At 43.5% G+C, this 478,850-nt stretch overlaps 3 protein-coding genes and 2 long non-coding RNA genes across 22 annotated transcripts; 2 read left to right on the top strand and 3 right to left on the bottom strand.

The window, feature by feature from the left end:
* Positions 1 to 51,074: 51,074 nt before the first annotated feature.
* TNFRSF19 (TNF receptor superfamily member 19) lies at positions 51,075 to 152,272 on the bottom strand. 6 transcript variants are annotated; one of them, XM_053311823.1, is made up of 11 exons: positions 151,784 to 152,272; positions 133,245 to 133,955; positions 119,199 to 119,293; positions 116,531 to 116,641; positions 101,711 to 101,889; positions 100,271 to 100,356; positions 63,954 to 64,118; positions 62,380 to 62,505; positions 61,409 to 61,511; positions 57,778 to 58,172; positions 51,075 to 56,188 (listed from the first exon to the last, which is right to left on the bottom strand). In XM_053311823.1, the coding sequence occupies exons 3-10, from the start codon at positions 119,262 to 119,264 to the stop codon at positions 57,785 to 57,787; spliced, it is 1,224 nt and encodes a 407-aa protein (XP_053167798.1). In that variant the 5' UTR covers positions 119,265 to 119,293; positions 133,245 to 133,955; positions 151,784 to 152,272; the 3' UTR covers positions 51,075 to 56,188; positions 57,778 to 57,784. The 6 variants fall into 6 exon arrangements, with proteins under 6 accessions (XP_053167798.1, XP_053167799.1, XP_053167797.1 ...); XM_053311824.1 differs by lacking the exon at positions 151,784 to 152,272 and adding an exon at positions 140,902 to 141,087; XM_053311822.1 differs by lacking the exon at positions 133,245 to 133,955.
* Positions 126,270 to 269,975, top strand: SACS (sacsin molecular chaperone). 11 transcript variants are annotated; one of them, XM_053311812.1, is made up of 12 exons: positions 141,277 to 141,426; positions 144,735 to 144,927; positions 190,374 to 190,475; positions 209,651 to 210,136; positions 233,818 to 233,968; positions 236,298 to 236,385; positions 239,041 to 239,126; positions 240,263 to 240,374; positions 241,125 to 241,271; positions 242,633 to 244,115; positions 248,733 to 248,824; positions 256,603 to 269,975. In XM_053311812.1, exons 4-12 carry the CDS (start codon positions 210,099 to 210,101, stop codon positions 268,170 to 268,172), a joined length of 13,767 nt encoding a protein of 4,588 aa, XP_053167787.1. In that variant the 5' UTR covers positions 141,277 to 141,426; positions 144,735 to 144,927; positions 190,374 to 190,475; positions 209,651 to 210,098; the 3' UTR covers positions 268,173 to 269,975. The 11 variants fall into 11 exon arrangements, with proteins under 11 accessions (XP_053167788.1, XP_053167791.1, XP_053167790.1 ...); XM_053311816.1 differs by lacking the exons at positions 141,277 to 141,426; positions 190,374 to 190,475 and adding an exon at positions 126,329 to 126,348; XM_053311815.1 differs by lacking the exons at positions 141,277 to 141,426; positions 190,374 to 190,475 and adding an exon at positions 141,226 to 141,269.
* Positions 224,506 to 231,193, bottom strand: LOC128351852 (uncharacterized). The gene is made up of 2 exons (XR_008320084.1): positions 231,068 to 231,193; positions 224,506 to 224,844 (listed from the first exon to the last, which is right to left on the bottom strand). It is a non-coding gene; the product is annotated as an uncharacterized LOC128351852 (long non-coding RNA).
* Positions 269,976 to 271,099: 1,124 nt separating the features above from the next.
* Positions 271,100 to 304,749, bottom strand: SGCG (sarcoglycan gamma). 3 transcript variants are annotated; one of them, XM_053304333.1, is made up of 8 exons: positions 304,618 to 304,749; positions 292,969 to 293,163; positions 289,220 to 289,321; positions 288,321 to 288,408; positions 286,861 to 286,986; positions 284,838 to 284,907; positions 275,930 to 276,053; positions 271,100 to 272,762 (listed from the first exon to the last, which is right to left on the bottom strand). In XM_053304333.1, exons 2-8 carry the CDS (start codon positions 293,161 to 293,163, stop codon positions 272,580 to 272,582), a joined length of 888 nt encoding a protein of 295 aa, XP_053160308.1. In that variant the 5' UTR covers positions 304,618 to 304,749; the 3' UTR covers positions 271,100 to 272,579. The 3 variants fall into 3 exon arrangements, with proteins under 3 accessions (XP_053160308.1, XP_053160309.1, XP_053160310.1); XM_053304334.1 differs by having other exon boundaries at positions 292,969 to 293,166; positions 304,618 to 304,726; XM_053304335.1 differs by lacking the exon at positions 304,618 to 304,749 and adding an exon at positions 294,977 to 295,034 and having other exon boundaries at positions 292,969 to 293,166.
* Positions 304,750 to 417,979: 113,230 nt separating this feature from the next.
* LOC128348812 (uncharacterized) lies at positions 417,980 to 463,763 on the top strand. The gene is made up of 3 exons (XR_008318352.1): positions 417,980 to 418,077; positions 450,340 to 450,465; positions 460,706 to 463,763. It is a non-coding gene; the product is annotated as an uncharacterized LOC128348812 (long non-coding RNA).
* Positions 463,764 to 478,850: the final 15,087 nt, after the last annotated feature.

Genomic DNA, 478,850 nt, shown 5'->3' with positions numbered 1-478,850 from the left:
TGAAGCTTTTCATAGTGTGGACAAAGTTAAACATGATCATCTGCTAATTGCACATGAAATGGCTGTTAAAAGGGACTGCTACAGAGACATTCAGAATGTTCTCCCTTTGCTTGACTAAACGTGGGGTTACTTCATTCACTAACTCTCTGCTCCCACAAACATGGGTTAACAGCCGAATTGTGTTCTGCAAGGGGCTACCTTCTGTTACTACCTAACAAGCTGCCCAGCTATTGGTACAGCTACTCACTACTACTTTTTGGCTTGACAAGTCATGATGTTAAAATACTGAATCATTTCCAGATTGTCAAAAGAAAAAAGTATAAACAATCAGAGCTTCCTTGTTGGGAAGCCAAAGTTTCAATATTGCCAAATGCTATTTTGGAGTAGGGTGATAGTTAGCACTGTTTCCATGTTGTGAGGATTTGTGTTTGAGTCTATGCTGTCACACAATTCCATTTGCGGGAAACGTGGTTTTGTGAAGGAGATGGATATGTGTGTATCTGCCTTGCCACCAGACACATGACAAACCTCAGCATTTGTTTATTTATTCAATTTCTATACCTCCCTTCCTAAGGTGTCTCAGGGTAATTTAAAATAAAAAACACATAATATTAAAAAAATAAATCAGATTAAAATCGGATATTAAAAGCCAGCCTCAGAACAGCTGATCTAAGCCGCACTAGGGATGTGCACAAAATACTTGGGGAACATGCCAGGAGGTGGGGACGGGCTCCCTTAAGAGGAACCTCCTATGAGTGTCCACCACCCCATCAAGGCTCTGTATTCCGTAAAGCTCCACCGTGAAAGCAGCAGCCTGCGCTGCAGTCTCCTTTAAGGCACCCACCACGGCAATGGGATGCTGGGAGCAGTGGCGTCGATGCCATTTGTGTGCTGATGCCACACAAGGGATGCTGGGAGCAGCATCCCGTCATCACGGTGGGTGCCTTAAAGTAGACAGCAGCACGAGCTGCTGCTTTCATGGTGGACCTTTACGGAGTACAGCATTGCGATCGGGCGGCGGACACTCACTGGAGGGGCAGGTAGGACCTGCCTGCCACCTCTTAAAGGAACCCCTTGCCCTGCGCCAAAACGTTTCAGCTGTAGGGAGCCGAATGATTTTGGCGCCTCTTTGAAGAGGCACCAGAATGATTTGGGCACATCCCTAGTCGGCACATGGTGGCATGGCAGCTGAATCGATCTGGCACTCCTTGGGGGAAATGCTGTGAATTTGTGCTGTGTTCAGTTTTAGTGACGATTGTATAGAAAGTGGAAGGAACATGGAACCGAAATTAGAGGATTTTCCCCCCCTTGAGGAAAAAGAGTACTTGTCTTCCTGTAACTTTCCCCCTTACTTCTAGTGTAGCCTACAGAACCCAACTAGAGTACAGGGGTTGCTATCTGGATTATATCCTGAAGTGAAGGAAGGATGAAAACAAGGGGAAACAAGAAGGAAATTTGTACTGAGGCAAAAAATAATATGTTTTAAAAGCTGGCATAAAGCATCAGGAAGCCGGAAGGTGGGAATCGAAGCAATAACAGTATCTTCTGCCTGCCTTGTGGGTCTATAGGCCAGAAGTCAAACACGGTCGGAGATCACTCTGTGTAAGGAGTAGGAGGCACTTTCTTCATTCCTTGGAATTCCCCAGAACTCCCCAGTTTCAAGCTTCTGCAAGTGCCTGACCTAATACAGTACTAATGTTTAAGAGGTTTCTTTACAACAGACTTTCCTAAACTCTACAAATACATTTTCAAAGTTTACAAAAATCATAGGTAGTTGTGTCGATCCATTGTGGCGGGGGGAGGGATCCAAAAGTAACAATTTGGTAATACTTTTATTTGGGCCAACCCAAATAACACAAAGTTGTGAGCATCAGGAACTGGACAGCTTGGTGACATTTTGAGGCTGTTCACATGCTCAGCCAAGAGTGGGCTAAGGCAGCCAAGCCCACCCTTGCTTGCATGTGTGAAGCCATGGCAGCTAGGGGCAGACCCAGCAGGAAATTACAGGGGGTGAAGCATTAATCCCTCCCCCCAAGCTCCCCCCCCCATATATTAAAATATTGGGGCTTGGATTTTATTTTTCTTGCAAATGCACTATGCCAGGGGGTGTCAAACTCAAATTGGTGGTGGGCTGGATTAGATTCTGATAGACCTCTGAGGAGCCACACATATCTTTTCTCCCACCTCACACAACCTTTTGTCTCCCTCTCCCTCTCTGCTCTTTCTCTCATTTCTAAACCCCGCCCCCCGCCGCCACTTTAATTAGCTGCATTCACTACTTTTTAACATTAAAATACAGTCAGGAAAAGATTGAATTTTTTACATTTTATTTTTAGGGGGGGAAAGTCTGGATATACCTGCCAATACCAGATTTTGCATGGACAATCCTGCCTCTCTCCCTTGCAGAGGTGTTGCTAGATACTTAAAAGATCCAGGGCTTGGGCCTACAGGCTCCCCACATTTTGATAATTAAACCCTTTCATGCTCTTTTAAAGCTATCCAACATTCTCCTCCCCACTACTTTAAATTCACCCTAAAAATGAATCTCCTTTTCCTCCTGCATCAGATTTCTTTTGCAATCAATAATATGAACACAGTTGAAATATGCACACAGTTAATATGCACACAGAAACTGCCATATACTGAGTCAGACCATTGGTCTATCTAGCTCTGTATTGTCTTCACAGACTGGCAGCGGCTTCTCCAAGGTTGCAGGCAGGAATCTCTCTCAGCCCTATCTTGGAGATGCTGCCAGGGAGGGAACTTGAAACCTGCTCTTCTCAGAGTGGCTTCATCCCCTGAGGGGAATATCTTGCAGTGCTCACACATCAAGTCTCCCATTCAGATGCAACCAGGGCAGACCCTGCTTAGTTATGGGGACAAGTCATGCTTGCTACCACAAGACTAGCTTTCCTCCCTCCATCACAACAGCAAGCAATCCAGTTTGATCTCTTCTGTTAACTACATTTCATTTAAGCAAAAATCATGTGCAGCTGAAGTATATGTCTATATACTACAGTGTATATACAGTGTATAGTGTGTGTCTATACACTACAGAAAAAAAATTCACCAATTTGTTTTCAAACAGAACAGCGGAATGTCATATATGGAGTTACCCCAATTCCTTAGAATTTAAAGACAACCAATCATTTCACGGGCAAGGGAGTTTTTAAAAAGAGTTTCTTCTGATCTGATCTGCAAAGCCTTATCTTGAAGCAAGTGTACAAAAATAGCCTTTTGGTGGGGGAAAATACTTAATGTTCATTTTAGCAATGTGTGAAGCTACTTTCAAGAAGTTGGGGTATTTTAGTCCATTACATGTTTATTCAAACGGTAATATGTAAGTTATTTATATATCAACTATTGTTACAAGCACAAAGCAAAATAAAATAGTAATGATTAAAAGGGGAAACATGTTAAGAGAGAACCATTTTCTCATATTTTGCTACTTAAGCCATCTTGAGAACTCTGTTGCTAAAAAAAGCAGCATATAAATATTTTTAATAAGGGTTGGGGAGAGAAAGAAACCCCCACACAGAGACCAAATTAAAGCTATAAGTAGTTTACTATTTTCAGGAACAGAAGGCAGGTATAAAAACAAAAACATCCATTTTGTCAGAGCATTTTTTTCTTCCCTCTTTTTCTCTAGAAAACTTTTAATACTTTTGCACTGACTAGTTTCCTCACAAGGAGTCATATTGTAGGGGATGGGGAGGGTTTTTCTTACAAATTTGTACTAGAAAAGATGGGAAATGATTTATTTTTTAAAAGTTTAAAACTCACTCTCAAAGACACACATGGGATGGGACTTCTCTCACATGTGCAACACATATCCGGTTCATTGGGTGTGGGGAGAGAGAAACACTGTGGCTTCAGCAAGATCACACACAAACAAAACAAACAGCTAAGGGTTGGCATTTGAAAAATGTGTTACTTTTCTTCTTGAAGGGAGACAACAAGCCCAACAGCAAGTTTTCTCAGCTCTGCATTTACAATATATTCAAGTGCCAAGCGGGGGAGGAGCACAAGAAGACTCCTGCAGAACCAATAAGGCTGGGAGATGGCAGGAGAATAGTTAACTCTTTTTTTTTTACTATCTGCTACTGCCAATCTCAATGAGACTTCACACAAATTCACAGGGGGTGCAACTGCATCTTTGCACCTCCCCAGATCCGCCCCTGATGGCAGCCGAGTGCCTGCTGGCAGTGCCATGGTGGCAAACCCCCCTGCGGAGCCTGCCATTATTTATTTATTTCTCAAATTTGTACACTGCGCCAAACTTTCGTCTCTGGGAGGTTAACAATAGCATAAAACCAGTTAAAAACATATACAAAAAACTTTAAAGCAATTTAAAAATAAATCAGAGATTAAAACCCAAATTTTTTTAGGAAGCTGAGAAGGCTTGGATGAAAAGATGGGTTTTCAGGTGTTTTTTGAAAATTGCCAGAGATGGGGAGGATCATATCTCAGCAGGAAGCACATTCCACAATCTCGGGGCAATGAGTTGGCGGTAACTGGAGACGGACCTCCTCAGATGACCTCAGTGGGCAGTGGGGCTCATAGTGAAGAAGACGCTCGCTTAGATACCCAGGGCCTAAGCCATTTAGGGCTTTGTAAGTTATAACTAGCACTTTGTATTTTGTCTGGAAACCTATTGGCAGCCAGTGTAGCTCCATCAGTAAAGGAGTAACATGGTCTCTCCAAGATGACCCAGAGACCAACCTGGCTGCCACATTCTGAACCAACGGAAGTCTGGACTACATACGAAGGCAGCACCACATAGAGCGCATTACAGAAGTCAAGTCTGGAGGTTACCAACAGATGTACCACTGTTTTGAGGTCATTGATCTCGAGAAACTGGTGCAGCTGGCATATCAGCCGGAGCTGATAGAAAGCACCCCTGGCCACCGCCTCAACCTGAGAAACCAGGGAGAGATGTGAATACAGAAGTATTCCCAGACTGCGAACCTGTTCCTTTTGGGGAAGTGTGACCCCATCTAGAACAGGTAGATCAAAATCGTCTCTAGAGTTCTGACCCCACACAATAAATATCTTATCTGGATTCAGCTTCAGTTTATTCTCCCTCATCCAGCCCATTACTGCTTCCAGGCAGGCATTTAGGGAGGATATGCCAGCTCCTGAAGAAGTTGACATGGAGAAGTAGATCTGGGTGTCATCGGCGTACTGGTAACACCCAGCTCCAAATCCCCTGATGATCTCTCTCAGCGGTTTCATGTAGATGTTAAAAAGCATTGGAGAAAGTACGGAGCCTTGAGGGACACCATACTTAAGCTCAGATCTCGAAGAGCAACACTCTCCAACTGACACCATCTGGAATCTATCCGAGAGGTAGGAGCAGAACTACAAGTTGCATAGCTTGTCACTTACGGGTTCTTTGTTTCACTGAATATTATTCTCATGGCACTTCTTCCATTACTGTGCAGTGCTTAAGCCACCTTCCTTTTGCACTGCTTGTGTTTCTAATGAAGAAATCTTGCACCATTCAGTGGGCATGTTTCAATCACAGTGCCAGTACTAACTCCCACGAATAAAATGTACTTTTAACACATTAATCTACCCTTCATTTGGCTCTAGCTATGAGAGCGTGGAAAATTCATCAGATTTCATCATCTTGTATTGGAGCATTTTTAATGAACAATAAAATTCACTCAGCACTAATTGCTTTGGATTAAGATGCCAATAAAGAATTGGTACAATAAGGACAGGGAAAAACAATGATGCCATCTCATGGAGTATTCCAGGGACATTCCCTTGTTCTTGGAGGACGTTGAAATCAAAAGGAAAAAGCTGAAATGATTTTTATTAGTGGGGGAAACAGAGTTTATCAAAGTTAACAATTATTGAAATAAACAGTCAATCAACACTGAAAATTGTACTTTTATCTAGGACCCTACATATATTTTTTTTTAAAGACATACCTAAGCTTCTCTAATTATAAGATAAGCTTCCACATGAAGGTATTGTATAGCAACTGGTACCTTTCTGAAAGACTTCCCAGAATAATTTTTGCATGTCTGGAAAGGGCAAATTACCCACCCAGAATGATTCTCACTGTTACTGGGCTTGTTAATAGCCCCTTGAAATTGCTTGCCATATTGTAGGGAGTTATTTAAGAGAAGTGTCAGTAGTCCTCATCACTGGGCATCTGCTAAGGTCCATATTCCAGCAGGGGAGCCCATTGCTGACCCCCCTAGCCCCCCCCCCCGCTCTGCTCCTGCTCCATCTCTTTGTGCCACTGCCTCTCCATCTGTCTGTTCTGAGTATGTGAGCAATGACAGGAAAGAGGAACGGAGCACTAGCCTCTGCTCACCCTGCCCTTTCCCTCTGAGGGATGAAGCAGCTTAGAGACACACCTAGAGAGCTCTATGGGGGAAAGCACTAGGACAGACCACACTTCACAGCACTCTGTGCTTGCCTTCCAAGATGGTGCTGGGGCTTCCTTATGGAGTCCCACCAACTCTGGGGAAAATGCAGCACTGCACAGTGGGACCAGATGCCTCCGTGGTGCCAAGGGGGCAGTGCAGAGTATTTGGCTTCAGCTGGAGGAGCTCCTAATCCTCTAAAGCAATCTAATAATAGGTCTTTTTAGACCTCTTTAATGCGCAAATATACGTTAAAAACAGGTGTTCAAGATAGCAGGCGTTTCGATGTAAAACATCCGCCTCTGTGCTATTCAAAAAGTGGCTGAGTCGTGCTCTTAAATACAACTCAATGTCATGATTCAGCAAAAAGACTGACAACAATCAGCCAATCCTGTTAGAGTGTCAATCCCACAGAAAATAAAATGAAGTTCATACTGTTTGCTTTCCAGAAAATAAAAACTGGGCTAGAAGTTACTCACTTGGCCAACATCAGATTTCTTGCAAGCTGCAGAATGGCTAGCAAGGTCTGTAGCTGAAGCAAAGCAAGTCTGGCTCCAGAGTTGCTCTTAATTAAGGACTTCTGGGCTGAAGTCCAGGGCCTTCACAGCACCAAGGGGCCCCTAAATTCTCTTTAGTCTGTCCTGGGTGGTGTAGTTGCCCAGCGGAGAATGATGATGCTTAATTTGCAGGTGGGGAGGGGCCTCAAAAGGCCTCTGGGTTCAGTCTCCAAAATTACCTAGGTGCACCTCTGTCTGTGGCTGGAAGAGCTCTTGAAAAATGAGATGTAAGCTGCTCTGTGGAGCAAAAGTGTTTTCCGTAGCCAAGCATGTGCTTACATCTCTCCCTCTGAAATCAATAGAACTTTCCTGGCTGGACCATGCTCTAAGCCCAGAACCACATCCTTTAAAATGATGCTTCTTGGTTTGTACTACTGCTTTTACTATTTATATACCACTTTAAAAAAAAAGTGTTCAGAATAGTTTACATAGAAAAAAAGAGAGAGTTTCCTGTCCCCAAAATACAATCTTTTAAAAATAATAAATCATCATCATCATCCCCCAGTGAGGCACTACCTTGGCGTGGTTGTGGGGCTTGCGTGCTCTGAGGAAGGTGAGAGCTATGCCAGAGGTCCAACCATACTGGACAGGTCTCACCAGAGGAGCCAGACAAAGAGTGCCTCTCCCATCAACAATATGGTGAGACGCAACTTTAATAAATCTATACCAGATCGGTCATCGCCCGGGTCAACAAGGACCGTGCCAGGTGCTGGAGTCCCTGGACATCTGGTGGCAAGTGGGCAACAGGACTCAGGATCTTCAGTTGAGCAACCAGGGCTGAAATCAGCAAAGTTACTGGAAGAAGCGTCGCTTAACCGAGGCATCCCAGGTCCTTGGGAAGGACTCGATGTCTGGATAAAACAAACCAGTCAATAACACCTGTCTGACTGTGTAAACAAGAAATAATAATAATAATAATAATAATAATAATAATAATAATAATAATAATTTGATTTCTATACCGCCCTTCCAAAAATGGCTCAGGGCGGTTTACAAAGAGAAATAACAAATAAGATGGCTCCCTGTCCCCAAAGAGCTCACATTCTAAAAAGAAACAGAAGACACACACCAGCAACAGTCACTGGAAGTACTGTGCTGGGGGTGGATAGGGCCAGTTACTCTCCCCCTGCTAAATAAAGAGAATCACCACGGTAAAAGGTGCCTCTTTGCCCAGTTAGCAGGGGGTATGTTTCCCAGATTACGGGAAACACCTATACCAGGCCACAGCAATATAGGAAGATGCTGAAAGGCATCATCGGTAAACCGCTCCTACCAAAGAAAAACCACAGGGCTCTGTGGTTGCCAGGAGTTGACATCGACAACGACACACTTTACTTAGACACCAGCAACAGCAACTGGAGGGATGTTGTGTTGGGGCGGGATAGGCAGTGGTTCCCAACCTCTGATCCTCCAGATGTTGCTGAACTGCAACTCCCATCATCCCCAGCCATAATACATCATAGCTGGGGATGATGGGAGTTGTAGTTAAGCAAGGTCTGGAGGACCACAGGTTGGGAGGCCCTGATCTAAGAGACTCACTACTTTAAAAGGTGCCTCTGTGCTCAGTTAGCAGCTGGGGTTCAGTGCTACACCATCCCTCTGTGTTAGTTCCAGAAGGAAAATGGCTGTTGGAACATTTTCTGTTTGTACCTCAAGGGAATACAGCTGAACTAACAACTTTTATAACATACTAAAACGTCCTATAAAATAAATGATGATATCAGAATAATTGACACTAGGCAGTGGTAAAAGGTGTTTATTGCAAACCGGGTGTTTATATTGTAGTTTATTGTGGCCTTTGAAAAAGCATTGTGCAAACAGTTAGAGGAGACAGGCTGGTGAGTTGGTAAAGATGAAGCCCGAGAAATTCTTGTGCATTGATTGATTGATTCAGTGCCCTTAAGGCAGGGTCAGTGCTTAGCGACCACATAGATTTTCTCCAGGATGATCTGTCTTCAACTTGGCCTTTAAAATCTCTCAGTGGTGCATGCATTGCTGTTGTAATGGAGTCCATCCACCTTGCTGCTGGTCGTCCTCTTCTCTTTCTTTCAGCTTTTCCCAGTATTATGGAATTATCAAGGGAGCTGGGTTTTCACAATCAGTGAGACCCGCTTTTGATGATACTGCAGGGAGAGCAGGCTAAACCCTCTCTCCTCACAGATGATTGGGGCAGTAGCCCTGGGTGGCCGGATCAGCCACCCACACGATTGCTGGCTCTGTGACAGAGCCGGTGGGGGCTGGGGGGAGCAGGGGCTGATCGGCCCCCGCAAGCTCCAGCATGCCCTGCGTGAGTGCACAGGGCATGCTGGTGAGACCCCTGAGCCGGGAGGTGGCTTTTCGCCTCCCCTCCGGGGGGTCTCCTCATGAGTAGCTGCGGTGCAGAGCTGCGCCATGGCTACTCACGACCAGATAGCTTGGGTTTGTGGAGTGCTCGCTCCGCAAACCTGGGCTAAGAGGAGGGCTACCAAAGCGGGTTACCCGCTCAAGAACCACCAGGCTTGCAGGCGAGCCTGGTGGTTCTTACGATCGGGAAAAATCGGGCTAGGCTTTCCAAGCCCGATTTTTCCTGATCATGAGAATAGCCCCAATGTGCCCAAAGTATAATAGTTTAAGCTTGGTCATTTCTGCCTCAAGTGAAAATTCTGGATTGATTTGTTCTAGGATCCATTTGTTTGTTTTCCTGGCTGTCCATGGCATTCTCAACAGTCTTCTCTATCACCAAAGTTCAAAAGAGTCAATGCTTTTTCTATCTTGCTTCTTCAAAGTCCAGCTTTCACATCCATAGAGTGTCATGGGGAAAACCATTGCCTGGACAATTCTAATCTTTGTAGGTATAGACACGTCACAGCATCTAAATATCCTTTCCAAGGACCTTGTGCATACTCTTAGGCATAAATTAGACTGGCCCTTCTGAGGTATTCTGTATATCTATCTTTAAAATAAAACAACTTGTAGCCTACTGGGGAGCACAGTCCACTCAACAGGAACCTTTTCTGTGCAAGCCCATTAGGAAAACCAGGTTTGTAATTCACGACCAAGGATAGTTACTGAGGCTGTTCTCACGCACAGCCAAGACTGGGGTAAGAAAGCGGCGTGGCGCTTCGTTGGCAAACCCACCTGTGGAGACAGCCTCTTAAACAAGGTTAAAGGAGTGAGCAGTCCCTTCGCCCTGTTCCCCTACTCGGGTGCAGCACCAGCTGCTTTTAGCCGGCCCTGTAACACTTACGGGCACCTGCCCATCACTGGGGGGAATCCCAGTGCATTGTGGGGTTTCTGGGGGCCAGGATGATGCATCCCAGCCAGCAATGGAACAGAGCCAGAAATGTAACATCTGGGCGCATGATTAGCATGCCTAGCAATGGAGCACTAATTGTCTGCAGGAGTGGTGAGCTTTTCTAGCCTTCCTCCCCGCACGCCCCCAAGCCCTTCTAAATGATCGTGAGAAAGGGCTTGTTCTGTTCTAACACAGAAGTGGGTAGAGTCCAGATTCTCAGGATCCAGCCTGAGCCAGATGAAAAATTGTGGGTGGGGCGGGGAGATATAAGTAGGGGTTCTCAAACATGGGAACCCCGATGTTGTTGGACTGCAACTGCCAGTCAGATGGCTCAAAGTCTGACTCAGTATAAGGCAGCTTCATATAGAAAACCATAGCTCAGTGGTAGAGCACATGTTTTAGGAACATAGGAAGCTGCCTTGTACCAAGTCAGACCATTGGTCCATCTAGCTCAGTATTGTCTATACCAAGGATTCTCAACGCTGGGTCCTCAGATGTTTTTGGACTTCAACTCCCATAATCGCCAACCAAAGGCCACTGGGACTGGGGATTATGGGAGTTAAAGTCCAAAAACATCTGGGGACCCAACATTGAGAATCCCTGGTCTATACAAATGGGCAGCAGCTTCTCCAAGGTAACAGGCAGAAGTCTCTCTCTCAGCCCTATCTTGGAGATGCCAGGGAGGAAATCTGGGACCGTCTGCATGATGTTCTTCCCAGAGTGGCCCCATCCCCTAATATCTTACAGTGCTCACATGTAGTCTCCCATCCAAATGCAAGCCAGGGCAGAAGCAGCTTAGTAAAGGGGACATTTCATGCTTGCTACTACAAGACCAGCTCTCCTGGGTAGTTTTTCCTCCCACCTAGGCTCCCAAACCCAGGTAGAACACAGTTTTTGATTGTGTGAATGACCTCTATATCTGGTAACAGTGACCATGGCCAGCAGCATCAACAGACGTTGACCAGTTTGAAGCAGCAAAAGACCACCATACATTGCAGAGTTGTGGGCAAATGCTAAGCGTTCCCTATCACTTCCTACTAGGGTTGCTTGCTGACTTAGCAGACTATTGTAGCTCTGCCTTTAACAGCATTAATGTGCAGATATTAGCAGTTGAGAAACTGTTGATCTCCATGCTGTGAAAAGCTTCACCTGCTTATTTCTTCACATCAAGGCACAAGAGCAGGCCAAGATACGTTTTTTCCTGGTCAGTTGGCAGCCCTGCCTGCTACATGCTTTTTGCTGTCTGAGTAGACTAGAAGTTGCACAGAATCTTGATCTTGCACATCTTTTCCATGATTAATGTTTACACACAAGAGCAGTCCACTGAGATCATTCCAAGTCTTTTTGGACATACATTTAAAGGTTTCCAGCTTGGCAGGAGGCATTCCTAAACTGAGCTCTATTTAGGAAGCACTGCAGAGCAAGAGGGCTCACAGCAGATCTGTAATAAATTAATTATATAGACAAGAATGGACCCACAACAAAATGTTGCAGTATAGGGATTGTGGAATAGGTCATACCAATGCAGAATGTTGTTCATTTATTTGTGGCTGTGTGTGTGTGTGTGTGTGTGTGCGCGCGCACATACAGTGACCAGCAGATTAACAGATTTCATGCACAACTTCCCCCCTTCATTCCTCGGAAGAGGAATGAGAGGACGCCTGGGGAACAGCCGATGGGAGCTGAGCAGTATCCCATTTGGCAAAAGCCATCCTTTAAAGTGCGAGGGTGCAAAGGATTCTGATAAAACAGAAGGGGACAGAGCAGAACCGCATAAAGAGCAGACGGGAGACTGTGCCACCTGGTCAAAGAGTCAAAAGAAAGATAGCGTACATCAGGTGAGAGATTCAGCGTATGGGTGCTTATATGCCAATGCCAGAAGCCTCTGAGCCATAATGGGTGAGCTGGAGTGCTTGGTGGCTAACGCAGAAATAGCTATAGTGAGCATAACAGAAACATGGTGGAACAGTGAGAACCAGTGGGACACTGTTATCCCGGATATAAACTCTATAGAGAGGACAGGGAGGGGCGCCTTGGAGGTGGAGTAGCACTGTATGTTAAAGAAGGCATAGAATCTAACAAGCTAGAAAACCTAGGCGGACTGGAGTCCTCCACAGAAACCCTGTGGGGGACAATACAAGGCCTGAAAGGGAACGTGCTACTGGGGACGTGCTATCGCCCTCCTGATCAAAACGCTGACAGTGACTGGGAGTTGCAGCAGGAAATCAGGGAGGCGTCAAGGAAAGGCAGGGCTGTAATCATGGGTGACTTCAATTACCCACACATAGACACAGTCAGGTCATGACAAAGAGGTCAAATTTCTAGATACGTTAAATGACTGTGCCCTAGAACAGTTGGTATTGGAACCAACCAGAGAGAAGATTACCTTGGACTTAATTCTGAGTGGCACCTAGGACCTGGTGCATGATGTCAGTGTCATCGACCCTTTAGGGAACAGTGACCATATTGCCATCAAATTCAGCATACATGTGGGGAGAGAATCACAAAGGAAGTCTAACACAGACATTTTGAATTTCAGAAGAGGAAACTTCTCTAAAATGAGGAGTATGGTGAAAAGGAAGCTGGAAGGGAAAATCAGGAGAGTCACTTCGCTCCAGAGTGCATGGAGTTTACTCAAAACCACAGTACTAGAAGCCCAGTTAGATTGTATACCCAAAAAGAGGAAAGGTACCACTAAGTCCAGGAAGATGCCAGCATGGCTAACAGGTACTGTCAAGGAATCCATAAAAGGAAAGACTTCCTTCCGAAATTGAAAGGCCTGTCCAAATGAAGAGGAACACAAACTCTGGCAAAAGAAAAACAAGCAACAATAAGGGAGGCGAAAAGAGAGTTTGGGGAACATTTAGCTAAAAGCATCAAGGGGAATAACAAAAACTTCTTTAAATACATTAGAAGCAGGAAACCTTCCAGGGAGGCAGTTGGACCATTAGACAATGAGGGAGTGAAAAGGATTATTAAGGAGGATATGGAGGTTGCCGAGAAGCTAAATGAGTTCTTTGCATCCATCTTCACGGCAGAGGATACTGAGCTTATACCTGTTCCTAAACCAGGCTTTTTGGGGATGGCGGCTAAACACTGAGCCAGATAGAAGTGATGAGAGATGATGTTCTAAACTGTCTGGAAAAACTGAAAACTAACAAATCACCAGGGCCAGATGGCATCCATCCAAGAGTCCTAAAGAACTCAAATGTGAAATTGTTGACCTCCTTGCTAAAATATATAACTTATCCCTGAAATCAGGTTCTGTACCAGAGGACTGGAGAATAGCAAATGTAACACCGATTTTCAAGAAGGGAGCCAGGGGTGATCCGGGAAATTACAGGCTGGTTAGCTTAACATCCGTTCCAAGCAAATTGATGGAAAGCATTCTCAAGGATAAAATTGTAAAGCACCTAGAAGAACAGGACCTGCTGGGAGTGAACTAGCACAGGTTCCACAAAGGTAAATCTTGCCTCACCAACCTTTTGGAGTTCTTTGAGAGTGTCAACAAGTGTGTGGATCAAGGTGATCCAGTTGACATAGTATACCTGGACTTCCAAAAACCTTTTGACATAGTTCCTCATCAAAGACTCCTGAGGAAACTTAGCGGTCATGGGATAAGGGGACAAGTACCTGTGTAGATTGCTAACTAGTTGAAAGACAGGAAACAGAGGGCAGGTATAAATGGAGAGTTCTCGCAATGGAGGGAAGTAAGAAGTGGGGTCCCCCAGGGATCTGTAGTGGGATCAGTGCTTTAAAATTTATTCATAAATTATCTAGAAGCAGGGGTAAGCAGTGAGGTGGCCAAATTTGCAGATGATACCAAACTCTTTCGGGTAGTGAAATCCATAAATGATTGTGAAGAGCTCCAAAAGGATCTCTCCAAACTGGGTGAGTGGGCGACAAAATGGCAAATGCGGTTCAATGTTAGCAAGTGTAAAATGATGCACATTGGGACGAAGAACCCCAACTTCAAGTATATGCTGATGGGATCTGAGCTGTTGGTGAATGACCAGGAGAGGGATCTTGGGGTTGTGGTGGACATCTCGTTGAAAGCATCGACTCAATGTCTGGCAGCTGTAAAAAAGGCCAATTCCATGCTAGGGATCATTAGGAAGGGGATTGAAAATAAAATGGCTAATATTATAATGCCCTTATACAAAACTATGGTGCAGCCACACCTGGAGTACTGCATACAATTCTGGTCACCACATCTAAAAAAGGCCATTGTAGAACTGGAAAAGGTGCAGAAGAGGGCAACCAAGATGATCAAGGGCCTAGAGCACCTTTCTTATGAGGCAAGGCTACAACACCTGGGGCTTTTTAGTTTAGAAAAAAGACGACTGCAGGGAGACATGATAGAGTTCTATAAAATCATGCATGGAGTGGAGAAAGTGGATAGAGAGAAATTCTTCTCCCTTTCCCAGAACACTAGAACCAGGGGTCATCCCATGAAATTGATTGCAGGGAAATCTAGGACCAGCAAACGGAAGTACTTTTTCACAAAACGCATAATCCACTTGTGGAATTCTCTGCCACGAGATGTGGTGACAGCCATCAACCTGGATGGCTTTAAGAGGGGTTTGGATAACTTCATGGAGGAGAGGTCTATTGACGGCTACTAGTTGGAGGGCTGTGGGCCACCTCCAGCCTCGGGGGCAGGGTGCCTCTGGGTACCAGTTACGGGGGAGTAACAGCAGGAGAGAGGGCATGCCCTCAACTCCTGCCTGTGGCTTCCAGGGGCGTCTTGTGGGCCACTATGCGAAACGGGATGCTGGACTAGATGGGCCTTGGGCCTGATCCAGCAGGGCTGTTCTTATGTTCTTATGTGGAGGTCGCACAAATACAGTCATTTTATGTTATTTTGAGGGAAGCAGTTATCCCTCACACCAAGAGCTTAAATGTGTTTGCCCCTCAGAATAACAAAGCTGTGAAATGGATCGTGAGAAAATAAGGATTTTGATACCTTTCCCCTTAGAAGCAGAAAGGGTGGTGGCTGTTTTGTGAGAGTATCCTTAAAGCTGAGAAATTTCCTGTTCTTTTTGTTCAAGCCCTCCTTTCCCCACATCCTCACCACAGAGTTCCATTAGTTCCACCCACCTGCTTGTCTGTTAGCTGCACTCTGCGCTCACAAACATTCCATCCCATTGACTAACATGGGGCAGTTTGTGGGGGCATTCTTAGCCCCCTTAAAGTTTTTCAGGTGGTGTTTTTTTTTTTTTAACGCCGACATAACTGTAAGTCACCCTGGGTTTGCTGATACCTCCCACTCACTCCCAGGTTATTATGAATTGTTATACGTCCATAAGGATCATAATGCTTCCAGCTCTTTTGGAAATAGACATAAATATAGAATAAGATGTGGATACAAATATGATTCACAAAGACATCCCAAGCAGTTGCTATTCTTTAAATTCTAGAATGTTGGAGCCCTGAAATTGGTAACACTCTTCTCAGATGGCTTTTTAAAAAATGTTAAATGTTCTTCTCTTGCCATCAGTTGATACAGCTGCAAAGCTAATAGGAACAATGGCAAAATATCCTGCAAAGATTTAAACAGCTGCTTAGCTTTATGTGCTTTGTGAATAGCCCGTTCAAAGGGACATAAATCACGCAAGCACCTGTATATATATTTTTTGAAAGCCTAGGAGCAATAGATATGCTGGTTAAAGAAAGACTAGACATTTACTAGTTCCAGTAAAAGTCTGCTGTTTTTAACCACTCCATCATCCACATCCACACATGTCATCAAAAGTGATCCATCTCTGTCAAACACAGCTTGCATCCAGGCAACTCCATCTGAACCGACACCAATCTGAATGTTCAGTTTTAAAGAAGGATACCTGGACTATGTTGGATGCAGTGCAGATACAGGCCCCTATAGAAAAACTGAGCCAAACAAACAATTTTGGCTGGTTTCAAGGCATGAGCCATAAGTAGAGAGCTCTAATGCAGTGGCACTGATATAGCAGGTTCCCTGTGGGGAGAAACAATGTTCCATTCATGGCACAGAGTGGCTGAAAGGGCAACATAAGAAGAATTCACCCTCGGCATTCCTTTCCATTATCTTGCTCTCTACTCACTTTGCCTTCTGAAACAAATCGCAGAATTCAGCTTTCTGGTTGCAGAATTTGGTTTTTTGTAGCACCGAATTTTGCATTTGGTGTTTTGTTTTGTTTTGTTGGTGCAAAGAACACAGAGCCCTTCCTTTAACAGAGCAGCATGTTTTTTCCTGCTGCTCCACTGTTCTTAATAAATCTAAGCTCTCTGTGGAGAACATTTGGCTCAAATTGGAGGCAGAGCGGGCAAGAGGGGGCAAACCAGGCCCCAACCTTAGGGCGGGGTGGCTGGAGTGGTAGCCCCGGGCCCCGCGTTTGGAGGGGCCCCACTGTGCCAGCAAGCAGCGGGTGGCCTCACAGACTGCCCGCACGCTCAGTTCCTGGTGGCGGTGCACGCGGCAGCCTCTGCGGCTGCCCACTGACACCATGTGTGCTTGCCTGGAGGCGGCGGTGAGCAAAGGAACAAGGCCCGTGCCCCCTGTGCCTAACATAGGAGGCACGGCTTCTCTCTGGAACAGGGCCGAGCAGTCCGTTTCACAGCAAGTACCAGCAGTGCTGCTTTCCCTGCCTTTCCCAGCATACGCAGCGCTGGCTAGCATTTGATCTGAAACGGGGCATGTGGCCTGTTTCAGAGTGAGGCCACGCCCCCTGCTGCATCTGACATCAGACACTGGGCAGGCCTCTTTGTCCTGAGCCCTGCACCCCCCAAGGGATGGCGCTGGGGCAAACTGCCCCCATCTCACCTTATTTCACTGCCTTTCCATTGTCTTGCTCTCTCATAATGGTGCTTCCCTTGGCATTGCTCTAGGCCCCTGATTATCTTGGTTGCCTTCTTCTGCACCTTCTCCAGTTCTATAATGTCCTTTTTGAGATATATGGTGACAACTGTACACCACACTCCAAATGTGGCCATACCTTAGATTTCTCTCTCCCAGATTCAGTCAGAAGGAAAAGAGGAAGGAGCCTTTCCCAGCTGGGTCTAAGGAGAGTTGATTATTATTAGCTTTGGCTTAATCATGTCTTGCTTGGGTTTTTTTCTAATAAACTGTGGGATGCGCCACAGAGAAAGATGCCCTGGGCCTGTTCTAGAACTAATCCTCTTAGTGATACATCACAGAAAAGTCTTAAAAATGATTTATAAAAACCAGGGATTTCATTTATTTGATCCATATACTGGAGAAATCCTCCACACCCATTTTCGGGGAAGCATGCTACAGGAACAAGGAAGATACTATAATGATTTTGAGGTTATTATGAGTATGAATGCTAGCTGGCCAACTCTTTCATTAGGCAAATCACTGGCTGGTAGTACAGGAGATCAGCTGATGTTTCTACATCTTCATTTATTTATTTTTATGTCCCTATCCTGCTCTTTCTCCAAGGAACCCACAACAGTGTACATGGTTATATTTATCCTCACAATGATCCTGTGAGGTAGGTTAGGCTGAGAGATAAGTAACTGGCCCAGGATCCCCCAGTGAGTCTCTTAGCAGAATGAGAATTTGAACTCGGGTCTCCCCACATGTGCTCTGTAAAACACTACACCTTAGATATCTGCTCTGCAGCTGAGGTGGGGTTTGGGCATGCTGTACTAAATAAAGTTCTTTAGCTCTTCATCCTCAGACTGTCCTCCTTTAGGGGGAGCTCATTAATCACCCACATTGTGAAGGACACCATGTTACCACTAAAATAAACAGGTTGCTCACCTTAACCTTTGGTGATCCAGTATCATTCACAACACCCAGCCAGCCTCCCTGCTTTTTGGATGAACTTCCTGCACTTACCTTGATTCTTTTGTGAAGATCCATACTGTGTTGTGGCTGTTCAGGAACTGAGCTGAGAATGCTCTGCCACCAAAGATACTGAGTGTGCCCTGCACTCAAAGGGTGGAGCTTCAGAGCACTTTGAGGACCTGAGGAATCCTTCTGCAGGGACTGTTGCGCAGGTGCAAAGCCCACATTGTGAATGATACCAGATCAACAACATCAAAAGTTACAGGTGAGCAACCTGTTTATCCTTTGCAAACCTGTGTTATAGAATGCGTCATTTATTTGCCAGTGGGTAGGGGTCTTGCTAAATTAACAGACACAGGAAAGCGAACAGTCGCTTAAAATATGTTTTGGGGAAGTGATACGTTGTTGATGTTGGAGTTGTGATAGCATTGGATTATTCTTAACCAGAGAAAAGCTAGGCAGTCACAGTGATCCTGAAAAGAACTTGAGCCTTGGGGAATAATCCACTTGCTATCAGGAAAGGGGGTTTTGCGATAGCAGTTGGATTGTTCCTAACCAGAAAGTAAAGGGTTAATGCTACCTTTAACATCTGAAGGGGGAAGGGGGATAATTGAGTGGTAGATTTTGGTTCCTGAATTCTTGCATGTAGTTCACTGACTTCTCTTTCTCCATCCGAAGTGCTTGTAACCCAACTTTCCTAACCAGCATGATTAGTCTTTACCAAGTTTTTCTTATTTTATGTAAGCCGAAAGTAAACTTTGTTACATTTATGACTTGTGCCTCAGACCACTCCGGCTTCTTAAGAAACAATTGAAGACATCTTTATAGAGAGGTCTTTTAATACTTTTAATATCAGCTGTTTATATCTGGTAGTTTTCTTACTTTTTAGCTTTTTATTATTTAGAACTTTTAATTTGAAACTTTAAAAAGTTGTAACTTTTAAATGTGGCTTTAGCCTTGTCTCAACTTTTAAATTTTTTAATTGTTCTATATTGCATCTGTTTTATTATTGTTGTAAGCCACCCTGAGCAGCATTGCCCTGGAGGGGCAGGGTAGAAATATCTTCAATCAATCAATCAATATCCTGCATTTGAGGGAATCTGTACGCAGGTTCACTTGTAAAGGAACAATGCATAGCAATTCATATACATGAGTACAGAAGCTACAAAATAGGAGAGGAATAAGGAACAGGAGAGGGTGGCAGAGGAATCTGAACTCTCTGTTTGAGATGTCCTCATGACCACTATATGCTTGTATAACATAATGTCTGGATCTCAGTGGCCCTAATACCAATGAGCACCCTATGAGTGTAGTTTCTGCAACTATCATGCTGCTGTGGGAATTATTATTTTTAATCAATGTAGTTGCACAAGTTCACTGTTGTGCAAATGTTCAAAAATTAAGCAAACATGGTTGCACAGAGATATGGCCACTGGAAACCATGGCCATAGTGTCGGACAAAGTTGTGTTTGTGCAATTTTATGGCATTTGCGCAGTAGCGCTCTTGCACAGATATGTCAGTTTTGTTCTAAATGCCCACAACAGTGTGGGTGATGCAGAGACCGCCCTCAGGACACTGTTTAGTACATAAGCCAATGGTAAAAGAGAAATCTCAAACAAAGGGGTTCTACATCTCTCCATGTTCTTCATCCCTCTCCTGTTTTCTAATTTCTGCCAAGTAATGGTAGAACTATCCTTGCATAAACCTATTTCTGCCTATAGCCACACTTTTCATTCCCACCCTAATTAAGCAAATGTACATTCCCAGCAAGGAGTGCCCCTGACAGTGACAGGTATGAATGACTCGCTACATCTAAGCCAGGAAATGTTTGATTCCAAGAACAGAAATCTGGCTTTGGAGAGAAAATACCAGTTTTCGTTACTAGCCTGCTAACCTGCGGGAGGGAAGCTTAATCTTCAGTACTTTGCCTTGCAATTTTTTTTTAAATAAGTGCTTTAATTAAAATTAAATATTTTGAATTTAAAAATATAACTAGGGCAGTCAGTTAATTAAAAGATTAATTGGTTTTCCAGCTGTCTTTTAGCTGATTCAGTGATTATATAATAAATTAAATCTGATCATTGATGATTTAAACCTCCAGCTGGTGTGTCACTGTTTGCTAGAGCCGGCAGCAGACATCCAAGATGGGTGACACCAGTCTCTCTGGCTATGCTGTTGAGCTGGCTCCCTCTCACAGGCACGCATCCATTTTTTCAGAGTGTGTGCATTCAAGAGAGAAAGCCAGCCAGCTGGCACAGCCAGAAGGACCACCACTGCCAATCTTGGATGTCTGCTGCTCCCTCAAGCTGTCACACACCAGCGGGAGGCAGGCAGCGGGGGTCCGAGCATCCAGTCTTCCTAACAGTGTGAGTGCTGCTCAAAATAATTTGGCTTGCTGCTTTTGGCATCTGTGCCATAGGTCACTAACCCCTGCTCCACTTCCAGGTTCAGAGGCAGGATACTTCTGAATACCAATTTTAGGTGAGCAATGGCAAGAGAAAGGCCATGCCTTCATCTCCTGCCTGTGGGCTTCTCAGAGGCATCTGGTGGGCCACTGTAGGATACCGGATGCTGGGCTAGATAGACCTTGGGCCTGATCCAGCAAGGCTCTCCTTCTGTTTTTATGTTCATCAGCCAGCCCCTATCCACAGCTCCTTCGGCTGTTGCCTTCTGAGCCTGTGGGGACAGCCTGGACCCTGGGCTGTGACGTCCAGGGCCCTTTCGAGACTGCTGTAAACATCTCCACATATCCCTAATACAGCGTACCTAGGGCTGCCAGCCACAATAACTGGAGAGAATTCCTGGAATTTAAAACCCAGCTTTTTGTGACCAGGATTGGAAAGAGTGCTTGACGGTGGACCTTGGTGGCATTCCCCCTATAGCATTCTTTGACAGGAGAGTGGCCCTCATAAGACTGTAGGTGCTGCATCAGGTAATGCGTGTTCTAGAGGGAAGTGGGACCCCAACAATGCCACTGGAAAAAGGGGGGCTCTCTCTGTCCATATACTTCACGGCTTAGCCCAAAGGCCCACGACTACCCTCACTAGCTCTAGAGATGATCCAGAAATGTCAAGAAGGGGCTAACTGAGCCACATATGGGGTTTTAAAAACTGTTTTGAATGTTTTAACTGATTGATTGGTGTGTTATAATCTTTGTTTTCAATTATTAATTTATTGTAATTGTTTTATTTTAATGTAAACTGCCCTGAGCCATTTTTGGAAGGGTGGTATAGAAATTGAATGAATGAATGAATGAATGAATATAGAGAGAACCCACATCGCTAGGCAGCAGCACAGGTGCTGGAGAAAGGGTAAGAATATGGGGCTTTTAAACATTGGCACCATGCAGCTACAATGTTTGGAGAGAAGCACCAGAAAAATGGGTAAAGCAATCTTCTTGCTCACATTTCCTACAGCCTGGACAGGACACCCAAATCCTGGACTGTCCAGGCCAAGCCTGGACATGGCAGCTTTAATTGTACTTCTTTATGGATTACAATAAGCAGCTTTGAGAGCCAAGCATGGCTAGAAAAGTGGGGTATAACTGTAAAAAGTAAGTGACTAGTAAGGGCTCATAGAGCATCAGCAGCAGAATATCGTGGGCTGGCTCAAATTTATACACACACTCTCTCTCTCCAGGCACAGAGCTGTCCTCAACATAACCTTGTTCTAACATGGGTTTGGGATGCAGCTCTAGGTTTCTCTCCACAATGCATGAGCCACCAAGCCAGCCATGTATTGTGGCTTGCAGTTTTGACAAGTCTCCTGCAGGGCTGTCCTGTCCACTAGGCAGACCCAGGCGGTTGTCTAGGACAAGGATTCTCAACATTGGGTCCCCAGATGTTAGTGGACTTCAGCTTCCATAATCCGCAGTGGCCTTTGGCTGGGGATTATGAGAGTTGAAGTTGATTATGGGATTATGAAGTTGATTATGAGGTTGATTATGGGAGTTGAAGCTGGTTTTGTGGTAGCAAGCACGACTTGTCCCCTTAGCTAAGCAGAGTCTGCCCTGGTTGCATATGAATGGGAGACTAGAAGTGTGAGCACTGTAAGAGATTCCCCTCAGGGGATGGAGCTGCTCTGAGAAGAGCAGAATGTTCCAAGTTCCCTCCCTGGCTTCGCCAAGATATGGCTGAGAGAGATTCCTGCCTGCAACCTTGGAGAAGCCGCTGTCAGTCTGTGAAGACAATATTGGGCTAAATAGACCAATGGTCTGACTCAGTATATGGCAGCTTCCTATGTTCCTAGCATTTGGGGACCCAACGTTGAAAATCCTTGGTCTAGGACACCAGTTCTTGAGGAGCACATAAACAGTGCCAGAATAATAGCATTGTGAATTATGCTTTTTCTCCCACTTGTGTTGCACCCCTAAAGTACTGCAGGTGTAAGAATGTGATATGCAACACTGCTCCCCAAAGGGCCTGCACATTCCACACCCCAAAACGCACAGTCTTCTCTGCTCATTGTACTCCAGCCCCCCAATAAACAGTTAGCCTCATAAGCTGCACCCCTCACTTGAATAAGAGAGTCTACCCTAGACTCTTCAAAAGCGCTCTTACCCCTGGACTTTGGGGCCAAAGTCCAAGGCCTCCACAGCCCCTGTGGCCCCCCCAAATTTCACATCATGGTCGCCCAGCAGAGCATGATGATGCTTAATTTGCATGGGGTGTGTGTGCTCCACAGGACTTTAGGTTCAGGCTCCAAAATTACCTAGGTGCACCTCTGAGACTCTTGCCTGCCTCAGCGCTCATTTCCAAAAAGAAATGGTCTTAGATTTCCAAATTAACAGCAGCATCATTCATCTCTGAAGTGTTAGAGTTTTGCCTCCATAATAGATTGGGAACTCCCTCCCACTGGATCCTCAAATCAGGATGGGCTCATCATTTGCTGCCTGCATGACTCCATTAAAGCCAGGGTTCCACACTTCTCATTAGCGGGGCTGAGGGCGGGGGCACCAAAATCAAACTGCCCCCATGACATATGCAGTCCCAGGTAGACACCATATATAAGAGGCTTCCCAAACCCTGTGTGGGCCAGGATACTTTGCTGGTGGGCGATGTGGCTTGGTGGCTCACAAGTTCTGCTGCCTTGCTCTATCTTAGACTCTCATTTAACAGAGCAGCAGTCCCTAGGATCATGCCCTTCCATTATAAAAAAAAATGGAAACATCATATTCTAGTACTAATTTTGAAGGAGTCTCTTTTGATCTTCTTTTAGGCAAGGCCTTTGATGTGACCAGTTTGAATATCTTCCACTAGTAATTTAGATGCCAAGGTATCAGGCAGTTGCACCTTGAAAGAGACAGATTACAGAGGGAGAGAATGCTAATTATACCTTTCCCAGTTTAACCACACATGTCTGCCACTTATTGATAGTGTTGTGGGGGAAAGAGAGGACTCCTAGTTCAAAGCTAGCCTTGGATTAACTTGCTTTCTGCACCTCTGGCCTGGCTGGCTGGTGGATGCTTTTGTATGCTAAGAAGATGAATTAAAAGAGTAGGGGAAGCCCACACAAGCCCAGGTAAATAAAGCACCACAGGTGTGTTTGGTAGGCAGGCACACCCCTCCATCCTCTGTAACTGGTGTTAATGTTTTATAGCTTGTCTCATGCTTTGACTCAGTCCATAATTACTGCCTAAAGTGTAGTGGTCTGCCATTTTCCCTGAGGTGTTCCTCTCCCCCCACTCCCAAAAGGCTGGAAATAAGACATTTTAGATCTGTTAATACAAATTATGGGTGCTCCCACACTCTCTCTACACACACACACACACACACACACACACACACACACACACACACACACACACACCACATTCCTGTAACTATGGCCTACTTACCTGTGCGCATACATCAATTGATTTCTGTTGTATTTCATCTAACAATCTTTTATCTTTTGTTAATTAGAAGTTTGTCCTAGTGGGGATCTTGTAGAGTGTGTGGGGGTTGGAGTCAGAAAAGGAAAGGGAGGTGAGGGAGAAAAATGGAGTTGTTTCTGAATAAAGCTTAGTTAAACAAACATAAGATTGCTTTGTGTTTTACGAGGGAAGCTGCAATAAAAATTACTTTACACTTGACTAATGTAGATTAAAGCATGTTTTGTACAGCAAATGCATGGAGAATGTGTGGGGTGTGTGTGTGTGTGTGTGTGTGTGCGCGGCAGTGCAGGATTTCTGTTCCTGAGGGCAGGACTAGAACCAATGGCTTGAAATCACAAGGAAGTCAGTTCAGACCTCAAGAGGAATGTCCTCCCTGCAAAAGGTGTTTGACAGTGGGACAATCTGCTTTACCCTCTTCTTCTCTAAAAGTTTTCAATAGGGGTGTGCATGGACCGTTTGTGTGGTTCGGTCCAAATTCAATTTGAATTCAGACCAAACCACAGGTATGCAAACCGGTTTAGTTGAACCGATCATCTGGGCCAATCAGTTCAATGATTGGCCCAGATTCATCTCTGAGATTGTGAAATGCGCTCCCTGCTGAGATACGATCCTCCCCATCTCTGGCAATTTTCAAAAAACACCTGAAAACCCACCTTTTCGCCCAAGCTTTCTTAGCTTCCTAAATTTTTGGGGTTTAATCTCTGGTTTATTTTTAAATTGTTAAATTGTTTTTAAGTTTTTGTATATCTTTTTTAACTGGTTTTATGCTGTTGTTAGCCACCCAGAGATGAAAGTTTAGGGCGGTGTACACATTTGATAAATTAAATTAAATTAACCAACTTGAGCCAGTTCAAAGCGGTTCACGATCGAACTGCTTGGACTGGCCCAGTTTGCAGCAGTCCAGTTCACAATTGAACAGGTTCTGCAGATCTCTAGTTTCCAAGCAGAGGCTGGACGGCCTAAACAAGCTAGCTGGTCCCACCACCACCCCACCCAAAGAAGTCAGTGGCTGACATGATGTTCAGGGGTATGGTGCTGCTGTGTACTATGTCGAGGCTGTTGCAGCCATGTAAGGCAGCCCCAACGCTGCAGAGAATAATAGTTGCGTAATCAGCGCTATTGTAGTTACTCCCGTCATCATGAATGAGAACTGCAGTAGTGCTGATTCTACAGCCACTCATTCTCTGCAGCACCAGGGCTGCCACTGTGGTGCACAGTGGTGCCATACTGCTGTGTATCATGTCAGCCAGTATGCCTTTCTCTATGTTGTCAGAATGCTTAGGTTGTTCTCAGAATACAGGGGTTTTCCGGCTTGGGTCTCCAGATCTTGCTGAATTACACATCTCATCATCCCCTACCACAACGGTTGATGCTGGGGTTGATGGGAATTGTAGTCCAACATCTGGGTACCCACATTTGAGAACCCCTTCCATACAGTACCCATAATCTGCATTTTATTTGGGTGGGAGGGATTGCATGTTCCCAGGATAAAATACTGTGTTTTGAGTGCTGGGAAAATGCAGGCTTCCCATAACAGAAGTATCTCTGGGATTCCTCCCTGCAAACATAGAAATGGTGTGCATTTATTGTGGCAAAATTATTATCATTTACGCAGTCTTTTCTCCTCTTCCTTTTATGAGAAAATAAATTCTGCCAATGAGGGAGGAAAATGCTTGCAAACTGCCACCCTCGGACAGGGGCAAGTTCTGTTCTGATTTACACAGCCGTATAACTCTTAGTATCTTCAAAGGGATGTCCTGAGGCTGGAGGTCAGGTCACTGCTTGCTGCATCTCTAACCATTTACCCCCCAGGCTCTCCAAGAGGAATACAAAGGCTAAAAGGTCTCCTGCTCTGTTGCCTCCCTACAAAAGACATCAGTGTAACCCTCCCTGGAGCAGACGTTACATAATCCAGTTTTCATTAAGTTTCTCAACACGCAACTGCTTTCTTTGCCCCTGTCAGTAAATTAATTAAAGCTGTCAGAAAGCCTAGAAGGACCCGGATTGGAATTTCTTTCCCGGTCCTGCTTACTTATGGATAAAAAATGTCCTGTGATGCTGAGGAAATCTAGGGCAAAGGTTTCACATGTATCAGCTGAAATGTCTGAAAATATTTTTCTTAAAGTGAATTAGAGACTGAAGCAGATATGAAGGCAGGAAAAAAAATGCTTTGTGAAGGCTTTCAGATGAATTTTAGCATCTCTCTCTTTGTCCGTGTAATAACAGAGGCTCTCAGAGCTGGGTTACCAGATGTTAGACTACAACTCCCATCATCCCCAGTCACTTTGGCCATAGTTTTGTTGGTCCAACATCATCTGGAGATGCAAGTTGAAGAAGCCCTGCTATATAAAACACTCTCTTTCTGTCTTTTATTTTGTTACTAGTAGGTGAGGCCCGTCGTTGACTGGACAAAGTCATGTGTTTTTTACAAAAGTTATTTTACAGCTTTCCCCGAGCATATTCTGGTGTAAAATGTAGTGCATTCAGTTACATTAAGTGGCAGGATGGTTTATGCAAATATTGGTATCTGTAGGTAATTGGGAAGTGTGACTTTTATTTTGCACAATGAAAACAACATACTCTTCAAAATATATGATACGTGCAATTTTTTATACATGTAAGAGAATATTTTATCAATATGCTTGCAAAAGGGGAGTAAAAGAACAGTTTGAAATTTTAGGATGTCCATGTCAAACATTATGCATTTTATTGAATAATGACCATATATGGTAAATTTGAATTATAGTAAATTTGAATCCAAGAAAGATCTTCTGCTTCTCTTGATCATGATGTCATTTTTTAAAAGTATGGATCTGATTATTGAGTGTTCAAAACCTGTTCAGAATAATAACAGTTACAATCTGATGATTATATTCAGAATTTCTTCTTTAAAAATACATTTTTTAAAAAATAAAATAAAATAAAATCATTTTCCTCAACATATTCCGGTGCTTAAAAAGGCAGTTAATTCAGCTTATTTCAGTAGCAGGATTGTGTGTTCAAAATCTGATATCTGTAGGTAATTGTGAAATATGACTTTCTGTTTCACAAACACACCCACAAACAAACTCTTCAGAATATATATATATATATTACATTTCCATCCCATACATCTTTCAAGGAGTCCAGGGTGGTGTAATTTGTTATATTTATCCTCACAAAAACCCTGTGAAGTAGGTTAGGCTGTGAGATAAGTGACTAGCGCAGTCACTCAATGAGTTCATGAGTGAATCAGGATTTAAACACGAGTTTTCCTGGTTCTAGTCCAGCACTCTATCTGGCTTCCATTTCACCACCGACATGGCCTGAGAATGCAACAGAAAGCCAGTGGTAGAGCATCTGCTTGCGTAGAGAAGGTCCCATGTTCAATCCCTGGCATCTCCAGATAAGGATGGGAAAGACCCCTGCCTGAAACTTTGGAGTGCTGCTACCAGTCAGTGCAGACAATACTCAGCTTGATGGACCAACAGTCTGACTCAGTATGGCAGTTTCCTATGTTTCTTGTCCAACCCCTGCTCAGTGCAGGAAACTGCTACAGCATCTCTGTCAGATGGCTGTCCAGCCTCTGTTTAAAAAGGATGAACTTGGTATTGAGCTCTGTTGTTTTTCTAGAGTGCACATTATATGCACAGCCCTGACTAATAATCCTGTTATCCCAATACTGGACAGCAGTGTTCCATGTAACAAAGATTCTCAGATGTTGTTAATTACAACTCCCATAATCCCCAGCTGCAATGGCCTTTGGCTGGGGATGATGGGAGTTGTAGTCAACAATATCTGGGAATCCCTGTTGCAGGGAATTTTGCTGGGCAGGCGTGTTTTGTACAGGGACAGCAACCAGGAAGGCAACATCGCCAATGCATCTTGACTCATATGTCTTCCACAGGTTGCTGAAGGCACCACAGTGCACCATCACAGCTACACCTGCAAGCTCAAGGTGTTAATCTTGCTGAAGTCTTGTTGGCAGAGTCATGTGGATGTTTCAACATGTAAAAGGGCAGATGCAGATTAAATGTTCACCTCGTATATTTGGTATGTGCAGAGGTATTTAAAACGTGGCCCTGGCCAGAGATTCGGGCGAAGATGGAGCACAATCTTTTAGGACCTTCTGTAGACAAGCTGCACTGAAATAAATCGGAGCAGCACAAGAACGTGATGCTCATGTTGGGTGGTTTTCATGCTTTGTTGACATTTGAAGAACAGCCTGATAGATCTGGTACTCCTGAATGACAGTCGGTCACCTCTCTGATCTGCTGATTGACAACTAAAGACGGGTGTGACAAGGATAACAGGTTACACCTGTAGCTAATCCCAGAAAAACTCTCTCACTTCCTGTTGAATTAGTTATAGTGCATAACTGTGGTATGACGCCCAGTTGTTGAATTACCTGTTTAGAGGGTGGGAGCCAAGTTCACCATCCTGGGGCTCTCTTGGGAATGTCCTTTCTGCAAAGGGTTTTAACAGTTTCGCACCACATGCTGATCGTAATGAGTCTTTCATACAGCAGATTGCACAATATTTATCGGAAGGTGTATTTCACACATGTGTAATTGTGCAACTTAATCATTTAGTTCAGATTTCTAAAATACAAACATACCTGAGGCTGCAATTCCAGGAGAAGGAAACATACAAGTGCAGAAAATACATGTGGGATGTATCTAGATGCAGTGAAATGAAAAATGAACTACAGTGCCATCGAATACAGACTGGTCTGGATGCACTCTGAAATGGTGTTAATGTTCAGTTTAGAACTAAAGAACTGTGCAGCTTGTAGTTCTCCATAGTGGCATAGCCACCATTGGACAAGGTGGTGGGGACAAACTGGATGGGCTGCACATCCCTGCCTGGGACTGGCAACACCCCCTTCCTCAGTGTGCCCCCTTCCTCAGGTGGAAGGGGCACGGTCAGTGTGGAGTAGCAGTCCTGGCAGTGGTCTTGGCGACAAGGGAAGCATAGTGATCACCCTCACTCACACCTAGTCTTGGGGCTCCCACCAGTCTGCCTACACCCCTGGTCCTACGCATGCAAGGGGTCTTTGAGCTTTTGTTTTTCAAACAGCTGCTCCCTCTGCCACTATGGCAAACCACTTCTGAAACTCTTTCAAAACCACCTTGTGAGTTAGCTTGAGAATCTGCTGGTTTTTGTTTTTTTGTTTTCCCCACAGGGTGTGCCCAGACCATGGACACACTTAGAATAGGCCTCTGGGCTTGTGTGATTGCACTAGCCATTATAAGAAGCACTAGATATTTAATGTCCAAAAAGGGAATTCATGTATCTTTCCTATGGGGAGATGCATGGTTCCAGATGCATGTGAAGCATATGCTTCTCCTTTGGCAGGATGGGGAGAACTGGGTTTATTCTTATTTTTATTTGTGATATCCTAACACAGTGAGGACACACGCTGGGTCCTCGCACCAGGAGGTTGCTTTTAACACAGCCGAAGGCTTCCACAGTCATTGGGCCCGATACAAGTGTGCTGGTGAGAGGAGCAATTTTCAGAAATCTTCTCTGCCCACAGAAGAACTCTGTTGTGCCTTCCAAAAATGTTTCCCTGAGGGCCGTGCAACCATCAGGGACATATGTTTGGAAGACACAGGGTACTTTGGGAGGCAGAGAAAATTGCCCAATATCACTCCCTGTGCGCACAGGTGCAATGGCAGTGAGGATGCCTCTGAGTACCAGTTGCAGGGGAGTAACTGCAGGAGAGAGGGCACACCCTCAACTCCTGCCTGTGGCTTCCGGCTGCATCTGGTGGGCCACTGTGCAAAGCAGGATGCTGGACTAGATGGGCCTTGGGCCTGATCCAGCAGGGCTGTTCTTATGTTCTTATGGCACTCTCAGCAATGCGGACATGGCTTCCTAGCACATCCATGGTGCCTTAGTCAGGATGTTGGCCAGTATCAGTAAGTATTTGCATATACCATGTACAACAACAAAAAAAGTTTCAATTCCAATAAGCTTACAAAGTAAAGTTTGACAATGGGCAGCAAGGAAAAATAATGGGACAAATAAAAGGTAACTGGTACAGTTATGTGGGGATTAGGGAGCAGAAAAGATGGGTTTTGATGAGAACCTAGGAGGAAGAGAGTGGGGTGCCACTCTACAGGCGCTTTGGGCAGAGGTGCTCTTGCTCCGGACCTTGGAGCCCCAGTCCATGACCTCCTAAGTCTGAGGGGCCTCCAGATGTCCTGGGGGAGGCTTCCTGCTGCCTCACCACTGCCCACCACTGCCCTGGCCTCTGCTCCTTGCCCTTTTTGTGGCTGCCATGTGCGTGGCCTGGGGTGGGGGGTGAACCGAGCATGCCTCAGCCTCCCCCTTGGTGGTGGCACAGTGGCTGGTGGGCCCATCTGTCTGGGCCTTCAGTGCCTGCGCAGTGCGAACATTCCCACTGTGCAGTCACTGAAGGCCCAGATGGACAGGCCCACCCGCCGCTGCACCCGCTGCCAGCCGCCACAACCACCGAGGCCTGCTCGGCTCACCCCCCACCCCACCCCCCGGCCACACTCATGGCAGCCATGAAAAGGGCACGGGGCAGCATGGCAGCCGGGGCAGTGGCAGGCGCAGACAGCCGTGGGACAAGGAGCAGCAAGAGGCCCCCCCAGGACAGAGGCCCCTCAGAAGGCCCAATTAAGGTTTGCATTAAATTTTTTAAGGGGGGCCTTGTAGCAGGGGATGGGTGGGCGGGTGGGCTCTGAAGCCCTTCAGGTTCGGGTGCCAAAGTGACCTAGGTACGCCCCTGGCTTTGGGAAGTGCTAGTTTCCTTTTTGCCCATCACAAGAAGTGGCACACCACAGAAGTGTGATTCTGCTGACACATCCTGGGTTTTGCTGCTCCTTGTAACATGAAATGGCCCTGCTGAGAATAACCTAAGAAGGGTCCGTGTGTTGGAAATAATAAACTATTGGAAATATGGCTTTGTTGTTTTAAAAAATCCAAGTGTTTTGACTGGCAAATAATATCTCTTCCAATGCCAATAATGGCACATTAGCTTCTAAGAAAAGAGTCAAATCAGCAGCCAATTAGTGCCAACAAAGGTTAAAACAACCACAGAAAGCAACACAACTTGATTGAAGTCATGAAAGGCTGTAATGGAAACAGGAAATAGACCCCAAGCTCATAGTTTCCCTTTCTTTATGTTCAACATCTAAAGGAGACACATAATTAAAACTGTATTTATTTTAGTAGTATGAATAAACAATCCCAAATGGCCAAAATCATAATTTCAGAGGCCTATTTATCCCTCTCTAGTACTATTATTTACTCTCTCCTTCAAAAATTCCTTATACCACTTCTTCTACTGGGCACATACCACCAGTCCAACCTTTTGAAAGCTTCAAGTGACTCACTGAAATCAGGGCATCTATTATATTTATTCTCTGGGTGTGCCTTGGAATGTGCGTCCCAGCGCCCAGCTGATTGGCTGGGTGGCAGAGGCGCCTAATTGGCTGAGGCACACCCAGGAGAATTGGTCGCCAGTGGTGGGCCCGGCCGGGAGGCCAGGCTGTGGCGGCGGCAGGTCCGGTCCGGCTGTGGCGGGCCCGGCCGCAGAGTTAAATGAGGGGGATGGAGGGAGGGGGAGGGCAAGGGAGAGTTGGGTGGGAAGGGGGACAAGAGAGTGGGGCAGGAGGGAGGGAGAAGAAGGGAGAGTGGTGGGTCGGCTGTGGCAGGCCAAGCGGCGGTGGCGGGCCCAGCCGCGGAGGCCAGGCAGTGGGCCCAGCTGTGGAGTTTGGTGGCGGGAGGAAGGGAGAGTGGGCAAGAGAGAGTTGGGTGGGAGGGACAAGAAAGTGAGGCAGGAGGGAGGGAGTAACAGCCAGCCCCAAAGAGCACAGATGCTCTGTATGGGTCGATTAGTTAACTATTATTTCTCCACCCTTCCTTCAGGGAGCTCAGGGTGACATAATGGTCCAGCTCCGTACTCCTTTTATCCTTACAACAACCCTATGAGGAAGGTTAGGCTGAGATGAAATAGGAAACTGGAGGTCCCTTCACCTCCAGTTTCCTAACCTGAACATCCAAACTTGGGGAATTGGAGTTTGCAGGGGGAAGCGACCACGGGTTTCCTTGCCAAACTCCACTCTGAACCTTCTGGCAGAGTGGAGTTTTGCCACTGCAAACTCCATTTCTGTATTGCCAGTGCTACGTTTGAATGCTGGCACTGCAGTTTGGGCCCGACGTTCCAGCCTGATTGGCTGTGTGGTCTGCACAGCCAGCTTGCCCGCCTCTCTGCAAGCATGCTGACTGCTGAGGGGCCCCTCTCCCCAATATCCAAACATGGACAGGAGAGTGGGAGGAGGGGGAACGGAACCACAGGTCCCTTGGACCTGAGGTTCAAAGCTACGTCTGAATCCGGACTGAGTGACCCAAGGTAATAAGCTGCGCAGCACCCGCAAGCCCCAGTATGCCCTGCGCGAGTGCGCAGGGCATACTGGGGAGACCCCCGAGCTGGGAGGCAGCCTTTTGCCTCCCAGCCAGGGGTCTACTCGTGAGTAGGCATGGTGCGAAGCCACGCCGCAGCTACTCACGAGCCTAAAAAGCAGGTTTGCAGAGCGCTCGCTCCGCAAACCTGCTTTTTAGCAGGGGTTCCAGAGCAGGTTAGCCGCTCCAGAACCACTGTGCTCGGCTGCGAGCCCGGTGGTTCTGACGATCAGCAAAAATCGGGCTAGCGGAGGCTAGCCCGATTTTTGCTGATCGTCAGAATAGCCCCCTAGTCAGGCCTGCTGATCACTGCTTCACACTATCAACTTAAATCAGTTTAATAATTATTTCTTCACCTTTGGGAGTTATAGTTCTGTAAGGGAGGTTAATGATTTAGTTGGAAATTATAAATACATTCAGCAAACTACAATTCACAGGATTCTTGGGGGGAGGGAATTTATTATAGTGGTGTGAAACCCATACACATTTATATAGTATGGACATGTATTGGCTGTGGCTGTGTAACCCCCATAAATTTGGTAATCCTTGGTTAAGGCTTGTGGGTGTGGCATGGGAGTAACAACGTTAAAGGAACCATAGGGAAAGGGGAGACAGAGTGAAATCACCTTTGAATTGTTGCTGCAGGGGTAGTTTGTGTGTATTTAGCTTTTTACTCTTGAATTAAAGTGAGAGCAAATGTCATATTTAAATACAGAGGCAACGTAAAATTAAGGAAAAGCATGGGGATTTATTCTTTGAACAGTGGCTATTTGCTATGTACATATTATTTAATTACAGGGCATTGCTGAGCCTTTTGATATTCTTTGGGGCCTTAGTAAGCAACTGCTGTTGCCTGGAGGAACGGAAGAGAGCAAATCATCTCCATAATGCTAAAAGAAAGAATTGCAGTTTGACACACATACTCCTTCAAACAAGAATGGCTCCTCCAAGAGTTATATGGTTAATTTGCATTTTAGTATATTTTGAAGTAGGGAAAACATTTGTACTTAAATATGTGGTTTCAACTATTATTTCATTTGCAAACTTAAAGAAAGGAAAGATCTAATCATTATATTCTCACAAATTCATTTTGGCCCTGAAGAACTCACAGAGCTGAAGCATGCATACAAACGCCAAGGACACAAAACATGCAAAGCAGGGGGGCTCCAACTTGGGTCCCCAGATGTTGTTGGACTGCAGTGCCCATCATGCCCCGTTGTGGCTGGAGATGATGAGAGCTGTAGTCCAACATCTGGAGAGCCATGTTTGAGAACCTCTGATGTAAAGGATACCATGTTAGCCTCCATCTGACAATTTCTAAAAGAGGAACTGAACCTGTATTATCTTATTACTATCCAGGGAGTAAAGGAAACATGGGGGTTATATCTAGGGGCACCACCAAACTTTTTTTGTAGGTCCAAGGGCAGAATCCTGCATTTGCTCCATCCAGCAAGGAGCCCAGTGTTTGATGAGCAGATCTGGGGCGGAACACAGCACAACGTATGTCTATTGATCTAAGGCAGGGGTTCCTAACCTTTTTCAAACAAGTGAACCCCTTCTGTTGCAAACCCTCAGCTCAGGTACCCCATAGAGATTTTTGTGTGCACACACACACAAGAGTAAATGTTACAGTTATGGAGACAGGCTGCTCCAGTCACTGGCTTACATCCAGACTAAGTTGTGCCATTGAAATGAATAGAAAAGCCTTACTTATAACTGTAACATTTAAGTCTGTGAGGCTATCCAAACATGCGTGCAAAGCTGGGCTAAGGAAGCCCAGACCAGGTTTGTACGTGCATGTGTACCCCTGGGATCGGGCCTGATCCCGGCAGCCCCATGGCGGCAAACCCACCTATGGAGTCTCCTTCTAAAACAAGTTTAAGGGAGCAAGCACTCCTTTGATTGATTGATTGATTAAGTGCTGTCAAGTCGGTGTTGACTCTTCGCGACCTCATAGATAGATTCCCTCCAGGATGATCTGTCTTCAACTTGGCCTTTAAGGTCTCTCAGTGGTGCATTCATTGCTGCCGTAATCGAATCCATCCACCTTGCTGCTGATCATCCTCTTCTTCTCTTTCCTTCCACTTTCCCCAGTATTATGGATTTCTCAAGGGAGCTGGATCTTTGCGTAATGTGTCCAAAGTATGATAGTTTGAGCCTGGTCCTTTAACCTCATTTTTTTGCTCATCTGTCAGCTGTGGTGCTCTCGGGGAGGGGGGAATCCCCATAATGCACTGTGCACTTGTGCGGTGCATTACTGGAGCTCCGGGGGGCATCCCAACCCTCAGAACTACCAGTAGCAGTTGCTGCTCATCTGGGTGGGCGATCCACCCAGCCAAGGAAAAGGAACTGCTCGTGCGCGGGGAGGTAAGCTCTTCAGGGCTTCTTCCCTGCTAACCCTATTGCCCTTTCTCACTGGTCGGGAGAAAGGGCTCACAGTCTGTCTGTATGTTTATACACACATATCTGTTAAAACACAACTTTAAGTGTTACAGCTAGGGAGAGAAGCTACTCTAGTAACTGGCTCACATTCAGATTAAGTTAATCCTAAACAGTCTTGCTGAAATTAATGGGGAACTACTACTACTACTACTACTACTACTACTACTACCACTACTACTATTTATATACCACTTTTTAACAAAAGTTACCAAAGCGGTTTACATAGAAAAATAAATAAATAAGATGGTTCCCTGTCCCCAAAAGGTTCACAGTCTAAACACAGATTTACTTGTCCCATTAAATTCAGTGGGATTACTCAGTGCTAATTTTCTGAAGTCTGTCAGTCTTCACCCTCTTGCCCCTCCTTCTGCAGTGGGCACATAGCTGAGGACGCACTGATTTCAAGCTGGTGATCCTCAGAGGGGGACATACAATGCGGCAGCAGCATGTGGAGGCAGGAGGGCTCTGAGTAATGTCTGGGAGCTCTTCTAATGCCCCTAGGAGTACTGGTGCCCCTGTTGGAAACCCCTGATCTAAGGTATACAGTGAAAACCTATCTTAATTAATTAAAAATACAGTGAAGTTTAAGTACAGTGAAAACTTATTTTTAATTAAATATTGTTTTAACAGTTTTAACATCGTTTTAAAATGTTGTTTTAAAATCTAAATTGCAATGTTTTAACTTTTTACTGTATCATTTATTTTGTTTTAACTAATGTTTTAAGGTTTCTGTTGTCATTTATTTTAACTAATGTTTTAACATTTTCTGTTTGTTTGCTTGCTTTGTTGTAAACCGCTCAGAGACGTGAGTTTTGGGTGGTATAAAAATATGTTAAATAATGAATGAATGAATGAATAAAACAAAATGAAAGGCAGGAGGGGAACAGTTTTGCTCCTCTTACTTTTCTGGCAACGGGCTCAAAAGCAAAAACAAGCAAGCCAGGTCAATTTTTTCCTAGTCAGTTGCCAGCCCTAAAATGAACTGGCCAGAAGATGTTCTCCAAATTTCTCCAGGGCTTTTGTTTCCAGCCATTGCAAGAGCAGCACAAATGAAATCTCTTTAAAAGCTCCCCAGGTCAGCCTGCAGAACTCCTAGCAAGTAGCAAGCCAGTATTTATCTGACCCTTCCACTAAGGACAAGTGTGGTGAGCAGAGAAGGAGTGGTCAGCTTACAAGACTGGTAAGAATCCATATTGTGGTTTGCCCCAAGCGACCTGAAGCTTGTTGACACACACAGAGTGGGAAAACAGCTACGGATCAGAGCAGCGGTTTTTAAATTGCATCCCAGGGAACTCTGGGTTTCTTTGGAAATGTGGGAGTTTAGCAAGTGTTGCTTGATCAGGAATGGCAACAACTTGCCCACCATTGCAATGTTCCCTAGAAATGTGCAGCTACTGGGGAATGCTATGTGTGTTCTGGGTCGGTTCATGTAGAGCTAGACAAACAAGTCCAGAGAACAGCCCACTTGAACTTCATTGTAGTCTGCATCCCAGAATTCTCTGCAATGTGGAAAGATTCCTTAGCATAGAGTCAAAGATCTAGTTGGACTACAACTCCCCTCAGCCCCCAACCACAGTGGCCTTTGCCTGGAGGCCATTGTGGCTGGAGAGAATGGGGGCTGTAGTGCAACAAAATCTGGGGACCCAAATTTGAGAACCCCTTCCTTAGTGTTGGAAGTGAAGGACTCTGAGCTGGCTCATGCCTCAGTGACAGAGGGGGGCAGATTAGTGAGTCAGAGGGCTAGAGGGGTCAAGACATTGGTCATCCCTTCTCTACTGCTCTGACACTATCCCTTTGATATGTAGATTGCTACTCTCACTTCCTTCCTCCTTCCTTCCTTGCCACTTCCTCTTCCTCTTTCCCTTTCTTCTCCCTTGCAACAAAAACAGTCCTCTCTCCTGCCACCATGTGTGCAGAGATGCAGAAACCATCCCTCTGCATCCAGCTAGCTAGCTAGATTAAAGATCCTATCTCTCCACTTTCCTATCTGTTGGATTTCTGTCTGTTATGAAGCTGTTAACCCCGGCAAGGGCAGGGGGAGAGTGGCAACCATCGATAAAAACAATCCAGAGAGTTCAAGAGCCAATCAACACACTTTAGGGAAGTGGGGCAGGGGAGAGATAAGGAAATCCTTGACAAACCACATTCCATTCAAAAAGAGAAGAGGAAACATGGAGTTGAAAAAGAAAATGTACAAAAGGAACAAGCAAGTGAGGGTTAAATATATATTTGTGGGGAAGAGAAGACAATATGTCTACATTAAAAAAAATAACAATTTTTACAATGTATTCTATTTGGAATGAAACTTGTATTAAACTGGAATTCATAACTATCCTTAAGTGAGGTGTGAATCCCTATCAGACCTTCTGCATTCAAAACTTTGGAGAACCTGAACTGACTTGAAAGGAGACCCAGGAACATCCCAGCCTACTAGGGCTGGGTCCCCAGATGTTGTCGGATCACAACTCCTATCATCCCACCATGGAGGCTGTCGTGACTGGAGGTCATGGGAGTTGTGGACCAATAACATCTGGGACACCCAACATTGGGAATCCCCAGGGTAGAGCAATGAGCTGAAGTGACAGGAGGAAGTGTTGAATGATAGCTGTAACAGGAGCAGACAGCCCTAGAGTCTCTGTTTGGGATATTATCACTTGGCAGCACCTCTTTCCCCTGTTGCCTTAAACACATCCAGGCTTCTTTCCTCAGGCAGACTGTCCCAAGAGGTTTATGAAAAGCGGTTTGGCCCCTTTGTTGATATTAGATATGTGAGAACAGCCATATACAGCAGACCACTTCTCATCACTCAGCAATTTATTGCTAGCAATTTACTGGAAAAGACCCAGTGTATAAAACTCCCATTGGTTAAAACAAACAAACCAAGTGTAACTTATCTATGGACAGTCTCTAGATTCTAATCCATCAGGACCTGGGACTATTCAGCCCCTGAGGAATTCATACAGGCCCAACCCCACACACAGGCTTCAGCTGAAAACAGAAAACATTCACTTTCTCAACTATATTTTTAAAACCCACCCCACCCCCACCCCACAACTGCTTCTCTCACACGATTGCTTCATCCCTGAGGCCTTCTCAGTTTAGGACTATGGGGACATCGGAAGCTGCCTTCCGAGTCAGACCCTTGGTCCATCTAGCTCAGTATTGTCTACACAGACTGGCAGCGGCTTCTCCAAGGTTGCAGGCAGGAATCTTTCTCAGCCCTATCTTGGAGATGCTGGGGAGGGAGCTTGGAACCTCCTGCATGCAAACATGCAGGTGCTCTTCCAAGAGTGGCCCCATCCCCTAAGGGGACTATCTACAGTACTCATATGTTGAGGCTATTCTCACGATCGGCCGAAATTGGGCTAAGGGAGCCTAGCCCGATTTCTGCCGACTGTGTGCTACAACGGGAGCTGTGTGGCTCCCGGCAGCAAACCTCCCAAAGTACCCCTCCCCTTAGCCGAGGTTAACGGAGCAAGCAGTCCGTTAAACTCATCTTTTTGATCGTATATCGCCGTGCTGCACCGCGGAAACACACAAGGAGACTCCTGGCTGGGAGGCTGCAAGCAGCCTCCTGGGCTCAGGGGGTCTCTCCAACATGTCCCCTGCACTTGCGGGGGGCATCCTGGAACTTCCAGGGGCCGCACGGCCCCCGATCCCCGCAGCCCCCGCCGGCTCCGTGACAGAGGCAGCAGTAGTGTGGGTGGCCAATCTGGCCGCCCAGGGCTGCAATTGTGATCGTCTGCAGGGAGAGCGGGCTAAGCCCGTTCTCCCCGCAAACCCCTTCAGGCGGGTCTCACTGATCGTGAGCGGGTCTCACTGACCTGTCTCCCATTCACATGCAAAACAGGGTGGACTCTGCTTAGCAAACAGGACAATTCAAGCTTGCTACCACAAGACCAGCTGAAGAGGCTCAAGAATTGATACCACTTAGTACTTTCAGCCCAAGTATCAGCAGCAACTGGAGGGATCCATTTTGACTAGTGGGGACTGAGGCAGAATATACCCAGTATTTTTTCTCAGCAAAAGGGGTGAACTGCTTGTTTGTAAACTAGCTTGAGTGTCCTGTCAAAGTCCTGAGTTCCAGCCGGCGTCCAACATAAAATAGGGGTGGTACCCTGCTATGCAGGGGTAGGTGGCAAAGGGTGGTTAAGGCCATTGTCTCTGTGGGCCCAGGGCCTATCACACTCCATGCAGGATGACATGTCTTAAAAGGAGGGCACCCGGTCCATCTATGCATGAGTAGCGGCTGACCATGGGCCTCTCATTTTAACTGAGGAAAATAGCTGTCACAATTTTGGGCAATGCTGAATGGGAGTCTCAATTTATTTCAGTAACAGGAACATAGGCTGAGAAAGGAAGCCATATACCGAGTCAGAACATTTGTCCATCTAGCTCAGAATTATCTGGCAGTGGCTTCTCCAAGATTGTAGGCAGGAGTCTCTCTCAGCCCTGTGCGGAGATGCCAGTGAGGGAACTTTTCCCAGAATGGCCCCATCTCATAAGGGGAATATCTCGCAGTGCTCACATATAGGTCCGGGTCTCACGATCAGTGAGACCCGGTTTGGGGCGGTGCGCGGGGAGGGAGCCCTGGGCGGCCGGATCGGCCACCCACACGATTGCTGGCTCCGTGACGGAGCCGGTGGGGGCTGGGGGGAGTGGGGGCTGATCGACCCCCGCAAGCTCCAGCATGCCCTGCGCGAGTGCGCAGGGCATGCTGGAGAGACCCCCGGAGCCAGGAGGTGGCTTTTTGCCTCCCCTCCAGGGGTCTCCTCATGAGTAGCCGCCGCACAGAGCCGTGCCGCAGCTACTCACGATCCAATAACCCGGGTTTGCGGAGTGCTCGCTCTGCAAACCTGGGCTAAGGGGCGGGCTACTTGAGTGGGTTAGCCGCTCAAAAACCACCAGGCTCGCCTGTGAGCCCAGTGGTTCTTATGATCAACAAAAATTGGGCTAGGCTTTCCTAGCCCAATTTTTGTTGATCATGAGAATAGCCCCATAGTCTCCCATTCAAATGCAACCAGGGTGGAACCTGCTTAGCAAAGGAGACCATTAAGGCCATCATCCGCCACCCTTTGGACAGTGTGAAAAAGATACAAATGGCGGGCTCCTAGTTGACTTCCTCTCTCAGATCATACACTTCAGGGGGAAGCAAAAAGGATTTGTATCTCAGCCACTAAAGCAGTAGTTGGTAGTTCCTTTTCAGGATAATGCGTAGGTGTTGTACAGAAGTGTAGCAAAGTAGTAATTTCCAGTGAACTGAAGTTGGATGTTTATGTAAAGAGCGAGCTCTGGGTGATGCAGCCTCTTGTGGGATTTCCAGGCCTCCAGGTACAATTACACATAATTTCTCCCAAACGGAGTAATCAGCATTGCATGCTTTTGTCTTGCAGAACTGAAAGGTAACATGCTGTCACCCATTGCTTGTGAGAAACACTGCAAGACTCTCCACACGAGCAGTGTCGAGAGCCTGAATGGGGTTTGCGGGGAGAGCGGGCTCGATTCGCTCTCCCTGCACATGAGAAAGGAAGCCCACGAGCAGGATCGACCACTCAGACGATTACTGGCTCTGTCTCAGAGCTGGCTGGGGCAGCCGGGTTCGGAGGCCTCCTGACCCCTGGAAGTCCCAGAATGACCTGCACGTGTGCAAAGGGCATTCTGGGGAGCCCTCCCCCCCACACACACATACCAGGTGGCTTGTTGTAGCCTCCCCATGGGGGGCTACTTGTGAGTTGCAGCAGCATGGAGCCATGCCACGGTGACACATGATCAACTAACCCACTTTTGGGGCCCTCTCATGCCTGAAACCCGGGTTAAGCGGCGGGCTGCCCCAGAAGGTTTGCTGCCGGGAGCCGCACAGTTCCCAGCGGTTCTCACGGGCTTTGGAAACCAGGCTGGGCTCCCTTAGCCCAGTTTCCACTGCGTGTGAAAATAGCCTCACTGTGTCACTGGCTGACCTCTTTTTCATTTCATTTCATTTTATAGCAGCGAGTTACTATTTTCTGAGCCACCTAAGGGCACAGCGGGAAATGACTTGACTAGCAAGCCAGAGGTTGCTGGTTCGAATCCCCGCTGGTATGATTCCAGACTATGGGAAACACATCAAAGGCATCATCTCATACTGCGCGGGAGGAGGCAATGGTAAACCCCTCCTGTATTCTACCCAAGACAACCACAGGGCTCTGTGGGTGCCAGGAGTCGACTCGATGGCACATTTTACCTTCAGTTACTATTTTAAAAGAACTGTGCAGGGTAGTGATGGATGAGCTGAAGTCAGAGGTCAGTTAGCTGTGGGGAGGGCTACAAGACAGACTCGCCATACACTCCCCCAAAGAGGAGTAGGAGAAGAAAGACCCCCATATTTGTCCTCTGAAGAAGCAGCAGCATTCCCAAGCTTTAGTTAAAACTGCAGTATATGTCTACTCAGACGTAAGCTTCAGTGAGTTAAATGGGGCTTACTCTCAGGTAAGTGTGTATAGAATTGCAGCCTATGGGCAAAGAAAGGATGCACAGGTGCTTATTTATACAGTATGGGCAGAAAAAGATGTACGGTTCCATCTTTAGTGTATCCACCTCTACATGCAGATGAGAGTATGTATTTCCATGCACAATCTTCTCTTTCTGGATCACAGCCATGATCTCATGGATGTAATGCCTTCATACATTCGGTTTAAAAGACAAATGCAATAAAACCAGCCCAGTAAAGGGCTTTAGTCTGAGATCCTTTTATGTCTTGCCCCATTCTGTGTTTCCCAGCATGACGTTCTTAGGTTCAAAAGACAGCAAGAGTCTCTAATCCCCTTTCTATCTGCCTAGCGAAGGCTGAGAGGCTTCTTTCTTGGGCTTTTAAAAATCTCCTGCTAGCAGAGGCATGGCACAAATTATGCCTTTGAACTTTTTTGGGGGGGTATGTGTGTGCGGGATGCCTTGACACTAATCAGCTCAGTTAAATCTAAAGCTATCTCTTTTTTTGTTCCTTTGAATTCTGTATGATCTTTATAAATGTATTTGGAATTAGAGAATTTCTCACCAAGCTTTCATATTTGTTTCACATCATTTGTCAGAGGACTGCCTTCTTTTAAATGGGCAGCTTTGTTCCTCCGATGGCCAGCCACAATCAGTAAAGAGGGGTGTGAACGTTCACAATGCAGTTGTTGCCTCTTATAGAGTGTCTTTCAACCAGTAACAAACGTTTCTGACCTTTTGAATAATTCAAGCCATATGGCTATTAGGCGTGATGGGTATTGTCCGGTCAGAGGCAGTGAGGCTGTTCTTATGCACAGCCAAGACTAGGCTAAGGAAGCCAAGTCCTGTCTGGTCTGCTTGTAAAAACTGCTGCGATCATGCTTGCTTCAGTAGCAAACCCACCTGAGGAGCCTGCTGCTTAAATAAGGGAGCAAGCCCTCCCTTAGCTCCATTTATGTAATCATGTGCAGTGCCAGCTGCTTTTAGCTGGCGCTGCAACACAAATGGGTGCCCTCCTGTTGTTCCAGGGATCCCACTTGTGCAGTGCATTGTGGGAGTTCTGGGGGACGGGATGATGTGTTCCAGCGCCGCCGCCCCTGCGCTGCTAGGGGCAGTCGGCAATCATCTGGTCGCGCAATCAGTGTGTCCAGGAATAACAGAGGAATCATCTGCAGGGAAGGTACATTTGAGCAGTCTTCCCTATTGCCTGCCCTCCAGCCCTTCTCACTGATCATAAGTAAGGGCTCAGGATGTCACCGATTACCGGTTACGGAGGAGAAATAGTGGAAGACAGTGATTGCCTCCAGGTGCTCCTTGTGGGCTTCCCAGAGGCATTTCTGATTGGAAACAGAATGGTCAGGATTGGCCAACCTGAAGTCCTCAACATAGGAACGTAAGCAGTGCATAAAGTGGATAGAGAGGTTTCCCCTTCTCTAATAATGTTGGAACCCAGGAATCACCTGTTGAAGTAAATGTGGGAGATTCAAGACAGGCAAAAGGAAGTACTTCTTCACACAATGTGTAGTTAAACTATGGGATTCTCTGACCCTGGATGTGGTGATGGCCACCAATCTGGACGGTTCTAAAAGGGGATTAGACAGATTCATGGAGGGTGGGGCTATCGTTACTAGTTTTAGCAGCTATGATTCCAGCAGCATCAGAGGAGGCATGCACCTGAACATCAGGTGCTAGGGAACACCAACAGAAGGGGGCAGTTGCCCTCTTTGCCCCCCACTTGCAGGCTTCCCAGATGTACCTGATTGACTACTGCACAAGGCAGGATGCTGGATAGGATGAGCCTTGGTCTGATCCAGGAGGATGGTTCTTAAGAATCTGCTTTATGCTGAGTCAGACCATTGGTCCATCTAGCTCAGTATTGTCTACACTGACTGGCAGCACTCTCCAAGGTTTCAAGCAGAAGTCTTCCCCAGCCTTACCTGGAGATGCCAGGGATTGAACTAGGGACCTTCTGCATGGAAAGCAAATGCTCTTCCATTGAGCTACGGCCCCATTCCACTATGACTGTTGGACTACAACTCCCATCAAACATGGCTATTGGCCATTGTGGCCAAGGATGATGGGGATTGTAGTCCAACAACAGGACTACATGGACCTTTGCTCAAGCAATTGCATCCTGGCTGTCCAGATCCCACCTCCCTTGACTGGACATCATTGCAGAAGACTGTATTTCTTGCTGCAAAATGAATGTGGGATCTCTTAGGCAGCTTTCCCTCTAAGGTGTGCACATGTGTACGCTCTCACAGGTTTTTTCTTTCTTTCTTTTAGAATTTTTTATTTTAAGAGATAAAAGAAGGAAGGAAGGAAGGAAGGAAGGAAGGAAGGAAGGAAGGAAGGAAAAGAAAAGTTACATCTCTTGAGCAGTCAGTTACAGCAATTATGTATGAAATCTCAAATTATACAAAGAAAGAAACCTCATCAATTTTAGTATTAACTTTTAGGAAAACATGTAGTAAATTTATGCAATATATTTCCAAGTCAATGTAAGAGCAAAAATTGTTTTTCGGGGGGATAAAATAGTACATTAATAGATTACAAAGTATTGAAAAATAACAACTTTTCCGGGTGTTTACAACCCACCATTCCAGCTTCAGCGGACCCTTACCTTTTAATTGAGCCTATTTCATAGAACATATTCTCGTATATTTTGTTGGAAGTGAAGGACTCTGTGCTGTCTCATCTCTCAATGACAGAGGAGGACAGATTAGTGAGTCAGAGGGCTAGAGGGGTCAAGACACTGGTCATCCCTTCTCTCCTGCTTTGACACTATCCCTTTGATATGTAGATTGCTACTCTCAGGTACTTCCTTCCTGCATGCCTTGCCACTTCCTCTTCCTCTTTCCCTTTCTTCTCCCTTGCAGCACCCATGCTCCTCTTTCCCTGCACCATGTGTGCAGAGATGCAGAAACCATCCCTCTGCATCCAGCTAGCTAGCTAGATTAGAGATACTATCTCTCCACTTTCCTATCTATAATGGAGTTCACCAGTAAAGACTCCTTATATTGATTTGAAACTATGAGCTGGCTCCAAGTTACTTTTACTCTCAGCATACATGCATGCCTAGTCAGACTCCGCTGTGTTGTGTCTCAATGCACTCTGCTCAGTGCACACCCCTGCGAACTTGGCAAAGAGGCACCTTTTAATGTGGCAATTCTCTTTATTTAGCAGGGGTAGAGTAACTGGCCCTATCCACCCCAGCACAGTACCTCCAGTGACTGTTGCTGGTGTCTATCTTATGTTTCTTTTTAGATTGTGAGCCCTTTGGGGACAGGGATCCATCTTATTTATATATTATTTCTCTGTGTATAATGCCCTGAGCCATTTTTGGAAGGGCGGTATAGAAATAGAATTAATAATAATAATAATAATAATAATAAAAAATAATAATTAATAATAGAAGGATATCTCTTACCAAAGAGAATTCCCAACATATTTGACATTTAGAGAGAAGAAAAAGAGCAAGAGAAAAATAAAAAGAGTTTTCAGTGTAAAAGATAAGCTATATTTACTTGGGAATTTTGAAGGCATTTTTATTTTTTTAATAACAATATCCCTGCGGACATAAATGAGCTGTCAATTTCTCTGGGAATCGCTCACAAGTTTCTTTAATGTCTGCTCAGTTAATTTTAGATCCTGCTCAGGTTGAATCAAGGCCTCATTCCAAATGCACATGCGCACACACTGCCTTGATACTGCCACTCATAACAAAACTCATTCTGCACAGAGATGAAAAAAAAAATCAGAGAGAACACTGCTCTTGGGTAGCTTATGCTTTTCTGGCATATTTCCACCTTCCTGTGTGGGCAATATTTGTGCTACAGCACAAATATTGCCCACACTGGATGGTGGAAATATGCCAGAAAAACATAAGCTGCCCAAGAGATCATAGCCAGTGTCCAGTGCCACAATTTTGAGAAATCCTTAATGCACACCTTTGTTCACCCCACACTATGCATCCTTTCCTTGTAATATATTGCCATGTTTCCCTGCTAGGGAGGAACAGATGCTGACCAGTTAAAGTTGCGTATGTACTGCAGCTTTACATGAAGCTTGTTGGTGCACCGTTCCCCAGGATTACAGAATATATGAAAGGAGACACAAATGCACCCGCATGGCATTTGAGTGACATCATCAGTGCGTTGCAATCTCTTGAAAAAGGCATCCAACGTTCCATGCAGTGGAACGCTGCTGTCGGGAAAGGCTGCACACTGGACTGGGAGCCCTGATGGGGAATGTGCAACAGGGCAGTGCCTTAAAACAATGCGTGGGCACATGCACTGTGGAACTTTCATGGCACAAGTGTGTGTGTGTGTGTGTGTGTGTGTGCTGTTTTAAGGAACTACACAACAGCCCTGTTGAGCAACCCTGCTGGGTCTCCCTTTCCAGTGCACAGCATGGTGACAGCTGCCCCCAGGGGTCCCTAAAACCAGTCTTCCACTGTGCAGAATGTCACCCGGCATCTATACATTGTCTGAGAGAAGAAATGAACATGGGTTCAAATTGCTGCTCCGGCACGAAGTGAGCAGAATGACCTTGCACTAGTCTCAGCCTTATCTACTTCATAGGGTTATTTTGAGAATGCTTGGGGGGTAGGCGGGCCCCCTCAGGAGGTAAAAGGCTCGGGTTCTTCGAACCCATCTTCTCAGTTATAGCTACACCCCTGGGATGGGTTCACCTACCTTCCCTGCAGAATCCTCCTCCTCCTCCTCTTCCTCCTCCTCCTCCTCCTCCTCTTCTTCGCAGTGCTGCTCATGTGTCCACATGAGTGGCACTGCCCGGAGCAGTACGGTGAGCTATAGGCTGAAGAAAAACAGCCTATCCTCCAGAAATCCCACAATGCAGTGCACGAGAAGCACTGTGCATTGGGGGATTTCCTGCCACCAGGCACTCTAGCCACCCGGCTCTGTGGCTACTTGGCTGCAGGCATCCAGAGCAGCTACACAACTGGGGACCGGGGTAGAAGGGTGCATTCGCACCCTTCTACCAGTAAAAGCTTGAGGAGAAAACTTGGGCTACCCAATGGAGGCAGCACCGGGATTGGGCCCAATCCTGGTGCTCCACACAAGCAGCCCAACCCAGGTAGGGCTGTGCAAGCCTGGGTAGGGGTGCTCATGTCTGCTGCCTTGTCTGCTGCCCTGGGCTCCTTGAAGAAAGGATTAAAATGACATCATGTGAAAAATAAACGGGCTCATATCCATAGAGAACAAAATAAATAAGTATATTGTGGGAACAAAAAAAGAAACTTTGGGGACTGAGCCTATTCCAGTTAAAGCATTAGGAAATGATGATTTATAAACTGTGGCAGAGGCTACATTTCCTTTCAGTAGAACAATATACAGCTCTCCCCCACAATTCAGCCTGGGAAAGGACACAGTGATCAAAACCAAATTATAGAGAAATCTTAACATTCCTCCTGCTGGGGACATTGTGTCACTTTCCCCGATCTTTTTTCTGGCCTCAATCAGCTCCACCTGTCAGTACATCATCATCATCATCATCATCATCATCATTATTATTATTATTATTATTATTATTATTATTAATTCAATTTCTATACCGCCTTTCCAAAAATGGTTCAGGGCAGTTTGCACAGAGAAATAATAAATAAATAAGATGGATCCCTGTCCCCAAAGGGATCACAATCTAAAAGAAACATGACACCAGCAACAGTCTCTGGAACATATGGAACATTTTCTCTAATCCCATCCATCCATCCATCCATCCATCCATCCATCCATCCATAAGCTGCCTGAGATAGACAGATAAATAGAGGGGGGGTGGCATGTACATATATTTAGGTGGTGTGTATGTGTGTGTAATGTACATAGGCAGTGTACATAAATGGTGTTCAAGATACAATATATAAAACAAAATAAGAACACTTAAAACACTTTCACAGAATAAAAACAATTAAAATGATTTCTCAGAGTAAAACAGTTAAAACAATTTTACAAGATTAAAACAAACAGTTTAAAATTAATTTCAATTAAAAGCCAAAGAAAACAGGTATGTCTTAAGGGCCTTTTAAAAAAGCAATCAGAGATGGAAAAGCTCTTATTTTGATAGGGAGTGTATTCCAAAGCCCTGGGGCAGCGACAGAGAAGGCCTGGTCCTGAGTCGCCACCAAATGAGCCAGTGGCAACCATAACCGGACATCCCCAGATGATCTTCATAGGTGGCAGGATTAATAACAAAGAAGGCACTCTCTTAAACACCCTGGACCCAAGCCATTCAGGGCTTTATAGGTAATAACCAGCACTTTGTATTTTGCTCTAAAACATCTCAGCAGGCAGTGTAATTCTTTTAAAACTGATGTAATGGCTTGTCCCAGAGGCCAGTCTGCCGTCACATTCTGTACCACTTGTAATTTCCAGACCATGTACAATGGTAGCCCCATGTAGAGTTCATTGCAGTGGTCAAGCCTGGAGGTTACCAGCATATGTACCACTGTTTTAAGCTGGGCACAGCTGACATATCAGTCGAAGCTGATAAAAAGTGCTCCTGGCCACTGCCTCAACCTGAGAAACCAGAGAGAGTTTTGGATTCAGGAGCATTCAAGCTATGTGCTTGTTCTTTTGTGTGGAGAGTAACCCCATCCGGAGCAGGCAGATCTTCTAAACCATCTCTCGGGTCCTGAACCCCCACAATTGGTACCTCAGCCTTATTTGAATTCAGCCTTAGTTTGTTATCCCTCATCCAGCCCATTACTACCACCAGGCAGGCATTTAGGGAAGTTATGCCATTTTCTGAGGAAGTGGATATGGAGAAATATTGTTGAAATGGATAAATAGATTTGGGTGTTATCTGCATATTGATAACACCCTGCACCCAATCTCCTGATAATCAATCACCAGTGGCTTCATGTAGATGTTAAAGAGCACTGGAGACAGTATGGAGCAGTAACTTTTGTTTTACAGAGCAACAGTCTCCAAATGACACCATCTGGAATCCACCTGAGAGGTAGGAATGGAACCACTGTAAAACAATTCCACCCAATCCCATCTTCCTCAGGCAACCCAGAAGGATACCATGGTTGATGGTATCAGAAGCTGCCAAGAGATCCAAAAGGATCAGCAGAGTCACATTCCCTCTGTCGACAGCTAATTGGAGATCATCCATCAGGTTGACCAAGGCTGTGTCAACCCTGTAGCCTGCTCGGAAGTGAGTTTGAAATGGGTCTAGATAATTAGTTTCCTCCAAGACTGCCTGGAGCTGAGAGGCCATCACCCTCTCAATCATCTTGCCTAACCACAGGAGATTAGAGACAGGCTTATAGCTGCCTAACTCTGAAGGGTCCAATGTAGGTTTTTACAAGTATGGTTTAATGATCGCCTCCTCAAGACAAGGAGGCATCCTACCCTCCCTCAGAGAAGCATTTATGTTTACCAGACCCTCTCTGATAATCTGATTGTTAGATAAAATAAACCAAGTTGGGCAAGAGTCAAGAGAACAGGTGGCAGGATGCACAGTCTGAAGCAGCTTTTCCACATCCTGAGAAGACACAAGTTGAAAGTGATCCAGTCTAACCACATAAGAGGAGTTGCTGGATACCTCCATAACTACTTTGCTCTAATTGTAGAATCCCACTTGGCCTGAATATGAGTGATTTTGTCCATGCACAAAATACATTAAAAGCACCTGATTCATCCTCTGATGCGAACAGCAGCAGTACTGCTGGCAAACCCACCTGCAACTCTTTCATTCCATGGAAGGGGCTACATCGCAGGCTGTGATCAAAAGGGCTCCTATGTGCTGCAAAGGCCAAGGACAGTTTGCCAACACTCATGCCTAAACCAAGGATGGATTAAATTGCACCCTGCTAACACAGAGTCTGCATTGTGCTCCTTTGTTATGCAAGTATACCAGTCACATTCTCTTGTAAAGGGCACACACTAGCTTCAATAAGGGGTCTTTGTTTTTGCCTCTCTTTTTAAAAAGCAGTGTCTGGACTGGAATGTGCTTCAGGTGGTAACCTAAACTGCAGTTGTAAGGGCCAGAGAGGAAGAGGAGGAAGGGAAGATTAATTTAACCCACAGGAGATATTGCTTGGAGAGACTTCATAGGATGCAAAGTTAAAGACTTCAAAGTGCCCGCAACAAAGGAGAAATTTCAACTATTCTGAACCCATATTGGACAGCAAGTATCCTGTTAACAATTTGCTCAACTGTGTACAGAAATAGCAGTTATTATTCTATTTGAAAATAACTATTTGAGAACTTCGTATTTATAGAGTGCAAATTATTGCTTGAGGCAATGCAAGCAGAGATGCCGCCTCTGCTTTATGTTTTCTCTATGATGGCTGCTTTAGATATGCAAGCCATCAGTTGATGTTGCAGTCATTATGCCATGAACATGCATGTATGGTCTAACCCTGAAGTGATCTTGTTTCTGGGAATAGCAATAGCAATAGCACTTACATTTATATACCGCTCTATAGCCAGAGCTCTCTAAGCGGTTTACAATGATTTAGCATATTGCCCCCAACATTCTGGGTACTCATTTTACCGACCTCGGAAGGATGGAAGGCTGAGTCAACCTTGAGCCCCTGGTCAGGATCGAACTTGCAACCTTCTGGTTACAGGGCAGCAGTTTTACCACTGCACCACCAGGGGCTCTTCCCTGCAAAAAAGAGCTGCATAACTGCATACATGCATAATCTGAAAACACAGCTACTTCAAATAATAATCTTTGGATTACTGCTATGAGACATACTTAGGATGGAGGGAGTTCAGCAATTTCAGAGCCAGTATGTCTTTTTACTAGATACCTATCTAAATGAAGGCCCTCAAGAAGGAGATCTTCAGTGGAGAGAGGGGCTCATATGATGGGAGTGTTCCTTAAGGTATGGACAGAACTACCTTTAAATTATTCTCTAAAACTCAAACGGTAGTACACTTGATCTCTGAAAGGAACATGACCCCCTAGGCTGATTTACCAGTTTATTTCATTTATATCTTGCCCTTCCCCAAGGAGCTCAGGGTTTTGAGTCACATTCCTCCCTGCACCCCACCCTGCCAATAAGTTTATATTTACAATAACACTGGGAGGTAGGTTTGGTTAAGAGAACAATTAACCCAAGGTCACACAGTGAGCTTTGTGGGGATTTGAACTGGGTTCCCTGGTCCTAGTCCAATGTTCTGTCCACTGCACTGCACTACACTGTATCATAGAGGCAACTTGGAGAAATCATAGGATTAAAATAGGTGGCAGAGTCCATCTGACAGAAATAGGAAAAAAACCCACCATGTTTTATCTGCATTGCTTTTGTATCCTTGAGTCCCCAGGCAAATATCAAGGATTTAGGATCTTTAAGTTCCCAGCACAGGATCCCAGTTGCAGATTCATGTCTGCCAAACTATAAAAGGAGTTGCTTCAAATGTTCAGCCAAAGTTGCATCTGAATGTTCACTGACACTTCCAGCCTGTGTGTGTGTGGCGGGGCGGGGGGGGGGGCGGTCATAGGAAGCTGTCATATACTCAGTCAGACCATTGGTCTATCTAGCTCAGTATTGTCCTCACAGTCTTGCAGTGGCTTCTCCAAGGTTGCAGGCAGGACAGTCTCTCTTTCAGCCCTATCTTGGAGATGCTGCCAGGGTGGGAACTTGGAACCTTCTGCTCATCCCAGAGCAGCTCCATCCCCTGAGGGGAACATCTTACAGTGCTCACACTTCTAGTCTCCCATTCATATATAACCAGGGCAGACCCTGCTTAGCTAAGGGGACAAGTCATGCTTGCTACCACAAGACCAGTGTGTGTGTGTGTGTGTGTGTGTGTGTGTGTGTTGGTGCGCTGAGTCATCCCATCATTATTTAGGTGAAGATATATACTTTGAAACACAGATGCACATATAGCCTTAATATTTCAAAAGCTATTTATTAACAAATAGAAAAATATATAAAAAATGTACACAAGGTTGTAATTTACAGGTTTTGTCCTCTGAATTCCTGCATGAAAAATAATATTGGAAAACATTTTGCCTACAAGCAGATTGGCTAAAAATGTGTGTATGTTTTCTACTGGAATATACAACATTGCTTGCCCTAGGCAACATAATCAAGACCAATTTGGTTAAATCAAACATTTTGAAAACCGTATTTACACAATATACAAATTTTAAAGGACTGGCTCTTGCTGCATGTTTAACAGCTGAGCTTTGTATGTAGCTGGTGGCAAAACCTAATCATACAATGTGTAAATTTCAATGGGAAACATACTTCTCGGGGGAGAAAGACAACATGTGTAACCATAATCTCTTTGAAAGCAGTTTTCATAAGTAAACAGTAGTCTCTATGTATATTCTATCAACAGATCTGCAGAATACTGAAATGCATGTTGGATTTTTTTAAAATTTACAAAGTGTACACAAATATATAGTTCTTCACGCAAAAAGGATACACATTTGCTGTGTTTTTGTAGTGTAGTGTATAAAAACATGAATTTTCTAACAAGAATTTTAATGTAAGAAGTCTAATCCTGTTAGTGACTTGGAAGTAAATCCCACTGAGTTACTAACTGTAAGTGTGCACAGGGTTGTGACACAACCCTTTAATTTATAATTCTAATGCACTTGTTCAGTAAAGATGACACTCATTCCACTGTCTATACAAATATGGAAAGCTAATGGACAGTTAAGAAACCTGGACAGCTGCTTCTAGAACCAGGATGCTTGACTTGATCGTCTCATCCAGCAAGGCTGTTCTTATATTCTTAATTAAAGTCCTGTTTTCAAGGGTACTGATCAGCTGAAAGGTAAATTGTTCAGACACAAATCACTAGAAGTCTTGTGTAAGCAGTAAATGGAAGCTGTGCATGAATGCTACTGTTCCATGGATGTCAGTGGGGTTCATGCTTCTTGGGTGACAGTGTCCTTTGACTCTCTTGGTTTGCTGATGAGGCTGTCACTTTTTAACACCAGTATATTTGTATTCTGCTAGTAACGAATATGGCCAGTTACATGCCAGTAACTGATCTCATAATCAGATTAAATACTTCCTCTGGATACAAGTGGTTGGTTCAGAGTTTGATAGGAAATTCCATGCTTAGAGGTTAGCCAAGGAATAGGAGGCAGAAAATTTAAAAAACCCACACTTGCTAGCATGATATCAGGACTTGGCTTCAGCCATCAGTGTGCATACTCAGAATCAAAGGCAATCCGGGGATGACTGCAATAGCCGTGGGAACCAAAGAACACTGAAGAACAAACCAGCTAAAATGGAATCTAGGCCAAGGGTCATGTCATGACAGTAGAAACCATAAAAATGTCATAGGCTTCTGAATCTGCATGGCAGGCAAAAGGGGAGTTGGTGGAAACAAAACTAGCAGAGCAATTGGAAACTGACAAGGGAGTACCTCTGCCCAGTTGAATTTAGGGAAGGGCAGCCATTCTGAAGAGCCCAGCAGCTGTGAATTTATTCCCTTGGAGGGAAGGCTTCCAGCAAGTCCCAGCAGCTGTGTGGAAAATGGATTGGTTGGCTCAGCCAGATATTATTATTTCGATTTCTATACTGCCCTTCTCTCTATACCGATAGATGGGAACTAAACCACTTGCTGCATAGAAAGCAGGTAAAGTGGATGTACAGAGGGCTGTCTGGGGAATGAGTGAGAGTGGGGAAGTCATTGTGGTTCTACTGCCTCAACTTACCCTGCTACATGTACTCTGTTTTACTCTTCTTGCTTCATTACTCAAGAGAGATAACACAGCATCCCCTTCACTTACCAAATCTTCCTTCTCTGTACACATTAGCTGTCAGTAAGGAAACGATGAGGTGATCACACAATCAAAATGATCACACAATCAAAATCTCTGTTCTGTCTGGGCTTGGGAGCTGGGTGTGCTCCCAATTTTTGGTTGTGTGGAAGCAAGGTAGGAGGGAAACTTGGGTAGAAATGAGCGAAGCTCTTCTCACGATCAGTGAGAAGAACTTTGGGGCTAACTGCAGGGAAGGAGGGTTAACCTTACTTTCCCCCCTCTGTTGGTCTCTGGGCCGCCCTGCAGTGGCAGTTTCCCTGTGGTGCTCCTGCACCTTGCTTGGGTGCTCCGGGGGTTGGGCACAGGGAAGTACCACCGTGCAGCACCCTACCCCCGGGCAGTGCATTACTGAGAGCCCCCCTCCACCCGAGTGTGCCCGCTGTGACTGTGAGAAGACACACGATCAAAAAATGAGGGTAAGGGAACACTCACTCCCTTAAACTCATTTAATGAGGAGGCTACATAGGCAGGTTTGCCTCTGGCGAGATCCCAGTGGTTCACACAAGTGAGCAAAACGGGGCTGAGCTCTCTCAGCCCAGTTTTTCTCACTTGTGTGAATAGCCTCGTTGTGTGGGAGCAACGTAGGAGGAAAAGCTACCCAGAACACAGTTTTTGACTGTGTGAATGACCTCAGTGTATATAACAGGACATTGCGGCAGGGTGGGGAGGATGGAGAAGGGCAGTGAAGATCCCTGCTGTATCCAGCATATTGGGGGGGCAGAACAGGGTATCTTTCCCCAGTGTGATGAGAAAAAGAGCACAGCAGGACATACTCAGCGCTGTGAATGTGAAAATAAAAAATCGTTCCAGCAAAATCTATTGGGTCTGCTCTGCACCCAGACGATATAACTAACAACTCTATTTCTTCAGCCCTTAATCAAGCCTTATTCTCCCTTGGCAACCTCACAGGATCCATGTTTTATTTTTACTTGTACTAAAGCAAGTTTATTTAAAAAAAAAATCAATATATTTTTACATGTGCAGGCACCACCACAAGACTTTTTAATTGAGGTACATAGCTACTGTAGTACTCAGGGCAGTTTCTATTATGGAAGAAAGGGAAAAGGGGGAAATATTTCTAGCTTGAGGAAATGTCAAAGAAAGAATTTCCCATTTTCTCCCCTAAGAAGTCATAAACAGGGGCAGGGTGGTAAGGAGAATCCCTGTTTTGCCCAAATGGACACACACAACCTGTTCTTATGCATGTTTTTTTCCCCAGTTTCTCTGTTTTCATTGGTGTTTGCTAACATAGGAAACTAGTTTAAGGTGTGCACAGGATTGTAGCCCACTTACAAATAATCGCACTGAACTCAGTGAGTCTCTCTTCCAAGTAAACATGAATAGAAACAAAGAGCTTGGAAATAAACTGCATCCCAAAAGAATTTCTGAGGCCTTTCCATTTCAAAAGAGAAAGAGCTACAACCACAAAAGAATGAACAAACCTTCCGGATTCCAAACGACTCAGCCTGAGGGCATGCAGGAGAAAGTAAACGGAAGGGAAGAATTCCACAGTACAGATAATCTAAACTATGTTTAGATAGTCAAGAAGATCCAGACAACTGTGGAAGGCTCTCAACGAGATGCAAAACACAATTCAAAAGCAGCTATTTGTAAAACAAAGCAGGATAAAAGTGAAAGTGGTGACTCAATCATTCTGTATGGATACTGAAAAACTCACTTGGTATCGGATTATGTGTGTGGAAGGGATTTTATTTTATAGCCAGACTCAGGATGAAGACAAGCTGCAAAGGAAAAACTGGATCAGCCTAGTCACCTGGAAGCAATTTATATTTACTCCAGATGACTAGATAAGGGGTAGTTTGCAAACCAAATCAAGAGGATTTAAATTAATCTGGTAGTATTAGCCACAAAATTCCAGAGTGGTTAATATATGAGCAATAAAACCTTATACCAGTACTATTTAATTCTGCATATTGCTCCTTGGATTTATGAAAAATCCTATGCAAATCTTGTTCATACTGTTAAGAACTGAAACAAGAAAAGAGATCTGATGAAGAGGATGTAGGAAAACTGAAGATATTATGCCAGTGTCTTCAAACAATTGTCCCATACTGTACCCATACAAGGGACAAAATAAATGACCTTTGGCTTCTGCATGCATAAACACTTCTGTGCTATGTTGCATCTGGAGTAATTTAATATGAAAGACATTCATTATTTTGGAGTCATACTATACAAGTACTGTCCTTTCCAAATACAAAATGCATTAATGAAATTCAAACCACACTAGCTATCAGGCAGACCTTTTCTAATTTAATTTTCACCTCCATTTCAAACTTTAACACAAACGTTTGCACAATCCAGCCAAAAGATAAGCACTTAATTCCCATCAATTTTAGAGTTATGAAATAAAGTGGGGCTTATTTGTTGGCTGGATAGTGCCCACAGTTTTAGCACATCAATATATAAGTGATGGTTCACACATTTATGGGGAAATATTTCACTAGAAGTTAGTGTTAACATGTTTTGGCAGCGATAAATCTCAATGGAACAAGCAGTATGATATTGTCTTGCAATTTCACAGCAAGTTTTCCACACAGATATTTATGTTTATGGTAAGAACATAAGAACAGCTCTGATGGATCTGCCCAAGGCCCATCTAGTCCAGCATCCTGTTTCGCACAGTGGCCCCATGGTACTGTAACAAACATATTCCTTAGTTCCCAAGACCACAAGAAAGCATAAAAGCTTTAGGGGTTTTTTTGGTGTTTGTTTTAAGGACTCTCCCACAATTCTGGATTTTTGGCACATTCTACATGAAAAATCCTATTAAATGCTTCCTTTGCCAACAGAATAATGGGCAACCCGACACACAGCTTCTGTTGTTAGTAGCCACACACACACACAAATGCTATTCTATTGCTTGTTATATTTACATAATCTGCTTAGTTGTGAGATCAGTCACCAAAGTTTGATTGTGTGTTGAGAGGCACAGAAGCTTGCTGTTTAGAAAAGAGACAGAGTAGCATAGATCTGCCTTTGATCTTTTACCAAGCTGCTCCTTGAAGTTATCCTGTACAGCTGCTGTGCTTCAAATGCAACTGCTTGAGAGCTTTGAAATGCTGCCAATTTATTTCAGCTGTTTCTGAAACGTTGTAACATCAAGATCCAGGCCACATTCCAGTCACAAGCATTAGGAGACAGGCATGCAAGGAAGCATTCAGTTTAAAAGCTGACAGGAAAGGTCCTTTAGATTCCTAGAAGAAAGCAAGTTGGCAGATGTTACCCAAATGTACAGATCCATGCATCTACATCCGGGCACATTCTTACTTTATTAGTCCCAAAGGGTACTCATTCCATCTTTTTTATTGGTCTAGTTCAAAAGTTTCTTTGGAATGTAAGTTTTGCTTATATACAAATTATACATTTTTGGTAGAGAAAGAAGTTCACCATTTTCTAATTCTAATCAAACACTGAAGAGAAAATATGTTTTCAGCCTTCCTCCCTCATGGCAAGTGCATTGTGCTTCCTCAGCTGTTTTTGCAAATCCTCATGGCTTCTTCTCACTCCTGTTGCTAGCACTGGGAACAAGCACGTGCCGCAAATATTTGGCTGAGGGCCCTCTTGCCTGCCTACCCAACCCCAAACGTGTTTGGACAAAGCAACAGAAGGCTGAGGGAGGAGAAGCACAGTAAACTTCTACCTCAATGGTTGCCAACTAGGGTTCCTCCAGATACTGCTGAACTACAACTCCCAGAATCCCCAACCATAACAAATTATAGATGGGGATGCTGGGAATTGTAGTTCAGCAATATCTGGCGAATCCCTGGTTGGGAACTATTGCCCTGCCCTACCCTACCACTCAGATTTCACATGGTGGCAAAGCCATTTCAAGTAGTAATTGTAAAAGGAAGAGCAATTTGAAAATAAAACAAGTACTGTGGGGCCAGGGACCCACTCCTAATAGGACGCTGCTTTGGGGCCACTAGTTGTTGGGTGTGATTAGTTGAGTACAACTAGTGCTGCAAAATGCACTGTCTCTGCAATTAAAGTGCTACTAGAAGCCATGGACACACTGAATTAGAGCCTTAAGCTTTGGAATTTTCTGCTCGACTACAGAAAAACACAACCTGAATATATATTGTAGAAACCATAGAACAAAAATATGTTGCACTAGAATGTCAACTGTGCATAGCAAGATCAATTCTCTGAGCTAGTCATGATTGGATAATGCCAAATATATCATCTTCGAAGACCATTGGTAGATTTTTCTAGTGCAGGAAAAGCTCACAAGATAGGCTCTTAGGAAGAGAAGAAAAACTGGATTGCTGCATCAGAGGTACGCATTGGCTTCTCATTGTAAATAATGACTAGAATGCTGTAATCTGTGTTTGCCTGAAGACAGGATGGAATCTAGAAAGATGAAAGAAGACTCCATGGAGCTATATCTGTATGGGGAGGTGGGTGTCAATGGATCACCCCTTTAGTATTTAATTCTATCAGTGAAAGTGAAGCTTCTTCAGTCCTTCAAACTTTACAAACAGGTTTTTTTGGGCGGGGGGTAAATTGGCACTGCTAATTTTTGTTGGGAAAATTTAGTAGAAATTGGTCTGTGCTTTGGTTTAGATGTAAAACATTGAGAAACAGACTGATGTTTGAAAACATTAGGAATCTGTTAGTACAAATCATCAAGCTTCTGAAGCATGTAAGATCTTACAGAGAAGTCAGAATCGGTAGCTGCGTCAGTTGGACAACAATTTCCAAATTTCAACTAGAAAACATTAATAACAGTTTAATTTATATTATGTTGTCTGCTAGACAACGCAATTCATTGCTATGTTCTTACCTGGCCATCAGTTTGTGGAATAATGAGCTGTTCTGTCACACTCTGTTTCTGAGGATGTTTCAGCAACTAAGAACTCATTTAATGAAGCAGCTGTACAATAAGTCTTTTGGGGAAGTTCAGTTGACTCTGTCAAGTCCCCAAAATGTGCCCTTGTAGGTGTGAATGTACCTAGATCCTGTTCATTGTCTGAATCTATAATGGCTGTTTTTTCAGTCTCCAGACTGAAGGAATTTTCATCTTCTCCAGTTAGCTCGGGATACGATTCGCAGAAAGAGATACTATCACAACAACCTGGATTTTGGATAAGGGGCCAAGCATCGGAAAGATCTCCACAGGTAGCATGTGAAAGAGAACCAAGGAATGCTGGAATCATTTCTCCAACAGAATCCGAATTTCTAAAAAACAACAAAAAACACACACGCACAAAAACTATGAGAAGAAAGAGTTAACTTTAACAAGTTTCTAAACTAGCATTTCCAGTCAACTGAAGTAAGACTAATGTACTTGTGTTGTTAATGGTGTAAGAAGCACAGTGAGTAACAACTGTACATTTATTGTGTAAGAAAATCACTTTCATTGGTGATAGTAGCACTCTGAAAGCAAGTTCCCAGTTAGAATAGAGAACCTAGTACTTTTATGCATCTATCCTCTCAGGATTTGCAAAGGGGATAAGAAATACAGCTGCCTACTTAGAGGTTAGTTATATTATTTTGTCAGTGTTCATAAAAACTAGTCCCCATTCACATTTTATTTTGGGTGTCAAAATAGTACTGGTTTTGCCTTAAAAACTAATTTTTCATGAGGCTGGCCGAAAATATTTGAAAGCAGTTTATAGTTTCATTTTCCTGCACTAGAATAAATAGTCTGCATTAAGCATTAAATTAACGAATATAGAGAATTGTTAGCAATGAGCAGTGTAACTCGGGTGATAATTTTGCCCAGATGTGTCAAGGAGGAGGCTTGGCCTGTAAAGGATCCATCTTAGGTAGCCTGGATCAAGAACTGACCATTCAGAGCCCATTTTTTTTTTAATTTTCAGCCAAGTCAGCAGTTTGATGGAATAAGAACAATGCTGCCTTTTGGACTGGTGAACACTGGTGTATGGAAAACAGATGTTTGAACTATAGCCGATCTCATGATCAGTGAGATCTGCCATAACAGGGTTAGCGGGGAGTGTGGGTTTAGCCCGCTCTCCCCGCAGACGATTGCCCAGTCTGCCCTGGGTGGCCAGATCGGATGCCCACACAACTGCCGGCTCCGTTACGGAGCTGGCAGGGGCTTAGGAGTTCGGGGGCCGCGTGGCACCTGGAAGTTCCAGCATGCTCTGCGTGAGTACGTAGAGCATGCTGCAGAGACCCCCGAGCCGGGAGGCTGCTTTTTAGCCCCCCGGTCAGGGGTCCTCATGAGTTGCCGTGGCGTGGAGGCACGCCGTGGCAACACACGATCTGGAAACCCTAGTTAGCGGAGCTCTCGCTCCGCTAACCTGGGCTAAGGGGAGGGTTTCGCAAGTGGGTTGCCCGCTTACGACCAGCACAAATCGGGCTAGGTTCTCCTAGCCTGATTTTTGCTGGTCGTGAGAATAGCCTCCTTGACTCTCTCTTTGCTGGCTGAACAGAAGCTACCATGGGAGGATCACAAGGTCTGGAAAATGAACCTTATTGATACAATCTGGGCTTGCTTGGGTACACACAACCGAAGACTTGAGAATAGAAGACAGTGAGACTATTCACATGCACAGCAGAAACTGGGCTAAGGGAGCTCAGCCCGGTTTCTGTTGTGCATGAGAACTGCCGGGAGCTGCATGGCTCCCAGCGATGCTGGCCGCTTATCACCGGGTTAAATGATTGTGTGTTGCACTACCACTAGTGTGTTGCACTACCACTCAGTCGGGGGGGGGGGGCTTCCAGTAATGCACCGGGCACTCATGTGGTGCATTATTGGGGCTCCAGGGGTGGGGCGCCACACAACAGTGCTTCCCTGCACCCAACCCCCAGAGCAGCTGGAAGAGGTGCGGGTGGCCTTCAGGAGAGCCATCGCTCATCTGGGCGGGCAATCTGCCCCCACCAGGGAATTGTCTGTGGGAAGGGTTGGGAAAACCCACTTTCCTTGCAGACCTCAAGGAAGCTCTTCTCACTGATTGTGAGAAGAGCTTCAGTATGAAAATGCCAATGAAAAGAGAAACCAGCCAATGATGGGCCTGAAAAGTTGGAGTAACTTGATTGGAATACACAGTAGGCCTGAGATTTTAAGGAGCTTTTGGCCTTTTGATGTGCTCTTTTTGGATTAATGGGGGAAATGGAAACCCTTTTTTGAGAAGCATCCTCTTTCACTCCTCTTGCTTTTTTCCTTTTCAACCAGTCCTTCAATTTCTGCTGTAAGTTTTTGTAATATCTATTTTTGCTTGATTAATTTGTTTTTGAACTTCTGGAGACTTCCCGAGACTTGCAAGCAATTACAATTGGAGACGAATCTTGCTTGAAGATTCATAGATATCAAATTTTATTTCTATGTATTTTGTTTTTTTAAATACCAAGTTCATTCACACAATCAAAAACTGTGATCTACCTGGGTTTGGGAGCTGTGTGTGCTTCCAATTTTCGGTTGTGTGGATGCAAGGTTGGAGAAAAACCTGGGCAGAACTGATTGTGCGGAAGCAAGGTTGGAGGGAAAGCTACCCAGGATTACTTCCACACCATGAGGCTCTCCACAGGAGAGCCTGCAGGGCTTGTGCTGGGAGGGAGGGCTTGATCCGCTCTTCCTGCACACAAGCATTCTGCTGTCCCTGGGTGGCTGGATTGGCCACCCACACGAATACTGGCTCCGTCACAGAACCAATAGGGGCGGTGGGGATTGGGGGCTGCCTGGTTCCCAGAAGTCCCTGCCCGAGTTTTTTGGGCATTCTGGGGAGACCCCCAAGGCTGGGAGCCTTGTTGCAGCCTCTCAGTTGGGGATCTCCTTGTGAGTCGCCGTGGTGCGGAACCGTGCCGTGGCGTCTCATGATCGAGAAAACGGGGTTAGCCAAACACTCGCTCCGCTAACCTCATTTTAGGGGAGGACTACTTTGGTGGGCAAGTTGCTGTTGAACCATGGAAGCAAGGTTGGAGAGAACCTTGGTTCTCACGATGGGGGAAAACCAGGCTGGGCTCCTTTAGCCCAATTCCCCCTCATCGTGACGATAGCCTCAATCACTTCTACCCAGGTTTTCCTCCTATCTTGTTTTCACACAACCAAAAACTGCGAGCACACAGAGCTCCCAAACCCGGGTAGAACACAGTTTTTGATTGTGTGAATGACTGCCTTGTCTATTGCCGAGAACAAGCAGAGCTTCCAAGTGATCTAAGCAAGAGAAGGGGAAGGAGACAGCTTAACTGTATATTTATATAAAAGTTTATTTTGCGTTGAAACCAATTGTTTTAATCAAGTTACATTCTTTCCCCCACTCCCCAATATTTCTTGTGTAAGATACTTAGATGTCAGAATAAACTGCTTTTAATTTGTTTCAGTAAAACCTGCGAGTCGGTGTCCTCTGAATTGGTATGTGTGTTTTTCCAGCTACATGTTCTCCCATCGATTTAGCCCACTGAGGCAAAAATGACCCGACATTCAAGCACAAGTCAAAAGCCTCAGTTACCTTTCATGAAGGGTAGCCTGAGAGTGAAAAGGACAGCTATGACAGCTGTGTTCCAGACTACAAGTCTCATCACAGCACAGTGATGGAATCAAATGCACTGGGCCTAAAAAAAATAAGAATGATATCAGTAATAAATAATGAACCTTGCACATCTAGAGTTACTCCATTACAGTTTTGCAAATCTAGTTTAAAGCTGTATAATTTGTGAATTAACTGAAGTGTAACAAGTCATACTAAGTCCACCTAATGGAGCAGCAGGGAAATGACTTGATTAGCAAGCCAGAAGTTGCCGGTTCGAATCCCTGCTGGTATGTTTCCCAGACTATGGACTACTCAGCAGGAAGATGCTGAAAGGCATCATCTCATATTGTGCGGGAGATGACAATGGTAAACCCCTCATGTATACTACCAAAGACAACCACAGGGCTCTGTGGTCACCAGGAGTCAACACCTTTCCTCGACGTCAGACTTTACTTTAACAAGTCATACTAGAAATGTAACCCCAGAAGTCTTTTCAAACCTTCAAAATACACATTTTCTGGAAACTCTGATTATTTTTGTTTCTTTAAGACTGACTATGGGCTAGTTCACACAAGCCCGAGTGCCCAGCTTGTGTGAGTGCCGAGTGTATAGAGAGGCGCAGGATTCAGCCTCTGACTGTTGCCTGTTTACTTTGCAGGAAGCACAAGGGTGATGCAAACTTGCATGTTTGCACATGCATAGGCCTCAGTCACATTACTCATCTACTGCTTTTGGGGCAGGGAGGATCATGTGGAGAAGAGTTACACATCTTTGGTCATATGTTCTTGGGATCGATGTTGTGTGTGAATTGCAGTGTTTGGTCACAGCAATTCCGTTCAGCTTCTAAGAAGAGTAGGTAGCTGAACTGCAAAGCCAAAATTAGAATCTCTGCTCCTAATGCATGGACTGTTTCTGCTCCTACAAAGCTTTCCTAGGAATATTGCACTTACCACACATCTGGGATGGGTCCCGCTGGCATTGGCAGCATGTTCTATGAGCATATACATTAAGTTGTTGTCTATCAAAACATGATAGTTCAGAGCCTTCATAGTGAATACCCTGCGATCTCATAGACCCTTCAGAATAGAAATATTGCATTTTGTTAAATTACCTTAATTGCATTATTAATATTCTCTAATCACTGTTGTTAAAGTTTCATATTCATGTCTGAATGTTCAGAAAACGGAAGAGAACAATTCTAAGAGCTTTGTTATAACATGAGTAACAACGTTTCATTCAGCTATCCCTGCTTTGAATTTATTTCAGGGTGCTCCAGAACCTTGACTGAAACTCTAACAGAAAGGTAACAGAAATAAACCTTTGGGGAAAGAGAACACTGAAGACTACTTTCACAGCACTCCAAAGTAGTTTCCCATTCCAGTTTAGAGCTGAACGCACTTTAGAACAGCTAAATGATAAATATTTTGCTGCCTGCTTTCCTTCCCCATAAGCCAACATTCTAAGCATGGTTTTTTATTAGTTGATTGTCAGGGAGGCATGACCCACAGAATGACGTTGTTGTAGAACTGATTATTTGATCTGTTTTACCAGCATAACATAATTTTCATTCAGTCAACTTGTGATACAGATCTGGGTACATGGGTACACTATGTTCCAGGCAAAAGCTATTAAGCCTGCTAGACCTGCAGTGGCTGGGTGCATGATGGACTCATTCATATGGTCAACTTCCACACCGTTTATTTCTCTTCTACGATGTAATTGCTCAAGGTGAGGAAAAGGTTTTGTGAATTAGCTCTGAATTACAGTTGGTGATGCTCTCTCTCTCTCTCTCTCTCTCTCTCTCTCTCTCTCTCTCTCATAGAAGAGGTTTACTGTAATACTAGCAGACCCGGCACAGAACATCTGCGCCCTCTTCCCCAGAGCATCTGACGCCCGCCCGGCCCTCTCCCCCACCGTTTCTGGCCAGCTTTCAAGCCGTCCCATCCCGTCCCCTTCTCCCGCCTCCTCCTCACCCTGGCAGCCAGCCCGCTGCTGCCTCCCCGCCATGGACAGCCCGCCCCGCCATCTCCCCACCGCCGCGGCCGGGCCCGCCGCTGCAGCCACCATCTCCCCGCCACAGCGGCTGGGTTCACAGCCGCCATCTCCCCGCCTCCGCAGCCGGGCCCGCCACCACAGCCACCATCTCCCTGCACCCGCGGCCGGGCCCATCGCCGCAGCTGCCATCTCTCCGCCCCCGTGGCCAGGCCAGCCGCCGCAGCTGTCTCCCTGCCGCAGCCACCATCTCCCCGCCCCCACAGCTGGGCCTGCCCCAACATGGCCGGGCTGTCGCTGCCTCGCCTGCCTCTTCTGGCTGCCAACAGCAGCCAACTGGCGCCCAGCCAATCAGGTGCCTCCCTCGCCGGCACGCATAGCCTTGCCACATCCCTACGCATGGCTGGTGGCTGGCTAAGAGAATTAAGTATAATGATTCTGGAGTGGTGAGGTAAAGGGGACAGAGTAGGCCTATGGGCCAAACACATAACAGTGGGCAATACTAATTAAAAATATAGAATGAGAAACTTACAGCTAGGCTTCTTTTCCATAAATTGTCTTTTGCAGTAGATGACACATAGGATAAGGAGAGCTAAGAGTACCGTTGCCAGTGCACTGCATATCACAGCGGCTAAAGCAGTGTCTCGTGGGCTGGAAGCGGTTGATGGGATTTTAACCAGATTCACTTTTGTAGTGCCTATAGAGAGGTAAATACTTATGAAATCAGTTACAAGGAACATCCAAGAAATATAATTACAAAGCTGTTTAGCCCATACATGACATCTTCTTTCAATCACAAATCAACATTCAGAAATATGATTTTAATGTCCACATAGTACTTGGTTTTTTGTCAAGATTTTACACAGTAGTATAAGGCTGTAGTAAATATTGGTTATTCAGAAACTAAATCCAAGCCGAAAGCTTCACTTTGAAAATGTGAGATAGACATGAACAATGTGGTCTACACAGCTGATCAGCATAATAAATACATTTCCCATACTGAGGAAACTTCATTAAAATGCTTTGGATTTTTGTCTTTAGGTACAAACAGATTTGTGTCCTCAGAAGGACCGTTTGCCACCACAGGTTCAGGTTGCTACATGCCCATTTTTGTCCTTCATAAAAAAAAGTGGACCATTTGGTCAAGAAGGAAAATTAATTGGGCTATTCAAGGAGTGGGGAGAAATAAGGAAGCTACTGTTTTTGTCAAGCTGAAGACAACAGAACTCGAAATGTTTCAAGTTTGAGACAATCATTTTTAAAATTTCTGACTGTAGTTTGACAGTCATTGCCCTAGGTATTATTTATTCATTCATTCTTTCATTCATTCATTCATTGAATTTTTATACCGCCCTTCCAGAAAGGCTCAGGGCAGTTTAAATAAAGACAAAACCATTAAAATCAGTTAACAATTAAAACAGAAATTATAAAACAGTGTAAAACAACAATAATTAACAATTAAAACATCATAAAACAGCAATTAAACAATCAGAACAATTTAAAACTAAAGTAAAAGTAAAGTGTGCCGTCAAGTTGGTGTCGACCCCTGGCGCCCACAGAGCCCTGTGGTTGTCTTTGGTAGAATATAGGAGGGGTTTACCATTGTCTCCTCCTGCGAAGTATGAGAGGATGCCTTTCAGCACCCTCCTATATGGCTGCTGCCCAGTATAGGTACCAGTGGGGGTTCGAACCGGCAACCTCTGGCTTGCTAGTCAAGTCATTTCCCACTGCTACTACTTCTACAAATATTTATATACGCATTTTCAACAAAAGTGATCAAAGCAGCTTATACAGAAAAATAAAGAATAAATAAAATGGTTCCCTCTCCAAAAATGGCTTGCAGTCACTGTTCCCTCTAAGGTGTGCGCACGTGCATGCGTTCACAAATTTTTGGATGTCCACTCAGTTCATTTTAGATCCCGCTCAGGTTGAATCAGGAAGGCCCCATTCTGAATGCAGGTACACACACACTGCTTTGATGCTGCTGCCCAGAAGAAAACTCATTCCGCAAAGAAATGAAAAAAAATTAGAGGGACCAGTGCTCGCAATCCAAACCTGAATGCACATATTTCTTTTGCCTCATTGTTACTTCTGCTCAAACAACATTTTAATACAATATAAAGGTAAAGTGTGTCGTCAAGTCGATTTTGACTCCTGGTGCCCACAGAGCCCAGTAGTTTTCTTTGGTAGTATACAGGAGAGGTTTACAATATACAAACTTGTAAAACCTGTTTTCTAGAGGTGTAAGCAAGAGAAGTGTATACACCATGCACCAACCTCTTTCAAACTGCATTCCAACTTCCTGAAAATTGTCTCTAATTCCAATGGGCTATCTACCATTATATTCACTCACTGGAGAAAGGCATGGCAGCTGAGGCTTTTATTATTTAGGTGTCTGGAGAGGGTTAGGGTTTAGGTGTCTAGAGAGGGGAGGCCAAGAGGGGACAGTTGCCTCCCCCATCAAATCAGTTCCCATTGAATTCAATGGGGCATACACACTCCCAGGGAGTGGGGTATAGGATTGCTGGTTTTGCCCCCATCCCTGGAAAAAATCTAGTTCACTGGAAATTATCTTTGCAGTTATACTAGCCAGTTAAGACAGCAAATCTCCACTGTGGTGGACTGCTCACACGTGAAAGGTCCCCGGTTCGAAACTGGGCAGAAACAGCAAAGTGTTTTATGGATAGAGAGCTAGTCTTGTGGTAGCAAGCATGACTTGTCCCCTTACGCTAAGCAGGGTCTGCCCTGGTTGCATACAAAAGGGAGACTAGAAGTGTGAGCACTGTAAGATATTCCCCTTAGGGGATGGAGTCGCTCTGGGAAGAGCATCTAGGTTCCAAGTTCCCTCCCAGGCAGCATCTCCAAGATAGGGCTGAGAGAGATTCCTACCTGCAACCTTGGAGAAGCCGCTGCCAGTCTATGTAGATAATACTGAGCAAGATGGACCTATGGTCTGACTCAGTATACGGCAGCTTCCTATGTTCCTTCCTATGTTCCTATGCTCCATATAGTCACACTGTTTCCCCAAGTTAGCCCCAAAATAGGGATGTGCACAAAGATTTGTGCCCCAAACAAATCACCCCAATTTGTTTTGTGTCAAAATCTACCCCCCCCAAATCACCCCAGATTCGATTGTATGTATGTATTGGTTTATTTTGGCCCAAGGCCAGCATAACCTAGATTTGATTTGTATTTGCTTTGATTCAGATTTGGATTGATTTGGACCACTTAACAAGGTCCTAGGGGCACCAGGTTTGGGTGGTGGGTAGGTCCACATGGGTGCATCCACCACCCAAATATCAAGGCAGTGGGACACTTGGTTGACTGTTAATGAATTTCTTTAGTTTTTACTGATTTTGAACATTTCCGCCATAGGAAACAATGGGGATTCGAAGTTGCCATATCCTAACCCTTTTCATTTTTTAAAAAGAAGTTAAGCTCTAGCCCTTGTAGAAGAGTTATGGAGCAAAATGTGCAGTCTTTTTCAAGAGTTTGGATTCTTTGGTGTATAATAATTTTTCCTCATAATGAATCCCTATGTGGATTCATTGCACATCTTCATTTCTTCTGTTCATCCTGACTGTCACTGGACAATGCCAACTGTCAACTGCCATGTGCCAACTACACACACACACACACACACACACACACACACACACACACACACACACCCCTGCAAGGCAATGGGGTACTCATTTTAATTTTTAGGAATTTTGAAATGTTTAGATTCTCTGGTGTCTAAGAACTTTTCCTCATAAGGAATCCCTATGAGGATTCATTATACCCCTTCGTTTCTTCTGTTCATTTTGACTATCATTGGACAGTGCCAACTGTCAACTGCCATGTGTCAACTACACCCCTCCCCCCACACACTGGGGTACTCAGTTCATTTTTTAAAGGTATTTTTGAAGTGTTTAGATTCTTTGGTGTCTTCATTAGACATCTTCATTTCTTCTGTTCATTTTGACCCCACTGCTTTGCAGGTGGGGATGGGGAATTAGTGGCATCCCATGTTCCAACTACCCCCCACCCCCAACCCACAAGCCACTGGGTACTCAGTTTATATTTTAGGAATTTTTGAGGTGTTTAGACTCTTTAGTGTGTAATGAATCCTCATAGGGATTCATTATGATGAAAGGTTATTAGACACCAAAGAGCCTAAACACTTGAAAAAAACCCTAGAACATAAACTGAATAATACCCCACAGCCTTGCAGGTGAGAGTGGGTTGTAGTTGGCAAATGGCAGGGGACAGCTGGCACTGTCAAAAAGACAGCCAAAATGAATAGAAGAAATGAAGGTGTGTAATGAATCCTCATAGAGAGTCATTGAAGGGAAGTTATTATGCACAAAAGAATCCACACTTGGAAAAATAGTGACCACACATTTTGCTCCATAACTCCACTTCTACAAGGCCTAGAGCTTAGCTTTTAAAAACAAAAAACAAAAGCTGGGAATCTGGGGAAATTAATGGGAGGGATTGAAATCTCAAATTGAAGCAAATCGAATCAGGCACAATTCTATTTGTACCCAAATCTAGCCAATGGACCACAGAGGTGAATTGTTTTGTCTTCAAATCACCCAAATCAGTTAGATTCGGGTACAAATAGATTTGTACTCAAATCAGTTTGCACATCCCTACCCAAAAACCTTATTTTAGTGTTTAGCCAGCACTCCAGGGCAGCCCTATGTCAACATTAGGGGCCCAGTGGGTACTTAAAACCACTTCTGGGCATAGCACTCCTTTCCATAGTTTCCAATAGAAGGAGTAATATGTGACTGCCCAGAAAGATTTATAACCATTACCCATTAACAGTGGCGTACCGGGGGGAAACGGCGCCCAGGGCAAGCTATGGCCCTGAAATGGCGCCCCCCCCGCCCCCACATACCTGGCCCGGCGTGGCGGCCGGAGATTCGGCGGTGGCGGGGTGGCGGCAATTCGGTGGCGGGTCGCCTGCCGAGTGCAGTGGCGGGTCGCCCACTGAGTGCGGCGGTGGCTGGTGTGGTGGCTGACGGCATCCCATGGCCTGTGTAGCGGGGGCGCAGAGTGCAGGCAGCGACACCGAGCTGAGCCGAGCGGCCCGGCATCAGCGTCCCAACTGCACAGGCGCACCTGGCGCGCCTGTGCAGTTGGGAAGCGACGCCGGGCCGCTCGGCTTGGCGTCGCTGCCTGCACTCCGCGCCGCCGCTATACAAGCCATGGGATGCCGCCAGCCACCACACCAGCCACCGCCACACTCAGCGGGCGACCCGCCACCGAATTGCTGCCGCACGCCCGCCGCCACACTTGGCGGGCGATCCGGGGGGGCGGCTTGGGGGAAGCCACTTTTAGGTGCCCCCCATGTGGCCTGCCGGGGTGGCTCCCGGGGCACGTGCCCCCCCAGCCCCCCTATAGTTACGCCACTGCCCATTAAGATCATCTGGAGAGGTTCGTCTGCAGTTGCCACCAGCTTGTCTGGTGGCTACACGGGGCAGGGCTTCTCTGTTGCTTCCTCTTTGGAATGCGCTCCCTGCTGAAAGAAGAGCCTCCCTATCTCTGACAACTTTTAAAAAGTCCTTAAAGACTTGTTTTTTCACCCAAGCTTTTTAACTTGATTGTGGTTTTTAATTGTTTTAAGGTTTTTATTTTTTTAAAAAAAATTGTTTTATGTTGTTGTAAACCACCCAGAGACAGAAGTTAGGACAGTCTACAAATTTGATAAATAAGTAAGCAGCCCCATCACACAACACTGTCAAGGCTGCCTTTCAAATTACACAGCAGCCTGGTGGGTCCCTAACATTGATGTAGGCTGTTTGTCGTGTTGGTCACTGATATTAATGGACCAGCAGCCCAGTCCCAGGACTTCCTGTGCCAATGCATTACAATGAGGTTTACCGATACTTGCACCAGTACAGTATAATAAAACAGGATGTTACTCCAACACTGCATTGATGTTACAACCAGCTGGTATTGTACACCCAAATAGTAAGCATATTTACTTGAAAGTAGGCTACAATAATTTCAGTTGATTTCAAATAAACATGCTTTTTAAAAATTACAGTCTGAGTAGCTCAACAGCAATCACAGATATGATTCAACATCAATAATTTCAACATCTGAGAGCATGGGAGACTGATATTTGGGTACAGAAAAGCAGCAAGTTTATACAGGTTCTATACAATCCTTGGTCTTTTATACCCAACTACATAGCTGAGTAAAAACTCTATAGATTGTAGAGTTTTTGATATGTAAAACTGAAATTATTATGAAAAAATTAATGTGATACTACAAGAAAAGTATCATTCAGTATGCTTATTTTGTACCTAGGTTTATACAGAAATGGAATTTCTAATGCTTTCCCCATCTACTTAAATAATTGGCTCAAAGGTGATATTAAAATGTTTAAAATATTGCTAAGATAAAACTAATGTATTTGAAAGAATTCACATATTTGCTTTAAGAAAAGTTAAATTAAAATAATTTTTATCAAAAATAAAAGATTTCTAAGCTGGTAATAGTGCACATTATAAAATGTATAAAATTATAAAATTTCTAGTTCTGTAGTTTACAATCTTATATATCCCAAACAGGCCTTTGTTATACAAATATTTTTCAAAATAGATTCTGCCCCCACTCCTGATTATTTTCAATAAAGATTATTTCAACTGTGAACCAATGATCCTTGTGCTATCTTGTAGTAGGCACAAACATAATTTCTTCTTTTGCCAAAAGGTAGTATATGTGGTAATGCTAAACATGTGAATCCCAGATGTATCATAAACTCACTTGGCAATATACAAGACAGCTAACTTTTTCCAGAATATGTATAGTACCCCTGGACACTGGACCAAAAAGTAAAACAAAACACCACAACTTTATCTGTCCCCTCAGTCCAATGTGACTTGATTGAATTTTTATGAACGCTACTATATTCAAAAAACCTTCAAACAAAAAACCATTTGTAGAAGAGATCTAAGCAATTATGTTAGACCATATTTTATAATGTGCACTATTACCAGCTTAGAAATCTTTTATTTCTAATATGTTGTTCATAAACATTTAAAATGTGAAAAGTAGCTATTTGTTTTGGAATTAAAAATAAACCAATTAAAATATATATAAATGACATGATGATTTCTCATACAGCTGTAACTCCAAATGTTGATGGATGTGTGGTCCTGAGGGCTGCAGGCAGAGGGGTTTTCTATGGGTGCTGCCAGAGCTTGTTGTAAGCTCTCCTATAATTCTGCCTCAATTTTACTTAGCTCTGGTTCACATAAGGGGCTTGCCAAGAGGTGACTGATATTTTTCTTTGGGTAAGAGAAGTCATCAAACAACCAACAATAAGTTACAGCTACAGCTAATTAGCTGTCTACCTAATTTCAAAAGACATGTGAGCTACAATGGAAAGTATATCCCACATTTTGGGGGACAAATGATTTAATCTATTTCTATTCTGTTTCAAATTACTGCTCTACTAGCATTCAATATCAAGAGTATAAATATTTTTAAAAATTACTGTAATTCAACATATGAAGTTACCTTATCCCAAGTCAAACCATTGGTCTGTTTAGGACTACAGTGGCTGGCAGCAGCTCTCCAGGGTTTCAGACAGGAGTCATCCCCAATCCTACCTGGGTATGCCAGGGATTGAACCTGGGACCTTTTACGAACAAAGCATGTGCTCTATCAGTGAACTGGGACCTCTCTCCAAAGTGGAACAGCCTTCTCCATTCAGCTATCTCACTAGTTCTATAGCTAGTTTGCACCTATACTCATGATGACAATTCCAAATTCTCGACAATGAAGGTCCATTATACCCTGGAATTCTGATTATACAAATAAGTTTGAAATGGTGTTGCTTTCTGCACGGGAGCCTTTCACATGTTTCAATAGAGACTGAATGCAGCTGATCATTAGACAGCACCACCCGCCCCCGGCAAAATTTTAGATCTATAGGTGCAATCTTGCTAGCCCCACACATAGACTAACATGCAGAGCTGCCAGAAGATAGTACAGGTGGCCCTTGTTATCCATAGACTCCGTATCCACATTTTCATGTATCTGCAATAGGGTCTTAGAGACCCAGTTTTATTATCCATGGGTAGAAAAATAGGAGAAATTCGCCCATGTGTGGTTTTGAGTGGTCGGAAACGATCCAGAAATGACTTCAATGTCATTTCCAGCCACCATTTCCCAGCAATTTTTAAACAAAAATTGTTTTGGCAAATATTCAACTGTTTTCAGGGGAAATGCTGGAGAACTGTAGAATAAAGTACTGTCCTTTTCTTCTCTTATTTCTGCCCCCTTCACTTTTTTTGCCCCAACCTTTTTAGTTAGGAACCTAACCCCGCAGTTCCCATTGACTCAAAGTTCGTTATTCGTTGTTTCTGTATCCACACCTATAGGCAGCAAGAACGGAACCCCTGCGAATAACGAGGGCCACCTATATAACCCTATCCTTCCCTTCTGGATTGCCTTTGTGCAGGCTGCTGGCACATCCACCATTGTTGCTGGCTCCACTTGCCAGTCTGTTCCTGTGGTGCCTGAAGGATTTCACCCTACACCAGAATTTCTAAACTCTGAAGTCTTGAAGAATTATAAAATACAAGAACAGACAGATGAAATAGGTTGCATGCAGATAAGATCCATGCAATCTACTTGTTTAATGAGCTGTATCCAGCAGATTAGTCACTAATTAACTTCAAATGTTGCTTACTAGATTCAAAGCATAAATGCAAGGGTACTGTAAGTGGCCTAAATGGTCAGCTGAGTTAATAAATATGTAAGAAATGCCACAAAGAGCATCCATTCAGTTAGGTCAATCATTATCTAATTCTCTTGGAGGAATTTCAAGTTCACTGAAATCTGATAACTGAGCAGCTATTTCTTTGTTAATAAAAAGCAATGATTAAGTTAAGTTTATTGCAGACATACTATACCAAAAACAAACACTCACTCGGCCTCTGGCAAAGAAAGATGCTAATTATAGGATTGACTCAAGAGATAAAAGGTTCCTTCTAGTACTAACTTGTGCCGAAAGTTGGTTAAGAGAAAAACTGACATTCACAAATCCTATAGTTGAGAGTAACACTCCCCCCCCCCACACCCACTTGCCATTTCCAAACAGTAAAGCTAAATTTTATAGACGATGGACAATTCTTCTGTGTGCAGGGCAGGATCTCTGTGGTGTGTTAACAGAGATCTGTTTTCCTCCCTCCCTGCTTGGCAGATGCACCAGAAGGCACTAACTAGGCCATTATGGGCAATGGGAGGTCTCTGTGTGCATTTCATATCCCCATCCAGTTTGCTTTTTCTGCTCCAAGAATACAATTCTAGGTTTCTTGACTGAACAAGCTGTGCACAGACCTCCCATTATCCACTATAGATGGATGTGTTGACTGTGTCTGAGATAAAGCAGAAAACAGGGTTCTGTTATACCCTAAAGGAAAAGCATTAATCTGAGCAATACATATACCATATTTTAATAGGTGTATACAGAAATGAAGGCTTCAAGATTATACTTTGAATGAATTTAGAAAGACTTAGACACACAGACACACAGAGATTTGCATATCTGTGGAGGAATATTTAAGTTCAAAAGTTTAGTTTTCAAACTACATTTGAATGCTAGTTAAAGGACAAATGTAAACTTGAAAAAAGGCACAATCTTTAGTAACAGAGCAGTAAAAGATCCTCTATCTTTAAGAGTTTTGATTTAAAGGAACTTTCTTTTTCCCTACATCCAGTAAAATGTAGCAAGGGGGGTGAATAAACAGGTATATAGCTGACTTGCAAATACTGAGCATGCAGACTGCTTAAAACATGTAAAAGGGCAATGATCCCTGAGGTGCAGGGCTGCCTTCATGCATTTGGATTCTCTTCAGGAGGGTGAGGCTCAGACAGAAAACAAAACACTGAGGCAGTGCTTTAAAGGGCAACTGGAAGACAAGCTGCAGAGAAAGAAACAATAAGCCAAACGTATGTGGCAAAAATATGAGGGTAGTGCCAGAAGTGCTTCAGAGAACTTCTGAGCTCCACGGAAGGAACAGTCTAGACAGAAGATTGGCAGAAAGGCAAATCACTGCAATGCATTATGAATAAAATAGCTCTGTTGTCAACAAAGGAGCACTAGCTGTTGTGTTCTTGGGCCTCCATCATATAGCTGTTCATTAATGGAGGAGCTTAGCTGTGGCAAGGCACCTGATGAGCAGCAGGGTAGGGAGGCTGGCGGCAGCCCGTGTGCAGCCGCCACCACGGCCCCCTGGCCCTGCCCCCCGCATCTGGTGTCAGACGCAGGGGCCCAGCTAGCCACGCCCCCACATCTGACGTCAGACATGGGGGCGTTGCCCTGTTTGGAAGGGAGATCGGCCCGCGCTGCATTGGGCAGCGCAGGCCAAAGAGACTCTCCCTGCCTTAAAGGCCAATACAGTGCAGGCTGATCTCTCTCCTAAATGGAGCCATGCGGCCCCGTTTGGGGGGGGGGGGAGATCGATCGGCCCTGCTGCACTGGCAGGGAGAGTCCCTCCAGCCACGCTGCTAATGCAGCGCGGGCCGATTTCAGTTCTCAATGGGGCTGCGCGGCCTCGTTTAGATTGAAATAATGCCCCCCCCCGCGTCTGACATCAGATGCAGGGGGCCTGTCTAGGGCTGCGCTCGTGGATCCTGATTGGTGGTGGCCTTGGTTCCTTGATCTCATTTGCCCAATGGTGGCTCCACCCCTGCTGATGAGGGCAAACAGACTTGAATGGAAATCCTAGGCACTCGTACTTGAAAGTGTGTCTAATGGGATCTGTTTCTACGAAAATGGCTTAGAATTGGGGCATTAAGTTGTAAACATATGGGGTAAAAATATTTTAGGGGGTTGGGAGAGCTTTTGGGGTTTAAAAGAGGGGGGCATCTCTCACTGAATTGTTGTTGACTTCCTATTATTGTGTAACATGCTGTTTGGATCCACTATAGAGATGTGCATGAACTGTTTTTTGTGATGTGATTTGAGCTTGAATTGAACGGCAAATACTTGAATTGATTTGTCGACATGGCCAGCCACTTTGATGAATCAATTCGAAAGATTTGAGTGGTTAGAGTGATTCAACCACTGGGAATAATGGAGAACTTGAATCACTCCATTGTTCCTCATAGGTAGGTCCTAGGGACACCGAAATGGGTTGGGTGGTAAGGCATGATGGGTGCTACTTACTAACTGACCCACACAAGAAATTGGTAAGCAGGGGATTTTTAATTTTTTTAATCCCCCCCCAAGCCCCATAGGATCCTATGGTATTTTCTTTGTGGGGGGAGGTTGAGATTGTGTTTTTGAATTATTCACTTGCCCATTTCCTTTGAAGGTTGGATGGTAGGTGGCACCCATCATGTTGTAGCACCCAACCCACTCTGGTGTCCCTAGGACCTACCCATGGGAAACGGTGGGGTGATTCGTGTTCCCCATTGTTCCCTACGGCCAAAACAAGAAGAGTGCACAAATTTTGCAACCCTGCCTTAAGTCCAGAGGCATAACTAGGGAAAATAGCGCCCAGGGCAAGCACTGAAATTGCGCCCCTGTCCAAACAGGAATGATGGGACTTCTAGTCAACAATATTTGGAAATCCCTGTTAAAAGGAACACTGTACCATCTAGACATGGTTGTTGATCAAAACCTGAAAACATGAGCCATCTCTGTAAAAGACTTAGAACAACAGTCAGGAGTTATGCGAGAATTCTAAGTGTCATTTTCTCTGTCTCATCTCATTCTTTAAAAAACATGACTTTGTCCTAGAGCAGGGGTTCTCAACCTTGGGTCCCCAGAGGTTGTTGGACTTCAACTCCCATAATTCCCATCCAAAGGCCTTTGGGGCTGGGGATTATGGGAGTTGAAGTCCAATAACAACTGGGGACCCAAGGTTGAGAATCTTTGTCCTAGAGGATCACCTGCCCAGATAGGCACTAGCAAAATAGGGGAAGAAGAAGGTGGTGGGGTGTGTGTGTGTGTCTATAAACCAGTGAATGATTCCTGCCAGCCTTTGTCTTATGATGACTGTTGGCTCATGATGGGGTATATGTGCATTCACCACACTAGTGCTTACTTTGACACCAAGAGGGAGGAGGAAACATTAGTTTGCCACACTAGACAGAGGCATTTGCAACAGGAGTAGGGATGTGCATAAAACCGGTTCTCCCGGTTCGGTTCGGATCCGAACCGGGTCCGAACCGGACCAGGGTGGTTCGGTTTTGGTTTTGCCGAACCACCCCCCCAGTTCGGTTCGGATCCGAACCGGTTCGGATCCGAACCGAACCGGTTCGGATCTCAAAAAATAGCTGGTTTGAAAGGGGACCTTGTGTTCTACCTGCCACCCAAATTTCAAGTCAATTGGACCTTCCTCTGATTTTTGGCGATTTTTTAAAGTTTTAGTGACTTTGGGGCAGTTCGGGGGCATAGCATGGGATCTGGGCAAAAGGAGTGGGGTGGGGTGGTAGTGCCTAATGGGTGCAGGCTACCACCCCAATTTCAGGGGGATTGGGCAAAGGGCTGATTTTTGGTAAATTTCTGAAAATTTCATGTCTTTGGGGCAGATTGGGGCATATTGGGGCAGAAAGTGGGGGCTGGGGCAGAATAGTGGGGTGTGGTGGTAGTGCCTAATGGGTGGAGGCTACCACCCCAATTTCAGGGGGTTTGGACAAAGGGGTGATTTTTTGAGAATTTTTGAAGTTTTAGTGACTTTGGGGCAGTTTGGGGGCAGAAAGTGGATCTGCCCCAAAATAGTGGGGTGGGGTGGTAGTGCCTAATGGGTGGAGGCTACCACCCCAATTTCAGGGGGATTGGGCAGAGGGCTGATTTTTTGAGAATTTTTGAAGTTTGGGTGTCTTTGGGGCAGATTGGGGGCAGAAAGTGGATCTGCCCCAAAGGAGTGGGGTGGGCTGGTAGATAGTGCCTAATGGGTGGAGGCTACCACCCATCCCCAATTTAAGAGTGATTGGGCAGAGGGGTGAATTATGGTGAAGAGAAAAGGTGTGAATTCTCATTCTATCATAGCAAATGAGATATTTTTCAATTAAACAACTCTCATGACCCCACTTTCACTTTTTCACACTTTCCTTTACTATGAATAATATGAGGAAGTAATCAATTTAGCACACTTCACCTTATGAAGACAAACCTCATACAAATAAATTCACCATAATTCACCCCTCTGCCCAATCACTCTTAAATTGGGGATGGGTGGTAGCCTCCACCCATTAGGCACTATCTACCAGCCCACCCCACTCCTTTGGGGCAGATCCACTTTCTGCCCCCAATCTGCCCCAAAGACACCCAAACTTCAAAAATTCTCAAAAAATCAGCCCTCTGCCCAATCCCCCTGAAATTGGGGTGGTAGCCTCCACCCATTAGGCACTACCACCCCACCCCACTATTTTGGGGCAGATCCACTTTCTGCCCCCAAACTGCCCCAAAGTCACTAAAACTTCAAAAATTCTCAAAAAATCACCCCTTTGTCCAAACCCCCTGAAACTGGGGTGGTAGCCTCCACCCATTAGGCACTACCATCACACCCCACTATTCTGCCCCAGGCCCCACTTTCTGCCCCAATATGCCCCAATATGCCCCAAAGATATGAAATTTTCAGAAATTTACCAAAAATCAGCCCTTTGCCCAATCCCCCTGAAATTGGGGTGGTAGCCTGCACCCATTAGGCACTACCACCCCACCCCACTCCTTTTGCCCAGATCCCATGCTATGCCCCCGAACTGCCCCAAAGTCACTAAAACTTTAAAAATTCACCAAAAATCAGCCCTTTGCCCAATCCCCCTGAAATTGGGGTGGTAGACTCTACCCATTGGGCACTACCACCCCACCCCAAAATTTTGCCCCTGGGCCCCTTTTTACCCCCCCAAATCGATTCGGATTCGGATTTGGATTAAATCCGAATCCGAACCAAATCAAGGGTGATTCGGGTGACCCAGATTCGGGCACAAAACAGAACAGGGGTGATTCGGTTTGGGTCCGAGCCAAATCACCTGAAATCCCAAATTGCACACCCCTACTAAGCACACACACAGAGAAGAAGCAGGAGGCGGAGTGTGGATTCTATGATAGCATATGAGAGTGGATTGATGGTGTCTCATTGAAAATCTCATTTGCTATCATAGAATCCACACTCAATACCTCAGAAACAAGAGAACCCTGTACCCATGGGGGTGCCCCTACCAGAGATCCCTGTACCCCATGGGTTAGAAACCCATGGGGGTGGTTGGCACCCTATGTGCACTACACCACCACTTGCTCTGGGCCACCCCAGCACCCCCATGTGCACTTATAGGGCTGCTGAAAGCTCCATTATAACTTATTATGAGGAAAAACCTTAAAGACGCGTAAACTTCAAAAATCACTTAAAAATCACCTCTTTGCCCAATTCCTTTCAAATAATTCTGATAGCTTCCTTGCCCACCCTAGGAACTACCACCCACCACACTGCACTCTACGACACCCCTTTCCCCCCGACGTGAAGCTATACATTTGCTGCAATCCTAATTATTCTCTATGAGGAATTCAAAAACACTTAACAATTCACCAATAATCAGAGGAGTGTCCAATTGCCTTGAGATTTTTTGGGTGGTAGGCACCCATGCCTGTCTACCACCCACCCTGCTTTTGTGCTCCTAGGTCCTCCACAACAGGGGATATGGACTGGTTCGGGTCCCATTATACTCAATGAGAAAAATAATTAAAAATATTTCAAATATTCATAAAAAATCATAGGGGTGTCTGATTGCTTCAGGGTTTGCATGGTTGTTGGCACCCATGAATGCTCCACAATAAGAAATAATGGCCTGGTTCGGGTCCCATTATATCCTATGAGAGAAAAATAAAAATATTTTTCAAAAATTCATAAAAAATCGTACGAGTGTCCGATTGCTTTGGGGTTTGGATGACAGGTACCCCTGGGTGCCAGCTACCATCTGACCAACTTTCAGCTTTCCGAACCGATCCGAACCGGTCCGAACCGGTTCGAAACGAACCACCCCCAGTTCGGTTCGGATTCAAACCGAACCAGGGGTGGTTCGGTTTGATCCGAACCTCCGAACCGGAACCGGTTCGGACCCGAACCGGTTCGGATCCGAACCGGTTCGCACATCCCTAAACAGGAGCAGACAGCCAAGTTCTGCCAGGGCCAAAACCAGCCCCTGCCAGACTAAGAAATCATTGTAATTTGCCCCTTCCTGTCACAAGCAGTGTGCTGTTCTTTTATTATTGACTCTAACTCTCAGATATCCCAGTCATGGATGGAAAATTCAGGGTCAATTTACAAGAGACACATTTTCTACATGGAAGTTTCTTCTGTGCAGGTGTTGTGCAGAAACCCATGTGTAGTGACTGCCAGGGGCATAGCAAGGTTGGAATGGGCCAAGATGAGATTTTAAAATGGGCCCCAAGCCCCTCAAAGTCCAGGGCCTCCACACACCGCAGGCCCCCAAGGATTTAAGTCTGATATTTCAAAATAAGTATGCTGCCTGGAAATACATTTCACTGAATACACACATGCACACTTCACAGTATATAGTGATATACATTGAGTACTATATATTTGTGCTACTTTTAATGCCTAGAACACACTAGCAACGCTAATTATTAAAATGGCCCCCTCGCTGCAGATTAGCAAAGGAGACTTTCAGCCATGCAGGGTGAGCCTATGTTTGTTTTCTCAGAATTCTGAACAAATTCAGTCAAGTTTGATTCCAGGAGGTTTTTCACACGAGGCTTTTAAAGCCCTTTAACACACATCTCCTCTGGAATGGAGGTGCTGCATTCACATGTTGGCCAGATTTACCCTGAAGTCCCTGCAAGTTATTGGGGAGCAGTTCACACACAAGAAAAATAAAATAAAATAAAATAAAAGCACAACACATGCTTCACAGTTCTCACTCAGACCTTCTGGGTTGCAAAACAACTTGAACATAAGTGCATTTATGAATGAATGGATGAAAATAAATAAAATATACTTGTTCCAGAAGTTTTTGTAATTTTCTGCCCTGAAACAAGCCACTTATAGGCCTTTTTAGATAGTTTTTGGTTTTAAAGTCAGCACATTTTTCAGTCTGTATTAAATTAAATATTCAGAGACTTCTCAGTCTTGCCCCACCCCCCATATCAAAGCCCTATGACAAGCAGATTCCTATAGGGGTGGGGGGACCACAAAAAGGAATTCACAGTCTACCTGGCAAAAGCTGTGCTGGATGGTCTGGGCAGATGGTCTGCTGCTGCTGCAGAGAACTCTTCCTCCTTCCTGGCTTGCTTGGCCTGCTGAGTACAGGCTTCAGGGAGGCCTACTCGGAGGCCTCTCTGGAAGCCCTGCCCACCCGCCGATCAGCTGAGAGGCGGGGAGAGAAGAGCTCTGCAGTTTGCAGGCCTTGCCTATCCTAGGCCTCCCTGATAAGCCGGAGCTGGAGGCAAGTGGCTGAGGGGCCCTGGGGCTGGGCAGGTGGGCAATGGGGTGGGGGTGGCAGGAACTGGCATGGCACCCCCACCTCAGTGGCACCTAGGGCATGTGCCCTGCCTGCCCCCCCCAGTTCCGCCTATGCTTAAGTCCCTCCCAACACAGAACACCACATTTCACCAAATGCATAGTCCAAAAATGGCCAAAAAAGAGGTACTGATCCAGAATCCTATAAAACCCTAAACAGCTTACACCCAGGGCATTTAAAATAATGTCTTCTTCATTATGAACCCCTTTGCCTATTGAGGTCATCCAGAGAGGTTCATCCGCTCTGGAGACTGGCCTTCTCGGTTGCCTCCCCAATACTCAGGAATGCACTCCCAGCTGAAATAAGAGCCTCCGCATCTCTGACAACTTTTAGAAAGTATCTAAAGACACATTTATTCACCCAAGCTTTTTAACTAGAATTGTGGTTTTAAAGGTTTTAATTTCTTTTTAAATTAGTTTTATGTTGCTGTAAACCACCCAGAGACAGAAGTTTGAGGTGGTGTAAAGGTAAAGTGTACCACTTCAATTTCGACTACTGGGGCCCACAGTGCCCTGTGGTTTTCTTTGGAAGAATACAGGAGGGGTTTACCATTGCTTCCTCCCACGCAGTTTGAGATGATGCCTTTCAGCATTTTCCTATATCGTGGCTGCCTGATATAGTACCAGTGGGGATTTGAACCAGAAACCTTCTGCTTTTTATTTATTTATTTATTTATTACATTTATAAACTGCCCCATCCAGAGATTCTGGGCGGTGTACAACAACTTTTTAAAAGACATAAAACGCACAACTAAAACAATGCTAAAAACAATATAAAAACAATATAAAAACAATTCAAAAATAATTAAAACTATTTAAAACCAATTAAAATACTTTTAAAAACAACAACACTTTACAAGCCTTGGAAGGCCAGGCCAAATAAATAGGTTTTTAGGGCTCTCTTAAAGGCCGACAGTGAGCCTAAACTGCAGATATCTGCTGGGAGTGCATTCCATAGACCAGGAGCAGCTACAGAAAAGGCCCGGTTCTGAGCCACCACCAGACGTACCAGTGGTAACTGGAGACAGACCTCTCCAGATTACCTCAATGAGCGATGGGATGGGAAGGCGTTCTCTAAGGTAACCCAGACCCAAGCCATTCAGAGCTTTAAAGGTAATAACCAGCACTTTGTATTTCACCCGCAAACATATTGGCAGCCAGTGCAGCTGTTTTAAGACAGGCATAATATGGTCTCTCCAGGTTACCCCAGAGACCAATCTGGCTGCTGCATTTTGAACTAATTGAAGTTTCCGTACAAAGGCAGCCCCACATAGAGTGCATTGTAGTAGTCAAGCCTGGAGGTTAGCAGCTGATGCACCACTGTTTTGAGATCGTTCTTTTCAAGGACTGTATGCAGCTGTCGAATCAGCCAAAGATGTAGAAAGTGCTCCTGGCCATAGCCTCCACCTGAGATACCATGGTGAGGTCTGGATTCAAGAGCACTCCCAAGCTGTGCAACTGTTCCTTCTGGGGGAGTGTAACCTTATCCAGCACAGGAAGATCTAACTCATCCCTTAAATTCTGATCCCCCACAATGAGCACCTCTGTCTTGCTTGGATTCAGCTTTAATTTGTTACCCCTCATCCTGCCCATTACTGCCTGTAGGCAGGCATTTAGGGAGTGAATGCCATTTCATGATGATGATGATGATGATGATGATGATAAATAGATTTGGGTGTCATCAGTATACTGATAACACCCTGCACCAAATCTCCTGATGACCTCACCCAGTGGTTTCATGTAAATATTAAAAAGCATTGGTGACAAAATGGAGCCCTGGGGGACTCCATATAATAGCTCACATTTTAAAGAGGAACTGTCACCAAGCTCTACCATCTGGAATCTGCCTGAGAGATAGGAGCGGAACCACTGCAAAACAGTGCCTCCTATCCCCAATTCCCCCAGGTGATCCAGAAGGATACCATGGTCAATGGTACTGAATGTCGCCAAGAGATCCAAAAGAACCAACAGAGTCACACTCCCTCTGTCGATTCCTCGGTAAAGGTCATCCATCAGGCCAACTAAGGCAGACTCAACCCCATAGCCCACTCTAAAGCCAGTTTGAAATGGGTCTAGATAATTGGTTTCCTCCAAAACCGCCTGGAGCTGGTTAGCCACCACTCTCTCAATCACTTTACCCAACCATGGGAGATTGGAGACCGGCCTATAACTGTCCATCACTGAGGACTCTATAGAAGGCTTCTTAAGAAGTGGTCTAATAATTGCCTCCTTCAAACAAGGAGGCATCCTACCCTCCCTCAGCGATGAGTTAATGATATTAACTAAGCCAACCTCCCTGCTAGATAAAAGCAGCCAAGTCGGGCAAAGATCCAGAGAACAAGTGGTAGGCCACACCGCCCCAAGTAGCTTGTCGACGTTATCAGGCATCACAGATTGAAAATGATCCAATCTAATACTGCAAGCGGGATTGCTGGACACCACCTTAATGGACTCTAATAGAAACAGTGGAGTCCAAGTCGGCCCGAATACACAAGATTTTGTCCGCAAAGAACCCATTAACAGCATCACAGCATAACAAAGGCCCCGGGGATTGGTTTGAGTTGGAAGGAGCCTAAATCAAACTCTCCACAACCCAGGACAGCTCTGCCAGATGCGAACCCGCAGAAGCAATGCCTGTAGACCAGAAGTGTTTTTTTTGCCGCATGCAGCGCCTCCGCATAAACCTTCAAATGGGCTCTCTGTGCTGTGTCCTGTCACATTCAAGCCAAGTTCTCCTCCACCTTGCTGCTTCAGACCCTGTAATTCTTCTGTATACCAAGGGGCCACTTTTAAAGCAGATCGGAAGGGACGCTTAGGAACGATCGTGTCTACTGCCCTGGTGAGTTCCCTATTCCAGGTTCCCACCAGGGCATCGACAGAATCACTGGCAGGACCAACATCAAAACCCTTCAAGGCTTTTTGGAATCCTACTAGATCCAACAGCCTTCTCGGGCGGACCATCTTAATAGGTCCTTAACCCTTGCTGTGAAACAAGGGTTGTGGCTGTGAAACCAACCTTAACCAGGTAGTGGTCCATCCATGACAATGGGGAAACCACAGGATCCCACACCCACAGAACACCCCCCTGATCCGAACAAAAGACCAAATCAAGTGTGTGGCTGGCAACATGAGTTGGTCCTGAAACTAGTTGGGATAGGCCCATCTTATGTAAGTAACTTTATATAAGCAATGTTAGGTAGCCTTGATCATATAAATAAGTCCTTGTTTTCTACATTTCTGTAAAATTAGAACACTGTAGAAGAAATGTTGATATAATAGTACTGAGACTCAGTGTATTAAGTCAGTCCAGAATCTCGTTTTGGTAAATATAATACACTGCAATTAGTACTTGCAGTAAAAATGAAGTTTCTATTCCAATTTCCTTGAAAAATAAAACCAGAAATAGAGAGTGTGCATGCAGATCCTGGAGCTGAGTTTACTAAGGAAGTGCACAAGGGCCAAATTATGGTCCACCAAATATCTGTGCAGCTCCTTTAATCAGGCCTCCTTTATCTTAGCATGCATTTAGTTGTTATGTGCCAGTACAGCCACATGCTTATTTTAATGAAACCCAAGAATACGGAAACCATCACAATTTTAGGTACTCAGTAACATAGAATGGAAAAACTAGTAATAAAGTTTTAATCAAGATGTTTTTATTACACAGATGGATATATTTCATTTCTGTCTAATGCTCTTTCACATCTCATTCTCCTTGATGGCTCTGAGAAGCAAGGCAGATGCACTGGTTCTGATTTAGGCATTACAGGCTTCTAAACTGTGTTCTAGTTGATAAAACAAACCAACATTCTATTAAACCATGTTGTCAACCCTCTTGATTGTGTGCAACTGTTCTCTTCATGGATATTTCTTGAAGCCCTGTTTTTAGGTCTTGGTATTTGATTGAGAAAGCTATTCCAGCCCAGGCCTCCTGCTGCAGAAATTGTTTCCTAATATTTCATTTTAATTTCCTTTTTAATGGCTATTGGTTTTTAGAAATATGTTTTGTCTGGTTTTTACATTGATTGTTTTTGACTTTATGATAGTTTTATTGATTCTTGCCTTTGAACTTATTTTGTAGCAAAGGTTGGACAACAAGTTGATTAAACAAACAAACAAACAAACAAACAAACAAACAAACAAAGTCTCAGTATCTATTTCCATACGTCTTGAATGCATTAGATTACTTCTTAGACTACTGCCTCCAGAAGTGTCCTGTGCCTTCTGAAACTATGTCCCTGAGGATTTCACAGCCCTCAGAGACATGGTTTCAGAAATCACAGGGTACTTCCAGAGACAGAGAAGATAATCCCAAATAGCTCCCCCTGCATGCAGCGACTGTGGGGAACCCTACGGCTGCATTAAGAGCAACCTCTTAACAGGAGGACACAGCTCACGTTGCATCCTCACTGGGGTGCTCTGGTTGTCAGGTAATTCCATGGAGACCTCTGTTCCTCTTAAATTTCTATTTTATTGGGCTATATGCCCAATCTGACATATAGAGCTATTCAATAGGTCCCTCCCTATCTTTTCTATACAATTTTTATCAAGCGAAAACTACATCCCACTGATCTTCTTCATTCAACCAGATTTCCATTATGTCTACTAAAGCTATGTCCTCGTTTATTTATTTATTTGATTTATACACCACCCCTCCAAAAATGGCTCATTTAGCAGCAAGTACTTCAAGTACTTCAACTCCCCATCTTAGCTCAGTGGCTTCTAGTATTAGCATATAGACTATATCCTGCATCTCCAAATGCCTATCCAAATATCTTTTGCATGTGCATTTTCTCCAATAGCCTTTTGGCTTCTTTGACCAGCAGTCATGTCCTACTGTATGCAGGCATTGGTTTCCTTACGGTCTGATTACTCAAACAAACTGCAGAACATTCACAAATAAAGAAATAGAGTTGGGAGGGTCACAAAAGATACCATCTAGTTCCAACACAGCACAAAAGGGAGTACCATTCCCATTCTAGCTTCCTCAGTCCTCCCCTTGAACAGCCTAACCCAGGACTGCACAACTGTGATAATCCCCAATCACAGTGGCCAACAGACAGAGATTATGGGAACTGTAGTCCAATATCTGCAGGAGGGCTGAAGTTGTGCAGCCCTGGCCTGATAAAAGTCACATGAGAGTTGTATCACAAAAGAATAGAAAGGCTGCAGAAAGGTATGTGTAACATTTTGCCAAAGACTCTTTTCTAGATAAACTGATTTCAAGAAAAATAGTAAACATGTCCAAATTATTTTCAGGCTCAGAGACAGGATGCTTCTGAATACCAGTTGTAGGGGGGCAACAGCAGGAGAGAGGGCATGCCTTCATCTCTTGCCTGTGGGCTTCTCAGAGGCATCTGGTGGCCATTTTGTGGAACAGGATGCTGGACAAGATAGGCCTTGGGTCTGATCCAACAAGGCTGTTCTTATGTATTTTAATATCTGGTGTGACAGCAATTTCTTCCACAAATAAAGTAAAATAAAATGTGTAATGAAGGTATTAGTGAAGACAAGTCATGCTGTTAAATTCGCCTTAGCTATAACTTATCTTTATTATACTTTTGTTAGGAAGTATGCTGATTTTCAGTTGCCTCTTCCATATACTAGGATAGCAAAGAAGAGTACAAGTGGGATGGGTGTGATGAAATCAAGAAAAACCTGTAGCTAAATACATTCATAGCATGTTTGAATGAAACTAAGTTATCATGTTGATCTCACTTGTTTGATATTATTCCATTGTCTAATCAGGACTAGAGTTGAAATTAACTTCACACTGTTTAATAAAATCCTTGTCATTTTTGCTTTCTAAAAGCCATCTCATTTTGCATGCCAAGTTTACATATGCCAAAACCACTATAGTACATTACTTAGTATATGGCAAAACGTTTGTTTACAAGATGATAAACTACAAGCCACAAAAATCAAAATGTGATTGCTGGGGGAAAAGCAAACACATTTTAATATAATCAGAAGAAATATTATGGATTTGTCTGTGATGCAAAAACATTTAATGAATTTAAGAGAAGCCATATCACTGCCATAGTGGTGTGTGTGGTGGGGGAGGAAAACTATGAGGTCATTCACACAATCAAAAACTGTGTTCTACCCAGGTTTGGGAGCTGTGTATGCTCCCAATTTTCGTGCATGACCTCAGTGACTTGATATCAAGCACAGATAAGTAGTACCATAAATTACAGGATGGGGGCAGATTAGACACATGGGCAGCAGCCACATGTGTATAGTAACATACTGAGGCTCTTCACACAACTGAAAACTGGGCAGGACAAGAGTCCTACCCAGGTTTGGGAGCTGTGTGTGCTCCCAATTTTCGGTTGTGTGGGATCAAAAAACTAGGTAGGAGGAAGGCCACTGTTCCCTCTAAGGCAGGCGCATGTGCATGCACTCACAAGTTTTTGGATATCTGTTCAGTTCATTTTCAATCCCGCTCAGGTTGAATCAGGAGGACCCCATTCTGAATGCATGTGCACGCACACTGCCTTGATACTGCTGCCCAAAACAAAACTCATTCTGCATAGAGATGAAAAAAATTATGGAGGGTCCACTGAGGAGGGCAAAGTGATTGTGAGGGAGACAGGAGCTGGATGGGACAGCACCATCCTACCCAGTTTTCATACTTCATATTTGACCAGCGTAGGAGGAAATGAGATTCTATTCAGATCCTGTCTCACACACAATCACTTCTCCCTCCTCCTACCTAGTTGTTTGCTCCTCCACAACCAAAAATTGTGAGGGCACACAGTTCCCAAACTTGAGTATAACGCTTGTCCTACCCCAGTTTTCAGTCATATAACAGCTTCATTGTTTTGGCCTAAAGTTCAATACAGAAGTAGACTTCAATCAGAATTTATAGAAACACTTGATTGACACAAGTGAACATTTTTTATTTCAGAAACTAGAATATCATGGAATCAAAAATGCAAGTGCAAACATTTTATACAATTTAAAAGCTAATTTTAGCAGGTCACAAGGCAAGCAAAACTAGACCATGAAGCTATTCACACGAGCATACAAAACTGGGCGAAGGAAGCCCAGCCTGGTTATGCATGCGAGCGTGTACCGCTGGAATCAGGCCTGATCTCAGCAGCGCTGTGGCAGCAAACCCGCCTACGGAGCCACCCTTCAAAATAAAGTTAGAAGAGCAAGCACTCTCCAAACCCCATTTTAGCAATCGTCTGCCAGTCCTGGCTGGGGCTGGCAGAATGAGGAGCTCCTGGCCAGCTTTGGAGAAGGTGTGTGTGTGTGGGGGATAGCTCTAATGTACCACACACTCACGTGGTGCATTATGGGAGCTCTGGGGGCAGGGCAATAGGGGGCGATGCATCTGGCACCCCGATCATCTGGGCAGGGACAGGACCAGATTGTCTGCTGTGAGATAAGCTTTTTAAGGCTTCCTCCCCTCTAGCCCTCTTGCCCTTTCTCACTACTTGTGAGATACGGCTCCATGTCTTGACTAGAAATGGCTATGTAAAATGGACAACTCAAAATTTGAAGCTGTTCTGTACTTAGCAATAGCAATAGCACTTACATTTATATACCGCTCTATAGCCGAAGCTCTCTAAGTGGTTGACAATGATTTAGCATATTGCCCCCAACATTCTGGGTACTCATTTTACCGACCTCGGAAGGATGCAAGGCTGAGTCAACCTTGAGCCCCTGGTCAGGATCGAACTTGTAACCTTCTGGTTACAGGGCGGCAGTTTTACCACGGCGCCACCAGGGCGCAGTGACTTAATTGTCAATGAGCGTATGAAGCTTCTTGTTTACAACAATCTGTAACCCAAGCTTGGACACTGAACCAACACTGCTCTAAAGAATAAAAATGGAATTTGAACTAACCTCTAAACCGAACACATCATGGGTCTATTCTTACGATCACAAAAATCGGGCTAGGACAATCCTAGCCCGATTTTTGTGATCATCAGAACCACCGGGCTCGCAGCTGAGCCCGGTGGTTCTGGAGCGGCTAACCCGCTCCTGTAGCCCACCCCTTAGCCCGGGTTTGCGGAGCGAGCACTCCGCAAACCCGGGCTATCTGCTCGTGAGTAGCCGTGGCGTGTCTCCAGAGTGTGGAATTCTTATGTGCTGCAGCTGGACACATACCACCTTCATGAACTTTATATTAATAGGTTAATAATAATATGCAACTTAAATATGCAAAAGAAATGGCACCTTAGTTCTACTTCAGTCCCTTAGAATTTGAGCAAGTGGTGATTCAGTCTTGCTCACATCATTGTTTAAGCCTCACCTATGCTTTTTAAGTCAGCCCAGGCTGATCCTCCATGGGAACAGCTGCTCATGTGACTATTGACAAATGCTGTCTGCTACATCCTAAGATGAATCTGGCATTTGACTACAACTCCATTCTTTCGGGTGATATGAAAAGCTGATCTGCACTCAGCTAGTCTGTGGTGGACAGCAGTAGATAAAAGCCACATGACAAGCTGAACCTATCACAATGTAGTTGAAGCTCAGCATGGGCTGATTAAGATGGGCTGATTAAGGCCATGGCTGCCTTGTTCTCAAGTTTGCTTTGAATTTCCTGCTTGGATTAAAAATGAATGGTTGTGTGAAGTTCACTAAAGTAAGTACACAGGCATTCACAAACATTTTCTCAAATCTGGATGAAGAGAAAAGCAGAAGGTGAAACTGTATTCATGAAGGAAAATGCTGATTCAAAACATGTGTGCACATGCTTAATGGCAGATAAGGAATAAACAGATAATTGAGCAATCTGTAGGATGCATTTTGGGCAAATACAGTATTTGCTAGGGATGTGCACAAATTGATTTTTTTGATTCAATTTGTGCCCAAAACAAATCACCTCTGATTTGTTTTGTATCCAAATCTACCCCCTCCAAATCACCCCAGATTTGATTTGTATTTGCTTTGATTCAGTTCAGATTTGGACTGCTTCGGACCACTTAACAAGGTCCTAGGGGCACCAAATTTAGGTGGTGGGCACGTTCCCATGGGTGCCACCTACTGTGTTTCCCCGAAAATAAGACACTGTCTTATATTTATTTTTCCTCAAGGAGACACACTATGGCTTATTTTCAGGGGATGTCTTATTTTTATTAAGTGTGGTACAACAATCTACATTTATTCAATTATAGTTAAGTCATCTTCTTCTGGAACATCGTCATAACTCTCATATGATCCATATAAGACCCACAGACTGTTGCTGGTCAGTGTTGGGGAGCAGCAGCTTTACTGGTGTGTGTGTGGGGTGAGAGAGACCCACAGACAGGGGCGTAACGATACCGGTAGGGGTGGCAGGTTGCAAGCTGAGGCATACGGTAGAGGGAAGTACAGTAAAAATCTCCTCAGAAAATCTGCTCCTCAAAAATCTCCCCTCCTCCTGGCGGCGGCGGGTGACGGCAAGAGTAAGTGCGGCGGTGGCGGGAGGCGGAGAGAGTACGCCGGGAAGCGACGCCGGGCCAGACGGCAGGCCTCGGCGTCGCTCTGCGCACTCCCGTGCGAGATAATTTCCACCATAGGAAACAATGGAGATTTGAAGTTGCCATATCCTAACCCTAAAACGGATTCCCAGCTTTCTTTCTTTCTTTCTTTCTTTCTTTCTTTCTTTCTTTCTTTCTTTCTTTCTTTCTTTCTTTCTTTCTTTCTTTCTAAAAAAGCTAAGCTCTACCCCTTGTAGAAGTGGAGTTATGGAGCAAAATATGCAGTCATCATTTTTCAAGTTTTTGGATTCTCTGGTGTATAATAACTTTTCCTCATAAAGAATCCCTATGAGGATTCATTGCAACCTTCATTTCTTCTGTTCATTTTGACTGTCAACTGCCATGTGCCAACTACACCCCTGCCCCACCTGCAAGGCAGTGGGGTACTCATTTTAATTTTTAGGAATTTTGAAATTTTTAGATTATTTGGTGTCTAAGAACTTTTCCTCATAATGAATCCCTATGAGGATTCATTATTCACCTTTTTTTCTTCTGTTCATTTTGACAATCATTGGACAGTGCCAACTGTCAACTGCCATGTGTCAACTACACCCCCCCCACACACACACACTGCGGTACTCAGTTTATTTTTGAAGTGTTTCGATTCTTTGTGTCTTCATTACACACCTTCATTTGTTCTGTTCATTTTGACCCCACTGCTTTGCAGGTGGGGGTGGGGAATTAGTGGCATCCCATGTTCCAACTACACCGCAAACCCACAAGCCACTGGGTACTCAGTTTATATTTTAGGAATTTTTGAGGTGTTTAGACTCTTTAGTGTGTAATGAATCCTCATAGGGATTCGTTATGATGAAAATGATGACACCAAAGAGCCTAAACACTAAAAAAAAACAACAAAAAAAAAACTAGAACATAAACTGAGTAGTACCCCACTGACTTGCGGGTGGGAGTGGGGTGTAGTTGGCACATGGCAGTTGACAGTTGGCATTGTCAAAAAGACAGTCAAAATGAATAGAAGAAATGAAGGTGTGTAATGGATCCTCATAGGGATTCATTGAGGGAAAGTTATTATACACTAAAGAATCCAAACACTTGAAAAATAGTGACCACACATTTTGCTCCATAACTCCACTTCTACAAGTGCTAGAGCTTAGCTTTAAGAAAAAAAGAGAGAGAGCTGGGAATCTGGGGGAATTAATAGGAAGGATCTGAATCTCTAATCGAATCAGGCGCAATTTTATTTGTACCCGAATCTAGCCAATGGACCACAGGGGTGATTTGTTTTGTCTCCAAATCACCTGAATCAGCTAGATTTGGGTACAAATCAATTTGTACCCGAATTAATTTGCACATCCCTAGTATTTGCCCACATCTGATCCAGCCCAGTTATATCTATTTGAAAAGAGAAACTTGTCAAGTTGTGTCTATTGTGTTGGTATTTAAAAAATCCATCTGATATTCATTACTGCTTACAAAAATTTGGTAAGGCCTATCTGGGTGCAGATACATGTATTTTACTTAGTCTGTATTTTAACTTTTTAGTCTGTATTTTAACTTAAGAGTAACTTGCACTCTTACCTTTCTTTTCACGGTTAGTTCTCTCTCTTTTCCCCCAAACAAGGAAACAGCTGAATAGTATCACATATCTGGTGTTGTGTTTCTTAATTTCAGTTTTAAAATGACATTTGCTGTGCCATTGTATAATTACTCCAGTCTTCCCATAACAAAATGCAGATTTTTTGATGATGTTATTTTAAAATTTATGTATAATTTGCTATGATCAAATGACACTCAATTCAGTGTTTACCCTTTAAAGTTTACCCAAGAGCGATAACCATTTCCCTGGCCTCGTACACTCCTTACTTGTCCATTATAGAATCCTTTCAACTTTCTGATGGTCTTTTTGCAGCCCACAACCTGCTTTTTCATGAGTAAATATTTAAACCACAACTATGTTTTAAAAGGTCTATAGACAGAGAGAAGATGAAAGCTAGCCCTGAAATTTATAGCTAACTGGGTAATAATCAACTGCTACCAGCATTATGAGATCCTCATTAATGCCCCCATCATATTATGGGACTTTAGCTCAGGAAGTCTGTGGCCCTGACTTAGCATTCAAGAGCAAACAACAATTTGCAAAAGCTGGCCACACTGTGATTCATTTATAGATGTATAACATCCAATATTTTGTCCCTTTCATCTACACAAGATACAAAGTTAGCAGTGTATAAATGTGTACTTCATGACTAAAGGAAAACATTTAGCCAATCATTAAATGTTCTCATCAATAATTCAGAATTATATCTATGTATATCTATAACACACACACACACACACACACACACACACACACACACACACACACACACAATTGATACCATAATTCATTATTAAAAATAAATAAATATGGTTATACGGGAAGATTTAAGTAACATATATCCAACAGAGGGGAGAAATCCCCACGTTGCTTATCCCTGACTTAACAGTAAACATTAGTTCTTGAAAGGTTGAACTAATATTTTATACTTGTTTTTGGAGTCTTATTTGTAGTTAAACTAGACCAACAGTTGTACTAAACTGGCAGTATGTATTGTTCAAACAGGTTGATTGATTGTGTGGACCCTAGCCATTTTTTCTTGTATTCAAAAGATGTTCAAAAATTTGTTGTGAATGAGAAAAGGGCTGTTCCAGTTCACTGCTACTCACCATCCTGGATACAAACAATCCTCCGCACCTTTTTTCTTTACAGATTTGAATATCAAGTTTATACTTTTCCAGGAATAGGTTTGTAAATTATATCAAAAACCCAGCTATTATGGGGAAAAAACAGGTTGCTTACCTGTAACAGGTGATCTGATAGTGATCTAGTAACATTCATAAAAGTGGGTTCTGCACCTGCGTGAATTTCAGGTAGAAATTATTAGCTCCTTGCCGTGACGTTCAACTGCCCACTGTGCATGCTCACACCTGCCCATATCGGTGGTTTGGCGCCTCACAGCTCAGTGTCTTGTTGACCACTCCAATGCAGCTGTTCACTCTATTTTGTGTAGATAGATTGCCTGTTTGCAGTAGCTGTTGTGGAGATGGATGCGAGGGTTTTATGAATGCTCCAGATCACTTGTTACAGATAAGCAACCTGTTTATCTGGGTCATGATCAGGTAACATCCACAAAAAAGTGGGTGACTCATGAGCTTCACTACTCCTGGAGGTGGGAGCAGCCAATTACTGCAAAACCTGCTTGAGTACACCCCTCCCCAAATTTGCTGCCGCTGTTGAGTGGTGGTGCACCGCATAGTGTCTCACAAACATCTCTTCTGACACCCACATTGCAGCCATGCATAGGTCCTTGAAATTTATTCCTGATAAATGTGCTGCTGAGGACGCTTACACCCTCATAGAGTGGGCCTTTACTGTTTTAGGAGGATCCACTTTCTGCATCTTGTAAGCCAGGTAGATCATCTCTACCAGACAATGGGAGAGTCTTTGTCTTGAAACAGAATGTCCCCCATTCTTTTGTTTATAATAGCCGTCTTATTTTCCTCATCGCAGATGTTTGTTGCAAAAAGAACAGAAGAGCACATCACACATCCAGGCTGTGCATCACCCGTTCCAGAGGTGTTTCCGGATTCTGGGGGAAAAAAGTGGGTAATACAATATCCTAGTTCATGTGAAAGTCTGAGACAACCTTAGTTCTGAACTCCAGGTCTAACAGCATCACAACTTTGTCATCATGGAATTTAGTATACGTTTGCTGATGCATAAAGAGGTGAGCTCACTCACCCTTTTTGCCGTTGTTATGGCAATAAGAAATACAGTCTTTAAGGTCACTATCTTAAGCTTTGCAGTTGCCATTGTTTCAAAAGGCTTTTCAATGAAGGCCGATAAGACCAAGGAAAGACTCTGGCTATCCATTGGTCTGTGTACTGGAGGATACAGATTTCTTACCCCTTTTAGAAACCTTTTAATGTCAGGGTGACTGAACACAGTCCTCCCATTGTACCCCCTGTGAAAGCAGGAAATGGCAGCCAAATGTACCCTCAATGAGGTATTTAGTAAGCCTCCTGACTTCAGCGTCGTAAGATAATACAATATGTCCCATATGGAGGCATCCCTGGCTCTAAAGCCCTTGGCCTTTGCATGCGCTTTGAATCATTTCTATTTTGCACTATAGTGTTGTTTTTGAAGATGCCTTTTTAATCATCCAATAAAATGCTGTCTAATAGTTTATCCTCCACGCTGTAAGTGTTAACATTTGAAAGTTTGGATGTAATAAGCGGCTTTGCTCCTGTGATAGAAGGTCCATTGTTTGCTTAACCGTACATGTACCCCTGCCAACAGTTTGAGTACCTGCTGAAACCATGTTTGCCTTGGCCACCATGGAGTTATTAGTATACAAATAGTGCCATCCTGTAAAATCTTTGGCACTACCCAATTGAGCAGTGGATACAGGGGGAACAAATAGAATAAACTGTGTGTCTACTGGTACTGGAATGCATCACTCTGCAATTGCTCTCCCAGTCCCGCTCTCGAGTAGTATTGGCTGCATTTGGCATTGTCCTTCATCGCAAAAAGATCTACAGCGGGCTTTCCCCAGGATCTGAACATGCCTTTCAGGCAGTTTGTGTTTATCTCCCACTCGTGTTGTTGAAGGAGCACCTGTGACCTGTTCAAGGTATCCGCAAGGGTATTGTTTATCCCCCCTTTATGTGTATTGCTACCAGATGGATCTTCTGTGGCACACACCAGTTCCATATTTTTGGCTTAAATTGCAAAGGGAGTGGGACACTGTCCCCCCCCTTGTTTGTTCATATATGCTATTGCAGTTGTATTGTCCATCTGCAGTTGTACTGTCTTCCCAAGCATTTGAGAAGTCCCTGAAAGAACTATAGCCTGGAAAGCTGTGAGCAGCTCTAGGGAGTTTATGTGCAGAGTCCTTTGAGTCAGGGTTCAAAGGCCTTGTGCCTCCAGGCCAGACATATGTGCCCCCGGTCTGTTAGAGAGGCATCTGATGTCACCCAAACTTCCAGCATTGGGATTTTGAATGTAGTGCCTGCCAGAAGATTTTCCTCTTTCGTCCACCATACCAGTGATCTCAATACTATGTCTGGTAGGTGCAGAAGGTGGTCTTGGCTGTCCACATTTGGCCAGAAAGCTGACAGATACCATTGCTGCAGTTTCTGCATCCTCAGTCTCGCATAACAGACTGTGGCGGTGCATGAGGCCATCTGGCTCATTAATGCTTGAACTATGTGAGCCAGCTGCAATGCTAGCATCAGCCTTTGAATTCTTCGAAAGTGTTTCTCTGGCAGATATGCTTTCTGCCAATCCATGTCCAGGACCGCACCTGTATACGGTAGTCTCTTGGAGGGTGTCAAATAGGACTTTTCCCAGTTGATTTGGATGCTCAACATTTCCATAAGACCTGTCTCATACATGATCTATGAAAGTAACTTGCCTTTTGTTTTTGCTGTTATCAACCAGTTGTCGAGATAAGGATACACCTTCACTTCCTGCAAGCATAAATGTGCCACCACTACTGCCATGTGTTTGGTAAATACTCTTAGTGCTGTCGCCAGTCCGAAGGGTAGCATGTTGTACTGGTAAATGCTTTCACCCACAGTGAAACCTAGATATGTCCTGTGACTTTCCTGTATGCCGATGTGAAAATATGCATCTTTGAGGTCCAACATCGCAGCCCATTCCTCCCCATGTAGAAGAGGCAGGATTGTCTGCAATGTAATCATACAGAACTTTCTCACAATAACATACATAATTAGCCACTGCAGGTCCATTATAGGGTGTATGCCCCTGTCCCATTTTGAGATTTGAAAGTACCGGGAGTAGAATCCCCAGTGTCTGCTTGCCCACTGTACTGGAGAGATCATCCCTTTTCCAAGCAGCATTTCCACCTCTTCCATCAATGCTGCCATTGCTGGTGTGAACTTCATGACCATATATTCCAGCAATGTCGAACTCGATGGTGTAACTGGTCTGGACTATCCGGAGTACCCACTGATCTGATGTTATTTTAGTGCCAAGCTTGAGCATGACTTGCCAGTTTGATGCTGTGACCAGCATTGATGTTTGTTGTTAATGGTAGAGACATCACTGGCGACGGGGACGTCACTGCTGTTGGGGAAGAGGGTGTTGTCATTGGAGGAGTTCAAAGGTAATCGTTCATGTGGGCTTACTGAGCAATCAAAGATGTTGCTTTTGTTGCTGTGGAGCCTTATTGCATGCCCCCTGGTTGCTCTTACCCTTTTGGTTGTATGGTTTTTTGTTTATCTCTGGAAGAGTCTATGGAATTCTTTCAAGTTGCCCTGGTGGTATGTATTTTGCCTATGGCCAAAAGGTTTAAGTGGTAAAGAAAGATGCAGTGGACGTAAAGGTCTCTGCTATGTACTTAGATTTTTTCCACTTTTCCACAGGGGAATTGGTGACGTCGCAGAACAGACCATTGGCATCAAATGGCAAGGCTTCTATCTTGTCTTTCATATCCTGCTGTAAGTTGGTTGAATGTAGCCAAGCATGTATTTGCAGCAGAATTGCTGGCACTAATGAGCGGGACTCAGTTTCCATGAAATGCTTAGCGTTACTTAATTGTTGTCTCGTCACTGATGTTGTTTTCAAAAACACTTCCAATTTTTTTGGGGGGGAACTCCTCAGGTGTCACGCTATCTTTCTCCTGATAAAGTCCCACAAAGAATATACGTACTTTGACAAACATGCCATATAGTTTGTGATCTTAATTGCTAGGCATACTGTAGCATACGCCTTACGTCCCAGCACATCTAGTTTCCTCCCTTCCTTGTCAGCTGGCGTGGTATGACGGTGCGACCCCTTTGATGAGGACATACATTCAGTTACTAATGAATACAGGGTAGGATGTTTAAGTAACCATTCTCCTCTTCCTGTATTCTGTACAGGGTCTCAAGCTCTTAGAAGTTGGAGTGGATGTGTGCAACAACTGCCAAGCCATATTTGCCACCTTTGTTATCACAGGAAGCTGAGGTAAGTATACTGGTTGTGCCACATTCGTTTACTTCATGAAATTGTAGACAGGATCGTCTAGATCACTAACTTTTTGTTTCCAGTCGAGACCTAGCACAACCACCATCTCAGCAATTTGAAGATGGTAAGATTTCATTTCCTCCATCAGGGATATAAAAGCTTCTGTTGGAACATCCTCTTTAGGGTCTGAGTTATGACCCATTGATTCTGAATCTGAGGAATCAGATTTGTAGTCCTGTTCCAATGATGCTGGCTCTGTAGAACACACACTAGGCTTTCCTGACAATGTCAGCCAGAACCAAACCTCCTACTGGTTCATAATCCCGCAACGGTCTTTGATGTCATTTGAGATGGTGTTTGTGTACTACCTGTACATACTGACTCTTTGCGTCACATTCTGCACAAGTCTGTGTCGACATAGTAGCCTGTCAAGTTGGCTTTGGAACTAACACCAGTATGGCTGTCTGCACTTACATGGGGCACTCTTACAACCTGCTACAGACTCTGGAATAGTAGCTTGCACAGCAGCATCCTGAATCACAATCCTTGGAGGCATTACCTGGGTTGCAGTTTGAACCTGAATCTCAGTCATAGCCCTTGGAGGTGTCATTTGTGTTGCAGCCTGTACTAGCCCCATACGCATCCTATGTGCTTTCCACTGTTTAAACTCCACATAGTCATCTGGATGAAATAGGGTGGAATTTGTAGACAGGTCACCCCATCCTCCTACAGGTAACAGGCTTGCAATCATCGCCCTAGACTGGTATGAGGTAAAAGAAAGAGTTTTTGGTACATCCCCTAAATCCTCCTCCTCCTCGTCAAGACCCTGCTCAAGAAACCCTGGAACATCAATGCCAAAGGGGTGCTCTCCCCCAATTCCAACATTGCAAGGATATGCTGGGCTGTCTTGGGATCAAAAACAGCCTCTGTGTCATAATTGGCGTCGGCTTCGAACACCACAGGTGATTGGCACTTCTGTCTCAACACTGACGTAGATACTGGAGTCCTCAGCGTCAATGGGGATTGATAAGTATTGGTGACAGAGACACCGCACGACATCAAGGTGCAGATCCTGACAATGTAGGAGTCCTTCTTTGCTCTGGCATCAGCTTCAATGGTGATAGGTTCTTCAGGCATTGCAATGGAGATGGCTTCCCCAGGAATTGTAAGCCAGATAGAGAAGGGGTCACAGTGCTGGGCAGTGACAGACGCCCCTCCTTGCACTCACTCATCTCCTTGCACTACTCACTCAGCTTTTTAGGGGGTGAGGAGCCCAACTTATCCTCTCACCTCCATTTCCTTTCCATCGCTCAGTGGTGAGACAAACGCCTTTCAGGTACTTGCGGCTCCTTAAATGGCGAGCCCTTTGACATCGATGGCCCAGGCACCAGGGATATAGACTGTGTTGGCATTGCAGTCCCCGATGTCGATCTCGACACCGTGGCCCTTGATTCCAGAGACTTCAAAACACTCTCTGGAGTTAGAGCCTTCTCCAACAAAGCCACCCTCAAATGTGCAGCTCTATTTTTCAAAGTTTGTTTAGAGAATGAGCTGCAAACGGAGCACGCTACAGCATTATTCCCTTCCCTTAGACGGAGGACACAACAGTTGTGGCCATCCGTTGAGTGGATTTTCCCTCTGCAGTGCATACACCTCTTAAAGGTGGTTTTTTCTCTAGGCTTGAGGCTCGTAAGGGACATTCCAAATATTGTCAAATCAAATGGTCCATGGACATACAATTTTCAAACACTTTGCTGAGGTACCGTTGTCTGACAAAACAAAGAATAAATACAACCAGTTCGAGTTCATACACAATAAGTACTACTTTACTTATCCAAAGGGCAGTCCAGTCCAAATCCGAGTCAAGTCCAAAAATCCAGTCGTAAAATACTTTGAGGAGCATAGATCACCGAAGAACTGAGTGCATTGGTGGTCAGAAAGAAACTGAGCTGTGAGGCGCCAAACTGCTGATATGGGCAGGCATGAAGCACGTGCAGAGGGCGGTTGATTGGCGCCATGAGAAGCTAACGATTTCTACGCGAAGTGTTCCATGCAGGCACAGAACCCACTTTTATGGATGTTACCGATCACGGCCCAGATCTAATGGTTCACATGATGTCTGATGTCATGTCGGCATTCCATATTAGCCAGCGCTGCTGCCAGTCTTAACATTGTTGTACAAGAGTTCAGTTGAGCAACTACTGAAAACTGTGTGCATACTTGCATAATGTTACTTTACATGGGAAAAAATGGAAATTCTGCTACACAATTGTGGGTGCTGTTTTAAGTAGCTGTGCAACTGTGCTCTTGCACAACACCAGCAGGCACTGGTTTCAAATGTGCAGTGGTGTCAATCAATTGGGAACGTCGGCATTGCCTTGTGCATCATGTCGGTTAATTTTCAGCAATAAGTCATTTTTGTGACAGATGTTTGTCCTGGCTGAGCAGGTGTGTGGCAATTGCACATACCTTTTTTTCTACCATGCACTATTGATCTACCCTGGGTGGCTGTCCCCACCCTTTAATAAACAATCTGACATTTGTAAAAAGAGAAAAACAATGAAGCAAAATGGCAGTCCACTGATGCTCTTTTTCTAGCTGTGTCCTGACTTAAAAGAGTTCCTTTATGCCACAAAAGAGTAAGTCAGGGAGCTTGCTTCACCATATACAAATAGCAGTGTGGGATTACTGTTGCTGCCAGTCAGCTTGTAATGGCTGAGAGAGCGCGCAAGGATTGTACTGTTCTAAGAAGTGAGAAGAAACCAAGATGAATGGAACCCCGAAAAAAGCCTATAAGTGACTGACATTTTTGTACATCTATACTCAGTTTGTGGCTGAAGCCCACAGAGGAGCCACTTCCCAATAGCAAGCGATAAGGCTCTGAAATATCTGCAGGCCTGGCTAGAGATGGGTTGCAGAACTTGGCATGTTGGAAATATTAAGGCACATGTAGCCATGTCAGGACCTAGGAGAGTGCACTGTGGAAGCTGGAGATAAGACCAGCAGAGCTAGGCAAAAAAGAAGGTAACTAGGAGTATTAGGGTGAAAGTTATACTAACATTATACAAAGTATGCAGTCTAATCCTGTATGTCTGCCTTTCTAATTTAAATAGCAGGCACAGTGATGGTGGTGGCTATCAAGATCAAGACCACTGATTTCAATGTGACTTTAATTGTCCCTATGCAACTCCAACAGAGCATCTCTCCTGTGTTTGTTGCTGGTGTCTACCTTATTTCCCCTTTTAGACTACGAGCCTTTTTGAAAACAGAGAAAAACAGGTTGCTCACCCATAAGAGATGATCTGGAGGTGATCCGTTGCATTAATAAGGAATGGGTTCTGTGCCTACGCAGGGACCTCACGGATAGATTGACCAGCTCCTTGTGCCGCCCCCAACTGCCCTGCACGTGGTCCATGCTTCTGTTATCCCAGGCAGTTGGGGTGTGTCTCTCTCAGTTTCTGTAGATCGCCAGTGTGCATTCTGTTCTGACGATCTTGTAGAGCCCCAACTGCCTGGGATAACGGAAGCATGGACCATGTGCAGGGCAGTTGGGGGCGGCACGAGGAGCTGGTCAATCTATCCGCGAGGTCCCTGCGCAGGCGCAGAACCCATTCCTTATGAATGCAACGGATCACAATCCAGATCAATTTATTTTTCTATTTAAACCACTTTGAGCATTTCGCTGAAAAGCAGCATATAAATATTCTTAGTAGTAGCAATTGAAAAGTCAAGTGTGACAACTACAACTCAGATTTACTTCAGGGAAGTGAAATAGGTTATTCTTGGCAATGTATTTGTAACGGCAAATCAGTTTATCTATGCCTTTAAAAAAAAGACCTTAAAGCAGGAATTTAAATGCCCACATTTGGTGCTATATTATTTTAACAACAGGAGCACTTACAGTGAGGTTCATAAGGAGGAGGTGGGTCACCACAAGGAACACACTCCATATCTTGAAAACCTCCAAGCTTGGTCTTTCTGTAGAATCTGAAACAGACCACATATTCCTCATACAACATAAGAACATAAGTATAGTGCTGCTGGATCAGGCCCAAGGCCTCTCTAATCCAGCTTCGCATTTTTCACAGTGGCCCACCAGATGCCTCTGAGAAGCAACTGGTATTTAGAGGCATCTTTCCTCTGAGGCTGGAAGTGGCCTATAGCCACCAACTTGTTGATAGATCCAGTCCACAAGTTTTTATACACCAGGACCTAGAGTCCTAACCTTCTATACAGATAAAATATAATAGAGGACACTCCCTGAAATAAAATACAGGTGAACCTCGGTATTCGTTGGGGTTCCATTCTCCGCAATTACAGTGAATAAGGAAACTGTGAATACAGAGTCATTAAGTGTGTGGGATCACGGGGGGTGGGGAAGGTTCCCAGAGGCCTGAAAATCGCATGAAAAAAATGGTGAACAATGGTCAAAAAGGGTGAAACAACGTGCTGTACCATGCTCTGCGGGCCTCCAGTGATCTAGCAATGCCCCCAGAAGTTCAAATTCTCCCCCCACCCCAGAAAACAACTTTTTTAAAAAACTGAACAAGCCACAAAATGGCTCTGTTTGACAAAATGGTGGAAGACAATGCCTGATCTGAGGAATACAGTTCAATTATATGAATATGGCTTAATCCTTTGAACCATTTTGTGATTCTTATATTTATCATAAGCTAAAACAATGGGCAATTTGTATCTAAATGCAAACCATTCATCTTTTCAAGAAACACATATATAGAATCTTTGCTAACTTTTTACTCAGTGAGTCCCACATTCAGTCGCATATGGAAACTGTTTAAATCTTGTCCTGTAATTGTGGTCGTACTGAGCTATGGAGACATTTATGTCCCCAAAATAGTGCCACCTATCTGACACAATCCTGTGCACACTAATGTGAAAGACATCGACTCAGCAGTGTTAAGTAAGTATCTGGAATGGGCAAGACATAGATAAAGATACACAGTGGTGTGAAAATTAGAACATAGCACATTTTAATCCTCTAAGTAATAACAGATTTGCAACTATTTTAAAATGGGCCAGAGAACCAAAAGGAGGACAGACCTCTCACATGCAGTGCATAGATTTCATAGCAGTGAAATAATCCCCCATTAAAAAATAATTAACAATGTTTCTCATATTATTTCAGGCATTCAGGTATTCATCACAGACAAGGTGAGTGCTTCGTATTAATTTTATCAGCAAACAAATGTGAAGCAGTCTGCCTGTGGTCACAGAGCCAGAAAGATTAAGATCTTAGGACTTCTAAAATCCAAACTCTGTAGTACTAAGACCTAAGGATAAGTTATTGGTAATTTCCTTGTGACTATCTTTTGTAACTTACCCTGGTAAGCAGTCTCCACAAACAGCATTGCTGGTAGCAGAACAATTGCCCTTCTGAAACCGATTTACTAGAGCACAGTCCAAACATGGTTTGCACTTTTGAAAGCCAAAGTCCTCCTTGAATCTGTTTGGCCTGCATGTCATGCAATGGGCATCTTCACCATAACCAAAGCCGCATTCCTGCAGGGATTAACAAACAAGAGCAAGCTATTCAGAAATTCAGAAGTGTGAATAAGGAGAGACTGCAGGGATGAAATGAAGACCCAGGATAATTATTTCAGAGAATAAGACTTTCTAGAGACAAAAGCAGTCCTTTCAGCAAATTCAAATGTGCCTTCCACTGCTAATAATCTCCCTTACTTCTATAAGCAATACTTATTCATTCACTTTATTTGAGAAGCCACTGAGCATTTGAATGATAAAGGACTCTGTAGACTCCCACTGCTACTTTATTATGAGTTTATGGTGAAATTACTGAGCTGTCCCTTTTTCTTTTTCTTTTTTAAATTAAGCCAGGTACCTGAGAGTTTAGAAGCTGGATGTGTGAAATTTTCAGACAGTTAGCAAAATTTTGATATAAAGATTCATAAGTGAAAAACACAAATGAGTTATATTAGAAATGCTACTTATTTAACCACATTAACTATTTAACTTGCTTACAAATGTAATATTTTTCAAAAGATTCATGACTCTTTTAATTGTGTTTCTTGAAGAATGTTGCTTCTGCAATTCACCCTGATAAGCAGTTTCCACAAACAGCAATTCTATTAATAAGCAGGAATGCTGTAATGTCTAGTTTCAGCAAAATGCAGGTGACCATGCTTGTTATCTCTGTAATAGACCAGAAGCTTTGCCTTTCATTTTTTTTAAAAAAAAATCTGTATGGCTCCAAAGAAGTCAAAACCCCAAAATACTAACCAATGCAGTTTTCATATATTATAACAATTCTTGATTTTGAGGAGCTGAAGACATGTATATATATTACGCATGTAATATCTATTGTATGGTTTTAGCAAAAATGAAATGTCCAAATTATGAGCCCATTCAGGGACAGGAGGGTTCATACAAATACTCTACCTTCCCCTCTTCTGCATATGTTTTCATGACTTTTTGCAGTATCATTTCCCTGATCTGCTGTTGCTTCAGTGTCATTTTTTTTAAATTTAAAAGGCCTTCTTTATGGTGTGATTCCAAACAATCAGGAGTCACTCAGTGAACATGATGACATAATAGCACCATGTAGCCATTAAGATATGGCTATGTTATACTGCCACTCAGGGCAAATATTTGTTCTCTCCCTGAATGAGTGGGGGGAGCAAATGTAACCTCATGGCTAGCCATTTTCTGTTGATGTCAGTGGAAACAACATTAAATAATTAGCCTAGCTTCAGAACTGAAACATAAAACTTTGTTATTCACTCATAGTCAGTTGTTTTATGTAGCTAGATGAGGATTATTTTTGGTTTTGTTCCATAAAAATAAGTTACATACTGTTTTATTAAATATAAAATTACATGAGCACATGTACTGTAAATTGTCCCCTGGCATTTGCACCTGTTCTATCTGAGTTACCCAAATTAAGCAGACAGTCAGCTAGAATTTCAATAACACTTCTTCCCCCAAAAGAGTGGTTTGCTGACCAAATTGAAAAGTGGTCTCTTAAATGGGCCACATTCCGATGTAACAGCTAACCACAGTTAAACCTGGCCAAGGTTGTGAAAACACATTGTTTTCTTGCCCAGCCAACGAGGGGCACTTCACATATTACAATTTTCCTATGAGGAAGATAATATCTGGGAAAGAAAAAAATGCCTTTACCAGTATGTGCAATGACTGTTCCCTTTATATATTCTCATTGTAGCAAGTGTTTTTCTCATGCATTTTAGATAAGAAAATTGTAATGTACAAAGTAGCTTTGAAGGGTGGGTTGTGGCTCAATCTCTGTAGTGGTTCCTTTTTGTTAATAAGCATCAGAGGGTCGTTACTGTAAAATATTTATCATAAATAACTAGAAATGACTATATTCTTAATGTAAAATGTAATGCATATCTCTGCAATTATATTTTATTTGTTTAGTATATTTCTACACCATCTCAACTCACATCTCTGGGCAGTTTACAACAAACATTTAAAAAAATTAAAACAGAAATTGAAACATTAAAACAGTTTAAAACCACTATTCTAGTTATACTGCCGTGACAAGTGGTAGTGGAGAGAAATGATAACATGAACAAAAAATTCAAGACAGCCACTTCTCTCACATCGTTCCCACAAATGCTAGCTGAACTAAAAGGCAAGTCATTTTTATGTGAAGTCATTTATTTCTAAAAATATATATGCTTGAAATGTACAAACTATAGTTAGACATACGGTAGTTTTCGAAGTATGCTGTTTAGATGAGCTAATTTTGAAGGACAAAAAAAGTTATCCAATAATTGCTTCAAAATAATTCACTTTGAAATACTTGCCAAAGATACATCCTAAATAGCACATAGAATAAACCAGTTTCCTGATCTAACTAAGCTTTAAGGATTACTATGTTAAACACAATCAAGATGACCTAATGTGTGCTTGAAGGAAAGACAATTGGACAGAGTATTACTAGTTCTTAAAACATTTATGAGGCTGCCTAAAGAGATTAATGTGCACTATTGCTCAGAAATAAGAATTCCTTTGCTGCATCAGACTAAGGGTCCATTCAATCTAGCATTCTGCTTCTAACAGTGGCCAGCCAGTTGGGAAGCCCACAAGCAAGCTGGGGCGATCCTTCCATGAAGCAAAGTGAGGCAGGTGCCTCGAGCAGTGGATTACTGGGGGCTTCTGTAGGATTACCTAATCTACCTCCCTCTGTCCCATCACAACAACTCTTCGCTGAGCAGTGGTACAGTTACTGCTTGGAAAATAAGCAGGTCTTCAAGCACCTGCATGCAAACACTGCCTAACCGGGCCTCCTACCACTATTTAGACCCATCCACTGCCACTCTTCCCTGCTCTCCCTGCCTTTTCAAAAGGGCAGGGAATAGGGAATGGACTAACTGAAGTGTGGACTCCATATTTCCTATTATTCCCCCCCCTTTACTTCAGCAGCCACTGGATGGGTCCCCCTCCCACCAGGTATGGGGGGAAAGAACAGATGGAATTGTCTAATGGAATTGTCAGGTATGAGGGCTGGCAGTGGAAGGTGAGAAGGCAGAGGGAAAAACAGGCATGTAGTGACCAGAGGAGAGGGGACCACCAGCTGACAGCCTCTTTTGGTCCCTTCATATCACTTTGAAAGTCTGCTGCAAGGACTGGGTTGGGAGTCCCTTCAGCAAGCTTTAAAATAGGTTACAGGCCAGTGATGAGAAGGAAAAAGAAGAATGTTCCCCAGTGTGCTCTCCATAGGCAGAAGGGAAACATCAGGATCTGGTGGGGGAAGGAGAGAAGGAAAAGTTTGGGGGGAAGAGAAAAGGCTCCCCCCAATGCCCTGTGTATCATGGAGAAGGGGAATGTTGGTGGATGACGAGAAGAAAGGGTGCCGTAAAGACTGGAGTCATGGTCCCTGGTCCCTTTTAAAAGCCTGCAACAGGGACTGGATCGGGAGTCCCTGCAGCAGGCGTTCAGGGGGAGTGCAAGGCAGTGAAACTAGGCTTCCAGCAAGCAGCTTTCTCTCTGACCAGTGTTCCCTTTAAGGCATGAGCATACTCACGCCTTATGTGCATACTCACATGTTTTTTTGATGTTTGAACAAAGATGAGCAGTGGTCGTGGATTCTAAGTTCATTCATCATTTTGCACCAAAGATGATGAACCAACTTCTTTGTTCATTCATAATCTTTTTTTGGTGCAAAATGATGAATGAACTTTGAATCAACTCTCATTTCCCACCAAAGAATCCACTCTCAGAACACCTCAAACATTGAAAACAACAAAACCCAGCACCCCATGGGCTTGTGGTTTTGGGGGTGGTTGTCACCCTATGTGTGCTATACCACAACCTGCTCTGGGCCACCCTGGTGCCCCCCCAGTGGAGTTATGGGGCTGCTGAAATCCTCATTATTCCCTATGGGGGGAAAGCTTAAAGCCAACTTCAAAAAAAAAAAAAAAAGCCAACTTCAAATTTTTCTTTAAAATCACCCCTTTCACCAATTTCTTTGAAATTGGAGTAGTAGCAGGCACCCATTGGAGCACTACCACCTGATCCACTCTTCTGCCCCTGGAACCCCTTTTCTGCCCCGAATCTGCCACAAAGTCACGCTAACTTCAAAAAATTGTTAAAAAATCACCCTTTTGCCCAATTTCTTTGAAATTTGAGTGGTAGCTTCCACCCATTGGGCACTACCACCCAACCCACTGTGGCCACAAAATGGAGGTCCAAATCCCCAAATTTCAGGTCAGAATCTGGGTGATTTGTTTTGTACCCGAATCTGGGCAGTTGAGCACAGGAGCAATTTATTTGATTGATCACAGGGGTGATTTGAATCAGTTCTGTACCTGAATCAATTTGCACATCCCTAATGTATAGTAGTATAAACCTTTGTTATCTCCCCCTTTGATTTTCTTTTTTTTCTAAACTAAAAACCCCCAAACAATTTAACTCTTGTTATTATCCACACTCACTACACCATTTTGGGGTGCTTCAGTGTACTTCTCAAACTTAGCCATTTAACCATTTTCTTTCTTTAACCTGCTTAAACAGTGGATGCAAGGTCATCCTGACAAGGCGTTCCTCTATGGTGCCTTTCAGGTCATCTGCAAATGACTGCAATGAACTAAAGGAAATGCCCCTCTCCGATTGCATCTGAGCATAGGCAAAGAGAGATGAAGGGCAGACCCTAATTAGAGTATAGTAAATACAAAAGGAATGGAATGAAAGCTCTCTTCCTCCCATGTATGACGATAAGAAGTTTCAAAACTAAACAAAACTTCTCACCTTGTTTCCTCCCTGCTGAATCGCATGAGCAATGCCAGACTACGTGATTTGCTTTCTACCAACTTACTAGGTACAAATATTAAGCTAACTGGCTTGTAATGTTCTTCATCCTTCCTAGATCCTTCCTTTTAAAAATATGTACTATTGATGATCTAATTCTGGATGAAGGTGCCAACCTGGCCTGTATTACAGAGACCTGGCTGGGGGAGGCTGGTGGCCTGGTCTGGTCTCAGCTTCTCCCTTCAAGGTACTCTGTTGAGGAGAGGGTGAGGGACCGTGGGCGGGGATGTGGAGTGGCTGTGGTCTATAACAACATCTCCCTTACTAGGGCCTCCACCCCATAGCCCGTCTGAAAGCCAGTCTGAAATGGGTCTAAATAATCAGTCTCCCCCAAGACTGTCTGGATCTGGGAGGCCATCATACAGCAGGCGGGCGGACCATCCTAATATGTCCCTCACCTCTGCGAAGGTGGGAAGTGATTGTGAGTCCAACCTTAACCAGATGGTGGTCCATCCGTGACAATGGGGAAATCACAGGAGTCCCCACCCATGGAACACCAACCTGAACAGAGTGAAAGACCAAATCAAGCATGTGACCAGCAATATGCATTGGCGCTGAGACCACTTGGGATAGGCCCGAAATGAACATTGAAGTCCCCCTCCACCACAAGCTTGGGGGACTCCAACACCAAACTTGAGACCAAGTCCGTCAGCTCATTTAGGGACTCTGTTGAGTAGTGGGGCGATCAGTACACCAACAGAAGTCATAGTCTATCCCTGGTCCCCAAATTTAAGTATACGCATTCAATATGGTCTGACACTTCAACAGGGTTGGATGATCTCCAACTGGGAATTAACAGAGGAAGTGTGACTCTGTTGGTCCTTTTGGACCTCTCGATGGCTATTGATACTATTGACCATAGTATCCTTCTGGAGCATCTGAGGGGGTTGGGAGTGGGAGGCACTGCTTTGCGATGGTTCTGCTCCTACCTCTCGGGCAGGTTCCAGATGGTATCCCTTGGAGACTGTTGTTCTTCAAAATCTGAACTTTTGTATGGTGTCCCTCAGGGCTCTGTATTGTCTCCGGTGTTGTTTAACATCTACATGAAACTGGTGGGAGAGATCATCAGGAGATTTGGTGCAGGGTGCTATCAGTATGCTGATGACACCCAAATCTATTTCTCCATGTCAACATCATTGGGAGAGGGTATAAATTCCCTAAATGCCTGCCTGGAGGTGGTGATGGGCTGGATGATGGATAACAAACTGAGACTTAATCCAGATAAGACGGAGGTACTCATTGCATGGGGTCAGAACTCGGGAGATGAGTTTGATCTGCCTGTTCTGGATAAGGTCACATTTCTCCGGAAGGAACAGGTACGCATTCTGGAAGTGCTTCTGGATTCAAGTCTCTCCCTAGTGTCCCAGGTTGAGGCAGTGGCCAGAAGTGCCTTCTATCAGCTTCAGCTGATACGCCAGCTGCGTCCGTTTCTTGAGATAAATGACCTAGAACAGTGGTACATATGCTACTGTACAGTAATCCTCCAGATTGGATTACAGCAATGTACTCTATGTGGGGCTGCTCTTGTGTGTAGTCCAGAAACTACAATTGGTACAGAATGCGGCAACCAGGTTGGTGTCTGGGTCATCTCGGAAAGACCATATTACTCCCGTATTGATAGATCTACACTGGCTGCCGATAAGTTTCTGGGCAGAATTCAAGGTGCTGGTTATAACCTATAAAGCCATAAATGACTTGGGCCCTGGGTATTTAGGAGAAGGTCTTCTTCGTCATGAACCCCACTGCCCATTGAGATCATCAGGAGAGGTCTGTCTGCAGTTGCCACTGGTGTGTCTGCTGGCTACTCAGGGACGGGTCTTCTCTGCTGCTGCCCCAAAGCTTTGGGACACGCTCTCTGCTGAAATAAGAGCCTTCTCATCTCTGACAATTTTTAAAAAGTCTTTAAAGACACATCTATTCACCCAGACTTTCAATTAAATATTGTTTTAATAGTTTTAACATTGTTTTAAAATGTTTTAAAATGTAAATTGTTGTAATGTTTTAACTTTTTCTGTATCATTTATTTTGTTTTAACTAATGTTTTAATTTTTCTGTTGTCATTTATTTTAACTAATATTTTAACTTTTTCTGTTTGTTTGCTTTGTTGTAAACCACCCATAGACATGAGTTTGGGAAGGTATAAAAATATGTTAAATAAAATAAATATTTTCCAATCCTCTGGAACAGAAGCCTATTTTAAGGACAAGTTGCATGATCTTCTGATCAGCAATTTCATATAGAGTTCTATAGGAACTCTAAGCTGATGCCATCTGTATTCAATAATTAGTTAATTTTTAAATTCATCAAAAACCCCTTGACTGTCATCTTTTATTTCTATTTGGCAATGAAAACAAACACATATATTTCATTCAGCTTCTGTGTAATCTCCCTATACTCCTTGAATACCCCCTTTTTGCCTTTGCGGTCTTAGTTATCCAAGTGTCTCCTGGCCTCTGATGTATTTAAATAATTTTTTGTTGTTGGTCTCTATGCTTTTAGGATATGCTCCTCAAATTCTTTTCACTCTCCTTATCAACTTATTCTGCCAGAGTTGCTCTTTTCTTTTATCCTCCTTTAGACAAGACTTCTTGTCTCTTAACAACTTGACTCTGCCTGTTAACAACAGTAGCATCCTGCTGGACTTGTATACCACAGATCACCCATTATTACAACATTATCTTATTTGGATGCCTTCCTGATTTCTTTCTTCATTTCACAATCACCCTCAGAGTTGGAAAGTCAAACCATTAAACATTCGGGTTCAATTGCAGTTCATGTTCATCAGTATTTTTAAACTCTCTAGTTCAGTTCTGGTATAGACATTAACTTTAACAAATTGTTTGATAACTGGTTCAGTCACTTGGAACTGGCTTTGAATCAGTTTAGATTAATTTCATGCAAAATAATATCACAATGAGCTCATTTGCTTGTAATGAATACAACTATTTAACTCAATAAAATTTTAAAAGTTGTTTATTTTTGAATTTTTACAAACATAATACAAGAGATAAAACCAAGAAAAAATACTGAGCATACAATTGCAAGCTGACTGCCTGATTATTGGACCTATTATTTCAGCTGGTTACCAAATCTGAGTCCACTCAACTTCAAATGTAGGTCTCAGCTGGATGGAGAATGCTGGGCAAATGCTGTGTGGAAGGCTCAGGAACTAGCTTTTAGTGGGTTCAGCTGACTCATCTGCCAAGAGTGTACACTCCATGGGAACCAGATTTCCTGGCGATCATCTAAACCAGGCCTGCTCAACTTCAGGCCCCCAGCTGTTTTAGGACTATAACGTTCATAATCCCCAGCTACAGTGGCCAATAGCCAGGGACTGTGGGAGTTGTAGGCCAACATCTGCAGGAGGGCCAAAGTTGAGCAGCCCTGATCTAAACCTACCCTATCTATCAAGATAGTCAAACAGTATGAAAATTGCAGCTCAGGGTTGTACAACTTCAGCTTTCTTGCAGATGCTGGACTACAACTTCCATCATTCTTGACTATTGGCCACTGTGGCTGGGGATGATGGGAGCTGTGGTCCAACAGCAGCTGCAGGGACAAAGTTGTGCAGCACTGCTATAGCTGAAAGCAAACTTTTCAAACTACTGAACCCAGACATTTCTCATGGATGTTCTGAAATTTGGCCTGATTATACTCTTCCCAGTTGATTCTCCATGGCAAATGTCATATTGATTAGACAGACAGCTTTCATTTTATATATAACAAACATAATTTTCAGATTATATAATGGTAGAATGTTGAAAAAAGTGAACACCTTAACAATACACTGTCCTTACAGTTCTCTGATCTTCTTTCTATCCATGTGATGATGTCAGGGGACGTCAGGACCAGTGGGGCTGCAGCTGGGGGAACTCTTGGTGAAACTCAGCTGAGCATGCTCACACCTGTGTGCTCGCCGCCTGCTTTCCCCAGCTGATGGCACAGGGTGAGACGTGCCAGCTGGTATCACTGGCCATGAGGCAGGCTCTCAAACAGGCTTCAGGGTGATGGGTGTGCCTCACAGCCCCCACAGGTGTGATAAGGCTCATCAGATTACAGGCACGCCTGCTGCAAAGGATGTGAGGCCTGCAGATCAGTATTTAAGAAGCAGGCAGCCAATTATGAAAGGCTGATGTTTGAGGAGTACATGGAGTAATTGACCTGTGACTCCTGAGACCTGTGGACACTCCCTGCTGCAGCCAAGGAAGTGGGGATGCAGGTGCCTAGAATCTCCCTTTTCTGTATCTGGAACTCTGAGGCCTTTGTGGGGGACTTGGATGAGACTGTGAGACCGAGCCCCACTCCTAACAGATGCACTTGTCCAAGATTGGAGCCTTAGTAACTATACTGGCTCCCAAAAGAAGCAGGATGGAGTGAATAAAATACTTTTTATTTGCATCGCCATCAGCCCATTTCTAAAGTAGGCTGAGGGGGGCAAAGAATAAACATGTCCACCAAAATTTAATTGACAGTGCCTCATAAAATCTAGGAACACAGGAAGCTGCCTTGTTCCGAGTCAGACCATTGGTCCATCTAGCTTAGCATTGTCTACACAGACTGGCAGTGGCTTCTCCAAGATCACAGACAAGAGTCTCTCTCAGCCCTATCTGGAGATGCCAGGGAGGGAACCTGGAACCGGATGCTCTTCCCAGAGAGGCCCCGAGTATCTTACAGTGCTCACATACGGAGTCTCCCATTCAAAAGCAAACCAGGGTAGACACTGCTTAGCTAAGGGGACAATTCATGCTTGCTACCACAAGACTAGTTCTCTTTCCCTAGAATCTAGAAGTCTACATGCTTACCCAAAATAAATAAGGAATTATTCCTTCTCAGTTTTTATATAAATTGTTTTCATAATGTTAATCTGCCTCATTTCAGCCAACCTAAGTGAACCGTGGCCCCTCTTATAATGGCAGTTATTATATTTAATGCAGGGGCGTAGCAAGGTTGGAGTGGGCCCAGAGACAAGATTTTAAAATGCCCCCCCCTCCAAAGTCCAGGGCCTCCGCACACCCCAGGCCCCCAAGGATTTAAGTCTGATATTCCAAAATAAGTATGCTGCCTGCAAATACATTTCACTGAATACACACACACACATCACAATATATAGTGATATACATTGAGTACTATACATTTGTATTACTTTTAATGCCTAGAACACACTAGAAAGATGAATTATTAAAATGGGCTCCTCGCTGCAGATTAGCAAAGGAGACTTTCAACCATGCAGGGTGAGCCTATGTTTGTTTTCTCAGAATTCTGAACAAATTCAGTCAAGTTTGATTGCAGGAGGTTTTTCACAGGAGGCTTTTAAAGCCCTTTAAGACACATCTCCTCTGGAATGGAGGTGCTACATTCACATGTTGGCCAGATTTACCCTGAAGTCCCTGCAAGTTATTGGGGAGCAGTTCACACACAAGAAAAATAAAATAAAAGCACCACACATGCTTCACAGTTCTCACTCAGACCTTCTGGGTTGCAAAACAACTTGAACATAAGTGCATTTATAAATGAATGAATGAATAAATAAAATTAATAAAATACTGTTCCAGAAGTTTTTGCAATTTTCTGCCATGAAACAAGCCACTTATAGGACTTTTTAGATAGTTTTTTTTAAGTCAGCAAATTTTCCAAGCTGTTTCAAAATAAATATTCAGAGACTTCTCGGTCCGTCCCCCCCCCATATCCAAGCCCTATGGCAAGCAGATCCCTATATATGGGGGGGGGAGGCGGGAAAGGTAACCACAAAAAGGAGTTCACACTCTACCTGGCAAATGCTGGTCTGGTTTGAGCAGGGCAGCAAGGGGTCTTCTGCTGCAGAGAACACTCTGGCTGCCTCCTCCTTCCTGGCTTGCTTGGGCCCTACTCGAGTTCAGGCTTCACTGCGGCCTACACGGAGGCCTCCGTGGAAGCCCCGCCCACCCGCCGATCAGCTGAGAGGCGGGAGAAAAGGAGCTCTTTGCAGCTTGCCTGCTGCTTCGATTGCGGACCAGCAGAACAAGCAGGAGAGACGGCGAAGAGGGCAAGTGGCTGAGAGGCTATGGGGCTGGGCAGGGGGCAATGGGGAGTCACATGAGGTGCCTCTGGGGTGCCCCTCCAGGCAGTGGGGCCCCCAGACAACTGTCTCCCCTTGCCCTATCATTGTTACGCGCCTGATTTAATGGGCCCAATTCAGTAAAGCTTAAATCCCAACTGATTTTATGAGGGGAATGGAAGCATGTGCTTAACGCTCTTATTGAAATCAATAAGACATAAAAGTTCTTAATTTTGGCTGGATCATAACCATCACAATTAAGAAAAGCTACTTCCAAAAATACATTTTACAGCAATATAAAGGGGTTCCCACTGATGCTTCCTTATCACTACACAGAAGCTTCTATGAGAATTAGAAACCAATATTTTAAAAATGCGAGGAGAGGAATCCCCTTGTTGAGATCCAAGCATCATAACTTGTTGGGCTAAAATCTACTTAGGCTGTTAATGTTTAAATTAGCAACATTGCTCTGATTTTATAGGAGTGATAGAGCTAATATTTATCATTCATCTAAAGATAAAGATGAAAGGAAGCTGTCAGCCAAGGCTTTCACAAAAGATAGTCAATTCTGAGGAAATCGAATCTGAGCCACCACTCCAACATCTCCTTAACTTCTGCCAAAAATTATCCAAACACACTGCCTACTAAGGGAGTGTTTTCCAAAAACGTTAAGACCATTTTCAATTGACAGGGAATCGAGTTGGAATGTTTAGTGATAAGTTTTTAAGATGGATTCTTGTCATGTTTCTTGAATTGTTAGGCAACTGTTGCCACAAGTGCCATTTGCAAAAAACATTTATCAGGATTTAATTTGAATTTGGAATCTTTTAAAGATTTTGCTTAGTTCATAATAATTTGTTGATGGAACCTATCTATACTTCTAATCCTGAGAATCCTGGGGGCCTAACAACAACAGTGCATGGAATTTAAGGTTGCCATTACTATTTTGTCTAATATTTACAAAACAATTCCTTTGGTTTAAAACAACCACAAATACAACCACCACCACCAAAATGAACATCAGTTATAAGGGAGCTGATAACAGTACCATGTTATCATGTTGCCAGATGAAGCCTACAGTAGTATGCAAAGGCACATCAAAGAGACCTGCAGAAAACACAGTAGCTGACAGAGCAAAAAAACCCTGGTGCAGCAAGAGGAGCCGATTAACAGCACCTCCAAACTGCAAGGGTGCACTGGGAAAGGAGCAATTTTTGATGACCTCCCCTTCCTTAGGAAGCACCTCTATGCCACCTGAAAAAATGCCCCTGAGGGCTGCAAATTAGTGGACTCTTGACATTCGGAATGAAAAGAGAGCTAAAATCTAAGCACTCATTACAAATTATACGAAAGTCAAAAACTTCCAAATGCTCATATCTATAAAAAGACAAATTTTATACAAATTTGTATAATAAAATTATACAAATTTTATACAAATCATGTATTCTGGAATTAAATCTATACCAATACAATTAACATACTGCAGATAACATGACTATAACCCCTGCTAACGGAGCACAGAGCACCTTTTAAAGAGGGGCTTCTCTTATATTAAGCAGGTGAAGAACAACTGCCCCCTACCTAGTTCCAGCACAGCATCCCTCCAACAGTTATTCCTGGTGTCTACTTTGTGGTGTCTATTTTATGTTTATGTAAGATTGTGAGCCATTTTGGTACAGGGAACCATCTTATTTATTTCTCTAGGTAAACTGCTTTGAGAACTATACTACTTCTGTATAAATAGCAATTCTTTTGATTTCAGTGTTTTTCACTGAATTATCCTCTGTGAGTGTCTAAAGTACTTGGGAATAAGAGTTGCGTTCACAATCAGTCTACAGCTTACTGAGTATATGCACATCTGCTGAGCTTTAAAAACTGAGATGGGGGGTGGGGAGAGGAGCAGGGGGGCGGACATACAACTAATTCCACATGCCCAAAGGGTCTTTGTGGTTGTGTTTCTCCAACAGTTATTGCCCCATCCCCTACTGATGCATAGAAAGCTTCTTTTGAAATTGTTAGTATGTGATATTGCACGGAGGACTGATGTTCAAAGAAAAGAAGTAAAAAATCCCACTAGAATTCCAAAGTAGCACTTTTGATCTCAGCTTTAGTTATCACAAACCATTAAAGTGTCTTTAACCGTACACAACCTGTACTGCATACTTGAAATTAAAAACCTATTTGTTTAAAGATTGTATCACCGGAATCTAATCCTGCAAACTTTTGTGTAGTCTGTTTCCAGGCTCCATACTTAACAAATAATGGAACCATAGTGTATACTGTGAAAGCACACAGAATATTATTAAATGCAGCTATGAGATTCTCATCATAAATGCTTTGAGAAGCTGTGTATCTTAACCAAACTGGTGACATGCTGCTGAAAGAGTATATTGTTCTTTAAGATTAAAATCCCTTAGTAACTTCTAAGCTTATGGATTTTTGAGCAAATCTTTTCAAACCCCTCAGAAACCACAACTTTTCAGTTTTGTTTCTTTCCCCCAGAGTTGAATATAGCAAAGAATACAAAAACCTGCACATTTTGACTTTTTTTTAAAATGAAAAAGAATAGTCTTTAGATTGTATTTTTAAATTTGAATCCACAGCAGAATTCTTACTTAACCTTCAAAGTGCATAAAATGACTTTGCCAGTGGCTAACTATGGAAATGTAACTATCTTTACAGACTAATTACTTTGTAAGTATACTCAATATGCATATATACTGATAAAATATTCAAGTTACTTATAATTGTTGAAAATATAATGCTGAAATCAAGAGAATAAGTTATAAAATTGTTATTAAAATTTAAGCCCTAGTCATCTTTGGCAGAAACCAGAGTGGCCCACAGCCTAAAATAAAATCACAATTTACAGTAAAACAGAATATGCATAGTAAAGAACAGCATAGCACAGCAAAAATTTGGGAGAAGCTCAGTGCTAGACCATTTGCTTGCATGGAGAAGGTCCCCGGTAGGGGTGTGCACAGATCGTTTGGGGGCAGTTCGTCCAAATTTGGATCAAATTGTGGGTCTGTGAAGTGGTTCAGTCAAACTGACCAGCTGGCTCAGTCCGTTCAACTGAACCAGCTCAAACTGGTTTGGAAGTTCAAGGGGCTATGCTTGTAAAGAGGAATCTGATGAGGATTCCCCTTTACAAGCAAAGGGGAATCCTTGAAAAGGCCTCTAAGGGGCGGCCAATAGTGGGGCGGTGAGAGGACACATTTAAAAGTAGATGTAAGGGACTTACCAATCTAGTATCCTCCAAGGCCCCCTGGATCAGAAGACCCAGTGTATGTGTAGTGCTCCTGCCAGCAGCCTGCCTGTAGAGTGTCTCGCTGCCTCCCCCAACCCTCATTTGCCTTTTAGAAGTCTTTTCAAGGATTCCCCTTTGCTTGTAAAAGGAAGTCCTCACCAGATTCCCCTTTACAAGCATAGCCCGTTAAACCATGGCAAACCAGTTCGGTTTGATAGTGGGCTAGCCAGCGGTCCAGTTCGCGACCAAGCCACTCAAACCAGCCTGGTTTGTGGAGGACCAGTTCCCTGCGAACCGTTCATGCACACCCCTAGTCCCAGGTTCAACCTTTAGTATCTCAGTGCATATCTGGAACAGATCCCTGCCTAAAATCTGACAGATCTGCTGCCAGTAAAACCTAGATGATACTGAGCTAGATAGACCAAAGTTCTAATTCAGTATAAGGCAGCTACCTATGTTCCTAAAAACAATAACTGTGTTATTGTTTGGATATGGATCAGCCTGTAAAGGTCCCTGAACCCAAATGCCCAGGGCTATTTTAATATTTTAAACACTCATCTACATACCTTAGACAATTCCATTCCTGGTCCACACTGTTCGCATGGAAGACAATCTCCATTTTGAACCCTGAACTCTTGCTCTCTACAGTCTCCTGTTTCACAAATTGCGATTTTCAACTACAAACCAAAAGATAAAAGTAATTAGCTGAAGCACAAATATAATCAGTTTGATTAAAATAACCATTTAAAAATAGGATTACATTTAGCTTTTTAAAATAATGGATGGCATATGAGCTTAAATCCATCTTAGTCTTAAAACACTTCACTGAAAACGTTAGATCTTTCTTTTATTTTAAATACTGTATTTTAATTCCTTTTGAAGGAAGGTCAAATTGGTAATATGACTTTACAATCCAGTATCTTAGAATATGTCTAACATTCTGATTTTAAACACATTTAAAATGAGGTAAATCTAGTCTTGGGTGGAGGGCTGCACTCCCTCTGAAAGACAAAGTCTGCACTGCAGCTTGGGGGTGCTACTGGACCTGATGCTGTCCTTGGACTGGTGGCAGCAGTGTGCAGAAGTGCCTTTTACCAGCTATGGCTGGTATGTGAGCTGAGACCCTACTTGGAGAAGTCGGACCTGACCTCAGTCATTCATGCTTTAGAAACATCCAGACTGGACTACTGAAATGCGCTCTATGTGGGGGTGCCCTTGAAGATGGTTTGGAAGCTTCAGCTGGTCTAGAATACTGCTGCAAGGATGCTCGTGGGCGCAAGTTGCTTCATGAGTGTCACACCCATCCTGCAGCAGCTTCATTGGTTACCAGTCTGCTTCCGGGCTAGATTCAAGGTGCTAGTATTGACCTTTAAAGCTCTATGCGGCTTGGGGCTGGGGTACTTGTTGGACTGCATTCGCCCATACAAACTTGCCAGGGCCCTCCATTCATCTCAGGCTCTGCTCATGGCCCCACCACTAACAGAGATCCAGTTGGCAGGGACTAGAGAGACAGGGCCTCTTGGGGTTGTGGCCTTCTGCTTTGGAACACCCTCCCTGAAGAGCTTCACCATGCTCCTTCAGTGTTTTGTACAACTAAAAACACATCTTTTAAGACAGTCTTTGTAATGTTCCATCTTTGGATATAGCTGGTAGGTCCTTCCATTTTTATAATTTTCAATCTTAATTTTTAGTTTTTTAAATAACTTTTGACACTTAATTTTAATTGTGGTTTTAGCCTGGACTTTTAACTTGTTTACTTAATTTAGTTAATTTTATTAGTTTATTTTCCATTGTATCTATTTTATTGTTGTGAGCCACCCCAAGAAGTAGTGTACTGGAGGGGTGGGGTATAAATATTTTTATTATTAATAATAACAACAACAACATTTATGTGGAAGAAAATCCTACCGATTTCAGTGGAACAAGTTAAGTGTACTTGGTACAATGCAGAGAATCTTACACACACCTCCCATTTTGCCCAATGGGACTTGAATGCTTAACTGGGTGGTTTAATTGCACTAATAAGAATAAGACTACCTATCCTTTAAGATTTTTTCAAAATTATTTTTCAAGCAAGGTGACAGATATTGTAACACTATTCATACTAAACTGGAGTAAATCCCATTAAACACAATGACTGGCACTGACTAAAGATGTGCATGTGTAAGGAAGCTTTGTGGGGACATGCCAGGAGTCCACATGCAACCCATGCTGTTGTGTTAGAAGGCCAAGACTTTTGGACAATGTTCATGCTCCAGAAGCGCTCTACAAGGTCAGAAACACATTGCTGATGGTCAGCAACATGTTTGCAACCTGACAGAGCACTTCTAGAGTGTGAGCAGCTCTCAGAAATCTTAGCCCTCTGGTGCAATAGTGAACGCACAAGAGGACTGGAGGGGTTATATGCAGGCTCCCAGCATATCCATGCAGAGCCTCCATGCATGCGTACTTTGATAGTCAGCATGTCAGCCAGTGAACATGGCTTCTGAGTAAACATACTTAAACTTCCACTGTAACTTATGACTTGGGATGCAGTTCTGGTACAGAGCGTTAGAGGTTTGCTAGAAGTTCTGGGTCAGCAATTAATAACCAACCTTGAAACAAACACCACTTTCATACATCATAACATGAGCCTGTATTAGCTCCTCCTTGGCAAAATGTGGAATTGCTTTGGGCTAAGTCATAATATCGTAATCATTTCAGTTTTATAAACACAGAGACTGACATCCAGGCAAACAAGTGCATTGAAAAGTGTTTCACGTGTGCAGTGTGGGGCAATTTTCACTGACCATCCCCTCCCTCTGCGAACCCACACTGGCTTCCAAAATTATGACCCTGAGGGTTGCATAACCCTCAGGGACATAGTTTCAGGAGGCACAGTGGACTGCAGATAAGAGGGAAGGGGGGGACAATTTCAGCAAAAATAGTTCCTCCCCTATTTTGGCACATGGTATGTTGCTGCAACTGATATCCAGACTATTTCATGGATCCTGTCCAGTTAGTACGCAACTGTCACAGATTTATTAAGGAATGAACTCTGACATCATGAAATCCTGCCAGAGCATTTCCACATTTAGAGTACTTTTGCTACTGCAGTTGGGCCCCATAAACCTTATGGTCCTACATAGTCACCTTTAAGCCACAAAGGTTTCACCAGTTTTATTCCAAATAAGCTGCATTCAGCACACTGCAGCATACATTCACAATGCAAAACAAGAAGAATTATCTACTTACCAAATACGTTATAAGCAGCAGAACCTTCAGGATGGTATAAGGCCACTGTGACCTCTTTATATCCATATCTGAACTCTTTTAGTGAAGAATTAAATCTGCAAACAAAGAAATCATTTTAAATCTTCAAGGTGGAGGATAGATATTGTCACCACACTACAATAATCAGAATGAAGCACTAGCAATTTCACATCTTGTTTCAATGTTGCTCCCCCTACCTGATTCATAGTCCCCACTCCCCAATCGCCTGATAATCTAGTAGTTTGCATTGAAGTGGTAAGCCTATGTCTGGCCTGGACCACTTCAATCTGCAGCAGTAATTCACATGACTGAATGCTCCTCCACTTAAAACCAAACAAAAACATCAAAACCATCCACATAGAAAACTAGAGGTCAGGATCAGGGCCAGAATTAGGGGTGGGTGAGCTGGGTAGTTGCCCGGGGCATCTATCTGAAAGAGGCACTGAACTGCTAAGCTAACCATGATAATACGAATATGCTGTTGAGGGGGCACCAAAAGCAATCCTTGCCCAGGTCATTATTTATCCTATTATTTATCTGGTCAGGATATTGGCTTACAACCTCTCCCTCTCCTTGGCATTATAGTTGGTGAGTGTGCAGGGAATGTTTTTGTATGATACAGCAATACGTCAGTGAATTTCCACCTACAGCCTGAAGTGCTTTAGTGCAAACACAAATTTACCTCCTCAGTGAAAACAGGACCCCTTTTTACTGCCACAGAACACATTCAAGAGTCAATACAGCTCTGAATTCTAGTAAGGCCTCCTATAATCTCATCACAGCAACCTGTAATGACTGTGTCCTGCGACAAACACTGTAATCCTGGGACAAATGAAAAAACAGGTTGTTCACCTGTAAATTATGATCTGTAAGTGATCCGTTGTATTCATAATGAATCGGTTCTGAACCTGCACAGGGACCTAGTGGATAGATTGACTAGCTCCTTGTGATGTCCCCTGATGCCCTGCACGTGCTCAGTGCTTCTGTTATGTGCAGCAGTTGGGGTGTCCTATTACTCAGTTTCTTGCAGACCACCATCCGTTGACGATCTCTCAGTGTCCTCCCCCCACCCCCACTACCGTTGCGGGGAGGCTTGGGTGGGTCTTATGAATACAACGGATCACTTCCAGATCATAAGTTACAGGTGAGAAACTTGTTTATCTGGAATGTGATCCATTGCATTCATATTGAATGGGTGATTAGGCAGCTTCTCATCTGGTGGCAGGCATAGTAGGTCCTGAAGCTATGGCAGCACCCGCTTTAGCACACTTCTCCCAAATCCTGCATCTTTAGCCAACCGCACATCAATGGCATAATTAATAATGGCACAATGGCTTAGGTTCAGGTTACATCAAAGAGCGCCTTCTTCTGCGTGACCCCCACCATACGTTAAGTTCATCTGAAGAGGTCCATCTCCGGCTACCACAGGTGCGTCTGGTGGCAACTCAGAGGTGGGCCTTCTCTGTAGCTGCTCCTGGACTATGGAATGCACTCCCTGCAGAAACCAGCAATTTGAATTCTTTATTGGCCTTCAGGAGCCCTTAAAACCTGTTTGGCCTGGCCTTCCAGGAGTTTTAAATAGTTGTAAATGGTTTTAATGTTGTAGCCTGGTTTTTCAGTTGTTCTGATTGTTTAATTGCTGCTTTATGATTTTTAGTTGTTAATTGTTGTTTTACACTGTTCTATAATTTTTGTTTTAATTGTTAACTGATTTTAATGGTTTTGTTTTAATTGTAAACCACCCTGAGCCATTTTGGAAGGGCATTATAAAAAATTGAATACATAAATGAATAAATAATGCTTTATGAATGGTAGTTGAGATTAGGGATGTGCACAAAACCAGTTTTCCCGGTTCGGTTCAAATTCAAACCAGGTTCGAACCAGGTGGGTGTTGTTTGGTTTTGGTTTTGCTTGAACCTCCCCCTGGTTCGGTTCAAATTCAAAGTGTTTTGAACTGGTTTGAACTGTTTCGGACATCCAAAAATTGGTAGGATGTTAGCTGGAACTCAGGGGTACCTGCCACCCAAACCCCAAAGCAATCGGACACTCCTACGATTTTTTATGAATTTTTGAAAAATATTTTAATTTTTTCTCATAGGGTATAATGGGACTCGAACCAGCCCATTATTCCTTATTGTGGAGCACCCATGGGAGCCAACAAATGGCCTGGTTCGAGTCCCATTATACTCTATGAGAAAAAAATAAAAATAAATTTCAAAAATTCATAAAAAATCATACGAGTGTCCAATTGCTTTGGAGTTTGGGTGGCAGGTACCTCTGGGTGCCAGCTACCATCCTACCAATTTTTAGATGTCCAAACCAGTTAGAACCAGTTTGAACTGGTTCGAATCAAACCATCCCATGGTTCAGTTCGAATTCAAACCTGCAGCTCGAACCTGATAGCTGGTTCAGTTCGAATTCGGACCTTCGAACCACCCTGGTTCGAATTCGAACTGGTTCACACATCCCTAGTTGAGATGACCATGTTGCGGCTTTACAGATCTCATCCCCCCGCGCCTCTCTCGCTCGCTCTGTCTCTCCCCCCACGCCTCTCTCGCTCGCCCTGTCTCTCCCCCGCGCCTCTCTCGCTCGCCCTGTCTCTCCCCCCGCGCCTCGCTCGCTCGCCCTGTCTCTCCCCCCTGCACCTCTCTCGTTCGCTCTGTCTCTCCCCCCCGCGTGCCTCTCTCCTTCGCTCTGTCTCCCCCTCCCCGCGCGCCTCGCTCGCTCGCTCTGTCTCTCCCCCCGCGCCTCTCTCGCTCACTCTGTCTCCCCCCCCACCTGCCTCTCTCATTTGCTAGAGTCTGTGGCCACCACTGTGGTCTTTTACACCACACTTCTTTTACAATATAAAGACAAAAAGGTGTGAAGAATTCAACTATACAGGATGCGGTGGAAATGAAAACAACTTTGTTACTCAGAAGGACTGTTGGAAGGTCTGTCGGAAAGCAGGGAGAAAACCAGGTTTTGAGAGAATAACTGTTTGGAAACCAAGAAAACCCTTATACAGTGTGGTCTTTTACAGTGTGGTCCGGCCAATTCTCCTCCTCCTGGGTGTGCCAGCCAATCAGGCGCCTCCGCAGCCCAGCCAATCAGTTGGGCTGCTGGGACGCATTTTCCCCAGGCACACCTAGGAGAAATATATTTATATAGATAGCCAGCACCTTGTTTTTTGCCCGGAAATGTATCGGCAGCCAGTGTAGTTCTTTCAACAAAGGAGTAATATGGTCTCTCACCCAGAGACCAACCTGGCTGCCCCAGTCTGGACCATCTGTAGTTTCTGGACTACATACAAAGGCAGCCCCACAAAGAGCACATTGAAGTATTCCAGCCTAGCATAGAGGTTACCAGCATATGTACCTCCGTTTTGAGATCATTCATCTCAAGAAACGGACACAGCTGGCGTATCAGCACCTCTGGCCACTGCCTCAATCTGGGACACCAGGGAGAGGTGTGGATCCAAAGTACTCCCAGGCTGTGTACCTGTAAGAACTTTTTGCCTTCTGAGTGGGAGAATACTGTTGCTCCATCCCATCCCTAGTGCTCTGAAGAAATGACTGCCAAATGTACCCTGAGAAACACTTTTGCTAGCCCCCCTCATTTTGAGGGCTGTCATGTAAAGCAAAATCTGTCTCAATGTGGCTTTTCTTGGGTGAAAACTCTGCTGCCTAGCATAACCCTTGAATCTTGTGCATTTATTGTAATAGTTCTTTCTTGTAGAATGCCTTCTGTTATTCAGTAATATCTTATCTAATAGCCAACCCACCATGCTGTTATCCTTAAAGTCTTTACTTATGGATGTTGTACAGCTCCTCCGCCCTGGACCAGTAAGTCTGGTTGGAGCAGGAACCTGTGGTAGACTCCTCTTGAGAGCCTGAGCAGTGGCGCATACCACAACTGTCTGGGCCACCAAGGAGTCACTAGTATTTCCGTTGTTCTGTCCCTCAGCATTTGCACCAGGAACTCATTTATTAATGGTTGTGGTGGGAACAGGTAAAAGAAGCCTTTGTTCCATACATGTTGAAATGCATCGCCCAATGACCCCTTGCCTGCATGTGAGCAGTATCTGACACTTTTTGTCGGCAGCCCTTGCAAACAAGTCTATTGTTGGCTGCTCCCAATGATTGAAGAGCTTCGTTAAATATATGTTGTTCAGTTCCCACTCGTGGTGTTGGTTCTGTAGAATAGCACAGTTGAGGTCATCTGCCAGCACACTGTTTACTCCTTTTATGTGCATCACTAAAGGGTGAATCTCTTGATTCATGCACCATTTTCATATCTGTAGACTTAATTGACAAAGGGAGCGAGATACTGTGCCTCCCAGTCTGTTCAAATACGCTATTGCTGTTGTATTGTCTAGATGGATCTGTACCACTCTCCTTTGTAGCAGTGGCTTGAATGCCTTCAACGTCATAAACACTGCTAGCAATTTGAGGTAGTTTATATGCATTTGTTTCTGGTGCCTTGTTCACTGTCCTTGCACTTTATGTTCATCACAATGAGCACCTTATCCCCACAAGGAAGCATCTGTTGTCACTCATTGTTTGGGGATCAAGGGCTCGTATGGTACTCTGGCTTGTATATTTGAGTTTACTGTCCACCAACACAGCAAGTTCAGCACCCTTTGTGGAAGTGTATCTTCTGCTGGCTGTCTACTTTAGGGCGAATGTTCCTTAGATACCACATCTGTAGAGTCCATATCCACAGACGCATGTAAACACACTGTGGTGTTGCACAATGCCATCAACCCCATTAGCCTCTGAATAACCTCTGCTGGTGGTTGTGGTCTCAAAATGATCTGCTGAATTAGGTCTTTTATTTGCAGATATCTGTCCATCAGTAAGTATGCTCTCTTCAATTGCATGTCTAACTCCGCACCTATGTAACTTATGCGCTTTTGCAGCTCTAAGTGTGACTTATTCAGTTGACATTGATGCCTAGGTCTTCTAGAAGGCGTAGCACAAACTGGATTTGCAAAATTAACCATTCCCTGTCACTGCTGACCACAAGCCAGTTGTCTAAATATAGAAAGATCACTATGCCTTCCGTTTTAAAGTATGCCACCACGACTGCCATCACCGTTGTGAACACCCGTGGTGTGGTTGACAATCCAAATGTTAGGACAGCATATTGGTACGCTGCATCGCCCACTGTGAATCTTAAGTATTTGCGATGGTTTTCTCATATTCCCATATGAAAATACATGTCTTTCAAGTCTGATGTTGCCACCCACTCCTCCTTGCCTAGGAGATGTAATATTCCTTGCAATGTCATCCAGGGGCGGAGCTATCATTGGGTGAACGGGTTCAAAGAACCTGGGCCCTGCCCAATCAGGAGCCGCCATTCGCAGCCCTGACACGCCCCCGCATCTGACGTCAGATGTGGAGGCGGTAGTTTAGCTCCCGAGCAGGGGCCGCACAGCCCCTTCGGGAGCTAAACAAAGGCTGGTGCTGCATTCGCAGCGCCAGCCAGGAGGAGCGGCTCTTCCCTGCAAAGGCAGGGAAGAGCTGCTCCTGGTTGAGCGCTGCGAAGGCAGCGCCAGCCTAAGTAGCTCCTGAAGGGGCCGCGCGGCCCCTTCAGGAGCTAAAAGACTGGTGCTGCCATCACAACACAGCCCAGGAGCGGCTCTTCCCTGCAGGGAATAGCTGCTCCTGGGCTGTGCCTTCATTTAACTGCCAAAGGGGCCGTGCGGCCCCTTCGGCAGTTAAAGACTAACTGAAGGTCTTTCAGCCGAACGGAGCCTCCAGGCTCCGTCCGGCCAGACCACGTCCCCACATCTGACATCAGATGCAGAGGCGTGGCTAGCCCCAGCGTCTGATGTCAGACGCGGGGGCGAGGTCAGTGGGGCTGCGCGGCGGCGGCCGTACACAGGCCGCCAGTGGTCCCGCTACGCTCCTGATGTCATCATCCTGAACTTGCATGCCCACACATATACATTGAGTTGTCTCAAGTCTATTACTGCTCATATACCCCCACCCCTCTTGGGGATTTGAAAATATCAGGAGTAAAAAAACCAGACATTCTCTCCATCCACCACACTAGCACAATTGCCTGTTTCTGTAGCAACACCTGTATTTCTTCCAGCAGTACCAGAGACGGTTTCGTATACTTCACTCCTGAAAATGGTGGCAAAGCTGTGAACTCTATTGCATAACCAGTTTCTATAATCTTCAGCGCCCACTGGTCTGATGTTATGTGGTGTCATGCTTTAGCATGACTTGCGAGTTTGATGGAATTGCTGGCGATTGCAAAGCTGATGTTGTGTGCTCTGGGTGATGTTATTTGTGTTTTCAGTGTTAATTGTGGTGGATGAATCTGTCCATCAAAGAGTCCATTTAGTCTCATCTCTATTAGGTTTAGTGTTTTGGCCTTTTGCCTTTGTCCAAAAGTCTTATTTCTTTGATAGGGGCAGTATTGCCTCCTAAAATCCTTTCTTTCTTGTTGCCTAAATGTGGCACACTGTTGTTGTCGGCCATATGATCAATAATGGGATGTTGTTGAGCTTGTTGCCATTGATGTCATGAAAGCTTTTGCTGTATATTTTGATATTTTATTTATTTATTTATTTATTTATTTAATAAATACATTTCTATACCGCCCAAAACGCAAGTTCTCTGCGTGGTTTACAAAACAAGATTCCAAGATCTTTTCCCAAGATTCCATCATTGTGTCTGTACTTTCCGAGAACAGTCCTCTCCTATCATATGGTAAATGCTCCACCCTATCTCGCATTTCATGTTGCAACGTAGTGGGGCGCAGCCATACATGGTGACGTAGAGTTACTGCAGTTGTCATGGCTCTTGACTCAATCTCTGCTAGGTGTTTAAATGTGCTGCGTAGTTGTCTGGTTACAGCTGTTGTCTTTCATAAGTCTGTACACTTTTGTCTTGAAATTCTTGTGGTGTCATTGAGATTGGATCTTGAAATAGTATATCCCATAAATAATGCTCGTATCTTGCAAGATATGCAGCATAATTCTCTATTTTAACAGACAAGCTGGAGGTGGCATATATCTTTCTTCCTAACACATTAATTTTCCTCCCTTCCTTTTCAGCAGGAGTTGTAGGACGCGTCCTCCTTTTGAAGAGGTTACACATTCCACTACCAAGGAGTTTTGTACAAGATGGTGCACTAGGTAAGTATTTTCCTCTTCCTGGATTCTATACAATCCTTCTGATCTCTTTCATGTTGGTGTAGAAGTCTGTAACACCTTCCATGCCAATTGTGCTGCCTTAGTAATAACAGGAAGCATGGGAAGTGCCACAGGGTGTGAACTTCTTGCCTTAGCCATCATATTGTAGACTGGGTCTTTTAGATCTACTTCTGGTTGTTTTAACTATAAGCCCAGTGCCTCAGCTATCTCTCTTATCTGTGCATGATAGGCCTTTAACTCCTTTGTGGGCAACCATGAAGTCTTTGGAGGTACTTCTGCCAGTGGATCAGTGGGATAATCCCCTCTGCCATATTCTGTCTCTGTAGAATCTGTCGCATAACCATCACCCTCCTCCGGGGGCACTACTGGGAGTGCTCTCTTAATTGTCAACTTTTTTGGCTGCGAAGGTATTTGTGGATGATATTTGGTCTGGTTGTGCTGGAGGTGACACTGATTGGCAAGCAATAAATGATACAGATGGTACTGATGTTGGCTCTCTGATTGGTGCCGGTGCTGTGCAAACCCCTGTTAGTTGCACTCTGCATCGACCTTTATGCTGGGCATCCATATCTGATATTCCACATAATCAGCAGGGTACATTACCATTGGGGTGTGCCTGAACTCACAAGTATGCGTAATTTGATTGCATTGTATGCTTCCAGATAGGTCTGAAGATGCTAAGCCTTGTGTGGCTACATACTGTAGTGGCGATTTCCATGGTGCATAACCTGATTTCGATGTTGAAGGGTAAGCCGGTCTCAGCGTTGGTGGCCAAAGTGCCTCATCATATATGGCTGCATGGAGGTGCTCAGTTCAGCGTTTTGTTTTGAGAACAAGCAACATATTTTGCAAGCAGATGGGTTGTGTTGCTTTCCTAAGCAAAGTAAACAAGCGGCATGACTGTCTGTCTGTCGACAGCAGCTTAGCCCGACATTCCACACAGAGTTGTCCTTTAAGCAGTCCTATAGTCTATAGCCAGTATTTACAATTCACAGTGTTTTGTTCATTGATTGAATCTATTGATGCTGAGGAGCTAGGGGACGAGGTGTAGACGCATAGGTGGTCAAATAGAAACTGAGTAAGAGGACGCCCCAACTACCATAAATAATGTTATTGTTAATCGCCCAGAGATGAAAGTTAGGGGTGGTGTACAAATTTTATAAGTAAGTAAATAACGGAAGCACTGAGCACATGCAGGGCGGCAGGGGGCATCATGAGGAGCTAGTCAATCTATCCATGAGGACCCTGTGCAAGCACAGAACCCATTCACTATAAATGCAATGGATGATGATCCAGATACACTATTCAGGTTCTTCAGGTTTTCAATCTGCCTCAATTTGAATAAGGGAAAAGCTGGCTATGGTATTCACCTTTTGGCTAGCACCCATCACATCTTTCCATAAATATAGTGCCCAGTGATTTTGCATCTGTTTTAAAAATCATTTTAAACTGTTCTTTATTTTTGTAAGGTCAAAGATAAATGTATGCATGAGCAAACTTATATGTGCTGCTTACAAAAACAGGACCTTCCGGCTGATTCACGAGAGGTGAGGCATGAATGAGGGATAACACACCTCATTGAGTAATTTGCTGATTTAGCATTCGACTTTCTGGCCATGTATGTCTATGATACAAGTTATGTAGATGAGTCTGGACTGCCAGTGAAGAAGCTGCAGTGACTGCTCTTAGAATACTGTTTCTCTTTACCCTTAGAAGAGGAAGAAGGGCAGGATGGAACTTTTCCTTTCCACTCTTTGACCAAAGTGCCAGTGTATAGTTTTTTTAAAGATCTGTAAACTGTAACAGAACTATATCTACTGCCAATTCATTTTGCAAATTAGCATAATATTGCTAAAGATTTTTACAAGTTCCCATGTTATTGAACCACAGCCAAATGGCAATATCTTCCACCACAGGTGACACACAACTTAATTTGCAGAATTAATGGTTTGTTTCCTGATTTTGGGACATAAATGTTTATTTTTCTTTAAAAGGCTTACTATAGAGCTGGGTTATTAGGCTGATGATAAAGCCAAGGACAGTTTGGTCAAACTCAGTATGGGACAAGAATGTGTCTATCCCTCTGTCTGATGAATAAGACAGCTACCTGGAAAATACCCTAATTTGAGATGAGACTTCTTAAAACTTCTCCTTATAATTATTATTCTAGTCATAGCATGAATTAATTATGTTAATTCCATTTAGTCAATCTTTTCCTGGCTGTGCCTGGAAACTGGATGGGAAACCCCAAGAGCAAGGCACATTAGCTTGATCTGCTCCAAGAAATTAGAGACCTATTCTGTGGCTCCCATCAGATTAGTAAATTGGACACATTTTTTTCTTCTTCTTAGCATACAACTATTATTATTTATTAAGCCGCATTTTACAAGTTTTTTTTTAAAAAAAACAACAACAACAAACTGTAACAATTTTCACTTCCCTGCATCGCCCCCCTACCCCCCAGCTGGGGGGAAGGCAGGAGTCATCCTACCTTCCCCCACATGATTCAAGCCACTCGCAGGCTTGCCAGTGCCGTGCACCCACACAAGCAGCACACAGCAGCTCTGAGAGCGGCCGGGGAGTGGGAAGAAAGCAGGCCGCAACCTCCTACATCCTTCAATGCATAGGGGGATTCCCCAGCAAGCTGGGTGCTCTGGGCAGGCCAAACAGACACACGACCAGGTACTTAGGTAGAGGGGCATGCTTGCACCCTTCAACCTAGGTAAGAGTTTGGGGGAAAACCTTGGGTTACCCAGAGAGGCAGTACCATGATCTGCCCTTATCCTGGTACTCCACACAAGCAGTCCTACCTGGGTAGGGCTGCTCAAACCCAGGTAGGGCTGCTCATGTGAACATCCTCAGCATATCTTAATGGTAGGGTCACCTTGACAACTTGGATTTCCACAAACTTTATTATTTTCAGTCTGAAATAGTTTTGCTTCTGCATTAACGTTTCTTTTCAGAACAGCAGTTTAAACATGGACTGTTTTGATCTTTGTAGCAGTTCTGTATAAAAAGAGCTTTTATATGTAGTTTGCTGGTCTGTTAGTGACCCATTAGGAATCTGGGAACAATCCAAGCACCTTTTCATATCTTGATTTATTGGTCTCCAGATACAGCACTTTTTTGTCAATATAGCTACATTGCAATTAGTTAGTGAATGAAGGACAATTAAATCTCATACATCTTCCCCATGTCATTAACTATATATACTTAGAAACAAAATTGGTGTACAAGCTTTTTATTAAAGCCCATGGCTGAAATAAAACAACCATGAGAGAACAAATCACAGCCAGCCCTACCCTCCAGTCATCTATCCCATTTTGCTCTCTTCCTCACACCTGAGAAGCTACCAGATTCAAGGCAAGCAGTGGTGACAATGGGTAGCATCTAGAGTAAATGTCATGCTTGCAGAACACTTTCCCTCATGGAATGGGGAGGGGGGGAGATCCTCCCTTTCCTTTGCAGCTTTCTCTGCTGCCACCCCAAAAATATGTTCCATAGGGTTGAGCTCTGGGACATATTTTCAGGAGGCACAAGGGGAAGGGGGAAATCACCAAAAACCATCACTGCTCCCAGTTATACAAGCTGCAGTTTTCCAATACAATGTTTTACTCTATATGCAACTGAATGGCTCCCTATGTGTTCTGCGTCACTGCTGTCAACACCATTTCTAAATATTACTGGATGAAAGATAAAGGTAAAGTGTGCCGTCAAGTCGATTTTGACTCCTGGTGCCCACATAAGCAATGACAATTGGTCCCTGTGAATCAGAAGGGATTAAAGTACTGCTGCTACCATTTACCTTGGTGAGTAGCTTTGTACCTAGGTGAGTAGATTTGTACCTTATAAGATTTTGTCTGTTTGAGTGAATTTTCTAGAAGTTGTAGAGGTCCAATCTTGGAAAATTGGACTTTGAAATATGTTGAGTAATATTCTGTGAATGTCATTCTCCACTTGAAAAAGACGTAAAGCGAAATGGAGGTCACCAGGTAACCATTGTGGATATATGGAATTGTTTATATCACATCACTCTCCACACTATGGACTTCACCAACCTTCCATTGTTACACATTTGTTATGTTGTTCAATCATTTATGTTTTGTCAGATAATATTCTGTAAATATTTTGTATTACAGTACTACACTGGATTATGTTGCGGCTTAGTTTTTCATTATATGGTTATTGTAGAGTTTGGTGGAGATAATATTGTGTTTTTTATCTGAGTTTGGTGATCTCAGTATGCATTCATCACCAACCATTTGCCTTGGACCAGAAACTCCTTGTTGAAAGTGAGCTTGTGCAGTTGATTTTGACACAGCCCTAGGTGGGTTGCTCAAATGGTCCTTCATCTCACTTCTGCCTTAAAGAGTCTCATGTGCATTGCTCATATGGATGCACTTTATTTGTGTTTGCCAGACCCATACAGCTATCTGAGGGAAGAATTGGGAAGGACTACATTTCCCAGCATTCCTTGAGCCGTTATGGAATGCTGTGAGTGCCTACTGCTCAAGCTGAAAGTGATTCAGCTTTGATGCTTCAAATCTTTGCATAGGCCTAATACATTCTGGGTAGCAGGTGAAATTGAGGCAGTGATGTCCTTTCTACTGACCTGTCAAAAGGAAGAAGAACTGGTCTTGTGGTAGCAAGCATGAATTGTTCCCTTTGCCTGGTCTGCCCTGGTTTGCATTTGAATTAGAGACTAGTTGTGAGTCCTGTAAAACATTCTCCTTAGGGGATGGCGCCACTCTGGGAAGAGCATTTGCTTGCTTGCATGCAGAAGATTCCAAGTTCCCTCCCTGGCATCCCTTAGAAGGGACCCCTTCCATGGGTGATGTGCCCATATCCTCTTGCACAGAGAATACTCCTCCAGGGGTTGGGGGCCTCCTGGTAGTAGGTGGTTCAATAGTTAGGGGCATAGAGAAATGAGAGAGATGAAGACTGCACAGTGATTTGCCTGCCTGGTGCGAAGGTTGCAGACATCATGCAGCATCTATTAGGCTGTTAGGCAGTCCTGGGGAGGTGTCAGCTGTCACGGTGCATGTTGGCACCAAAGATGTTGGGAAATGCAGTTGGGAGGTCCTGGAAGCCAAATTTAGGCTAGTATACAGCATATTGAAGTCCAGGACCCCCAGGATAGGTCAATGTGTGGAGGAGTTGGTGGTGCCAGGAGGAGGGGTTTAGATTTGTTAAGCAGTGGAATACATTTTGGGGCAAGCTAAGCCTGTACAAAAGGGATGGGTTCCAAGATGGAACCAGACTGCTGGCCCTTCAAATCAAAAAGGTCACAGAGCAGTTTTAAAAATGATGCCAGGTGATTGCAAACAGGAACTGGGTGGTTTATGCTCTACTCCTCATTCTACTCTTTTGACATGCTTTATCTGAAACATGTGCATCCTGACCATATACCCAAAAGGTCCAAAAGGATCTCTCCAAACTGGGTGAGTGGGCAAAAAAATGGGAAATGTGGTTTGATGTAAGCAAGTGTAAAGTGATGCATATTGGGGCAAAAAAAAAAGACCCTTCAACTTCACATATATCAATTACATTGATTGGGTCTGAGCTGTCAGTGACTGATCAGGAGAGAGATCTTGGGGTCATGGTGAACAGCTCATTGAAAGTGTCGACTCAGTGTGCGGCAGTTGTGAAAAAGGCGAATTCCATGCTAAGGATAATTAGGAAGGGGACTGAAAATAAAACTGCTAATATTACTGTTCCCTTATATAAATCTCTGGTGTGTCCACATTTGGAGTACTGTGTGCAGTTCTGGTCACTGTATCTTAAAGAGGACACTGTAGACTGGAAAAGGTGCAGAAAAGAGCAGCCAAGATGATCAGGGGCCTGGAGCACCTTCCTTATAAGGCATGGCTACAGCATCTGTAGCTTTTTAGTCTGGAAAAGAAGTGACTATGGGGAGACATGATAGAGGCCATTAAAATTATGCATGGAGTGGACAGAGAGAAAATTTTCTCCCTCCCTCACAGCACTAGAACCAGGGGTCAGCCCATGAAACTGAAGGCCAGGAAACTTAGGAATGAAAAAAGGAAGTACTTTTTCACACAGTGGATAATTAATCTTTAATTATCTGCCATGGGATGTGGTGATGGCCACTAGCTTGTATGGCTTTAAAAAGCACTTAGACAAATTCACGGAGGACAGGTCTATCAATGGCTTACTAGTCTATAGGCCACCTCTAGCCTCAGAGGCAATATGCCTCTAAATATTCACTGCAGGGGAGCAACAGTAAGAGAGAGGGCATGCCCTCACCTCTTGCCTATAGGCTTCTCAGAGGCCACTGTGTGAAACAGGATGCTGGACTAGATAGGCCTTGGGCCTGATCTAGCAAACCTGTTCTTATGTTCCAAGACAGGGCTGAGAGAGACTCCTGCCTGTAACCTTGGAGAAGCCGCTGCCAGAATTGTCTGCCAGTATTGCAGACAATTCTAAGCTAGAGGGTCTGAGGGTATAAGGCAGCTTCCTCCGTTCCTATTTATCTGTCACCTGGACCCTCCATCAGTCTCCATCAGTGCCCAGGTACTATATAGGTAGTAGGAGAGGAAGACACAGCAAGGCCTTCTAGGACCCATACATAATATTTTACTTTATTTGTTGCCATGACTTTTTTTTTAAATGAAAATTAGAAGATGTAAATATAATAAATAAATTAAATTGACTTCATACCTAATTATTGGTTAACAAAAGCCAGCCAAAACATAAAAGAGATTGACTTCAATATAAATGCTATGTATACATTCTAAAACCACACATATTTTGCCAGCTTGCCTACCAAGTTATTTTTCTTACACAACTGTCAGTATTTTTCTATTGAAAGGCAGATTTAACATTTTCCGATGAATATTGCCAAACCCAATACTTACACGAGGAATTTCATGTGCTAAAACTCAGCATCAGCTTTCAAATATCAAGTCTTTCACATGGCGATTCTAGAACTAGCCTAGTACCTCTGCTTATTTTGCTGTGCTGTAATGAGATGAATTGCCTCATTTATATTTTAAAGAATTATTCAACTTTGAGAATAGTGCAATTTATCAAAAGGCTTTGAGATGAAGTTTATGACAACTGGAACTTTCAAAAAGAAACTTGTGAACATCTGGATATTAAATTTCAGAAAAAGCATAGATCCTCAGCAGTTGTTGCAAATTCTCTTCAGTACTTTACAGCATATGTGTCTAGCTATTTTACTAGCATCCAATTCACAAAAACATCCCAGCTCAGACAGCTCAGCAGATATATGTAGAAACAGTATCCAATCCAACCTAGCATGCAATACGATTTCTGAACCACAATATGCAATAATAACATGGTGCTTTTCACACAGAAAATTAGATTAAAAATTAAAGGAGTTGGAGCATACAAATAACTGACTGACTTGCCTGGAAGCAAGTCTTGAAAGAAACCAAAGTGTGCCAGCTGCATGCTTCCTGTTTCTGTCGCCAGTTCAAACATTTCTGGCTTAAAATCAGACATTGCTGCACTTAATAATAGGCTGCTATTGGGCAAATTTGTTCTCTGCTGCTATCAAGTGGCACTTTACCGATGTCAGCTGGACACAAGCCATTATCCCTTTCCTGTGTATTCAAAGAGAAAAAGTCCAGAGTTGAAGCATGTGTCTCCAAATTCAACAGATATATAGCAATTTTGTTTCTACTTTAGACATTAATATTTGAGTTTTTATTTAGCACTACAAAGATACCAGAGAAACCTAAGGCCCATATTAACATGAAACCTGTGTTTCAAAGGATTAGATTGGTGGGGCCATAACAACATAAGACAGACCCTGCTGAATCAGGCCAAAGCAAATCCACTCCAGCATCCTGTTTCATGCAGTGGCTGACCAGGTGCATCTGGGAAGCCTGCAAGTGGGAGGCCGAGGCAACCGCTCCCTCCCATTGGTGTTCCCTAGCACCTAGTGTTCAAAGGCATGACATCTCTGATCCTGATGGAAATATACAGCTATCGAGTTTAGTAGCTGTTGATAGCCCTGTCCTCCATTAATTTGTCTAGTCCCCTTTTAAAATATAGATTGGATGGTTCAGTGAAATATGTTAAATATGATTGTGCTGCACTGCTGCTAAATCTTCCAACTATCCTAAACTGTCATATAGGTTATCCTAAAGGATAGGTCAGTGTGTCTATTCATATATTTGCAGTCAGCCAAACAAGCAGGTGGTTCTCTATTACCAGCTTTATCTTTATGTAAAAAACCAAGAAAGCCTAAACAGCAGCATATTCTCAGACAGAATAACTCAATTTGGGATCAGAGATTTGGGATATATGGTTCTCTCACTCCTTCCAAAAATGGAAGTTCCAAAACAGACATCAGTCTGCATGCTATGGCAGGCAAGATTTTGTTGTTTTTCAGATGTAACACAATTCCAGCATTTCCCATGCTGGAAATTCTGGAATCTCAAGACAGACAGTATGAAGTGGAAGAACTTCCAGTTTTCTTCTGGCTACTAGTCTGGTGGCTATAGGCGACCTCCAGCCACAGAGGCAAGATGCCTCTAAATACCTGTTGAAGGGGAGCAACAGAAGGAGAGAGGGCGTGCTCTCAACTCTTGCCTATGGGCTTCTCAAAGGCATCTGGTGGGCCACTGTGTGAAACAGGATGCTGGATTAGATAGGCCACTAGATAAGCCTTTGGCCTGATCCAGCAGTGCTGTTCTTACGCTATTAATGTATACTAGTGGGCCCGGGCACAGAGCATCTGTGCCTCTAGTGCGGCCGGGCCCACCGCCGCCTGCGCTGCGGCCGGGCCCGCCGCCTTACCTCCACGGCCAGGCCCGAGAGTGCCGCCTCCGGGCCCGAGGGTGCCGCTGCCGCCGGGCCGGAGAGTGCCGCCGCCGCCGGGCCCGCCGCCACGGCCGGGCCGGAGAGTGCCGCCGCCGCCGGCCCGGCCAGGCCCGCCGCCTCGCCTCCGTGGCCAGGCCCGCCGCCTCGCCTCCGTGGCCAGGCCCGCTGCCTCGCCTCCACGGCCGGGCCCGCCTGGCTCCCCGGCCATGGCCGCCGCTGTTCTCCTGGGTGCACCAGGACCAATCAGGCGCCCCCGCAGCCCAGCCAACCAGCTGGGCTGCCGGGACGCATTTCTCCTGGGCACACCCAGGAGAAATATATATATAGATGGTACTTTATTCAATCAAATAAGCAAAGAGACTGATCCCTATGTGAAGGAGCTTACAACCTAAATTTTGATTGGTGGGATATGATATTATTAAAAGTTTAATATTTCAGTTCCCCTGTTCTCCCCAATTCTAACAGCTTTTCAATAAGCATTTATCAGCAAATGTTGCATCATCCTTAGTCATAAACAAGTCTTAGAAAATGAGATTTATGTCTTTACTAGATCTAGTTCTATTCTTTTGCTAATGGACTGACCTCATGTTGAGGTTGGAGAGATTGCAATTGGAGGAGGAGGAGGAGAGCTGGTCTTGTGGTAGCAAGCACGGATTGTCTCCATTGCTAAGCAAGGTTTGCCCAGGATTGCATTTGAATGGGAGGCTACATGTGTGAGCACTGTATGATCTGGGGCTGCTCTGGGAATTGCATTCCAAGTTCCCTTCTTGGCATCTCCAAGATAGGGCTGAGACTCCTGCCTGTAACCTTGGAGAAGCCAGTGCTAGTCTGGATAGACAATACTAAGCTAGAGGGACCAGTGGTCTGACTCTGTATAAAACAGTTTCCTATGTTCAGGTTCTGAATAAATTTCTGAATAGGCATAATTGCATTTAAAATAATTGTTTACTGTAATTACTGCATAATCAGCTTATATTTTTGTGATTGTCCAGTTTTGCAATTCTTGCATTTTGTCACTTAGAGAGTTTACATATATTAATTAAAAAATATATATAGTATGCAGTTTCTAATGTTATTTTATGTATATATCTAATATATTTTTATGCACTCTTTGAAAAGTTTCCTTTTTGTCTATCTCTATATTTACATCCTCATGGTTGTTCTTCTGTACATGGTTGTACTAAGAGTGTAGGGTCACTCTTAAAGTGTAGTTCACCTTTCTTCCTCTTTGGCTTGTTTGTTATGAGTGGGGAAGACAGGCACAGAAAAGAGGACAACTTGTAGCAGAAACACTCAGGTGAAAAGAGAGGTTGCTGGAAGTACTGCCAACTCTGTCAACACAACTTTGCATCAGCACAACTCAGCAGGCATCTCTAGCAAAGCTGCGCATGCAACAAAAGGGCTTGAGTTCCATTTATCTCTTGACACTCAACTTAGTATTTATCTTTACAGCCTTCATCTTAGCACCTCGGTATATATATCCCCAACTGTCCCACAACCAACCTCCTCTCTAAAAACATTTGGAAAGATTCACCCACGTATCCTGCATTATTTCTCATTCTGTAGAAAAACAGCATATAAACAACATAACGGCTACCACCATCACTAACTTGGAATACCTACTAACTACACCACTCTTTAACCACCCCTTAATGTGAATACAATGAGGTGAAGAAAATGCTAAGAGGGTAATTAATTCATTTGAAAGGAACATGAGTTTGATTTTCTCAAAAATGTAAGTAGATAAAAGTGGGTGGCAGCATAATAAGCCCCTTTTAGTTTTAGGTGTACCAATGGCTGCAATCCAGGGCACATGCCTGGGAGTGAGGCCCATTAAACACACAGTGGAGCATCTTCTATGAAAACATGCACAAGATTGGGCTGCACAGCAATTTAGGTGAAGATGTAAATATCATATGAGAGACAACAAACCCAGGGTTCATAGGGTTCATAGGCTGGCTGCAGCTCCGTATTAAGAAAATAAAAAAGAACCCACTGGATCAAACCAAAGACCCATATAATCCAGCATCTTCTCTCTTTGAGCAGTGGCCTGTCAAATATTTCCAGGAAGCAGGCCAAGAAGGCAAGAGCCTCGGCCTTATAGTGTTGTGAAGTATGTATGTATGTATGTATGTATGTATGTATGTATGTATTTATTTATTTATTTGATTGATTGATTGATTTATATATTGCCCTTCCAAAATGGCTCATGGTGGTTTACAGCACAATAAAAAAAATTAAAACAAGTTAATAGTTAAAATCAAACTATAATAACAGTTTTAAAACAGTTATTTTTTTAAAATTGGTTTTAAACAATTCAAACAGCTAAAAAACCCTGGAAATCAGGGTAGCAATTTAAAACAATTTGTCAATCATTTAAAAACACTGGAAGGCCAGGCCAAAGAGATAGGTTCTAAGGGCTCTCCTGAAGGACAGTAATGAACTCAAATTACGAATTTCTGCCAGGAGTGCATTCCACAGCCCAGGAGCAGCTACAGAGAAGGCCTGCCTCTGCATCGCCACCAGACAAACCGGTGGCAACTGGAGATGGACCTCCTCAGATTACCTTAACATGCGGTGGGGATCATGTAGAAGAAGGCACTCTCTAATATAACTTGGACCTAAGCCGTTCAGGGCTTTAAATGTAATAACCAGCACTTTGTATTTTGCCAGGAAAAATATCGGCAGCCATTGTAACTGTTTCAAAACAGGCAGCTGAGCCCACACAGGACCACTCGCCTCCCCCAACCAGGTCTCAGTTATACATGCCGGGTCAGCTCCCTCATCCACGATCAAATCGTGGACAACTTCGGTCTTATTCTGAACTGACCTGGCATTGCAGAGGAGCAAGGCCAGACTCTGTGAGTCATTGAAGCTGCTCCCCGAGGCCTGAGAGTTGACAGAGCAGTTGGAAGTGGAAACAGTTACTGATTTCCCTTCCCCTGTAATGACTAGCTGCTCTGCCAGCACCAATTCTTCTATTCCCCACCACAACAGTAATAGCTGCCCCAGAACCGCTGGGTGCACCCCAAGCACCATCCCACTCAAGAGAGCCCAAACACATATCTGCAAAAGGCCTGGCACAACCCAACCCCCCAGCCCTCAGTCCCACCCTCGAAGGCCCAGCCCCAAAGGCCGACCCCCTTTGGCATATACAGAGTATTCAGAGTATACAGCCTCTGAACATGAAGGTTCAAGTTTAGTGTACAGCTGTTGAACGTACACTCCTTGACAAATCTGGGTTAGCTTAGCATTCTCAGGCCATACTGCCAAGGCACTCAGACTATGCCATCAAGCCAGGCATTGGCAGCAGGTGTATTCCTAGCTTGTATATTGGGGAGGGGGGAAGAGGAGAAAGAAGGTACCTCAGTGAGGAGAGGCAGGGGAAATGAAGAGCATGCCCCAGTGGGTTGAGGAGTCTCTTGCCACCCCCTGCACCCCACTCAGGTCCGTGCCAGAGGCTGATATGAGGCCAGACTAACTCCATTTTGTGTTAGTCCAACCACCGCAAGCACGTCACCATGTCTCATGGAAGGTAGGAGTGTGCACAGACTGGTTCGGAGACCATTCTACTGGCCTCCGAACCGGTCCGGACATGGGGTGGTTTTGGTTCGGAAGGGATAGGGTGGGGGGTTCCACTAAGGGGGGTGGGCTTTACTTACCCCTCCCGCCCTTTCCACTTTTTGCGCCGTAAATATCCCAAAAAATCTGGGCGGCAGGATTCCTCGCCGCCCGCTTCTATCCACTACGATGGCTCCACCGGCGCCGCTCCTCCGTGTGTAAACAATCAGGCGGCAGGGTACTTCCCTGCCTCCCCCTTGAAGCCCAAGGTGATTCAGGAAGCCTTCTGCGCACGCGCGCGCAGGAGGCTTCACTTTCGCAGACGGCAGGGAAGGGGGCGGGCGGGAGTACGTCTTGCTGTCGCCTGCACGCTTATAGAGAGCGCGGCCGGTCCGGGCGAGATTTAAGGGGACGAAAGGGGGCTTCAGCAGCAGCAGCAGCAGGGGGCTTCAAGGGGGCGGCAGGGAAGTACCCTGCCGCCCGATTGTTTACACACGGAGGAGTGGCGCTGGCGGAGCCATCGTAGTGGATAGAAGCGGGCGGCGAGGAATCCTGCCACCCGGATTTTTTGGGATATTTATGGCGCAAAAAGTGGAAAGGGCGGGAGGGGTAAGTAAAGCCCCCCTGCCCTTAGTGGAACCCCCCACCCCAGTGCCGGACCGCAGCTCCGCGGTTCCGTGCACACCCCTAATGGAAGGGCTGCCCCTGATCACCATCTGTATTAGCACTTGGGTGTCAGATACGAGCTCTGTTCGGGAATTCAGGCTGAACATGGGGAGGAGAGAGATGGGAGCATGCCAGCTAGTCATGCCTACATGCCAACACACTCCTCTAGCCACACCCTTCCTGCCCTCGCTAGAATTCAGCCCTTGTCTAATATTTAATATATAATGCTGCAGTAAACCCAGACTGATGCTGGGGGAGAAGGGAGTCATATTGTTCTTTGCCTCAGGCAGCAAAATGTCTGTATTCAGTGGTGGTTTACTCCCATCTAGGTGTGCATTAAGTTGCTTTCTTTTACTAATTATTGTCTTGATCTTTTGTGTAGTTTTGTGTAGGATAGCTGTTGGGCTTCCTTTGAACAAGAAAAGTGGGATACAAGTCATCGGAACATGGGAAGCTGCCTTATACAGAGTCAGGCCATTGGCCAATTTAATGCAGTATGGTCTACACCGACTAGCAGCAGCTCTCTAAAGTTTCAGGCAGAAGTCTGCTGTCCCATCCTGGAGATGCCCAGCCCTACCACTGAGCTATGGTGGTGGTACTCCAAAAGTGGCACACTTGGGTCTCCCATCCAGGCACTGACCACACCAAGCCCTGCTTAGCTTCAGCCAGGTGGCTGTGTGTGCCCTTATACTTGGGAGCCCACAGTCATCAATGGCATGAAGCAGGGGCAGAGACAGGGGAGAGGGGCCCCTGTTCACCTCTTGGAGTGAGGGAGACCATGAAGAAAACAGGGAGGGGTGGGGGCCCCATGGGTTCTTTGGACCCATGGGCTCAATTAAAGCGACACCCCTGGCAGGCATGATGAAGGCCAAGCCCATGGTTGTTGCAGTCTCAGCGGGCTTGTTGGTGGGCACCCCCAACCAAGCACCGGCTGCCCTGTCTCTTCCCAGCAAACGCCTGGCAGGAAGAAGGAACAACAGCTATGCTGACTGCATAGTCAGGAGAGGAGAGCTGGTCTTGTGGTAGCAAGCATGACTTGTCCCCATAGCTAAGCAGGGTCTGCCCTGGTTGCATCTGAATGGGAGACTTGATGTGTGAGCACTGCAAGATCTTCCCCTCAGGGGATGAAGCCGCTCTGGGAAGAACATCAAAAGGTTCCAAGTTCCCTCCCTGGCAGCATCTCCAAGATAGGGCTGAGAGAGATTCCTGCCTGCAACCTTGGAGAAGCCACTGCCAGTCTGTGAAGACAATACTGGGCTAGATAAACCGATGGTCTGACTCAGTATATGGCAGTTTCCTATGTTCCTATGCCCCTCCTCAGCCAGGGCAAACCCTGGCCCCAGTGCGGCTCCTTCCGTCCTCCTCAGCCTTTCCATGGCGGTTGGGGGGCGTTGACAGTCACCCCATGAAGCAAAGGGGTTGCTGCTCTCCCCCTCTTTCCTCCCGCCTCTTTCCTCAGATCCAGGGGTCGGCGGCGTCCCGCAGCAGCCTCACCAATTCATGGTCGGTCTCTTGGCCCAACAGGAGCCCACCCGGAGGAGGAGGAGGAGCGACCGGCTTAGAAGCGGGTGGGCGAAAGTCCCTATGACTTTTAAAGGCTGCGTGCGGGTCGGGCGCAATTGGAGCTCCCAGCCGCGGAGCAGCCCCCCTCTCCGACTTGGCCGCCCACCCACCGCGCTCGCGCTCTGCCAAATTGCCCAATACCACCAACCCGCTCTCCTGTAACCTAGGCAACCATCCACCCGCCCCGCCCCCCCCATCCCGCAGTGGGTAGAAACACCAGTCCATCGCGGGCCTCCGCCCCACGTGATCCACCCGGGAGGCGGCAACGCTCAAAACTCGAGGAAGTGACAGTTGGATGGGTAAGCAGAAGCCGTTGCGACCCTGCCCCGCCTCCGCGAGGTTGACTGGCTGAGAGGGTGCCTATTGAGTCGTCTGTAGGGATGTTTCTGCAGGTTTGGGGGGAGCGGGCGGGGAAAGAGGTGACCAATATGCCGAATTCCTCTGAAATTGGGAGAGGTAAGGCCTGGGGAGGGTGAAGAGCAAGAGGGAAGTCACTTCTGTGCCCTGGGCGTGATGAACTATCAGGAGCTGAGGCCTTTAATTTATTTGCACATTTATATGTTGCCCTTCACTACATAGTAGTGAATAAGGATGTTTCCTTTGCTATACCAGATATAAATATCTGGTATAGCAAAGGAGACATCCTTATTTGTTCTGGCCCCACGATATTATGCTAGTGTCCACTGCATTTTTAAACTTACCAATAAGAAATCATTGCATATCCTCACAGGGCAGCTGACAAACCTGACAATTAAAACAAAACTTTTTTTTAAGAATCTGAAAAATGACATGTCAGTAACTCAGTTGCCATTTTCATTTCCTCATGTGTGTGCGTGCTCACACATGCTTTAGGGACCAGCACTACAACTGCTATGCTTTTAACAAAAGCATTCTCTGCTGTACCTGCTGAAATTAAAGGAAAAGCAGTGCACTTTAACGCTGCCATGCTAACACTAGTGCACTTTGAGGCTATGAAGTTGATAATGAGCGTAGGAAGGACTGTAAATAGTCAGAAAAGGGCCTTCTCTGCACAGCAGCTGCAGTGCAGTGAGTAACACGAGAAGCCAAAGCTAGGTTATTTATTTGTAGTGAATGTTGCATTATGTATCTCTGTGGCACAAGGGTAATCAAATTCCAGGAATGCTATTTGCCTTGTACAAATACTGTCTCAGGAAGGTCTGGGCTATTATAATCTTAATCTGCTCTGTCTATATTACTGTCTTATATGGTTGTGCACAGAAGGTGTTATTCCCAATGGCTGAATTCATGAAATATGGGGTCAACTACTACAGGGTTCTTGTCGTATCCCTAATGGCTATCTGGAAGAAAATTATCTTGTTAGAAACAACCTGATCAAAGAACCTAGATAACATGCACCATAGCTTTTGCCACATGGGATAATCATATGATTGCACTGCATTTAGAGTGCCAAAACACAGAAACAGATATTAAGGCAATTTGTGAAAAAGTTCTCTTCCATGTAAGAGAAAGTGTTAATGCAGATTTAACCACCTGCCAAGAGCATTTGGATTTTCAGGGTAGCAAAGCAGTCAGTGATCTTCTGTTTGGTCAGTTCTGGTGAAATGAACTGGAAGGAGATCATTCATTGTGGAGTAGAGCCATGTTACTGCTGCTAATTACATTGTCATTTTCTGTATTTTAGAAATGTGACTATGCTACCAATCACTTGCTGCTGTTGGAATATCTTGAACATGCTTGACTCTTCATTTGATGCAGTGGTTTTTAAATAGAATACCTTTAGAGTACCCTTATATTGGGCAGCAGCGATATAGCAATAGCAATAGCACTTACATTTATATACCGCTCTATAGCTGGAGCTCTCTAAGCGGTTTACAATGATTTAGCATATTGCCCCCCAACATTCTGGGTACTCATATAGGAAGATGCTGAAAGGCATCATCTCATTCTGCATGGGAGGAGGCAATGGTAAACCCCTCCTGTATTCCTCCAAAGAAACCACAGGGCTCTGTGGGTGCCAGGAGTTGAAATCGACTTGACGGCGCACTTTACTAGAATACCCTTTCCATGTCAGCCTGTCTTTTGAGAATTTGTCATGTGATGTAGCTTCTGTATGTTGCAAAGAACACTATCCTAAAACATCCCATCGGCCTGCCCCCCCAACCACCACACTTGTTAATTTCTTTCAGGTTCCCCACTGACCCTTGCTATTATCCCATGTGAACAGAGTGTATGTGTAGGCATAGAACATACACAGAACTCTCTTCAGGCCTCTGCACATTACTAGTTAGTAAAGGCAGGTAAGCTCCATTTCAGAGGCCAGTCACTCTCTCAGCTAAGCCTACTTCAGGGTTGTTGTGAAGAAAATAATGGGAGAAGAGAGGTAGAGAAACTTGTATACCACCCTGAGCTCTTTGGAGTAAGGATGTGATACAAATGTAAAGAACTAATGTAACAGTTAGGACTGAGCTCACTCCCTTGATGGCCCATCTTTACCCAAATATTTATATTCTTCTTTAGCATTTTTGCATCATTATTGTGGATTATTAGCACATGTCTAGCACAAGCAATAATGACTGGGTTCTCGCATGCAGGACAGTGAAGATTAGATTCCACAAAGAATCAGTAGATACAGAGTAACCTAGACCAAGGTAATGTGACAGATGAGCCAATACTAGAAGCCTCTGAACATTTTTACATATGTTGCTAATAAGAATTTGGGTTTGTCTCCACCCATGTTCAGAACTTTAATCCTGTACAGTGTTCTCTCTAATTCTTTTCATCTGTGTGCAGAATGAATTTTGTTCTGGGTGGCAGTATCAGGGCAGTGTGTGTGCATGCATATTCAGAATGGAGCCTTCCTGATTAAACCTGAGCAGGATCTAAAATTAACTGAGTGGACATCAAAAAACATGTGAGCACATGAAAGCCTTAGAGGGAACACTGTTCCTGTATCTAGCAGTTGACTGTCAAACCTCTCCCTGGTGTCTCAGGTTGAGGCAGTGGCCAGAGGTGCTTTCTATCAGCTTCAGCTGATACGCCAGCTGCGTCTGTTTCTTGAAATAAATTACCTCAGAACAGTAGTATGTATTCTGATAACCTCCAGACTTGACTACAGCAATACAGTCTATGTGGGATTGCCTTTGTACATAGTCTGGAAACTGCAGTTGGTACACAGTCAGATTGGCAGTCAGATTGGTCTCCAGGACATCTTGAAGAGACCTATATTAAAAGAACTACCTATAAGTTTCCGGGCAAAATACAAAGTGCTGGTTATAACTCATAAAGCCCTAAACAGCTTAGGTCCTGGGTATTTAAGAGAATGTCTTCTTCACTATCACTGTGAGTCCCATCACCAATTGAGACCATCCAGAGAGGTTAGTCTGCAGCTGCTACCAGCTTGGCTACACAGGGACAGGCCTTCTCTTTTGCTGCCCCAAGACTCTGGAATGCACTCCGTACTGAAATAACAGCCTCCTCATCTCTGACAACTTCTTAAAAGTCTCCAAAGTCACATTTATTCACCAAAGCTTTTTAACTAGACGTGGTTTTAAACTGTCTTAAGGTTTTAATTTCTATTTTAATTTGTTTTATGTTGCTTTGAACCTCCCAGAGACAGAAGTTTGGGATGATGTACAAATATAATAAATAAATGAACTTATTTTATTCAGTAATTTAATAGCAGACAACAGCATTTCAGGATGATGTCTGCTTTGGTGTTTATCTAAAGTGAATCTTGAACAATTATGATTCTGGGAAGAGGTTTTCATAGATATTTTTTTCAGGAAAAACGGAGGAGATCAGTTATCAAGGTGACACTCTTGAGGAGGATCCTAAGAATCCTAGCTTAAAGCTCATTACTGCTTCATCCATGAAATGTACCAACAAGGATACCACTGCAAGATCTTAAATCCTATTGGGTTGGATTCAGAGGAATCTTCTGCTTTCAGAAGGGCTGTTTTATACCTTGCACTTTAGGTGAGAAAAGTGAAATTTTGAAGTTATCTTTCTTCCTTTTGCACAAACATAAAAACTGCTATAGAATCTCCCTATTATAGAAATAGGCAGACTCTACCACTAGCACTTGTGCAAGCATTTATGGAGGAGTGCTAATAGCTATTTTTGTACCACACGTGGTTCATTGAAACTTTTGTTTGTTTTGATTTTTTTAATTAAGACAAAATATACATTGAGAGGACCATATTGTTCCCAAAACTTAACATACGCATACAATGTGAAATTTAAAAAGAATGTACCAACCAAGCTTCCATACAGAAGAGAGAGAGAGAGATGACATATGGGGTAGGACTATTTGACCTACTTGGTTTTCATTTTATCTTGGCTAGCTGAAGTGACCATCTTTAAAGTAACCATATAATTATTGCTTATTCTATTGACAGTATCATTTTGTTAAAATTTTCTTGACTATACTCAAAACATCCTAAACTTAGTCCACTGACTTTCAAATATAGTCATAGCTCTAACTTTCTCATTTTTTTATTTTAATGAGTGCACGTATTTTCTCCATAAGAATAACTCACCATATTTTCCTATGCCATTCCTCAATGTTTGGCAATCTATTAGACTTCCAATACTTGACTATCGATAGTTTTGCTACTAGCCTATTACTGCATCAGGGACATTGCAAATATGTCAGGTAGGTACATAGGCACTAGTATTTATGATCTAGAACTTCTGAAGAGTGTACATTGGTAGACTACTGAATTGGATAGCATGACGACAACACTAGATGAGCTGCAGAGAATTAATTACCACTCCATTATGCTACGTGACATGTTCTGTGTAACAGTAAAGCTTGCACACTCTTAGAAATGGGGCTGGGGCACTAAAACATATCTTACCTTCTTTAATCATTGTGGAAAAGCAAATATGATTTAGCTGGGAAGTTAACTGAACTGATCCTTATGATAAAACAAAAGTATCTGGAATATTATCTGGGTAGGTCAATGACTGAGATAGCTCTAAAGACATATCTGCACTTGTTATGACAGCTGTTGGAAACTGATGTCAATATTATATTACAGAATGTTTTAGTAATCTTTACCACTACCAGTCCCAAAATATGTTTATGTTGTTATCTAAGATGAGTTGATTGTAGAAAGGAATCAATAATTGCTTACATCTGTTGAGTAAATAAACAGTATATGTTTGTGTTTCCTCAAGTCAGTTCTGTTGAAAACAGTACTGTAAACTCTATTACTTTGTGCAGAGGATTAATGAATGTTTGTGTAGAACTTTGAAAGACTAAAGTATGATGTGCCAGGTATTATTATTAAATCATTTATGAATCAGGCCTATGAAAGGCTAAGCCACCAAAGCTTTTTTAAAGTAGTAGAATGCTTTTCTGATGCTTTGTTATTTACATAATCAAATTTGTATTGCATCCTTTTTCCAAGGAGCTCAGAGTAGCATAATGGAGCTATCACATTTTATTCTCACAACACTATGTGAGGTAGATGCAGCCAAAAGTGAGTGATTTGTCCAAGGCCACTCGGTGACCTTCAGTTTCTGATTAAAGATTGTTCCAGGACCTCAAACCAGCTCTCATTTTAAAGCAGATTAAAAATTATCTGAAACAACTTTAGACAATCCTAGCATCCTTTCCTATAAATGAAAGCTCTCTTAGCTCATAATGTCCAGTTAGAGGACTCACCTACCAGAGCAGAATTCTAGGTCACCCTATTTACATAAGAGTTTTGGCGGCTGTGGTAAAATTACTTGCATACTGGCCACAGCCACCAGAGTTAGCTGTGCTTAAGGCTTAACAGATTAAATCTGTGTAAGATTGTGGCTACTATGCTTACAGATCCAGAAATTTACAAAGATGTGTTTCATGCATTAGGATCATTGTATGGCTTGGTGGACTGTGAACGTGCCAGGAATGAGTTCTGAATCTGTGCACTCCCCTCCCTCCAAGCCCTGCTGTGAGGGAAGAATCTTGCTTAGTCAAACCACAACAACATGTGTTGTTCCAACCTAGGAGCGGTGCTTTAACTGTGGTTCACAAGCCAGGATATAAAATCAGGATCTGTTCTTTGTTTGAAAACCACAATTAAAACTACAGTAGTGGCTTAACTAACCAAAATGCTTGCATCACACCTCCATGCTTAAAAGGGTAGGAAAAGGCATGTGCGCTTGTGACTTTTTTTTCTACTGTGTTCACAATCCCACAAACCATAGCTTGTTGGATTGTCTGAACCAGTCCAATGTGTCTCTGTTAGGGCTGCAACCTTTAAGTCAGGCTTACTCAACTTTGACCCGCCTGCTGTTTTTGGACTACAACTCCCATAATCCCCAGCCACAGTGGCCAGTAGCCAGGGATTATGGGAGTTGTAGGCCAACATCTGCAAGAGGGCTGAATTAAAGCCCTGCTTTAACTGGTAGATTAATCAAGTAAAACTGTAGCTGATTAATCAGCGGAGGTCAATTTTAATAGATGAGAAGAAATGTTAATAGGTCAGGCAGCAAATTAGAGGTATATGGGTTTGAGGCTATTTTGGGTTCTGGTGTGTTGCTGTAATAAGGAATGAAAAGAATATTCAAGATAGCCTTTTTGGACTAACAGCTTTTATTAGCTATTGAGGCTATTCACACGTGTGTGCAAAACTGGGCTAAGGGTGCCTAGCCCAGTTTTGCACATGTGTGTACCACCGGGATCAGGCCAATCCCAGCAGCACCACAGTGGCATATCCGCCTATGAAGCAGGAGCAAGCGCTCCCTTAACCTCATTTTTATGATCGTCTGTTAGCCACGGCTGAAAGCAGCCGCAGGTAGCAGACTCAGGGAGGGGAGGTCCCCATAATGTATCGTGCACTCGTGCGGTGTATTATTGGAACTCTGGGGGTGGGGTGATGCGTCACTGCACCCCGACCCTTGGAGTTGCTGGCAGCAGCCAGTGCTCGTCTGGGTGGGCGATCCGCCTGCCCAGGGAAGACAGAATAATAATCTGTGGGGAGATAAACTCTTTAGGGCTTCCTCCCCGCAAAGCCTCTAGCCCTTTTGCCCTGCTCATGAGAAAGGGCTCTTTGTTTATTAAACTAGGTTACTTTGACAGCTTTTGTTCATTAAGTTACCTTGCATTTCCTTCAGAATCCATGTTAAGCTTCCCCTGCTAACTGAGCAAAGAGGCACCTTTTAAAGTGGTGATTCTCTTATATTTAGCAGGGGGAAATCAACTGGCCCTATCCATCCCCACCACAGCATCCCTCCAGTGGCTGTTGCTTGTATCTGCCTTATGTTTCTTTTAGTTTGTGAGCCCTTTGGGGACAGGGGGCAATTTTATTTATGTATTTTTCTTTGTAAACTGCTTTGTGAACTTTGGTTGAAGAGCAATATATAAATGTTCATCATAGTAAATATTCATCATAGAATCTTGAAAGATGATATTTAGGTTTTAGTAGTGTATATATGTTTAAATTTAATTGGTGACCAAATCAATTAAAAGGCAATTGTTTAATCAATTACCATTATTTGATAGATAGCCTTAATTTTGTTACTAAGAGATATTTACTGGCCTTTGGGGATTAAGTATCAATTTTTGGAGAAGTGTCTCTGTGTGTGTGCGTGCGCATGGGGGAAGAACATTTAGAATGAGAGAACAAAGAACTTCTGTCAAGAACTTTTTTCTTTTGCTTTGTATATTAAAATATAGTATGGTCCTGTCCTGATTTTAATAATGATCCCTATTGATAACTGATCTGGTGTTACCCACACAAGGCTAATGACCTTTATTGCATCAGAATATTTTCTTTAAATTGTGAAGTAATTGGTTGGGATATTAATTGAAGTCAAATTTGCCATGATTATGTGATGCTTGGTTTCTTAAATCCTGTGGCTTCAGAGAGATACTTTATGTGTCCTTTGGAAATGTTACCTAATCTATAATAAAATCAAGACTTCTAACTGATTTGGGCATTTCATTTTCCTGCATTTGTCTAAAAAACAAGGTTTTAAGTGGCCTGGTAATGACATTGCTGATTTTGTTAACTGTAGCTCTGTTAAAACAGTTATAAACACTACATTTTCCAGAGTTCAATACATTTATGATACTCTACTAGTAACTTATTTTAATTATTATTCACTTTACTATAGCTTCTGATGGGGAGTAATGTGTGTCTAGTTCTTCAAGTCAAGTTCATTAATGCAGACTATAGAACTATTTATATGGTTTTGAATAATAAAGGTGTTGAATAAATTAAAACAGATGACTTGAAGTGTGGCAGCTTTAATTAGTCCTCCTAAAGGAGAGGAGTGGCAAAATTGTTGAAGGAAAAAAGTAGATTTCTTATTTTTATTCAAGAAATCTACACTAGGGGAAAATGTAAGTATTTGTTTTAGTCTGTGCTGATGTATGATATACCGTTCCTTTAAAGAAATATCAAATCACATTATAATGGACATTATAGATACATGCTGTTAGGCACTGTATTTATTTATATAGCACCATTCGTGTGCAGGGCTGTTTATATAAAATAGATCTTAAAAGTCAAAGAGGGTAGATTCTTGATGTTAAAAGGAAAGCTAGAAGGAACTTCAAGATCACCTTAAGTATGAATGTATGAGCCTAACAGCCAAAAGTACTTCTATTAAAATTTGATTTTAAAAATAGATGAATGGATTGAAGGTGAACTGATAATACCAGCAGGGTAGTCAATAAGAATATTGACAAATCAAAAGAAGATGCCAATAATGCACAGTTGCCTAAATCATATGTCTTGTGATGATTAAACCAAGAAATTAAATGGCCTCTGGGGAAACTGGAATCAGTCTCAGAGGGACAATATTTACCATTCAGACTGCCACAACACATACTGTAGAACCAATTACATTTTTCTTTTAGTATTTTAGTAAACCATGATAGTAAAAATTGGAGCCAGTGTTTATGCTGATAAAGCTTCTGTGATAACAGAATTGGTATAAAAGAAATTGCTAGATAATAATAGGAATACTAGAAAATTTTAATATCAATCTCTTATAAAACAGGGATATAGAAGGGAAAATGAAATGGGAAATAGATATGTTATTTTTAGAAAACAAATCAAGTGGCAGATTGGCAACTGTGTAGTATGCATGTCAAGCCTTACTGATTTTTACTATAAGCAATAGGAAGAAGAGAGACATTGTAAAGGCTGATGGACTTTATATTAAGGATCTTATGCAAAGACCTAAATAAACTCTAGTTTACTGTATGCTAGGAGTTAATTTAGAACACTGATCCGTTAGTATCCAGTTCTCATATGTACACAACAGCACTGGGAACAAGATTGTTAAGAAGTCTTTAGCTTCCTTTTAGTCAATAGAACAACTAATGTTCTTTGGAGTATTTGAATGTCTAGCCAGGGGTCTTATAGTAGAAGATTATAGGTCCTAAAAAATATGGCCATGATCTCATATTGAGAAGCTGGGTTTTCAAACATAACAACCAAACCCTTTAACAGATGTTCAATACTAAAATATGTTAAGAGCAGTTAATCCTCAGTTAGCATGTTCTAGGTATTAGGTGGTTAAAAAAATCCGAAGCAAACCATAAGTTAGTGGTCTGGTTTCAATGTCAACCTTTTGGCCACCTTGCTGTAAAACTGGGATTTGTTTAAAAGTTTTTTAAAAATTCCTTATTAAACTACCTTCAAGTTCTTTTTTTAAAAAGTATGCATTATCTGATTAAGATATGAAGATACAACACTTGTATGAACAAGCATATAAAGCAGCCTATATGATTTCTGCTATTTAGAATTCTAAAAAGGATGAAATGGATTTTAAACGTCTGTTAATATTCTTTACAAAGAAGGACCACATTATAAATATTGATTATCTATATAGAGTTGTTAATATTAAAATGCAAGGCTTGAAATGAATACATATTTGAGCATGGTCTTAAAATGGATGAGAGTGAAAGAGCAAGCAGAGACAAGACACGGATCTAAGAGACAAAATATCTGATCCAGGGATTCCTTTCATGCAGAGGAAGAGTGCCATTGTGTGTACAGAATTCCAGTGTATGGAAGAGTTTTTCAACTGAGTTTAGCATTTTGCAGCATCTCCATCTGCATGCGGAGCTGCTGTCCTAACAATGCAGTCAGTTGGAGAACCTGACCTTGTGCACACTGGAGCACACACAGAAGTTTGGATCAGAGCCAAAGGCTGAAATCCTACAACCAGATATACCATACAAAACTTGGGAGCATGTCTCCCGGATGTAGTTTATGCTACATGTCAGTGTCTTCAGTGAGGCTAACAACTAAACACAGTTGCTCTGAGGTGAGTCCCATTGATTTCAATGGAAATCAATGGGACTCCCCTTACCGGTCCAAGTGTAACTGGATTGTATCTATCGGCTATGATCCTCACATAATATCAAAAGATACATTCCCTTTCTTCCAAAGAGGTTGTGAGAGCACATACACTTGAAGATTTCAGCTGTTTATATACTGATTAAGTGAATCTAAAGAATTGTTAAGCTCCACATATTATGCTACCTAAATCTGGAAAATTATATTGAAAGTAATATTGAAAGAGTTAAACAGAAGAAATCGCAGCTGGGTAAGGAAAAACAAAAACATAGAGCTAATCAAGAATACTATAGTCACAAGGTTTTAATTTTGACACCCCCCAGCCTTATTTCTGAGTAGTTCTCAATAAAACAGCACACAATAGATTCATTCAGAGAGATGCCTGTATGTCTTAAAACTGTAAAAATCCATGTAGAAGTTCTGTATCATCTAGTAGTCTCTCAAACTAACCCTTCCATTATATAAATGACAACCCTTCAATGCATTGTAAAATTAAAGATTTTTTTAAAAAAAAGATACAGTACCTGATGTATGCTGACGTTTATCCAATAGTCACCCTTTCTGCAACTGAATTTCACTCTGCCAGAGCTTCTGTATTAAATGCCTTCATCTCCTCTTTTAAAAAAAAGTATGTCAGCACAAGCCCAGGCAAACTTCAAATCCAGGAAAATAAAATTAAGCACACAGATCAAAGGCAGACGAGCAGTGAGACCAAATGCCTGTAATCTGATCAGTGATCTGTTGCCATACATCAAAGGCACTGCTTTGGAGACTGGAGAGAAAGAGCTTTCTTTTTAGCAGGTAGTAGTCGTACTCAGTTCTGCCTTCCCCTGCTTCTCAAAGACGTTTAAGAAAAAATGCTCACGATAGGCCCACCTACCCTACTTTTTCGTTGTGAGAGGGAAAATATATGGTTCTTGGAGCTGAATGTTTGGAGCTGTAGGCTTTTTTTTTCTGTTGTCGTTCCCAAGCTGTGCTCGTCGTGGATTGTGTGTTGGAAGCTTTCCCCAGTGCCAGCGGGTTCCGCTTTATGCCTTTCATCTCGCTGAACTGATCCCATGACATCATTCAATGCTGTGGGACTGGTTGGAGAGCTATAATACAGCCTGTGGGGAAACACAGCTGAACGGCAACAAGAATCTGTGTGGTTTTTAATCGAGTTAACTGTTGTAAACAGTGTAAGAAAGTCCTTTAAAACATTCTGTTCCTTGGCATTTTCACACGAAGTCACAAAAGAGAGAGAGAGAGAGAGAGAGAGAGAGAGAGAGAGAGAATGCATTTGAGATGTCCTTGTGTAATAAAATTGTCTGATAATCTTCACAGAAGGGCATTCACCAGCATTGTCTCTGACCAAAATCAAAATTTCCCACACAGACTTTGGTGATAAGCTTGTAGGATGATTTGTAACAGCTGCCAAGAAACTACCACTGAAGCCACCAAAACAATTTAAAAAGCAAAAAATCCAAATTCCCACACTCCATTTCAGTCCTGAAGAGATTTTCGAGAAGAGTGTGTTAAAATAAGTATACAGATGGTTAAGCAACTTGCAATTCAGAGGACAGAATACAGTTTGTTTTAAATAAGTATACTATAAAGTTTGTGAAGCAACTTGCAGTTCAGAGGACAGAATGCAGTTTGTTCTAAATGAGATATGCATGTTTATTCAGAAAAAAGCCCTTCTATTTTAAATGACATTTACTCCCAAATAAATGCAGCCTGAATGTGAATTCCAGCCTTAAAAACATTGTAGCTTTAGTGTGAATGGGCAGAACTGTGATGGCTAGAGCAACTCTCCAGGAATCATTGTATTGGCTTGCTTAGTACTGGTACTAGCAGTATCTTGTGCAAGACTCTTAATACTTCTGGGTAATCATCTCTCTGTGCTTTCTTACTAGGCTGTGACAAGAAAGTCTGATCCTTCTTTTCTCTCTTTCTTTCTGCCAAGAGTTGCTTGCTTTGCACATAGTGGAGGTGTAAGTGCCCCTTGCTTTCTGTCTGTGTTTCTGCCATATGCAGAACAGAACTTGTCATGCATGGATCAGAGATACCTTTTAAAGTAATGACTAATATGGACTTGGGGGATAGCAAATGTCTCTGTTCTTACCAGCATAGCATCCCTCGAGTGGGTGTTGCTAGTGTCTGTCTTGTGTTTCTTTTTCAGTTATGAACCCCTTTGGGACAGAGAACCATTTTCTCATTCTTCTCATTCCTTATGATATGTAAACTTTATTGTGAACTTTATGTTGAAAAGTAGTGTATTATTATTATTACATTTGGTTCCATTCCCCATGGAAATATGCACAAATTGCCCTCCATCAGGAGTGGCACATGGATGCAAAAGTTCTAAATAGGACATGAAGAAGCATGGGGATGGGATGTGTAAATCAACTCTGTTTGATACCGCTCAGACCAAGTTCCACCTTCTTGACAATAACAAGTTGTTTTAGTAAGAACTAATCTGCCTACTTTCCTTTCACTGTCCGTACAACTGTACTAAATTTATTCCAGATTGGTTAGGCAGTTCACAGGTTAGCCCACTTGTACCTCAAACATTCATGCGTCTGGCATCTTGAATTGTGGTGGATGACAGTTCACAGGCGGCTAGCCCAAGTGTGCCGCAAATGTTTACGTGTCTGCCATCTTGAACTGGGGTGGATGGCATCATCACAAACTATGCCCTTGAGTTGTCCCTATGTGTCATTCACTTCAACTGTACCCAATTTGGTTCAAATCGTTTCAACGGTCCACAAATTAGCCCACTTGCACCTCAAACATTCACATATCTGCCATATTGAATTGGGGTGGATGACATAAACACAAACTACCTTACTGAGGCATCCCTATGTGTCCCTACAGCTGTAGCAAATTTGATTCAAATCAGTTAGGTGGTCCACAAGTTATCTCTCTTGCGCCTCAAACATTTACACATCTGCCATCTTGAATTGGGGTAGACTACATCATCACAAACTATGCCGTTGAGGTGTCCCTTTGTAACCCTAGAACTGTACCCAATTTGGTTCATATTGGCCCAGGCATTGTGAAATTGATAGGGGGACACACGCACACACGGAATGCCATGTGATTTCACAAGCCTACTGGAAAGTAAGTTAAAATGCAAGATTTCTTTCTCCAGGGGAAGAAATTATGTGAACATTTAAACCTCTTCCTATACTATGGAAGTACAAGGATCTAGAAGATAAGCAGTATTTCCTGTCTGATGCTCAGACTCTTGCAAAGGTTTATGGTCCTACAAGACTTGAGACAACGTAGTATAATACAGTACCTGGAGTGTTGTGTCAAGATGTAGAAACCCTAGGTTCACATGTCAGCTTAGCTGTGAGAGTTTCTAGGTGGCTCTACCTCTCAGTTGGCCTAGCCCACCCCACAGGTTGTCTAGGAAGATAATATGAGGAAGAACACCATGTATAGTTTCCTGAGCTCCTTGCAGGGAGGTGGGATAGAAATGCAGACTATCCAAATTTTGTACTAAGCTATGTAAATTAATAAATTGTGGAAATATGTGGAATTTAAATGCTTTAATCTTTAAACTGGAGTATTTGTGTAACTGGGATTTTGATTTTGCAGGTGGGTATAATGGTGGGAGGAAAGATATTTGTAAGCAAAAGCCAGTGGTAAATAAGCAAAAGAGTGTTATTGAAGGTCATGTTGAGCCAAGTAAGATATAATCATTCCAGTCCCCATGGACAATGGAGCCTTTGCAGATGTTGGCAGGATGACTTCAAACATATCCCCACACAGCCAGGAAGGCTAAAAATTTGCTTTCAAAACATAAAAATAAACAGGGGTTCTTCATCAGATACCAGAACAACCCAGACTGCCAGTGTGCAGCCCTGGCTCCAGGGTTTATGGTTTGGTAAGTAAGCAATCAACCTGTAGAATGAACATACATCTTGCATTTACATAAACATGTCATACACTTGGGAGTCGCTTGTAGGAGGAATCCTATGACAAGAAAATGTAATTTGTGAATCTGCTCTGTTTCCTTGATGGCTGTGGTGTAATGTTCCCTTGTTTTGAGAATAGATTTGGATATGCTAGTTAAATATTTGCATCAGACCACTGCCTGCTTCAGATGTAATGCTAGACCATGGTTTAGAGCTATGTGAATGAGTGTAATGGAGCTGTGGACTTACATATTCCCCTCCATGTGAAGAGAATGAAAGTTTGCACTAAACTGTATCTCCTTGTTGTGGCAGAACTAATAGAAGTGTGGTATGTTAACCAACTATAGTTAGAACTAGCTAGAATATAAAATCAGGATCAAACTGTGGTTTGATATCCTGATTTGTTCTAACTCTAGTTAGTGAAGAAACTGCAATTCCCAGAGTTCCTATGAAAAGCTGCAGTGTTTTCTTGGGGAAGAATCTTTCACTGTCCTCTCATGCATGAAAGAAGTGGATAAAAGAGGGGGTGTGCAAGGCTGCAGCTCCCTTAGGCTCATTCATGTAGCACTAAACCATGGTTTCATGTTATACTTTAACGAGGCCCATATCAGTGGAGGACGAGTCGCACAGGCTTATGAGAGTGAAGCAAGAGCTCCATCCTTGCAAGCAACCAGGAAATTTCCTGCATGTCATTCTATATTCTCTTCCCTCTCTGCAAAAGCTCTTGTTGTGTTCAATAATAGGTCTGTAAGGGCTGCTCATAGACATATTCCTGGATGCAAAAAGGGCTTTTGCTGGGAGTTGAAAATCACTTTCCCCTCCTCTGCTTGCCCTCTCCCTTGCTGCTTGTGAGGATGGAGCTCTTGCTCCGCCCTTATAAGCCTGTGCAGCATCTCAGCCACTGGCCTTAGCAGCTTAACCTGATGAAATATAAAATGATGTCTTCTGGTGTCAAAGGCCATAAAAGACCTTGACTGTTTTCAGCCTCTGCTCCTGTGTTGTGTGAACTTTTATATGACCTCAAAAGTTAGATATTTTCCTATGAATTCTTTATATGGAGGAGTGGCTTTAATACAACTTCTGATAGAGGCTCATAAAATCTGTATGCTTTATTTTTTCCATGTGTGTATAAATGAAAACACTATAGATTTGAGCAATAGCATGTTTTGTATTAAACTTAAATTGTAAACAGGTTTATTTTTAAATGGAATTGCTTGAACTAAATGTTAATAAATATCTCATTTATTTTGTTTAAAAAACATGGGGCATAATTTAGCCAAAGGCAATCACTTTAAAGTCACATTGATCTCAATTAAACTGTTGAGATTTCTTAAATCTTTCCCATTTAATTCAATCGGACTTAAAGGTGTTGGCAGGATTGTTCCCTTGTTTTTGCCTATGTTACAGTTTCATTACTTATGTTTTAGTCTTAGTTTGCCTGTACTTTAAGATAGTGCCATATACTATATTTATGACAAACTTGGGATTGTAGCATGAAGTGTGAGAACATGGCAGTTTTACAGTGCTAAACAATCCCATGTTCACTTCAAAGGCAGATTCTTCTAGAGAAAATTATTGTTTGCAAGAAGTAACAACCTTTGTGTCCATGGATTTAAGTAAAAACCAAAGACTGAAAAATTGCAAGTATCCTTTGTTCTATTCTAAAACACTAGCGGGAAGGTGAAGATTGCAATTTGAAAATTGTCAGTATTCATAATAATACTGTGTACTTATGGAATAGTTTTTTCATTCTGGAGCCCAGCAGTCTCGCCAGCCCAGTTCCTTGTTATCCTGTTTCCATCCGCATGGCTTAGAAGTTATTAAGTAATAAAGGGTTATTTTGCATCTTTATTTTTTGTCTAAACATCTCAGAATACTTTCCAAAATTGGTCATGCTTATTTCTGCCATGTAACACATAGAGAAAGCTGAGGTTACATGGCTTTCAGTAGATTTTGTGCCAAGCTTGTAACAGAGGCTGAAACAGAATTACAGGCAATCTGACTTTCCCAGGACCTTTCGGCACAGTCATAAGAACATAAGAACAGCCCCGCTGGATCGGGCCCAAGGCCCATCTAGTCCAGCATCCTGTTTCACAAAGTGGCCCACCAGATGCTACTGGAAGCCTACAGCAGGAGTTGAGGGCATGCCTGATATTCTCCACCCAATGTTTCTGGATTAAAACAACATAGAAATTGGAAGAAATACCAGCGAGTGGCAGGAGAGCAGGCTTGCTGGGAACCACTGCTTCCTGCCTGCTTTGCTATTCTGAACCTGCCCATTGTCTAAAAGCTATTTATGACCTTTGACACCAAAGACACTAGTTTGTATTTGAGCAGGCTCCTCCAATAAAGTCACTCACGTCTCATATGTCAACCTAAGCTCTCATTGAGTCAGTTCTCAAAATGTGCCAGGATTGGGGAAAGTGTGAAGCATGGGTCAAAGTCCACATGTTGGGGCAGTGCTCTTCATTGCAAGGCCTGAGGGCCAGTGGTGGCCCCCATCAAGTCTAAGTGTGACCTCCCTTGACTACTTGTTTATTGGGTCTGTGTAAAACATTGGCCAAAGCGGAATACTCTGCACAGTCCCCCTTGAAGGTGCACTCTCACTGTGCAGTGCTGTGTTTTGCCCAGCACTGAGGAGGGGGCTCCTCTAAGGGAAAAGGAGCCCTCTTGAGCCCCTGCACCGTCTTGGAAGGCATGCACAGAGTGCTGGGAAGTGTCGCCCTTCTCAGTGCTTTCCTCCTGGAGCTCGTAAGAGAGTGCTCCACCTCAAAGTGCCCTCCAAACACTGAGGAAAAACACAGCACTCTACTGAAGTCAGCACAGGGGGACCTGGCTCTCGCGTTGAAAGGCTTTTTCCAAAGTAGTCCCCGCTTGAAAAATAGTGAAGATCACTTCATTGGGGGACAAATAGTTATACACTACTTACATGAGCAACCTAAAACCCAGCCTTACTGTATATGTGCTTTTTTGAGTGAGTTGTGCATGAGGGGAACACACAGACTTCAAAGAGCTAGAAAGGAGAGATGAAATTAAATGCTTCAGCATGTTTTAATAATTGATGGAATGGAGGATAGGGAAGGAATTCTTCAGTGGTCAGTCAATACACCCCAAATTATTTTCAACAGCTGCTCATTACACTCATACAACCTCTTTCCACATAACAATTATCATTATAATGAATGGACTATCTCTCTAGTATCACATTTTTCTAGGTTCAAAATATTGTGCTGTGTTTATAAAATGAACTAGACCTTTGAAACAATTATGCAGATGGCTCACTCCGTATTAGTATTTCATGGTGCTTCTCTCAGACCATACTTAGATAATTCACTTCATCCAGTTAATTGTTTAGTAGGCTTGTTTTTGTTTATAAAGTAGAGGATATGATTTCCTAGGTCTAGGTTATTAAGATACCACGAAAATCTTTCTAGTAAACTGTTTCAAGATGATGACTTTTATTTTGATTGTTTAAAATTTTCAGATGCATGTTTGTGATATAATGATGCCATGGGTGGTCTCATCGCTGAACGACAGTGCACATGTCTTGCTTGCATAAGGTCTCAAGTATGTCACTGGTATCTCCATTAAAAAGGGTTCTCAGTTAGCTGTGCTCTCTGCATGAGACCTTGAAGAGTCATTGCCAGATTCATAAGCCAGCTGGGTGGGTTGGTACCATCTGGGGGCATGAGTGCTCATTGCAAGTTTTGGCAAATTCTGCACTCTAGAGATGAAAATAGGTGATAGCATTGTAATACATTCAGCTTTCAGTGTGTTATCATGCTTTTATTGTCCTGACCATCAGGCTTGCAGCAGCCAAATTGGCAATGGTGTTTTAAAACTTTTTACAAGTTTTAAGAACACATAAACTACTATAAAATTTTATCAATGTGGTCAGAGAAATGGAAATGGGCAAGAATGTCCTCCAAAAATTACTCAATGGAGAAAGTACAATGATTTGTTACTCTAAGCCCTAACTTTACCCTAACCCTTTCCTCTATACAAAAATGACTGCAATCATACCCTAATTGTTTGGGGATAGGAATAAAGAAGGGGTAATATCACACAGAAAGCTATAAGTGCAACAATGCTATTGCCTATTTTTCATCTCCAGAGGGGTAATGTTGCCAAAAATCACTATGAGCATTCGTTCCCTGAGATGGTACCAATGACCCAAATTTGTGGGCCTGGTTCATGGAGTAAATACTGGTGCATGGAGTAAATAGATTCAGTCTATCTGATTCAGTCTATAAGGCAGTTTTATATCTTCACTGGATTAATAAAGTCTGAGGAGAAACATGTAGATGTGCTACATTAATATTCACCTGCAAATCTCTAGCTATATTGTGCTTGAATTATTCAAAGGTAAACTTCCTGAAGTGATATATCAAATTTTTACATCGCACATTGGTGCAGGTTCCAGGTGCTTCTATGTTCCTGTGCAAATCCTTTACTGTAATTCCTTTCATCTGTATCTTGCAGAGCTCCCTCGCCAAGTAACAAAAACAAGACTAATGATAAAAGTTCAATCGTTCAATCGAAAACAATCCAAGAAATTGCAAGAGCCCCATTTTAGTGAACTTGTCTGCACTATCCTCAGCTATGGGATGGAAACGTAATTGTACATTCTTACATTTTGTAATCAGTGCTGCTTTGTCAGTTTGTATATGTTGACAAAAGCATAAGCCGATATCATGTTGCCTAGTCCCTTTAGCATTTTCTCCTGTGATGTTTAAAACTATAGTACTAACCTCCACATTATTGCTTCCCTAGGGTGCTTTCCAGATTACCTGCTCAACAGTGGTAAAATGCTTCAGGGTTGGGCAGAACGCATTGAAACTGTAAATAAAGGCTGTTGTGCAAAGCCACCAGCGGGGGGAGCAGTCTTGCGAAAACTCCACAATGGAGAAATACAGCTACTTATTTGTGCCACACATGCGATGTTACAAGACTGTCATGTGGCAATAAAATCTGAAAGAAGGCATTGGAAATGTGAACGGCACCTTGCTGTCAGCGCAGGGACTGTAGTGTCACACCACAGGAAGTATGGAAGCACACTTTGCAGATCCGTAGTGGCACTGTGGTAAGGGTTTATCTTGAAAGTGCCCAGGTGCAAAGTGCAGAATTCAAAACGCAATACAAAAACAAAATAAAAAAACAAAGCACTTTCACAGAATAAAACAGTTAAAACAATTTCACAGTATAAAACAAACAGCAATGCATAACATGCTTCCAATCTCATCATGTTTCTGATCCTGCCCTTCTTCCCAACTCCTTCATAAACTTAAACTGCGGCTTGCCTGCTGAAATTTTATTGATCATGGGTCATTGAACTCCTAGTTCCATGTCTTGTAGCACTTCCCATTTATGGACTGTGATGCTGAGGGCCCTATATATGAGACACTATACTGTTCCTGCCTCCCTGCATATAAATGTGCAAGCCCTTGTACCATAACTATACAATATTAAATACAGAGGGAGCCAACCAGCTATGCAAAGCAGTCTTAGCAAAGGAACATTTTTGGCCTAATCTAGGGAAACAGCTTACCTGGGGGTAAAACAACCTTGTAGTACCACTTCAGTGTGTAGTGGGGAATTGCATGTGTTTATGCTCGTGTGTGTGTGTATGTGTGTGTGTGTGTGTGTGTGTATATATATATATATATATATATATATATATATATATATATATATATATATAAACACTCTCTGTAGATAGTAAACGATGTATGAAGGAAGCATCATTCCTAATCTTCTCCCTAATGTATTTGTTTTTAGTGTTTTTAGGGATTGTTGGGGTGGGAGGACCATTCAGTCATGCAATCCCTCACTTCTAATCTACATTCCGACTTTGTTTAGATCCACTTCTAAATCCTACGTTCTAGGGACAGTTTTATCACATGATAGGTTTGTCTGTCTAGACCAGTTTTTAGAGCAGAAGATGTAATAATTCTCTATGGCACTTAAACATGTGAAAAGCGATAGGCTTGTTTAGATGATTTCAAAGCCTGACAATTGAAATATCCCTGCAAGCAGGCGCGTAACAATGATAGGGCAAGGGGAGACAGTTGTCTGGGGGCCCCACTGCCTGGAGGGGCACCCCAGAGGCACCTCATGTGACTCCCCATTGCCCCCTGCCCAGCCCCATAGCCTCTCAGCCACTTGCCCTCTTCGCCGTCTCTCCTGCTTGTTCTGCTGGCCCAAAATCGAAGCAGCAGGCAAGCTGCAAAGAGCTCCTTTTCTCCCGCCTCTCAGCTGATCGGCGGGTGGGCGGGGCTTCCACGGAGGCCTCAGTGTAGGCCGCAGTGAAGCCTGAACTCGAGTAGGGCCCAAGCCAGCCAGGAAGGAGGAGGCAGCCAGAGTGTTCTCTGCAGCAGAAGACCCCTTGCTGCCCTGCTTAACCCAGACCAGCATTTTCCAGGTAGAGTGTGAACTCCTTTTTGTGGTTACCTTTCCCGCCCCCCATATATAGGGATCTGCTTGCCATAGGGCTTGGATATGGGGGGGGGAGGGACCGAGAAGTCTCTGAATATTTATTTTGAAACAGCTTGGAAAATTTGCTGACTTAAAAAAACTATCTAAAAAGTCCTATAAGTGGCTTGTTTCATGGCAGAAAATTGCAAAAACTTCTGGAACAGTATTTTATTAATTTTATTTATTTATTCATTCATTCATTTATAAATGCACTTATGTTCAAGTTGTTTTGCAACCCAGAAGGTCTGAGTGAGAACTGTGAAGCATGTGTGGTGCTTTTATTTTATTTTTCATGTGTGTGAACTGCTCCCCAATAACTTGCAGGGACTTCAGGGTAAATCTGGCCAACATGTGAATGCAGCACCTCCATTCCAGAGGAGATGTGTCTTAAAGGGCTTTAAAAGCCTCCTGTGAAAAACCTCCTGCAATCAAACTTGACTGAATTTGTTCAGAATTCTGGGAAAACAAACATAGGTTCACCCTGCATGGTTGAAAGTCTCCTTTGCTAATCTGCAGCGAGGGGCCCATTTTAATAATTCATCTTTCTAGTGTGTTCTAGGCATTAAAAGTAATACAAATGTATAGTACTCAATGTATATCACTATATATTGTGACGTGTGTGTGTGTATTCAGTGAAATGTATTTGCAGGCAGCATACTTATTTTGGAATATCAGACTTAAATCCTTGGGGGCCTGGGGTGTGCGGAGGCCCTGGACTTTGTGGGGGGGGCCCATTTTAAAATCTTGTCTCTGGGCCCACTCCAACCTTGCTACGCCCCTGCCTGCAAGTAAGGTCATGTTTTTCTATCAGATTTTTGTAGTTTCTTCCCTTCCTCTTGCTGTGTACTGGCAACACAATTTTATTTATTTATACATACAAACAAACATTTATATCCTGCTATTCCTCCAAGAAGCCCAGAGTCCACATGGTTGTGTTTATTCCCACAACAACTCTGTGAAGTATGTTAGGCTTAGAGATTAGTGTCTGACCCAGTGAGTATGTATGTATGTATGTATGTATGTATGTATTACATTTGTACACCGCCCCAAACATACGTCTCTGGGCAGTTAACAATAGTATAAAACAAGTTAAAATATATACAAAAACTTAAAACTTATGGCTGAATGGGGATTTGAACTCAGGTTTCACTGGTCCTAGTCCAACACTCTTTTTGGCTTCTATTTGGCAATGGATATGTCCATAGAATGCGACAGTGCCTGGGGTTCATTATGGTCATGATTATAAAGCAAAGATGTCTCTATTACTTAACAATTCTGCAGAAAGAGAATTTAATACATCTTTATACCTGCTAGGGTTTTAAGAGCTTTGCACCAGCATGCAAAGCTTCAATAATATAACATTCTTTCTGGAGATCTCAGTACAGTTGAGTCCATGAATTGATTTCCCCAGGCTATTGGAGTTAGATCAACATTGTTATTAATATAGCTAAAATAGAATAGGATAGGCCAATTCTATTTTTTTAAAAAAATTTTTGAATGACTTACTGAGTAACAGTGAACTGCTGAATGTTTTGTAAGAATTCCTTCATCTTTACTGAGAAAGAAAGTAGCTCGGAGAATTCTGTCATTGTTTCACAGTATAACTAATGGTAAGAAATAGTTCCCTACCTTGTTGGAAGTGGCATGTGCCAGTGCAGAATATTAAATGGAACTTGGAAGAACTGCTTTTTAAAAAGTATATCTTCTGACAGCTTCACTGTTCATGTTCTATATGTTTACAACGCCATCCCTTCATTGTAAGGGATGAATAACAATAACAGATTTGTTATTGTCTTTACTTTCCCACACATGCCTTATCCTGATGGATTTGAGGGATCATATGATTTTTCATTGACTTTGGCTGGATTCAGATAATACTCTATAACTTCCCTTTAATGTTGTGGTAAAAGATTGAATCTTGTAGCACTCATGGCCATTTTCACAGAAGCTGCAAATATAAACATGCCAAAAGAACAAGAGGACAATAAACAGTCGTGCCTGAGTTGTAAAATGCATCAGGCCCATCAGGCATTTACTGTCGGTTTTTCCAAATAGCTGTTACTCATCTGGATTTGGTCCGAGCCATGCCTGCTGTCAATCAGCGGTGGCTGGTGCAGGCACCCCCGGGGTGGCGGCGGGAGGCACCTTTCACTGTAAATTGCTAGGTGCTTCCTTCTCCTCCTGCTGTGCCCGAAAGCTGTTCCGAGCAGCCGTGTGCCACCCAGCACCTGCTGCGGCGGAGGATCGGCTCTGCCACTCAGCTGGGGGAGGCCATTTGCGTGGCCAGCAAATGGCCTCCACCCATGTGCGGAGGCCAGCTGAGTGGCAGGGCCGATCCGCTGCTGCATCCAGGTGCTGGGTGGCACACCGCTGCTCGGAACAGCTTTTAGGTGTGGCGGGAGGAGAGGTAAGCACCTAGCAATTTACAGTGAAAGGTGCCGCCCGCAGCGTCCGCACCAGCTGCCTCTGCAAAAGACCTCACCGTATGGGGTGCTGTGCCAGCAAAGAAGGAATGTGGGTTGGCTTCCATGTTATTTTGATATTGCATGAGCAGTTCAAGCAAACCAAAGATGTTACTCTGGCACAGGAACATAGGAAGCTGCCTTATACCAAACCAGACCATTGGTCCATCTAGCTCAGTATTGTCTACAGTGACTGGCAGTGGCTCTCCAAGGTTTTAGGCAGGAGTCACTCCCAGCTGTACCTGGAGATGCCGGGGAGTGAACAAGCATACAGATGCTCTTCCGCTGAGCTATGGCCTCGTCCCCTGAGGGGAATACCTTACAGCACTCACATGTGATCACCCATCCAAATGCAAGACAAGGCAGACCCTGCTTAGCCAGGGGGACAATTCATGCTCATTACCACAAATCCAGATCTCCTCCCCAAAGGATAGGGTGGACTGGTGAAACATCTGGAAACAAATGGCACAATAATCCAGTGTGAAGTAGTGGGGGCAAGCAAGGAAGCAATATGGCTTGGAAATGGGCAAAGAAGAAAGCAGAATGAGGTGACTGGGGCAGAATGGAACATTTTGGCTTGCAGGCTGCTATCTAAGTTTAAAGAAAGGATCCTGAGACAGATGCTTTCTTAAACAACAGCAAAACCAACAGGTTCTCTGATTACACTGGCTGACATCCAGACTAAGACTACACTGGTGTAAGTGGCTAACATCCAGACAAACAAGCATCCAGGAGAGACCTCTGAACCTGGGAGGCTGCTTACAGCCTCCTGGCGGGGGTCTCCTTGTGTGTCACCATGGTGCGGAGCTGCGCTGTGGTGGCACATGATCAGAAAACTTGCTCCGCTAACCTGGGCTAAGGGGAGGGCTACTTTGGTGAGCTAGCCACCAGAGAACCACTGGGCTCTCTCTTGAGCCCGCTGGTTCTCACAATGGGGAAAAACCAGGCGTGCTTTTTTAGCCCGGTTTCCCCCCATCGTGAGAATAGCCTCATTATGTTGTTGGACACGTTGTTCAAGTTATATTGGTGCCGTGCCATCGTGCAAGGGGCAATTTTGTACTGTCTTCCCTTCCCTCTGAATGGGTGCACATATTTTGGGAGGCACAGGGGGGCTTCAGGGGGAACAGGAGATAATTGAAAACCATCCTTCTCCCATTGCACAATGGCAGAGTTGATACAGCTTGATCAGTCATTGTGCAAAACAGTGCAACATTGTCTGGCTGTCAACCACTGTTAAACCAGCACTGCTCTAATCTAGATGTCAGTCTCTAACTGATTTTGCAATTTGCAAACTAGTTCAGCACAGATGTCTTGATCCCCTGTCTGTATGCTGCCAAATTATTTACTTAGCCACAGCTGTTGGTGAGAGCTCAAAATTAAAATATACATGTTATTTAATTCAAGGTAGCTTGTAATTAAAGTTAATGATGCTGTTCTTTGATACATTATGGGAAGCTATTTCAGATTCTGTGAAAAAGGTGCTGGAGGGAGGCAGAACATTTTCTGTGTGTTTGAATGGTAGCCAAAGAAGTCTTTAACTATCTGTATGAGACATTTTAACTGACCATAAGAAAACACTGGTTGCTTGTGCTCAGAGCTCGCTGATATTTATCTTCACCTTTGAAGTGGCACACCACCATCCTTTGCAATACATTCCACTAGTGTGTTTCTAAGTGTATTTCACTAGTATGTTGCTTGAAGATTAAAATCTTTAAGACATCTTTGTCTTTAGAGGAATATTCCAGTTTTAGAAATATTTGCCTTTTGAAGATTTACTCATATATTTAAGGCTGTGAATATTTTAGCAGTAGAAACTATCCCAACGTTAATAAAAACTGGATTAGTGGAGACCACGATCCAAAGCATTTCTGTCAATCTACCTGCCTGAAGTGCAAAAGAACTACCCCCAAATGCCTGCATAACATCATGACTGTGGTGATGTGGGCTTTAATTATAATATTTTGAACATTTAGCAGGAAAGCAAATATGATTTCTGCATTTTCACGAATTTGCTTTTGAGAAAACTCTCATCGTGCCCAAGTGTTTATCTTCAGCTGACAAATAGACAAAAATGATAGCAGTTTGACATCAGTGTCTTAATTCTGCTCAAATGTCAGAGAATATTTCATAAGTCATTTTCTGAAAACATAGGCTGACATCCAGACGAATGCTGTGCCAATGTGCCAGTGTTTTCTGTTGCATGAAGAAGAAAGGGAGATCTACTCTCTTCCCTTCCCTCTGCAGTCACTTGTGCCTCCTGAAACTATGTTACTGGGGGCTGGGGGAGCCTCAGGAACATAATTTCAGGAGGCACAAATAACTGTACAGGGAAGGAAAGATAGTTTAATACTACCTCCCCCCTTGCGCAACAGAAAATGTTGGCACAATGTTAGTCTGGATGTCAGCCACAATGTTTAAGAAAGTGGAAAAAAGAATTGGCACACACTTTTTCAAAATCGATGCATTATATGGGCAGCATGCAGCATTTTGTTACATCAGTACTTTTGTAGACTTTGGGAAGGATACATTAGCTAGTCAGACACTCAGTCAATGTGCTTTGGAATAAAGATGGGGTGCTTTAAAGAAAACTAGCTGATCCGGTCCAGACCATCTATGCCCCCAGTTCTCCCTGTCATTCCCCCTTTCCCTTCAGCCCCAGTCCATTCTCTGTCCTTCCCCCACTTCCTTCAGCCCCAGTCCATTCTCCGTCCTTCCCCACCTTCCTTCAGCCCCAGTCCATTCTCCGTCCTTCGCCCGCTCCCTTCAGCCCCAGCCCATTCTCTGTCCTTTCCCCCCTTCCTTCAGCCCCAGTCCGTTCTCCATCCTTCCCCCCTTCAGCCCCAGTCCATTCTCTGTCCTTCCTCCCCCTGCTCCCTTTAGCCCCATGGCCGGTGCTTTCCTTCCCCGCCGGCCAGGCTGGGCTGCGGGAGCTTTCCCTCCCCGTCCACCAGTGGTGCTTTCCCTCCCCGCTGGCCGGCTGCTACAGCCATTTTCTCCTCATCACTGTCCCGCAGGCAGCTGCTAGCAAACTCTCACGAGAGCTGCTACACATGGAATTAGCAACGGGTATGTTTAGGAGAATTCCTTCCAAGGAATCGTTCTGTGAGGTTGGGGCCCTTCTTTTCATAGCACTGTGAGAAGGATATAGGCCTAGAAACATAACATAGCACGTTGCCTAGAAAGTTGGCCTAACTTGTTAAATGTTAAATGCTGTCCCTGAGGGCAGTCTTGAAGGTCATATTTTTTGGTGGCACAGAGGGCTTCCTGGGGAAGGGGAGGTTTTAAAAAAATCACCCCTTCCCAATGGAACATTTGTCGGTGCTGTTAGTCAGAAATTGCTGCTGTTCTGATCCACTTGCTGCACCGGTGCTTCCCTAGTCAGGATATCAGCCTCTGCTTTAGATGCTACAAACTGCCATAACAGCTGAACCGCTTACAAGGCCACAGAACCTTGTAAGCTGAAAGCACAGAGGATCCTCCAAGAGCAAACATGCCCACGGTTTTAAAATGAACCTACAGCAGCTGTTGAAATCTGTTGCTGATACGAAAACAGCAATTACACCTTTCCCAAACACATTATAAAAATTAATGAAATGCAAAGAATATTTTATAATTATGATTATTATCGTCTTAACATGTTAGCTTTCATGTAAGGATCATGAAGCATCTTGCATGCCAGGGAAAGCATTATTATTATCACAACAACAACAACAACAACTAAGAACGCTAAGTACAAAAGAATTAGAAGGGGGAAATCAGAAAGCAAAAGACCACTTTGAATTGCCACGAGATAAAAGAACCAGAGCAGATGCATGGCATGACTGGAGGAAGTTCTGTAGTCTGGCTCCTATGGCACAATATAAATTGAATCCTCAGGTTGTGGCTACATGGTCACACAGTGCAGGCTGCACTATTAAGGAAGGTCTCGACATGTACATCCAGATTGGGGTACTACATCAACCTCTACATGGAGATGCCTTGGAAAGGTTCCCATAAACTTCACTTAATGCAGAATACAGCAGCTAGGCTGCTGATGGGATCCCAGCCTTGTGATCATGTGACACCATTACTGCATCACCTTAGTTCTCTCCTAATACATTTTGAGCTCAGTTCAAAGTGCTGGCACTACCCTTCAAATCCTTAAGTGGTTTGGAACTACGAAACCTGAAGGACCATTCCTTCGTATGAACCTATTTGATCACTTTGATCACCTGTTTGATGACCACAAGGAGTTGACATGGTTGGGCCTTTTCAGAGGTGGCACAAGAGATTTGGAACACCCTGCCCCAGGAAATAAGCTTGGGCCCCTCCCTCCCTTCAGACAAAAACCACTGTTGTTCCTATAGGCTTTGACTGAAATAGAGCTTTTAGTTAAATAATTTTGTTGCTGCTGTTCTTTTAAATACCTGTGTATTTATTTTTTTAATTAAATACCAATTTTATTAGATATCGTGGTAATTTTATTTTATTTTATTGTTGTATTATGATTTTGATTTATTTTATTGTGGTTAGCTGCTTCGGAATCCCTACATGACAATGAGACAAATGTTGTGCATGCTGAATAATATTTCACTTGTGCAATGGGGGATGGGCAATTTTTGCCAATCCTCCCTTCCTTCAGTGCGTTCCAAAAATATGTCCCTGAGTGCTGCAGGACCCTCAGGAACATATTTATGGGAGGCACAGAGGGCTCCAGAGGGGAAAATAGTGGTTGACATACAGACTAACATTGTGCATACTGAAAAACATTTCACATATACAACAAAATGTTTTCTCTTATTTACCCTTCCTTTTCCAGCCCACTGTGCCTCCCCAAAATGTCCTATATGAACTGCAAAGGGAAGGGAATGTCGATGAACCTCATCCCTCCCTCATTGCATGTGAAATGTTTTTCAGCATATGCATTGTTGGTCTGGAGATCAGACCACTACTGACTCCAATACTGAGTCAGTATTTTTTTGAACCCATTAATTTCCACTTTCAAGCTAATCTTGCAGATGGGTTTTAATATGTTTTATCACATGATTTTAGTTTCTTTCAACTTTAAAATGAATTTATGGTTTCCTTTCTATTTATAGTCTTCCCTCAGCATTTGGGCTGGGACGGGCTATATTTTTAAATAAAAGCAGGTCATAATTAAGCCACTAGTTGAATCTAGTCAGTTAATACTGACCAATGTTGTCATTGTCGTCATCGTGATCATTTTATGTGTTTGTTTTTGTTTTGTTATGTAGTGGATTAATGCCTTTGTCTCAGACCAAGCTCACATGAGGGAAAGAAATGCTGAATCATCCCTGCTTGAGCTTCCTGGCTAGGCTCCTCCTAAAACTATCCTTTATTATCAGTAGGTTCAATATGCTGCCATCACCACCCCTCTTAGCAACAGATCTTGAACCTCCCTGGGCTTGGGGTAGAATCCCAGGGAAAACTCTTTATTTTGCTCTCAGATAAGTACAAAAACCTTCCATGTGCAAGCCTACACATGGTGAGAAAACTAATAGCTGCTGACCGTTTGAGAACATATTTGCACCAGAGAAACCTCCTTTGCCTCCACTTTTCCTGAGTTAAAAACCAACTTGGAGAGGCTTGTAAAAAAAAAGACTAAAAAAATAGTTTTTTATTCAGTTACTATAGACTGCTTCTGTCTGAGGCTTTCTCAGCTTTTAGGTACAGTTAAGAATATTTAGTAGGGTTACAAAAAATAGGTTGCCTTAATGCACACTTAAATGTTTATAGAGTCTTTTGCAACGCCCTAGGTAGGATGGGTATAAGCTAGTGTTTCTTATTTTAATTATGTTGCAGGCAAACAATAATAGAACAGTATCAGGAATATGCAAAAGCACGCACATCAAAGAAATATAAGTTTCTAATGCAAAGGCTGACAAAACAAACTTTCCCCCAAATTAATCTTCCTGAAGCCAAAGCCTAGGCTTCCTTTCCTTGAACTCATCAAACTTTGGATGAGAATTCAAGCTTCCTGCCCTCCGATCTTTCAAGGATTGGCAGAGTTATTCTCCTGCAGCCAACTTCCATGGCCACATGTCCTTCTCAGCATCTCCAGCCTAGCTCCTCTTCCCAACACCCTTCTTCCTGGCAACAGCTCTCTAGGTCCCACCCTCCTGGTGTGCTGATTGGCTGAACCCTGAAGTTCAGCCTGTCAGTCAAGACAAGTATTCACTTCTGGTTAACTCTTCAGGGAGAGGGGAAGCTGATCACTAAATATTATTTCCTACCTCTTCCAGTCACCATGGTGTAAAACAGGGATTCTCAATGTTGGGTCTCCAGATGCTATTGGACTTCAACTCCCATAATTCCCAACCAAAGACCACTGGGGCTGGGGATTATGGGAGTTGAAGTCCAATACCATCTGGGGACCCAGTGTTGAGAATCCCTGGTGTAAAAGATCCCTATGGAAATGAACCTTGGAAAATATCCAATAGTTTTGTGTATATATCAGGCCAACCCAAATTCAGCAACGTGTAAACAATTAAGGTATGCCAAATTCTTGTTCGCACATAATCTGAAGGTGTGTTGTATCCACCCCAGTTCCATGTGGATCTTGCCATGAGGAAAAGAAGTGGGGCAGGGGGAGCAGTTATGACACCATTTGTCTCAAGGAATACTAGTGCTTTTCACAACAACCTTTTTGTTCTTTGCAGTTTACTACTTAAAACTGCTTATTTTGTAGAAGAACTTTATATACTTCAATACGTGACTGCATAATAGGGTCTTGTCACAGATTCCATCAAAATGGTTTATCAGTTACATCTGCTAAATCTCCTGTGCTACCCACAGTGCTTGAAGGCAGTGTTTTCCATTACCAAAAACCACACTAGTCTGTGACAATTGTGCCTGTTTTTGTTTTAAACCTTTTTGTTAGTACTGTTGTTAAAGTTATACATCACAAAAAACAATAATTCCGAGATTCAGTCTTGCAGTTATCTACTCAGAATGGTGTCAAGAACTGGCACTCCAAAGGGGATAATCCAGCCTAATATATTTATAAAGTGTCTTTAATCAAAATGCCAAGAAGTCAGTACTTCAAAGTGATAGGAAAAGATCAAACATACTGTACTATGAAATAATTATAACTTGAGAATAATGTTTGAAAATGGTGGAGTTCAATTTTGTATTTATGAATGAAATTAATCGTCCTCTCTTTTGCTGGCAGCTGCTGAACAGGATTCTCCACATAGATTGGCCAATGCTCTGAAGTTTCAGTTTGCTTTTCCTAAATTTTCCCACAGGACCATTCTGCATATAGTTGGCCATTCCTCAAATATTTTCAAATATTGTGTGAATATTTGAGTATATTTGAATTTCAAATACGGTGTGAATAGTGAATCTTGAAACAGCTATCTCATGAAATGGGATGGCTCATTTCATTGCCCATTTTGTGGAATGTACTTGAAGAAATGTACTTCAAGTAATGTCCATAGAAATATGAGCAGTGCTGGACTAGGACCAGAGAGACCCGAGTTCAAATCCCCATTCAGCCATGAAACTCACCAGGTGGCCCTGGGCCATTCGCATATCTCTCAGCCTAACCTACCTGACAGGGTTGTTGTGAGGACAAACATAACCGTGTACACTGCTCTGGGATCCTTGGAGGAAGAGCAGGATATAAATGTAATAAAATAAATAAATAATAAAATACTTCTGCTACATCTGAACATATGAAACAGCCATATACAGAGTGGACCACTAGTCCAGCATTGTCTACTCTGACTGACAGTGGCTCTCAAGAGATTCAGGTAGAGATTCTTCCTAGTCCTATTACTTGAGATCCTTTCAACTGGAGATATTATGAATATTTTGCATACAAAAGAGTTGCTCTATAGGGATGTGCACAGAATTGATTTGCCCAGTTGGGTTCAAATCCAAACCAGACTTGGACTAGGCATGTTCAGTTTTGGCACCCCGAATGAGGGGGCCAGGCTCAATTCGAATTTGAACTGATTGAGATCTGGTTCAGGGGTGCCAGCATGATTTTTTTTTTTTTTTAAGTGGACTTACCGCCGCCAAGAGCTTCAGTGTCCTTGGGAAGTGCTGCTGCTGTTGCGGGTGTGTGTGTGTGTGTCTGGCAGCTCCCCTCTGGCCTCCCCCCGGTCCCCCACAAGTTTGGCCCATTTCAGCCCTCTGTGAGTGTGCAGCGGCCATTTTTGAGGCTGGTGGTTCAACCCCCCGGGCAGGTTCAAGGTCAAACCAGTTTGCACACCCCTAGTGCTCAACCATTGATCTATAGCACCTGCCCTGCGTCTTCTGCATCTGTACTGTATGGGACAATGCTAACAAACTGTGGAAGCTTCTTATGGTTTCCTTGATGGGAAGATCAGTAATGGTGAACAAGCTTCTGTACTTACCTTGCATGCTTTTGAGCTATACGTAAAATTGTCACAGAATGACAATTCCATTACCTGACCACTTGACTCCACTGTTTACAACATTTCCCCTTCTATACTCATATCTGCCTGCTCAAGATAACATTTCATGCAATTGATGAAATATATTCATTCACAAAAGCAATTAATTTGTCTTTAAGGTGCCACAAGACTGTGTTTTGTTGAAGTTTTTTTAAAAGCGAGGCTCACCCTATCGCTCTTTCCAATGAAACATACAACTGCAGGAGAGTGTTGGGTGTGTTCGAAGGTGCACTCTCTGTTCCAGTGGGGCAACAGTGAAAACAACAGGTCCAGCCAGTGTTCCACATGAACTGAGTATTCAACCCAGAGTACACTCCCAGAATCTGCCGTAACACACGAGGGCTACTAGGCAAATGAGTTGATACAAAAATTGTTCTCTGGTGTAGATATTTGGAAAAACCCTGTTAGGGTAACCTGAAAGCTAGAAAAAAAGATCTTCTATGTATTAGGAGCAGATCTGGGGGAGATCACCACCAGAGCAGATGCAGATGCTAAATGTGGTGCATTTTTTCTGCCGTGCAAAATGTGTGATCTGTATTTATTTATATATTTGATGAATTTATATCACACTTTCAACACACCCATCTTGTGCAATGCTATCGTTATCCCACTGCATAGATGAAATGTTAAATGTAAAAGCCAAACTAGATGTGGTATTGGGACATTTGTGATCACATGGTGCATGTGTGTTTTCCCCCATGTGGCAAATACCACTTTTGGGGATGGGACAGGGAGGGATTCATTTTGTGGGAATTGATTAATTCCCTCCTCCGCAGCATCGTGGCTCTGATCCTAATTCATGGTACCCTGCAGCCATTTCTACCTTGGGGGGGGGGGTGGAATGGGAGATCCAGTTATCATATAACATATATATCATATCATATCATATTTCTCCTGACTCCATGTGTAGTTTGGCCCTGAGAACCATAGGTTTCAGCCCTTCATTGATTTAATAATAATACATAGCACTTACATGCACCTCATATATATTACCTTGTTATTGCATAATCCTTGCAACAGGCTTCTCAAGTCAGTATTATTTTCCTAATGAGGCCTTTGCCTGAGGCCACCTAGTGAGTGCCCCCTAGTGAGTGCATGGCAGAGGCAATATTCAAATTGGGGACCTTGATTTGTTGCACAATCTCTTAGCCATTATTTTACATCAGCTTTCTATTTCTTTGCTGTGGTCAGATCCAGATGAGCACTGCCACTTACACAAGAGGGGCCAATTTCTGCCAGCTCCTCCCTCTATTAGCAGCCCCTCACACCATATCTTACACTGTTCCCAAGGCCCGCAATCCTTGGGATCAGCTTTTTAGGGGCTGCTGGGGGGTGCTGCACAGATGAGGGTGGGGGAAGCCCTGTTCTGAGAGGAGAACACTGCTTATGGTTCTCTGAATATCTCTCTCTCTCTCTCTCTCTCTCTCTCTAATTTACCCACTCGGGGGGGCTTCTCTGAGGTGGCGGGGGGTGTCTGTGAAGGTCCCTCCTCCCCCTTCCGGCCATCTTTCCTTCAAAAATGGCCCAGTTCGGGCCTTTCCCCTGACATGATGACCATTTTGGAGGCTGGGCCTCTGTGTGGCCTTCTCCTTTTACTTCTTTTCCTTTCTGACTCCCCTCCCCGCTCCCACTCTCTACAGGATCCCCACCAGAACAAACTTCTAATTAACAAAACATAGAAGATTGCTAGATAGAATACAACTAGGTATTTTCTACCCTTCATCACATACGGGACCTTGATGAGGGTAGTGTCCCTCTCTTGGTCCTTTTAGATCTCTCGGTGGGTTTTGACACTATCGATCATGCTATCCTTCTTGACCGCCTGCGTGGGTTGGGATTAGGGGCACTGTTTTACAGTGGTTCCGTTCTTACCTTAGCGGGCGTGTCCAGTCGGTATGCATTGAGGACAGATGCTCTGACCCATGGCCACTCCTTTATGGAGTTCCCCAGGGTTCAGTTCTCGCCCCTGTCCTCTTTAACATCTATATGGAGCTGCTGGGTCAGGTCATTTCCCAGTTTGGGGTGAGATTTCATCAGTACGCTGATGATACTCAGCTGTATATTGCCATCCCAGACCATTCTGGAGATGCTGTTTCTGTGCTTACTCGATGCCTGGAAGCTGTTAAGGTCTGGATGAATCAAAATAAGCTCAGACTGAATCCCACTAAGACTGAACTACTTTTACTCAGCCCTCATACCGGCCAACAGCTGGATGTGAACCTTGTTTTAGATGGGGTGGCGTTGCCCCCGAAGGAGCTTGTATGTGATTTGGGGGTCCTTTTGGACTCGCACCTCCTGCTTGAACAGCAGGTGGAGGCTGCGGCCAGAAGTGCCTTTGCCCAGCTCCATCTGATTCATCAGTTACGCCCTTACCTTGATCAGCAAGCATTAATGACAGTGACCCATGCCCTTGTTATCTCCCACCTAGATTACTGTAATGATCTCTATCTAGGGTAACCTTTGAAGACGATTGGATGATGTTACTAAAACTGCTTATGCGGCAGCCAGGTTGGTTTGGGTCATCTTTCTGGGTCATCTGGGAGATACCATATCACTCCTATCTTAAAAGATCTACACTGGTTGCCGATATGTTTCCGGGCAAAGTACAAGGTTTTGGTTATAACCTATAAAGCCCTAAACAGCTTGGGCCCTGGGTATTTAAGAGAACGTCTTCTTTGCTATGAACCACACCGCCCATTGAGATCATCTGGGGAGGTTCATCTGCAGTTGCCACCGGCTCGTCTGGTGGCTACTCAGAGACGGGCCTTCTCCATGGCTGCCCCAAGGCTTTGGAACACATTTCCTGCTGAAATAAGAGCCTCCTCATCTCTTACTTTAAAAAAGGCAATCAAGACGCATTTGTTCACCCATGCTTTTATTTAGAAATTGTTTTAATTGTGTTTTTAATAGTTTTAACATTTTAAATTTTAATTATTGAAATGTTTTAATCTTTTTTTCAGTTGTTTTTATTGTTTTGTTGTAAACTGCCCAGAGACTTGCATTTTGGGCGGTATACAATAAATAAATAAATAAAATTAGCCAGGCGCCCATTGCTGTCCAAGATCTAACTGTCCTCCAGATAATCTCTAAGTAAGTCTCACAGTTGATGAGTTCTATAACTCTTCCCAATACAAAGGCACCCGGAGGCATATTTCTGCTTGAAGGTTGCACCATCTGCTGGTCAAAAGAAATAATAATCCTGAGATTTTTTTCTTTAGACCCAATAATAAAATAATATTCCTGAAATACATGAAGAGTGTCCTTCTATAGGACTACACTAACTATCTTTAATGGAAAAAAGATCCAGAGCAACCACTAGAAGGGATATAGAGGGATATTTACTATCCCTCTGATGATCTCTTTGACTCCAGATGGCAGATCAGAGGTTAGCAGAATCACCTTTTGTGGCACAGTCTTAAACAACTTGTGATGCAACTTCTTTCCACTCTAGCTGATACACATGGAGCCTGTTCTCATGCACACAGATACCAGGGTAGGAGGAGATTAACCCAGGAACCTGTGGCTGTCTGGGGCAGCAGGAGTCCTCCTGACCCTGCAGCTCTGAACCGGGATAGCCCAGATCCGCTAACCAGGTTATAAGTGAAGTAGGACAAGAAGAGAGCTATCCTACCTTTTCTTTTGGGTCATCTGCACTGCCGTCACAATTGTAACTGTTCCAGGGGAGTCAGTGGGCAAGTTGAGCACAGAGTCCTGTGACTTGCAGGGTCAGGCAGAGCGGAACTGCTGAAGTACTGAGGGCTGCCTCTTCACGGCTCATGCAATGCATTGTGAGGTAGCTTGAAGCCCCAGCTCCCGATTTCAGCTCTGGAGAACAACGGTGCAGTGTTCATGTTGATGTGAAAGCTGCAGAGCCAAAGGGAGGCGCTGGTCACCTGGGAGGAGGAAGGTAGGATCCTGCCTTCCCTCCAACCCACCACATTTGGTCGTGAGAACAGCCTCATTGTGATACATATAGTAGCATTTTCTACTCATTTTTGGTTTAGCAGTTCAGTGCTTCAGACTACTGTGTGAAAGCTGCCATTTGGAGAAACCATTACATGCCCCCCAGCAAATGATAAGTTTTCTACAGGATGCATTTGTACAATTACAGCAATACAGAAGGGTCAGCAAAAATTATGCATCTAAAAATAGACAATAGTAAGAGGAACCCTTACTTAAACCCTCTGAATTGCTTTACTAAGGACCGAACTAGAAGCTATTGAGGCAGTCACATTTGCTTACTTAGGTTACCTTTTCAGCAGGGGTGGGGTCTAATGTTTAAATTAAAAGGGGTATGCAAGTGAGGGTCAAACTACACATGACATGGGAGATTCATGATTGGACTTTACCTGAGGGGTGGTGAGCAACAAACTGAAGTGGAGCAACAGCACCAAGAGAAACTGACTAAATTTCTCCACCACCTCAACCTCAGCAATGAATCTGGAGGGAAGAGGTCATCTGAAACCAACAAGTTTTGTCAATTTTCACCACACTTCTCTGATTCTCTGCAGAACTGTGGGGGTGGCATGTCAATTTCACCCACGTGTTTTTATTTTGCAACATTACTATGAGCTCCAATAGGGATTTTTGGGGTGGGCACGGGTAATGAAATTGACAGGATTGCCTGCATTCTTGTCAATTTCACAGGGAGGCTATTCTCACGATGGGAGGAAACTGGGCTAAAGGAGCCCAGCTTGGTTTTCCCCCACTGTGAGAACCACTAGGCTCGTGGGGGAGCCAAGTGGTTCTCTAGAGGCTAGCCCACCAAAGTAGCCCACCCCTTAAATGAGGTTAGCAGAGCAAGTGCTCCGCTAACCCCATTTTGGCAACTGTGTCACCACAGCAACTCATGAGGAGACCCCCGCCAGGAGGCTAAAACAAGCCTCCTGGTCTCAGGGGTCTCCCTGGGATGCCCGCGCACTCGCACGGGGCATCCTGGGACTTCTGGGAGCCGGGCGGCCCCTGATCCTTGCAGCCCCTACCGGCTCCATGACGGTGCCGGTAGTCATGTGGGCAGTCGATCCGGCTGCCCAGGGCTCTGCGGGTGATCGTCTGCAGGGAGAGTCAGCTAAGCCTGCTCTCCCTGCCAAACTCTCCCAGGCTCTACACAGCACTCGTGTGTAGAGCCTCTAGGCCTTTTTTCATACTCCTGAGGTGGAAGAAAAACTTGGCTTGTTTCATCACTCCATTTTATATAAACCAGGGCTGCACAACTTTGGCCTTCCTACAAACATTGGACTAAAACCCCCATCTTCCCCAACTATTGGCCACTGTGACTGAGGATTATGGGAGGTGTAGTCTAACAACAGCTGGAGGAACAAAGTTATGGAGCCCTGATATAAATAATGGTAGGGACAAGATATGAGTTTATGCTAGTGTGGCTGCAGAGGTTTGGTATGAGTTTGGCTAGTGTGGCATGAGTTTATGCTAGTGTGGCTGCAAAGGCTGACTAATCCATAGTCAATGACAACATAATTCCTAGGGTTGTGCATCACATTGGCCCAATATTCGAGTCTGAGGTTATGGAAACATAATTAGGGCATTTTTCATCTGAAACAATTCCAATGTAAAATGTCTCCTATATTGGCAAACAAGTTGATACAGACTGTTGTTAACATTGAAATTCAGCATGGTGGTCAGCGTGCTGTTGCTGACCATGCAAATGGCTGCTGCACATGCGCGGTGGCCATGTGTGTGCTGCCGCCGTGTACAGGCTGCTGGGAGCAGTGCTACAGCTGCATGCAGCCTTTTCGAAAGTGGGTGCCGCACCTGGAAAAACAATAGGGTGGCAGAGGAGCAGGTAAGGACCTGATTGCCTGCTTCTTAAAGGAACAGATCCCTGCCCTGCTGAACCAGTTTGAATGTGGGTGCCCGAGCTGGTTTGGTGCTTCCCTAAAGAGGCGCCAAACTGGTTCGTGCACATCCCTAAATAATGGGAGCTGTAGCCCCACAATATCTGGGGACCTATGTTTGAGTACCCATGCCTTAATCCATGATCTGTGAGGACTTGCTGTAAGTTACTCAGACCGACTGGAATTTCATTCTGCACTTACTCAGGAAAACTATTCCTCATAAATTCTAGTATTGACCTTGGCACAAATTAAATCCTGCAAAACGTATTTAGTTACTTATAACCATCAATGGTAATCTCTAAATGAGTGTGTGGTGAAATGCAGCCTGAATTGCATGTTTCACAGCTTTACATTATTTATAATACAAAAACCAATTCATGTGTATTCTTTACTTCACATCTGTTCACTTATTCGGTGAAAAGCTTCCATTGCTTCAAATTCAGATTTATTTAAAAATAGTGTCAAATTAAGTTTGAGAGAATAAATTTAGTTTCACATTTTAAAATAGTAGGAGGCCAAGTTTATCAAAAATCAAATTATTAGTGACCCATTTCTTTACTTCTAGTTGAAGAGAACATCTGCAGTTGTGCTTTTTATGTTTTTAGCTAACTGGCTAGAGATGGATTCAGATGATACTTTTCCTGCCTTTAAGATGAGCTGAACCTAATCCAATTTTTTAAATGAAAAGCAGGTGTACAGATGTTGGGAAATTACAAAATAAAACAAATCTGTGTACATTCTTTTCCCTACAGCATTACCTTCTTCTGCCAAAAATCATTCATAACATGAAAGATTTAGTGCAAAATATTTGGCCTGTCTTAAATTACATTACAATTAAGAGTAGGTTTATCAATGGATATATTTCATCAGTTAAAATAGATGATTAATAAATCAATTACTTTGGAGTGCTCACATTTCACATATCATAATTATGTATTTTATTGATGCTTGCTCTAAAGTAACATTTAAATAAGACTTATAATATATTTTTCTAAAGATCAAATAATCTTGTGGTACCTTAAAGATTAACAGCTTTAGTATGGCATAGATTTTGTGGACTACAGTTTGCTTCATTAAATGGATTACGTGTACCCTTCCTTGGCAATATATACATGGGTATAAATACAAAAAATTAAACAGAGGGGCCAAAAGATCATGCAGTGCAAGTAGTATGTGATATTTCTATACAAAGCTCGTAAATCACAGGAACACATGAAGCTGCCATATACTGAGTCAGACCATTGGTCCATCTAGCACAGTATTATCTACACAGACTGGCAGCAGTTTCTCTAAGGTTGTAGGCCTTGTACTTATCAAGATAAGTACAGTGACTATTCCTAGCAGCAATAACTGGTGATAACACAATCTTCTTCGCTTTGCTATGTTCTTTTTCTAATATTGCTGAAACCTCTCAGTGTGCAATTTCTAATTTTATTTATTTATTTATTTATTCATTTATTCATTTATTTATTACATTTATTACATTATAAACCGCCCCATCCAGAGGCTATGGGTGGTGTACAATCACTTTTAAAAAGACATAAAACCTACAATTAATGCTAAAACAATATAAAAACAATTCAAAAATGATTAAAACTGTTTAAAACCAATTAAAATACTTTTAAAAACAACAACAATTTATATGCCTTGGAAGGCCAGGCCAAATAAATAGGTTTTTAAGGCTAACAGCGAGCCTAAACTGCGGATATCTGCCGGGAGTGTATTCCATAGACCAGGAGCAGCTGCAGAAAAGGCCCGGTTCCGAGTCGCCACCAGACGTACCGGTGACAACTGGAGACGGACCTCTCCAGATTACCTCAACAAGCGATGGGGATCATACCGAAGAAGGTGCTCTCTAAGGTAACCCGGACCCAAGCCGTTCCGGGCTTTAAAAGTAATAACCAGCAGTTTGTATTTTGCCCGGAAACATATTGGCAGCCAGTGCAGCTGTTTTAAGATAGGCATAATATGTTCTCTTCGGGTTACCCCAGAGACTAATCTGGCTGCCGCATTTTGGACTAACTGAAGTTTCTGAACTATGTACAAAGGCAGCCCTACGTAGAGCACATTACACTAGTCAAGCCTGGAGGTTACCAGCTGATGCACCACTGTTTTGAGATCGTTCTCTTCAAGGAATGGACGCAGCTGTCGAATCAGCCGAAGCTGATAGAAAGCGCTCCTGGCCATAGCCTCCATCTGAGATATCATGGTGGGGCCTAGATCCAAGAGCACTCCCAAGCTGCGTACCTGTTCCTTCTGGGGGAGTGTAACCCCATCCAGCACAGGGAGATCTAACTCATTCCTTAAATTCCAATCTCCCACAATGAGCACCTCCGTCTTGCTTGGATTCAGCTTCAATTTGTTATCCCTCATCCAGCCCATTACTGCCTGTAGGCAGGCATTTAGGGAGTGAATGCCATTTCCTGATGATGAAGATGATGATGATAAGGAGAAATAGATTTGGGTGTCATCAGCATACTGATAACACCCTGCACCAAATCTCCTGATGACCTCACCTAGTGGTTTCATGTAAATATTAAAAAGCATTGGTGACAAAATGGAGCCCAGAGGGACTCCATATAATAGCTCCCATTTTAAAGAGGAACTGTCACCAAGCTCTACCATCTGGAATCTGCCTGAGAGATAGGAGCGGAGCCACTGCAAAGCAGTGCCTCCTATCCCCAATTCCCCCACGCGATCCAGAAGGATACCATGGTCGATGGTATCGAACGCCGCCGAGAGATCCAAAAGAACCACAGAGTCACACTCCCTCTGTCGATTCAGCGGTAAAGGTCATCCATCAGGCCAACCAAGGCAGACTCAACCCCATAGCCCGCTCTAAAGCCAGTTTGAAATGGGTCTAGATAATCGGTTTCCTCCAAAACCACCTGGAGCTGGTTAGCCACCACTCTCTCAATCACCTTGCCCAACCATGGGAGATTGGAGACCGGCCTATAACTGTTCATCACTGAGGGACCTAGGGAAGGCTTCTTAAGAAGTGGTCTAATAATTGCCTCCTTGAAACAAGGAGCCATCCTACCCTCACTCAGCGATGAGTTAATGATATTAACTAAGCCATCCCCAACAATCTCCCTGCTAGATAAAAGTAGCCAAGTCGGGCAAGGATCCAGAAAGCAAATGGTAGGCCGCACTGCCCCAAGTAGCTTGTCCCCCTCATCAGGCATCACAGTTTGAAACTGATCCAATCTAATACTGCAAGAGGGATTGCTGGACACCACCTTAATGGACTCTAATAGAAACATTGGAGTCCAAGTCGGCCCGAATACACAGGATTTTGTCCGCAAAGAACCCATTGAAAACATCACAGCAGAAGAAAGTCCCCAGGGATTGGTTTGAATTGGAAGGAGCCTGACTCAAATTCCTCATAACCTGGGACAGCTCTGCTGGACGCGAACCCACAGAAGCAATGCGCGCAGACCAGAATTGTTTTTCTGCCGCATGCACCACCTCCGCATAACCCTTCAAATAAGCTCTATGCTGTGTCCTGTCACATTCAAACCGAGTTCTCCTCCACTTGCGCTCCAGTCATCTACCTTGCTGCTTCAGACCCCGTAACACCTCTGTATACCAAGGGGCCACTTTTAAAGCAGATCGGAAGGGACGCTTAGGAGCGATCATGTCTACTGCCCTGGTGAGTTCCCTATTCCAGGTTCCCACCAGGACATCGACAGAGTCGCTGGCAGGACCAACATCAAAACCCTCGAAGGCGTTTTGGAATCCTACTAGATCCAACAGCCTTCTCGGGCGGACCATCTTAATAGATCCTCCACCCCTGCAGGGCTGGGTTCTGGCTGTGAAACCAACCTTAACCAGGTAGTGGTCCGTCCATGACAATGGGGAGACCACAGGATCCCCCACCCACGGAACACCGCCCTGATCCGAACAAAAGACCAAATCAAGTGTGTGGCCGGCAACATGAGTTGGTGCTGAAATGATCTGACTCCCTTATTTTTCAAAATATTTAATATGAAATCTATAATGCATTTGAAAAATTTATCAAGCCATTTATAGGAGAGTTTCTCTGCTATGTCTTGGAAAGTGTAGAGTTACTAGACTGCAGTCAGTGGAAATTTGGATTTCTGCCAATGTAATAAAATTCAAAGAGCCCACCACTGAGCATACACTGTATCTTGTCTGCTCAATTTTTTCAGTATACTCTTTTAGGCCACAGAGTATGCGACTACTTCACAGGTTCCTTCAGCATAAAATAGCCACATTCCTCACAAGAAAAAAAGAGTAAGGGTGAGATAGTTGCTTAATTCACAAGGAACCATGGTTTAATCCAGGTTCTGTGCTATGTTCACAAGCCTTGGACTTGCTTGCACTCCTCTTCTTCATGCATAAAAAGAGGAAGTTTTTAAAACATCCATTCTGTTTAGAACAAGCTGGGATTTTCTGTGATGTCTAAATCTAGCACATCCTGGTTTGTTCTGACCAGAGTTTCTGAACAAGTCAGGATATGAGATTTTTTTATCTTTGACCAGGGGCGTAGCAAGGTTGTAGTGGGCCCAAAGACAAGATTTTAAAATGCCCCCCCCCCCGCTCACTGAAGCTCAGCTGATGAAGTAAAGAAATCTTAAATGAGGCTGATGCAAGTCATTTAATGATACTAGAGAAAGACGTGCTGTTCTGGTAGCTCCAGGTCTTAACACTCACATCGATTTCGGAAGATGAATACAACTGAAGGAAGCCTAGGCGGTGCGCGGCTGGGGGAGTCAGTCATGTGACTTGCTTCTGGGCTCCCTCCCCCCAAGGTAGTGAGCCTCCAGACAACTCTCTCCCCTTGCTCTATTATAGTTACACCCCTGTCTTTGACTATTCGTTGCCCTCAAAGCTTTATGCTAAAGGGCCACTTACACATTCACTAATTAAATAAATAATATGCCATCCTTGGTTGATTGTCTCTGGCATTTGGTAGACATGCAGCCCATGTATGTGATGATATTTAAGAGTGTCAACAAGCATTAGATAATGGACAGATCTGCCAGATCACTCCCGTCACCCATGCTGTGGTTACATCTTTATGAGATTATTACAATGCATTCTACATGGAGCAGCCCTGGAAGAGCCCTGGAAGAGAAACTCAAGTATGAAGTACACTGCTCTGGGCTCCTTGGAGGAAGAGCGGGATGTAAATATTAATTAATTAATTAATTAATTATTGAAACTTCAACTGATGCAGAATGCTGTGGCCAATTTGATGCCAGAAGCCACCTACAATTTCTATTATATTCAGTCTGCATTGGGTTCCGGTTTATTTTTGGGTTCAGTTTAAGATGCTGGTCATTACTTTTTAAGCCCCAATCAGTTTGGGCACATGATAGCTAAGGCCGCCTATTTCCATATAGTTCTGTCACCCCTTTAAGATCAGCTGGAGAGGTCTCTGCTCCACATGCCTACACCACCTGGGTTCTGTTGGCCAGGCATGCAAGACAGGGTGTTCAGGCTCTGGAACTATCTCTTCTATGAAATCTAAGCTGCTCCTTCCCTCCTGGCATTTGGATGACTGGCAAAAACATGGTGTTTTGGCTTTGCTTTTGACCTGGCTTGACCAGATGGTCTTTCTAGGCTTCCCTGTTGATTAGTGCTTTTGTTTTATACTCTTTAATTTTGCAAGCGGTTTTGGAGGCTGTTATGCCAAAAAGCAGGTGTGTGTGTAAATAAATGAATATCATATTGTCTGGCAGGGGCCCCTGCCAGCCTTACCGGCTCCAATGTTCATTCAGCAGCCAAGGCCAGAGAGGCCCCTGGCGGGGCAGGTGGTCAGGCAGAGCAGCCCGATGAGTGGCCGGCTGAGATGTTGTGAGATCAAGGAGCTGGGCTAGAGGGTCTGGGGGAAGGGCGGGGGTGAGCAAGGGAGGAGGCAGCAGCAGACAGAGGCACAGCTGAGGGTGAGGGCAGCCTGCTATGGCAGGGGGGAGGTCCAAATAGCCGGGGCGTGGGCTACATCAGTTGTCAGGAGGGATTTAAGGCAGTCTCGGCCAGTGATGAGAGGCAGGGTGAGTGGTGGAGGTCTCCAGAGAGAGACTGCCACAGTGACCCCAAGGAGCCTGGAGGAGGAGGGTTGGGTGAACCAAATCCCCTCCCCTCAAAAACTCTGAGGCCCTGCCTGGAGGAGGTGAGAGGGAGAGGTAAAACAGCTGTGGAGAGACCAGTGGCGTGACATATATTTGTGGATTTCCAAAACTTTTTAACGAGTCCAAAGGCCCCTGAGTAAGTTTACCAGCCATAGCAATAAATGCAGCTCCTCCTCATAAACTGGCAAGTGGTGAGAGAGCAGGAAGTGGCAGGTAGGAACAAACAGACAATTCTCACAGTAGGCAGCAACAGGAGAAGCAGCAGCAAGATCTCCCAAGGGTCAGTATTGGGGCCAGTGTATTTATTTATAAATGACCTAGGCCAAGGTGATCAGCGATGCAGCCAAGTTTGTGGGTGACATCAAATTATTCAGAATAGTGAAAACTTGAGCAGATTATAAAGATTTTCCCAAGCTGGGTGAGTGGACAACAAATGGAAAATGAGATTCATCATCATTTACTTTGCCAAGCCTAAAGTGATGACTTCACATTGGAGAATCCTGGCATTTTATTTATTACCTATCTATTTATTTATGTGTCACATTTGTGTGATCAAAACTCATAGTTAGGATCTTTACTTCTGCAATTTGCTTGACTTTTTCAAAAGTGAACACCAGGGCTTCTGTTTAATTTGGTGGGAAGTGGTGAGTTTTAAAGGCATTTGAAACTTTGGCATGCATCTAAATGTGAATTGTGAAGCTTTTCTTTATTGTCTGCATCTGTTTTCAGTAGCTCAGCTATAACGAAGGACTGGTGGTTATTGCTTTCTTTAGAAAATAAGCAGATTCTTTTAATTTAATGTTTTCCCCGCTTGCCTTGCTGTCTTCAGTACAAAGAGCTGGCACTAGGCAACTGTGATTCAGTATCAACAGAAGTGTAGTGATGGAAAACACACTTAAGAAACCATCTAGTGTATTTCAGCTTGAGATCTAACCATGTCTATTTTGGTTGCCCTTGAATGTGATCATCCCAAGTGCCTTCGTCTGATCTTTCTTGTGTGTCCTAACTGAAGAAAGGACTTTCTTCCTCTGGTCCAGACTTGTTCAAAGCACCCAATGCCCCTACATTCTATTTCCACAAACAAGAAAATCTAGGGCAGTGCCTACTGCACCAGCTTTGAGTTGCCTGACTCTGGAGGTGGACACTGTCCCAGGTCCAATCCCAGGTGTCTTCAGGTAGAGCTGGGAAAGACTCCTGCCTGAAACCTTGGAGATCCTCTGCCAGCCAGTGCAGATAATATTGAGTTAGATGAACCAAATGGTCTCACTTGGTGTAAATCAGCTTCCTGTGTTCAACTGCAGGCTGGCTCTTGGAGAAACAGACTTTTAGGCCATGGTGTAATAGCAACTGGCAATGGGTATCTATCTGATGAGAGAAGGCTGGAGCTTTCTCTTGGGTATGGTGCACTGGCATTCATCTCTGGAAGGGAACTGTAGCTTCTGGCCAGTCCTGGCCCAGCTGGATCTGCCTTGTTTCCTCCTCCTCCTCATAATAGTCCATAAGCTCTCTATAATCCAGCTTCTAGGTTTGTGGAATTCTAGAATGTTTGGAAGGGGCCTTGGAAGTCATCTAGTCCAACTCCTTGCTTAGCACAGGAATCTGATACAGCTTCTTTGACAGATGGCCATTGAGACACCAGATAGCAGTTTGGAAACCTCTAGCAAAGGAGAGTTTTGGCCCTATCCAACCCCAGCACAGCACCCTTCCAGTGACTGTTGCTGGTGTCTACCTTATGTTTCTTTTTACACTGTGAGCCCTTTGGGGACATAGAGTTTCTCCTGCTAACTGGGCAAAGAGGCACCTTTTGAAAGTGGTGATTCTCTTTATTTAGAAGGGGGAGAGCAACTGGCCCTATCCATCCCCAGCACATCATCCCTCCAGTGGCTGTTGCTGGTGTCTACCTTAAGTTTCTTTTTAAGATTGAAAAGTGGTAGTAGTAGTTGTAGTAGCAGGGAACCACCTTGTTTATTTTTCTATGTAAACCACTTCGGGAATATTTGTTGAAAAGTGTATATAAGAAGTAATAGGAACAGTAGTAGTGGCTCCACTAGCTGCTACTAGTCCATCATTGTGCAAGGCAGACTATTCACCTTCAAACAGTTCTTACTTCATCTAGGATTAATCTGGTTCCTTAACCCATAGATTCTAGTCAAAACAAGCCAGTTCCTCTTCCTGAGCCATTCAGATATTTGAAGACAGCTATCATACCTTCCTTTAGTCTTTTTTCCCCTCCAGCCTAAACATACCTAGCTCCTTTCTAGGTATTCCTTACAAGGCTTGATCTTCCAGCGCCTCTCAGCTGGTCATATGTTGTGTGCTTGCCAAAGGGGCTTGTGGCGAATTGCCCACACGCAGCCAGCTATCTCACTGCATGATAACTTACTGTGGACCTGGTCCAGTCTGGGATCCGTGTAAGTTGTGATCTTCTGTGGAGGAAGTGAGGCATTCTGGTGATTGAAACTTATGCAGTCAATTCTAATCAAAGGTATAGCTGAGGCAAACTAGTTACATCTAGGCCAGGTGAGAGATGCAGCCAGGGGCATAGCTAGGGGAGAGGGGGCCTGTGTTCACCCCTCTCTCCGGTGGCCCTCAGAGTGAGGAGATAATGAAGAAAATAGAGAGAGGTGGATCTGGGGGCCCCTCAGGAGCTGAGGGCCCAGTTTCTATGAACCCATTTGCTCAATTATAGCTGCTAGGGGTATGCATGGAACCGGCTGGTCCGGTCTGGTTCAAGTCCAGACTGGACCTGAACCAGACCGGGCCAGTTCAGTCTGGCACCCCCTCAAACCCCCCAGGTTTGGTTCAGTCCGGGGGGGGGGAGTTCGTGGATTTAAAAAATAATAATTTATTTTTCTTACCACTTTCGGGGGAGTTGTTGGAGGCAGCGGGGAGGTCCATGGAGGTTCCCCCCTCCCCCCGCTGGCCTCCCTTTATGCCACCACCAGCTGTTTGGCCGGCTCTTTGGCCCATTCAGGCCTTTCCCCTCTGGCCCAGTGGCCGTTTTGGAGGCCGCCGCACCTGCGCAATTGGCCTCTGCATGGCCTGGGTCATGATTAGTTTCGCTCATTTGAGGCAACCAAGGAGGAGGAGTAACAGGGTCAGTCTCTGGGCAGAGAGACCTTGAAGTTTACTTGTATCTGCTTAGACATTCCCAATAGAGGGAAAGGCAGGCTAATTCCCTTTCAATTTGTGTGATAGCTGGTGAACCTGGGGGTGATTGTCCCACTGCCTGCTAAGTGATCGTTCCCCATGTATCAACAAATAGTGGGCCCATGATTCCGTGAGGCTCTGAGAATGTTAAGAGTGGGAACTATAACCCTGTAGTCTCAGACATGAGCAGAGAGGCTTCTGGGAGCCTGCAGAAAGGCAGTGCTGGCAACATCTTTTATGAACATCAGATGGCTGGTATACAACAAAGGGTTTTGTAAGGAGCGGTGCTACCCCAAAATTATATTACAGTTGAAGCAAGTGGCTGGACTTTTAAAAACACTACTGTGCTAGCATTCAAAAACATTTATAGCTGAAATCACCACTTGCACTCGCCACTGGGCCTTATGATCTCTTCCTGAGTTATGCCTTCCTGCTTTTCAAGTCATCGTTTTATAGTCATGGGTATGAGTCTGTAATTTACATGCTTTGTTTTAGTTTTGATCTTTGGTCTGTAAAAATGTATTTTATTTTTTTTTACTCTGTAATGATAGGATAACATTTTTTTCTTCTAATCAGTAGCCAAAAAGCTACTTCTTGCTTTCCCTGAGGTTCTGCAGTGCTTCCACATTTGCTTATATAAGTAGTAATGTGCAAAGACTTGCAGTGTATTTTATAGCTTGTGCATCTCTCAGTACATTACTAGGTACACTGAAAATTCAGTTGATGGCAACTCTTTTGTTTTTTAGTATATTTCTAGGGAATTTCCAGAGGAACTCAAATCTCAGTCAGAACTACAGTAACTTAAATGAGACAAGAGGAATGCAGTTTTAAAAACATCACAGTCTTAGATGTGAGATCTGATGTGTAATATATTGTCACATATGATGGTTGATAAGTTTAATTGCTGTCACTTTCCTCTTTTTATGCTGATGCATATCTCTCTTTACCTGTATCTCTTTAACTATTATCAATCATATTAAATTTTCTGCTCCAGTAACACCCTGGCCCAAAGGTATATGGGTACAAGCCAAAATGCCACCGAATATATGACTTAGTTTTTAAAAATGAGAGTCATTGCAGAGAAATAAAGACACATTATATGTATGTTTACAACAGCCACAGCAAATATTTATATACTGCTTTTCAACAAAAGTTTCCAAAGCTGTTTACAGAGAGAAATAATAAATAAATAGGATGGCTCCCTGTCCCCAAAGAGCTCACAATCTAAAAAGAAACAGAGACACCAGCAGCAATAACTGGAAGTACTGTGCTGGGGGTAGATAGGACCAGTTACTTCCCCTCTGCTAAATAAAGAGAATCACCATGTTAAAAAGGTGCCTCTTTGCCAGTTAGCAGGTTATGTGTGTTGCTTCTGTGAAGCAGCTTCTATGAACTATTTTTTTAAAAAAGGGGGGAAATTAGCTCTCTTTTGGGTCATGGAAACTGCAGCAATTTGGTGTGAATATAGATATTCACACCCAGAAGTTTAGCGATCGGTGTTCAATGAACACAGTCCACCATGCCCCCAGGGCCCTGTCATCTGCCCCTCCCTTCCCCCCTGCTGCCACTTGCCACTGCTTGAGCCAGCTAAGAAACGGAAGATGTGCATACAACCTGATGCCTAATTCAGGCCCATGCACCCTCCATTTTTGTAGCTGATCATGCAGTAGTAAGGGGTTCTATGGCTTTTCATTTGAGTGAGGAGAGAAGCCATGGAACACCCCACCACCCCCGGTATGAACCAGCTTTCGAGCGGTAGGGTTGAGGAGCAGCTGGGGTGAGGAGCAGCAGCAGGATGTGAGGCAGTGGGGCAGAAGGCAAGCAGCAGGGACATCAGGAGGAGGAGGAAGGGCGGCGGTGGCAGCAACTTAAAAGGTTAAAAAGTGGGGGGGGGAGAAAAAACTTGTTGCAAATATATTTATATTTGATGGAGGGTAATGTTCTTTTATTGAACACAAGCCCTCACTGACCTTGCTACGCCCCTGTTCACTCCCAGATAAATAGTAAAAATTACTCAGCTGAATTTATAACAAAATATCTGACTGAAAATGTTGTTTGTTTTGTTTCTCGGTTTTTGTTGATACTTCTTTGTGACATTTAAATAATTTTTTAAAATAAAATAACATTTTAAAGTGATAAATAAGAACCTTATTTTTTCTGTGTAAACCATTTTGAGAACATTTTTTGTTGAAAAGTGGTATATAAATAACAGCAGCAGCAGCAGCAGTAGTAATTTGTTGGAACTCAGTTTAACAAACCCAGATTAATTTTTCGTGATGCTGCAAGGGCCTCTTGTGGACAAAATCCAGACAGCAATACTAGAACTGTGTTTTGACATTAGCTGTGCAAGGTTCATATTTCATAAAAAAGATTCTGCCTCTTCCATTATGCTGCAGATTTTGAAAAAGAGAGGGACAAACAAATTCATTATGAAGGTTCATCTCTTTTTGTAGGGGAAGTGAAGTAAATACACAGTTCAGTCTTTAAAATCACTGTGAAATGCCTTTCTATCATAATGCATCAGATCAAAATCATCTAGGAAGATAATGACCTTGAGCAATCAGAATACTGGCTTCAAATCATGGCTTAAATGTTGTGTGTGTAAGGGCTTATATGGTCAATTTAATGTTCCTATTAATGTATTATTTATATCATACCTAAGAATATACAATTAAAAACAGTTGCAGGGGAAAGCTTGTACATTTTAAATAAGGAATAAACTTGTTTTCACTCTTTCCTGGGGAGAAAAGGGTTGAAGACAGAATCCTGCTGTATAATCTGACTAGACCAGTGTCCTAGTTCCAGATGAGGCCAGGCAGATTTTTCTGGGAAGCCACAAGCAGGACATGAAGGTAATAGCCCTCTCTTTGTTTGTGGCTGGCATCTTATATTCAGAGGTATACTGCCTCTGAACATCAAAGTTCCTTTAAGTGGTCATGAAATAGTACCACTCAGCAGTGCCTGGTCACAGGATCCGGTCCAGACTGTGCCATCAACTTGTGTCACTATCAATGCAGATGGTGGATTGTGTGCAAAACTGCCAGTCTGGATGACCCCAAGCCATAACCCTCTTCAAACGTTATATGAAGATGCTGCACACGAGCACATTCAGAGGTGCATCTAGGTAATCTTGGAGCCTGGACCTAAAGGTCTTTGGAGGCCCCCCCCCAAAAAAATTAAGCATCATCATGCTCCACTAGGTGACCACACCACACAGGAGAGACTGAAGAAGATTTGGGGGCCCCCAGAGCTGTGGAGGCCCTGGACTTTGGCCCCGAAGTCCAGGGGTAAGAGCACCTCTGAGTACAGCATCTAAAATAGGGTTGGAACTCCTGCCTTGGCCCCATCAGTCATTTGCGGCAGTGCACCGCTCACAGATAAGCCGGCTCATGGACAGCTTAAGGTGACAGTAGAGGTTCATTCATGGGGTTTGTGCTGAAGACTTTGGTATGTGGCACCCACACTTCAGAATGACAAATACCTTCGCCCTGAATGGAAATCTAGGGTAAAAAAAGTGCTTTGCTAGTTTGACAATATAATAGTAGAATTATAGCTGTTAAAAGGGGAAAGGTAAAAGGCTCATACTTGATAATATCTGTTTGTCATAAAAGCCTCTGACAACTAAAATAGGCCTCAGAACAATCAAGGGTAGAAAAAAACAGAGTTGTTATCAGTGTGACTGAAATGCTATGCATTAAGCTTCCCAAAAGAGATGGAATAAGGGCAGAGAGTGCAAAACTGATAATCTGATATTAGTCTCACTTTTAAAGCATTGAAAAGAGTATCTCTCTTCAGCTGTCAGATATGAACTATTCTTTTTCGTTTCTATTGGTAAGTTACTTTTTGACGATTGCATCTGCTCCAGAGCTGCCTACATGAGTCTGAAACAAGATCACAACATCACCAATGATACAATAAGATTTATAAAGCTGGGCAGGGAAGAATGAAAAGCAGACTAGAACAGGTCAACAAGTCTGGTAAAATAAAAATCCCTTCTAATAAGATAAAACTGGAAATTTTAGGATGACAATCTTGCCTTCCTCAGTGGCCCACAATAGGTCCTCATTATTTGATCTCAGCTTTTGAGGGGGGCAGAGCTTCATACGGTAAGAGATTGTATCATACAAATATCCTGAGTCTAGGCAAGTTTTTGCGTTATAGCAGTAGTTTTATAAATGTTCTGTTGCTTTTGTGAGCTGCCCTACACAGTAGTGTACCAGAGGGGTGGGGTATGTATAAATAAAAATAAATAAATAACTCAGTGACCAAAACCCCCTTCATTTAAGTGATACAGCTGTGGCATAGTTTTGGGGAAAATCTCAAAGGTTTTTTTGTTTGTTGTTTGTTTTACTTGCTGCTGATGACTTCTATCTCATTGACAAGAAGTGTCCTTTAGAATTCCTTCCCCATGAATCAAGAATCCTAATAGAACTTAATACTCATAGGATAGAGGAGGAGATGTCCATGATGTCATGCCACTGCCAGTCAGTGTAGATAACACTGAACTAGATGGACCAATGGTCTGACTTGGTATAATGCAGCTGCCTATGTTCTTATGAATGGTAAATAGGGAATAAGGAGAATGTTAGTTGGTGAAGTAGTCACTTCACAGTTATCTGAAGGCTCCTATGTGAAAGCTTCCTCATCTCTCTTCCTTCCTCCTCGGATTGTGAAACTCTTCTTCCCACTGTCCACTCCTGAATCCAGACAAACATCTGTGGGCACTGTCTCCTTCTGTGTGCCTCTGTTTTTGGCACCATAATTGGAATGACAGGAGTCAGGGCTAATTCAAGCATTATCCTTGGAGGCTGCAGAAAAAATGATTCTGTGGGGTGGCACTTCATAAGGGGCTAGAAGTGAAGACAGCTAGTGAACAGATGGTATTCCAAGTGGTCAAAGTGGTTCCTGTACATTATATCAGGAATCCTTACAACAGTTATGTGAGAAAGGCCAGTATTGCAGATGTGGTAGGGTCTAAGGCTGAGAGAACAATGGTTTACCTAACCTGATGAGTCTGTGGCTAAGGTATGGGTGACGGGAGAGGGGGGCAAGAGGGGGCAGTCCCCCCCCCATTGAGCCAGATCCCATTGAATTAATTGGGGCATACTCCCAAGCAGGGGGGTATAGGATTGCTGGCTTTGCACCCAATCCCCTGGAAAATGACCTGAAGATGCCCCTGGGCTAAGAGCACATCTTAGGAGACTTACTAGTGCAAAAGGCACATTCTTAATTACTATCCTATGCCAGCTCTCTGGGGGTGGGGGACACTATTGAAAAAACTCCTGTTTCTTTCCGGCAGCAACCTGTAAACTTCTCAAGGCAGGGATCTCTGTTTTAATCTCTGTTTTACTTAAGTTGCACTGCAAAACACTGCTTAATGATAGCACCACATTGATTAATTAAAATAAGTACATGTCTGATATTTTCTCATATAGTTTTTATGTATTGTAAGGGACTTGCCGTTGTCATTCTCATGAGACCCCTGAATTCTGGACTAGATGGACCTTTGGCCTAATCCTGCAGGGCTCTTCTTACATATAGTGTTTTCCCAGGTTCTTATACCATGTGTGCATAAAGCATGTTCAGTTGGAGAGTGTGACCATTGAAGGACTCACAAGCCTTGTTTCAAGTTCCATCTTCTGGTCCCACATTTGAATCCCAAAACAATATTGCAGTTGTATGGGAACAAAATTTTCCATCATGTTTGAAAAAGATTATTCCCTCCTCCCCTCCCCAAAGCATAATTGGTGCAAAATAATTTGTACTTGTCACTTTGGGGGGAAAGATGTTCTAATAATATGTTGTAATAATTAATATGGATAAAGCAATTAATTTTACAGCTTTAATATTATCATTGCAATGGCATTTTGCCCTTGCATTTTTGAAGTAACAGATGCTCCAGTTGGCTGTGATCTGTAGAAGTCTGAGATTTGTGAGAACATATTCCTTTAACAGAGGAAGGAGAGAGAGAGAGAGAGAGAGAGGAAGGGGGAGCTAGAGTCTTTGCTGCATTGAACTAGTCTGAGTATTCTAAGGCTGCAGCAGTGATGATACATGGCTCTGTAAAAACAGCTGATTATGCAAAAGGCATGCGCTCTTCTCAAGTTGCAGATGCAGCCCAACACAAACCACCAATGGAAGAAATGGCATAACAATCTGGTTAATGTGGGGGTGCTGTTTATAGAGAAAACATCCAATACGGTGACTGACCATTGCTGGTGCTGGCTGTTCATCTGTTGATGTAAGTACTGGCTTGGTAGAAATTTGCTCAGTCACTGCAGTTGCTTGGGTAAGATTTTATAGGATGCACCATGCTGTTAGCCTTCTTTGTCCTTAATGCAAGTGGAACTGTTTATTCATTTAGGAAGCAATTGGCATTTTTGTCGGTAAATTTAGGAGGATTTTTAAAAATGTGTCTTGCAAACTGTAGTATGGAGAGTGGATGAAATGGAAGGATTAGTTAACTTGCTTCATTCTTTATTGCCTTGGGAAAACCGGAATCTTATTGCAGATTTGAAAACAGGCTTTTGTATGGTTTGGAGGCTCAATCCATCAGACACAACTGCTGCGCCTCCTCTATTCATTTTAGTGGGGCTTGCGTGGGAACCCAGCAGGAATGTTTGGTGGCTTGTGCTCTTAGGCAGATGCTCTTGGGCACTGAGGTTCATGGTGCAGTCTTTGTTTGGAGTCACAATGGCTGACATCATCAATGCCTACAGTATCCAATTGTGGAAAGAATATTAACAACAGACATTCCCCGTCACCCCTGATTTTAATAATGAGTAATTTTTCTTATGCAGTTACATTGGGAATGCCCCCCCCCCGCCCGCGTTACCAGATTTTCTTCAAAAGCCTTTCATGAAATAGATGCCAGATATGACTGATGTGACAAGAGATTATCAGGTGTGAGTGTGTGTGTGTTGTGGGTTTAACTTTTTTTTAAGCTAGCAAATGTGTTTTAGATAGTAACCATTCCTCATATGGGAATCTCATACTTTGTATTTTGACAGCTGCTGTGCAGTTAATCCTTTCCCCTCTGTCCATCTGTAGGCATGAAATTGTGTATTTGTAGTAACAGGTGAAAGGAGGATAGATTTTCTGGTGCCAGTGGAGGAGATCGCTTAGTAACAAATATTTCAATTGCAGCTGACCTATTCACTCCCGTACTGTGTCAAATTGATTGCTCTGGCCTACCCATATCCTATAACAAAGTAATGAAACAAAGAGCAGCATCTTTATTCCTTCTATTCCCCAGCTCCCGCTAAGAAAAAGTCTTATTTAGTATCACTATCAGGAGCCCCACTCAGGCACAGCTGACATCCATGACTGATAATGACCACTAGAACAAGAAATGGCAAAATGAGGTTGTTCCATTCGTGCTGTATCTGAATGGACATCATAGGTCTTCATACAGACCAGGGAATTCCATATGTCCTTCAGGGTGCAGGAAGATGACTCTGTCCTACTGTATGCCCCTTGTTAAGGAACAGCACAGCCCCACAGAACAGACTTTAAAAGACTTTAAAACAGACTTTTAAATCATTTCTACAAAACTCTGGAGAACATTAGAGCAGTACTCAAATTATGGGGGGGGGGAAATAAGAAGGTCCTTTATTAAATCCGTAAGCCCTGACCCTGATTTGACCTGTTTTATCCAGATCACATCACAGAGGCTGTTCTCACGAGCAGCCAAGACCAGGCTAAGACAGCCAAGCCTGGGATCCATAAGGATGCCGGTGGCGCCTCAGTGGCAAACCCACCAAAGCAGCCTGCCAGTTAGTTGAGGTTAAGGGTGCGAGTGTGCCCTTCACTCGGACTAACTGCTCATGTGCAAGCGCCAGCGGATCCCAGCTGGTGCTGGCACAGGAACGGGTACCCAGCTGTCACTGGGGAGAGCCCCACAATGCACCACACACTCACACGGTGCATTGTGGGATTTCCAGGAGCCGGGACAACACCTCCTGGCCCCTGGCCCTCCATGCTCCCTGGGTCAGCAGCAGACTGTCTGGGCACATGATCTGCCTACCCAGGCGGTGCTCGGAGATCATCTGTGGGGAAGGTGGGCTTCTGCAGCCTTCCCTGCCACTCAGCCGCCACCCCGTCAGCCCACGACCTCATTGTCTTTTAAAGAAAGGAGCTAAGGGGTCATCACAAAAGCAAAGAGGACAGGGCTACCTTTGGCCCATCTGGAATTCAAGCAGTGCACCAAAGCCTTGGATTTTTTTAAAAAAAGATTTGATACCTGTTGCTATTTTTTGATGTATGTTTTCTCAAATAGGTTGAGTGAACAAAAATCACTGATGAAACCAGATATTTTGGCAACAGCTACCTTTGTCTTTCGCAGTTTTGCAGCTAACATATTTGGCGATAGATTGGTCTGCCACTGGTGGGTCAAGATGTATAATTGGGTTATGGCCCAATTTAAGGTGGATTGTGCACCAGGACAGGTGTTTTTTTGTCGGGGTGTGTGTGTTGGTTTTTGTTTATTAGGAAGAGGAGGAGCAGAGAGAGAACAGGAAAAAGAGAACAAGAGAAAAATTATATATAGGGGTTATGTTTCAGGCTGGGGCAAAGGATTTATCTAGGACCTGAAAAGTCCCAGGCTACAAGCTGAGTAAATATAAAGAGCCTTTGCTTTTCTGATGTGTGTGAATTCTACTTCCAGATACTGCCTAAACACTAGCCTTGTCACCAGAGGTAGGAAAGGTAATAGCCCTGATTATTGCTCTGTAAGTCAATTGCTGGTAAATTGCTTGTAGCTGCATCTTTTCTTGTGCTTTCAGAAGCACTGCAGTTACAGCAGTCCCTACTGGCACAGAGCACATTTTTAGGGCCTCCTGTCAAAAGCTATAGGTAGAAGATATACTGGTAACACTATTATATATTTTGAAGGGTTTGTGCAAAATAAAGTCATACTTCCCGATGATCTACAGATACCATATTTTGCATATACATATAATCCTGCCACTGAAATTAGCTGGCTGCACTACACATATGCTTGGGGCGGGTGTGTGTGTGTGTGGAATTGGTAGTGTTTTGAAGAAATTCTGAATATTATACTTCTTGATGACCTACAGATACAACATTTTGTACAAACAACCCTGCCACTTAAATTAGCCGAATGCACTACTTTTAAGATCAGAATATGCTTGGGGAAAGGTTTAAATTTTCTTGTATTTTTTAGAAGCAGTGCTGAATATAATTATTCTAGGTTTAACTGTTATTATTCTCAACAGATTTTTAACACTCAGTCAGATAAATAATTCATCATCATGCCCAATAAAAACAGAAGATCTTTCTCAGGTTCAAATTTACTGTGATTAAAGATCTTTCTCAGGTTCAAATTCACTGTGATTAAATTTACCATATATGATCATTATTCCATAAAATGAATAATATTTGAAGTTGAAATTGTACAAATTTCAAACTGTTCTTATACTTCCATTTGCAAGCACATTAACAAAACTTTCTATTACATATATGTAATTCCTTGATCTTTCCTCCTATGAGTGTAATCTACGTAAAATGACAGCCTGATCAACAACAGGCTTCATTACTAGTCATATAATAAAAGAACTATATGGCTGAAAGAGACAGGATATTGTCTTTATTTCCCTTTGAAGACTGAGCCCTTGCAAGGCAGCTAACAAAATAAGATCAAAACAAAAAATCAAATCCTAATCTTTGAGTATCCACCAATGTATTTAAGCACCAAATAAATAGGTGCAGAATTAGTCTTTGTGATTTGATATTCAGATTTCTGGCCCATGTGCACTGGGAGTATTTCTGTATGAATACATAACAAAGAGAAGATTTACATGTCAAGGATGTAAAAAAAAATGTGTTTTGAAAAAATAAGATATTTTGGGATACATAGCTAATGAGTTTAGAGAACTAAGTTGTGCCCACAAACAATTATCTATTAATTATTTATGCATTAGTTGAGGAACAAAAGGGGACTGACACAGTAATTTGCAGCACTGACCTTTCACTGCTAGAGATATATCTTCAGATTCTTTCCACCAGTTTATGCTTAGTGTTCTAATAATACTGGTGTCCAGCTGGGCCTTCCCAGAGGGAGAAGAATGGAAATTGTCTCCTTTGCTTATACCCAAGAAGATTACCTTTAATCATCATCCAATGAGTCATCCTTGCCGTCCCACATAATGGAAATAATCTGCTGGCTTCCACTGTTTCTGATGATGAATTGAGGGGGAATGAAGGGGTGGGTGAGAGAACAGAGGAGAAGGGACTGTTCTTACACCCCACTTAAGATCCTGTGGTACTCATGACCTTGAGTGGGAGTCAGAACAAATCCTCACTTATACAAGGCATCCTGCACACACTCTCTCAAGGTTGGATGTAGTAGGCTCAATCCTATCTCTGATTATGATGCTATCGTTGATCTCTATTTCAAATGTCCAATTGTATTTTGCATCAACACAGAGAAGCAAAGTTACAGATGCCTTTTCAATAGAAGTTGTTCATCACTCTACTGTATTTTTGTCCATGATATATTTATAGTCATACATCCAAATTAAAACCGCTCAAACTGCACTATAAATAGATACAAAAAGGCAAACCACTCCTTTTGTCCTGAAATCTACCTAATAATTTCCTGCCTAACTAACCTGAAATTATATGCCATATTATAATTATTTTGCTGAACGAAGCTTCCATAATCTCAAATTATTAGTTTGTCCAATAATTTAAAAAAAAAACACAAAAACTTGTTCCACCAGTTCTATCTAGTGGTAGGGATAAGAATGAGTAGAAGGCATGGGTGAGTACCAGAAACACATCGGGACTGATGGTACAGAGTTCATGGAAAGCCAAGGAGCGAAACGGTGAACTGGTAATTCTAGGAGGGAGCAGCTGGTGGGTGCATCTGTGGAACTGATGATGAAAGGCCTCGATAGGACACAAGACACCAATAGGCCAGATACTTTTGCTGCCAAGTCTGGCAGGTCTATGGGCTGGAGCTGGACAAAAGGTAGGGCCAGATTCTATCTAGACTGTTTGCATGGAATATGGGTTCATAAATAGTGTATTTTTGGAATAAGAGGTGGGAATGCCCGTGTGGTGGGCATCTTAATTTGGGATTTAATTGCTCATGGCCAGCTTTCTGACTAGGGATGCACACATACTGCAGGAAGAAGTTCCCATGCTGCAGAAGGCAGCACTGGCACTTGCATGGGAGCTGAATTTCATCAGTCTCCTCATCCCCCGGAAGTGCCCTATGCCTCCCAAAAATATGTCCCTGTGGGCTGCACAATTCTCATGGACATATTTTCAGGTGGTACAGGCAGCTCCTGGGGGTGGGGAGACAGGCAAAATTTGCACACATACAGCTGTATGTAGCTTGATTAGTAAAAGCCTTCTGCTGTACTGATGCATCTCATGTAGTGCATGTGCAGCCATAGTCCGGATGTTGTCCCATGTTGGTTTACTTCAGTGTGCAAACATAAGTTCCAAGTTGACAGCACCCTATGGCAATGGTTCAAAATGGTGGAGAATATTGCTATTGTGATATATAGTGCCAAACACATTTGATTTTTAATGCCACTTGTAACCTGTGTGCATGCATAAATCCTTTATATTATCAGCTACTAAGTGCATGAAAGAAGAGTGGATTTTTCATTTGGCATAATTTTAAAAAATGGTATATGAGAGAGGCTAGCTCACTTGAGCTCAATGCTGAGTTCATAGATCTTTCAAATGCCACAGGTAATGCACTGAAGTAATGTCAATAGTGATATATTCACAAGCTGTACTTACTGCTAGAAAGTATAACCTCATAGAATTATGCCTTTCTGCTCTGTTCAAATCAGGTATTGCCTGCTTGCATCTAAAATACTGGTGGTGTGTGTGGTTTTTTTAAAAAAACTTTCTTGCTAATTTATTTCATATGCTTTTAATGAAATCATTGTCTAGACTTCCATCTAAAGCTATTGCTTACTGCATGTGAAATGTCAGTAAAATCAGCACCTACTCGAATTATACACTCTCTCTCTCTCTCCAAACATTTGTTGTGTTTATTTCCAACAGTAGAAGTTGTAATCAAAATTGTATGTTAAGGCATCTGTGTGCCTGCTCAGTAATTCATTGGCTTACTGTTATAAACCAGGGATCCGAAACTCAAATGCCTTGGTGGGACGCAACCAACCATGACTTGGTGTGCAGGCCCAAGGTCAAGTTTCAGTGCATTAATTATTACATTAAAAATTAACTGACAATATTCATGAAAGCCAGTATTAGTTACTTGTGGATCTCCCCCCGCCCCCGTCAAGGGACCCACAATTTTAATTAAGGATAGGGGCCAGAAAATAGGCCCTGTCCCTACTCAGTCAGTGGGCACATGGAGTGCATGCCAGCCCCAAACAAATGTCTTTTCCTCTCCTTAAATCTCTGTTGCTTTCAGACTGCTTACTTATTTTTATTTATTTTATTTTTACATTTATATCCCACTCTTCCTCCAAGGAGCCCAGAGGTTATGTTTATCCTCACAGCAACCCTGTGAAGTAGGCTCGGCTAAGAGATAGGTGACTGTCCCAGAGTCACACAGTGAGTTTCATGACTGAATGGGGATTTGAACTAAGTCAAATACTTGCATGCAGCAGGTTCCAAGTTCCCTCCCTGGCATCTTCAATATAGGGCTGAGAGAGACTCCTACCTGTAACCTTGGAAAAGCTACTGCCAGTCTGTACCAGGGCTGCCCAACTTTGGCCCTCTTGCAGATGTTGGCCTACAATTCCCATAATCCCTGGCTATTGACCACTGTGCCTGGGGATTATGGGAGTTGTAGTCCAAAAACAGCTGGGGGGCCTAAGTTGAGCAGGCCTGGCACTGTAGACAATACTGAGCTAGATGGGCCAGTGGTCTGACTCAGTATAAGGCAGCTTCCTATGTTCATATGTTCCTCCCCGGTCCTGGTCCAACACTTGTTTTATTTTGTTTTTCTTGTGTTTTGTGAATTGCCTAGAGCCTTTGGAATCAGGCGGTATATAAATTAAATAAATAATAATTGGGAGCAAGCCTTACTGGGTACAGCATGGGACGTATTTCCTAATGAACATGGATAAGATGGTGCTGGAGAAGGATGGAAGATGCCCCCCTTGGAGAAGAGGGAACTGACTGAAAGAGGGACCTTCTGTCTTTTTGGGGTGTGCTCTGCCTGTGCCCACCTGCAGGGGTGCACCTAGATGCTTTTGGTGCCCAGACGAGCCCTTCTGCGAGGCCTCCCCCGCCAGGCAACCCCTGGCACAAGGCCCCCCCCCAAACCAGGCTTGTGATCTTTTTCTGAACTGCGCAGGCGTGCCTCGCAGTTCATAGCAACCACTGGGCAGAGCGGATGCGCCCAGCAGTTGCTCCCCCAACACTGCCACTGCCAGGTGGGGAGGAAGTCAACTACTTGGATCGTCCCCGCCCCCCTGCAGCCACCCCTCAGCTGCGTAGCAGCTTAAAAAAAGGCCTGCAGGTTAGCCGTGGTGCTGTGGGCAGGTGCGGGGGGGGGCTGTAGGAGGCCCCCCAGCCATTTGGAGGCCATGGACCGGGGCCTCAAGGTCTGGGGGTTAGAGCGCCTCTGTCCACCTGATGCTTCTGCTGCTGTTCTAGCCCATTCCTACCTGGAGGCCAGCAAAACCACAGTCCGGTGGGCTGGATCTGGTTCCTGGGAACTGTCATGCAGGCCTGATATGAGTGATCTCAGTCGTACAGGAGAACCCCATTATTCGCAGGGGTTCTGTTCCGTGGGTGGGTGGGGGCCGGCGGATGGCGAATCCACGAATAACAGGTTATTAAATGTAATGTAAATTGGGGGGTTAGGTTCCCACACCACCCCAAATTGTCCCCAAATCACCCCGCCAAATGACAAACGGGCGACATAAAGTGCCCTACTGTGCTGCAATTCTCTTAAGGAATCCAGCGATGCCAAGAGTAAAAGACTGGCTGAAAACTGTGGTTCCCCCCTGTCCAGTTTTTGTCAGAATGAGCCATAAAATGGCTCCCGAATTCAAAATGGCAGCTGTAAATGACCTCCAAGGTTATTTCTGGCCATCGCTGATCCACTGATATGTGGATTTTACCTTTTTTTCTGCTGCTCTCCCCCCATGTATACGGTTGGGTGTACATTACCCAACTGTGGATATGCAAAACTGCAGGTGCAGGACCCGCGATTAATGAGGTTTGCCTGTACATTAAATTCTGGGGGCCATACTTATATTGGTTTTTAATTTTCGTTACAGGGCGAGGACAAAAGAAGGGTGGAAGGGGAATTCTGGATTGTTATTTGTAATAATTCATATATAATCATTGAATTGGAAAGCTCAAGAGATGATTATGTAATCATTTTGTCTTTCCTTTCCTTTTTATGTTAAATAAAACTGAATAAATAAATAAAAAATTCTGGGGGTCAAGTAACAACGGAACAGGCCCTATGTCTCCAACTGTATGGTATCAACAGCCCCTATATAGAACTAAAAATATTTTGAAAGAACAAAATTCAAAGTTAGGCCCCCTTCTTGTGCTGCCGGAGTTCCTTTCAGATTTTTAAAATACTATACAGATACCACTGCCATTAACAACACCTGCCACACATGCAGCCTGCCATTCTGGAACGGAATGCCACATCTTGGAGGTGTGTTTGCAGCAAAATCACAATGCTCATCTCCATTTCTTGTATTCCTAGAGCTACATTTTCAGCATAGTATAAGTTTCAGATGGCATCTGGAATTCTGACATCAAAAAGGAAGAGTCACTCGGCTACATTCCCTGCTAAATATCCACATCTTGTAGTCACATGTTTCTTCCATGCCATACCTCTTAAGTCAACAAACGGTGTACAGCTGGAAATTTTCTGGCCCCCACATGACTAAATATGTGTGACTTATCAATAATGAATATTTAGGCAATTTTATAGTGTATTTTAATGAGCATAGTTACTCGATTGTAAGCTTTATATTTGTTATTTCTGACTTACAATCCTACAGCTCAGAGTACTCTATAATTTTGTTTCTTCACAGCATTTTGAAAATATGTCTTGCAATGTATTTTATCAGACAGCTGGGGGGGGGCACCCTCAACACTATAAATAGGATATGTCCATGCAGGCAGATTTCCACACGAAAGCCTTTTAAAATGGTTGTGATTTTTATGCCATTATACCAGTTTATCACCAGTATTGCCTGCTAATTTGTTTTAGCAGAAGCTAAAGCCAACTACTCTCAACTACTCTACATTGTAAGGATCTGTCTGTGTCACAATCCCTTTGAAGCTTTCCTCCTCTTATGCTGGCGTTCTGAGGCAAAATACATTCTTCAATAGTGTGTATATATGTAATTGTGCAAAAGCTACAAAACTCATTGGTTGACATCCAGTCTAAGTTACTCAGTAGTACTTCTCAGGAGTTACTCTAAATGACTACTTAATTTCAGTAGGACTACTCAGGAGTAGTTTAGTCTGGATGTCAGCCCTTATTATTGTGTGATGGTTTCTGTTTTCTTGAAAGATGGCAAAGTATTATACAACTAGCTGATCTGGTGCAGCGCATCTGCGACCCTAGTTTGTTGCCGCCACTTTCTCCTCCCCCTACCCGCCCACGCTTTTTTGCCTGCCCGTCGTCGTGTTCTCCTCCCGCCCGTAGCCAACTTCTTCTCCTTCTTACCCACCGACCACCCCCATCTTCTTCTTTTGCGTCGCCTGCAGTGCATTTTCTGGTTGCCCGCCAGCCAGCCAACTGCCGCTCGCAGCCACTCGCCTACAGCCTGCCTACTGCCTGGTTGCAGCCGCCATGCCACCATTTTCGGCTGCCTGGCCGCCGTTTTCTTCAGCCAGCCACCACCGCCGCAGCCACCATTTTCTTCCCTCCCACCCATCCCGTGGCTATCCAGCTGCTCTCTGAACTCTCGTGAGAGCTGCCACGCATGGGATTAGCCACGGGTATAGCAATAGCAATAGCACTTACATTTATATACCGCTTTATAGCCGGAGCTCTCTAAGCGGTTTACAATGATTTAGCATATTGCCCCCAACATTCTGGGTACTCATTTTACCGACCTCGAAAGGATGGAAGGCTGAGTCAACCTTGAGCCCCTGGTCAGGATCAAACTTGTAACCTTCTGGTTACAGGGCGGAAGTTTTACCACTGCGCCACCAGGGTATGTCTTAGAGAATTAAATATATAGATACTTTTTAAAAAGTAATGTATACATTCCCTATTAACATATAATGAAGGAGATATTGAGATATAATAATAATAATATCTGAGAGAGTTGGGAGTAGGTGGCACTGCTTTGCAGTTCTTCTGCTCCTACCTCTCAGGCAGATTCCAGATGGTGTTACTTGGAGACTGTTGCTCTTCAAAACAAGAACTTTTGTGTGGAGAACTGCAGGGTTCCATACTGTCTCCAATGCTTTTTAACATCTACATGAAACCGCTGGGAGAGATCATCAGGAGATTTGGTGCAGGGTGTTATCCATGTGTTAACACCATGATCTATTTCTTCATGTTAGCATCATCAGGAGAAGGCATAACCTCCTTAAATGCCTGCCTGGAGGAAGCGGTGGGCTGGATGAGGGATAATAAACTGAGACTGAATCCAAATAAGATGAAGGTACTTACTGTGTGGAGTCGGAAATCTGGAGACAGTTTTGATCTGCCTGTACTAGATGGAGTTACACTCTCCCAGAAGGAACAGGTACACAGTCTGGGATTGCTTCTGGGTCCAAACCTCTCTCTGGTGTCTCAGGTTGAGGCAGTGGCCAGAGACTTTCTATTTGCTTTGGCTGATACACCTGCTGCATCTGTTTCTTGAGATAAACTACTTCAGAACAGTAGTACCTATGCTGGTAACCTCCAAACTTTATTATTGCAATGTGATCTGTGTGGGGCTGCCTTTATACTTTGTCTGGAAATTGCAGTTGGCAGTTTCCAAGGTGGCAGCCAGGTTGAGCTCTAGGTCATCTCAGAGAAACCACATTACTCCTATATTAAAAGAATTATTACACTGCCACCTTAAGTCGTGCAGCGGGGAAATGCTTGACTAACAAGTAGAAGGTTGCCGGTTTGAATCTCCGCTGGGGGACACCTATATTGGGCAGCAGCGATATGGAAGATGCTGAAAGGCATCATCTGATACTGTGCAGGAGGAGGCAATGGTAAGCCCCTCCTGTATTCTATCTACCAAAGAAAACCACAGGGCTCTTTGGCCGCCAGGAGTTGAAATCGACTTGACGGCACGCTTTACCTTTAGCTTACCAACATGTTTACGGCAGTGATGTAGTTGCGAATTCAGAAGTGCAGGTGCTCTCCATGACAGCCTCCATGACCATGCCCACCCCAACAGCCAGAGAAGCTGAGAAGTACCTGCGCTCTGTCCTTGTGCATTCTGCCACTACACGTCCCTCCACTACCTGCGCGTCCTTCCACTACACCCCTGGTTTCTGGGCAAAATGCAAAGTGCTGGTTATAACCTATAAAGCCTATAAACAGCTTAGGCCTGGGGTATTTAAGATAACTTTTTCTTTGTTATGAAGAGGTTCATACCCGCCACCCATTAAGATCATCGGAGAGGTCCATCTGCAGTTGCTATCAGCTCGCCTGGTGGCTGCTCAGGGATGGGCCTTCTCGGTTGCTGCCTCAAAGCTTTGGAATGCGCTCCCTGCTGGAATAAGAGCCTCCCCATCTCTGACAGCTTTAAAAAAGTATCTTAAGATGCATTGTTCTTAAGTATTTTAAATTGGTTTTAAATGGCTCTGAACTGTTCTAAATTTGTTTATATATTTTTTAAAGCAGCTTGTTTTAAATGGTGTTTTTGGTTTTTACTTGTGAGCCTTTGGATGGGGTGGTATAAAAATGTAACAAATACTAATTAATTCACCCAAGCTTTTAAATTAGAATTACGGTTTTAAACTGTTATCAGTGTTTTAATCTCTTTTAAAATTTGTTTTCTGTTTGTTGTAAACCGCCCAGAGAGGTGAGTTTGGAGTGGTATACAAATACACTAAATAAATAATAGCTCGACACCATATGGACTCATGTGGAACAACTGGTTTACTTGTGGTTTCTGTGAACAAAAAGACACATTGTCCCTTCCCATGGCAAACTTTTCCAGCTTCATCTGTTCCTCTTGTCCTCCACATGACTCTTTCTTGGTTATTTGTACTTGTTTTAGGTTAAATTTCTCTAGGGAGAAATTATGGCAGACAAATAAGTTTCCTGCGCTTTATAAAAACCTCCTTTTTATCTCAGCTCCTTTTGATGCAGTAATAAGGAATAGGGTTTTGGTGGGACTAAAATTTGCCAAAGGCTGCTTGGCTGGTAGCCAGATCATTATGAGGGAGAGACAGCAAGAGCAGATTCGCCAGTCCCCGAATGAATGGTTCTACTCATTAGTTTTGGCAACTCTGTATGTCTGAGGTTTCTTTAGTGTGACCCAGGGGTTCTGGCACATATTTTAATGAGCAATGTAGTTTCATCCAAACTTTTAGAAAATGGGTGAATTCTTAGAATCATAATAGTTAAGAAAATTGTCTTTGAAATTTCAAAGCTTTTTTTTTTTTTTAAAGTTTAAAGACACAGAATCCTCTCCATTTCAGACCAATCTGTTAGGGTCTTTTCAAGCGTTTTTTGAAGTCAGTATCAGCACTTTGGGCAAAACTGTCTCCAGGCAACAGGTCACTTAAATAGTTTAAGGTTTTATATTCCTTGGCTATCCCAGCCAGGAGAAAGTACATGTTCGAATACTGTCAACCAAATAAGTATACATTTGTCACATCCCCACCCCACCTCTCTCTAATGTTCCGAACAGCATATTTTATCCCACTCTGTCTCCAAAAAACATGGGATCAGGGGCGTAACTATAATAGGGCAAGGGGAGACAACTGTCTGGGGGCCCACTGCCTTGGGGGGGGGGCCCAGAGGCAAGTCACATGACTGACTCCCCCAGCCACGCGCCACCCAGGCTTCCTTCAGTTGTATTCATCCTCCGAAACTGATGTGAGTGTTAAGACCTGGAGCTACCAGAACAGCATGTCTTTCTCTAGTACCATGAAATGACTTGCTTTGTCCAAAATTTACAAAACCTTTAAAAAAATAATTTAGGATGATGTTCTATTGTGGCACATAGTCTGTCTGTCTGTCTATCTATCTATTTATCTATAAATTTTACTATGCTTTTTGTTACCACTATTCAGCCTCATTTAAGATTTCTTTACTTCATGAGCTGAGCTTCAGTGAGGGCGGGGGGGGGGCATTTTAAAATCTTGTCTCTGGGCCCACTCCAACCTTGCTACGCCCCTGCAGGGGATACCTAGAGCCCTTTCTCATGATTGTGTGAGAGGGCTTCAGGGCGGGTGGCAGGGAAAGCAGCAGAAGCTTGCCTTCCCTGCAGACAATCCAGGTGGGGGAATCTGGGTGTGCAGATCGCGTGCCCAGAGGGTCCGAAACTGCCAGGGGCAGCGTGGAGGTGCGGGGTGGGTGGGACGCAACATCCTGTCCCCCGGAAACCCCACAATGCACTATGCAAGTGTGTGGTGCATTGTGGAGATCTCTCCAGCAACGGGTGGACACCCATCAGTACTTCAGCACCAGCTGAAAGCAGCTGGCGGTGACACACGGCCAGGTAAACAGGGTTAAGGGAGCGCTCACTCCCTTGACCTCGGTTAAGAGCCCAGCTTCTTAACTGGGTTTGCTGCCAAGGTGCCGCAGGAAGCCAGTCGGCTCCCAGCAGTTCCCACAGGCAGCCAAGCCTGGGCTTAGCTGCCCTAGCCCAGTCTTGGCTGCTTGTGAGAACTGCCTCATAGTTAAGTTGGGAGATGGTGCTTCTTAAGAAAGCCAGTGTGATGCAGTGTTTGGAGTGTCAGATTAGGACCAGGGAAGCCAGACTTCAATCATCCACTGAAGTTTACTCCCAAGTAAGCATGCCTAGGATTACAACTTGAAAGCAACAGTGATTTAGAGAGGAGGGAACTTGGCATCTGTTTGAGGCTGACATGAACTCCAGATGCCTCACTGACTGAGCAGGGACTGGGCCTATTTTTTGGCCATTATCCCTTGGTTAAAAGTGTGGGTCCCTGGTGGGGGGGGGTGAGATCCAGAAGTAGCTAATGATTGCTTTCATTAATATTATTAACTAATGTTAATGCAAGAATGTGCTGAAAATTGACCTCAGCCCCTGCACACCAAGTCATGGTTGGTTCTGGCCAACTGGGACATTTCAGTTGTGCACCCCTGCTGCAGAGGGAGAGAGAACCTTTCACCCTGCTCTGAGCACTTTGAAAGAAGTGCAAATAAAAATGTCATGTATTTATTTAAATGTATCTTACGGGAAACTTTAGAATGCATTTCAAAGAGAAGGCAGAGAGGGATGAGACCCATTCATCGACAAAGAAATACAAATAGTGGCCGTGCACAGAATTAATCCTTTTCAGGCTTTATAGGAAAAGTTGTTTATAGGCAAGGTTTAATACACAGTACTGGCATGTTCTGATAAATGTGAAGCAAAGAGATGTGGAATGGATTGTTTAGAAGGTTGCATCTTATAGATTGGCCATAGACATTTCTATGAGCAAAACTGACTGTGAATATAATCGGTTTGTCTTATCTTGAAGATGTACGTCATGACCAGGATCAGAAATTGTTACACCTAAGGTTGGGCTAATGTAATTGTTCCCCAAAACTTTACAAAAGAATGGGTTACCTATTCCCAAATTGTTAATTAAACAGTATTATCCTGATACATCGACCTGCCAGTAAGAGAAGACACCAATGGCCAACAGGTGGCAGGGCTGTGTTCTTTTTTTCTTTTTTCTTTGAAATAGTGCCTCTTAATTAACAATGCAGTAATCTCTTAAGTAATAGTGTCACACAAAGATAAATAAATACAGTGAACTGACTGCTCTGACTGTACTGAACTACCTGCAAGTGACAGAACAGTGAAGAATGGAGATGAGATGCATGGGAAGAAGGACGGGAATTCACTGGAAAGCAGTTTGGGTGGGGAAAGAGTATATGGAATTCTCTCCAGTGCTACTGCCCACATCTCAATGCTGAAATTTTATCTCACCTCATCCACCTTTTCATACCTGCCAACATGTCCCTATTTTCTCATTCACCTGAATGGGAAAATAGGGTCATATTGGCAGGAATGCCTTTTATTTCATTCTTGCTGCTTGGACTGTTGCCAAACTTAAAGTTGACCTTGTGTTTATCTAGCACTGGATTATGCTGGACAACAACAGCAGCAACTATCCACACGGTTTGTGTGTGCTTGCACATGCATGGAGCACCATTGAGGTTCTAATGAACAACCTATCTTATCAGATATTGCTTATCTAGTATTGCTACTTTATTAGGAAAGAACCACACTTAATTAATGTTTAATGTTTATAATATGCCTCAGCGGTAAAATGGTTGTTACTTGTTTCTGATAACTGTATAGAGCTTGTTAACACAGTGGCACATAATTGACTGTATATTTTAATACAGTGGTGTTGAAAAGTTGCATTTTCCTCTTTAAGGCTACAGTCCTAAGTATGATTACTTGAAAGTAAGTTCTCCTGAAATCAATGGGTCTTACTTCCAAGTAAACATGATTAAACCCAGCTATATGACTACAGCCTTTTATTCCTTCAAGAAAGCAAAAATGCACCCTCTAGAATTATCTACATGAAGAATCTTTCATCTGGATAGCAGATCTTTAGTAAGCGTCTAATAACACACCGCTTGCGGCAATAAGAAAGTAGAAATCTGGGTTCTTTTTTGGTTTTTTTACTAATACAGATATATTTCTACAGAAATCAGATACTTACTTTGTCCTGCAATTGCTCTGTAAAAGGAAAGGAAAAGTTTTTTCTTGCTCTCCCTGTGCTATAACGTACAGAGGAATTTATAATTAGAAGCATGACTCATAATCGCCAGGAACTGAAGCTATGTCTTCAGAGGAAATGACTTTTCCATACCCTTCAGAGTAGTTTCTCCATGCACTCATATTAATCTCTGGTTTTACTCATTTTCTTTTTTACCCATCAGGAGCACAGATTTGATGCAACTATTAGCAGATTCAGGGAAGAAAAGGGGGACGATTTGGGATCAAAGTTGCCACTTGTGTCCCTGAAAATCAGAAAACAACAACGTCCACATTCCTACTTACTCTCAGCAAGAGAGAAAGTCTTGTGTGAAAGAAAATGATGTGACTTTTATGAAACTGCGGTACAAACCCCTACGTCCCAGTGTGTAGCTAGATCCAAGAAAACCAAACCCTATGTAGAGCTACCTACAGTGAAAGAGTGACATGGAAACTGAATCGGGAACAGGCAGTGAGAAATAAAGTCAAGGAATTAAAAGTGAATTGTTTCACTGAAACCCTTGGAGCTGCTTTCTTTTTTGAGATGACAGACTGATATATCGTCACCCAGTTTTATTTTATTTTTTAATTACTGCATCTATGTCTGCTTCATGTTCCTAATGGGAAAAGATCATGGCAACAGAAAAGATGAAGACCAGGGATGGCATCAGGTAAATTATTTAACTAATGCAAAACACCATGGTAGACTTCTGAAAACTATCTAATCTTGTTTGTACACTCCTGCTTTCAGTGGGAAAGGTCTGAAAAACATAAGCGTTTACTTCACAAGTTACTTCCTGGTTTGTAGCAAATCAGTGGTTTGTACCTGCCCTTTAAACCAGGGGTGGTTTAACACAATTATTTGGTGAATCTCAGGGCCACCTACAATACAGACTTAAATTAGTTTAATATTAATTCTGGTTCCTCAGGGATTCCAGGGGATCATAATTCTTTGAAGAGAGCTAGAGCTCTCTAACAGAATTCTCAGGACTCCTTTTAGGGGAAGCATTGACAAATCCTAGAACACTGATATAAGGAAATTGTATAGTTATTTCATGCATTCATACAGTCTCAGTTCTCAGTTAAATGACTTTGACCAGGGTTACTCTTTGAGGATCAATCAAAATGTCTCACTGAAAAACAATGGGATTTACATTGTGATTCTAAACATTGCATATCAGCTTGAAATGCCAAAAACTAATACCATGCTTTTGACATTATGCTGGTGTAGTAATTGGTACAGTATATATACCATTCAAAACTCTTACTTTTGGGCCATTACGAGCTTATGACAACAGTCCTAAGGACACTTGTATGTAATTTGTACTGAAATGAGTTGAACATTGTTGTGTTTTAAATTTCTTTTTATTTTTAACTAATGTTTTATTTTTGTTTTTATCTTGTTGTAAACCGCCCAGAGACATAAGTTTTGAGCGGTATAAAAATATGTTAGTTAAATAAATAAACTTCCACTAAAATCAACAGAATTTAAAATTGCTTGAATTAGTTTGTTGTAATTGTTATTATTAGGCTAATTATATCCCTTTCACATCCCCTGCCTGACATCAAGACTAATGCTGCAATGGCACTATGGGAGAGGGGTGGTTTTAGTCAATCTCCCCTTCCTATGAAACCCACTTTGCCTCCTGAAAATATGTCCCTGACAGTCATGCTATCAGGCACAGTGGGGTTCAGAGGGAAGGGAGGAGCAGTGAACATCATCATTTCTCCATAGAATCAGCACAGTGTTAGTTTGGATGCCAGCCCTTCTATATAAATGTTATATGACCGTTTTGTAGTTGAATGTATCTGCTTAATAAATAATTCCTCAGAAGTTAATTGTTTAAAATGTTTATAATAGTTACTTTATTGTGCTGGGTAACCTTTTATCTTTATGTTTTCTGTTTATCTTTTGGCACATGTGGTTATGCTTTTTTTGTTGCTTGCTAAAATGGCAACAAATAAAGTGTGGGGAAAGTTGACTTGATCATGCCCTGGATATTTTAAAGATATTTTTGTGAAATGGTGCCTTTTATGGCTGTGAACCACTGATTGACAGTAATGTTTTATATGCACAGGGGTTTCCCTGTTCTCTTCTTTGATCTGGGGAACAGTTCTCATATGCAGTGGCAAATGCTTGTGCTTACACAGAATGTTTTATTTCATAAAGGAGAACTGAAAGTACCTCTTTGCAATGCACAGGGCAATGAAGCAAGTCTTTTTTAAAAAAAAAATCCTTGTGTGGTAGACTTAGGAGAAGTAGTCTTAACTCAGGCCTGTTGGCCCAGCCCTGCTCTCCACACCAATGCCACAGTGTGACCCCATAGGAGGACAGTGTGACCCCATAGGAGGACAATGGTGAAAATGTATATACCACTTTTCAACAAAAGTTCTCAAAGTGGTTTACACACACACACACACACACACACACACACACACACACACACTCCTGTCCCACAAGGGCTCACAATCTAAAAAAGAATAATAAGATAGACACCAACAACAGCCACTGGAAGGATACTGTGCTGGGGATGGATAGGGCCAGTTGCTCTCCCCCTGCTAGATAAAGATAATTGCCACTTTAAAAGGTGCCTCTTTGCTCAGTTAGCAGTTTGCTCATTAGCATGAGGAGCAAAGTTCAGTGAGTCCCCATGTCACAGCCACATCTCAGTCTACTGCTGTCCTGGCTATGCTGTTCTCAGGTTGGCAGCTTCTTTTTAGTGGTCTCACCTGATCACAACCTGGCCCCTGCTTAAGGCTGGGAACTTCCATTATGCTACTGCTGCCAAACCATCACTTAACTGCTGCAGGCAAATACAGCAATGTATGTATTTAGCATTGGAATGCTAAGATCTAACAGATCACAATTATTTTTCTCTTTCCATCACCCACATGCTTTCCCTGTTATCTTGCCTTTGACTTTCCTTCCTTTCTTCCTTTCTTGCTATTTTCTCCCTCCTTTTGTCAACATTTAGATTGTAGACTGCCTGGGGCAGAGACCTGTATTTCGGTTACTCTGTAAAGCACCGTGTATGCCAGTGGTGCTATATTTTCTATTAAGATAATTTATCAAAATTCCTGGGTATTAATTTCATAACTACTTGAACTCATTAGTATTATTAGGGGATTGAATTCAAATATGGTATGTATGCTCCCTTGTTTTCTACACACCATTCCAGCCATACAGAACTGAGAACAAGCAAGGCAACCTCAAAATCACATTCCTTCAAAAGTTCAATAAGCAGATTAATGCAGCTTTATGTAGGGTTTGAGAATTTCATCTGATCAATAACTTTTTTGTCTTTTTGGTTTAAACAGGAATGAGATAATCTTATTATGAATAGTTCATTCTGAACTAATCATAATCATTGGCCCACATGATGTGCAATGCAATGCTGGGTATTCTGTATCCCTTTCCACCAGGCTTGTGTGTAAATATAAATATAAATATATAGTTATACTGCCTGATATGTACATCTCTAGGCAGTGTACAAAATTTAAGATATTAAAAAACCACAGATTAAAATATATGAAACACAATAAAAACAATAGTATAAAACATTTATTAAAACAAATTCAGATTATTAAAATTCTAATTAAAAGCTTGCGAGAACAGGAGAGTTTGAGGGTCTTCCTGAAAACAAACAGAGAAGGGGGTGCTCTTATTTCAGCAGGGAGCATATTCCAAAGCCCTGGGACAGCCACAGAGAAAGTCGGGTTCTGAGTTGCCACCAGATGAACCCGTAGCAACCGTAACTGGACATCTCCAGAAGATCAGAACAGGCGGCAAGGTTCATGACAAAGGAGGCGCTCTCTTAAATAGCCTGGACTCAAGCCATTGAGGGCTTTATAGGTAAGAACCAGCACTTTGTATTTCACCCGGAAACCTATCAACAGCTAATACAGTTCTTTTAAAACAGGTGTTATGTGGCCCCTTTGTGTTGTCCCAGAGACCAATCTGGCTGCCGCATTCTGTACCAATTGTAGTTTCTGGACTATGTACAAAGGCAGCCCCACATAGAGCGCATTACAGTGGTTAAATCTAGAGGTTACCAGTATATGTGTCACTGTTTTATGGTCATTTACCTATAGAAATGGATGTAGCTGACGTATCAGCCGAAGCTGATAAAAAGTCCTCCTGGCCACCGCCTCATCCTGAGAAACCAGAGAAAGTTTTGGGTCCAGGAGCACTCCCAAGCTACATACCTGATCTTTCAGGGGGAGTGTAACCCCATCCAGAACAGGCAGATCTAAACCATCTCCCGTGTCCCGACCCCCCCCCCCCACCCCAGTCAGTACTGTCTTCTTCTTTGGATTCAGCTTCAGTTTGTTATCCCTCATCCAGTCCATTACCGCCCCAAGCAGGCTTTTAGGGAAGATATGCCATTTCCTGATGAGGTCGACATGGAGAAATAGATCTGGGTGTCATCAGCATATTGATAACACCCTGCACCAAACCTCCTGAGGATCTTTCCCAGTGGTTTCATGTAGATATTAAAGAGCATTGGAGGCAGTATGGAGCCTTGTGGAACTCCTTACTTCAATTCTCGTTTTGCAGAGCAACAGTCTCCAGACAGCAACATCTGGAATCTACCAGAGAGGTACGAATGGAACCACTGTAAAATAGTACCACCCAATCCCACAGGTGGTCCAGAAAGATACCATGGTCTATGGTATTGAAAGCCACAGAGAGATCCAAAAGGATCAGCAGAGTCACACGCCCTGTGTCGATAGCCAGTTGGAGATTGTCCATCAGGCCAACCAAGGCACTCTCAACTCCATAGCCCACACGAAAGTTCATTTGAAATGGGTCTCAAACAACACTCCCAATGAACATCTGCAATTGAGTTTGGTTCTCTTTGCCTTTGGGATGTATGCATAAACCTGTGATCCAAACACTTGGATATAGTTTAAACAGAGTTTGCACCCATGCCATAGTTCAAATGGTGTCCTGCCTATTGCTTTGGTTGGCAATCTATTTTGCAAGTAACTGGCAGTCATGCCTCGCCCTAGAACATATTTGCCAAGCCAGCACCATGTAACATGCATCTGGTCATTTCTAGTAGAGAGTGGGTTTTCCTCTCTGCCACTCTGTTCAGCTCTGATGTATATGGGAATGTAGTCTCATGTAAAAGCCTGTGTTCCTTTAGGAATGTTTTCTTGTCATCTGACATATACTTGCCTCCATTGTCTGACTTTAGTCTCTGAGGCTTTCTTCCAAATTTATTACTGACCATTGTAACATACTCTTTGAATTTCTCAAACAATTGACTTTTCTCTCTCAGAGCATAAACATAAACAAATCTTGAAAAAATCATCAATAAATGTGAGCATGTAGCAATTGCCACCTGCACTCTTTTCCAAGAGACCACAGATGGTATGTATAAGTTCTAGAGGATGTTGTGATTCCCTATGTCTTTATTCGGAGAAACCGGGTCTCACCACTTTATTAAGTATGCAATACTGACATCTAGTGGTGGCTTCTTTCCATGACTCAATTTTAAAATTCTTAATTAGTTCATTTTTCTCAAACTCCTTTATCACACTTATTTGCCCATGCACTAGTCTTTTATGCCATATGGTAGAACAATTCTTGTCTGCCTGAGGCTGTGAGGCTTGCCTGTCCAGTTACACAATCCAACAGAAAAAGCCTGTCTGCACGCATATAGGCAGTCATAATTAAATCACCATCTTTGGTAATGTAGCAAACGTTGAGCTCAAAAGTTACTTGGCAACCTTTACTGGCTCCAAATTCCACAGAGATTGTCATTGTCCATATCAAGGACTAAGAGAGCTTCCTGGATAAAAATTATTTCAATCTGCCCATCAGACTGCCTGCTGCCCCTCTTCCTTGTGAAAAAGTTTCCCTTCTATCAGCTAAAAGTACAGGAACCTTATAATTTCTGTCTAAATCAGTAAAGAGTTCAGTGGAATTCAGAATATTTTGGCTGGCTGGTAAAATCTATGTCAAAGGTGTCTTTTTTGCCCCTGGTTGCCACATTGTATGTCTTTGCTCTTTGACTGCCTTTGTCTGAGCCCTGTTTTTCAAAGCTAGCACACTTTCTTTGCTTATCAGGAAATCCTGTTTCCTTTCTTGTTGCTCCTACAGGCTGCATGGCAGTCTTGGTAGTCACGGTAACCAGGTCTGTCTGCTCTGGGTATTTCTTTACCTTTCTCAGCTTTTGAGCTCATGATAATTAGCACACGAATGCCTCTTTGTTCCAGTTAAAACAAATCTTAGTGTAGTGTGTTAAGCTGCAGTACTGCTATGCTTTGGGGAATCTCTTTGTTAAAGATTTAAATCTTGTAAGCATGCAATCATGGCTTACAATTCAAGTTTTTTATTTGAAACTTGCAATGCTAACTTTACAGCATCATAACTCTGTGGCAAAGATCCCAGTATCAAACCAATTAATGTGTGATCATCCAAAGTAGATCCATTTTGTTTAATTAACCTGCATTTCTTTTAGATGGGCTGAGAGATCCCCTCCCTCTTCCAGCTGCATTTTGCTGATCCTTTGAATTAAAAGGAAAGCCGTGTTGGGGGAGATCCTGCCGTACTGTCTCTTTAACTTTTAGGAACATAGGAAGTGGCCATATACTGAGTCAGACCATTGGTCCATTTAGCCCAGTATTGTCAAGTCTAGTCTCTTTGAGATGCATCAGCAAGTCACTACTTACATTCAGGAGAATCAAGTCATGTGCTTTGTCATTCTGTGAATCCCACACTTCTTGTGCAGCTGTCCCTTCTGTTGGTCATGGCTTTGTAAAAACTCCATCAATCCCTTAACCATCAAAATAGCTTGGGGAAGGCAGCACTGCTCACCTCTGGATCCTTGCTGTCTGTCTAACTCACTCAGCTGCACCTTTAAAAAAAAAACACTCCACTGCAGACCCCTTGGCCCATGATGCTGTTGGGTTTTTATGATTATTTACCTTTGGGGGTGGGGAGTGCAAAATATTCTAGCAGAGTGCTGGGGAAAGCTTCCACTTCAGTTAGAGTGTGGAGTCTAGTTGTTACAACTATTTAAGGAACATACATGGAGATACCTGTAGAGTCTAAATTACTTAATTAATTTATTGGTGAAATACATTAGGATAGGAAAGACCTAATCCTATCCAATAGCTACATAATGAATAAGGAGGGGGGAGAGAGATATGTTTCCATCTTCTCTCTAGGAGGAAAGGAAGAAGACTGACTCAACTCAGGAAGTACCAGAGGAGTCAAAGCAGAGGTCATAGAGTAGAGGCAAGCAGGGGCAGGTAAGGAGACCCTCACTAACAACCTCTACATCCAATGCCCCTAATGGTCATTGGGATAGTCAGTGCAAAAGATAGTGATTTCACTATCACAAAAATAGTGATCTCTCTCTTGAAAATAGTGATATCCGAACTGTAGTGCACTCTCTGGTAACCTCTAGGCTTGGGTACTGCAATGTGCACTACGTGGGCTACCTTGTATGTAGTTCAGAAACTTCAGTTGGTTCAAAATGCAGTGGCTAGATTGGTCTGTGGAGTGTCTCAGAGAGAACATATTATTCCTATTTTAAAGCAATTGCATTGGCTACTAATAGGTTTCCGGGCAAAATACAAAGTGCTGGTGATTACCTTGAAAGCCCTAAATGGCTTAGGACCAGGTTACCTAGGAGAGCGCCTTCTTCTGAACGATCATCAAGAGAGGTCCGTCTCCGAATGCCACCGGCTCATCTGGCAGTGACTCAGAAGCAGGCCGTCTCTGCAGTTGCTCCTAGGCTGTGGAATGCATTCCCTATAGACGTTTGTGGTTTAACATCTTTGCCAGCATTCAAAAGAGCCCTTAAGACCCATTTTTTCAGCCAGGCTTTTAGTAATCTCTGAATGTTTTAAATTTTCTAATTGCTGTTTTTTTACCGTTTGTTTTATCTTGTTTTTCTTGTGTTTATTTTTGTGAAACACCTAGAGCCTTTGGAGTCATGTGGTATATAAATTGAATAAAAGGTCGGTGTTAGGGGTGTGCGAACTAGCTCGACCTTGAGCTGGATTGACATCAAAGCAGTCAAGCCCTGGGCCAAATCCCCTGGGCAGGCTTGAGGCCAATTCAGGGGTTCTAGTTTCAAAAAAAACTTTTTTTACCTTGCTACTGGAGAACACTCCCCCCCCCCTGCTGTGGCTGCCGTGAGCACCCCCTGAGGGCCTCAGAGGTGGTAAGTCCACCATTACAAAAACAAAAATACCCTGTCCCTAGAACCCCCAAACTGGACCCGAACTAGCTCGAATGTGAGCTAAGCCAGGGCCCCTCATTCAGGGTGCCACAACCAAAATTGTCTGGTTTGGTTCAAGCCCGGTTTGAACTCAAACTGAACTGGAGAAACTGGTTTTGTGCACATCACTAGTTGATGTCCCTGGAACTCCATCTCCAACCTCACGCTGTCTCCCTCTCTCCTTCTTACCAATCAAAATTTTCCATGGAAAACTCAGTCCTCACTTGAAGTTGTGATGTCCTCTGATCAAGAGTGAACAGTGTGTCAGTGAGATGGTGAGGCAGAAGAGATAGAACCAAGAGTTAGCCGTTGCTCAGCCAGTTGGGGCCCCCCACCCTCAAGGGCATTTGTCCCACCTAGCTTAATTATAGCTATACTAGCCGACCCCCACACAGAGCATCTGTTCGCTCTTTGGGGCCACCTACCTCTCCCCAACCCCCACCTGCCCCAGTCTCTGGCCAGGCCGAGTGCCGAGCCCAGGCTGCCGGGCTGAGTGCTGCGGCCGGGCCGAGTACTGCCGCAGTGGCCGGACCTGTCGCCACATCATGGCCGGGCCCGCCGCAACCTCTTCACCCTGTGGCCGGGCTGGGCCCGCCACCACCACGCTGCCCCACATCTGCGGCCAGGCTGGGCCCGCCAGCTGCCGCCTTGCATGGCCAGGCCCACCGCTGCCGCCTTGCATCCGGCTGGGCCAGACCAGGCCCGCCGCCTCGCATCTGCCCAGTCAGCCAATTCTCCTGGGTGCGTCAGCCAATCAGGCGCCTCCGCAGCACAGCCAATCAGCTGGGCTGCCGGGACGCATTTTCCCTGGCACACCCAGGAGAAATATATCTATAGATCCTTGATCACACCCTCCTTACACATGAGAGCAAGGGATGAGCTGTTTCCCAACCAGCACCCGGTGGATGGCTCACCCACCCAGGGACATTTGACCCACTTTGAGCCTTAGGCAGGCAGGAGAGAAAAGGAAACAAACCTCAGGGTTTCCTAGCTAACATCTTGATGTTTTATAAGGAGGTTATTCTCATGGTCTGCCAAAATTGGGCTATGGGAGCCTAGCCCGATTTTGGCAGACCGTGAAAACCACCGGGCTCGCAGCTGAGCCCGGTCTCACAGAGGCGAGACCCGCTCAACTATCCCTCCCCTAAGCCCAGGTTAGTAGAGTGAGCGCTCCGCTAACCTGGGCTTTCTGATCGTGAGTTGCTGTGGTGCGATTTGTATACAGCTAAATTCATTTCATTCCTGTAGCATCTCATTCCCTTAAATAAGGCTCTGCCTAGGCAGGAGAGCTCATCTTGTGGTAGCAAGCATGAATTGTCCCCCTTGTTAAGCAGGATCTTCCCTTGTTTGTATTTGAATTGGAGACTACATGTACGCACTGTAAGATATTCCCCTTAGGGGATGGGGCTGCTTTGGGAAGAGCATCTGGGAAGAACATCTGCATGCTTGCATGCAGAAGGTTCCAAGTTCCCTTCCTGGCATCTCTAAGATAGGGCTGAGAGAGACTCCTGCCTGCATCCTTGGAGAAGCAGCTGCCATTCTGTGTAGATAATACTGAGCTAGATAGACCAATGATCTGACCCAGTATATGGCAGCTTTCTATGTAGAGCGTCTTGCAGTTTGATATTCAGACATGACCTTCCTGTGCTTTCCTCTAGGCCCACCCTATTGTTCTCCCCACTGTTCACTAGCTGTTCACGAGAACTGTTTGCTTCAGTATGGGCAACTCTAGCAAACCTATTACACAGCATTTTTATAACTGAAACATCAAAAAGCAAAGTATGACAGGAGTCTATGTAGATATTGTTTCTACTTCTGTGGGATGCTTTTAAGGCTGATGGGTTATCCAGAAAGGAAAAAATCAGACATACAGCAGATGTTCCAGGCCACTGCTTATGATATTGATCTGATTAAAAAAACCCTATTATCTCAGACCCCGATCTCTAGTCTGCTGTGCTGTGATGCGCTTGATTCCACTGCAGTGAAAAGACGACAGATGTTCTCCTCTCACCCCAACAAGGATTCAATTTCCCTTGTCTAAGAGCTAATATACATTATAAATCCATCTTGCAGGACCTTTCAGGATTTTTCAGTCTGGGGAGCTTGTATAAAAGTTTTATGGGTTCTGTTTGACAAAAAATAATCTGTTCACATTGCCAGAAAGAGTAAATTCTGTACACACACACACACACCACACACACACACACACACACCATGTTGGAAAAAGTAACTGATAAGTAAAATCAGTTGATTGATTGATTCAGTGCCATCAAGTCAGTGTTGACTCTTAGCGACCACATAGATAGATTCTCTGCAGGATTATAGATAGTAGGAATAGATAGTGTGGGGAAATCGTGTCATTTTCTTCCCGAAAAGAAATAAGTTATGATTTCAAAATTGTTCCCTATTTGTTGAAAACTGTTCTTTCAACAGTTAATGATCATTCAAACTGTTCATTCATTCACACTGAATAAAATGTGAACCAAGCTGATACAAACTTAAAATACTGATACATGTATCATCATATTTTATGTTCCCAAAATTAAAATGTAAAAGGAAAAAAATACATTTTTGTGAAGGTTCTTCATACTTGTTTAACATTTTTGATAAAAGAGTCATAATATTAACAATATTTACTATATATTCCCAAAGTAAGGTAATTTTTAAAATGAAATTTGTATATAATTTTAGCATTTTTATGGTGAACCACTTTCTCACAAAGAATGGCTGCCATGATGAGGAAACTGGCTCAGTGTAGTCCCATTGAAATTAAAATCATTTCAGTGGGTCTACTTTGAGTAATTTTCTTCATCATGAGCCTATTATTATTGAGAATATTTATATAGTGCTTTTCAACAAAAAGGTTATCAAAGTTATTTACATAGCAAAAGAAAATAGCTCACTCTACTAACTGAAATCATGGGGGAATTTAAGAAAATAAAATATGATTTCCCCAAGCTGGAATTGGTCCAAGTCACTGGCCAACATCCAAAGCAAGGAACCGCATGTGGAATGAGCTAGCACAAGAGGATGGCTTAGTTGCACTAAAAATCATGATTGTGCATGAGCACTCTTGTGCAAAAGTGCTATAACACTCTTGCACAGAAGTTCCCATTGAAATAAACGAGGCGTGCCACAATTGCACAACTGTTGTGAAACCAAAAGCTTATTTCCAGTAGTGCACAGTAGGCTGGAATGCAAGCTAGCAACAGATTGGCGCTAGCAGTCCTTCCACTCTGGATCCAGTAGCTCTGGATGACAGACACTGACCATAACAAAGGAATTCATTGATGCCATCATTAGATTTACCATGAACACACGTGACAGTTGTAAAGCTTGTGTTTTATAAAAGGCTAATCAACAGTTGCAGGAAAATTTATGGAAAGCATTGTCAAGGATAAAATTGTCAAGCACATAGAACAGGCCCTGCTGAAGGAGAACCAGCATGGTTTCTGCAAAAGGAAATCTTGCCTCACTAACCTTTTGGGATTCTTTGAGAGTATCTACAGGTGTGTGGATAAAGGTGATCCAGATTAAGGTGATTGACATAGTATACCTGGACTTTTAAAAAGCTTTCAACTAGGGTCCTCATCAAAGATTCTTGAGAAAACTTAGCAGTCAAGGGATAAGGAGACAGGTTCATATAGCAATAGCAATAACATTTATATACCGCTCTATAGCCGGAGCTCTCTAAGCGGTTTACAATGATTTTAGCATATTGCCCCCCAACATTCTGGGTACTGGGTACCAATAGTACTAGGTACCAAAATCTGGGTACCAATATGTGGATTGGTAACTGATTGAAGGACAGGAAACAGAGGGTAGGAATAAATGGAGAGTTTTCACAATGAAAGGAAGTAAGAAGTGGGGTCCCCCAGAAATCGGTACTGAGACCTGTGCTCTTTAACTTGTTTGTAAGTGTTCTAGAAGTTGGGGTAAGCGGTGAAGTGGCCAAATTTGCAGATGACACCAAACTATTTAGGGTAGTTTGAGAGATTGTGAGGAGCTCCAAAAGGATTTCTCCAAACTGGGGAAGTGGGCAACAAGATAGCAAATGTGGTCCAATGTTAACAAGTGTAAAGTGATGCATATTGGGGCCAAAAAACACACCCCAACTTCACATAGATGCTGATGGGGTCTGAGCTGTCAGTGACTGAGTTGTCAGTGACCAGGAGAAGGATCTTGGGCTGATAGTGGACAGCTTGTTGAAAGTGCAAATTCAATGTGCAGCAGCTGTGAAAAAGGCAAATTCCATACTTGGGATAATTAGGAAGGGGATTGAAAATAAAACTGCTATTATAATGCCCCTATACAAAACTATGGTGCGGCCACATTTGGAGTACTGCGTGCAGTTCTCATCACCGTATGTTAAGAAGGACATTGTAGAACTGGAAAAGAGGGCAACCAAGATTATTGGAGCCTAGAGCACCTTCCTTATGAAGCAAGGCTACAACACCTGGGGCTTTTTAGTTTAGAAAAAAGATTGACGAAGGGGAGACATGATAGAGGTCTATAAAATTATGGATGGTGTGGAGAAAGTTGATAGAAATTTTTCCCCTTCTCGCTTAACACTAGAACCAGGGGTCATCCCATGAAATTGATTGCCAGGAAATTTGGGACAAACAAACGGAAATACTTTTTCACACAATGTATAATCAACCTATGGAATTCTCTGCCACAAGATGTGGTGACAGCCTACAGCCTGGACGGCTTTAGGAGGGGTTTAGATAAATTCATGGAGAACAGGTTTATCAATGGCTACTAGTCTGAGGGCTATAGGCCTCCTCCAGCCTCAGAGGCAAGATGCCTCTAAATACCAGTTGCAGGGGAGTAGCAGTAGGAGAGAGGGCATGCCCTCACTTCTTGCCTGTGAGTTTCCAGCGGCATCGGTGGGCCACTGTGTGAAGTAGGATGCTAGACAAGATGGGCCGGGTGTGACCCTGAAGGGCTTTTCTTGCGTTCTTATGTAGTTAATTATTCAAGGGTAGCAAGTGTAGCATAATATGAGCTAAGAAAACTGCTAAGCAGGATAGTAAATTCTATACTGCATTCTGTATGTACAATGTAGTATGGTGGACAGCATATTAGGCTTGGATAGAGAACCTATTCTCAGCCACAAAGCTCACTGTGTGGCTTTAAGCATGTCTCTCAGGTTACGCTGCCCAACGCAGAACAAATGAGTCAGAAACTACAAGTTCTTTTCTTAAGTTCAACCACTGACTTCCTGTGCCACACTGAACATGTCACAACTTCCTGTGCAAAGTGTGTGGTCATGGCAAAAACCAGGTGTATCGCAGTGCAGCGTAAGCCTGCTTCTGTTCTTTTGATTCCCAGCTCCCCACCCCTCACTGAAAATGTTATCAGCTATTATGGGAACTGACTCAAGAATCTCTTTTCCCCTGCCCCCCGAACAGACAGGTCAGTGTCAGAGCTAATAACCCTGATTATCTGTGTATACAGAGACTTTTCTCCCTGTACACCACCTTTTGCATTGGTGGTGTACAATAGGATAACCACATTCATATGTAACAGCAAACCGCAGGTAGACAAACCTGACATTAATTTTTGTAGGTTGGAATCGCATTGCAGACGTTCACTCCAACTGTAGCCCAGCAACCTTTGCTTTCAAGGCAGGGGGGCCACTCCCTCTTCTTGCTCCGCCAAGTCCACATGCTGGCAAGCTCCCTCCATAGTGCTCATGTCGCCAGATTGTGGGCAAGGCATCAGAACGTCTGCAGGGTGGCAGCCATTGGCCATGATCTTCAGGGGGGCATGCCGAGAACGACTGTGCCTTTTTGGAATGGTCTGCCACCCTCAGCAGGGAAAGGACATTTAAATCCCCTGCTAACTTGGCAAAGAGGCACCTTTTAACGTGGTGAATCTCTTTATTTAGCAGGGGGAGAGTAATTGGCCCTATCCACCCACAGCACAGTATCTCCAGTGACTGTTGCTGGTATCTATCTTTTGTTTCTTTTTAGATTGTGAGCCCTTTGGGGACAGGGATCCATTTTATTTGTTTGTTATTTCTCTGTGTAAACCACCATAAGCCATTTTTGAAAGGGCAGTATAGGCCATGTTCCTGGACGGGTCTGGGCAACTTTCTCTATGATTTGAGTTCCAGAAACATGAGTAATACAAAACCCAAATTATGGCAGCTTCTGCATTCGGACATAACGCTGTCGCTTTCAAACCTCAGGTTGGAGCAGCAAAACTCACTAGAAACCAAAGGTTCAAATTGGAATTTGGCAAGGGAAACTGCAGGGCGCTTTTGCTGTGACTCTGAGGTTTAATGCATTTGGACGTACACAAATTCCAACCTCTGCCCCACTCAACACCGGTTTGGCGTTGCATGTGAATGAGGCCAATATCTGCATTCACTCTTTCTGGGTCAAGGCAACAATTTTAACCTCAGCAGCTCACTTAACTTGTAAATAACTCAATATCCGATCAAAAGATACTTTATTCTGTCATAGGAACATAGGAAGTTGCCTTATACCAAATCAGATCATTGGTCCATCTAGCCCAGTATTATCTACCCTGACTGACAGCAGCACTCCAAAGTTTCAGGCGGTATCCTTTCCCTGTCCTACCTGGAGATGTCAGGGATTGAACCTAGGATCTTCTGCAAGGCAGAAGCTTCCACTGAGACAGCCCCGCTTATATACTCAGAAATTTTAGGATATCTAGGGAGTATATACTGAACACTTTGTATGAAACAAAGTATATTGTTATTGCTGCAGAGGAAATAGATTTCTTCAAGTACGGGGAGGGACACACACACAAAAACACACAACACAAAATAACTTAAGTAATTTATGCCAGTGCAACAAATATGAAAGGATGCTTTTGTCCCTATGATTATTTCAAATGTAAACACAAAACATACTTACACATCTTATGGATGTACAGCACAATCCTATTCATGTTTACTCAGAAGTCAGCTCCACTGCGTTCCTCAGTGGGGCCTGCTCCCAGGTGTATGCATAGGATTGCAGCCTAAACAGATAAATAGCCTAAACTGCAGTATGTACAAATTGTCATATATAATGCTGCATGACTTGAAAAGCAGCACACGCCAACATTTCGTGATCCACACAGGAAGGTACAGGATTCCTAATGTTGAAAGCAAGCAATCCCTGCTGTAAAAAAAAACCTCAGATCAATTGTGATTTTGTAGAATTAAAATATATTTATTTACTTTAAATTTATTTAATTTATATACACATAGTCCCTCTAGTGCATTACAGCTCAGGATGACAATCTATTGCCATACATTTGTCCCCATCTCCATCACTTCATACCATTACATTGCACCCTTTCAACTGCAGTGCATTTCAATCTAATATTCACTAAGATTGCTGTTCCTTTAAGATGGACGATGCTTGGAACCATAACTTCTACTTATGCATGGGGTTGTAGCTCTGGTAGCGCACATGCTTTACATGCTGTTCAATCCCTGGCATCTCCAAGTAAGGCCAGGAAGGAAAGATCCCTGTCTGAAAACCTGGAGAGGGTTGTCAGTCAATGTAGACAATACTAGCTGAGCTAACGACACCAGTCATCTGTCCATAAGGCAGGCAACTTCATAAGCTTGGCCACTACTGCGGAAATCCATCTTAAATCATAATTAAGAACAGCAGGGATGGAATTCTCTGCAATTTTGTGGCATATCATAAAACCAAGAGACCAATTACCTTCCTTTGAGTTACTACTAACTTTGGTCCTGCACGACTCGGATTTTTTTGGTCCTCCTTTGGGAAGCCATGCACAGGGGTAATCAGCAGCTGTATTTTAAGTGTTACGGGACATGTCTACAAATAACAGACTGGAACGAGCTGGGGGAAGGGTAGCATACCCGTGGGCATTATGAACAAAGAATGGGGGCTTACTAATGCAACGGAACAACTATTGCAGTAAGAGACTTACAACTGCAGATGCTAAGATTCTGCAGTGCTGGCAGGAAAATGCCAATGACTCAGCAACCACATTTAGATGTGAAACAATGCACTGCTTGATGGAACTTTGTGTACAGGAATAAGCAATGCATATATGTCAGTTGTTTATATATAAACTAAGTGTTTTATGTACCCTGGTGGATGTTTAATGCAGAAACTTTATTATTTCAAAAGTAATGCTGAGGACTTCCACAATGACTTTTCACTATTTGAATCAAAGGAAAGTATTGACATACTAGTAAACAGCATATGTCAGAAACTTAACAATCACCTTTCAAGACAACAACATAGACTGAACCTAATTTCTGCATGGCACACATTTATGTATAATGTACAAAGAAAGCAATGTTTTCAGTGAAAAGGTATGGGGGAAATCCAGTTTGTGGTATTGCACTTGAAGACTCACAGCCAACTAAAGCAACTTTATGGGCTCAGTTTTCCTACAATGAGTTCCTGCAGCACCCATTTAATTACATAAATTTGTTTTAACCACAAACTTCCTATTCTCTGCCAGGAAACCTGTTCAGAATAATATTATTTTCATAATGAAATATGTATGAAATCATAGATAGATAGATAGATAGATAGATAGATAGATAGATAGATAGATAGATAGATACACACACACACACACCCTATTGCAGGTGTTTGGTCCATACACATTTATGAGTGCTGAAAGCAGATAGGAAGTCCCATCCCAGCACGTCTCTTAGCAGCATTTGTCTGAAGGGGAAAGCACCATATCCATCATGGCAGGTACTTCCGTGATCAGCAGCCTTCTTAATCTTAAGAAGCGGGGCCCTTCAGTTTTGTGTGACTGCTTCAGGATGAGCTATGGCATGCTTCAGCAGTTAAATTTTATTGTGGTGATCTGAACCAGAGGGTTCCTATAAAGCTGGGGAGTTGTAAAGAAATTGCCACAGAACTTGCCCACCAACAGCTGGGATGGCACTACTTCATAACGCTAAGAGATTAACTGTGTCAAACTCCTTCCCCTTCAGAAACGGAACAGGGTTACGTGACTGGTGAGGAATGAGGATGCCACAGCATTTCAGCATTTTCTTCTCTGGAGATTATTAGACAACTTTCCCCCTCAGAAGCAGAGGATTGTGACTATCTTGAGGGAGTATTCTTCAAGCTGAGAAATTTCTCACTCTTTTTGTTCAAGTCCTCATTTCCCCCCTCCTCACCACAGAGTTCCATAAGCTCTGCCTACCTGCTTGTCTATTAAACTGTACTCTGGTCATGAACATTATGTCCCATTTACTAACATGAGGGCAGTTGGAGAGGTTGGTCCTCTTTGGTTTTTCCCTTCTAATATTTTGAACCATGACATATCTATGGATCACACCAAGTATGCCAGTACCTCCCACTCACCTGCAGGTTCTCCTGTTTTCCGTCCGTAAGGATCCCAAATCTCAGCACAATTGTAAATAGTATATAGATATCTTAATAGTCCAGTGGTCTACTTTATGACCCTATTTATATGCTTTTTGGTCATTTTATTGACAATCAATATGCCTCATCCACATAATCTAGTTTTATGGCTCTATTATGTCCAGATATAAGCCATTTCAGAGCTGGTCAGCCATACATTTTTTATCCCCACAAGCAGTCATGATCATTCCCAAATATAGCTTCATCATTCCACTTAGAATTATTACCCTTACCAATCAGAGGCACACTGCTTCAGTATATTTTTGAGTTCTAAAACATATTCTTAAGACGCAGAGAATGCTGATCAGGGAAACAAGTTTAGCTATCTGAAAATGTTGGTGTTTGGATCTCAAAAATGTCAAATCTCCAATTTGCCATAAAAACGGTATTCAGAGAAGGATACTATCCTTTTGGAATCCAATAATTTGGGTCAGAGATGAACAACTTGCTGCACCCAGGACACACCTGGCCCCACAGCAAGCTTTTTTGGGGGGGCGGGCCGATAGTGCTTCAAATGTTTACTCATAGTAACAAATGTTTGAAAAAGAAAAACATTTTCAGGGTGTAGAAATAGAAACACTGCATCCTTTAGTGTTATATATTTCTTTTTTGTATGTAATGCCCCAACTTGCATGAGGGAGTCAGTTTCTACAGGAAAGTACATTTCAGCCTCCAGATCAATGCCCCCCGAAGGACAGCATACATGTCATCCCAAGAAGAAAAGTGGATTTCTCTATAAATTTCAAGGGAAGAAAAAGAAAACTCGTATACTTCTGCCTCAGTGTTGGAAGGTACATATGAAACTCTCAGAAGGGGAGACAAATGTTAAAATTGCTGAAAATAATATACTCAAATGAGTCCAAACACCAAGGTACTACTAAATTAATGAACAAAACATGAGCTGGTCAAAAGAACTATTGCACTATGCCTCAAAAGGATCTGAAAGTTTACAGGCAACCTATATTGTCAATCCATGGGAAAATCTTTCAACAAAGCTTACATTTTAATGCTTAATTTATAACACATCACAATACTGTTATTATCTGAGAGATCAAATGGTGAGAAGGAACAGCAGCAACTGAAGAACTTCCTAATATAATATATTAACATCATACTTTTCTTTGACAGTTATAGGAACTTTCAGTTCCTTTGAAATACCATTCTGATTTTTCCATAAGAACACAAGAACAGACTTGCTAGATCAGGCCCAAGGAATATCTAGTCCAGCATCCTGTTTCCCACGGCAGTGTGGCAGCCATTATGGAGGCCACATGACTGCGCACATGGCCTCTGTGTGGCCTGGGCCACACAGAGGCCAAGTGCGTGGGCACGTGGGCTCCATAATGGCCACTGGACCGCCAGGTGAAGGCCGAAAACCAGCTGAAGAGTGGCAGAACCGGCCGAGCAGGGCATAAGGAAGGCCAGCGGGGGGAGGGGAAACCTCCATGGACCCCCCTCCCGCTGCCTCCAGGAACTCCCCCGAGGGGAGTAAAGGTAATTTTTTTTTTTTTTTTACAATGTCAAGCTTGCAGGGTCGGACCGGACAGGGGGTGGTCCAACCAAACCTCAATGGTCCAACCAAACAGGTTTGACATTGAACATATTCGATGTCGAACCTATTTGCACACCCCTAGACACCACTCTGATAGCTGAGAACGCGGATGGTCTGCAAGCTCTAGTAACGAAAGTCAAGGAGCACAGTGAAAAAATGAGACTACGACTAAATGCCAAGAAGACTAAATTAATGACAACAGGTACAGCAACCAGTCTCAGAATTGACAGTGAAGACATTGAAGTGGTGGATAGCTTCTGCCTTTTAGGATCGACCGTCAACAGTAAAGGATCCAGCAGTCAAGAAATATGCTGCAAACTAGCACTTGGTAGGATTGCAATGAAGGCCTTGGAAAGGATATTTAGATGCTGTGACATGTCTACACCTACAAAGATTAGAATTGTTGGGACAATGGTTTTTCCTGTGACACTCAATGGATGCCAAAGCTGGACTCTGAAGAAGCAAGATAGAAAAAGCATTGACGCTTTTGAACTTTGATGCTGGAGAAGACTTTTGAGGATACCATGGACAGCCAGGAAAACAAAACAAAAAACAAAAAATGGACCACAGAACAAATCAATTCACAATTTTCACTTGAGGCACAAATGGCCAGGCTCAAACTATCATACTTCGGACACATTATACGAAGATCCAACTCCCTTGAGAAGTCCATAATGCTGGGAAAAGTTGAAGGAAAGAGAAGAATAGGACGACCAGCAGCAAGGTGAGTGGACTTGATTACGACAGCATTGAATGTACCACTCAGAAACCTTAAAGGCCAAACTGAAGACAGATAATCCTGGAGAGAATCTATCTGTGTGGTCGCTAAGAGTCGACACCAACTTGATGGCACTTAATCAATCAATCAGCTTTTTTAAAAGGCCCAGTAGCATTTTTAGAAATATGACTTTTGAGCTTTGTTTTACATGAAATATAGCTCAATGTTTTACAAATACATTTTACCTTTTGCTATGCACACTTGCTCAGAAATAGTATACTATCAAGGGGTGTTAGTTCATTTAAAATGTTAGCATGATATGCCACTAATGAGAGCCTGATCATGTGATTTTTCATAGACTGCATATTAATTTTTTAAGCAGATATTCCAGCAAGGAGCAGCACTCCCCCTGCCCTTCGAGCACTCAGTGTATGCATGTATTTCTGTTTCAAAAGTGCAAACTTTGAAAGATGCCCAGGGGCCAGGGTCATGAAGTGTATACTAAATTTCCCATACATGAAAATATGTACCATTTCCTGCATTGTGCTGTCTCTAGTGTCAAATGTTTTCTGTGTTTGAAGTCTTAAGGATGAAGGCTGATTTTATTGGCTGGCGTCCAGACGAACACTATGCTAGTGCAAAAACTAGTTTTGCTAATTTTGGAACTTAAGTTCCAGATAGTGTTGTGCTGGTGCAACCAGTTGAACGTGTGCAGAAATTTGCACAACGGGCTGCACAACACATTGTGCAAGCAGTTGTGTGATCTTGTCACACAAACTTGTATATTACCTACAGAAGGTCATTGCTAGTGCAACAACTTCATGGAATTCCATAAAGTGTGCACATTTGTGCTAGTGCAACACTAGTCTAGATGTCAGCTCCTGTTCTGCTATCTTTCCTGCACAAGTGGACCAAGAGCACAAGGGACTGTGCAACTTTGAGCATGCACACAGCTATGTACATTTCTTGTGTAGGCACAACTTTGTTCATTGTGCTATGCTGTGTTAGTCTGGATGTCAGTCTTTGTATGGTACACTGCAATGCCTGAGGTATAGTTCTGTATAGCTCAAAACCTTCCATTAAATTCTCTCTGGGACCAAATGGACAATAAATGTATATGACTATATTGTATTGAGCAGAAAATATTGTTCTCTTCATTGCAGATTTGGGTGAAGTCTTCTAGTGAGAGGAAAGAATAGGGTCCATTAGTCAGAGTCCTGGATCTGTCCATGCATGCCATGGAGAGGAGCTGGTATTGTGGCAGCAAGCATGACTTGTCCCCTTAGCTAACCAGGTCACCCTGGTTGCATATGAAAGGGAGACTAGAAGTGTGAGCACTGTAAGATATTCCTCTTAGGAGACAGGGCTCTGGGAAGAACAGAAAGTTTCAAGTTCCCTCCCTGGCATCCAACATAGGGCTGAGAGAGATTCCTGCCTGCAACCTTGGAGAAGCTGCTGCCAGTCTATGAAGACAATACTGCGCGAGATGGACCAATGGTCTGGCTCAGTATATGGTGTACAAAGGTTGTGCATCCATTTGTCTGACAGAACAGAATGGCCCGCTTATTGAAAGAATAGGCACGACATGAGTTGCGTCCTTTTAGCCAGATGCTTATGCGTCTCCGGGCGAAGGGCACGCAGGGGCACACTTACGATTGCTTTTCAGGAGTAATTAACGCGGGGTACAAAGGCGTGATCACCTCGTCTTAGGGATGCAGCGTGGGAGCGCCCACGGGGTGCTTTCACGGAGACAGTCCAGGGGAGACGGTGCTGCAGTGCTTGGCATCTATGACGTGCGCGTGGGTACCGTATACTGCAGTTGCCGCAGTCTGGAGGAAGGGTGGGGGGGGGGAGGAAGGCCGGAGACGCCGCGCTCGCCGCTCCTTTCGCGCCACCCCAGAGGCCACCTGGTCTGGTCTCCCCACTCCAGGACGCCCTTCGCGGCTCGCGTGCGCCCGCCGGCCTCCCCCTTTCTCGCTTCCCTGCCCCTCCTTCTTCGTCCCTCCCTCCTCTGCCGACGGCGTGGCCGCCGTCTTCCTCAGGGCGGTCCCACCCCTTCCCCATGTGCGGAACCGGCGTCGCGCTGTGCGTTGCCGTGGCTGGGCGGAGGAGGAGGAGGGCGGCAAGGCCTGGCAGATGCGGCAGCTAACGGTCTCCTTGGGTAGTCTGTCGGGCGCGGGCGCGGCGGGTTCGAACTGGGCTGGCTGAGTGAGCGGAGGCGCTTCGCCGCTGAGGGGGCCGCCGGCGGGGGCCTTTGAGAGGGCATGTGAGTGTGAGGCCAGGCGGCGCGCGCGGGGGGGGGGAGGGGTGCGTCGGGAGGGGGCTGGCTTGGCTTCCCTAATCCCTTCCCCCCGCCCCCTCCAGGGCTCGGGGGGCGACCTCTCTTCCTTCTTCGGGGCGAGGAGTCTAGCCGGGTAGCCTTCTTTCCCCGGTAGCCGAGTTCGGCTGCTGCAGTCAGCCCTCCCAGGCGTGCAACCTTTCAGGGAAGGGAAGTAAGCCCCGTAGAACTTAGGGAGGCTTCCTTCCGAGTAAGTGTACGTAAGAACACGCTTTCTACCTAAATAAAGAGAGAGAGAGAAGGAAATCAGTTCTAACGGATTTGCTGTGGTGCGAGCTTTTACGGGCTACACTTCGGTCAGAGGGCAGAGAAGGAGGATGGAGAGAGAGAGAGAGAGGTGTGGACAGGAAATCTATATCTGACCCACCGTTCCAGTGAACGTTAAGAGAGGTGTGGATGGATGGATGGATAGGACCATTATCTTCTCACCCCATTTCTTGCACTTCTAACCCAAGCAAACTTCTGCCACAATGAATTTGTTAATATTTACAGTGGTGCAGGACCCATTTCATTATTTCTTGTGTTTTGCAAAATGAAAGTAGGATGGTGGTAGTGATGCTGCTGCTGAGGAAGGTATGTGTGTCTGGCAGTTGCTTCCTGGCATGAAGTACGTACAATGAATGCCCTCATTATTGTGTCCCAGTCTCTAGTAAGTCTAAGTTACTTCATTACCACCCTCAATGACGGGTCAGGATCTGGAAAAAGTGATGCGGAAGGCGGGGAACACTCAAGAGAGTATTGAGGGCAATAGCAGTGCTTGTGAAAAAGAAGGGGTGCCTTCAAGATCTAAAATAAATTAAGGGACATAGAAGAAACACTTCCTAGTTTCACAGGAGCCCCTTATATGCATATCAGGATGAAGGAGAAATGCTTTTAGAAAGAACATGTTCCTGCTCACTTGATCCTTCACTTTACATTCACTAGCCCTGGGATTACTTTGATTACTATGAGTGCTATGTCAAATGGTTGTTTTTAATAAAACTCATTTCTAAAACTCATTCCTGGGATTACTTTGATAACCTGCATTTGGACTTCCCATTGAAAATATCTGTCCTCCCACCCACCCATATGTATTTATTAGGGATTTGCTTTATAACAAAGCCGTCTACAAAATTTGGACATTTACTATAGAAATGTGACAATTTGTTCATATAGTTAGGTACCCTGCCAACCTCTGATTAGCAAGTTTTGGGATCAGTGGGAAATGCTTGACTGACAAGCAGAAGGTTGCCAATTCGAATCCCCGCTGGTACTATATCGGGCAGCAGCGATATATAGGAAGATACTGAAAGGCATCATCTCATAGTGCTCGAGAGGAGGCAATGGTAAACCCCTTCTGTATTCTACCAAAAGAAAAGCACATGGGTCTGTGGGTGCCAGGAGTCGAAATTGACTTGAGGGCATATTTTATCTTTACATGTTTGCAGACAAGTCTCATGGCTTCAAATGATCTGGTGTTCATCAAAAGACATGCGAATTACCCCTTAATTAGTGATTCCATCACTCCCCTTTGTAGTCTAGTGCCTTCTGTTGTTGCTGTTTTCCATCTGTGATTTATTTTGCTTTCTTCTCACCATGTGGCTCGGTGTCATTTCCTTATTTCTAATATCAGTTACTCAGACTTTGAAAATTGTTTTTGTGGTCCAGCTGGCAAGCACTTTTAGTTCTGTTTGCTAGCATATTAGCATGACCTATAGCTCTGAAAACCAGTTGCTGAGGCAAATGACAAGAGATGGCTATTGAAAGAAATGAAGAAAAACAAGAAGCACCCAGTCAAGATGCAAAAAAAGAAAAGAAAAGAAAAGGGAAAAAAAGAGGAGACCAAAGTCTCACGGTGCTGTGAAATTGTTTACTGCAGCCCAGTGCGTGTTGGCCAAAGCCGCCTTCAGGGGCAAACTAAAACACACTATGAAATGTTTGAATTGTTAAAATTTAAATTCTTGTATAACCTACAAAATGATTTCTGAAGAACTTGGTGAGGTTTGAGAGGCTGCATGTAGTAAATAACAAAATTTGGTACAATAAAAAATGTTACTCTGCTTTCCATTATATTGCCGCTTTCTCCTTGCCAATCATTCAAACAGAATTCCCCTTGATTTCTTGCTTGTGTAGGTCAGCCAGGGTAACTGTGCTTCATGACTATGTGGGCTGCAGGACGTTTGAGGTGTCGTCTTCAGTGTCTGTAGGAGCCATCAAAGAATTAATTTATTCAGAGACAGGTTTTCCAGTAACTGAGCAATGTCTGCACTATTGCGGAAGAGAGGTAAGTCTCCCCAGTTCCTTGGAAATGGTCTAACTGCAAACGGGCCTTTTCTGAGGTGGCTGTGAAATTATTCATTCTTAGAACCAATACAGCCTTGATGTAGTTAAAGAAGATGTAGGAGAGGAGAGTTGGTCTTGTTGTAGGAAGCATGATTTGTCCCTTTGGCTAAGCAGGGTCTGCCCTGGTTGCATATGAATGGGAAACTACATGTGAGCACTGCAAGATATTCCCCTTAGGGCAGGGGTGGGGAACCTTGGCACTCCAGCTGTTGTTGAACTACAACTCCCATCATCCCCAGCCACAATTATTGTGGCTGGGGATGGTGGGAGTTGTAGTTCAAAAACAGCTGGAGTGCCAAGGTTCCCCACCCCTGCCTTAGGGGATGGAGCCGCTCTGGGAAGAGGACCTGCATGCTTGCATGCAGAACGTTCCTCCCTGGCATCTCCAAGATAGGACTGAGAGAGATTCCTGCCTGCAACTGTGGAGAAGCCACTGTCATTCTGGGTAGACAATACTGAGCTAGATGGACCAATGGTCTGACTCGGTATATGGCAGCTTCCTACATTCCTGATTAATCAACTGGGGGGAAACTGATATATAAATGGTTGCACTAGTAAAGAGTACACTTCCATTGTGATTGCCATTGCAAAAACAAACCAAAGATTTAACTAGAGAGAGCTGTTATAAATATTGTCTTCTGGACATAATTCAAGGTACTGGTTTTGATGTATAAACCCCTAAATGGCTTCAGTTGAATACACTCCAATGTAAGCTCTTGAATTATCTGAGTATGGCGTCTTAAGGCTCACAACCTGTACTCTAGCTAGGCATTAGTCAAGGGTGGTGTGTATTACCCAGTCCTGTTGTTTTGATTTTCTTTACATTATTATTTTTTAATTTATCTTTTGGTTGCTGGTCATTAAAAAATAAAGGGTAGTGTGCTGCATATCCCTTAAGCTGCTGTTCATTTCCCTGCCCTTTAACTGTAATGGGCAGGACCTCACAGTGTGCAAGGTAGTGGACCAGCAGGAAAACCATGAAGGGAGAGGAAGAGTTTTTTCAGTTTTTAAACTATAATAGGTCAGGAACTGGAAATTTGGAAGTGATGGTTGAGAGCTCATGTACCACAAGAGTATGAATCTGGATAAAGAAGGATTTGTGGCTAGATGAGGTTCATATATAGAGGGTCTGCTGTAATTCAGATTAACTGCATTCTGAAAGAGGTATAAATAGATAAAATGAATTTTATTAAACCATCATCTGTTTGAATAGGATAAATGCTTTGTGCAAAACAGAGTTATTTGTCAAGCAGAACTGAATGACTGCCAGTTCTCAGCTATGTGTTTATTGCATGTTTGAAAATATTATATGTTGCTGTGCAGATATATTGACATGTTTTTTTAAAAAGCTTTCATGTCAGGCACACATAATACATTCCCTGATATTTCTAGTACAGCAAAAATATCTTGCTGCTCAGCAGATAATAAAATGGTCTGTGGAACATAGTCTTAAGCAGGGGCGTAGCAAGGTTGGAGTGGGACCAGAGACAAGATTTTAAAATGCGCCCCCCTCACTGAAGCTCAGCTCATGAAGTAAAGAAATCTTAAAAGAGGCTGAATAGTGGCAACAAAAAGCATAGTGTATGTGTGTATAAAATTCAGTCATTTGATTTCTATACCGCCCTTCCAAAAATGGCTCGGGGCAGTTTACACAGAGAAATAATACATTAAAAATATGGATCCCTGTCCCCAAAGGGCTCACAATCTAAAAAGAAACACAAGATAGACACCAGCAACAGTCTCTAGAGGTACTGTGCTGGGGGTGAATAGGGCCAGTTACTCTCCCCCTGCTAAATAAAGAGAATCGCCATGTTAAAAGGTGCCTCTTTGCCAAGTTTACACACACACACACACACACCTATGTGCCACAATAGATCATCCTCCTAAATTATTTCTTTAAAGGTTTTGTAAATTGTGGACGATGCAAGTTATTTAATGTTACTAGAGAAAGACATGCTGTTCTGGTAGCTTCAGGTCTTAACACTCACATCAATTTTGGAGGATAAATACAACTGAAGGAAGCCCGGGCAGGTGCGCGGCTGGGGGAGTCAGTCATGTGACCTGCCTGTGCGGGGGCCCCTAAAGCAGTGGGCCCCCAGACAACTGTCTCCCCTTGCCTATTATAGTTACGGCCCTGGTCTTAAGTGTTCCATGATCCGTGGCTTGTAATTTTGGGTGCTTCCTCAAAAATGCATTTGTTAATTGTGGTAATTACAGGTGGAGACAGTGTTTTTGCCTTTGATATGTAGCATATTCTCTTTTCCTTTCAGTTATCAGATTGTGTCAAGATTGGGGACCTTCAGCCTTCTCAGAATCATGTATTTCTAAATCTTTCGTCAAAAGGGCTAAAAGGAGGAGGTATAGTAAATTATGATTGATTATTTTATTTATTTATTTATTTAAAATATTCATACCCTGCTTCTCCAGTACACTACTGCTCAGTGTGGCTCACATTAATAAAGCAGATACAATGTAAAATAAAAGACTAATAAAGTTGAACGAGTTAAAAGACCAGGCTAAAACCACATTAAAAATTACAATTTTTAGAAAATGTTTAATAAATCATTCCATTATCCTCTTACCCCTATCCCCTTTACCCCTGCCTCTCATTTTTCTTCCCCTTCTTTTATTGTCTGTATTTATTACCTCCAGAGTTTCAGTGGCAGGATTTTTTGGACCAGAGGACATCTCTTTGTCTAATGATGTATTGTTTAGAGAAAGTTCAGGTGCTAAGAGGTCCAGCAGCTTCACTGTATAGCTAAAAATAGAAGATCCAAATTTTGATTTGTTGAGGCTAAAATGAAATACTGAAGTAGACAATAGAAATCACATAAGTATAGTGGACCACAGTTTTTAAAGTTCTGCCTCAAGTTTTAGTGATTTATAAATTAAAATATAACACAATGTAAGATTATTCATATGGTTCATTGGGCATTCTTGCATATATTCAGGAGAGACTGATGTCATAGTACTAATATTGGTGTGGAGAGCGTAGGACAAACCTTATGCCAGATTATGCCTTATTTTTGGAAACAGGTTGTGGATCATGTTAGCATTATTTTAGTAACAGACTGTGATATGACATTTAAAGAATTAATGTTAGAGATTTGTCCAGTGTGGGTTTTTCGATAAACTGCAAGAGCCTTCATTGTGTGAATGTCACTGATTGCAAAGAGAACGGCATTGTAAGCATGGAAGGATATAAATAATTTGGAAGTTTATGTGTGGAGCTTGTTGATCAGGTGATAAATGAATCGATAGTTTACAAGAGAAGAAATAAGATTAAAAGTAAAGAAATATGATCTGCATTTATGGATTATGTTATGTGTCCTGGCAAAGAGAATGACATTTTAAAAAAACATATATGTTACATTGTGATATGAATGTTACAGCAAATGCCGGTAGTGGCTGACATCCTGACTAGGGATGTGCAAATTGATTCTGGTACAAAATGATTTGTACCCAAATCTGGCTGATGCAGGTGATTTGTAGGCAGAACAAATCACCCCTGTGCTCAATTGCCCAGATTTGGGTACAAAGCAAATCACCTCAGATTTGGACCCCAAAAATTTGGAGATCCAGACCTCCATTTTGTGGCCAAAGTGGGTTGGGTGGTAGTTCCCAATGGTCGGAAGCTACCCCCCAAATTTCAAAGAAATTGGTTAAAGGGGTGATTTTTGGAATTTTTTTGACGCTCGTGCATCTTTAAGCTTTTCCCCATAGGAAATAATGGGGATTTAATCAGCCTTAGTTATAACTCCTGGTGGGGGGGCACCAGGGTGGCCCAGAGTGGGTTGTGGTGAGTAGTAGTAATGGGTGGAACTTACCACCCAAATTTCAAAGGGGTTGGTCAAAAAAATTTTTTGAAGTTGGCATGTCTTTGTGGCAGATTTGGGGCAGAAAAGGGGTTCTGGGGGCAGAAGTGTGGGTCAGGTGGTAGTGCCCCAATGTGTGCCTGCTACCACCCAGATTTCAAATAAATTGATGAAAGGGGAGGTTTTTAATTTTTTTCTGAAGTTTTTGCAACTTTAAGCTTTTCCCCCATAGGGGATAATGGGGAATTTCAGCAGTCCCATAACTCCACTTGGAGGGCACCAGGGTGGCCCAGAGCGGGTTGTGTTGTAACGCATATAGGGTGCCAACCACCCTAACAATGACAAGCCCATGGGGCACTGGGTTTTGTTGGTCAAATCAATCTTGGTCAGTTTCCCTTTCTTTATTAGTCATGTGTGACTCCTGAAAATAGGTCCTTGAGGGTTGTGCAGCCCTCCGTGAAAATTGTCCATCCCCCATAGTGCATGCTGCACACATTCTTTATTAGTCTGGATGCTGGCCAGTGTGTATGACAAACACCTGTTCTTAAACACCCTCTAGAGAGCTCTAATTAGACCTGGGAGTCCACATTTGCCACATAAAGTACAGAATTGCTCTTTAACTGTGCCACTGTGTAATCTTTAAATCTTACACAATTTAATCTGCTATATTGCTGAGTTTTGTGTTAGCTAGCGTTTAATTTGTAGTTAAATGACATGCAATCCAATCCTATGCCTGTTTACTCATAAGCAGATTTTGTATAAAGCCTTCGCCTGTAATCTGTACATTATGAATCTACTAGCCGACCCCGCACAGAGCATCTGTGCGCTCTTTGGGGCCGGCGGTTACCTTCCCCCCCGCTTCTGCCCCAGTTCCAGCCGCCTCTCCTCCCCACCGCCACTTCAGTCCTCCCACTTTCTACCCCCCCCCATGGCTGGGCTGGGCCCACTGCTGCCCCGGCCTCTGCGGCCAGGCCTGCTGCAACCAATCCTCCTGGGTGCGCCTCAGCCAATCAGGCCCTTCCGCCACCCAGCCAATCAGCTGGGCGCTGGGACACACATTCCAAGGCACACCAAGGAGAATTAATATAATAGACTACAGGAATCTGAATCCATTAAACTCAGTGTGATGAAAGATAACAATTTGTTGTGTTTCTAAAGCAAGACAGTGGATATCATTTTGCTTCTTCTGCATTCCTAGGTCGATTTGGGCAAACAACTCCACCACTTGTTGATTTCCTTAAAGATATTTTAAGAAGGTATCCTGAAGGAGGACAAATTCTAAAGGTAAAGCATAAAGTATTGTAAAAATATAAAATATTGTTATTAATATGTGTATGTCTGTTTATCTTTCTAAACTAGTTGCCAGTGTATTATCTCTTTGTCATGTTCTAAGAAGTTAGACCAGAGTATTTCAAATAAATGTAATGCAGGCAACTTAAGAACATAAGAAGAGCCCTGCTGGATCAGGCCAGGGCCCAGCCAGTCCATCATCTTGCCTCATGCAGCAGCCAACCAAGTGCATTTGGGAAGCCTGCAAGTGTGGAAAAGAGGGCAACTGTGCTTCCCTTACTGCTCCCTAGCACTTGATTTTGAGGGAATGTTTATGCAGTGCATCAAATGTATTGTTGCCCTCACGCTCTATTACAGAACAAGTGAATAGCCATAAGATCTGACAGATGTGGCACTGGGGACAACCCATATCCCCTTGGAAACACTTTTGCCCACTGCATGAGTCATACCAACTTCATACCTAAATTTAATGAGAAGGTATTGTAGCAGGACTGTAGCACTTGTAGTACAGTGTAGTACTATCATACTTTTCTTGTACAAAATGTTGCTATTTTAATCTGTTTTTAAAAAAAATAGAATTATGAATAAAGTATAACATAAATTCCTCCCTCTCACACAGTTTATTCACTTCCAAATGGATATTGTCTAAATTCATAAAGAAATTGAGGATTTACAAATTTAAAATTAATGCAGGCTCTTTCTATGGCTGTATTAATAAAAGCGTTTAAAATGAATATTAATGCAGCTGGAATTAGGGCATTAAATGACATTATTAGCTTTGTTTTTCCTCCTGCTCTGACACTGATTTGGATAACAAATGTGATATTTTCCATTGTAGCTAAGGGAAATGTTGACATATTGGTTCCAAACAGGAAAAGACACTCAGAAGAATCTGAAGTCTGAGTAATAAAATACCAGTTTAACTTACTTTCTGCATCTTAATATGATGAACCAGTATGACAATAGTGCCTGTCACAAGAATAAAAAAAATCATTGAAACATGCAGTTTTAATGGGATATAAGCATTAATAATTCTAGTGTGGCAACTGTAATTAAAGTAAAGTAGGTTTTGTGCTGTGTTTTTAAAAATCATTCCTTTAAATCCAATTTGTGTGATACTTTGTTTTTAGGAATTGATTCAGAATGCAGAAGATGCTGGAGCCACAGAAGTTAGGTTTCTGTATGATGAGACTCAGTATGGAACAGAGTCTCTCTGGTCTAAAGACATGGCTCAGTATCAGGGTAATTATATAACCTGTTTCATACCTAATTTTGTTCCTTGATTATTTGTTTACTGTGTTGCACTGATATATAGAGTATAACCCAATGTTAGAAGTATGCAGTTATATCTAGCATTTGTCTTTTAGATGTTTGATATGTAATCTAGCTGCATCCATTTTCTTCTTCTTATTATTATTATTACAAATATTTGTATACTACTTGTTTCAATTTAAAAAAGTGCTCAAACTGGTTTACATAGGAAAATGAATGAGAAAATGGTACCCTGACCCAAAGTGGGGCTCACAGTCTAAAAAGGAGATATAAGGGAGACCAGCAAATAGCTACTGTTTGCTTTCCCCCTGCTAAGTGTAAGAGAACCACCACTTTAAAAGGCAACTCCTTGCCTATTTAGCTTTAGTACAGGCCTGTACTATCAGCCAATGAATCTTTGTTATCACTAGCATAGATTTATAGTGAATGTTAGAAACAAGTGCTCGGACCATCCAAACCTTAGATTCATACAATTCACATGAAGCTGCAAGGAATCAAAGACCATTTACTTTCATTTACTTTCTCGGCCTTTTGGCTAGGATCAAGCTTTAACATTATCTGTGTTAATCAGTCTGTTCTTATATCAGTTTCATGCCAATATTTTTACAATGGTCATTAACTTTATTTAGCATAAATTAGCAAACACTTCCTAGTTTCTGAAATTCACTTCTTGAAAACTTTTACAAATCTGAATTTAGTTTGTCTCCCCCCCACCTTTAGGTTCTGCACTTTATGTGTACAACAATGCAGTTTTTACTCCTGAGGACTGGCATGGCATTCAGGAAATTGCAAGAAGTAGAAAAAAAGATGATCCTCTCAAAGTCGGAAGATTTGGAATTGGATTTAATTCTGTTTATCACATAACAGGTATTTGCAATGTTGTTAAGTTTTTTTAAAAAAATTAGGAAGCATTAAGACTGTGATATTGAGGAGCATTTGCATCATCTGTATGTACACTTGAAGTTTGCTCTTGAGTATAAGAAATTTGGAACTTAGGAATCTGTCTTCTGCGGAGTCTAACCATTGTTCCATCTAGTTCAGTGTTGTCTGCATAGACTGGCAGCGGCTTCTCCAAGGTTACAGGCAGGAGTCTCTCTCAGTGCTATCTGGAGATGCCAGGGAGGGAACTTGGAACCCTCTGCATGCAAGCATGCAGATGTTCTTCCCAGATGCTCTTCCCAGAGTGGCTCCGTCCCCTAAGAGGAATATCTTACACTGCTCACATTCCCATTCAAATCAAACTGGGGCAGACCCTGCTTAGCAAACAATTCATGCTTGCCACACCAGACCAGCTCTCCTCCAGTAGTTTGTTTAGGGTATAAGCTGCTCAACATGAAAAAATAGCAGATGCTTTTAAAAAATCTATTGTTCACTTTACAGAATTTAATTCCCCAGGGTACTGGGGAGAGGGGCATACTCTGTGTTGTCAAATCCTTTCTTTCTTTTTTTGCTGGTGATTGCTGCAGCTCTTTTGTTTGTTTATTTGCTTTAATGAAGACGGTTCACACACAACTTAAAATAAGACTACAAAAATTACACAATTAAAATATTAGCTAGAATATAAAAATACAGATCTGATTAAAAGATTAAATAACAAGCACAGTATAACCATAAAATATACAAAGCAGAAGTAATAGAAACAATCATATAAAGCCCTAGGTTAAAAGTCAAGATTTCACATGCTTTCTAAAAACTGTGATGGAGACTGAGTTGCGGATATCCACAAGGAGAGCATTCCAGAGTCTGGGGGCAACAACTGAGAAGACCCTGTCCTGCATGTATGACAGCTGAGCCTCCCTCATTGTCGGCACCCGGAGCAGAGCCCCCCCTCCCCCGGATGGCCTTAACGAGTGGGCAGCAACCCTTGGGAGCAGGTGGTCCCTCAGACTTTAAAGGTCAAAACCAGCACCTTGAATTGGACCCGGAAACAAATCGGCATCTGGTGCAGCTCTTTCAAAATGGGTGTGATGTAATCCCAGCGGGTAGCTTCAGAGAAAATTCTAGCTACCGCATTTTGCACTAGCTGCAGTTTCTGAATATTATTTAAGGGCAGCCCCACATAGAGTACGTTACAGTAAGCCAGCCATGATGTGACTAAGGTGTTTAAATGTATGTGTTTATTAAGTAAATAAGTAATTGAGGACTATTAAGATCTTTTGCTGTTTCAGATTTGTATTTTAAGCATACTGTTCTGGTGATGTTCATAATGTTCACCGTGTATTTTGCAGACGTCCCAAGTATATTCAGTGGTGACCAAATTGGAATGCTGGACCCTCACCAAACACTTTTTGGACCCCGTGAATCAGGTCAATGTTGGAATCTAAAAGATGACAGCAAAGAAATTAATGAACTTACAGACCAGTTTACACCTTTTGTTGGTGTATTTGGAAGCACTAAGGAAACATTCAAAAATGGTCACTTCCCTGGAACATTTTTCCGCTTTCCTCTTCGCCAGCAGCCTTCCCAGCTGAGTAGCAATCTGTACAACAAGGAAAAAGTTCTAGAATTGTTTGAATCCTTCAGAGTGGATGCAGATACTGTACTTCTGTTCCTTAAAAGTGTTCAGGATGTTTCCTTACATGTTAGAGAAACTGATGGGACTGAACGACTCATTTTTAGAGTTACTGCCAGTGAGAACAAAGCTTTGAAGCATGAAAGACCCAACTCTATCAAGATTTTGGGAAGCGCCATAAGCCAGTATTGTAAAGGTGTTCCAAGTAATAGCATAACATGTGTGACCTATCATGTAAACATAGTTTTAGAAGATGAAAGTGTTAAAGATGCACAGAAAACATCGTGGCTAGTATGTAACAGTGTTGGTGGACGAGGAATATGTAATGAGTTGGACTGTTTGGCTGATGACTTAAAATATATTCCGACTATTGGTATAGCTATGTCTTTATCAAGCAATGGAGAAGATAAAGGAGCCGTAGCACAATTTTCAGGAAGCGCATTTTGTTTTCTTCCATTACCTCCTGGAGAGGAAAGCAAGACAGGTCTCCCAGTACATGTTAGTGGGTTTTTTGGTCTTACAGATAACAGAAGGAGTATCAAATGGCGAGAGCTTGATCAGTGGCGAGATCCAGCAGCCTTGTGGAATGAGCTCCTTGTGGCCAACATTGTCCCCAAAGCATATGCAACACTCATACTGGAAGCAATTAAACGAATGGAAACGGAAGAGAATTCAGATTTCCCTCTTTCAGCTGAGAGAATTTACAGGTTATGGCCACAAAAGAGCAAATTAAAAGTTCACTGGCAGCCAATTGTAGAACCTCTTTTGAAAGAGTTGTTCCAGAATGAAGTTATTTACTCCATCAGTGATCACTGGATAAAGGTGGAGCAAGTATATTTCTCAGAAATGAATGAGAGCTTGGAATACACCCAAGCTGTGCTAAACTACCTCCAAGATTCAGGGAGAGAGGTTGCTAAAGTACCAGAAAATATTGCTCATGCAGTTGATCTTATTGTGTCTAGTATGAGACCTGTGAAAAAAGTGACTCCTGGAACAATACGGCAGGCATTAAGAAAATCTGAGCACAAGGGACCTGCTGTAGAAAAGCTTCATATCTTAGAGTTTGTACTAAGTGATGGAAACTACAGTGAGCTTATTGGACTGGAGCTTCTGCCCTTACAAAATGGGGATTTTGTTTCATTCTCTTCATCGGCATCAGACCAAGATGCAGTTTACATAACTTCAGAAAGTTACCCAAGGTATAATACACATTTAATAATATATTTTACAGTAGTGGAAATGTTGTATATACATATTAAATTGTATGGTTTACTCTTGTATAGTAATGCCCTCTCCCCCTGCATGTCTGTGTCCACTTTCTGCTCCAGAATGGATTTGCCTGTGCAGGTTGGAGAGAGAATATCTGAAACTCAGAAGCATGGGGATGTGTTTGGGTAACCTGCAACCTTTCATCTGGGAGAGAAACCCCAAATTCCCCTCTCTCTAGGAAATTGTGTAGTAGCACTGCTTCGCCCTACTTTGGGAGGCATTAGTCTAGGTGAGCACTTAAGAATGGCTATAGCATCAACAGTCATTCTTAAATGCTCGCCTAATTTTATACCCATTGCATACTTGATAACCATCATACTTGGTAACCAATCTGAATGAATAGGAACTAGAGATGTGTACGAATCAATTTTTGCAATTCAATTTGACCTCAATTCACAAAAAATTGAATCGATTCATCGAACCAGCCAGCCATTGCTGGATGTTCAACAAGACAAATCAAAAATTTGCAAAAAAGAAAGAAAAAAATTGTGATTCGCCCATAGGGAATAATGGAGAATTCGAATCACCCCATTGTTCCCTATAAGTAGGTTCTAGGGGACACCAAAGTGGTTTGGGTGGTCGGGCATGATGGGTGCTTCCTACCACCCAACCCATAAAAGAAACAGAAAATCAGGTGATTTAAATTTCTTTTAAAAACTTTCCCCCCAAACCCCATAGGATTTTATGAGGGGTTGGATTTAAAACATTTAAAAAAATTCCTGCTGGCACATTTCTTTTATGGCTTGGGTGATAGGTAGCACCCATCATGCCGTACCAGCCAACCCACTTTGGTGTTCCAAGGACCTACCCATGGGGAACAATGGGGTGATTCTAGTTCCCCATTGTTCCCTATGGGTGAAACAAACACAGTGTGTGACTGCACAAATTTTGCAAATCTGCCTTGAAAAACAGCACTGTAGAGAAGCAGCACACACAGTCCCTCCCAACACAGGACACATTTTGCCAAATATACCGTCCAAAGATGGCCAAAAACGGAATCACTGACCCAGAATCCACTGCCAGCCACAGTGCCTGCGCTGCAGTAATATCATTGGCATAAGTTGCTCTCTCAAACACAATTATGACTCTCTCCTGACTTGCAACAGCTGCCACAGTACAGCAGCACCCTTAGTAGCCAACAAGCAGTTAAAAGCTCATCTACAGCAACGTTTTTAGTCACATTTTGACTGAATGAGTACAGCTTGCAATACAGATTGCAGAGCAGTGAGTGAAGCACAAGTTACTCTCAAGGCCAGACATGGAGCTCATCACAGCAGTCACCAAGAAATATTGCACACACAGAGCTGAGCTGCCACTGTCCACAAACAGACCATACCACAACTCAAAGCAGGCACACAGGCACCCAAGTTCTACTTTTGTCAGTCTGAGATCCAACAAAACCAGATAGTTATAGCAGCAATAGGTAGCATACCATTTACTCAGTGGAGAAAAGAAAACCACAAAATCAAACCTTTCTTGATTCCTTCCTTCTCTCCTGATGTAAGGGTTCTCTCTGCCTCCCAGTCGCTTTGAATAAATTTTGAAATTCCCTCCTTTTTTGTCCACCCGTTGTCAATTTAAGATCCAGCAAAACAGTTATAGCAGCGAGAACACAGCATGCACTCAATTCTGAGAAAAGAAAACCACAAAAATTAAACCTTACTTCCTTTTGTCCTAATGAATTCTCTTCTTCATAAATCTGTGATGTATCCCATATTTCATAAGGGCTCTCTTTTTGCTTCTCAGTCCCTTTGAATACATTTTGAACTTCCCTCCAAAAGTGTTCCCCCCACCTCCTGCCTCCCTCAGCCAGTGGCACAGTTGCCCAGGCCATTGGCTGATTTGATTGATTGATTAAGTGCTGTCAAGTTGGTGTCAACTCATAGCAACCACATAGGTAAATTCTCTCCAGGATTATCTGTCTTCAGCTTGGCCTTTAAGGTCTCTCACTGGTTCATTCATTGTTGTTGTAATCGAGTCCATCCACCTTGCTGCTGGTTGTCCTCTTCTTCTCTTTCCTTCAACTTTCCCTAGCATTATGGAGCTGGATCTTCACATAATGTGTCCGAAGTACTGTATAATAGTTTGAGCCTGGTCATTTGTGCCTCGTGAAAATTCTGGATTGATTTGTTCTATGATCCATTTGTTTGTTTTCCTGGCTGTCCATGATATCCTCAAAAGTCTTCTCCAGCACCAAAGTTCAAAAGCATTTTTCTCTCTTGCTTCTTCAAAGTCCAGCTTTCACATCCATAAGGTGTAATAGGAAAAACCATTGTCCCAACGATTCTATTCTTTGTAGGTGTAGACATGTCACGGCATCTAAATATCCTTTCCAAGGCCTTCATTACAATCCTACCAAGTACTAGTCTGCAGCGTATTTCTTGACTGCTGGATCCTTTACTGTTTACGGTCGATCCTAAAAGGCAGAAGCTATCCACCACTTCAGTGTCTTCATGGTCAATTCTGAGACTGGTTGCTGTACCTGTTGTCATTAGTTTAGTCTTCTTGACACTTTGTTGTAGTCCCATTTCCCCCCGTTCTCATTTACTTTCATTACTAGAGCTTGCAAATCATCCGCGTTCTTAGCTATAAGAGTGGTGTCATCAGTGTAGCGCAGGTTATTGATGTTTCTTCCTCCAGCTTTAAAACCACACTCATCTTCTTCCAATCCAGCTTCTCTCAGGATATATTCAGCATATAAATTGAATAAAGGGTGGGGGGAAGTATACAGCCTTGTCTTACTCCTTTGCTGATCTGGAACTAGTCTGTTTCACCATGTTCTGTCTGGACTGTGGCTTCCTGTCCTGTGTATAGGTTTCTCATGAGAACAATGAGATGTTCTGGGACACCCATTTTCCTAAGGATATTCCACAACTTGACATGGTTGATGCAATCGAAGGCTTTTCTGTAGTCAATAAAGCACATATTGACTTCTTTCTGGTATTTTTTGACTTTCTCAATTATCCAGTGTGCAGTCAAGGCTCTAACCAACCTATGCCAGCAAATTTGGAGAACGACACAGTGGCCAGCAGATTGGAAGAGGTCAATCTACATACCCATACCAAAGAAAGGAGACTTAACAGATTGTGCAAACCATCGCACAATATCCTTAATTTCACATGCTAGCAAAATCATGCTCAGTATCATCCAACGCAGATTAGAGCCCTATGTCGAAAGGGAAATGCCGGATGTTCAAGCTCGTTTTCAGAAAAGGCCAGAGAACAAGAGACATCATTGCTGATCCAAAATGGCTGCTTGAATAGCACTAATCAATTTGTGCCAAATTGGGGCTGATTCGATTTGTCCTCAATTCAGGCCCTTCATTTAAGGGGTGATTCTGTTCGTAGTTGAATCTGTGAATTGCCCATAATTCAGCGTGAATTGATTCGTGTGCAAATCTGTTTCTAGCAGGAACAACTGAATGACTGCAAGATTTGAGGGAAACAGAGATAATAGCAATAGCACTTACATTTATATACCGCTTTATAGCCGGAGCTCTCTAAGCGGTTTACAATGATTTAGCATATTAATGCTAAATGCTAATGATTTAGATAAGTTGTCCAAAGTTTAAGGGAAACAGACAAATGCTCTGTTTATACAAAGATTCACCCATTTCTAGGCCATGTTTCCATACATGTTCCCTTGGTTTGGTAGGCATCTCAATAACATGGTCAATAGGTTGGCTACTGTCAAGAGATGATTGAAAGGAGGCAACTGAGGTGAAGGTGCAGATGAGGCAGTGAACAGAGGTGAGGGTTCCAAGGGTACAAAGAGAGAAGCAAGGACCAAGGGAAAGAAAAATGAGGCAAAACCAGCTGTTCCCTCTCACAAGTTTTTTGATGTCTGCTCAGTTAATTTTAGATCCCACTCTGATTGAATCAGGAAGGCCCCGCTCTAAATGCATGCACGCACAGACTGCCATGATACTACTGCCCAAAACGAAACTCATTCCGCACACAGATAAAAAAAAAAAGAGGGAACACTGCTGGGAACAGAAGTTAGGGCTGTTACCAACCCACCACCATCCCGTCTTTATGGCCACTTTCCCATACACGTTCCTGCCATGTGATGGGCATCAGACTACTATAATAATATATATAGAATCCACAGATTGTAATTACTAATGGGTTTGAAGGAATTTTGAGAATTGTTGCTGAATTCAGAATAGATCATAGAGCTGGAAGGGACCTTGAAGGTCTTCTAGTTTGGCCCCCTGAATAATGGTGATACATCAGTGCATGTTGTATAATTCTAGTTAATCTACAAGCCACAGCTATTTGCATCATGGTGATACAGTGGATTGTGTTTATGTGTCTGTGTTAGTTACAGTTAGGTAGGCTTGTTACATTATTTTAGTTGAGGAATTTCTGGATTGCTTCCTTGGGTGCAGGGGGTGGCAGGTGTGAGCATGGAAACAAACAAAATGTTTCATTGGTTCAAAATTATATCCTCAAGTTTCTGTATTATGGCTTTTGCATTATTTGTGCCTTTGAATGATAACACAAATAATTTAGATGATCATTACTCTGTTTTTAATGACATACTAGGTCCCTCTTCCCAGGTGTTGAAGGAAGATTACTTGCTGATGATCTGAAGCCTCAAGTTCTGTCTGCTTTGAAGGAAGCTGCCAAAAGCAGAGGTAAAATGATATAACCTGATAAAATGACCCAAACCCCTTATGTCTTACAGTACACAACACTTGCATATAGTCACCCATCCAAATTCAAACCAAGATGAACTCTGCTTAGCAAAGGTGACAATCCATGCTTGCTTAATCCCATAAGCATTTGCTTATTCACATCAATTTGGCCATGAATCTAGGGAAGGGGAAGGCGGACTGTCCCCTTTGCTCCCTACTAGCCCCTGCAGACACCTGTAGGGGTTAGGTACCAGAAAGCGGCAGTCCAAAGAAAAAACAATGCAATGCATACCTCGCTTCATATTATTGTAATTAATAATAATAGACTCATAAACATTTCTCTAGAGAATGTGTGCTAGCTTAACATTTCAAGAGGAGCAAAGTTATCATTGGATCATGAAAACTTGGATCATGAAAATATTCTTTGATATATGACGTATGGAGTTAGAGTTTTCAACACAAACACATTAAAGGGCAGCTAGTCTGCATGCTTTTTCTACATGCAATTCATCTATAAGGGAGGAAAAGTTAGGTGTAGTGATTCAAGAAGCACTCTCAGAGAATACTGCCTCCATACAACCCATGGTGTTAATTAGAGGTGTGCATGGACCAATTTTTGCATTTTGGTTCGAATTCTGACTGGATTTGAACCAACTGTCTGGTCCGTTTGGCCCGGTCCGAGGGGCTGTGCTTTCAAAGGGGAATCTGGTGAGGATTCCCCTTTACAAGCAAAGAGGGAATCCTGCCTTTAAAAAAGCTTTTAAAGTGGCTGGGGAAACAGTGAGAGGGCACCTTTAAAAGTAGGTTCTTATCGATCTTTCAGTGGTGGCAGCAGCCACTCCTTGAAATCCTGGTACTTCCCCCATCAGCCTGCTCGCGTGGTTACTCTTTACAAGCATAGCCCCTCATACCAGGTCAAACCAGTGTACAACGGACCAGGCTCAGTTCAGTTCGATCATAGACCAGCCCATCTCTCTGGATGCCGGTTCATTTCGTGTTTGAACGATTGGACTGGTTCATTGCAGACTGGTTCTTGCACACCTCTGATGTTAATTTTCGGTAGAGATTATTGACATTGCACGGTAGGAACCTTCTCATTTCTGACAAATAGGCATTCCCGAGCCACTTCTTTGTGTGTCTCTTTTCTGAGAGTATTCATGTTTGTACAAGATATAAAATAGTTATATCTATCCTTTCTTTCAAAAGTATCCTGTGCAATTGACAAACATATCTGAAACAAAAATACAATAATTAAGATATCAAATAAAACAGAATAGAGCTAACTCCATCCTTTGCAAATAAAAAGCACTATCCAACTCTTCACTCATAAAGAGGATTCCCATTCTGTTATTTGTAATGAAATGGTTAATGTGCATTTGTTATCCCTGTTGTCCAACTAAAGCCTTTTCCCTCCTTATGGAAAGAATGGGAAAACCTTTAAATTTACAGGGAGATCTGGCGCATCATGTCCACTGGATTACAACTATTGTGTATCATTATATTATTATTATTTTGTGATGAGGCAAATGTAGCATATTTTATAGTTAGCTTCTCCCCCCCCCCCCTTAAAATTCATTTCATTATATTTTAGCCCGACAGCTCCTCTGGGGATTTTCAGGTAGGCCTATTGTTTGAGTGATTGCCGAACTGAAGCCTGGTGTTTGTGTGTATTTGATTACTGGATGTTTGCCTGTCGCATATTAAAGACTGGTAGTGGTTACTGCAAATAGTGCATAGCCCTTGTACTTTTCAAATCTGGTTTACTTGCACTAATAATTCTTGAAGCATATTTGAAAAATAATTGAGCATCTTTTTGCTGACTTTTGTATGGTTAAAAATATTCAGGAATCTGATGCTTTAAAATACAAGATTTGTAAAACTTTCTATGCATCCGTTTTCATAATCAATTTTAATTAGTCATTCATATTTGTGTGAAGAATGTATGTTTATGTGAAGAATATATATCTTAAGAATGGCATGCAGATTTATAATTTAGTGTCTCCAAAAGGATACATTACAATTATCAGTTTGCAAAAACAGCTTAAGACTCATGAGTATAAGTTTAGCTATTGCAGTAAGATATCCCATCTAAAATGGGCATGTGGAGACTTTGGCTTAGTTCAGATGATCCAATAAACTAGTTCATTGAACCATGAAAGATGAAACAACCCTGTCCTTTTTGCCATCTCCTTCTTTAGCTCAGGGATTTTCAATCTTTTTAAGAACTATACCTCTTCTCTCTCAAAGCTTCAGCTCAGGTACACCATATATCTTAGAGAGTATATACCATATATCTTCGAGAACGCCCTTTTCTACATGATCCCCACCACACATTAAGGTCATCTGAGGACGTCCGTCTCCAGTTACCACCGGTTCGTCTGGTGGTGAGTCAGAGGTGGGCCTTCTCTGTAGCTGCCCATGGACTGTGGAATGCACTCCTGGCAGAAATCTGTAATCTGAATTCATTGCTGGCCTTCAGGAGAGCCCTTAAAACCTATCTGTTTGGCCTGGCCTTCCAGGGTTTTTAATTGGTTAAAAACTGTTGATTGTAAAATTGTTGTAAATTGTTTTTAACTGCTGTAAGTGTCTGGCCTGGTTCTCCAGGGTTTTTAACTGTTTAAATGTTTAAATTGTTAATTAGTTTTATGCTGTTTTTATAGTTTTGATTTTAACTTTTTAATTGTTTTTATTTTGATGTAAACCGCCCTGAGCCTTTTTTGGAAGGGCGGTATATAAATTGAATAAATACAAATAAATATAAGCAGCAGTCAAGAATTGTGATCCTCAGAAGTAAATCTTGCCAAAGTTGATGGGAAATAAAATACAAGCTAAGTGAATCTGCCCGGGAATCAGGTGGCAACAACAACAAAATAAAAATTCTACATTGTGGCTTCCTTCCTCCTCCTGTCCTCTGGAGCCTCATGGCAAGGCTGCACCGTATACCTCTGAGCTGACCCTGCCTCTCCCTCCTCCTCTCCACCTGCCTGGCTGGCTATGAGTTTTGTCACAGCCCACCCCCTTCTCAGCCTAATTGATGGGCACAGCAGCAAGGGCAATGTCACTGCTGAATGTCAGCCAGCATTTCCCTCACGGCTGAGAATAGGGGTGGGCTGAGCCTGAACACATCGTTAGCCAGTCACATCGATAGGAATAGGGAGGGATGCTGCCTGACATTCTTCACCTCCCCTTCTGGAGAGGGAGCCAATAGTGTAGCATGCAAGTGAGTCAGGAAGGTGGGGAGGTTCTGTGTACCCCATGTAGCCCCTACAAGGCTTCAAAGTACCCCCAAAGGCTCAAGTATGCTTGGTTGAAAACCCCTGCTCTAGTGCACGTAGCTGAATTGAACACTTTCTGGTTTCTTAAATTATTGTTTCCTGTGATGTCCAAACTGGGGTGCTGTGATTTAAGCCATTTTAACAAACTAAAATGATAAAACAGGGGTTGATACCATGGTTTGTTGGGATCTCTTAAACTGTGGTTCCGCAGTTTGGACATCACAATAAACTGTTATTTAAGAAACAAGAGAGCGTTCAGTCCAGGCAGGCATGTGAGGGAAAGAAGGCGCAGACAAGCTTTTTGCCTGTTCACAATTCAGCAAACGATAGTTTGTAGGATCATCTGAACTGAGCCTTTGTGTAGTTTATAGTAACTTGTAAGTAATTTTACAATGATATTTTAAATTCTACCATAGAGTTGTAGGATGTAGAACATGATTTTAATACTATTGTTTTCATTTCCTCCCATATATCAAGCTAGAAAAACTAAATAGTTGTCAAGAGGAAATGGAGTGGAAGAAATGTGCCATCTTTAGGTGGTTTGCTTCTATTCAAAATTTAGAGGACAGGAATCTTCTGTAGGTCCCTTCCGATCTTGCTGTTAGATCAGTCAGATGGCATGCAAGTTTGTAAAGTTATATTGAGTTAAAAGATTTGTTGAAATATCTGTATGTAAACATGTATTTGCATGATTGGCGTGGTAGCTGCATGCTTAATACAAACATGAAAATCTAAATGATACTCTTATGTGTTTTTAAAAGTAAAAAATCATAAAAGATATTTCATTGATCCATGAAATACAGAGTAACTTTTAAATCAGTATTAATTTCAGTTCAGTTCAGTATTCATTTCAATCAGTTTAAGAGGTAGAACTAACTTACTTTGGTTGTTCTAATGTTGCCTGCATTTGCTTGTGTTTGTTGTACAGATCCTCATAATCTCTCTGAACTTAATTCTTCAGAGAGTACTTAGCTGGCTACAATATCTTACAAGTGACTGAACTGTATCCCTGATATCTGTGTTTGGGATACCTGGAAACTATGCTATTAGTTTTTTGTAGTACAGTACTTGTATTTTTCCAATATTTTGCTATATTATCCATCCTAATGAAGCATTTGCACAGACGTGTTGTGCTGTTGCACTAAGTCTGGAACTTGCATTCCAGACTAGTGTTGCGCTAGCACAAATCTGCTTTTGTTCATGCAACAAGGTGTACATCCTGTAGCATGCCTCATATATTTTACAGGAAATTTTGCATAAGAACACAACTATAGACATCCCCAAGACGTTGTGCAGCTACATTATCTTCTGGCAGTAGCACAACTTTGCTCATTGTACTAGTGCTTCATTAGTCTGGGTGTCAGCCACTGTCTGTGACAAAGTTTTCAAGGTAATAGTAGCTCTGTACAAACCTCCAAAAACGTGTTTCTGTACTAGAAATTTGTATTCCATGGTGATAGATGCTCTTGAATTAGGTAAGCTGATAGGCAGATAGGGATATTTACTGTACTGAATGGTAGGCCAGTGCAGTTATTTGGCTCCAAATAGTCAAAGACAAATAATGTGCACATCACCCCTGGTCCTGTGCGGAGGCAGCCATTCCCACTGCTCAGTGCTGCATAGAGCAGTGATGTGCTCCCCCCTGGGCACTTAGATGGAACCAACACTGTAGAAAGCCTCTAAGACATCTGAGAAGGTGTACATGGAGTGCTGGGAAGGCCTCCATGTTTTTCTGTAAAAGTTCCATTGCTGGGACTTCCTGTAGCTCTGATTACTCTTAAGGGGTCTCCCTGACCCTCGGCACAGAACCACTTTACACAGAGGTGAACGTTGGGAACAGTTGCTCCCACACAGGGCCAGGGGCAATGTGTGTACACTATTCAGAGTCAGCACTTTGAAGCCAAATAATTGCACAGGCCTGCTGAATGGTAAATTAAAAACAATCTAAATGTATGTGTGTGTTTTTTGGGTCCAAATAGTTTTGTGTAACTTATGATTCCAAATAAGTTGGATTGCAAGCCTGCAGTCAAGATCTTAAAAAAATAAAAAATAAAAATAAAAAAAATTCAGTGCCTAGTTTGTTTTAGCCAATTAGTAGATAATAGCTGTCGTTATTAGTATCATCATATTTGGGCCAGAGTTACTGGGTTCATTCTAATACATGCCCAACATCTCTATCACCATAACAAATAATTTGTCCGTCTTTTACTATTCATTTGTAAAATGGAATTAAAAACACATTTCCAACAGGGACACTTCAGGTTTTAGCGCTCACTGACCTTTTAGTGAAAGATGTGTCAATATTTATAAAATCGATCTATCTATATAAAAGACTAAGGATGTATGTGGCAAGCCCCTCCCACACAGTGCTTTACCAGTCGGAGGTAACAGAGCATAACAGAAGCACCGTGGTGATTTGGCATTGGGGATTTCATATGTAGATAGGGAGGAGGAGCCTGTGATGGTCAGTTGGAATATAACTGTTACTGGATGGAAAATGTGCTTGATTGTAGAGAAAAGAATCTCTCTCTCTATAGCTATATCTCTCTATATACTAATACATATAGATAGATAGTGGGCAGGGGTCTGCGAAGAGAGGGGTCGTGAGGAAGGAAAGAGCCACGTCAGGAGAAGGAGGTTGCTACTGTGCGAATTATATGAGGAAACAAAATAAACAAGATCTGTTAACTCAGGAAGGGGGGGAGAGACAGAGAGAGAGAAGGGAAGGGAAAGGAAGAAAGACAGAGGGGAGGGGCGAGAGAGAGAGAAAGAAGGGAGGGGAAGAGAGAAGGAAGGGTGAGGCCTGGGCCTTTCAGCAGCCTGAGGGGAATGAGCGGCCATGGTGGCGGTGGCAGCAGCAGCTAGGAAGGGCCCAGTCAACCACCATTGCTGCTCAGGACTACCAAGGCCATTGGCAGAGAGAGGTAGGCAGACAAGAGATGGACCTGGGCCTGTCAGCCGCCTGAGGGGAATGAGTAGCCATGGAGGCGGCTGCAGGGAAGGGCCAGTCAACCGTTGCTGCTGCTCCAGTGGGGTGGAGCCAGAGCAGGGCTTGGGTAAGGGTGGGGAGGTCTCCGGGTTTAGGGGGCTTCATCTTGGCCCATCAGAGCTGGCAACGCCGCCAACCAAGAGGGGTGAGGGGGATGAAAGAACGGGATGGAGGAGTAGTAGAAGCGGAGCTCAGGTGAGGTAGGAGAGATCTCTGAGGTGAGAGGGCTGTGGTGGGGGTGGTGTGAGGAGAGCAATCAAGTACTAGTGCACAGATGCTTTGCGTGAGTTAAGCTAGTAACTGTTATTACATCGGGGGGCTGACATGATGAGCAGAATAACATGGGCAGTTCTGAATAGTCCATGCTGTTGTGGTCGTCTAAAATAGTGCCCACGATTTTGTTCAAGAATGCTCTTGTGCTTATGCTTAAAAATGTGCTACTTTCACAGTGATACTGTTATTATTTCCAGTGGAAGTATCATTGCACAAGTGCGGTTGCACAGTTTTAAGTATTGGCAGAAGAGCACTCTTGAGCAGTAGTGTGAATGTTGTTTTAGATGCCCATAGCAACACCGGCAGTTCAGAACCACTCATGCTACTCTGCTCATCATGTCAGCCAGTGTCTTCTTAATGCATCTATTTGTTTACCCAAATCTATGCTTAATTTAAAAGATGCTCTTATTTGAACCTCTTATTTCAGTGTAAGTACAGAGGAATAGGTACATCTCAAATGCATAAAAGTGCTACTGACTGACATCCTGACTAAATTTACAGTACTTTGAGAAGTCCCATTGACATTACTAGCCTAACTTGTCTTTTCAATTTCAATGGGACTTCCTCGAGTAAATTCAGTCAGGATTTTAACCACTAAATATACTGCTGTGTGCTTAAAAAATAACAGTGGTGAAATGGTACTCCTACAGACTAGTAGTCCTGCTGTTTACCACCCTCAGGATAATAGAATAAATTACTAGGGCAATGAGCCTAAGTGCAAAGGTACAATGGGCCACTGGCCATGTATATCTGCAGATATGCTGAAAAAACAGAAATGCTGCAAAACAGATATTGTACACTGAAATAAGATCAGTTACCCTATTTGATTTAGAAAAGGGTATTTTTCCCTTAGTTACTCTTGCATATCATGCCATGGCGTGCTATGGGCTATAGAAACTGTTGGCTTCCATAGGCTAAATGTGGGCGTTTCCCAACAATTGGGACAAATCAAGATGATTTTGTTGTACAGGAATTGGACTGGAATGTTGCCCAAATTCTACTTGTGCCATTGCAGCTAAAGATGATACACAGTGATCAGGTTGCTTCAACTGTATGTCATCCCATTCCACTTTGTAATATGATCCAGACAACTGACTTAAAGTATGAAACCTAATTAGTGAACAACTTTTAAAAGCTTAGGTCCCCCACCCCCTGTATTTCTTTTATTTGCTGCTTAGCTGTTCTGTGCAAGTATTCCTAATTGTATTGTTCAATTTTAACAACTTTTATTTTTATTTCAGGAAGACCATGCACTCAGTTACAGCTTCTGAACCCTGAACGTTTTGCACGGCTCATCAAAGAAATTATGAATACTTTATGGCCTAATAGAGAGATCATTGTGCAATGGTTTCCACTTTCTGAAGATAAAAATCAGCCACCTGTTTCATGGATTAAAATGGTATGGAAGAACCTGTACATACATTTCTCTGAAGACTTGTCCATGTTTGATGACATGCCACTTATCCCAAAGATGTTATTAGATGAAAACCAAGAAGTAGTGGAACTCATTAGATTAAAGTCTCCATCACCAGTTATTTTAGATGATGATTCTGAAACGCAGCTTCCAGAATGTTTAGCTGATATAATTGAGCAGCTTGGTGGGATTGTGCTTAAGAAACTAGACCCTTCTATACAACATCCACTTCTAAAGAAATATGTACATGCTCCATTGCCAAGTGTAGTTTTGCAGATAATAGAAAGACTCTCTTTACAGAAATTGACCAATCAGGTTGCATCATTTTCTACAATGTACAAAAATGCTCTTAGGAGCTTCCTTGCTAGTTTAACTGATATTACTGAAAAAGAGAAAAGAGTCATTCATGACCTAGTAATATTTAGGAGAACGGAACAATCACTTGATGAAGAAGTTGCTTTTACTGCATTGAAAGACTGTAAAGTGCTGCACCACACTGCCAAACTTCCACCTGATATAAAGCTCTCTGTTTCACTAGTTGAAAGCAGTGATGAAGCTTCCATTCGTTTAGTAAATATAATGAAAATAGAACAGCTAAAGAGCACGGATTGCATGAAGTTTATTTTAAAAGATATTGAAAGTGGCTTTTATTGTAATGAAGAAGCAACAAAGATTATGCTATGGATTCTGGAAAATCTTACTTTCCTCAAAAATGAAAATGCAGAAGTGCTAGATTGGCTGACACCACTAAGATTTATTCAGATTTCAGAAGAAAAGATGGTGTCAGCCAATGAACTCTTTGATCCTGAAGTGGAGATATTACAAAATCTGTTCTATGGTGAAGAAGAAAACTGCTTCCCCCCTGTGATTTTTAAAACATCCCCAGATATACTTCATTCTTTGAGATTAATCGGCCTTAAAAGTGAGAGCAACTTGGAAGAGAGAGACATTTTGTGTGTGGCCCATAAGATTGAAAACTTGAAGGACTGTGCTAGTACAGATCATGATGCACTTACAAGAAAAGCAAGAACATTGTTAATGATTTTGAATAAAAGTTCTTTCTTACTGCATTCACCTGAAACAAAAGCAACATTGAAAAAGATTAAATGGATTCCAGCATGCAAGGAAAGACCTCCAAATTATCCAAATTCATTAATTTGGAAAGGTGATCATTGTAATCTATGTTCACCACCTGAAATGTGTGATTTCTCTCAGGCAACTTTAGTAGGGTCCTCTGTTCCTCTTGTAGAAAATGTCCGGCCAAATGTTGAAAAAGCGCTAGGTATCTCCATCAAACCTAGTATAAAATCAGTGTTAAAACACTTTAAAGTAGTAGTAGACTGGCACAGTTCAAAAAAATTTAGCAATGAACATTACTATCAGTTTCAGCACATCTTGCTTGAGATTTATGGCTTCATGCATGATCACTTAGATGAAGGTAAAGAAGCTTTTAAAGCCTTGAAGTTTCCTTGGGTCTGGACTGGTAGAACCTTTTGTTTACTTTCTCAAGCAGTGATAAAATCAGCACATGATCTTGATCTCCAGCCATATCTGCATAGTGTGCCAAAAACAATGGCTAAATTCAACCAGTTGTTCAAATATTGCGGGTCAATTGAGCAGCTGACCCCAGATCATGTTTCCATGGTCATTCAGAAAATATACCTCAAGAGTGAACAGACTCTCACAGAAGAAGAGAGTAAACAAAATCTTCATATTATGTTGAATATTATACGGTGGTTATACAGCAGTCAGATCCCTGCAAGTTTAAATACACCTGTTCCGCTGCATTGTAGCAAAAAGCCTTATAGACTTACAATGAAACCAATTCATGAGTGCTGCTATTGTGATATCAAGGTGGATGACTTAAATGATTTGCTTGAAGATGCTGTTGAGCCAATAATTCTGGTTCATGAAGATATACCCATGAAAACTGCAGAATGGTTGAATGTGCCATGTCTTAGTACCAGGTTGATTAATCCAGAAAACATGGGATTTGAGCAGTCTGGTCAAAGAGAACCTCTTACTGTAAGAATTAAAAACATTTTGGAAGAATACCCTTCTGTATCAGATATCTTCAAAGAATTGCTTCAAAATGCTGATGATGCTAATGCAGCTGAATGTAATTTTTTGATTGACATGAGGAGAAATAATGACATTAGAGAAAATCTTTTGGACCCAGGAATGGCAGCATGTCACGGACCAGCCCTGTGGTCCTTCAACAATTCTGAATTTTCTGACTCTGACTTCCTAAATATAACTCGATTAGGTGAATCTCTAAAAAGAGCAGAAGTTGATAAAGTTGGAAAATTTGGCTTGGGATTTAATTCTGTATATCATATCACTGACATTCCCATCATTATGAGCAGAGAGTTTATGATCATGTTTGATCCAAACATCAATCATCTCAGTAAACATATAAGAGATAAATCTAATCCTGGGATCAAAATTAATTGGAGTAAACAACAGAAAAGACTTAGGAAGTTTCCTAACCAGTTCAAGCCATTTATAGGTGTGTTTGGTTGTCAGCTCCCATTGGCAGTGGAGGCACCTTACAGTTATAAAGGGACACTTTTCAGACTTTCTTTTAGAACTCAACAGGAGGCTAAAGTGAGTGAAGTCAGCACTACTTGCTACAATACTGCAGATATCTATTCTCTTGTGGATGAATTTAGCATTTGTGGGCACAGATTAATAATCTTTACTCAGTGTGTAAATTCTATGGTTTTGAAGTATTTGAAAACTGAAGAAACCAACCCTGGTGCAGCACAAGATACAGTGACCATTAAAAAAATGCTGTGTTTGTCCAAAGCAATAGCTACCCCAGCCGAAAGTGTTCTAAAGGAAGCTGCTAAACTTATGAAAACCTGCAGCAGTAGTACTAAAAAGCTTCCTACAGAATCTCCCAAGTCCTCGTGCTTATTGCAAATAGTAGTAGAAGAGTTTCATCATGTATTCAGGCGAATTGCTGATTTGCATTCTCCAGTTTTTAGAGGGTCAGATGATGACATGCCTTCTTTCTTTGAAATGGCTAAATCTGGACAAACAAAAAGGCCTGCTGATGAATTGCCACAAAAAACTGTTGATACAACAACATGGCTTATATGTTCTTGCATGGATACTGGGGAGGCCTTAAAATTCTGTTTACATGAGAGTGGACGAAGGCTAGGACTTGTCCCATGTGGTTCAGTAGGAGTTATGTTGTCTGAAACTCAGGATAAAAAATGGACTGTGAAACCCAATTGCAGCAACTTAGGAGAAGTATTTTGTTATTTACCGCTTCGAATAAAAACAGGCCTGTCTGTTCACATTAATGGCTCTTTTGCTGTAACATCAAATCGAAAAGAAATATGGAAAACTGACACAAAAGGAAGATGGAATACAGTGTTCATGCGATATGTCATTGTAAAAGCGTACTTGGATGCTCTTGTGGTTTTACGCAATATGGCAGTCTGTGGAGAGCTAGAGGATTACAATTACTATGCAGTGTGGCCTGATCCTGACTTAGTCCATGATGATTTTTCAATTATATGTCAAGGATTTTATGAAGAAATTGCTCACATGAAAGGCAAAGAAGGAATCTGCGTGTTCTCTGATGGGTCATCTTGGGTGTCCATGAAAAATGTGAGATTCTTAGATGATTCACTGTTGAAGCGTCCAGACATTGGTTCTGCAGCTTTCAAGATTTTTCTCAAATACCTTAAAAAAACTGGCTCAAAAAATCTCTGTGCAGTAGACCTTCCTTCTTGGGTCAAAGGTGGCTTTGAAGAAGCTGGATGTAAACAAGTATTACTAGAGAATACATTTTCAGAGAGACAGTTCTTTTCGGAGGTGTTTTTTCCAAACATTCAAGAGATTGAAGCAGAGCTCCGCAATCCTTTAATGCACTATGTTTTAAGTGAAAAGGTTAGCGAGTTCTCAGAGATTATTTGTGTTACTCCATGTATTCCTTGTTCTTTGAATGAATGTCCTCTGGTGGAGCCTTCAAGACTGATCCATCCTGAAGGTCGAGTTGCAAAGTTGTATGATAAAAAAGATGGAAGATTTCCCCATGGCACCAGTCAAGATTACCTTAATCCAATAATTTTGGTCAAACTAGTTCAGTTAGGCATGGTTAAAGATGATATTTCATGGGAAGACCTGATTGAACGTGCAGAGTCAGTAGCAGAAATTAACAAGACTGATCATGCTTCAGCTTGTCTCAGAAGCAGTATAATATTGAGTCTCATAGATGAAAAACTTAAGCACAGAGATCCTAGAGCTAAAGAATTTGCTGTAAAATTTCAGACAATACCTTTTCTTCCATTTCTCACAAAACCAGCAGGCTTCTCATTGCACTGGAAAGGCACTGATTTTGAACCAGAAACAATGTTTTCAGCAATGGACCTCTTCACTGCTGATTACCAAGACATAGTTTGTCTCTTAAAACCAATTCTTAATGAAAATTCCCATTCCTTTAAGGGTTGTGGAAGCATTTCTTTGGCAGTTAAAGATTTTTTAGGCTTGCTTAAGAAACCAACTGTCACTATGGTTATAAGTCAGTTGAAAGAAGTTGCAAAGTCCTTTGATGGAATTACTTTATATCAGGAAAATATCACCAATGCTTGCTATAAATATCTTCATGAAGCACTTCTACAAAATGGAGCGACAAAAGCCATCATCACTGAAGAATTGAAAAACTGTAGCTTTATTCTTGTTGAAAATGGCTATGTTGGTCCCACAAAGGTGTCTTTTCATCTGAACTTTGAGGCAGCACCATATCTCCATCAACTTTCAAACAAATACAGAAATAGTTTTCGTGAGTTGTTTGAAAGTGTGGGTGTGCGTCATGTTTTTACAGTGGAAGATTTTGCTCTAGTTCTTGAGTCAGTCAATCAGGAAAGAGGAACTAAACCACTGACTGAAGAAAATTTCCAGCTTTGTAGAAGACTAATCAGTGAAGGAATATGGAGTCTCATTAGAGAAAAGAAGCAAGAATTTTGTGAAAAAAAGTATGGTGATATTTTATTACCAGATACTTACCTTGCCCTTCTGCCTGCTAATTCTTTGTGTTACAATGACTGTCCTTGGATAAAAGTGAAAGATACAACTGTAAAGTATTGCCATTCTGACATCCCTAGAGAGGTAGCAGTAAAGCTTGGGGCTGTACCCAAGCGACACAAAGCATTAGAAAGATATGCATCGAACATCTGCTTCACAACTCTTGGAACTGAATTTGGACAGAAAGAAAAATTGACAAGCAGAATTAAAAGCATTCTTAATGCATATCCATCAGAAAAGGAAATGCTGAAAGAGCTCCTTCAGAATGCTGATGATGCAAAGGCTACAGAAGTCTGTTTTGTGTTTGACCCTCGGCAACATCCAGTTGATAGAATATTTGATGAAAAATGGTCACCACTCCAAGGGCCTGCACTGTGTGTCTTCAACAATCAGCCTTTTACTGAAGATGATGTCAGAGGAATTCAGAACCTTGGAAAAGGCACTAAAGAAGGCAATCCATGTAAAACTGGTCAATATGGCATAGGATTCAATTCTGTGTATCACATAACTGATTGCCCTTCTTTCATTTCTGGTAATGATATACTTTGTATTTTTGATCCCCATGCTAGATATGCACCAGGTGCAACATCAATTAGTCCTGGACGCATGTTTAGAGACCTAGATGCTGACTTCAGAACACAGTTCTCAGATGTACTAGACCTCTATTTAGGAGCTCACTTTAAACTTGAAAACTGTACTATGTTTAGGTTTCCACTCCGAAATGGAGAAATGGCAAAAGTTTCAGAAATTTCCTCAGTGCCATGCTCTGATAGAATGGTGCAAAATCTTCTAGATAAGCTGCGGACAGATGGAGCCGAACTCTTGATGTTTTTGAACCACATGGAAAAAATTTCCATTTGTGAAATAGAGAAAACAACTGGGGCACTTAATGTGTTATATTCTGTAACAGGCAAAGTAACAGATGGAGATCGACTGAAACGAAAGCAATTCCATGCTTCTGTAATTGACAGTGTAACTAAGAAGAAACAGCTTAGTGAGATACCTGTGCAACAAATCACTTACAGCATGGATACTGAAGACTCTGAAGGTAATCTTACAACCTGGTTAATTTGCAACAGGTCAGGTTTTTCAGCCATGGAAAAAGTATCTAAGAGTGTTGTATCAGCTCATAAGAATGAAGACATTACCCTTTTTCCAAGAGGAGGAGTTGCTGCATGCATTACTCACAACTATAAAAAACCCCACAGGGCATTTTGTTTCTTACCTTTGTCTTTGGAAACTGGATTACCATTTCATGTGAATGGACACTTTGCTCTGGATTCTGCCAGAAGAAATCTGTGGCGTGATGATAATGGAGTTGGAGTACGAAGCGACTGGAATAATAGTTTAATGACAGCATTGATAGCACCAGCCTATGTTGAACTTCTGATTCAGCTGAAAAAACGTTATTTTCAAGGGACCGATCCAACAGTGTCAGTACTACAAAATGCTTCTATGCATATTGTGAAAGATACTTTAAAAAAGTTTCTATCCTTCTTCCCAGTTAACAGGCTTGACCTGCAGCCTGATTGGTATTGCTTAGTGAAAGCAGTTTACAGTTGCATTCATGAGGAGGCAAAGCGTCTTTTACCTGTTGTGCGAGCTCCAAACATTGATGGCTCTGATTTACATTCTGCAATTATCATTACTTGGGTTAATATGTCTACCTCAAACAAAGCTAGGCCATTCTTTGACAATTTGCTACAAGATGAGTTGCAACACCTCAAAAATGTAGAGTACAACATCACAACACGCAAAACAGTAGCAGAAAATGTGTATCGACTCAAACATCTACTTTTAGAAATTGGCTTCAACTTGATCTACAGCTGTGATGAAACTGCAAATCTTTATCACTGTCTTGTTGATGCAGACATTCCTGTGACCTATGTGACTCCTGCTGATGTCCGATCATTTTTGATGACATTTTCCTCTCCAGATTCTAATTGTCACATTGGAAAGCTGCCTTGTCGTCTTCAGCAAACAAATTTAAAACTTTTCCACAGCCTGAAACTACTTGTTGACTATTGTTTTAAAGATGCAGAAGAAAATGAAATTCACATTGAGGGATTACCCTTGCTTATCACTCTTGACAGTGTGTTGCAAGTTTTTGACTCAAAACGCCCAAAGTTCTTAACAACCTATCATGAACTGATTCCATCTCGTAAAGATCTGTTTATGAACACTCTCTATTTGCGGTACAGCAATATTTTACTTAAATGTAATGTAGCAAAAGTCTTTGATATCACCAGCTTTGCTGATCTCTTGTCTTCTGTGTTGCCAAGAGAATACAAAGCCAGAGGTTGTATGAGATGGAAAGAGAACTTTGCAAGTGAATCCTGGCTTAAGAACACATGGCATTTTATCAGTGAATCTCTGAATGCCAAAGATGACCAGGAAGATGCAAAACCAACATTTGATGATGTTGTTGATACTTTGAAGGACTGGGCACTGCTACCAGGTACAAAATTTACTGTCTCCTCCAATCAGCTTGTTGTACCAGACTGTGATGTTTTGCTTCCTCTTAGTCTTATGCATATAGCTCTCTTTCCCAATTCTCAAACTGATAAAGTTTTTCATGCTTTAATGAAAACTGGCTGTATTCAGCTTGCTTTGAACAAAATTTGTTCCAAGGACAATGCTCTAGTACCCCTGTTGTCAGGACATACAGCAAATATAGATAACCCTTCAAGCATCCTAAGAGCTATACATTACATGATTCAAACATCAACATTCAAGACTGAAAAACTAGCTGAAAATGACTTTGAAGCCCTTTTAATGTACTTTAATTGCAATCTAAATCATCTGACATCCCAGGATGACATTAAAATTTTAAGATCTCTTCCATGCTATAAATCCATCAGTGGACGATACATAAGCATTTCAAAATGTGGGGCATGTTATGTACTCACAAGAAGTATCCCTTCAGTTGAGGTGGATAAATGGACACAGTCAACTTCAACTGCCTTTCTTGAAGAGAAAATCCACTTAAAAGACTTGTACACTGTGCTTGGATGCATTCCAGTAGATGACCTTGAAGTTTATTTGAAGCACCTCTTACCAAAGATTGAAAGTCTGTCTTATGATGCAAAACTCGAACATCTTATTTACTTAAAGAACAGGCTCTGCAGCATTGAAGAATCATCAGAAATAAAGGAACAGCTGTTTGAAAAGTTGGAAAGCTTTCTGATCATTCATGATGCATGTAATAGACTAAAGCCTGCAAAGCATTTTTATGACAGGACTGTAAGAGTTTTTGAAGTTATGCTTCCAGAAAAACTGTTCATACCTCAAGATTTCTTTAAGAAACTGGAACAACTCACAAAGCCCAAGAATCGTGCTGCATTTCTTACATCATGGGTAGCATTTCTCCGAAATATGGGATTAAAATATGTTATTTCCCAGCAGCAATTACTGCAGTTTGCAAAAGAGATTAGTATGAGAGCTAACACTGAAAATTGGACTAAAGATACACTGCAGAATACAGTGGACGTCATCCTTCATCATATATTTCAAGAACGAACGGATTTGTTCTCTGGAAACTTCCTTAAGGAATTATCTTTAATTGCATTCTTGTGTCCAGAACGTGCTCCTGCAGAAATTGTCAGATTTCATCCACAGTATCAAGAGGTTAATGGAACACTCCCTCTTATAAAGTTCAGTGGAGCCCAAGTAAACCCTAAATTCAAACAGACAGATGTTTTGCAGCTTCTGTGGACTTCATGTCCCATCCTTCCAGAAAAAGCAACACCATTAAGTATCAAAGAACAAGAAGGAAGCATTCTTGGTCCACAAGAACAACTTGAGCAGGTTTTGACTATGCTTAATGTCAATTTGGATCCTCCTTTGGACAAAGTTATAAATAACTGCAGAAATATATGCAATATAACAACTTTGGATGAGGATATGGTAAAAACAAGGGCTAAGGTCCTAAGGAGTATATATGAATTCCTCAGTACAGAGAAAAAAGAATGCCGGTTTCAGCTTCGAGGGGTTACTTTTGTGATGGTTGAAGAAGGTTGGAAGCTGTTGAAGCCTGAGGAAGTAGTAATAAATCTTGAGTATGAATCTGATTTTAAACCTTACCTTTACAAGCTTCCATTAGAACTTGGCACCTACCACCAATTATTTAAACACTTAGGTACTGAAGACGTTATTTCAACAAAGCAGTATGTTGAGGTTTTGAGTCGTATATTCAAGAACTCTGAAGGAAAACAGCTTGATCCTAACGAAATGCGTACAGTTAAGAGAGTTGTTTCTGGCCTGTTTAAAAGCCTTCAAAATGATTCTGTTAAGGTGAGAAATGACCTTGAAAATGTGCGAGATCTTGCTCTTTACCTTCCCAGTCAAGATGGTAGATTGGTAAAATCAAGCATCTTAGTTTTTGATGATGCACCACATTACAAAAGTAGAATACAAGGAAACATTGGTGTGCAAATGCTGGTTGATCTTAGCCAGTGTTATTTAGGGAAGGACCATGGTTTTCACACTAAACTGATAATGCTATTTCCTCAGAAATTACGACCTCGTCTTCTCAGCAGTATCCTTGAGGAGCAGTTAGATGAAGAATCACCAAAAATGTGTCAATTTGGAGCACTTTGTTCTCTTCAGGGAAGACTCCAATTATTGCTATCTTCTGAACAGTTCATCACAGGACTTATTAGAATTATGAAACATGAAAATGACAATGCGTTTTTAGCCAATGAAGAAAAAGCCATAAAACTTTGCAAAGCCTTGCGAGAAGGCTTGAAAGTTTCTTGTTTTGAGAAGTTGCAAACTACACTAAGGGTTAAAGGGTTTGCTCCTATTCCTCACAGCAGAAGTGAAACCTTTGCTTTTTTAAAGAGGTATGGAAATGCGGTGATACTGCTCTATATACAGCACTCGGACAGTAAAGACATTAATTTCCTTCTGGCATTAGCAATGACCCTCAAATCTGCAACGGATAATCTGATTTCGGATACTTCCTATTTAATTGCCATGTTGGGGTGCAACGATATTTATAGAATTAGTGAGAAGCTTGACAGTTTGGGTGTGAAATATGACTCGTCAGAACCATCAAAACTTGAACTACCTATGCCTGGCACTCCTATACCCTCTGAAATTCACTACACACTACTTATGGATCCAATGAATGTTTTTTATCCTGGTGAATATGTTGGTTATCTTGTTGATGCTGAAGGGGGTGACATATATGGGTCATACCATCCGACCTATACGTATGCTATCATTGTGCAAGAAGTAGAAAAGGAAGATGATGAAAATTCCAGTTTCCTAGGCAAGATTTATCAAATTGACATTGGATACAGTGAGTACAAGATAGTAAGCTCTCTTGACTTGTACAAATTCTCAAGACCTGATGAGAGTTCTCAGAGCAGGGACAGTGCACCATCTACTCCAACAAGTCCTACAGAATTTCCATCACATGGACCAAGGACAATTCCTCCTCTTTTTCCTGGAAGGGAGAGTCACAAATCATCCTCTTCGTCCTCATCTAAACATCATTCTCCCAAAAAGATTAAAGCAAATTCTCTGTTAGAAATTTTAAGGGAAGTGACATCAGTGGTGGAACAAGCTTGGAAACTTCCAGAATCTGAAAGGAAAAAGATCATAAGACGACTATATCTAAAGTGGCATCCAGACAAAAATGCAGAGAACCTTGAAATAGCCAATGAGGTTTTCAAACATTTACAAAATGAGATCAACAGGTTAGAAAAGCAGGCTTATATAGACCAAAATGCAGATAGGGCATCCAGACGAACATTTTCATCCTCGGCTTCTCGATTTCAGTCAGACAAATTTTCTTTTCAAAGATTTTACACTTCATGGAACCAAGAAGCAACCAGCCACAAATCTGAAAGGCAACAATCTAAAGAAAGATGTCCATCTTCTACCGGTCCTTCATACTCTCAGCGATTTTTTGTGCCACCTACATTTAAGTCAGTTGGGAATCCTGTTGAGGCACGTAGGTGGTTGAGACAAGCTAGAGCAAATTTCTCAGCTGCAAGAAATGACCTTCATAAAAATGCCAATGAATGGGTGTGCTTTAAATGTTACTTGTCTACCAAGTTAGCCTTGATTGCTGCTGATTATGCAGTAAGGGGTAAGTCAGATAAAGATGTTAAACCAACTGCACTAGCACAGAAAATTGAGGAATATAGCCAACAACTTGAAGGTCTTGCAAATGATGTGCACACATTGGAAGCATATGGGGTGGACAGCTTAAAAACACGCTATCCTGACCTCCTTCCTTTCCCACAAATTCCGAATGACAGGTTCACTTCTGAAGTTGCTATGAGGGTGATGGAGTGTACAGCATGTATTATAATAAAACTTGAAAATTTTATACAGCAAAAGGTATGAAAGAGGTTAAAGAGATGGTGGATTTGTATGTGCACACCATCTCTTCAACCACAGTTTTCTCTATGCTGCTTTTTGGTGACATGTTACTGAAGATGTCTCATGCACTCAGCCATGTGGCACTGTATGGTAGGAGTACAAGTGCTCTGACATGCATAGAAAAAAATAAGAGTACGTCCGGGTTTATCCTTGCTAGCAAGAGCTATATATGAAATATGATGGAATAAAATGTGATTTACTTGTGCAGTTACTGTACTTCAGAGGCTATACAGTTTCTAGCAGCTTATAGATACAGTGCATATATTTCAGTGGTACTGAGGTCCAAACTAGACATTTGGGGGCAGACAGTGGGTCATTGCTGAAGAGCTGCAAAACAGCAGGAGGAAAGCATGATTAACAATAGAGAAGTGTCAGGAAGGGAAGGAGCACTTAACCCTTTCCTAGTCCAACTCTTTCTCCTGTAATCTCCCTTTCCATTGCCCTTGCTGCTCTTGGATGACAACCCTGGTCAGTTAAAGAATATCTAGTTCATCTCCAAGGTACATAGGATTTAAATTTAATTTACATAAATTATGTACATAATTTAAAAACAAAAAAACTGAGCCTATGATTAGCAAAACTGTGGAACATATATTTAAATATTTGCAGGAAGACTGAGCTGTAAAATGTGGTTATGTACAGTGATGAAATTTACAGGGCTGAACTGCACTTTATGTAACCAAAGCTTAGGATTATGGTCGGTAAAAGCTGTATGTGTGTGTATATATACCATCAAACTTGTATCCATTCAATGTTATGTTTCCAAAAGGTGTCATTTTTCAGTGTACTAATATAAGGGTGGGTATGTTATCCTTTTTAACAAATTCAAAAATCTTTGGAGAAGAGTCATTGCAGAGTATTCTGTAATTTATTTGTTTGTCATGGACATTCATTTCACTGAGAGTAATACTATCTGCTGGATCTGATAGATTTGCTGCAGTCTTACATCAGAGGTTGCTAGGGGACCTTTGACACAGCACAGTATTTTAATTCTGAATGTTTAATGACTTCCACACAAGACATACTTTCCTTATAATCTACTTTACACCTTTTTGACATTTTTACATTTCTTGTTTAACAAGAATTGCAAGTGTATAACCTAGAAATGTACTTCATTTTCTGTAAGGTTTTTGAAACTGCACACCAAATCTTATTTTTTCACAAGTCGCGTTACTTCAACTTTTTCATTTATATATTTCCATGAGCCACCTTTGGAAATAGTATAACTTGATCAAGCATTTTGGTATACAGTGGGGTAATTTTTTTTTAATTACATACTAAATGGTGCTGCAATGTTTTGCTTTTTCGTTTTGTCTCACACTGTGGCACATGAGATGTCTGATTTTAGTTCATACACTTTCTTTTATAAATTGTAATACTTTTGATAATGCCATGTAAATTATTCAATATTTGTAAGAAAAATCATGAAAATGTATAAAATAAAACTGCTGCATTTAGTATTATGTTCTGCTATTACCTAATTGTCATAACTATTTACTTGATCAGTGCACTGAAATTATAATTTCATTTAAAGAATGTAAAACTAAAGGAGTAAGATGAGCTTTGAGAAATTACAACCAAAATTATTGCAGTAGAAAAGAAAAAATGTTGATAAAAGCTCTTCAATTAAATGTAAATAATAAAGGGCTTTTTATGTGGAAAGTAACTCAGCAAATTCTAGACTTTGAAAGCTTACTTCTGGTTGCAAAGCCATGTGATAATGGCACTTAACCACAGAAATAAAGTAATTTTAATAATAAATCTGAAGATTTTTCAGACTAATGTGTTATTTTTAAACAAGGCCTGCTTCACCAGTGATTTCTCAGTACAGATACCTTTTTCTATCTGTTCATTTAATTAATTGCTTAGTTAAATTGTGTGATGAGTCAACCTTCCTGTCTTCCTCATTCCACTTCTGTTTTGAGATCATAAAATCTGGATATAGTGCTTTACTACCTCTGTTTCTTGTGGGTAAGAATCAAAGGGAACTACCACAGTAACTCATGTGGAGACTATCATTCCAAGACCATGATGTTCTGATGCTAATTGTTCTAATGTAGTCATACTTTTTTCATTTTTAATATTAGCAAAATAAGGCAGAACATCCATAATCCAATTTCATATTTTAAAAACATAATTAATAATTTCTATAAAGTTTGAAAACCAAGGATAAGCACACATCTGAAAATTTAAAAACCCTCATGTATAATAATATTTATTACTACTTTCTACTCCAAGGCTGCACAACTTTGGACCACCAGTTATTGTTTGACTAAAGGTAACGTGTACCATCAAGTTGATTTCAACTCCTGGCGCACACAGACCTCTAGTTTTCTTTGGTAGAGGTTTACCATTGCCTCTTCCCGCGGAGTCTGAGATGATGCCTTTCAGCATCTTTCTATATTGCTGCTGCCCGATATAGTGCCAGCGGGGATTTGAACTGGCAACCTTCTGCTTGTTAGTCAAGCATTTCCCCACTGCTACAACTCCAATAATCATGTCACAGTGGCCAAGAGTTAGGGATAATGGGAGGGCTGAAGTTGTGCAACCCTGTATTACTCTGTTTTAGTTCACTTGATTTTGGAGCTGTGGTGAATTCCTTACATGAGTGCCTGATTGGAATTATGGGCTAGATATAGGTAAACAAGTTGAAACTAAATAGACAAGACAAAAATGATGATAGGCTGACCTCAGAACAAGAACCAAAGGCTTCAGCTTTTCCATATGGGAACATACTCTCCCTGAAAGAGCAGGCTCACAATTTGTGTTTTGGTTTTTCTTCTTCACTCTTCTTTCTCAGTAGATTCACCGATGGCAGCAATTGCTACCTGTATTGCCACCGGTGGCCAGGCAATGTGCAACAGGTTGTTTGGGATTCACAGACAATAGGCTCAAATAACAGAGGTTTTATTAAGCAAAGCTCAATAATAGTTTAAAGAGGATTACAGATGAAATGAAATTAAGTAATAAGTCAAAAGAGAATCATAGAATAAAGAGAAGATTACAGATTAAAGAACAGTCATACATCCCTCCCCTGCTGGGGACCTTGTCTGTGGGAAGTCCATTCAGATGGACTGAACGACCCTCAGTGCCCCTATGGGTGTGGAGCGTCGGCCATGGCTTCCTCGACCTACACAGAACTCCCAGCTTTAGGGTGTCTGTGTGCCTTTTTAATACCTTTGTACAGTCCTTGGAAAAGGCTGTAGGCCCCCTCCCCATCAGTTGTGTGTGTGTAAAGTTGGGCATGTCATTCCTTTCATCTAACAGGAAAGGAAGGGAGTGATAGGCCTCCTTATCAGCAAGTGTGTGATTGGTTGCCAAGTGCATTCCAGCCCTGGACACAGCCTGATTCATCTTCCCTAGATGTTTTGGGAAGCGTTATCTGTGTCTTGGGCAAAGTCTCTCATCCTTCCCAATTATTTTGGGAAGCATTGCTGATGCCTAGCTGTGCTAATTGGCAAGATATAAACATCAAGTCTGCACCTGGTCTGGGAAAGCCAGGGCCATTCATAGTTCACTTCTAGAAAGGCCCAAGGAGAAAAGGCCTGAAATTAACATTCTATATGCAGAAATATATGATTATAAACGATATATGATTATTAGCATGTGTAGAAGGCAGGAATGGGTTACACCACTGAACTCCTCGCCAATCTTCCGCTGTGCCACTACACTACCAGTGTTTTTTCTCAGCTTCAGAGGGTAATCTGTGGCCTTTCAGATAAACATCTAGCCATCATTACGCACCCCGCGGTTGTCTGAAGATTTAATTACTAAAACATGCTTGGTGTAGGGTTGCCCTGCGAAATGATCTGGAAACTTCAGCTGGTGGAAAATGTTGAGTTAGGAGACATGTGACTAGCTTCCTAAAACACTTTGGGGCTCAATTCAAAGTGCCAGTGCTTGCTTAAGCCATTCTGCAACCATCTCCTCCCATGTATTCCTCCATGAACTCAGAGATAGTTTTAGACCTTGGGTGGAAAAAATGTCCCTTTTATTGATAGAAGAACTTGAGCACATATAGCTCATGGGTATCGATTCTAGACACAAATGGCAAAGACTGTGCACTGGCACACCCTCAATACTTTTGTTCTACTTTAAATAATTTAAGTGCTGTAAAGAAGACACACCTACAAACAACTGTATTAGCAGAAAGGTTTACTTCCAAGGTTGCTTAAGGTTTCAGGACAGCTGCTTCCACACAGTTGCTTGATTCAAGGAATTATCTTGAAGCATATATTTTAAGTTGTATTCCTCTGCTCTTTTCAGTAAAGAGGGATGACACATTGCTTTCACTGATTCCTTTGCTACCAATAACAACCTGCTTCAGTGCTACAAAACACGGAGAAGATGGGCAGAGAATACATGGTGTGTTTAGGTGCTTGATTGACAGTCACGACTATATGCTTGACAAGTAGACTCTACATCAGCAATTGCTAAGTAAAGCTTTCCATCTGGGCAAACACAGATTTCATAGAGTTTTTGAGATGTGCCAGATTCTCCATTTGTTCCTTGAGGCAAATCGGGCAGTTGCAAGCCTTTGGCTTCTAGCTTAAGCTGCATGAAAGGAAAAAAAAACACACACACACAAGGTAATTTATTTGTGTAGCAAGACTTTAGTACAAGGAAAGTCTAGCTGTTCAGTGTTTTATAACTTAAATTACATTTTCAGCATTTGTATAGTACTTTTGAGCATCCAAAACACTTCCCATGTATTATCTTGCTGTTATCTGTACAATAGCACTGTAAGTATTATTCCCATACTACGGTTGGGGAGCTGAGGCTGAGAGGGAATAGCTTTCCCACAGCCACCTAGTGAGTTCATGGCAGATGGGAGATTTGAACCAGTATCTTCCTGATTCATAGCTTAGCAGCTAGGCTAGACCAGCTGTGTCAGATGGTGTTCAGATATGGGGGTTACCCCACATTGGTTTAATGCATCTTTTTTAAAAAAAGTTCCCATCTTAGCAACAGGCTCTCACACAAGCTCCAGGTGTCTGCATCAATTTCCAAAGAAACTGGTCTCTGCAATTTTGGGCACTTCAACCAGACAGGGAGCATCTTCCTTGTGCTATTTTTGGAACACCACCTGCTAGCCAAAAGCAGTCATGAAAAGAGATTGGAAAGGCAGCACTGGCCAGTAGGTGGCACTCCAAAAATAGTGCAAGGAAGGAGCTCCCTACCTGGCTGGACTGAAATGAAGAGAGATGAGTTTCTTTAGAAGCTGACACAGGTGTCTGGATCCACTGTCAATTAAGATAGAAGCTGACAAAACACACACACACACACACACACACACACAACAACCCCCCATACTAAACCAGTGGTTCTTAATGGGGAGGGCAGCCAGATGTTGGGGCTAATGTGGGGGACTGCCAGATGTTGCTGAACTACAATTCCCAGCATCCCCAGCCATCATGTGGAAACATCCTATGTTTCTTGGAAACCATTTCAGTGTGAATGGGAGAGTTCCCGTAAAGGCTTAGAAGACCATTTATTAAAAGTTTTAAAACAGAGGCATAGAATGGCCACAACTTTTCCTAAAATGTTTCTCTTTGGACCACACAATGCTAATTAGTATTAAGTTGCAATATCATTTTAGAAGTGAAAATTCAAAAGAAACTCAATAAGCTATTTCAGCGCACCCCAATTAGCAAAATAAATGTAAAAAATAAATAATGTAGCCTGAGGGAATCCACTCTGAAAAGACTGTCAGTCCACAGAAGAAAGTTAAACTTTTATTAGACTGGGGGGGGGAAACCCAGAGAGTTATGGTATGGAGTCCCAGGACTCCATTCTATCTCAAATGCTTTTTAACTTCTACATGAAACTGCTGGGAGAGATCATCCAGAGATGTGGTGCAGGGTGTTAGCAATATGCTGATGACACCCAAATCTATTTCTCCATATCAACTTCCTCAAGAAATGGCTTAATGCCTGTGTGGAACTGGTAATTGGCCAGATGGGGGAGAACAAACTGATGTTAAATCCAGTCAAGATGGTGGTACTCATTGTGGAAGTTTGGAACTTATTTTTATTTATTTATTACATTTATATCCATTATTCCTCTGAAGCGCTCAGAGGAGTACATGCTTATTTTTATCCTCACAACAACCCTGTGAGGTAGGTTAGGCTGAGAGATACGTTACTGGCCCAGGATCACCCAGTGAGTTTCATGGTGGAATGGGGATTCGAACTCGGGTCTTCCCGGTCCTAGTCCAACACTCTAACTGCTATGCTATGCTGGCTCACTTAGAACTTAGAACATGGTCTAGATCTGCCAGTTCTGGATGGGGTTACATTCCCCCTAAAAGAACTGGGAGTGCTTCTGGACCCGAACCGCTCTGATATCTCATGTTGAGGTAGTGGCCAAGAGTGCTTTTTATCAGCTTTGGCTGATATACCAGCTACAGCCGTTTCTCAAGATAAATGACCTTAAAACAGTGGTGCATATGGTAGTAACATGGTAGTAACATCCAGGCTCAACTATTTAAATGTGCTCTACGTTGGGCTGCCTTGTGTGTAGGCCAGAAACTGCAACTGGTGTAGAATGCAGTAGCCAGGCTGCATTACTCCTATTTTAAAAGAACTACACGGGCTGCCAAATAACTTTCCAGGCAAAATAATATAGGTTATTACCAATATAGCCCTGAACAGCTTGGGCCCAGGGTATTTAAGAGAGCGCCACCTTCTTTCATGAACCCTGGCGCCTATTAAGATCATTGCGGGGAATCCGGCTGTGGTTACTACCAGCTTGTTTAGTGGTGATTCAAAAAGAGTCCTCTCTAGGGTTGGCCCAGGGCTGTGGAACATGCTCCCAAATGATATCAGAACTTCCCCATCTATGACTGTTAAGCGATTCTTGAAAACACAACTTTTTAAAATCAGGCTTTTAGTTTATAATATTTTATTTACTTATTATTTGTTTGTTTGACATATTTGTATATCGCCCAAAACTTGCATCTCTGGGCAGTTTGCAATAAATTAATACCAATTACATCAAAATAAAAAGGTTAAAACATTGCAATAATTTAAAATTTAAAACAATATTAAAAACTATTAAAACAGTATCTAATTAAGAGCCTGGGTGAACAAATGTGTCTTGACTGCCTTTCATTGATGGTTATTTTAATATGTTTTATATGATTTAAGTTTTTGACTATTGGTGTTTTATTTTGTAAACCGCCCAGAAATTTTATATGGGGTGTTATATAAATGCAATAAATAAATAAATAATGTACATCAGCCCTAGGTGTGGAAGACAAAAAGCAATAACACTTTTATGATAAAAGTATTTTTTTTCAGCAGCTGGACCATGTCTGGAATGAAAGATTTAGTGGGAATGTAACATGCCTTAAAATTGCTGGGGCATGAAACACAAGAGAATGAAGTACATTGTAAATAGAAACAATGCTAAAGAATGGATAGGTTTTGGATTTTTTAAAATACCCTATTTGAAAAGCCAAGAGTACTAAAAATTTCCATATAGTGATACTTCATGCATTTTATTTAGGTTTGCGATTTCATCAAGAAATCTTTAATATTCACTTTCTATAAAATGGAAATTGCAAGCGAGTAGTTCATTCTTTGGGACCAATTCCAAACTACTTGAGGTCAGCAGCACCCTCATACTTGCTAAAACCTGTGGAAGGTCTTGCACTCGAATGGCCACCGCTGCACTAAATGGCAATCCCCCATGTCATCACGTATTTTGTTGAAACTCACCATGCCATCACGACTATGGAGCTTGATATCCAGATGAGAAAGAGCTTTTATACCCCCAGTTTGTGCTTCAATATTAACTCCCCGGGGAGCATCTATGCTCATAGACCGAGTGGGTGATTCTAGTCTGAAAGCAATCACAAGAAAGTCAATGTTAACAAAACAGTACGGTGTGGTTTTTACTGCTACTTTGATGCAAGTGCCATTGCTCTTAATGATAACTGTTTAGAATCACGGCCTGGCAGCCAGGTCCCTTAGACAGTAGTGCAGACTTCAGTGTTCCGTGATGGCCTAGTGTCTGCTTGGTCAGTTCTGTTTCCTTTCCATGGTCCTATTTCTAATCACTATCCCTTTTGCGGGCCATGCTCATATAGGAGTCAGTGGCTGATATCCAGGCTAACACAGTAGCTAGTGCCACTAAGCCAGAAGTGTGTGTGTTCCAGACTAGTGGGCACTGGTTCAACCTGTGGCACACACCTACTGTGAAAACTCTCCTTCAGTCCATGTATGTTGCTAGGAGTTATGCAAAACAACACACTATCCTTGTTGTGCAAGTGTTAAAGGGGACCAAGGTTGCAGGAGACTGAGGCTGCATTCACACATAACACCAACATGGAGGCAAGCAAGACAGAGGTTCCATTTCACAATCATCCAAATGCGTGAAACCGCAGTTTTGTCACAAAAGTAGCCCGAGGTTTTCGACCTGAAACTGTAATCTGAACCTTTAGTTTGTAGTCAGTTTCACTGCTCCAACCTGAGGTTTGAAGACGGCATCGTGTTGTCCGAATTATGCCGCCACCATAAACTAGATTTTGTGCTGTGGCTGTTGCCAAAACCATAGGGTGGCTCAGACCACCCCTGACACGCGCCGGCTCTATGCCTGCTGCACTTCTCGCTGGCCACCTTTCTGAGCACTTGCGCCCCCCCCCCCACACACACACTGTCTCTGCACTCCTCCAACCGTTGCCCAGCAACAGATGCCACACTGCCACATCCAAACCTTCAAAACATGCAAAAGGCAAAGCCGCATTGAGGGATGTCCACTTTCCATGTTGCCCCATGTTCCCCTTTGGCAATCTGCAGGAAAGGGGGATGAGATGACAAGAGGGGAACTATGGGGAGAGGTCTCAACAAATCCAGAGATGAAGAAGTATTTGCACAAGCACATGGTGTCCCAGTGGGACCATGAACTGAGCAGCCTGGTTGTTTCCCAACAAAGATAACAAATGCCAAGGGAGTGATACCCAGGTCCTGTGTTGAAAGGCAGCCCCTAGAATTCTTGAGTGGCTCTGCTCTATTTTTTGTACAAATTAGTAGGGGAAGGGGGACCCAGCCCCTTCCCCTTTGGTGCAAGCACACACTCTATAGCATTACTCATGAGAAGAACCGTCTTGAGGTACATCAAGAAGGTGTTTAAAGGGCTGAATCATTAATAATGTGTAACTATGACTATACCCCTTCTAGCCACCTAATGGCACAGTGGGGAAGTAACTTGCCAAGGGAGCAAGAGGTTGCTGGTTCAAATCCTCGCTGGCATGTTTCCCAGACTATGGGAAACGCCTATACTGGGCAGCAGCAATATAGGACGATGCTAAAAGGCATCATCTAATACTGCACGGGAGATGGCAATGGTAAACAACTCCTGTATACTACCAAAGAAAACCACATGGCTCTGTGGTCAGCAGGAGTCGACTCCAACTTGATGGCACAATTTTAACTTTATGCCCCTTCTTCCAAGGACTGCTCTCTCATTAGAGTGGCAGGCATAGAGCCAGTGTGGTGTAGTGGTTAGAGTGCTGGACTAGGACTGGGGAGACCTGAGTGCAAATCCCCATTCAGCCAGGATACTTGCTGGGTGACTGGGCCAGTCACTTCTCTCTCTGCCTAACCTACTTTACAGGGTTGTTGTGAGGAGAATTCTAAGTATGTAGTACACCGCTCTGGGCTCCTTGGAGGAAGAGCGAGATATAAAACTCCAGCATGCGGGCTGAAGGCCTTTCATCACCCAGTCCCATTGCTAGATCCACGCCACCCCCCGGGGAACGGTACCAACACCTTTCCAGGTTGCAGCAACTGGCGGACAGGAGGAGTGAAAGTGCTCACTCTGGCAGTCTTGTCATCCCTTGGCACATATGCATGTTGATATTTGCCCAATATGGCCACCCTGCTTGCCAGGGATCACTGAAAATAGGGAGCTCCCCTCACACACGATTCCCTGCAGCGAACTGCATACTCTGCAATGCCGGTCCAAGCTCAGGAATTTTGTGTACTAGGAACCATCCCCTATCTTGCCAGACTGAGCCCACAGGGAAACGACCAGACATGTAGAGCAACCCAGACTCCTTGGGAGACTGCAGAGATTGATCATAGAGGGCAAAACGAGGAGCATGATTTCTATTTTTAAACAGTGGGGCCCCCTATAGTTAGATGACCTAATGAGGGAGCAGTCCTATGGAGACCCAAAGCTCATAGAGCCTCTGGTTCTCCCCAGTGGGCTGGCCTCATGACAATCTAATTTTCTTTTAAAATAAATACATGCTCATCTGTCCTATATGTGTCTATTTTTTTCCATTTTCATAGTGTAATCGAAGCAGGGAGGTGGTATTGTAGTTACATTGCCAGTATCTATAATCAAAGTCAGCTATGGACCAACATAGCAACATCTCATCCTGTTTCACACAATGGCCCACCAGATGCTTCTGGGAAGCCCATAAGCAAGAGCTGAACACATGCCCTCTCTCCTGCTGTTGCTCCCCTGCAACTGGTATTTAGAGGCATCTTGCCAGTGAAGCTGGAGGTGACCTATTTATTATTAGATTATTAGTTCTATAAAAAGAAGTCTAGAAATTCTCAATTCACAAGTGTTACCATCATGTAAGACATTTGCTATTCGTTTTAAGTAACAAATTATACTATTTCAAATAAGGATATCGGAAATCTGTGGCACCACAAGGTGGCAGAAAAGGCCTACAGAGACTTTTTACTTTGACTGCTCTATAGGGCTGATGCATTTTCTCCAACCTGAGCAGTTGGAGCCAACTTAGATAGGCCTATTGATTTCAATGGGAGAATTAAGCACATGCTTACATTTTAGTAGAAAAGATTAATCATATGATTGGAAACAGTAGCTTCAAAACCAGCATTTTATTTTTACACATTCAAAAAAAGACTATTCAGTCTGCTGTTTAAATATGCCTATTGTACTGGGACTTGACTCATATCAGTCAGTTATATCAGTCATATCATGCAGTAATGTTGATGTTAATTATTGCATTAACATTAATTATTTAAATTAATGAAAGTGAGGGGGCAGAGAGTTGGAGTCAGGCGGAAAGGCGAGGGGAAAGAGGGATGAGGGATGGTATCAGTGGGTACCAGGGGCACAGCCAGCAAGTTGGATGGGGGGCATCCAGTCCAAGTGGCCAACTGCACTGAGCCATGGCTGCTCGTCAGAAGGACAGGCCAAGAGCTTTTCATGGCTCCTGTTGTTGCTTAAGAGCATTACTTCCCGCAGACTAGCAAAAAGAATCCTTGCAGGCCAGATCCGGCCCCCGGGCCTTATGATGGGCAGGCCTGATCCAAAGTGAAATCTTTATTTCTTGCTTCTGTCAAGAAACTAGAAAATACTCTCTGTGCATTGCAAACTAGACTGCTAAAATGGGTGCTTCAGATTCCAGAATTCTCAGGGCTATTTGTATCAAGAATGAAATCTTAGGGCAGGTGTGCACATAACTTCCCCTCCTTGAAGTGCCTTGGCCTTTGGAGGTGATATGGGGGGATGACTGAGGAGATGGAGGCTTGGCTGGAACCTACAGGGTCCTGTAGGAGGACAATTGTTCCAGGTCCCACACATGGAGGGCCCCCATCCAAAGTATGCTTCAGTATTTGGAATGCTTTTCAAATGTGTTGGAAACACATTTCAATGTATTTCATTCAAGGTAGTAAAAATAATTAGTTATCTATAACCCCTAGATCAAGACTTCTTTCAATATCAAAAAGACCCTGAGCACCTACATTGCATTTTAAGCACCAGGCAAAGATATTTTTGTTCTCCCAGTGTTTTAGAAATAATTGTGCCATTTAAACTATGTGCCATTTAAACACTGCTTTAGGGTCTGCTGCTGCTTTCCTTCTGTAATTGCTGTTTCAATTGTTTTTATTGCTTTCCTGTATGCAGCTTTCTGTATTTATAACAGAAAAGTAAACTAGAAAAATCTTTAAATAAATCAAACATTATGAATGTCTGCAGCTTATGGTAGGAAGTACCATACATGTGCACATGCATCTGTGGAGGAAAGTACTGTATGCATTTAAAAAAAAAACAACCCATGGTACTTTAGCATGGTAAGTGCATGACTGACACTGCCCCTTCACTGAAAATAATGGCTGACATGATGAGAATACTTGAAGTATTACCTAACTTGTCCTTTTAATATCAGTATCAATATCATTTTTTAATATCACTTTGAGTAATGTTTTTTTCTCATGTCAGCCTGTGTGCAAACTAAGTGGCAAACTTCTAACTTTCCAAGTCAAACTGATTTTTTTTTTTAAAGGACTCATACAAAGCAATGTAGGAGTGACCCTCCCTCCCCCTTTCTGGAGCATTTCTACAACAGACTCAATAAATCAGTCTTTCATGAAATCCAACACTTTTTGGCCTCAAAGCCAAAAAGACTATTCAACAGACAAGGCCCTTGTGTCAGCCTTATGCTCTAATGTACTCTGTTAGAATGACTCACACACGCTCTACAAGAAGTGTCACAATACATGCAAGAGAAATACTACAAAGCTTGAGTTTCAGCTGCTGTGCAGTTGCTTCGTCCTTGATCCAAATAGCCTTGCAAATAGAGAAATCTGGAGCACCAGTTTGATCATATGGTTTGATCATATGGATAGTATTTTTTTGTTTCTTTAAGCAGAAAATATGGATTTAACTTTGGAACAGCCGCTTAAAGTTTTGGTGTACATCTCTATCCTTAGGTTACCCCCTGAACTCAACTGTATGGATACAACTAAGACAAAAATGTGGATTCATCATTCTCCTTATGGAGAAGTACAGTTACTAATATGTATTTATTACAGTGCCATCCATGTACAATTTACAACAGATGAGAACACTGGTCCCTGCATCCAGGGGCTTACAGTCTAGAACAGGTCTGCTCAACTTAGGCCCCTCAACTGTTTTTGGATGACAACTCCCATAATTCCCAGCCACAGAGGCCAATAGCCAGGGATTATGGGAGTTGTAGGCCAACATCTGCAGGAGGGCCGAAGTTGAGTAGGCTTGGTCTAGAAATACTGTACACGTAAAGGAGACAACGGGGGGAGAGGAGGGGAGGCGAGGTAAGGTAAAGGGGAAGAATGTGAAATTATTTCATGTACGCAAACTTAGCTGCGGTAGGATATGGAGACCAGGGTGTTGTGCCAAATGCTTCGTGGAAAAAGTGGCTTTTAGGTGTAATTTGAAGGAAGCAAGAGATGAGAGAGACATGGAAGTGATCTAGGAGGGAGTTCCAGGGGGCCACAAGGGAGGAAGGATGGAGTCGTTTGAGGGGACAGGAGATCTTCAGATGCTGAGAGTGTTGGGAGATGGAAAAGCGAAGGTCACGGACAGGAGCATGATGGGATGTGATAGAAGGGCCAAGCTGAGGGCGGTGTGACTGAACGAGGCACCCTGCTTTGTGGTGAGGGGCACTTTGCAAGGCTGCTGCATGGGGCCCGGCATATTCTAGTGCTCACAATAATTATGCTGGCCTCCACAAGGGCTGTGTAAGAGGCAGCCACTAGCATGAGGCCAGCCATAGTGTGAGCTCAAGAAAATGGAGACAAGGCTAGACCATCCTCCTCATGCTGAGAAGGAAATGGATGTGACCTCTTGTGCACTCCTTTGTAAGGAAGCAGGAAGGAAACAAAAAGCAAGATGGCTCCTTTTTGCTGGAGTCAAGACTTCGAGAGTAATGAGCCTGCCACTTCATTGCACAAAGTAAAGAATATATGCGACATGTGTAGTCTATGTATAATGTACACATTTATTTCATTCAATAAATTTCATTTAGTGAAACATTATTTTCTTCCTTTACCCCTCCCCCGCAATATTGGCTGCATTTTTCAGAGAAGACGCCAAGTTCATTATTTGCACAAAGTGCCAGTTAGCCTAGAGTCAGCCTTGCTGGGGAAATATGGAGGGTTTTGAAGGCAAAGACAAGGAGCTTGTGCTGGATCTGGGATTGGATAAGAAGCCAGTGTTGGGATTTAAGGAGTGTTGTGACATGATCAGAGCAATGGGAAAGGCGAATTATTTTGGCAGCAGAGTGCTGGATGGAGGCGAAGAGGCCAAGGTGAGACAATAGAAGACCATAGAGAAGGCTGCAGCAGTAGTCAAGGCAAGAAATGACCGGGACATGAACTAGCATTTTCACTGAGGGGCAAAGAGGAAGGGCTATATTTTAACAGAGTTGCAGAGACAGAAGCAACACAATGTGGCTATAGACTGGATATGGTATAAAGGTGAGAAAGGAGTCAAAGATATCCAAGGCTTTGAGCCTGTTCAAAAGGGTAGATGGTGACATTCTCAATGGATATGAGATTATGAAAAGAGGAGGCCTTGGGAGGAAAGATAAGAAGCTCTGTCTCGGATATAGAGAGCTAGAGTCAATGATGAAAATCTACACTGAAATGTCAGAGGGATAGTTGGAAACATGGGATTGAACAGAGGAAGAAAATTCTTGGAAAGATAGGTGGACCTGGATGTCATAGGTTCAGGGATGGTACTGAAAGCCATAGGATTTGATGAAATCATCCAGGGACAACATGAAGAGAGAGGCATGGGGCCAAGATCACATCCCTGAGGGACCCCAATGGAGAGAGGGAAACAGAGGAACAGCTTGCCCCTGTGAAAATATTAAAATAACAATTAGACAAGTAGGAAGAGAACCATCTGCAAACAGAATCACAGAGGCCTAGGACATTAAGAGAGTCAAGCAAGAGAGATTGATCAACTGTGATCAAAACAGCAGAGATATAAAGAAATGTGGAGACCTTTCAGTTTGGTAGTAAAGATATTTTTGGCTATTTTTGTGAGGGCAGTTTCGGTGGAGTGCAAGAGGGGGCAGAATCCAGGTTGGTTCCACAGCATAATCAAGACAGCAGCAGAAAGCAACATGTCCCAGAAGTTTCAAGGCAAAAGGCAGAGGAGAGACTGGACAGAAGTAGGATTGGGAGGATGGGTCACGTGATTGTTTTTTGAGAATAGGGAAGACAGTGCCATATTTAAATTCAGCCAGGGGAGAGAGAGATAGTCTGGTAATATGGTAGAGAAGAAGGATAATGGCAGGGGAAAGTAACCAGGAGCTGGGAGAGGGCAGGATCAAGAAGGCATATGGAAGGATTTAATGTGGTAGGAAGTGAGATGTTGGGGGAGAGAGGAAAGGGTTGAGAGAGATCTGGAAGAAGACAGTCAAAAAGAGAGAGGAGAGCACAAAATGGATGGCTTCAGGCTTGGCATGTGTCCAATGCAACACAGCATCCTTACCCTGTGGACGAATCCATGGGGCTCTCAGCAGATGTAGGATCGAGCGGCATCTGGTGAGAGGAGGTGGGGCCCCTGCCAACAGTCAGAAGCCAAGCCCCCATGGCCAAGGATGGACCGAAGCAGCTGGAAGGCCCAGCCGCATGGCCGGGTGGCTGCAGGAAAGAGTCTCTAGGGAGGCACACCATGATTACGTCAGTGGTGCGCCTCCTGAGGGAAGGGGGCCTGAGAGGGAGGAGGGAGGTACAGGGTAGAAGCTTGTGGCAGCTGTAGGGGATGAAGCATTATAGGGAATAAAGGAGGGCATTGGCCTGACACGGGGGTAGGAGGTGTGTCACCTGCAAAGCACATATAAGGAGAAGGTCGGGAATGAAATGCTGTCTTGTGGGTTGTGAGTGTCTGAGGCCTCTGGAGAGAGGCAGACACTGGGACCAACCAGCCTAGAAAGGAGGAGGACCAGGGTGGCACTCAACCCCCCCCCCACCTTTCCCTACTCTGAGGCCTGAACTGCTCAGCTCTTCCTGGCAAACCTGCGGGTTGAAGTGGGGTGTGGGTGGGATGGCATGAAATTGCATGAAATTGCAAGATCCTTGGCATCTTCATAATCTCACTTTGTGATATATACTAATATATCAATAATGTGGAACACAGGCAGGGAAACAAGGAAGATTTCTACATTGTATCACTATTTCCATATTCTGCACAATATGGGCAGAGGAAGAAACAAGAAGCAGGGATGCCATATCTGATGGCAGTTTGTTTTCATGTCTAGTTCCACACCATGGCAGGAAACAAATACACTCAGAATCTGCAAATATCCTTACAGCATGTCTCTCGACACACATTTGCACAAATTACTAGATTCCCTTTCGACACCTTGGATTAATAGCAGCCTACTTTAAAAAGTAAATAAATAAACAGAACCTGCACGTTCTGAAAAGGCAACCAGTTCTAATCACTTTAAATGTTACATATCAGTAGTGAGATGAAATCTAGCTATCCCTCAAGTCCTTGCATACCTCAGCCTTTTCATGGAGCAATCCTAATTTATTAATCTAATCTATTATTTAAATTTATTTAAATTTATTAATTTAATAAATAAAATTTATTAATCCCCAAACTGTGAATATGTGAATTGCCACTATGATATGCTGTGTTCATGGTCATGTGTGACCTGCTCATACGTATATATGATGGCTGTGAATATGCTATATAACAGATACATTTACTTTAAAAAAAAACCCACAAATTTTTAATTGAAACTTCCACACCTATTACAAAAGCTGGGTTAAATCTTAAAGATGGGTGTGATAGTACAGAACAATAAACAAAAATAACACCAGTCTCTGCCATGTATTTACTTTTAAGACATATTATTACCTAAGCTCTTCACCTTCAGTCGTGACAAGCGGTGTTTCTATGGAATGTTCACAAAGAGCTCCTTCCGGACCTGAAACAAAGGAATAAAATATTATGGGAAACAGAAACCTGTTACGGCCATCAGGTGTTGGAAGAAGCAGACAGTTCTCCCCACCCTTCCCGCCTCCACCCTGCATTATCAGGGTGACATACTGTACAAAGCTCTGTCAGTCTGGGAACTGAGCATTTGAACAGTTGCGCAGCAGTACTCGTACACAAGAACACAACTGCACATCCACAGTTGCACAATATAGGGCCATTATTTCCCTCTGTCATATAAGTGTTCATGGAATTGTGCAGTCTTGTACAAAAGCACTCTTGTGTAAATGTGCAAATGTTTCACTCCTAGGCTGACGGAGCAATATGTCAGCCTCTGACTACAGGAGGGGAAAGTAATAGAACCTGACTATATTCTTACCAAACTTCAGGTTTAAAAACCTCTTGGAATATATGTGTGAATTTTTGCGCAGCTATTTTTGCGCAGCTATTCAGGATACACATTGTCTCCTAAGAGTCACTTTAGTTTATCTATCTATCTGTCTGTCTATCTATCTGTCTACCTATTGCTAACTTTCTACTTGTAAGGCATTTTGATATAAACTATGCATATGTTGTAATGTGTGATAATAATACATATGAACATCTTACTGATTCTACAAATATAGGAAGCTGCAGCTGATTATGGCTTTCCAGCAGATGTACACACAATGAGAAACCAACATGTTGGGTTGTCACATGTCAAGATCTTACACAGATTATATGTTAATTTGAATTTGGTGCTGTTTGGGAGTAGATTTCCAGCAATTCTAAAATGCTTAAGATGGGACATACTATCAGCTGTACCAGCACAATGACATAAAACATGATGATAAGCTGCTGGAAATTCTTAGAACAAGATTGTTAGTCAACTTTGAAAAGCTAGATATGTTTTCTATAGACATCAACTTATTGAACTTCAGAGTAACTGGCTTGCTTTCACCTGACCAAATTTATTTATTTATTTATTTATTTATTTATTTATTTATTTATTTAAAACATTTCTATACTGCCCAAAATTTTGGGGAGGAGGAAACACACACATTACAACAATTTAAAATTTTTTAAAATAATATTTTAAAACAGCATTAAAACCATTAAAACAACATTAATTAAAAGCCTGGGTGAAGAGATGTGTTTTTAAAGACTTTTAAAAAGCTGTCAGAGATGGGGAGGCTCTTATTTCACCAGGGAGTGCATTCCAAAGCCTCAGGGCAGCAGCAGCCTCGGACGAGCTGGTGGCAGCTGCAGACGGACCTCTCCAGCAGATCTCAGTGGGCGGTGGGGTTCATGACAAACAAAGCGTTCCCTTAAATACCCAGGGCCCAAACTGTTTAGGGCTTTATAGGTTATAACCAGCACCTTGTATTTTGCCTGGAAACATATCGGCAGCCAGTGTAGCTCCTTCAATACAGGAGTTATATGGTCTCTCCGAGATGACCCAGAGACCAGCCTGGCTGCCGCATTCTGGACCAGCTGTAGTTTCCGGACTACGTACAAGGGCAGCTCCACATAGAGAGCATTGCAGTAATCCAGTCTGGAGGTTACCGGCAGATGAACCACTGTTTTGAGGTTGTTCACCTCAAGAAACGGACGCAGCTGGCATATCAGCCGAAGCTGATAGAAGGCACTTCTGGCCACCGCCTCAACCTGGGAGACCAGGGAGAGGCTCGGATCCAGAAGCACCCCTAGACTGTGTACCTGTTCCTTCTGGGGAAATGTGACCCCATCCAGAACAGGCAGATCAAAATCATCTCGCGAGTTCTGACCCCGCACAATGAGTACCTCCGTCTTAGCTGGATTCAGTCTCAGTTTGTTATCTCTCATCCAGCCCGTTCATAATAGATTTGATACTGATCTACTGTTTCCTGGAACAGTAATTTTATTTCCTACAAAGGACTTTACTTCCTAAAGATTATTGTGCTGTTTTAAAAACTTGCATACAAACCTGTGACTCTAAGTTTATCGGTACCAATTCTAACCTCACTTTCATTCACTATAAAAAGCATTTTCCCAGGAAGATTCACTGAGTTGATGTGAAACTGCTGACCATCGACTTCTACCATGTTAGGACCTAAAAAGAAAAACATTATTAGCATCTTAAGGAAATGTTTATTATTCAATTATTAAGTTACATATGTAAATTGTCAATGAAACACTTTATGTTTATTCATTGTAGGACATTCAGTGTAGGATACACCATATGTTTATTCAGTGTAAGGCATCTCAAGTTTTGGCTTTCATTAGCAAGAATAACCAAATTTTCCCAAATTAATGGTAAAGAAAAATAGTTTGGGGATTATCTAGTTTGTACCCTGCACACAAAACTGTATGTCCTGCTAACATGGGAAGAAAAACGAGGGATGCAGAAGGGGACTGAATTATCCCCTTAGCTTTATGTTACAGTTCTAGATTTCATTTGATTAATGAACACAAACCTTGAGGCTGTTCTCACTACCAGCCTAATCCTGCCTGAACTGCCCCAAGCAGGGTTAGGCTGGTCATGAGAAGCAGAGCACAGAGACGGGTGCATAGAGCACCTGTCTGATGGGGGGATCCCCAGTGCAATGTGCATGCTGCGGGTTGCACTGAGGGATGCCTGGAGGTCAGAACAAGAGTTCTGGCCCTGGATCCCTCCGCCCTGCTCCATGCTTCATGGAGCTGCACAGAGCAGGGATATCCATGTGGGTGCATGGGCGGAGGAAAGTTCAGTCGTCTGGGGGAAGGTAGGTCAAGTCCAGCCTTCCCCACACCCCGTGCCCTCCTAGGACGGTTGTGTGACTCGCCCCCTTGACTGCTAAATAATGTATATATAATCAATGCCAGTACTGCTTGTATCACACACATTACACTAAACCAGTTGTGTAAATTGCACATTGATGTGTGTGAACTCTGAGAATTAATCTTAGAGGTTGGAAACATTTGTAAAAGGCTGAGGATACCAAAATAAAAGCATTTGCCTATATGTTGATGTCCTTGTAGAGTTGAAACCAAAATTTTTTCAAAACAAACTTTGAGGGAGAATTTGGGGGTTCTTCCAAGGATAAACTGAAATTTGAAGGGAAATTCAGGGTTGTGCCAAGTGATAAAGATATTTATTTATTTATTTATTTATTCAATTTTTAGACCGCCCTTACAAAATAGCTCAGGGCAGTTCACCAACATCAAAGACCCTTTAAAACAATTTAAGAGCACTGGAAGGCCAGGCTGAACAGGTAGGTCTTTAGGGCTCTCCTGAATTCCAATAAAGAATTCAAATTACGGATGTCTGCAGGGAGTGCATTCCACAGTCCAGGAGCAGGAGGAGTATTTGTATGGCATCTGGCCAATGTGTCTGCTCATGACAATGAATGTATGCATAGTCGATGCTTTCAAAATGCAAACTAGACAAACACAAGTTAAACCTACCCACACTTAATCTGCCTGTGATGTTCCCATCAGCATTGCGTGCATTTAGAGTCACATTATGAGCAGACTGCAAAAGTAGTGATGAGTCCTAGAGTATAGAAAAGGAGCTGAAAACACAAATGATTTTCAGATATTCCTGTAGGAGAAACTAACTATTTTGACTTCATACATACTCTCAGTTGCCTAAGATAGTATGGGTTCTGTTGCAGGGCGAGCTGATTGCATGACTTAAAATTCCTTATCATGCCTGGCTTTGCTCTCTTTCCTTTATCCCTTGCATCCCTAGCTGTCCCTTTTTATCTTATATTGCTTAGCTGCTGTTGTTATATCAACCTACCCGCCTCCAGTCCTTACATATCTTCACTGTCTTCTTTAGCTTGAATTGTCAGTTCATTTGATGCCATCAATGCATACTACAAGGTGCACCACAGGACCATTCTTGTTCCTGGCTCTTGTCTCAAGTGTGGTTGGCTGTGTGGAAGGGCTGGTGGGCACCTCACAAGAAGCAAGATGGGAAACAGGTGTATGACTTACTAGGTCAGTTTATTCCTTGATACCTTTTTAAGAATGAAAGTGGGGGAGGTAGAGGGAGACATACCTCTATGCCATCCTCTACTGCAATGAGTCATGAGAAGTTGAAAAAGCAGAGAAGCGTAAAGCCACATTGGATCCACTATCAACAGCAGCTTTCAGTCTAGTTTCACAATACGTTATTGATTTTATTTGTAGTACATAGATTAAAACCTTGTATTACATAGGCTATGTGTGGCATTTTTAGATGACCCACTCATTATCTGACTTGCAGCCCAATCCTATGCTTCTTTACTCAGATCTAAGTCCCAATGAATTCAGTGAGATTTACCCCAAATATGTATGCAGAGTAATGTAGCCATACTCACCTTTCTAGAATGAACTTCTTTGGCATATAAAGGATGTAAAAATTCTGACTCCCCTTCTAGACGAACTCCTTCACTTTGAACATGCAGATATCCCATTCCAATCTATAAAGAGGAAACAACAACAACAAATATTTATATACCGCTATTCAACAAGAGTTTCCAAAGTTGTTTAGACAGACAGACAGACAGACAGATAGATAGATAAGGGGGAAAAGCCCTATGCTTTAATTGTACTATATTTCTTGCTCAAATAGTTGCTAAAATTATTTCCCGGGTATCATGTCCATCTTTTCCAAATGACAAATAACTTCCTTATGAAAAACATCTTTGACTCTTACCCAGTGAAAAAAGAGGAGGGAAGAGAATGTTTGAAAGTGTATAACTTGATGGCAAGATGGCATCAGAAGAACCTTGGCCATAACAGGCATCTTCTTGAAATGGGTTGCAGAACAAAATGCCATTTGCCCATGCAGTTTAGGAATGATATGTGTTCAGAAGCAAACATATACATGCATATGAGTGATGGGTGAATGCTTCTCAGCTTGCCTCAGATTAGCTCAGACATTTGCTTCCCTTCAAGACTGGATAACTTTTCAAGCCAATCTGAGGCTTGAAAAACAACTCCCCTCCCCACCAGTCTTTTACTCTTACTTACTAAGGTCCAGCTGAGAGTAGTAGTGACAGTGCTGTGCACGGAGGTTTTCCCCACTCTCCTCATTGTTGACCTGGCCAGCTGCTTGTAGTGCACCTACGTTCTGCATGGTCATGCAAATGGCCTCTGTGCATGTGCGGAGATCACTAAAATGGCCTCCACACATGCACAGAGGCCTGAACTGGGCAGCTGCTGGCCCTGGCTACTCTGGGGGAGGATGGGAGGGGAAGTGGGAGCTGCCCTGTCCCTACTGCCCTTCCCACAACCGCCAACACCGCTGATGACGGTACTTGAAAGTACTAACTGTCTCCCCTCCAGTTCCCCCTAGAGGTGGAGAAGCCCTCCTGTCCCTTTAGTGGTAAAGGGGAATCCTCACCGGATTTCCCTTTACCAGTAGAGCTCCAAACCAATTCAACCTCGAACCTGTCGAGCCAAGCCGGTTCGACATCGAGCCTGGCTCACATACTCCTAGCAGAAAGTTGACCAAGTACCTCTGAGGGAGCTTTTGGGGAAGCGACCATTACCTTATGTTTGCTAATCAGAACTAGCAGGGGTTCCAGCCTAAAAAAGAAAAGAAAAAGGTGGGGGGAGCATGCCCCGTGACTGGAAATTTTTTCAGGAGTGTGTGTGAAGAGAGGGGAATTAAAAAATCATGCAGGGCAAGGCAGGGCAGGATATTTCTCCTGATTTTTTTTTAAATGGAGCTTCTGGCTCAGAATAAAAGCAACCATTTATAAATGGAACAGTGCTTTGCATTACTATTTAGTTTTTTTTGGAAATGCAAAAGTTGCATTAGAACTGACAGAAGAGCCTTTGTTTAACAAATCTCAGTGTGTTTTACAGTTGGAGTCTATGCATTCTTATCTCAGGTCCCACTGATTTCCCAGCTAAGAATGCACAGGATTGCAATCTTAAGAGAATATCTTAAGGAGTCACAGTCTGTAGTCCGAAACAGTTGAAAGGAAATGTTGCTATATTTGGAATACAACATATTCTCTCTTCCCTTTTAAACAGAGATTTTTACTCGAACTTTTAATAGAACTTTTGGGACTATTCTGAGAACCCTAAATGAAGGGCCTTACATGCAAAATGTCTGGTTTCATCATGAATCCTGAATAAAAGGATTCAGAGTATAGCTTTTCCAAATCTTGCAAGCAGAGTTTCCATGTTCTGCCTGGAAAAACTGCCTCTGTCAAATATTATTTATTACATTTTTATACCGCCAAAGTTGTATGGTGTACATACATAGTCTAGTATAGATGTACATACTATAGATGTACCTCTCCAGATGACCTCAATAATTGGTGGGGTTTATATAGAAGAAGGTACTCTCTTATATATCTGGAGCCCAAGCTGTTTAAGCTCCAGATATCTACGAGATATCTGGCACTGAATAAACTATAGTCTATGAAAGCTCAAGTCACAAACAGTTGTTAAACTTAAGGCACCACAAGACTTGTGCTGTTTGAAAAAACATGTCTTTTGTCAAAAACATAAAAATTATATATGTCATTTTTCACTTTTGTCACCACCACCATGTTACTGGCCAAGATCCATCCCTTACACACATTTTGAGTTTTGCATAAGAAAATGTAAATGTTGTATAGTTTTTGAGCTTTTAGTAAAATGATTAAATATATTTGCAGGAGGAAAAACCCAGTAAAAAACATGAAACCACAGATCAGACATAAATATTTTTGTTCATTAACCTAGATAAAGCCTATGTTAACACGTGACTTCATTCAGTTTGATAAAACTGCTCTCTTTTGAAAATATATGTAATATTGTTGCACTTTCTTAATTGGATTGGATTTCACAGCTGTGGACCCTCAGGACTTTGAGAGGCTATTCCCATGATCAACTGAAATCAGGCTAGGGGAGCCTAGCCCGATTTCAGCTGATCGTGGGAGCCACCAGGCTTGAAGGTGAGACCGTTTGTCTCCCTGCATTTAACCTGCCAAACAACCCCTCCCCTTAAACTGTGTTTGCAGAGCAAGCGTGCCACAATTTTTGCGGAGTGCTCCGGGTTTTTTTTATCATGAGTAGCTGCGGTGTGGCTCCATGGCTACTCATGAGTAGACCCCCATGGGGAGGCGAAAAACTGCCTCTTGGCTCCGGGGGTCTCTCCAGTATGCTCTGCGTGCTCACTCAGGGCATACTGGAGCTTCCGGGGGCCGCGTGGCCCCCAAACTCCCCAGTCCCCGCCGGCTCTGTCACGGAGCCGGCAGTCGTGTGGGCAGGCGATCCGGCCGCCCAGGGCTCCCACCTCGCTCGTGTGTGGGGAGAGCGGGCTTAGCCAGCTCTTCCCGCAAACCCAGAAAAAGTGGGTCTCACTGATTGTGAGACCTGCCTCTGAGTTTGAAACCTACTCTGAGGAGAGCAGAAGCAGACCTAAGAAGGTAGCAAGCTTTTCTAAAAACAAGCTCCCCCCCCCCCCGCAACCAACCAACAAACAGGAGGAGGGGGAGATTTTGAGGGGCTGATACCTCTTTAGTCCCTTACACCAAGCATACACCCACAACTTCTGCCCATTGAGCAGATAGTCATAAATGCAACACTGTGTGCAATACACTGAGAAGCACTCCCTCCCCTGCTGGCTTTCTACCTTCATGACTGGTTTGGGTAGCTGTTTAGCCTATTTGGAGAGCTGGGCTGTTCTTATGTTCTTATGACTGTGCGTTAAGAGTATACTGGTGGGCAGATGATACATATGTGTTGGAAGTCTATTTGGTGCAAGTGTGCTGACGGGTAGGTGTTAGGGAACAAATCAATGCTTCGCTAGTGAGCCAAGCTGATATTTATGGATCCTTCTTCAAGGACTACATAATTATTTTAAAGGAGTGCAACCAAACTTAGAATGTAGGATAGTATTTTATAGGGTAAAAAGAACAGAAAGTATGGCAAGAATCAGATAAACTTAGGTGAGGAGACAGCAGATAAGGGGTACAATAGTGCATGGGGAAAAACATGATTAACAGCTCAATTCTATACATATTTACTTAGAAGTAAGTCCCATCAAATTCAATGAGGCTTACTCCCAGAAAGTGTGCATACAACTGCAGCCTAAGAAAAGAAGAAACATACTGGAGACACTTACTGGGGAAAACCACATCACTTTAAGAATCCAAATTGTCAGAGCAAGATCCACAACTATGATGATGATCAAGAGCAGAACAAACAGGTAAAGGCAACGCTTTCTCCAGCCATAAATGCCAACATTGTAGATATACTGAGGTTCTGGTCTATCTAAGTTAGTACCTGCTGTTGTTGTAGTATACTGTTCGCGTACCATCTGCTAAAGAAGAAACGTATTAGATTATACTGAACATTATATTTAAAACTGTTTGCTAAAGTACATAAAACTATACAGATTGTAAAAACACAACTGAAAAATCATTTTTCCTAGTTCATATTTTCTTTCAAACACACTGTCCCTTTAATTTTTGGTGTATGCTTTAACAATGCTATGGAACTCTCACATCTCAAAGATTTTCTGATTATCCTTAATCTGATCTTTATTGCTTGTTATAAAGAATGTTAACATCTATGCTAATATAATAAAACTAAGCTGTGGGTGGCTTCAGTTTGACCAGAGGACTGGCAGGTAGGTGAAGAAAAGGAAATTTAACCCTATCCTTCCCAGGATGTTTTTCACACTCAGCTTTTAGTTCACATTTAGTACCCAGAATGTTGGGGGGCAATATGCTAAATCATTGTAAACTGCTTAGAGAGCTTCCAGCTATAGAGCGGTATATAAATGTAAGTGCTATTGCTATTGCTATCTCCTCCAGTATGGATGGGGTGCGTTAACATATCAGCCAAATTTACCCCATAGTTCCTGAGAGCTACTGGGGAGCACTTTGGAGCACTACTGGGGAGCAATTTGGTTTTTTCATCGCATGTTTATTTTCATTGTAGCCCAATTTATAATGGGGGTTAAAAAATCCACTTCTTGCTTTGGTTTTGGGGGGCAACTTCGAACTTGCAGTGAAGCCTCGAAGTAAACCCACGGTCAAGCCTACTGTCTAGGAAAGCTCCTGGTGTTTGCTAAAAATCACCCCCTGAGCTGCTGCTTCTCAAGGGGGTGGGGCGGGATACAGGGACCTACATTTTACGCTATTGCATTGATAAATTTGTATTTTTCATTCAGACCCTTATATTCTGAAACAACACATTCTGAGATTAATGTATAAACCCAAGAAAGCAAAAGCTGTTTACTTTAACTCAGAGGAAAACTACCTTGATTCTACTTAAAGAAAAAGTCAAACCAGATAACCAGTACCATTAAAATAATGTAGTTACCGTCCACAGCAAGGTAAATTCAATGATTCCTACACATGAAAAAATATATATATAAAAAACTGCTGTCTCTTTTGAAAATACATGTAATATTGTTGCACTTTCCTAATGGGATTGGATTTCACAGCTGCGGACACCCATATTCATTCCCCCATAATACAGTTACAAATAAAAGAAGATGCATTTCATGAGCCTTCTTCCTAGTTTTCATATTTACTGCTCTAGTTTAGATCACTCTGTTCAGTGTATAGTTTTCAAAGCAACATTTGATTACATCCTTTCCGACAGCTGAATAATTGACTGCAATTTCCATGTCTCTTTACAAAACTATCCTGTTTCTGTAAGAAGCAAGTAGCTTTAACTGTTGATTACAAATCATTTGTCTTTGCTCTAACCTATGAGTAAGAAGATGACAGTTTAGGGCTTGCAACTAAATCAAGCATATGTCCAATTCTATACCACTTGAAATGCTAAAATCTTAGTATCATATGTATAGTCATTCTACTTTCATATTTTTTGTCAATCAATGTAATTTGTGAATTTGAGAGTTAAGTTTAATTCTGTACAGAGCTAAATATGGATATAACGTGTTTTTGCTCACCAAATGTTTTACATATTATTTGCCTATAATTATGCTAAAACAAAACACTCACACACCCTAGAAAGTTCTGCAAAAATTCCATATAAATAAATAGGAGCAATACAAAAGCACCATAGTGCTTTACTTTCACTTTCAAATGGAGAATCAGGAAAGCAAACAAAAGTATTCATTTGTAAAATATCTGTTCATATGGACACAGCCTTACATCTTATTCTTATCATTGTAGCACCATATGTACCCACTACAGCAGTAAGCAATTTGCAAAATGGTTCAGTAATTAGATTGCATCCTAAGCTAGGTGGCCAGATTTGGCTTTTAAAAAGCCAAATTCTGGCTTATGGGCCATTTGACCCACGAGTATACCCCTTAGGTTCTGGCAACTCTGAAATTGTTCTTCCATGCAGAGAAGGTACTTCCGTTCATGCCAAAGATGCTTTCCCCTTGCTTCTTCAGCCCCTATACCTCATGAAAATCAGCTCCTGAGGGCAGTGGGACCCCATGAAATAGCTTGGCATGTGACACAGGAGGCTGCAGAGGGAGGGGGTATCAAGTAAAATCATTTCCCTCTTGCATGAATGGAAGTGCCTTCATTTCTTTTGCAGAAGAAGTTGTTAGGATGCAACCCATAGTTACTTCAATTATGCAACAAATTTTATTTTTGGAATTTATTTTTACAGCCACACCTCTACACAGATCAACAAGTTAATGTCAGCTGATTGTCATGTGTAACCTGTACCTTAAAATATTTACGTCCATCATGAATTTTGCTTTATTTATTTTAACATATTTGTATACTGCCCAAAACTACATCTCTTAGTCATATCTTTCAAAGGCATATGCTTTCTTTGATTATATACAGCATGAATATTAGCTTTATTTGCCTTGGTTTCAAATTGAGAACCTGAACAATGAAAAATTAAAAAGGAGATTTCTAGTTTAGGATCTGCTAAGCTAGAAGACGGGAGAACTGACAAGCTTCTTTAATAAGAAAATAGTCAGGCAACATTGCTGGTTAATAATAGTCTCAGCAGCTGTTACACCATTCGAATTAACAACAGTAGACCTTCCCTTTACTATTTAAAGTGTGTTCTCATAAAGTATCAGCAATAGAGTACAAGGAAATGGGAGTTTAAATGAAACGTTCAAAGGCTTGAAAAGAAAAACTAATTCAGTTAGGTAGCTAATAAAGAAAAGGTAAGACAAAGTACTTTACACCGGTTCATTAGGAAGATTCTTGCTTTCATTATCTATTCATTATATTTTTCCATCTCGGTTCTTACTGATTTCTATTGGGCTAGCCAGATGCTGGTTTGACAGCAATATTCAGAACTGAAGAACTCTCTTTGGGCACTACAGATGGCTGTTGGGATACTCCCACTCCATCTGACTTAAGGGGTAGCCCAGTTCCCCACACTGTCTGTCAACAGCCTACTCAAGGCACAAATTCTCACCCAATCAGTAGGAATAGTTTTCTGGCCAAAATACAACATATGACTGGCACTGAGCCAGAAAACTGAGAAACGTTTCTGTATTCCCATCAACTTTCTTGAAGAGTCTAACTGGGAACTTGCCTCATGGAGATTTGGGGACAGGTCGGGCAGCTGTGACCTGAACCACCTGTAATTGTCCTCTCAGGGCTGCATTGCAATCGCCCTTGGGGAGACTGCTAGTCCCAAGAGTCACTGTACCTTTCCCTTGATTGCCCCAAGGAAGAACAGCGGCGGTTTTTAAAAGCAGTCTGCTGTCCTGTCATTGTGCTTTCCTCAGAAGGCCAAAGAAACCACTACTGCTCCCACTCATCACCACTACAGACCAATAAGCAAAGCATAGGGGAGAATGTGTTAATGAATAATGGGGAACTAGTGGGGAGGGCTTTTTGGGAGTGAACTGGGTCAAAATGGAGCAAAGTTCTCTGAAATTATAGCTCTCCTTTGAGGTGCATTTTATAAGCCTCCAAATTCTTTTTCAAGCCAGCATGTTGAGAACTTCGCTGACATCTCTATTCACAACAAAAGACAAAACTAACTAAGGGCAGACCAACAGCAACTGTTGTACAGACCAACAGTACAAGCTAACCATGCTCGTCTATACTGCTTTACTTCATCACACATTAAAGGAAGATAGCAGGCAAACTTCCCCACATTTACTGGAACTCCAGAATGTGTAGCTCAAGTACAGAAAGGAATGTTTTAGAGATTCATATACTTAGTAAATGTTCAGATTTCCTTTTACCTTTAGGAACATAGGGAGTTGCCATATACTGAGTCAGACCATTGTCTATCTAAGCTAGGTATTGTCTTCACAGACTGGCAGCAGCTTATCTAAGGTTGCAGGCAGGAATCTCTCTCAGCCCTATCTTGGAGAAGCCAGGGAGGGAACTTGGAACCTTCTGCTCTTCCCAGAGCACCTCTGTCCCCTGAGGGGAATATCTTACAGTGCTCACACTTCTAGTCTCCCATTCATATGCAACCAGGGTGGACTCTGCTTAGCTAAGGGGACAAGGGGCAGGGGACCTCTGCTAACTTGGCAAAGAGGCACCTTTTAATGTGGTGATTCTCTTTATTTAGCAGGGGGAGAGTAACTGGCCCTATTCACCCCCAGCACAGTACCTCCAGTGACTGTTGCTGGTGTCTATCTGATGTTTCTTTTTAGATTGTGAGCCCTTTGGGGCCTGGGATCCATCTTATTTATTTATCATTTCTCTGTAGTAATAATAATAATAAGAACAAGAAGAAGAAGTCATGCCTGCTACTGGGAATGTGCATGGTCCGGATCGGTCCAGACCGGCACCGAGGGGGGGTCTCCCTTTAAGGGCGGGGGGGTAGAACTTACCCCTCCCGCCGCTCTTCCTCCTCCGGCGCTGTCGTATTTAGCAAAGATTTTGGGGCGGCACGTTCCCCGCTGCCGCCACTGCCCCCATCGTCGTCAGTAAAGCCTTTCTAAGCGCTGCACGCATGCGTGCGCGGCGGCACGCGCACGCACGGCGGCAACAGGCGCGTGCATGCGTGCAGCTCTTAGAAAGGCTTTACTGACGACGATGGGGGCAGGGGCGGCAGCGGGGAACGCTGCCGCCCCAAAATCTTCGCTAAATACGACAGCGCCAGAGGGGGAAGAGCGGCGGGAGGGGTAAGTTCTACCCCCCCGCCCTTAAAGGGAGACCCCCCCCTCGGTGCCGGACTGCCAGCCTCTAACATGGCCTCCGGACCGGTCCGTGCACATCCCTACCTGCTACCACAAGACCAGCTCTCCTCTCCTCTTTGCATGTGCTGCTGTGGAGTATAGGGCTAGTTTAGACCTAAGCCAAATAAGCTGCATGCTGTACCACAGGGATCACATGGCAGATGAAAGTGCTTTTAAGGCTCAGAAGTTAAAGATGTAGGTCAAGCATTTGTGCAATCAACGGACATTACAACTACATTGTTATTTGTGGCATTGCTCACAAACCACTTCATTCAATCCAGACTGACCAAAAAATCAGTGTGGGTTGAATATCATATGAATGTTTGTATGAATTGTCCACAAAACAATTACACCAACACACCAACACAGAGTCCTCCACATTAATTTCAAGTAATATTTCTGAGCTTTAACTTCGTTAGCCATTCAACTGCATAACCGTGGGTGTCAAACACTGCAAAACATCTCAAACAGTGGTAGTGGTTAGAAGAGTAGAGACAGACTAGGCACTCAGGTCCAGTACAATCAACAGCAATACAACTTTTCCTAGATTATGTCACTTCAGAATGCAGGTGAGCAGCTGTGTGTTTGAATGATCCATCATGGAAAAATACTCCCTATACATAAAAAACTTCGACGTAAGAAAGCTAGGTTCAGACCCACCTTCTTTCTAGCACTCTAGTTTCTACATAAAGGAATTTTTTTTCCTTGATGGAAGCATTTGAACACTCAATTCTCTCGACTACAGCAAATGGTATAATTCAGGGAAAACGTTGTTTTACAGCTGCTTCCCTTGTAAACATGAAGTAGTCTTAAGTTGGTTTAACTAATACTTTATTCAGAAACCACTCCCTTTTACCCTGCTTTCCCTCCCTTAACTTTCTGACTCCACCCTCCACACTCTCTACAGGATCCCCTGGGCAGAGGCACTCTTACCCTTGGACTTCTGGGTGGAAGTCCAGGGCCTCCACACCCCCTTGGGGTGCCTTTAGTCTGTCCCACGTGGTGTTGTAACCCTGCCACCGGCCCAAGCTGCTCTGGGTGGCTAGGTGTGACCGTTACCTGCGCCAGGCAGCCAAGCATGACCTCTGCATATTAAGGTGCACACCCGAACTGAATGGGTCCAACATGGAATAAATGAGGGAATTCTCACGATCTCCAAAAAGCGGGCTAAGGGAGCCTAGCCCACTTTTTGGAAGTCGTGTGCTGCCACGGGAGCCATGAGGCTCCTGTCAGCTAACCCACCTAATTCCCCCTCCCCTTAGCCGAGGTTAATGGAGCGAGCGTTAACCTGATCGTGTATTGCTTCCTGATCATGTATTGCTGCGGCATGGCTCCGCTCCACGGCAACACGAGGAGACCCCCGGCGGGAGGCTGAAACCAGCCTCCTGGCCCTGGGGGTCTCTCCAGTATGCCCTGTGTGCTCATGCGGGGCATCCTGGAACTTCCAGGGGCCACACAGCCCCTGATCCCCGCAGCCCCCACCGGTTCCGCGACGGAGCCGGCAGTCGACTCCATGGGCGATCATCTGCAGGAAGAGCAGGCTAAGTCCACTCTCCCTGCAAACCCCCTAAAGGCGAGTCTCACTGATTGTGAGACTTGCCTCAGTGACTGCAGTCTAAAAAGACAAGGTTTTGTCACTGCTGGTAACAATGAGCTGGGAGGGCAGCAAAGAAACTGCAATTGTATCTTCTGGTCTTTCTTCCCTCCATGCCTTTGCTGGCTCTCTCTTGCATGCTGCTTGCTCTGTCTCCAGCCCCTCTGGTCTGGTCACTTGTCCAGTTTGCCCATTTGCCCAAAACATGCTGCTGAAACTCCTTTCTCTCAAGAGAACTTCAGCAGCTTGCTTTAGATACAACCTTTTGCTTTTGGACACAACCAGACAATTAACTGAAATTAATTACCATGTGAACAGAAGGATAAAGAAAAGATGTTATATGTGTGCATGTATAAGTATTTTTATTTCTTCTCTTCTCTATATTATTGAGTTCATTATTGGCCATATTATTCATTATTTCTGTGACAGTGTATTAATATTGTCTCATAATGTTTCACTATATAGGAGCTTCATTTCTACCTTTATCTATGTTCTTCTTCACAAAAAAAGGTTGCATGTGATTATTAAATACCTCTCACAAATAAATATATTATTGGAGCAGGCTATTCTCTGTTTAAGCAAGATAAAATGTTCAAGACTGTTTTAATTATTTGCAAGTCAGCAAGACAAACATTACTAAAAATAAAGAGTTGGTATGAAAGTAAACTTTATTAGCTCTTTAGGTTTCCAATATTTTTTCAAGACACAAGGTCTTGCTATGGACCTACAAAGCCTGAGCCTATTTAAGAGCCACTATCGCCTTCTGCAGATAACTATGCAATGAATTAATGCATGGAGTGGGAGAAGCAGATTCATACCGACTGGCCCTGCTCCATGTGTTCAAACAACCTTCTATACAAAGCTGACACACATCCAACAAACAAAAATGCACGATACAGATCCTGCATACGAAGCCAATATATGTACAACTTGTATGTACATTCTGTACGCAATGTGTGCAGAAGAGCCAGTCATGCATGGGATGGAGCCAGGCAGATGCAAATGCATTTCTCCCCGTCACACATTGATCTGCTTTGAATAGCCATCTGCATAAGGCTTAGATCTCTCATGTTCCACAGTATCTTCTAAAAATGTAGAAGTAGTCTTCTTAACCCCATCCTTCTGCTCACAGTGGCACTTAAAAGGGGATTATCAGTAGCAGGGTAATGATGGAACCTTTTAGAGGTCCACCAGACCTCAATGATACACATTTTCAAAATGCAGCACCCAGTTGCCAGTGCCAGACACATAACTGGTGTCTGCGGAAGCTATTTTCAGGAGAAGTCTTCAAAAGAGCCAAATTATTCCCCCACCAAAAAGCCCACATTCAGCACATATGCCATGTTGCCATAACTCAGAACAAACTGTCAAACAGATTATTGGAGCTGCCAACACTGGCAATGTCAATAATCTGTTTAGGCATAGAAAACACATGACAGTCACTTCTTCCAACAACAGAACAGATCACTACTATAAAAAATGATGGCGCCAACCATCTGTTATGTGGGGAAGGGGGAATCTATCATCTTTTGATAGAGGCAATGAGCTTTTAAAACCAATGCACAATTGTGTAGAAGAAGGAAAGAAGAGAGAGACTGTTTATAATCTATTCCCAAGCTCAGTCATACTGAATGCAAACCATCATGAATGGAAGCTTGCATGGGAGTGGTCAGGTCAGGAAAGACCTTCTGCCCTTTTATAAAATGCATTTATTCATTTATTATACTAGAGTGCCATCTTTCTTTAAAAAATAGCCTCATGGCAGCTAGAATATAACATAGAGAGGTGGACCTCATTATTTGCAGGGGTTCTCTTCTCACCTATAGGCATGAATACACAAACCATGAATAACAAAACCCCAAGTCAATGGGAATTGGGGGGTTAGGCTCCTTGAGCTTTAAAAGGTCAAAAAGAATAGAAATAAAGGGAATAATGTATAGTCCCTTGCTCTCCAGGCCTCCAGCTCTCCAGACAGCCCCCACAACCTGCAAATCCTCCAAACATCTGAGATTTTTTCCAAAAATTATTGAGATTTTTTAAAAGAGTCCCCAAATGGTTCCATGCTGCAAAATGGTGGCTGGAAAGGGCATCAGAAGTCATTTTCTGCCACTCAGGAACTGCAGATAGGCAAATCTTGCCTGTTTTTTTTAAACCAAGGATTTAAAAACTGGGTCCCAATGACCCAATGGCAGATATGCGAAGCTGTGGGTGTTGGGATGGCGAATAATGAGGGCCACCTGTACTAACATATACTTCATCAGTATATAACATATTCAAACAATGAAACATGGCAATATAATAATACAGAATAATGTTACAAAAATGTAACATTTTAATTAAAAAAATAAATTTAATTGAAATTAAAACTCCATAAAGCACCATACAACAAACACAGAAGGCCATACAGCAAGTTATGCTAGTCTCCAGAGCAAGCCTGAATAGATGTTTTTACCTAGCTAAAGACAGCTAGGAGGGAGGCAAGGGAATGGATCTCCCTAGTTAAGGAATTCCATGGCCTGGAGGCAACTACAGAGAAGGCCCTGTCCTGTGTGCATCACAAATGAGCATCCAGAAGTGTCCACACAAAGAGCAGAGTCCTTCCAGCGGATTGTGGGAAAGGTAGAATTAGGAGTAGGCAGTCTTTAATATATTTGGGTTTCATTTAGAGCTTTAAGGGCAATGACCAGCACCTTGAATTAGACTAGATACCAACTGGCAGAGCCAGTGCAGTTATTTTAAAATAGGAGTAATATGATCACTTTGGGCAGCCCCCGAAAGCAGCCTGGCCACTATATTCTGCACTAACTGAAGCTTCCAAATACTCTTCAAGGGCAGCCCCACACAGCAGCTGGCTCACAGCCAAAGCAATGCAAAGGCATTCCTGGCTGCTGCTGCTGCCATCCATCTTCAGGTGACCATCCAAGAGCAGCATCAGGTCAAGGAGAACTCCCAGACTGTATACTTGCTCCTTCAGAGGGTAACCGCATCCAGAACAGGCTGACCGCCGCCCCCTACCATTGACCCAAGCAGTGTGAGAGTCAAACAGATCAAGATCTGCTGGGCTTGCTCAGTCTATCTCTGCCTTACAACTATTCACATATGCACATGTTTAATTGAAAGACAGAAAACGTGTGTAAATCTGGGGTTCAGGTGGAGGAGTGGAAGAGCAAACGGACAGTCTCCTTTGTCTCTTTACCCTGCCTCTCTTTCTCTTCCACTTCTTCACAGGCCTCCAATTCTATCCTTCATTAGTGTATAATAATTATTCTTCAAACACAGAATTCGGGCATTCAGGTATCTACAGTATAACAGAGTATGGCATCATTCTTTTCAGAGGTGGCTAAATATTTGCCATTCTAAGCATTTTGTTAGCAGAAGCTGCTCACTGCTGCTTGAATGGGAAGAGTTTTGTCCCTTTAACTGATTTTGCACCATGAAAAACTAAGGAATGGTTTTAGTTGATTTTGTTTGAACACTAAGGACTTCCAAGTTAAACATTTGGCTCCAATGAGTTTCCACGTAACGCCAAACCACAGGTCCAATGGACCCGAGGTTCCGCACCCCCACCTCCACCTGCTTCTCAGACATAATGCTCCAGAAGCTTTCTGCAGTCAGTGAGACTGCAGAGAGATGGGAAAGCTGGCGGTGCAGACTTCCTTCTTTCCTGAAGGACAGCCTGCACAGCCAATAAGAGCCAGAGCAAGGGAGGAGATTCCTCCCTTAACTCCGGTTTTAGAGCAGTGAAACTGTTTCCCAGCATTTGCATGTAACACTGGTAAAGGAAAACTGGAGGCAGAGTAATGGAAACTTAGAGCAAATCAAAGGTGATCAAACACCGTTTGGAGAGGGAAACCACAGGTCCTTTAAAAACAAACACTGCAATTGCCCAGTTCGTATGTTCAGGTTTGAGAACCAGAGGTGAAGGGACCTCTGGTTTCCTATTATGTGTGAACTGTGCCTATGCATGTTGCTGGGATTCAGAGACAGTATCTTCTCATAATTAAGGGCATACAATATACAGCAGCTTTGGTAAAGAACATATCCTTCGCAAAATAAGGAACAATTCTGAAGACCATGAATCTGAGTTTTTAAAAGCAATGTTTGGCTAGGTCAAATTAAATGGATTTTAATTATCATAATGACATTATGTCATTTTAGGAACTACTGGTTTTACTTTTTGCTCTTTTATTTCTATTTAATCTGTGTATTGTTTTATTGTTGTGGCTTCTATCATAAGCCACCACATGGATACTAGAAATAGATGGGTGGGGCATATATAAATAAATAAAGTGCCAAATCCATTAGCACAAAAACTCAGTTAATCAGTAGTAGTTTCTCAAGTGGTGCTAGGAACCCCTTTTAGACTGGAATGCCCCACTTGTGAATATCGTTATCGTAGTACAGACAAGCAGAAGAATGCAATATTTAACAGCAAATGTGCATTCTAGGTCAATGTAGTATTCCTCTTTCTGTTTACACATATGGGAAAGGCAAAAATAGATATGCCATTTGTGGAACCTGTCTAGTTTTGTGAAACTCCAATGTGGCTGATATGTAATATCATATAGAATATAATAAATAAGGCTTTATGTATAACATAATTGAAAAGACAAGATTTTTATACCCATGCCAATATGACAAATGCAAGCAAAAATCAACTATTAAGAACAATTATATCTAGAAATATCTATATCTAACTATATATTGTTTTCAATAAAAGGTTACCCATGCAATCATAGCATATGGGGGCGGGGGGAGGACAGAAAAACTGAAAGGCAAAGGAGCCAGTATTTTCTAGTGAGCCAGAGACATTTAATATTGTGTAAATCAGACTGTCCCAGAGAGAACAGAGTGCATAAGGTGTTTTTAAAATTCTAATATTACTCATTCTTTTTCAGTGCCATGCAATGAGGCACTCTAGTTTGCTTAGCTTAAGCTTTAACCATGATCATACAGTTATTAATCTATAATTATAAAAATATTATAGCATTGTCACAAATATTTAAAAAGCTAGTAATGTAAAATACGAATTGTTACAATTAAATATTTATACATCAAAGTAAAAGTCTTACCGTGAGGTGGTTTTTTTTTAAAAGGAGGTCTTTCTAAAACAGCACAAATTGCTGAACTATGATCAGGCTCATAGGCTTCTTTCTGCCTTATAGAATGGCTTTCTCCACTTGTATCTGGAGTGGAAGATATTTAAGGCGTGGCTGAACTTGTTTACACATTTGGCCACATCTCACATTCCACTGCCTTGCATTGGCAACACAGACTGGGCTAATTTTAATCTATGACCAACTAGCTAGTGCTATACTAATGCTTTAAGAGGGCAAACATAATTCTTAACTTTTTTGTTCTGGGGAATTTACACTTAAAAATATTATTATTATTATTATTATTTTTGGCCTGTCCTACCCTTGAAGGTTCAGGGCATATAAAACATAGGCGATGGCGGGGGTGGAGGGTGGATCAGAACACTCAACTATTTGCTACTAAAAATGATCTTGTTTATTTTTTTCAGAAAGAAAAAACTTTCTTACATTAAAAAAGCTCAGGTTTTGTTGTACTCTTAGAGCATGAGGATTCCGAAGCTGGGGAATGGCCACTGAAGGCAGAACTCAATACTAGGCAGGAGGTAGAACTACACATTACGTTTGACATAAGGCTTCTGTTGAATACAGGAATCCTATAATGGGCTCCTCTCTCTCCCTGTAATATGTAGGATTATTTATCCCATGTTGTGATATTCTGCATTTACCTACTCCTGCTCCACATCACTGGTTGTTGCGGACAGAGAAATACAAAATATAAGAGTATTGTAACAGGGATAAATGATCCTTCACATTATGGTGGAAAGGACAATAATTCAACAGGCGGTGCAATTTTTAGCACCAGCCCTGAAAAACCCAGGGGCAGCCCATGCATGTGGTGAGGTGAGATGGTCACCTCAAGGGGCAGCCTGGAGCAATTCAACCATCACTGTTACAACACTTCCCTCTCCACACAAACTCTGCCTTCTTGGTGAGCAGCATGATGAGGGTGACATGCCGGGGAGGGGACATCTGGCCTGCTTTCGGAAATTGTATGTGTGTTGAGCTGTGTTCTTTTGAATACCTGAATAGGGCTCACGTGGTCATCCTAACTGAACAATAAACTCATACATACTTTTCATTAACAATACCTGTAGTAGCTTTTTAAATTATAACCCTCTAATGTTAAAGGCCTGTGTGAAATGCTAGATACTGCAAGCATGATCATACCTAACAATTACATTTTTATGTACTGCATCAAATTTTATGCTTCCTTTGCTGGAACTACAAACTTATACTGCAGCAGGGATTGGGCTTCTTTCTGACATCCAGCAGCTACAAATGAAAAAGCAACATATGCATGAATAAATATGGGATTATGAGACATTCCTTTCCTTTCTCACACTCATGGCTATTAATCCTTCATCAGCTTCTGTTTAGAATATACCATCCACAAATTAGTCTTCTCACAGAATAGCAAGTCATCAGGGCCACACGATTAAGATGTAAAAGTTATGTAAAACATGAATTATACTCAAAAGGCTTATACTATACTTACATTTTATAAAAGGCTGACATCCAGATGAACATATGCTAGCTCAATAGACAAAGCTGTGCACACACAAGGCAGCAGAACTGTGTGGATGCTCAAAGTTGTGCAGGCCTTTGTATCTTGTTGCACTTGTGCAAATATTGTGCTTGCACAACAAGGACAGAAGAACATCTAGGAACATAGGAAAGTGGCTTATACCAAGTCAGACTTTTGAGCCATCTGGCTCCACATTGTTTGCACTGACTGTGGGTCTCCAAGGCTAGAGGCAGAAGTCTCTCCCAGCCCTATCTGGAGATGCCACGAAGTGAACCTAAGACCTTCTGCATGCATGCTGATGCTCTACCACTGAGCTATGGCCGCATCTCCTAAGGGGAATTATCTTACAGCGCTTGCATGTAATCTCTCATCCAAATGCAAATCAAGGTGGGCCTTGCTTAGCAAAGGGGGCAATTCATATTTGCTACCACAAGACAGCCATTCTAGCCAGTACAGTTGAGAGAAGATATGCACACTTAAGCTTGTGGAGCTGGATAAAATAGTGGTCCAGTTAGCGGTCTATTTAGTATGCCTCTAAATACCAGTTGCAGGGAAGCAACAGCAAGGGAGAGGGCGCACCCTCACCTCTTGCCTGTGGGCTTCTCAGAGGCATCTGGTGGGCCACTGGCCACATTCGCACATAACACAAAACTGCAGTTAAACGGGGCAGAGGTTGGAATTTGTATTTGTCCGATAGCATGAAACTGTAGTTTCACAGCAAAAGCAACCTGGGGTTTCCATCACCAAACTCCAATTTGAACCTTCAGTTAGTGAGTTTCACCACCCCAGTCTTAGGTTTTGTAATGGCAGCATTGCATCCGAACATGAACACTGCCATAACCGTGGATTCATGCTGTTTCTGGAACCGTAGTCATAGAGTGGGTGGCCCAGACCCACCAGGGATTGCGCCCGCTCCATGCCTGAGGTGCTTCTCATTGGCTGTCTTTCTGAGCACCTGGCCCATCCCGTCTGCGATCTATTCAAGCTGTTGCCCGATAACAGGGACACCACCACGTCCCAGCCCAAGCTTGTCAAATGAGGAAGTCACATGGGGCATGCCCTTTTCCCACTCTGTCCCTTGTTCCAGCCTACTGGCAATAAGGAGAGAAAGGGGATGGATGGCAAGATGGGCACTATGTGCTTTGATCTCAGAAGTTGAAGTGATATAGATGTATGCTCACAAGAACATGCAGTCACAGTGGCAACATAAACAGGGGCTACCCATTTGATTGCTAGGACAGTAACATAGGGCAGGGCAGCGATATCTAGGGTTGGGTTTAAAAGGAAGCCACACCCAAGAATTCTTGAATGGCTCAGGTCTATTTTGTGTACAAAGCTGTTGGGGAAGGAGGGCCCAGCCCCTTCCCCTTGGGTTATCACATGTGGTCCCTAGGCTTTCTCTTGAGAAGAGCTGTGCAGCAGAAGCAGTACTCCCTCCAGTGAAAGTAGAGATTCCTTATTTATTTATTTGATTGATTGATTGATTTCTATACTGCCCTTCCAAAAATGGCTCAGGGCGGTTTACACAGAGAAATAATAAATAAATAAGATGGATCCTTGTCCCCAAAGGGCTCACAATCTAAAAAGAAACATACGATAGACACCATCAATAGTCACTGGAGGTACTGTGCTGGGGAAGGGTAGGGCCATCATATATGATGAGGATGAATGCTGCTCCTGAGCAGACCTCTCTCTCATGAGAGTGGAAGGTCATGGGGATATCCCTTCACTACTCATGAGAAGAATTGTTTGCGGGGACAGGGTGGGGTTGGGCAGAATCACTAATAATGTATGACAAAATCCCTTCCACCACGGACTACGAGAGAGAGAGAGAGAGAGAGAGAGAGAGAGAGAGAGAGAGAGAGAGAGAGAGTTAGGCCATGGAGACATGCATGTGGTCCAGACGGCAAATGCTGCCCAGCCTGGGGATAGGTACCCCGGCAACACTTATCCCTATCTTAATGACTGCCACAATGAAGCAGTCAACGCAGGCCCTCTGCCAGCCCATCCGCCCATTTAAACATGTCCATCTTTATTTTTGTCCAGAATGGTGACCCCACTCTCCTGGGGTCACAGATAACCGGGGCTCCCCTCTCCCATGATTCCCCGAGGCAGCAGATCTGCATATACCACAATGCCAGTCTGAATCCAGGAAATATGAATGAGAATTATGATCTATCTGCCCATGCAGACCAAAGGCTTTTGAGCCTAAGATCATCCCCAGTAGACGGGCCCTCTCGTGAGATGGCTTAGCCCAAGGCAGCAAGCCAACATGGGGCAGGAGTGTGGTTTAGTCTCCATAGACTGCTTTGGCGACATGAGTCACTGCTTTGCCAGCATGAGTCATCGCAGTAGCATCCTTGGGCAGAGCAGACCAGACCCCAGGATCCTTTGCCCTCCATCATATATATATATCCCCTCCTAGGAAACCATCATGTTCCCTACCCAGAGTAACAGAAAAATAGTGCCACTCAGCATCCCACCGGTGCCAGAAATTGCACTTTTGCAAGACAGTTTTGCTGTGGGAGTCTTATGAGGGCAGGAGTGCAATCACTATCAGATGAAGGGCTTGCATGGCATTTAAAGGGATTTAAATGCCCTTTCCCTGCCAAGGGTGGGAGGTCCATTACAAAAAGGCATGATTGCACTCAGCAGACTTGAAGATTGCGGCCAATGGCTGATGTCCTGCAGACGTACTGACATCTTGCCCACAGTCTGCAGATGTAAGCGCTATGTAGCTTGCTGGATGCAGACTCGGTAGACCAAGAAGAGGGAGGGGCTCCCCTGCCCTGAAAACTGAGGTTTCTGGGCTGTGGTTGGAGGAATATCTGTGATGCGATTCACAGTTTGAAAAATTAATGACGGGTTTGGCAATTTTGTTTACCTGTTACGTGTGTGTCATTCTGTGTAACAGGATGCTGGACAAGATAGGCCTTGGGTCTGATCCAGTAGGGCTGTTCTTATGTTCTAATTCATTTATTCATTCAGTATACTGCCTGATATGTACATCTCTAGGCAGTGTGCAAAATTTAAAATATTTAAAAGTCACAGATTAAAATACATGAGACAATTTAAAAAAGCATAAAACAGTTATTAAAACAGATTATTAAAATTAATTCTAATTAAAAGCCTGCAAGAACAAATGACACTTGAGGGTCTTCCTGAAAACAAACAGAGAAGTAGATGGTCTTATTTCAGCAGGGAGCATATTCCAAAGCTCCAGGGCAGCCACAGAGAGAGCCCAGTCCCAGGTCGCCACCAAACGAGCTGGTGGCAACCATAATCAGACCTCTCCAGAAGATCATAACAGGCAGCAGGGTTTATGACAAAGGAGGTGCACTCTTAAATACCCTGGACACAAGCTGTTAAGGGCTCTATAGGTAATAACCAGCACTTTGTAGTTCATCTGGAAACATATTGGCAGTGAGTGCAGTTCTTTTAAAACTGGTGTTATGTGATCCCTTTGTGTTGTCCCAGAGACCTGTCTGGCTGCCACATTCTGTACCAATTGAGGTTTCCGGACTACATACAAAGGCAGTCCCACGTAGAGTGTATTACAGTAGTCAAGCTCGGAGATCACCAGCATATGTATCACTGTTTTAAGGTCATTTACCTCTAGAAATTGGCAGCTGACATATCAGCCGAAGCTGATAAAAAGCGCTCCTGAACACTGCTCATCCTGAGAAACCAGGGAGAGCTTTGGGATCAGGATCACTCCTAAGCTACATACCTGATCTTTCAGGGGGAGTGTAACCCCCTCCAAAACAGGCAGACCTAAACCATCTCTCAGGTCCTGGCCACCCACAGTCAGTACCTCCATCTTATTTGGATTCAGCCTCAGTTTGTTATCCCTCATCCAGCCCCTTACCACAATGCAGGCAGAAAAGAACAGCTTCTTTGCTGCCCACACTACCAGAGCATAGATCTTCAAATGTGCTCTGTGTTGTGCCTGATCAGACTCATGCTGAATCTTCCTCCACTTGTGCTCTAGTTGGCTGCCTTGCCGCTTCAGCTCCTGTAGTTCATCCAAATACCATGGGGCTGTCTTTAAAGCAGGTCGCAGAGGATGCTTAGGAGCGATTGTGTCTTATAATGCTGAATGATATAGTGTAACCACTCATGGAAAACATTCTCTGGGACATATGCAAGGCTGCAGTACAACCTTGTGCAACCTGTTGAAGAACATGTTATGCAACTTGTCAACATCTTCTGCTAACGCAAAGACTAGTTTAGAACAGACATTCTTTCCTTTGTGCAACATCCTTGCACTAGGGCAACAGCATTGCACTAGCACATCAGCATTGTGCTAACACAGCCTTAGTCTGGAATGACAGCTCTCGATTTTGAAAAATTAGCTAGTGCAGCATGTTTGCACAAGTGCATTAGTCTACATGTCAGCTAGTGTAAATGACATGTGTTATTAACATATGCAATAGAATTTTTTGATTATGTATGATCTATGTATGCATTTCAGCAGTTTATGGTGGGAAACTGCGGGCAGGGAAGCAAGGTAGTAGTAATCTCTGCCCATAGCAGAGATAAAATCTCTACAGAAAAAAAGAGCAGTGGGATGATTTTGCTTCCCAAAACTTTGTTTCCCAAAATTATAGCAGATGAGGGTTGTACATGTCTCTCATGCCAGCACAGAATGCCCCCAGCACAAAGGGCAGCATGCAGAACTTAGGACTTGCCTACTGCGCACAAAAACAATTGTGAGGGTAAGTAGAATTGTGTTGCAGGGACTCACACTCTTTAACACAACAAGCAGTGTTACCCTAAGAAGGTAGGAAGATGAACAATGTTACCTTAAAAGGGTTGATAGAAAAAACAATTATTTCCCCCATATTCAACTTTTACCTAAATGGTTGGAAATACTAGAAACAGCGAGAAAGCTATTTTAAAATACACTTATTTTTCACCTTATGACTAATTTCTACAACATTTGATCAAAATAAATGTAGTAGAAATGAAATTTTAAGATAATTCAAGTGCAGCAGCAATAAAGTCTCAATTGTTTGAATTAATTAAATTAAACCCAATTTAATGCTTATTCTTTGTGAGCCACAGTGACCTCTACTGGATTGGACATTTGAATCACCTCATTTTTAAAAATATTTTTAAAATATTTTTCTACACTAGCATAGTTTTGTACATTTACCCAACATTTTAAAAAAATCTACTGAAGTAATTGTTATTTTCTAAGATTCAGAGATGGGATATGTCAAATTGCCTAAATACTTCCATTTGAAGGAAATCTGAGAAAGTAGTAATACTATGAAAAAGAAGGAAGCATTGAATTTGCATTTATGCAGCACAGCACAAATGATACCAAACTGACATTTTAAATCCTGCCCAGATACTGTAATAATGATTAAGAGGAGGAATTGCAGAAAAAATAGATCTTCATTCAGGCATGAAATAGTGCAAGAAACACTGGTAAGAATTTCACTTATTAAATCAATCTTCAATTGCAAAATCAGATACAAAATAATGTCTCTGAGAGAAGGGCTGCTTGGAGTATTTTGGTTCTCTCATTGTTACATATAATGAGACTAGAACGATTCATAGATTCAGATGCTTCTTCATACACTCCACTGCATGTTAAGGTGATCCACATTTATTTGAGGTTCAATATATCATCACACTGGCTTTAAAGTACTTTTTCCTTCTAAAAAGAGGCAAAAACATTACATTACTGTATGGTAGTATTGTAGAGAAACGTAGGCAGGATGCTGGCTATTAGGGAACACAATATGAAGGCTGACATTCTGAGTGCACTTGTGCAACAAATTTGCACTTGCACAAGATGGTTGTAAGCTGCATGAAGTTGTTTTTGCTCCATTATGTTGAGTCATCCACTAGCGAAAGAGGTTCTCTAGGACGTATACAAAGATGGGGCAGCAAGTGCTGTGGAACAGTCATTGTGGTTTGGCCTCAGCTGTTAGGAATTAAGTTGTTAATCAACCAGAGAGTGATCATTTCCCCCTGCTTCTGAATATTAGTTGGGAAGGCCTTGTTAGGTTAGACTGCAGACAAGACCTTTGCAGGAATGATGGACCTATACTCCAGCGAGTGAGATGGTCTCCTTTCCTGTTTAACCAAGTAAGCTTGTTCCTAAATTCTCAGGATGCCATCTCTCTGCGAGATGCCCTAGTTGGGAAAGGATTACAGATTTCCTCTCCAGCTATCTTAGATCTTTATGATAGCCTAATTAGCCTCCTTTCACCCATGCTCACCAACTCCTGTCCACCAGCTAGTCAGCGCCATAAAACCCCCTCCCGCCCATGGTTTGATTCTGAGTGTCGCGCCACCAAGAGGGCCCTCATTCAGGCCTTTAAATCCCATGCTGAAGGTGCCTCTGCATTCAGCTCGCAGGATTTACTTAATCTGAGGCATCAATATAAGAAATTGTTGAAATCTAAGAAATTTCAATTTACTAAAGAAAAATGGTCTGAACTAATTGATGCGGCTAAATCAAGGAATCAAACAAGGTTCTGGCGACTGATCTCTTCTCCTCACGTGAGAGCTCCCTCCTCGCCGACCTTTATTGTTCCCGCGGAATCATGGGAGCGTCATTTCCACAAACTCTACAGTCAAACTGATCCCACAGAAGCTAAGTTAGAATTAAATAGCTCTGACCTTTCCTATTGGAACCCAGTTACATGTTCAGAAATTGAGGCCCTTGTCAAACAAACTAAACCCGGTAAAGCTCCCGGGATCGACCGCATCATTATTGAGATTATACGCACTAACTTAGAATGGTGGGCCCCTGTTCTTGCGTCATTATTCTCATTTATCGATAACACTGCGAAAGTTCCTCAGGATTGGGGGATTGATTTAATTATCCCTATTTATTAAAAAGGAAGCAGACAAGATCCTGCAAATTACCGCCCAATTAGCCTCTTGAGCATTATTTCTAAATTATATGCGAAACATCTCCTGACAAAACTGGCTGACTGGATTGATGCCTATAACATCCTGGCTCCTGAACAAGCCGGATTTTGCGAAGGCCGATCGACCATTGAGCAGGCTTTTATACTCCAACACCTGGCTGAGAAATATACTTGCAAACCTGGCTCTGCCCTCTATGCAGCATTTATTGACTTAAAATCTGCTTTTGACTCCATCTCTAGGGCCCGCCTTTGGGCTAAGTTGAGGGATTTATCCATAGATAAGCGTCTCCTATTATTAATTTATAAGCTACATGAAAATACATCCCTAAGAGTTCGTTGTAGTGCACGGGGTCACTTATCTGCTGAAATCCCCACACATAGAGGAGTCAGACAAGGGTGTATTTTAGCCCCTATTTTGTTTAACATCTATATTAACTCCATTGTAACTCATATGAATGCTCCTTCTATTCATCCGCCCAAACTGGCTCATAAACATATATCAATTTTGCTGTATGCCGATGACATGGTTCTCCTTTCACTGACTCCAGTCGGCCTAAGGCGGGCACTTGCATCACTTAGCTTTTTTTGTGCAGAGGAGGCCATTGAGGTAAACTACCAGAAAACTAAAGTACTGGTATTTGCCAAATGCCCCAAGCCCCATGTATGGAAAATAAATGGCCAATTAATAGAACAAGTCAAAATATTTAAATACCTTGGCATAGTCTTCCATGCTTCGGGAGGCTGTCAGGCCCACCTGAATTACACCATACAGAAAGCCCAGCATTCGGCCAACTCAATTAGATCTTTTTATTTCACTAAGGGCGCTGCATATATACCTGCTGCTATTAAACTCTTTGCAGCTAAAGTACACCCACAGCTTACATATGGTGCACAATTGGGCCCTTTCTGCAATTTTTCACCTCTGGAGGCCATACAGACAAAATTTCTTAGATCCATCTTCCAGGTCCCAAATAGTGTCTCAAATGCCGCTATTAGACGGGAGGCAGGCCTCTATACTTTGGAATCGGTTTATTGGAAATGTATTTTCCTATTCTGGTTAAAATTGAAGTTCTCACAAGCGGGATTACTCCCTCTTACTATGACCGACTCCTTTGATTCGAGATGGAAACGGTCGCTTAAAATAAAATCTCAACTTTATGGGATCCCACTTGAAGAACTTGTTAGGATGGGCTCTACTACAGCTATGAAGGTTATTAAACAGCGAATAATAGATACTGACCTACAGGTTGAAGCCTCCAAAATACCTAGAGGTTTGTATATAGGTAACCAGCTTTACAATCTTAAGCCTGCTGATTACCTAAGTAACATAACTTTTCCTAAATTTAGGCGTGCCTTGACCCTTGCACGTCTTAACGTTCTTCTAACATCTGTGCTTAAGGGAAGGTTCAAGGGGACTCCTTATGTTTTGCGCCTCTGCCCCTGTGGCTCAGGTGCTATTGAGTCAACTGCACATTTTATTCTTTACTGTGACCTCTACAGGGATGCCCGTTTAGATTTTATTTCACCCTTGTTGAAGCCTTTTCCTGGCCGCTCAGATGACTTTTATCTTGATTTATTACTGTCTAAATTTGATAGTATGAGTACTAACTCTGTGGCCAAGTTTTGTTATATTGCTTGCAAGTTGCGTATTACCATTTTATGATGTCTTACTCTCTCCTTTTTTTGCTTGTTTTTTGTTCTGGTCATTGATCGAAATAAAAGCTGATTCTGATTCATTGTGGAACAATGTTGTAGGACAGTCTTGCGCAACGATGATGTGGAACAGTCTTAAGCAATGAGTGTTGCAACTTATCAACATTGGCTAGCCCCAGGACTAGTCTTGAACAGACTACTTCTAGTAGTAGTAGCTCCTTTCTTTAAGCAAAATGCTTGTGCAAAATCCTTAAGCTAGCACTATAGCATTATTTTAGCGCAACACTATTCTGGGATGCAAGCTCCCAACATAGTGGAATTTGCCTGTGTAATATCCTTCTACAAGGACACCATCAAGATGTTGGCCAATGCATGAAGAAATAATACCAGTAATCTGCCCCATTAAAAATGGTTGTCCTGTGTGATTGACCTCTAGCACAGGTTTTCATTGTTCACATTTTTTGCTGGTACCATTTCCTAGCTGGCTCACTCATGCAAACCAACAAACTCAATCCTATATTTAGTGTGCTGGAGCCTGCTAAAAGTTGGTGGTAGGAAAATTATGGGCAAAGTCCTGAAATAATACACACAGATCTGTTTTTCACAAGAATTTAGGATCATGCATCTGTCCCAGATCAATAATTTAATAAAACAGTGTTGATTAATGCATACATACATGACAAAGAAAAATACATGATAAAATGCACTCACTAGCAATGTAATTAATAACAAATACATGGGGTGGGTTTTTTGCTAACAGAAATAAGCTTAAAGAAATTGTATAACAGTCTTGTAACATGAAATGACAATGCATTCCATATAACTCTTCTCTTATGTTTCTTATTCAAACATAGGGTGTGATCCATTTAAATTAAGCACACTAATGTTGCATTGATTTAAATGGGCAAGTTAAGCATGTTTCATTCTTCTGTCCATCCATTCTGCTGTTTACAAAATTGGCTTTACTGAATTGCTTGTAGGAATTGATGTGAAGAACAAATGGATAAGAATACATCAATTAGCTCTTGCTGATGAAATTGCCATTCACTGAGTGATTCAGACCTTTAGTACAATTTATTTATGTGCTACAAACCAGCCAGCTGTCTCTGATACAATTAAAGACTTAATTGTATAGATGGCCAAAAATATGGAGACAAAGGTTCCCCTGTAACTCAGGTAACATTTTACCTAACAATGTGGACAATTACACACTGTTCCAGAGCACAGAAAAAACAACAGAAAACCTGAGAAAACACTTTAATTTCTAGATTTCTAGAAGAGCCCCTGGTGGTGCAGTGGTAAAACTGCCGCCCTGTAAACAGAAGGTTACAAGTTCGATCCTGACCAGGGGCTCAAGGTTGATTCAGCCTTCCATCCTTCTGAGGTCGGTAAAATGAGTACCCAGAATGTTGGGGGCAATATGCTAAATCATTGTAAACCGCTTAGAGCGCTTCCAGCTATAGAGCAGTATATAAATGTAAGTGCTATTGCTATTGCTATTGCTAGATAACTTTTATGGATATTTTTAAATTACTCCAGGCTATTTTCTGGCTAATTTATATTTACCAGAATATCACTTAAGTTAACAGGGTCTATGTCAGTAGGGAAAAGAAAATCCGAAGCTGCAAAGACAGAATTACAATGGGAATGTGGAACGTAAGAAGCATGAATGTGGGAAAGCTTGACACAGTGAAAGATGAAATGAATTGACTACAGAATGACATCTTGGGCATCAGTAAATTAAAATGGACTGGAATGGGACACTTTCAGTCAGAAAATCATACCGTTTACTACTCAGGACATGAGAAACAAAGAAGGAACGGTGTTGCGTTCATAGTCAGCAATGATAGTACTTGGGTACAATGTGGTTAGTGACTGACTAATATCAATTAGACTTCATGGACAACCCTTTAACATCACAGTTCTTCAAGTCTATGCACCAATGACTGATGCAGAAGAAGAGGAAGTTGATGAGTTTTATGCTCAAGTTCAGTCGGAAATTGACAGAACATGCAAGCAAGATGTGATGCTGGTGGTTGGAGACTGGAATGCCAAAGCTGGAAAAGGTAAGGAGGAAAACACACTTGGCCTATATGGCCTAGGAAACAGAAACGAAGCAGGAGAACGACTTATTAGTTTTTGCCAAGCCAATGATCTCTTCATTGCTAACACATTCTTCTAACAACCAAAGTGGCACCTATACACATTGACATCACCAGATGGAGTACATAGAAATCAAATTGATTACATTATTGGTGCAAGGAGGTGGAAGAGCTCAGTTATAACAGCAAAGATGTGGCCGGGGGCCAATTGTGGAACAGATCATGAATTGCTCATGTGCAGTGCTCAGTTCCAAGTCAAGCTAAAGAGGAAAAACAAAGCTATCCAGCTTCCACAATGTGATCTTGAGAATGTTCTCACCATTTTCAAGGAGAACATGAAGAACCGCTTTAAAGTTCTGAACCTCATTGATAGGGAACCAGAACAGACAGTGGAGATTGCCAAGAAGAGGAGAGAAGCCAAAGTCAAAAAAGATAAAGACCTCAGGAAGGAACTTAACAGGGAATTTCAGAAAGCTGTTAGAAGAGACAAGGAGCAATACTACAATGACATCTGTAAAGACCTTGAGGATGGAAATAGACATGGAAAAACAAGGCAAGTTTTCCAAAAGATCTCTGAACTCAGAGGGAGGTTCCAACCTCAAATTGGTATGTTAAGGGATGCCAAAGGATAGATAGTAACTGATTCAGAGAAGATCAAACAGAGATGGAAGGAGTATACTGAAAATCTGTACAGCAGGAACATCAACATCCAAGATGCTCTAGAACACGGATTCTCAATGTTGGGTCCCCAGATGTTATTGGACTTCAACTCCCATAATCTCCAACCAAAGGGCACTTGGTCTGAGGATTATGGGAGTTGGTCCAATTATATCTGGGGAACCAAAGTTGATAATCCCTGCTCTAGAAGACATTCCCTACTTGCAAGAACCTCTAGTACAGGAAGATGAACTTAGATCAGCTCTCTGGTCATTACCAAGTCATTAGGCTACAGGAATTGGCAGAATAGCTACAGAAATATGGCAGTCAACAGAAGAAGAATCAGTCAAGGCTTTAACCAAACCATGTCAGCATATTTGGAGACTGACACAGTGGCCAACAGATTGGAAGAAGTCAGTCTACATACCCATAACAAAGAAAGGAGACTTAACATATTGTGCAAGCCATCACACAATATCCTTAATTTCAAATACTAGCAAAATAATGCTCAGGATCATCCAACACAGATTAGAGCCCTACGTGGAAAGAGAAATGCCAGAAGTTCAAGCTCATTTCAGAAAAGGCCGGGGAACAAGAGACATCATTGCTGATGCACGCTAGATAGTTGAGAAAGCCAAGGAATGCCAGAAAGGTCAATATGTGGCTTATTGACTACACAAAAGCCTTTGATTGTATTGACCATGTCAAGTTGTGGCATATCCTTAGGAAAATGTGTGTCCCAGAACATCTCATTGTTCTCATGAGAAACCTATACACGGAATAGGAAGCCACAATCCAGACGGAATATGGTGAAGCAGACTGGTTCCAGAAAGGCAAAGGAGTAAAGCAAGGCTGTATACTTTCTCCCTCCTTATTCAATTTATATGCTGAACATATACTGAGAGAAGCTGGATTGGAAGAAGATTCAATCAATCAATCAATCAATCAATGTCAGTAGAAAAAACCCACCAATGTCAGTAGAAACAACCCACCAAAAGAATCTAACCATTCTTCAAGTATTCAGTGGTGCATATTCAAGAGATGACTTTCTGGCAATAATTGGTTAAGGATTGACTGCTCTCAGGCATTAAAACAGCAGAGTATGTTGGGTTTGACACTTTTGTACCTTAAGAACATAAGAACAGCCCTGCTGGATCAGGCCCATCTAGTCCAACATCCTGTTTCACACAGTGGCCCACCAAATGCCGCTGGAAGCCCACAGGCAGGAGTTGATGGCATGCCTTCTCTCCTGCTGTTACTCCCATGCAACTGGTACTCAGAGGCATCCTGCCCCTGAGGCTGTAGGTGGCCTATAGCCCTCCGATTAGTAGCCGTTGATAGACCTCTCCTCCATGAAGTTATCCAAACCCTTCTTAGAGCCATCCAGGTTGTTGGCTGTCACCACATCTTGTGGCAGAGAATTCCACAAGTGGATTATGCATTGTGTAAAAAAGTACCTCCATTTGCTGGCCCTAAATTTCCTAACAATCAACTTCATGGGATTGTTCTAGTGCAGTGATTCTCAAACTTGGGTCCTCAGGTGTTATTGGACTTCAACTCCCATAATCCCCAACCAAAGGCCACTGAGGCTGGGGATTATGGGAGTTGAAGTCCAATAACACCTGAGGACCCAAGCTTGAGAATCCCTGTTCTAGTGTTATGGGAGAGGTAGAAGAATTTCTCTCTATCCACTTTCTCCACACCATGCATTATTTTATAGACCTCTATCATGTCTCCTCGCAGTCGTCTTTTTTCTAAACTAAATAGCCCCAGGTGTTGTAGACTTGCCTCATAAGAAAGGTGCCCTGATCATCTTGGTTGCCCTCTTCTGCACCTTTTCCAGTTCTACAATGTCCTTTTTTAGATATGGTGATCAGAATTGTATGTAGTACTCCAGGTGTGGCCGCACCATAGTTTTGTATAAGGGCATTATAATATTAACAGTTTTATTTTCAATTCCCCTTCCCAATGATCCGTAGCATGGAATTGGCCTTTTTCACAGCTGTCGCACATTGAGTCGACACTTTCAACGAGCTGTCCACCACGACTCCAAGATCCCTCTCCTGGTCAGTCACCGACAGCTCGGATCCCATCAGCGTATACTTGAAGTTGGGGTTTTTCATCCCAATGTGCATCACTTTACGTTAGGGGTGTGCAATTTGGATTTTTGGTGTTTCGATTCAGATCCGAATCGAAACACCCCCATTTCATTTTTGGATCCAAATCTGACCCATCTGAATCACCCCAGATTCAATTCAGATCTGAATTAATCTGAATCTGAATCGATTTGGATTAAAAAAAACAGGTCACAGGGCCAAAAGAGTGGGGTGGGGTGGGAATGCCTAATGGGTGGAAGCTCCCACCCAAATTGCAGAGGATTGGGCAAAGGGCTGATTTTGGGTGAATTGTTGAAGTTTTAGTGTCTTCGGGGCAGATTTGGGGCATAAAGTGGGATATGCGGTGGACAAGTGGGGGGGTGGTAGTGCCTAATGGGCGGAGGCTACCACCTAAATTGCAGAGGGATCGGGCAAAGGGCTGATTTTTAAGTGATTTTAGAATTTTTTTGCATCTTTAAGGTTTTTCTCCATAAGGAACAATGGAGGTTTCAGCAGCCCCATAACTCCACTTGGGGGGCACTGGCGTGGCCCAGAGCCAGTGGCAGTGTAGTGCACAGAGGGTGCCAGCCACCCTCATGGGTTTCTAACCCATATGGTACAGGGTTCTGTTGTTTCTGTGGTGTTCTGGGTGTAGATTCTCTTGTAGCAAATGAGATTTTCAATACAAACCATGAATCTACTCTCATTTGCTACCAGAGAATCCACACTCAGAATACCTCAGAAACAACAGAACTCTGTACCCCATGGGTTAGAAACCCGTGGGGGTGGCTGGCACCCTCTGTGCACTACACTGCCACTCGCTCTGGGCCATGCCAGCACCCCCCATTGGAGTTATGGGGCTGCTGAAACCTCCATTGTTCACCATAAATCAGCCCTTTGCCCAATTCCTCTTCAATTTGGGTGGTATCCTCCACCCATTGGGCAATACCATCCCACCCCACTCTTTTGGCCCTGGGACCCGAAATTCAAGTAGACGTCAGATCGGACCTTTTTGCATTGAAGTCAATGGGAGGCAAAAAGGCGGGAAATTCAAGTTGACGTCAGAACTCAAAATGGAGGAAGAAGAAGAAGCACTTTATCGGCCACAAAATGGAGGGCCGAAACTGCAAATTATTCAGAGCTGAAATGGGGGTGATTCATTTTGGCTCCAAAACTTTTCGGGAGGGCAAGAGGGTGATTCATTTTGGCAACGAATCACCCGAAACAGGCAGGTTTCACACATCCCTACTTTACACTTGCCAACATTGAACCACATTTGCCACTTTGTCACCCACTCACCCAGTTTAGAGAGATCCTTTTGGAGCTCCTCACAATCCAGTTTGGATTTCACTACCCGAAAGAGTTTGGTATAATCTGCAAATTTGGCCACCTCACTGCTTACCACTACTTCTAGATCATTTATGAATAAATTAAAAAGCACTGGTCCCAGTACAGATCCCTGGGGGACCCCACTTCTTACTTCTCTCCATTGTGAAAATTCTCTGTTTATACCTATCCTCTGTTTCCTGTCTTATACCTACCCTCTGTTTCCTGTCCTGGTACATTTCCTCCTTTGGGGTATACAGTCTAACTGGGATTCTAGTATTGTGTTTTGAGTAAATTCCATGCATTTTGGAGCGAAGTGACTCTCCTGATTTTCCCTTTCAGCTTTCTTTTCACCATATTATTATTTATTTACACAGTCAGATAGGTGTTATTGACTGGTTTGTTTTATCCAGACATCGAGTCCTTCCCAAGGACCTGGGATGGCTGAATTTTATTGTCAATGTTGTTGCTGTTGTTATACATATCGTTGCAGAATATAGGCAGTTCCCAGTAAAGTTGCTTTTTGTAATTGGCTGATGATGATTTCTGTGGCCCCTATGGTGTTGAGGTGCTCTTCAAGGTCTTTTGGAACTGCACTCAGGGCGCCAATTACCACTGGGATTATTTTGGTCTTTTTCTGCCACAGCCTTTCAATTTCCATTTGTAGATCTTTGTATTTGGTGATTTTTTCTATTTCTTTTTCTTCTATTCTGCTATCCCCTGGTATTGCTATGTCGATTATTTTCACTTGTTTTTCTTCTTCTCGACTACAGTTATATCTGGTGTATTGTGTGGCAGATGTTTGTCTGTCTGTAGTGGAAGTCCCATAATATTTTTATATCTTCATTTTCTTCAACTTTTTCAATTTTATAGTCCCACCAATTTTTGGCTACAGGTAGCTTGTATTTTTTGCAGATGTTCCAGTGTATCATCTCTGCTACCTTGTCATGCCTTTGTTTGTAGTCAGTCTGTGCGATCTTTTTACAACAGCTGATTAGGTTGTCCACTGTTTCATCTGCTTCTTTACAAAGGCGGCACTTGCTGTTTGTTGTGGATTTTTCGACTTTTGCTCTTATTGATTTGTTCTTAGTGCCTGTTCTTGTGCAGCCAGTATTAAACCCTCTGTTTCTTTCTTCAAGTTGACATTCTTAAGCCATTGCCAGGTCTTGCTGATGTCTGAGTTTCCACTTATATTGTGCAAATATTGACCATGCAGTGGCTTATTTCTCCATTTTTCTGCTCGGTTCTTGACTTGTTCTTTCTTGCAGGCCTGTTTTGTTTCATTGGTGTTGAATAGTTTTGCATTATTGACCATTTGAAGTGCATCTTCTTCACTGTCCTTGATATATTCTTCAAGGCCTCTTTTCTCCTCCTCTGCTGTTTGATGGACTTGCAGCATTCCTCTTCCACCTGAGCTGTGAGGGAGGTATAGCCTATCGACATCACTGTGGTGGTGCAGAGCATGATTGATGGTCATTATTTTCCTGGTCTTACGATCTAGTGTCTCCAGCTCTGCCTGGGTCCAGTCTATTATTCCTGCAGTGTATCTGATAACAGGTATAGCCCAGGTGTTGATGGCTTGTATGGTGTTCCCGCCATTGAGTTTGGACTTTAGGATTTTTCTAACTCTCCTGATGTATTCACTTCCAATCTTTTTTTTACTTCAGTGTGTGCAGTGTTATCAGCCTGGAGAATGCCCAAGTATTTGTAAGGTTCTTTCTCATCCAGGTTCTTGATGTTGCTTCCATTGGGCAGTTCTATTCCTTCTGTTTTTCTTATTTTTCCTCTGTTCATTATTAATGCAGCACACTTGTCTAGTCCAAACTCCATTGCTATATCGCTACTAATATACGGACAGTGTTTAGCAGTGATTCAATTTCTGACTGGGACTTTCCATACAACTTCAGATGGTCCATGTACAGCAGATGGTTGATTTTACTTGATGTTTTAGATGTTTGGTATCCGAGGCCTATTTTGTTTAGTATTTGTGAAAGTGGGGTCATGGCGATTACAAACAACAGAGGGGATAGTGAGTCCCCTTGGATAATTCCTCTTCTAAGTCTAACCTGTCTTAGTGTCTCGCCATTGATTGTTAACTGTGTTCTCCACATGCTAATTTTTAAAAAATAAATATCTGAATGTTTTTGTTGACACCAGTTGTTTCAAAACATTTTAGTATACATGTGTGAGGCAATGAGTCGAAGGCTTTCTTGTAGTCAATCCATGCAACACTTAGATTTGTTTTTCTTCTCTTGCAATTTTCTAAAATCATTTTGTCAATCAGCAGCTGGTCTTTTGTGCCTCTGGTGTTCGGACAATTTCCTTTCTGTTCAACTGGAAGCTGTTTGTTAGTTAATAAGTGTTGCATCACTTCATCTGCTATTATTCCAGTTAATAATATGAACATGGTTGGCAGGCAGTTTATCGGTCTATAATTACTTGGAACTGCACCTTTTGTTGGGTCTTTCATGATGAGATGAGTTTTCCCAGTGGTTAGCCATTGTTCAATATCACCTCCTTGCAAAATGTGATTGAACTGTTTTGATAGTTGTTTATGAAGGCTTGTTAGGTGTTTAAGCCAAAAGCCATGCAGTTCATTGTCGCCTGGAGCAGTCCAATTTTTAATTTTCTTTGCTCTTTCACTTATTAATTCTGGTGTTATTATTAGATCTTGCATTTGTTGGTTACATTTTTTGACCTCTTTCATCCAGCCTGCTTTTTTTATTATAATCTATTGGGTTGTCCCATAATTTCCCCCAGAAATGCACTGTTTCTTCTTTATTTGGTGTTTCTAGGTTTCTTGCAGTTTCTCCTTCTATGCTTTGGTAGAAACGTCTCTCATTCGACTGGAATTGGAGATTCTGCCTGTGTTGTGTAGTTCTGGCTTCATATCTGCTAATCTTCTTTGACACTGCTTTTATTTGCTGCTTTATTATTTCCAGGACTTCTCTAATTTTCCTTGAATCTAGGTGGTATTTTTGGATCAGATACTGTTTGGTGTTTTCATTCTTCAGCTTCTTGTCTTTCATATCTTTCAATTTACTAGCCTCTGATCTAAGCCTGGAGATTTTATTTTCTAATCTAATCTTCCATTTAGGTGATGTACTGCTTTCTTTTTTTACAGGTCCACTGATCTTATATCCGAGCTCTTGTGTTGTTATTGTTGCTGCACTGTGCATTAGTTGGTTTATTTCTTGCAAATTATTGGTTGTTATTTCTGTAAGTGCAGCACTGACATCTTTTAATGCCTGAGCAAGTTGTTTTTTGGCAACTGTTTTTAGACCTGGAAGTCGACCCTGGTGGTTGTTTGGTTCATGTGCTCAGTTATTTTTTGCTTTCGTTCTTGTTGCTTTTCTGTTAAACAGCATTCGGGTTTTTGAGGTGAAGGCAAAGGGCAGGTTGCCTGGTTTTGATTTTGAAACAGTTCAGAAACAGTGGCATCCTCTATTTCCAACACCTCCTCCACCTGCGCCTGAGCAACTTCTTCAATTGGTGGTAATTCTTCTTCTATATCTTGAGCCTGTGTTGCTCTTTGCAGTTCTTCCAGCTCAACTCCTGTGAATACTTATATTTCTTATTATGAATCTTCTCTGGTCTGCTAGCCTTTGTTCTGTTATTTCGGTATCTGGATGCTTCTCTTTCCAAATTTGGTACATTCTTTTTAAATAACCTCTTTTAGTTGGACTAGACTTGTAATAGCAGATCATTATTTCCTTGTTGGCATTTTTCGTATTTTTCCCCCCGGTTAAGCGACGTTTCTTCCAGTAACCTTGCATTCTGCAGCCCTGGTTGCTCAACTGAAGATCCTGAGTCCTGTTGCCCACTTGCCACCAGATGTCCAGGAACTATAGCACCTGGCGTGGTCCTTGTTGACCCGGGCGACGACTGATCCGGTATAGATTTATTAAAGTTACGTCTCACCATATTGTTGATGGGAGAGGCACTCTTTGTCTGGCTCCTCTGGTGAGACCTGTCCAGTATGGTTGGACCTCTGGCATAGCTCTCACCTTCCTCAGAGCACACAAGCCCCACAACCACGCCAAGGTAGTGCCTCACTGTGGGTTGTTGTTGTTATTATTATTTGATTTGATTTCTATACCGCCCTTCCAAAAATGGCTCAGGGTGGTTTACACAGAGAAATAAGAAATAAACAAGATGGATCCCTGTTCCCAAAGGGCTCATAATCTAAAAGAAACATAAGATAGACACCAGCAAGGTACTGTGCTGGAGGTGGTACTGTGCTGGGAGGTACTGTGCTGCGGGTGAATAGGGCCAGTTACTCTCCTCCTGCTAAATAGAGAGAATAACCACATTAAATAGTGCCTCTTTGCCAAGTTAGCAGGAACCATTTTGGAGAAGTTTCTCCTCATTGTGAGAAGTTTCCTCTTCTGAAATTCAAAGTGTCTGTGTTAGACTTCCTTGGTGATTCTCTCCCCACACGTATGCTGAATTTGATCACACTATGGTCACTGTTCCCTAAAGGGTCAATAACATTGACATCATGCACCAGGTCTGGGGTGCCACTCAGGATTAAGTCCAAGGTTGCCTTCTCTCTGGTTGGTTCCAAGAACAACTTTCTAGGGCACAGTCATTCAGCGTATCTAGAAATTTGACCTCTTTGTCATTACCTGACTGTGAATTTACTCAGTCTATGTGTACCTTCTTCTGCATCATTTTAAATATGGAAGTTATAACATTATTAGGACTAGAAGGGCACTAATCTGACACACAGGGAGTGACAGCAGACAGCTGTTTAACAAAATTAGTCATTAAAATTCTGTGGCTTTGAGCCAACACAACATGTGAGGAGGCAACTAGAACTACAGACTCCCCCCCTTAAAAAAAAAAAGCCAGTCACCTATTTCACAGGGAAGTCATAGGAACATAGGAAACTACCTATATTGAGTCAGAGCATTGGTCTATCTAGCTCAGTATTGTCTTCAGAGAGTGGCAGTGGCTTCTCCAGTGTGGAGTGTGGAGTTTCTGAATCCAGCTCCAGACAATTCCCAAACAACCAATGAATATGTTTTCTTTAAAGGGTTCACTGCATGCAGCACTGGCTGCTGAACCAGGGAGAGGAACTGTATACAGAAGACTTGTGTGTACATCCATGTAGGGATACATGTGCACTGGTTATTTCTGAGTGCATAAAATCTCTAGCTGGGCACGGTGCATGCTGTGAGCATAATACCTTTCAAATCATAAGAACTTAGCAGATATGTAAAGCCATTTTGCAAAACCTGCATGGTGCTGGTTGACTCAATGGCCGCTTTCAGATGTAACGGATAACTGCAGTTAATCGTAGCTGAAATTGTAACACTGTTACACTGAACACGTGAAATTGCGGTTACAGGCCGAAAGCTACCTCTTGTTCTATGTTGTTGGGTTTGTTTTTTTTAAAAAAAGAAAGGATAGGGAAGTGGCACCCAGCCACTTCCCGCCGGCAGGGGTGGGGGGGCGGGTTACAGCAGGGCCAGGATTGATCCTGTTTTTGGAACAATTTTTCCTCTGCGATAGCCACATGGACTACATCCTCTCACTAGTGTCAGGCCATCGGTGCTCTAAGTAGAGCTGTGCTGTCCTGCTGCTTGTTGGAAGGTGGTGGGAAGGGTTATCCAAGACTGGAACTTGTACAACCTAAATTCCCGTGGGCAGTACTTCAAGTACCAAGATGTGTCTCCAATCCCACACTGTGCCTGAAGACAGGCCTGAGCAAGCTTGAGGCTAGGGTGTGGATGGCCATTCTTTGCTACTGGCTCAGACTATCCTTTTGCCCAGTTGGTCTTACCCCCCCTCAACCTACACAATGATTACCAATCTAGCTAGATACGGACAATTGTGACAAAAATAGCTACCGTGGGTCTTTCCTCCTTGGCCTTGCTTAGCATGGGTTACGACCAGGCGAAAGCCACCACAAAGCAGTGCATTACAGACATTGAGCACCAAACCGATCTCAGCAGGTTCCCGAATTTTCATATCAGTGATGGGCTTAGATATTCTGCCTCTCCAGCAGCATACTTCACCCAACTGGAGGTTCCAAAGCACAGAATGGAAACTCACAGAACGGAATGGCCACCCCATTGTCTGGGGTTGCTGGAGAACAGGGGCTCCCCTCTTCCAGTTTTTGGAACAATTCTTCCTCTGCGATAACCCATGTGGACTATGCCCACTCACTAGAGTGTCATGCAATGGGTGCTCTAAGTAGAGATGTGCTATGGAACTGGCTGGGATCAGCCTTAGAGGCCAAGCAGCTTTGAATCACACAGGACCTTTGACAGGGACTAAAATACATATGATATACAATTTCTACCCTGAAACCAAAGAAGCTGTCATCTCAGTATCTTTTAATTGGCCTTCCAGGTCAGAATAAAAGCAATCAGTTATTGCTGGAGACTGTGAGTGATGGAGGGATTGGGCTTAGGGACATATGAACACAGGAAGCTGCCATATACTGAGTCAGACCATTGGTCCATCTAGCTCAGTATTGTCTATACAGACTGGCAGCAGCTTCTCCAAGGTTGTATAAGTAAAACATGTGCAGCTGAATGGTGAGAAGAGAGACTTTACCATCACAGCACAGAGGATACATTTACCTAGATATAAATGAGGGCTGGGCTTAAGAAACTTTTCTTCACCCCTGCATGACAAACTATATGAGGCAGAATTTCCCCTTCTACACCACTACTAAACACAGAAGCCCTACTTATTTGCATTTGGTCACTCATATCAGGTATACCTGGAGAAAATTAGGACGATGTAATGACCAACAGTGCAGTATGAAGTCAGTTTAGACCAATGCGCTCCTGGCATAAATCCAAGTACTTAATGGGAATGGGCTATTAGAGAATCCTTACAGGAATGCCATAAAAAGAACATAAAGGAATGGGGCGTGTGTGCATGTGCACGCACACGTGCAACATGTACATGAACACAGAGCATGACCTAAGAATGTATACAGGAAGACCGGTTGAAGGCTACAGATGTGCATGATAGAAGGCATAGATAATGGGAGGAAGTGGGCTTCAAACAGAACAAGGAATTATGACTTGGGGAGGGATAAGGAGAACATACAGAAAGGATGCATGTCTCAGGGTGCATATGGAGACACACAAGGAGGCATGCTTCTCGACATACAGACACACATATAGAGAAGTGTGTGCATGGAAATGGAATAAGGAGGCTGTCAATCTAGCTAGGATGTCGGGAGCTTCTCGGTGTTTGGGTAGTGGAAACATGAGTTGTAGACAACAAAGTTGCCTGCTAGGGGATGGGGTGGAGATTGTGTGTGTGTGTGTGTGTGTGTGTGTGTGTGTGTGTGTGTGTGTGTGTGTGACGAGTTGCAGCGGGATGAGGGGGCAGCCCACGAAGTTTACACCCCTGGGTTTGGCAGGCTGGAACAGGGTATGTGTCTGAGGGATAATCTGAGTATTTAGATATGGCGCATGCCACACGGCTGTTGATCGGATAAAGCTGGAGGAAAGAGGGGGCTGGGGGCCAGGGGAGAAGGAGGAGAGGACCATGTATAGACCGCCCTGAGCTTCTTGGAGGAAGGGTGGGGGGGAAGGTGCCATTAATAAAATAATACAAAGGGGAGAGGAGCTGAATGCTTGCTGAGGGATGCTTGTAAGCTGCACACGGGATTTGGGATAGATAGAAAAGAGTCAGTGTGGATTTGGAGGGTGCCTGCCTGCCTGCCTTGGAGAGGGGAAGAGGCGACCATGCTGGGGAAGGGGGCGACTGACTACATCGCCCGGGTGCATGCTCCAAATCGCAGGACTGGGAAGCGTCGGTGCGGCCGCGGTTTACCTGCTGCTCCTGCTGGTACCTTCATGAGGGGTGAAGACGAGGGGCAGAGTCACCGCGTCCGCCTTCTCAGGGAGGCTAACGAGCCCGCCAGGGGACGGGGCACCACCCGCTTCCCAATGGGCTCCCGTGAGCAGTAGCCGCCCAAAACACGGACCAACCGCCCCCGTTTCCCTTCTTCGAGTCCCACGGCCACTCGCGAAAGTGTAGAAGAGGAACGGGGCTCACTTTGCAGTTTTTCTCTTGGCCGCCGAGCGAAGAGAGGACGAAGGCGAGGACCTCTTCCCTCCACTCCCCTCTCAGACTCTGGGCTGGAAACGGAACTAGAGCCGGGCGGCTCTTCTTCCCTGCACGGCCACAGCGCGCCTTTTCTCTCCGAGGCAGAAACGCACGAAAGAACCTCCGACACACACAAGGCGGCGGGCAGGCAGCCTGGCAGAGTGCCCCCTCCACCTCCCCTCACTCCCTCACACCACAGTTCCCAGACTGAGGGCGTTGTTCGGGGGAAGAGGAAGAGGGCAAAGAGGCATCGTGCTCTCTTCTTCGTGGAAACTCTCGCTCCAAGACGTGGTGTTGTTGGCTCCTAGCTTATTCGTAGGTGGAGCCGGAGCGGGAAAGTCGCCCCCTCCCAGCCCAGATAAGCGGCTTTCTCCTGGACTTGTTGCTGAATGGGACAATTAAAGCAAGGATGCGAGGAAAAGCTGGGAAAGTTCACACCATCAAAGACAACATAACTTCCACGGAAAATACGTCTAGGATGGGGAGCATGGGTACAAAATATACCAACTGAAGTTCTCTTTCAGAAATCTAATATGTGGGAGTGGGTCAGGCTTCTCCTCCCCTCCAAAACACACTTTGCGTCTTCTGCGCTCCCCCCCCCGCCCCGTGTTTTCCTGCTGCCAGTATGCCGCCAGTGGCTAAAAGACTTTAAAAGGAGGCAATGAGACGCATGCATTGTGTCAGCACAAGCTTTGTGGACTGGACACATTAGGCATATAATTCATGTGGAAGGTCCCGGGTTTGAAAAACCTGGTGTATCGCCAGCTGGGACTGGGAAGCAGCCCTTGTAGACAATACTGAGCCAAATTACTAATATAAGTATAAGGCAGCTTCCTATGTTTTTACAGGTATCAATGGACCTAGACAAATTTATGGAGGACAAATGGCTATTACGCATGATAGCTGGCTGTTTAGTACATCCAGGTTAGAGACAGTATGCTTATTCAAGCTCCTGTTGTCCCCCAGAAGTGGTGGCAATCCTTCATCAGCTGCCATACAAACATAGGAAGCGGCCATATACTGAGTCAGAGACCATTGGTTTATCTAGCTCAGTATTGTCTTCACAGACTGGCAGTGGCTTCTCCAAGGTTGCAGGCAAGGATCTCTCTCAGCCCTATCTTGGAGATGCCAGGGAGGGAACTTGAAACCTTCTACTTTTTCCCAGAGCAGCTCTAGCCCCTGAGGGGAATTTGTTTAGGTAGGGTTCATTCATTCTCCCATTCATATACAACTGGGGCGGACCCTGCTTAGCTAAGGGGGCAAGTCATGCTTGCTACCACAAGCCCATCTCTCCTCACTGCTCAGTGCAATGATTTTTGCTGGTTCAGTAAAGTGCCAAATATTGAGCAGATCCTTCATGCCTTGATACTCAAATATAGGCTAAGAATTCTCTTGAGTTTGTGTAATTTTCAAGTATGACATCAAAGTACAAAATCATCAACACTGATGGCAAAAATAAAGTATATAACAAAGTAATTCTCAAATATCCAAGGCAAAATGGTGCCTGTAAAGCGGGGAGGGGTTAATAATTGCATATATTCATGTTCTTGGATTTTGTCTATGATATGAAACTCATTCTGAATGTACACAGAGAATAACTGGCCACAATACCCTGAAGTTCTGGAGGAGCTGACACCTTTGCTTTGGACATGTGCATTGGGCAAGGTGGATATCAACAGCGTATCAGAGGTATGAAATAATGACCAACACCAGTAAAATGAGTTTTTGAGAACTAGTATAACAGATTCCCCAATCTCATTTGTTCAAATTTATCAGCAAGAAAAGAGGATTATCAAATTATGCATAATACCAAAGCAAAAGTGGTTTACTGAAGAAACCTCCATTGCTTTCAAATAAAATGTTGAATAATCTCTGGTCTTAGCTGGGGGAGGGGGCAATGGGGGCAAACTTCTCTGGGCCTCCACAAAGCTAAGGGCCTCAACATATTATTACTTTTAGTTGCTGACATACTAAGGAAAATACTTGGAACTAGCTGACCTGGCGCAGAGCATCTGCACCCTAGATCTCCCTGTCTGTGCCCACATCCCTTCAGCTGTTCTCCTCCCCTCCCTTCAGCCCCAGTTCATTCTCCCCTCTCCCTTCAGTCCTAGTTCATTCTCCCCCGATGGCTGGCCTGGCCGCTGCTTTCTCTTGCCACCCAGCAGCCGGCCTGACCGCCACTTTCTCTTGCTGGCCAGGCCAGCCATCCCCCTTCCCCCTACCCCCTCCCCTCGCTCACTAAATCCTTCCTCTCCCCCTCCCCTCACTCGCAAAATCTCATGAGAGCTGCCACACATGGGATTAGCTATGGGTACGCCTTAGAGAAATATACAGGGGCGGAGCCACCATTGGGCCAACGGGTTCAAAGAACCTGGGCCATGCCCAATCAGGGGCCACATGTCATGGCCCCGACATGCCCCCCCATCTTATGTCAGATGGGGGGTGCTAGTTTAGCTCCCAAGCGGTGGCCACACGGCCCCTTCAGGAGTTAAAAGGCTGGTGCTGCATTCGCAGTGCAGCCAGGAGCAACTCTTTCCTGAACGCAGCACTAGTCTTAGTTTAACTCTCGAAAGGGCTGCGCAGCCCCTTTGGGAGTTAAACTCCAACTCCCGAATGGAGCCTCAAGGCTCCATTTGGGAGCCAGACCATGCCCCCCGCATCTGGCGTCAGACACGGGGGTGTGGCTAGCCCCGCATCTGATGTCAGACATGGGGGCGGGGTCAGCAAGGCCGCTGCTGCAGCCGCACACAGACCGCCGGCGGTCCCACTCCGCACCTGGAAATATAGATAGTCCCACTGAAATTAAAAGGGCAAATTAGGCATTTTCTAACTTGTCCTTTTAATTTCAATGGGACTACTCTAAGTAAATTTCCTCAGTATGTCAGCTACAGTTCTGGTCACTGCATCTCAAAAAGATATTATAGAGCTGGGAAAGGTGCAGAAGAGGGCAACCAAAATGATTAGGAAACTAGAGCATTTTCCTTACAAGGAAAGGCCACAGTGTTTCAACTTTTTAGTTTAGAAAAAAAGTGACTAAGCTGGGACATGAATGAGGCTTATGAAATTATACATGGTGTGGAGAAAGTGGATAGAAAGGAGCTTTCTCCCCTCTCTCTCACAACCCTAGAACCAGGGGTCATCCCATAAAACTGATTGGTAAGGGATTTAGGATGCACAAAATGAAGTCCTTCATGATCATGGCTTTAGAATTGAGGTTCCATGCACTCACACTTTGCCTTGATCAGAGATGCATCAGTTAGAAATTCATCAGGGGCATCTCTGGGAAGTGATTAGGAGAAAAGCACCTGTTAAATGTCTGCCTGGATGCATCCCTCCCCAGCCTAATGTCCATCTGAAAGGCCAAGGCAAAGTGTGGGTTCTTGGAGCCTCATTTCTAAAGCTATCATCACAGACCAGACTATACAAAGTCTTCACAGCTTATATGGTGGGGAAGTTAAGATGGGCACCTTAACTTGCAATTTCCATTTTTTTAAAAGCATGAGTGAAAATGTAAAGCATCTTAACACTCATCTTAAACTGAAGGTTTTTGGATTACTGAATTTCCATGTGTTTTAAAAAGGGAAATCTGATTAGATACTGTGAGGAAGAGCTTACCCAGACCACAAGGCAGAACCTCCTGATGTTGAACACAAAAAACTATGTAAAACTTTCAACTAAGATAAAGTCACTTCCCCTACCTAAACAAAACACAAGTAAATGGAATTAGTGGATTCAGTAATAGCGACAGTGTGATCCCATCTCATGATTATTCAGCAGTGAATAAGAACATAACAAGAAGGTAATTTGTGTTCACTTTAAATCTGTACTTCATTTCCCCCTTTTTCTTAAACCCCACCCCCCACAAACCGTGATATTTAAAAGTAAAAAATTCTTTAACAACCGTATCCAAAACTACAGATAATCTTCCAATAAATTCCCCATAAACCACACAGTTCCCCTGCTTGATTTAATTTCCTTCAGGATGGTGTTATTCAGTGGCAGATTTACAGAGAAGCAGAGTAGGCGTTTGCCTACAGCGGCAAAATTTGAGGAGCGGCAGGATGGGGTGACGGGGGCAGTGAGAGAGAGCTCCCTCCAGGTCCCCTCCCTCTAAAACAATGCCACTGCGTGGCAGGATGGGGTGATGGGGCTGGGGCCGGCGAGAGAGAGCTCCCTCTAGCTTCTTCCCAAATGACTGAATGGGCCTGTCAGCAGGCAACCTGTTTTGGACCTTTGTCTGCACGTGCAGAGTGCTCCTGCCTTGTCTCTGTTCTGAGTGCTCTGCCGGCCCGGCTGCCTTGCCCCCAGGGTTCAGCTTCTGTTGAAAACCGGTATCTAAATATTATTATTATTATTATTATTATTATTATTATTATTATTATTAGTAGTAGTAGTAGTAGAATGGAGCAGCGAGCAGTAGTAGTGAGCAGGAGCAGTGGCAGCAGGGTCAGGGCAGCTGGAAGGGCAGAGCAGTGAGTCAGTTGCCATGTTTACTGTGGGTAGCACTGTGGGCACTGTAGCCTCAAACTTGCTACTGAACAGACTCTGTTTGCCCTAAATATCCATTTTTCTGCCTCTTAAAACCCAACTTTGAGGATCAATTGCAAAATAACAATCAATTGGGTCCCAGGGGGATATCCAAAAGGCTTTTTTCTAGCATGCAGCCTAAAGGCTGAAACTATGCAAATGGACTACAAAATCATTTAAACAGCACTCCCTCAGCCCTCAAAAATGTCACCAACCCTTTTAACCCCTGTTCAAAAGAGAAAAAACATTAAACTGCTCTATCTAAGCCTTCTTCCAATGGATCTTTACCAAATTTGCAAGGGAGGTGCCTCTTGTCGCCTAGTAAATGTTTGCTGATGGCCAGGCAGAACGGACAAATGGGTTTGATGTTATAAGCAATAGAATGTTCAGGGTTTATAATGGTAGAACATTGAAAACATTCTCCAGCTTTACTATACTGGCACAATTATGCCAGTATAATTCAGCAATGACACTTTGAGCTTAATTCTATTCCCCATAAGACTAAATTAATCATTCATAGTGGAAACCACTAGAAAGGAACAGGAATGCAAAAATGCAAATAGTTTTGCCTTGAGATAAAGGGTTCATGATTGAGAACAAAAATTTCAATTTTGATTCCAGACATGCCTAAAAATTTTCTTGAGTGCACTGTTTTGCAGGTTTTCTGCTTCACTCAATTATAATTAATGAAAACTAATAATTTTACCCATCATCTTTTTTCAGTGATACAGCCAATATGAATGCAGAATGCATTATTAGCCAAACATCTACATACCTCAGTTTTGCAAACTTTCTTTTAAAGGCCTTCAAGCAAAAGCTGGAAACCATTCGCTGGGGTTGCTTTAACTCTGGATTTTCTGTAGTGAGCAAAGGGTTGGACTAAATGACCTGCAAGCCCCTCCAGCTCTATGATTCAGTGATCTTTGACTGAATTCCTTGTGCACACAAAGCCACTTGACAGTAGCCCTTTTCACACATTCAGTGTGTGTGTGTGGTGGTGGGAATCAGGATTGTACCTGTTTTTTCTGCTTCATAAGAACATAAGGAAGCTACTCCCACAATCACTGGAAAGCAAGCAAAGGGAGCTTAGCCCACTTTCCAGTGGTTGTGGGAACCACTGGGCTTGCAGGTGAGCCTGGTGCTCCCAAGGCGGCTAGCCTGCCCAAACCACCCTCTCCTTAAATGAGGTTAACAGAGAGAGTGTTCTGTTAACTTCATTTCGTTGCTCGTGTGTTGCTGCAGTATGCAGTGATACATGAGTAGACCCCCTGGCTGAGAGGCTGCAAACAACCTCCCCAGCTTGTGGGGGGGGGTCTCTCTAGGATGGATGCCCCGTGCACTTGTGTGGCCCCAGATCCCCACAGCCCCTGCCGGCTCCAGCCCAGCTACGAGCAGCTGCTCGTCTGTGGGGAGAGCGGGCTAAGCCCACTCTCCCCGCAGAACACCCTCAGGTGCTTCACACGTGTCATCTGAAGCTCCTCAAGCCCTGCTGGATCAGGCCCAAGGCCTATCTAGTCCAGCATACTGTTTCTCACAGTGGCCCACCAGCTGCTTCTGAGAAGCCCACAGGAAAGAGGTGAGGGCATGCCCTCTCTCTTGCTGTTGCTCCCCTGCAACTGGTATTTATTTTTATTTTTATTTATTAACATATTTTTATACTGCCCCAAACTTATGTCTCTGGGCGGTTTACAACAAAATAAAAACAAAGTAAAACAAAGTAAATCAGGATACTATGGTCGATAGTATCGAAAGCCGTCGAGAGGTCCAAAAGGACCAACAGAGTCACACTTCCTCTGTCCATTCCCAATTGGAGATCATCTATCAGGCCAACCAAGGCAGTCTCTACCCCATAGCCTGCCTGAAAGCCAGTTTGAAATGGGTCTAGATAATCAGTTTCCTCCAAGACTGTCTGGAGCTGGGAGGCCACCACCCTCTCAATTACCTTGCCTAGCCATGGAAGGTTGGAGACAGGCCTGTAGTTGTTCAAGTCCGAGGGATCCAAGGTAGGCTTCTTCAGAAGTGGTCTAATAATTGCCTCCTTAAGACACGGAGGCACCCTACCTTCCCTCAGAGACGCATTTATAATCTCTACCAGGCCTTCTACAACAACCCCCCTGCCAGATAATATAAGCCATGTTGGGAGAGGGTCAAGAGAACAGGTGGTAGGCCGCACCATTCCAATCAGCTTGTCCACATCCTCAGGAGTCAGAAACTGGAATTGATCCAACATAATCACACAAGAGGAGTCGCTGGATACCACATCAGACACTGAAGTAATTGTGGAGACAGAGTCGAAGTCGGCTTGAATACGAGAGATTTTCCCCACAGAGAATTCATTAAACACATCACAGCGGGTAATCGATGGTTCCAGATTCTGATTCAAGGGAGGAGGGGCACATACTAGCCCTCTCACAACCCTGAACAACTCCCTTGGATGTGAACTTGTGGATGCAATACGGGTGGAAAAGAATCGCTTCTTTGCCGCATGTATCGCCTGAGTATAGGTCTTCAAATGAGCTCTATGTTGCAATCTGTTGGATTCAAGCCGGGGCTTTCTCCACTTGTGCTCCAGTTGTCTACCTCGCCGCTTCAGCTCCTGTAGTTCTTCTGTATACCAAGGGGCCAGTTTTGAAGTATGTTGGAGAGGACACTTAGGATCAATCATGTCTACTGCCCCAGTGAGTTTGCTGTTCCAATTCTCCACCAGGGCATCAACAGGATCACCAGCAGAGCTGACACTAAATCCCTCCAAGGCTTTTTGAAATCCTATTGGATCCAATAACCTTCTCGGGCGGACCATCCTAATAGGTCCCTTGCCCCTGAGAAGGTGGGAAGTGATTGTGAAGCCAACCTTAACCAAATGGTGGCCCGTCCATGACAATGGGGAAATCACAGGATTCCCCACCCACGGAACACCACCCTGATCAGAGTGAAAGACCAAATCAAGAGTGTGACCAGCAATGTGTGTCGGCCCCGAGGCCACTTGGGATAGGCCCATAGTCATGGCCACTATGAACTCCTGAGCCTCCCCGGACAAATTGGTTCCAAAGTGAACATTGAAGTCCCCCAGCACCACAAGCCTGAGGGACTCCAACACCAGGTCCGAGACCAAGTCCATCAGCTCAGTTAGGGACTCCGTTGAGTGGCGGGGCGATCGGTACACCAACAGAAGTCCCAGTCTATCCCTGGTCCCCAGACAAGTACACACATTCAATATGGCCTAACACTCTAACAGGGATCCTGGTAAGAGAAAGGTTATTCTTATAGACCACAGCCACTTGACCTCCCCGCCCATGATCCCTCACCCGCTCCTCAACAGAGTAGCCTGGAAGGAGAAGCTGGGACCACACTGGGCCCCCAGCCTCCCCCAACCAGGTCTCTGTAATACATACCAGGTCAGCACCTTCATCCAGAATCAAATCATGGATGGTTTCTGATTTGTTCTGGACTGACCTAGCATTACAGAGGAGCAAGGTGAGGTTCCAAGGGTGGTTGGCACTGCTCCCCAAGGTCAAAGAGCTGGCAGGACAGCCAGAAGAGGAAACTGCTAATAGATTAGGAAGTCCCTTCCCCTGTAATGGCTCGCTGACCTGCCAATGTTACTTCTTCTATTCCCCACCACCACCGGAATGGCCGCCCCCCAGTCAGTGGACACACCCCATCTCCCCATCTCCAGGTAAGCCCAGACACATCCTAGGACTATCTCACCCAGGACTAATTAAAAACAGAAGCCCCACTATTAAATGCCCCCCATACAAATACAAGGGCCAGGAGACCTGGCACTCACCCTCACTGTCCCCCGAAGTGGCTCCCTTGGCTGTTTAGAGTCATCTTCCAACTTCCATGTGTTCAGCTGAAGTTGAGAATAGACCCTTTCTACATACAAGTTGAAGGCTCTCTCCACATTAGGGACGTTGCAAAAGGCTGCCCCCCCCACCCCATTCACACAACCAAGCACACCTATGTCAGAGGCTGTACTCAGGTATGCATGATTGTGTGAATGGGGTGACAGAGCCTACATGCATATAGTTGTACATCAAGCAGACATTACACCTTGGCCTTTGTAAAATGCACAACTTCTGACAGCAGTTATCTCATACAACTCATCTTCAAGCAAGCTTTAGTTGTAGTAGCCATTATGCACCTTAAAATGAGTCTGACAAGCATAGCAAGTTTCCCCTGTGATACCTCCATTATTCATTAGGCAATGACATTAACTAAAAATCAGTGTAATTAATTTATGTCCATAATTAATGAACAAGTAATGCAGTTCATTAATATCTAATTGAGCTAATAGCAAAATACCAATGAGCCATAACACATTAAAGTTTCTACATTAGACTGTTTCAGCAATGTGAAATTTTCTAAGCTAATGGCACCAGAACATTTTAGCATATCAATGGAGTCAGTATCTTTCATGAAATGCAAGTTTACTAGTGATGTGTGAGCTGGCATGCATCAAACCAGGCTTGACATTGAGCTGGCCCAGTTCAGGTGGTCCAAGTTAGAACCAGACTGCCCCCAAAGCGGGGTGCCGGTTGGAGTTCAAATCGGACTGCCCCCTGGTTTAAAGAACTGGCTCGTGGGCAAGCTTGGGGATATACTTGTAAAGGGGAATCCAGCCAGGATTTCCCTTTATAAGTACAGGGGATTCTCTGTCCTAAGAAGGGGTGGGCGGGCGAAGGGCTTTTTAAAACCTTCAAATGAAGCCCTGGGGACAGTGGCAGCAGAGACATCAGAGGTGGTGGAGGGGACTCTTCCAAACACCCTGTTGGTCTGGAATGTGCTCCCCATGGATATTAGAGCCTAGAGGTTTAGTAGCCTATGAAAGAGCCCTAAAAATGTATCTTTATAGCCTGGCCTTTAGTGAGTACTGAAATAATTTTAAACTAGTTTTAATTTTGTTTTAATTAGTTATTTGCTTTTTAAATCTGTTTTTAGCTTACTTTTCTTAAGGAAAGTAAGCTTATGAGATCAGTCAGCATGGGGTGTGTGTGGGTGTGTGTGTGTGTGTGTCCCATCAACTTCACAATGCCTGAACCAATATGAACCAAATTGGGTACAGTTGTAGGGACACTTTGGGACACCTCAACGGTGTAGTTTGTGATGATGTCATCCATTCTAATTCAAGATGGTGGATGCATGAACATTTGAGGAGTAATTGGGCTAACTTGTGAACCACTTAACCGATTTTAATCAAATTTGTTACAGCTGTAGGGACACATAGGAACAGCTTAAGGGCATAGTTTGCAATGATGTCATCCATCCTGATTCAATATGATGGACATGTGAACATTTAAGATGCAAGTGGGCTAACTTGTGGACCACCTAACCAATTTGGACCAAATTTAGTCCAGTTGTAGTGAGTGACACAAAGGGACACCTCAACCATGTAGTGATGATGTCATCCACCCTAATTTAAGATGGCGGACATGTGAGGCACAAGAGGGCCAATGTGTGAACTACCTAACTGATTTGAACCAGATTTACTACAGCTGTAGGGACACATAGGGGCACCTCAAGGGCATAATTTGTGATGATATCATCCACTCCGATTCAAGATGATAGGCATGTGAATATCTGAAGTGCAAGTGGGCTAACTTGTGAACTGCTTAATCAATTTAGACTAAATTTAGTCCAGTTGTAGGGATAGTGAAAGGAAAACAGGCAGATTAGTTCTTACCAGAACTTGTTATATTTTTGAACCGCCTAGAGTCATCTCAGTGCAGTGATATAAAAATCTAATAAATAAATTGATGATGATGATGATGTGCACTTTGGCCCCAGAACACAACAGGTTGCTCTGCTAAGGTCAGCATAGCACACATACGGATTTGTAGCCAGAAAGAGCATATTTGAACCCCATCTGCACTGAGATACCTGCATGAATATTCAGGTTCTGCTGAACTGGTTCTTGGGTAATTGCTGCTAGGAACTTGAGAAGGGAAACAGGAAGATTCTGCAAGTCCTAGGCTAAAAATATCCTATAAAACTTCAGTACTTAAATCATTTAGTTTAATCAAAGGCAAAGTTATTGGTATTTCATAAAGTGATTTTTCTCTTGCTCTGATGATAGCTAAGTGAGTGAGGCATGAAAGGAATTGCATATTTTTGTTAGCACCTGTCGAACAGCAAACTGCTTAATTATTAGCCCTAAACCAGCAAATCTAACTGAATGATTGCAATATTTTGACTTGCCATGTAATTACTATTGTTTCCAAAGAAGGTACTACAGTTTACCATTACTGAAATGTTTAGGGAACATGGTGTAGTAAATTCCCAGTAGGAACCGCAATGTTTACTGGCTTTCTAGCATGCATACAAAAAGCAGTTACATTTTCATGGGTTACTTCTTCATACTGCTCCACTGGGAAGAGCACTTGGCCACTTGGCTGTGGTGTTTTATTACCTTAGCTTGTCTGTGGCTGCTCGTTAGCAATTATATTATAGAGTGAACCCAGAGGGCAACTTGCAATTCTGGGTGGAAATTACTGGGTCACACAATGGCTGCTCTATTCTGATACTTAACCACAAGTGCCAGAAAAGTCACCTGGGGAAAAAGCAAAAAGCTGAGATTTGGCAAGAGGTAGCCTGTCATTCCCACAGAGTTAGTCCATCTGCAGCCATCAAGAGGTAGTCCATCATACCCATATGTAACATGGCTAGGAGATAGAGATTGTTATGTAAATCTTTCTTTTCTGTTCTCCCTCCTCCATGCAAACCCTCTGCCACTTCCCTGGTTTGCTCTAACCATGGTATAGCATTACATCTGTGCTAATTACAGCTAACATATAAGTTAGATTCCCACATAACCAGGTTTTGAAAACTCAGTTCAAATCCTGGTTTGCATTAGCAGCAATGCTAGCAGCAGTGCAGACAGATGGAATGCTACACCATGGTTAAAGCAAATCATGGAAGAGGGCAGAATTTGCACAGTGAAAAGGAGGTGAGTGGAGTTAATGAATCTGGAAAACATTCCCCATCTCTTAACCACTGGAACGGAGAAGGATGCTGGATCAGATGGATTTGTTGGAATATTATTTGCAAATAGCTCTCAAATAGCCAACAGGTATGGTTGGATTGCACAGAGGCCTTATCAGCTTCTCTTGCAGTGGCTGGCAGATTTCCTTCCCCCTTGCCTTGAAGATGGCAAAAGGAATGTCTCTGAAGGGAGGTGGGAAAGAAACCAGATATCTTTAGAGTGTAAATGGAAAAATACAATGCTTAGAAGCGAATTGGAACTTTTGGAGTTAAAAGTAACACTTTGGCTTGTATGCAGTGCACAGGTGTGGAATGGGTTGATGGCTAAGTATATAAGACGATGAATTGCCAGAAGTGGGGTTGGCCGCACCCAGAAGCTGTTTGCTAGCAAATGAAATAAAGCTTTGTTTTGAAACTTTGATGCTGGTGCCTGGTTAAAACTACCTAACCAAGAAAACGAACTACAGGGAGAATATCTCCCTTCTAACAGATTATTGGTGTGATCCAGCATAAGTAGATCTCTTCTTAGGTGTTAAAGATGCTATTGGTTAGTGAAAGCATTATAAAATTATAGAAATTGCTATTCTAACAATGGAAGCTACAAGTGATTTTTTTTTTTAAATCAGTACTCTGCTTGTTCTCTGCTATTAAGTATATCTGAAATGGCAACAGATTTCTGCTGTTGGAGTTTGTGGGAACATATATATTATTCTGTAAATGCCTGCATACAGCAGACTTCTCCCTAGGGCACACCATCTGCATGCTAGATGAATAAACTAGAAGGATTTTTTTTAAAAAAAGATAATTCTTACCAAATTGATCTTGCAGTGCCTGATCCTGTAAATAAGGTTTACATCAGTAAGACTGCCTTTACTTCATGTCAGCAGCCAAGGAACTGTGTCAGCATTGTGGACCAGCAAAAATACATGATTTTTCATGTAGTCTCCAGTCCACGTTCTCTACGTTCATTTTTAATAACTGCCTTTTAAGATGGAAATATGTTTACTCCTCAGTGGCAGTTTCTATCTATCTATTAATAAAAGTGAATAATCCAGTTTTTAACTCTATTGTTAAAAACTCTGTTGTTGGTGAGAAACATCAACAATGTTTCTCAAACTTGTTATTAATTTTTTTTTCAGAAGGGGCTTGTTCCAAAGTTATTCTAGTTCATGTCCACCACCACCCTTCACCTTGCCATCTACACAGCAAACACTGATAAACTGTTTCATAATTCAGCATATAGACACTCTCATGGTAGACCAGGACATGGACTGAAGGCATATGATACAGCCAGAAGGCTGAAGCTAAGCAGGGCTGCATGTGGTGAGTGCCTGGATGGGAGACTCCAAATATGCTTTCCTAAGTTCCTTGATGTAAAAAAAGGCAGGACAGAAATAAACAAACACAAAGAATGCACAGTTGTATGCAGACTGCTACTGTATGCCAGTGGCTGTGCTAACGGTACTAATTCAACACTGGCATTAGAAAAGGTATATGAGACCTGAACATTTGAAGCTGCCTTATACTAAGTCAGATCATTGATCCATCTAGCTCAATATTTGACAGGATTTCACAGGGGTCTTTCTTATGAGTCTACCTGGGGATGACAGGCATGAATGGTAACCCAGGATGGCTGGTTGATGTTTCCTTAATGAAAGCAAATAGTTTGGATGCATCTGGGTTTCTCTCTTGTATATTGGGAACAGCAGAGGCATATTTCATATGTATATACCACTCAACTGGCAATGTTTACAAAAATGACATTAAAATCAACATCTATAACAAGAATGAAAACAACTCTATACTTATTAAAACAGCCAGTAAGCCAATATTAGGAGAACCAGCAATTACAAATTAAAATTCTCCTGGCACATAGATTTATATAAAGAAATTGCTAGCAGGACATTCAAGATATGGGGATCACTACTGAAAAAGCTCTCTCCCTAGTAGCCACTCATCACACCTTTGTGAGAAGCGGTACTCAGAGGAGAGTCTCCAATGATGATCTTAAAGAACAGGCATTTCTTGGAGAAAGATTTTAATTGGATTATCTTAGTCCTCAGAGGGTGATATTGGAGAAGGTGTTTCTTCAGGTGTACTGGACCTAAGCTACTTAAGACTTTGATGGTCATCACCAGCACTTTGAAGTGGGCCTGGAAATAGACTGGCAACCAGTGCTACAGAGTGCAGTCATCAGATAAGGGGACAAGTGGATTGCTAACTGGTTGAAGGACAGGAAACGGAGGCTAGCTATACATGGAGAGTTTTCACAATGGAGGGAAGTAAGAAGCGGGGTCCTCCGGGATCTGTACACAGATCCTGGTGCTTTTTAATTTATTCATAAATGATCTAGAAGTAGGGGTAAGCAGTGAGGTGGCCAAATTTGCAGATGTTACCAAACTATTTAGAGTAGTGAAATCCAAAAGAGATTGTGAGAAGCTCCAAAAGGATCCCTTCAAATTGGGTGAGAGGGTGACAAAATGGCAAATGCGGTTCAATGTTGGCAAGTGTAAAGTGATGCACATTGGGACAAAAAAACCCAACTTCAAGTATACACTGATAGGATCTGAGCTGTCGGTGACTGACCAGGAGAGGGATCTCGGGGTTGTGGTGGACAGCTTGTTGAAAGTGTGGACTCATTGTGCGGCAGCTGTAAAAAAGGCCAATTCCATGCTAGGGATCATTAGGAAGGGGAATTGAAAATAAAACTGCTAATATTATAATGCTCTTTTACAAAATTATAGTGCCACCACACTTGGAGTAGTGCATACAATTCTGGTCACCACATCTTAAAAAGGACATTGTAGAACTGGAGAAGGTGCAGAAGAGGGCAACCAAGATGATCAGTGGTTTAGAGAACCTTCCTTATGAGACAAGACTACAACACCTGGGGCTTTTTAGTTTAGAAAAAAGATGACTGCGGGGAGACATGATAGTAAAAGTAAGGTCAATTTTGACTCCTGGCACCCACAGAGCCCTGTGGTTTTCTTTGGGGTTTACCATTGCCTCCTCCCATGTAGTATGAGATGATGCCTTTCTTCATCTTTGTTGGTGTTGCGCCCTACTCGCAGAGTCACGTTCCAGTACCCCAGTGGAAATGTAAGAAGACTCCAACACACAGGCAAGGGTATAAACTGAAGAATATATTGTAGAAAAGGCACTCACATGATATTGCAGCTCAGTAAGTCCATTACACATAAATAGGTATATACATCAGGCACATGGATACAGCATTCACATAGTTCAGCTGGGTGGACCACAGTGTAGCAGCATCTGCCACTGTGGAGACTTTGCTCTTCTCTGAGCCTCCATCTTATACTGGCCTTGGCCAATCACTGCAGATCATTACTCAGCAGCTTGTAATTGGCCTCACATGTTGCCAGTCACTAATCACAGTAAATACAGTGACTTGCAGTTTTCACCTGAAGGCATGTTACTACAACACCTAACAGAGATATATCCTGACACCCCTCCTATCTCTTTTAGGTGTTGTGCAGGCCCAGCTTTGCACATATTTCATTGTGCTTCACTGCACTTAGGGGTTTGGTCATAATGTCTGCTAGATTATTCTCAGACATACAATATTCCAATTTCACAATTGCATTATCAACAGCATGCTTCACGTTTTGAAACTTGATATCAATATGTTTACTTCTATTCTTTACTTTTTCTGTTTCTGCAATCTGTATGCAGGTCTGGTTGTCTTCATACACAGTAATTGGATAATTCACATGTTCATCCAACTCATCTAATATCTGTTTGTACCATGTCAATTCTGTACACAGATCAGACAATGAAGCATATTCTGCTTCTGCTGTGGACGTCGCGATACTATTCTGCTTTCGCGTCTTCCATCCAATTAAACTACCACCAAGTAATATGACATATCCTGTGGTGGACTTTCTGTCTTTTACATCGCCAGCCCAGTCACTGTCCACATAGGCTTCAATTTTTAGGCTTTCATCGGGTTCCAAGTGCAACCCCTTGCTCATTGTACCTTTTAGATATCTTAAGACTCTTTTAACACCTACCCAATGTCTTTGAGTGGGTTTGGTAGAATATCTGCTTAAGATGTTTACAGCTGTCGATATGTCAGGCCTTGACCACTGGGCTAAGTACAATAATTTCCCGATTATAGATTGATATAGCCCCACGTTTTCAAATGGTTCACTTGTACAACTGTCTTCGTTTAAGAAACCTATCACCATTGGTGTTTCTACTGGTTTACATTGCTCCAAGTTGCATTCTGCTAACATTTGTGCAATTTTATTGTCTTGTATTAGTATGTACCCCTCGTCTGTATGGTCTACATGCATGCCAATATAGGTTTGGATCAGGCCTAAACTCTTGAGGGTAAATACCTTGCCAAGTTCCACCTCAATTCTCTTTCTTTGTTTTTCATCATGCACGAGCACTAACAAGTCATCAACATAGACCACTATTACTGTTCTATTGGTTCCGGATCCTCTAATATACATACAGGGGTCTGCAATGCTCTGTTTATAACCCAGATGTTTTAGTTCCTTATCTAGACAGCGATTCCAGTTATGAGCTGACTGCTTCAGCCCATATATGGCTTTCTTTAGTCTGTACACCGCGTTAGGCTCCTTGCTTTCGTAGCCTGGTGCTTCTTTCATGTACAAAACTTCATCTAGTTCAGCGTTGAGGTATGCGGTTTCAATATCATAATGGTATACCTTAAACCCTCTCTGCTTAGCCAGGCTCAAACATATTCTCACTGATTCCCCTCTAGTAGTAGGAGCATAAGTCTCATCATAGTGTATGTACATGCGCTGCGTAAAGCCCTGTGCTACCAGCCTCGCTCTGTAAATCACCTCTCCACTCTGTGTGACTTTCTTTCTGTACACCCATTTGCATCCTACAGCTACTTCACCTTTTGGTAATTTTGTAGGAGCAAACACATGAAGTTTTTCCATTGCCTGCATTTCTTTTTTCATAGCTTTCTCCCATTCTCTTTTCTCACTTTCAGGCAGCTGCATAACTTCCTGGTATGTCATGGGCTCCACTAGCACATGTTCTATTTTGTTTATTTTAAATCTTTCCGGGGGTATTCCTTTTGTGTCCCTTTCAGACCTTCTAGGCAGTACTTCCTCTGACGCTACCTCTTCTGACGCTACCTCTTCCTCATCTTCTGATTCAGAGTGTGCCTCTGTTTTAGGGAGACCGTTACTGTCAGCTATTCCGTTATCTCTGTCTGTATCAGGTTTCACTGGTCTGTTTGTTGGCTCACTTATAGGTAGAAAAACCTCAGTATTATCGTGCACATGTTCCCAATTACTTTGTTCAGCAAACTTGGCTGATCTGGAGATAATGATCTTATCCTTATCTAGGAATCTATATCCTTTGGTGGCTGGTTCGTATCCTACAAACCTCAGCTTCCTGGTTTTGTTCTGGTTCTTTCTCCTTAACTGCTTGGGTATATGCACATAAGCATAGCTCCCGAAAACACGCAGATGTTTAACAGACGGTTTCTTACCATATAATATGTAATAGGGAGTCTGCCGAATCGCAGAGCTCCACAGCCTGTTCACAATATAGTTAGCTGTTAGAATTGATAGAGGTCTATAAAATCATGCATGTTGTGGAGAAAGTGGATAGAGAGAAATTCTTCTCCCTCTCACATAACACTAGAACCAGGGGTCATCCCATGAAATTGATTGCCAGGAAATTTAGGACCAACAAGCGGAAGTACTTTTTCACACAACACATAATCAACTTGTATAATTCTCTGCCACAAGATGTGGTAACAGCCAACAACCTGGATGGCTTTTAGAGGGGTTTGGATAACTTCATGGAGGAGAGGTCTATCAAAGGCTGAATGCCTCTGAATACGAGTTGGCTGTTCTTATGTTCTTAGAGTGCCTCTTGGCTCCATTGGACCTATAGTTCTGCATTACATCTGAAGGTTGCCCCCCACCTTCCCCGCCTTTCCCCCCCTCTCCCAAATGAAATCACATTGAAGCTGTGCTGCCTTGAATGTTTCATTCCTTGTAGAAGTGGAGAGTGCACAACAGTATATTTAAGGTTGTAGATTGTCATTCTGAGCAGTAATTATATGAAAGTCTTTGTGTGGTTCCCTATTTAAGATAATTTGTTCTGTCATTACAAACTATGGGTATTCTCTTGTTTTTTTCAGTTTCATATGTGAAACAGTTTATTTTACTCACTTTCTCTCTCCTTTTATATGATTATAAATGCTGCTAAGACAGTTCTATCCAGACATGTTTATTTTATAGTTACCTGAAAATGGCTTTCATTGGTTTAGTTTATGTACACATAAGGGGATGGATTGATCTTTTCTCTGTTTAATGTTCCACAGACCTTTTTAGCAGGTTGTTTCTGCAACAACAAAGTACTTTATCTTAATGTTAATTGGTATGCATCCTGTATATTTTATGCTAATTTTTTTTTTTTAAAAAAAAACCAAAACTCTCAAGGTTGCAAAGTTCAATATAGAATGACTCCATTAATGGGCACACTATAGTTGAATTAAGAGATGCACAACAGAAATGGAAAAATATCAAAGAATTAATGAAAAGTAGAAAGAGATACTTTTATGCCAAGCCAGGTAAAGTGGCCTGTCGAGTCAGTGTCGTCTCCTGCCACCCTGTGCCGCCATTTACGGGATGTCACCAGAAGTAGCAATGGCGGCTGCGTGCGTTGCTCGTGCATGCACACACATTGTGTGTGTGTGTGATGTGCATGCACGTGAGCGACACACACAGCCATTGTTGCTACTTCCAGTGACATCCAGTAAACGGCGGCATGGAGGTACACTGTTTCCCCGACGGGCTCTTACATATTCATGCGCTGGTGGGGGAAACACAAGGGGGGTGGTAAGTACACCCACCCCCACCCTTAAAGCCATCCCTCTCCGGCATCAAACTGGCCCTTGCTGGTTCCGTGCACATCCCTTGACCTAAGGCCCCTGTTTTTAGCTGTGTGTTGGCCACGAATCAACTGTTGAATTTAGTGCTGGCCACACAGACACTGCATAGTTTTACTCCAACATTTTTGGTACAGCTTTCACCTCTATTTTCCTTCTTTTTACTATAATTAAAAGTAGATGTGACAAATCTTCCCACTCTCTCAAAGATTCTAAAGCTGCAGGTCAATGGAAAAGTGTCATTGACTTCTTGACCTTGCTTTTCTTTCTCTCTCTCTCTTCCAGTCTCCAAGAGACAGATGTCAAACTGTGAAAGACCTTTTTCTTTAAGTGGCATTTAGTACTGCAGGCATGTACATCTTGCTTCCACTATTGGGGTCACCTACAGTTTTGTCACTCAGTTTAACAATTCAACAATATTTTTTGTCCTTCTGGGCATATTTTTGTGTGGTTTAGCTTTAGAAAGGGCTGTTTATTCTTCTCAGAAATTCTGTCCTACATTCCTTATGCTAGCTGTCTTATGAAAAAATGGATGTTTCTCCATGCAGTAAAAAATGGAGTCATAAATCTGTAAGGTGATGTGAACTGGCTTCCTCTTTCTTCTGAAAATGGAGTGTACCTCTGAGAGTTATCTACCGGCAATCAAGCTACAGTCAATCAACTAATGAAGGCTTTTCCTGAGAACCCATTAAGTGAATAACTGCATGAATGGATGTGATACTGTGTCAATCGCAGTATCTAAGATAGATGAGAGTTGAAACTAAGGGGAAACGTGTAGGTAATCTCCCATGCAGTATTATTGGTTTGACAGTAAATGCTTTTGGAGAAGCCAATGGTGGTGAGAAAAACTTTGACAATTAAATTGAAAAGATCATCATTGTTGCAGAAACAACAGAATCTCCTTAGGAATGTTACCAGGATAATTTAAGGTATATTGTGTCAAGTAGAGGTTAAAAACATGCTTGATGGAAATGATTACAAGTGAAATCTGATCAATTATTTCTATGGGAACAGATTTGTTTGTTTATTTAGTCAGTCTGTCAGTCAGTCATTGTATGGATTTATGTCCTGCCTTTCCTGGAAATATCATGACAAGGCACCTTACAAAAAATAAAATAAATAGATAACAAAAACAATTTCAGCATGATAAAATAATCTAACAAATTGTTCTGGTAAGAACTAATCTGACTGTTTTCCTTTCACTATAATCTTAATTGACAACTACCATCTTCACAAGTTAGTCCACTTCAGCCATAAATGTTCACATGTCGGCCATCTTGAACTGGGGTGGATGTCATCATCACAAACTACGCCACTGATGTGTCCCTATGTGTCACTCATTACAACTGTACCAAATTTGGTTCAAATCAGTTGTGGGCTAACAGTCCACAAGTTAGCCTACTTGTGCCTCAACCATTCATGTGTCCACCATCCTGAATCAGTGAGGATGACATCATTACAAAACACATTCTTTAGCCATATCTGTGTGTCCCTACAGCTGTAGCAAATTTGGTTCAAATAGGTTATGTGGTTCACACATTAGCTGACTTGTGCCTCAAAGTTCACATGTTCACCAGATGGTATTGGGGTGGATGACATTATCACAAATGATGCCTTTGCAGTGTCCCTCTTTGTCCCTACAACTGTACCAAATTTGGTCCAAATCGGTTCCCATTTGTGTCTCAAACATTCATGCACCCGTCATCTTGAATTGGGGTGGATGACATCATCAAAATCTATGCCGTGGAAGTGTCTCTTTGTGTCACCCGCTACAACTGCACCAAATTGCGTCCAAATCAGTTAGGAGGCCCACAAGTTAGCCCACTTGTGCCTCGAATGTTCATGCGTCTGCCTTATTTAATTGGGGTCGATGCCATCATTACAAACCACACCCTTGAGCCATCCCTAATGTGTCCCTACAGCTGGAGCAAATTTGCTTTAAATCGGTTATGCAGTTCATAAGTTAGGCCCAGTGGTGCTCTTTGGACTGGACTTCCGGATGGAAGTCCGGTCCCCCGCAGGCCTGGGGGGCCTCCAAATGTGGAACGGCCTACTAATTTAAGTGGCAGGATTGTCCATGCAAAATGTGGTATCTCTCTGCAAGTCAGTGGGAAGTGTCTTATTGAGAAGCTTCCCCCCCCCCGTGGGTTCCCCCTCCCCAGCTTTCCCTGAACATGTTCTGGTGTAAAAAAAATAGTGCATTGCAGGTTATCTGGTGTGGGTGTGGGGGTGTGGGGGGGAAAAGGCCTATAAGTCCAGAGTCCAAAATTACCTAGGTTCACCTCTGGTTAGGCTTGTTGCACCTCAAACATTCACGTGTCCACCATATTGAATGGGGTGAGTGACATCATCACAAATTATGCCATTGAAGTGTCCCTATGTGTCCCTACAGCTGTAGCAAATTTGGTTCAAATCAGTTAGACAGTCCACAAGTTAGTCCACTCTCATCTCAAAAGTTCATGTGTCCACCATCTTGAATCAGGGTGGATGACATCATCACAAACTATGCCATTGAAGTATCCCTATGTGTCACTCATTACAATTGTACCAAATTTGATTCAAATCAGTTAGATGGTCCACAGGTTAGCCCACTTGTGCCTCAAATGTTCATGTGTCTGCCATCTTGAATTGGGGTGGATGACATCATTACAAACTATGCCATTGAGATGTCCCTATGTGTCCTTACAGCTGTAGCAAATATGCATATCACTTAGGCAGTTGACAAGTTATCTCACTTGTGCCTCAAACATTTACATGTCTACCACCTTCAATTGGGTTGGATTACATCATCACAAACGAAGCCGTGAAGGTGTCCCTTTGTGTCCCTACAACTGTACCCAGTTTGGTTCATATTGGTCCAGGCATTGCAAAGTTGATGGGGGATACATAAACACACACACACATACACACACAGAATGCCAGGTGATCTCATAGGCTTACTTTCCTTAAGGAAAGTAGGCTAAAAATATCTAATAACATTAAAAGCAGCAGACAAAATTGAGCTGGTAAAACCAAATATAAAAGGCCAGATGGAATAAATACATTTCCAGTCCCCATTTAAAGGTGAACAAGGGGGGAGCCAGGAGATCCTTTCTGGGGAGGAAATGCAAAAGCTGTGGAACCAGTAACAAAAGACCCTCTCCCTGGTACCCATCTAAAGGCAAGCCCCAGAGCAGGCTACAGTGACCAATCTCAGATCTCATCAGGTTCATATGGTCAGGAATCTATGGTCTGAACTTGAAAACTATCTAATGGACCTTTTATCCTCAATTGGGAGGTGACTTCAACACCAGGTTGGGCCCCGTTGATGACACCCTATATGCACAACATCAGTTCTGTCCACATAATCATGAAGCAGACTTATTTGTTTGTTAGTTCTCTGTGTAAACCACCCTGAGCCATTTTTGGAAGGGCAGTATAGAAATTGAATGAATGAATGAATGAATGAATGAAAATAACTTCTGCTATCTGTAGGAAGATGAAGCTGCGGGACACGGTTGCCCCCAGCACGATATAGAGGACCTATCCACATGGCCACCAGTGACGACATCTGAAATGAAGAACCTTATCTTCCAACTAAACCTGGGAAGGCCCCTGGAGATGACCTAATCCCCCCGTAGCTAATAAAAATCAACTCAATGTGGTGGTGAGTCCCTATTCCGACCTCGCTATCCAAATTATCAACAAATGTGGCCATATTCCAATACTGGCCTTATTCCTAAGGATTGTGGGTTAGTGGTCATTGTCCCCATCTTCAAAAAAGGGAGAAAGGGTGACCCAGCAAACTACAGACCCATCAGTCTGCTCAGCACCCTCAGTAAGCTCTACACTAGACATCTATACTGGAAATTAAGGGACTGGCTGGAACAAGAAAATCTCTTCACGGAGGAGCAGGCCGGCTTCAGGGAGGGCTGATCCACCATTGACCAGTGCCTAGTTCTACAGCATTCCCTGCTAACTGAGCAAAAAGGCACCTTTTTTAAAGTGGTGATTCGTGCTCTCTCTCTTTTTAGCAGGGGGAGAGCAACTGGCCCTATCCATCCGCAGCACAGCATCCCTCCAGTAGCTGTTGCTGATGTCTATCTTATGCTTGTTTTTAAAGATCGTGAGCCCTTTAGGAACAAGGAGCCATTTTATTTATTCATTCATATCTATGTTAACTGCTTTGGGGACTTTTGTTGGAAAGCAGTATTTAAATATTTGTGGTATTTGTAGTAGTATAGTAACTGAGAAATATTCCACCCACACTACAACCTCCCTCTATGCAGCTTTTATAGATCTTAAGGCTGCATTTGATTCCATATCATGAATCAAACTGTGGGGAAAACTGGAAGCTTCCTCAATTGACTGATGCCTGCTATATCTCATCCTCATCGACTACATTTCCCCACATTTTTGGTGCTGACGTGCACCATGACAACTGGCTCCTCTCCAGCACTGCCTATCTAGACACCGTATGATGCCTGCAACCTTCACACTAGGCAGGCAAGTCACCATGCGGTCAACACATGGGTCACAGACCCATCTCTCGTTACCTCTAATGATTGAATCACCTACTGCAAGGAGGCCCCCACCTGCTGGAGGAGTATCCCCTGTGTGAGAGGATGGGGGCTCATCATCCATGGAAGGGGTCCCTTCTAAGGGAACATTTCCCTCTTCCTCAGACTGATGTGGTGAAAGCCAGTTGTGATGAAAGAGCTCCACATCACCATTAGAGCTTCTGCACACAGAACAGATAACTTGGGCTGGTTGGCAGCTGTCTGCTTCATGCCTGATTATATATGCAAGTGATTGTAGATCATCATATGTTTGCTTCATGGCAGCTGAATTTAGTTACGCAGTCCTTATGCAGAAGCATTTTAATTAAAGTCTGGCATTTTAAAAGAATGACAGACTATCTTTGTAGAATAAAAAAGGAATAGGCACAGCCATCAGTAAAATGTGTAATTAATCCTACTAGTGAAAAAAGACTTTTTAGAAAAGATTGCAAAACTCATTCATACAACTGATATGATAGCCCTAATATATCTATTCAGTCATCCAAAACCTTTGGTTTAAGATGAAAGTTAAGATCCTTTCATTTTTCACTTGTGCTCTAAAAGCATGGAAATTGCAATTTAAGGTGACCATCTTAACATCCGTGCCATATAAAGGTCTAACTGGACCAGTACCCAGTCCTCAGAGATAAGTGATAGTTGTTACTTCCCCAGTCTAAATTTTTCTGGCCTGGCTTTTCCCAGGGAGCAGTAAGCGATTAATGCAATCTCAGATATACAGTAGGATGAATGCTCATTGGGAATGTAGGATTCACTGCTCCTCATCTTAGCCTTGCTTGCGAAGGAGGGAGCTTAGGAAGAACTGCTCCTTTGTTCTAATGGTAGTTCCCTACATGCTTTTTCAGGATGAGGAACAGAGAGGAGGAGTAGCTCAGTGGTAGAGCACATGTGGTGTGCGTAGACGTTCCCAGCTTCAACCCCTGCTACTCCCAGGTAAAGCTGGGAAATGCCTTTGTCTTTAACCCTTGAGAGCTGCTGCCGGTGGCTGACATCCAGACTAACACTGTGTGAGGCTATTCTCACGATGGGGGAAAACTAGGCTAAGTGAGCCCAGCTCGGTTTTCCTCCATTGTGAGAACCACCGGGCTCTCAGGTGACTCCGGTGGTTCCACGGCGGCTAGCCCGCCTAAAATCCCCTCCCCTTAAAAGAGGTTAATAGAGCGAGTCCTCCGTTAACCTTGTTTACTTGATCATGTGTCAGTCATGGCTGCTTGCAGCCACAGCTGACACACTCGGGGTGGGGGAGAGAGGGGAGGGGGGCTCCAGGGGCTGGAGTGCCATGTGGTAGAGCTCCCATTCCCCCGACCCCTGGAGCTCCTGAGGCAGTTGCGGCCTGGCTGAAGCAGCAGCTCATCTAGGTGGCTGCTCCGGCTGCCCAGTAACGAGAGACTGCTCATGTGTGGGGAGAGCGAGCCCGCTCTCCCCGCATAACCCCATGAGGCTCTACACATTAATCATGTGTAGAGCCTCCATATGTGCTGAAAAACATGTTACATCCACAATGGGAGAGGGGTGGCTTTCATTCCCCACCGCCCCTTCCTACTGAAACCCTCAGGGACATATTTTCAGGCAGCACCACAGGCTGCAAAGAAAAGGGGAGACTGGCAAAAATAACCTTTCCCCCATTACATTTTTCAGTGTGTGCAATGTTAGTATGGATTTCAGCCCATGAGTGTAGACAATACTGAGCTAGATGGACCAGTGCTCTGACTCAGTATAAGTTAGCGTCATACGTAGTTACACTTACTTAAGGCATATGACAGGTCTGTGCATTGATTAAAACATGATTTTTTGAAACAAAAGTCCTTACTGTAAAATAACTAATTTGCATTCTTACAATGAGGTATTTAAATTAAATTTTTGAAAGAATTAATTATTTGGAAGGATTTATTTTCCATGTTAACTTCTCACTTCATGAGGATTATGTTTCCATAGGAGAACAAATTGTTCAAAAATACTTTGCCTTTCAACAAGGGGGTCAGCCTTTCTGTCACTTCAGAATAAGATATTAAATCTGTGCAGTTAATACAATTAAATCATTACCATCATTAAATCTATGCTAACAGATAAAGATTTTCTGTTCCAGCTGCATGTATGATCTGAGTTATATGATCTCATTATTCAAAAGTGTTTGCATTGTGTCCTATTTTACTTGTTTCTAAGTGAACAAACAAGACAAATATTTTCTTTTACCAAATATATGCCACTTCCAACAATTGTCTCTAAGGTAATGTATGGCCTAGTGATGAATTATCTGAATTAATGGCAGACACACACGTATGACAGAAAGAGAAGGGTGGAGGGTGGAATATCACTGCTAGTAAAACAGTCACAGTGCTCATGATATATATATATATATTTTAATATTATTTAACATATTTTTATACCACCCAAAACTTGTGTCTCTGGGTGGTTTACAATTAAAATCATTTATAACATTATATCAATTAAACAATTAAAATCATTTAAACATTAAAATCATTAACATTAAAATAATTTAAAACCAACATTAAAAATTAAAACCATTAATCTAATTAAAAGCCTGGGTGAATAAATATATCTTCAATGCCTTTTAAAAAGTTGCCAGAGATGCGGAGGCTCTTATTTCAACAGGGAGCACATTCCAAAGTCCAGGGGCAGCAACAGAAAAGGGCCATCCCCGAGTAGCCACCAAATGAGTTGGTGGCAACCACAGACAAACCTCTCCGGATGATCTGAACAGGTGGTGGGGCTCATGGTGAAGAAGGCATTCTCTTAAATACCCAGGGCCTAAGCTGTTTAGGACTTTATAGGTAATAACCAGCACCTTGTATTTTGTCCAGAAACATATTGGCAGCCAGTGCAGTTCTTTCAACACAGGAGTAATAGGGTCTCTCCCAGATGACCCAGAGACCAGCCTGGCCACCACATTCTGGACCAACTGCAGTTTCTGGCAGCCCCACACAAAGGCAGCCCCACACAAAGTGCAGTGCAGTAATCCAGACTAGAGGTTACCAGCATATGTACCACGATTTTGAGGTCGTTCATCTCAAGAAACAGTTGTAGCTGGCATATCAGCCGAAACTGATAAAAAGTACCTATGGCCATGGCCTCAACCTGGGACACCAGGGAGAGGTTTGGATCCAGAAGCACCCCTCAGACTGCGTACCTGTTCCTTCTGGGGGAGTGTGACCCCATCCAGAATTGGCAGATCAAAATAATCTCCCGAGTTTCAACCCCACACAATAAGTACCTCCATCTTATCTGGATTCAGCCTCAGTTTGTTATCCCTCATCCAGCCCATTACTGCCTCCAGGCAGGCATTTAGGGAGGTTATGCCTTCTCCTGATGATGTTGACATGGAGAAATAGATTTGGGTGTCATCAGCATATTGATAACACCCTGCACCAAATCTCCTGATGATCTCTCCCAGGAGTTTCATGTAGATGTTAAACAACATCAGAGACAATATGGAGACCTGAGGGACACCATACGAAAGTTCAGATTTTGAAGAACAACAGTCTCCAAGAGACACCATCTGGGATCTGCCTGTGAGGTAGGAGTGGAACCACTGCAAAGCAGTGCCTTCCACTCACAACCCTCAGACATTCCAGAAAGATACTGTGGTCAATAGTATCGAGAGCCACTAAGAGATCCAAAAGGACCAACAGAGTCACACTTCCTCTGTCCATTCCCAACTGGAGATAATCCATCAGGCCAACCAAGGCAGTCTCCACCCCATAGCCTGCCTGAAAGCCAGTTTGAAATGGGTCTAGATAATCAATTTCCTCCAAGACTGTCTGGAGCTGGGAGGCCACCACTTTCTCAGTCACCTTGCCCAGCCATGGAAGGTTGGAGACAGGCCTGTACTTGCTTAACTTTGAGGGATCGAAAGCAGCCTTCTTCAGAAGTGGTCTAATAATCACTTTTAAATATTAGAAGCAGTCTAATAATTGGCAGGGAGGCTGTTGTAGAGGGCCTGGTAGAGCTTATAAATGCTTCTCTGAGGGAGAGCATCCTGTCCTCCCTCAGAGAAGCATTTATAATCTCTACCAGACCCTCTACAACAGCCTCCCTGCCATATAGTATAAGCCAATGTTGGGCAAGTATCAAGAAGGCAGGTGGTAGGCCGCACCATTCCAACCAACTTGTCCACATCCTCAGGAGTCACAAACTGAAACTGATCCAGGGTCATCACACAAGAGGAGCTGCTGGACACCTCGGCATTGGACTCTGTAACAATTGTGGAGTTTGAATCTACGCTGGCCTGAATACGAGATATTTTGTCCACAAAAAACTCATTTAAAACATCATAACGTGTAATTGTTGGTTCCAAGTACTGATTCAAGGGGGAAGGGGCGCACATTAGCCCCTTCACAACCCTGAACAACTCTGCTGGATGTGAACATGCGGACGCAATATGGAAGGAAAAGAACCACTTCTTTGCCGCACGTATCTTGAGCATAGATCTTCAAATGCACTCTATGTAGTAATCTGTTGGATTTGAGTCAAGTCTTTCTCCACTTGCGCTCTAGTTGTCTCCCTCACCACTCAGCCTCCGTAGCTTTTCCATATATGAAGAGGCCAGTCTCAAAGTGGGTTGGAGAGGACACTTAGGAATGATCGTGTCCACTTCCCTGGTGAGTTGATTATTCCAATTCTCCACCAGAGTGTCACAGAGTCACCAGTAGAGCCAACACTAAATCCCTTCATGGCTTCTTGGAATCCTATTGGATTCAATAACCTTCTCAGGCAGATCATCCTAATGGGCGGAGGTGGGACGTGATTGTGAGTCCAACCTTAACCAGATGGTGGTCCGTCCATGACAATAGGGAAATCACAGGAGTCCCCACCCACAGAACACCACCCTATTCAGAGTGAAAAACCCGATCAAGCGTGTGACCAGCAATATGTGTCGGTCCCGAAACCACTTGGGATAGGCCCATAGTTGTCATGGTTTTGGCCGCTATGAACTCCTGAACTTGGGAGTAATGGCAGGAGAGAGGGCACGCCCTCAACTCCTGTCTGTGGCTTCCAGCGGCATCTGGTGGGCCACTGTGAGAAACAGGATGCTGGACTAGATGGGCCTTGAGCCTGATCCAGCAGGGCTGTTCTTATGAACTGCCCCAGACAAATTGGTCCCAAAGTGATCATGGATGTCCCCCAGCACCACAAGCCTGGGACACTCAAATGCCAAGCCTGAGACCAAGTCTGTCAGCTCAGTTAGGGACTCTGCTGGGCAGCAGGGCAATTAGTATACCAACAGAAGATCCAGTCTATCCCTGGTCCCCATAGGTACACACTATCCCTGGTCCCCATAGGTACAAATATAGGTACACACATTCAATATTGTCAGACACTTCAACAGGGATCATGGCAAGGGATATATTGTTCTTATAGACTACAGCCATTCCACATCCCTGCCCACTCCCCCTCACCTGCTCCTCAACAGAATACCCTGGAGGGAGAAGCTGGGACCAGACTGGGCCACAAGCCTCCCACAACCAAGTCTCTGTAATACATACCAGATAGGCCCCTTTGTCCAGAATCAAATCATGGATGATTTCAGGTTTATTCTGGACTGACCTGGCATTAAAAAGGAGCAAGATGAGACTCTGTGGGTTGTTGGCATTGCTTTCCAAGGTCAAAGAGCTGGCAGGACAGCAGAGGCGTAACTATAGGGAGGGCAGGGGGGCACGTGCCCCGGGCGCCATCTTTTCTGGTCACATGGGGGGCGCCGCCATGACAAAAAAATTTTTTTTAATTTTTTTTAATTTTTTGTTAATACAAATGTTTCCTGCTCAGTGCAGCAGCGCTGCAGCAGTCAAGGGAGCACGTCAGCGCCCCCTCCCCCATGAGCGGTCCCTTCCGCGCCGCCCGCACCCCCCCGCATTGCTTTGCTGGCGTCTGGCGGCCAGTCAGTGGCCTGGCCTGGCGGCGGCAGCGGGCGCTTGTGAGGAAAAACCTAAGTATAATGTAGTATGTTGGGGGCACGGGGGGGCGCCATTTCAGTGCTTGCCCCGGGCGCCGTTTTCCCTAGTTACGCCTCTGCAGGACAGCCAGAAGGAGAAACAGCCATTACTGTTTCTGATTTCCCTTTCCCTGCAATGGCCTGCTGACCTGTCAACGTTGCTTCTTCTATTCACCACCACCACTGGAATAGCAATAAAAGATTGCAATAAATGCAGGAAGAGCATTTGTACCTTTTCAACTGGTGCTTCAGAAAGTTACTAAAATGCCAGACTCACTTGCACCGTGTTTTTATTTTCTCTTCACATTTCTTCTTTCTTGCTTCTCTCCATTCTCCATGAGAAAAGAAGAAAAGCCTGCAGTAAAGAAACTGTTGTTTTTTGTGCACTATATAGAAATATGTCATGTGCTGACTTATCTCCACATAACACCAGTCTGGCTGACATTTCTTACTTTTAGAAATGCAGGCAATCTGGAAATAGCACAAATATGTTTTCCAAGAAAAAGTAATAAAACAAATAGGTATTGGCTATCATTTTCTTGGTTGTTAGTCAAAGTAGTGGCATCATCCTTTAAAAATTTTTTTTTTTTACCTGGCTCAGAATACACATGTATAGAACTCATCATGCTTGGTTTTATTTATTTATTTAAGAATGAATATTCCATCTTTCAAGCAGCCTTTTCTTTGGTTTCTTCCTTAGCTGAGTCAATTCTCTTGATCGTTCCTTGCTCACTAGAACTACAGTACTACAAATATTCATATACTGCTTTTCAACAACAGTTCTCAAAGCAGTTTACATGGAAGATAAGTAATAAATAAGATTGTCCCCTGGCCCAAAAGGGCGCATAATCTAAAAGGAAACATTTGCTCTTCCCCACCCAAATCTAAAATCCTCTCTTTTTCCTAGATGTGTTGTCTTGGGACTGAGGGTGGTTGAACACTGCAGTTCCAAGGAAGTGATTTGGTACACACACCACCACCTGAACATTCCCCTGCTAACTTGGCAAAGAGGCACCTTCCAACGTGGTGATTCTCTTTATTTAGCGGGGGTGGGGGGGTAGAATAACTGGCCATATCCACCCCCAGCACAGTACCTCCAGTGACTGTTGCTGGTGTCTATCTTGCTTTTCTTTTTAGATTGTGAGCCCTTTGGGGACAGGGATCCATCTTATTTATTTATTATTTCTCTGTGCAAACATTACAAGACAGAAATGTACTCATGGGGATAGGCGATTTGCTGTACCCTGAAGTTTCCCAATACGCTTTGTGAATACTGAGATGATTCCAAATCAAGCTATGGAACGCTTATTTGTTTATTTATTTAAAACATGTTGATCCTGTTTTTTGGTCGCATTAACTAGACCTCCAAGGCACCTAACAGCAAAACTTAAAACAATCAATACAGTAAAAATAATAAACAGCAATTATACGCAAAAAGACAAAACAAAAGGAGAAGAAAATCCAGGAGGGAAGAACAATAAAAACACAGTAACAGAGCTTACTCACCACTTGAAAGTCAGGTGAAATAAGGGAGTTTTCACCACTCTCCTGAAGGCCGATCAGGATGGGGCTATCCGGGCCTTCTGGGGAAGCAAATTCCAAAATCTGCTGCTGCTGCTGCTGCTACTACTACTACTAGTATGGTTGACATTTTTATTAACCAACCATGCCCCTGCACACTAGGAAGAAGTGTCCCTTCTAAAGGGAACTTATGACTACGACGACAAATATTTATATACTGATTTTCAACCTAAGTTCCCAAAGCATTTTACATAGATAAAAATAAATAAATAAATGAAGCAATAAAATCGTTTCCTGTCCCCAGAGGGCTCACAGTCTAAAAAGAAACATAAGATAGACACCAGCACCAGCCACTGGAGGGATGCTGTGCTGCGGATGGGTAGGGTCAGTTGCTCTTCTCCTGCTAAATAAAGAGGCTAACCACTTTAAAAAGGTGCCCCTTTGCTCATTTTGAAACAAGGAGATTCCTTATTTCATCCATTAGAAACAAGGGGGTATCCTTAGCACTTCCTGAACCCTGCAGTGCCTATCTCACAAGGTGCTGGGGATTTCTGCTGATTTCTCTTTCCTCCGGAACTGCCCTGTGCAAAATATGTCCCTGAGGGCTGTCCGACTTTCAAGTACATATTTTCAGATGGTGCATGGCACTTTCAGGAGAAAAAGAGAGGTGATTGGGGTTATTCTGAAGATAGTGGTCCAACTAATGGACATGCTACAATGCACAATCAAAGTATCCTTCTTTAGGAATACTAACCACACTAGCTAACCAGGGCTGCAAAAGCTAAGCGTGGATGATTGAGTGTAATTTGTGGAATTGTTGCCACCTAATTGGTTCTTCTGAGTGGTGGTGTGATTTAGAATGCAACATACAAAAGACGGGAAATACAATCAATGCAGTGATTCTCATGTGCAATAAACAAATGATTCATTCTGCTATCACGATTGGGGTAAGATAAGATATGGGAGCCATAGAGTTGTAAATGCTTTCAGTTATGGATTCTCAAATAAAAAGGAAATGGAATACAATGTTATATTCGGAAAGTTCTCAGCATTATTTTTTGTACTGGGACAAAAAGGTCCAAGACTGCTTGTTTTCATCTTGGCAATGCTTCCTACATTGACATATGGGTAGTTTATGGTAACAATCTGCAGCCCATTGGTTTTTATCACCTCTGGCTAGCTCTCTAGGTGCTGTACAATTGAAGCCTAAGTAAAAGTGGAGTGTTGAATCTATATGGTTGGTACTGGGTCAGAGCTATCATAGCACGAATGGGATCAAAGAACCTGGGCCACTGTGCTTAGGGGGCACGCCTCACACTGCAACCACACTTCTGTGTGCATCTGACATCAGATGCAGGGGGCGTGGTTTTGCTCGCAAATGGGGTCACCTTTGGCAAGGAGAGCTGCACTGCAAATGTAGCACTGGCTGGATTTTGCTGACAAAAGGGGTGTGCGGCCCCATTTGTCAGCAAAACCATGCTGTTTTGAGTTTTTTATATTGATCTCCTGATATCAGAAACCTTTGAAGAGAATTATCACATCACAGGAGAAGACCCGCGGACTCCCATGAAAAAGATTCAGTCTACAATATTGAAATTTTGAAGATTTTAGTGATGTCCTTGGAAGAATATGTGAACGTTCATTAATACTCGGAGTGTGATTGCCAGAGTGCTGCTGTTGTATATTTAGTTCTTTCACGGGATGTACTATACTGTTCATATGTTTACATCTTTGTGGTTGGATACACTGCATATCTTATTGATCTATTTGCCTTATATGATTCATTCATATCACCATGTATAGATGATGATTCTATTTTCAATGTAACCTATATTTATATATTTATTAGGGTTATTTTCTGTTACATCATTGGATCTGTTAGTTTGCTTCTTGAAAAGAGTTGATATCCATCACCAAAAAAGTGGAAACAGAGGACACTTTTCACCAAAAAGGTCTCCAAAAAACTTTGCATAAAATTTGCATACGTTTATGGGTATTATATATGCATACTTTGATAAAAACTGGATAATTTGAGAATACATACAACTCACCACTGTGAAGCTGATGACCAGGTAAGCTGTATGTCTGCCCACTCTATTGTCTAGGTGCAGAGTTCTCAAGGCCCCTGCTTCTTGACTGTAAATTCATCTCCTGGTTCGGTTTACCACACACAAAGTCTTCTGACCTCCTCCCCGTGGATCACCCAGCCTGAGCCCCCAGCCAGACCAGCAACTTCACCTCTTGGCTCGAGGCAGGGTAGCCAGCTAGCTTACAAGCCAGCCTCTTTGCATGCTGGCACAGCATTGCATGCACAGTCTCCCACTCGATTGCTGTTCTCTAGAACTACTAACATTTATAGACTGTTTTTCAACAGAAGGTTTCACAGTGGTTTTTAAAGAAAAATCAATAATAAGATGCTCCTGTGTCCCCAAAGGGCTCACAATCAAAAAAGAAATGCAAGGTAATACCAGCATCAGCCATTGAAGGATGCTGTACTGGGGCTGGATAGGGCCAGTTGTTCTCCCCATGATAAATAGAAGAAATTCACCACTTTAAAAAGTGCCTTTTAACTCAGTTTGCAGGGGTAGCTGCTAATTGAGTAAAGTTAGTTAGCTAACTACTAACTTCTCACTACCACCGCCGCTACCGCCAACACAGGAAGGAAGGAAGCGGCACCTGCCAGGCCCCCCTATCCATGCATCACGTGGCTCTACAACCTGCCACTGAAGCAGACCCTCCCCTCTGGCTTCCCCATTGGATGGACGGACAGTAGGAAGGGGAAAGAGACATTGGAAGAGAAGCTGCTCATGAGAGTAAAGTGTTCTGAGTGAACACAATGTTCCAGCTGCTCCCCAGAACTCTGGACACCACTACACCAGTGTGGTGTAGTAGCTAGATTCGTGGACTAGGACCGGGGAGACCTGAGTTCAAATCCACATTCCACCATTCTGGGTGACTCTAGGCAAGTCACTTCTCTCTCAGCCTAACCTACTGCACAGGATTGTTGTGAGGAGAAACCTAAGTATGTAGTACACTGCTCTGGGCTCCTTGGAGGAAGAGCGGGATATAAAATGTAAAATAATAATAAAATAATAATAACATATGCCAAATGAAATTGTTTGGTCCCCAAAATAGTTGTGTGTCCTCTATACAAGTCCCTAGTTGGCAACCCTGACTCAAGGACACAGTCTTCATCCTCTACGCTGATCCATCAGTGTGCAGCATCTGGGGACCCAAGGCTGGGAACTCCTGATTTACAGGAACATGTCCAGACTGTGAAGCAGCAGCTCAAATATTACTCCAGTTTAGAATGACTATTTGCTCAGAAAGGCCACAATAAGGAATTTGTACACAACAAGGGCAGTGCAGACAGAGTCCTTTGACATTTCTCTGCAGCAGCTTCTTCCACTGTTTAGGAAGCAAAGTGCTTTGGGATGCAGCTTGCCACTTCAGAAATGGGGAGCTGTTGCAGTGAAAACTTCAAAGAGGGTTCCAGCAGTTCCCTTACTTGCAGGAAATCATTTCTAGGATAACGTCTGAAGAGTCCTTTGCCCTCATTCTCTGGTTTATTGATGATTAGTTCTAGTACTTTTGGCTTCTCTTTTGCTCTTTATATCCATAACACATCCACTTCTTTCATGTTGCTGCTGCTCCCGTCTATAATGTCCACCAGCCAATATATTATCCCCTAGGATAATGTGCCCATTTAAAAAGCTCAACCTCTTTAATGTAACAAAAAAGGGACTGCAGGGGAATGTGACTGTACTCGGCAAATGCATGTGAAGTTCGTGTAGGTCCTTCCAACACGTCTTTTCCTTTAGTGCATTTAGTCTGAAATAGTTGAGGGAGGAAGGAAAGTGATTATTATCATCTTAGAAGCAGCGACTATGGAGTTGACAGAGCCCCTAGGATATATATGAGCATACCCTTGCAATGCCCTTTCTCTTCCTGTTTCTGGGTCAAGCAACAGCTGCTTCGCTCATCCTGTTGTGCTATATTATTGGCTAGCATTAGATGTGCTCAGGATAGAGCTGCCCATGCTCTTGATGTTCCCAATGATCTCATAACACTGGCACAACATTCTGCTGCAACACAGTGGCACCATAGGTACTAAAGCTATGCACATGAGCAGCCCTACCCAGGTTAGGGAAGCCCTACCTGGGTAGGGCTGCTCATGTGCAGTGCTGGGTTTGAGCCCAATCCCAGCGCTGCTTTCCCCGCAAGCCTGGGTTTTGTATCTGAGCTTTTACCTAGGTTAAAGGGAGGAACATGGGCTGCCAGATGGCTTCCTCGGCCAGTGGCTTCCTTCTACTCCTGCCACCTGACTCCAGGACTGTTCTCAGATGGTGATATTACATTGCTTCACCACGGGAAGGGCAGGAGTGCATTCACACATCAAACAGATTTATGTTGAATCCATGAGAGATATTGGGGTCCTGCACTGGAGTGTAGCCTGCATTATCTCTGTGCTACAATGGCTTTTTGGGAGACTTCAATATATCCTACATATACCAATATTTCTTCTGAATTGTATGGAGGGGCCATGCTGACAGAGCACAATTTCTTAAAGCTTCACTTTAAAAAACCAACCAAAAACATTTGCTTGGTGATCTTGCTGAACATTGTTTTATGCATTCGCATGGTGAATTTTGTTTCCCTCTTTTAATAAGATTTATCTCTCTCTTTTTCCTTTTGAAAAGCCTCCTGGCTCTGACTCCCAGTGGTATGTTATGGTGAACACAAGAAGGCTTTTCTGTATATATATTTTTTAAAAAATTTGCTTGGTGATCTTGTGGAACATTGTTCTATGCACCCCCACTGTGCAAGATCAACAAGCAAATGTTTTAAAAATTATAGAAAAAAGTGAGACTTTAAGAAAAGGCTAGTTGTGTTCTTATGTTCACCATAAAGTACCACTGAGAGTTGGAAGGAACTGACAGGAACCCTATTAAAGCAGCCCCATGTGAACGGCCTCCAGGTTTCTTCAAATTATCTTTATTGCGCTTTTATGAGGCTAATATATTACCTCATAACTCGCTCTACTTTACCGCACTTAATCCCACAGTTAAGCCCAGGTGAGCCTCAGTGAGGCTGAACCATGCCTGCTCTCCACAGGGTCCTAATGTCTGTCCTGTTTGCTGGGATACTTTCAGGCTGACTGTGGCCTGTGGAACTGGAGTACCCCGAATCCAGCCAGTGCAGGGCTCATACATGGTACGTGAGGAGATGGAGGCTAATTCTCTCCCTTCATGCTGTTTTCCCACTGAAAATGTACCCCATTGTAGCTATTTGCCCCAAATGGCTGTTGGCAGCAAATAGTTGCTTCAGGGGCTAAAAGTGATAGGCAATTTTCAGTAGGAAAAGGGCTCCTGTGCAATTGGGATTGGACCCTCCTGCAGCTTCCTTTTGTGAAAAAAGATGTGCTTCTGGCAGCTCTTAACAATGCATTCCCATAAACATCTAGTTTGGCCCTGTGTGGCCCTAGTGTGCTATGAAAAAATGGTGCTAGCGTGCTGTAAGAAATAAATCAACTGAATCCTTGCAATCTCTCATGAATCAAATGGCAGACCCCAGAGAGGCATGTGCCCACTGTATCATTTACTGCATTCCCATCAGTCTCTGTTCCCCATCGGCCTCTGTAGTGACTTCTGCAGCATCTTTGTATTGGGCGTTGGTTGGATTGTGGTTGGATTATTCAGTCACTTGTGATGCAGAAATGACTGTGCCCACAGGGGAAATTGCTGGGTGTGTTGAGTCACTCTGTTGGGCACACCAGCTTCCAAACGGGCCATGACACAGTGGTAGAGCATCTGCTTTACAAACAGAAGGTCCCAGGTTCAATACCTGGCAACTTCAAGTAGAGCTGGGGAAGACTCCTGCCTGAAACCTTAGAGAGCTTCTGCCAATCAGTGTAAAGAATACTGAGCTAGATGGGCCGGTGACCTCACTTGGTATAAGGCAGCTTCCCATGTTCCTAATCATTGAATTGTTCCTTTGAGGGCAGGTTGTTCTTAACCCTACCATGGATGTTAAATGTGCTGTTGTCAAAATACAGGCTTCTTTAGGATTCAAAATAGGGATCTTTAAACAGCAGAGGCCTTTGAAAATGAGCTATAGGTGTATCACATACTATGATTGTATTGTCCTCTGTTGGGGGCTCCCTGCAGGATGCCTACACCTTGTTTGGAGCTACAGGCTTGTAGTTTCCATTTTGGACTCTTCAAACTCATAGGATCAAGGGCTCACCATTTGCTGACATGAGCTAACTCACGAGGGTATGTTGCTTAGCAGGTGACATGGAGAGGGTAACTCTAGGTCAAGCCTAACCCGCAACTAACAGGGGACTATCTCTTCTGCCCTCCTCTCTGATTTCAACACCAGATGAGGAAGCCGAAGTAGACATGAGTTAATTAAGCGCTATTCACCTGAGATAGCCAAATATTCCCCTCCATCTTGGCACATTGGATTAAGCTTTTGAGCTTATCACCTTCTCAGGAAGGAGTAGATAAGAGGAAACAGGCCCCTCTAATAGAAGCATTAATAGTTGGCTGGAGGCTCAGGAGGTACTCTTATTAACACATTCCAGGACTCATCAAGGTCCTTCCTGGACATGAGATAAATTCTAATGCACCCATTTTGCTCCATCCTGCACAGGTTTCTCAAACTTATTCACCTCATTGTGCTGATAGAACACACCCACCAAAGTTTGAACAGGATAAACTGTATTCTTTTGCCTATCAGGGATGTCACCCTTTTCAGCAGAAAGGTGTGGTCAACATTCGCCCCCTAGGCATGATGTTGCCTATATCTGTTCTCGAGACCACCAAACATTGTCTCTCTTCTCTGGATTCACCTGTTGCATGCACGTGCGTCCAAGCACCAGCTATACCACCTTGCTGTTAGGGATGTGCACAAACCGGTTCAGCGCTCCTTTGGTGGAGAGCCAACCCAGTTCTGAAGTCTGGCATTCAAGCCAGTTTAGAGGCGGGAGGGCCCTTTAAGGGGCAGGGAAGGTGTCCTTACCTGCCCCACTACTTTCCCCCCACTGGTGCTCTCCCCAAAACCATTGGCGCAGGGCTGCAGCATACTTCCTTGCAGCCCCAGTCAGCGTAGATGCATATCAGCCAGTTCTGGTACTATGCTGACCAGGGCTGCAAGGAGGTGTGCTGCAGCCCCGCACCAGCGGTTTTCAGGAGAGCGCTGGTGGGGGAAAACAGCAGGGCAGGTAAGGACACCTTAGAGGCCCCTCATATCCCAGGAGTGCACAAAAACAGTACATGCACATCGCTATTTGCAGTGCCTTGACTCTCATGCCTGTCCCGCTTTTCGCTTCTAGATTGGCTCTGTTTCCAGGCCCAATCTGTGCAGCTGTCAGTAATCTGGCCACCTGGTAGGGAAGCCTAGGATGATAGTTCACAAAAGACCAAACTGGGTTTCAGAAGCAAAACACGACTCGGAAATATTTCTCTCTCTCTGGCTCAGGCTGAAAGCTGTCAACACTAGGGATGACGTATGTTGCCTTCCAGCAGCTAACTGCAAGCTGTAGACGTGCTTTATAGTCCAAGCTGATAACTCTCAGCTGGCAGGGATTCAAGGCTTATCAGCCCTCTGCAAGAGGCACTTACTTCTCCTGATTGATTCCAGATGTGCCTGATGTCTTGTGACCCGTCTCTGCTGTGGAGTCAATAGGGGTTGCCTGCACAGCTCATCCTCTGGTTCATCAGTCCCTGTCTCTGCTGCCTCAGACTGCTGTGCCTGCTCTGAGACATCAGCCAGTCCTGCCTCAGCCATCTCTTGGGAACCGACAGCCGGGCTCTGCCCCTCAGGCGCCCCTGCATCAGCTGAAGGGTTGTCAGTATCCCCTTCCTCCTCGCTATCTGAGAGCGAGGGCATGACAACAGCACACTTGGCTGCTTCAAGAAACTGGCTTCCTGAGAGCAGGGCTCCTTTGGACCTTTATGTTCTTCCTGACCCATGAGTGGCACACAGGTCCCCGCTTTTGCATCCCTGCCTGTTACTGGAGAGAGAGGTCCCTAGGTATTGACCGAGCAATAAATGTTCGAACACACCATCAGAAAGGAATTGAGGTATCCCTGCTCTGAAATCTCTCTCTCCCCACTCTCTATCTTTTTAAAGTCTGAAGCTATTCTCTAAGACCATTTCTCTGGTCAACCTTGAGTGGATTTAATTTGGATCTCAAGCCAAATTGTCTCTTTGTGAGTTTTAGTTTAGTACGATCTATCTATATAATTATCTAAGGCATACCTGTGGCTAATCCCGTGTGTGGCAGCTCTTGCAAAAGTTCACAAACAGAAGTACCGCGGTGATTGGGCAGTGGGGATTCCATATGCAGATAGGGAGGAGAAGCCTGTGATGGCTGTGGTCAGTTTGAATGCAACTGTTACTGCTCGGAAGATATTATTGGTTGTAGAAGAGAGGAATATAGATAGATAGATAGATAGATAGATAGTGGACAGGGGTCTGTGAAGAGAGGGGTCGTGAGGGAGGAAAGAGCCCCTTCAGGAGAAGGAGGCTGCCACTGTGTGAATTAGATGAGGAAACAGGATGAACAAGATTCGTTAACTCTCGGGGGGGGGAGACAAGAGGGGAGGGGAAGAAAGACAGAGGGGAAGAGCAAGTGGAGGAGAGAAAAAGAGAGAAAAAGAAGGGAATGGAAGAGAGAAAGAAGGAAGGGCAAGGGACAGGCTCGAGCCTGTCAGTAGCCTGAGGGGAACAAGTAGCCATGATGTTGCCTATTGGCAGCAAGGAAGGGCCCAGTCAACTACTGCTGCTGTTTGGGTCTACCGCATCCATTGGTGGAGGGAGGCAGGCAGGCAAGGGATGGACCTGGGCCTGTCAGCGGCTTGAGGGGAATGAGCAGCCGTGGCGGCAGCAAGGAAGGGCCTGATCAATGCTGCTGCTGCTATTGCTCCTGTGTGGAGGAACAGGAGCGGGCTGAGGGTGAGAGGAGGTCCCTGGGAATAGGGGGCTGCAGCTTGGCCAATAGGCATCAGCAACACTGCAGCCGTGACCAAGAGGGGTGAGGGGGATGGAGTAAAGGGATGGAGGAGTGACCAAGAGGGGTGAAGGGGATGGAAGCAACCATATGGAGGAGGAGGAGCAGGAGTGCAGCTCAGGTGAGGGTGGAGAGATCTCTGAGGTGAGGGGGTGTGTGGCAGGGAGTGAGGGGAGCAATCAAGTACTAGCACGCAGATGCTCTGTGCAGGTTAAGCTAGTTGATATTATTAGCCTGGTTAGCATTGTTAGTTAATATTGTGTTGCTTTCTAATCAAGATTTCCTTTCTGTACCCCTAAACCCTAAATACATCTGATTGTATTTGACTTCAACTGTCTGTCAGTCATTTTCAAGACCAAAGCTTTGCACAAATTTATTATATAATCTGCTCTCTCTAGAATTGCTGATTCCCCACAGAAGCCCAAAAGTTAATCAGGGGTGGTTTGCCAATACCCCAAGAGCAGTTTTATTAAGATGTTGTAAATTCTAGTGGGTGGGGGAAGCAAAAGGAGGAATGGAAAATATTTTGGGAGGAGCACCCATTACACCTTGGAGTCATCCCTGCATAGGCTCCCAGAAGTGCCACTTACTACAATAAAAACAACAGGTAACCATGTTGGTCATTAGAACAATCCTAATTACCATTGCCCCCTTTCTACTTTGTTTAACACCCATCCTGTTTTAGATTGTTAGACAGAACATTTGACAGAATAATAAAAGTACACAATGAAATGGCAAGATCACTGTAGATAAGTAAGGGTTAAATAGATTTTGGTTTGTGCAGAAGGCCCTTCTCTCTCCCAGGTAACCACAATAGCCATTTTTTCTTGTTCCTGTAGATGTGAGAACATTTTGATTTTTTTTGAAAGAGACCAATACCCCCTGGTGGATTTCTGTGTTTAGATTCAAATTAATGGACAGCATTTTTGGTTTCCCAGCAGGATAGGTTTTATAGAATTAATCCTTTGCATGATCTGCCACCTAATTAGTGCTGATTCCCATCTGCACTGAGATTTCTATCCACTTCTGGCAAGCTATTTAATCTCAGAATACCTTTTGACTTGTAACAGAGCTCACATTCTTTTAATGTAATGCCAGGCTGTAGGCAAATTAACAGGGGAGGGAAGTATCCATTGGCAAGCTCATTGCATTTGTACAGTTCCCAGTTAGGGGCTGCAGATTTTTTGCTTCCTTGCTACAAATAAGCAATTGCCTCATTTGCTGCTAGCACTATCAGACTCACTACTGTTCACAGTCCAGAAAGCTGTATAGCACAGCCCTATTGAACTCTCAGCTGCTTTTTTAGCTTACCTTCCTTAAGGATTACTTTCGTTAAGGAAAGTAAGCTTATGGGATCACCAGCTCTCTCTCTCTCGCTCTCGCTCTCGCTCTCTCTCTCTCTCCACTGTACATCCCTATCAACTTTGCAATGCCCGGACCAATTTGGACCAAATTTGGTACAGTTGTAGGGACGCATAGGGACACCCCAACAGCACAGTTTGTGATTGTTGGAGATGGAGTTCCAGTGCATTGACCTTTTACACCAACTATCCTAATGACCACTAGGGGCATTGGGATTAGAGGCAGTATCTCCCTATCTCTACTCTATGACTCCTGATCTAATTCTTCAGCACTTCCTGTGCTGAGTCACAATCCTTCCTTTCCTCTTAGAGAGTAGATGGAAACATCTCTCTTTCTCCTTACTTATTCATTATGTAGTCATTTAGATTAGGACTAGGACTTTCCTATCAGTGTACTTAACCAATAAATACTTGGTATTTAGTTCTACAAGAATCTCCATGTGTTTTCTCTAAATAGCTGCAACAACACGACCATCCTCTGCTACCTACTCTGTAACTGGAGTGTATGCAGAGGCGTAACTATAGGGGGGGCAGGGGGGGCACGTGCCCCGGGCGCCATCTTTTCTGGTCACGTGGGGGGCACCGGCATGACAAAAAAAATTTCTTTATTTTTTTATTTTTTTGTTAATACAAATGTTTCCTGCTCAGTGCAGCAGCGCTGCAGCAGTCAAGGGAGCGCGTCGATGCCCCCTCCCCCATGAGCGGTCCCTTCCGCACCGCCCACGCCCCCCCCATTGCTTTGCTGGCACCTGGTGGCCAGTCAGTGGCCTGGCTTGGCGGCGGCGGTGGGTGCTTGTGAGGAAAAACCTAAGTATAATGTAGTATGTTGGGGGGGCGCGGGGGGCGCCATTTCAGTGCTTGCCCCGGGCGCCGTTTTCCCTAGTTATGCCTCTGAGTGTATGCTGTCTTTCTTAGTGCTCCTTCCTGTAACTTACTGATCACAAGTTTGCTTTTATGTAAAGCTAACATATGTAAAGCTTTTGTACTTTGTGTTGTGCTGGTTGAATGACCGTAACAATAAAGATTTGATTTTGTAACCTACTGGGGATAAAATTAACAACCCTCAACAGTGATGATGTAATCCACCCCATTTGGTGCATGTGTGAATTTGAGGCAAAAGTGGGCTAACTTGTGAAGATGGTAGTTATCAATTAAGATTATAGTGAAAGGAAAGTAGGCAGATTAGTTTTTACCAGAACTTCTTGGTTTTTTGAAATAGCATCTTCTACCCAACCCTTTCCCTAGATCATATGAGAAATCACCTTTGAAAATCAGCTAGGTTTCTCAAACAATAATTTTGTATGTTTTATTGGACACATGGAAGCCCTTGGGTGTATCCAAATTAGCTCTCTAGATTGTGGCCACCAATGATGTCCGGTCAACAAGGAGAATGAGAAACAGCCTTAGAGGAGAGGGGAACTTGTTCCAGCCTTTCCTCCCTGCTGCTGTACTGTACACTAATGGTAGCAGAGTTAAATTCCTAAATCTTCCATGTCCTCTTCAGTAATATAAATCTAGATTTCTGACATTTTGCATTGGTTTTGCCCAAGTAGTGTAACTTATGATCCATCAAACCAAATGCAGACAGCCAGTCATGCAGTTGTGGGATGCTTGACAATCTCCTTGTGTTTACAGTCCCAGACATGCAACAGAAACATTGTCATGGGCATGCTGGAAGACTCTGAGGAGGAGCTGGAAGAGGGGATGGAGATTAAAGCAGAGGAGGAAGGGCAAGGAGCAGAAGTTGCAAAGGAGAGTGGGTCCGACGCACGGGGAGTTGAAAATGAGTTAGAGCTGGATGAGGCAGCTCTTGTGGAGGAGGCATGACTGGTCTCAGCTGTGGAGAGGCGTTGGTCCAAGAGACAGCAAGATGTAAGGAACTGCATGTGTAGAACAACAGGCAAAGCTGCTGACTCAGGAACTCATGATTAACCGCACTGGGATCAGCCTATTTAAGATGACTGCACCACAGCTACCCTGCTGATAGCAACATCAATTTCCTGTGAGCTAATTGGCTGTGTTCATGTATTGCCTTGACCGTGTTTGGACTCTGGACTGTGTTGACCTTGCCTGTAGACTTCGATTTGGACTCTGTTGGATTGATTGGATTTGACACGGACTGAACCTGCTTTGGAGAATTTCTTCCTGTAAGACTTTGCTATTATACTTCTGCCTCTTCCTGTTTTACAATCTGTCTGGCTAGCCTGACAGATTTACGACAAACATTCTCTGCTAACTGGGCAAAGAAGCACCTTTAGTGGTGACTCTCTTATATTTAGCAGAGGGAGAGCAACTGGCCACATACTCCTGTGGCTGTTGCTGGTGTCTCCTAGGGATGTGCACGGAACCGGTTCTGTGAACTCCTGGGAAAGCAGTGGGGACAGAGGTAGGGAAGGCACTGCCTGCCCGCCTGCCTGCCAGCCCCCGCCCTGCCACTCTTCTCCCACTTTCTCCAAAAGTGGGCACATGGGACTGCAGTGTTCCTCCTTGTATCCTGTTCTGTGTCACCACCCAAATGGCCGACACACATGCATGTGCGTGCTGTGTGCATGCATTTGCATGGCAACGCAAATGGCATGGGCCATTTGCATGGCAACGCAGAACGGGTGCAGAGAGTGATGCTGCAGTCCCACATGCTTGCTTTTGGAGAGAGTGCCAGTGGGGGGAGAGTGGCAGGGTGGGGGCTGGCAGGCAGGCAGTGCCTTCCCTGCCTCTTAAAGTTACGCTTTCCATGTTGGAACCGGTTTGGACACCAGTTGGCAGAACTGGTTCGGTGCTCCAGAAAAGGAGTGCCGGACTGGTTCCATGCACATCCCTATTGTTCCCCTTAAGTTTCTTCTTTGACTGTGAGCCTTTGAAAATAAGGAACCATCATTATTATTCTTTTTCTACATAAACTGTTTTGAGAAATTTTTTTTTGTCAAAAAGTGGCATATATAGTTGTAGTGTTTTTGTAGTTTAGGGGTCTTACCTCTAGACTGTTAGTAGTCTAACTTACTTGGGTTATTGAGCAGTTGTTGAGTGGGGTTCACTTTGTCTGTTGGGCTGAGCATGCTCAGTGTGTTTGTGAGCTGTAAGCCACAAGATGGATGCTGCCTAAAGTGTGTGCTCTTATGAACTCCTTTGTTAATAGAAACAATCCTGGACCAGATGTGGCAGATATACTTTACAATAGTATTAGTATAAGTAGTAGTAGTACAAGAGAACCTTGTTACTTGCATGGGTTCTGTTCCTCGCCTATTGCTGCAAGTAATGGAACTGTGAGTAACAAATCATAATTGCTATGGGGAAAGGGGGGTTATTTTCCAAAGTGGAGGGAAAATGTGAAAAATATCCCCGAAATGGCAAAATAATGTGATAAAGCTTACTGTGACATGCTCCACGGGGTCTGTATGTAGCCAGGAATCCCTCTATGTGCCCAGGAATGCCCCCAAATACCCCCCAAACCATGAAAAGTCACAGAAAAATGTCAAAAAGTCAGCTTTTGTAAGGATAGCAGATACAAAATGGATCCCCGGAGACAAAATGGCAGGTGGAAGTGACCTCTGAAGTCACTTCTGCCCCTTTAGGAACCGTGGATATGTGGGTTTTAACCATTTCATATCAGGGGATACTGAAAACAGGTGTCAATAGTGGTTCTGCAAATAACAAGGTGCTCCTATAGTAGGTTTCTCGACATCCTGGTAGACCACCAGACCTGACTTGTGGCAATGGATGCATTATTCTTGGTGGTTCACACATTAAGCCTGCTCGATGATCTTTGACTCCATGATCCTTGCTCCATGATCCAATGCTTTCTACAATAATTGCTATTCATTCATTTTAGTTTCTGTCCAAACTCTTCCCTTGCCTTGGTAAAGTTGTTCACCACATAGAGGTCTGTGTAGGAGATCATTTGAGTAATAACAGGGCTCTGTAAAACCTATTTTATTTTGCTGTGACAGAAAAAAAATCCTGCTGCTGGATTTCGGTAATTTATTTTCTGTTGGACACAAGCTGTATTGCATTAGGAGCACAGTACTCATAGGGAAGTTTGTATAGGGTACTTTCTAGGATAAGATGGTAGCACAGTTCTCACAACATATCCGGGATGAGTGAATGTGTGCAATGGAGTGATCTATATATAGATTCCAAGGGATTATGTTTTCACACGTTGGGATCCATAAGTAGGCCTGCTTTGATAATCTTAACTCATACACGGGTGATTGTTGTTGTTGTTGTTGTTATTGAACAGTCTTACATTTATTCAATTTAACTCAATATAAATTGATATAGCATATTTATAATACAAACAAACAATACTATCTACATCTCAGAATAGTCATGATTTCCAAACTTCATGAATAGGATCAGAATTATCTCCATTACGCTCTATATAATATAATAAATATATTTCCCCCTCAAATATGACAAAATTGTGATTCTTTTCTCTAATTTTTCATTATCTTTACTTTGTCTGAATTTTTTTCCTAAAATTGCCAATGACCATACCTTGTTATATCCTCTCTTTACATTTAAATTATCCAACAGTTTCCATTGCTGTGCCATGATTGCTTTAGCAGCCAGGATTAAAAAGATAACTAATTCTTTATCTTTAAGTTTAGTATTGTTTTCTGTAAAAATATGTAATAAACCTAGATCTGGAGAGTATTCTAGTCTTTGATTAATTCTAATTTCAACAAAAAACAATTCTCCCCAAAAGGTTTAATTTTGTCACAAGTCCACCACATATGATAGTATGTACCTTTCTGCTTACAACCCCTCCAACATTGTATAGAGGTTTGTTGAGAAAATCGGGCTAATATGGAAGGTGTTAAATACCAACAATGTAGTTTTTTCCAGTGAAGTTCTTGAATAGAGGCCAATAGAAAAACCCCTGGCCTCCATAATAATTACCAGTGCATCTCCTCTATAATTTTACCTAAATCAATTTCCCAGGCATTCCTCAAACTCGTTGGGGGATCTCCAGCCTCTATTTGTTTTTATACTTTATAAATATTTGAACTTTTTCCTTGAGGCTGATCTGGATAGCTAAGTATTAATTTCTCAAAATTTGTAAGTGAGCAAGTAGCTGAACTCTCGACTCTACTATCCAATCAATATAGATCTAATTTGAAACCAAACTAGCCAAGGTATTTGACATCCCATTTGTTGTTCAATCCCAACCTTATTATATAACCTCTTATTTCTATAGGAGTCTCTTATTCTACAAAAACCTCTTTCTTTCAACAGCCTCAAATAAGCCAATCCATAGTTGTCTGCCTCAGTATCCAGATATGTTAATAGAGGTGTTACTGGAGAAATATCTCCTATCAATATTGTAAATTTTTCTTTCCATATCTGGAGTATTCATATTCTAGTGAATACATTTTTAATTTTCTTGACGTCTTTGAATTTACTTGGATGAAAAATACTAATTTGTCTTAAAACTCCTGCTGATTCCTGTGTCTCTTCTATTTGTATCCACTGCTTTGATAATTCATCCATTATGAATGCAATCATATGACTTAATTGGGCAGCTTGATAATAAGGTTTTAGATTTGGAAGTCCCCAACCAGTTTGTTTTTGAGGGCTATATATTAGCTTTCTATTTAGACTCAATTTTTATGTATTAAAGCAAAACCTTTCAATTTTGTTTTATCATAATCTTAATACTTTTTCTGGGATTTCCAGTGATTGAAATAAAAAGTTAAGTTTTGAGAGAACTTTCATTTTTAGAACTGCTATTCTTCCCGAAATATTAAGATTTTATTTTCCCCCGCTGATTGATATCTTTATTTGATTTATTCCAAATTGGCTTAAAGTTACTATTAAATAGTTTATTAATATTTTTAGTTACATTAAGCCTACATACTTAATTGATTAATACATTATTGGAATCCCTAGATCACTAGAAACTTTCTTTTGTATACATGGGTTATTGTAGTACATGTAATACATGGGTTATAATATATGACACTCTTTGATAAATTTGTATGTTTTCATACTTTTTTGGCTTCTCAGTGGCAAAGAATTCCATTGGCTGGTTTTGAATGACAAGAAAAACAATATTTTTTGGGGGGGAAGATTGCTGGTCTTGTTGTAGGATCCCCTCCATTAGGGGATGGAGCTGCTCTGGGAAGAGCATCAAGGCCCCAAGTTCCTTCCCTGGCATCTCCAAGATAGGGCTGAGAAAGATTCCTGCCTGCAACCCTGGAGAAGCCACTGCCAGTCTGTGTAGACAATACTGAATGAGATGGACCTATGGTCTGACGCGGTATATGGCAGCTTCCTATGTTCCTGTGTAATATTCTTTTGTTTGTAAATGTTCACGGAGTGTCATTGCTTGCTAGATATTTCCACCAGACCTGGCCAAACCAGAGCTGTCATAATGTCAGCCTGCCATTTACACAGCAGAGTCTGATGCTTCACAGCTGCAAGGCCCTATTTCATTATTCTTCATTCTAAGGCCAGAGGGCCAATGGCAGCTCTCATTAACCTTAACTAATTCTATATTGGGCCTGTGTGAAACTTTGGCCAAAGTAGTATACTTTACACAGTCCCCCTGGTGCCACATGGAAATGGCCATTTTCACTGTGTAGTGATGTGCTTTGCCCAGTGCTAGGGGGCTCCTTTATGGGAAACATTGCTCACTTGACCCCCTGCACCATCTTGGAAGGCGTGCACGGAATGCTGGGAAGTGTAGCCCTTCCCAGTGCTTTCCTCCTAGAGCTCTAAAAGAGGGCTATAGAGAGCTCTTTAAGAGAGGGCTCTGTCTCTCTTAAAGAGCCATCCCAGCTCTGAGAAAAGCACAGTTTATTTTTTAGCACATGGCCAGTATGGATATCTTTGGTAGTTTTAGATGCTACTCATTAACCTTATGTGCAATTATGAGCAAAAGACCATGAACTTGCTGTCAGTTGGCAAGTGCTTGTTGAGAAATGATAGCAATTAATTCATTCACAAATTCATGATATAGCTCAGTGATTTTCAGACTGTGGTCCATGTAGCTCAGGGGGTACTTGAGGGCTTTCCTGAGAGTACCTTGTAGTTCCCTGTAGGCCAGCCTCTAGCTGTTCCAGAACTCTTTTATCTGTCGCTTAACTGTAAAGGTGAAAAACCATTGCATTTTTTTTTTTTTTTTAAATGATATTTGCTATTGCCTGAGGTTGTGGGAAGGGCATGACTCATCAAAGTTTGGGAACCACTGAAATAGCATAATATAATATGTTAATAACATAATATATGTTAAAGATATAGCATATATGGGGAAGGGCCATAGCTGAGGAAAAAAAGCATCTCCTTTGCATGCAAAACGTCCCAGGTTCAGTCCCTGGCCTCTAGGTAGGGCTGGGAAATCTCTCTCTGAAATATCTTTCTGGAAGGCTGATGCTAGTTGGTATAGACAGTACTGAGCTAGATGGAGCAATGGTCTGACTCAGTATAAGGTAGATTCCTAGGTAAAGATGGAATGCTGGGAAAATCAAAGTGGGCTGGAGACTGGAATGCTTAAAATTAGTGGCTGTTATTCCTCTGCTCAGACAACTACCTACTAGGGGTGTGCACGGAAACACCAACTGCGGTCCGGCACTGGGTTGGGGGGTACCTTTAAGAGCGGCGGGAGGGTTTACTTACCCCTCCCACCGCTTTCCCGCTTGGCGCCATAATCCTCAGAGCAATTGGGGCGGCAGGACACCTCCCTGCCGCTCCTTCCCCGACGTTGCTTCAAAAAACTCCAAGCAGTCCTTTGCGCATGCGCGCGCACGTCACAGGTACCCCCCCACCCGAACCGGACCGCCCAGGTCCGGACCGGTCCAGACCAGTCCGGAGGCTTTTTAAATGGCCTCCGGACCGGTCCAGGCCCATCCCTACTACCTACCCAGTTAACATACTGTTTTCACATTTGTCTTTTGTCTTGCTAGCTGGCATGAAAGAACAGACTGGCTCAGAATGGGAGGTATGTGGATCTGTGCAGAGTGTGACAGCAGGTGAACTTAACAGGTGGTTGCTTCACCCTTCAGCCAGCTCACAAGCAACCATCATATACCTGTCATCACTCAGTATACTTTCTACATTTTTAGGATGGTGTTCTAAATACAGATGGCTATAAAATGATCTAGGGGCATAGCAAGGCTGGAGTGGGCCCAGTGACAAGATTTTAAAATGCCCCCTGCCCCCCGCCGAAGCTCAGCTCATGAAGTAAAGAAATCTTAAAGAAGGCTGAATAGTGGTAACAAAAAGCATAGTACTCTCTCTCTCTCTCTCTCTCTCTCTCTCTCTCTCTCTCTCTCTCTCTCTCTCTCTCTCTCTCCCCCTCTCTCTCTCTCTCTCTCCTAGATGCAAGTCATTTAATGGTACTAGAGAAAGACATGCTGTTCTGGTAGCTCCAAGTCTTAACACCCACATCAATATCGGAGGATGAATTCAACTGAAGGAAGCCTGGGTGGGTGCACGGCTGGGGGAGTCAGTCATGTGACTTGCCTCCGGGGGGGCCCCTAAGGCAGTGGGCCCCCAGACAACTGTCTCCCCTTGCCCTATTATAGTTATGCCTCTGAAATGATCACACAGTCCCAGATGGTCCCTCAAATGACCCACACATTCTGCGTGGATCCAGTCATCTCACATTCCTACACCAATTGGACCTTCTATAGTCATCCTTAGTTGATTTATTATTCTGGATATACACTATGTAATTGTAAGGGGTTTTTTGGTTGCCCCAGTTCTTTCTGGATGCTCCATTTTGGCAATAAACACTTTTTATGATGATGGTGGCAGTATTATTGCTTTACTTAATCTTAGGAAATTGTTTGGGCATTGGGCCCAGTTTCCGTCCAATTTTTGTTTGGATGTTAGTATTTTCTACCAGACAGTTCATGGAGACAACTACTTAAATAAGTCAAAATATTTTAAAGTGAATGATTGAATGGATCATTAGGATGCAGGAGTGGCTACAACAAGATTATCTATTTGTGCTTCCAAAACATGAAAGTATGGGGGTGGAGGAGTGCTATAAATATTTCAGCAAAATGATACAAAATACTGAAACATTTTCACTTCCCATTAGCATCCTGTGTCCTCTAAAATATCCGAATGGCTTCTTGAACACTAGTGTAATTTGAGTCCATTAGTCTAATGGAGGTTAAAACAACAAACAAAGTGAAAATTAACCATGGAAGATAAATACATCTGTACAATTTCAATCATTTGAAGAGCAAGTATTTCATCAGTCAAACAGGGCAGGATAGAGGGAAGTTAGCATTATAAATGTAGTATTACATTTTAATGCTTTTGTAGCACCTTGTGATGAACTCTTGTATGGTTGGCTGACATGTAGAGAGAGAGTACACAGCCTAACAGAACTTCTCAACTAACTGCACTGGTGAAGCAGGAAAGTGGCAATTTTTGAAACCCTCCCCTTCCCCAGGAAGTCTCTGTAGTACCACCAGAAAATATGTCCCTAAGGGATGTGAAACTCTTAGGACATATTTTTTGGCTGGCACAGTCCTGGGGAAGGAGAGGGTATCAATGACTGCCACTTTCCCACTGCACCTGTTTAGTTGGTTGGGAAGTTCTGTTAAGCTACTTTCTTGTTATTGCACAGTCGCAACTGGTGGGCTGGTCATTTGTCAAAGAGTAGGGCTGGGTGGGAGCTGAGCGAGCCACAGTTCCCTCCCATTCACACTTTTGTCATCTCACCCCGGCTTCCTTTCTCTCCTTGCCCCACCCCAGCTGTCACTTGAGCCACGTGGGCTGGTCATTTGTCAGTTTGGGCTGGTCATTCACTAGGTCCATAAATCCCCAGTCCAGAAAATGAATAACCCATCCCAACGAATGACCAGTATGCACTGCTCAAGTAAATGCCAAGATGGGGTGAGGAGAGAGGAGGCAGCTGAGGTGGGGTGTGATGAGTGTGAATAGGAGGCAATTGTGGCTTGTTCCCTGTCCCCCCCTCCTTTGCTAGGCCTGTGCAATATTGGATTACTGATATTAGAAATGTCCCGATATTGGCAATATCAGAAAGAATTCAATCTGATATTTAGGAGTCTATATCAGATCAGAATTATTTGATACAGTATCGTAGATAATAGGGAAAATATCAGCAATAATATCAGAATATCAGAGCACAAAATGGCAGCGAAAATAGAAAATGGAGTCCACAATTTCCCCCAACTGCAGCTTGGGGGGGGGGGGAAGCCATTTTTTTCCATTGATCTGCTTGCCCGCCTACTTGCCCATACATCTCTCTAATTATTTAGCTGATTTTTAATTTGATTTTTAACTTCTAGCTCTTGTATTTCCCTATATTGTTTATTTATTATTTATTTGACATATTTATATACTGCCCCAAACTGCGTCTCACTATAGACTTCTATGGGGATTTTTACCGATAATTATCAGTATCGATATTTATCGATACTGATCCGATAATCTGAAAGGTCAAAAGACCTGATATCTATCATTTTGTATTATAGAGATACGATTTTTCTCATTGTGCACAGGCCTACTCTCAGCCCCACATGCACTGGCCACAACTGTACTCCACCAGTGTGTCCTTGCTCTGTCTGTCATCCACTGTGTTTATTTTAACCAGTTAGCAGCCTTGAGTGCTTTAATTTTGAACCGGAAAGTTGGGGTTTAAGTGCTCTAAGAAAAACCTATATTTTAATGCTTAAAAGTTTTGAAACTTTGCAAAATGGGGCACTTTACCAAAAAAAAAAAAAAAAAAAGTTAGTTGGAGCATTGCTGACCATATACAATCTGAAATCCAGTAAGGAGAGGGCCATTTACTTGCTAGGAGCATGGGATGATTTTTAGCTCAGCAGTTCATAGCCTGCTGTGAACTCTGACTAGTGCAATAACTAAACCTGGCTGGACTCCGAAATAATCGCTGCCAATCAGGGGAAATGGGCTGGCCTGCTCTCTCCCTCACCTGCTGTTGAACAACATAGAATATTTTCAGACCAAAAGCTGTGCGTGCCTTTTGGAAAAGCTAGTTTGCAAAGCAAGGATCAAAGGGATGTTTATTTTCCACAGACTGTTTGAGATAATGGGCTGCTACTAATTAAATATTTCCTTTCTGCTTCAGCAGTTTCATTTTGCCGCCTTGTTTTTCCCTGTCTGTTGCTGGTAATAGTTTGGCAAATGGCAAATGAGACAATAGGAGTCTTGTAGAAAGGTCCCCCCCACCCCAGTTCTTTGCAACAGGGTCTTGTATAAGTAAGCCAAATAGGGGATTAAACACTTTCTTTAACCAGCTTCTACAACCTGTGATCATGTTGTATGACAGCCCACCAGGTGCTCGATAAGCCTCCTCTTCCTGCCACCTGTCTATCTGGGACTGCAAAAACAAGAGAGTTGCCAAAAACCTTGCCAGTCTCAATGCATGAGTGGGGATGTGTTTTCAACAGGTTTGCTCTAAGTCAATGTCCTGGTGGAAAAGGCTGATTTTGTTAATGAGAGTCTCAACTAGTTACTTCTCATTCTTTCTCCTGCTCCATAGTTTAAGATATAGGGCTTGATCAGATGATACAGTAGTCTTCTTCAGACTTTATGTTGTACAGGAGTCTGTACACATGCACAATTTATGTGAATGACTTCCTTATGAGGCAAGGCCACAACCTCTGGGGCTCTTTAGTTTGGAAGAGAGACAACTACGGGGAGTCATGATGGAGGTATATAAAATTATGCATGGAGTAGAGAGAGTGGACAGGGAGAAATGTTTCTCCCTCTCTCACAGCACTAGAACCAGGGGTCATCCCATGAAACTGAATGTCAGGAAATTTAGGACCAACGAAAGGGAGTACTTCTTCACACAGTGCATAATTAACTTATGGAATTCTCTGCCACAGGATGTGGTGATGGCCACTAGCTTGTATAGCTTTAAAGGGGGCTTAGACAAAGTCATGGAGGACAGGTCTATCAATGGCTACTAGTTTGGTGGCTATAGGCCACCTGTCCAGCCTTGGAGGCATCTGGTGGGCCACAGTGTAAAACAGGATGCTGGACTGGATAGGCCTTGAGCTTGATCCAGCAGGGCTGTGCTTATGTCCTTATTGTACCTGCATTTATTTTAAAAGTGAACCTGGGTACAGGACCCCTGAAATGCAGGATACAGTTAGGAAGGGCAGCATCACATGATTACGTGTAAGTAAGTATGAGGGAACCAGAGGTTCCTATTGCATGTATGCTTCCAATTGATGTGTCATCTGAACCTTCTGATGTGCTTGATTACTGCCTTCTGCCCCAAAAGATTCTACCACTGCTGTGATCCATATTGGCACTCACCAGAAGATGGTGCTGGTCATACTGTGAGGCACAGTAGAAGTCAGACAGTCCAAGATCACAAGAGAGGGCAGCTGGTATGGCAGAACAGAGTCAGGTCATTCAAGGTCAAGTCAGAAAGACAGGGGTACAGAGCACAGCAAGGTCAGGCAGACCAAGGTTAAATAGCAGGTTCAGAGGACAAGGCAAAGGCAGGGTTTAGACAGGCCAAGGTCAACTGATGAACAGTGGGTACTAATCAGCTGGTACCAACCAGCAGGCACCCTGAATGAGGGCCCAGCCTGTTTTGAATTCGAACCACTTTGAGTCCAGTTCGGGGTACCTGGGACATTTTAAAAAATTAAGGTGGACTTCCTGCCTCTGAGGGCTTCCACAACCCGGGGGTTGCTGCTGCGGCTGCAGAGGTCCTCTGGCAGTTCCCCCTCCCTCCATCGGCCCACCCCACTTCTCCTGAAGGCTGTTTCAGCCCTCTCTGAGCTGGCAGTGGCCATTTTGGAGGCCGCCACACATGCACATGGGCCATTTGCATGGCTGGCAAGAGGACCCCAGATGACCTCCACAGAGGCCCACCTGAGGCCACAGCAGCCCCCTCCCCCCGAGGTTGCAGAAGCCCTCAGAGGCAGTAAGTCCACCTTAAAAAACTCAATAAAAATCCCCAAAACAGCCCTGAACCAGCTCTGGGGTGGTCCGGCTTGACGTTGAGTCGAAGCAGGCCCGGTATAGCTCGAGGGCAAGCCCTCGAACCAGGCCGATCAAGTATGAGTCGGCTCAACCTTGAGCCTGCTTGCACATCCCTACTATATAGTCCATAATATATGCCAAACTGACTTCAACCTCGTGATAAGCTGTTTCAAAATGCTTTATCAAGTGTCCATGTTTAAGTTTGCATTATTTTATGAATGTCAAGAATATCTTCACTGAGAACCATGTCAAGGGAAAACATTTGAAGACACAGAATAAATCCTCTTCATAAGAAACTTCAGAATCCTCTCTTGTGGTGTAATATATCCTATAAAATATAACTATTTCTACACATATATATTAAGCTAGTACTAAAAACATGATACACTACTTTTAAAACAGACAAAATTTCTCCATTCTCCAATATTCAAATAATGAGGTCATTCACACAATCATAAACTGTGTTCTACCCGGGGTTGGGAGCTGTGTGTGCTCCCAATTTTCAGTTGAGTGGAAGCAAGGTAGGAGGAAATCCTGGGTAGAAGTGATTGTTTCCTCCTACCTTGCTGAGTAGAACCTATTTTTCTCCTTCTTTGCTTCCATACAATCACTTCTGCCCAGGTTTTCCTCTAACCTTCCTTCCACAAAACCAAAAACTGAGAGCACACACAGCTCCCAAACCCAGTTAGAACACAGTTTTTGATTGTGTGATTGACCTCAATGTTTGTTAAATGTTCCTAAATGACTAATATTCAAACATATGATTAACATATCTAAAAAGTATTGAAATTATTACAAAACCTCTTTCATTGATTGGTTGATTGATTTGATTTGATTTGATTTCTATACTGCCCTTCCAAAAATGACTCAGGGTGGTTTACACAGAGAAATAATACATAAATAAGATGGATCCCTGTCCCCAAAGGGCTCACAATCTAAAAAGAAACACAAGCAAGACACCAGCAACAGTCACTGGAGGTACTGTGCTGGTGGTGGATAGGGCCAGTTACTCTCCCACTGATAAATAAAGAGAATCACTATGTTAAAAGGTGCCTCTTTGCCAAGTTAGCAGGGTTTATGAATAAGTCACAATAACCAATTCATATTCCATATGATAAAGCACTATTTCAAAGTAACTAAATCTGAAAATAAGTTACCTATAAGTAACTCTTTCCCCCAAGTCCTCCCATGCTGCCTCATCATGGCGATGGGGAGGTGTTCCTGGGAGGGATGAGCAAAGTACGTTGGGAGGTATACTCCCAGTAGGGTCACCCAAAGCATGAAGGTCATCCCAGATGCCCAGCTAAAGCAAGCAGGCACCTATATGGGGCAGCAGCCATATAGGAAGGTGCTGGGGGCAGATGATCACTTCAGTGACAATGGCATCATTTCATACTGCGTGGGAGAAGGCAATTGTAAACCACTCCTATATTTTACCAAGAAAACCACATGGATAGACAAAATGAAATGATTATTGATATAGTGCCAGATGATGGGCCCCTCAGGTCAGATGGTACTCAACATGCTACTGAGGAAGAGCTGATTATCTCTCAGAGTACCGATGGTGTTTATGACGCGTTTAGACCAAAGCCTTTTGGATGTCTAGCACCTGATGTTGTCATGCGGGAAAAGAAAGTCTGAAGCTGCAAAGACAGAATTACAATGGGAACGTGGAACGTAAGAAGCATGAATACGGGAAAGCTCAACACAGCAAAAGATGAAATGAATTGACTACAGATTGACAACTTGGGCATCAGTGAATTAAAATGGACTGGAATGGGACACTTCCAGTCGGAAAATTATACCGTTTATTACTCAGGACTCGGAAACCAAAAGAGGAATGGTGTTGCTTTCATTGTCAGGAAGGATATAGCAATGACAGTAGTTGGGTACAATGCAGTCAGTGACCAACTAATATTTATTTATTTATTTTATTTATTTTTGCATTTTTATACTGCCTTTCGTTAAAATATAGCCCCAAGGCGGTTTACAAAAGTTAAAAACATACAATAAAAACACAATAAAAACAACATGCTAAGAGTACAAAAACATATAAAAACAGGCATAAAACAATACAATAAATAAAAACACCCAGAAGCAGCAGTAAAAACGATTATGTAAAAGCCTGGGTAAAAAGCCAAGTCTTTAAAAGCTTTCTAAAAGCCGTGATGGAGTCCGAGGAACGAATGGCCACTGGGAGAGCATTCCAGAGTCTGGGGGCAGCAACAGAGAAGGCCCTGTCCCGAGTGCACGACAGCCGGGCCTCTCTCATTGTCGGCACCCGGAGCAGGGCCCCCTCAGATGTCCTCGTCAAGCGGGCAGCAACCCTTGGGAGCAGGCGGTCCCTCAAATACCCCGGGCCCAAACCGTTTAGGGCTTTAAAGGTCAAAACCAGCACCTTGAATTGGACCCGGAAACGAACCGGTAGCCAGTGCAGTTCTTTCAAAATGGGGGTGATATGTTCCCAACGGGCAGCTCTGGATAAAACCCTCGCTGCTGCGTTTTGCACTAGCTGCAGTTTCCGGATATTCTTCAAGGGCAGCCCCACGTAGAGCACGTTACAGTAATCCAGCCGTAACGTGACTAAGGCGTGGGTAACCGTGGCCAGATCTGCCTTCTCGAGAAAGGGACGCAGCTGGCGCACCAGCCGAAGCCGTGCAAAGGCACCCCTGGCCACCGCCTCCACCTGAGCTTCCAAAAGCAGAGCCGGGTCCAGTAGTACCCCCAAGCTGCGTACTTGCTCCTTCAAGGGGAGTGCAACCCCATCCAGAACTGGTAAAATCTCCTCATCCCGATTGGCTCTCCTACTGACCAACAGTACCTCCATCTTATCCGGATTCAATTTCAGTTTGTTAGCCCACATCCAACCCATCACGGCCTCCAGCCCCCGGTTCAGGACATCCACCGCCTCCCTAGGATCAGATGACAAGGAGAGATAGAGCTGAGTGTCATCCGCATATTGCTGAAAACTCAGTCCAAATTCCTGGATGACCTCTCCCAGCGGCTTCATGTAGATGTTAAACAGCATGGGGGACAAGACTGAACCCTGCGGGACACCACAGGCCAACAGCCACGGGGCCGAGCAGTAGTCCCCCAGCACCACCTTCTTGACCCTCCCCTCAAGAAAGGACCGGAACCACTGCAACGCAGTGCCTCCGATTCCCATACTCGAGAGGCGGCCCAGAAGGATACCATGGTCGATGGTATCGAACACCGCCGAGAGGTCCAGCAGAACCTACAGGGACGCACTCCCCCTGTCTAGTTCCCGGCGTAGGTCATCCACTAGAGCGACCAAGGCAGTCTCAGTCCCATACGCGGGGCGGAAGCCAGATTGAAAAGGGTCCAGATAATCCGTATCATCCAAGACCCTCTGCAGCTGGGACGCCACCACACGCTCTATCACCTTGCCCAAAAAGGGAAGGTTAGACACAGGTCTATAGTTGTCCAGGTTGGAGGGATCAAGGGAGGGCTTTTTTAATAGATGTCTTACCACCGCCTCCTTAAGGCACGATGGCATCCTGCCCTCCCTTAATGAAGCATTAACGATCACCTCCAGCCATCTGCCTGTCCCCTCCCTGGCAGCTTTTATTAGCCATGAAGGGCAAGGGTCAAGAGCGCATGAAGTCGCCCGCACACTGCCCAGGATCTTGTCCACATCCTCAGGCCGCACCAACCGAAAAGAATCCAACACAACGGGACCAGATGGTACCAAAGGCACGTCTGCCGGAACTGCCAAAACTCTGGAGTCCAGGTCAGCACGGATGCAAGCGACTTTATCTGCAAAGCGACAGGCAAACCGATCACAAAGAGCTGTAGATGGCTCCTCCCCCATTGTCCGGGGGGATGTGTGGAGCAATGTTTTCACCACACGAAACAGCTCTGTTTGCCTGCACTGAGCAGACGCAATGGAGGCGGAGAAAAAACGTTTCTTCGCCGCCCCCACCGCCACGGCATAGTCCCTAAAATGGGCTCTAGCCCGTGTTCGGTCGGATTCGTGACGACTCTTCCTCCAGCGTCGCTCTAGCCGTCGCCCGAGTTGCTTCATCGCCCTAAGCTCCGAGGAAAACCAAGGAGCAGAACGGGCTCCACCAAGCCGGAGAGGGCGCTTGGGGGCAACCGTGTCAACAGCCTGGGCCATCTCTCCATTCCAGAGATCAACCAAGGCGTCGACAGGGTCACCAGCTCTGGACACTGGAAACTCCCCGAGGGCCGTCTGAAATCCAAGCGGATCCATAAGCCTCCGGGGGCGGACCATCTTAATCGGCCCACCACCCCTGCAGAGGGCAGACGGAGCAGTCAAACTAAACCCCACCAGGTGATGATCTGTCCGTGACAAGGGAGTGGTCTCAAATTCCCCCACCTCCAGATCATTTATTTCCCGGTCGGCAAAAACCAGATCCAGAGTGTGTCCCGCCACGTGGGTAGGGCCCGATACCAATTGAGACAGGCCCATGGTTGCCATGGAGGCCATGAAATCCTGAGCCGCACCACTAGGGGGGCCTCAGCGTGGACACTGAAATCCCCCAAAACAATAAGCCTGGGGGAACCCAAGGCCACCTCCGAGACCACCCCCGCCAGCTCAGGTAGGGAGACTGAAGTGCAGCGGGGTGGTCGGTACACCAACAGAATCCCCAGCCTATCTCGGAGGCCCACCCTCAAGGACAAACACTCGAAATTCTGAGATTGCCTGACCGGGCACCTGGAAACGGGGAGGGTCTCTCGAAAGATGACCGCAACACCTCCTCCCCGACCCTCGAGGCGGGGCTGCTGCACGATCTGGAAACCTGGAGGACAAAGCTGAGAGAGACCAACCCCGCCCAGCGCATCCAACCAGGTCTCCGTCACACATACCAGGTCAGCACGCTCATCCACAATCAGATCGTGGATGAGAGATGTTTTTGCGTTAACTGACCTGGCATTCAGCAGCAGCACCCTAATCCTCGAAGGAGTGTTCTCAGAGCTCCCTAGGGTCAGAGCGTTGGGAGAAGGGCCGGAAAAAGGAACAGGCCTCAATTGCCTGGACCGTTTTCCCCTGTAACGGCCCGCCCAACTCCCACTGCCATACCTCCCTCTGCCCGCTACCTGTGATATTGCTGCCCCTACTCCAGACCCACTTTTTTGCTCCCCCAGACACATCTCCCCAGACTAACCCACCACGGCTTCTTGGCTTAATTAAAAACAAAACAAAACCAGGCTTGTGTAGTCTCCTGCTGACTTCTTAATTGTGAGAAGACGGCTCTTCAGGGCGGAAGGAGAGAGATCTTCTGGGCCTCAGGCAGCTCGCCCCACGGCAGAGAGCCACAAGGACGAGAGCCCTTGGGCTAGCCTGCCCTATATAGCAGCAGCAGCAGCAGCCAAAGCCCCAGCAGCAGCCCAAGGAGATGTTACACACACCTGAGGAAAGGTGGGGCAGGGGCAAAGACAGCAGTCAGTCAGTGCCCCACCCAAGCTGTTCTCCTTCTGTCTTCTTCCCCCAGGCCCTAGGGCTAGCCTGCCCTATATAGCAGCAGCAGCAGCCAAAGCCCCAGCAGCAGCCCAAGGAGATGTTACACACACCTGAGGAAAGGTGGGGCAGGGGCAAAGACAGCAGTCAGTCAGTGCCCCACCCAAGCTGTTCTCCTTCTGTCTTCTTCCCCCTTCCTCAATTAGATTTTGAGGATAACCCTTTAACATGACAGTTCTTCAAGTCTATGCACCAAAGACTGATGCAGAAGAAGAGGAAGTTGATGAGTTTTATGCTCAAGTTCAGTCTGAAATTGACAGAACATGCAAGCAAGATGTGGAGCTGGTGCAGGCGCGTAACAATGATAGGGCAAGGGGAGACAGTTGTCTGGGGGCCCCACTGCCTGGAGGGGCACCCCAGAGGCACCTCATGTGACTCCCCATTGCCCCCTGCCCAGCCCCATAGCCTCTCAGCCACTTGCCCTCTTCGCCGTCTCTCCTGCTTGTTCTGCTGGCCGCAATGGAAGCAGCAGCCAAGCTGCAAAGAGCTCCTTTTCTCCCGCCTCTCAGCTGATCGGCGGGTGGGCGGGGCTTCCACGGAGGCCTCCGTGTAGGCCGCAGTGAAGCCTGAACTCCAGTAGGGCCCAAGCCAGCCAGGAAGGAGGAGGCAGCCAGAGAGGCCTCCACTGGTCTCTGCAGCAGAAGACCCCCTGCTGCCAGGTAGAGTGTGAACTCCTTTTTGTGGTTACCTTTCCCACCCACCCCCACCCGGATATATAGGGATCTGCTTGCCATAGGGCTTGGATATGGGGGGGAGGGACTGAGAAGTCTCTGAATATTTATTTTTAAACAGCTTGGAAAATTTGCTGGCTTTAAAAAAACTATCTAAAAAGTCCTATAAGTGGCTTGTTTCATGGTAGAAAATTACAAAAACTTATGGAAGAAACAGTATTATATTTATTTTATTCATTCATTCATTCATTTATAAATGCACTTATGGTCTGAGTGAGAACTGTGAAGCATGTGTTGTGCTTTTATTTTATTTTATTTTTCATGTGTGTGAACTGCTCCCCAATAACTTGCAGGGACTTCAGGGTAAATCTGGCCAACATGTGAATGCAGCACCTCCATTCCAGAGGAGATGTGTCTTAAAGGGCTTTAAAAGCCTCCTGTGAAAAACCTCCTGCAATCAAACTTGACTGAATTTGTTCAGAATTCTGGGAAAACAAACATAGGTTCACCCTGCATGGTTGAAAGTCTCCTTTGCTAATCTGCAGCGAGGGGCCCATTTTAATAATTCATCTTTCTAGTGTGTTCTAGGCATTAAAAGTAATACAAATGTATAGTACTCAATGTATATCACTATATATTGTGACGTGTGTGTGTGTATTCAGTGAAATGTATTTGCAGGCAGCATACTTATTTTGGAATATCAGACTTAAATCCTTGGGGGCCTGGGGTGTGCCGAGGCCCTGGACTTTGGGGGGGGCCCATTTTAAAATCTTGTCTCTGGGCCCACTCCAACCTTGCTACGCCCCTGAGCTGGTGGTTGGAGACTGGAATGCCAAAGTTGGAAAAAGTAAGTAGGAAAAGACAGTTGGACTATATGGCCTAGGAAACAGAAACGAAGCAGGAGAATGACTTATTAGTTATTGCCAAGCCAATGATCTCTTCATTGCTAACACATTCTTCAGCCATAATGGCAACTATACACATGGACATCACCAGATGGCGTACACATAAATCAAACTGGTTGCATTATTGGAGCAACAAGGTGGAAGAGCCCAGTTATAACAGCAAAGACATGGGCTGACTGTGGGACAGATCACGAACTGCTCATGTGCAAGTTCCAACTCAAGCTAAAGTAGAAAAACAAAGCTATCCAGCTTCCACGATATGACCTTGAGAATGTTCCCACCATTTTCAAGGGAAAAGTTTTCAGTTAGCAAGGAGAACATCAGGAACTGCTTTGAAGTTCTGAACCTCATTGATAGCATTGATAGGAACTGTGGAATGAAATCAAATATGTAGTGAATGACGAATATGAAAAGAGACTGCCAAAGACCAAGAAAAAGAAGAAAGCAAAATGGATGTCAGAAAAGATGGTGGAAATTGCCCAGAAGAGGAGAGAAGCCAAAGCCAAGAAAGATAAAGACCTCAGGAGGAAACTTAATAGGGAATTTCAGAAAGCTGTTAGAAGAAACAAGGAGCAATCCTACAATGACTGTAAAGACATTGAGAACATAAATGAACAAGGAAAAACAAGGCGAGTTTTCCAAAAGATCTCTGAACTCAGAGGGAGGTTCCAACCTCAAATTGGTATGTTGAGAGATGCCAGAGGACAGACAGTAACTGATTCAGAGAAGATGAAACAGAGATGGAAGGAGTATATTGAAAATCTGTACAGCAGGGATGTCAACATCCAAGATACTCTAGAAGATATTCCCTACTTGCAAGAACCTCTAGTATGGGAAGATGAAGTTAGATCAGCACTCAGGTCATTACCAAGTTGGAAGGCTACAGGAATTGATGGAATAGCTACAGAAATAGGGCAGTCAACAGAGGAAGAATCACTCAAGGCTCTAACCAAACTATGCCAGCAAATTTGGAGAACAACACAGTGGCCAACAGATTGGGAGAGGTCAGTCTTCATACCATACCTGAAAGGATACTTAACAGATTGTGCAAACCATCACATAATATCCTTACTTGCACATGCTAGCAAAATAATGCTCAGGATCATCCAATGCAGATTAGAGCCCTACATGGAAAGGGAAATGTCAGATGTTAAAGCTGGTTTCAGAAAAGGCCGAGGAACAAGAGACATCATTGCTGATGCACGCTGGATAACTGAGAAAGCCAAATAATACTAAAAAGAAGTAAATATGTGCTTTATTGACTAAAAAAAAGTCTTTGATTGCATTGACCATATCAAGTTGTGGCATATCCTTAGGAAAATGGGTGTCCTATAACATCTCATTGTTCTCATGAGAAACCTATACACAGGACAGGAAGCCACAGTGCAGACGGAACATGGTGAAACACACTAGTTCCAGATTGGCAAAGGAGTAAGGCAAGGCTGTATACTTTCTCCTTCTTTATTCAGTTTATATGCTGAACATATGCTGAGAGAAGCTGGATTGGAAGATGAGTGTGGTTTTAAAGTGGGAGGAAGAAACATCAATAACCTGCACTACACTGATGACACCACTCTGATAGTTCGGAATGCGGATGATCTGCAAGCTCTAGTAATGAAAGTCAAGAAGAACAGTGAAAAAATGGGACTACAATTAAATGTCAACAAGACTACACTAATGACAACGGGTACAGTAAGCAGTCTCAGAATTAATAATGAAGACATTGAAGTGTTGGATAGTTCTGCCTTTTAGGACTGACCATCAACAGTCAAGGGCCCAGCAGTCAAGACATACGCTGCAGACTAGCACATGGTAGGCTTGCAATGAAGGCCTTGGAAATGATATTTAGATGCCGTGATGTGTATCTGTTCTACAAAGATTAGAATAGTTCAGACAATGGGTTTTCCCATGACACTCTATGGATGAGAAAGCTGGACTTTGAAAAAGCAAGATAGAAAAAGCCTCGATGCTTTTGAACTTCGGTGCTGAAGAAGACTTTTGAGGATAACATGGACAGCCAGGAAAACAAAAAAATAGCTCATATAACAAATCAATCCAGAATGTTCACTCGAGGCACAAATGACCAGGCTCAAACTATCATACTTCAGACACATTATGCAAAGACCCAGATCCCTTGAGAAGTTTATAATGCTGGGGAAAATTGAAGGAAAGAGAAGAGGACGACCAGCAGCAAGGTGGACCAGCATGTTCTTAGGTAAGGTAAAGTGTGCCGTCAAGTCGATTTCAACTCCTGGTGCCCACAGAGCCCTGTGGTTTTTGTTTTTTTTTGTAGAATACAGGAGGGGTTTACCATTTCCTCCTCCTGCGCAGTATGAGATAATGCCTTTTGGCATCTTCCTATATCACAGCTGCCCGATATAGGTGTTTCCCATAGTCTGGGGAGCATATCAGTGGGGATTAGAAATGGCAACTTTCTGCTTGTTAGTCAAGCATTTCCCTGCTGCACCATTAGGTGGCTACTAATACTAGTTTAATATATATGAGTGGAAATATGTCTTTTTTATAGGACATATGTACACCCTAAGAGAGGATTCTGAAGTTCCTTATGAAGAAGATTTATTCCGTGTCTTCAAAAGTTTTTCCCAACATGGTGAAGATATTGTTGATGTCCAGGAGAAACAATACAAACTTATACATGAGCACTTGATAAAGCGGTTCAAAAGAGTTTTTCATTCAGTTGTTGTCATTTTGGCATATATTATGGACTTCATAGTTCTTTTTTGATTGGATGTTATTTAGTGTATCTCATGTTCTATTAGTATTTTAACTTTGTATGATCAATTACTATTACTATTACTATATGATTCAATGGTTGACAATACATTCAGGGATAATCTGTTTCATTTATCATGTGTTTTTTGCATTTATTGTGGTTTGAATTCTTTGTTTCAGACCTTTTAATGCTAATTGTGTGGTGCTTGTCCATAAGGATCACACTTCCAGATCTTTTAGAAACAGATATAAGATATGGCATTGGGGTGTGTGTGTGTGTGTGTGTGTGTTTTGAAATAATTAAAAAATTTTAAAAAAATCCCACTGAGGTAGTACCAAGTCCCTTATGTGAGCCTAAGTAGCTCTTTGGATCCAGTCCACAAACACTTTTAAAATCCCCTTTCTTGGTGCAAACTGTCTGAACGAGATGTAAGGGAAAGAAAGATAGCAATGCATTTGCACATGTAAATTATGTCTTTTTGGAAATGAACTAATTTCTTCAGAGACTTCATAATTTTGCAGGCTCTTTTATCAGTATATTGTAACGACAAAATCATAACCCCTTGAAATTGGGAGTTCGTAATAAGCATGGCATCTAACCTTTCACGAGATTTGTGGAAAGGGAGTTTGTTGTTTCATTCACAGTGCAGTGAGGAGGTACCAAAGAGAAAATTAAAAATTAATGTTCTGCCTTATAGAAATTTTTAATTGCCATTGTTCTGATCATGTTTTAGACTACAACATAAATCTCTGCAATGCACTTCTGGACTGTTATTAACTGAGCAAAGAGACACCTTTTAAGTGGTTGTTCTCTTATATTTAGCAGGGGAAGAGCAACTGGCCCCACCCAGCCACAGCACAGCATCCCTTCCGTGGCTGTTGCTGGTATTTGCCTTATGTTTCTTTTTAGACTGTGAACATCTAAGGATTTTTAAAATCTAGCCCTATGGGGATTGGACCATCTTATTTATGTATTATTTATTTTTCTACGTAAACCACTTTGAGAACTTTGATTGAAGAGTGGTATGTAAATATTATTATCTTCTATATAATTAATATGCTTAGCTGGACTAGGCTGGATGCATAGGGATGTGTGGCAGACTGGATGCTAGTGGCGGTGGCGAGAAGCGGTGAAGAGAGGTGGGTGGGCAGACGGAAGAAGAGGAGGTGGTGGCGGGCGAAGCCCCACTGGCCGCGAGGAGGAAACGGGAGGCAGTGGTGGCAGCCCCGTGAGGGAGTCTGGCGGTAGCAGCGGTGGTGGGCCCTGGCAGAGGAGGTGGGTGGGCGGGCAAAAATGGCAGGGGAGCCTGGCAAGGAGAGAAAGCACTGCCGGGGGGGGGGGGGAAGCTGCCAGTGACAGGAGGAGGACGGGGACCTCCGGAACAATGGGGAATGGAATGGGGTTGAAGGGAGGGAAAGAAGCGGTGGGGAACAGACTGGGGGGGAACGGACTTGGGAATAATGGAGAATGGACTGCGGTGGAAGGGAGGGGGAAGCAGCGGGGAACAGACTGTGGAAGGAGAACGGAACGGACTGGAGCAGAAGGGAGGGGGGAAGCAGTGGGGAGAGAAAGCCAGGCAGAGACAAACTAGCAAACAGGGCGAGGATCAATTCCATTAACAATGAGGTAAGAAAGTCCTTACCTGCTCCTCTGCTGCCCCATTGCTTTTCTGGGCATGGCACTCACTTTTCAAAAGGCTGTGTGCGGCTGTGGTGCTGCTTCCAGCAGCTTTCACGTGGAGCCAGCAAGCACATGGCTGCGCACATGCACATGCTAAATATGCGCAAGCTGCTGGGAGAAGTGCTGTAGCCATGTGCAGCCTTTTGAAAAGCAAGCGCTGCACCTGGAAAAGCGGTGGGGCGGCAAAGGAGCAGCTAAGGTCCTGCTTACCTGTTTTTGGAAGAACCAATACTCCGCCCCACTGAACTGGTTCAGATGCGCTTCCCTAGGGAGGAGCTGGACCAGTACAGGCAGATCCCTACATCTGGGAGAAAGGACAGAATGCAGGACAAACTTTTAGTTTTAGACAGTAGCAGCTAGTGAGCGCCACTCCAGGGGGACAGTGAGGGTAGGAAAACAATGCTTTAAACTGTGGCAAATTTACCCACTGCCTGTATCCAAAATGTTCAATAGGGCAGAGGTGCCCGATCCAGCATCCCACAGATAATCTGCTCCACCCCCGCTGCTCAGTTGGCCTGAACTGGCTCATAAAGGATGGCTTATAAAGGAACTGGCCCATAAAGGATTTTGTCCAGGGTGTGAAGTGGAACCTTCAATTGAGGGCCGATTTTAAGGGACTTGCACTCAGCTTCTGGGCACAATTCAAAGGGTATTTAGCATGTTGAAAGTGTGGATCTAGGAAGTGTTGTCAGACAGCCTGATTTGGGGGTGGCCCAGACAGCACCCCTCTATTCATATTGCTTGGGAAGGCTATGCAGCCTGAGACTGAGGGATCGCAGCTCCATTCTGACCTTTTCACCTGCCTGGGTTTGGCAAGACCTACAGCTGTCTCACTCGGCATGAGCCAAGCATGGAGCCTAAGCATGGAGCAATGCTCCGCAAGGTCAGAACAGCAAAGACACCTTTCCCCCTCCCTTTCACACAAGAGGAGGAAATGGCGAGCAGACTCTGTTGTAAAAGGGGAATCAATCAGGGGAAGAAATCCTCCCTTTCACAAAAGATAACAGTACACAGAGAAGCAGTGGATTTCCTAACATGTCTTTGAATTGACAATTTAGCTGGAAAGAACTCAGGGAGGTGAGTACATCAAAACGAGAAATGTTCTTCAGATATTCAGTCTGGCATAGCCATATTCAACTCATACATACATCTACATAACTTTACCCTTGCTTTTGTTGGGTAATATTCACTAAACAAGATTAAGCTCAAGAAGCAATGATTTTCTTTGTCTTTCATGGAATCTTTGACGATTCAAATGGCTATTGGCAGGTGGACCTGGGCGCCATTTTGAAGGACTGTTTTCCCCTTGCTGATTGGTTTTCTGCCACTGACTTCTGATTTAGTGATGTGCATGGACCTGTCCGGAGGCTATTCTACAGGCCTCCGGACAGCTCCAATCATGGGTCAGTTCGGCAGTTTGAACGCCGGGGTGGGGGTTCCTTTAAGGGCGAAGTGAGGGTGTACTTACCCCTCTCACCGCTTTCCCCCTGCTGGCGCACCCTTTTTTGTAAGCAATTGGGGCAGCAGTATACTTCCCTGCCGCCCCTTCCCCCTCTCGGCAGCAAAAGGCTTCAGAAAGTGGGCATCACATCTCTGCAACATGTGCGTGCATGTGATGTGGAGACATGACGCGCACATCATGCGCACGTGTGACACCCTCCCCCCGCCCTTAAAGGAATCCCCACCCCAGTGCCGGACCGCAGCTCCGCGGTTCCGTGCACATCCCTATTCTGATTGTCTTGTGATCTCCGAGTGGCTTACAATCTCCTTTCTTCTTGGTTGGCTTGTTATCATTCAGAATCAAGGGTTGTCAGGGCAACTCTGTCCCCCATTGGCTGGTGGGAGGGACGAGGGAAGTGGGAGCAAAAAGGAGTGAGTTTCAAACCTCCCTCCTTTTTCTCATATTTCTTGGTGCTTGTTGTGAGCTGCATGTCTGGCCTTGTGCTCCACTCACTGCTCTGCTCTGCAATCTAATTGATTCAGCATTTGCAACTTGGTGTAATTAATCCAATAATTATTGCAAGACACCCATTATTCCATTCTTCAAACCAGTTCAAGTTGGTTCTAATTAAAGTTTGGTTTGGTTCAAATTCAGACTGAACTGCAGAAAACAGTCCCATGCACACCTCTATTATATACCAAAAAGATATGGATGTTAAAATAGAGCATCAGTGCTCTCTGGTGGTGATAAACTGTGATTTTATTTCTCCTCACAAATTTCTCTGTTTGCTGTCTGACATCATGTGTGGAGATCTTTGATGTAAGAGTGAGGACTGATTACAGAAATGTTCACAAATGTTCTATATTTAAAGTTTCAGGTGAACAGATTTTTATTCAATGTTTTTAAACCCAACGTGTACAAACTCAAATAATAGTCTAAAATACATATACCTGATGTCTTTTAGTTTTTAGTATTTTTCCCACCCCACTTTTAGTACCCCTTTTAGCAGGGCTGTTTTTTGTGAACATGTGATCTCAAAAAGTGGCCTTTAAAACCAAATTTTAGGGGGCATGAAATAAGACATGTTGGAGTTGATGGGAAGAGAGAAGCAACACTTCTTCACTGAAGCAATTCAATCACCTCACATTCTAACTCTCCTTCTCCCTATTTAGAATGAAGGCAGTGAGAAGGCTTAGCTTGCTTTCATGTAGCAAATCAGAATTCACAACATGGTGACAATGAAAGCAACCACTCACTGAGGGAGGGCAGGATGCCACCTTGTTTGGAGGAGGTGGTGGTTATACCCCCTTTTTAGAAGCCCACTATGGATCTCCAAGTGATGGATAATTATAAGCCAGTCTCCAACCTCCCATAGCTGGGTTAAATGATCAATAGGGTGGTGGTTGATCATCTCCTGATTATTTAAACCCATTTCAGACTGGTGTTAGGGCAAGCTATGGGGTTGAGATGGCCTTGTTCAGCCTGATAGATGACCTTCGCCAGAGAATTGACAGAGGAAGTATGACTGTTGGTTCTTTTGGAACTCTCAGAGGCTTTCAATATACCATCAATATGCTGTTAACACCCAAATATATTTCTCCTTGGCATCAATATCAGGAAATGCTACATGCATTAATGGGCTGGGTGAGGGATAATAAGCTGAAGCTGTATCCAAGCAAGATGGAGGTGCTCATTGTTGGGGGTGGTAATCTGCAAGACAGGATAGAAATCCTTGTTATGAACAAGGTTACACTCCCCCAGAAAGAACAGGTTCATAGTTTGGGAGTGCTCTTGCACCCGGGTCGTGTCCTGGTGCCTTAGGTTGAGGCTGTGTCCAGGAGTGCTTTTTACCAGCTGTGATTGATTCAACAACTTTGCCTGTTCATTGAGGAGAATGACCTGAAAACAGTGGTGCACCAGCTGGTAACCTCCAGATTGGACTATTGCAATGCACTCTATGTAGGGCTGTCTTTGTACGTAGTTCAGAAACTTCACTTAGTTCAGCATGTGGCAGCCAGACTGGTCTCTGGTGCATCCTAGAGAGACTATATTATGCCAGTTGCACTGGCTGCCAATATGTTTCTGGGCAAAGTACAAACTGCTGGTTATTACCTTTAAAGCCTTGAATGGCTTAGGTATGGGCTACCTGAGTGAGAACTTTTCTCTAAGATTCCCACTGCTCCCTGAGATTATCAGGTGGGGTCCATCTTCAGGGCCCACGAGTTCATCTGGTGTCAACCTGGGTTTGGGCCATCTCAAGTGTCACTCCAAGGCTGTGGAACACGCTCCCCATGGATATGAGAGGATTATCTTCCTTGGAGGCCTTCAGGAGAGCTTAAAAATGAATGAATGAATGAATGAATGAATGACCTATCTTTTTAGCTTGGCTAGTTTTAATTTTAATCTTAAGTGTTTTTTATCTTATTTTAATTGTTTTATTATGTCTTTCTAATTTTAATGTTAACTGCCCTGAGCCACTTTAGGAAGGGCAGTATATAAACTGAATAAAGCAAACAAACAAAATAAACAAACAAACCAAAGGAAACCCCCCCCCCAATTCCTTTTGTTCTTAATCTGTGTGCACTGGGCTGACACTCCCTGTATTGCCGTGCTGTGTTGACAGGCAATGAAGCCACCTTGACCTCCATTAAGAATAAGGGCAATGAGAGTGTTTTGTGTGCCCCCCTCAGTGATGTCACTGCAGACCCACATTTAATTGGGCATATGGTACCATGACATCACCACACTGGTTACATAATGATTGATTAGGTCATATGGAGGAAGGAGCAAAAGGAGGAGGAATAGGACTACTACTAGTAAAAATGGTACCAGAACAGAGAGTAAGGACTGTGAGCAAATATCAAGCAAATGTGAAAGAGGTGAGAAAGCTGATTTTTTTTTTTTTTAGGGGGCATTTAGTGATTTAAAGTCTCATTTTACACTGTTGTATCAATTCTGAACATTCAGAATATCAAAATCTGTATATTCATGCAATTGAGGGGCAATCTCCATTCATGTCCATGATGTGTTTCTTGCAGAAATTCCCTGTGGATTACTGTATATCCAAAATGAAAAATGTTTTGCCACAGGGTGGCCACATAACCACAGTAATTTGTATTTTAGCCTCATCCTGGAAACCATTTCATTCACACACTTGCTCATTCATTGCTTGTTTGTAAAAGTAATCCCAATATAGAAAGTGATGTTCTCCTTGGAATTAACTCTTTTCTCACTAAAATGTGTAATTCTTTTAGTTGCTATTGCAATTAATTTATCCTTAAAGAGACAACCCATTGACCAATATATTTCTCTTCAGGGTAGTGTAAAGTGCTGAAAGATACAAGCAGTGTATCTTCCAGGTCAGAGACTCCCAAAATGAAGCCTGTTTTATTTCCAGGGGTACTTGCCTTTACTCCTATTTTAACTGGGAGACTTTTCATCCCTGGAAACTGGGAGACAGTTTGTTTGTTTGTTTATTTAACATATTTGTATACAGCCCAAAACAGAAGTCTCTGGGAGGTTTACAACAATACAATATAAACAAATAAAAAGGTTAAAATATCACAGCAATTTAAAATTTAAAACAACAGTAAAATGATTAAAAACCATCAAACGATAAAACAATATCAAATTAAAAGCCTGGGTGAACAAATGTGTCTTGACTGCCTTTTAAAAAGTTGCCAGAGATGGGAAGGCTCTTGTTTCAGCAAGGAGCGCATTCCAAAGCCTCGGGGCAGCAATGGAGAAGGCCCATCCCCGAATAGCCATCAGATGAGCCGGGGCCAATGCAGACGAACCTCTCCTGATTATCTCAATGGGCGGTATGGTTCATAGTGAAGATGATGTTCTCTTAAATACCCAGGGCCCAAGCTGTTTAGGGCTTTATAGGTTATAACCAAGACGTTGTATTTTGCCTGGAACCCTATTGGCAACCAGTGTAGATCTTTCAACACAGGAGTAATATGGTCTCTCCTAGATGACCCAGAGACCAACCTGGCTGCTGCATTCTGGACCAACAGCAGTTTCTGGACTACATACAAAGGCAGCCTCACAAGGAGCACATTGCAGTAGTCAAGTCTGGAGGTGGCCAGCAGATGTACTGACAGTTGACAAAAAAGACGGTTGACTTTTCCCCCAGAATGATGTAAAGTGCTGAAAGATTCAGGCAGTGTATCTTGTACATGTATATGACACCCCTGAGGGGGAAAGGTGTGTGCCTGCCGAGAACATATATTTTATCCCAGTCAGGACTCTTGCCCCCAAAAGTGAATGCCTCTGGTCTTAGGCTAAGTTAGGCCAAGGACAGTCCAGGCAAGTAAAAAGAAGAAGAGGGACTCTTTCCCACCTAATATCCCTTTTATTGCAAAAAGGAAAAGCAGCATTCACACACTCAATCATTGACATTAAGTCAAGGCACACACTTAAGTAGAGGTTTGGACAAAAAACAACAACAACAACAACAAAAAACCCACCCCTCAGTCGCAATTACAGTAAGCAACCAAAAAGATACAAAACAGTTCCTCTCACTACAGGAAAACAGCATGCAGAAAAGACATTTCCTTCCCTGATGTTTTCACTCCCCAGTAGTATCCATTCCATATCTTTTCCTTCTGTCCCAGAACACTGGTACAAGCCTCCATTATACAGTTTCACTCTCACTTTCCCCACTCCCACACTTGTCAGTCAGAAACCAATGATCTCACAGTCATGCCCAGTTTTGATTTGACTGGGAGGGAAGCAGTGAAGGCAATACACTAAGTGGCCAATAACCGCAGCTGTTCTCAGTAGGGATGTGCACGAATCAATTTTTTCATTTTGATTTGTACCCGAATCGAAACACTCCCAATTTGTTTTGAGTCCGAATCTGACCCCTCCCCCCATCACCCCAGATTTGATTTGTACCTGAATTTTCCGAATCTGAATCTGAATTAATTCAGATTTTTAAAAAGGGTCCCAGGACCAAAAGAGAGAGAGAGAGAGAGAGAGAGAGAGTGTGTGTGTATGTGTGGTGGTAGTGCCCAATGGGTAGAAGCTGCCACCCAAATTTCAAAGAAATTGGGCAAAGGGCTTCTTTTAAAAGGATTTTTGAAGTTGGCAAGTCTTTGGGGCAGATTTGGGGCAGAAAGGGAGTTTCAGGGGCAGAAGAATGGATCAGGTGGTAGTGCCCCAATGGATTCCTGCTACCATCCAAATTTCAAAGGAATTGGGCAAAGGGCTGATTTTTAAAGAATTAATGAAGTTATTGCAGTTATTCCCCAAAGGGAATAATGGGGGTTTCAGCAGCACCATAACTGAACTTTGGGGGCACAAGGGTGTCCCAGAGTGAGTGGCAGTGTAGTGCACATAGGGTGCCAACCACCCCCATACCCACAAGCCCATGGGGTACTGGGTTTTGTTGTTTCTGCAGTATTCTGAGTGTAGATTTTCTAGTAGCAAATGAGAGTGGATTCATTTTCAATGACCAACAAAGAATCCACTCTCATTTGCTACCAGAGAATCTACATTCAGAATACCTCAGAAACAACAATACCCTGTACCCCATGGACTTGTGGGTATGGGCGTGGTTGGCACCCTATGTGCACTACACCACCACTCGCTCTGGGCCATCCTGGTGCTCCCCAAGTGCAGTTATGGGGCTCCTAGGAGGCACCCACAGGCAGAAATGGGCGCTGTCTGTCCCCATTGTCCCATAGGGTGGATGCAGCACACATCAACAACAGCAGAGCTTTGCAAAGAACAAGGTTCCCAAAGGTCACGCACATCCACTGTGTCACACACTCACCACATCCATTGTGTCCCACCATCCCCGTCCCACCACCCACCACCAGAAATGCAATTGATCTAACACAACAGTGTGAAACAACAGCAATGAAATGCACTATGGTGCAGCCACACCTTGAGTACTGTGTACAATTCTGGTCACAACATCGAAAAAAGGACATTGAGAACTGGAAAAGGTGCAGAAGAGGGCAACCAAGATGATCAGGGGTTTAGAGCACCTTTCTTATGAGGCAAGGCTACAACACCTGTGGCTATTTAGTTTAGAACAAAGACGACTGCGGGGAGACATGATAGAGGTCTATAAAATCATGCATGGTGTGGAGAAAGTGGATAGAGAGAAACCCTTCTCCCTCTCACATAACACTAGAACCAGGGGTCATCCCATGAAATTGATTCCTGGGAAATTTAAGACCAACAAATGGAAGTATTTTTCCCACAACACATAATCAACTTGAGGAATTCTCTGCCACAAGATGTGGTGACAGCCAACAACCTGGATGGCTTTAAGAGGGGTTTGGATAACTTCATGGTCTATTAACGGCTACTAGTCAGATGGCTATGGGCCACCTCCAGCCTCAAAAGCAGGATGCTTTTGAGTACCAGTTGCAGGGGAGTAACAGCAGGCGAGAGGGCATGCCATCAACTCCTGCCTGTAGGCTTCCAGCGGCATCTGATGGGCCACTGTGTGAAACAGGATGCTGGTCTAGATGGGCCTTGGGCCTGATCCAGCAGGGCTGTTCTTATGTTCTTAGGTTCTTAAACCCTGTTTAAACTTCTAAATAGCACAAAACTTTTTAAATTCAATTGCAACCCCAAACCTCCCTCCAAACAGGAAAAAAACCCAAGAATGCACAATTCCAGAGACGTGTGGGGGGTGTGTGTGTGTGTGTGTGTGTGTGTGTGTGTGTGTGAGTGAGAGAGAGAGAGAGAGAGAGAGAGAGAGAGAGAGAGAGAAATGGGTACTACTCACTGAGTCTTAAGGCTTTACCCACATTGCGTCCAGTTTTCCACTTCTGTGGTCTCGTCTCTGATGAGTCTACTCTTTCTTCTTCAATCTTCTTCTTGACTTCTTTAATATTCAGATTTGGGTGTGCTGGGGCAGAAGCCTGGAAATTCTGGGGGGGGGAAGGGGGTGGCTGGCCACGTGGCCAGTGGCCACAGGGGCTGGGGCTGGTGGCTGGCATAGAGCAGGCACAGGCAGGCAGTGATTCTCTCAAGGGGGTGAAAAAAGAATTCTCAAGAACAAAAAAGCAATGCAGCAGATAATCCATTCCCAGGCTGGCATGCAGTAGCCAGCAGGGGCAGGCAGGCTGGGTGGCAAGACAGGCTGGGCTCGGGCTGGCAAGGCAGAAGGCAATAGGCATGGCAATGGCATGGCATGGATGGCAAAGCAAAGCAAAGCAAAGCAAAGCAAAGGTCTCTCTCTCTTTTCCCAAGAGGCAAAAAGGCAGAATGGTGACTGCTGCCTCTTTAAATCTGATTAAAAATTCATCCTTGAACTCCCCCCCACCCTTGCCCCTCTTTGACCCTTCCCCTGGCCAATGTGGGGTCAGTCAGGAGTGGCAAGAGCCAAAAGAGTCAATTGGGAACCAGGAGACAATTGTCAGCAGATCAGCCCATGCTTTCGTTCACTGATCTGAAGGTGGGAAATGCAAATAGACGTCAAACACAAAATGGAGACTACATGGAGATTGCCACAAAATGGAGGTCCAAAACAACAAAACTTTCAGAGCCGAAATTTGGGCGATTTGTTTTGTGCACAAATCACCAGAAACAGCCTGATTCGTATACAGATCGTTCTGTACCCGAAACATTTCACACATCCCTAGTTCTCAGCACAAACAGGACTGTGCAAACAGGACAGTGCAGAAATGGTTCTTCTTGAGTCTCAATGGCTCTGCTCAGGCCCCCCTGTCCATCTGAGATCAAACACCCACCAAAAAATGAATGCCATCCATAACACTGGGAGTCAAAAAAATGAAGCCTGTTTTCCAGGGGTTCTTGCTTTTATTCCTTTTAAAACTGGGAGACTGTTTACCCCTGGAAACTGGGAGACAGTTGACTTCATGGACAACTGTCCTTAGGCAAAATCATAGAATCATCCCAGGAAAGCTCAGCTGGACAAGGGGTTAAATTATCAGAATCTTTTAGTACCCAGAAAACAATACACAACCATAGAGTATAAATTAAAATGCTATCCAAATTGGTTACTTGGGCAGGACATGATATTTTGCTACATTTGACTCAGTCTTAAAATGTTAATTAATTTCTACACACACTGTTCACAATTTCTGAGTAAATGTGGCCATCCTGTGGTGAAACAGTTTTCATTTGGGATACAACCCACCGGGAATTTCTGCAAGACTTGCAATACCGAACCTTTCTACAATTTCAATTTCTAGTATAGCAGTATCAGTAATCCCTTTTCTATAGCAGGGTGGCCAGAACCTAAGGGGTATACTCGTGGGTCAAATGGGCCGTAAGCCAGAATTTGGCTTTTTAAAAGCTAAATCTGGCCACTTAGTTCTATAGTGCGTGCAAACAATCAACATCACCTGCACATCTTGAAACATGTTCTGAAATATATTCTGGAAACTTCTTCATATGCTTTTACACCAACTGGAGTTGGATGAAGTGCTGTATTCAAGGCACAGCTCCAAATGGGAGCTTGTGGTGGCTTGAGGCTGTGGTGGAGCTTATGGCATCGATGGGCAATGACCCGATGGCTGTTGCATGGTCTGCACTGGCTGCTATCCCAGTTCCAACCCACAGAGACAACTGCTCCAAGAAGCTTGGCCAAGGAGGAAAAACCAGCTGCTGCTTCTGTGCAAACTTGGGTCCCACTTGTGCTTCTCCTCCAGCCCGGCAATGTAGAGTCACCCTTCCACCGTGGCGACTCTATTTCCGGCTTTGGAGACGGCCCTGCAAGGCTGGGTGGCTGCTTGACTGTGTTAAGCAATAGGAAGGGAAGCCTTTCCAGGCTGGCTGATGTGGGATCCCTTGCTAAACAAAACAGCAAAACAGCCTGCTAAATAAAACAGAACCAAAGGGAGAAATGCTTTTGGAATCTTAATCATTCTTTTTGTCCTTGGTAGAATGACATCTAAGCTCTCTGGTTCAGGGGGATAAGAACTCCAAGAACGCTGCCTCCCAAGAATTCTGCTGCCAGTCTGCTTCCATCTCACCCCACCTCACAGGTTTGTTCAGAACAGAACGTGTCACCATTAAAGCTCCCTCCCTCTCTCCCTCCAATCCTTCAACAGTATTTTTGACTAAATGAATTGAAATGATAATATGGTGCTCTCCACCTGCAGTGCATCCTTTATGCTCCCCAACATCTTTTTTTTTCCAGTTTCCCCTTTCCCTTTCCACAACCCAGACAAGAGTGTGAGTCTGGGGGTCTTAGATTTCTGTCCCAGGGACCTCTTTGGGCAAAGTGCAGGTGGACACACCTGGTCTTGTGGAGCACAGGTGCTCACCTTTGGCCACCTTGCTTCTGGTGTACTGTGATGACCACCGCATGACTTTTGCCTTTGTGGATGCCTGCTATATTGACTGCTGTGTTACGTTATACTCGGTATAAGGAAGCTGCCTTATACCGAGTCAGACCAGTATTGTCTATACAACTGGGCAGTGGCTTCTCCAAGGTTGCAGGCAGGAGTCTCTCTCAGCCCTATCTGGAGATGCCAGGAAAGAAGAGGAGGAAACATGGGAGCTCAAGACTCATGCCTTCTTATCACAGCACACTAAGGTCTCAATTTGGTCTGTGTGGAGGGTAGTATGATTGGAGGGTGGTATGATATTGGAGGGTAGTATGAATTATTCCCAAGTAAATATGCAGAGAATTTGTGCCTAATGTCAGGGAGAAAGGTTCTGACCTAGCCTTTCCTTTGACATGCTAGTTTTCTATGCATAGGGATCTTTGGCCTGGGATGGATCAGGATCCTTGTGGGATGGATCAGGATCCTGTTCAGACTCCCCTGTGACTGTTTAGCAGGGCAGGGGATGGGGGAATCTCAAACAACCAAGTATACATAGTTGAATAACATACTGAACATATTTAAAAGAATGTCTTCTGTGCTATGAGCCCCATCAGCCACTGAGACCATCAGGAGAGGTCCGTCTGCAATTGCTATCAGTTCCTCTGGTGACTACACAATAGGCTTGTGCATTTCAATTCGGGTACAAAACATTTTGTGCCCAAAAATGGCAATTTTAGAGGTTTTGTAACCAAAACAAAATCAAGAATTAAAAACCAGAGATTTTTGTTTCCAAATTGAAATGACTATGTTTCGGACAGAATGCTTTGTTCTTCAGAAAAGCATTGCAATTGAAATTGACTTATCTGACTCTCTCCACTCCAGCTGAGGCACTGAGTGATTAGCAGAAGATAAGATATGCAAAAAACTATTCAGTGTGATTGAGATGCAAACTGACCTTGCAAAGGGATTTGGAAGACAGTATTTTGAGCCAGAAATACCCAAATATCTTTGGGAGCTCAATGCAATTCCAAAGCTCTTGCTAAAAGCCATGGTATAAATTGTGTGGAGAAGCTTTTCGAGAAGCTGGTTAGGAAAATTCTGAAATTACACAGGTATTTCTTTCCAAAGGTTTAGAAAGAATTTCTTGACTTGTTCAGGGGTCTTTTGAAAAGCTATTTTGTTTTTCTTCTGATTTTTATGAGTTATAGTGGTGTCTAAGTTTTGTTGCCCAAGTTGAGCAGTCTAATGTAATTTAGGCCACAATGTAATTTAGTGGGACATGATGTCTAAGCCAGTGGTTCACAACTTTTGCCATTGCAGAGACAGGTCATCCACATGGGACTATAGGAGACAAAAGGAGGGGGGTGGGGAATACCCCTGTCAATCTATTTACATCCCCAGGAATTCTAGTTGATTCTCTCTTTCTTGTACCCATGATCCATGGTTTTGCCCTTTCTTAAATGCAGTGATGATAAATCTCAACAACTCTGAACAGTAGGCTGATTTGTTTGGGCTACGTCTCACTCCAGTTCAGTTAAATGAACATTTGAAGCTGTTCCATAGTACCAAGGTCTACCTTGCTATCTACCTTGCTTAATTGGTCTACCTTGCTATCTCAAATGACCTGTGGTCACTGTTCCATGGGGAGGGAGTGTTTTTATTGAAAGATTGCTTGAATCCACAAATGGGTTGTGCTGCTGTGCTAGTGCCACAGGGACAGGCTCACAACTGCTGCAAAATTCTCAAGTAACTGTGCCAAAAAATTAAGTGTCGTTGTTCATCATTCTCTTCACTCTTTCAACTTGTTTATGTGGGGCTTCAGGGGCAAAACCGTGGGTTGTGTGGCAGTGCCCCAAAGGTGGTGCACCCAGATTCTAAATAGGGCAAAGGGTTGATTTCTTAGGATTTTTTGAGGTTTACGCATCTTTAGATTTTTCCCCCATAGGGAATAATGGAGGTTTCAGCAGCCCCATAACTCCACCTGGGGGGCACTGGGATGGCCCAAAGTGAGTGGTGGTGTAGTGCACAGTGGGTGCCAACCACCCCCCTGGATTGCTAACCCATTGGGGTACTGGGCTTTGTTGTTTCTGAGGTGTTGAGTTTAGATTCTCTGGTAGCAAATAAGATTTTTAATGAAAAACCATGAATCCGCTCTCATATGCTACTAGAGAATCTTCTCTCAACACCTCTAGAACAACAAAACCCTGTACTTCATGGGTTGGCAACCCATGTGGGTGGTTGGCACCCTATGTATACTACACCACCACTTGCTCTGGGACACCCCAGTGTCCCTCAAGTGGAGTTATGGGACTGCAGAAACTTCCATTATACCCTACGGGAAAAATCTGAAAGATGCGTAACTTCATTAGATCTTTAAAAATCAGCCCTTTGCCAAATTCCTCTGGAAAAAAAATGTGGTAGCTTCCTTGTACCAACTGGGCACTATCACCAACCACATTCCACTCTGGGCCACCCCCCCCCCCCCCCGCATGAAGCTATACTTTCCCTGAAACCTCCAGCATACCCTATGGGGAAAATCTGAAAGATGAGCAAACTTCAAAAATTCACCAAAAATCAGCAGCTCGCCTAATTCCTTTGAAATTTTTGTGGTAGCTTCCACTCATTGGGCACTATAACCCCCACCTACTCTTTTGACCATGTGACCCATTTTTAATCTGAATTAATTTGGATTCTGATTCAGATCAATTCAGATACAAAACAAAACTGGGGTGATTCGGAAGGATTAATTTAGGACAAAATACAAAATGGGGTTGATTCAGATTTGGTACAAATCGAAACAGAAAAAATACAAAAAGCGCAACCCACTACACAGGGATCAGCCTTCTCTGTTGCCACCCTGAGACTCTGGAATGTGCTCCCTGCTGAAATAGGAGAGCCTCCCCATCTCTGACAGCTTTTTAAAAGGCTTTAAAGATGCATAGATTCACTCAAGCTTTTTAATTAGAACTAACTGGTCTGAGCACAGAGCATCTGCGCCTTTGCTGGCCCGCTTCCCCCCACCGCCCACTTCTCCCCCCATGCCTGGCCCACTTCTTATTCCCCCCCCCCCCCAGCGCTTTTTGGCTCCTGCCAGCCGGCTGCCCACTCACTGGCAGAAGCAGCCCACTTTTTCTCCCCACCCCTGCCTGGCACTTTCTGGTTGGCAGGCTAGCCGGAAAGCCAGATCCCCCCTCCTCCCCCCCACCTGCCAATTCCCAGTGGCCAGGCCAGCCCGCCGCCACCTCCTGCTCTCGGTGGCTGGGCCAGGCCAGCCCACTGCTGCCTCCTTCTCCCGGTGGCTGGCCCAGCCCACCGCAGCCTCCTGTTCCCAGTCCACTGCCACCACTATTGTCTCCCAGTCCCCGTTGCTATCCCCCAGGCAGCTGCTCTTGCGAGAGCTGCCATGCATGGGATTAGCGATGGGTACACCTAGGAGAAATAAATATATAGATTGTGATTTTAAACTGTTTTAATAATACACAATAATGTTTGTTTTAGGTTGATGTAAACTGTCCTGAGAAATATGTTTGAGGTCGTATACAAATATGACAAACACACAGACACACACACAGCCTTGGCTGTAGACACTTTGCTTACTGATCCTTTCCCAACACTTCATCTTGAGTTTTGGTTCATTTTCCCCTTTGTCATCTGATGCATATGCCTGCAAAAGATGTCCGCCTCTCATCTGTCTCCAACTGGCTTTCATTCTTATTCATCACAGACATCTGATGGTTCAGACCATATGCAAGGTTTCATCACTCTGAATTCTTGCTTTCAGGAAGAATCTGCTATTTGCCAATACGTGCCTCACATCCATAAAGCAGGGTCTTTGCAACAGAACTTCTTCCTTGCTTAATTTTGGATGGGGAGACATAATGAGTACATTAAATTTATGTATTTCTCCTTTGGTTTAAAAAACTGATATTCCGTCTCATCAAGAGCTTCAGCATACAATAGAATACAATTCACAATAGCTGTCAAGATAAATTGCAATGACTTCTCAGCCCAGTCTTTTCATTTTTTTGTTATAGTATGCATATTAACGAGCATTTAAAATAGGTTAACCAGTCTTTAACTACTGGTTGACCAGTCTTTACTTACTTTACTTATGACATTTTTATCTGGAGCACAGGGCAGTGTCCATAGTTTCCTCCCTGCCCCTCATTTTATGTAGAGTAGGTTAGTCTGAGGGTCACCCAGTGAGCTTCACGGTTGAGTGGGAACTCATAAGAACAGCCCTTCTGAATCAGGCCCAAGGCCTAGCTAGTCCTGCATTTTGTTTCCCACAGTGGCCCGCCCACCAGATGCCTCTGAGAAGCCCACAGGCAAGAGGTGAGGGCATGATGCCCTCTCTCCTGTCATTGCTCCCCTGCAACTAGTCTTCAGAGGCATCTTGCTTCTGAGCCTGGAGGTAGCCTTGAGCCATCAGGGTGCTTTCCAGATTAGACCCTGCAATGAGGCTTCACTGTTTCTCCAAAGTATGCTTCCGCACTTCCTGTGTTGTGACACTGCAGTCCCTGCACTGACAGCAGGGTGCCATTCTCATTTCCAATGCCTTGTTTCAGATTTAATTGCTGCAATTTATTGCTGTAATGTTGTATATCCGGCATAAAAAGGTTGCTGTATTTTCCGGTTGTTAGTTTTCACGAGACTGCTTCCCCTGCTGGGCGCTTTGCTATTTATGTTTTGAATGTGATTTGCCCAAACCAAAGCATTTTGCCGCTGTTGAGCAGGTAAGCTGGAAAGCACCCAGGACCAGTAGCCATTGATAGACCTGTCCTCTGCCACACTGGCTTTCCGCCCACAGGGAGTTTTCACACAAGAAAGCATTCAGCATTGGCATGCCAGATTTGCAGTCTATCTAAATACTGCATTCTACAGCATGTGTAGTCTTTGCTAGGGGTGTGCAGAACTGGTTTGGTTTGAATTGGGTTTGACTCAAACTGGCCCATTTCAATGAACTGGACTGGCCTCCAAAAAGAGGGGGCCAGTCAAGGTTTGAAATGAGTCGAGCCCAGTTCAAATTGAACTGGTTCAAACACAGTTCAAACTGAACTGGTTCAAACTGGTTCTAAGGTTCTAATGTGGTGGCTGCCATTTTGTGTGTCATGTTTACAAAAATCTTGCCCTTGCTATTGGTTTTCTGCCACTGTCTTCTGATTGGTTAGTGATCTCCTTTCTTCTGGTTGGCATTCAAATCAGAGTGTTGTCAGGGCAACTCTGCCCCCATTGGCTGCAGGGGAGAGATGAGGGAGGTGGAGCAAAAAGGAGGGTGTTTCAAAATGTATTTAAAGACAGGCAGTGCCTGCCAGGCTTTACTCTTCCTCTGGCTTCTGACGAAGAGCTCTGGCTGTGCTGCTGTCTTTGCGCTGCTGCTGCTGCTGCTGCTGTGTCTTGCCTACTGCTTTTGATGAGTACCCCGTGGACCCCTGCCCCCTGCTTTCTGGACCCTGCCCTGCTGCTTCTGGACCTTATAGGTCATATGGAGGAGGGGGTGGAAACTGGTACTACTACTAGTAACAAAGATACCCGAACAGGAGATAAGGACTGTGAGCAAATATCAAGCAAATGTGAAAGAGGTGAGTAATGTGATTTTTGAGGGGGCATTCAGCTATTGAAAGTCTCATTTTGCATGGTTGCATCAATTCTAAACATCGAAATTTCTATATTCATGCACCAGGTGCAATCCACATTCATGTCCATGGTGCGTATCTTGCAGACATTCCCTGTGGATTACTATATATCCAAAATGAAAACAGTTTTGCCACAGGGTGGCCACATAACCAAAGGAATTTGTATTTTAGCCTCATTCTGGTAACCATTTCATTCACACAGGTGCCCATTCATTGATTGTTTGTAAAAGTAATCCCAATATAGAAAGTGATATAAAGTTTATTTGCCTTGCAATTAACTTTTTTTTCTCACTAAAATGTGTAATTCTTTTAGTTTCTATTGGAATTATCATTCAGAGAGACAAGACTTTGACCAATAGATTTCTTTTCAGGATAGTGTAAAGTGCTAAAAGATTCAAGCAGTGTATCTTCCAGGCCAGGGAGTCCCAAAATGAAGCCTGTTTTATTTCCAGGGGTACTTGCTTTTACTCCTATTTTACCCCTGGAAACTGGGAGGCTGTTGACTTCATGGACGACTGTCTTAGGCAAAGTCACAGAATCATCCAAGGAAAGCTAAGCTGGGCAAGGGGTTGAATTATCAAAATCTTTTAGTAACCAGGAACTGCTACACAAACATACAGCACAAATTAAAATGTTATCCATTTTGGTTACTTGGGAAGGACATGGTATTTTGCCACAGTTGGCTCAGTCTCATAATGATAATTAACTTCTACACACACTGTTCACATTTCTGAGTAAATGTGGCCATCCTGTGGTGAAACAGTTTTCATTTGGGATATAACCCTCTGGGAATTTCTGCAAGATACGTGCCACTGACAAGAATGAGAATTGGATATGAAAAATGAAGATAAAAAATAACACAACTACCTCTGTTCCTGTTGGAACATGTCACATCTGGTTCATGTTGCAATTCCAAACTTTTCTATTTCTAGTATAGAAATATCAGTAACCCCTCTTCTACAGTGCATGCAAATAATCAACATCACCTGCACATTATTATGATTATTTATTACAGTTATAAACCGCCCCATCCAGAGGCACATGTTGAAACATGTTCTGAAATATATTGTGGAAACTTTTTTAGATGCTGAATGTTGTCAATATTCCACAGTCACCAAGGGATTATTTTGCTTAATGACTAATGAAAATGAAGTAGATTCCTTTTCTGATTAAACATTAGAGAACAAATGCAATCATTGTGAAGAAAATCAGAATTGTAGGATGGGAAGTTTTTTTGGGAAAGGGAAACTAACATTGCAGTGTCTTCGGGTATTTTCACATGTCCATCTCACACAATAATGTACCAAACCAGTGAGTGGGTGAGGGCAGAATCAAAAAGATTTGGAAGCACTAAGATAGAGCCTTTCTGTCCAGTCTGTCTGCCAAATACACAGGCTGATTTACAGAGAGCACCCCAGGCAGTGAACAAGCATATGGCATATGTGTCTGTGGCAACGTTTCTGTATGCTGGGACTGCATTCTACACACTTCATTTTATGAGCAAGTGTATCATTTCAAGTGGGGAACCACCCCCACCCCCCACATCTTCTCATTGGCCAATTTTATATTATTCAGACCTTCAAAGGGGATTTTGACATGTCACCCAGACTAAAGGGGATATTTCTCCCACAGCTAGAGGCTGCGTATGTGTGTGTGTGGTCTGAGAGGAGGAAGCTCTCAGGCATTCTGTGGGAGGCAGTAGGCATTGTCTTATTACAAAATTTACAGCGATATTCTACAGGGCCCTTTTGTATGAAGAAAGGATATATCTACAGATCTAATCTATGTTTTGTCTGCACACATTCTTTGTAGCTGAAGTTGACATGGAGGGCCTAATCTTCATCAAGGGAGGCCCAAGTCAGTTCTCTCATGCTCTGATGGAAAGACAAAGCCCTTCAAGAACTGCTTTTGAGATCTCTATTTCCATCATGTATTGCAGCTCTAATGGCTATCCCAGGGAGCAGCAGGTTACATTTCATGTACCTTTTAGAAGCATCTCACACAGCAGTTCTGTTTTGACATGTGCTGCTTGCGACGAGAGTAGCTTTTATTCTTGTCATGTGCTATGATCCAGAATAATCGGAGACTTTTTTCATGCATATATATTCCACCCTTCTTCCAGGGAGCTTAGGGCAATGAACACGATTCTCTTCCCACATTTTATCCTCACAAAAACCCTGTGAGGTAGGCTAGCCTGAGAAATGGTGACTGGCTGAGTCTTCTTGGATGGCCAATATATCAGCATTGCTGAGAGTGGTGGATTCGGAGGTGCACCTAGGAAATTTTGGAGCCTGGATCTAAAGGCCTTTGGAGGCCCTCCCACTCTTGAGGGCACAAACCACACCACCCAGGACAGACTAAGGAGGATTTGGGGATGCCCAGGGGATGTGGAGGTCCTGAAAGGCGTCATACTGCGTGGGAGATGGCAATAGTAAATCCCTCCTGTAGTCTACCAAAGAAAACCACATGGCTCTGTGGTGACCAGGAGTCGACACCGACTCAACGGCACAACTTTACCTTTAGAAGATGTTACATGTGTCATAATCTAGTTTACTTTAACTTTACAATAGCAGCCACACAGAAATCTGATCCAGATTGGAACCACAGTGCAGTGATAGAGGCTGTTTAGCTCATTAATTCTGCACCATTTTCCTGCTGGAAGTTGCCTCCCTTAAGGTTGGTATGGGGTCCTGAAGGTGTCATTGCAGGAAACTGCATTGTGGGTGAGTTGGGGAACATTGCAGTCTCCATCACAGTTTTTAGAAAGTGAGTGAAATCTTGGCTTTTTATCCAGGCTTTTATATGATTGTTTCTATTGCTGCTGCTTTGTATTTGTTATGGTTATATTGTGCTTGTTTTTAACCTTTTAATCAGATTTGTATTTGTATATTCTAGCTTAACATTTTAATTGTGTAATTTTTATAGTCTTGTTTTAACTTTTGTGTGAACCGTCTTGAGACTGTTTTTAATAAAAGAGGGTATAGAAATTTAACAATAAATAAATAAATAAAACACCAGCAACTTAACTATTTTGTGATGCTAGTTGAGTTGCTGGTGTTTTCTTCTCCCAACATTTTTAGTTGTATTGGATCCATTATTTATTTATTGTTTTTAACATATTTGTATACTGCCCACTATAAGCCACCTAATGGCACAGCAGGGAAGTAACTTGTCTCGAGAGCAAGAGGTTGCTGGTTCGAATCCCTGCTCGTATGTTTCCCAGACTATGGGAAACACCTATATTGGGCAGCAGCGATATAGGAAGATGCTGAAAGGCATCATGTCATATTACAGGGGAGATAGCAATAGTAAACCGCTCCTGTATTCTACCAAAGACAACCACATGCCTCTATGGTCGCCAGGAATCGACACCGACATGACAGCACAACTTTACCTTTATACTGCCCACTACCAAACAAAGAAGATGTAAAACAATTAAAGCATAAATGCTATTACATATGGTTAACAATCATACATAAGAGCTTTGAATCAAAAAGTGTGATCTGAAAGGCTTTTGTTTGAAACCATAGTTTTGTGAAAGTTATTTTTAATGTCTTATCAAAGGTGGTAGTTTAACCAAAATAACCTTTCTGAATTTTCCCAACTGCATTGTGAAACCCTGTAAACATACCCACTTGTCTAAATTTCAATGTGAGCAATGCAGTATTCCCGACACTGATTTTGTTGGCTCTGCCTGTGTTTGATGTCCTTCCACATGGGCAGAAAGGCTCAACTCAATTTTTTCCCTTTGGAAAGTTTTATATACTATTTTGCATGCAAATATGAAACAGAACAAAAAGCAAAACTAAACAAACCAGCCTTTCCTTGAAACAGAAATTGTTTTCTGGCTGAGGGATTGCTTATTTTTAATCCTGCCTCAGTGCACCAAAATGTATGGAATTCCTTGTCAAAGTCTGAAAGTGTTGGAGACGCCCACAAAGAAAATCCAGTTTTATAGACAACTGCTATCCCTTCAGAAATCACATGATTGGGTAATGCACTTGATTTGCCAAACAGGTAATCCAGAGGGCCGAACTTCAGACAGTTAAGTGGCTTTAACATAAACTCCTATTGCAGGGGGCCAGAGAGCAGATAACAAGCTTCATTTGTCTTTGGAGCACTTGTTGAAAATTTGCCCCATTATGTAGCACAGACCTGTGTAGTGATTACTGCTGGTGCCTTTTTGATGTAGGAGAATGCTTGTCTTTCTGCGAAGAGTCAATGACCCAGCTTTTCTTCTTTGCTGGCAGAATGTGGGGCATTCACTCACGGAACATTCCATCTCTGTCTGATAGATGGCTAAACTGAACTCGGTCTCCACTGAAGAGTGGGATCAAAACTTGGACCAAGCCTTTGTTCTGCTGCATAGTGTCAGCTACCAGTGTGTCATCCAAGAGGACATTTCTTTTAGTTTATAGATGCAGAAACAAAGGTTTCAGTTAGGAACAGCTTGTTTCTAATGGGAAAGTGTGTGTGTGTGTGTGTGTGTGTGTGAGAGAGAGAGAGAGAGAGAGAGAGAGAGAGAGAGAACATTTTTCACTTACTCTTGTGATTGTGGGGAGGTGGGGTGGAATTCTTAGCTTGGGGTCTTTGCTCTTTATCTGCAAATGTTATCACCGCTTTAAAGTAAAAAAGCAGCAATTTCAGTTCCCACAAAGTAAGCAATAGGAGAATTGGGATGACTTCACAAACAGAAAGGACTGCAGAACCCATCTCACATGTATTTGGTAGACTCCACTTACAAAGCAAAGAAATGTTTCAAGCATGATGTAAGCTCAGACTGCAATCCTATACACATTTGTTTGTGAGCAATCCCTACTGAGCAAAATGGGACTTATTTCTTTGTAAACATGCATGGAATCCAGCTATAATTAAAACAGTGGTACATATGCCACTGTTACATACAGACCTTAAAACAGTGGTACATTTGCTGGTAAACTCCAGGCTTGACTACTGTAATGCACTCTATGTGGGGCTGCCTTTGTAAGTAGTTCGGTACATACGTAGTGGTACATATGCCACTGTTACATTGATTGATTGATTGATTGATTAAGTGCTGTCAAGTCGGTGTTGACTCTTAGTGACCACATAAATAGATTCTCTCCAGGATGATCTGTCTTCAACTTGGCCTTAAAGGTCTCTCAGAGGTGCAGTCATTGCTGGCTCCCTCAAAAATGATCACTCTGCTGAATTCACTTTCTGGGCTGGGTCCAGAATCGAGTCCACCCACTTTGCTGCTGGTCGTCCTCTTCTTTTTCCTTCAACTTTCCCCAGCATTATGGACTTCTCAAGGGAGCTGGGTCTTCATATAATGTGTCCGAAGTATGATAGTTTGAGCTTGGTCATTTGTGCCCTTGAGTGCCAATTCTGGATTGATTTGTTCTATGATCCATTTGTTTGTTTTCCTGGCTGTCCATGGTACCCTCAAAAGTCTTCTCCAGTACCAAAGTTCAAAAACATCAATACTTTTTCTATCTTGCTTCTTCAAAGTCCAGCTTTCGCATCATAGGGAAAAGCATTGTCTGAACTATTCTAATCTAATCTAATCTATAGTCACGACATCTAAATATCCTTTCCAAGGCCTTCATTACATCCCTACCAGGTGCTAGTGTGAAGTGTATTTCTTGACTGCTGGATCCTTAACTGTTGATGGTTGATCCTAAAGGGCAGAAGCTATCCACCACTTCACTGTCTTCATGACCAGTTCTGAGGCTGGTTGCTGTACCCATTGTCATTAGTTTAGTCTTCTTTACATTTCGTCCTAGTCTCATTTTTTCACTGTGCTCCTTGACTTTCATTACTAGAGCTTGCAGATCATCCTTATTCTCAGCAATCAGAGTGGTGTCATCAGCGTAGCACAGGTTATTGATGTTTCTTCCTCCAACTTTAAAACCATGCTCATCTTCTTCCAAACCAGCTTCTCTCAGGATATGTTCAGCATATAATTTGAATAAAGAAGGAGAAAGTATACACCCATGTCTTTGCCAATCTGGAACCAATCTGTTTCACCATGTTCTGTCTGGACTGTGGCTTCCTGTCCTGTGTATAGGTTTCTCATGAAAACAATGAGATGTTCTGTTACATGCATTTTCCTAAGGATATTCCACGACATGACACGGTCAACGCAATTGAAGGCTTTTCTGTAGTCAATAAAGCACATATTGACTTCTTTTTAGTATTCTTTGGCTTTCTCAGTTATCCAGCATGCATCAGCAATGACATCTCTTGTTCCTTGGCTTTTTCTGAAAACAGCCTGAACATCCAGCATTTTCCTTTCCACGTGGGGCTCTAATCTGTGTTGGATGATCCTGAGCATTATTTTGCTAGTATGTGAAATTAAGGATATTGTGCGATGGTTTGCACAATCTGTTAAGTATCCTTTCTTTGGTATGGGTATGTAGACTGACCTCAGTAGAACATCTAGATCCCAGGTTCAATCTTTGGCATCTCCAACTCTTGCCTGGAACCTTGGAAAGCTACTGCCAGTCAGTGTAAACAATACTGATCTAGATGGATCAATGGTCTGATTTGGTATAAGATGCTGAATAATTCTGGTCACCACATCTTAAAAAGGACATTGTTGAAATGGAGAAGGTACAGAAGAGGGCAACCAAGATGATCAGGAGCCTAGAGCACCCATCTTATGAGGCAAGACTACAACACCTGGGGCTTTTTAGTTTAGAAAAAAGACGACTGTGGGGAGACATGATAGAGGTCTATAAAATCGTGCATGGCGTGGAGAAAGTGGAGAGAGAGAGATTCTTTTCCCTGCCAAGACCCAGCCCAACTGGTTGTGTGGACAACCTTTTAGTCAGTGAGGGCTCAGGCTGTGCTCTCTGGACAACACTCATGATTCTGAGGTTTCTCCTCACTTTAGCACAGCTGCCACCTTAAGTGGCGCAGCAGGGAAATGCTTAACTAACAAGCAGAACGTTGCCGGTTCGAATCCCCGCTATTACTATATCAGGCAGCAGCAATATAGGAAGATGCTGGAAAGCATCATCTCAGACTGTGCAGGAGGAGGCAATGGTAAACCCCTCCTGTAGTCTACCAAAGAAAACCACAGGGCTCTGTGGACACCAGGAGTCAAAATCGACTTGACAGCACGCTTTACCTTTTACACAGGTGCGTAACAATGATAGGGCAAGGGGAGACAGTTGTCTGGGGGCCCCACTGCCTGGAGGGGCACCCCAGAGGCACCTCATGTGACTCCCCATTGCCCCCTGCCCAGCCCCATAGCCTCTCAGCCACTTGCCCTCTTCGCCGTCTCTCCTGCTTGTTCTGCTGGCCGCAATCGAAGCAGCAGGCAAGCTGCCAAGAGCTCCTTTTCTCCCACCTCTCAGCTGATCGGCGGGTGGGCGGGGCTTCCACGGAGGCCTCGTGTAGGCCGCAGTGAAGCCTGAACTCGAGTAGGGCCCAAGCCAGCCAGGAAGGAGGAGGCAGCCTGAGTGTTCTCTGCAGCAGAAGAGCCCTTGCTGCACTGCTTAACCCAGACCAGCATTTGCCAGGTAGAGTGTGAACTCCTTTTTGTGGTTACCTTTCCCGCCCCCCCCCCCCCCCATATATAGGGATCTGCTTGCCATAGGGCTTGGATATGGGGGGGGGGGGGAGGGACCGAGAAGTCTCTGAATATTTATTTTGAAACAGCTTGGAAAATTTGCTGACTTAAAAAAAACTATCTAAAAAGTCCTATAAGTGGCTTGTTTCATGGCAGAAAATTGCAAAAACTTCTGGAACAGTATTTTATTAATTTTATTTATTTATTCATTCATTTATAAATGCACTTATGTTCAAGTTGTTTTGCAACCCAGAAGGTCTGAGTGAGAACTGTGAAGCATGTGTGGTGCTTTTATTTTATTTTTCTTGTGTGTGAACTGCTCCCCAATAACTTGCAGGGACTTCAGGGTAAATCTGGCCAACATGTGAATGCAGCACCTCCATTCCAGAGGAGATGTGTCTTAAAGGGCTTTAAAAGCCTCCTGTGAAAAACCTCCTGCAATCAAACTTGACTGAATTTGTTCAGAATTCTGAGAAAACAAACATAGGTTCACCCTGCATGGTTGAAAGTCTCCTTTGCTAATCTGCAGCGAGGGGCCCATTTTAATCATTCATCTTTCTAGTGTGTTCTAGGCATTAAAAGTAATACAAATGTATAGTACTCAATGTATATCACTATATATTGTGACGTGTGTGTGTGTGTATTCAGTGAAATGTATTTGCAGGCAGCATACTTATTTTGGAATATCAGACTTAAATCCTTGGGGGCCTGGGGTGTGCGGAGGCCCTGGACTTTGAGGCGCTGGGGGCCCATTTTAAAATCTTGTCTCTGGGCCCACTCCAACCTTGCTACGCCCCTGCTTTTACATCAGGAAACCCCAGTAGGTTTTTACTTCCTCTTTCAGCATAATGTCATTGCCCTTATATTGGAATAGAGAGGAAGGATTAATGCTTCACCTTCTTGCTTTGAGAGGACAGGTGCATCTAACCCTGTGGCAATTTTACAAGACACACTGCAGTCCAACTTGTGGCATAACTGTGTGTCTCAGCGAAGTTTGGGAAACTGAAATGTAAACCGCCCTAGAGACATAAGTTAAATAAATAATGCCATTTTAGGCTTGAAACATTTAAGAGTTTAGTGGCAAAGTCACTAATGAACTTGGAAAGCATGGAAGTTGTAAGCTAAGGCTCACCCCTTAGCTTCCACACCATGTCAACAGTAAATATATTCTAGCCTTCTATATTACTGATAGTTTCCAACTTAAGCTCTATATACCCATCCTTTCTCTTCATCTTTAAGCTCCATTCCTCTTCCTCCATAGGTTGGGGGCAGCTGCCAGTTCTTCCCTTGCCCCAGATTCTGGTTTCATAATTGTAGAACCCACAGGCTAGGACAAAATGTAATTAATTAATAAGCAAGCAAGTCCATTATTATTATTTTTTAAAGAGTCAAATGCTTGTGTTCTGTGCTGCAATCTGGACACGTCTGTTGGACTGTTCACATAACCCAAATGTTATTTTGACCTCTTCAAACTGGTCTGCACAGATTGGTCACATGTCTGACAGTATTAGGGGCAGGCGGGCAGCAAGCAAAGTACTCCTAAACGTTTCCCTGCATATCCCATGCCATGCCATCAAAACTGCAAATGCATGTTTCACTGTTTAGATCTTCTTTTTATGTGCTCTGGCATGCCAAAAAGCTATTCCATTGCCATTTAGAAACTTACATTCAAAGTTAAAGAGTGTGTGTGTGTGTGTGACAGTACAAGGGAGATAAAGGTAAAGTGAAGTGTGCTGTCGAGTTGGTGTTGACTCCTAGCGACCACAGAGCCCTATGGTTGTCTTTGGTAGAATACAGGAGGGATTTACCATTGCCATCTCCCGCTCAGTGTGAGATGATGCCTTTCAGCATCTTCCTATACCACCCCTTTAATAATCTGAGTTGTTGCTATCTAAAGATGTGTATAAGCATGTGCTTTCCCTGCTCCAGACAGACAACCCATGAAGGACTCTCCTGACTGTGACCTGGAGCAGTGACATTGTTTTGGCTGAATGTCATTACTCTGGGCTTTTGCTTGAGGTTCAGTGGTTTACGCATGTTGGGTTGTCACTTGTTTTCCTTGGCAGTGCAGCCCATAATTACAAAAGTGACAGCATCTGCTAATTTAAGTTGCATCCACATCCTGTTGTGCATTAGGTATTGACCAATGTGGAGATTTTTAAAAACAAAACTGCTTAACTGCTAAGACTTGCGTACCCAGTCAATAAATGCCTAGCATGAGTCATGCTGTTATGCAACAGCATTGCAACCACACCAGTAAAGACACAAGGCTTAAGCTAGAGGAAAAGGCCACAATTCTAATGAATGAACGGCCAAATCAACAATGGGATTGGCTTTTCACCCCCTGCAATGCAGGAACTCACAGCTCGGCACCCTTGTTGTGAGTCCCTAACTTAGATCATGTTGGGCAATTACATCTTGGCTCAGAGCAGCCTCACTGCCCTAGGTTCTATTGCTGCTCTTCTTCACTGACCGAAGGGATCCCTCTGCAAACTGTTCAGCCTTTGGCGTTAGCAGTGCCCCTGTAATACAGAGAAAAACTCAGCCAGAACTCCCTGAACCAAGGGTGTAGCTATAACTGAACAGTGCGGGGGTGGGGATATCTCTGGGCCCATGGGGGGGGCATTAAATGGGAAATAGCCTGCCCTTCATTTCGCCCTCCCATCTCCCTAATTCACTGGCAAGCTGCTGGCTCCTGACTGGTGTGTGGGGAGTATGTGATATACTTGCATTGGAGCGAGAGAAAGCACATGCCAAGAATTTTTTTTATTTTCATATAGTTCTTCAGCAAAGATACGGGTGGGGTGTGGGAAGAGAGCAGAAGGCAGGAAGCCCAGGGGCCCGTCTTCACTTCTTGTCCCAGGATCCACTTCAGCCTTGGTAAAACCCTGCCCTGAGCCATAAAGTAGCTAGGGCTGACTGAGGACGCCTTCTCATGCCAAAAGTGTGCGTTGGGTGCACACCAATCCACTATTTTAAACTTCCTTAGCCACTCAGTGTACCTACAGTTTTGGTCAGGGAAGGCACCTAACTAACTAGAGAGAATAGTATCAGGTGGGCAAAAAAAAAAAAAGACCCCAATCATTTGCCAAAGATTTCCTACAAAGTCCCCCAAAGGGCAACCAGCCAAAACACACATTATTCCCAAGGGCAGGAGGGGAGGGATGCCTCTCGAATGCTACCTGTGGATCCAGGCCAGCACAAGCTCAATCGCTTGCACACCCCACCCCTTCTGGATCCCCCAGCCAATCAGCTTGCCCCAAATGCCTCATACAACAACCAATATTTATATACTGCTTTTCAACAAAAGTTTCCAAAGCAGTTTACATAGAGAAATAAAAAATAAAAATAAGATGACTCCTGGTCCCCAAAGGGCTCACAATCAAAAAGAAACATAAGATAAGATACCAGCAACAGTCACTGGAGATACTGTGCTGGGGGTGGATAGGGCTAGTTACTCTCCCCCTGCTAAATAAAGAGAATCACCGTGTTAAAAAGGTGCCTCTTTGCCCAGTTAGCAGGGGTTCATTCATACTTCATTCAAAGCTGGGTGGAGCAAACAAGCCGCACCCAGGATGCCACTGGGTGAGCAGTAGCAGATACACTGCAATTGTAGGTAGATGCACTGGAGTGGAAAATGGAGAAACATGGGGGCACAGAAATGTTGAACTGACATAAATGTGTTGCTGCTGCTGCACAGCTTACATTCAAGGCTTCAGTGCCTTGAATATAAAAAGCCACTTGTACTTCTGAAGCTGAAGTGGCATTCTAGGCAAGCGGGGCGCTCTGAGAGAAGCCTACCTGCTACTGTCCCGCTCCATTGTTCTCTCGTCTGCTCCAGTTTCATCACCGACAGACAGAAGTAAGCACTTGGGGAACTGCTCTTTATCTATATGGACTTCACACTAAATAAAAGCACTCTTGAGTAGGCCAAGAACGGCTTGGGTCCTGAACAGCTTGGGTCCAAGCCTTCTCTGTAGCTGCTCCTGGCCTGTGGAATGCACTCCCGGCAGAAATCCGCAATCTTTATTGACCTTCAAGAGAGCCCTTAAAACCTATCTGTTTGGCCTGGCCTTCCAGGGTTTTTAATTAGTTTTAATTGTTTTACTGCTGTAACCTGGTTTTTCAGGGTTTTAATTGTTCTGATTGTTTAATTGTTTTTATGATGCTTTAATTGTTAATTGATGTTTATATTTATATTGCTGTTTTAATTGTTATTGGTTTTAATGGTTTATGTTTTAATTGTAAACCGCCCTGAGCCATTTTGGAAGGGCAGTATAAAAATTGAATAATAAATAAATAAATAAATATGTTGAAAAACACATACAGCCTACAAACACATACATAGAAAAAGACTTCTGCCTAATTGTACAGGAGCTTTTTAATATTTGTTATAATATTAATATTATTAATATTTTTAATAATAATTGTAGTGCTGGACTTTGGGGCTGTCAGGCATTCAGATCATCTGTCCATAAATCCAGTCCTGACAAAGTTCAATCATGTTAATTCTTCATTATTGCTTGAACAGATCTCAAATGTAATTTTTTGTAAGCTTGGGTCATGCAAGTGGAGAAGGTACTACCGAAATGTCATAAACAAATCTAAATACATAAATCTAACAATATTTATTTACAGATGCATTAGCTGCTTTTCCACCATTCACAGCAGCATACATATGATTAAACAAAAGTTAAAACAACAAAAGAATAAAGTAATTCAAAAATTACAGCATAAGAACATAAGAACAGCCCTGCTGGATCAGGCCCAAGGCCCATCTAGTCCAGCATCCTGTTTCGCACAGTGGCCCACCAGATGCTGCTGGAAGCCACAGGCAGGAGTTGAGGGCATGCCCTCTCTCCTGCCATTACTCCCCTGCAACTGGTACTCAGAGGCACCCTGCCCTTGAGGCTGGAGGTGTCCCACAGCCCTCCGACTAGTAGCCATTGAGAGACCTCTCCTCCATGAAGTCATCCAAACTCCTCTTAAAGCCATCCAGGTTGTTCTGTCACCACATCCTGTGGCAGAGAGTTCCACAAGTGGATCACGCATTGTGTGAAAAAGTACTTCCGTTTGTTGGTCCTAGACCTCCTGGCAATCAATTTCATGGAGTGACCCCTGGTTCTAGTGTTGTGTGAGAAGGAAAAGAATCTCTCTCTCTCCACTTTCTCCACACCATGCATGACCTTATAGACCTCTATCATGTCTCCCCGCAGTCGTCTTTTTTCTAAACTAAAAAGCCCCAGGTGTTGTAGTCTTGCCTCATAAGAAAGGTGCTCTAGGCCCCTGATCATCTTGGTTGCCTGCTTCTGTACCTTCTCCAGTTCAACAATGTCCTTTTAAAGATGTGGTGACTAGAATTGTACGCAGTACTCCAAGTGTGGTCGCACCATAGTTTTGTATAAGGGCATTATAATGTTAGCCATTTTATTTTCAATCCCCTTTCTAATGATCCCTAGCATGGAATTTGCCTTTTTCACAGCTGCTGCACATTGAGTCGACACTTTCAACGAGCTGTCAACCACAACCCCAAGTTCCCTCTCCTGGTCCATCACTGACAGCTCGGATCCCATCAGCATATACTTGAAGTTGGGGTTTTTCATCCCAATGTGCATCACTTTACATTTGCTAACAGTGAACTGCATTTGCCATTTTGTCGCCCATTCCCCCAGTTTGGAGAGATCCTTTTGGAGCTGCTCACAATCCGTTTTGGATTTCACTACCCGGAAGAGTTTGGTAACACCTGCAAATTTGGCCACATCGTTCTTAGATCATTAATGAATAAATTAAAGAGCACCGATCCCAGTACAGATCCCTGAGGGACCCCACTTCTTACTTCCCTCCATTGCGAAAACTCTCCATACCTACCCTCTGTTTCCTGTCTTTCAGCCATTTAGCAATCCACACATGTACCTGTCCCCCTATCCCATGACTGCTAAGATAGTTCTCTGCACTAGCCCAGGTAGAGATGGTCATGAGAACGACCTCTAAATAAAGGGGGAAGACAGGTCACAGGGAAGCAATATTAACTGTGCTTTTCCACTGTCACAAAGAGGAAAGCCTGTTCATAGTTTTGAGAGGTTATCGGGAGGGGAGGGGCAGAAATCTTGTTGAGCGTAGAGTGAAATATGCCTATGTTTTCAACAAACAAAAAAAGCTCCCCATATCTGGGGAGGGGGGAATAGGAAATGCAGTGGTATTTATTGCTCCTTTCTCTACTGCCTAGCATCAGGGGTTGGCATGGTTGGATTGCTACTGAGGGCCAAGCTCCTTCAAAAGGGGACTTTGCTGATCTCTGAGATAATCTCTATGCCAATAGCCTTTGTGTGGTGGTGCCAGAGTGACTTTCTTGGTCCAGGAAGTTGCACCATCCATCATAACCTCCTCTCTCACAGCCATCTGCCAAATTAAGCCCCACCATGGACCTTGGAGGGGGCCCATGGATGGCAATTCACCCTTGAAACTTGGAGCTGGTCCTTCCATCTATGATTCATGTATGCAGCCCAATCATCTGCACATGTTCATCCCAATCTGGAGAACGACAAAGAGAGAAGAGGCCTTCATGTCGTTCAGCTAGATAGACTTTGGGTCTGAAGCAGAAGAGCTCTTATGTTTTTAACTAAGATTGCAGAAAGAAGCTGTGCCTCTGTTCTTCCTTTTGCTTCATATGCACTTCCTCCAAACCTCCAGAGGGCATATGCTAGGCATGTGATTCTGGATGTGTTATCCCCATTATCACTGCATGTTAACTGCACGCATTATCCCAATTATCATTCTGCTCAGGGTACGGCAACCATTTGTTTTTTGTCTTTCCAAGCAAGGAAAGTCATTTTTGGGTCATGGATCATGCCGACTATATCAGGACTACGGCTTTCATTGTTTCAAATAAAATGCCAGCTTGGTTCTCATTTTGCTTCCCCGTATATACTCAGTGGAGTGTTGTGACTAGAGAAGTATATGGCTTGCTCTTTAAAGAGATGGAAAAGAAAGGCAAAGGTTATTTGAGCTTAGCCTACAGGAGAACTCCTGTTACATAGTTTGAGGAAACAATAGAAGTCTGCACCTGAACAGGTTTCTGCCAAAGCTGATCTCACTCAACTGTAGATCTTGATTAAATCCATTAAGTTGAGAGAGATGGATTTCTATACATCTCATTACAATTACTTTATAGGTAATGCTCATGGGTGAAATAAGACAGTTTTTCATGCAGGAGACAGTAGGAAAATGATGTTGGGCCCCAGACCTGCTTTAGAATCCAGCCAATTCAGCAGGAAAACTTTGGCGAGGATGTCGGTAAAACTCTCATTATGGGAGTTTCCGTAAGTTTAAAGGAACTGTCTGAGAATTTGTGTATACTGTAAATCCCATTTTGCCTGCAGTGGTGAAGCAACAGCATTTTATTTTTATTTTTTTTAGTAATTCTCGCTTAAGTCATAAAGCCCAATCCTGGAGCAATGAAATCAGAAAAATATTAGACAAATGCAGAACATGAACCACATATTTGCAGTTACTCTAGCATTAATTTTTCTTCCTCTTCTTCTTCAGAGAGAAAGTGAACGTTTCCCCCCCTTAATTTCACAGCTGCAAAGCACATATTGGTTGCATTTATTACATGTGGAAAATAAATCACAGGCTTCATCCCAGATTTTGGAACAGTAGGAAAATCAAAGGGTCTATGATGACGTGTAAACCTTGACATTCTATCTACATGTAAATACAGAGGATTATCAGTATTTAAACAAGAATAAATTACGAAAATGGCAGAGAGTGATTCATAATATTAATCTCTTGGAATTTATTCATGAACAATACCTGTCCCTTTATTTATTTGCCTACTGAAAATGTTTTAAGTAGCTTACAGCATATGTTTGAAGACAACAATACAACAAACAAGAAGCAGCAATTAAATTTAAGGCAATAAAGCAACAGGATTTTCAACTTCACAAGAGATCTACTAAGGACCAGTTTAAAAGACAAGAGATCTCTGAAGAAGCTGGGAAAACAGAGGTGTTTATTTAACATTCATTCGTAATGGAGGTGAGATTTGAACCAAAGACAGCCTAGATTGCAGGGCTGTGTAGTTGTAGAGTCTTTAATGCCCTTCGAACCCTAGCTGGCATGGCAGATATTGGGAATTGTAGCTCTTTTCATAGATGAAGCCAACACAGCAGTTTGGCATGGTTGTGTTGGTTCTCCAACTCCAACGATTCCTATGTTGGGTCAGATCGGATCAGATCTGACATTTTTGTTGTGCACAGGCCTACTAGATTCCATTCTCACCCACTGCACAAGTGCTTCAGTTTCTATGGGAGATCACTGTTCCCTCTAAGGCGTGTGCACATGCGCACACTCCCAAGTTTTTGGATGTCCGCTCAGTTCAATTTAGATCCCGCTCAAGATGAATCAGGAAGGCCCCATTCTGAATGCAGATGCGCACACCCTGCCTTGATACTGCCACCCAGAACAAAACTCATTCTGCACAGAGATAAAAAAAGTTAGAGGGGCCATTGGTGGGAATAGAGATTCACAGTGCACCCCACTTACACTTTATGGGCCATGCCTTTTCCTTATTAAAAGCATCCAAGTTGGTTCTGAGTGCTGAAATGCGAACCTGGGGTTGTCCTTCTGGATATTAAGTGCAAGGACCTGCCAGCGTTTTGTCTAAGTGAAGAGCAATGGAGAGAGTTGAAGCTTACAGCAAGCAAACTGTAGATTTTTGCAATGCCATGCGGTGGAGCTGACGTACAACAGTTCTATCTTTTGTTGCAGAATTGTTTCCCAACATTTTTTTAAGTGCTTAAGTTGCCAAAGTTGACCAATTCTCTTTGTGTGTGTGTGTGCGCGCACACACACACACACACACACATACACTCTTGCTAAGAGTCAACACTGACTGTATGGCACTTAATCAATATATATATCTAATAAAAATGGGTTTGAAAATTTCTGTGGTTTGGAGTGATTCAATCGCTGCTAGGCAACAAGGGTCCCCTCAATAGAGGACATTAATTAGGAATGACCACAGCATAAGTAGATAGCAGGATTGTATTTATTTATTTTTAAATATATTCATACCCTGCTTTTAGTATAACTCTATCTATCTATCTATCTATCCCCAACATTAAACATGGTACAGTAGCAAGTTAAACAATCAAAATATAAAATGATATTCCAGCAGGACAAAATGCCTTCAAAAATAGAAGCTTTTGACCATTTGTCTGAAGACAATTAGAGGAGGAGCCATTCTGTATACATTTGGAGGGGAAATCTCATAAAGTCTGCTAACTGGGCAAGGAAGCACCTTTTGAAGTGGTGATTCTCTTACAGGGATGTGCACAAACCCATTTTTGCTGGTTCAGCTCGAATCCTAACAGGATTCGAGCCAACCCAGCCCAGTTTTGGGCCCAGTCAAACTGGACCCAGTACAAGTTCAAACTGAGCCAGTTCAACCAGCTCAGAGCTCGGTAAAGGGGAATCTGGTGAGGATACCTCTTTACCAGTAATGGGGCAGGGGAGCTTGCCTAATGATAGAGTGGGTAGGAGGTGAGTAAATAAGTACTTACAAGTGCTGCTGGCTGTGGGTATGCAGAGACAGCAGCAGCTCCCCGCACCCCTGTCAGCCTCCCCAAATGTAGGCAGGGCTGACGGCAGCCTGGTTTGGGCCTCTGTGGATGTGTGGAGGCCATTTTCCTGACATCTGCGCATCCACAGAGGCCATTTGTGTGACTGCTGCCAACCCTGTCTAGTCTCGGGGAGGTCAGCGGGAGTGGGCGGAGCTTCTTCCACCTCCACTGCCCTTCCTGTGGCCGCAGCCACCTCAGCGGCACTTGTAAATACTTATTTACTCCCCTCCCACCCTCAATAACATTAGGCAAGTCCCCTTTAATGATGAAGGGGAATCCTCACCAGATTCCCCAGTAGAGTTCCATACTGGGCCCGGTTTGAATTCTGACCAGCCGAGGCCAGTCCGACTCAATTCCGAACCGGTTGAGCCAAGCCAGCTCACACTCCCAAGTCTCTTATATTTAGCTAGGGAGAGCAACTGTCCCTGTTCAGCCCAGCATAGCATCTCTCCCAGTGGCTGTTGCTGGTGTCTCCCTTGTGTTTCTTTTTATAATGTGACTTCCTTCAAGACAGAGACCCATCTTCTCATTCATTTTGCCAAGTAAACTGCTTAAATAACTTAATTATAGAAACACAATATATAAATATTGACTGACATTCTGGCTAAATTTCTCAACTAGTCAATTTCAGGAAGTAGCGTATTTTTCGGACCATAAGATGCACTCCCCCCCCCAAAAAAAGTGGGGGGGGGAAATGAGGGTGCGTCTTATGGTCCGAATGCTGTCGCCCGCCTGCCCGGATTGGGGGCCGAATCGGCCCAAGCTACCGTACTGCCGCCACTGCTGCTGACCGCCCGCCTGGATTGGGGGCCGAATCGGCCCAAGCTACCGTACTGCCGCCGCCACTGCCCGCCCGCCCGCCCGCCCTCCTAGCTGCCCGAGTCCTCACCACCACGCGGGCTTATCAGGGACCAGGTTATATCAAGGATGGGCAAACTTGGCCCTCCAGCTGTTGTTGAACTACAATTCCCATCATCCTGCTCTTTCTTCAAGGAGCCCAGAATGGTGCACATAGTTATGTTTATTGTGACAACAACCCTCTGAGGTAGGTTAGGCTAAGAGATGAGTGACTGGCCCAAAATCACCCAGCGAGTTTCATGACTGAACACGTATTTGAACTCAGGTCTCCCCATTCCTAGTCCGCTAACCACTACACCATGTTGTGTACTGTTTCTTTAAGCGGCAAGCCCAGAAGTCTTCAGAGTGAAACAGGCCACATAAGAGTGAATTGGAGGAAACAGTTTCACCTTTGCTGCAGAGGTCTGTGTAAGTGGTTGAGGCTGTATGATCTAGGCCCAGATGGACCAGTTACTATAAGTTGTAACTGGTACAATAATAAGTTGTACTTATTATTTCACCCATCTAAGTTTCTTTGCCTTGGATCATTCCAGTGAGCTGTAAGCAACAAATAGCTGGGTTATTATGGCAGAAGGAGCTTAGTGTGTGCTGCTGTTCTTCCATGTCCAATAATCACAACCTGCTGGTTTCTCTCATCCTTTGCACAATGCCGAAATGGCTTGGTTTGAAAATGACCTGGAGATATGAGGGTAACATTTTTGTTTTGTTTCCTTTGTATTTACTTTGCAACATTTCTTTGTCTAGGACACGCTGTTCACTTCATCTGAAATGTCTTTTTACAAGGATGTTTTGGAATGTGCTGGAATAAAACTCAACAGTTAGAATTCCTTGAAAAATATTCAAATGTTTGCAAATGGTGAGTGCAAGGCAAAAGAGAGTCCAAACATGTTTATGGCTAAAGAACAGAAATTCAATGATGAAAAAGTTCACTTTAAAAATATATATATTTTCCATTAACTATTAATCCGTAGGTGTTGGCTAACATGATGAGCATCCTACCACCTCCTTAAGGATTCACTGTAGGGCTCTTGTGGACTTCAAAGTAAGCTCCAACAGTGCCCTGAGGCAGTCATTGCCGAAGGTGTGTTACCCTGACTGGGGACACCTGTGGAAATGCAGCTTCTGTGATTAGTGCCTTAGGGCAGCATCAGAGCCTCCTCAGAAGTCAGCAGTAGGTGATAGTACGGAGATAGTAGGTGGTAGACTGCGCAACATGTCAGCCATTGCTTTTAGAGATATCAAACATTGATCTTCTTAATATGCAGGAACATTGGGTTTTTTGGGGCAATATTTCTTAAAACCAAGAAATCATGGGAATGATGAAATGATGAGGAAAATTACTCACAATTGTCTGCTTGGAATAGTCTGCTTGGACAAATTAGGCTTGCCTGGGACTACTTTGCATGTATGCAATGGGACTATTTTGAGTAATTTTCCAAATCATAGCAATAGCAATAGCAATAGCACTTACATTTATATACCGCTCTATAGCCAGAGCTCTCTAAGCGGTTTACAATGATTTAGCATATTGCCCCCAACATTCTGGGTACTCATTTTACCGACCTTGGAAGGATGGAAGGCTGAGTCAACCTTGAGCCCCTGGTCAAGATCGAACTTGTAACCTTCTGGTTCCTGGCACCAGGACTAACTTCGGGAGAAGAGAGTAGCCCCCAAGACTACTGTAGTTAACTATCCCTAGAGCCAAGGGTAGGGGAAGTCCAGGTGGAGGACAGTATGATGCTCTACCCATTTGCAGGAGGGTGCTCAGCATTAAGAGGCCATGCTGAAAAGGCAGTAGTAGTGGTGGCAGTGGAGGAAGCAGCAGCACACAATCACTCTTAGATGATGCCACACCAAGCTAGGCAGTGGTGGCAGAGATATTTCTAGCTCACAGGGGGCAGAGAGAGATACTCCAGTAGGTTGAGGAGCAGAAAATGAAGAGTGTTTCCCAATGAGCTGAGGAAGATGGGTCCAGGGCTGTCCTTTGGGCAGAGCAAGCAAGCCTAACTTGTTTAACCCCTTGACTGCTCAACTTGTTTAACCTCCATTAAAATTAACTGGAATGGGGGCCCACACTGTCTGATTTGCCCCAGGCCCTGCACCCCGCCAAGGCTCTCTAATAGGGATGCGCACAAACGGCTCGTGCATGGGCGGGCGAGGCCCAGTTCCCTTTAGAAGCCAGTAAGCAGGTCCTCACCCGCTCCACTGCTGCCTGCCACTTTTCCGGATGTGGTACTTGCCCTAGCAATGGCTGTGTGGGGCTGCGGTGCTGTTTCCTGCAGCCTGCATGTGCAGCATCAGCACACACATAGCATCTGTGCATGCGCAGGTGCCATTTGCATGTTCAGCATGGTGTTGCCGCCGCCCAAGCCAGTTTGGCGCTTTCCAAAGGAGGTGCAAAACTGGCTTCCGTACATCCCTACTCTGTAAGGAAAGCCCCGGGTAACAGTGAGCAGCAAGGGGGATGGGCATGCGGCGGCCCCCATGGTGGCAGGGGCTTCCATTCCCCACTCCCCATCCCTCCTTGCAACTCATATTTCTTTTTAAACAAATGTGGGAGAACAAACACAAACAAACACCGTTCTCCGAAATCAGGATGTGTGAGTATTCCTTTGCAAATGCCACCACCTGTCCCAGCTCTTAGCTCAAGCTCTGAGTCACACTTCAACCTTTGATAAATATTGTTAGAACGCCTGATTCTGGATCAGGCGAGAAAACGCAGCTGCTTAGCTAAGCCTGCTGTGCCAGACTCTAGCTGACAGAGAACAGGGTTTCTTCTAAGCTGTCTTTCCTATTGCACAACACACAGTCAGTATGGCCCTCCCCACCCATCCACAAACATCCCCTCACTCCAGCATTTTTCTGACAGGGGGGAAAAAAGGAAGGAAAGAAAAAAGGTAAGGAAATTAGGAATTAAATAAGAGACTGGCAGGAAGGAATGGAGGGGAAATAACAAGGGGGAAGGAAGAAAGGAAAAGAAAGGAAGGAAGGAAGAGGAAGGAAGGAAGAGAGAGAGAGAAGAAGAAAGAAGGACAGGAGGAAATGAGGAAGGAACTGGACAAAATTCCATCTATATTCTGCTTCTTTTTATCTTCCATTTTCCTCACCTTTTTCCTTTAAAGCTCACCCTAACATAGGTCCAACTGCACAAAAACTGAATTCTAACTGCACATTTTTTTTTAAAAAAAATATTTTTTGCCTGCACAAAACTTGTCCTGCTGTATGTTAAGACAAGGTTTATTTTAACCGAGGGAAGACTTCCTCAGGCTGACTAATTGGATGAGACAGGAGTTGCTTCTCCATAAAGGGATTGAGATGGGAAGCCCTGGTTTTATCTTAGTTGGTATCTGAAGAGCAGCAGAGTTGGAGAAACATGGTGAAGGAAAATCCTGGGAGAAGAGGTACAAGATGGCAGCAGGAGCTGGAAGAAGCAGTAGTAAGAGTGAAGTAATCGCACCAAAGACAGCAGCTTGGTAACCAGCATGTTGTATGGATGGTATAAACCCAGAATGTTAGCCATGACTTGGGCCTTGCTTTCTAGGGAAGCACTATCCCCTCTTCTTTAGCCTTCTTTCATTAAGGAATGTAAGTTTTATTTATTTATTTATTTATTTATTTATTTATTTTTATACCACCTTTCGTTAAAAAGATAGCCCCAAGGCGGTTTACAAAAGTTAAAAACATACAATAAAAACACAATAAAAACATCATGCTAAAAGTCTAAAAACATATAAAAACAGGCATAAAACAATACAACAGATAAAAACACCCAGAAGCAGCAGTAAAAGCGATTATGTAAAAGCCTGGGTAAAAAGCCAAGTCTTTACAAGCTTTCTAAAAGCCGTGATGGAGTCCGAGGAACGAATGGCCACTGGGAGAGCATTCCAGAGTCTGGGGGCAGCAACAGAGAAGGCCCTGTCCCGAGTGCACGACAGCCGGGCCTCCCTCATTGTTGGCACCCGGAGCAGGGCCCCCTCAGATGTCCTCGTCAAGTGGGCAGCAACCCTTGGGAACAGGCGGTCCCTCAAATACCCCGGGCCCAAACCGTTTAGGGCTTTAAAGGTCAAAACCAGCACCTTGAATTGGACCCGGAAACGAACCGGCAGCCAGTGCAGCTCTTTCAAAATGGGGGTGATATGTTCCCAACGGGCAGCTCCGGATAAAACCCTCGCTGCCGCGTTTTGCACTAGCTGCAGTTTCCGGATATTCTTCAAGGGCAGCCCCACGTAGAGCGCGTTACAGTAATCCAGCCGCGACGTGACTAAGGCGTGGGTAACCGTGGCCAGATCTGCCTTCTCGAGAAAGGGACGCAGCTGGGGCACCAGCCAAAGCCGTGCAAAGGAACCGCTGGCCACCGCCTCCACCTGAGCTTCCAAAAGCAGAGCCGGGTCCAGTAGTACCCCCAAGCCGCGTACTTGCTCCTTCAAGGGGAGTGCAACCCCATCCAGAACCGGTAAAATCTCCTCATCCCGATTGGCTCTCCTACTGACCAACAGTACCTCCATCTTATCCGGATTCAATTTCAGTTTGTTAGCCCACATCCAACCAAGTTTATGAGATCACCCAGCTGTATGTGTGTGTCCCTATCATAAGAACACAAAAAACAGCCCTGCTGGATCAGGCTCAAGGCCTATCTAGTCCCCCATCCTGTTTCACACAGTAGCCCACCAGATGTCTCGGGGAAGCCCAAAGCAAGAAATGAGGACATGCCCTCTCTCCTACTGTTATTCAACTTCTCAATGCCTGGACCAAGTTTGCTGTGGGGACACCACAACGGTGTAGTTTGTGATGATGTCATCCACCCCAATTCAAGATGGTGGATGTGTGAATGTTTGAGGGTTAACTTGTGAAGATGGTAATTATCAATTAAGATTATAGTGAAAGGAAAGTAGGCATATTAGTACTTATGAGAACTTCTTGTTTTCTTTTCACTTCCTCCTCTCCCCCCATTTCACAGGGCCATATTGTGAAATGTGGGGAGAGGAGGAAGCAAAAGGAAGGTAGGCATAGCAATCAAAATTACTCCCAGTTCAGAGAGTATTAAAGCCTCTCCCCACTTAAGCTCATTCTGAAGTTCAAAGGCCTCCTAGCTGCAACACACTGCAGTGGGAACTCTTCCGAAGTGTAAATGGTTTTCAGCTGCTGGTTAGTAATAGGGATTTGATTCCATAGTGGCAAAAAACCCTCAAGAGACAACATCCTTGGCCTGTGATACTGTTCATGACACTTAAATTTGAAGTAATAGGTTTTGATCTGCAGCTGCGGCATCAACCCTGAAATATAGTTTGAAAGGTGGTGAGCTGACAGGCTGATACTAGTCCTTTGTTGCTATGTCTGTGTAACCAGATACTAGTGAAAGACAGCAAAAAGTTTTGAAATCCTATATGAAGTGGATACTGGTTGCTTGAAAACATCAGAGATGTCCTGCCCCCCTGCCCCCCACACACACTTATGGCAACCATGGTGGGAAGGGCATGGGAGCATGCCCTATACCAGGTCAGGCCATTGATCTATCTGATCCAGGATTGTGTGTTTGGGTTGGTGGGATCTCTTCAAGGATTTTCCCCGCAGTGCTGCTTGGGATCCTTTTGGCTGAGGACTTCAGTGACTGAACCAAGGACCATCTACAGCCAAACCTATGCATCTCTATCATGGAGATGTAGTTCCCCACTTTTGAGCAGTGGTTCCCCACTTTACGAAGTGTTGGAGACAGCTCTGTGTAAGTATCTTCCACCGGAGAACACCCTCTCCAACCCTGGCATAGCATCCCTCCAGTGGCTGTTGTTGGTGTCTACCTTATGTTTCTTTATTTAGATTGTGAGCCTTTTGGGACAGGGAATCATCTATTTATTTATCTTTCTATGTAAACTGCTTTGCAAACCTTTGTTGAAAAGCGGTATATAAATATTGGTATTGGAAGTGGTAGTGGAGATGCTAGGGACTGAATTTGGGGCTTTTTGCATGCAAGGCATGTAACCTAGCCCTGAACCTTTGCAACTTTTCAAGCTTTTTCTCTAAAAAGATGGAAGGGTTGTCTAAACCCTTCCAGCATATTGCACATTCATAACCTAGATCAGGGGTTCCCAACCTTGGATCCCCAGATGTTGTTGGGATGACAACATCCATCATCCCCAGAGTTTGGGGGATTCCTGACCTATATGGTCATGATTTTAAATTAATTTAATCATTGAATTCACCGAAGATTTTTTTAAAAAAAGAGATTGATAAATTATCATTTGTTTAAAATGGCTGATATATTGTACAAAAGTAATATTGCATGCACAAATGCAAAAATTGCAAATGCAAAAATGGCTATTGCTAATAAGCTTACTCTTGTGTAATAATGTGTGCAATTGCACAGATTGCATCCATGCAACTTAAATGGGCTGACCTATCCTTGCATGGTATGTCAACCAGTCTGTTTACACCAAAATTAGAGAGAGAGTGGATATAGTAAAGGCCATTATAATATATTAATATGTTGTCACATTATCCCACCATGCTGCCATCACATGTCACAGTCTTGTCTCAACCAGCCCCATGATATTAAGCTTCATCGCTACCACCCAATGGACCTTTGTATATTTTCTGGCTGTGTCTACTAAAACAGCCTTCCAAACCTCTGTCTCATGCAAAGTTATGTAGGATGGAAAGGCCTAAGTGTGGGGTGGAGAAACAGACAGAAACTACAAATTTTTAACTTCAAAACAATAAAACTTTTCTTTAAAATAGTTCAGTTCAAAATAGGGGTTTTTTTTGGGGGGGGGGGATTTAGTACAAAACAGCAACCATATGAGCACAAGGAATAAATAAAATACAAGGAAAATGCATCCAGTCTTTCCTGCATTAATACTGGGCCCTAACTCAGAGTCCTTACCAAGAGTCTTCTTGCGATCAACCCAGTCAGCTTCTGCAGCAAGCCTGGCTTGTCACTTGCTCATCCTCAGGTCATGTTCTTCCTTCCCAGTTCTGGGGGTTCAATCCCAGACTGTTCCTCCAACTGCTTTGGGAGCAATTCAGTCCTCCAGAGGGTCACAACTCTCCCAGTGATTTCTCAGCTCTCTTTCCAAAGTTGTTTTCAGTTCTTCTTTCCAACTCCAGTTCTGATTCTCACAGCAGCTTGCACTCTTTCACTTGTCTTCTTCAGCTTGCACACATACTACTGAAGGCAGCCTCCTTATATTCTCTTTCCCTCCTCCAATTTTTTTCAAACAAACCAATCAAAACAATCCAAGTTCCCTCCATTATTTTAAAATGTATGCAATCCAATCAAACCTCTCTTCCCTCCAAAATTAAACCAATACGATTCTTCTCCCTCGAAAACCATATTGTAGAACAGGAGTTGTGAACGTTGACCCCTGCACAGCTTAACATAGGGAGTAAACAAAGCAATTGCACTACAGAAATCTTAAATACAAAAGAAGAAGGTTCAGGCCTCATCCCTTCACATATGTAGCACACACACATAAAATAACATCGATTAGGAACCTCTCATGCCAATACATGATGATTAAGGACATTTTCGATAAATTGTATTTGATTATTAACCCAAGAGTTGTTTTCAAATAAGCACACCTGTACTACTTACATTAAAGGTTTTATTTTCAAATGTTAAAAGTACCTTATCTGATGAAAAGTTCCTATCAAAGAAAGGAAAGCAGTAATCTTTTGCAAAAACAAGCTGAGCCTTGGGTAATGATAGCTGTTAAATGCATAATCACTTATGACAAGAAGAGTGATGCTTTTCTGCTGCCTATTATTTCTTATGACTCTTAAGTCTCTGGAGTGCATAAAATAAATGTTCTAAGGTATATACACAGGGTGGACATTTTCATGATCATTTTGGGTTCTGTGTGGGAAATGACAGGAGTTTCTTGCTGACACAGTTGGCCAACGGCAACCCGGAAACTCCACCTTTAATTTTAGATCTCTGGTAGAATAAGGAGGAGTGGCAGACACAGCCCATAGGAACAGAGGAACATAAGAAACTGCCTTATATTGAGTCTCATTGGTCCATCTAACTCAGTATTGCCTACACTGACTGGCAGTGGCTCTCCAAGATTTCAGGCAGGAGCCTTTCTCAGTCTTACCTGGAGATGTCAGGGATTGAACTTGGGACCTTCTGTGTGCAAGCGGATGCTCTACGATTGAGCTACAGCCCCATCCCCAAGGGGAATATTGTACAATTGACAGTACTCATATGTAGTTACTCATCCAAATGCTAAGCAGTGAACCCTGCTTAGCAAAGGCGAGAAGGCATGCTCATTACCACAAGACCAACCCTCCACCTCTGTTAATGAAACTGCTCTTGGGATATTGGCAAACCACCCCTGACTAACTTTTGGTCTTGTGTGGGAAACCAGCAAATCTAGAATGAGCAGTTCATTGCAGAATAAATGTGTGCAAAGCTCCAGTCTTGGAAATGACTAGTAGAGAGTTGAAGTCAAATACAATCAGGTTTATTTAGGATTTTAGGGGTACAGAAAGGAAATCTTGATTAGCAAGCAACACAAAATTAACTAAGTAAACTAACCAGGCTAATGATGTCAATAATACTAGACTGCAGCTCATGAAGAGATGTTTTTGCTTGAGATCTGAATTAAGGCTGACCAGAGAAATGGTCTTAGAGAGCAGCTTTAGACTTTGAAAAGAGCAGGAAGAGAGGGGAGCAAGGGATTTCAGAGCAGAAATTAATATACCTAGATCCTTCCGATGGTGTGTTCAGACACTTGTTGCTCGGTTGATACTGAGAGATCTCTCTCTGCAGGAACAAGCAGGGAGGCAAGATGCAATAGCAGGGAGTGAGGACCTGTGTGCCCTTTGTGAATCAGGAAGCCAGATCTCAGGAGACCAGTTTCTTGATACAGCTGAGCATGCTATACAGATTGGCAGGGCTGATCTGGAGGTGAAAAGTTGGATGGGTACGAGAGCCAAGGTGCAGCAGGATGGTATAGCTGGTACACACACACAAAGTGGGTGAATCCAGAGAAGAGACACACTGCCCAGTGGTCTTGAGGACAGAAATAGGTAACATCTTGCCCTGGGACCAAATGTTGCCACACCTTTCTGAGGAAAAGGTTGACAAAAGAATATATTTTGTCCTATTCAAACTTTGGTGGGTGTGCTCTAAGATCAATGAAGTGAATAGGTTTGAGAAACCTGTGTGGGATGGAGTGAATGGGTGCATTAGAGCTCATCTTCATGGGTCAGGAATACCTGGGTGTGATTGGAATTTTTTAACAAGTACTCTTCCCGAACCTCAAGCCAACCATTAACATTTCTGTTAGAGAGATGAGCCTGTTGGACCTTATCTAATCCTTCCTGTGAAGGTGATACGCTCAAAGGCTAATCTGATGCGCCAACATAGAGGGGAGTTCTTTGGCTATTTCTGTTAGAAGAATAGCTCTTAATTAACTTGTGTCTACTTCCTCTTCCTCTTCTGTGCTAGGAATCAGAGAAGATTGCATGAGGAATAGTCCTCTTTCAGTCACAGGTTAGACTTGACCTGGAGTTACCTTCCCCATGCTTCCTGCTAAGCAACATACCCTCATGAGTTAGCTCTTGTAAGCAAATGGTGAGCCCACAATCCCATGAGTTCAGAGAGTCCAAAATGGAAACTACAAGCCTGTAGTCCCAAATCACATATAGTGGGTACTACTGGGGTACTACTATTACTGGTTCTTTTTGTTTACCCTTTCTACACTTGCTGTGCAAAAACACAACCATTTGCTATCCCAATATGGTAGGGGAGTGGTGGGCAACAGGGCTTGGGGTTTGAAACCTGAACACAAGCAGTCATGGCTGTCTTGTCTCCTAATTCAAGAGAGCCAGCATGGTGTAGAGGCTAGAGTGCTGGACTAGGACTGGGGAGACCCGGGTTCAAATCCCCATTCAGCCATGAAACTAGCTGGGTGACTCTGGGCCAGTCACTTCTCTCTCAGCCTAACCTACTTCACAGGGTTGTTGTGAGGAGAAACTTAAGTATGTACTACACCGCTCTGGGATCCTTGAAGGAAGAGCGGGATATAAATGTAATAATAATAATAATAATAATTATTATTATTATTTAGAGATATATTGGAAGTTTCTGGAGGGAAGCTCTGGGCTGCAATCCTGGCAACCCTAGTAATGATAAGGCTGGAGTTGTTCTCGCCTGCATAGGATCAACAGGGTTGAGAAACAGTGGTCAACACTCTGTTTCAGTGGTGAACACTGTTTCTGCACAACACTGTGTGCGTGCAGCCAAAAATGGCACACACATGCAGTGGCAGTATTCCCACTTCAGCAGCATGGGCACATGTGCCAGAGTTGATTTCAGCTGACCTCCCCTTCCCCTGGAAATGCTGTGCAGCACAAAAGTGCATCCCTGAGGGTTGTGTTTCCCCTTCCTGGGAGAAGGGGAGGTCAGCAAAAATTGCCCCTTGCTGAAGTGGGAGCACTGCGGCCAGTGACTGGCCAGGTTCAGACACTTTGAACCACTTTAGATTAATTAAAAACACAGGAAGTTGCCTTATATCCAGTCAGACCATTGGGCCATTTACACTGATTGGCAGCAGCTCTCCAAGGTTTCAGACAGGAGTCTCTCCCAACCCTACTTGGAGATGCCAAAGAGTGAACCTGGGACTTTCTGCATGCAAGCATGCAGATGCTCTTCCACATTATGGTCCTTCCATAGCTATAGGCCCATCCCCTAAAGGGAATATCTCATAGGCTAACACTCACATGTGGTCACCCATCCACATGCAAAGCAAGACTCTGCTGAGCAAAGGAAACTATTCATGCTTGCTATTTTGCTACCACAAGACCAGTTCTCCTCCTATTCAGGGTAATAGGGTGTGCACAAAACCAGAAAACCCAGTTCAGTTCGAGTAGAACTGGACTTGAACTGAACTGGGTTCAGTCCAGTTTTGTGCACACTAGAACCAGGCCCGGTCTGGCTCGAGTCTGAATCAGTTTGGGCCCGGAGAATTTTTTTTTTTTAAATGGTGGACTTATCACCATTTCAGGGCCTCGGGTGGTGCTGCCGTGGGGGTGGGTCTCCTGCAGTTCCCCACCCCTGCTGGCCTCCACCCGGTCTCAAATGGCCTATATGGGGCTTTCTGCACTGACAGCAGCCATTTCGGAGGCTGCCTCACGTATGCACTGGCCATTTCTGTGGCCGGATCAAAAAAATTCCGAACTGGCCTCTGCTCAATCCAGCAGGTTCCGCTTGACCTCAAGCTGGCCCAGTTTGAGTGCAAGCCAGCTTGACCTCAAGCCAGCTCACACATCCCCACAGGGTAATAGCAAACTTATTGAACATATTTCTCTAAAATAACAACAGCTATTTAACTTGAGAATTTTAAAAAAATCTTTTAAAAATGTAAAAACAAAATACCACCCCACAAACAAAATACATCCACAGAAGAATAAGGCACCTGAAATCCACTGTCAGAATCCTTACTTTGAGACTTCGGGTACCTTAATTGGGTACCTTAATGAATACACTATTCATTTTGTTGCTTCTCAGATAGTAATAGTAGTGGACACTTACCTGGGTTGAGAATGATGCTAGTTGCATAATGGAACCCTTTGTACCACACATGTGAGGCATATGTGATGTGGGTGCTCCATACAGAAATTTACTTTGTATACCTAATAACAATTCCTCCTGCTAAAAATGCGGGAGGGGGGGATCATGCAAATTTGGCCATAACATATTTGGGCCCCCATGCAGAACAGAACACCTGAATTACAGAGGTAAGGTGGGAGAGATGGATGCATAGGCATAGCTATGCCTCTACAAGGGACTTGCATTCTTGGACACTTAGTGGATGAACCAGATCAATTATATTCTATTATAGCGTTGGATACTGACTGACATATCATACAAAGGGTACATCAGCCCAGTAATGTTATGTGCATGCAAGCTGTACAATTGCACAAATTTTGCAAATGTACGATCTGTGCAAATGTTACACAATGGTAGGGCCATTGGAAATACGAATACGATGAATAATTATATACCGCTTTTCAACCAACTTCCCAAAACGGTCTACATAGATATAAATAAATATGGATCCCTGTCCCCAAAGGGCTAACAATATAAACAAATAATGGGCTTACTTTTGTGTAACATCATTCCTGCAATTTTGCATTTACGTAGTTGTGTGCATGCAGTGTTACTGGCCTGATGTACCCTTGCACAGTTTGTCAGCCACTGTTATTATTACTAGCTGACCTGGCACAGAGCATCTGCGCCCTTAGTTCTCCCTGTCTCTCCTCCCCATCTTCATTTCTTTCTCCCCCCTTCAGCCCCATTTCTCCCCCCCCATTCTGTTCTCCCCCCCCCCGCCCTTTCTCCCTCAGCGGCCAGGCTGCTTCTCCTCGCCACTTGGCTTCTGCTTCCTCTCGGCAGCTGCCTGGCAGCAACCACTTCTCCTCGGCCAGCTTCCTGCCAGCCTGGCGGCGGCTGCTTCTCCTCCACGGCCACCTGCCACCCTTGTGGCAGCTGCTTCCCCTGAGCAGCTGCCTGCGGGCGTGGCGGCGGCCGCTTCCCCTGCATAACTGTCCAGCCTGGCACGCCACTTCTCCCATCCCCGTCACTAATTGGCAGCTTGCTCACGAACTCTCGCTAGAGCTGCCACGCATGGGATTAGCAACGGGTACATTTAAGAGAATTAAATATATAGATTTTTCATTTTCATTTTTATCCCTTCTTTCCTCCAAGCTTATCAGGGCAGGGTACAAGAATATATCAAATGAGAGCACAGAGGGGATATATTTTCAGGTTGCACAGAGAGGGCACGGACATATTTTCAGGTTGCACAGAGGGCTTTCTGGGGAAGGGGAGAGTGTCATAAATTGCCACTTCCCTGCTGCACCAGTGCAGTTAGTTAGGAAGTTTAGTTCTCTCACTGAACTGGTGCATCCTTGCTGTGTATGTTAGCCAGCCAGTATCTGGTTTGAACCAAGGCACCTTCCACTTGCTCTGTGATTCATGCTCTGCCACCTGTTTGCTTGTGTTTATATTTATTGAGAAAGGACCCAACTGGACTTCGGCAAGGCAACATCTCTCCTCTTTTGTCAGCTTTCCAGACATACATTTATTCCCTTCTGTAATGCAGAGGTCACACAAAGACCTTATGAAGCTCAGGGGAGTTCGCTTGGCTATCTTTGTGCTAATTTATAGTTGTGCAGAGGAGCGCCCAATTCCTTTTCCTTCACTGCCCCACCACAAAAGCCCCAAGCCTCCTATAAATTTGAGTAGGAAGACTGATTCTCAGACGGTAAACTAGTGATGAAATACTTCATTAGTACCTCATTTGTAATTTATGTCCACTGAAGTAGCTGACAACGAATCAAAACGCAAGTCACTGATTTCTCAGAAGTGCAGCCTTGGAGGTCACCGAACTGGATTAATTATAACCTTGTGTAAAGCGTAGCCTGTCTCTGTGTCAATTACCAGCATTTGATAACTGAAATTATGTCAAGCTCTGTTCTTCCTCAAGACACAGCCGTACATTTAAAAAAGAAAGAAAAGAATTGAAAATATACTCACAAAAGAATACACATAGCTAATTAGTCGGGCTCATTTATTAAACTTCAATTTGACCTAGTAGATAGAAGCTCAGAACCATCAAAGCTGGGGGATGAGGAATCCAGCTCTGCAAAAATAAACGTCTGTTCTTATCCATTCACCCCCCCCCCCAATCCTCTTAATCATCTGGAAGGTGAAAATATCTAGTTTGCTCACTAAGGAATTATTTAAGTGTATGAGTAGCAGGGAGGGTTAGTTCGTTGCTATTGAATGTGACCTTCTGGTAATGAATGTGAAAGTTGCTAATTGTTAACTAAAGCCATAGGAAGGTAGATGCTCCTGCCGTTCAAATGAATCAAGCTTTGTATCTAAGGGGCCTCTTCTTCCAAGCCTCTGGATTTTCGTGATTTGGGATTTAATTTGCCAGTGTTGCAAGAGTTATGAATTACATTCCATAATGCATTAATGGTTTTTAAGAGAGTGCCTTCTTTGTCATGAACCCTGCCACCTGTGACAATCTTCTGGAGAGGTCCGGTTACGGTTGCCGACTCGTCTGGTGGTGACCCAGGACCAGGCTTTCTCTGTGGCTGCCCCGGGGCTTTGGAACATGCTCCCCACTGAAATAAGAGCATCTCCTTCTCTGTATGTTTTCAGGAGGAAGACCCTCAAGACTCTCCTGTTCTCACAGGCTTTTAATTAGAATTAATTATAATAATTTGTTTAAATAACTGTTTTATGTGATTGTTTTATTGTTTTTAATGTGTTTCATGGATTTTAATCTATATTGACTTTTTAATCTTGTTTTAAATTTTGTACACTGCCTAGAGATGAATATATCAGGTGGTATAAATATATGATAAATAAATACATAAATAAATAAATAAAGCTGGTGAACTTCTGTGGGCAGCTTACGGGTAGGACAATCCACAGGGCCTGTTGCAATAGGAAGACAACATCAAACTGACCATCTGGCCCAGCAAATGCGTCAGCTAGATCAGGAACCCTGCAAAATACAGATCCTGTGTGGTGTAGTGGTAAGAGTGTTATAACTAGGGTTGTCATATTCTGGCTTTCCAAATCCTGGCTTGAAAATAATTATTGAGCAGAATAGTGACTGCACATTTTACTCCATAACTCTGCTTCTACAAGGGCTAGAGCTTAGCTTAGGTGGGTGGGCATGGCAACTAGTTATATTAAGGGCACTAGTTCTGTTTTGAACTACTTAACTTCATAAATACAGCCACAGGAAGGGAGAACCAAATGGTCCAGATGAGAACCATGGTGGAGGCAAATGGTTAAATCTTCCCCTCCCCACATGCCACAATCCCAGTCCAAACTGGCACTCCCTATGGCAGCTACTTATGAACAAAAAACATGCATGAGACCAAATTATGTGTTTAAAACCACATAGCTGGGTCTTGAACAAATGAATTTGGGTGAAGCAATCTGGCAGAGGAATGCCAGAGCAGGGAAGGGCATTGGAAATGATAATTTAAGCAACATACTAGGGGTGTGTGAGCAGAGGAGGGCGAAGCAACAATAGAATTTCTAGCCTTTGGAAACTTATTACAGGAGTGAATATATGACGTTGAATAAGAGATGGCTTTTGGGGGAAGCAATCAAGTTGGCAGAGCAATGGTTTACATTTTTGTTATTGTTTTCATTATTGTTATTTTGTTATTGTTGGTTATTGTATTGTTATTTGCTATTGTTGTTATTGTTTTAGCTGTTCCATTGGATTTTAATTAAAGTTTAGAAGTAGTAGTTCCACCAAGGCTGTTAAGAGCTGATTAATCACCTGCCCTTTAGCTGCTTGGCTAATTAAGGCTTAAAGGCATGAATGTATGTTTTTCGAGGTTATTTTGATTATTCCATTCCGATGTGTCACTGTAACAGAGCGAGCAAAAGAAAATATTCAAGACAGCCTTTCTGTGCAAGGATTAGGGATAGCTTTTTGCATATTAAAGTGTGCTTTGTCTTACGTTTCCTTCAGTATTTCAGAAAGGTGCCCTGTTAAGGCTTTAGTGATATATACACATTTATTTATATGTGTTTGATCCACTGATGAGCAGTGCAACTAATGTATGTTCGCTCAAAATATGTCTATCTGTGTTCAATGGGAATTATTCCTAGGGTAGGATGGCTTTTCCTCCTACCCCATTAAACAGCTGGGTGCAGTTGCTGGGTACACCTAATGGCGCAGTGGGGAAGTGACTTGCCTAGGGAGCAAGAGGTTGCTGGTTCAAATCCCCGCTGGTATGTTTCCCAGAATATGAGGAAACACCTATATCGGGCAGCAGCAATATAAGATGATGCTGAAGGGCTTCATCTCACACTGCATGGGAGATGGCAATGGTAAACCACTCCCGTATTCTACCAAAGAAAACCACATAGCTCTGTGGTTGCCAGGGGTCAACACTGACTCGAGGGCACAACTTTATTTTACAGTTGCTGGGTAGGATGGTGCCATCCTATCCAGCCCAAGTCTCCCAACACAATCACTCTCCTCTTTCCTAGGCTTTTACTCACACAATCAAAAATCGGGAGCATGCACAGCTCCCAAAGCTGGGTAAGATGCTTGTCCTACCCACTTTTCGATTGTGTGAACAGCCCTTATATGTGGTGTGAATGAGTACCAATGTACAGATCCATGTGTGCAAATTTATTTCAAAATAATGCATAAATCATGTATGCAGACCATGTGTCAAAGCTGTGACCTTCTAGAAAAGGGCAGCTATCAAGAGAGCCAGCGTGGTGTAGTGGTTAGAGTGCTGGACTAGGACCGGGGAGACCGAGTTCAAATCCCCATTCAGCCATAATACTAACTGGGTGACTCTGGGCCAGTCACTTCTCTCTCAGCCTAACCTACTTCACAGGGTTGTTGTGAAAGAGAAACTCAAGGATGTAGTACACCGCTCTGGGCTCCTTGGAGGAAGAGCGGAATATAAATGTAATAATAATAATAATAACAACAACAACAACCAACCAGGAGCTTTTCACAAGCCAATGCATTGCCATGGTACCACCTACAAATACAGTAAAAGTAAGAAATTCAAAAATTGAACAACTTCCTCCATTTGAAGGAGAATGCTGAAGATGCTCATCACCCAGGACACCATTTCCTCCACAGCTGGCTGGCTCTGCATTTTTACCTGATTGTTCATCTGTTGTTGGTTTTTTTAGGAACATACATCTGGATGTTATAGAAACATAGGAAGGAACACAGGAAGCTTATTCAGAGGCTGAGCATTGGTCCATCTAGCTCAGTATTGTCTACACCAGGGTTTCTTAACCATGGGCGCCCAGATGTTGTTGGACTACAACTCCCATAATCCCCAAGCAAAAGCCATTGCAGCTGAGGATTCTGGGAGTTGTAGTCCAACAACATCTGGGGGCCCAAGGCTAAGGAACCCTAGTCTATACTGTCTGGCAGTGGCTCTCCAAGGTTTCAGGCAGGAGTTTCTCCCAGGCCCACCTGGAGATGCCAGGGATTGAACCTGGAATATAAAATCTAGACCTTCGGCATGCAAGCAGGTGCTCTACGACTGAGCTATGGTCCCATCTCCTAAGGGGAATATTTTACAGGAGAGAGTGCTCACATTTAATCACCCATCCAAATGCAAACTGAGCCAAACCCTGCATAATAAAGGGAACAATTCATGCTCACCACTGCAGTACAATGCACATACTTACTTGGGAATAAGCCCCATTGAACACAGTGAGACATACTTTGAGTGAACATCCATTATCTGTGCTGCTCATCATTGAATCAAATGCAGTTGAGTACATTTGCAAATACACGTGTGAGATCATGTACAATTTAATATGCAAAAAGCTACTTATTGTTGGACAGAAAGGTTATATTGAATATTTTTTTTACTCCCGCTGTTACAGTAACACACCAGAACCAAATAATCAAAATGACATCTAAAAACGTACAAGAGCACCGTTAACCCTGATCTTGACAAATTTTCTTTGGTTTAAGGAACCAGCCCCAAAATGTAGGAGCCGGTTGTTGTTGTTGTTGTTGTTGTTGTTGTTATTATTAATTTAATTTCTATACTGCCCTTCCAAAAATGACTCAGGGCAGTTTACACAGAGAAATAATAAATAAATAAGATGGATCTTGACAAAATTACCGGGCTTGTGATGGACATTGGGTGGTGGTGGGAGGTAAATAGTTTCTCTTTATCCCCTTTAAAAGTAACATACTTAGGACAAAAACAGGGCTGCCTGGGGCAAATAAATATTTTACAAATATGACAAATATTTATATACCACTTTCCAACAAAAGTTCCCAAAGTGGTTTACACATCGATAGAAATAAATAGGTAAAATGGCTCCCTGTCCCCAAAGGGCTCACAATCTAAAAAAGAAACATAAGACAGCAACAGCTACTGGAGGGATGCTGTGCTGGGGCGGGATAGGGCCAGTTATTTATTTTGTTAAATAACCCTACCTACGGTTAAACTTCTCGGCACCATGGCTCCCTGGCTCCTGAGATTTGTCACGTTCTGGTTTAAACCTTGATCAGTTAATCGGTGCCCAGTTGTTCCCTTGAATAATCACTGAGGGTTCTTGAGGTGTTATAGGAGTGCAATTACAATCAGAATGTGATTAGAGTCAGTTTCTCTTTTCTCCCATTCTAATTGGCATGGCTTGTAGACAAATCTAAGTTTCATCTTGCTATGTAAGGGGAATGATTCTCTTTCATCACACACTAAGCTTTTGAAACTATTATAATGCCACTGCCTTTTTCTTTGTTGCATCTACTACCTTAATCTCTTTTGCCACCTGCTGCACTGAATAGGCTATTAAAAGTGCAACCTCTGTGGCAAAGATAAGCACCACAAAGAATTTGTAGCAGATGATATTTACAGAGCTCTCAAGCACTAATGGCACCATCTGTCTTACTCAGACCAAGACAATCTTGTCTACAGGTGGAGATAATGGATAAGTACCAGGGTGATCCTGCCCACAGGTGGAGAGAATGGATTCAGTTTATGCATTGCGACTGTCTTTGGGGTGAGGAAATCATAAGCCTCTCATTGGTTTATATATTAAAGTAGGTGATGTAGACAGAAGTGCACCTAGGTAATTTTGAAGCCTGGACCTAAAGGCCTTTGGAGTCCACTCCCCACTACAAGTGAAGCATCATCTCCCTACACACACACACACACACACACACACACACACACACACACACACACAGTGACATACACTGTATTTCTAACATGTAGGTTCTTGAGGGCACTGAACTCACAAAAATGTAAGAATATAAAACAGTTATATTCATGCCAATATGCATTAGCAGAAACATTTCAACACGCAGCAACATATTCCCATCCCACATATTTCTTTGGAATGTTACTAATTTAAAACAGATCATCATAAAAATCCAGTTTAATCTATTTACTGAATTAAGAGCCAAAATAAAAACAAAAATGTAAAAGAGAAAATCAATCATGATTTTTTTTTTTTTACAAACAGAAAACTTTTCTGATCCTTTTCCAGAAAAGTTTTCAGAGTCTGAAAATGAGAAGGTTCAGAGCATGGCGGATTCCCTCAATTCCCTCAAATAATTCTACAGCTATGGAGCCATCACAAAAAAGGCTCTGTCTCTGATACCCAGAAATCAGATCTCAGTAAATGGCAGGTTGGTGAAACTAATCTTAGTTGGTGGAAACAAAACAGCTAATGAAACTAATCTTAGGGGTCAGGTAGGTTCATATGGGTATGTTGGGGAATCCCTGAGGCAGAACCTATTGCTGCAGGAAAACACGGCAAACTCCAGAGCAGGGCTTCCGCCACCTGAGTCTTGCAAAGATGTCCTGATTGGGCGGGGGAGGAAATAGACACCAAAACACCCACATGGAGGCATCGTCATTGGCCCAGGCAGGGAAGTATGGCCTTGTCGTCAAAAGATGATGAGGCCTCGTAAGATCGGGAGTGGCTCTCATGAAATCTTGTGATGCGATCTCACGAGACCTACCCCAGCTGTCACGGGCTATATAAGTGAGGACTGGCAAGTGATGAGGGGCCAGTTCTGGAGGAAGGCTTGGAGTGGAAGGAGCCCTGGGACTGAGCAGTGGGACTGAGCAGTGCAGGTAACGAGGCTAGGGCGGAGCAGGTGAATGTAACAAGCCCTTCCTATATGCCTGGAAAGTTCTCCTAGTGAGAAACTCTGAGGCCACCTCAACTCCTTGGTTGAGGAACGTTCAATGGTTCAGTGGAACGTGGATGGCCATACTGAACCATACCGCACCCAGGACAGACTAGAGAGGATTTGGGGCGGGCAGGGGATGTGGAGGCCCCAGTTCCTGCACTGAGGTTGCTATTAAAACATTTAGAAATGCCTTTGCAGTGCTACCTGCATTTTAGGCAGGTAAAATAACTATCACCATAAACTAAAGCCCCCCCCCCTTTAATTGAATTTCCACATATGCTGGAAAGGCTCAGTGGGCATGCATGCAGGGCAGGGCCTTCTCAGGTATTGCCCCAACACTTTAGAATAGTCTCCTAATGGGGATCCATTTTCTCCCATCAGTTCTGGCCTTTAGGAGGGATTACAAACTAGGGATGTGCACATATCAAGTTTTTGATTCAATTTGTGCCCCAAACAAATCACCCCTGATTTGTTTTGTGCCCCAAACTAACCCCCCCAATCACTCCAGATTATATTTGTATGCTTCAATTTGATTCAGATTTGGACCAATTTGGACCACTTAACAAGGTGCTAGGAGCACCAATTGGGCATGGTGGATACATCCCAATGGGTTCCACCTGACACCCAAATTTCAAGGCAGTAGGACACTTAGTTGGTTTTTAATGATTTTTTAATTGTTTACTGATTTTGAACATTTCTGCCATAGGAAACAATGGGGATTAGAAAATTGCCATATCCTAACCCTAAAATGGATCCCCAGCTTTCATTAAAAAAAAAAAAAAAGCTAAACTCTAGCCCTTGTAGAAGTGGAGTTATGAAGCAAAATGTGCAGTCATTATTTTTCCAGTGTTTGGATTCTTTGGTGTATAATAACTTTTCCTCATAATGAATCCCTATGAGGATTCATTGCACACCTTCATTTCTTCTGTTCACTTTAACTGTCACTGGGCAGTGCCAACTGTCAACTGCCATGTGCCAACTACACCTCCCCACACCACCACCACCTTCAAGGCAGTGCATTTTAATTTTTAGGAATATTGAAATGTTTAGATTCTTTGGTGTCTAATAACTTTTCCTCATAATGAAGCCCTATGAGGATTCATTATATGCCTTCATTTCTACTGTTCATTTTGACTATCATTGGACAGTGCCAACTGTCAACTGCCATGTGTCAACCATGAAAAGAAAACCACATGGCTCTGTGGTCACCAGGAGTCGACACCGACTTGACAGCACAACTTTAACTTTAGACACCAGCAACAGCCACCAGAGTGGGACATTGTGCTGGGGTTGGATAGGGAGAATTATATTCCTGGGTAGCTTTTCCTCCAACCTTGCAACCACACAATTGCTTCTACCCAGGTTTTCCTCTTACCTTGCTTCCAAACAATCAAAAACTGGAAGCAGACACAGCTCCCAAACCCAGGTAGAACACAGTTCTTGATTATGTAAATAACCTCTCTGTGTTTTTAGACTCCGCTTTTAACTGTTCTCTTTCTCTCTCTCTCTCTGCTTCAGGGGCGGAGCCACCATTGGGAGAACGGGTTCAAAGAACCTGGGCCACCGCCCCCAGGGGCCACGCCTCACTGCCCCAGACATGCCCCCCAGGTCTGATGTCAGCAGTGGGGGGCATTATTTTGCTCACAAATGGGGCTATGCAGCCCTGTTTGGGACTGAAATTGGCCCACGCTACATTGGCAGCGTGGCCAGACTGCTCCTGGCCAGGGCTGATCTCCCTACCAAATGCGGCCACATGGCCCCGTTTGGGAGGGAGACCCCGCCTCAGTGCTTGATGTCAGATGTGGGGGCAGGGCTAGCCGGCCCCCCATGTCTGATGTCAGACACAGGGGGTGGGGCCAGGGGTGTGTGGCTTACTGCCAGCCTCCCTCTACGCCGGCTCTGTTTACTGATCATTTTAAACATGACATGTGTAATTGTGCTGGATTGCATTACCAATCTCTCAATTTAAGTGATTATGCTAGTATTTTATTGTTGCATTGTTTTAATAATATGTATGTTTTAAATTAATAATGTACTGCCTCAAAGGTTTGTGGAAAAGTGATCCTGGACAACCGAACATATTACAATCCTTCTCTGGTCTCCATCGAACATCTGAAAAGCAGTGGGATCGTGGAGCTCTGGATGTGATTTGCAGTGGAGAAGAAGAAGCAGGTGGGAATGGAGCATTTGAACCACATTTTCAGTAGAGAAGCAGCTGGGGGCGGGGGGAGGTTGCAAGGGGGAAGTGCCAAGCAAGCAAGCAAGCAAGCAAGCAAGCAAGCAAGCAAGCAAGCATTAATCAACCACCTCCCAGCTGTGGCTTCTCTAATGAAAATTATCCTCTTAGCCTGCTGTTTTGCAGCCTTATCCAGACTCCCGGATATCATTCCAACCTTAATTGCATATGCTGCAACCCAGTAGCTGGGGATGATGGGAATTGTAGTTGACAGCTGGAGAGCCAAAGCACAGCCCTGATTCCCTGGCTGACATGATGAGGAAACTTATTCAAAGCAGACCCATTGAAATTAAAAGGACAAGTTAGGTATTGCCTAGTTAGTCCTTTTAAACTACTTTGAGTAGTTTTCCCCATCATCTCAGCCACTGAGGCTCTACACACAATCGATGTGTGAAGCCTAACCAGGCTTGGCGCGGAGAGCGGGCCCATAAGCAGAGAGCTGTCCCTGGGCGGCCAGATTGGCCAACCACATGACTACCAGCTCCATCATGGAGCTGGTAGGGGTGGTAGAGAGCGGGGGCCACTTGGATGCCCCGCACGAGTGTGGGGCATGAGTGTGGGGTGTGAGTGTGAGAGTGTGGGGCACAGGTGTGAGTGTCCCCGGATGCTCTGCATGAGTGTGCGGGGCATTCTGGGGAGACCCCTGAGGCCAGGAGGCTTGTTGGAGCCTCCTGGTCCAGGATCTACTTGTGTGTTGCCGCAGCCACACACAATCAGTAAAATGGGGTTAGCGGAGCGAGCACTCCGCTAACCTAATTTTAGGGGAGGGGTTCTTAGGTGTGCTAGCTGCCACTGAAGCACTGGGCTCCCTTAGCCCAGTTTCTCTCCATCATGAGAATAGCCTCGCTGTGTTTATTTTGGAAGCACACAGAGGGTGAAGCTCCACACCAACAGGAACAAGAGAAAACAGTTTATTAAATCAGTTTAATAAACTGATGGTTTATTAAAAAGTAGGTCCCAACACATTTTGAGTATAACTCTTCTTCAGCTGAAGAACTTCCTAGAACATGATGTACAACTTCTCACAAGCTGACCAAATAAACCATCGGTGCAATGTTCCTGCTTTCTTCTCTTGTTACTGGTCGCATTCTCATGTAACACTGAACTGTGGGTCCAATGGACCTGCAGTTTCACTCCCCCCACCCCCCGCTCTCCTGTCCGTGTTCAGAAGAAACTGAGAGCATCCTCTCTGCAGTCAGCAAGACTGAAGAGAGGAGGGAAAATTGGCTGTACAGACTTCCTTCTTGCTTACAGGACAGCCCGCACCACCAATCACGCATGGAGAGAGGGAGGAGCTTCTGCCCTCTACTCTGGTACGATGGAATGCAGCCTCCAGTGCTGCATTCGGACATAATGGAGGCACAATGGAATCCCAGATTTGAGCAGTGAAACACACTACAAACCAAGGGTTCAAATTGGAGTCTCTGGAGCGAAACCTGGGTTGAAGTAATGGGACCAGAGTTGCACACATTTGGACGTAATGGTAGGGAAACCTCTGGCCTGCAACTCCGGTTCCCCATTATGTGTGAATGCAGCTACTATGTTTATTTTGCTCTACTTTTACAGCAGAAAAAGTTGAGGCACAAATATTTAGGCTGCTTCCTAAAATGTCTCCCTCCTATCCTGTTGAATCTGGATTTACCTGAATGCTGGCTGAAACCCAGCCCAGAGAACTGGAATATACATTTTTATCTGTCAGTATAAGGCAACTTGTACTTGTATGATCATGGGATGGGGTACATGCTGGAGCACAGGCTTTGCATGCAGAAGAACCCAGGTTCAACCCCCTGTATCTCCAGGATGGACTACAACAGAGCTCTGTCTGAAACTCTAGAAAGCTGCTACCAGTTAGGTGGAGGCAATACGAAGCTATATGCACCAATGGTCTAACTCAGTATAAAGCAGGGCTTTCAAACTGCAACCCTTCAGTTGTTGCTGAGCTACAACTCCCAGCATCGCCAATCACAGTGGCCAATAGCCAGGGATGATGGGAGTTGTAGGCCAACATCTGCAGAAGGGCTGCTGGAACAATGATCAGTTAGTGTGATTTGACCAGTAGGGTTTGGGGAAAAGAGACAACTGCTATAATTTTCTGGAGGGGAGAATTATTTATTTATTAAGGGACAATACAGAATTCCTAGCCCTGTAAAGAGTTCACTGATAGAGCTTTTGTAGAGAAAATGGTTGAATCATCTTCCTAGGCAAACCAAGAATGCTTTAGTTATCACCGAGGGGACCATATTAAGAGTTTTGAAGCCCGTTTTAATTCTGAATCTCTGGATCCCAGAAGTAGTTTAAGACTGGTAATCACAGAGGATGGTTGTAAAACAGAAGGGTGATCTTTTGCAATACCATTCCATTTTGCAAATATAGGAACAAATAGCAATCAGCCTTCATAAAGATATACACATAGAGTAAATTTGCTATGAATTGTTTTGCTGACATAGTTAACAATGATCCTTCTGTTAACCACAACATGCCATCACTGAAGTGTTGCATTCATTAGTAACTGCCGAGTCAGCAACAATAAAACACTAACCATTTTATGTGTGAGGTGGCTTTCCCATTTATCGAGATACTGTCATTCTGCAAATGATTTCTCACCAGCTCAGTTCATTTTATATCATGCCTTGGATTTCCCCATACAGGCTAGTCTTAAAGGTACAGCCTATGCAGTACTGTAAATGCTGTCATGAGGTTTTAGGCAGAGATTTCCAGCCTGCTACCTGAGATATATGATCTCTTCACACATGATTATTTAATTTATTTAATGTATTTATTTAAAATATTTTTACCCCGCTCCTCCAGTACACTACTGCTTGGGATGGCTCACAACATTAATAAAATAGATGCAATGTAAAATAAAAGATTAATAAAGTTGAACAAGTAAAAAGTACTGACTAAAACCACATTTAAAATTACAATTTTTAAAAAAGAAGTTTCAAATTAAAAGATATTAATAAAATGCTAAAAACTGAAAACTATTTTAGAAAACTAAAGAACCTACCAGATATAAGCAGCAGGTAAAACATTTAAAAGACTCTTTTAAAAGATGAGTTTTTAATTGCTTTTTAAAAACACTGAGGGAGGGAGCATGGCGAAGCTCCTCAGGGAGGGCATTCCAAAGCTGAGGGGCCACAACTGAAAAGGCCCTGTCTCTAGTCCTCGCCGACCACATCTCTGTTAGTGGTGGGGCCATGAGCAAGGCCTGAGATGCTGAGTGGAGGGCCCTGGCAGGTTCATATGGACAAATACGGTCTGACAGGTACCCCGGCCCCAAGCCATGTAGAACTTTAAAGGCCAAGACCAGCACCTTGAATCTAGTCTGGAAGCAGACTGGTAAGCAATGAAGCTGCTGCAGGATGGGTTTGACCCTTATGAAGCAAGTGTCCTTTCTCCCACGAGCATCCTTGCAGCAGTGTTCTGGACCAGCTGAAGCTTCCGAACTATCCTCAAGGGCAGCCCCATGTAGAGCACATTGCAGTAGTCCAATCTGGATGTTATCCAAGCATGAGTGACTGAGGTCTGGTCTGACTTCTCCAAGTAGGGTCACAGCTGGCACACCTGCCATACAAAGGGGTAGCAGGCATCCCAGCTGTATGCAACTGGCATACCATCTGTACATATTTTAAGTATAAAACAGAGTGCCTTGATTTTGCTAGTGGGAATATGCATGAACTAGTGATTCTAGACAGAGGGCTTTTTTCTGCTTACTTTAGTGGGTTTCTGGACTGAACAATGTGCAGAAGATCAATGGAGCTTCCCTGTGCAGTAGTTTCCACAGCTTGTTTTTTGTACTCACACTGCTATTTTGAGATGTAGCCCGTTGGTTATTAATACTACCGTCTCTCCCTCCCATGGTCTCCACCTCCACACACTGCTTTTTCTGGACATGTTCAGAATGAGGGATGTTGCCCCAAGATGGACTTTTAAAACAATTTAAATTCAGTTGCACACTTGGGCTGATCAAATTTCTGCATCTCCCTCTTTGTCCAAACCTCTTCTGATGCTTGTGGAGCTTGACATGTGGCAAGGGTTGTGATGACTTGTATTATTTAGTATTGCTTATTACATGTATTTATTGTAGTGTTATATGTGTTTTGGAATGTATGTTGTTAGCACAGTGTGTAAGTCTGTGCAGGAGGTTGAATGACAGCAGCAGCAGAAGTGGGACCCCTGCAAGATGGACAAGGAAACCCTGCTTGGAATGCAGAAGGAGGCAGCCAAGGAGAGAGAGAGAGAGATCAGTTAGATGACAAGATCAGTTAGATGACAGTTTGGCCGCATTCGTATGTAACGGCAAACCACAGGTAGACAAACTCAAGATAAATTTTTGTAACTGAATCATAGCGCAGACTTTCAACTGTAGCCTGGCAACCTCCAGTTTCAGGGCAGGGGAGCCTTTCCCTCTTCTTGGTCCGCTGAGGAAGCAACCTCCCAGCAACCTCCATAGTGACTGCATCACCAGACTGTGGGCAAGGCATCAGAACATCTGCAGGGTGGCAGCCATTGGGCACAATTGAAAGGAGGCGTGCCTTTTTAGAATGGTCCACCCACCCTCAGCAGGGAAAGGGCATTTAAATCCCTTTAAATGACATTTAAGCTCTTCTCCTGACAGCAATTGCACCGCCGCCCTCGTTAGAGCCCCAGACCAAAACAGTCTCACACAAGCACAATTACCGGCACTAGGGGGATGCAGAGGAGCACTATTTTTTTGTTACGCTGGGAAGAGATCATGATTATTTCCTAGGAGGGAATATGTATATGAGGGAGAGCAAAGGATAGTGGCATCTGGTCTACTGTGACCAAGGATGCTCTTGTGATGGCAGACCCTGGCAAAGCAGTCCAGGAACACCCAAGCACACTCCTACCCCCCTGTTGGTTTGCCAGCCAGGGATTAAGCCCCCCATGAAAGGGCCAGTCCACTGGGGAGGGCCAGAGGCTCAGTGAGCTTTGGGCCTCTGTTGGACTGTGCTCTTATAAGGTAATCCATCCAAATTAAGGCCTCCCCTATTGTGGGCCCTGTTCTCTCTGGTAAATAACAGAACTTGTACACTATGACCACCTCCTCGCCAGGCAACCCTTTCATACTCCCAAGGAGTAGTGTCCACTCCGTGTGTCCAGTCGGTACCGTGTGGACAGACTGGGGATAGATCTTTACTCTCATTCAAGTTTCCTGGGTTTGGACCAGGGTAGTAGTGTATGCAGTTAGGCCACCATGGGGAATCACGGAAGAGGGCAGCCCCAATTATCAGCAACCCCAGGAAAGTAGGGTTGCTGGCCCAGGCAAAAGCAAACATGTGCCATTGGATGACCAGACTGGCAGAAGAACTCCTTGGACTGCTTCATTGCGGCAGTTGCCAAGACAGGGAAAGGTGTTGCTGGGGTACCCTTCCTCATGGCTTGCTTCTGTTGAGCAACACAGCTGGACAGCAGGAGCTGTCCGGCCCTCATGTGTGTCTCCATGGCCTTTCACTCTCATGAGAAGTGTGGTCCTCTGGAGAAGGGGAATCGTGACACAATATTAACAATTCAGCCTGATCCCTGTGTTCCCCAGGATGGTTCTTCTCATGAGTAATGTCATAGAGTGAGTGCTTGCTCCCAAGGGGGAGGGGTGGGCACCCCTTCCCCAACTTTGTTGTACAAAAAATAGAGCAGAGACATTTAATAATTCCTTGGTGGGGCTGTATTTTAAAGTCAACACTGGTTATCGCTGCCCTGCCATATCTTATATTTGCAGTGATCTAATCAGGTTGCCCAGTTAATGATGCCACCGTGACTGCCTTTGCTTGTGAACATACTGCTTGACTGATTCATTTTTGGTGACCAAAACGCATAGTGCCCATCTTGCCATCCCGTCCCTTGTGCAAACGGGGTAGGAGGGGGGAACAAGAGACACAGTGGAAAGCTGGTATCCCCCAATGTGACTTTTCCCTTTGACAGGCTGAGATGCTTGGGATAGAACAAGGTGGCATCCCTGTTGCCAAGCAACGGCTCAAGGAGTGCAGAGACAGGGGGCCGGTCAACTGCTCAGAGAGGTGGCCATTGAGAAGTGTGGCAGGCATGGAGCAGGCATGTTCCTGGGTGGGTCTGGGACACCCTCTTCGTAATTTCAGTTCCAGAAACAGCACAAAACTGAAGTTATTGTGGTGTCTGCGTTCGGACATAACGCTGCCACCCTCAAACCTCAGGTTGGAGCAACGAAATTCACTACAAACAGAAGGTTCAAATGGGAGTATGGCAAGGGAAACTGCAGGTCACTTTTGCTGTGAAACCACAGTTCCACGCATTCAAATGTACATATATGCCAACCTTGGCCCCATTCATCTCCAGTTTGGTGTCATGTGTGAATGGGCCCTTTGTCAGAAAATTAAGAAGGGGACAGGGTGAACTGGAGGCTTGGATCAAGAAAGTAGTTGTGAACAGGAGGGACTTCTCTGGATAAAGGAAAAGTGAGGCTTAGAGAGAGGCAGGGGACAGAATTGCTCTCTGGTAGGATGCCTATTACCTGTTCAGAAAAAGATCTGAAACTCCTGAGCGGAGAGGCAGGTCAAAGTGATCAAGATAGGCACCAAACACCTTTGTGGAAAAAGGGGTTTCTTCCTTGCCCCTTTGAGGCAAGAAAGAAGCTTAACTGTGTAACATCTTGAAACTATCTATAATGCTGTAAGCTACAGATTATAAGGAACAAAACATCTCCCTGAAATCACTCATCTGTAACCTTGTAACCATTCCACTTTTAAGTGCCTGTTATGGAAACCTTGTTATGGTTTTATCAAGGGATAAGAACATTATGAGGCGCTTCACACAATTGGTGTGAAGCGCCAGATGGGGTTTACACAGGAAACTCCCTGCACACTAGCAGTCGCTCATTGCTGGGCGGCTGGATCAGCCACCCAGATGAGCGTCTGCTCCAGTTGGGCACTCCCACGCCCGGCCACAGCTCTGTTGGGAACTCTGGGGGTTCAGGGGAAGGGGAGCACCACAGTGAGGCACCCTGGCCCCACGAACCGCAGGAAGGCAGCACGTGAGTGCACGGTGCCTCCCTGGGGGGCCCCCTCCCCTTTCCTCCCACCCCAGTGTGTCAGCCGTGGCTGCAAGCAGCTGTGGCTTATGAACACAATCAAATAAACAAGGTTAACAGAGCGCTTGCTCTGTTAACCTCACTTAGGGTGAGGGGAAGTTAGGCGGGCTAGCTGCCAGAGCTCACCCTCAAGCCCGGTGGATCTCACGATTGCTCAAAACTGGGCTAAGGGAGCCCAGCCCAGTTCAGAGCAATCATGGGAATAGCTTCTATATTTTCTCTTACATCACGAAAAGAGAGACGCCCCCCGCCCCAAGCTAGTACACAGACAAAGTGGGGGGAAGTGGATTTCTGATCTAAGTTCCTTCGAGATTAGATCTGAGTGGTGGCAGCCAAGACACCTAGAAGCAGAGAGAATCCTCACAGGTGTTGTTTAAGCACAACTGTGATGGTTGGAGGTGCCACGGTTTTCAAAAAAGAGGAAAGAGAAACAAATAGTTGATGTGGTTTTTAGTGTCTCCTGCTTCTGTGTACATTGTTCTTGCTTCTTAATTAATGGCCCCGTTTGCACAATCATTTGAATCTAGAACATAAGAACATCCCTGCTGGAACAGGCTCAAGGCCCATCTAGTCTAGCATCCTGTTTCACACAGTGGCCCACCAGATGCCACTGGAAGCCTACAGGCAGGAATTGAGGACATGCCCTCTATCCTGCTGTTGTTATTCCTGCTGTAAATCTAGGTACCAACATTAGTGTGATTGTGTGAGCCCAGGTTAAGGTGGGAGTCTCAGATTCATCTTGGGTCATCAACCACTTTGGCATAGGTTCACACAATCACACAAATGGCAACCCACATTAGACCTTTAATTAGACTTTTAAATTTTAATGTGTTTTTATCTATTATGATTTTTATCTTTTTATGAATTTTAAATGTTTTATATTATATGTTATGTTTTAATTCTGTATACCACCGTGAGATTTTTGTACTAGGTGGTATATAAATTAAATGAATGAATGAATGAATGAATGAATGTGTCTTAACAGTACAATTGTGGTTCAATTGTGTGAACCAGGGCAATCACTCCCTAAAATTTCCAACCACTACAGCCTTCCCCTTTGATGGCATGGTTGTAATACTGTGCACAATGTTTCTGTGAGTAAACCCGATTTAATACAGTGGGACTTACTTCTGAGTATACATGCATAGCTTGTACCAAGACCACCTTTTCTCCTTTTTAAAAGATGTTGAGGCGGGTCCCATGATCAGTGAGACCCACTTGTCCAGGAAGCCCTGCTGGGGCAGCCGGATCAGCCGTCCACACGTGACGGAGACGGAGTGGACTGGGGAGTTCGGGGGGGGTGGCCCCAGGAAGCTCCAGCATGCCCTGCGCAAGCACGCAGAGCATGCTGGAGAGACCCCCAAGCCGGGAGGCTGCTTTTGAGCCTCCCAGATGGGGGTCTACTTATGAGTAGCTGTGGTGTGGAGCCGCACCACGGCAACTCACGAGCCAAAAACCCGGGTTTAAGGGGAGGGTTACTTGAGAGGGTTACCCGCTCAGGAACCACTGGGCTCGCAGCCGAGCCTGGTGGTTCACACGATATGCAAAAATCGGGCTAGCCTCCCTTAGCCCGATTTTTGCAGACCGTGTGAATAGCCTCTATGGTTAATTGACACTCTTCTGGTTGTTGGTGGAGGAGAAAAATAAGTGATGTCATGCTAAAATAACTATCTAGACTGCAACGAAAAATCTCTAAAACACTTATAACCCTTTCATTCTCTTGGAGAATGGAATGGGAATTCAAGGATGGGGACCCTTTCTGAGGACATGATGATGCTTACCAAATTGTAAACTAGTTTGTTCAGGGTTTTCTGTGTTGCATTAATAAGGTAAATAAAGTAACAATGTTAATCACTACCTCCCCAACTGGGTAGTTGGGCAGGAAGGCTATGCCAATTTATATTCCCCCCAGATGATCAACAGATTTCTTCTGGGAGTGCCTCTTGTGCCCCCAGATTATCTGCGCTGCTGTAAGCAGTGTGGATATCCCACAGTGCACTGCATGATGCATACACATTGGGGGATACCCTCGTGAAACCTCCGTGCAAGCAGCCTGAGTGCACACATGGTCCTGGTGCCAGGGTAAAGGGCACACTTGCACCCTTAACCTTGGTTAAAATCTGGGCTTAAAAGTGGGGTTGGACGGGTGGGATTGTGTGCAGCCTAACCGCAGTCTGGGTTAGGCTGCTCATGAGAAGAGCCTTAATGTGTATCAAAATCCTCGATCCCCTAATAATGTTCTTTGCCAAATCTTTGCTCCCCAAATTATTTGTTCTAGAATCACCCCTGCCCCTCGCTAATATCAATACATTCACTACATGGATAACTGACCTTCCACTTTATTTTCTCTTGCACTTCTAGCTCATATATTTAGAAGTTTTGTTTGAAAGAGTGAAACCAGAAAAGCTTGCCTCTCAGGGTCCAGGGTGACATGACTGCATAGTTTACTATGCCTTGTAATATGTATGTCGTGTGCACATAACACATTAGCAAGCAATAAATCTTATCTCTCTCATTCATACTTGCCATGGAGATCAGATTATGAGAGGTTAAACCATTAGACAAATGCTAATGCACCCTGGGCCTGGAGCTCGTCGAACAGAACCTGCAGCAGCTGTCATCCTAATTAAGCCAGATGTGTGTTAAGTTTAAATGGACCTCCCAGGAGGAACAATAACAGATTTCAAATCCTAGGAGAGCTTAGAGTACCAGGGGGGTATAATGTTTCTGAAGGGAACATCACACCAGCCTGGCAATTTCTCTGCTCATTAGTACCATCCTGATTATACTCTACTGATACTCAATTTGGGGGGAGAAAGGGAGGGGCCTTCCCAGATGGTGATTTTACTTCACTTAACCACAGGAAGGGTGTGTGTGTGCTTATACATCAGGGGGATTTAAGTTGAAGTCCGTGCAAGACATCAAGGTGCCCTCCATACACAAATTGGATTGATTTTCCCCTGTGCATTGGAACTTAGGCTGCATTATCTCTGTGCGAAAAAGTTCCACTTTTTACGGTGCCTTTTTTTGGATACTTCTATGTATCCTGCCTTTTCTTAAAGCCTCACTTTTCTTTTTAATTTTTATAATAGATTTACTCAGTGGTCCTGCGGAAGATTGACTGCCGAAATGAGGAGCTAGTCACCCACTTATCTCGTTGATCTTCTGCAAGATTGATGGCCTGAAGGGGAAGCAAAAAAAGAAAAAAGAAAAGGAACCCAGATAAATCTATCCAAACTCAAAACTCAGGAAAAGAGTGCAGTGGCACACAGAGGGCATAGGCAGCCCATGTTCAGGCTGCCTGCCCCAATCCGACAGTGCCCCCCTTCCTGCTGCCCCTTCTTTTTCCTTCACCACATGGCGGGAGCCCCTTTTCTCTCTGCAGTGTCTGTCAGTGGCGGCAGCAGCGGTAGCGGCAGTCTTCCTGAGAGAGCAGCCAAGGATAGGCTGCCCTGCCCGTGCCACTCAACCCCTACTGCCCCCACCACACATGACGGGAAGAGAAGGGGTGCCCCACACATGCAGCAGGAAAAAGGAGGTACATATGTGTACATATGTGTATCGAGAGGAAGCAGTTTATGCAAGTGCACCCAAGAGTCAGCCAGGGAAGGGAATGTGCAATCGGGGCCTAGATGTGCCCCTCTCCCAAGTGTAACACAATATCAGAATGGAACCTGCATGTGTGAAGAGGTGGGGGCAGCTGAGCAGAGGGGGCAGGGCAGCCTACCCTGGGCTGCTCCCTCAGGTGGGCTGCTGCTGTTTCCACCCCTGCTGCTGCAGCCCCCCCTACCATGATTGGTGGGGAGAAAAGGGGTGGCGGGTGCCGCTGTCAAGTGCTAGATAACAGCTGTGCCCCAGGAATAGTGCCACCTGCTGGCTGGCAATCAATGGAATTTTTACTGCAGGCTTTACAATGGTGGGGGGAGTGTTAATGTGGCTGGGCTGGCAAGTCCCATTTCAAACTGGTTTTCGGGCGGGCTATGGGGTGGAGACTGCCTTGGTCGGCCTGATGGTTGATCTCCAATTGGCAATTGACAGAGGAAGTGTGACTCTGTTGGTCCTTTTGGACTTCTCAGCGGCTTTTGATACTATCCACCATAGTATCCTTCTAGAACGTCTGAGAGGGTTGGGGGTGGGAGGCACTGTTTTACAGTGGTTCCATTCCTACCTCTCAGATAGATTCCAGATGGTGTCGATTGGAGACTGTTGCTCTTCGAGATCTGAGCTTAAGCATGGTGTCCCTCAAGGCTCCATACTTTCTCCAATGCTTTTTAACATCTACATGAAAACGCTGGGAGAGATCATCAGGGGATTTGGAGCTGGATGTTACCAGTACGCTGATGACACCCAGATCTACTTCTCCATGCCAACTTCTTCAGGAGCTGGCATATCCTCTCTAAATGCCTGCCTGGAAGCAGTAATGGGCTGGATGAGGGAGAATAAACTGAAGCTAAATCCAGATAAGACAGAGGTACTTATTGTGCGGGGTCAGAACTCCAGAGACGATTTTGATCTACCTGTTCTAGATGGGGGTCACACTTCCCCAAAAGGAACAGGTTCACAGTCTGGGAGTACTTCTGGATTCACACCTCCATGGTTTCTCAGGTTGAGGCGGTGGCCAGGGGTGCTTTCTATCAGCTCCGGCTGATACACCAGCTGCGCCCATTTCTCGAGATCAATGACCTCAAAACTGTGGTACATCTGTTGGTAACCTCCAAACTGGACTTTTGTAATGCACTCTACATGGGGCTGCCTTTGTATGTAGTCTGGAAACTTCAGTTGGTTCAGAATGTGGTAGCCAGGTTGGTCTCTGCGTCATCTCGGATAGACCATGTTACTTCTTTACTGATGGAGTTACACTGGCTGCCAATAGGTTTCCAGACAAAATACAAAGTGCTAGTTATGACTTACAAAGCCCTAAACGGCTTAGGCCCTGGGTATCTAAGAGAGCGTCTTCTTCATTACAAGCCCCACCGCCCATTGAGGTCATCTGAGGAGATCCGTCTCCAGTTACCGCCAACTCGTTTGGTGGCTACACAGAGATGGGCCTTCTTGGTCGCTGCCCTGAGATTGTGGAATACACTCCCAGCTGAGATACAATCCTCCCCATCTCTGGCAATTTTCAAAAAACACCTGAAAACCCATCTCTTCACCCAAGCTCACTCAGTATCCTAAATGTTGGGGTTTTTAAACTCTGGTTCGAATTCGAAAGATCGAAAGAACGGAAATTGAAATACATTTTCATGGGCCCAGTTGAAAATTTTCAGACACACACCATGCATGCACAGTTAGGAAAGAGGAGGAGTGGTGCCTCGCCTCCTCTAGAAAGCCATTGGCCAGAAGGGGCCAGAGAAAGACTGGGGAGCAAGCGGTTTGAATGGTGCATAGTAGGGGGAAATGCAAGGAATGGAGATGAAGCCTATTAAAACAAAACTGATGTGATGTGATGCCCCTAGGTTTCTCCAAGTTATCTTTACTGAGCTTATATGCAGCCAATATATACCCTCATAATTCACTTTACTTTACCCCACTTAATCCTGCAGTAAAGCCCGCCATCTGGGAAAGGCCAGGGTCTTTCATGAGTCCAGAAAGAGCTGCACCGACATTCATTTCCAGCTGATCTATTCAATGATGATATTTACCCTAATATTGCTCTCGCATTTTAAAATTTTATTGGTTTCTACAATATCTTAACAGTCAAATTACATTTAATTAAGTAAATATTGACTTCCCGCTCACGAGTCTGCGTGGTTCATATTAGCTCTACAAATCTACCATTGCTATATCCATATTTGAAAAATAGTTCTTCAAATAAAGTAAGAATGGCTCCCAATCTTCTTTGAAACATTCCAAGTTTTCATCCCTTATGAGTGCTGTAAGTTTTGCCGTCTCAGCATATTCCAAAATTTTTATCAACCAATCTTCTTTTGAGGGCATTTTATTATCTTTCCATTTCTGCGCATATACTATTCTAGCCACCGTGGTTGCATACATAAAAAATGTTAAGTTTCTTCTAGAGAACTCTCCTTGCGTTATTCCCAGTAGGAAGGATTCTGGTCTCTTAGGAAATGTCATTTTAAAAATTTTCTTCAACTCATTATATATCATATCCCAAAAGGCCTTTGCTTTCCCGCATGACCACCACATATGAAAAAAGCTTGTCCACATTTCCAACATTTGTTTGGAACATTTTTATACATTAATGCTAATTTTTTCGGTGTCAAATAGCACTTGTACATCATCTTATAATAATTTTCTTTTAGAGTATAACATGCAGTGAACTTTAAATCAGTTTTCCAATCTTAATATTGCTCTCAGTTTATTTAATGTCCCCACTTTAACCACATAGCTCCTTTTAAAAGTGACACTTAAGCAATGCCAGCTTAAGTGCTAGCATTAAATGCCAACCTCTTAAGAGTCTCTGTGTTGATCATAAAGTGATTAAGAGCATGTTAAATAAGCTTTTTGATATTAACAGTCAAATAAAAGCCACGGGACTGGGATATAAATATTCAGAAGTTGTGAGCATGGAGTGTGCAATAAGGTAAATAACACAGTGGTGGTGGTGGTGGTGGTGATGTTTTTCCCCCCAAAGAGGAAAAATAGGAAATGAATAAGGATCAATCTCCTGTCACAAGAGCAGAGAGTGTTAAAAGATTGACAACTCCATGAATTGGGGGGCTTTGGAGGAAAATGCATAGGAGGAATGAGTTTGCCTCCTTCCTACCCAAGTGTTGTGGTCCTGATCGGGGAGAGGCTGTAGCTCAGTCCCAGGTTCAAATCCCGTCATCTCCAGGTCAATCTGAGAAAGACTCCTGCCTGAAATGTCGGAGAGTTGCTGCCAGTAGGTGTAACCAGGGCTGCTCAACTTCGGCCCTCCTGCAGATGTCAGCCTACAACTCCCATAATCCCTGGCTATTGGCCACTGTGTTATGGTCCAGGCCTGATTTATATACTAAATATGCTCATTAGCTAGCATACAAAATTAGGCCTGGCTCATAGTGTCACCAAGTGACCAAGTTCTTTTATATGGTGACCATGTAGGATCTGGGCGCATGGAAGAAAGGAGATCAAACCAATCCTCAAAGATTCAATGGGCTTTATTGAGTATAAAAGAATAACAACATCAATTCTAGTTGAGCAGAAAGCAGAACACTCTATCAATATTACCAACAGTATTTAAACAGAACATCCTAGCCAGTACCAATATTCAACCAGTGTTCCTAACTACCATATGTGTGTGTATTAAATCTTCCTAGAGCCTAATACAATTCACATATAGACATAAAAGGGTGGGGGGGGGGTAAGGAAGGCTGAGGGCTGGCATGGTTTGGGGGAGATCAGGAATTAGTAAAGGGAAAAGGGGGGGAGGAGAAGAAGGGGGAAGGGATGAGGGGATCCAAGGCTTGTAAAGGCAGCATATTACCAGGATCAGAGAGACTTGAGAGTGGTGGATCTCTTCCGCTGAAGGAGCGAGGCTCTTGGCTGAGACAGGAGTTTTAGCAGTTGCTCAGATCACGGCTGAGAGTCAGAGCACCATGGCTGGGGAAGTCTTGACTTCTCACTGCACAGTAGAAGTCACAGACAGCTCCTGTCCATGGACAGAGTTCCTGCTTGTTGCCCTGCGGCTTACCAGCAAACTCTGGGGTTGCGTGTGAGCAGATCTTGCATGTAGGCACAAGATGCTCGTAGGCACAAGACTGCCTGTAGGAGACAGTTCCTGTCCATGGACAGAGTTCCTGCTTCTAGCCCCGCGGCTTAGCAGCAAACTCTGGCATTGCTTGTGAGCAGATCTTGCTTGTAGGCACAAGATTGCTAACTCTCTGTCCAGTAGCCTCATTCTTTATAGTTGTATTTTCCTTTGATCTCTCATAGAGTCTATTCAAATCTCATCTTTTCCTGGGTCCCCAAAAAAGGGTGACAATGCTGTTACCTTTTGGACAATGTCTCTTAATTATTCAGGATATTGGTCAGTCCAGAGAAATCTGAATCTCATCTTCTGTAAGCTGTGAGCTTAGAAAGGGAGGGGGGGAACATTGCCCAAGGCAATTCTGCATCTCTGAGCTGCAAATGGGCATCTCCCAGATTTGCCAGCCTGATTCCCAAAAAGGTGTTAGTAAAAGGACTAAATCTACAGGTGTTCTCCTAGGGTGGAATTTCTATAGACAGCAACTGAGTAATCCCCTTTGGGCATAGCAGAGCCATCATTGACAAAGATTAACATAGATTTCTTGCAACAGGAAAGGGGAGATCAGCCCCTGGCCTCTTCCACAGACATTATCTGATAGTGAGTTACATTTTAGCATACTGATTAGCTCAGGCCTAGCTTTTGTGCTTCCTTGAGTAGCCATTTCACAATACAATGCTGGATTGCCTCCTCCTTCACAGAGCAGTTGACCTGGGTGTCAGTTCACCTTGAGTCCAGGCATTGATTGAACTCTTAATATAAAATGAAATCAGACACAGGCCTGAATTCCACATACTTCTGAGTTGGTACTTTTAAGTCTAACGTTGGGGTACATGTGCCCGTACATGGGCCCCAACAACTGTGGCTGGAAATTATGGGAGCTGTAGTTCAAAAACAGCTGGGGGGCCAAAGTTGAGCAGGGCGCTTTCCAGACTAGCTGCTGGAACAGCAGCAACATTTCTCCGTTCGGGCAAGTCACATTTGGAACAGTATCGCAGCAACTAACAACCTGAAGAGACAGCGAATTTTCACGACGGATGTATGATGTCCTTGCTCTATTTCGCAGTGATTAGATTTGCAACAAGGCATTGGAAATGTGAATGGCACCCTGCTGTCTGTGTAGGGTCTAGGAGTGTGCATGGATCCGGGAGCTGCGGTTCGGCACTGGGGTGAGGGGGTTCCATTAAGGGCGGTGGGGGGGGGAGCTTTACTTACCCCTCCCGCGCTTTCCACCTTTTGAACCGTAAATATTGAAGAAATCCGGGCGGCAGGATCCCTCGCCGCCCGCTTCAATTCAAGACGATGGCGCCTCCCTGTTAAAGAAATCGGGCGGCAGGATACTTCCTTGCCGCCCCCTTGAAGCCCCCTGCTGCTGCCGCCCCCTTTTGCCCCCTTAAATCTCACCCGGACCTGACCACGCTCTCTACAAGTGGGCGGGCGGCAGCGGGATGTACTCCCGCTCGCCCGCCCCCTTCTCTGCCGTCTGCAGAAGTGTTTAGGAAGCCTTCTGCACGCGCACGTGCAGAAGGCTTCCCGAAGACTTGCAGGACGGACGCCAGACAAGGAGAAGGGGGCGGGCGAGCGGGAGTACATCCTGCTGCCGCCTGCCCGTTTGTAGAGAGCGCGGTCGGGTCCGGGCAAGATTTAAGGGGGTGAAAGGGGGCGAAAGGGGGCGGCAGCAGCAGGGGGCTTCCGGGGGCGGCAGGGAAGTATCCTGCTGCCCGATTTCTTTAACAGGGAGGCGCCATCATCTTGAATTGAAGCGGGCGGCGAGGGATCCTGCCGCCCGGATTTCTTCAATATTTACGGTTCAAAAGGTGGAAAGCGCGGGAGGGGTAAGTAAAGCCCCCCCCCGCCACCCTTAATGGAACCCCCTCACCCCAGTGCCGAACCAAAACCATCCCATGTCCAGACTGGTTCGGAGGCCAGTAGAATGGCCTCCGAACCGGTCCGTGCACATTCCTAGTAGGGTCTGTGGTAGCACAACGCAGGAAGTGTGGAAGCACACTTCCAAGATACGTCCTGACCCTGTTTTAGGGTCTAGTCTGGAAAGCGCCCAGGCCTGCCTGGTATAGACAATACTGAGCTAAATGGACCAATGGTCTGACTCGGTATAAGGCAGCTTTCTATGCTTCTGTGTGGGACCTCCACAATTGCTTTTTATTAAAGAATCATGTCAGCCACCCATTTTATATTCCTCTGTTGTTTTGTCATGGTTTCTTATTTTTGTGAGCCACTCACAAAAATTGTATTGCACTGGACTGGGAAGGAAGGGAGAGAAAGAGAAAGAAATCTAGGCATATCAGGGTTGGAAGCCTTCACAGTTTTAACTACACCTTCATCTTCTTCACAGTATTTAGTAAAAGGCTGACTTTAGATTTTTGTGGTTTTCAGTATTGTTGGCATTTTAAAGTTCAGCAATGTTTATCTTCACTTACCAGCTGTATCATTCCATAATGCCTGAATTCTGCTCTTGGAGCAGAGAGGGAATGTTTTTATTTGCAAGTGCATTAAAGGCTAAAGTGGTATTAAATAAAACTGTTCAGACATCCAACAATACTCAGTTAAAAGAAATGCCTGTAATCTCTTTGAACAAATTGTACATAGGAGAAAAAATAAGGACAAAAAGCTCAGATTGGGCTCCTAATTCTTCTTCTTCTTCTTCTTCTTCTTCTTCTTCTTCTTCTTCTTCTTCTTCTTCTTCTTCTTCTTCTTCTCCTCCTCCTCCTCCTCCTCCTCCTCCTCCTCCTCCTCCTCCTCCTCCTCCTCCTCCTCCTCCTCCTCCACCTCCTCCTCCTCCTCCTCCTCCTCCTTCACTGATTTCACAAATGCTAATTGTATTTCGGAATCACAAATGCTTAAACAGTATCCCCCCCCGCCGCCGCCACCATGTGTCAATTGCAAGCATTGGATTACAACTTAAGTTTTATCGATGTTTTATGACATGCAGCTGCTTTTGCCATTTGAGGGCAACAATGAATGACATTTAGGCTCTGTCTGCCAGAGCCTGTTGGTCTTGAGGTCTAGAGGTGGCCACCTCTTCTTCAGCTCACTGAACACAGATGAAACTGCCTTATCCTGATAAAAGTGCTTGTTTTGGAACGAACTGAAGCTCAAGTGTGTAAATAGGAAAGCATTGGTCATTATGGATATACACCAATATAGAGTTGAGTCAGGGGTGGAGCCACCATTGAGTGGCAGGGTTCAAAGAACCAGGGCCGCCAATGAAAAAGGCTTTTTGAGCCCCCATTGTGCATGATGTCATGCGCAGAGGGGGCATGGCCTGGTAGCCAGAAGGCCCACCCCAGTCCTCCTGGTATCATTTCCAGGCAGCATTTGGGTGTTCTCGGGCTCTGGAGATTTATTTATTTTATTTTATTGCTAAATTTATACCCAGCCTTTCATTAAGAAAATCTCAAGGCAGCTCACAATAAAATTTAAAAACAAGATTATAAAAAAGACACATTAAAATATTGAGCTAAAAATATAAAAACAAACCTGATTTTAAAAAATTAAATTAAAACACAAGCATAAAAACAGTACAAAATACAAGCAGCAGCAGCGGACACACTCATATAAAAGCCTGGGTAAAAAGCCACGATTTGACATGCTTTCTAAAAACTGTGAGGGAGACTGAGGAGCGGATAACCACTTGGAGAGCATTCCAGAGTCTGGGGGCAGCAACAGAGAAGGCCCTGTCCCGAGTGCACGACAGCCGGGCCTCTCTCATTGTCGGCACCTGGAGCAGAGCCCCCTCAGATGACCTCAGATGATCCTCAAGCAAGCTCTCTCAGTATCATTTCCAGGCAACATTTGCTGCCTGGATGCATTTATTTCTCTTCCTCTCCCTAGCTGGCAGCAAATGAGTTTGGGATAGCTCGCTTGGGGTTCATCCAGAGTGTAGGCATGCCCCTTTTGTATGTGCTTTCACTTGGGCGTGCTGCCCTGGTTCCGGAAAGCCCCAAGCAAGCTCTTCCGAGCTGATTTCCAGCCAGCACTTGCTGGCTGACCGTGTTTATTTTCCTTCCTCTCCCTCCAGCGAGGGAGAGGAAGGGAAATAAATGCATCCAGGCAGCAAACGCTGCCCAGAAATGATATTGGGAGAGCTTGCAAGGAGGTCTTCAGAGCCCGGGAACACCCACATGCATGTAATGTCACACACATGGGGCGTCACTGGCGGGGCCACTGGCAGGGCAGGGCACGGGCTGCCATTTGGCTGGCTCTGCCAGTCCGTCAAATCCCAAGTCCTCTAGGTGGGTTGCAGCTTGAGCCAATACATATGAACAATTTGGAATTGTCTTATATTGAATCACACCAGTGGCCCGGCCAGAACCACTGTCAGAAAAAAATGGAACACTTGGGCAGCTGCTGAGGGGCCCCCACTTCTGCCCCCCAGGGTGGATTTGTCCCAACCAGCCTTTTAACCCTCCTTTTACTGGGCAGTTCCTCCCCTCTTACCATAGTGATGAGGGCAACAGAAGGCATAGGAGAGCTGGCCTTGCAGTAGCAAGCATGAATAGTCTCCTTTGCTAAAGAGGGTCTGCCTTGGTTTGCATTTGGTTGGGGGACTACATGTGAGAGCAGCCTGCTGTAAGATATTCCCCTTAAGGACGAGGCCATAGCTAAGTGGCAACTCCAGGTAGGGCTGGGAGAGACTCCGGCATGAAACCTTGGAGAGCTACTGCCAGTCCATGTAGACAGTACTGAGCTAGATAGTCCAAGGGTCTGACTCAGTATAAGTCAGTTTCCATGTTTTGGCCAGAAGATGATACCTCTATATTCCACCTCGTCCCCATGCTCTGTGTAGCATTGTATTGGAGCCAGTGTGGTGTAGTGGTTAGAGTGCTGGACTAGGACGTGGGAGACCTGAGTTCAAATCCCCATTCAGCCATGATACTTGCTGGATGATTCTGGGCCAGTCACTTCTCTCTCAGCCTAACCTACTTCACAGGTTTGTTGTGAGGAGAAACTTAAGTATGTAGTACACCGCTCTGGGCTCCTTGGAGGAAGAGCAGGATATAAATGTAAAAATAAAATAAAAATAAAAATATTGCTGCTGCTGCTAATCCACCAGGAATGAAATAAACCCGTGTCCACCACCACAATAAGGAGAGGGACCCATGAAGGAAGGAAGGCACCTACCAAAAGAGAGGAGAGCTGGTCTTGTGGTAGCAAGCATGACTTGTCCCCTTAGCTAAGCAGGGCCCACCCTGGTTGCTAAATGTGTAAGCACTGTAAGATATTCCCCTTAGGGAATGGAGCCACTCTGGGAAGAGCATCTAGGTTCCAAGTTCCCTCCCTGGCATCTCCAAGATAGGGCTGAGAGAGATTCCTGCCCGCAACCTTGGAGAAGCTGCTGCCAGTCTGTGTAGACAGTACTGAGCTAGATGGACCAATGGTCTGACTCAGTATATGGCAGCTTCCTATGTTCCTGTTTTTCAAAAGTTATCTTTCTGATCAACCCCTCAAACCTGGAGTTGACCAGTGATCAACTAATCCAGTATTGTCTGCTTAGAGTAGCAGCAGATCTCTCTAGGGATTTGGGCAGAGGCCTTTCTTTGCTCTACTATCCTGTTTTAAGTTGGAGATGCTAGGAATGGACCTATCAGAATTCTTCATTGTTTGGATTCACCTTATCATCCACCACCTCCTTTTCTTCCTGATTTCTCAAGTTTCTTACAACCAACCATCTTTACTTTCCTGCCATGGATGATTCTCCTAACATACAGCATGCTTTCTAGCTGTTAATCATGTGCTGTAATAAAGGCAATTCCATTTATTAAAAATGTCAAGCAATTTCTTCTGAAAGCAGCTGAAATATCCCTGCCTATAAATAACTCTTCCTGCGTGGTTTTTTTTTTAAAAAAAAGTGGGGGCGAAAATCGACATTCTCAGCCGTACCAATGAATTCTCTCTTGAGCGGCTTCTGTAATTGAAGGCATAACTGGGCCTGCTGAGTTGATATTAGAATAATGCTTAGATAAATAAACTAAACTTTTGGGTGCTTTGTAATCAAAACGAAACCCGGCACTACAGGAAAATAGAGAGTCAAAAGGTTCTTGAAGGCTGAAGACAGACATGGTTTGCTCTCCTGGTATGTAATCTAATATCCTTTTCCAAAGCTCAGCAGTAACTATATGTTTGTTTAACCATTTCACCAAGACCTCTGTTTCCTTATTGACAGGGATGGCCTAGCTCAGGCAACCTGAAGGGATGTTGGGGAAACAAGGTGCTTGCCCCTTAAACTCCCCTTCAAAAGCGGAATGGAGGATTATCCTTGTTCAAATAAGAAAGAGAACTTGTTTGCAGAAGCAAGCCTCCGGAAGAGCACTTTACTTTGAGAAACGTCATTCAGTTTAGCCTCAGAATTCTCTCTCTGGATTTATAAATATTCAGTTCCTTTGCTTTTATTGGGAGGATTTTGGTGTCACTAGAAACAAAGACTCTAAGTGCTAAGGTGATGAGTTCACACCAAGTGGCAGCCGGTACAGGTGGATCGGTCCTGTTAACTGAGCAATGAGGTGCTTTTTTTTAGTGGTGATTCTCTTCATTGAGAACGGGGAGAACCACTGGCCCTACCCATCCCCAGCACAGCATCCCTCCAGCGCCTGTTGCTGGTGTCTATCTTATGTTTCTTTTTTAGATTGTGAGCCCTTTGGGGTCAGGGAGCCTACACACAAACACAGGCGAGGAGCCAGCCGAGCGGCTGCCTGTGTCCAGCCCTGCTTGGCGGCCCCTTCCGAAATGCCCGTGCGCGTGACGTCACGCGCATGGGGCGTGGCTTGGGCTCCATAGGAGCCCAAAGCGAACTCCCCCCTCCCATGCCCGGGCCGCTGAGAGCCCAGGCAAACTTTCTGCCAAGTATTTCAGGCAGCTCCAACTGCCTAATAGAACGTTTTCCCCTTCCTCTCCCTCTCTGGAGGGAGAGAGAGGGGAAACCGTCCTATTAGGCAGCTGTCCCTGCCTGAAATGACGCTCCAAGAGCTCATTTGGGCTCTCGGCAGCCCAGGCCACGCCCCCTTGTCACGTGACTTTGTAATGTGCAAGGGGGCGTGGCCTGGGCTGCTGAGAGCCCAAACGGGCTCTCAGAGCGTCATTTCAGGCAGGGGCGGCTGCCTAATAGGTCGTTTCCCCCTCTCTCTCCCTCCAGAGAGGGAGAGGAAGGGGAAAACATTCTATTAGGCAGTCGGAGCTGCCTGAAATACTTGGCAGAAAGTTAGCCCGGGCTCTCGGCGGCCCGGGCGTGGGAGGGGGGAGTTCGCTCTGGGCTCCTATGGAGCCTGAGCCACACAGGGCAGGGCTCTCTTGGCGGCTTCTTGCCATTGGCGGCTTGGGTTCTTTGAACCCTTTCGCCCAATGGTGGCTCCACCCCTGCACAAACACATACACACTCCGCTTTGGGAACTTTTGTTGAAAAGCGGTATATAAATATCTGTCATATTCATATCGGAGAAACAGCCAACAAGCCTCAGGTGAGGTTCATTCTCACTCCTCTCGCCCTGTCCTGGCTGCCTCACTCTCCCTCACTGTGTCTGACTATGGCTTTATTAACCCTTTGTGCACAGGCTGCTCATGTGCCCAGTTTCTCAACCCAGTGAATGAACAGCTCATGTGCAAGGGGTTAACCCCTTCCAGGATTTTGAATTTCTTGTAATTGTTTTTAACTGCTGTAAGTGTTTGGACTGGATCTCCAGGGTTTTTAACTGTTTAAATGTTTTAACTGTAAATTAGTTTTATAGTATTGTTGTTTTTAACTGTTAATTGATTTTAATTGTTTTTATTTTGCTGTAAACCGCCCTGAGCCTTTTTTGGAAGGGCAGTATATAAATCAAATAAATAGATAGATAGATGATAATTAAAAAAATTAAATAACAACACCGCAGCCAGGCGCAGCGAGGGAGAGCAAGGCAGCCAGGAAGGGTAAGAAGAGTGAGAATGAGTCTCATCTGAGGCTCATTTGCTGCCCCACCACCTGATCTGACCATACCAGCTGCCCCTGGTTCACACATTTCCCCCTCCCAATGATCATCACAACAAGGGAAAACAGCTGCTGCAGATCAGAAATTACAGACAGAGCATGTGTATCACTTCAAACACAATGATTTTCAGTGTTTAGCAAGGTTGCAGTGAAGATGGGCCCCCAGCCAGGCCCCATCCTTTCTTATCATCCCCCACCCCGTGTCTTTGCTGCAGAAGAACTATATGGACATGGTGGAAAACAAAACATTCTTGGCATGCCCTTTTAGGGATGTGCACGGAACCGCAGCAGGGCGGTTTGAAGGCGGCAGGTTTCTCCTTTTAAGAGATGGGGGGAGGGTGCACTTACCCCTCCCGCCACTTTCCCCCAACCGGCATCAGTTTTTCAAGTAGCCCATTGGGGTGGCAGCATACCTCCCTGCTGCCCCGTTGCCCTCCTTTTCCGGGTATGAATGGAAGTTGCTGAAGTGCCTGCGTGATCCGGCACAGGTGCGCTTATGTCAAATGCACATGTGTGCCCATACCATTACCCCCTTACATGCAGAGGTCAATTGTGCAGGCGCGGCGGCCTCCAAAATAGCTGCCATGCCAGTATTATTATTATTATTATTTCTTGTTTACACAGACAGGTGTTATTGACTGGTTTGTTTTATCCAGACATCGAGTCCTTCACAAGGACCTGGGATGCCAGAATTTTATTATCAATGTTGTTGCTGTTATTATAGATATCATCATCATCATCATCATCATCATCATCATCATCATCAACAAAATAATAATAATAATAATAATAATAATAATAATAATAATAATAATACAATGTCCACAACCCCCCTGAACAGTTGAGGGGGTGTTTGGTCCGGGGTCGGACCGAACAGGGGATGGTTCAATTTGACCCCAAATGGTCAAACCAAACCAGTTCAACATTGAACACATTCAACATTGAACCTATTTGCACATCCCTATTCTGTATGAAGCCATCCTGTATGACATACTGCAAAATGGCTACCTTGACTTATGGAACTGCACTGCGGAAACATTGGGAAGGACAATATCTCAGTGGTAGAGCATTTGCTTTGCATGCAGAAGGTTCAGTCCCTGGACTCTCCAGGTAAGCCTGGGAATGACTCCTGCCTGAAACCTTGGAGAGCTGCTGCCAGTCAGTACAGATAAATCTGAGCTAGGTGGATCAATGCTTGACTCTGTAGGAGGCAGCTTCCTATGTTCCTATGCTGATAAATTTATTCTGCAGTAAATACAACAGAGGAAAGAATGGGAAAGGAAAACTTTGTGGGTCCCACAAAATGGTTCACAGAATCAAAGAATCCTTTCTTGTGCAATTGGAATATATTGTCAAATAATTTAGGGGGGGTTTTATGGCAAACATTACACCTGCAACCATTCTCAGTACATTGTACAACAGGCATAATTTACTTGGAGTCTGACAAGCCTAAACTTGAAATATCTGTATCTGAAGGGAAAGTAGATGCAGATGGGCTTTTCATTCAAGTGGATGAATCCCTCAGTAATTATCCAGTATGCTTTTATTTCAGAAGATGGAAGAAGGAATGAAAAAATTATTACACTCATCTACCAGATATGTTTGCTCATCCTTTAGAAATGGGCCTTCACCAAACAAAGTTTCAAAAGCAACTTCTACAACACAGAGAAGCCCTTCTCATGATCGGTGAGAAGGACTACCCTCTTTTGCGGGGAGGAAGCCCAAAAGTGCTTACCTCCCCACAGACGATCACAGCGAAGTCCCTGGGTGGGCAAATTGTAGCACGGAACCAGCTGTCCCAATTCAGTTCGAGTCTGGGCTAGTTTGGGCTGGTCCAGTTTGGTCCAGCACTCCCTTGAATGCCCCGGGTTCGGTTCAGTCCGGGGTGGGTGGGTTGCAAACATATATATTTTAAAAATTAAAAATTAATTTTACTTACTCCCTTCGGGGGAGTTGTTGGAGGGGGAACCTCTGTGGACAACCCCCCGACCCTGGCTGGCCTCCCTTACAGCCCAAACGAGTCCGTTCGGCCAGCCTCTTTTGGAGGCCGCTGCACCTGCTCAATTGGCCTCTGCATGACCCAGGCCATGGAAAGGCCAATTGTGCAGGCACGGTAGCCTCAAAAATGGCCACCACGCTGGAGGGGGAAGGCCCGAACAGGCCGAAGAGCCAGCTAAATGGGCCAGTTTGGGCTGTAAGGGAGGGTGGTGGTGGGGAGGGAGGGAACCTTCATGGACCTCCACCGCCTCCAACAATTCGCCCAAAAGGGTTAAGTAAAAAGTTTTTTTAAAAAAGGTCTACGAACCCCCCAAACAGTCGAGGGGTGTTCGGTCGGGGATGGTTCAGTTCAACCCCGAACCGTTGAACCAAACAGGTTTGACGCCGATCACGTTCGACGTTGAATCTGTTGGCACATCCCTAGCGGATTGCCCGCTCAGATGAGCAGCGGCTCTCCTTCAGGCCGCCCTCGCCTCACCATGCCTCGCCCAGCCGCTCTGGGGGTCAGGCACAGGGAAGGGCTCCCATAGCCTGTTTTTTGCTGACTCGTGAGAACAGCTTCAGAATCTCTGTGTATTTTTATTTCACAATATTTATATGCTGCTGTGTGTGTCTCTGTGTGTATTAAACCCGGGACCTGCTAAGCAGATGCTCTTCTATAGGTCCTCCCACATTAAAAGTATGTACTCCAACTCTCTCCTAGCAGCAGTGCATCCTGGGGACTTGAACTCTGGACCCCACGCATGGCAGCAGGAATGCCTAGCCAACAGCCACAGAGAAGCATATAATTCACCAGGAACCTTTCCATGTAAACCTGTCTGGAATTGGTGGGAAACACCAAGCTGAAGTTCCTTACAGCAGGGGTAGGCAACATTGGCTTTCCAGCTGTTGCTGAACTACAACTCCAATCATCCCCAGCCACAATAAATTGTGTTCAACAACAGCTGGAGAGCCAAGGTTGCTTACCCCTGCTTTATGGACTGTTTTCGTTCATATATTTGCAGGCTACCACAGTGTGCTTTAACCATCACAATAATGTTTTAGGTATTTGAATGTATCCATGTATTCAGATTGTATATTATTTTAGGGTGGGATTTAGAAATGTGTGTAATGTTATTTAACTGGGCTGATGCCACTCACATTTGTTTTCAAGTAGTAAGCATTTTCCCTGACACCTCATTATTTTTGAGCAAAGGCGCACAATTAATTTTAAAAGGAATTTTCTTATATCTTGCCCTCTAATGACCCTTCTTACAAGACATTTGCAAGAAATGATACATATTGCAGCTAGTGGCCATGGACCAGTATAAATATTTTCTGCTGTGCTGCTAATGCTGTCTGGCAACTTACCAAGAATTTTGCATAGGAATGTAGTTGAGTTAGAGATCCTGAGCTAATAAATTTTAGCCAACACACTCAAACATCTTGTTTTATTACCATGTCTGATTTTTCCCATGCTCACACAATTTTGACCTTAATCATCTTAATGGGGAGATTTTCAAAGGGGCTCTTTTGTGTGTGTGTGTGTGTGTGGGGGGGGGTATTTTATTTATTTATAGGTTTACATTTCTTTCTATACCACTTTTCTACTGAAGACCTTCAAAGTGGAGTATAATACAAAAATTTTGAAAAATCTAAGTAGAATAGTCTATTAAAAATATTGGCTGGCATGATGTGCACCCTACTGCCTCCATAAGGATCTGCTGTGGGGCTTTTGCAGACTTCAAAGGAAGTTCCGACACTTCCCTGAGGCAGTGATTGTGAAAGCTGCATTTCTGCATATTTACCTATTGTCCTGAAAGGGAATATGAGGAAATGCAGCTTCCTTTGAAGTCTGCAGGAATTCTACTGTGGATCCTTATGGAGATGTAGGATGCACATCATGTCACTAAAAATATATATCAATTGACACATTAGAATGAAAAAAATCTAAGCAGCAAGAAGCCATAACAGCAGCAACATGATATCAAAGCAAACCTGGGGCAGTGGTGGGGATTTTTTTTTTAGCAGTTGCCAGAATGCCTGTGCAGAGGCGTAACTAGGGAAAATGGCACCTAGGGCAAGCACTGAAATTGAGCCCCCCCCACCGCCCCCCCAACATACATCTGACTGACACACATGTTTCAGAAAATTTTTATTTTAAAAATTTAAAAAATTACAAAAATTACCAAAAATTTCAAAATGCAATAAATAACCAAAAATGCAATAAATAACCAAAAATGCAATAAATAAACACCTATGTCTGCATTTGACACCCCTGGTTACACAATAATGCTTTCCAGTATACTGGAATTCTTGAGAGCCAGCACACCCCCACAACTGTTTCTGTATTGACATCTGGGCGTAGCAAGGTTGTAGTGGGCCCAGAGACAAGATTTTAAATTCCTCCCTGCTATCATTGAAGCTCAGCTCATGAAGTAAAGAAATATTAAATAGAACATCATCCTAAATTATTTTTTAAAAGGTTTATTAAATTGTGGATGATGCAAGTCAATTAATAGTACTAGAGAAAGACATGGTTGAAGTGTTTCAATTAATTCATTTACAATAGAGTACACTGCTTAACATCAAATTGCATTTGACTTAGAAATGTTTGCTTTACTTACATTAGAAGGCTTGTTACTAAGCGCTGGTTTGTGGTTGGTTGTGCCTGCAGTTCTTCCAGTCAGCAGAGGTGCTATTATTGTTTTTTGAGAGAAAACAGTATTTATTTTTTGTATTTCAATTTATTTATTTTTACAGTTTATATCCCGCTCTCCCTCCAAGTAGCCCAGAGTGGTGCACTACATACTTAGGTTTTTCCTCACAACAACCCTGTGAAGTAGGCTTGTGTCTCAAACATCAGAATTGTGACTGTGAGATGGCAACAGTCTCTGGCCTACATTACTGTATCATAGCAGATGGAAATCCAGGTCCACTCAAGCCAAGAGGTTAGCTGTATCATTGCCCCTCAGTTTTTGACATTAAAATGGGCAGGGGACCATAAGATGAATTGGAAATTGTGATCTGTGGAAAATGGATTGATAAATCCCCTGCTAACTGGGCAAAGAGGCAACTTTTAACATAGTGATTCTCTTTATTTAGCCATCATCTTGCAACTGCCATTGATAGACCTGCTCTCCATGAATTTGTCTAAGCCACTTTTAAAGCCATCCAAGCTGGTGGCCATTACTACATCCCATGGCAAAGAATTTCATAGATTAATAGAAGAACATATTATTCACTGCTTTTGAATCACATACACCCTATACATGTTTCATTTTTATACCATGGAGGATTCTTTCTACATCAGCATGGTGGTTTGGTTTCACAACACAGCTAGTGATGTACTCTTACATCTCAGGTTAGATATATTTTAATAATATGGAATATTTCAGTTTTCAAAAAGATTCCTATATGGTTGTCTATTTTATGTTACTGGTACAAAGATATTAATTATTTGGTTCCAAAAATATTACAACCATTCTAAGAAGAAGAATGGATCTATCTGTAGGCTAAGGGAAAGAATTACATGTTCATAAACAAAGCATCTCTTGCCCAGATTTAACCTCAACAGTGTGGTCTATGAAGGTGT

Source organism: Hemicordylus capensis, chromosome 3 (genome assembly GCF_027244095.1).
Source record: "Hemicordylus capensis ecotype Gifberg chromosome 3, rHemCap1.1.pri, whole genome shotgun sequence".
NCBI classification, from domain to species: domain Eukaryota; kingdom Metazoa; phylum Chordata; class Lepidosauria; order Squamata; family Cordylidae; genus Hemicordylus; species Hemicordylus capensis.
This window is presented reverse-complemented; position numbering and strand designations above follow the sequence as displayed.

What these genes read in the sequence shown, in the direction of transcription:
- TNFRSF19 (XM_053311823.1), bottom strand. Translation starts at nt 119,264, where the DNA reads ATGGATATAAAGAGGTCACAGTGGCCTTATACCATCCTGAAGGTTCTG. An exon ending in TGCTGCTTATAACGTATTTG is followed by an intron (nt 116,642 to 119,198) that starts GTAAGTAGATAA and finishes TTTGGTTTGTAG; the next exon opens with TTGAAAATCGCAATTTGTGA. An exon ending in CAGGAATGGAATTGTCTAAG is followed by an intron (nt 101,890 to 116,530) that starts GTATGTAGATGA and finishes TAATCCCTGCAG; the next exon opens with GAATGCGGCTTTGGTTATGG.
- SACS (XM_053311813.1), top strand. Translation starts at nt 210,099, where the DNA reads ATGGCAACAGAAAAGATGAAGACCAGGGATGGCATCAG. An exon ending in AGACATGGCTCAGTATCAGG is followed by an intron (nt 240,375 to 241,124) that starts GTAATTATATAA and finishes CCCCACCTTTAG; the next exon opens with GTTCTGCACTTTATGTGTAC. An exon ending in TTCTGTTTATCACATAACAG is followed by an intron (nt 241,272 to 242,632) that starts GTATTTGCAATG and finishes TGTATTTTGCAG; the next exon opens with ACGTCCCAAGTATATTCAGT.
- SGCG (XM_053304333.1), bottom strand. Translation starts at nt 293,163, where the DNA reads ATGGTACGCGAACAGTATACTACAACAACAGCAGGTACTAACTTAGAT. An exon ending in AAGAAGTTCATTCTAGAAAG is followed by an intron (nt 288,409 to 289,219) that starts GTGAGTATGGCT and finishes TCTATACTCTAG; the next exon opens with GACTCATCACTACTTTTGCA. An exon ending in CACAGGCAGATTAAGTGTGG is followed by an intron (nt 286,987 to 288,320) that starts GTAGGTTTAACT and finishes TTTTCTTTTTAG; the next exon opens with GTCCTAACATGGTAGAAGTC.